Here is a 467,386-nt window from a genome sequence, read left to right on the forward strand (position 1 = left end):
CACACACACACACACACACACACACACACACACACACACACACACACGCACCCCCTCCCCCTCCAGCATAACTAATCTAGTATTCTGAGGAGGGAGAGAAGTCAGTATCTTTGTAAAAATACTTTACACTGGGACATGCCACAAAGGTCACTTTAAAATACAATAGCCTCATCTCTTCATTTGCATACAATTTCGTTGTCCAAGAAATAAAGTCTTTTTAAATAGGATTTGCTTTGGCCTAATCCTTTAAAATGCCCCTGCAACTAAGCAGTATAAGAGTACAAAGGTGAGTACATAGTAATTCTAAAATCGATTCTGTTTATTGTTTGTTTTTTTCAAATGCTTACTGTAGTTTAATGCTTATGTTTCAAACCATGTTACTGACCCTTGCTGTCTCAGGAAAATGCTGATTGACAGCATCGCATTAAATTAATTTCCACAGCAACTAATATCACAAACACCAGATTACGGCTTTGTTACAAAATGTAGCAGATGGGAGAAAGGGCTGATAAAAACAAAGCTCCCTTCCAAATGTGATATTTTAAAGACAGTTATTAAAACTGATAGTGAAGGTAATACAGAGCAGAGCTTCAAAGGAATTCGCATAATATTTACCTCAATTTCTTGTTTACTTCTAAGAAATGTGCTTAGGGCCAAAATCTTATTTCACGAATTAGCTCATAAGGGTTGCATAAAAACGAAGTAGAACCTTTCGGCAAAATCTCACCATAAGGAACTATTCAGATGTGTTGTTTCTAGGCGTCTCACCCACGAAGCCCTATTACAAACTGGCTTTTCAGGTGTTAAACAAGGAAGATGCTGGACTTGCCTTTAGCAAGGGAACAAAATGGCCCCTTTGGGTACCAGAATTTAATTTGTTTCTGGCTGAGGTTGGAGAAATGTGAGGCCCACCATTTGCTCCCGCTGGCAGGAGGCAGAAAGGACCAGAGGAGGGGCAGAAGGGGTGAGGGCTACATTACTTACAACCAACAAATCCTGATGCTAGGAATCTGAGAAAAGCAGCCCTAGAGAGCATGGAGTTTCTCTTTCTCTGTGCTTTCTGAAACAAAGGAGACTGAGTCCATCTCTGATGGACTCTTGTCCTGGACTGAAAAGAGGGGAGGGCAGCAGCGAGGACAGCAGCACGGGGTGGTTTGGTCTCTCAGTTCCGCCTCTAGCTCCTCAGCTGAAAGATTTTCCTTTGGACTTAGGGGACCAAAGACCTTTGGGTCCTTAATGTCCACAGAGAACCATTTGGGTACGGTCATCCAGAGCAGCATTTGGCTGAAACTATCAGAGCGTCAGTAGGATCAAAGTGAATCTGAAAATTGAGGCAAATGGTTGAAATAATTCTGTCAAAATTGTACTTTTGTTTGAATACACAGCTGGTTGATCCATAAGTGGTCTTTTTGGCTTATTTTACATGACAATAAAAACCGTTTAGATCATTTGGTAGGTATAGATGAGAATTAAAATAACTTTTTGGTAAAAGTATATGAATGTGGATGAAGCTGTTAGAATACATTTACCCACAGCATTTTACTAAGCAGATGACAATGTCTAAAAGATAGATCCTGATGGCAAAATTGAGAGTGACGTGTGAAATGTGCACATACCTCAATCTCAGGGGTAACAGGCATAATAGTGACCTACTCCATTGAGTCATTTGGAGGCATGTAAGATTCTGAGTAAAAGGAGGCCCTTTGAGCCAATCAATCTCTCTAACCTACCCAGAATCCCACAATATCTTTCTTTCATTTTCTATCTTGGTTTATTTAGCTGAAGTTGATGTCAAACATGGTATATTCTAATTTACATCAAAAAGAGTTTAGGACTTATGGGCCCACAGAGCCCATGCTAATGCAAATTACCCACCGTCCCACCTTGTCATTCCATCAGGTACTAGAGTGATATGAGTTTGCATTCGGTTGACAAAGCTTTGAATAGTTGGCAAGAAAATGAAGGGCCTGCCCCAAAGAATGTCCTGCTTCAGGCTCCACCGAGGACAAATTCTTCAGTGGAACATACCAGCTGCCCCAGGAAAGCAGAAGCCGTGAGTCCATATCAGTGAGTGTAGAACCCACACTGTCCAACTTGAAAGTACGAAGTTCACTGTAGACCTGGCTATTGTCAACTTCTCATGGTAAGAGGAAAACAGAGCCCCATTTTCATCAGAAAAAATATTCATAATAAATATGATACATTTAAAATTGGGTTTTATTATGGAAGATAGACTGTTTTTTTTTAAAGGTTAGCATTACCTTAATTTAAATATCTATAAAATGAGCTTCTTCATTTGTACTTTCAATGACTCTAGCTGATTTTCCCAAAATATGTCACATAGTCAAACGTTCCCACCAAGCTAAGAATAGGAACAAGCTGTTAGTAAGAGAGAGTGATGGGTGAGAACCAGACCTGCCAAGATTGAATGATTAAAAACGATCCGGAGTAAAAGAAAGCAGAGATTTTCCCCCACTCCACTATGTTATAACATCTTACAAGAGTAGCACAAATGTTTCTTTGATTTACAATAAAAATGGCAGAGTTCCTTAGTGGAGACTTACAAATAAATCTTCCCCCCACCCCCTCCTCCTCCCATACTGGGGCCATTGTGGAGTGGATGCAACCCTCTTGCCCTATGGCTTTTTCAAAAGCAGATAATTGATTTTTTAAAATCTCATGCTTTTCTTGTTTCTGATAAGGTAAAATGAAAGCTTATTTTAAAGAGAATGTTGATTAGCCATTCCTCAACTCTTGTGAAGATGAAGAGAGAAGAATAGGGCTCAACTTCATTAGAAGGCGTTTAGGTGGACCTGGCCCTGTGGTTGAGTGGTTAAAGTTCCACATGCTCTGCTTCAGTGGGCTGAGTTCATGGGTTCGGATCCTGGGCATGGACCTAACTCCACTCACCAACCACGCTGAGGCAGTGTCCCACATACAAAAAACATTGTATGCAATATTGGCACAGATGTTAGCTCAGGGCTAATCTTCCTCAAACAAAAAAAGAGGAAGGTTGGCTATGGATGTTAGCTCAGGGCGAATCTTCCTCAGCCAAAAAGAAAAAAAGAAGAAGAAGAAGAAGGAGTTTAGGGTGGACATAGCAAGAATGTCCTGAATCTAGGAGTTACAAGGCACAGAGCAGATCCTGATGAATGTGCTTTTTCTGTCCCTGGAGAACTTGCGGGAACAATATAGCCTACGTTTGGGAGCAGGCAGGAAGGTGATAAGTGTAGTATGAAATCAGGAATGCAAAATATTAGTTATGGAATAACAGGCTGTTCAGTTGCTAAGGAATCCTAAAAATAGGGACAAGTGACTGGCTGAGAGGGGCGGGGAAGTGCTGATGTTTCCTTGGGTTTCACTGGGTAGCTCAGGCTTGACAAAGGCAGTGCAGAGCTGGTTTCTGCATCTGCAGAAAGGGAGCAACAGCACAGGCAGCCAAGTCTGAACCCCAGGCATCTTGCAGGCAGCTATTCTTGACAGTGGCCATGCTCTCTTCCGGCGCAGGCCAGACCCAACATACACAGCCCTCAGACTCACAATAAGGTCTGAGGCTCAGTTCTCGAGGGGCAGAACAGGGGTCTATGTCCTCCAGGAACTGTGCCCATTTGTACATCCGTGCTCCCACGCCCATCTACTTTTCAGACTAATTCTCCAGCTTGGAAAACGTTTGGATAACAGACTCCCACCTGTCTTTCTGTAGTATGCAAAGCTGACTACTGGGGAATTGATGAGAGGAATCTAAGTGGTGAGGAGCAGAGTGGGTGATTTTATTTTGGAGCAAAGTCATTTTTGTTTTCATCCCGGACAGGTTGACCTTTCCAGACTGATGATTTCTAGTCTGATGATTCCCTAAAAATATTTTAAATAAATTTCACTGCATATAAAATAAATGGAGAAACTTCCTAGAAAACAATGTGTCGGAAACTTGGCCTGCACATTTGCCACATCTTCTAACTGATAGCCTAGCAATGCTGTACTACTTGTTTTCTTTAAGAGAAGTTCCATTAGAGATTGTGGCTTTCATCTGTTATTTCCTGCTTGGTGGGGTTTAAAAAAATTTTCTGATGTTAGTATAACAAAGGACTTATTTTTCTTTTTTTCATGGTAAAACATAGTAGAAATGATATTTGGTTGCTGTGTGGACACTGGGCTGATGACAGGAAAATGGTGAGAAGGGACATGGTGGAGGACATCAATTTTATTTGTTCCTGCTATATTAGTTTAATTAGCTCTTTGTTCATGATATGAGTTGCAAATTCTTTTTCCAAGTCTGTGTCTTGACATTTTTTATGGTGATTTTAGTATGCACTTAAAAATTATGTTTAATGTTTTTGTGTCGTAGTTTAGAAAGGCCTTTGCCAATCTGAGGATTCTGTTTCCTTTGATGGTTCTTTTATTGCTCACTTTTTTGTAAACAGTTAACTCTTCGATCCATTTGGAATTTATCCTGGTATAAGGGGAAAGGTATGGATCCGTTGGGAGTCAGTTCTCCATGGAGTTCTCATGTTGTACATCTTACGGCAGCTTTTGTTCTGAACTATCTTTTTAAGGATGTTTATATAGTGATCAGTCTTGGGAAATGGAGATAATGTCTCCCTCCGGGTCAAAAAGCAGATTTGTTTGCAGTCCAGGATAACAAAGATAATGTTTCCTTCTGGGTGAGGTTTGCTAGCAGTTCCCTTATAAGATGGAGGGTTTCCTAAGTTCAGAGTTCCTCAGCTGTGACACAAGCCCAGTGTGTGTGCAACATCTGCCCGAACCAACCTCTGCAACATCCCAGAGGTACTTAGGAAGCAAGGGGAGTAATGCAATTATGGAGCTCATGCTTCCTGCTGTGCAATGAGAAATAAAATTTTTTGTCTCTGACCCAGGAGTCTCATGTCCTGACAGCCTCTATGAAACTGTAGCAGGCTAACTTGTTAGCTCCGAGCAGGGTAAAATCTCAGACTCATCACAATTCTTGACAGGATCTACCTCTATTTTTTGCAGATGGTTACACCATTACCCCATCACCAATTTTTTTTTTAATAGTTCCTCCTTTCCCAACTAATTCTAGATGACAACTTTGTCGTATGTGAATTCTTGTGTGTGTGTCGGTTCATTTCTGAGCTTATATTCTATTCAGTTAATCTGTCTATTTGTGTGCTTTTTAAAATTATTGAGGCTTTATAATGTTTAATATTTAGTGGTATAAATTACTACTTTTCTCTTTCTTTACAGAATTTCCCTGGAACTTCCTGCATGATTATTTTTGCCTATGAAATTTAGAATCACGTTAGCCAGTTTTTAAAAATTCCTTGCATTTTATTAATGACAGTGACAAATTTATAAATTAACTTAGAAAGGATTAACATCTCTATGATGTTGAATCTTCCTATCCAGGAACACGTTATGCCTTTCTTTTTATTCAAGTCTTCTTCGTATCTATGAGGTCTATTGATTTCTGAATATGAATTTTATACCCTGCTATTTATAGAATTTTCTTATTGTTTGTAGTAGTTTTTCAGTAGATTCTCTTGGATTTTCCAGTTTTACAACTATAGTAACTGAAAATGTAGATAATTTTATCTCTCCTTTTAATACTCTAATTCTCTTCTCCTAACTGTGTGGTTTGTCTAGTACCTCAAATATAATGTTAAATAATGGCAATAATCGCTAAAATTTGTTGAATATTTATATGCCTTATAGCGTATAAGTACTTTACACCTACCAAACTATTTAAACGTCACAGCAAGCAGCCTTAAGGAGTAAGTATTATCATTATCCCCATTTACAGAAAGGGAAGCTCAGCACAGAAATATTATGTAAATTGCCCACGGTCACATATGTTCTAGGTGGCTAAGTTGGGATTTGAATCCTGGTAAATGAACGCCAAAGCCCACAAACTTGACCATTTTACTACAGTGCCTCTTAAGAGAAGTGAGAGTGAATAAATATCTTTGTTTCTGACTTCGGTAGAATGTTTCTGGTGGTTTCCCATTAAGTGTGATGATAGCTTTTGGGCTAACATAGATCAACTCAATCATATTAAGGACTGAGAGTTTTTAATGAAGAATAGATGTACATTTTTTAAAGAGCTTTTTCAGCATCACTGGAGATGATCTTAGATGACTTTTCTCCTAAAAGCTATTAATATGAATTAAGTTACTAAAGTTCCTAAAAGCGACTTACCTTTGCATCTCTAGAATGAAGCCCACTTGGCCTTGCTGTGTTATTTCTTTGATGTGCTGCTGGATTCTGTTTGATAATATTTTACTTATGATTTCTGCATTGATATTAATACGTGAATAGGCAAAACTTGACAGAAGAACATGTTCTGGTGTGTAGGAAGGAGGAGAAAGTTTTAGCTGGAGTCCCCTAAGCAGAGATGAGGGGCAAACAGAGAAGTGGGACAACTATGTATTCTCATCAGAGGAATTGGTGAGAAGGCAGGGAGTTCCAAAGCCATGAGAAAAGCATGAAAGAGGAAGTCCGCCTACATGATACAAGTTTCCTAAGAAATGGTTTCAAACAGAGAATGCGCCTATACCTCCTACATTCTCCTATACCTCCTACTGTGTGCTTTCTCTTCAAAGTCTTTTAGTGGTCAGAAGGGAAATCTAGCCAGAATTCTAGTCCCTCCCTAGTAGTTACTAATAAAAGAATAATCATTTGATGATTGAATCATTCCCTAAATGTCGTGGCCATAGTGGCTAGCTCTCTGCTCTTTAGTGAGCAGCATAAAAATAAATGAGGATGACTGAGGGCCCACAGCTGGAGCACAAGGGTTCATTTCATCATGGAGAAAAATTGAAGAAATACCAGAATGAGAAAAGAAGATGACTAAGTTGACAGACATCAAAACAATGCTACCAACTACCCTTAATTCTTTTGTATGAGTAGTTCTGCCTAAAATAATTCAGCAGTGTAAAACGCTCGGTTCCTTCCTTCCACCAAGGGGGAGGAAGAGAACTCAGCTCCTCTGAGGGAGACCTTCAGTGGGTGCTCTGCTGGCTCCCCAGGGCAGTATTTCCTAGGCAAGAGATGATGGGGCCACCTGCATCAGAATCCCCTGTGGTATTTGCTAAAAAAGAGATTCCCAGGCCCTACTTGGGTGGAACCCTGAAATCTGAATTTTCTAAAAAGCCAGATAATTCCGATGCAGATAATCAACGACCTCACCTTCAAAAATAGTTCCTCGGAGGTGGTTGACTTCTCCATTCTATCTTTTGTAGAATCAAAGCAAAATGCATTTTAAATATATCATATATCTCAGATTCAGGTCCTGCCTCCCAGAGAGATGCATACCCGACAGACTATGATACTCTTATACGTACAATACCTATACCTACTGTGATCATTTATTTCAGTATTTTTATGCAGAGAAAACCAGGCAAGGTGATATTACTGAAACAAATTCATCTAAAGGTAGACAATTGACCTTCGAGGAACCATGGGTTTCTCTGCATAAAATCCTTCAGTTAAATCCTAGATGTCAGGGTTGCTAAATGATGCATGTCCTTTCACAGCTTTTAGTGTATTGAGCAGTGAAGGGAAAAAGTTTCGGTGGGTGTTACCATAGGGCATCATGGAAAGACAGCTGTCCCTGGTTTCTGTCAACAATCTGCAATGAAAAATGGATGTTTCAGTACTTCTGAATAGCTGCTTAATAATTTGGAAAGCAGAACCCATCTCTCTGACGCTTACTAAGCATTTTTGGCAAGTAATTTGGACACATTTATCTTCTCTGACATTGCCTAATGGAGCTATCTACTTCTCTGGTGCATGCTAACAGTGACTGGCTAAAATGTGTGCATTCTGCCCTCTACAATAAGGTGTGTGTGCCCCACAGATGGAAGCAGCCCACCTTGGGCACTTGGCCTAAAAAGTTAAACTAGCCCGTTTTCTAGTAGCTATTCAGTGGGATATTTATTATTTTAACCTCTTAAGTAAGGTCTCAGATCTTTCAGGGCTGGTCTCTGGGAGTTAAAAAAAAAAAGTTTTAATCCAAGACTGCCAAAATATATTCCAGTTTAAAAAAATATTCCATTTTAAACTGAATGGGAAAGCAAACATTAGAAGTTAATTAAAATGAACATTCTGAGTGCTTTACCCATGTTTTAATTCCTGAACCTGGAGAAAGTGGTGACAGTAGAAACATGTGACTTATTAAGATATTTATATAAAAAGCTTTCAAATTGGAATAGGAGTCTCTGATGATGATGATGATGAAGAAAAATACTTAGTAGAATTTTTCATCCACAATATCCCTAGTAAGTCTGATTAGAAGTACATAGTCCCTAAATTAAGAAAAAACAAAAAAAATGGATGGGGCAGCTGGAGAAAGGAAGAATCTAAGACCTATGATCACATTTCATCAAGCCTCAAATTCATCCAAGAAGTGGTGTAAATTTTGTCAAAGGAAAGATGAAGCTGTGGGTTTTCAACGGTGCAGTCAAGTATGTAGAGACTCCTTCTAACTACTCGAGGAGAGGTAATTCTAGGAGACAGACTGCTTTCGCTGTAGGGGCATGTTCACTACTCTGATTATAAACCTGGGCATGGCAAGGCTTCCCAAACCTGTCTTTACCAATTCATCCCTCCCAGTTCAACACTCAACGCTGTCAGGTTAGTTTTTCATTCCAGAGAGGTAATAAAATCAAATATTACTAAAGTGGCTCTTCATATCGAAAATCTATTTGCATTTTATCCAGTTTCACAGAATTTCATAGAACAGCTATTGAAAAACAGAATTTCATAGAACAGTAACTGAAAGTTACAGATGGATATAAATATTTCCATCATCCCCTGTGATAAGTGCAGCAAACAAATGTTCTTGATGCTTTGGGACTCTTGTCTTTCAAGATGGATTCTAAATGTCAAAGGCTGCCTTTTAGAGTTAGGATTAGAGAATATTCAGAGGAGGCACTGGCAAAGCCAGTCCATATATTTTCTTGAATTGTAACTAGTCTCATTCAAGTACCAAACAGGTTTCCCAGAGCAATCTCTAAATCTCATTTTCATTCTGCCTAGGAAGTATTTATTTCCACTACTTAGTGAAATTTTTTTTAAAAAGATGATTTCCATCCCTACCCCAACCCCAAATCTCAGGTCACTAGCCTTCTTCCCCATTCCAGATAGAGTCCACTATTGGTATAGCACCCTCAGAATCTGTTAAAGTGACTATGTGACAACATGGAAAATAAATAGAGTGTGATAACAAACATAGAAACCAAGGTTCAAAATTGGACTTACATAATGATTGTAATTATATTGAAATTATATATACATGCAGATAAGACTAGAAGAAGACACGGGGAAAATGATGCCAAATGATTTGTTGGGAAGTGAGATTTGAAATGAATAATTTCTATTTTAAAATTTCCAATACTATTGTTACTATATTGTTTGCAAAAATACTTCTTTTAAAAAAGAATTGATTGAATTTGTACACTGAAAACTATAAAACATTGAAAGAAATTAAAGAAGATGCAAATAAATGGAAAGACATTCAGTGTTCATGGACTGGAAGATGTAATATTGCTAAGATGTCAATACTACTGAAGTGATCTACAGAGTCAATGCAATCTCTATCAAAATTTCAACACATTATTTGCACAAATAGAAAAACTTTTGCTAAAATTCATGTGGAATCTCAAGGGACTCCAAATAGCCAAACAGTCTTGAAAAAGAAGAACAAAGTTGGAGACCTCATATTTCGTGATTTCAAAACTTACTACAAAACCACGGTAATCAAAACAGTGTGGTACTGGCATAAAGACAGACAAATAAACCAATGGAATAGAATAGGGAGCTCAGAAATGAACCCTCTCATATATGGTCAAAAGATTTTCAACAAGGATGCCAAGACCATTGAATGGGGAAAGGACAGTCTTTTCAATCAATGGTGTTGGGAAAACTGAATATTCACATGCAAAAGAATGAAGTTGGGCCTTACCTTACACCATAGACAAAAATTCACTCAAAATGGATCAAAAACCTAAACGTAAGGGCTAAAAACCATAAAACTCTTAGAAGAAAACACAGAGGAAAATCCTCATGATGTTGGATTTGGCAGTAACTTCTTGGATATGACACTAAAAACACAGGCAACAAAAGAAAAAATAGATAAATTGGACTTCATCAATATTAAAAACATATGTGTATCAGAGGACATTACCAACAGAGTGAAAAGGTAACCCATGGAATGGGAGAAAATATTTGCAAATCATAAATCTGATAAGGGATTAATATTTAGAATATATAAAGAAGTCTTGCAACTCAACAACAAAACAAACAACCTGATTAAAAAATGAGCAAAGGACTTGAACAGACACTTCTCCAAAGAATACACACAAATGGCCAAAAAGAAATGCAAAGATGCTCAACATCACTAGTCCTTAGGGAAGTGCAAATCAAAACCACCACCATAAGATACCACTTCACAACCATTAGGATGCTTATTATTATTATTATTTTTTTAAAGATTTTATTTTTTTCCTTTTTCTCCCCAAAGCCCCCCAGTACATAGTTGTATATTCTTCATTGTGGGTCCTTCTATTTGTGGCATGTGGGACGCTGCCTCAGCGTGGTTTGATGAGAAGTGCCGAGTCCGCGCCCAGGATTCGAACCAATGAAACACTGGGCCGCCTGCAGCTGAGCGCACGACCCCAACCACTCGGCCACGGGGCCAGCCCCTAGGATGCTTATTATTTTTAAAAAATCAGAAAATAACACACGTTGTCAAGATGTGGAGAAATTGGAACCCTCATGGGTTGTTGGTGGGAATGTCAAATGGTGTAGCTGCCGTGGAAAACAGTATGGCGCTCCCTCAAAAAATTAAATATAGAATTACCAAATGATCCAGTAATTCCACTTCTGGGTATATACCTAAAAGACATGAAACCAGGGACTTAAACAGACATTTATACACTCACGTTCATAGCAGCATTTTTCACTATAGCCAAAGGTGGAAGTAACCCAAGTGTCCATCAATACATGAAAGGATAAACAAAATGTGTATACACATACAATGGAATATTATTTAGTTACAAAGGAAGGAAATTCTGACACATGCTACAACATGGGTGAACCTTGAAGACATTATACTAAGTGAAATAAGCCAGTCACAAAAGGACAAATATTGTATGATTCCTCTTATATGAGATTCCTAGAGTAATTAAATTTGTAGAGACAGAAAATAGAATGGTGGTTCCCAGGGGCTGGGAGAAGCGGGGAATGGGGATTCATTCCCCTCTTCAATGAGTATAGAGTTTCAGATTTGCAAGATGAAGACTTATGGAGTTGGTTGGTGATGATGGTTGCACAACAATATCAATGTATTTGATATCACTGAATGGTACACTCAAAAATGGTTAAATTGACAAATTTTGTTATGTATATTTTACTGCAATAAAAAATCTGATTAAGTGCACATTCCGTCTTATCCTAGGCAGTACATCCTGAGGTCCATTCCCTTTCTCTATATTCTCACTCCCCTTAGCTTTGCTCTTAATGAGATTGTTGCAGATTAATTGCTCTAATCTCAACTCTGCAGCAGATTCTCCTCTGACCACCTCAACTGTCAATTTCTGTGCTAATGGACTCCTCTTTCGAGTTACAAGTGTTTACTAATTGTGTAATATATGCAGGGCCCTGTGTTTGGTGCTATGGACAATAAAGTAGAATATGGACCCAGTGACTTCAGCAATACCTCGACAAGATAGCATACCGGAAGATAAGGCACATGGGATGCGGAGCACTAGCTCCAAAGAAGAATGAAGCTTGATATACCCATTGTGAGTGGTACAGACCAAGAGTGCTTTAGGAATTCAGAGAGAGAACTAGGAGAGGTGGAGCTGAAGTAAGCTTTGGCGGATGGGTAGGATTTGATTACATGGAGATGAGAGGCATGGAGCTAAAGGGGCAATGCGTGAGTTAACTATTTACATGTGCAGAGTTCCTCAACTTTGGCATCACTGACATTTTGTACCTTACTGTTTTGTTGTAGGGAGCTGTCTTGTACATTGTAGCATGCTTAGCAGCATCCCTGGCCTCTACACACTAGATGACAGTAACTCCCTTCTCCACCCAAGTTGACACAATAACATTTCTCCAGACATTTCAAAGATCTTTCATTTGTCCCTGAGCCAGGAAAGACATCAGTTTGACCAGAGCAGAAAGCCCACTCATGAGGGTATCTTTCGTCTATGTATTTGAAGCAGCAGTTTTGGCACCTGACACATAATGGATGGCTTATAAGCCTTCTTTGTTCATTTCTTTTTCAAAGGTGCTATAAGAAAGTTGATCTGAAACCTTCAAAAGAGTTTAAATAGAAAGAGCCTAGAAGTAGACAGACCATTTAGGAAGCTTTTGTAACAATTCAGACATGAGATACAAAGACCTGAACTAAGGTTGTGATAATTGAATAGAAAGGAGATAGATGTAAGAATTTGTGTGAAGGAAGAATGAACAGAAGTTGGGGGCAGGAGGCAATACATATTGCTGAGCAGGGTAGAAGAGAGGAGGGGCCCTGGCCTTATGAGAAGCAGGGAGGGAAATCAGTGCAGCTGCCAGCAGAAGTCTCTAAGTAGATAACTGAGGGTTATGTGTGAATAGTTATTGATTATTTCAAAACATGAAAAGAATTTCTGTAGCAAGGAGTCAAGGTGAATGCGGAATCACCCTGCAAGTGAAGGAGGCAGTCAAATTTAGACTTTCTTTGGCCTTCTCACAAAGAGAAAAGAGAAATATATGAAGAAGGACAAGGGGAAAAGAAAAACACTGCAAAGTTTTTTTTTTTTTTTCGTTTTTTTGCTCAGTAATATCAATTTGAGATGTAAAGATGAATGATCTATGATTTGGGATTCTGAAATCTGCATTTGAAGCTCAGCATGTCCTTTAAAAAGTCCTGAGAGAACAAAAAACTGTCTTTTAAAAATTCTGAACCATTTCCCCATTTTCACGGAAGAAATACAGACAAAGCAAGGGGAAAATTTCAGCATGAGGGCCTCCCCCTGGCTCACAGCCTTGGACGTTGCTAAGCTGGTGAACATCCTATTGTCATTTGAGAAAGCCAGCTGCATAGCTAGATAGAGTGAGCCTGTTTCTGCAACTCCAAGACTGTAATTATGCTAAAATGGGATCTCGCAGCAGTGAATATAAAGAGAAGCCTTGGAATATCTCTCCTATACTAAACAACTTTATGGTTGAAAGGAAGCAATTACTGAGAACAAGATGAGACTCAGTAAAAACAGCATAACTTTCCAACTTTTTCAACTTCATTATTGACAGAATTGTACTGACCTCAGACAGTCTTTGCTTTTTCCCCCCGAAGTCATAATAATTCCAGTCTTCTAGCCTAATTTTTTTAGATCAAGTGGAAATAATTTTTTTTTAACCATCTGCCCATTCAACGTAAAGCAATATTCTAGATTGCATTAGTAATATCGGTAAGTAATTTTACCAAAGTCTTTAGGTTTATTTAGCCTTCCTACCAAGACCTGGAGAGACAATAGGCATTCACATAAGTCCTTTGCTACTTAGTCGATGCAGCAGCTCTCCCTTCCTAAGTTACCACGTGCAGCTGGGAGGACAGTTGTCTGGGGATCGGACAGGTGTGAAAACAGCAAAACCTGAGGGTTCCTAATTCTTTTTCTTCCCCTGTGATAGAAGGTGGCAGAAACAGGAAATTGAGGATAGACTAGGATGATGTCTGAGGCTGGAAACTGCAAATTAGCACCACCTACAGAAGTGCATCCGTCACCTCCTCATTCAGCCCCTGTTGTCTGCAGTTAGAACGTCCACCTTGAACTCTCTATCTCCGAGGTGCATCATCGAATAAAGAGAAAGCAAGGTGGCGCTCGAGAACACCACGCTCAGGCCGGGTCCATACAGGTTAATTAGATAACTTTGCTCTCAATAATTCTAGAACTCAAAAGATCAACTTTTACCTAAGTTACACAGATGGTCATGCTCAGTGATATTTATCACTCTTCTTGAGGTCTTAGCCAAAGCACAAGAAAACAGGAAGAAATATGATGAGAAGTATTGAGAAAAAAAGAGACAGAAAGGTCATGATCACTAAATGATAAAATTGTCTTCCTAGGGGGCCAGCCCGGTGGCGCAGCAGTTAAGTGCGCATGTTACACTTTGGCGGCCTGGGGTGCGCCGGTTCGGATCAGGGATGCAGACATGGCACCGCTTGGCAAGCCATGCTGTGGTAGGCAACCCACATATAAAGTGGAGGAAGGTGGGCACGGATGTTAGCTCAGGGCCAGTCTTCCTTAGCAAAGGGAGGAGGATTGGCAGCAGATGTTAGCTCAGGGCTGATCTTGCCTCAACAACAACAAAAAAATTGTCTTCCTAGGATATTTAAGACAATCAAAGGGAAAACAATGAGGTCTAATGAGAGATATAAGTAAGGAAGCCAGGAATAACTATAAGTATGCCAAATCAGTAGGTTTCCTACATATGAGCAACAATCGGTTATAAAACATAATGTAAAAAAGATTAAATGAGACGAATTCTTTAAATAAGTCAACTTATGTCCAACCAATGTAATATATACAGCCATTGCAAAGATGAAGTGGATCTCTATAAGCCAGAGTCTCTTAACCTAGAAACTAAATAAAGCAGATATTCCACTTGAAGCAACTCTTGCAACTCAGTTTTTGCAATAACTTAAGCCACTTTTATTTATTTACTTATTTATTTTTGGTGAGGAAGATTGTCCCTGAGCTAACATGTGTGCCGATCTTCCTCTGTTTTGTATGTGGGACACCACCACAACATGGCTTGATGAGTGGTCTGTAAGTCTGTGCCTGGGATCTGAACTTGTGAATCCCAGGCTGCTGAAGCAGAGCACGTGAACTTAACCACTGTGCCACCAGCCTGGCCCAATAACTTAAACCACTTTAAAATAAAAATCTTCTATTTCAAAATGTAAGAATTACAGAATAGGGTCCCGAGCCATATTTGATGACTTGCAAAAAAAAAATTTTCAGTAGAAACACAGTTAAAAATGTAGAACACAAAATCATACCTCCTCAATGATTAGAATCATGTAAAAAGTAAGTGTCCATGTGGATAAAGATTAGTGGGGCTGGACCCGTGGCCGAGTGGTTAAGTTCGCCCGCTCTGCTTCGCTGGCCCAGGGTTTCGCTGGTTTGGATGCTGAGCGTGGACATGGCACTGCTCGTCAGGCCATGGTGAGGCGGCATCCCATATGCCACAACTAGAAGGACCCACAACTAAAATATACAACTATGTACTGGGGGGATTTGGGGAGAAAAAGCAGGGAAAAAAAAAGATTAGGAAAACTAGAGGAATGTAAATATTTCATTTAGGCCTGGACATTATAGGTATACTTTCTGAAACCGTAAAATCAAAATCTTTCTGTAAGGAAGAAATATAACTCCATATTCCTGGGTGGATTCCTGTAAACACACCAAGCAGCAGAATTTTTAAGAGTAAGTTGGGCTGGGGTTATGAAGGACAGAGAAAGAGACCGTTCTTTCTTTCTGGCTGGAGTGAGGCTTCTGAGCTAAGACTTCACTTGTTTTGGTGAAAATACTTTCCCTCGGCTTCTTTCCCTTTCCTGCTTGGCCCCATTGCCCTGTAGCCTGCTTTTCTTCTCTCTCGATTCAAAAATTTCCAAATTAGTTTATGATTGATTATTTTGCCTGAAGAAAAATAATGATAACACAACTCTTAAAAAAAATGAAGTCTGGTAAGTCTCCGTTTTAAAATCAGAATAACCAGGTGGCATCTCAGGAGCTGAACCTGCTGTCACCTCTGACTCCTAGGAAACAATAACCTGTCCCTGCCTCCTACGTTTGTGGGTCTTTGAGTATGGAAATGACCTAAAGGAGGCAGCAAAGAAGGTTGTGGAGCAGTCTTACGACTGGAAAAAATAAGTAGGCCTGCTTATTAGGTCTGTCTATAAAACTCTGATCTGTTACACCCCATTCATTAAATACCATAATAAGCACCACAGGTTACATTACAGATGTGCATGTGGTTACCTTTAAAAACATGACTATCTCCAGAAGGAATTATGTTTGGAAAAAGGCCAGTTGCAGGGCAATGTCAAACTGTTTCCATCTGCCCTGGGAACTGCAGAACTCGAATCATTTATGTCAGGTCTTAGCATCGGGGTCACCAAGGTCTTTTTCTTCCCTTGGCAAGCAGAAAGACGGGGTGGAGGTGTACATCAAGCCAGAGGCAGAAGATCTCTACACAGAGGACCCGGGCCTGATGTTGGTGCCTGAGTAGAGGTGACCTTGCTAAAGGCTAGGATTTGCATTTTTTTTGTTTTTTTCATATTTCACCTTTTTTTTTTCTCCCATCAGTTTATTTCCCTCCCCTAGAATGTAAGCTCTGTGAGGGAAGGGAATGCTGTCTGTTTTGTTCATTGACGTATCCCCAGCATGAGAGTCCTAGAAAATGATTTGGTCGGTGTGTCCAGGTTGTGTTGGGGTGACAGTGGGGAAAGGGGAGCCCCGAGGTCTAGAGCAAAGAAATCTGATGAGGTTTTCCAAAGACTGACAGGGTCATGAGTCAGAACCATCACTGAGAGAAGCCAAAGATATAGCTGAGGATCTTGTGAAAATGCAGGTTCTGATTTAGTAAGTTTGTGGTGGAGCCTGAGATTCTGCATTCCTAATAAGTTTCCAGATGATGCTGACTCTGCTAGTCCAGGGACCACACTTAGAGGTACAAGGTTCTAATCTCAGATCTGCTAGCAACCGCAGTGAAATTCACCCCATAGGAGCCCAGGTATGTTGTAATGAATGGGAGATGACAGTGAAGACCTGGGCAGGGGGACAGCCAGGATGGATCTGCAATAGGCAGCAAGAATGGTTGATGTACAGCCTTGGCTGTGGCATTGTGAACCCCTGGCTTGGCATCTTTGGGAAAGGTGAAGTCTTTCATCTTTTTAGAAATGATCTACAGCTCAGTTTCTTACATCCCATGTCATCCTGTGACTTGATCTCCTACTACAAAGGTCAAAATCTCTGTTTCTAAAATGCAAGTGATTTTCGTGTCAAAACTTCTGGAACTCACCTAAAATATAAACCCACATCACATCCCTTCTTATCTTCCACTCTTCATTTTTTTCATTTTAATTATCAATAAGTATCAACAATTGATACTTATTTGTATCAACATCTGTATTTTATTATTTGTGTTTTTCTCAGATTTTATGACTCTTACCCCATTAGCACTAGACAATTTATTTGTTTCTTTCCTTTTTTTTTTTTTGCAGAGGAAGATTCGCCCTGAGCTAACATCTGTAACAATCTTCCTCTGTTTTGTATGTGGGTGGCCACCAGAGCATGGCTGCCGACAAGTGGTGTAGGTCCTCACCCAGGAATGGAACGCAGGCTGCTGAAATGGAGCACACTGAACTGAACCACTAGGCCATGAGGCCGTCCCCAACACTTTATTTCTTATCTCAAATGTCTCCCCCTTCTAGCGTCTGTGAGCATACACTCTATCCCTTCTGAAAACTTCTCTAGGAATCAGACCTTTGTTACCTGCAGCCACACCTCCTCTCTGCAGTCACATGCTGTGGAAGAGACTGGTTGCTTTTCCCATGTCAACCTCAACAGGTGGAGGATTTGAGGGTAAGATCACGGTAGGTGGCTTTTATTTTCTCTGTACTTTAAAATCTTTTCCAAATGTTCAATAATAAACATTTATTACTTTTATTTACAATTTTTAAAGATGAGATATTTATCATAGATATCCTTGGCTTTCTTTCATAAGCCACTATGGATCTATCATTTTAGTTAAATGCTTTTTGAACTCGCTTTTGTATTTTATCTTTTTAACTTATGAGTCAAAGAACTTTGTAAAAGAAAAAAACTGTAAATTGACCACCTATGATAAAATCACGATGTCTTTGATTTATTGAAGACAACTTTCTAAGTTTGTTAGTTTAGAGAATTGTGTGCTGTGCTGCTCTAGTCAAACATTGAACATTAGTTATGACCCTCATAAAACTTGCAAATGAACCTAAAACATCTAAGCCTGTTCTACTTTAATATTTGTGTCTCAGTCTAAGTGGTAAAATGAATTATAGCAGAACGACTGACATCCATTTGGCAGATGCTCACTGGGCGAGGCCATATTGAGAGGCTGTCTGACCTGGTGACTAGGAGCACGGGCCTTGGAGTCAGGGAGACCCGAGTTTGTGTCCTCACTTACTACTTCCTATGTCATTGTAAGTGAAATTTTCATCATTCTGAGTCATCTTTTTCTCATCTGCAAAATGGGAATAATAATAGTACCTACTTCATAAGATTAATCACCTGATTGTTATGAGGATTATATAACATGATCTACAAAATCCAGATTGCAGGAAACCGTACAAGAGGAGTGAACCAGTTTCTTCAATAAACAAATTCAACGGAAAATAAAGAAAGATGTTCTGCTTTGGAGGAGAGAGACAGGGAGGCAGAATGAGACAGAGAGTCAGAGATTGAGTGCATAGTACCTTTGGCACAGGTCCGAGCAATAAAAAAGTTAGCTCTTATTATTATGTGCCTTCTAAATTAAATTACACAGCAGTTTACTTAAATCAAGTAAATACATATGACATCCTATTAAATATACTTCTAGGTCCTACTCTAATGCAATAAACATTATATTGTCTTCCTAGGTGTTCAGGGGTTACAGAAAAGGACAATGACAGACTTCACTCTTGGTCCTGGCTTTGATGATTATTAGATGTGACATCTGGAACAGAGAACTTCTCCACTTCTTTTTCTCCTCAGCTATAAAATTTGGATGAGACTAATGATATCTGCCTCATAAGGCTGTTGCAAAGGCTGGTATGTAAAGTACTTAGCCCCGTACCTACCACCCAGGAAGCATTCAATAAATAGCGCTTCCCATTATTGTTAGCACAAAAGTGAACCTTTCCCCTGCTTTCAATAAGCTTATGATCCAATAGGGAAGATAAGACACATCCAGAGAGAACTATAACCCAAGGTCCAAGGTGAGGAACGTCGCAAGAGCCGTTCAAATGCTGTGAGAGCACAATGGAGAGAGAAAACCAGCCATGGGATGGATTGCATTTCCCTCTTTAAGATGTGAGGGACTGGATGGAAGCACCACTTCAGACTCAGAGGCTGTGTTCCTTCCTCTCTCTTTCACTCCCTTCTTCTCTCAGAGGAGGGATTTGGCAGAAGGGATGCAAAGTTTGGAGGTTCATATCTGGGCCATGGACATTTGTTAAGGGTGTCCCCTCAGACTGTAGGAACTGCAGTCTCTGGGTGCCACTCCCCTTTTCAGAGAACCACAGGGGCAGCTGCTGTGGGTGCTAACTTGAGATCCCCCCTGATGCTACCGTTTGTGTGCTGGGCGTGTCGTTCTGACACCATTCACATTCTCCCTGCTCAGTACTTTCAAGTTACTGCCATGCAGCAGCCAGTTGATGGAAGCCTACGAGGAGAGGGAAGCCCTGACTGAGGTGAAGGGGACAGAAAAACAAAGCTCACCCACACATGGAGAGAGGACTAGCATCTGGAAGTAGTTGGATCCTTATGTAGAGCGGCTAAGGGACCTGGTTTGGAAGAGGGACTTGAAGCTGCATAGGAAGTTCTCTGAAGACCCTGTCCTCCTTGCCCTCCCTTCTCATCTTCAAGCAGCCTTGGTGTCCTGTGCACAATGCTCAGAGCACCAGGGCTGAGGTGTAGTGAGGTCAGTGGGAGGAGCCCTGGACTTGAGACAAAAGATTGGGTTGAGTCCTGGCTCCACTACTTCTGGAGTGGCCTTGGACAAGTTGCATAACCACACTGGCTTGCAATTTCCTCAACCATAAAACAGATTTAGTAAGACCTGCCCTGAGTATCTCATGGGAGTATTGTGAGGACTGAGTTAATGTATATGAAATGTGAGTTATTATATCAGTGACTTTGCTCTCTTTGCCCCTGACTTTGGTTATGTCTTGAGTGTCTTGAAATGAACAAATTACTCAAGTAAGTGTTTCTACCACTAGCCTTGACCAGGAGATTTGTTTCTGTAAAGGTCATTTACATTTGGTATGTTTTAAACATTTTCTCCACTTATATCTTCCCTCAGGGAAATCTCTGTTCTCTGCATGATAGAATCCTTACTCATCTTTTTATAATTCAACATAAATACCGCAATCACTTTAAAGTCACTGGTAGGAAAAGCAGGTTTCTTAAAGACTCCATCATTTACTATAAGGGTAAAAGACGACCTTGTGTGAAACACAGGATGTAATTATTTCAGTTTCTGAAAAAACAGTTCTTTGAACAGTTCATGTCTCTCCTTTGTGAGATTCTTTTAAAAGAATTGCAAGCTCTAGTGGGAAAGTTGCCACAAAAATAGAAATGCCAATCTTGAAAGATCTCAAGGCACTCTCGAAATGATAAATAATTAATTTTCACAGCATTCCTGATATGATTAATCTTCTTTAGAGATGAGGCAAGAGACACCAACAGAAGTTAGGGGACCTGCCCAAGGTTATAAGCAGCCAAGCCTGGAATAGAAGTTGGCCTGGCACTCAGGACTTCTTCCAACAAAAAGGTTCTCAGCTTAGTACACTTACTGAGCATGAACTATGTCCTAGGTGCTGTGGGGGCCTGATCATCTAGGAGCTCATGATGTAGTGGGGAATATGTGCACATGCGTGCACACACACACACACCCCTAATAAAAAGCAAAAAGCAATGAATGCTATAATTAGATATCAAAAGGTTATAAAAGTAGTGAAAGATTAATTGTGACTCAGGCATAGGGGAAATCTGGGAATGATTTTATAGAGGAGACGGGATTTGACCTGAGGCTTGGAGAATGGGTTGGACATTGATAGGAGCACATGAGAGGGGAAAACAAAAGGACATCACTCCAGGCAGATTGTTCTGGTTTGAGTCAACGGCAAGGGTTTGGAAAGCACAGGAGACATTCTTACAAAACAGCAAGTGTAACTGGGGTGTGTGCAGAGCAGGAATCCAATTGCCAAGGGTCTTGAATTGTAAGTTGAAGGGGCTGGATTTTGTTAGCTATGATGAGTCATTAGTGGCTTTCGGGAAGGGAAGACATAAGATATTTGTTCTAAGAGAAAAGTTACTATGGCACCAATATGTAGGATAGATTAGAAGAAGGGGAGACAGCAGGCAGGAAGCCAATAATTCATTAATTCTGTCAATCATGTGACAAATATTTGTGGGATATTTTATTATTATTATGTGCCAGTTGCAATGCTGGGCACTGGGGATTCCAATACAAAAAACCATAACCCCTGCTCCTGAAGTGAACTAGCACTTACAGAACAGGCCAAGAAGTGCTGGGAGTGATAGGAATAGGGTTCTTTGGAGACACAGTCCAGGGACATCTAAATGAAGGAAGACTTCCTGGAGGAGATTTCCTTTTTTTTTTTTTTGAGGAAGATTAGCCCTGCGCTAACTGCTGCCAATCCTCCTCTTTTTGCTGAGGAAGGCTGGCCCTGAGCTAACATCCGTGCCCATCTTCCTCCACTTTATATGTGGGACGCCTACCACAGCATGGTGTGCCAAGCTGTGCCATGTCCATACCCGGGATCTGGGCTGGCGAACCCTGGGCTGCCAAGAAGCGCAACCTGCGAACTTAACCACTGTGCCACCACCCGGCACCCCTGGAGAAGACTTCACTCTAGCTAAGTGTACAAAATGAGTGGGGATTGGTTGAGCGAATGAGGCATGGAGGTACATTCCAGGTAATGGCACATGAGAGGGATAAATCAGCATGTGTGACTGGCGTCACACACACACACAAAAAGCGTCAAAGCTGTGTGTATGGTGGTGGGGGGGCAGGGAGGAGAAAGGCTGGCAGATGAAGCCAGAAAGGGCAGCGAGGCTGGAGCATAAGAGGTTGTGTGTGCTAGGTAAGAGAATGAACTTCATCCTGAGAGCTTTTGAAGAATTTCTAAGTAGAGGAGGGACTATATTATACTAGTTACGTGCTATTAAAGTCTTTCTGGTGAGATGCAGTGAGGGCTTGACCCAGGTCAGTGGCAGGCGGTGAGATTAAAGAGGACTCTATAATTTGGAAAGAGAGTTCAGAGTGATGCACAGAATGGGATTAAAAATCAAGGGAAGGTAAAGGTTAAATTATGAGTGGCTATCAAGGGCCCTGGGATTTTAAAAGGGACAGTAATGTGAAGCCTGGAGTACAGTGGTAGGCAGGGTTCCATCAAGGAACACCGAGGAGGACATTCTGAGTACAGACTACAGGCACGTGAAGAGAGGCAATGTCGACTTCCGCGGCCCTAGGGAGAAAGGACCGCGTCAGTGGAAAGCTTGTTTTGTCACATGGATGGTCGTATGGTAGGACTGGCTTATGGAAGACTTCAAAAGGAGCAAGGGTAGATGAAATACACAAGAAAGAGACCAGGTAAGTTTTGAACAGAGGAGCAATCTAATAAAAATGACGTAATTCAAGGGAGTTTAGCTCAGTTGCAGGTAGTTGGGCTGGCTTAGGAGATGGAAATGATCTCCTGATTATCCTGAAATGGCTGCAAGATGTACACCTTTCCAAATTCTCTAATTATATGACGCTATCTTCTCAGGAGATGGCTGTGAGATAGTTTTTTTCCCCAGCACCGATACAATCTTAGAGCATTAGCCATCCCTGGCTAATCTGAAGAGTTGCTGGAAGAGATGGGCTTTACTTTCAGAAAGCTAATCTCCTGTGCCATAGAGCTCTCAACTTCAGTGAAGAAAGGCCCTGTATATCTTGGTGAATTTTCCTGGGGCCAGTCTGTATAGCCCTGCTGAATTACTGTATATAGAAGCCAACAGTGTGGCAAATTTAATCCTGAGTGCTTACAGCAAGCCTCAACAGAGAAACCAAGAAAGCTCAAAGGTTACATGAAAGAGGAAAGCAATGAGTAAACAAAAGACAAGAGTTGAGAGCAAGAGTTTGGAAATTGAGTAATTGTATAGATCTGTGACCTGGGAAACCAGGAAGGGTAGGCGTATGTCAGTGTGATTCTTAACTCATGACTAAGACCTGAGGAAAGAACAATATATCTGTTAAGGGCTAAACTGTGTGCTCCCAAGATACGTACAATGAAGTCCTAACCCCCAGCACCTCAGAATTTGACTGTATTTGGAAATAGGGTCTTTAAGGAGGTAAATAAATTTAAATAAGGTCATTAGAGTGGGCTTTAATCCAATAAGACTGGTGTCCGTATAAGAAGAGATTAGGACAAAGACAAAGGAGAAGACGGCCAAAGCCAAGGAGAGGCCTCAGAATGAAATCAACCCCGCTGACACCTTGCTTTTGGACTTCTAACCTCCAGAGTAGTGATTTAAATTTCTAAGTCATACAATATGTGGTATTTGCTATGGCAGCCCTAGAAAAGGAATATATTACTCTAGAAAACTAATTTGATAGCTTCCTTGGGGCTAGAAGAACTCAAGGACTTGGACCAGAGCCAGAAGTCAGTGGACTAGACAAAGAATATAGACTTAGTAGATAGGTAGGAAGAGAGGCCCAGGCAGATGGAGGCACACAAATCTAAGGATCTCTAAGTGAGATGTTTCCTAAACCAGACAAAGTATTTAGTTACTGCCTCTAGTCATCTACTTGCTTTCAGGAGTAGCTTTGTTGCACTTGGGATCCCTGGCCTGAGGGTATGTGCCTTTCATAATTTAATGCTGATGAAAGACATGAGAGATGATGATAGTTCTATGTTTTCAAATTATCCCACTTCTGAGCAGCATTCGAAACAGTTGACCATCTCTTCCTTTTTGAAACACTCTCCTTTCTTGGACTGTGTGGTACCACAAGGCTCCTATACTTCTGATGTCTCCCTTTTAATTTCATTTTCTGCCTCTTCATTCTTTACCTAAATTCCAAATGTCAGAGTTCCTTAAGTCTCCATACAGATCCTCTTCTTTTCTCTGACTTTCCAACTTCTCCATGTGAACTCATCCAGTCCCTTGGCTTAAACACCACATATAAACAGAGACCCCTAAATCTACAGTTCTGGCCACTCCCTTAAGCTCCTGACTCATATATCCAAATGTGTACTTGACGTTTTCTACTTGGATATCACACAGACATCTCAGATTTTATGAGCACAAAATTACACTTGATTTTCCTTTCCAATCTTGTTCCTTCATCATCCTTCCATTCTTAGTTAAATGTTACCACCATCCACCCAGTTGCTCAAGCCAAATCACCCTTGATCCCTTCCTTCCTTTAACCCAATCTATCAGCAAGTGTGGACAAGTCTACTTTTAAAACATATCCCAACCTGTCCATCTCTTTTCATCATCTCAGCTAACATTACAGGCCAAGCCACCATCTTCTGTTGCCTGGACTACTGTTAGAGCCTCCTGCTTTGTACACCTACTATTGTCACTGACTAATCGCCCCAAGGAACTCAAGGGAGTTTTCAGAAGCGTTTAACTGTTTCTCCAAATTGTTCTTTTTTTTTTTTGCTTATGTTAAGAGATGCAATGACCAATCACCCTGAACCAGACTGAGTCTCACCGCAAGAGCAGCGCTTATGCAGGTGAGCTGAGAGATGACCTAAAGTCATCCTTTACTTCATTTTAATGCTAAGATCTCTGCCCTAGGAGGAGCTTAGGCCTTATTACCATAACATGAAAAGTATGTGGACGCATGTTTTCCAACTGAGCCTGCACAAGCAAATACTCACCTCTCGCTTTTGAATATTCATTCCACATCTGAAATAAAAGGTCCCTGCTGTCCTGTACTTGGAGAGAGTCACAACTTTGGAAATGATTCCTCATGGTCTCCTATTTGCTTCAAATAAATTTTACTTTGTGCGACAGCTACTTCTGATGACGGCTCTTATTTCACTTCACCAGGAAGTGGGCCCACTTTGGTTGGGTATACCATAATGCAGTCTCCACCCACAAGGATGTACTATAACACCCTCATTCTGGCCCACAGCTCTGCATAGTCTGTCCCAATCCCACAATTCCAACCTCACCTTCCTATACTCTCCTCCTTGCTCACTCCCTTTCAGACCTTTTTTCAGTTCCTCTAATGTGGATGTATCCTAGATTGAGCTCCCTTGAAATGACTTAGGCGCAAATTGAAGGGTGATCTAGAAGGAGTGAGGGCATGAGAAGAGAGAAAGAAAAGAAGAGAAAAAACCAATGTTAGTGCATTTTTTTGAGATGGCTGTTCTGGCAACAGTACTCTATTTTGCTGAGACCTCCTGAGGAGTATATAAAATGCCTCCCAGAGATGCTAACCTAAAGGAGGGGAGGCTGGGACATTTGTCTATCAGCTCCTGTCCCCCAGAGTTGAGAGTTTCCGTGGGGGAGGCATTAGTGTCTCTGCACTTTCAGGCTGCACACGTGGCATTATCAGAGAAAGCAGAAAGAGGCACAGATGCTTGAGGTGGTGGCTGTCAGCGGGAGGTGAGTTCGTGCTCACAGGGACTGTCCGCCTCAGCTGTGGCTGAAACAGAGGATGGCTGAGAGGATGTAATGTGGGGCACCAGAGGTGTCTCTTACTCCAAGCTTTCTCTTGCATTTGTGACTCTATACAAGCTGTTCCCTCTGTACATGCTGCTCCCTTCTCTTCCTCCCTATTCTTTGAGTAGCTGGACCCCTCCCATCCTTTAAATCTCAGCTTAAATCTCATTTCTTCAGAGACACCCTCTCTGATCTCTCAATCTAAATTACATCTCCTTTGGTAGTCTCTCTCCTAGTACTGTCATATGCCGCCTAGTACAAAATGTGCCTAAAGACATTTTGGTCAATAATGGATCGCATATAAGATGGTGGTCCCATCAGATTTATACCATATAGCCTAGGTGTGTAGTAGGCTATACCGTCTAGGTTTGAGTAAGTGCACTCTATGATGTTTGCACAATGTTGAAATTTCCTAAGGGCACATTTGTCAGAACATATCTGTCATTAAGCAATGCATGACTGTACAGTAGTATATACACAGCATGTACATAATATAGTAGTCGCTCGTGATTTGTGATTATATGTACATTTGTGTGTTGCCTGTTGTGTCTGTCATTCACATGAGACTGTAACTCTGCCTCTCTTGCTCATCTCTGTACACCCAGTGTCTGGCAGTATATATGGCACATAGTCAGTGCACAACTGATGAAAGAATGAAGAAAAAGTTATAAACCTAAATATGTAGCCCAGAAACCTGTCTCAAGTCTTTCTTTTGGCAGCAAAGGCAGGGAGCCTGGTTCTCTCCGTCAAGCCTGCCAAGCTGCTGGAAGAGCTCAGGTTCCCTGGGCAACAGCTGGGATGATAGTGGGGGGAAATTTTCAGACAATATACAAATAGGGAAGGGTCCAACAAACATTTGTGGAGCTTCCACTGTGGGTCAAGCTCTGTCCAGGTGAAAGCAATACAAAAACAGTGAAGACACAGTACCTGCTCTCATCGGGTGGTCATGGGGGTCCCAGGAACTTACAAGTGGTGAAGTGATAGGAAGACAATAAAGCACTAGGCAATGTGAGGCCTTATGATGGTGAAAGGCTGTACTAGACGTTTCTAAGGAGCTTTCCGTCTTTTTAATGTAAGGCATTCATAATCAAGTGGGGCCAGGACCAGGGGGTGTGAGGATCTGAGGGATATTCTTGAACTATTTAAATTCAAGGGTTGCTTGAAAACCGTTTTTGCTCACAACTCTCAAGTGCTGCCCAGCACTTGGGAACGTGGTTTCAGATATAGACTGCAGCTGTGCGATTCCCAAGCCTGGGGGAGGCTGTTGGTTCCATGCCACTTTCTCTGTGGGGAATGAGTAGTCACGTAGGATTCATTGGGCATACTTTCTTTAGTCTAAACTTCCATGACTTAATACATTTTTCTTTGCGGTAATAGCTAAACATGAATGGTAACATTGAATAAAACAAGGTATAATTTATCTCTAAACTTGTAACCCAAAAAGTACATTTTTACATTAAAGATATTCTGTGGTAGTATTTGCTTTGACTATAGTACGCGTTAGCACAGGATCTGAGCGTTAGACAGACCCTGAGAAATAAACTCATTCATTACAGCCCCACGTCTCTGGAAGACTCTCCTAAACCACTGCTCAGTGTAGACTCTCCATTCACGTCTAAGTGTTCAGAACTTCTCAGGAATTCAGAGACCACGTTCTGAAGGCTTTGGCACGTCAACAGGGGGAGTGGAATGAGCAAGGGTCTGGGAATTGGGAGCATGGTTTCTAGTCCCACTCTGCCACCACTCAGCTGGGCAACACAAACCCCTCTGGTCTCAGTTTCCCCAGGTGTAAAGTGTTTCCTGGCTTTTCAGATCTAATTGCAGATGGAAAACACAGACGAAGTATAGTGGTTTGGTTAAGAGCTTGGGTTCTGGAGCCAGACTGCCTGGATTCAAATCTTACTCTGCCCCTCATAGCTGTGTGACGTTGGGCAAATTACTGAAAATTTCTCTGCCTATTTTCTCATCTTTGAAACAGAGTAATGATAGTTTCTATGTTACAGGATAGTTTTTTCATATACATGAAAAAACATGAAGTACGCACTATGTAAGTTTTTGCTAATATTGCTCATTGTAGCATTGTTTATATCAGAAAAGCCTGGACATAACATAAATATCCATCACTAGAGGACCAGTTACATGCACTATCAAACACGGAATGAGGAGGAGCTCTCTATAGGTTTGTATTGAAGATCTCCAAGATACATGGTTGATTGAAAAAAACAAGGCACAAACCAGAGAAGAGTCTGCTCCCATGTATGTGAGCTCGTTTTTAAAGGGCACACGTAGATAGGATTCTGTACTGTGTGCATAATGATTTCTGAAAGGACACGTGGAAACCCCTGATAGTAGTTCTATCTCAGGAGGAGACTGCAGGGCAGGACAGGTAAAGAGAGACTTCACTTTCAATTTATACCCTTGAATTTGTTACCATGTGCATGGGTGTATTTTTCAAGAAATAAGCTAGTTAAAAACAAAGCCAAAAATAATGCTTGCTTTGTCTCGGAAGATTATTTTGAGGAATAAATGTGAGATAATGTATCAAAAAGCATTTTGAAAAGCTGGAAAATGCTGTGTCAATGTAATGTATTATTAAAATGAGAGTGGCCTAGAAGAGCTAGAAGCCTTAAATGTATGTGGTTGCTGAAAAAATGTGTGGCTTTAGAGTACTGCATAACGATTAATAGTGACTTTAATAATAGTATCAACAGTATTATTGACTATTGACAGTAAGTGGCATTGGGTATTAACAGCAGTATTAGAGTAGTATTAGTGGTACCCAGGGGTCTTATGAAAATCAAAGCTTCTCTTTTCTGGAAATCAACTTATTTTTCCATTTAAATAGAGGGTAAAGGGTCCTTCCTCAAGATTTTTTGCTTTGGGTCCTAATTATTTTGTAGCTTTGGAAAATTACATCAAATATTAAAATTTTCAGTGTTTTAAGTATTTTCTCCTTCCTGTGAAGAGGTATAACTCATAAAAAAGCATTTCCAGATTAGATCCCCTGCTTCCTTCATTAGATACCCTGTTGGCAAAAAAAGGTTTATCTAAATGGAAACAAAGAAAAATGAAATTCAGTGAGAAATTAAAAATCAGGCTAACTTCAAAGATGAGGATTATATAAGTGTTTTGAAATCAGGCCCAGAGGAGAGAAACCTGGTGGGAAGGAAAGCGATGACAAACTTCTTCCCTTCCTTATTTCCCACAAACTGGGAAATTTTGAGTCGACCTTAAGGATGCATAGAATTCCTGCCTTGTGGCTCAATCTTGAAAAAAGGGCATCCTGTTGTTGATGTAAATAATCCACAATCAATCTATAAATCAAAATTGGGTGAGTTTATTATGAACCAAGTTTGAGGACTATATGTAGCCTGGGGCCTTCCTTCCCCAAGGAAGGAAGGGCACCAAAGAAGTGGGGTGTAACAGCGTAGTTATTTATCATCTTGGAACAAAGAGCATACATCACATATGATGGGAATATCTCTTTTACTACTCTTATGAGATGCTTAGCTGGCACAGCAGGTCAGTGGTCAGCAGATCAGGGGTCGCAAGGTGAGGACAGCAAGTCGGTAATTAATCCTTAGTTTCCAGGAAGAGATGCTTATACTTAAAGAAATGCCAATATGGAGGGAAGCTACATCCCCATCTTTAAGGGCGTCATTCTTGGCTTTGGGATATTGTAAATGTTTAAAGCAGATGCACAATGCATACTCAATAGGCCACATCAGGCCCTTTTGGAAAAACAAGTTCAGGCCAAATTAGTTTTAAACCAAATGGGTTCCTCATATACTCCAACATATCCTATTGCTTTTCATTTATTTATCACTGTAATTGTGTACGAGTTTGACTCCACACAGCATACACAAGAATGATCCTCCAGACGGCTCTGCTCTGGCACTTGTGAGCCTAGTCACACAGCTTCAGGTTGCCCCTGCCCCTTTCGGGTCCTCGCTTTCCAGGCACAGCCCCCTCGGCAGCAGCCCACAAACACGGCCTAGAATGCAAAACCCTGATGGGCTTTCTCTTTTCTGTACTATTGTGCACGAAGGCAGCCTATCTCAGCCTCAGTCACCCTGTCGCAGGAGTTCTGCTTTCTGAGCACTCCCTGGGGTCCTTGACAAACCAGGTTCCATCTCTGCAGTCACAGCCCCTCACCCGGAAAGCTGCAGTGGGCTTTGTGTACAGTGCTGGTCCCATCCATCTGTCCAGCTTCAAGCCTCAGGGGCTATCCATTTGGAGACGTGCTGGAGTTCTGTCTCTTTCCTACCTCTTCCCACATCCTGGACAAATAGAAGCGTGTCAAGGTTGACTCCTCCATTTTCCTCCCAACTCCCAGCCCTCTAATCTGGGTTGCAAAGAGCTGCTTTTCCCCTGCAGGGGACTCTGCCTGTCATCCTGATTTCTTTGGTTGTCTGGAGAGCAAAATGCAGAAATGTTGACAGCAAATCCACTCTTTCCTGTTTCTCTCAGAAAAGCCCTCTTTCAAGCAGTGGCTAGTGGGTGCAGTGACCCTGGCCTCAGAGCTGCTCTGGGCAGCTTCTCACCTTTTGTCTCTGCTGAGACCCCAACCATTTCAGCCTGCTGAGCTGCATGTCATGGAAACCTCATCTCTCTCCAGATCTGAAGAGAAAGATTCAGATGCTTGAAGTAAAGTTATAAAGCATTCTTTTTTCTGAGTGGTGCAGGAATTCAACCACATGACTCCTGCTAGTGTTTTGGAAAGGCAGCTGTAAGAGCAGAGAGCTCTTGGAATGATGCTATGTTTCTAGGCACAGACGCCTCCCTGGAGATTCAAGGGAGTGCCTTTAGGTCACAGTTGCCTGAAGGCCAAGAATGGAGACAAAGAAATCTCTGCGCAGGAATAGCAATTGGCCATTGAGCTCTGATTTTGACTGGGTTCTTTCCTCCTTCTACCACATCCCCAGACCACTGCCCTGTCCCCCTAGTCCAGAGCAGACATTCCTGAAGCCTGGATAGCTGGGGAAGTAGACTGCCAATGAGCAATGACAGGCAGCAGGGGATAAGGGTCTAACATTGAGTCCCTTTATCCACTTTTGGGGTGCAAATTGTGGACCATTTGCAAAAAATGTATAAGAAAGTCCACAATTAATTTTGTGGTAGCATGGCACATGGTACCATGTGGTACCATGAGCACAGCTGATACCTGATTGTGCTCTCCATGGACCAGACACTGGTCCATGTGCTTAGCTTAGAGTCATTTAATCACTATAATAACCCTTGGAGGTGGTTGGTTTTATTATTATCCTCGTTTTACAGTTGTGGAAACTAAAACTTGGAAAGGTCAAGCAACTCACATAGGATCACACATTTAGTAAGTTACCCAAGTACAATTCAAACTCCAGCATTCTACTCCAGTGTCTGTACTTCAAACCACCGCACTTCACCAGCCTCCCCAGGGACTGCTGGTTTAGGGATCTCTAAGGTCCCCAATCTTTGTTGTATGAGATAGGCATATGAGTAGTTTGGAGGCAAAAGAGGCTACCCCTAGCTTTATGCTGGGCTGTTGACCAAAAGAACCCAATGTGTGGAAGAGTTGAGATGAATTTTGGATTTGATCTGAAAATGAAATGAAGTAAAATAAAACAGAGAAGAAAATAGAAAATACTGAGTGGAAAAGGAAGATGAAAAGAAGAGAAAAAGGGGAAGGATAATTAAGCTCCATTCATTCATTATTCCTTTAGTTAATAAATGAGTGTCTCCTAAGTGTCAGGCAACATGCTAGACACTAGGAACCAGTGGTTAGAGAAAAAGAAGACAAAATCTTCGTCACTGGGGAACATGTAGTTTAATGGAGGAGAGTGACCTTCATCAAATAACCACATACATAAATTTCAAATAATAATTCCTATTTAGTGCAATGAAGAAAAATGTCTTGGGGCTAAAAATGGTATAATGGGGACCTGGCCTCGTCAGGTCTCCTGGTTACAATGTGTAGGACAGAGGTTTAATGCATTGCTTCTTTCAGGGGAAAAGAGGACTTGATTCTGATATGCTTGAGTGAATAAATCTTGCAGACATGGTAGTCATCTTAGTTTTCCACTAGAGGAGGTTTGAAAACGAACTGTAATAGGCATGACTTTTGCCTTTAAACTCCTCCCCTAACCTTTCTAATTTTAACTGTATTTCTCCTTGTTCAGTGCCCCTTTTCCTACCCTGTCTCCTAAAGCACCATCACTTCCTCCTCAGTACCAGCGTCTCATTGGGCAATGTCTACTGAAAGCCTCATTTGTCAACGATTCTGGCGTCACTCCCTCAGCTTGGCAAAAACATTTGGGAGCCAGTTGGCTAACCTCAATTTCCCTTCAGCTTTCTGGTTACCCCTAGAAGGTTTATCTGAACCAAAAGGCTCCAATATTCTTCATTGTTTTTTAAACTCACTCTCTCTTTAGATTATCTATAGAGTCTTTGGCAGGACCTTTTTCACCATATACAGAACATATAGTGGTTTTTTGTTTGTTTTTGGTGAGGAAGATTGGTCCTGAGCTAACATCTGTACCAGTCTTCCTCTATTTGGTATGTGGGATGCTGCCACAGCATGGCTTGATGAGCAGTGTGCAGGTCCGTGCCTGGATCTGAACCTGTGAACCCCAGGCTGCTGAAGCAGAGTGTACGAACTTAACCACGATGCCACTGGGCTGGCCCCAGCATATAGTTTCTTACAGAAAGAAATGTATATGGTAAATTCTATTTCTTCTATTCTCCCTTCACTCCATATAGGAAAGAGTGGAACACTCAAAATTCTAAGATAGTGATGTAAAACAACTACTTGTACGGCAGTCCAGAATATCTTTGTTATGTCTAATACTGGTTTTGTATATCCTATTGATTTTCAATTTGCTTTGTTAGAGGTCAAAAAAATCTGATTAGCTTATACTGCTTTAGCGATGAGGAGTCATATTTAGTTGAAAATCAAGAGAATGATTATTTTTACCACTACTACTCTGTACCTGCTCTTTGCCAAGGATATTCTTCATGTGAACACTGAGTGGAGTCCAACGTGGGGGGTCATTGCTTCCGGACAGGGGCTTCTTGTGTTTGGATTTTGGGATTTACAGCCTCCACGGGAGTCAGCAGGCACCAAGGAAAAAACACACATACTCAAAACGTATTCCCATTTTCCTCCTTCCCAGTAAAACTACTGCTCACAACCAGGGCATAAAGACAAAGACCAGAAGCTGAGGGTCAGTATTTATTTATTTTTTTGCAGGACACACTGGAACTTTCCCCTGATGAAGGAACCTCCTCGCCTTAGGGGACCGAGCCCAGCTGCCTCTCCAGACACTAAAGGGCATCAAATGCCTTGTTTTCAAAAGAATGTGTTTCCCCCATTTCTGAAAATGTTTCCCAGCTGGAGGTGTGCTGTGAGACTTTCTAGAATTTTCGGCTCTAGGCACTTGAAAGGGAGCCTGCGTGGCTGTCCTGACCCCTTTCAACTTGAGCTTTCACTTTGGGTAACTTCCCCAGCCTGCTGTACTATCTCCCAGGAACAGTCTTAAAGGGATTTCATCATTGAGAAATGTCAAGTGGAAACTATTGTCCAGCTAGAAAGTGATACTTCCAAGGGATATAAGTAAAAGTAAATAATACATGTTCTGTCATTCATTCAGGCAATATCAACTGAGCAGCTCAATTCCCCTATCCCTGGCTGGGGCTGGGGCAGACAGTGGCGAGCCAAACAGCTCCAGGCTCTGTCCTGGTGGAGCACACTGTCTACCGCAGGGGAGAGAAATTGATTAAATGATCACACAAAGACACGATTACAACTGTGAGAAGCACTGAGTGAAAGACAGGAAGTCAGGAGAGTGGACGTGGGTCAGGTGGGTTCCTGGTGAGCTGGGACCTGAAGGACATCGCCCTTCTGTGCCTTGCATTTGACTGGTTACTGCCTGTGTCCTCGCAGTCTCCTCCTGCTCTGGAACATAGACACCTAGTAGAGCAGGGTTTTCGGGGGAGTAACTCAGTCACCAAGGCTGGTACACAGTGTTTGTATAGCACTTGGGGGATGATGCCTGGCCAGCCTCTTGTATCCTCTGGAACCAGAGCCTGGGCTCTCAAAATAAGAGCAGTATTCTTGCAAATGTTTCTCTGCAGCATTTAAATGATTTCAATAGGGGATTTGACAAGGGAATACAACTAAGAGGCATTAAACTTAACAAAGCGTCTTGACCATATCATTTCATCTGGTCTTCATGCCAGCCCCAGAGGTAGACATTCTTTTTATCATCCCCATTTTATAGGCGAGCAAGCAGACAAGATTGCTGTTTCAGCTATTCATCCCTTACTTCCTTTATCATAACACTTAATGCACCTTATTATCGTGACTTATTTGATTGTATGCTTCCCCTACAAGATCTTAAGCTTTAATGAAGGCAGCTGTAATCACCACCATGTCTCAAACACCTAGCAAGTGCCAGTACATAGAAATAATTATTTGCTGAAAGAATAAATAAATTGAATGAATGAATTGTTACAAAGAAAAGCTGTGTTCTGGAGGAAGGAAAAGACGTTGAACTAATTTTCCAGTGGGATGTAACCAAGCAAGACTGCTTTGTCCCAGATGGACTGGAATTCAAGGCAACAATAAACATAAGGGCCAACCCAATTTTTCACATGTCTGAACTGAAAATCTGTAAAAGACATGTGAAAACACACAACACTTATCTTAAGCCTCTCCCACAAAATTACTACCTCCACCTCTGACTGTTGTCAGCCCTGCTGCCAAGAGACACAATAAGAACCCCCTCCTCCACTTCAATTTCCTGCTCTGCTTCATGTCAAGATAATCACTGAGGATGACTGTTTTACATGTCGGAGCTGAAACCGGAAGCCCTGTATGGCTGCTTTAGAAACTTGACTTCATCAGGACGGAGGTAAAGTCGGATCAGCATTAGCCACACTGTGCCCTGTGCCCCTCCCATCTCCCCGCTCCTTTCTCTGCCAGCTTTCTCCACCCTTTCGATCCCCAGTTGCTGTATATAGTCCAATGTCCTGCTTGTCAACAGTGCTCTCCCCTTGCTTCTCCACTGGCAGGAAAAAGACAAGCAGGCCAGAAGAATTTAGCAAATAGGAAGACTTCAGGGGTCATTTGGTCATGCTAATTAGACTGGGGATGGGTGTCTCCAAGATTCACACTGAATCCGGGCATTCACTGTCAAGGCCTTTGCTCCTGGATCCAAATGAGAGCAATGGTAACTTGAGAGTTGGACCCGCACCACGTCTGCTTGTGGCCAGCGGAACACTCCCCCAGCTGTTACACTACCACCTCTGTTGCCACTATTCTGGGTGTTGAGTTTCCTGCGCTAACAACTGTTCAAAGAACTTCACTTGGGTATTTAGTATGAAACTATTTTATAGTGGTCAAGGCAGAGAGGATTTGGGGTTAGGGCTGGATTTGATATGCTCAACGATGCGCTGAAACAGTGAAATAAGTGTTCTAGGCCTCACCTCAAACATTGTTTTTATTTGAATGGGAGAGTTATCAAGATAAGGCTAACAAAGTAGAGATCGACAGACATTTTTCTGTCTTAACAGTCCAATTTTGAATAACAAATAACGAGGGGAAAGAAGTTAGAGTCAACATGGAGGAGGTCTTGAATTGATTTCTTCAAAGGAAAAATAGCAAAACGAAAACATGACTATTTCATCTTCTCCAGATTATCCACCATAAAAAATTAGCTTACACTGGAAGCAATGAAAGTGCCAAAAGAGTATTTATAAATAACATTATGGTGAGACTGAGCCTCTGGAGAGACCAGGAGTCAGAAAAGTAGTTGCTAGTCTCACTTCTGTCCTTTAACTACTTGTATAACTGTACGCAGGTCACCTCCTTCTTTTAAACCTCATTTTCCTCATTTGCAAAATGATGGGGCTGGGTTGGACAACTTCTAGAGTGTTCTTTGCAGCAATAAAATTCTCTGGTTCAATGAAATATTGTAAATATCTAAAGGAAGCCAGTATAATGTTGTTTTCAGTGAAGGGAAGTTGGCTTCTGAGCTGTCACTTAGAAGGAATTTCTTAAACCACAAACCAATAAGTGGCAATTTCAGTGAAACAGTCTGTAGTTGAATTTAAATTACATTTCAGAAAATCCAGTCCTACTGGAGTAGGTCTGGGAGTGTTGAACTGCATTGACTATTTCAACAAGACTTGAAAAAAAGCAATGGGATCAGTAGTAATATTAAATGTTTTTATTATAATAATATTAAAAAGAGAGCTAACTTTAGTAGCATTACTGTACCACAAAGAAAATACAAAACAATATGACCCCTATCATTAGTCATTGTGGGATTCAGTTTTTGTAATGCCATTGCATAGTCAGGCAAAGAATGCCTGCTTCTAACCCTGCTAGAAGGACGAAAGCAATTGGAATGTTGGAAGTGCTGTCTCTGAGGACTCAGAAAGCAAGGCTCTTCTATAATTTTATATAAAAGAGTATTTCTCAAGTGAGGTCCCTGGTGTGCCCGTCTCAGAATCACCTGGGATGTGAAAGTGCACACCCTCAGAGCCCACTCAGATGTATGGACTTGGAACTCTAGAAGCTGGACGTTTTAACAACCACTCCACATGCAGGAAAAGACTTGAGAACCAAAGGTCTAGAAATGTACTAGGAAGGGCGACAGGGGGAGCTTCTTTGCAGAAAATACCACAATGGCCATTGGAAGGAAGAGAATCTTCTAAGTCTCTACAAATGAGAAAAGATGCTTTGTGTTAACTTACCAGCATCTGGTTAGGAATAAGTTTTATTAGATCCCTTTATTAGAATAAAAAGGGGCACAGGCCTGGGCATCTGCCGTGAGCTTGGAATGGTGGGGTAGCAGAGTATAGTGTTAAGAGCCCTGGCTCAGAAGATGGACGGGCCTGGGCTTGGGCCCTGCTTCTGCTTAACTCCAGGCAAGAATGCAAATTAGAATATTAGCATCGACACTTAGTTTTATTACAATTGTATATCCTGTATATCAAGACTCTTGTTGGGGCTGGCACCATTGCCCAGTGGTTAAGTTTATGCACTCTGCTTTGGTGGCCCAGGGTTTTGCCAATTTGGATCCATGGTGGTATTCTACATAGCAGAGCCAGAAGGACCTACAACTAGAATATACAACTACGTACTGGGGGGCTTCGGGGAGAAAAAGAAAGGAAAAAAGAAAAAGGAAGATTGGCAACAGCTGTTAGCTCAGGTGCCAATCTTTAAAAAAAAAGACTCTTGTGACTGCATTGGACCCACCTGGATAATTCAGGATAATCTCCCCATCTCCTCGTCCTTAAATTAATCATACCTGCAAAGCCCCTTTTGCCATGTAAGGTAACATGTTCACCATTCATATTCTAAAATCATTGGAAAGACTGCAGTAGAAGGGATCAGCTGTGGCCACTGGCAATACTGAGTTTAAGAACACACAGCCGGGGGCCGGCCCCGTGGCACAGCGGTTAAGTGTGCATGTTCCGCTTCGGCGGCCCAGGGTTCCCTGGTTGGGATCCTGGGTGCAGACATGGCACCGCTTGGCAAGCTATGCTGTAGTAGGCGTCCCACATATAAAGTAGAGGAAGATGGGCATGGATGTTAACTCAGAGCCACTCTTCCTCAGAAAAAAAAGGAGGATTGGCAGAGGTTAGCTCAGGGCTAATCTTCCTCAAAAAAAAAAAAAAGAACACACAGCTATAGCAGTGTAGCAGTGATGTAGGGACCAGAAAGCCACTGCCAAAGTGAACACAACTACCTCTCATTACCCTTAAAGCTGGAGACTTAAAATTGGAAGTCTGACTCCAGGCACCACCTGCTCTGAGAACCTTGTTTACCAGTAGAAACAGCCACAGGAAGATGTTCTTGGCTTTGCTCCCATACTCCAAATCAAATGTAAGTGCATCTAATTACCAGAGCCCAGTGGCATCCAGAACCTTGGAATCAAGAGAGTCTGGAAAATGTAGATTTCAGTTTTCTAGCCTCTGCTGTAGGAAAGCACAGAGAATGAAACTGAATGGATGCTGAGCAACAGTCAACCATATCTGAGCCAGCCTCTCTCCAGCACCTTGTTATTTACGATTGAAAATATGTGAAGGAAGGCCGCTCCTATGATGTGCTGCACTGTAGGGCTTGAGAACATTCTAAAATCCTTTCAATTGGAGCATCTAGATCTCAGAAGAAATTCTTCTTTGTATTTAAAACTTCTCCTTGGGAGAAATTCCCAACTTCCCTTTCTCTAAGTGTTATAGATTATGCAATACATTTTTTAACTGAATACTTTAAAAAATCTGTTATGTAAATTAATATGGATTTGGAATACTGAAAAGCTAACATGGTGGGCTACAAATTGTCAACAGAAGTCTTAAGAAAGGTCTGAAACATAGTAGGTGCTCAGTAAAGGTGTTTCCTGAAAGGTGAGCTGGCCAGCCTACAGACTTTCCATACTGGAACTGTTAAGAATTTGACGAATGAGTTAAAATGCATACAGCTAATTTAAATATTGAGACTTAGTTCTCAAATCAGGGTATGGTGGGGGTTAACTATGATCAAATATGCACCTGTATCAAGCGGGTTCTCAGTAAAGATTCTTTTTCCTCCTATTTCCATATAGTTTCTGTCTACCAGGGGCAAAAATGCAGGGAGCTTTTGGTTTGGGGCTGTCCCAACCCATTTAGCCATATTTCAGTTTCTACAAACGTCCCAGCCCTGCTATGCCACATGGCCTTGGCCATGCTAGCCTTTCTCTTGGTATAACCTTGAACACAGTGCACAATTTCTAAACCCTCTAACATAGCCTTAGGAAGTGTCAAAACAAAATAAAACAACAACAAAAGAACAAACCACACAGGGGCCCTAGTTTTTCACAGGAGGAAGGATAATTTTGAATTATAACACTGGAATTATGTGATGTGAAATGGGATATGACTACTCGTTGCAGAACCTGAAATAGCTTTTTTGGCACACCTGAAAACACAACCACAACGCATCAATTTGGTAACCTACTGTCAAGCAAAAGAAGGTCTATATTTTTGGATTAAGAGCACTGCATTCTCTTCCATTATACTAATTTACATAGATTGATGTCGCCTTTAATACTATGTAAACTATAATTTCTGTTTAATTGTTTCCACTGCCTCATTTATTTAAATAGGTAAAGATGACTTCCTAACCCCGTTTGTTAGAAAGACCTTACCTTGAACACAAAGCACTGGTTTTTCAGTACGAAATGAAGCGCATGTTCAGAACACTGCAGCAAGCTCACAGAGCCCCCAGCAGAACACCTTGAGCTGGTTGGCCAGTGATGTGAACAGTCTTCTCAGCTTCTTCCCCGCAGTGGTGTGTTTAGAAAGTCCTAGCAAATCTGGCTCTGTGCCAAGACATTCAGGGGCACATTTTTTCTTGTGAATCGAATGAAACACCCCTCAGCAGACCCACCCACGGAAGGCCCCAGGAACAGCTGGGTGGAATTAAATGGCATTTATTCCTGTATTGGTTATGGCCATGAGCCAGGAATTCTACACCCAAGACGCAGACAGCCTCCATCACACATAAGCAGCAGTATTGATTGTGGCTGGAGCTCCACTCTCATTGTGGACAGGATGTGAATGATTAATATTTCTATTAAAAAATTCCTGAAGGATATGCAGACTGTTTATTTTTTGCTCTGGGTCCGGTTTTCCCGATACCCATGTAATTCTCCTGTGTCTACTTGAGAAAGGGGAGAATTGTGAAATTATGCCATAGATGACTCACACAACTAATCCAGTCATAAATGTCCACAAGGATCTGGTCTCAGATTCACTAAGTAATTGTCTAGTGATTTCACACGACATTTTGTGCACTGGACTTAGAGGAAGAAAAACTCAGTATTATAAAAACATTATTTCCCTCAAATTAACCTGTAAGTTCATCTGGAAGATTAAATGTACTGAAATAGCTGAGAATGTTTTGAAAAGAAAAAAAAAAAGACTTACGAAGTGGAGACCAGCCTTATCAGATGAAAAACATGCTCTAAAACTATAGTAACTTGTGTTGGGGTATTAGTGAGATGAGATATTCAAATGAATAGAACAGAATAGACAAGACCTATTGCCTATGGGAATTTTGTATATAATAAATTTATATCAACGAATAATTCAAATCAATGAAGAAGGTTTAGATTGTTCAGGAAGTTGAATTGGGACATTTGGAAAAAAATTAAGTTACCACATTACCTCTCAGGATATACCATCCCTCTTCCCCCATCCCTCAAATCCAGATGGATTAAAGATTTAACACTTTAAAGATATATGAGATATTAAAAGAAAATATAGGAGAATTTTTGTGCTTGTGTGTCATGTGGAAGTAGAGAAGCCTTCTGAAACGCATCTCTAAACCCTAGAGTTATAATAGAAAAGATGGCTTCATTTGACTTTACAAAACTAAAACAGACAGTTCATAGAAAAAGAAACACAAATTCCTATATCACATATAAAAATATGCTCATTCTAATAATTAAAGAAATGCAAATTAAGCATTAAAAGAACACTTTTTGCCTATCAGGTAACTTTCAAAATCTTCAAAATCAATATTGGTGAGAGAATGAGGAAACAAGTATTTTCACATACTTGTTGAAATCATAACATGATATAACCTTTGTGAAGGCAATTTGACACAGTCAATCAAATTTTTAAATGTGTATAACATTTGCCTAAAAATTGCACTTTGATATCATGGCAAAAGGATGCCAAGATATTTCTTGCAGCATTGTTTGTACTAACAATAACCGTAACAGAAACAATCTAACTGTCCAGCAAGGGAGATAACAAGTTACATTATGATGTATCTCTGTGATAGAATATTATCTAACCATTAAAAAAAAAAGCCATATGTACTGATATATAAAACTTACGAGATATAGAAATAAATGGAAAAAATTCATGATACAGAAAATTCTTAAAAATGTATAATAAATAAAAATGTGATCACGTGCACAAATTTTTAAAAAATGATGTAATATAATATAAACATATGCGTATGCATATTATATTTTTTTCTGAAGTGAAATCTGTTAACAGTGATTATCTTTAGGAAGAGGTTCCGGGGATGACAGTGTGTGTGTGTGTGTGTGTGTGTGTGTGTGTGTCAGGGGTCCGGGGAGGGGTGGGGAGAAATTAGTAGGAATCAACCACAGAAAGGTTGATTTGAGTTCAACTGTGATTTGTCTTGAATGCCAAGTTAAAGATTTGGAAACTAAATGTAGGCAACAGTAAACAATTGTAGATTTTTAATAAATTTTATTTAAACTTTTGAACAAATACATTAACAAAGGTCAAAATCAAAAGAAAAATAAATGATACATAGTGAAAAATTTTCCTCTTATCCTTGTCTTTCATCCTTCCAGTCACCATTCTCCTAATACAGGTAACCACTGTTATTATTTTCTTGTGTTTCCTTCAGAATTTCTTTAAGTTTTTATAAGTGAATGTAATTATGCTTATTTTTGATAAATTAATGGTACTTATTTTTCCTTTGTTTTTATACAAAAGTTGGAGTATTATACATACTGATCAGCACCTTACCTTTTCTTTTTTTTTAAACTTTATCTTGGGTTTTGGAGATCTTTCCATATCACTACTCATTCTTTTGTGCAGCTGCATATTATTTCACTATATGGATCACTGTAATTTATTTAATTAGTCCACTTTGGTTGGCTATTTGGATTGTCTCCAATAATTTTCTGCAAAAAATAGCCTTCTACACATCTAAAGGGGTAATATGTAAAAATTTCAAACTGAAGTATATCACAGACATCCACCTTTTAGGATAGATACTGGCCATCAACTAACCAGTTAGGTCTTATGTGTATGCACCAGTTAAATATTAGCCCTGAAAAATCTTTTTGTAAGTAATCAAATATATCTATGGGATATAGAATCCACAGATGTATTCTCAGAAACGGGATTGCTGGATTAAAGGGTATAGTCATTTAACATATACTTCCAAGTTCCCGTCCATGGGAGTTATACCAATTTGTACTGTCTGGCCTTTTACGAGAGTGACTCTTTCCCTACAACCCTGCCAAGAGAGTGTGTTATCAAACTTTTGCCAATCAGATAGATGAAAAATGGTATCTTAGGATAATTTTAATTTTTCTTAAAATGAAAGGTGAAATTCAACAATTTTCATATGTTTCAGGGACATTTGTGGACTTTTTTTCTTGTGAATCGGATGTTTATATCCTTTGCTTCTCATTCTATGCTATTCCATATGTCGATGGCTTTTTTTTCTTATTGATTTCTAGGAGCTCTTATACAATAGGGAGATTAGCTTATGGTCTATGATATGAGTTACAGGGCCCCCCATCTCCCACCCCAGTTAGTCAGTTACCTTTTGGCTTTGCTTCTGGTATTTTCATTCCATGCTGAAATTTTTTTCCCTTTATGGCTTCTTGATTTTCAGTCCTAATTAGAAAGGCCACTCTGACTCCAGGACTATAATAGAGTTCTCCAATGTATTCATTTAATAGTAGTAAAGTTTCCACATTTAATTCTACAATCTACTTGGAATTTCTTTTTTTTTTTCAAAGATTGTCACCTGGGCTAACAACTGTTGCCAATCCTTTTTTTCTTTTTCCTGCTTTATCTCCCCAAACCCACCCTGTACACAGTTGTATATCTTAGCTGCCGGTCCTTCTAGTTGTGGAATGTGGGACACCGCCTCAACGTGGCCTGACGAGCAGGGCCATGTCCGAGCCCAGGATCTGAACCCTGGGCCGCCAGCGGAGCGCGCTAACTTAACCACTCGGCCACCGAGCCGGCCCCCACTTGGAATTTCTTATGCTGCCAGCTGGGAGGTGAGGATCTAACTATATTGTTTCATTGAAGATTTTTCCAGTTTGTTTTACACAACATCATGGCCATTCCCTGTACTGACGAGTGATAAACACGATACAAAAATTAGTGTTAAATTTTCTTCCCAGTGTCTGATCACTCGTAATTGGCATTTGTAGCACACACTGCCAGCTGACCAGCCAACAGCTACTCGCTCCGTTTTCCTTGCTACAAAGCCCTAAGTTTGCTTGAGTAACTATCCTTCCATGATGTGACTTAGGGTAAATCTTAGCTAACCTAAGCCTATCATTGTCATCCCATTCCCCTTCTCAGGGACTCTTTTAATGGTGGCATGTGACCTCATTCTGGCCAATGAGACATGGGAAAGTTCTGCAGGAAGTGAGTGTCTCATTCACCTTGATCTAGTCCAGGCCTCCCAGCCCCCTTATCCCCAGGGCAACACAATGTACAAGGTTTCTAGATGGTGTGACCAGACTCTCTGCCACCTACTTTTGGGACATACAGCTTCCCAATTCTAAAGATGACTAAATTTCCAGAGAATCTCTGGGTTGCTCCTTCTATTTTTCTCCCTGCCTTACTTAGCATCTTCATGTTAGGAAAAAGGCAAAAAAAGAAAAAACATCCCCACTGAATAAGCCCTAACAGCAATTCTGTGTGTGAAACTTTGAAATATGATTTAGAAATGCAAAAGCCAGTTGTTTATTTTGGATCAAGTCAGCAGATTGTCAGGCCCAAGGCAATCTATGTAAAAAGTTCTTTGGAAGTTAAATTTGTTTTATTATAATAGCAAGTGTTTTTATCTTTTCTAACCCATAAGCAACTGAAGTATTTTCTGCAGTCAGGCTGGGACAGGAGACATTTTCAGATAAATTACCTCTTACTATACTCTAGAGGTGCCATTCACGCTGCTGCATAGGAACTTGCAAGGAGAGGCTTTTTGGTGGATTCTTAAAGGGAACAGAAAAAGGAAACTGAAAGAGTCTTTCCTAACACAGTAGTCATCTAAATAAAAGGTTTGGTGAAGTGGTTTTTACAGCTAGGCCCTAGCTACTTTTATCAACACGGGATTCAAATCATTTGGTAAGTACCACGGTAGAAATAAAAAATTAAAATCAGTGGGAAAATGGCAATTTCTCACTTAACAGCAATTTGAAATGTCTGTTAGCAGGAGGCTTAAAATGTGGTTGCTCTACTGTACAGCTTGTGTAGATACGAGACAACCCACAGCCCAGCGGAGACTTCGTGCTCCTGTATTTCAGTCTTCTTGCTGCTGTCAGACTACCAGCTCATTAGTATTTAAATCAGCTCATAAATATTTCCTGGAAATTCACAGTTGCTTAAGCTTCACCACTATTCATCTCCCGTTCTTCTTTAGTATTACTTAACGCCTTTGTTTCTTAGGCTGATAACGTTGCAAGAGAGTGGATTTCATTGCATATTAATCTTACTGATGTATGACGATGAAAAAGGAGGGGAGGAAGTCCTGTTAGAGGATAAAGATGAGAAATAGAGAAGTGATGTAGAAGGAAATTTTACTCCATTTCCTTTGTACAAATAAAATTATCTAATGATGGACCAAGGAAGTCTGCATAAAATAAGAACAGCCGAAAAGCATATGCCAAGGCAATTTGACCTGAATGAATGTTTCTTTCACATACTCTTTAAAAGCTTTGAAACACAGACGAAACATTTCATTGGGGGCAGGCCCTGGATGTTCCCACCGGGGAGATGGTTGCATGGTTACAAAACCTCTTCTGTTCAACATAAGAGCTGTATTTCTAATTATAAAATAATGATGACAGAGAGGGGCCAGTTCCATCATGATATTCTGTATGGTTCTTAGCATTCTGCCAGAGTCCAACACTAATACCCACATACAATGCCAACATCCAGTTCTTTTAAATGAGTGTGAATAAAATTTAACCAGTGACAAATGAGAGGAAAATAAATATATCATATTTCATTGCATTTAAAGTGCCATTGATTATAAATGCCATTATTTTATATATTCCTAAGAAAGAAAAAAGTGCTCACCAATTAAACTAGGACATACTATTGATAGTAAGTATATCTTGATTTCAGAGGTGTGAAAAAATGTGAATAAGTGAAATACGTTAATTTTAAAAACAGGTTATTCTGGAAAGAATAAAGATCATTCAGGAGCTATATTACTTGAACGAGTGTTGATAATAGTGTTAATCTCTTTAGCAGGAGCCTCTACTCTAAGAAGCAATGACATTCCCAATATCATGCACCTGAGAGATGGGAGAAGCATAGAGCAGCAAAACTCTTGGGAAGATGCTAGAGTTTGCCCAGGATGGGGGATGCTGATGGGACCATGTCACTGACGGTCTCATGTCATTTGATCATGTGCTCCAAAGGTGCTCTAGAGGTAAACTTCACAATAAATAGAGAGATCTGCTAGGCCCAGGCAATTAAGTTATAATTTTGGGCTAAGAAGCACCCAATCCTGTTAAATTCAGTCCAGACAACTTAGCCTGCCCTCCAAGACCTACAAAATCTAGTCTGAAACTAATTTTTTGAAGTTTTTTTCCCCTTCCACTTTTCTGTATGTAATCCATACTTCCACCAAATTGAATTACTGAATTTTCTTAAACCCACAGTGTATTATCTCAATTCTCTGTCTTTGCTTATACTAGAATTTCTCAAACTTGGCACTATTGACATTTTGGGCTGGATGATTCTTTTTTGTGGAGGGCTGTACCGTGTACCGCAGGATTTTTCAGCAGCATCTCTGGCCACTGTCTACTAGATGCCAATAGCACCTCTTCCCAGTTGTAACAACCAAAAATGTCTTCAGATATTGCCATATGTCTCTATGGGTAGGAGGACAAAATTACCGCTGGTTGAGAACCACTGCTTATACCATGCTGGCCTAGTGAAAGAAAAAGTGCAAACTTTGGTATCAAATGTCCTTGAGCTTGAACTCTGTTCCCTGGAGGGCACATTTGAATTTGTAGCCACTCAGCACCCATTTCCTCTTTCTAACAGCACCCTATTTTCCTTTGGAGGAATAACCTGTCCCCACTGTATGTAAACTTGATGAAGCTCTAAGTTTTGGAGATGGTGTGTCTTGCCCACCGCTCTCCAAGCAGTGGGCATGTGGAACTGAGCTTGGCCAATCCAATACTTTCTCCTAGGACTCTGAACATCTTGAGCAGAGTGACAGCAAGTATGGGGAAAAAAAAATTGGTGTGAACTGACTCCTAAGTGAGATGGTTGAGTAATCTCTGCTATCCTTGCATCTGTCCTAACTCCTCTCCTTTCTCTGATTTGGGTTTCTAGATTGCCATCCTCCCTATATCCAATATCCTCCTGATAAATAATCTTTTTGGTTAAATATGTCAGACTTGTATTCTGCAAAGGTGCCCAACTGAGACACTGCTGTTGACTAGCTTTGTGTTTTGAACCAGTTTAACATCTCCAAACCTATGTTTCTCTTCTGCAAGTTGAAAATAAAAGCTATTTACCTTTCAAATTTGCAAAAGATGCCCCCCTCCCGTTATCTCTGCCTCTCTAAATCTCGGTTTTGTGCTAAGTCCTGGAGATGAATGAGATACTGCCTCTGTCTTTATGGGCTCACTTTCTTCCCCTGACAAAGTTAATGGCAGGACTCAGACAACACAACAAAGCAGAGAAACCATTCTGAGTAGAAACAGTACCAGCAGGTCAAACAGCATTGGCTGAAACTGGCCTTTGTCCTCACCGTGACTACCTATCATCTCTTTTTGTGCTTACTCCTTGCTAATAGCCTCCCTCCCTCTGGAGGGAAGAGACCGGCTCCTGTCAAGGAGCTTTACGCATTCGTTATTCTAAACCCCCAGCCTGACTAAAGCTGCTGAAGAGTCTGAGGTTCTGCAGTACTGCTTGGTTAGCAGCGGGAGCAAATAAAGGAATTCAGGGTCAGCATTTTCTGTTTTGCATCTGACAACAAGGTCAGGTACTTCTTTGAACAATCCAGTTCCAATAGCTGTGAAATACAAAGAGACAAAGAGGGGAAGGTTTTCCAGTAAGGCTGGTGGTTAGGCACAAGGTGGGTTAAGTTTTCAGCTTTTGTTGTGGGAGAGGAAAGTTCTCCCCATCCCAGGCTTCACCCTTTCAGAGTAGGGGAAAAGAATCTGGGGTGAAAGGCTCTTTTGTGCTCCTTAGCTCCCTGCACTGAAGTGCCAGGTGCAGACCTTGGTTCCCAGGGGAATCAGAATGCCATTGGCATCAAGGTTTGTAGCTATTAGTCTTGATTCTTACTATTTGTCACTACTGCAAACTCTGAGCCTTGAAACAGATGAAAGAGAAGGTTGCATGAGCAAGTGAAAGAAATGGGTGCTCTGGAGTTCAGAGCTGAGAGCTGAGCTTCCGGCCAGATGGGAACCTCAGCTGGGGAGTTGTGAGTTTCTTTGTCTCTCCCCACAATCCTTTGCCAGAGAATCCATTTAAATTGAAGGCAACCTGTGTACCCAAATACCTCTCTGTGGACTTTTTGTTTTTAGCTCTCCAAGGGTACATTTTTCAGTCTCTTTCCTTACAACAAATTAGATGATTAATGTTATTCTGGCTAATGAAGCAAAAGGATAACATTTATTAGACGGAGCTAGGCCTCAGGACAAAAACCATCTCTGCTGGGCTGTCCCTCCTTTGTTAAATTAGTAAGCACTAAACACTGTTGTCTGAGGATTAGTCCCTTTAAAAATGTTTAATGAAATATTAAAATCTCTCCCTGGGCAGAAAAAAAGTGAGACGTCAGTACAGACCTCAGGTTTTCTGTTGAACATCTTTACCTGGATGCCCCACAGTTCTTTCAAAATCAACATGTCTGGGGGCTGGCCCCGTGGCCCAGTGGTTAAGTTCGCGCACTCCGCTGCAGGCGGCCCAGTGTTTCGTTGGTTCGAATCCTGGGCGCGGACATGGCACTGCTCATCAAACCATGCTGAGGCAGCGTCCCACATGCCACAACTAGAAGGACCCACAACAAAGAATATACAACTATGTACCGGGGGACTTTGGGGAGAAAAAGGAAAAAAATAAAATCTTTAAAAAAAAAAAAAATCAATATGTCTGAAGATGAGCTCATAACCTTCACCCAGAAACTTCTTTTCCCATTTCCCCTCTCTTGATGACTGGCACCATCATCCTCATAGTTGCCTATCCAGATACCTGGGAGTCATCTTAGACCCCTCCCTCTCCCACACCCCACCCATCCTAACATTCTGTAGATCAACGAGGCCAGCATATCTCTCAAAACCATCCTCTGCTCCTTATCCTGACTGCTGCTTCCTTGTTTCAGGATCCTTCATTTTTCACCTGGGCTCTGACAGCAGGTTTTTGACTGGTACATAGTTCTCCATCTTCTTTCCTCTATTCCATCCTTCAAATGGCTGCACAAGTAACCTTTCTAAAATGCAAACCCTATCATGTCTCTCACCTGTCTGACATCTCTGTTACCCAGTGAATAATGCAATTCCCTGTCACTTCCTATGAGGGGACTCCCGTCTACTTTTCAGATTCATCTTCTGCCACTCCTTTGTACCAAGCACTCTGGTCATGCCGCACTATTAGAAGTTTCCTAATCGGTCCATGGCCTTCCCACCTTCATCCCTATGAGTGCTCTTCATTCTTTCATGCCATAAACATTTACTAAGCACCTATTAAAAATGTGCCAGCCACTCTTCAAAGCTCTAGAGATACAGTAGTGAATGAGACAGGCAAAGTCCCTATGTTCTTGGGATTTCTAGAGAGGGAAGAAAGGCAAACAGCCTCAGACAATATGGAAAAACTCTAAGTCCCTTTCTATTAGACCTCACCCCAAAATCCCAGTCTCCTCCCCAAGTTAACTGACTATTTTTGGGACTTTTTAGTGTGTGTCCTATAACATTTCTATGCATTTTTAGATATACAAATATACATACAGAAATATACAATTTATTCACATAAATACCACATATAAAATAGCCTGCCACTTTCTTAGTTTACCCAACAACACGTCTTGGAGGTATTTCCACGTCAGCATGAATAAATCTCTTTGTTTCTGCTGCATCGCATTCCAGCATGAGGACACATTTCTTTTGCCAGTACCTTGACTTTCCCTTGGGAGACCACCTCCCACGCAGTCTGTTCCTGTGGCTGATCACCTGAGCTTCTCCCTGCAGGAGCGGGACTCTGATCCAGACGGGCCAGTGAGAGTCACAGGAATGGTTCAGGGGGAATGAGTACCCCCATCTGGGCCAAAGAAAACCATCTCTGAAACTCTTGCTGTTTGCTATGCTGCTGGTATCCCAGGACACCCTTTGCCCTCATGTCTACAACCTGTGAGCCTGGCACATTCCAGGAGCCACTTCCATTGTTTGCAGCAGGCTTTCCCAGTGAGTATTCTGGGATTTGATTTCATCTTACAATCTGATTCTATGTGTCTCCCATATCTTAGGGATTCTTTATGATTGCTGGCTCACAGGAGCTTTACATTTTGCTTTTCAGGTCTGTTTTAGATTTTTTAAAATAAACTCTTCTTTTATTTCTATTATATAGTAACTGGCACACCGCCTGGTAATTATCTATGTATTTATCTGCCTCTGGACCAGACTCTTTACAGACAAACGATAACTAATTACCTGCCTGTCTGGCATTTGGTAGTCACTAATAAATGTTTGTTGAATAACTAACTAAACAAAAAATTGACCGTGCATTCACCGTCCCTGGATGGTTCAAGAGACTTTAGTGCTTTTCAAAGTACAAAGTTTTTGTACTACCTTGTGATGGATAAATTATTGTTCAGCAAATATCTATTCCCCTCACCAGGATTCCACAAAGACAGTACATTTTCCATCCCTTGACTTTTGCCTTGGTCATGTTCCTTTGGCCAGTGGGATGTTGGCAGACAAGATGTGAGGGGAGGCTTGGCACGTGTGAGTGGTAGGGCTTGCCATCTCACACTCCTGCTTTTCTCCATGAGAAGAACCTGCCTCAGGTACATGCTGGTTCGAGGAGGATGAGAGCTGCATGGAGCAGACCTGGACCCAGCCAAAAGCTTGGAGCCTCGTCTAGCCTAGATGAGCTGTACTCCAGTTTACCTGCCGATGTGCGAGTGAGTGAGAAGTAGGTGCTTATTGTCTGCCACTGAGATCTGGGTGGTTTGTGACATAATATTATTGTGGCAATAGCTGACTGAGACACATCTGCATCAGAACAACTTGGGCGCTTGTTATGAATGAGATTTTTGAGCTCTACTCTAGACTTAATAACTGATAATCCCTAGGGTGTTTTTAGAAATCTGTATTTTAATAAGATCCCCAGGAGATTCTTATACTTACTACTGGGCTACAGCACTTATCACCATGCTATTTTCAGTGATGTGGAAACATCAGTAGGTTAGCACCCAGAGAGCTGCTACATTTACCTGCAAAAAACTGTTCTGAGAAATTTGGGGCTGCAAAGAAGCCAGGAAACAAGACTTTCTCACCAAATCATTTAACTAAAGGAGTGGGAATTGAGAAATTTAAAGGCTTCTTGAGGCAATGTATAAACATAGCATTTCTCAAAAATCTATGTTTTCACACAGGTGTCCAGTTGATATCACCTGTTTAAATTTGAATAAGTTAAAACTAATTGGAGGGCTGGCCCTGTGACCTAGTGGTTAAGTTCAGTGGCCCGGGTTTGGTCCCCAGGCACAGATGTACACCACTCATCGGTGGCCATGTTGTGGTGGTGACCTACATACAAAATAGAGGAAGATTGGCACAGCTGTTAGCTCAAGTTGACTCTTCCTCAGCAAAAAAAGCCAAACAAAAACCAAAAAACTAATTGGCCTGTAGGACATCAATGACAACACAATATTAGTTAATTAAACATGGACTTAGTAAGCTCTTACTAAATATCAAGCACTCTGGAAGATGATGGAAAAATCAAAAATGCCAAAGAGCTTCCAGCTTAGTTAGCCACATTCCCTCCACGTGCAGAGGTGGGTGTTTGGGAGTTTCACGGAAAATAAGTGACACAGTTATTGCCTTCCAAATGCTCTCACGGGAGGACTTCTGTCATTTCTTTAGGTATCAATCACATTTCTCCTTGTTTCTTCTCCTTAGAACCATCTTGCTTCCTGACTCACGGAGAGAATTCTTTTTAGGAGTTGCAAGACAAAACACTTTCTCTCCTCAACCCTGAATTCACCTCAGCACTCTGGCCCCAGGTTCCTTCTTCAGTGTACTGCCTCCCACCAGGAAATTCCACCACTCAGCAACCGTGCACATGGCCACGGCTCCTGATCTCAGGTTCTGCAGTTCCATTCAGTGTGCTAGTGTTCTCTGGGGAGGAGCACTGATCGTGAACCAGAAACATTACAATGGAGGACTATTATAATCACCCTCTCAGGTCAGGAAACCGTGCCTTGAGAAAGCATTTTCAGTAGTAGACAGAATAAGAGCATTGAAATCCGCAAGGAGGCTCACTGTGATTCATATGCTGCAGAAGCAAGTATTGATTTGTGGTATTTGCTCATCTGAAGCTCATCTGCTAACCTCATGGGTTACTGAAGTAACCTTTGGTCACCGACAACATAGATCACACAGTGTACTTATTTTTCTCCTAACAATATAACATCACGTACCTAGCAAATTGCCTGTGCCTTTTTTCAGGTTACTTATCCAAACCAAGGCTTTGCCCTGTGAGACTTAACTTGTAAAAGAGACAGCAAGACTCATATTATAATGATGTCATTGTTATCATCTTATATGGACAATTCTTAATAGCAACAAATGTTGTAAAATGTAAACATTTCTAGAATAAGAATTGTGCCTTTGCTGTGACCTGGAGTACCCTACAAAAACATTTAACAACCCTTAAATAGGGGAACAGGAACAGTAGGCTTGTGCGCTGAACATCTCTGTAATTCTAATTCTCTGAGAAGTTGGGACTACTTGGCAGCTCTGTTTTTGTCCTTGAGAAATCCAATGAGTGAGCATTCAACAACTGGGTGCAGTGATCCAGATGGCTGGCCTCCCCTGCTGGATCTGCTCCTGGAAGATGGCCTAGGATTGGAATCACTATCGCCATTTGTCTTCTCAGGAAGGCGCTATCAGTGTCCCACTCAGATCCTTTTTTCTTAGGCTGGGGCCCCCCCCCAACTCCACCCTACCCCATTCACTGCGGGTTTTGGCTGCCAATAGCAGCTCACAGCTGCCCCTTTTTTGGGCACCTGCCCTTAGCCAATGAAAGCCCCCTTGTTCAGAGAAGCCAGGGAGGTTATGACCCCCTTCCCGGGAGGGTGGCGTGTGACCATGACTGACTGATAGGGGGTGGTATAAAAGTCCCGCCCCCTCACCTCAAGGCAGAACAAACTGTGGTATAATTCATGCTAATTCAGATTTTGCTCCCAAGGAGCTTATCCTAAGACACTCTCCCAAACAGAGGGAGAGAAATCTTCCCTAACAACATACTGCTACTGAGAACGAGATGGCTGAGTCCCAAACACTAGTTTGAAACTCTTAAGGTGCTCTTAAACACCAACTGAAATATAAGAAGCTGCCAATTGGTCAGTTATAGTTACAATGGAAGTCAATCTGTATACAATTTTCACAGACAAAATCTTTATTTGAATAGAAATATCTTAAAATCCAGCAGAGCTGTAAATAGGAATTCATCCTTCATCTAATTGTCACAGTTATTAATCACTGGACAATTCACCTGTAATAGCAAGTTGGGATACAGTGTGAGTCACATGCCATGCTCACACATTTGGGTAATAACAGAGCAACAATAGAATTTTCAGAAATAAATGACTAGGGACTGGCTCCATGGCCAAGTGGTTAAGTTCGCGCTCTTCGCTATGGCGGCCCAGGGTTCGGATCCTGGGCGCGGACATGGCACCACTCGTCAGGCCACGTTGAGGCGGCGTCCCACATCCCACAACTAGAAGGACCTGCAACTAGGATATACAACTATTTACGGGGGGTTTGGGAAGATAAAAGCACAAAGGAAAAAAAAAGAAGATTGGCAACAGTTGTTAGCTCAGGTGCCAATCTTTAAAAAAGAAAAAAAAGAAAGAAATGACTAAATAATAATAATAAAATAATTGATATTGTTCATCACAGGTAGGGTGCTAGGCATTTTACCCAAAGCCCTTGTTCTTTTCATAACCCTATGAACACCCAGTTAGCATAGCAAGGACCCCTTTCAAGTGTGATTCATCAAAGGCACTGGTCTCTACAGCTGCAAAATAGTGAGAAGACAGTGGAAAACTGCTACTGTGGCTGGAGCGCCTCCCTCTGAATGAAAGCTCAGTCCTTTCCCTTTTGAAGCAATTAAGGTAATCATCTCTTCCATCTTCTAAAGGCCTTTCTCCTCATCCCAAGCACTTTTATTCTCTTTCTTTTATGTTTCAATTTAATGTACCACCTGTTCACTAGAAGCTGTGCTTTTAGCTGAGCTACTAAAAGCAAGAAAGCTTTAATCAAACATTAGCACATTTTTGAAGTCAAGTATAATCTAGAAGTGGCAGACGGTGAAATACTGACACATAATTACCTCTAACCTTTTTTTGGAAACTCATCTGCATAGAATATTTACACACTTCAGTAGGTTCCCTTCTTTCCCCAGCTGGAGCTCTGGGTTTTTAGATATGACTCCAGCTTACCTTGAGATACTGGGAATGGCTAGAAATTTATTTAGTATGTGGTTACACATCTCAAAGAAAGGCATAGGTGTGCACTCTGTCTTAGGAAAAACATCAAGGTGTTGGTAACGAACTTTCACAGGCAGGGAGATGGGAGAGTCCAGGCACGGCCCTATCACAGATGCTGCTTGGAGACTGATAACTTCTCCCTCTAATGGAAGAAATGTCCTTCCTACCAGATGGGAGTCCCTACACGTGTGCTCTGGATGCTATCTGAAGGACAGTGCTCTAGGCTTTTCCATCTCTCTTCAATGTTCTCTTTTCCCTGGATACTCTTATCAGTGTACGTGTCCATTTTAATATCACTCACTTAAAACACACGCATTCTCCTCCCTTGATCCCCCATCAGCAACTTACTGATTATGTTCCTCCCCTTCACGCAAAACTTACTGCAAGAATTGCCTATGCTTAGTGTCTTTGCTTCTTCCCTTCTCACTCTTCTCTCCAGGTCAGGCTTCCACACCCACCTCTCCGCTGAAACTGCTCTTGTTGACTCATCAACGACTTCTCTGTTGATATCCCTATGAATGATAGATATTTTTCTGCCCTTGTCTCATTTGGTCTCTTGGTAACATTTCATGCTGTTGAATAGTCGCCCCCTTCTCAGCACTTTCCTTCTTCTGACCTCCATGCTGTGGTGTGCTGGTAAACTGACTCCAAAGAGGGGAAAAGCCTTGACTGTAGCATTTTCCTTGTTTCACAGTGCAAATAAATACTCCCATCGTGGCCAGTATTAAGCTCCCAATGGTTTAACTGTGGCTCATATACCACTGCGTCCATGAACGGAATCCTAACACCAATTATTCCTGGTTTTCTCCTTTAACCTCTCACCTCACTTGCTTCTTGCATTTTGTTGATCCTTCCTCCACTAATTCTAAATGTTGATCTTCTTTAGATCTTGGATCTGGGCCCTCCTTTCTTTTTCTTTCTTTCTTCATAGAAGATCTCAACTATCCACATAGCTTTCTTTCCTTTAAAAAAAATTTAAATTGTATTTATTTCTACAATAGGCAATAACCTAAAAAATTTGAAATGATATAAAAATACTTTAAGAAGTCTCATGTCTACTCCTGTCTCCATCCACTCCTACCCTTTACCCTTCAGGTAAACCCTGTTATTAGTTCCTTGTGTATTCTCCCAATGTTTCCTTTTCTACATGCAAATATATGTATACGTACAAGTATATGTGTGTGTGTGTGTCTGTATATGTATTCTTATTTTTCCCCTTTCTTACACAAAAGGCAGTATCAAACACTCTTCTGCATCTTGCTTTCTTCACTTTACTGTATATGCTAGAGCTTTTTAAATATCAGTACAGAGGTATCTGCGTGATTTAAAAAAACCATCTAAATGTTGACTACTACAGAATTTATGTCTCGTACAGATCTCTTCTCTGAGTTACAGACTTTCCAACTGCTTACTTGACCCTTGATATCTCAAATATGTCTCAAACTTACCATGTCCAAAATGAAACACTTGTTTTTACCTCCTGTGGTGGATGTTATTTTATTGGCCCACCCAAACTCCATGACCAAGGCGGAGCACCCTTTCCCAGCTCTGTGAGTGTTGGCTGCTAATGGCTCACATCTGCCTCCTTCTCTGGAGATTGCCTTCAGTTGAAGTGACCCACCTTGTCCTGGAAGTTATCCTCGAAACTGACCACTGACTGATACTGGGGCCGCTAGTCTCACTAGGGGACAGACAACTCTGCAGGGAGGTTTATGTGGAGCATAAGCCCTCCTTTGTCCCTTTCTTTCCCCTTCTCTATCCTGCTTCCCTCACCTCTGTCATGCTTTTCCTGAAGAGCAATTTTCCTAATATATAAAGATCTCCTACAAATCAATAACTGCAAAAAACCCAATGGTAAAATGGACAAAGTATATAACAGATTGACTACAGAAAATGTAATACCAATGGCTCTTAAAACTGGAAAATATACTTGGCCAGCCCTTGTGGGTTAGTGGTTAAGTTTGGTGTGCTCCGCTTTGGCAGCCCAGGTTTGGTTCCTGGGCTTGGACCTATAGCACTTGACTATGAGTGGTCATGCTGTGATGGTGGTGCTGACATACAAAAATGAGGAAGATTGGCAACAGATGTTAGCTCAGGGTGAATCTTCCTCAGCCAAAAAAAAAAAATATCAGAAAATATGCTTGGTATCATTTACAATAAAAGCAACATAAAGAAAACTATATGAAGAACAACTTTTTGCTTATCAGATGCCAATGATTAATACGTTTGATACATACTGTAATGGCAACAGTATGGGGAAGTAAGCATTTTCAGGAATTCTCAGAGGGAGTGTAGGTTGGTGCAACACCGTGGAGAGCATTAGGCTCTGCCATCAAAATTGACATGCACCTAAAGTTTGACCAGCAATGCTACTTTCAGTTGTTCATGACAGCAAAAACTTGGAAAGAACCTCAATGTCTATACGTTGGGACTTGTTATATAAATTATAATACTTCCATGTAATTGCAATGTAGTCAATAAAAAAGAATGAGACTGTGCTTTGTGTTCTGAAATGGGTTGATCTCTAAGACAAACCGATAAATGAGAAAAGCAAGATGAAGTGTTATATATATATTATTCTATGGGATTTTTCAAGTGGCATAAAAAATTTGTTTGTTTTTATATGCATTAAATATCTCTGGAAAGATACACAAATGTTATATAATAAAAAATATATTTGGCCTTTGCCCCAGTTCCTGGCATAAAGCTCCTAAAACCTTTAAAATTTCCTGAGTAATAGCAGTGTCTTTTGTTACTCATAACAAGCCTCTTTCAAACATATCTGAGTTTATGCTAATGAGGTGACTCAGGCTGGGGTCCCTAGATGGCTTCCGGGTAGGGGCTGGTCACCAGAAAGACCAAGCAAGTGAATAAAGGGTTGGAATTTTCAGGCCTCCCTTCATGGAGGGGAGGGGGCTGGAGGTTGAGTTCAATCACCAATGGCCGGTGATTTAATCAGTCACTCCTTATGTACTGAAACATAAAAACTCTTGAACAATGAGTTCTGGAGAGTGTCCGGGTTGATGAACAGGGAGGTAGGCCCAGAGAAGGCATGGAAGCTCTTCAAACACCCTTCAGCCCATACCTTGCCCTATGCATTTCTTCCATTTGGCTCTTCCTGAGTTGTATCCTTTCTAATAAACTTGTAATCATAAGCAAAGTACTTTCCTGAGTTGTGTGAGTCATTCTAGTGAATTATTGAACCTGAAGGGGGGTGGGGTGGGAACCTCTTAATTTGTAGCCAAGTCAGACAGAAGTGGGGAACCCGGTGGTAGAGATCCCTCTGCGGTTTCACATTCTCTCAGTAATCCATTATATTATCTAAAGGGAAAGGTGATTGTGGTAATGATGACAATGACAAAAATTTGAAAATTATAATGACCAGGTTGGTAACCAATTTAAAAATTCTAGTCTGGCTGGTATAGCATTTCCACAGCTAGCCTGCTTCAACAGTACGTCCATATTCTGCTCTGCTACAACGTGGCAAGTTCATTTTAAAAATTAATTGATTAATTTATACCCTATAGCTTTAGTTTGGTTTTCTGGAAAACAGAGCCTGGGGCAAGGTTAAGAGATAACGCCTTATCTGCCGTTTGCAAGCTGGAGAACTAGGCGAGCTGGTGGTATAATTCAGTCTGAGTCCAAAGGCCTGAGTGAGAATCAAGGAGCCAACGGTGTTAGTCGTGGTCTAAGTCTGAAGGACTGAGAACCAGCTCTGTCTAAAGGGAGGAAAAAGGAAAAGATCGATATCTCAGCTCAAACAGAGAGAGTGAATTTGCCATTCCTCCACTAACAAAAAAAGAGAGGAGAGAGAATGCTTTACTGGGAGGTGTAATCCCAGGGCAGTGAGAGTGAGGAAAAGGGAATTAAAATAAGGAAGGATATCAAGCAAATACCAAGCTCGCTACTTCTTTGCAAGATTTGAAAAGGGACCATGGATTGCTTGAACACATGGGATATTTCTGAAGAGTCTGTTCAGAAAATGTGTGCCTTGGAATGGTCTGTTGGACATAGGTACAGAGAAAATATTTATCTGCTATCTTCCTCCGATCTCCTGTTGCCCATTGGTTAAAGGTCACCTTACAGCAAGTTAACTCCCCTGCTATTCCTGGTTGTATTATTTGGTCCCTTTGGCACTTCATCTGAGTTAAAAAATGATGGGAGGAGGTAAAGACATGGGGTATGGGTTCAGGTTGAAGTCTTCACAGGCCTGCACAAAGCCACGGTCACAGTGGTGATGGAAGCAGAGCAAGCAGCCAAGGTCTGGGAGACATACAAGACGATGAGAATCTGAGGAGGTACATACAATGCCTTCTTCTGAAAGGCTGTGTGGCAACTTAGCGGTATATATAAAATACGGGAAGGGGATTTAATCAGGAGATAAAAAAGAAGAAAGAAAACAAATGTAGGGATATACAATACAGCCAGGAATGAGGACACTGCAAGACTGCATTACACACTTCTTATGCTCCAAACTTCCTAGCAGCTATTACCAAAAACAAAGCCTGGTTGGGCTACAATTCACAGCATCCATAAAAGATAGTGCAGAGATTTAGAACCTGGGCTTTTGGGTCAGAGCCACCATTTATGGGCTCAGTCACTGTGAGCAACAACTCTCAATTTTCTTGCTTGTAAAATAGGTATAATCGTGGTACCTACCTCACCAAGTTGTGTGCGAGGATTAAGTAAGGTAATACTGAAGATGTAAAGAACTTGAAACTGTGCTTGGTGTATAGAAAGGCTCAATAAATATTGGCTATTATAATAACAAATTAATTAGTCAGTAGAAGCACAACTCTGATGTTATCTTCCTTATAAAGTTCTATAAAGATTCTGTGATAAAAGTCATCACAATATCCATTCATCAGCAAATCAACAAGCTCCAAAGGAATGTTGATAACAGTGATCCTGAACCAAGATTGACGGCATCACCATAAAGTGCAGCTCAGGAAACACATTTGATGGTGACCCAATCTGGACCAGTCCAAACACCCAGCTCTCTGCTGGCTTTGCCTAATCTGTAGCTGGAGTGGGGTGTCTAACTTGGGGTCTCTGGATGGACTCAGGGACTGTGAATACCCCAAAACTGCAAACAACATCTTGAACCTATGGAGAGAGAATCCATAATAGTGCTGTCCGATAGAAATATTATGAATATAATGCTGACATTTGTAATTTTCAAATTTTCAAAATTTTGCAATTTTTCAGTAACCACATTTTAAAAAGTAAATAGATAAAATTAATTTTATTTATCCAATATATCCAAATATTATTTTAACGTAATAAATATAAAAAGCTACTAAGAGATCATTTACATTCTTTTCTTTGTAATGTCTTCAAAATCTGATGTATATTATACACATACAGCACATTATAATTGGGACTAGACACATTTCAAGTGCTCCATAGCCACACATGGCTGGTGGCAGCTGCACTGGACGGCTCAGAGCTATAACTTTTATCACATTCTTTAAGAAGCAATGATCAGAGGCATGGATGGACTTCATGAAATTCTACATATTGCTGCTTTTTTATTAACCTAATGGTCATCTTTTTGACAGAAATTCTGTATGAAAACAATTATCTGTAATCCCATAGGTAGATAATCGTGGTTGATATTAAACATGGACTTGGGCAGAATATTCAAACTGGAGAGAAACTGTTAATGGTTCTGTTTACTCCCCAAAAATATTCTCTGTGAATACATAAGCACTGATATTTACATAATATAGTTTTTTATTTACATGAAAAGGATTATTATACTATTCACCTTGTCCTGCACGTTGGTTTTTCAGTTAATAACATATCTTGGCAAATTTTCCAATTTAGAATATGACACATCACTTCATATTTGTTTTAAATGGTTATGGTATTTGATTATATCAATGTACTATAATTTATTTTACCAATCATCTTTTGATTGTCCTTTAGGTTGTTTCCACCTTTTTTTGGCTGTCACCTACAGTCCTGCAATGATTATCCTTGTTCATGTACTTATTCAGTTGGTGTACTTTTGCAAGGTGTTCCTAGAAATATATTTAAAATTTTGATCAATTTGCCAAATTTCTCCCAAGAAAGTTACTCAAATTTATATTCTCAAGAACAATGTAATATCTGTCCCTACACCCTAACCAACTACCAAGTTTTATAAATTTTTTTCACTTTGCAAATCTGATAAGTAAAAATGACATCTCAGGCTTGTTTTGATTTGCATTTGTGGATTGAGTGGGTTTCTTTTTATGCTTTTGGTCATTTGCTTTTATATTTTGGTTAATAAGCTGTTTGTATAGTTTGCCTAGTGCATTAATTCTTTTCGTGAATCCTTTTCCTGTCACTCGTGTGAGAAGTTTTTTTCTTTTATAGTCTGTCATTTGTCTTTTTATTTGATTTATGGAGTTTTTTCACCTTATTTAAATTTTACATTGTTATGTGATCAGATTTATCAATCTTTTTTTATGCCTTTTCTTTTCAGCAGAGGTTTAGTTGGATAGTTTCCAGATGTTTTTACTATAGAAATAAAAAGCAAAAAGTTCACAGTAGAAATTTGAAAAATGTAGAAAAGGCGATATAAGAGAAAAAAATGAGCTTTGATATCCTCACTAGTAGAAAAAAAATCCCTGTTTTATTGTGTCTAGTTTTTAATGTAATTTTTCTTGATGACTATGAGTGAATTGGAGGCAGACTTTCCAGGTCGACAAGGAGATGTGGCAGAATAATATTTTTGAAATATTAATGTGTTTTAAATAGGTTTTGTGTATTAATAACTTTAATTACAAATTAATTAGTATATGTCCAAAGATAAACGTTTTTTGCCCCTACTCTCTCCCAACACATTGAACCAGCATTTCTCCTGTTTACTTTGATTTGATAGATCAATATCCGGTGGGCTGGGAACGAGGGAGAAGAGGGACAAACTGCTGTGTGTCTCTAAGGGGTGGCCCTGGGCTGGCCCCTCTCTGGGCTGATGGGAATGAGAGATTCAAGGGCTGAAAGGATCTGCCTTGCTTTCCTAGGAGGTCCGAGGAAAGTGATGAAGGTCTGAGATTGTCTTGCCCTTTGCCCTAGGGTGCGAGTTGGGGAGGAGCAATCTCAGCACAGCAGGGCAGTCCTGAGCCTCCCACAGCCCGGAGTGGCCAGCAGTGCATCCACACTTGCCAGACACAGGTGCAGGAGTATCTCAAGGAGGCCTGGCAGATTAGGAGATGCGTCATATTGGGAAGAGGGGGCCCAAGAGCAGATGTTAGCACTGTCCTTATATCAAAGGCCAGATGGGAACTCAGTTGCCTCCTTGGATGCCAGCAGGGAGAGATGCTGACAATTGGTGATTCCTAGGAACAAGGACATGGCAAAGGATGCCAGCATGGACAGGTGACATCCAAGGACCAGATGAGCCCCCACCATGTCCAGATGTTCTATCAGTCTCCCCACAGTCTCCCCTGGGGTAAAGGCAGGAGGGAGAAAAACCCTGAATGGACTGAGTTTACCTGAAATTAACTTGTTTCTAGTTCTGCCACCAAGTAGAAAGGGGTCTCAAGATAGAAATTAGATTCAGTTATGGAAAACATTAAGTTTTTACAATTTTGCATATCCGAGTTTTGTGGCAAGAAATATTATGACCACTACAAAGGTAAGGCTGAATTGAGACACCAGAAAAGGCTCTTGATAAAAGCATGATTAGAAACATTCTCTACTCTGGGAAAAAAAAAAAAAAAGCCTCAGGCTAAAAAGGGATTCTAAACTGTAGAAAAATTTGTGGACAGAAGGAGAGCAGTAGGATTATTTCTCTTTGCTATGTGGATAGGAGTTTGGTGACACATAGCAGTTGACAGAGAAATGTAGCAGAATGGCAATATGCCACTCTACAGACTTTATCTCGATACTCCAAAAAGCATGCGCCTGTAGTTTGCACTCAAGATTCACAGTATCACAACAAATCTACAGGAGGAAACAGGTATCTGTGATTCCTAATGTTCTGCTAGTTCCCACCTCTTCTCAGAGATCCAGATAACTAAGCTCAACAGCATATAAAGTTTAGAAGGAGGGAAGGATGACCATATTCTTATCCCAAAACAGATGTGTTCGCTAAAAGCAGAGGTTCTCAACACTGGCTGCTCATTAGAGTCATCCGAGGAGCTTTTAAAAATGTTGATCTTGGGCCCCGCCATCTCCAAGATTTTAGCTGAATCAGTCTGAATTCATTTGTGATTGCGGGATGCTAGAGAACCAGGGAGGATGGGAAACTTGACTTTGCTTGCTGAGCACTAGCAGCGTGGATCCTCCTATGGAAAATACTGCTAGTTGTCGCCTTGTATTAGTAAGCTATCTTTCTATTTTTAGTTGGGTTAATGGTCACCTAAAATAAAGGCTGTATTTCACAGTGTCTTTTGCATGAAGGTCTGGTCATTTGATTAAACGATACTGCCTCCTCTCGCCTTTTCACTAAGGGCTTAGGATATGTTTGGCTATAAGTAGCAGAAAATATAGCCTATGGTGATGTAACAGTAGGGTTCATTTTTATCCCATAACAATAGGTCTGGAGGTTGGCAGTCCAGGGATGAAGCAGCAGATCAAAGATGTCATCAAGTCCTAGGCTCTTCCTATGCTTCCATTCTGCCATTCTTAGCATAGTGGCTTCTCACACCATGGTAGATAAAACTATGGTTGTCAGAATTCCAAGCACCAGTTTCTTGTTTAAGGCAGGAAGATGATGGGAGAGATGGCTCCAGCTTTACCTGTCCTTTTTATGACCAGGAGAAGCAACTGCTTTCATAGGATTTCCTCTAGCAGACTTCCATATAAGTCATTGACTAGAACGGTGACCTATGGCCACCCCCAGGAACACGAGAGGCTGCTAATGAGTATTCAGGTTTTCTAGCCTCTACACTGGGAGGGAGAAGGGGCATGGAATAGATGTTGGGTCAGCCAGCCAACAGTGTCCCTCATATTCACCTACTACATCTAATCAATAATCATTTCTGCTCACTTCCCCTCATGGAATCACCTTTGAATCTCCACAGCCACTTTCTTAATTCAAAATCACATCATCTGTAGCCTCCACTTTTGCAAAACCTTCCAAATGGTCTCTATTTCTATGTACATTTGAGGTAGTATTTGAGAATATTCACTTCTGCTATAAAAGACAGATCAAACAGAATGGATGTAACTCTTAAGAAGTATGAAGGATTGATAGTAAGTAAAGGAAAAGCTTATGAGATATAGACAAAAGTCATAGGATGTTCAAGTATAGACAAAGATTAAACAAGTAGCATGTGACACTTAGGTAGAATTCATAAGATGTGTTAAAAATAGACAGTAAGTTATTAACCTATGAGACATGCAAAGGATACATAGAATAAATAGAAAATGTGATATAACAAATAGAGTTGCTTACAGATAGAAGGGGATGATTGTGCTTTCGTTGGGATGACAGTGATATGTCACCCCTAATCAGTCACGCAGCGGTGACATCCAGTATGATTACAATTCCATTCTAGCCCCACATGTGCTCTGCCCAAGAATTGCAGATAAAACTTGTAGCTGTTCAGCAGGCTATTTGGAAAGCTACAGCTGTGCCCAGGTGTACTTGCCTTGTGCCCTTCTATAGAGCAAGTGTGTCTTGACCTTGGGTACCTTCCCTCTGTGGGCCACTTGCTCAAACCTCAACTCTGGTCCTCATAGCCATGCCGTCATGGGGAAGGCTGATGTGAATGAGGGTGGGGAGAGGAGGACATTTGCACATGACTCAGCAGCATGGTCCTTCCACCTGCTTGCACTCTATCCTGTGTCAACATATTCTATTTCTTCCCCTTGTTTCTTGCCCTGTGTTTTGAATTGTTTGAATGAATTGTGTGGTTTTTTTATTTGAGTCTGTTCTGTGAGCTTTTCTGTTCTGTGGCGGAGCTCTGTTTCTGTGATCACTCTTCTGGTTGTGCATTTGCAGGCTATATTATATCCCACATGACCATATTCCTCTGTGTTTGCCCACTTCCATACATCCTCCACATACTGCCACAGAGTCATGTTTTAAAATTGCGAATCTGATGAGGGTTAACCCCTGTTTACATCCTTCCAGCATCTCACCATTGCCAGCAGGGTACCATCCATCTCTCTAACACAGTGCTGCAGGTTGGGTTCCCCGAGAAGCAGAATCTGAGTTGCTGATCAGATTTGATCAGTTGCTGCATGCTGATTTCCGCATGCAGGAAATGTACTAGGGAGTGCTCTTGGGAACCTTTATATGTGCCCAACCCTCCAACATCAGCACGTTATTGGGTGTGGGTGGCCCCTGGGGGAGTGAGTATGACCTTGGGTGAGTAGCAAATATGGAATGAGTCCTTCCGTCTTAGAGCAGGCGATCTGGGCAGCATGACACAGTCCTACAAGCTTTACATGCCTGGTGACTGCTTATCTCTCCTTCTTATTTCTTGCTTTTTCTTCCATTAAACCTAAAGCCACTGAGAACTAGTTGCACTGTTCAAACACCACACTTTTTCTTCCTCCATGCCTTGTTATTCTGCTCCTCCTGCTTGGGATGTCCTCTCTGTCTACTGCTTCCACTCCTCCTGCCAGTCCAGACTCACAGCTTCTCAGGTCTCCCGTCTCACCTGAACCACCCATTCCAGCTGCAAGTTAGGCTGGCCTTGCTCCCATCCCCTCTCAGTCTGCAGTTCACCCACAGCTCTGAACTGGCAGGGTTGTCGGAAGAATGGGGCTGAAGCCCTGCATGAGGCACAGGTAGTGAGTGCTTGGACAGGACGGATGCAAGGCAAATCATGCTCCACATTCTAAAGTATCTTCTCTCTCTGAACATCCTCCTTCCCTCCTACCCTCCCCTGCCACCCCAAATCCAGTAATGAGAACCTTGGATTCATTTTGTAACAGAAGGCTGCACACTGTAGCTCTAAATTGTGCTTTAAAATGTTAATAGTAGGCTAAATGGAAAAACACATAGGGAGCATTTTGAAGATGCCCTGCAGCTGGATTTGTTTTATGCTAGAGCAATTTTGCTGCTTGGCTGCTTCCTGCTGAAAGCACAGAGGATGTGCTGAACTGCCGCCTCTGTAAACAAAACTAGATGAGGCAGGAGCCTCTCTCTTCACTGACAGACCTACCTTGTAAGTTGCTCGCAGAGATGGTGCTTGACAGGCACAGTGCTAGGAAGCAGGGGGCTTCCAAGATAAGAAATGAAAGGGAGGAATTCCTCCACATAAGCTTGAAAAATGTTAGCACTGGAAGGGACTTAAGAAATCATGTAGTTCACCTTCCATAATTTATAATTGAGGAAATTGAGGCCGAGGACAGTTGAGGTCCTTTGTCCTGAGACACAAAGCTGAGGAGGGGCAGCCTGAGCTAAAACCCAGGTTTCTTGGCTCCTCGTCTAATTGTTATTCTGGTACATTGTACTCAAGTTCATTACTTTACTTTAGTGTTTTTATTTTTGCCACTGTGCCTATCAGAGGATCATGCGTAATTCCCATGATCAAAGGAACTATAATATCTAACTGCATATAGAATGGCTATTGGTTTTGTCACTGGGAGGAACAGTGAACAAATTCACTAATTGTACTTTTGTGTTCATTTCTCTCCTCAAGGCTAATTACTTGTTTAATTAAAGCATCTTGCCTTGATCATAAATTCAGTCACATAAAATATTTGATGAATCTTGACTTTGTGCTGTGAGGATACAACATATGTATGAAGTGTTTTCATTAGAACTTATGAGAACTAAACAACTAATTAGCTCTGAGATGTTTAAAGTTTAAACAGGAGCAAATTCATTAATTTTAGAATTATTCTCTATTTTGTGTAGTGTTTCACATAGGCAAAACCAAAAGGGGAAAGGAAGAACCAAAAGGGAGTTGAATTATTTGTGGAAATCATGATTTACTATTTCCTTATGATTTTTTTGGTAAAAACTTGAACATGCCATTGAATTAAAGCAATTTGTTTCTTTGGCATTTAATACTTCTTTGTGTCCCTATGACACCTTTTCCTCCCTGCAGCTCAAAGTACTTAATACATACCAACTCAGTAATCCTCACCACAGAACAGCCAGAGAGAGTAGATGGCAAATATAATCCTCTTGATACAGAAGGCCGAGAGTCTGCTTGGAAAATCCAATGTGCAATCGACTTGCATGTTAAACGCATTATCAGAGTATTTGTGCACTGGTTGGAAATTGCTGTCCAATCTATATGTGGCTAGTTATTTGCTTCTGGGCATCTTTTCAATTGAGGAAAGAGAAAATAAGAACAATACAGTATATTGCTGAGTTGAAAAACACCAAATTGCAGACTACTTGGATTAACACCGGCTTAATTTTCTTAGGATATCCTTGGCTATAGTTAAAAGAGCAGCAGAACGATTGGATATATGGAATAAGCAAACCAATAATAACAATAATGATTATAATTTCCTGAGCTCCTTCTCTGCAGAGCTCAGTATTTTCCATGTGTTTCTCCAATCCCCACGACAACCCTGCAAGGTGGGCATGATCACCCCTATTTTAGAGTTGAGAAAGTGCAGTCATGAGAATTTTAGGTGCATCATCCAAAGGGATGGTGCTCGTTAAGGGGCCTTTTGGCCTGATTCACCGTTCAGAAACGTTTCCTCCCCTCTTTTCCAGCCTGCAACCCTTCCCCCCTTTATTCATTCAGCAAACATTTATTGAGCACACATGATGCCAGGTAGGCAGTCAGCAATGAATATACGGTTATGAACAAAGCAGTCAGAGTTCCTGCCCTCATGGAACTGCCTTCTAGGCTGAAGTCTGTATTTCTACGAGGAAGAGGGAAGAAACAAACAGAACAGACTTATGTGTGAGATGATACACCTGGTAAAGAGAACAAAAGACACAAATAAAAGTTGGAGATTGTTGAACCAAATACCGGTTTCAGAGTTAGAAACTCTTATACTTTTCACTTCTTCTCTTTAGTGATTTTATTTTGGTCTCTTTTTTTTTGGTGAGGAAGATTAGCCCTGAGCCAACATCTCTTGCCAATCTTCCTCTTTTTGCTTGAGGAAGATTTGCCCTGACTAACACCTGTGCCAGTCTTCGTCTATTTTTTGTATGTGGGATGCTGTCACAGTATAGCTTGACAAGCGGTGTGTAGGTCTGGGCCCAGGATCTGAACCCAAGGATCCCGAGCTGCCAAAGGGGAGCATGCAAACCCAACAACTATGCCACCAGGTTGGCCCCTATTTTGGCCATTTTGTAGAGGCCCAGCACCAATCACCTTACTGTGGAAAGGAGAGGTAGTAGAGTTTGTAAGAAAATGGCCTGGTGTCAGCCAGTCCAGCACAACACAGAATCTTGGAGAATGCTCAAGGTGCAGGTGAAATATTCTAACTCACAGAATGCGTTGTACCCAGAATGGTGGAGCTTAGGTAGTAACCTAACAAGTCTGTTCTACATGTCCCAAGGTTCACCCACCCAGTCCACAAGTCACTTTCTTTGTCAGCTGACAGCATCTCCCTCATCCTCCACCTCGTGCCTGAGTCGGGTGAATAGTCGCCTCCAAAAATTCACATCTACTCATCTCAACTCTCCACAACCCTCTGTCACTTCTCTCTTGGAGACATTTTTTTCCATGTTCAATCCACATTTCACAACTCTTTAACGCCTGTTCTGTTGCCCCACTCCCAGACCCATGCCACCTGCAAATAACTGTAGCTTTTGGTATCTTGTAACACCCAGAGTGGACTATACCTCCCTATCTCCACTCCAGGCCATCGATCTGGGTGGCCCAAGTGGCCACCTCCAAAACTGACTTCTAATTGTGTCTTCTCACGAGCTCAGAAATACTGCCCACGGAGCTTCCTTCCCTCTTCAGAAGTAGCCCAACATGTGACAAATCATTACGAGAGGGAGTTTGTGGATTTACCCAACCCCTCTAATAGCTCAATGGCCCTGCCCTGGCATCTCTTGAAGGACAGCTCAGGGCACCAGTGGAGAAACTCACACTATACCTTGTCTGGTATTACTAGAGCAAGCAAGGCCACGTGGAATAGACTATTCAACAGAGGAAAAGATTCACTCACCTTTTTTCCTTAATTAATTCTGGCACCAATTCTTAACCTTCTCCAGGGAAAAAATTTCCTCACTAACAGAGCCTATTAGAATGCTAGCAGGAAATTTACCGTCACTCCATGTGCATGCTACTCCATTTTGTATCTAAAGCTTGCACAAGCTTTCAACTGAAGCTCCTTTTTCTTAGGAAAGAACAAAGTCTTTGTTCTCTGGACTATATTGTTCTATTGTTTCTGTTATACATGTATTTGGGCCTGGAGATTATAAATAAGATGCTTGTCCAGATAAGAGAGGCAGGAAATAAAATTAAGAATGTCTCATGATGACAGGAACAAAATTGCTGTCGTGATAAGTAGATTGAACAGTAATTAATCGATGAAATAATTATGTTCCCAAGAAGGACAGAGGGCCATTTTGAGGTATAGGAGGGCAGAGAAGAACTTGTTTGCAGGAAAAAATACAAGGCCTGATTCCTAATTTAGGAATTCCTGGAAATTTTTAGGTGTAGGTAGGTAGAGAAGAACTTGTTTGCAGAAAAAAAAGAAACAAATATAAGACCAGATTCCTGATTTAGTGGTTCTCAAAGTATGAGCTATGATAGCGCACAAGTATTAGCATCATCTGGGACCTTGTTTGAAATCCAAATTCAGGCTCGGCTTGAACTTACTGTCAGAATCGGGGCGGGGGGCAGCAATCTGCGCTTTAGCAAACCCTGCAGGTGATTCTGATGCATACTAAAGTTTAAGAACCACTAGGTTAAAACCTCCTCCTCTGTAAGAAGAATATTTAATTCAGGACACCTGGAATAGGAGAACACTGGGGCAAAGAAATCAAGGATCAATTTTCTTCCACATGGGGAAACCCATCCCACCCAGGTGTCTGGGTCAAAGCTGGGGAAAGCCCAGGAGCAGAGGCCCAGGGGCCTCTGCCGGTTCCTTTAGAATTCAAAGGAGGGCTTCAGAGCTGAGCTGCCAAAGACTTTGTAGCCAGACTAATTAGTCTCTAGGAATTTCCTGTAAGAGTTTGAAGGGCTGGGTTGGAAACTTGCAACCAATTGCCCTGGTGGAGTGGGGAAAAAAGGACCAACACTGTTGCTGAAGTCCCACAAAAGCCCGTCCTCCCTGAGAGGGACTGAAGGCGGCTTGTTTCTGTGTAGCAGGCTGTGAAAAGCTGTTCCTTTGCTCTGATGGGAACTGGGCTCAAGGGAGTTTCCCTTCCAGCAAGATGCCGAGGAATAAACCAAATGCCAGCCAAATCTCAGGCCGGGGTCCACAGGCCAGCCAGCCTGCTTGCCTGCTTTTCTTCCCGTGTACTCTGCACCCCTTCCTTCTTTCCTCTGTTTCTTCCCTCCTTCAGAGTGGTCGGAGGCCTTGGCTGTGATGGGTCATTCAGTGTTGACTGTGGGGGGACCAGCGCTAGGACACAGAATCTGGAGCTTGAGCCCATTGTTGTAACCTTTCAGGACTGAATTAGATGCTCTCTAAGGTCCCTTCCAGTTCTCATCTTTTTCTGCTGAAAATTTTCTCATGGTCAAAAGCTTTATCCCAGTGAGAAATGCAGTTGGGCTTCTATCACACGCCTTTCACAAACTCACTAGTCTAGCCACCACCTTCTGTCAGATGTCACACTTTAGCTAGATCAGCTTCTCAGGACTGTCCCAATTTTGAGATCAATGGCTTATGTTTCTTCCCTGGACTGCCTCATTCATGTCTGCATCTGTGCATTCAGCAAAAGCTTACTGAGCTTTGACTTCATGCTGGGCTGGAATCCTTGGGCTTCAGGAGTATTGGGGGACAGTGCTATGTGTCTTCTTACTTCTCCACCTTTGCTTTTGTGGTATCTCTGCCCTCTGCCCAGAATCACCTTCTCCTTGTCCAGCTGGTAGCTACTTACTTAAACTTTGTAGTTAAGTTAAAACACCAGCTCCTCTCTCTAGCTTTCTCTGATCACCCTATGATCCCAAGCATATGAATTGTTTTCTCCTTTGTATCTCCATCCTATCTATCTATCTATCTATCTCTGTCTGTCTATCTATCCATCTATCTATATCTGTCTATTTATCTATCATCATCATCTATCTATGATCTATCTATGGCACACCTCTACTTTAAATACTATTATACTTTAGTCCAGATAGACATTTTCTTTCACGCAGATGGGCTGTGAAATCTTTAAAGGCAGGAACCACGTTTTGTTCATCACGATATCCTTATGCCTCGCACATGCTTTGTATGTGGGACAGCTTCAGTAATGCTGTGTGTGGATTGAAGTACATGTTTTTGTTTACGTTTTTTATGCTGTCTTTCAGCATAAAGAAAAGTTGAAAGTCTATTTTTTCTAACTTGTCCATAGGTATTTATTTTTAATTAGAATAATTTTCCTAGAAGTGGACAATAAGTATATGACCATAGTTGTCTAACTCTCAAAGAAAAAACAGAGCTGGGCAGTAGGTAAAGCAGTAAAAACAGATCACATTCAGGACTATTGCAATAGTGGGAAAAGAGACCACGTATAGAACTGGGCCCAATTCTGAATACAACACGCGCAAGTGGGGATTTATAGCCAAGGAGCAGGGTGGGGATCAGTGGACGGAAAATTACCGAGGGGAAACGTCATGGGTTGGGGGGTTTCTGGCTGAACCAACCTAACAGGATCTTTGCTGAAGACAGGCCAGGGGAATGAGACTGGAGGATCATGGAGGATGAAGAACCTGATTAGATATCAAGGGGGTTAAGATATAGAGGACAGGGGACTCTTGCTGAACTGACTTAGCAGGGTTCTTGGTAAAACTTGATTTTATAAGGAAGTGCATGAATTGGCCTAGGAGAAGGTTCAGGAGCCTGACTAAAGTTTGGTCAAGCAAAGAATCTTTGTCACAACCTAGAGAAAGAAGACTGTAATAAACTATGAAAAATAATCCAAGGGAGTTTGGAATCTCATCCTCAAAAGAAATACATGCCTTGACCCAATAAAAATGTACAATGAGTCATTTATGGAATAGATTGCTTTCACATATTTGGTCAATAGTATGGATGGTAAATTCTGTGTGTGTGTGTGTGGGGGGGGGGGGCATAGATAAAACTGTTTTCTGTCCCATGAAGTTTTTGTTATTATTGACAAAGTTGGTACATGTGCATTTCTAAAATCTGATTAAAGACTTTGTATTCTCCGGGGCTTCATAATGGGGTATGCTGGCACAGAAAAGTGAAAACCAGGAAGAGAAACTGATATTATTTCTTCTCCATAACTAGAGATTAAAGTCTCAAGTGAAGGACCACTAATTTCTAGGCTGCTAAGTAGTCCATAATTTGACTTCCTCCATGGCTATGGCACCTTTAAAAACTGTCAGTTGAGGATATAGACCAAGCCAGCTACTTCATTCAGGCGTGCATGTAGAAAAGAGCTATTTACGTGCTTCTAAAGTACCGTCAAGCCAGAGAAAGCACATGGAAAGCCTTACTATGAATTGCTGCCTGTCAGAACCTTTGAAAATGTTAAGTACCAGTCAAGTGCCTAGCAGGGCTTCTGCTAACATTGTTTTACTGTCCTACCAAATAACTATGGCAATATCATGCCATTCTCCACTGAGTTTAACATATCATTTGCATTTACAGTGTAAAGTTGTTATTAAAGGCAGGATATTTTTGCAAGTGCAAATGTTGTATTACTCTCTTCCCTCTCTTGTAGTGGCCCAGTATTTAAGAACCTGCTGCTCAGCCACCTGTTCCTGTTTATGACGGTGAAAACGTGTTCTTGTCATCAGCAAATTTCTTTCTTTGGTTGTAATTTTGCCCCAAACTCATCTAGGATGATGGGCTGCAGAAAGAGCATAGGATTGGGCACAGAGATCCCAGAAAATGTGTGGCACAGTTTTGCCTGATCTGGAAACGATCAGCCCCAAGAAGGCCATGCACATTCTTCCTCTTGATAATAAGATGTCTAGGGAAGGGCAACTTCTGGTTCTCATCTTTAGGGCATGTGATTTTCAATTTGCCCCAATTTTAACATTCATGTGGTCCAGGCCTGGAGCTTTTCTTCTCTGGACCACATCCTCAAAATGTCCATTGGGTCAAGAAAACTCTTGAGCTCGCAGGTTAGTTTGAGAGCATCCTGATGAGGAAATGGAGTATTTGGTGCAGAATAGCTCTTCTACCCAGCTGTAGTCAATTCCATTAGCGGTTTCATCTATGGGAAGGATGGTGGAAAAAATGAAATTATTGAAGTTTCATTGCCAATATGACTCATTTGGAGTGGCTAGGAGACGCTGTAATGATCTTGGTTTTATTACAACAAAAATGTTGGTGAAAGGCTAGAATCCAGGATTTGAGCTACAGAAAGATAGGCCAGAATGTCTCCTGGTCTTACAATCTAGTCTACGCATACCTCTGTCATTAGCAGGAGGAAAGGAATAGAAAAGAAGGAGAGAGGAAGAGAAGGAAAAAGTGAAGAGGATAAGAATTGGACAAAGTAAAAGAGGAAGAAGAGACATCCCCATACTGGCCAGGTAAAGCCACACTTAATACACAGAGCTCTAACAAATGCTGAAGACTAGTGATTAAGTGCAACAAGCCCCTTGGGTCTGGTACTCCTTCTAAGCAGGAGGAAAGAGGTAGCCTGAATGAATCTACTCTATAATGACACCTCAGCCCTTGGGTTGTCACAGAAGGGTTCTAGTTCCTTTGAAGACTCCTAGGCCTTGAGAGGCACTCAGGGAAATGGGATTTTCAGCCACCAGGATTAAGAAATTGGATTAAAGGAAGGGAGATGAAAGCTGTTCCTGACAAGGAGGCAGATCACACACTCTCGGGGGGAGGATGTGAAGGAGAGGGCCTCTCCGTCAGGAGACAGAATTGGTCATTGGAGAAGAGTGGGGGCCAGACTTGGTCAGGGCCATGGGACTTCGAAATTGTCATAGTTAAAGTCAATCAAATCTTTAAAGACCAGACAACCCCCGTGCTATTTACACCATTTGAGTATAGAGGAGAGAAGCAAAGCCTTCAAATTATTTTATAAATATCGAATAGCATCAATGACAAAACCTGTCAAAGATATCACAACGAAAGAGAACAATTGACCATATATGAATATAAGCACCTTAGATGAAATGTTTGCAACCAGAATCCAGCAGAACTTTAAAAGAATAGACCTCACTCGGGAAGGCAAAGGTGATTCTACACGAGGAAATTTAGGAATGTAGTTCCCCATATTTCTCAAAGGAATAGACTATTTAGTCATCTCTACTGGTGCTAAAAAAAAGAATTTGATAAAATATAATATATACTCATTGTTTTTCAAACTGTTCTTAATAAAATAGGAATAGATACCTTCTTAATATGTTTAAGAAATATAGAAAAAGCCAGCATCATGCTTAATGGTGAGACAAAAGAAGAATTCCTACTGAATTTGGGAATGTGACAAAGATGCCCACTAACTACTCTTAATTAACACTGTCCTGCTGAAGTATTAATTAGTGCAAAGACAAGAAAAAGAGATAAAGGAGTAAAATACCAATTAGTTGTGGAAGATTTGGTTCTATATTTAGAAATTCCATGACAATGAGTTGATGTGTCATTAGAGAAAAGTAAGTAAACTCAGTAAAGTGGGTATTACAAATGTAATGAGAAAATTAATAGCTTTCTGTATACAAACAGCTACCAGTTAAAAATATAATTTTAAAAATCCTATGTAACAGTAAACACAAACTATTCAAGAAACGATCTAACAAGGAATGGATAGGAATGGGTAGACCCACACAGCTCATACTCTCTGAGAACTGTTTTTATGGCATTTAAATTTTTAGCCCATAGGAAGGCCTACTGCCAGCAGCGTTTATGTACCAATCAGAGTAGGAACGAGGCCCCTGGAGCTAAGCTGCCTTCTCACCACAACATTTTACAAGGGAAGGAGCACTGTACTGGGAGTCCAGACCCCAGAGGTCTGACTTGCTCACCAACTGACTGTGTGACCTGCATGAATAACAAGTTTTCCAGACCTCAGTATCCTCAAGGTTTAAGAAAAAAGAGTGGGTGTACATATTGAACCAAATGTTGTAAACTGGAGTTCACAGATGTGTTTTATTTGACCTGCTTGAAGTTAGTTTTCATTAGTAGTCAAAATTAGGATACTTCACATAAAAATCTGCATTCTCAGCTTTCTTTGAAAATTGCACGATCTAACATAACAGGGCTGGCCTCTCCTCTTGCTGCAATTGGCTGCAGCTGCAGAAGCTGTTGCCCCTTCTCTCAGAGCCCAGTTCCAGCTTTGTACATGCTCTCCTGCCGCCCCCCCCAACCTATGGTGTCACTGGCCAGATTATTTACCTGATCAGCTGACCCTGAAGCAATTGGTTGCAGCCCTTGGACATTCCATAAGCCTTCTTTCACTTTAAGAATTTAATGATTCTAAAATTTGGTCCAGCTGTCAGTCTAGAAAATATATTCCTTTTCCATATTACTTAAAAGCCTGAGCATTTTGAGCTAATGTGGGTGTAGCAAGCTCTGGCCTGACGCTCTTTCTTTTTCCCTTTGCTTGTAGCAGACTATCCTTGGTTACCATGGTGATTACCATCCCTTAATGATACGCTCCTCCCGCACACACGGGGAATGTAATTTTCCTTCAGCTCAGTGGAAAGCAGTGGGGGACAGGAGTAGGCACGAAAGCTTTCTCTCCCTCTTGTCCCTCAGTGCTCCTCAGTCACCACAAAGGACAAGAGCAGGCTGCTGATCAACGTCTCCAGACAAGCCAACACCAGAGCTGCTGTCGGGATTTAAATACCTTCCCTGGGTCCCAGTGCACATGTGGGAACCCTGAGAAAGTCTATTTTCAACCTCCGAGAAGTGTTCTGCATCAAGTCTCCTGAGACTTAATTAAAATAATCAGTTTTCACAGTCAAGGCTTTCAACTCTAACCTCCCACACAAAATGAGCATCCTGTGTGCGAAGAGGCTCCGCTCACACATACTCAGGGCGAGTGACATCTCTAACTAACCGCGGGCTCTCTTCCTGGTCAGGATCCCATGGTCTGCACCTACCCCTTTCTAACTAAACTGAGGGCAGTGAAAGGTAATCCACGGCCCGTGGCCCTGCCTGGACCTTCCAGGTCTCACTTCTGAAGTGTCAGAGGTTCTGACTATGTCCAGGGAGGTGGCAGAAGAATGTGTGCTCTCTTTAGTCCACAAAACCCTCCAGCGTGCAGGGGCTCACTCCTGGGGACATCACTTCAAGAGGCAGGTGGGGTCTGCCCAGTGCTGACATGGCTCACCAGGGCTTTGACACCTCTAATTCCTAGCGCCTATTTTTAATGATTCTTTTATGCTTTTTTATTTTGGTGAGGAAGATTGGCCCTGAGCTAACATCTGTTGCCAATCTTCCTCTTTTTTTTCTCCCCAAAGTCTCAGTACATAGTTGTATATGCAGTTGTAAGTCCTTCTAGTTCTTCTAGGTGGGATGTCACCACAGCATGGCTTGATGAGCAGTGTGTAGGTCCACACACAGGATCCAAACTGGTGAACCCCGGGCTGCTGAAGTGGAGTGTGTGAACTTATCCACTATGCCACTGGGCGGGCCCCCTAGGGCCCATTTTTAAATCATGGCCAAATAGAAAACTTCTTGCAGGTTGAAAATAGTCTTTCTCGGGGTTCCCACATGTGCAAAAGAGGTTGAATTTTTAAAACATTTACTATTATTAATTTTCATTAATTAATTAATTATTAATTTTAATTTGGCAAGAACATTTGACGTGATATCTACCCTCTTAACAGATTTTTCAGTGTACGATACAGTATTGCCTTCTATAGGTACAATGTTGTACAGCAGATCTCTAGAACTGATTCATTTTGCATCGCTCAAACTTCACACCCTTTGATTAGCCATTCCCCATTTCCCCCTCCTCCCGAGGCTGAATTTTAAGAAACGAGGTAATAGACTAGAGTCACCTCCACAGGACGTGCCCTCTCCTTCCCTCTTTCCTGCCCCTTCAAATTTCCACGGAACTAAAATCCTATTAAAATAAGCAGCTGAATAGATGTATGGTAAAGCAAGTAGAATCTGGGGGATAGTATACAGAGGTGTTCACTGGAAAATTATTTCAACTTTTCTACACATTTGAAATTTTCACAATACATATTAGAAAATAAATGACTGAAGCAGAGTTTACAAACAGGTGGCCCACAGGCCACATAAGGCCCATAGACATTATATTTGGCCATCAAAGGTTTTTTTTTCATTGAATCAGTTGCAGACATTTTAAAAAGCAGGAAACTTCAGATGAAAATCTGGATTTCCAGTTTTTCTAGAACAATCAGGAGATCCTATAACGTCAGTAACCACATTTTTGCATGGAAACAGTTGGCCCCAACTGGGGAGTGGCTGTCCCCTCTCAATGGGGCATGTTCTGTCCACTTGGACACTGACCCCATGAGCTATGCACTCCTCATTGATGATCCTTGAATGGGTCAGCTTCTCAGTTGATGACACTGATCAGAGCAACCTCAAAAACGGGGGAAAAGTCATAAAAGGGCAGCTTAGCTCCATGTGATCGTCTGTGTACACATGCAGTTGGCAGGAAAATACAGTCCTGTTCCTTTGTCTTTGTTTTGTGTGGTCAGCAGGCAAAGCTTCCTCCGCCCCCTTCTGCTCGCAGCCTCCCGAGGTGCTGCTCAGTGCCACCCACAAAGCTGAGCGAGCAGTGTAGGCCATAAACAGGTCTGGGTGTGGCTGTATCGAAAGGCAAGTCTTAGGACTAGCTGAGCAAGACTGCCTTTATTTTAGAATGTTTGCTTTCTGGCTAAAATGCCTCAGTTAGTGCATTAAATAGATCATCTCTTATCAATTTGTTGCCATCATCATTTATTATAAAGCTTCACTGTTAGGTGCCAGGCAAAGACAGCCAGGCAGAACTCACGTCTCCCAGAGCCTAAATTTGATCTGTGTGTATCATGATGGGAAAATTCTACCTCTTCTGTTTTTCTTTCTGGCATAAAGGAGGTTCGTGGGTTAAAATACTTTCTCAGTAGGAAATAGATGCTTGTCGCAGTGTTTAGTGTTTCAAAGAATTGAATTTTTCTCTGCTATCCTTTTCCTTGCAGAGATCCACACTCAAAAGGATGCCTTCACTGGGGTGTGCTGTGCCCCTGAGGTCTGTTCCTGGTTGGGAGGTCCTAGGGTGGGAGCTGGGTCTACTAAACCTGCTATCTTAATGGTCAGCCCACCATGAGCACTGTAAGGAGCCTAATACATTCTCGTTGGCAACAATGGTTAGGATGAACTCAGGTCCCTTCACCCTTCCAACTCTGTCTCCAGAGCTGCCTATCGAGCCTGGAATACAATTCCGTCTCCTTCCTTGGCCAACTATCTTACGTGGTCTGGCCCCTGCTTATCGTCCAGTTCCCTCCCCTCCCCATGCGCCAGCCACATTATCTTCTTTCTATTTCTTTAACACTCAAAGCTTGTCCCCACCCAGGGCTGCTGCACTGCTCTTCCCTCCACCTGGACCACTGTTCCCCTGCTCTTGGCCCGGCTGGCTCCTTCTCTTCATTCGGGCTTTGGGTTGTCTGTCATCTCCTCAGAAGCCTTTCCTGACCACCATCTCTTTCCCCACTGTTGCTATTACACTGTGCTGTCATTTTTTCATTGCAGTTATCATCTAAAATTATTTTCATATATTTGTATAGTGTGTGCCTCCTCCACTTCAGTGCAAGCTCCACAAAAGCAAGGACCTCATCTCTTGTTCCCCAGAGAATCCTCCATCCCTGGAACCAGTGTTTAATCCACATGCAGGAAGCTGAGGGAATTTTAACAATTGTGATGAATGCTGCTAAAAAATTCGTCTATATATATTTAATGCTCCCCTAATTTGAGCCTGCTTTTAAGGATGGCCTTTCGCTGTTTGTTCTATCTGGATGCCAATATTAAAATAAAACTGTGATAGAGGAAGGCTGAGATTTGGTGGTTTAATTTATTTCATTAATATGATTTTATATAATGGCTTTGACTGGTGACACAAAAGGCAAGGTTGCCACCTAGTGTTTAGAAGTGTGACACCAGCAATATCTTTAAAAAAAATTTGCATGAGTCTATAGAAAGCCAAACTCCCACAACCTGCTATGACACAGACCAGAATTTACCAAGCGAGGGTAATTCCCTATAAAGTGTCTCCAAAGAGGCCCCAACAGGATTTTTTCCATCCTCTTGGGCTTCTGCCAAAAGTTGGGGTATGTCTTTGTCAGCTACTAAAGAAATCCGAAGCAACCAAGAGAGATGTCTAGTTTCACAAGGTAGTATACTCTCCAGACTGTGTTTTCTTAAATTCTACCTGCCTCCCCTGTCAAGGTGCGCTGCTTATAAAATAAGTGAAATTAGTGTTAAAGAAAACAGCCACCCACCATCTCAATTGTTTTTAGCCCTGCTGACATAGGGAAGGATGTGTCCTTGAGTTTCAGGAACCCATGAAGATCCTGAAGTGGTTGCGGCCAAGCACAAGACTTACCTGCACTGAAAACTCTTGGAAGCCGTAGGCTGGGCATTTTCCATTCCCCAGCCATGCTGAAGACTGGCAAGACAAAGGGAAGCTGTGAAAAGTGGCTGGATGAGGGTGGCACCAGGGGAACCCATTAAATAAAGAGCCTGGGTTATAGGCTCCTAAAATATCACTTTGGGAAACTGGGTTATCAGAAATGATGGAAAATGGGTGGTGAGATGAGCTGGTGGATAGGAATAACCATGGCAACCAAACTATCTATTTTCTCATTATTTCACTTTCCTTGAGACTAAAAATAGATCAAGTGTAGGTCATTGCAAACAAGCCCAGCAATGGTTTACATCTCCTGCTACAGCTTTTGCTGGTTATTTTGTGGGCATGTGAAGAAATGCCCTCCTAACATTGAAAAAATATATACTTTTTGTTCTGACCACCTAGTCTGTGCTCTCTATAATAACGCAGACAGTGTTCTATTTTTACTTTAAAATATATTTTCTAAAAGCAAATAAGAAATGATTATGGAATTACAAAGCCGGTAGAATGCTTTTTGGAAACCGCCTTTTCAATGCAGGATTTTTTTTTTTTTGGTCATCCTGAGAGATCTAGGCTCTATTTCAATCTCTGCCGTGACAAAGAGCTCACTACTCCATGATGTAGCAATTCTGTTGTTAAACCAATCGTTGGAAAGTTCTTTCTCTATTCCATTTACTCATGCAACTGACATTTAATTAGCACCTACTGTGTGTCAGGCACTGTATTGGGCACTTCAGATCAAGGGTGAAGAAAATGAACTCGGTCCTTGAACGTACAAAAGTTAGAGTCTGCTTCCTGTGACTTTCCTGTGGATATGTGCAACCGGAGACAGAACAAGGTCGCTGTCTTTTTCCTGTATGAGAATCCTCCAAAGTTTGTAGAGAACCTTTAGATTTTCCCTTATCAACACAGCTTGTGGGGTCAGTGAGAATTCCTTAGCTACCAGCAAGCAACCTGTAGCCAGAATGAACAAAATCCTTGGCAAAAACTGGATCTATTTGAGGGAAATGAGGCAGCTCAGAAAATTAAAGGGAGAGTGGAAGAATCGGGCCTGGAGAGAAGAGAACAGAGGTAGCTTTGGGGATCTAAAGATCAAGAACATAAGGAACAGTCTTTTCAAGGTGCTGCTACTGTTTCAGCAACAATTGTTTTGTCTTTTGTCTCTCTGATCAAGATTCAGATTTTAAGGAGAGAGTATGTGATTGGCCCACCTTGGGTTCCATCCCCGCCCTATGCTGGGAGTGGCAGTGGAACTTCTTGATGTCCACAGAGAATGCAGCCAGTGCAAAAAAAAGGGTGTTCCTATAATGAAAGATCAAGGAACCGATGTCAGAAGGAGGAAGAATGGATGCTGGTAGTGAAACCAACAAATGACAACAGCAGTTGCCATATTAATCACCATCCTTTGGGCAGACAGACCACTTGGAGACAGGGTTGCAAAGGGAAACCTGGAGCTCCTCCCTTAGAAAGTAACACTTGACTACACAGCCTGATAGATTTATCTCACCTCTAGTAATGATCCCCAGGTCTGCCTCACCTTCCTCATCTGATCCTCAGGATGACCTTGATGACCCCTGTTGGTATTAGTCCACTCTGGATTTATTTTTCCTGGGAGACACAGGAGGAGCCCTGGCTGCCTTCCTGCACCCGCTAGCAGTGCTGATGAAGACTTGGCTTTGTTCTTGGCTCTTCCTTTTGAAACCCGCCTGCTGAATCCAGCCCAGGCACCAACACTGCCTCAAATCTTGCCCCTGCTTCCAAACAAGCATATTTACATGCCAAAATTGTGATCCTCATCCATTTCCCATTTCACCACTTTACCCACAAGCATATCATAGAGGACTTTGTGAATGTAATGAGCTGAGTTGGTTTCACATGCTTGTTCTTGGGAATCAGGCAGTTTTGCTAAAAGTACATCCTGGATTTTTCCGGAGATTAATGTCAAGACTAAATATCTGTACATCTATTTTAGAAAACGGAAAAAATCTTTAAGTCGCTCCAGTATTCTAGCAGCAGCCCAGGTGTTTTTAGAGATTACTGCAGTATCTCAGATCCTGTCTGCAGGCTCCTTGAGTGCATTGGAACAGAATTAACTTGGACCCAGTGTCATGAACTCCCTTAAAGTTGCCAGGTGTGCTTGCTCTCATATTCACATGACCTACCTTGCTCCTACCCAGTCTAGTTTGAATACCACTCTCCTTGCTAGAAGAGGACAGAGAGCAATTGACTAGATCTGCCTTCACCTTGCGGAACTGTGTAGTGTCTAAAAAAGGCAGAAAAAGCCCTATTCTTGTCTCATACTAGTTGTATGGCCCTGGTCCAGTCATTTACTATTCAATGTCTCTCTTTTCGCATCTGAAAAATGGATATAACCTCATAGAGTTGTTGGATTGATTATATCAGTCAGCAGACAGAAATCACACATGGTTATTTTAACAGAGAATTTCATATAAAGAATTGTCAACCAAGTATTGAAGAGATGAAAAGGCAACAAGGAAACGCTAAGATAGTGGCAGTCTTAGAAAGCAGCTAGCACCCTGGAATTGGGGGAATAAATGGAAGAGATGGGGATTGTCAAGGTTTAGAAGCTTGAGGAGGGGCCCTGCAAAGTTGAAACTCAGACCTCTGAGAAGGGTCACTGCTCTGCTGTGGTGTTGCCTCAGGAGCTTGAAGGTGGCGTCTGTGGGGTGGCACCCAGACCTCTGAGGAGAGGGGCACTGACTGGTTGGGGCTAGGGTTTCTAGGGGATGCAATGATGCTGGTTCTGCACGTGTTGGAAAAAGCGCAACCAGAATCAACTGCGCCACTGGAACAACCTGCCGCTGCCACTGGGGCGAAAATCCATTGCTAGGATGGGGTGAGAAGAATAGTAAGACAAAGAGGAACAGAAAGTACACAGGAAGGAGCGCGTCCCTTCTTCCTCCAGCCTTGCTGTCTCCCTCTAGTGCCTCCCTATTGGCAAAGCCTGACAAGGATCTTGCTGATAAAGGAGAACTGAGGTTTGGGAGTCCTAGCCCCAGAGTCACAGAGCAGAGTATGAAAGGGTGGGTTTGATGCTGGAAAACGGCCACTCCTTTGGTTACTCAGCATCCACAGGCAACTTTCTTCCATGCAAGAACTTCCCTATGGACTTCCATGCGTGGAAAATGACATCAGGCTTCTGCCTAACAAAACGTAACTTCCTTCACGTGAATGAAGGTGTTCTCAACCTCACTGTATCTCAATGTTCCAACGGTATCTCACAGTCTCAGCGGTCATTGCATCTACCTCTAGGAGGCAGTCACATTATCCATCTTTGAGCTTAGTTGCTCTCAAATTAAAAATCTCATCAGAACATTCTATTACTGAAAAATATCATGTAAAATAGGAAGGGGAAGGAGAAGAAGAGATACGAAATTAGTTTATATCAGAGGTCAACGTACTCCAACCCCTGGGTCAAATCCAAATTTAAAAATAAAGTTTTATGGGAACACAGTCACACTCATTAACTTACATATTGTCTCTGGCTGCTTTGGGGCTACAAGGGTAGAGTTGAGAACTTGCAACAAAGACCATATGGTCTGCAAAGATTAAAATATTTATTACCTGGCCCTTTGCAGAAAAAGCTTTAGCCTGCTTTAGCTAAACACACATACACACACATGCACACACACACCCATTTTAAAACTGGCCAATTCTAAGTTTTCTATGCACTCAGCCAGCACCTCAACTGGTTCTTTACTTGGTGAGGTAACAAAAAAAATTCCTTTCTGAATGAATGGCAGAATGAATTCACAAGTATCTGAATCCTCAGTGGTTCTGCTTTTCTTGGTTGCTGGAGTTTTCCGTTAATTTTTATAATTGGTCATGGAAGTACTAAGGTACAACCCAGAGAATCCCCTGAGTTCTGGACATGGTCCTCCCTACCTCCATTTTATTGTAGCAACACAATTGCCTCCTGGTAGTCAGGATCAATCATGCTAGCCAGTAGAGTAATCTCCTTCTTTACCTGTTGGTTCAGGGACTTGAGAACCCCAAAATACCCAAGTGGTGGTCTCAATTTCCAATTCAATGTAACCATTGTTGCGTACTCAAAAGAAATCATTCTTCCCTCCAAGCCAGTACAGACCACTATTGCACAGACGGCAGGCAAAAATTCTGCAAGAAGGTTATTAGATGTAATAGTGACGGGAGCCACTCCAACATGTACCTCTTGATTCCTGGACCCACGTATGCTGGCTATGGATGAAAGAGCACCAAATACTGGTTACTGATCTACTGTATCCTGTAGGACAGAAACCCATGCTTTCAGGATATTGTATTTTAACTGACAATGTAAACTAGTTTTCAATGGGCCATCCCACCATTCTATTGGGCCGGCTGCTTCTGGGTGATGGGAAACATGGTAAGATAGATAGGCATTTGTCATGTGGTATCTTATATCCAAATGGCTCAAAAGGCTTCAGTGCCAGTGACAGATCAGGCACGCCACCAAATCAGGGGGCATTCACCATGTCCTCCGGCAAATGAAGGAGGCCAGCTTAGCCAAGCATCCATGGGATACTCCCAATCTCCAGCCCTATCCAGGTGTTCTTTGAGCTTCTTGCATTTCTTTTTTTCTGGAAACAATCCTCTCATGGATACTTTTCTCCTGGGCCTCTCTTCACTGTTGTCAAAGACTTCTCAGACCAGGAAGAGCTTCCTTTGCTGGAACAGGGGAGGCTTCCAAGCCACAGAGGGATTTCTTGCTGCTGAATAGCATGGGCAATGGCTTTCTAGACCCCTCCAGACTTCACAACAGCTGCATCCTAATTGGCATACTTCTCCATCATCATTCAGCCAGGGTAGGTATTATGGGGCTAGAAAAAGAGTCACTTCTTTCTCTTGAGAACAGCAACTGGGTCAGGATGAGTCCAGCCCAGTGTGCCTGGACCCCAGGCCATGTTTCAGGCCAGCTATGCCCAGCTCTATGGCCATTGCCCAACTCCTTCTTTAGCATCTGATGCAATATATTTGACATGAATTAAAAATCAAACCTTATTTTGGTCATTTTTGCTAAAGTCATACTTAGTGAAAGTCATTCTAGTACATGATTATCAAAAGTAACACCAGCGTTTCATTGACCCCAAACAATCATTACATGGGATCCTGGAAAGGAACAAACAAGCAAGATTCTGGATAAGCTCAAATGCTAAGGCTTATTGATTTGTAAGGACGGAAGCACGTAAGTGCTTTTTAATTGAATAAAAACAATATGGTTAGTGTGTTGCAAATTTTGAATGTTTCCCAGTTTGCAGTTGGCCTTTCAATTTTTACATAACAAGAGTTTTAAATTATTTATTTGAGGCTAATGTTTTTGCCATTAAATCAGAAAGTAACTTTCTATATATCCAAATAACATTTCTATATTTCTTCTGATTCTTTGAGTCATTGTGCTATAGAATCAGGGCAGGGCTGGCAGGAAGCCAGAAGCCAGTTCCAGCTGTGCTCTTGACACACCTAATATGCTGTGCATGACTCTGGGCTTAACCTCTCTGGGTCTCAGTTTCCTCATCTGTAAAATGAAATGAGTAGATGAGATGATTTCAAGATCTTTTTCATTTTAAAACTATGATATGGAATGAGAAGTAATATGATTTCATCTGATGCGACTGATAAAAGGATAAGGCATTGACTGAATTAGCTAAAGACAACCATAACTTTCATATTTAAATTCAAACTCTTTTGAGTCTAACAGATTTTTTAAAATGCTCAAGATAAAGCAACTATAAATTCATCTAAAACAAATATGGTATATCTGATCTGAGTGCATCTTGTTTTAATTTCTCCAAAGAATTGGCAAAGATTTCTCCAACATTTACTGGTAGCGGAGAAATTTAATCTAGGAGCTGGCAGCCAGAAGCACATGGCTGGTTACCGTAAAACCCCTAGAGCTTACTCAGATTACTCTGACGGGCATTACAATGGGTTTTGTTTAATTCTCTATCTTGTCATGGCTGGGTCAGAATGTCTCTTTTAATAACAAACAGTGACTTCCTATACTCAACACAGTCTAACTTGAAATATGAGTAAGAGAATGGAGCTAGAGAAAGATAAGGAAGGGAAAAAGAAGAAAAAGAAAAAGGTCTTCAATGAAGGGTATCCTGTTAGTTTTATGCCTGTAATGGGATCTGGTCCAACAGTCCTCTTAGGAGCTCAGACACTTGGAAATGCTTCCAGAGAGGGAAGCAGAGCCTGGCCTGAGAAAAGTGCAGCTCACTCATTTCTTGTTTTGAGGTACTTGTTCACGTTGAGTATGTGGATCCAGCGAAGCCAGATACACAGAGTAAAGCAAGAAACACAAGGAATAACTTGGCTGCATTCTGGAATTCTGGTCATGAGTTGACGTTGTTTGAGAAGGACAGCATCTGACTCAAACTGCCTCACAGAGGACTTGGGCTCTGGCCAAGAGGCCCAAGTAGGGATTGGATTTTGAGCTCCTAAGTGTGCATTAAAGATTCAAAGGTGGCACACAGGGCTCATGCTTCATGAGTGTGCTGCCAGTGAGGTTGCATAGGGCTCTCTGCTCCGAAAGACTCCACTCTGGAAGTTTAATGCTCTGTGATCACCATCTTGAAATTTTTAGTAATTTTATTTTTGAATTTATGTTTTATAAGTGAAGTCAGATGGGGCAATGGAGCATGAACCAGGGGCTTGAGGCCTTGGCTCACAAGCAATCTTCCTTCCCATACCTCCTGCCTTCCAGGAATATGGGATCTCAGCTGCCAGCAACCCCATTCCCCAACCCCAACCCGAGCAACCACTGGCACCCTACACCCCTGGCTGCAGGGGTGCGAGGCAGGAAGAGTTGGGGCCAGCATGATTTGCTCACATCTGCCACGTGTTAAGTTGTAGGACTGAGTCTTACTCATCCTGCAAGCATCCTCACACACAAGGGAGTGACCATCAAATAGCAAATTAAAAAATCACGACAAGTTGAGAGAGAGAATGCAAAAAAGGGAAAAAAAGCTTTTTCTTCTGCTTTTTAAACAAGAGGTCCCACATTTTCATTTTGCTCTGGGCGCCACAATTTATGTAGCCAACCCTGGTGAGAGGGGTAGGTTATGACTGTCCAACGAGTGAGTTAGGTCGTCAGCCCACGGGGAAGTGAGGGTGAACACCGAATCCATGGGCAAACATGGAGGCCAGAGCTGGGCAAGGAGTCAGGCTTTGAAGCAGGGGAGACAAGAGAAACACAAGGAAGTCGAAATCAAGATAAAAGTGTGGCTAGGGCATTTTGAACCCAAATTTAAATGATCGTTGCTGTTTTAGTCTTGTTTTATATGTGGGTGAGGGTCCATTTGACTCAAATGGCCAAGGATGAGGACAAACTGTTGACTATGTTCTAAGCCCGCGTTAGTCCTTGAGAGGGGAAATAAAGGCAATGACACGTTTTTCTGATCTTGAGGAAGTTAACGGAGGGCAGAATTTGTCTTTTCGCCTTCCTATACGATGGAATGAATTACCATAAGGAAAATTCAGTTGTCTGTTATGCATTTAATGTGAACGTAACTCTTGAAAAGAATGACCGCTGTATCTTATAACATTCTTTTTTTGTGTGTTTTAATCTGCGAGGGAGAAAAAAACCTTATAGTTTCTCTCAAGTTTTTCATTCTTAGTCATATATACAGGGTACATTAATTGGGGCTATTGTTTCTGATAATGAAGGCTGGAAACCAGAAAGCAAATTGTACCATTTCAGACCGAGTGACCTTGAGTAGCATCCTGCTCAGTGCCTCTGAAGCTGTGCTGAGTGGAGGAGGAGGCGAAAACAATGCTCCGTACCTCTGCTTAATTTTAACAAAATGGGATTTAATGAAACACAATTTGTGCTCTTAATTCATTGTTCTGAAGCCTTTATAGTTTCAGAGTTGCTTTGCTAACTATAGGTTAGTGATAGGAAAGTTTTTAATCCTATTTTGAACCAGAATTTACTTATCAGCATGGCAGGGGGAGCAGCAAGGAAGTTTGGAAGGAAGTAACATCTGGCTCGTCTGACACTTTAAGTTTTTATTTAATTAACAAACATTCATATAGTGCTTACTACGGTGTCAGGCACTGTTCCAAGTACTTTACAAGCACTAAGTAATTTAGTTCTCATACCCACCAGGCTGACTTCTCGGGTAGGCACAGTGCCTAGGGTCTATGAAAAAATGTTTTCATTTTAACTTCTTGCAGAGTTGGGAGAAAACAAATGAATACAATATACATATTTTTTGTTAGTGCCCCAGCGTCCATTCCAACTCCTAGTGACCTTGTGGACAGCCAAGTGGAACCTTGCCTGGTTTTTTTGCGCCATCCTTTCCCCTTCCGGCGCTATATCAGACAATGCTCTGCTGCTATTCATAGGGTTTTCATGGCCAGTTTTTTCGGAAGTGGGTAGCCAGGTCCTTCTTCCTAGTCTGTCTAGCCTAGAAGCTCCACTGAAACCTGTCCACCATGGGTGCCGCCCCTGGTATTTGAAATACTGGTGGCATAGCTTTCAGCATCACAGCAACACACAGCCACTATAGTATGACAACCGACAGGCAGGTGGTGTGGTTCCCTGACTGGGAAACGAAATCAGGGCCTAGTAGTGAGAGCGCTGAATCTTAACCACTAGACCACCAGGGCTGGCTGAATATATAGTAAGAAATCCAGACTGAATTATATATGTCTTTATACTAATGCAGTCATAAAATACAATTTTTAAAATATTATTTTTTGGAAGAAGGGGCCCATGGAGGCAATTGTACACAGGGCTGATGAAAATCATAACATAGTTTTAATAACAACTCTACTATTATCTTAATTTTATAGACAAGAAAACTGAAGCACTCTTAAGTGACTTGCCAGTGCCACACAGCTCGTACTTGACAGAGAAGAGACTCAAGTCAGGCGATCTGCTTCCGGTGCTGCGTACAGCACTGTGCTGAGTTATGCCAACACGCTGGTCAATGAGGTTTTTCACAAGACTTTTCCAGATAGTTAAAAAATTAGCTTTCTTCAAACCAAAACTTTTTGTTTTAATAATTTTGGAAGAAGGACTTTCACACCTTTGTTATGTACTTCCTGCCTTATTAATTAGATTGTCCTGAACATAATCTATTCTTTTTCATGATGACATAGTATCTTTATCTATAGATAACCTTACTGAGTATTTTTTATGTACCCGGCACCTTCTAAGATTTTTTTTACAAGTGTTAATTTATTGGATCCTCACAACCCTACAAGGCAGACAGGTTTTATAGATGAGGAAAGGCAAGTTAAGTGAGATAAAACTGCTTGTCCACGTTTACCCAGACAGTTGGTAGCAATGGATCCCAGGCATTCTGGCTCCCGAGCGGATGCTCTCAACCAGGGTGGAACAGCAGTTTTGCGTTGTGCCATTTAGAGTGATGCTCTCGGGAGCTTTATTCCTACCTGGCATATCTTCAGACCGTGATGTTATTTTGAGTTCTGTGTCAGCATCTCAGGATATCTGCCTTCTCTCTCCCTGTCAGGCAGTTGGCTGATAATTTCAGCTGTGTTTTATTTCCAGAACTCACATTTATCACTTGATAAACTTACAGAGTGCGTACCAAATGCTATGTTGTGTTTATTTGCTGCTTCCAAACTACTTTCACCAGAGCACCAGAGAGCCCATTTCCGCAGTGTTGTGAGCCAAGCAGCGTCAACATGTGCTGTGCGGAGACAGAGGTGCCCCTGTAATCAGCTTTGTGATCCTTTTGCCTCATCTTATGAGAGTGATTTTGGATGTTCTGGAGGCTTTTGTTGCCTAATGTTCATTTATTTCTTAGTTTGCAGCTATATTTTCAATAGTGAGTGCTGGTAATTGGCATGGTAGATATTATGTGTAAGCGTAAAATACACGGCATGATACCTTAATTGAGCAAGTGGCTTGACAGAATTTATTTGCCCAGTAACTGCACTATCTTTGTGGTCTTTATTGAATGGTATTACAAATGATTTAAGTGGAAAATGAGACTCCACTTCCCTTATAGTTCAATCTTGAGTACTAGGCCTCAAGTTGGGAGGAACCCCATCTTGCTACTTATGTGTCTACCCTCCGAACGTTGTTATGCAGGAATACGTGCTTTTCATTTGTCTTGACCCCTACTCAGACCCAAAGGTCACATTGGGCATATCCTAAATTTAGCCTTCATGACTATTTTAGAGTTTATAATCCAATTGGTCATAACTCTAGGATTTGAAGACTAGTCCTTGCCACCAATTTGATTCTTTTCTATTAACCGTATTTCAGCTCTTGGCCTTCACAGCCCTCTCAAGAAACACTGCTGCTGCACCCCAGACCTTATTCTATATGACTGGCCCCAGAATGCTGTGCTGATTGGGAGTCAGTTCACAAGCCTGCAGAGGCTTGACAGTTTCTGGATCCTACTGCTCAGTCGTCATGTAAATACCTAGACCCCTTGGTAGGCTCAAGAATATTAGCTGACATTTTGGATAGGAGGAAAAACAGGCAAGGGATGAGTAAATTTCTCAAAACATCTTTATCTATTTAGACAACAAACTACTCTAGACTACTGCCTAAATCAAAGTTTAAAAACTGATAATCCACAGGTTGGATTTGGGCCATAGAGATGTTTTGTCTGGTGTGCATCTTAAACTACAAAACTTTAAAATCAATTGCTTTCATTTAAAAATCAGGAAATTTCACTAAAAAAAATCTCCAGACTTCCAATTTCATTGAAAATTGGGTGATATGACAACATTGGATCTGTATTCCTGCATGGCAACCATTGGCTAGAATTGGGTAGCATGTGGCCACTTTAGAAAGGGTGGGCACTGCCCCATTTGTCACAATCCTTGTGCAGTCCGATTTGCTTCCTTATATTACCTGCGTGTGCCCTGGAAGCATTTGATTTTGGATCCCCTACTATGAGTCAATGAAAGATATATGCTCAAAAGTTCAGGACCACAGTACCTCTGCTTAGTTTCCTGTCTAGTTAATATAATCTTAAAAATTAATACTGAAAAGTAATACATGCTCATAAAAAATTAAAACAGTACAGAAGTGTGCACAGTAAAAAGTACAAGTTCAATGGCCTTATTGATTCAACAATTCCCTTTCCTCACTCCCTGGAAATCATACTGGTAAGAGTATCTCTTGTATTCATTTAGATACTTTTTATGAATATGATTTTTTATCCAACTGGGGTTACCTACTTTTTGTAGGGCTGTATGTGTATACAAATATTGGGTCCCACACATGTGCAAAGAGTGATGTAGTATACTAAAGTAATTATCTGCATAATTAATGAAACACTGGCTGAAATGTCCAAATATTAGAGAAAAATGTTTTTTAATTATCTGGCTAATTGCCTTCATTAGTCATCCTTTCAGCCCCTTTCTTCATGGAAGGAATCCATCCACTCAGTAGACATTCACTGAGTTCCTATTATGTTCAGGGCACTGTGCTAGGTAAAGTGGGAGATACAGAGATAAGTAGAAAACAGATCAACAACATTAACATAAGAAGGAAACGGATTAAGCTTTTTCCCCAAAAGGAAAAAGACGAAGGTATTGGATTTCGAATTAAACATGCTCTATATTCAGTGGACTAAGTCTAAGATTTGAGGGATAACAAAAGTCCCAGGAATAATCCAAACCTGAAAAAGAAGATAGAAAGAAGAGGTTCGGTTGAGTGCGGGGAATGTGGGTGACGCGGAGTTGGTAGGAGGCAGACCGGCCAAGTGCTGAGCTGGGAGGTGAGGTACAAAGGAGAGCTTGGTGATAAAACTATGACTTCCCAGGGGACAGATAGGCAGGCATTTGATCTGTGTTCACATAGACAGAAACTACCATGGACACCTGACTGCGGTTCCTCTTCTCTCTTAAGTAGCTGTTTGACAGTAATTTTGCTAAAATGAAGTTGGGATGAGAGAGCCACAAAAGTAGAAATAAAATTAGAGATGTGCTCATGAGATATTTAAAGAGGAAGAAAATTTGCCTTTAAACTCTTATATCTCAGTTACCTGGAAACAATAACTTTTTGTTATTGTTGAATATTCTCCTTGAATTAGAGAACAGTAAAAGCTGCCAATCTTTAAGGAAATAAACAACCACAACCAAACCAAGAACTCATATGGTTACTTTAAGGGCTCTTTTTCCCCCCTGTAGTTTTTCAGACAGTTGGGGCCACTTGGAAATAATAGAAAATACTCATTTGTTATAGATCTGCAGCCACTTGAGGATGGGGGATTAGGGGAGACACACAGCACACCCTGAGTTCTTTCCAAAGAAATATCACCCTTCAAAAATCCTTTATTTTGATCTCTAGCAGCCTGATGCTATTATTTGCTCAGCGTGAATGAGGAGTTTTGCAACTCTAGTTTTGACTTGTATACGGCTATGTAAGATATTAACATTGGGGGCCGGCCCGGTGGTGCAGTGGTTAAGTTCACACGTTCCGCTTCTCCGCAACCTAGGGTTCGCCAGCCCGGATCCCGGGTGTGGACATGGCACTGCTTGGCACGCCATGCTGTGGTAGGCATCCCACGTATAAAGTAGAGGAAGATGGGCACAGATGTTAGCTCAGGGCCAGGCTTCCTCAGCAAAAAAGAGGAGGACTGGCAGTAGTTAGCTCAGGGTTAATCTTCCTCAAAAAAAAAAAAAAAAAAGACATTAACATTGGATAAAGCTGGGTGAAGAGTACATGGGAACCTCTAACCTATTCTTGCAATTTCTTTTGAGTCAAACTATTTCAAAATATAAAATTATTCAAAAAATGTACAGGCAAACAATTTTCATTTTGCTTTGGAATGTCATATCTTTTGTCTTGAATGCCTCAGTTAGAAGTTCTAATTGAAAAACTTTTACTTAAATAATTCTATGGCTAGTGCTAGTTGAAATATCAATAAAATTGTCTGAATCATTCAAGCAAAACTACCTGTTATTAGGAGAAGAGTATTTTACTCTCTTTTGAATCACCTGGGCTAGAGTTCTTCAGTGATAAACTTCACAGGATAATCAGTCAGCTTTGATTTCTCTTTGCTTTGCTTTAGAACTTTAGGTATGAATGAATGACTTTCATAATAATCCCATAAGTCTACATTTTTTTTGTTATTTTGTCTAAATAGTATATGAATAGAGCTGTTTGAAATATCAGTAGTATCATAATCAACAAGTATTTATTGGTCTTGCTTTGCCAATGAGTTTTTCTCTCTACCACACATGTTGTATCAGTCTATAAATGTGTTACGTTATATAATAAATTATATAAAACAAATTAATACCCAATTTTCTTAATTACATACATTAAAAATGCTATAAATTCACTTAGAAATAACATTACAGACCACTTTTTTTTTTTAATTTAATGCTATGGGCTCCAAAATGGGCTCACATATCCCAGGGGATGTTCAGGTTGGTGTATACTAATTGTCTAAATTTGAAAACTAAGATGAGATTTGAAGCAGTGGTGGGGGATCAATAGGCCTGTGCCAATAGTTCAAAATTCATTTAGCCAACATTTCTCCACAAGAGTCTTCATAATAGATTAAGAAAACTTTTCTTGTATTCCTATTTCTAATAGGTGGTGACTATTCTTTTGGGGGGGTATGTATCAGTAATTTACATGTTTCTAAAATTTTCTAAAAAGCATTATGGTCTTGTTAGTGAATCATCAGAGTAATTGTTCATCCTTTTCATTCAAGAAAACATATAATTTCTGGTTAGAAGGGATCTAGATGCTATCTAGTCCAATTGACCATCTACTGCTTGAATCTGCTTTTTGAAATCCTCATCAAGCATCCATTTAGCTTAGAGTTTCATCCTATGATCTGCAGAGCCTCAGGCTCTCAGAGACAGTGCTTCAAAGGCTACTGTGGAGAGGAGATGGAGAGAACTGGGAAAAAGTGAGATCTGACCTGGCATGGATCCAGTTCTCCTTATATACTCATTGAACAAGAGCAGCTGGGATGGCGTTTGATTCACTTAATGAGCTTCTGTGTCAGATTTAATTTGCAGGAAGTGTTGCATTGCTGAAGGAAATAACCCTTGAGCTTAGTCTTAAGGATGAGTAGGAGTTAGCCATGCAAAAATATAGTAAGTGGATACAGCCATTTGAGTGGCAAAATATGTTGCCTTAAATAAGCTACAGAGGAGTGATGTCAGAGAAAATGGAAGAGTAAGGACTTACACCAATTCCTCATAAAAGCAATAAGAAAATTGGCAAAATCATCAAGGTCAACTTTTTCAGAACTCTAGATATTATCCAAAGGCTTTCAGCAATCTGACAAGTGTTTGTTCAGGAAAAATTAGTGAATCGCAGTAAAAACAGTGAGATTTGTGGCATTTTATCTTGCTCTGTTCCCATCCCTCCTCTCTAGCACCATGGTAGCCTTGAAAACCAATAGTGGGCAATCATGTTGAAAACTGGCAACCTGGCAGCCACTGGAGGTTGCAGAATGGAGTTGGGCCTCCTTCAAAGTCTCAATCCCAGAGAACTGTCATTGTTTGACTTGTCTGGTTGTTCCCTGGAAGACCCTACTTGCAAGGTGGTCTTTATCTGATATGACTCAGAGCGGAGCTTACCTAGTGGGAAAAGCCTTTTTCCCAGGGCTGTTTGTCAAAACAATTAGTGACAATTGTTTAACTTGGTGATTGCCAGGGGTGACAGACAAAGTTGAGATAAACAATAGGCTAACCAAAAAGTTTAAAAGGAAAAGATGAGGAATGAGATGTCCATAGGGAATGTGAAAAGCTATAACATATTCCTAGGAATCTAGAAAGGCAAGTGCATCCATAGGGCTGTGTATGCCTAGGACTCTGTGCATGCTGAGGAAAGACCTGAGAAGGCCCTAAGCTCTCACCTCTGGATGACCTTGAGGGTTTGTGCCAGTAGAAAGCAAAGGCTAAGGCAGACTTAACTTCCTGACTGAGTGTTGAAGGCATGCTCCAACACACACACAGGGCCCCTTGGCAAAGACTAAAAGACTTCTTGGTTCTAGGTATTTAAGGAAATCTCTGCCCAGTCATTACCTAATCACTAAGCTAACTGAGCAGGGACTTCAGCAGCCACACATGACAAAGAACACAGACTTTATCATTCAGAAAAGTCACTAAAACAAACAGCAACAACAACAAACTCTGGGAAAGGAAGAGAATCTGATTTCCAGAGTTTCCACACTTTATTATTTAAATGTCCAGTTTTTTTTAAAAAAAGGACAAGATATGCAAAGAAACAAGAAACTATGTCCCATAAATAGGGGAGAAAAAAAGCAATTCATAGGAACTGTCCCTGGGGAAGCTCAGATGTTGAAATCACTAGATAAAGACTTTAAATTAGCTATTGACCAATAAACACATGAAAAGATGCTCAATATCACTAGTCATCAGGGAAATGCAAATCAAACCCACTTCATACCCACTAGGATGGCCATAATAAAAAAAGATAGGTAACAATAACTGTTGGAGAGAATGCAGAGAAATTAGAACCCTCATACATTTCTGATAGCAATGTAAAATGGTACAGCTGTTTTGGAAAACAGTTGGAATTTCCTCAAAATGTTTAATATAGCGTTACTGTATGATCCAACAATTCTAATTCTAGGTATATACCCAGGAGAATTAAAAATATATGTTAAAGCAAAAATTTCTACATAAATGCTTATAGCATCATTATGCATAGTAGCCAAAAAGTTGAAACAACCCAAATGTCCATCAACTGAGAATGGATAAGCAAAATATGGTATATTCATATAATGGAATATTATTTAGTCATAGAAAGGAATCAAGTACTAATACATGATTCAACACGGATAATCTTTATATGGTTAATTTTATGTGTCAACTTGACTGGATCATGGGGTGCTAAACACTATTTCTGGATGTGTCTGTGAAAGTGTTTCCAGGTGAGATCAGCATTTGGATTGGTAGACTGAGTAAAGAAGATTGCCCTTCCCAGTGTGGGTGGGGATCATCCAATCCATTGAGAGCCTGAATAGAACAAAAAGGCGGAGGAAGACAGATTTAGCTCTTCTGCTTGACTGCATGAGCTGGTCTTCTCCTGCCCTTGGACTGAGAATTGTACCGACTCCCCTGGTTCTCAGGCCTTCAGACTCAGACTGAACTACACCATTGACTTTTCTGGGTCTCCGGCTTGCAGATGGCTGATCATGAGATTTAATTTATGTGAAATGTCTGGAATAGACAACACCATAGAGGTAGAAAGTAGATTAGTGGTTGCCAAGGATGGTGGGGGTGCAGGCAGAAAAGAATGAGGCATGACTTCTAATGGGTATGGGTTTTTTTTGGGGTGATGAAAATGTTCTAGAATTAAATAGTAGTGATGGTTACACACCTTATGACTATACTAACAACTACTGAACTGTACACTTTAAAAGGGTGAATTTTGGGGCTGGCCCCGTGGCCGAATGGTTAAGTTCGCGTACTCTGTTTCAGTGGCCCAGGGTTTCGCTGCTTCGGATCCTGGGCACTGACATGGCACCGCTCATCAGGCCATGCTAAGGCAGTGTCCCACATGCCACAACTAGAAGAACTGACAACTAAAATATACAACTAGGTGCTGGAGGGATTTGGGGAGAAAATGCAGGGAAAAAAAAGGGTGAATTTTATGGCTTGTGAATTGTGTCTCAATAAAAAAATAAAATAAGCTACACACTATTTAGACCACTGTGACATTTTGTTAATAATATGAGAAATTTTGCTTTTTGAATGTGATCCTATGAAAAGGAAGAGCAGTAAAGAGAGGAGAAGAAAAATAAACATTCAGTGAGGATCTCTCACATGTCAGGCATTGTACTGGGTGCTGAGGACATAAAGGGAATAAGTTATAGTCCATGCCCTTAAGGGGCTCAGTCTAGAAAGTCTAAAAAGGATAAATCATGATACAAATCAAGAAATGGTATCAAGGAAGGCACTGTTAAGAGAATGAAAAACAAACCACATATTGGAGGAAACACTATAAATTATATATCTGATAAACAACTTGTATGCAGAGTGTATAAAAAACTCTCGAAACTCAAAAATAAGAAAATGACCCAATTAAAAAATTGGCAAAAGATTTGAACACATACTTCACCAAAGAAGATATGCAGATATAAATAAGCACATGAAAATATGATCAGCATCATTAGACTTTAAGGAAATACAAGTAAAGCTGTACCCCTACAAACCTGTTAGAAAGGCTAAAATTAAAAAGACTGGGTGTGGTAGGCTGAAAAATGCCCTCTTCCCAAAGATCTCCATGTCCTAATCCATGAAATCTAAGACTGATACCTTATAAGGCCAAAACAAGGGGAGATGTCTTTGGAGATATGATTGAGTTAAGGATCTTGAAATGAGATTATCCAGGTGGACCCTGAATGCCATCACAAGTCTTTTTATAAGAGAGGCAGAGAGAGATTTCACAGACAGAAGAGGAGGAGGACATGTGACCACAGAAGCAGAGACTGGACTGATGCAGCCCAGGTCACGGAATGCTGGCCACAACCAGGAGCTGGAAGAGGCAAGGAACAGATTCTCCTGAGAGCCTCCTGAAGGAATATGGTCCCACTGACACCTTGATTTCAGCCCAGTGACACTGATTTTGGACTTCTGGCCTTTATAACTGTAAGAGAATAAATTTCTGTTGTTTTAAATCACCAAGTTCATGGGAGTTTGTTTCAGCAGCCATAGGAACTAATACACTGACCATACTAAATGTTGGCAAGGATGTGAAGGAATTCACAAGGAACTCTCATAACCTGCTGGTAGGAATCTAAAATGTTATAATAATCACTTTGGAAAATAGTGGCAGTTTCTTAAAATGTTAAATATACACTATCATATGATCCAACCATCCCACTCTTAGGTATTTACCCAAGAGAAATGAAAGCATATATCCATAAAAAAGACTTGTACATGAAAATTCACAGCATATACTTCCAAACTGGAAACAACGCCAATGTTTATCAATAGGTAAATGCATAAACAAATTGTGGTATATCCATACAATGTAATGCTACCCAGAAATAAAAAGGAATGAACAATTGCCTTATACTACAATGTAGATACATCTCAAAATAATTGTGCTGAGTCAAAGAGGCCAGAGGGAAGAGAGAACATACTCTATAATTCCATTTGTATAGAATTCTAGAAAATGCAAACTAATCTATAGTGACAGAAAGCAGATCGGTGTTTGCTTGTGGAGGGAGGTGGGGCTGAGGGGGCAAGAGGTGATGAATATGTTTACAATCTTGATTATGGTGATGGTTTCACAGATGTATCTATCAGACAAAATTCATCAAATTCTAGAGTTTAAATATGTCGAAATTTGTTGTACATCAATTATGCATCTATAAAATTGATTAAAAAAATAAGTGCAGTCTAAAAGTCATATACAGGGAACTGTGGTAGCACAGAACATGGGTGTCCCCCCGGAGCTTATGGGCCAGAGGTCTGGGACTTGCTTCTGCATTTAACCCAGTTGTCTTGCCACTCTTTTTGGGAGTGACCCTGCCTTGGACCAGGGTCAGAGGCCAGGGCCTTAATGTTCTGGAAACAGGATCATGCTCTGAGCACTGGTCTCATAGCTTTAGACATTTTAGGATACTCTTATTCCACATAACCACTGGTCCTTAAAGCCAGGCTGCAGGCACCCATTGGTATTTGCAGAGTAGTAATCTAGAGAGAGAAACACTACAGGTAAGCTGATGCCAAAGCCAGAGTGATGTGGGCACAAACCTAAGGCTGCGGCAGATGGTTTTGAGGCCACAGAACACACCAGTAGAGAAGGGTCTAACTGATCTGACAAACTTTATTTTGGTGAGTGTAATCTCCTTCACTTCAGAGACAAGAAAAATACCTATAGGTAGGTAATCAGGGAACTTTCTGGCATTTCCTGAATCTCTTCAAGTACTCACAAATCATATCGATGTGTCCCAAAAGCATCTACTAAAAAGAGCAAAGAAAAACTTTATGGGATAATTTAGTGGATTAAATGCCAGAGGCACGTTCTTCAGACAAGCATTCCTCTTTGTATCTGCTTGACTTCCCTTTATTAGGAAGAACCATAGATCCTAGTTGAAGTGACTTCCCTAAAGCTCGGATGAAGTACCTTGCAGGCCAGCAACGTTCTGTCTCTTGTGCTACAGGATTCGATACAACTCAGCTGTGGAGGCACATGCTCTTTAGCTTTACAAGGTAATTTTTTTTCTTTTTGAGGAAGATCAGCCCTGAGCTAACTACTGCCAATCTTCCTCTTTTTGCTGAGGAAGACTGGCCCTGAGCTAACATCCATGCCAATCTTGCTCCATTTTATACGTGGGACGCCTACCACAGTATGGCTTTTGCCAAGCGTTGCCATGTCTGCACCTGGGATCCGAACCGGCGAACCCCAGGCCGCCGAGAAGTGGAATGTGCGAACTTAACCGCTGCACCACCGGGCCAGCCCCTACAAGGTGTTATTTTGATTTGTAAAACTGATCAGCCTCTTCAGCTCCATTCTATTGTACATTTAAATCTTTTCTCAACAGAAAAAGATTAGTACTTTCTGTAAAATTTATGACAAATGCTGTGATTGTATGGGTTAGGATAAATCAGGTAAGGCACTGGAAAATAAACCACATTAAACATAATTTAGTCCTTCATTTAAATGACAAATATTAGTGGTCTCCTTATACATATATATTGAAAGTTAAGCAGAGTAGCTATTGTAAATCTACTGGGCAATTTTGATTTTCCCTAAACGGCCTTATCATTCCATTATTTCATGAGCTATTTCTAACTGGTAACCATAAATCACCTTCTATTATATTAAGCGTTCTGGCTGTGATGAATGTGGCAGTTGCCCCCTGGGTCGGTAAAATGTATTCAGGTGTTGCCAGATCCTGTCAGATGTTTGACTAGTTGAATGTGTCTCATTCTACTTTTTCTTAAGAGAGAGTAAATTTTGTCAAATCAGACGGATTTCTTGTTTCCATCTTTTCCACTTCATCATTAAAATAGTTATTGGTAACTTGCAATAAAAATAATCATTGTTTTTATTTTTCCTCTCCAACTTACGGCTCTGTAAGTTAAAGTTCTAAGTACTTGAATGATATCTTCAAGCACAAAAGTACAAAATGAGATTCAAATTGGTTTTAATCTTGAGACATCTAGAAAAGCATGAATTGAGAGCAATGTATTGGCACAGGAGTGGTTGAATGAGTGATCTTAATAATTGCGTCCATTATCTTCTAATTTGCACATCTTACACTGAAAAAGAAAAGTTTAAAAATAGAATAGAATATTGCCTTTGTTTTTGGCCTGTGTGCCTGACTGAATTTTTGATGCTTCTTGGGGCACTTCTTTACTTTGTTCCATTTAGAGATTTTCCTCCTCCAACCAACCCAGTTAATGAGTGGTCTTAGAAAACCCCTCATCCTCACCTTCCTTCCTTCCCTCAAAGCCTCAGAGCCCCACCTTTGTTGGAGCCACCGGGATGCAGAAAGCTGGCAGCCTTCTCTGGCAGATGGTCAGCCTGAGCACACCTCCCACAAGCCTATTATTTTTTCTCTTTCTTTTTCAAAAACTCCAATTGGAGAGACTGAAATTCAAAGCAAAAATCAAGGACACCTTGATTGAAACAAGATTGGGATAATAGCCTCCAATCTAGAGCTGCTTTTTTAGCAGAATCTCTTTGAGCATCGGATATACCAGATCAGTCAGTCAGTGCAGGTTTGTATCAGGGCAGAATATCCTATCCTCCTGAATGTAAAAAACTAAAGAAAGAAAAAGATGGTGGAGGGACAGATCAGTCAGTTTTAGGAGATCAAAAATACACCTTGAGAGATGACCAATATTTCAAAGGGTCATTTCTATTCTTTCTTAGCTATTTAATAAACAGCTTTGGTTTTAGGCTCCCAAAATCCCACCTGCATTGGCAGACTGGCCCCAGCTGGGAGCTGTCTCCTTTGGTGGATTGGGGGTTTGTGCCCTCTTGTTGCCACCACAGATGCTACTCTCTAATGGTCCCCCATGGGGCCCTGCCAGTCGTCTGCTGCCAAAGTCCCAGGAAGGATGTCAGAAGTGAATCATGAAAACATCTAATTTGGGGCAAATCTAATTATCGTTAAATTGATGTGCCACTACAATGGCCATTTTCTGATTGGAAACTTCAGTAGTGCCAGACCTGTCCTTGTTTCTAAGCTCTAAGAGTTAAGTTAAATACCCTGCATGTGACCCTATCCATCCCAAAGGGAGTCCGGGTTCTAGATGGTGACCCCAAATTACTATCATGAAATTTATCCTTTATGGCTCTTCTTCCTTTCTCTAATTAGAGCTTTCATATTTTAGCATATTAGCCCCCACATTCTCTGTTTTTCTTTTAACAAATAAGCCTGATGGATACTTTCCTTGAAGGACAGAAAAAAATTAATTAGAAACCTGATGATTGAAAGGGATTAGCATCAGCTGCAACACACAAAATCACCTGCCACAGTTACAGAAGACACCTTCAGTTCAAAAAGCCCGAGGCACAAAAGCTATCTCTCTGGACTGCAGTTTCCTCACCTGTAAAATGAGGAGATGGACTACATAATTTTTGAATTGTCTCCCACTTCTAACTCCAAGAATCAGGACATTAAAGAGGATTTTAGGGTCTCCTATTTCCTTAAACCAGATACCCCTTTTCCATTTCCGTTCTTGTTGATGTCTCCTGTATTATAAAATGACTCCTAAGCCTTTCTGTCACACCCACATGCCAGGACAATAATGCAAGTCACCAACACTGTAGTTCTCTCTCTCTCTACCAAGAAGATTCATTGCTTCTACCTAAACCTGCTCTGGGCATTTCCACCTCATTCCTAGTCCTTAGTTTTATCGCCATTTTTGGATCTTCTCCCATCTTTCACACTGCTCACTGATCTTGGTTTCTGCATGAGTTTCCTGAGGCTGCAAAAACAAATGATCATAAACTGTGTGGTTTAAAACCACAGAAATTTATTTTCTCACAGTTCTGGAGGCCAGAAGTCTAAAACCAAGGTGACAGCAGGGCCATGCTCCCACCAAAGGCTCTTGGGAAGAATCCTTCCATGCCTCTTCTGACTTCTGGTGGTTGCTGGCAATCCTTGGCATTCCTTGGCTTTTACATGCATCACTGCAATCTCTGTTTCCATTTACATGCAGCCTTCTACCCTGTGTCTCTATTCCCCACTGCTCATAAGGACATTGGATTTAGGGCCCACTCTAATCCAATATGACCTCACCTTAACTTTATTACCTCTGCAAAGACCCTTTTTGTGTATATATATATATATATATATATATATATATATATATATACATATTTGCAAAGATCCTTTTTGTGTATATGTATGCGTCGCTTAACAATGGGGACGCGTTCTAAGAAATGCGTCATTAGGCAATTTAATCATTGTATGAACATCATAGGGTGTACTTACACAAACCTAGATGGTATAGCCTACTACACACATAGGTTATATTGTACTAATCTTATGGGACAACCTTTGTATATGTGCTCCATCGTTGACCAAAGTGTCCTTAAGCAGCACATGACCATATATATATATCTCCTGCTCATTCTGTTTCTCTAGTAGAATCCTTACATGCAGAATATAGCATGTAATAAAACTTTTTTGAATGAATGAATTGAATGTAAAAATGAATAAGCAAGCCTTCTATAGCTAGGCACTGATTTCATTTTCCCTGCTTTAGTGTATTCTGTCTTCCACTAACAGATCAATCCTGAACATTATATATAAAACAAACACAAGAAGACTGAAAATTAGAGAGAAAAAGGCAGAGCAGCTAAAGACTTGGGCACACAAAGAACAACACAGTGGTGAGTTCCCTGGGCTTTCTTTTTGTCTCATATATCCCACACTTGGAGTCAAAGAAGGAATCAACTCAGAAATGCCAAATAGGCAGACAAAAAAAAAAAAAAAAGCCCCAACAAAAGCCTATATCCAAAGGACTCTTTATCCAAGGGACCAAAAAAGGGAAAAGCTGGCAAGACAGAAAACTTTAAGACAATAACAGCTTTACTCCAGCCAAACACCACAGAAAACACTGTGGCTTCACTCCCACCTATGCCAGCAAAGACCAAATAGGGAGCCAGACTTCCACAACTGTGAGGCTGTAATGAGACACCCATCTCTCCAAGTGAGGTGGTGTCAGAGGAGGCCAAGTAGGAAGCCTGGGATTCCATCCCTCTCCCTTCGCCTGGAGTGGTCTCAGAGGAAGCTTAGAAGAGAGGACTTTCACCATTACTCAGCAGTGATGAGGCCATTTGTTGCAGCAAGCATGTGAAAATGAAAACTAAAAAATGCAGTGCCATTTATAATTGCTAAAAAAATGGAAATACTTACTTAGATGTAAATCTAGCAAAATGTGAATAGACACTTTTAATCATGTTCATGGATTAGAAGACAACATAAAAAAATGTCAATTCTCTCCTATTGATATACATATTTAACACAATTCCTATCAAAATCCCAGCAAGATTTTGTATATAAAGACAAAATTATTGCAAAATTTATATGAACAGGTAAAGGAACTCTCATTCCTTTAAATAGCTAAAATAATTTTGAAAAAGAAGAATAAATGGGAGGAACCATCTACTCAATTTTAAGACTTATTATAAAACTGCAGTAACCAAGACTGTATGATATTGGAAGCGGGATAAACACACAGATCAGTGGAACAGAATAGAGAACCCAGAAACAGACCTTCACAAATACGCCTAACTGTTTCTTGACAAAGGGGTACAAATAATTCAAAAAGCTCTTAGGGGCTGGGCTGGTGACACAGCAGTTAAGTTCGCACATTCTGCTTTGGTGGCCTGGGGTTTGCTGGTTCAGATCCTGGGTGTGGACATGGCACCGCTTAGCAAGCCATGCTGTGGCAGGCATCCCACATATAAAGTAGAGGAAGATGGGCACGGATGTTAGCTCAGGGCCAGTCTTCCTTAGCAAAAAGAGGAAGATTGGCAGCAGATGTTAGCTCAAGGCTAATCTTCCTCAAAAAAAAAAAAAATTAGCTCTTAGAATTGACACCAAAAATACAACCTCTATAAATCAAAAAAAGTTAATAAATTGGACTTCATCAAAATTAAAAATTTTACCCTGTGAAAGACCCTGGTAAGAGGATAAAAGACGTTTCACACTGAGAGAAAATATCTGCAAACCACATATTCAAACAGAGCACTAGTATCTAGAATATGGAAAGAACTCTCAAAACTCAAAAGTAAAAAGCAAATGGTCCATTCAGAACATTAGCAAAGGCATGAAGAGAATTTTCACCAAATAATATACAAGTGGCAAAAAAGCACATGAAAAGATGTTCAACATTATTAGCCATTAGGGAAATAAAAATTAAAACTACAATGAGATATCACTACATACCTACTAGAATGGCTAACATAAAAAATAGTGACAACACCAAATGCTGGTGAGGATGCGGAAAGTGGATCACTCATATGTTGTTGATGAGAATGTAAAGTGGTACAGCTACTCTGGAAAACAATTTGGCAGTTTCTTAAAAAACTAAACATGGAGCTACCATATAACTAAGTAATCAAACTCCTGGGTATTTATCCCAGAGAAATGAAAGAATGTTCACAAAAAAATACTTGTACATGAACTTTTATAATAACTTTATACATTGTAGCCTTAAACTGGAAACAACCGAAATGTCCTTCAACGGGTGAATGGTTAAACAAAGAGTGATAATCCATACTGTGCAATACGACTCAGCAAGAAAAAGAAAAAACCATTAGTAGACATGACAACTTGGATGAATCGCCAGAGAATTATGTTGAGTGAAAAAATCCAATCTTAAGTTGTTACATATTATATGATTCCTTTGAAATGACATATTTATAGAAACAGATTACAGATTGGTGGTTGCCAGAAGTTAAGGAGGGAGTGGTAACAAAAGGAAAATGTTTGTGTTTATAAAAGGCAACTTGAGTGAAACTTGTATTCAGGGAAGTGATGGAAATGTTTTGTATCTTGACTGTATCAATGTCAATATCCTGGCTGTGATATTGTATTATAGTTTTGTAAGATATTACCACTGGGAGAAAACTGTGTAAAGCGTTTTTCTAACAAACGCATGTAAACCTATAATTATTTCAAAATTAAAACTTTAAATTAAAAAAGTTATTATAGGGGCAAGCCCTGTGGACGAGTGATTAAGTTTGCACTCTCCACTTCAGCAGCCCAGGGTTTCGCCAGTTCCAATCCCGATCGTGGACCTAGCACTGCTCATCAAGCCATGCAGAGGCGGTGCCCCACGTAGCACAACTTGAAGGACCTACAACTAGAATATACAACTACACCCTGGGGGGCTTTGGGGAGAATAAAAAGAAAAGAAAAGAAAAAAAAAAGGTTGGCAACAGATGTTAGCTCAGGTGCCAATCTTTAAAAATGTTATTATATATTATACTCCCTTCTGTATTTTCTGTTTGTTCCAAGTGAAATCATCTCGGCTCCCTAACAGATTTTAAACTACTGAGAATAGGGACTATGTCACTAATCTTATCCCTGCTGTGGTGTTTGGCACAAAGTAGGCATTCAGATAGCATTTGCTGAATGAATGAATATTGTTGAATGAATGCTCCTCCATGCCTGGGACAGATTGAATAAGCATATGGCTTGAGCTCATTTGTCAAGCCCGATGGAGGGAATTTGGGGGACAGACATACTTTTAGCAGTGCCCAGCGTCCACGCCATTTCTCCCAAGGACAAGATAAAGAAAATAAGGCAACACAGAGCAATCACAATAACTATGCCCAGACAAACCCCTCTTCTGACACTCCCTGCACCCATTTAAATGCTGAAGGAAGAGAAAATGAGATAAGGCAAACATCTCAATAATCTTTCTCCTGTTTGGAGAAGCAGAGGAAGAACTTGCCACATAGAATAATGCAGCAGAAAGTTTATGGAAACTCAATTTTCCAACTTGGAGCAGAAAGCAACCAAGTAGGAGTTTCTCTGTTATCTCTCATTGCACTGACTCTGCAGCTTCCAAATAAAGTGATCATGGACGCTGTGTGCGTCCCCAGTCTGGGTGTAGAGCCTTAAAAGAGCCTTCTCAGCTGAATATAAACCCTAACATTCTCTTTTGTTCCAAAGCAAAGTTTCTTTATTTTATTATTACTATTTTTCTACTGAGGAAGATTAGTCCTGAGCTAACATCATGCCCATCTTCCTCTACTTTATATGTGGGAAGCCTGCCACAGCATGGCTGGACAAGCAGTACATAGGTCTGCACCCGGGATCCGAACAGACAAACCCCAAGCAGCCAAAGCAGAACGTGTGAACTTAACTGCTGCACCACCAGGCCAGCCCCCAACCCTAACATTCTTAGGATGTGATTAATAAATTCCTTCTTTGATTCATGTTTTTAAAAGCTTAATTTAGGGACCAGGTTTTGTTTCTTTTGTTGTTGTTCATTGTTATTTTTTATCTCTTGTTGCTTAGCTTTTAGTTTTTTATGTATGTCTACATTAAATCTTAGTATTTGTCTCAATATTGATAAGACTAAAAATTCTAATTGGGTCCTAAAATATGTAACAGCTAATGACAATAAACCCAATAGAAGTTCACCTACTTTGTGGCTAGCTGGATGGATGGCTAAATTAAGATATAACTAGATGGATATTTATAGATTAGATATTAATTGGTCTTTCCTTAAATGGCCCATAATACAGACCATTAGTGAAGATGAATAAGATATAATTTTTTCTTTGAAGAGCTCACAGACCACAAGATAGACACCTAACAATTACAACACTGTGATAAAAGCTATAACAGGGGTGTGTTCACAGTGTTAAGAAAAATATAAAAGAGAAACTAACTCAACCTGTGGCTAGTTTCTAAGAGTCATAGAATCTTGTGGTTGTCAAAAGATCTAAGTTTGTTTCCCAGCTCCAAAATGATCTATTTATTTAACTATGAGAATTTACAGGAAATCATGTGGTTTCAAATTTTAGGATCTGAGGTTTCCAAGATTTGTGCCTGAGGTCCAACTATTTCCAGGTACTGACCTGATTGGTAGATGAAGTTAAGAGCCCAGACTTTGGAGCCAGACGTCTTGTGCTCAATCCCTGCTCTGCTGCTCATTAATTGTTTGACCATGGCTAGGTCTCTGGACCTTTCTGGACTTCACTCTCCCCAATTGTAAAATGGAAGTAATAATTGTACACCAATCCCTCACCAATTTCTGAAACCACCCATGAATTTACATGGTATATCATTTACCTCATTGGATTCTTATTCTATCATTTTCAAACAGTTGTATGACCTTCAGCTGTATAATAATACATTCAGGTGTATAATAATGGTAATTCACAATTGGGTTGATTCTCCATCCACAAATAAGATAAGATTCAAGTTTCTCAAATAGCTAAGCAACTTTTCATGCCAGTATGCAATCTCCCAAAACATATATACCTACATAAATATTTGATCAGAGTAAATAAACTGGAAGTTGTAGTAGTACTGAATTTGGGCAATTTGAGGAGAGAATTTAAAAAAGGACTGTTGACAAAGATGTGGGAAGGGTGTAGAGAAACCACAAAGGATAGTGTGGCACCCCAGGTTGAGTAATAGTAGGGAGCTACTGCCACTCTTGAATCTGAAGAGCAAGGAGAGGGATCAGTTATCAGAATTCAGAGAGGGCCACTTGGCGGGAGCTATGACCTTTGGTAGGCCCATGGCAACCCAGCAGAAAGAGATCTGAGGGAAAAAATACCCTGATCTCATTCTCCTCTCTCCCTGTGATCTCCTACAGGATCTCCCCCGTTGGCCAAACCCAACAGAAAGCCAGGGATGAAGAGAATCATTGAGGCCATGCATATAGGTCAGCTTCCCAGAGCACAGAGCATGGTTGAGATGAGTAGAGATTAGTTCTGGAGGGGCAAATGACAGATAACTAACATAGAAGACTAGTTATTTTATGGTGAAATTCTACTGGAAAAACAGCAACAACAGAACAAAACAATTAAACAAAAACAAAGTCAAGACTGTTGACAACTTGTCACTAACTGGCTTCTGAGACTGAATTCGAACCTGTAGAAAGATGGTGCAAAAGCTGAGAAGCATCTAGGAGAAGTATCTTCCTAAATGCTCATGTCAGATGTGGCCATGGGAGGCAGTCAACAGGGAATGTCTTCTTCAAAATGTATAACCAGGAGGCAAATAAAAATAAATGAAGAGGATTTCCCCAGAGGGCAGAGCCAGAGTCTGAGGAAAGAAACTCCATTGCCTAAGCACAAGTCCCTCATTCTCTCCATCCGGCAGGATATAATATGGGCTGTGGTTTCACACCTACACCTTTCCAAGTGGGAGTTTTTAATTGTAATTATCTTGTTTCTTCCCCTACCATTGTATACAAGGTGTTTATGAAGCAGATATCTTTAATTTTAAAATTTAAGTTTGCAGGTCACTTGGAACCACAGCCAGAACTGTTGAAGAGAATGGGATATCACACAGAGACAGTGGACTTTGATCCGAATGTAGTAACAAGAATTGTATTCCTTGGGGGAAGAAGTAAATGTATTCCACATGAATATAAATATATGAAAACAAGGAAATGTGTGAATGTTATCTGCCAAAGGAGGGGACTGTAGTGGACACTATGGACGGCTTGTCTAAGAGTCTTTCACAAACCCCTTTTCCCTTGCTTTTCTCTACTAAAGAGACTGAAAAGCTAAAATATACACCTTTACAGATTCCCTTGCAGCTATAGGTAACATAGTTACAAAACAACAACAACAAAAAACCAGGCAATAAAATCACTTCTAAAGGTAAAAATATAGTAAAGGTAGCAGATCAACTACCTGTGAAGATAATATGAAGGTTAAAAGACAAATGTACTAAAATCTCCTATTTCAATGATAAGAGGGTAATGGATAGACACACACTAAACAAGAGACTATATATGATACGTATTCCTTTATTGTTTCTAAAAGTTTTTCAGTGGAATCTTTAGGGTTTTCTAGATATAAAATCATGTTGTCTGCAAAGAGTGACAGTTTCACTTCTTGTTTTCCAATGTGGGTCCCTTTTATTTTTTTTTCTTGCCTGATTGCCCTGGCCAGGACTTCCAATACTATGTTAAATAAGAGTGGTGACAGGGGGCATCCTTGTCTGGTTCCTGTTCTTAGAGGGATAGCTTTCAGTTTTTCTCCATTGAGAATGATATTTGCTGTGGGTTTGTCATATATGGCCTTTATTATGTTGAGGTATTTTCCTTCTATACCCATTTTATTTAGAGTTTTTATCATAAATGGATGCTGTATCTTGTCAAATGCTTTCTCTGCATCTATTGAGATGATCATGTGATTTTTATTCTTCATTTTGTTAATGTGGTGTATCACGTTGATAGATTTGCAGACGTTGAACCATCCCTGCATCCCTGGAATAAAACCCACTTGATCACGATGTATGATCTTTTAATGTATTGTTGTATTCAATTTGCTAGTATTTTGTTGAGGATTTTTACATCATTTCTCATCAGTGATATTGGCCTGTAATTTTCTTTTTTTGTGTTGTCCTTGTCTGGTTTTGGTATCAGCATGATGTTGGCTTCATAGAAGGAGTTAGGAAGACTCCCCTCCTCTTCAATTTTTTGGAAGAGTTTGAGAAGGATAGGTATTAAGTCTTCTTTGAATGTTTGGTAGAATTCACCAGGGAAGCCATCTGGTCCTGGACTTTTATTTTTTGGGAGGTTTTTGATTGCTGTTTCAATCTCCTTACTGGTGATAGGTCTATTCAAATTTTCTACTTCTTGATCCAGTTTTGGAAGGTTGTATGTTTCTAAGAATTTATCCACTTCTTCTAGATTATCCAATTTGTTGGCGTATAGCTTTTCATAGTATTCTCTTATTATCTTTTGTATTTCTGAGGTGTCCGATGTAATCCCTCCTCTTTCATTTCTGATTTTATTTATTTGAGCCTTCTGTCTTTTTTTCTTGGTGAGTCTAGCTGAGGGTTTGTCAATTTTGTTTATCTTTTCAAAGAACCAGCTCTTGGTTTCATTAATTTTTTATATTGTTTTTCTAGTCTCTATATCGTTTATTTCTGCTCTGATTTTTATTATTTCATTCCTTCTGCTGATTTTGGGCTTTGTTTGTTGTTCTTTTTCCAGTACCTTGAGATGCACTTTTAGATTGTCTATTTGGGATTTTTCTTCTTTGTTGAGGTAGGCCTGAATTGCTATAAACTTCCCTCTTAGAACCGCTTTTGCTGTATCCCACAGATTTTGGCATGTCATATTTTCATTTTCATTTGTCTCCAGGAATTTTTTCATTTCTCCTTTGATTTCGTCATTGACCCAATTGTTGTTCAGTAGCATTTTGTTTAATCTCCACATTTTTGTGGCTTTTCTGGTTTTCTTCTTGTAGTTGATTTCTAGTTTCATTCCTTTGTGGTCAGAAAAGATGCATGGTATTATTTCGATCTTAAATTTACTGAGACTTGTTTTGTGGCCTAATATGTGATCAATCCTGGATAATGTTCCATGTGCATTTGAAAAGAATGTGTATTCTGTGGTTTTTGGATGGAATGTTCTGTATATATCTACTAAGTCCATGTGGTCTAATGTGTCCTTTAAGGCCAATGTTTCCTTATTGATCTTCTGTTTGGATGACCTATCCGTTGGTGTAAGTGGAGTGTTAAAGTCCCCTACTATTATTGTGTTCTGTCTTTCTTCTTTTATGTCTGTTAATAACTGCTTTATATATTTAGGTGTTCCTATGTTGGGTGCATAGATATTTACAAGTGTTATATTTTCGTGTTGGATTTTCCCTTTATCATTATGTAGTGCCTGTCTTTGTCTCTTGTTACAGTTTTTGTTTTAAAGTCTATTTTGTCTGATATAATTATTGCTACCCCTGCTTTCTTTTCTTTGCCATTTGCATGGAATATCTTTTCCCATCCTTTCACTTTCAGTTTGTGACTATCTGTAGGTCAGAAGTGTGTCTCTTGTATGCAGCACATACATGGGTCTTGTTTTTTTATCCAATTGGCCACCCTATGGCATTTGATTGGAGCACTTACTTCATTGACGTTTAAAGTAGCTATTGATAAATACGTATTTACTGCCATTTTGTTACTTTTTTCCCTGGGTGTTTTAGTAGTTCTTCTCTGTTCCTTTCTTTTTCTCTTGCTCTCTTCCCTTGTGGTTTGATGGCTATCTTTAGTAATATGTTTGATTTCTTTTGTCTTACTTTTTTGCTTGCTTATTATAGGTTTCTGATTTGTGATTACCATGAGGATCCTATTTAATATTCTATGTATATAACAGTCTATATCAAGTTGATAGACTCTTTAGCTTGACCTCTTTCTAAAAGCTCTACTTTTTCACTCCCCTCCTCCCACATTTTATGTTTTTCAAATCATATATAGTCTCTAGTGTGTGTCTATCCATTACCCTCTTATCATTGAAATAGGTGATTGTAGTACATTTGTCTTTTAACCTTCACATTATCTTCACAGGTAGTTGATCTGCTACCTTTACTATATTTTTACCTTTAGAAGTGATTTTATTGCCTGTTTTTTTGTTGTTGTTGTTTTGTTTTTTTTGATAATTTTTTAAATCTCTATTTGTGGTCATTGCTTTCCCACTTAAATAAGTCCCTTCAGCATTTCTGGTAGAACTGGTTTCTTGGTGATAAACTCCTTTAATTTTTGCTTGTCTGGGAAGCTCTTTATCTCTCCTTCCATTCTGAATGACAGCCTTGATGGATAGAGTATTCTTGGTTGTAGGTTTTTTCCTTTTAGCACTTTAAATATGTCGTGCCATTCTCTTCTTGCCTGTAGGCTCTTGGCTGAGAAGTCCGCTGTCAGCCTGATGGACTTCCCTTTGTATGTCACTTGTGGCCTTTCTCTTGCTGCTTTTAGGATTCTCTCTTTGTCTTTAATTTTGGACATTTTAATTATAATATGTCTTGGTGTGGGCCTCTTTGGTCTTATCTTGTTTGGAGCTCTCTGTGCTTCCTGAACTTGGATGTCTGTTTCCTTCCTCAGGTTAGGAAAATTTTCATCTATTATTTCTTCAAATAAATTTTCTGCCCCTTTGTCTCTCTCTTCTCCTTCTGGGACACCTACAATCCGAATGTTAGCAAGCTTGATATTGTCCCAGAGTTCCCTTAGACTGTTCTCGTTCTGTCTAATTCTTTTTTCTTTTTTCTGTTCTGCTTGCGTGATTTCCTCTAGTCTTTTGTCTAGCTCACTGATCCATTCTTCTGCATCCTCTACTCTGCTATTGAGTCCCTCTCGTGAATTTTTCATTTCCAGCATTGTGTTCTTCATTTCTGATTGGTTTTTAAAAATATCTTCCAGGGGCTGGCCCCGTGGCCGAGTGGTTAAGTTCGCGCGCTCCGCTGCAGGTGGCCCAGTGTTTCGTTAGTTTGAATCCTGGGCGCGGACATGGCACTGCTCATCAGACCACGCTGAGGCAGCGTCCCACATGCCACAACTAGAAGAACCCACAATGAAGAATACACAACTATGTACCGGGGGGCTTTGGGGAGAAAAAGGAAAAAATAAAATCTTAAAAAAAAAAAAAATCTTCCAGTTCTTTGCTGATGAGCTCACTGGGTTCATCCAGTCTTCTTCCAATATCTGTGAGCATCCTCATGATATTTTGCGTGAACTCTTTGTTGAGTAGGTCGCTTGTTTCTGTTTCATTTAGTCCTTTTTCTGGGGTTTTGTCCTGTTCCCTTGCTTGGAAAGTATTCCTTTGTCTCCTCATTATGCCTCTTTCTCTGTGCTTATTTCTATGTATTAGGTGAGTTGGCTATGTCTCCTGATCTTGGAGAAGTGGCCTTATGTATGAGATGCCTTCTGAGGCCCAGCAGTGTGCTTCCCTCTCATCACCAGTCCAGAAGATCCAGGAGTGACCCTTTTGTGTGCTACTTGTGCTGTGGCAGGGTTGCTCCCACTGCAGGTACCCAGGGAGTCTAGTCTCTCCTTCCCTGGCCAGCTGTTTGTAAATCCGGTTTGGGGAGCCTCAGCACTGTTGGCTACAAAGTCTATCAGCACACTCCTATTGCAGTTTTCCTCTTAATTGGGTTGGTACCCAGTGTAGCTGGTTGCTAAGCTCAGGGGCTTACAGTTGTGATAGGCCTCAGGCCTACAAGGCTGTTGTCAGTTCTCTTAGGAGTGCAGCTGAGTGGGGCTGGCCCTAGGCATGGGAGCGCTCAATTGTTTCAGGCTTTGGAAGGTGGAGCTGATCCTCTTTATGGCTTTTTGTGAAGCACACGTCTTCTGCACTGAAAGCTTCACCCCTACAGGACCACACGCAGGGTCAACACAGTCCTGGTCTGTGCAAACTTCTCAACCCCATGGAGTGTATCCCAATGCCGCACTGCAGAGGCCCCCACCTCTCCACCAGTGCCCCCCACAGTTTACCTGGTCCACACACAGGCCCTGCCCCACAGAGGCAAACACCCTTGCCTGCCTGTAGAGGATCAAGGCACCCAGTCAATGCAGGCTGAAAAGTAGCCTGAGGGCTTGCTGTTAGGTGGGGCCAGTCCCTAGGGTGGGTTGCCTGCCCTGGCTGAACTGGATTAAACTGTGCCCTAGTGGGCGTGGCAGACCCCTGGGCTAACAGGCCAAGGGATGAACCTCAATGGTGCCCACCCGGGTCCGTGTCAGCACACCTGGACCAGTTCAGAACAATGGCTCCCACCAATGTCTCAGTCTCCGGAGAGGTCCCTCCTCTCACCAAGATGCCCCCAGAGCCCACCAGGTGAGTCTTTTTTCACCAAAGGACTGTTAGCCTTCTCTCTGGTAATTTTAGGTTGCAGTAGTGAGTGAATTTGTGCGTGGGCCCTTTAAGACCCGGGTCTTTTTGGCTTTTAGCCGATAGCTTTTCTGGGGGTATCCTCACTGCAGTTAATCGCCAGCAAAGCCAGCCAGTAATACCGCAGTCTCAGTGGGGCTGAGTCTGAAGGATGCTTATAGCAGTATTGGACCTACTCCGGACCTCACTCCTCAAGGGAGGGCTGCATACCTTAGGGTGGCTCCCGCCTGGCCAGCTGAGAAGCTCTGCTGCTCCCAAACGTGGCTTTTTTCCTCTCCAGCAGGAATTTCTGCCTCTTCTGCCTTAGTCAGGACTGTCCCTTGTTTTGGGGGTTCTTTTTATCCAGTTTTCAGTTTTCAATCCAGGGTAATTTTTACAAAAATAGTTGTAACCTGGTTGTGTTCATGGGAGGAGATGAGTTCAGAGTCTGCTTACACCGCCATCTTGACGAGATCCCCCTAAGCTTGGTTTAATGCTCTGCTCGTTTAACATTGTACTGCTGCCATGTTGAAATTCTTAATACTTTTATCTTTGAATTTATGTATTGTAAATAAACTGTGATAGAACAAAAGAGCACCCACAAGAGCAGAGGAGATATGTGCAACATGTGTGTCCTCCGTTCCTTGTTGCCTTGTTTGCACATAGTGTCTGTAATGACCCATGAGCACAGATTTCTGGTGGACTCACTCTGCTTGGGAGTTGAGCAATGCTCAAAGCAAGGACAAAGTAAGCATGGTACATGTACAACTGAGTAAATAATGACATTGACAGTCTAGGAGGCCATGTTTTCTGTTCAAACCAAAACTTGCTTTGAATGTACAAAGAAGGCAATGGTATTCCAAGAAATATGAACAACCAAGGAACTCTATCAAATCTTTCTTATTTCCCTGTATTGCCAACCATGAACATTGAAAGTTATGACATAGAAGAAAAGAGAAAGAGAGGGCAACCAATGGTTCCTACTCTTTTCCATCCTCCTTCCTTCAACACTAAGCCAAAGGTAGAGAATGTTAATAGAATATGCACGTATCAAGAAGCAAAATAAAAACAGTTGAGTTAGTTTTGTGTAGTGTTTCCACAGTTCTGGTAAGACAAAAGTGTCTATGCACGGATGGGCTACAAAATACAAATAGTGTAATTTCAGTGATTTCATATACAAGTTAAATGTTCTTATATTTGCATTTAAAACTAGCACCACATAATATAAAAATGAATGGTAAAATTCATGCTAATAATTTAAAATTTTAATTTTTCTTTACTTAGAATGATATTAAATAGAAAACTAAAAACATAGGACAAGTTGAGAGAGAGACCACAGAAGAAAAGAAAAAGCTTTACATTTTAGTACCTTTAATGGCACTTTCTTCTTGGGCTTTTGAACAAGGAGCCCTCCATTTTCATTTTCTACTGGACTTTCCAAATTATTTGGTTGACCCTGAACATGATGTACCTTTACACTTAGCACATAAATTGTAACTGTAAGCTAGTATAGTAAACACTAATTAGACACCCAATTAATATCAGTGACCCAGTAAATGGCCCTTTGACAGAGGGAGAAGAAAACCCAACTTTGCTAAGAGAGCCTATTCTATCTATAGTGCTTAACTTGGATATAGACCCTAAAATATCTGGGGAAAAAAACCAACTTCTCTCTCCAATCTAATGTTGGTGCAAGCAAAAGCAGAGAGGCGAGAGCCATAGTTTGGGATTCTGTGGAACTTGGGAGATACTTAACTCCCTGAGCCCTTTCAAGCAGCTCCTGCCCTTTGCAACAGGGACAATCACTCACTGTGAATGTCAGCTTGGATGTGCCTAGAGACAAGGGGCAGATTAATGGTTGCTGCCCTACCTCTATTGCTTTAAATTGCTTGGGGGCAGAGGCCAAAGGGGTCCCACAAAACTTGCACAGGCACCCAGGCCTATTGGCAGGATAAAGAAGTTCAAAGGCCAGGTTCTATGTCCAAAGTCCATGACTCGAATGGATCTAAGGCATTGGAGCCCATGGAATTGAAGCCTACTGTTTTTTTAAGGAGATAGATACATGGTCAGAAAACCCCTAAGAATGGCTCTCAATATCTTTGAGTCTCCAGAATTCATGCCAATAGAAAGTCATATCAGAAAGAAGTATAGCCACTAGAACAGCCTTAATTTCCATTGTGGTTCTGGGTTATTAGAAAGGGAGATTTTCAGAAAGCAGAAAGTGATCATGGAAATTGATGAGCAAAGGAGATTTTCCCCCCAAAATCAGAAACTGGAGCAGCTGGCAGCTAGACCAAGGACTACCGTGGTATGCAGTCCCTGCTATTCCTGTCCAGCAGGAGAGAATATATGCTATAGTCCAGGGACTATTGTGCTCCCTCCTTTCCCAAATAGGAGTTCTTACTGAAGTTATTCTGTTCTCTCTCCACTATTTCATATGGGGTTAGCACATTGGGTTGACTTGGTTAAACATAAAGAGCTACCTTTGGAGAGGGACTGGATATCATCCAGAGAACCTGGACTTGGAGCTGGTTGAAGCACATAGACGATACATAGTTTAACTTCCCTTGGGGAGTTTGCCAGGAACTAGCTTGTTGACATCCACTGCCACTGTCATGAATGCCCACTGAGACTCTCCTGATGTCCAGAAGGTGCTGCCCCCTGAGCCCTGAAGCTGCAAATCACTGGCCATGCTGCCCTCTTCGGAAGGCACACTGTGCTCTGTGCCTAACTGGGGAGAAGATGCCCTTTCCTTACCTGGGCATAGAAGCAGCACTGCCTACACCCTCATGTCTCACAGTGTCACGCAGAGTCCCTTATGAAAACAGCTCCTTCAGTGTCTGCCTGCCTCCCACTGTCCATAGACTCAACCCCAAGTCTGTGGGCCCTGCCAAGGGAACATCACTGAGGCTCCACCATGTTCCCTGACATCTCCTTCCCTCTAGGACTTGGGCACCCTGCCTTTTTCCTTTCCAAGCAACAAGACAAAGCAAACCCTCTGGCAGTCCTGCCCTACCAGTTCAGCAGACAAGCCTGGTCCTGTCTGAATCCCAGTTATGAGTCACTGCAGAAAACAGACTGACCTGAGCATTCATATAGTCTATTTTAGAAGGCCTCTTGGATCTTGGAGTGATTGAGCACAAAACCAGAAGTAATTGAAACTGACTTGCCATTTGATTTTTAGGGTAATCCATTGGAATCAAGCAGAGGCAGAAGAGGAAAATTATTTATTAATTACAGTAAAACAGGATTTTTCTTAATTTAAATTGAGGCCACAAAGTTAAGAACAGTATATGACAAGTACCTCCATTTTCTAAAGAGACGTCCTAGACTATCTCTATAGGGCTTGATAAGAGGTGACTCAAAACTGGTTCTGCTCCCTCTTCTAGGTTTAGTGAAGGACTGAGAGGGAGGATTTCTTGGAAATCTAGTGGGTGCTGAGCTCTGTGGTATGGCTTCTCCTCTCCCGGTGGGAGAGAGAGGCTGCTACCCTCTCCCACTTCAAGCCAAGTGACGGGGCTCCGTAAGCCCTTTGGAAGAAATGGTGCTGGAGTGGAGCCTGGTGAGAGAATTCACAGGAGATTTTGACATATGACTTCCAGAGTTTGGAGGGTCTGGGGCCTGACTCCTGCCTGACATCTTCCAAGGTTCAAGGTTCTCTGGACCTGCCCCTGAATCAGGGCAAGGTGAGTGGCTGCAATTGAGGGAGTGTTGGCTGTCTTCCCTCAAGGTGCAGGAGATTCCCTGGGCCAGCGGCCAGTGTGGGCATTCCATTGGAAACAGGATCTGGGGTAGTGGGAGTAAGCAGCCATCTGGAGAGTGAATTGCCCACATCAAAGTACATATAGTGATGGATGTATCTGAGGGCGGAGACCGCAAAGAATCCCCCAAAGAGAAAGAGCCAGCTTTGGTGCATCTGCCATGCAGGGGTCACTAACACCTGGTTACAACACCCATCGGGTCAGACCTGTTTGCCGCCTTAGCTGTCCTCTCCCTGCCGTCTCCTCCAACCCTGGAGGAACCAAAGGGTGCACAGTGAACGGGAGAGGGAAAGTAGAGGGGCCAAGTCAGGGAACTGTGAAGATACAAAGTCGACCGTGCCTCTTCCCCACTGCTAGTCTGTGGATGGTGGCAGGGAGAACCTGCAGAAATAAAAGTTTTCATTTTTATCACACAGGACTTGTTAGTACTGTGTCTGAAAATAAAACCTTTTAATATCTGAAAGGGACTGCAACTCTATGGAATCTGCTTCAGCTATCACCCAGCAGCTGAGAAGGGGGATCTGACAGGAGGTATCCGCAGATCAAAGTGGGAGAAAAATGAAGGCGCTTCCTGCTGCTCCCCGTGGAGCCAGCACATTCAATAAACCTGTTACTCCTGGGATGCTGGGGAGAAACTGGAAGGAGAAGTAGTTAATATGTATGGATTTCAAGTAAATGCGTCACCGGAGGCAAGTGGAATTGCCGTGTGCAATGCTGTATTTCACTATTAAAATTACAGCATTAGACCAGGAGGCATCAAACATGGATCTTTCTCAATTTCTGTCAAGGACAACCAATATTATTTTCCTGCCCAGTAATTCATTCCTTTGAAAGAAAAAAATCTAAGGATTTGCCTTTTTATACTTAACATTCTATCATAACTATTTTCCATGTTATTTCATATTCTTTTGAGTGCAGTTTTAAATGACTCTACGACCATACCTATAAAAAGATATTTAGATTACTAACAGTTTTTTTTACTTATAAATAAAAAAGCCTGTAGATAAGACTTTTTCAAACTTTTTAAAGCTTATTTCCTTTGGGTATATTCCAAGAACCAATTGAATTCATTTAAGTTTCACAATTATTTCATTTTGAATTCGTGATAATTCAAGGTATAATTTTCTTATTAATTATGCCTGAAAGTAATTTTTTGCTCTGTGAATTTTAGTGCCTTACTGGTTAGAAAAGGCAGTTTAGTCCAAAGCGGATCACTTTTTTTTTCAAATCAAGAGCACATAAATTAATAATTTATTCTAAGATCCTTCAACTTCTGGTTTTAGCAATAAATTATTTTGTGTTAATGGCTAGTGTTTATTGTTCAAACAATACTAGTTCATTCTGCTCCCTGTTTTTATATTATATGTGCTATATTAAGAGTAAATTGCCCTTAAAAATACTTTGCAATTAAGAATTCTCATTTGGTAGAAGAGCCATTTCCCTATTTGTTGTCAGTTTGTGAGATTTTATCAGAACATGCACACTGTCCAAGACTCAGAGTTGTCCTAAGAATTTACAGTAATTTTACTTATTATTTTGTGGAGGGTCAAGGAAAGTTTTATTTTTGTCTATATTTTTCTTTGTTTTTTAATTGAGATATAATTGACATACATTGTATTAGTTTCAGGTATACAACATAATGATTCCATATTTGCATATATTGCAAAATGATCACCACAATAAGTCTAGTTAACATTTGTCACTATGCATAGGTACAGAATTTTTTTTCTTGTGGTGAGAAATTTTAAGATCTACTCTCTTAGCAACTTTCAAATATGCAATACAGTATTGTTAACTATAGTCAGCATGCTACATATTTCATCTCCATGACTTATTTATTTTATAACTAGAAGTTCGTACCTTTTGACTCTCTTCAACCATTTTGCCTACCCGCCTACCCTCCACCTCTCGCAACTATAAATCTTTTCTCAAATTCACAGTAATTTTAATTCATTGGCTAGACAGTTCTGTGGAAATAAAGTAGATTATACTGCATATGAGAAACTTTGAGTGGTAAAGTTATCACTTATTAAAATGCTCTCATATTTAATAACAAAATAATATTAAATAAATCGTATGAGCAGAATGAAGCATGTTCCACACTATTTTGCTTATATATGTAGTTTTATACAACAAATAAGATTTCAGAAAAGAGGAAAGAGAAGAAGAGGAAAGAGAGAAGATCGTCAGAGCAGAGGAAAGAGAATAGCAATAATAATAAACGATGCCTGATCTAACCCAGTGATTTGTAAATATTAAACAAAGTCCATACTTGTTCAGTGTTTAAGGACTGTATTTGTCTTCATTATTTTTAATGTGTGCAAAATAAGATGGATAAAGGTAACTTAATTTTAAAATTTAATTTGAATTTTTGGCAATATGTCTTTCAGCAAAGAAAACTGGACTCTTTTCCCAGTTGCCTTTGGCAATAAACTCCCAGTGACTGATCTTCATGACCTCATCCTGGAATTTGGCTTGAGTGACCAGTTTTAATCAACCTGAAAATAATGCCTCTTTGTCTACTGGAAAACAAATGGCGACAGATTGGCTCTTTCTGCTATAACCATAGCTCATCTGACTAGCTTTGCCTATGAAAATCTTAGAGAAGTATGGAATACAATTTGAGGAGTTAGTTGTGTGTGAAAATCTTAATGAACTCAGTCACCTTATAATTTAATGGCCAAGAAGCAGCTGTCTGAACAGATTAACCATTAAATCTCAGATGTGGGGCTGTTTGACCTTAATTTGCATATTTTTAAAATCCGATTTTGCAGGATGTGTTCTGCTGTCTGCAGCAAGCGAGGAGTCTCTGAGCTTTGCCTCATTTCTGTCAGGTGACAAGGCTACAGAGCAGAAGCTGAGCCAGTCACTGGTTGAAAAACAAAAGATGGCACTGCTTTCCTTTGTTTTACATAGTTTTATTAAATTAAAACGGTTTTATACAATTAACATTAGCTCGCTGGTCATTTTTGTTCTCCGAGATGCTAAATTAACATTCATTTACAGCACTGGGGAGAGCTGTGGTGGGCAATAAACACATCGTTTATGTTGGCCTTTATAGTAGATTTATTTCTGAATATAGTAGGATTGTGGTGCTGTGATTCAGAAAACTGCAAATAAAATAACGGATACTAAAACAGTGTTGCCAAAGGAAATGCCTAGAAGGTAAAAAGTTGGGTTCTATGAGAAACTACTAATGGACCCCCAATATTAGTAACAGAATCCTGCTCAGAATGCACACTGTGCCTTCCAGGCTTCTTTGCAACTAGGTGAGGCCATGTGCTATGGACTGACTTGGGTCCCCACTCAATTCGTATGCTGAAGCCTAACCACCCCCCTCCCCCAATGCAGCTGTATCTGGAGATAGGGTCTTTAGGAGGTAATTAAGGTTAAATGAGGTCATAAGGGTGGGGCCCTAATCCAATAGGACTGGGGCCTTACAAGAAGAAGAGATTTCTTCCCGCCTCACCCCCCCATGTGAGGACACAGCAAGAAGGTGACTGTCTGCAAGCCAGGAGGAGAGCCCTTATTAGAAAGCAAATCAGCCGGCACCTTGATCTTGGACTTCCCAGCCTTCAGAACTGTGAGAAAAAATTTTCTGTTGTTTAAGCCACGCAGGCTGTGGTACTTTGTTATGGCAGCTTAAGCAGACTAAGACATCACATGATTAAGTTCTGGCCAATGAGATATGAGCAGAAATCTGGGTTGTGCCATTTTGGAGAATGGGCACACCCTCCGCTTCCCCTCCTCTTTTTCTCATCAACAGGAACCTGTACATGGTGGTAGTCAGCCATGTTGGACCACTCAGATGAGGACAGTGCCTTAGGGACGGACAAACTTAGAACGTAACATAGAAGGGGGCTGGGTCCCTTGCAACATGGATCTGTCATCCTAGGTCTGTACTGTTTATGCTAGAACTGTATTACACGAGAGAAAAACAAATTCATTTCATTTAAGTCACTGTTACTTTGGGTCTTTGTCTTAACAGCAGAATCTACTTCTTAATTCACATGGTATGTAAGACAATTGAGACGAGTGGTTAAAGTCCTAAATGCATTAAAATCCAAACCTTAGAAAACAATACGGGGGGTCGGTTCTGTGGGTGAGTGGTTAAATTCGCGTGCTCCACTTCGGGGGCCCAGGGTTTCATTGGTTCAGATCCTGGGCTCAGACATGGCACTGCTCATCAGGCCATGCTGAGGTGGCATCCCACATAGCACAACCAGAGGCTCTCACAAATAGAATATACAACTATGTACAAGGGGGCTTTGGGGAGAAGAAAAAAAAAAGATGATTGGCAACAGATGTTAGCTCAGGTCCCAATCTTTAAGAAAACAACAACCAAAAAGAAAACAATATGCATGCAAAAACAAAAACAAACAAAAATATGTCTTAGTGTAGATTGAACTAGTTTGCAGTTGTGGCTTCCAACTTTCAGTCTCTTTTCTGAAGGCTGGACTCAAGAATCCCTGGGAAGCAGCCGCATGCCACGTACTTATCCCCCTCTGTTCCAGTTTGTTCACAGCATCCCTCTCACATAGCCCAGTAAAGGTGGCTCTGCCTGTCAATTCTTTAAGATCTAGACCTGGGGGTGGGAGTGGAGCACACAGTTTAGGTCCTTCATTACTGACTGGTTGATTAACTGTGAAAACAGAAAGTTGAAAACCAAGGACCATGTGTTTATGAGGTGCCAAAAGAAAAGGAATTTGAGGATGGATTAGAGAGAAAGTGCTCTGGGAGGGGGTGGGCACAAGGCCATCCCTATGGTTGTGTGATTGTGTACTGCACAACTCTAAGGGAGCCCATTCATGAAGGAGTCAGAGATTTGTATATTCCAACAAGTGTTGGCAAAATGCCTCGAGTCAAGGGTCTCTTTTCCTAATTTGCACACAGTTTCAGTACGGGCTAGCATTAGTGCCAGGGTGGGTGCATCACTCTGGCTGGGGCTGCAGACAAAGAGAAGGAGACTTTCCAGGAGTAGAGAGAGAGAAGGTGGCAAAAGGAAAGGAAAAAAGTTATCTTCCCCTTGGTAAAAATCAGTGAGGACTTGCAGTTCCAGGAGGGCTTGAGTTTCAGAATATGCAAAGAGGTGGCATCTAGATTTTGAGACAGCTCTGGGGGAAAAAAGTTAATCAGAGGACCAATGATGTGTAGATGACAAGGACACTTGATTAGAAAGGTTCCTATCTTTTCAGTCATTGCATAGGAAATCCTAGATATTCCACATGGTGGGAGGGGCGTAGGGTGGGGAGAGATTTCCAGTATCGTACTCCAACCATGAAAAAAACCTTGTTTTATGCCAGACATATTTTAAGAGTAGCTGTCCCATATTTCAGATATTTCCAAAAGTAGAGGGGAGTGGGAGAGGGAAATAGCAACATTTTTTAAAATTCACTGCCTGTGTTGTGAAATACTATATAACGTTCTATGTCAGAGGTTGTAAGCTGGCTGTTCTTGTCAAATTTGGCCCTGCAAATTTGGTTTTGCTTTGCCGACACAGCATTTAATAAAAAACTGTAATTAGCTGCCAATTTTCAAAAAGAAGACATTTCACAACAAAATTGGGACTTGAGCCTTCTTTTTTTGAAAACTGGAAAACATGGCGATACTGATCTCCTGTTCCCTTCTGGAAATAATCAATGGAGCCGAATAAAGGCAGCCTCTTTTAAATGGAGCCTCTGCTCTTCAGTCTACCACAAGTCACAATTCCCACCTGGCCTGCCTCATTTATGCTATCTGCCTGGCTTCTGTGGGCATTTGACTTGGCTACCCCCACCCTCACACCCCGCCCCAAGGACCTAGCATATTGCTGGTAGAGTATGTGCTCTCTAAATATTCATTAAATAAGGAACGAATCGATCCTGCTCAAGGCTCACGAAAGTCTGATGTCAATGTTCATCCTCGGGCTAGAATAAGTTATGGCCCAGTGTTTTGATCATCTTGCCTGGACCTCTGCTTCCAGCCAGGAGACAGGTGAACCACTGAAGCCGGATGTCATGAATCCATCTCCGGGGAAGGGGCTTTTGTAGCTATTCCTGATGAGTTTGCTGAACCTGGTCCTGCTTTTCATTTTTATTGAAACCTTTATTTTTCCATTGCCTACAGCCTGGAATTTAGGGCCTAAACTAAGTGATTTCTGGACCGAGGCCTTTCTGTTTGTGTGTCTTTTTAAAGCTGCTTTAGAGTTTTTGTTCGAAAAGACATGACTTTTGCCCAGCGACCTGATTTTGCTTATCAGCTTATTCAACAATTCTGTGATTTCAGTTATTTCCTCAGGAAACTGTGTTTGATTCCAAATGAAACACTTAAGTGTTTTATCTGCAAGTAACACACAAAGTGTCCCAAATGCACTGATTTTAATTTATGAGTCATTCAAGAGAAAGGACTATTAAAGGAAAACTGCGGTAGGGGGAGCATGCAAGAAAAGAGCAGTAGAGGCTGTTTTGTAGCAGAAGGAATGGGGTGGGGATCTTGAGGGAATAATTTAATCTTGAATACACTGGGGTATACTGGCATAAATTCAAACGCATAGCATAAAATTAAAGGAAAATTATCTAATCCATGCTTGGGATGAAATCTCTCTGATTCTGGTTTAGTATTTTTCTGCCATTCTGCTTTGCCCAATTGTCATGGATTCTGCTCCCTTTTGTGAAAGTTGGAACAGGGAAGAAATTTTCTAGAGTCCTGTAGGCTGGTTGGTGCTTCATAAATAAGCCAGAAGGGATTTTAAAGTCCTCCCAGAGGGATCCGGTATATTAAAGAAATAACACTAAAATTTTAATGTCTCATTTCCAAGATCTTTTATGTTGCTAAGTGCTAGGTGTATCATTTTAAGGTAACTAATAACTGTTCCCTCCACACAATTCATGAAACAAGAAGCATTTCCTGTTCCCTCCTTGAGTGTGTGTTTCCTGAGCCTTTTCCAAAGCCCAACACTTGAGGAAGAGAAAGGCATTCTTCTCATGCTGAAAGCATTTGTTAAGTGTCTCTGGTATACCTACTACCAGGCCAAACAAAAGGCAGAGAGTGGTGGTTGGAAGGAGCAGGAGGTTAAGGGGCACAAGAGAAGACAAAGGAATTCTATGATGAAACAGCCCCTGATCACAGAGCCAGTCTTTAGGGGCAGATAAAATTTATACATTTCATTCATTCATTCAACTCTTTCACTCATTTATTTATCCATTATTCATAAAACATTTATAAATTTATATTTAGAAAATATAACATGAACAAAATCGAAAGACCTACAATTGACTGGGGAAACAGTGCCTGGGGCATAAAAACACTATTATTTTACTAGAAAATTAAAAAGTTAGTATCACAAAGAGCTTATACAAGTTAATAAGAAAAGGGAAAACACTCAGTAAAAATTGAGCAAGGATTATGAATAGGCAAATTATATAGGAGGAATTCCTACGTCAATAAATATCTACAAATAAGCTCAGCTTCACTGGAGGTCAGGGGAAAATACCCATTTAAACAACAGTGACTCTCCCCTCTCTCCTCTCTCTCTCCTCTTATCTCTCCCGCTTCTTCTCCTCCCCCCTCTCCTCTCTCTCTACCCAACAAAGAAAAAAAAACCCAAATAAACAACGAGATGCTATGTTTTACACATCAGGATGGCAAAATTAAAAAGGAGCTAGTGACAATGGAGAGAGAGAGTTGTTACAACTTTGAGAAAAGAAATCTGGTGACATTTATTAAAAATAAAAGTACACCTATTCTCCTTTGGCTTGTGATTCATTTTGGCTTGAACTCACAAGTGCATGGGGGTTTGTAGAGAAAAGTACACAGGGCACAAACTGTATATGTTCTGGGGAACTCATATATGCAGGAGAAACCCTGGCAGAGTTTTACTTGGGGTGTGGGAAGATCAGACCTAGAAGGTGATGAAGATCAGATTTAGTGTTTCAGAAGGACGCTCTGGCTACAGAGGAGAAAGAGTGGTGGATAGTCAAGGGCTGAAGGCAGGGAGATGAAGTAACTGGCTGTGAAGAAAATGGGGGCCTGACATTGGTGCTGCAGGCCTCAGAGGAGGGCGTACTATCGAGGCAGGATGCGAAGTTGACAGGCCACCTAAGTGAATACTCCAGACTGGGATGGTATACTGCAGATGCCTTAGGAGGCAGAGGAGAGGGCAGACTAGGGAAGTCCAGGAAACAAGGCCACCCCAGATCAAATTGTAAAATAGCTAAAATTTATACTAAGATCATTCTCTTACCTTTTGGGTCTGGGCCCTCATGCTATCCTGAATTATCCAGAATCTCTACTGTAGGGCCTCAGCAAACCTGGCTCCTTCCGGCAGTGCCGCAGGCATGGGAAGTGTCCAGGCATTAAGTTGTGAGCCACTGAGGGCAGGGATTACATCCTATTCATTATTGTGTCCCAGCCTCTAACCTTGAGTCTGTCACATAGTAGGTGTTCAATGCAAATTTGCTATTCTGTACTTTCTTCTAGTTATTAAAGAAGATAATTAACTAGATCACACCAAAATATTCAAGACAGCCAACTTAACACATGACCTTTCTGGAGTCAGTTGTTAACCCAAATGAATGTATTACTGATGGTGAAATTTCTGGAAGATGGAGAGCTTTTGGAATCTGTGTCTCCCAGGCCTGTCAAATCATACATCACAGGCAATCATTTACATAAACTGTATGTAAACTGTAGTAACTGGCTTGGGAGGAGAAAGTATGGAGTGTCATGTTCAGTTATGAGATTCCAATGAAATAATCCACAAAGAAGTGTTTAGAAGAGCATAAAGTAGAACAGAGATTCAAGTTCTGTAACAATTCGATTCCTGACCTACACAGAAGTCGCTGTATGGAGGGGCAGAAGCTGGTTTGATTTACGTCAATCCGTGTTACCCAAACACGTAAAGTTTACATGTTAAGAGCTCTTTAGATTGGCCCAAAATCTTAGTAGTTCATAGGGTATCTGCTTTGGGCTTTCCACAAACCATACTTGCCTTGGGCGGATGAATTACCCATCTGATTGAACTGATTGTCTCTTCTTTTTCACCCCTTTGTGTGTTCCCAGGTCCACAGGGGCCAGTGATGGCCCTCATCCTCGTCTGCACCAAGTGTGCATTAGTTAGTTGGTCTTTTCCCTAGGAGAACCAGAACCAACTCCTGGGGGGAGATGCCTGTTCTCTCACTACTATATCCTCTACAAGGCTCGGTGTTTGGCATGCAGTGGGTGCTCAGTAAATGTCTGAAATGTTGATTTCAATTAGAATGAACCATGAAAAAGGGGAGCTTTCAACTTCCTCTAACTGGGTTGAGGGGAAGCTGTGTATAGAGCTGGGAAGCAGATTTTTAAATCAGAGTTACAGCTGGTCCCTAGAGTGGACTGACTCCCGCCTGCGGGATCCTTTACTTTTATACTCTAGCTCTTTCACACCACCTACTCAGAAACAACTTCTTTGGTAGTCAATAACCATAGCAATATCATAATGGCAGCTATAATTTTTTGTTCACGTATCAAGAGTATGCCTAGTGCTATGTATATTTTAATTCTATTCTCACAAAATCCAGGAAGAAGAATTATTATTCTCATTTAATCATTGAGATAAGATCAGAGAGGTTAAATGACTTGCCCAAGGTCACTGTGCTAGTAAGTGATGGAGTCTTTTGGTCTCTAAAATCTGTGCTTGAGTCACACGAGGAGCTGTTTGCTTGATTCCTTCAATCCCCATTCCCGCTCCCCCCATTTATTTATCGTGTGTATTTTCCTTGACACTGGAAAGGTAAAGAAGTATAAGTGAATCATTTACAGTGAAGTATGCTTATTGCTCTGATAAAGGAACGTAGAAAGTACCATGGAAAACCAAGGCTGAGATACCGAAATCAGACCAGGGTCAGGAGCGGGGCAGTCTTCTCAGAGGAAGAGATCCACGAATAGAGTTTTGAAAAATAGTAGGAGTGTTATAGGTGGAGAAGGGAGACAAGACTTGTTTGGGGAACTGCCGAGCATTGTGTTTAAATCCTGATTTATCTACATACTAGCTGTGTGACCTTGAAAAAGTGACTTACCCTCTTTGAGCCTCAATTTACTCATCTTAAAATGAGGCTAATAATTTGTTTGATGCAGGGCTCTGGTGAAAGCCAGTGGGATAACACAGGTAGATCATCTAGCTTGTTGCCTGGTGTGCAGAAGACATTGGTAAATGGCAGCGGTGGTGGATAGTGGTGGCGGGGGAGTTGTTATCATCATGATTGAAAGAGAGGGCTTGTGGTAGAGGCCCTGGAACAGGTGACTGGCGAGGGGGCTACCGAGTAACCAGAAGCAAGAAGAATGATGAACCCTGAACTCAGGCAACAGCTGTGGGGAAGGAGAGGAGGGCCAGATTTGAGAGAGATTTGGGAGGTTGTAGATGAAATAGGAAGAACCTTGTGATTATTTGGATAGGTTATGAATTGAAGCAGAGAAAGGAGCCTTCTCCTGGGTTACTGGCTCAAGTGCCAGGGGTGGGAACAGGAGGTCAAGGGAGAAAAGATTTTAGCACATCCTACTACAGGCTGTCCCAGGCTCCTGTGGGTCAGGAGAGACTTAAACCCAGTCACTTGGAGTCGACATAGTGACTGTGAGAAGGGGCTTCCTGACCATAGGGGTGGGGAGGAAAATGGTGCTGCATATTCCCACCCCCTAACCTCATGTCCCAATTAACATCTATGATCTTGAAGAAATGTTATTATAAGACTATAACGCCAAAATTATTTGGGATGACATTATTTCCTTCGGTTTGGGGGTTTTTTTTGGAGGAAGATTAGCTCTGAGCTAACATCCATGCCCATCTTCCTCTGCTTTATATGTCGGCCGCCTGCCACAGCATGGCTTGAAAAGTGATGTGTAGGTCCACACCCAAGATCCAAATTCTGGGCAGCGAAAGAGGAGCGTGCAAACTTAACCACTATACCATCCGGCTGGCCCCTATTTCCTTAGTTTCTAAGCATCTTTTAATCTCAAGAAGATTTAGAATTAAGTATAGAGGCAAACCCAGGGAATCAATAATTTTTGTTAGGAGATCTATGCATATTTTGTACTTTAAGTATTTGTAACATTTAGGAGAACAAGCAGCCTTGTTTCCAATATAAATTTATAGCTGAATAACCTAAACTTGTGACTATAATTTAGAAAAGATAAGGATATCTTAGTAAGTTTAAAAACAGGATTAAGAATTTTACAACATTTAAAAAACATGCTTAATATCCATGTATAAGAGTAATTTAGGTTCTTAAAAGGTTTTGTTTGTTCTTTAGATAATTGAAATATTTAAGATGAAAATAAAATGTATAAACGCAGTTTAAAACGTTTGAGGGTAGGGGCTGGCCCTGTGGCCGAGCGGTTAAGTTCGTGCGCTCTGCTTCGGTGGCCCAGGGTTTCGTCTGTTTCGATCCTGGGCACAGACCCAGCACTGCTCATCAGGCCATGCTGAGGCGGTGTCCCACATGGCACAACCAGAAGGACCTACAACTAGAATATACAACTATGTACTGGGGGGCTTTGGGGAGAAGAAGGAAAAGAAATAAAAATAAAATGTTTGAGGGTATTTTTTATTAATTGTTGTACATTAAATTAATACATGAATCAAACTTCCTTAAAAGTGATTGTTAAAATTTGTTAGTTTTATGAACAGAATAAGATTTGTAAGTGACCTAAAAGCTCAAGAAAGACCTAGACTTTTCATTTTTAACTTCAATACACTACTTATTTAAAAAAAATCAAACAACAAAGTTCCTGAATAATCTTTTCTGTCACAAAAGCCTCTTAAAGTTACCCAAAACGCCAACAACACATTGACATGATGTATGTCTAAATTTAAAAGGATATTATATAATGTTTCTAAAATAATATATGTGATATATTATTAATAGTCTCAACTACATATATCATATATTACATATTATATATAATATTCCCAATATTTATTTTTGCATATATATGTGTGTATATATGTGTGTATTCATATTTCCTCTCATAGGAGAAGCAACTGTATGCAAAACATTGCACACTAAGTGTTTGATGGTCTTGTCTGAAAGCTGTTTTCCACGGTTCTGATATTCAGTAACCCAGGTAGACAACAAAGGGATTTTGCTCCATGAAGCCTAATTGTCTGCTGAATAAATAAATAAACAGATGAAGCACTGCATGCATCAAATGAAGGTAAATATTGACCCTGACACCATATGTCTGCTAGGGTGCCAGCTGAAGGATGCTGGCAGGTTCAATCAGTCAGGGGGTCTGCCAGCCCAGCATGCAGGGTCCTCGGTCATTCAGGAGCTCAGTCTAGGAAGAGACGGAAATATCAATAAGGCTGTCCTGCTGTGCCTTAATCCCCTCCACCCCCAATTCTTCTACCAAAGGCTGCTCGCAAAATCTGAAAACCAAAAAAGGAAAAATAGGATGGATATCGACTGTCTAACCTCAGACGGTCCCATGAGAGCCTTTGTTAAATCAGACTGAGGGGGCTAAGTATATCGTTGTTTTCTTTCACCTTTACTGAACAAAGGAGAAATTACTCTATTGGCTCAGAGCTATGAGTGTGTGGGCAACAAGAGCATGCCCTACTGGAAGAAAAGAGCCTGGGTGCAACACCACTTGCGAGGGAATTCCTCTCAACTCTCTGAGCTCTAGTTTACTCAACCTCACGACTGTCAGGATAATAACACAGGTCCTGACTTTGTCACAGGGTTTAGAAGCTCAAGTGAAGGTTAATTATGTAACAGAACCTGGAGAAAAGGGCTGTGGATTTTAAAAAGCTAATTACAATAACTTCTGAGGAACAACAAGCCACTCCGGAACATCCTCTGACACCGCTTTTCTTTGTGCTCCCCTTCTGCTTCCCCAAGCCCAGAGAGGCCGAAGGAGGGGCAAGGACAGGACACGCTGCTATTGGAGGTGGCCACGGTGACTTTTGCAGGAGAAGAAATCCTTCTTTTCCTCCTAGTTCCTTCTGAATTAAGAAGTCTGAGTTATAGATTTTCAAAGAAATGGAATTTACTAATTTTAAGGACACACAGAATCAGAGAAGTTAAATATTTTCATTCAATACTAGATAAAACTTATTTCCAAGGAGCAGGATATAGCAAATAAGCAAGTGGTCCTTAAAAAAAAGAGATATAGATTGTTTATTTGGTACGCGTTATCACACAGTTAAATAGTGGGTGTGGGTTTCAATTATGATTACATTTACTCACCTGTAACAAAAAACAATCAACAACCAACCAAACAAACAAACCCAAAAAACAAACAACAGGGGTTTGAACAGGTGGATGTTTCTTTCTTCCTTCCTCCTAAAGAAGCCCAGAGACAGGCTGCCCAAGGCTGGTGTGCAGCTTCCACACTTGCAGGGGACAGGCTCCTTCCCTGTGCCCCCTCCATTGTGTTAAGACGGCTATTTGTGCCCCAGCCATTACATTCAAATTCCAGCCACCAGAGGGGAGGACAGAGATGTTGCATGTCTCCCTCCTTCTTTTTAAAGACTTTCAGGAAGACTTTTAAAAAACTCTCAGGAAGTACCATTTAATACTCAACACTTACGTCTCATCAGCCAGGTCTGGGCCACATGGCCAGACCTGTATGGCAGGGAATTTGGGGGAAAATGCCCAGCTAAAAATTTGGGTTTAGTTTCAGAGGTAAATTATATGCTGCATTTTGCTTTGATATATAGATAACAGGAAGGTAAACTTTAAGTTATAAATTGCAAAATCAGAAGTATCTTTTGGATAAATACTCAGGAATGGCCTCTTCCTACCTTCCTCCTACCCACTCCAGCCGTGCATACTACTTTTTTGGAGTATGCACTAAATTAATTAATTAAAATCTGTGGATATGTATGATGTGCCAGGTGTTACAAACGAAAAACTTCATGCAGCTCAGAATCTAACAGGGGAGACGGACACACAAAATACACTCATAATTACAATACTCTAGTAAAAAATAATCTGCTCAACCAAAATATCCACATGTTTTTCTAGGGTCCATTTGCACTTTTACTTGATATCATAGTGATCTAGCTAAAGGAAGATTAATACTTGCTAAGAATTATCATTCTATAGGACTGCAAACTCCATGAGGGCAGAGACTGTGTCCAGTGTGTTCAATGTTAAGCCTTGTACACAGTGGATGGTCAATGTATACTGACCGAGTAGTAAAATGAAGGAAGTATGTGAGGAGAAGGGGAGTCTGAGTAGCCCTTTTATTTTTTTTTATTTTTTATTTTTTTAAAGATTTGCACAGGAGCTAACCACTGTTGCCAATCTATTTTTTTTCTTTCTGCTTTTTCTCCCCAAATCCCCCCAGTACATAGTTGTCTATTTTAGTTGTGGGTCCTTCTAGTTGTGGCACGTGGGACGCTGCCTCAGCATGGCCTGATGAGTGGTGCCATGTCCCCGCCCAGGATCTGAACCAGCGAAACCCTGGGCCGCCGCAGCGGAACGCCAAACTTAACCACTCGGCCAGGGCCCCGCCCATAAGTAGCACTTTTAAAACGCATAATTTATATAACATGAAAAGTTGGTATGTGAAAATATATATTTGTCAAATATATAAGACACAGATGATTATTTACCTAGAATACATGGTCTTTATTTTAGAGTATGATTTTTCAAACAAACCTGCATATTTAAACCATGATTTGTGTAGTGGATACTTGTTGGTTACTCTTGCTTGATTTCTATGCCGCAGTTGCCTACTTATTCCTTCTCAGTGCCCCTATTTGCGGACCCATGTGATTCCAGAGAAGCAAATTCTCCCTGTCACTCTGGAGGTGCCTTTTAACCTAGGCTAAGCCATTCAGTACAGTCCCCCTGTAACCATGGTGATTGCTTCAGGGATGGACGACATCATCATCATCATCATCATCATCATCATCATCCACTTTTACAGCGTTTCTTAAGTGCCAGGCACTGTTCTAAGTACTGCATTAGTCCATTCAATCTTCACAACAACTGCATGAGGTAGGGGCTATTATAACCCCCTGTCTATACTGCTCTGAGGTGCAGAGTTGGTAAATAGTGAGCTGGGTTGGATTCTGCACTCAAGCAGTTTGGCTCTGGAATCTATGCTCCTAATGATTCCACTGAACTGCTTGTGACTCAAGCTGGTCCATCGGAGTGAACCCTGGGCCTCCGACTAAGAAAGTTAGGATGGTTGGCTCCCTTTGCTCTGTGTGGTGTGGACAGTAGATGTGAGTCCTGGAACAGCTCCAACATATGAATGCTTCAAGAGAAGCTAGGTTGAGTTCAAGACCAGTACATGGAGGTGGTAGAGGTGAAAGGACACAGAGAATCAGAGACTGTTCTGGGATCATGCTTGAAATTTGTAGTCAGTGAGGCAATAAACTCTATTTTAAAGGTTGGTTTAAGTTGGGTTTCCAAAAGCATCCTGATTATCGCTTGATTTACCAAAAATTATATACATGCATTCTTTCTTATATACATCTGTTACATAAAAATATTTGTACCCGTATCCTTCAGTTATATTTACCAATGAACATGGTATTAATATGGAGACATTAGTAACATTAAATCAATTATTTTAGCAGAAAAGAGTAATATAAACATGATCCTAATTAACACCATACTTCCTCAATTTTCAAGATGACCTTTTTTTTTCACATGTTAATATTTCTGAAATTGGAGTACTTCTGTAACTGATGGTGTCTTCAATTAATTGGAAGTGTTTTTCTTTCTTCCTTAGTGGTAAGTAAAATAAGTTACTAATGTAATCGGTGGCATCTTAGATTCAATGAAATATAGTAATTTGATTATGGTTGGAGATATAGCCCCTCTTAAATATTGCTTTATCCTACCTACAACCTGGACTAAGCATATGCAGATCTACACTACTGATATACACATTATATGACTATACATCAAAGCTTAAATTAATTTCAGACTTTCCTAGAGTTTTGGGTGGTGGTATGTCAAAAGGAGTGAATTATAAATGAAAAAAATTAATAAAGACTTAAGGGCAGGAGTCCTGTGGTCAAACCCAGCTCTGCCAAGAGCTAGATATTTCTTCTCTTTGTGTCTCAATACCTTCATCCATAAGATAATTAAGGGGTGGGATTAGGTGATCGTTAAAGTTTCTTCCAGATTTCACATGGTACAGGTCTTATGTAATTGTATTACTTGCCACTGTTTTATAATATCAGCACCACCACCAACTATAATCATAACATCAATAAAGCATGTTCTAAACCCAGATTAAACGAAGTTTTAGAGATCGCTCCTCATTTTGGGCAACTCAACAAAGACTTCTAAACAAACAGATTATTGCAACTCTTTCATCAGTATCATCTTGGATATCAGCTCAAGTGCTCCCTTTAACAGCATTTGGTATTTATTCAACACATCTTGAGTGTAAACTCTGGTTTGTAAGTTTGCCCAAAGAAGGTCTGAAGTGTTTATTATTGCCCTAATTGCTCATCCAAGTTAATTCCTACAGAAAATAAGGGAATGTCTCACAAAACTTCTGAGATCCAAGTGCCAACCACAGAACCCAGTAACACACGAGAAGGGCAATGAGAAGCCTCAGGGTAAAGCGCATATTTCAATATACAGCTATGGTTGTATGCTTACTCCAGCTCTTTACTACCATATCAACAAAAGGTGCTTTCAGTTAAGAGGATGGATAGCTGGCAAAGTAAGAGTTTTCTAGAAGAGAACCAAGCTAGAGTCCAGTTGAGGGTGCTCAAAGGAAATGTGCACCTAGGATGCCTAAAATGAAGCTTGTACACGTGTTCTCCCTCATTCATTCAACACATATTTACTGAGAGTCTATTGTCTGTCAAGCACTGTGCCAGGTACTTGAGGTACAACAGTGAAGAGTCCAACACGGCCCTGATTTCAGGAACTACAGTCTAGTAAGGGGGGTAATAGTGCAGATTGGATCACGACCCAACCCAGCCCTGGGAGTCAAGGGAGCTTCCTAGAGGAGAGACAGCAAAGTGGATACCTGAGCAGCAAGTGGGACCTACCGAGATGAAAATGGGGCAGCAGGTGGAGGTGTTGGAAAGAGAAGGGCTTTTAAGCTGAGAAAACAGCTCAGAATGGGAGAGGGCGTGAGGATTCAGGGGCTGAAAGTCAGCGATTCACAGGCCATCCACGGAGCACTGTCTGTGCCAGGTGACTTGATTGCTAATAGAGATTTTGTGGCAACTTTGCCCCCTCTTGTTTTGATGTGCTCATTTGGCCTTCTAGTGTTCTTTATTTTACCTTGTTTATTTTATAAGATTAATGCTTAAAATCAAAAAGATTTATTGGGCCACAGGAGTGATATTCATGGAAGAAAATTTATAAAAATAAATAAAATCATAGAAAACAAAATTCACTCATGGTACTACCTCAAAGAGAAAATCACTGTTGATATTTTCACATATATAAATCCAGTCCTTACTGTCTGCATGCCCACTAAAAAAGATGAGATCAGGGGCTGGCCCCGTGCTGCAGTAAAGTTCTTGCACGTTCTGCTTCTCTGCGGCCTGGGGTTTGCCGGTTCAGGTCCCGGGTGTGGACGTGGCACCGCTTGGCAAAAGCCATGCTGTGGTAGGCGTCCCACGTATAAAATAGAGGAAGATGGGCATGGATGTTAGCTCAGGGCCAGTCTTCCTCAGCAAAAAGAGGAAAATTGGCAGTAGTTAGCTCAAGGCTAACCTTCCTCAAAAAAAAAAAAAAGATGAGATCATAAACCATAGTTTGCCTTTTTCTTTTTTGAGGAAGATTGACCCTGAGCTGTTGCCAATCTTCCTCTTTTTGCTTGAGGAAGATTGTCACTGAGCTAACATCTATGCCAATCTTCCTCTATTTTATGTGGGGTGCTGCCACAGCATGGCTCCACCATGATAAGCCTGCACCCAGGATCTGAACCTGTGAATCCAGGCCATAGAAGCGGAGTGTGCGAACTTAACCACTGTGCCACCAGGTGGCCCCTATACTTTGCCTTTTTAAAAATGACTTTAAAATATTTATGTAATGACTAGGTAACACCTGTATAGAATAACTGTACACAAAACTCCAAATGTACAAAAAGGAACACAATCAAATGTTAAGTCTCCATTCTAGTCCTGTCCATCAACCACCTATGAACTGACTGTTTTCAGTTTTTCTGGGCAACTTAACATCATATTCAGAAGGCTAGACATGAATACAGAGGTCATCTACTCCAGATGTTTCTTTGCCAGATGTTACACTGGGTTGCTCCTTCCCTTGGATACCACTTTTATAGGAAGAGCAAAGTGTTGTTTCCAGAAGAAAGGGATGGGAAAGCAGCATGCTGAGCATGAAGATCTAGAAGCACCAGAATACAAGCCCCAGGTCTCTTATTTTATAGAAGAGCGTGCTGAGGCACAGAGGGATGACAGGGCTTCTTTAAGGTCACATGGCTAGTCTGACTTAAAATCAGAATAATTGCAGGATAGCTAGAAGCTACTTTCCCCATCCTTTGATGGGGAACCAGGTAAAATAATCAACACATTAGAACCCAGGTTAAATTCTAGAAAAGGAATTAACTTTTAAATGAAGGTCCATTTCATTAACCAGAAATTTGATAGTATTCTTTTGTTTAATAAAAAAATCTATTTTCATTTTCAATTCGTGCTCATTCTAAAAAGTTCAAATTTTCCTTTAAAAACAAATAAAAATGGACCTTTCTATTTGCCCTATTATATGAGCTGCTCTTTTTTACCTTGCCGTTTACCTTAGGTCACTTTCCATGTCAGTGTGTATACATCCATCTCATCTTTTCTAACAGCTGCTGAGTACTCTTTATGTGCATACGCTAGAATTAACTTAACTCCCTATTAAAAAGCTCCAATATTATAAACATGCTGTAGTAAATATCTTTTACATACATCTGTGTCTATTATTTGATAAAGATAAATTCCTAGATATTGAATTTCTGGGTCACAGGGTATGCATATTTAAATTATTGTATTTATGACAGATTGCACTCCAGAAAGCCTGAATCAATGTACAGTTCCACCAACGATGTGTAAAAAATACCCATTTCACCCACCCTTGCCCATCTTTGGACTCTCTCCCAAACAATTAGGGAAAGGATATTAATCTGTCGTTTAAAAAACTCAAAAATGTTTCCAAAGGGACTAGACTTATCAGCTAACTCCCCTGCCCCCATTTCTTGGTAGTTTCCATTTGAACAGAGAAGGGGATACCAGAGTATTTCAAAGCCAAAGTTCCAAACCATTTATCCTAAATACAAACCATAGCAATGCGTTCACCAACAAGGATTAAAAACAGTGCAAAATAAGAATTCTCAGGAAATCCCACAGAATATTTATATGGAGAGCCCAAGAATGAATAAACAGCTTAGAGTGCCATCTTGGGAGATGACTTCCCTTGAAGCGTGGGTAACACCCTTGAGGTATTTCAAAAATTGGGATCTAAGGCCTCAGTACTTAGAAGAGAGGATAGCCGATTAACGACATACATATGAAGTGAGTCAGAAGGCAGGATGGTCTTAAAAACTGGATGTGCCTGGGCACATACTATGTTAGAAAAAGAGTAAAGTGTCTGAAGAGACTAGGCGGTAATATAATGAAACTAAAACAGGGCTATCTCCCTTCCTTAAAAACTACTCTTTCTGATGTAACCTACTCGGTAGGGTCTTCAAAACTCTTCCTGGACAGGCATTAATGAGGTAATGATGGATGGGGTAGAGGAATAGGGAGGCTCCTGGTCAAGAACAGACCTCCCACCCTTTTAAAAAATTATTCATAGTTAATTAGGAGCAATTTTCATTAATTTTTGGAAAGATAATCTCTAGAGCAGTGGTTCTCACAGCGTGGTTCCCAACCAGCAGTATCAGCATCACCTGGGAGCTTGTTAGAAATGCAAATCCTCAGGCCCTGCTCCAGGCCTGCTGAATCCAAAACTCTGGGGGTGGGGTCAGCGATCTGTGTTTTAACAAGTTTTCCTGGTGATTCGGCTGCGTTGCCCTTGGGTGTTTAAGTAATTAAATTATTGACTTATTTACTGTCAATGTTTTTCCTTTTTCAAATTACAAGTTAACGTTCTGAGGTTTGGAAAATGCAAAATTATAAAAAGATGACAGAAGACATGGGTTGTTTAAACACATCTTCCTGAGAAGAATATGGTGCTCTATAAAGAATTCTGTCTGGCATTTTGAAGTGCATGTTTCAGCCAGGGGTTGGGGCCTGTTTCATGTAAAGTGAAATCACTTCCTCCAGGAGGAGGGTTCCTTCAGTCCTTCACAGATGGTCTACATATTTCCATAGAATTCTATCTCCTCTGAATTTGTTTGTCATTTGACTCATCTACAGAGGCTTATTATGACAAAATGTCATCTTGACCAAAGAAAATATTTTTTAAAAAATCTCTGAAAAGAGATCAAAGGCTTTGACACAAGGTTTTAAACAGACTGTATTATGTTATGCACATGTTGAAAATCTATACGATCTTCCTGGAAAAAAATGTGTTTGAATAGTATCTTGTTAATTTGTTTCTCTGGTTAGGCAGAAAGTTTTCCTCCAAAATCCCGTGGAAGGTGTATGTTCAACTTCTTAAGAAACTGCCAAAGTGTGATCCAAAGTGGTTGTACCATCTTACACTGGTGCCAGCAGTGTATGAGAATTCAAATTGTTCCTCATCCTCACCAACACTTGGTACTGTGGTGTGGTAGCCATTCTATTAGATCTGTAATGGTATCTTAAGGTGATTTTAATTTGCGTTTCCCTCATGACTAATGATGTTGAGTATCTTTTCATGAGCTTATTTGCCATTTGTATATCTTCTGATCCAATCATTCAATTCTTTTTTATTTAAAAAGAAATAAAAGCAAATGTCCATACAAAGATATGGATCCTTGTTATAGGCTGAATTGTGTTCCCTCCAAATTTTTTTTTTTTTTTTTTTTTTTTGCTGAGGAAGATTAGCTCTGAGCTAACATCTATTGCCAATCTGCCTTTTTTCTTTTTTTTTTTTTGCTTGAGGAACATTAGCCCTAAGTTAACATCCGTGCCAATCTTCCTTCACTTTATACGTGAGTTGCCGCCACAGCAAGGCTGACGAGTGGTATAGGTCTGTGCCCAGGATCTGAACCCATGCACCTGGTCTGCCAAAGCTGAGCACGTTGAACCTAACCACCATGCCACAGGGCTGCCCTCATCCCCTCCAAATTTATTTGTTGAAGCCAATCCCCAAATGTGATTGTATTTGGAGATAGGGCCTCTATGGAGGTAATTAAGGTTAAATGAGGTCATAGGAATGAGGCCTTAATAGGATAGGTTTAGTATCTTAACAGAAGAGTTCCTCCTCATGCTCTCCCACACACCTCTGAACAAAGAAGAGGTCATGTTACCACAGTGGGATGGCAGCCACCATAAGCCAGGAACAGAGATCTCACCAGAAAGTGACCACGCTGGCACCCTGATCTTGGTCTTTCAGCTTCCAGAACTGTGAGAAATAAGTGTCTGCTGTTTAAGCCGCCCAGTCTATGGAATTTTGTTATGCAAACCAAGTTGACTAATCTAATCCTCGAAGCAGGATTTGTAATATTTATACTAGTCAAAAACTGGAAACCACACAAATGGATAAACAAATTGTGGTATAAATATACATAAAGGAATACTACTGAGCAAGGCAAAGGAAAGAACTATTGATGTACACAACAACATGGATAAATCTCAAAATAATTATGCTGAATGAACCAAACTGGACCAAAAAAACAAGTGGACACTGATTCCATTTATATAAAATTCTAAAAATGCAGATAATCTGTAGTTACAGAAAGCAGATCTGTGGTTTCCTGGGAGGTGAGGTGTGGTGAGGAGTGAGAGGGACAGATTACAAAGGTACAGGAGGAAGCTTTAGGAGGTGATGAATATTTTACTAGCTTGATTGTCATGATGGTTTCATGGGTGCACACATATGTCAAAACTTATCAAATTGTTTACAAGCAGTGCCTGCTCTCAGGGGCAGAAGGCCCAGGAAAGTCTGAAGGGTAGATCCAGAACGAGTCGTTATTGGTCAGCAGGCCTCTGGGAGAAAGTGACATAGACTTTTTTTTTTTTTTAAAGTGAACTCTAAGAATTACATGCTGTAGATGAAATCTAAGCACCTGCTGTGAATCACTGAAAGATACTTTCTCCTGTCCAATGACATTTTCCTCCGACAAGTTCCTAGTTCTTTTCTTCTCTCCCCTCCCCTTTCATCTTTTCCTCCTTGCTTCCATCCCTCCCTCCAATTTGGTGTTCAAATGGACATAGCTAGGGCTAGAAGCCAAAGATGGTGTAGAAAAATGACGGTGAACTAATCACCTAAGAATTTATATTCTTTTCAATAAGTTTAAAAACCTTGCGCATTTTTGTCATGCCTATGACAGGAAATTTATTTGTAACTTTAATAATCAAAAATCTTTATAAATATTTAATGACAGGGGACTTTTGAAGAGAACTTGGGGACCACGTCTCTAACCACTGGAGCTCTAGCATTCTGAAGGGCACTGAGAGATAACTTCTAAGGGCACAGCCACCCTGAGTGTGGGTGGCAAAAGCTTCAGGTGCTCCCCACCCCAGCCCAGGATACTGGATGGAGCTGGAGGCTGTGGGAGGCTGTCAAGTGTGTGGTTAAAAGTTTAGGTACAGAGGTCTACTGCATGTATCAAGTCCTGGCTCCACAACATACTACAATTGAGAGAAACTCTTTGTGCCTCAGTTTCTTCAACTGCAAAATGGGTGTGGTAATAGCACCTTACATGATTGTTCAGAAGGTTAAGTGAAAAATGTATTTACAATGTTCCAGCACATGGCACGCCTAAAATGTTCTTCTATCATGACTCTGTGGCATCTTCTCTTTCAACCAGGAGAGGTAAGAGAGGAGGAACTGCTTGCTGGATTTTGGCAAAATTTAACCCTAAGGGAAGAACAAGAAAAGGAGAAACTCCAGCGTTCGTTAGAGTCAAGTGGACTATAGGGCTTGGAATGTCCCTCTGAAGGGTGAGCTGGGCCACATCAAACTGAACACAGACACGCCAACAGCAGGGCGCTTAGGGACTTAAATGCAGTTTATTGTATGCCAGTTATAGCTCAATAACCCTGTTAAGAAAAAAACCCCAACAACCCATGGAATCTTCTGATTATCTCTAGGGAACTCCAATTTTGTGTTAAATGAGTTTATTTTTCTCTTCTCCAGTCCCTGATAAAGAAATGGAAAAGAAAATGCTTCACTCAGAAAAGCCTGGTGTATGTACGGGCTTCATAGCTTTGTACTTTACCTCGTGAGGAGCCTGGAATAGAATCCCTGCCCCACCCCAAACCCTCAGCCTTTCCATTACCGTTGGAGGCGAAACGAAAACAAAAAACCAAAATCAAAGGACATAAAACAGGTGGCAGCAAAACGCAAAAATGGGAAACAAATGCTTACACTTGGACCTTATCTTTTGTTTTTGCAAGCTAAGGTGGCTCTGTTGGGTAATGTGATAATGAAAACCTGTTACAAAATCTTTCAGTCACATCGGGTAATTTATGTCAGGAGTGTTACTTTACAGAAAAGGAAAGCCTCTACAAGTAAAGACGCTAAAATCCAGAATCATAGGGTATCAGCTCATGTCAGGCAAAACTTTGACAATACAACCCAAAGTTGAACACAGAATTTGATTAAAAATTCAAAATCTGCCTCCAGTTCACAGAAAGCTTGGAAGGTAAAATACGGTTTGATTCATAGCTTTAGGTAACGTTCATACCAAACATGGAGAGTTTATACCGAACTTTCGGAGTTGTGCTCATTCATGTTCAGATGGGGCTGCGATAGCAAGGAAGAGGCCAACACAAGGTCGTTTGTGGCAAATCACTACGGAAGGAAACTCCCTCCAAATTTGCAAATAGTTCATTTCCATTCTACTGTGCTGCGCATGCTTATTATTATTAACCTACTAAATTTTAAGAAAAGTTTTTGAGCTTTGGCTACCTAGCTTATAAGTGGGAGAACTCACAACTATGTCCGATGCCAACTATGCCTTGCTCTCCCTAATACTCATGTAAAGTAGAGAAGTTTTCTGGGAGGCCTACTGTCAACCCTGTTCCGGGTCCTCCCCTTGGGTCCTCTCTAACGCGACTCGCATTAACTCGCTGCCGGTTCCCAGCTGGAGAGCGCACATTGCACCTGCTCCGGAGGCCAGCCGGGCCTTGCCTCAACCGCAGCTCGGCCTCGGCTGCCTGTGCACGGACACGAGGACCCACCAGGGGTCACTGCAGCCTCAGAGCTATTGTGCCCGCCGGCCCTGGACCCGGCCGGCCGCGCGGAGGGCGTGGGACTGAGAGTGCGGCACGCCAGGGTTCGAGCAGAACTGCGCCCTGCCCTCCCCGAGCCAGCCTTCTGTCTCCCGGGAAACGGGCACGGCGAGGCGGGCCAGGGCTCCCGACGGCCCGGGCGCCGCGCCGGTTCTCGTGCGGACCTGCCCGCACCTCGCCGTTTGACCACCCCCGCCCCACCCTCCGCCCCCAGCTGAGACCCCGCCCAGAAGAGGCGCTCCCTTTCAGGGCACCGGGCCCTCGCTTAGCTCCGGGGCTTTTTGCAGACGCCCGGGCTCAGGCCAGCTGCACCTGGGCTGCTCCCGCCCGGGGCGCCACCAAGAGAACTTTCCCTGGAGCCCGGCGCGCCCAGGGCACAACCCCGCCCCCCCCGCCGCGGCGCCTGCCTGCAAGTCCTACGACTCCCTGCTTCTCTGAATCTCCTGGAAAAGCAGCACTCGCCGCCGCTGCAGGGCATTCTCGGAGGGAGAGCTTGAACTTGGCCACACACAGCGCCCGGTGATGAGCTCGGGGGTCCCCAGACGGGAGCCGCGCCCCGCGATGAGCTGACCTCCGCTCGCCAGTCTCGGTAAAGAGCCCGCTGCCCTTTCCGACCCTCCTCGGACTTCTCGGGGTCCGCGGGCTGGGTAGCAGACTGAGTGACGACCCTCGTCACTGCCTCTGCGGTGGGGCTGCGACGTCGTGGGCACCCCTGACACAAAGGAACAGCCGAGCGCTCCCGATTCGGACCCGACTGGGGGGGGCTGCGGGGTGGGGTCGGAGCTGGAGTGCGCGCCCGCTAGGGACTCCCGGGGCGTCGCGGCCGCGCTCCGGTGGGCGCGGGTGGAGGGGGCTGCGGAGCTCTCGGGGCTTACAAGGGCGGGGAGGGCCTCGAGCTCTCGTCCCTCCCTTTTCTTGTCCCTTGCCCCCTTTGCCAGGCGACTTTTGTCGTCCCCAGGACTGCGGAAGGGGCCGCGGCGCCCCCGCCTTCGGAGGAGCCGGAGCCGCAGGATGCGCGGGGACGCGCCGCCGCCCTCCGCGCCCAGTTCCGCCGGCGCTTCCCCGGCCGCTCCCGGGCGCTGACTCTCCCGGCTTCTCCGCCCTCCTTAGCTCCCGCCCGCGCGGCCCTGGCCCCGCCGGGAACTGCTCCTCACGCCCTAGCCGCGGCGCGGACAATGAATTAATGCCTCTCGCTTGAGGGGAGGGGACGGCTCAGTGCCTGGGTCGCCGTTTTCTCGCCTGGCTGGAGACGCCACAGCCGACATGGGCTGTTTCTGCGCTGTTCCGGAAGAATTTTACTGCGAAGTTTTGCTCCTGGATGAATCCAAGTTAACCCTTACCTCCCAGCAGCAGGGCATCAAGGTAGGCGCGGGCGCGGGCCGGGGCGCGTTCCGGGGTCGGCAGCCGGGCGGGCTCGAGGGTCTGCGGCTTTGTTTGAGGGCTGTCACGGCGTCGTGGGAAGGAGCGCAGCTGCCTTCTGCGCCCAGGTAGACGGGACGTGTCAGGGTGGGGTAACTTTGAGTCCCTTCCTAAAGGAAAGTAAGTTTGCCACCTCCAACTCTCAGCTGCAATCCACGATCCTGCGATTGAGACCCAAAGCCTTCCCAAAGCAGTTCAGGCCCCGGCAGCTCCTGAAGAGGCGCAGAGTGGTATAGACAGGCTGCCGACAGCGCCGAAGGCACGCGTCCCTCGGCTTTGTTGAAGGCTTTTATCTCGATAGTGTCCTTGGGGAAGGAAAATAGTTCACTCGTTGAAACACCTTTACCGGGTAGTTGTGATTGTGTCGCCTCGGTTTGTGGTTGGGTATTGCTACGTTTGGACGGAAAATAATTTCGCTTTCCACAAGCGAACCGGTTTTATCCCCACATTTAAGTAAACGTCTCTCAAAGCGACTCGGTAATAACTTTGCGTCTGTTTGTAGGTCATTAAAATGCAATTACTACTATTAACTTAGAGAACCCAAACAAAAAGGCTGTGGGAGGTTGTAGAGATCCACTTCCTTAATTTTGATGAGTTCTGTTTATAGTTGACAACCTGACGCACGCGCCTGCGCGCTTGTTTTGCTCTTGCAAAAACCTAACTCCCCAGGGGTGAGTAGAATTGGGAACTTTTTGTTGTTTTGTTTCCCTTTCTCCTTCAGTTTGAAATCACTGAGGCATTTTTAGATAACAGCTAAATCTGATGAAGGGAAACCGCTTCCCTTTCCCCCCGTTCACCCCCCGTAGAGTTGGCAGTCTGAGAAATCGAGTTCAAGCTGCCAAGTGTCCTGTCCTAGTCTTGACATCTCAGCAGTTAACCCTAATGGCGTAGGCCCTGGGCATTTCCTTGTGTGAATCAGTTTTTACATAGCTTTATGCATACTAGACTATTCCTGGTCAGAAGCTTCAGCTGTGATATTACCATTCTAGGTGTACAGAATTCTAATTTCACAGGTGTCACTCTTTTGCAGGAGAAAGGGGCAAAAATGAGCAATTAAAGCCACAAGATAAAGTTAACCCTTTCCTTTAGGAAATTGTTTTGCGTATTTTTTCCTCAGTAATTATAACAAGCACAAGTCAGTCAGGTTCTCGTTTGGTGTTTCCTTTCAAGACCAATAAAAGACTTTTTTGGGGGAGAGTGTTCAGTTTATATTTTCAACTTTTTTCTTCCAAAACACTCCCCTCCCCCCCAAATGAAATCAGGAAAAGAACTTACTTTGCAACGTGATATAACATTCTTTGGTGTACTGTGCAAATAAGCAGAAATCACAAAGACATCATAAATTTTTGATAATACATAGATTTTCTGACTTAAAAACAGTTAAAAAAGATAACTGACGATCTGATACTAAAACAACAAAGAAATCTTTCTGATGTGCAAAGTCTAAAGTCATCTGGAGTGTGAGCTTCCTATTTAGTCATGAAAGCCTTACGCTGTCAGCTGTGGAGCATGTACATTATTCTGTCAAGAGAGCAGCCAAGACTTGGGATCAAATGGAATAATTTTGTCAAAGAAACATGAATCAGAAATTCTGATCCATAATTACTTTTTATAACCTGATGGTGCTTATCTTGTTTTGCAAATAGATTGAAAATTGGTGAGTGATTCAAAGGCAAAAGCAACTTGATAATGCTGTTATTTTGGATATATGCCATTCAACTAAACAATAATTTAAGCAGGCTTTTGTTGGAAACAATCATTTTGCAACGCTGTTCGCCCCTTTCGGTGTCACAAAAGCATGCCGCAATTATTTTGATGGCCATATGTGTAACATAGATGTTGTTTGCTCAAGTTAACCTCATTATCTGTAACCACTGTGCTACTGTAAAATGCCTGTTAAGCACCTATTACTTGTGGTAGGTACTAAATTAAACAAATGTATATTTATAAATGGAATAGTGTATGAACGGCATCTCACATGTAGATAGTATTCAAACACAATGAAAATGTGTATATTATCGTTCTCTACATACTTGGCATTTTCTTTAACTCCTGCTTTAGTTTATAAATGAAATAGTAAACAATTACTTCAAAGTTAAGAGCCAATAACTACTATTATGGTGTCCCCCCCCCCATAGTACACTTGATAATTTTGATTATCACTAGTTAAAATCAAAGTTAAGCATGCGACATCAATTAGCCCATTTTTTCCCCTGAAATTAAAATAGAAAAGTCTTTTTATCTTTTAAAAGTATTTCCTAACACTTATTTTGAGATGATCCTTTTTTGAATTCTATCTCAAATGAAATGAAGACAGCTAATTTTGTGTTGAAATTACTCACATATCTCATCCCATAATGGAAGAAATTTTACCGATTCCTAAATAGTTGAGAATTTGCTTGTGTTACTGTTATAATAATGCATTGTGAGTTAAAACAGATTAGTGGTAAATTTAAGTAGAAGCAATATGAGAGAATCTTGGTAAAACGTTTTTTCCTGTGTGCCATTTTAAAACACTCCTTGGATTTATTTAAGCGCCAGATTACGCACTGACAAGTTAGTTATGAAGTGATTTTCTGCAACTTAGATCAAAGTTTTTCCATGGACTTCAGAAAAAAAATTGGCTTCCCATGAAAAGCCTTTCAGCCTGAACACAATAATTACACTTCTTATATTTAAGAAGAGTAGCGTTTAAGTGGAAAATAATTTTCTGTTTAAAAAATAATTAGAAAAAATAAAAAAGGATGTCTTTGCATTCATACTAACGTTAGGTAGAAACATGCTTTCTTAACTTGCTTTAGACCTGACCTCATCTTGACAAGCAGAAAGTCTTTTGCACGCAGTTCATAGTTCAGGCCCTAGCCAAGATGTAAAAACGTAAGTTTATATCAGCTGAACGCTGTTGGTTGTGTGTTGAGCCCCACAATAGCTGTTGGGCTGTTTGTTCTTTGCTGCTATCTCTATTGTTTATTTAAGTAGGAATTTCTGCTGTGGTTGGTCTCTCGGTTTTTTGAGCAATGTTTGCTCAGGGAAACTTTTGTTATGTCCTTTGTAGTGTTCTGTGCCTGGGGAGGTGGAGATCTTTCTTTTTGTTCTCTTAGAAAGCAAACCTTGAGTGTGGCTAGGACTACTTTTATGGATTGTCATTTGATTAGCAAAAGATTTTCAGGGGGAAAAAAATCACAAGATTTGAATACAAATTTAGTCCTCAAAATTCCTGCTGCAAATATGAACTAGATTAGTATTTTCATTGTAGCAAGATTTTAGTCCTCTGAGTAGTAATGTAATAAACACTGAGGTGTTCATTTTCCCCTTGATGTATTTGGCTAAATTAATGAAACCAATATGACAGCAAGATGGAAATTCCATTAACATTTTTAACAGCTTTATTGAGATGTACTGTACAATTCACACAAAGTGTACAGTTCACCCATTAACTTTTAAATGAAGTTACTTCCTAATCATCTTGAGGTTCCTGAAGGAATATTCTGTGTCAGTTTTGATGCTTTGATCAGAAGCTTCCTAATAAACTAGACAGACAATTAGCAGGTGGGAACTTAAATTATATGCATCTCACCTAGAATTTTCATTCCATTTGGACTGGTAAAGAAAACGTCTGAGAAGATAGGGAAAAAAGTGAAACGCAATAGCTTTTCACAAATCATATTAATGTATATGTGAATACCTGTATCTTTTTGATATCAAAGGTAGAGTCACGGACCTTATAAAAATAGGTTGAAGCAAGTAATCATACACCAACGTTTCTGTTAATGTCAGAGTGGCTGCAGGTCTTGATTGATTAGTAAATTAGATGTGACCGGGATAGAAATACTCCTCCACCCTGTATCTAAGTTTCTGAAATTCAAATACGATATCCACGTTGTGGCCATGTAGATGACCTAGTATATAAATGCGCCCTCAAATTTTTTTGTTTTTAAAAAATGGTTCAAAGTATTTTTTCAGCTTGAGGTATAATTGACAAATAAAATTGTAACATAATTAAAGTATACAACATGATGATTTGATACACACTGTGAAAGGATTCACCCCATCCCACCATCAAGTTAGTTAACACATCTATCACCTCACGGATTTATCTTTATGTTGTGTTGAGAACACTTAAGTTCTAATCTCTTAGCAAATTTCAGTTATATAATACAGCACTATCAACTGTAGTCACCGTGTTATACATAGATCCTCAGACCTGAAATGCCCCCTCAATTTTACAAGAAGTTTTTTTTCTTGAATAGAAGTATTAAAGATACCTTTCATCATCCATGGTTTGGAAGTAATTTAAGGGGGAAAGCATTGTTTGTTACCTCCAGCAGCTTGCTAATAGCTGCCCTTCTCCAGGTATTTATAATTTTCTTAGTTGCTGGTGGACCACACTTTTTACAGCCCCGTTAATATAATTGTTCTTGAATTCTACAATGTTAAGCTCGAACAAACTTTAAACCAAACTTAACTACTGCAGAACTTTTGTTGCTTTTGAGCATGGGTGGTATCTTAGTCTGTTCAGGTTGCTATAACAAAATAACCACAGACTGGGCAACTTATAAACAAGAGAAATTTCTCATAGAGGCTGGAAGTCTAAGATCAGGGTGCCAGCATGGACAAGTGAGGCCCTCTTCTGGGTCGAACACTTTCTTCTTGTATCCTCACATGGCAGAAGGGGCTGGGAGCTCTATTGGCCCTCTTTAATAGGAAGACTAATAATCACCTCCAAAAGCCCCACCTCCTAATACTGTCAGTTTGGGAGTTAAGTTTCCCGCATGTGAATTTTGGGAGGACATAAACATTCTGATCGATGATAAAGTTAAATCTAAATTACTGGGACAAAAATCAGCTCAACTTTGGATTAGCCACATGGACAGTGGTTTGTTATTTTTATTAAGACGCTTACACACAAGAGGGGAAACCATCTTTTCTTCAATAGTTTTTGTCAGGTTGTATCTCAGAGAGGGCCAGACAGTTCTTTGTTGTGGAAGGCTGTCCTGTCCATTGTAGGATACTTAGCAGCCTTCCTAGCCTCTACCCAGAGACGCCAGTAGCACCTCTTGCCCAGTTGTGACAACCAAAAAATATCCCCAGATGTTGCCAAATGTCCCCCGATGGGCAAAATCACGGTGAGAACCACTGCCATAGAGGATCGCAGCTTCCTTTATTCTTATGTAATTGATGCTCAGCCTTCCGCACTGGATGCAGGCTAACTTTTGGATGCCTGCCTTTTTCTCTTTTGGAGGGGTGAGTCATGTAACCTTACATGTCAGTGAAGATAATATGATATCTGTGTGTTTAACTTAATATCGTTATACTAGGAGCAATATTATGAAGTGATTAAAAGCATGGGCTCTTGGGCCAGCCCTGTGGTCGAGTCATTCAGTTCCCGTGCTCGGCTTTGGCGGCCCAAGGTTTATCTGGTTCGGATTCTGGGCGTGGACAGGGCACTGCTTGTCAGGCCGCGCTGAGGCAGCATCCCACATGCCACAACTAGAAGGACCCACAACTAAAATATACAACTATGTACTGGGAGGATTTGGGGAAAAAAAGCAGGAAAAAAAAAAAGATTGGCAACAGTTGTTAGCTCAGGTGCCGACCTTAAAAAAAAAAAAAAAAAAAAAAGCATGGGCTCTGGCGTCAGACCACCTGGGTTTAAATTTTGGCTCCCCTGATTACTTACTAGCTGTGGGGTCTTCAGAAAGATACTTATCTTCTCTGAGTCTCAACTTCCCCATCTGTAAAATGGGGACAAAATAGTACCTACTTCATACGTCCACAGTGCCTTGCATGTGGTAAGCACCCAGAAAATATTAACTTTATTCTTTCTCCTCCTTTCCTCATTCTCTCCTCCTACTTTTAGTGCCTCATTCCTGTCTACAGATAGCACCCTAGCTGATCTAGGCCTGCCTACCCAAATGACTTGCTCTGTGGTCATGCAGATCTGCTCAGTCTCCCAAACATACCAGACTCTTTTATCCCTTTATGCATGGGGTTCCCGCAGAATGGTGTGTACCCTTTTGCCTTTCCTTAAGCACACACTCATCTGAACCATCCTTTAAGACTTGAATCAAGTGTCCTATCTGCTGGGAAGCCTTCAACTTAGCCTGCCCAGGCAGAGTTAAGCGATCGTCAGGGCCTTCCACACGTCCTTGTAACAGCACCTGTCTCATTACCAGCATTATTTCTAGATACCTGTGTCTCCTCCAGCAGGCTGTAAGCCCCTGCCTTGATCCTCAGCGGCTAGAGCTGTACACCTCGTGTAATAGATGCTTATTAACTGTAATTTGAATAGAGGAATGAGTGGAGGGTTACGGTTGGAATAGGCCATATTGAAAATCTTCTGGATAATGAGGTTCCTGTGCCATTTCGTTTTTACTAGAAAAGATCCTAGAATAAAATGAATCTCACTGTGAAAAGTATGTTGCCAAGATACTCTAATTTTTATATTGACGGTGGGTAGAAAAAGAGATGGTGCAGTGGACTGAATGCATGCAGCACACTCAAGAGCTGGCTAGCAGCTTTTCAGAAAACAGGAGTCCCCTCATTTTTGTATTATAGAGGTAACTAAGTCTTTCTCTCTCTTTTTAAAAAATATAACTTTCCTTTTACAATTTGAGAATCTTTTGGAAGAAGGGCATATTTCAAGAATGTATAATAGATCGTCATATTCTAGTTACTTTTCTTCCTTGTCTCCTATTGTGTAAACCACCTATTATGTAAAGTGTCAGTTGGCTTCACAGTATGGCTTCACACAATCAGGGACCATCGGTGTAATTTTTAATCTTGCTCTATCAGCCATTTAAGTCTTGAAGCTGCACAAACCTCACCTGACACTGCTCTAAGGCTTAAATGGAAAAGATAGTGTCAATAAGTTAAATATTGGGTTTTTATGGTAAATTATAAGTTTTTCATTCTGATGCACAGTGTATTTTTCTGCAGGCCTGTTATAAACATGAAAAGTCAGATCAGATTTGCTGTGCCCTTCCAGCCTCTCTGAGATTGACTGCTTTGGCGGTTCTTTGTTTCTGATATTTAGCTACAAGTAAAGCTTGTATATAACACTCTTGGTCAGCCTACTTTGGCTTGTAATGAGTAAGTGCCATTTGCTTCTGGATCACAGGATTTGTTTCTGATTCTCCTATGCTAAGATTAACCAGGCATCTGTTATCGCTTGTTGCGGGTATAGGCTAGGTGTGTTAAGGTCAGGAACCAGTCAGTTTAGTTTGTGACTCAAAAAGCCTTTAACTACAATATGGAGAGTCTGTACCATTCTCAAAAATGTGGATTGCATTCCTCTGCCCTCTGAGCCATGTATGTATTTCCTGTTTTTTTTTTTTTGTTTTGTTTTTTTCAGTGAAACAGCCATTCTTCCTAATGCTGTCTATTGTTAATCCATTTCTCTGAAACTAAACACTCTTGTTAAGAGGTTCCCCAAGGGCTGAGCTGGCTCCTCCAGAGCCTCTCCTGAAGATGTGAAAGGACCTGGCAGTGGCTTCCAAAGGTGTGAGAAATTTGTTTCCAAGGATATTGACTTGCCAAGAGGTTAGCAGGAGGAAGATGGGGGCAGGCAAGGAAGACCGAAGACCAAGAGTTGCTGAGCACTTGCCCCCATGGACAACGACTGAAAGGTCAGATGGCAGGACCAAGGCCAAGGAGGGAACCCAATGCAGCAACAGAGAGTTTAGAAATGACCCTTTCGGGCCTGCCCAGTGACCCAGCGATTAAGTTTGCAAGTTCTGCTTCGGTGGCCCAGGATTCGCCGGTTTGGATCCCGGGTGTGGACATGGCACCACTCATGAAGCCATGCTGTGGTAGGCGTCCCACATATAAAGTAGAGGAAGATGGGCACAGATGTTAGCTCAGGGCCAGTCTTCCTAAAAAAAAAAAAAAAAGAAACGACCCTTTCTGGGCACATGAGAAAGCACAGTTAGTAATACCAAGAGTTCCCAACTTTGTGGGGATGGTGTTCCCGAAGTTGGTTGGAAAGTACCTTGCTTAGAATACAACTTTTCATACAAACAGTGACATTAGTGAGAGCCAGGTCCCTCAGCTAGCCCAGAGACAGGTTTGAGTTTTTAAACCACTCAGGTCCCACCTCGCCCTTCATTTAGAGCTGTGTTTGAGAGTCAGTCTTGGAGCCGCAGCTGCGTTAATTGTTACGTCTCAAAATTGTTTTTTTTTTCTCTACCATCCTCACTGCTTTCAACTTAGTCCAGGCCCTCACACCTTGCACCCAAACCAGCCTTCTAACTGGGGTGCTGTCACCTTCAGTTTCCCTCTTCTCCCCGTCCCTGCCCTGTGTTCAAACCTGGTCTGCCTTGAGACTGGCCCACTGACTTGTCTTTGAACTAGTTTCCGTTTCCTCATCTGTAAGCTGAGGGGCGTGATTCCTGTCTCATAGGAGGATAGTAAGAGTTTGATAAAAGAATTTTAGGCACATAGGATCTGTTATTTGCTATAAATTTCTTTCTGAATTCCACTTTTGGATAGCTAACCCCCTACTCCTGCCCAAAGTGATGCTGGTTCTCTGAGGGGCGTGCTGGGTGTTAGAAGTAGGGGAGCAGTGGTGGTTGGAAATTCATGTGTACCAGTGACTTGTCGGATCTCTGTGTCTGCTCATATTGCTTCAGCTAACAGTGGAATGCTGACACTCCAGATCTGTACACTAGTCCAGACTTCCTTCCTCTTATCTGATTTCTATTTCTGATTGCCTACTGGATATCACACTAGATGCCTAAGCCTGCCATCCCTACCCCTCTGCTCCCTCCAGGCCTTCTCTTCCTGTGCTGCTTAGTTTGGCCAATGAGGCCAGACTCCATCTTTATCCTTTCAAATGCTTTGATTCCTGCTGACAGAGGTCCCACTGCAAACTGCTTTAACATGAGGAAGTTTATGTGCTCGCCCATCAGGGAATCCAGGAGCCAGGAGAGGAGTTTGGGGTAGGTTGATGACATCAAGGCCCTAAGTTCTCTGTCTCTTCTGTGCTCTGCCGTCTTGGGAGTTAGGGTCATCTGTAGGTGGAAGCAGATGGCTAAATGGTCTTGGAGATGATATTCTTACATGGCAATGTGCGAGATAGGAATATCTCTTCTCTTTTGTAGGAGAGAAGACACTTTCTCTAGAAGTCCCCCAGCCGACTTTCCCTTCTGTCTGTTAGCAGAGTGAGTCTTCTGACCTTTCTTGAACCATAATGGCAATGGGATCACCTTTAGGGCAACAGATCCTCGCTGGGACTGGGTAGGGGTTGAGTAAGTTTCCCTGAGGCAATGGCTGAGGCATGGCGGAGGGGTTCAGTCAGGAAGGAAGGAGGGAGCTGTGGGTGCGGTTGGCCACCAACAGTGTCCACCTACCCCTCAGCTCAGGATTCTGGCACATGTGCTCCCCTTAAATTTCCACATCCTTCCAGGTCTTGGAATTCCTGCCTCCTAAATGTCTTCTAGATTTGTTTCTTCTCTCCTCTCCTTGCTACTGCCCTAATTTAGACCGTTCTCAGTTCTCAACTGGACAGTTGCAGTAGCCTTTTAACCGCTGGCCCTGCCTCCAGTGTTAACCCCCTGTGACGGCATCTAGAGTGTCTTCTTACCCTCTGTTTAGAGTACTTCAGTGGCTCCTCAACCTCTGCAGCTTAGTTGTAAATTCCTTAGCATGGTGGTGCCACTCAGCAGACCCCACCTCTTCCTGTCCTTTCTCCCACCACTTCCTTGTACCTGTTAATGTATTCTAGCCAGACTGAGCTGCTTTGTAGTCTAAATTGTCCACATTCCCTCTCACCTGTGTCTTTTTCTCTGCCTGGAAAGCCCCACCCCACCTCCTCTTGTCTGAGTGAAGTATCAGCCCTCATCCAGCAGGGTTCTGCTTAGGTATCACCTTGTTTGAAGACTTCTTGGTAGAGTTCTGGAAATGCCTTCTTCTGACCCTAATCAAACCTGCAGTTCATTGCAGTAGTTTCTATTCTTTCCTGCCTTATCACCCTGGGAGGAATTTAGTAAGGTGAAGAAGGCACGGTCTTGGTCATAGAAAAATCTGGCTTTAACTCTCTCTCCCATTTATTCATGCTGTAAACTTGGCCACATCACTTACCCTCTGAGTCTGCTTCCTCGTCTGTAAAGTTAGGGTGAGGCTCTCCACCTTATCCTGAGGTACCATACATGAAACCCTTAGCTCCATCCACCCTAATGGGTGTGGTAGCTGTTGTTAGTAGACATGGAAAGCCTTCCAGGAGGGAACTAGGTCTTTTTTAAGGGATCTCCAATTGAGCCCGGTTCCTAAGGAGTAGTAGGTGTCAATGAATGAATGTTGACTGGATGAATGAATCTGAGTAAGAAAAGGTACTTCCAGATTGACATAAACTAGTGAATCTGGGAAAGAAAAGACATCTTTCTCCTCTTTACTTTCTAGGTTCCCTGGGTATAAACAGTGCACCTGCTTGACTTCGTAATTTTTATTTAATTTTTAAAAACAGCTTTCTTAACATGTAAGTCACATACCATTCAATTCACTCATTTAAAGTGGTTTTTCATTTATCACAAAGTTGTGCGGCCATCACCATAATCAATTTTAGAACATTTCATCACTGCAGAAAGAAACCTCATACCTCTTAGCAGTCACTTACCATTTCCTTCCAACTCCCCTGGTCCCCACCTCTTGGCCACCACTAATCTTTCTGTGTCTGTAGATTTGCATATTCTGGAAATTTCATATAAATAGATTTGTATGATATGTGGTCTTTTGTGACTGGCTTTCTTCACTTTGCATAGTGTTTTCAAGGTTCAATCACTATGTATCAGTATTTCGTGCCATTTTATTGCTGAATAAAATTGTGTTGTATGCATATACCATATTTATTTATCCATTCATTAGTTAATGGACTTTGGCTATTATAAGTCATGTCACTATGAAGATTCATGTACAAGTTTATGTGTGGACATATGTTTTAATTTCTCTTGCATATTTACCTAGCAGTAGAATTGCTGGGTTATAGGTTGAGCAGTGTGAGGAAGTGACAAACTGTTTTCCACAGCAGCTGCACCATCTTACGTGTCAACCAGCAATGCATAAAGGTCCCAGTTTCCCCACATTTTCACCAACACTTGTTATAATCTGTCTTTTTGATTATAACTATCTTATTGGATGTGCAGTGGTATCTTAGTATGGTTTTGATTTTCAATTTCCTGAGGAGTAATGATGATGAGCATCTTTTTGTGTGCGTATTGGCCATTTGTATATCTTCTTTGGAAAAATGTCTATCTTTGCCATTTTTTAAAATGGGATTGTCTTTTTATTATTAAGTATAAGAGTTTAAAATATATACATATTTTCTGTATGCAAGTCCCTTATCAGATATTTGATTGGAAATATTTGCTCCCATTCTGTGGGCTGTTTTTTTTTTTTTTTTAACTTTCTTGACAGTGTCTTTTCATGCACAAAAGTTTTTAATTTTGATGGAGCCCAGTTTATCTGTTTTTTCTTTCGTTTCCTGTGTTTTTCGGGTCATATCTGAGAAACTATTGCCTAATCCAAGGTCATGAAGATTTACTCCTATGTTTTTTTCTATGAGTTTTATAGCTTTAGCTCTTAAGTTTAGGTCTATAATCCATTCTTCATTCTTTTGCATGTGGATATCCACTGTCCCAGCTCATTTATTGAAAAGACTATTCTTTTTCCCATTGAATTGTCTTCACACTGTTATTAAAAATCAAGTGACAATAAATGTGAAGATTAATTTCTGGACTCTAAATTCTATTCTATTGATATACATCCTTTCTTTATGTATCTTGTTTTCATTAGTTCTTTGGTAAGGTAAGTGTGTATAACTCAGCAGAGAAAACACTCCTATTAAAAAAAAATGCTTGACATTTAATATTTTGAGAAAAATTTCTTGTAGACTCCCTGGGGCAGTAAAACATTGTATGTTTTATCCACTGTTAAATGCTCAAGAACGTACAAGGTTCCTAGTGGTGTTCAGTAAATATTTGCCATATTTGAAGAAGGACTGATAGGATTGTTTCAGTCCTGCCCTTTCTATTGCTTTTGTAACTTGAAACCTTGGTTGAATATTTAGATTTCCAAAAACTTTTGTGTACCAGCTTTGAGTGTTGCTATTTACATTGTGTAAAGGATTTGCCTTTGTTAGACTTTTTCTGTAAATCACTTGGTGGAGGGCTGGTAAAAGGGTCTTTGCATATGTTTTATGAAAAACTGTTAGTTTTGATAGGTGAAGGTGTAGCACGTTGGAAAAGTTAATACCATTTAAATAGGTATGTGGTTTTCATGTATTACCTTGAAACATACTGAGAAATTGCTAGAGATTTGTCCTGAGCAGCATGACGTGCAGTGTTTTCCTCCCAGGAAAATAAGGTGGATGACTAGAAGACCACTTCTGTACACACGCCCCTTCCCCCACTCCCGGGACTTCCTTTCAACCATGAACTTCAAGATTCCCAGCAGGATTGCAGGTTAAAGCCTAGGAAGCAAGTATGGCTTTATGGAATTGGACTGACATCCCCTGAGGGATGACTGAGGGAAATTGTAGCAAATCTTAGTAGTATTGAAACTGGCATAATATAAGCTTTACAATTTTCTCCAGATTGCACGTTTTAGAACTGAGTAGTATTCAAACCCTTGAAAAATCCCAGTGGATACACAGGCTACAGGCAGCTCCTTCTATGAAGAAAATCTCAAGCCTCTAGAATCTAAATAATGCCATTGCACGACAAAATGTTCCATACAAACTCGTTTCTACTTGTCATTGCTTTTTCCTGCCAGCCACTCATTCTTTTGTCCAATAGTTTACCTGTCTGATTCTCTGCACCAAATCTGTGCATGGTCACATGTCCTCAGTTAATTCAGCTCCATGTTGCTCCCTGAGAATGCAGCAGACACCAGGGGGAGAATGTGGAAGAGATGACGTAAGTTACAGCAGACTGGATTTCCCTTATGATAGAAAGTTAGACGTGGCATGAACATTCAGAATCATCTAGTCCACCCCTCCCATTCTATGGGTGATGGAACAGAGACCCAGTGAGGGGCAGTGACTTGCCAGAGCCCAGCACATGGTCTAGAACCTCTCTCTCTTGGTTTCCCTTCTGGTCATTTTCTCATTGCTCACCCACCCTCAGTTTCTTTGCAGCTTCCAAAGGAGGAGGGGCTGAGAGCTGATTATAGTGGAAGAAGTCAGAATTTACTGAAAACCTGTTAGGTTTACTGCCAATCCCATCTCCTCCCATGCTCCCAACTTCTGCCTGTCCTTCCTCTTAAGTCTTCATAGGCCTATGATCTGGCCTGATGACCTTCTGCAGTCTTGGCATTTGGATTTGTGGAACTCTTTCTGGGTAGATTATATGAAGGAGAGACCCTTATGTCCCAGGGACCCTTTCCCCCTCCTGATTTAGAAAAGAGATTGCTTATGTGGAATTTCTTTTCAGAACAATACTTACTGCATTGCATTTTAATTTTTTGGCTTTTTGGAGAAATGCTTATTTATCCAAAAAGTCTAGAATAATTTATTAAGTACCCTGGTTTTAGAATTCATATTATTCAGAGTTCTTCATTGGTCTTTATTTTATAAAGCCTTTACCCTGAGTTCTTACAGCTCAATTCTGAATCTCTCTCCAGGAAAGAAAATTAAAAACTGATTAGTGACCCTTATTGCCCAAGGGAGGATGTGAGACAGAAAAGCAGAAAGGTAAAATTGCTCTTTCGTTGAAAGGTTTCAGATAGGCCAATCATCAGGAGGCTAATAGATCTTTTCCACTGATAATGATTATTTCCTGCTTCTGCTTTTGTTTAGAAGGGCACTTGGAGGATGTACAAATTTTCCAGAATTCCTCAGAGAGAGTCAACTTCTTTTTCTGTCAGACACTGTTTTTATATCATGTTCTGGGTCAGTTATTTGAAGATAAATAGGTTTTGAGTGTGAGGGTTTGGACCAATGCTATGTGTCTATAATTGTAGATATGGATTTGTGAACTCAGTTCTACAAGAATTTTTTCAGAGATTGTTGTATGCCCAGTAGCATCTAGGGTTTCTGGTGGGGATGATGAAATAGAGGGAGGACTCTTGCCCGTATGAAATGTAACTTTTAGGTGGAAAGTATCTATTGCTATGTGGTGGATTACATCCAAAATTTAGCAGCTTAAAAGAACAAACATTTATCACCTACAGATTCTCTGGGTCAGGAATCCAGGAGCAACTTAGCTGGATGATTCTGGTTCAGGGTCTCATGAGGTTGTGCTAAAGCTGTCCCTGAGGCATCTGTCTTCTGGGGATGGTGGATCTGCCTCCAAGCTCACTCATGTGCATGTTGCAGGCCTCAGTTCCTCACCACATGGGCCTCTTCATAGGCTCCTGAGTGTCCTCGCAACTTGGCAGGTGCTTCCCTCTAAAGCAGGTGATCCTCTAGAGAGAGAAAGCCCAAGCAGAAAGCCACAGTCTTTTATAATATCCTGTTACTTCTGCAGTATTTTGTTGGTCACGCCAACCAACCTTGGTGTGACAAGGGACTATATAAGGGTATGAATCCTCGGAGGCGGGATCACTGGGAGCTATCTTGAAGATGGACTACCATAGTCATCAAATGGGATTTAGCATCAAACTTAAAGTGTTCAGTTTTCATATCTTTTCGGATTTTGGATTGTGGAAAAGAGATTGTGGACTTATATAGACTTTGGCCTCCTCAAAGTGGTGACTTATAAGGATGGACTGTAGCTCAGAAGAGAGTCCAGGACAGCAAGGTAGCATGAATAGAGACAGAGGAATGAGTTTGGTAGAGGACGATGAGGAGTGTCCTGGGAATACTCTAGACTTGCAGTCTGCTGTGTGCCAGGCACTGTACTTGACACTGGGGATAAAAGGTGAATCAGATGCATTTTTAACCATCTGGAGCTAGAATTATGCTTTGAGAATTCTAGGATTATGCTTTGAGAAATAATCAATGCTTGATGAAAATACTTTCATTGAGTGTCTCCAATAAGAAAGGCAGCTTGTGTAGTGGGAGAAGGAGAAAATAGAGACTCAGAAAATCTGGCTTGGTGTTCCAGCTCCTTCATTTCCTAGCTTGGAAAAGTCAGTATTTTGGAGCCTTAGTTTTTCCATTTGTGAAATTAAACTGATCCTTCTATTATCCCATCAACATCACAGAGGTTGTAAGGCTCAAAGGAGACAATGGCTGAAAAAACTCTTGCAGAATTTTAGAGTGCTATGAAGTGTTAAAAATTATTATTTTGTGGCTCTATCATTTACTAACTAGTGAATTTTGGCAAGTTATTTAACTCTGCCTTAGTTTCATTGTCAGTGAAATGAGGATAATAATACTGTATATTTCATAGATTGGTATGGGGGTTGACTGAAATAATGCATGTCAGGGCTTAGAATAGTGCCTAACATGTGAGAACATGAAAAATACCAAATAAATATTAGCTGTTATTATTATGTAGCCGTATAATGATAAGCCTAATGGGAGATTAACAAAAAGGTGAAATGATGACTTAGAATGTCCTTAGTTCTAAACGGTGAGATAAAGTACAGTTTTCCTTAAAATGCTTTTTATTATTTTTATTTGCATTTGCTGACTAGAAAACTGGTTTATTGGGTTGGACAGAGATTACTTTAAAAACAACCACCAGCTTCCTCTCTCTCTTGTATGTTGACCTTCATGCACAGCTTTTCAAATTTTTGAAGGTCATAATTGAAAACAAATCCCTTTGCATTTCTGGTGGCATAGTAGTCAAGAATGGCCTGGTCAGCTTGCCTGCCTGAGCAGAAAGAGCTAAGTTCAATTTAGATAACCTTGATCACTTGATGATGTGTTTCAAAAATGCAGCTCAGATTTGAAAACCTGGCAGGATTTACTTATTAAAATTCCTTGTAGGAATAAATTATGAGTCAGAAATGAAGACTTGCAATTCTTCTGTTAATTTCAGTGATGAAGACATGAATTGATTATGATTTCACTTTCTTAAGAATCTGAATAACCTTTTTTTGAGGATCATGAGAACCTTGATAAATCATTATTTTCTAGCATCTTTATCCCACAAACCCTGAAGAACTTTCCCTTAGACTGCCTTTAAGCCATTACATGTACCCGGGGAGAGCAGGCTGTGACAGTGTCATGGAAACATCAGTATTGACACAGGCATGATGGCAACTTCCAATGAACAGCTATAATGGAAACCAGACCCCAGGCAGACAGCAGATCAATCCCCCGTAGGTCACAGATTTCCTTTGTGAGTGGTGGTGAAAAATCCTGGGGTCCCTGTTTTTCAGTTAAAAATCCTTGAGTTTTCCTCCTACTTGAAAATGCTGAGCCATTTGTGTGTGTGTGTGTTTGTGTGTGCATGCACGCGCAAGTGTACCAAAGGGGGAAAGAGAAGTGACCTTCACTTAAATACCATTTTAGTATTTGGGTCAGTGGTGTTTAAGAGTAAATACGTGATTAACTGCTCTCTGGGAAACGATTTGTCTTCCTTTTAGATTGTTTTCAAAAGATGAGCTGTATTTATGTCTTGAAACATTTTCTCAAAGTATGAAAATTGGGGCTACTGAAAACAGGTGTGCATATTCAATAAGATGTACTTTGCTTTAGTCCAAAAATTTTTGAAAAGTTTCATTGTAAATTGATTTGTGTTTTAAAATGCTTCCCATCTGGTGTCATTGAAAAGTTGAAAACGACGCAGGGCATTTTTTCCCAGTGGAGGGCTGGTGATTTATGTGCTAAATTGCTTACGGTTTGCTGGGTCTTCCCTATGCTTTTCCACTGCTGCAGTCAGTCACTGCTGAGTTGACCAAAGCCATGGTCCCGACGGAGACCGCTGTGGATTTCAGCACAAAGTGGAAGGCAGGCACACCTCTGTTGTGCTTTTACCGGTATATGTTTCCACTTTCGTCCTCAAATAGTTAGATAGTTTGTGTTTTCTCCCTGAGGTTGGGATAGCAAAGTGACAACAAAATGCACCATTTCCCTCCACGTTTAATAAATTCTGCTCTGAGTGGAATCCATGGCTTATTACACATGGCAAGTTTCTAGTTTTCTAAGCATGTTCAACCAAAAATGATGAGCAAAGATGGCTTAGGCTGACTGGTGTATTTTGAGTCTTCGTGCATCTTTCGAAGAGTTTGGGTCTCATTTGGCTATTCTCTTCTCCATGGAAGATTCATTGACACTACTTGGGTCAGTTTGGCTGCATTTGTTTTGTTTCTTTTTTTTGGTGGGGAAGATTCGCCCTAAGCTAACATCCACTGTCAATCTTCCTCTTTTTTTGCTTCGGGAAGATTAGCCCTGAGCTAACATCTGTGCCAGTCTTCCTCTGTTTTGAATGTGGGTTGCCACCTCAGCATGGCTGATGAGTGGTGTAGGTCCATGCCTGGAATCTGGACTCACAAACCCCGGGCTGCTGAAGCGGAGTTACAGTGAACTTAACCACTATGCCATGGGGCTGGCCCCAGCATTTCTTGTCTTAGATTGTGTTAGATTCCTATTGCAGGCAGAAAAAGGAGTAAGTGCTAGTAAGAAGCCATATGGTTAGGAACATCTGTAATTTTTATAATGCTAGTAATAGATTTTTACACTTCCCTATAAATTAAAACTTCTGCACTGAGAATAAAGCATACATAATCCATGTGTATATTTGCTATTGCATGATTCTGGTATATCTGGTTGTGTCAGTACATACAGGGATAACATTTTAAAAAACTGTCCCAAATTAACGAGACAGCCTTGACTGAGATATAGTTTTCTCTATGGAGGAAGTTTTGGTTCTTAACTGAATAAAGAATGAGGAAAGGGTTCTGCAGAGGGTAGTGAATATGTTAAGTATGTTCGATGCAAACATTTGAACATTAGGATAAATAGCCGAGCTTCCTTCTTGCTCTGATGGTCTGATAGGTTGTGTCTAAGGTGGCTGTGGTGACAGGTGCTAGTTTTCAAGCCTGGAGATCATGTCTGTGGTTTAGCTAGTCTGGAACCACAGTCAACTTTGCATTACTCAGGCTTCACAGATTACTATGGCTTTTTCAGTTTCCCTCATAGAGTGGACAGGGCCCAGGAAAAGCAATTAAATTTCCTGTTTTCAGCAACTTGGGTGATTGATTTGGTAGGGAAAGGAGAGTGAAGCTGTTTGTTCTTTCTCAAACTCATGAGCATTTTGATTTTTAAATTACTCCTTTTAAAAAATTTTATTCTTTTCTTCTTTAAGGCTACTCCATAGAGTAAGACCATATGCCCTTAAAGGTAACCGCTATGAACATGTGAGCCAGTCAATTCAATAAGTTTTAATGGTACTTACTGTGCACCCAGATATTTTATATCTCATGTAATAACTGACACCCAGTGATGTTCAGTACGTGTTAATACTTTCCCCTCTTTCTTGACACTGGTCAGCCTGTTGTAGGGGATACAAAATGAACATACATGAAATTATGAGAGCAGCTAAATCTAGACTAGGACTGGAAGTGTGATATTGAAGTGTGAAACATGAGGGTCTCCTGGAGAGGTACATCTTGAGTTTTACGTTTAAGGATAAGTAGGCTTTAGATATACAGAAAGTAGGAGTTGCCCACTGGAACTCCTGGGACAGTGAGGGGGCTGGCTGAACCCAGAGGCAAAGGGGAAAAGCAAATTGCATCCAGTTGGTGTTATGTGACAAGGAAAGGACTTGAAAACCATGATGAGGAGTTAAGACCCGCTGTGTGATAAGTCAAAGCAGAGGAGAGTCCCGGTGGTATTTTAGGAAGGTAAACTGGCAGTTAACCGCTGAAGGCTGGATTGGAACGAGGGGAGCCTGGAATCTGGGAAAGCAGTTAGTGGTGAGGTGATGAGATCCAGGATTTGACTGTGGAGTGGAGTAGAAAAGAAGATAGTAAGGATGTTTTGGACAGTCATTCATTGAACAAATATAGTTTGAGAACCTTCCGGGTGTCAGGCACTGGGCCGGGCCCTGGATGCATTGGTGAGGCCAATTCACACAGTCCCTACGAGCGAGGAGTTTGCAGCTTAGTAGGGGAGCAGGAGTGTGCTCACGCAGGTGTGGGGAGGAAATGTTGGCAGTGACAGGAGAGTGTACAACAGGGACTCTGATGGAGTGAGAGGGAAGCTCTCCTGAGGGAGTCATATTTCGGTTGAGTGGGAGTGATGTGGAGGCAGAAGTTCTAGGCAGAGGGGACAGCCTGTGAAAAGCCACTGAAACAGAAACAGAAAGAACCCCGTGTGGCTGGAGCTCAGTCAGGAGGATAAATCAAAGAGCTAGTGATGGATTACCATCGTAAGTGAGGGAGGGTGTGTCAAGAGGAATATCGATGGAAACTGAGTGGTGTGGAAAGTTTGATTTGGGTGGGGGTGGGAGTACCTGGTTGGGGAATTGGGAAGATGGTGGATTCAGAATTCCATTTCTGTTGATTGACCGTCTCTTGCTTTTCTCTCTCACCTGTATACTGGTCCACCTCTTGAATCCTGCCCACGTACTGAGGCCCATTCCTGAAGATGGCTGATTGGCTTAGTTATAGCTCTACCTTCAGCTGGTGTCTTGAACGTAACCCATCTGAGATCAAAAGTCAGCAGTTTTATTTAAATGAGCTCATTAAAGGGTGTCCATTTTCTAGAGAAACATGCCCTCAAACCACAGTATTTTCTGTTTTGGATGGCCACTTAAAGTTTTTAAAGCATGAAAGACTTTAGGTTTTTATTTTATTTTTTAAGAGAATTCTTTCTTTCTTTGTTTTTTTTTTTTTTAAAGATTGGCTCCTAAACCAACAACTGTTGCCAATCTTTTCTTTTTTCCTGCTTTTTCTCCACAAATCCCCCTAGTACATAGTTGCGTATTTTAGTTGTGGGTCCTTCTAGTTATGGCATGTGGGACACCGCCTCAGCATGGCCTGATGAGTGGTGCCGTATCCGCGCCCAGGATCTGAACTGGTGAAATCCTGGGCCACTGAAGTGGAGTGTGCGAACCTAACCACTCTGCCACGGGGCTGGCCCCTAAGAGAATTCTTTTTGTTAAAGATTGGCCCTGAGCTAACATCTGTTGCCAATCGTTTTCCCCTTTTTCTCCCCAAAGCCCCCCAGTACATAGTTGTATATTCTAGTTGTAGGTCCTTCTGGTTCTGCTATGTAGGACACCTCCTCAGCGTGGCTTGATGAGTGGTGCTGGGTCTGCGCCCAGGATCCGAACTGGTGAAACCCTGGGCCCTGGAAGCAGACAACTCAGCCACGGGGCCGGCCCCGAGAGAATTCTTAAAAGACAATAAAATGATTAATCTTTAGTACTCTGAGTTCTAAGGCTTAACATTCATGAAGTTGTCAGGAATAAAGTTTTATTTGTTTCTCACACATGCAGCCTATTTCTGCCTTGAGGCCCTACCACCTGCTGTTCCTTCTGCTGAGAATGTTCTTCCTTCAGAATTCTGCATGGCTTACCCTCACTCCTTCGTATCTCTGCTCAGATGTCTTCTTTTTGAGGTCTTGCTTGACCCCTCTGCACACACTTTCCCTAAGGCCCTTCTGCTTTATTTATCTTCATCATACTTACCACCTTCTAACAAACTGTACAACGTATTTACTGATTTTGTTTGTTGCTTGTCTTCTCTAGTAGAATGTATGCTTCATGAAGGCAGGAATTTTTTTTAGATTTGTCCTCAACACCTACTACAATGTCTGGCACATAGTGGGCTCACAGTAGATACTTATTTTAGGAACACCTCTTTTTCATATGTTCTAAACTCATTTCTCTGACTGGCTCTAATCAACGTGTACTGTCATACTTCCCTTTCTTTTTGAGGATAGGCTCCTAAAAGCTTCTTTCTTCTGGAAAACGTTCTGACAGTGAGGGAAGAAGCTCTCTGGGACACTGGATGAGCTGCCTGGAAGCCCATGTCCAGATATATTTCACTCAGAGCCTATGAATTCAAATCAGCAATCTGATTTTCTGAACACTCACATGGGTTAGTTGATCTGATTTCCAAGTCTATAGCAAAGATGGGCCTACTGGAAGGACCATACATGAAGGAAAGAAAAACCCAATTTTAAAAATGCATTTATTATGGGGCTGTTTATTGCAGAGGCTGATAGATCCCCCTCTCATTAACTCCTGAGGATAGAAATTGGGCAGGCCTGGGAAAAAGAAGGGGAAAGCCATTTTTTATTAAAAAATTCCCCTGTGTCTCCCCACTTTGGGGAAAAGTTAGATTTTTTTCATGTTGAGTAATTATCCCTGTGCAGTGAATGGGTTGGACTAAGTAATCTCTAAAACCAGCTTCCATCTTGAAAGCTGTATGATCCTCTTCTGTCTAAATATTCTGCTCTGGCCGGTTTGCTTTACACACCATTGTGTGAACAGGCCGCGTGCGTTCCTTAGCTTAGTGGCCTAGTTTATGATTGTCTCCAGCCTGTGCACTCTAGAAGGGGGATTTCTGGATCCAAATGCTTGGAGATTTCTGAGGCTCTTGTTTCATAGGGCCAAATATCTTCTAGATAAGCTGCACTGTAGAATAATGGCTAATGCTTAGGTTATTGAGTTAGGAGAACTGTGGTCAGTCTGGATCTGCCGCTTGCCAGCTGTGGTGAGGGTTGACTTAATCCCTGTCCCTTCATTGCTTTCATACCTTCCTTACAGGGCGTTATGAAAATTGAGAATGCACCCTAGCTGCTGCTGTTATTGTCATTATTATTTCACTTTAGACACCCAGATTTTCATGAGCAAAGAATACTAACCTATAAAATATCCTTGTCAGGGGCTGGCCTGGTGGTGTGGCGGTTAAGTTTGTGCCCTCTGCTTTGGTGGCCTGGGCTTTGCAGGTTTGGATCCCAGGTGTGGACCTATATATCGCTCATCAAGCCATGCCGTGGTGGCTTCCCGCATACAAAATAGAGGAAGATTGGCATAGATGTTAGCTCAGGGACAATCTTCCTCACACACACGCATACACAAAAAAAATCCTTGTCAATTTGTTAAGGAAAATGTGAAGTTCTGTTTATATTTTTTTTGATTACTGTTAAGATTGAGTGTTTTTTAATGTTTATTGGTTATTTGAATTTTTTGTCTCTTTAATGTTTCAAATTACTTCATTATAGTAATGGTTCTCTTCTCTACATATATATCCATATTTCATCCAGCACTCATATTACATGCACTTGGTACCCTTAACAACACCAGACACAGCACTAAGAATCCGTAGTTGGTGTTTAAGAGGTACTGTGCACATTTTTGAAATATATAAAATACATGTATAATATGTGAGGATTATTTTGTTTTGGTAAAAATTATTTCTGTTTTCAGATCAAATCTATCAATTGTTTATAAAATAAATACTTTTAAAAGAAAATTCTTTTGCCAACAACCAGGTTGGTGAGCCATTTTGGAATCTGGTCCTTCAGCCTGAGTCAGGCCTTCAGTTGGCTTTAGCCCTGGCTACAGCCTCGTAAAAGACTATGAACTAGAACCACCCAGCTTAGTTTAACTGCTCCTAGATTCCCGACTCTCAGACACTGTGAGATAGTAAATGTTTGTTTCTTTAAGCCAGTAAGATTTGGGGTAATTTGTTAAATAGCAGTAGTGCCCTATACTTGTCCTCTAATGTCCTATAGTTGTCCAGTATTGTTTAAAATAAAAACTCAATATGACATATTCTATGTCATAGGAACTCTAGTATGTATCTGGAAGAAACTGCTTATTAAGCCAATGTAGAGAAAGCCTTTATGTGTAAAAGTGTGAAATGGTTTTCTAACAGTGGTGTTTTTTCATATCATTTAAGCAGAGAGAGATGCAGAATTCCTTTACTGGAGCTTAGTTATTGAAAATTTGGAGTCAGACAGACCTGGTTTTGCATCTTGACCCCCGTCGCCTCCCGACTGTGTGAAGTTGGACTGGTTGCTTAGCCTCCAAGTATCCTTCAGTCTCTTCCTTTGTGAAGCAGGGGTGATAACACCTACTGCTAAATCGAGCACTGCTGTGAGGGTCAAATGAGATAATATATATTAAGTGCTTATTACACAGTGTCAGTTTTATAAAGTTCATTATATCTTTTAAAGTGCTCTAAAAATGCCAATATGAATCTACTCTAATACAGGGAAATACAAATTTTGAAGGAAATCAATTTCTCATGTTAGAAAATGTTAGAGCTTTGGTTTTAAATTACTGTACTTTATTTTTTCCCTACTCTTGTGCTCTGAACCTCCTGCTAAGCCCCAGACATTTGTCTTTTTTTCATGTCCAACAGTTCTCTTCTGGGATAAGAAGTTACTTTAGCATAAGTTCACAGCTCATTAAGTTAATTTAAGAGTCCAGCTGCTTCAGAACCTTGAAAACTATAATAATTTACTCTCAAGTGCATGTTTACGTCTGAGAACTCATAGCAGGGGGCTCAAAGGGGAGAGTATTGGGCCTGGCAACTCCCTTGCCCAGCTGGCTCATGAGACCTTGAACCAGCAGTGTTTCCACAGTCCCGCTCTGTTTTCTTGGGTCCAACCAAGATGCCCTTTGGAAGATTAAAGACAGCTGTTCTGCATAGCACCTAAAGATACAGTGATAGGACGCAGGGAGAGAAGAGCTCCAGAGCTGGCCCTGCACACAGTCATGACCAGGTCTTGGAGAGATCCCTCTGATGCTGAGGTGGGCTACAGAGCGGCGTCTTAACGTCAGGGCAGCCTGTGGACTTGAGGTGTCTTGTACACTGGCTGTCTGTTCCTCTCCCTACCTGCCTTTTCCCTCTCTTTCTCAAGTGAGTGATCTTGATCCCTCGATGCACATTAGTCACCTGGGGGAGCTTTAAAAACAACCAGAGAGGGGCCGGCCTGGTGGCTTAGTGGTTAGCTTGTGCGCTCTGCTTTGGTGACCCAGGGTTCCTAGGTTCTGATCCTGGGCACGGACCTATACACTGCTTACACTCCTCATCAAGCCATGCTGTGGCAGCGTTCCACATACAAAATAGAGGAAGATGGGCACAGATGTTAGCTCAGGGTGAATCTTCCTCAACAAAAACAAAACAAAACAAAAACAACCAGTGGTTCTGATTCAAGTGGTCTGGGTGGGATCTGAGCTTGGATAAAGTTAAAAAATTTCCCTCTGGTGATTCAGCTATACCCCAGGACCTGAGAGCCAGGAACCCCAAGACAAGGTGGGTCCTTCCATCTCTGTTTGATTTAGCCTTTTCAGGCCCCTCCCCTCCACCTCACCTCCCTTAGATCCGTGTATTTAAGGCTGGACTCTGGCATCAGTTCTGCACTGCACTTTTCAACTGTGACCTTCAACTGCTTGCCTTTTAAATTGTGGGAAGAAAGGAGACTTATTTTTGTGAAAATTCTCAGGCTGTAACCAGATACAGTAAGGATAAGTTGTTAGTTTGTTGCCCTGTTGGGTTTTGAATTAATTTAATGATCTGTGAATTTCTGCTGAAAGAACTTGAATTTCTAAGTCTCCTCTCTGTCTTGGCTCCTAGAGAGCAGCTCTTGGGGTTTAGTATCTTAAAATTTCTTTCTCCCAGACTGTATGGTGAGAGGAGATTGAGATAGTTTACTTCATTTTTCCTTTATTATTATTATTGTTGTCAAAAATTTGGTGGGCAACTTTTACATTTCCTTTTAAGTAGAGAAGGTGGAAGATTAAGAATGTATTTCATGAGTTCTGAATAAATCTCTTAGGGTAATCTGAATTTCTAATTTTTATCTTAATGTGGTTGTATAATAATGCCTTAGCATTTTAATAAAACATACAGTTTACAGAACTGTTTCATATAAAATCTCATTTACAGATAATGTTTATATGAAAATGTAGAAACTTTCCAAATCTGCACTTTGGAGGACTTTGTGATAAATGTAAATATTATTTTGCAACTCAAGGGAAAACTTGCAAATTATTTACACAATTTCTTTATAATATTGCCTCCTGGTAAGAAACTATTAATAGTCCATTCCAGATGAAGTCTGACACTTGACTTTTTTTGGTGAGGAAGATTGGCCCCGAGTTAACACCTGCTGCCAATCTTTCTCTTTTGGCTTGAGGAAGAATGTCCTGAACTAACATCTGTGCCAGTCTTCCTCTGTTTTGTATGTGTATCAGCATGGCCTGATGAGTGGTGTGTAGGTCTGTGCCAGGGATCTGAACCCATGAACCCTGGGCCGCCACGGAAACAGAGCACATGAATTTAGTCACTGCGTCACTGGGCCAGCCCCCGACACTTGCTTTTTAGTGGCGATTCTTTACCTTTGAGATACTTAAAATGATGGAAAGGCTTTGAAGCCCTGAGGGAAGCTGGGGCGGCCTGTTGGGATAGTGGTCCTGATGGGCTCAGAGACGGCACGTGTGTTGGACATGATCAGCACTAGGCACCAGGAGTTCATGCATCTGCCTAATCCCTGGTTAAAGCTGGATCTGGCCAAGTCAGCAGCCTTCAGAGTCAGCCTGGGGACCTTTTTGAACAGAGTTATCAGGCAGAGTCCGAGTGGAGAGGCCATTGAGGGCCTTAGATTCAGAGAGCTTCACCCTGAGCACACAGATCCTAAATCAGTCCCTTAGGAGCTACTAGCTGACAGAGCTGAAGGGCAGGCAGCCTTCAGGCCTTCCTCCCACAGATGGCTATGTTTTTGCAGAATCTCGGCACTTTTATGTGCTCATTGGTCCCAGTGGGAAGGGGGCTCTCTCCTCTGGGCTTTCGGTTTCCATATTGGATGTGAGGCTCATATAGTTACTGTGCCAGGTTTGTTTTTGCCCGCTGCCTAGAAAGTCAAACACCAAGAAGGCGAGATTGCAGCAGAGAGTTTAATCATAAGGCAGCCATGTGAGGAAGCGAGAGAATGAGTCTCAAATCCACTTCCCCAAAAATAGGGACTCAGGGATATTTATGGGATGGGAGGGCAAAGTGGTCTGAAATGTAGAGATAGGTGATTAATTGATGATGTGCACAAGCGTAGTCAGACTCCATGCCTCTTCATAGGATGCATGCTCACAAAATGGCAGTGTGAGCATGATCTGAGGGTGGGGTTTTTAGCCTCTTGACTTCAAAAGGTTGCCTAGTGGACATCTGGATGGGCCCATTTGATGAGTTGGTGGTCTCAGCTAGCCTGGAGTGGACAAATGGCTTCTAATTCCCGAAAAACAGCTCACACACCCATTACCATGGTGATCCAGGCTCCAGGGAGATGCCATCTATAGGAACCCAGTGGGAGTCAGATAGCGTATTGCCTAAACAGCACAGTTAACAATGGGTGGGTTAAACAGCTGAAAGCTATAATCAATAATTGCAAAAAGGGAAAAAACCTTTAGTTCCTAGCTACTTAATCATCAGTGGCTAACTCTTTGCCAGTTTCAATCCCTCCTGTTCTTTGGTATTCCTCATTCTTGAGGGATTTGGGGCAACAACCCGATGTAGCTACTTCCTGCTGAATTGGGGCATAGATCTGGGTTAGAGGAATGAAACTGTTTAGCACTCATTTGGAAATATTCTCTTGTTCCCAGCTTCATGTTGACATTTTTGTATTATTAGCATTTTGTATCTTGCTCAACAGCTTTGCAACATCTAAAAGCATATTTTATGATCAAATGTCTGACCAGAAGGATAAGAAGTATAGACAACCTAAATTTTAACAGTCCCTGAAAAATAGACCTAATCCCAGTAGGGCCTCCATCTGATCTCCAGGTGGGGCAGACATCTGGTCTCAGTTCCTGATAGTCTTTTGTTTTACTGGATATGCAGAGACCGGAGCAATGCCCTGTAACCTGATCTTTCAGTTGTCATTGATGATGGCCATCAGCACAGACTCTCTGCCTGGGGGTCATCACATTCCTAAGGAGCTCAGAAGAACAAAGTTATCAATTTATAGCAGCTGGGAGGGTACATAAAATCTACAGAGCATGTCTGGGCTAGTTAATCAGGGGTCATTCAAAGTTATAATATGATTTCTTTTCTACAATATCGCTTCCCTTATGTCAGCCTTGTGTTGTGCCAGTATCAATATCTTTTGGGGCATATCTGAGCTTTCCAGGTGGACACATACTCAAGACATCCAGGCGGCAGTTTGCTCTTTTTTTCATGTTTTTTTTCTCTTCATAGTCTTCTTAGCTAAAGCAGGGATCCACTGGTAGTCTCTGTCAATGGTAAGGTGAATGTTGAGTGTGGTAGAAGAGAAAGGACTGAGCGCCATTTTGTTGGGTTATTTTCCCTCAATTCAATTGATTTGCATTCTCGTAGGAGAATCACTTTCCCTTCGCACTGAACCTCCCCATCTACTGAGTCTTCCAGTCTCATGTGTATAGTCTTTTCCTTTAGTATCCAATCAAAGTAGCTGGAATCTATAACCTTAATTTTGAGATGTATTCTCTATTTATGATCTTAGATATAGGATTAAAAAAGAAAGTTGATATCAGAGATTCATTTTAAAACTGTTTCTACAGTATATCCTGAAGTTAGTGCTCAGTCCAATCTTTTCCATCTTTCACAGATCAGAGCCTGACAGTTAAATCCAGCAATCATTTATTGGATTACAACAACCTGGAAAATTCAGTTACCCAGAAAACCCCATTCCCTGAGCATCCTTTTAAATCAATACTGGGCCATATAGATGAACTTGGAAATCTCTGTCTTCCTTAAAATAATTACTATAGATGTGTCAGCCTTTTAAAATCTATCAAAATCAACATTAATTTTTAAGTTAATAAAATTTATTGTTGAAGGTTTGATGTCCCATTGGAAATAATTTAGGATCAGACAGGAGTAATTTGCTGTAATGATATTTTATGTAAGATTTGAGCCATACCCATAAAGGGCTGGGTTTACGAGGCTAGTACTTCAGAGGTTGTTTATTTCTTCACTATAGGTTTCCATGATTTAATATATGATGCTCTTGGTGGGTGACAGTGCCTTTGTTAGGTCTTAATGCAAACAGATGTGCTTATTGAAGACATGAGTAACAGGCTGAGAGGATGCAAGGCATCATTTTGTTCCATTATGCCTTTTAGAAATATAAAATGGTAAGGTTGAAGTGTTTATTAAAGTAGCTAGAAATAAGTGTAATTGAAAAGAGTAATTAAGCCATATTAAAAAGTTAATTATCTGGCTAACAATGAACTCACAACTTAAATATTTCTGAGACAGTAAAACTTGGAGAAAGGGGTAATATCCTAGTTACAAAGAAATACATGTTGCCCACATTATATGCGGAAATTCTACCAGTTTGAACGTCTGCCAGGAGCTTGTGAGACTGGAACCTCATCATCCTCTGAGTCATATGTTTCAAGATTTGAGACATAAATTTGCATTTAAAAAGTTAATCGATGAGGTTGGATGTTATCCATTTGTGTTTCTCTCTTTTGAGTTTTGTGTCCTTTGGTCTATTGGGGCCTCTCTGAAAATCTTCCAGATTTGGGCTTCCTCCCCTCTCTCAGACTATAATTTTAATATCAATGAGGAGATAATTTCAGTGAATGAAAAGACAGAGACTGGTCAATGGATTTTTTTCAATTGATAATGTTTTTGGCTTTAGGTAACGGGTTTATTTTTCTGCTGAAATAACAAGTCTGGAGTTTGGCAGTTCAGGCTTGGTTCAGAAGTCAACAGTGCAGGCTCTGGATTGGCTTTCTGTGGCTTTCTTGGTCTTTTTCTCATGGTTGCTTGGGGCAGATAAAAGCTTGTTACCAACTCTGGGATTCCACACTCTGTCTGGTTCTCTTATACCATACCCATACTTTACAGTATCCTTTATTAGACTTTCCCAAATTACCTAAGTTGAGTCCACTATGTGCTTCTTCCTGGGGCCCTGATGTACAGGTATGTCTCTTTTTATCAGAAAGGAGTGTTTTTCCTGCAAGCCATCACATCTCCATCACATTTCCTTTCTTGCAGGTCCCATTGGCCAGGACAGGTCACACACTCAAGCTGTAAACTGCAGAGGAGGTACCTGGCAGGGTTTAGAGGAAGGTGGCCTCTGCTGACAAGGGCTCTTGTGAGTTAAGCCCCAAAACCATATCTAGGGATCCAATGTGCTATTTCCAGCCTCTTGCTGAAGGTGGGAAACCTCAGTGAGTTGTGGGGTCTTGACGTCATACCAATGGTCAAGACTGACCACAGGGAATTTCAGAGGTACCACTCTAGCCAATGGATGGGGGCAGCTCTTTGTATTATTTTTCCCAGCATATATTGAGGCCTAGGGAAAAATTTATTTACTGCCCATATTGAAATGTCTGCAAGCCCAGCAAAATCCCATTATGACTTTTCTTTTGCTTTTTTAATAAACAAAGGTGCTTCAATCAGGGTTTTGACAGATTAGTCATTTTTCCTTAGTTTGAATATGCAGATATCAAAATTATCTTCTGGGAAGTACATTCCTTCCCCCCCATCTGCTTCCATAGAAGGAGAAATCCATATTTGGCTGTGGCGGAAATTTGGCTGTGGGTGAAGTTTCTCAGGCTCTAAATGGGGATTTTACTTGACAATTCATTTCACAACAGGGTAATCTTTTAATTATTTTTTTTATAGTAAATTTAGTCTTGGTCTGCCATATTAATTGGAAACATATATTTACCATTTTTTTTTTGCCTTTAAACTCAGGTTAAAGAAGTTCTAATTTTTTTAATTGAGATGTAATTGATATAACGTATTTCAGGTATACAGTATAATGATTTGATATATGTATATATTGCGAAATGATCACCGCAGTAGGTCTTGTAAACATCCATCACCACACAGTTACAATTTTTTTCCTTGTGATGAGACTTAAGATTTATTCTCTTAGCAAATTTTGAATATACAGTACATATATACAGTATATATGTACCTACTGTATACAGTAACCATACAGTATGGTATGGTTAACTATAGTTACCATGCTGTACATTACCTCTCCTTTTATTTTCTTACCTACCTCTTATTTATTTTATAACTAACTGGAAGTTTGTATCTTTTGACCACCTTTACCCGTTTCACCTACCCGCCATCCCTTGCCTCTGGCAACCACCAGTCTTTTCTCTGTATCTATGAGTTTGGTTTTTTTTTTTGGTTTGTTTTGTTTTGTTGTTTTTTTTGATTCCACATATAAGTAAGATCATACAGTATTTGCCTTTCTCTGTCTGACTTATTTCACTTAGCATAATGCCCTCAAGGTCCATCCGTGTTGTCCCAAATGACAAGATTTCCTTCTTTCTTTATGGCAGAATAATATTCCATTGTATATATGCGCCACATCTTCTTTATCCATTCATCTGTTGATGGACACTTAGGTTGTTTCCAAGTCTTGGCTATTGTGAATAATGCTGCAGTGAACATGGGGGTGCAGATATCTTTTCGAATTAGTGTTTTCATTTCCTTTGGATAAATACCCAGACATGGAATTGCTGGATCATATGGTAGTTCTAGTTTTAATTTTTTGAGGAACCTCCTTGCTGTTTTCCATAGTGGCTGCACCAATTATGTTCCCACCAACAGTGCACTAGGATTCTCTTTTCTCCACATCCTCATGAACACTTGTTGTCTCTTATCTTCTTGATGATAGCCATTCTAATAGGTGTAAGGTCATATCTCTTTCTGGTTTTGATTTCTATTTCCCTGATGATTAGTGATGTTGAATACGTTTTCATGTACCTGTTGGCCATCTTTGTTTCTTCTTTGGAAAAATGTCTATTCAAGTACTTTGCCCATTTTTTTCCCCAAAGATTGGCACCTGAGCTAACATCTGTTGCCAATCTTATTATTATTTTTTTCTTCCTCTTTTCCCGAAAGCCCCCCCAGTACATAGCTGAATATTCTAGTTGTAGGTCCGTCTGGTTCTGTGATGTGGGACACCGCCTCAGCATGGCTTGATGAACGTTGCTAGGTCTGTGCCCAGGATCCGAACTGGCGAAACCCTGGGCTGCCGTAGCGGAGTGTGCGAACTTAGCCACTTGGGCCATGGGGCCGGCCCCCTCTGCCCATTATTTAATCAGATTCTTTTTGCTATTGAGTGGTATGAGTCTTTTATGTAGTTTGGATTTTAACCCATTTATCAGATGTATGATTTGCAAATATTTTCTCTCATTTGGTAAGTTGCCTTTTCATTTTGTGGATGGTTTCCTTTGCTGTGCAGAAGCTTTTTAGTTTGATATAGTTATATTTCTTTATTTTTGCTTTGGTTACCTCTGCTTTTCATGTGAAATCCAAAAAATCATCACCAAGACTGATGTCAAGGAGCTTACTGCCTGTGTTTTCTTTTAGGAGTTTTATGGTTTCAGGTCTTACATTCAAGTCTTTTAATCCATTTTGGTTAATTTTTCTGTATGGTCTAAGATAGTCGTCCAGTTTCCTTTTGCATGTGGCTGTCCAGTTTTCCCAACACCATTTATTGAAGAGACTGTCATTTTCCCATTGTATATTCTTGGCTCCTTTGTTGTAAATTAATTGACTGTAAATGTGTGGGTTTATTTACAGGCTCTCTATTCTGTTCCATTGGTCTATGTGTTTATTTTTATGCCAGTATCATACTGTTTTGATTACTATAGCTTTGTAATATAGTTTGAAATCAGGAAGCATGATGCCTCCAGCTTTGTTCTTTCTCAGGATTGTTTAGGCTATTTGGGGTGTTTTGTGGTTCCATACAAATTTTAGAATTGTTTTTTTTAATCTTTGTGAAAAATACCAGTAGAATTTTTTTTTTTTTAAAGATTTTATGTTTTTCCTTTTTTTCCCCAAAGCCCCCCGGTACATAGTTGTACGTTCTTCATTGTGGGTCCTTCTAGTTGTGGCATGTGGGACGCTGCCTCAGCATGGTTTGATGAGCAGTGCCATGTCCGCACCCAGGATTCGAACCAACGAAACACTGGGCCACCTGCAGCGGAGCATGCGAACTTAACCACTCAGCCACGGGGCCAGCCCCTGCCAGTAGAATTTTGAAATGAATTGCATTGAATCTATAGATGGCTTTGGGTAGTAGGGACATTTTAACAATATTAAGTCAGGGCCAGCCCTGTGGCCGAGTGGTTAAGTTCGCATGCTCTGCTTCAGCAGCCCAGGGTTTTGCCGGTTCAGATCCTGGGCACGGACATGGCACTGGTTATCAAGCCATGCTGAGGCGGCATCCCACACACCATAACTACAAGGACCCACAACTAAAAATATACAACTATGTACCAGGGGACTTTGGGGAGAAAAAGGAAAAATAAAATCTTTAAAAAACAAAACAAAACAAAATATTAACTCTTCTAATATATGATGTGGATATCTTTCTGTTTATTTATGTCTTCAATATCTTTTATCAAAGTTTTGTAGTTTTCAGTGTACAGATCTTTCTCTTCCTTGGTTAAATTTATTCCTAAGTATTTAATTATTTTTAATGCCGTTGTGAGTGGGATTGTTTTCTTTTTTCTTTTTCAGATATTTCATTGTTAGTGTGTAGAAATGCAACTGATTTTTCTATGTTGATTTTGTATCCTGTAACTTTACTGAATCTGTTGATTAGTTGTAACAGTTTTCTTTTGTGGAATCTTTAGAACTTTCTCCATAGAATATACATCATTTGCAAACAAAGACAATTTTACTTCTTCCTTTCCAATTTGAATGCTGTTTTTTTCTTCTTCTTGCCTGATTGCTCTGGCTAGGACTTCCAGTACCATGTTGAATAGGAATGGTGAGAGTAGGCACCCTTGTCTTGTTCCTGATCTTGGAGGAAAAGCTTTCAGCCTTTCACTATTGAGAAGGATGATAGGTGTGGAATTGTCATATATTGCCTTTATTATGTTGAGGTATATTCCTTCTTATACACATTTTATCAAGCTGCTTTATCATGAAAGGATGTTGTATTTTGTGAGATGTTTTTTCTGCATCTATTGAAATGATCATATGATTTTAATGTTTCATTCTGTTAATGTGGTATATCATGTTTATTGATTTGCATATGTTGAACTATCCTTGCATCCCAAGGATAAATCTCACTTAATTACAGTGTATGATCCTTTTAACCTGCTGTTGAATTCAGTTTGTTAGTATTTTGAGAATTATTGGCATCTATATTCATCAGAGATATTGATCTATAGTTTTCTTTTCTTGAAGTGTCTTTATCTGGCTTTACTATCAGGGTAATGCTGGCCTCTCTCTAAAATGAGTTTGGAAGTGTTCCCTCCTCCTTAGTTTTTTTGGAAGAGTTTGAGAAGGTTTGGCATTAATTCTTCTTTAAATGTTTGGTAGAATTCACCAGGGAAACCATCTGGTCCTGGAGATTGACTTGTCTTGACTGGCATTTATCACTTCTTGCTCTGGACTTTTCTTTCTAGCTTCTCCCAGAGTCACTTCTGGCTTCTTAAAACTGCTTTGTCATGTTTCTGCAAGTCTCTGCTTTGCCCTAAAGCATTTTGCCTTTTCCACCTTATTACTTCTAATTTAAGTCTGGGCCGGGTGTAACCATTTTTTAATTATTAATATTTTTTTTCAGGTTTGAGTATAACCTAAAAGAATTAGAAGGCAGGAAAGGAAATTTGACAACTAGGTATCATGCACACCTGCTTCCTGAATACTTTCTTTTATCTGCCGCCCCTCCCGCACCCTCAGGTGAGAGTCTCCTCTTCTTTCCTCTTTTGCTGAGTCCGTGGGCATCAACCAAGTCTGATGGGGTAAAAAGAAACCAAAACAATTAAAAGATGTCATAGTTATTCTTTAAGAGATACTCCTGCATTATAATATGAAATATTTAACACCCGCTCTGAATAGCTGCATTTGAATTACTCTACTGGATCAGAATTTCTCTGAGTAGCCAGTTGCTTGACTCACACAAGATTCATCTAAGGGCCACTCCCAAGTGTAGATTTTAGCCTTTACTCTGGTTTGCAGCCTTCATTCTTGGTACAGGTATACAATCCTGTCATCTGCCAAATAATGATGGTTTGCTCCCAACTTTCTGGTAGTTGCTTCCCTTCTTTTCTGACCACCATTGGTTAGAACTTTGGAATGACAGGGAGAAATGGTAGTGACTACTTGAAATGCTTTTTGTGTTGCTCTTTTAAATATGATTAGATTGAGGTGAGGAATATCAGGTTGAAGAAAGAGCTTTCTCTTCCTTACTAAAAGTTTAAAAATGAAGAATGGATATTAAATTATATCAAAAACCTTTTTGAAGCACCAATTGATTTCTTCTTTTATTTTTTTAAAATTTGACATGAATCGCCATATTATAAATTTCTTAAAGTTAAAAAAATTTTGTTTTTGGAAGAAGTCCTACTTTACTGCATGCCATTGTTTATGATTTGCAAATATTTTACTTAGAATGGCTGCATTTCATCCCCCTTTTAGGGGGCAGTTGCCCCATCTCCTGACTCTCCTTCACTTTGGCAAAGAGCCCTTCCTTGGTGTGGAATTGGTGGGACATACTGCCTTTTTCACACCGTGAAAGCATGGAGGCATGTGGCTGAGGCTTAACCAAGGTGCTGGAACTTTGAATCTTGCAAAGACAGAGGGTCAGTTTAGAAAGTTTTCATGGCTGTGCCTGCTTGGCAAGAGTCTAGCCGCAGTAGTGGTGTGTGTCCTGCGCCAGCAGGAGAGAGGCAGCAGTAGTGGTGGAAATGCCAATAGCAGCATCCTAACTTCAAGACTTGACTTTGGTCTTGGCTTCTGCAACTTGGCCTTCCTTAGCTTTTGCTCCTTTTGTAAGCTCGGTTCTCTCTGTTTCCCATCCATTCTGTGAGCTATCGATATGCTTCCAGAAAATTGCGTATCTGCTTAGGTTTGCTAGAGTTAGTTTCTGTAGCTTGCAGTCAAGAACTTGACTAGGTTATAGCATAGTGGGTGGAGTATGAACAGATCTTGGTTCAAGTCCTGGTTCTTTCAATAGCTGGCTTTGGGCAAGTTGCTTAACCTCTCTGAACCTCATTTGTAAAACCTTGCAGATTGGCAGAAAGAGTTAGAGATAATGTATGCCAAGTGCATCATCTCTCATAGTACACACTCAGTGAAGTATTAGTAATTATCATTATTACTTACAGAATGTTCTGTAACAGGTCAACAATTTCTTCTTCACAATTCTGAAATCCAAAATGTCCTGAAAACTTAGATTTTTTTCATAACTCATTTGATTTTAAAAACCTGACCTGACTTAGGTATATTTGAAGAAAAAAACCTGACTATGATGTGAGGCAATTTAAAGCCTTTATTTATCACATGAGTGTAGCTATTTATGCGTTTTTGCTGCAGAAATATCATAGTTGCCCCAGACTCTCGGAAGGTGTGTGAAATATATTGGATATGTCCAGTAGTGCCTTTCTGAAAAGTTTTTGAATCTTGAAACACATCTGGCCTCATGAGTTTTAGGTAAGGGATTTGTGAAGGATTGTTAACATATACTAGCTCTCAACCGGAGAGAGGATCAGAATGGTCTGGGGGAGTTTTTCAAAACATCAGTGTCCTCTAGGTGAATGAGATTTGTGCTTCCCTCTCCTTTCTCTTTGAGTTGTGTGTACGTGTCTGTGTGTATGTGTGGGTGGATGGCTTCTCTGACCAGTTTTGGTACTGACATTACGCCAGCATCAGAAAATTGGGGATATTTCAGTCTTTTTCCTGTGCTTTGTAATACATATGTAACCAGAGAACAACTGTTTTTTCTAAGTTTGAAAGAGTGTATGTTAAACTGTCTGAAACTAGAGTCTCTTTTGTTTTTTTTCTGTTTTTGAGGTTATTCTCTGGGAACTTACTTGAGTATGCCAATTATTATGGAGGACTTTTTTTGTGAGTTCCCACAGATTTATCCGTTGGTCAAAGAATTTTCAAGTGATTGCATTATGGATGAGAAAAAAGCAAGCCAAACACTTTATTTATTTATTTATTTATTTTGAGGAAGACTGGCCCTGAGCTAACATCCATGCCCATCTTCCTCTACTTTATGTGTGGGATGCCTGCCACAGCATGGCTTGCCAAGTGGTGCCATGTCCACACCCGGGATCCGAACCTGCGAACCCTGGGCCACCGAAGAGGAACATGGGAACTTAACCGCTGAGCCGCCAGTCGGCCCCGTGCATCTACTGTTGATTCCTATCTTTTATAGTTACTTTAACATTATTTTACAGAATATTATGAATAAAGTTATAACAACTAAGTAATATTTTGTTAATGAAAAACAACATTATTTTAATAGAATTATAGTTTTATTGATTAAGGGAGAGAGGAAGCAATGTATTTAAATATAGATAATTAGGTACCTCGTGGATAATTTTCTTACTGATCCACGGTGTTTTCAGTCACTTCTTAATCTAACTGGCTTTTTCCTCAGGATTTGGTAACTTAGATTTGTGCTGAGTTTCCTAACTTGCTGTGAGACCCTCTTAGCTACTCTAGTCTGGTGCCTGGCTCTTGCACTATCCTCTGGATCTGGGGCTGAGCTCTCTCTGCTGGGGGGACGCTTTTGATCGCATAGTGCTTTTCCTTTAAGTAATGATGATTAATCTACTTGGAAGAATAGATTCAATTTTGACACTAAATTTTATCCTCCTACCTAAGACCATAAAATCGAGAAATTGTATTGCTTTCAATTTCCTTAAAATAGTTTTCTTGAATTTGACTAGGTCAGTGCTTTGAGCAAAAGGCAGCTCAGATTGCCTTTCTTAGGTCTTGTAGAATTACTGTAACTGATTGTATTTTGGCAAAAGTGATTAGTTCTAGATTTGGACAGCTTCCATTAAGCAGTTATCTTGACAACTCTCATAAGAAATGCTGGAGAATGTATTGTGTCTTTGGGTGAGCCTGAGATGAAGGTCTCCGTAAGGTAGAATGGGAAATGCTGCCGTAGCTTTTTAGAATGACTGAGTTTCATCTGAGAGTAGATGGTTTTTTCATGCCGTTTGCTGCTGGTGAGACTTCCTTTACAAACGAGAATGATCAGGCATGTGAACATCTCAGTGTTTCTCTCTTAACTCTTAATTATGGGCAGACTCCCAGGATGGTCACTGTGTGTTGTCTCAGATGTGTCTCCTGCTAACGGCTCTGTTCCTCTTCCCAGGCATTTATTTCTTCAGCCTTCAGTCTGGCCTTTGTGTCCCTCACCTTTAGTTTCATTAAAACCTGTCTTTACGAAAGATTATTTCAGACCTTCACCCTTTTTTCAAAAGTATTTTGATGTTATGCTCTAAATTTATTTGTGAGATACAAGGCGTAGTTTTGTAATAAAGGAATTTTAAGTGTTCAGAACAGGTAGGGAAAATATTTTGGCACTGCTAACTCTCTTATGGGTCTATTACATAAAAGGAAGTGCATAAACTTCTAATCATTCATTTTAAGAGTAAAATACTAAATGTTTGAGGGGAGAAGTATATGTTCTTTTACCTCCCTTGGTGCCCACTGAAAGCCTGTGGGCTGTGTTGGCCTCCCCAGTTGCTTGTCCCTCAGAGAGTGAGTATCTGCAGAGACAGTGAGGAAGCACTAGTTTTGTGCTAGCCCAGTGTGCTTTGCCACCTTTGTAAAGGTATTTGTGTACATGCACACCTGTATACACCCAATGCACAGGAGAACAGGTAAGGATTAGGGGGAGCTGGGGAGCACATCACAGTGGAATGGTTTCTAAATTCAGCCGCTGATATAAAAATAATGCTGGTTAAAATTCGACTTAAACCCTTTAGGAAGGCTCCACCATGGACACTGCCCCATTAGCCGTTAACATCAGCCCATGTTTCCTCTTCATTTGGAACAATTACTGTATGTTCAACTGAGCATCAGACAAAGACTAAGGCTTATATTTAGAGGCTTTGTGTTGTACAAAAAAATGCACTTGAACCACTAGGACCACAGTTGGTGGTTTGAAGCGCACCTAAGAGGCATCCAGGAGCTGAGACTGAGGGAACAGGCTTGGCCTGTGGAATTTCCTTGTCTCTCCCTCTCAAATGGATCTTGTTCAGTTTGTATAAGTTCAATGCTGTGTGCTCTCTGACCTAGACAACAGGGCATTCTTAGGAGTGACTAAGATATTGCACAAATCAATTCCTACAATCATGAGAGGAAACACATAATTTTTACCAAGACGTGATGCCGAAGGTAGCATGGCTTGACAAATGAAGGTTGTGAAATATCAAAATAAGTATCAGGATAGATGGTAGTTTTTCCCTCTCTGGAGAGCTTTCAATTCAGGATAGGTTTTCATGTTTCTGTGTTGAAATAAGTTTCTCCCTGCAGATGGGGTACGTGGACACTTACTTGGGGTGGGGAAGAGAGGATCGTTGCTGTTATTTTTGGGCCTGGTAATTGTAGATTCACAGTCTTCCAAATGTGAACTGAGTCACAGAGGAATTCTTCTTGTCCTAAATACACTGTAGAGTAATATCTTCTTTTGTTCCCTCTGAGAATTGGGTTTGTTATCATAAGAAAGATGAGGAGTTAGCAGTAGTGATTTTGTTTTTCCAATGAAAAAAAGGATGCTGTGTTATGAAGATGTTAGTCTGAAAGACAGCACTGGAAAGGTTGTGGCACTGGACAGAGGGGCATTTAAGCATTTTAGCATCTTTCTCTGAAGAGGTGGAAGAGAACAAAGCAAGTAGCAGCATAGGAAGTGGCCACTCTGGGCTGTGGTGTGCTGTAGGCTTCACAGCTAATATTATATTGACTGTCACCAAGGAAATAATTGGACCTGGCAAGGCTACAGGGTGCCCCTTCTTTACTGAATAAAATTAGGTTGCTGGGACTCATAAATCATGGATGAAATGCTAGAGCTAAAAATGGCCAGTAAATAATAACCTGGAACACAAATAAAGGTCACTTCCAAGTCCTGGCTGTTTGCTGTATGCTGTGGTCACTGTGCAGTGGGCCAGTAGCCTTTTTCTTTTTAATTGAACTTTTTGTTTAGAGATAATTCACATGTAGTTGTAAGAAATAATGCAGAGAGATCTTATGTCCCTTTAACCAATTTCTCTCAAAGACAACTTCCTGCAAAACTATAGTACAGTATCACAACCGGGATGTTGACACTGATGTAGTCAAGACACAGAACATTTCCATCACCACAGTCGTTCCTCATTTGCCCTTTTATAGCCACATCCACGTCTCTACCTCTTTCAACTCTTCTTAAACTGGCAACCACTAATCTCTTCTTTATTTCTATACTTTATCATTTCAAGAGTGTTGTATTAGTGGAATCATACCTTTTGGGTTGGCTTTTTTCACTCAGCATATTTCTCTGGAGATCATCCAGAAATTATTAATTTTGATGAAATTCAATTTATCGATTTTTTTTGGCTTTCCATGTTAAGTCAAAGCCAACCCCTGGGGTCAGTCCTCTTGTCCGTTCTTCCTAGCCCAACGCCCTGGAGAGACGGACTTTGTCAATCAGTCAGTCTCCAGGGGTGTAGCTTCCCTCTAGCAATTCTCACCTTTGAGTTATTTAACAGTCTCATTCAGAAAGTCAGATTGGATCCATCAAGGCAAAGGTGAATTACAGTGAACAGGCACTAGGAGACCACAGGCCAGTGTACAGCTGGGTTATGTCCGGTGGAATTGCTCCACCAAATAAGCTTCCCGACCTGCACTAGCCCAGACCTGCACAATCCTGTTGGGCCAACGATGAACCTACTTCAAGGGCCTGAGGAACGTTTATTTAGCGTGTTCCTAATTGCTCCTTGAAGAATTTTTGTCATGACTGCATTAAAATCCTTGTCAGATAGTTCTAACATCTCTGTCATCTTGATGTTGAAATCTGTTGATTGTCTTTTTTCAGTTTGAGATCTTCCTGGTTGTTGGTATAATGTGTGATTTTTTGATTGAAACCTGGACATTTTGGTATTATGTTGTGAGACTCTGGATCTCATTTAAACCTTCTTTTTTTTGACACCACTTCAGCAGGGGAAGGGGGAGAGTTGTTACCTAATTACAATCTGTGTCTCCAAGGAGTTGTTAGGAAGAAGGGGCAAGAGGGTTGACCCCATGAGTTGGCTTTGGTGTTTGCCATCCCTTGGGACCTTAATATTTCTTTAGCATCCTCGAAGTGGTGGTTCTCAATCCTGTCTGCCTATTAAAGTCATGCGGTGGAGCCAAAAGCAACAACCAAACATGATGGTCTCTTCCTCCCACCTGAGATTCTGGTTCAGTGGGTGTGGAGTAGAGCCTAGGCATTGGTACTTTTCAAAAGCTTCCCAGGGGATTATAACCTGCAGATAGAGTTGAGAGTTACCACTCTGCTGACAGAACCTGGGTATTGAATATCACGTGGTGGTTTCCTGCATAAGGCATTGGTCTGAAACTCAGAGTTTTGGATATAGCCATTCTCGGTGGTGGGGAGGTGCGAAAAGCCATAGGATAAACTTGGCTTATTTTCTTGGGGTACCAGTTTTGCCTGATAGAAAAGTCCTATTTTAAATTACCTTGCAAAAAAACAAAACAAAACAAAACAGATCTTTTGTGGAATAGAATCCAAAATCTGCATGCATTTTTAAAGAAAAAAAGACCAGGTAGGACTCTAGAGAAAGCTCACATTTGTGGGGAGCCCCAGCACCAGCGATGTGTGTTTACAGGGCTCTGCTACTGGGGTTACTTTGGTGGAACTATTTTTTTCCCCAAAGATTTTATTTTTCCTTTTTCTCCCCGAAGCCTCCTGGTACATAGTTGTGTATTTTTAGTTGTGGGTCCTTCTAGTTGGGGCATGTGGGATGTCTCCTCAGCGTGGTTTGATGAGCGGTGCCATGTCCGCTCCCGGGATCTGAACCGGCGAAAGCTGGGGCCGCCGAAGCGGAGCGCACAAACTTAACCACTTGGCCACGGGCCCGGCCCCTTGGTGGAACTGTTTTGAGATGCACCATGAAGGCCTAGGTGGCAAAATATTGCTGCGTCTGAGTGGTGTTTATAACTCTTATTGTTGTAAACCTAGGTGACCAGACTAGTGTGAGGTTTTATAGTATCAATCATTTTTATTTAAAATATTTTACCCCTTCTCATTATCTTTAACTGTCAAAGTATCCATTCCCCTGAATGCTTATACTTCTTAAAACTTGGTTGTTGTTGTTTTGGTCTGGAGCTCTGCGTGATGAGGGTCCCATGGCTCTGAATTCTAACCTTAGGAAACACTTCTCTTCATTGTTAGAAGGTTAAACCAGGGAACTCTTGGATAATGAGAACATTCTCAGCCTTTTTGTTTCCACTCCCAATCACTGTCAGCGTAGATGAACTCCTTTCTTTCTGGCTTACAGTTGATAACACCAGTTTAATAGTCTTGTTGGGGACCTGAGGTATTCCATGGGGATGCTTCTGACATTTGAAGAATGCCATTTATTTGTGAACTGAGTGCTCACTCCACACTACTGATTCTCTTTGTGGGAAGTTCTTGCAGAAGACGGGTGCTTCCTGCCCTGCAGGGTTGCACTCTGGCAGAACTGACAAGTGTGTACATGAGTTGTTCTCTTTGACTACATATTAAGTGGAAAATGGATGTTTTTCTCTTCTTCACATGTTAATCTGATTTTCTGGAAGTGATCCAAAACTTGATGAAAATAAACTCATGTAATTTCAGCACTATAGAAACCATATAAACATTCACTTCAGCATTTCTTCATTAAAACTTAAAAGCTAGATGCTATCTTTAAATGGGATCGTGGACCTTTCTGTGGTTGATGATGTGCTTGTTTCATTTTATTCCTGAAGAACATGACTTTGAAGCTGGACTCCAGTGGCAGTATAGCTCAAGTGGTTAAGAGCATGGGGACCGTGGCCGGACTGCCTGGGTTCTAATCCTGGTGCTGCTCCTTGCCAGCTGGGCAAGTTTCTTACCTTCTTTGTATCTCAGTTTGCCCTTCTATAAAATGGGGATAGGATTTTTATGAGGATGAGTGAGTTATTACATTGAAAGCTGTAAGACAGTATGTGGCATATAACAATGAGTGCTCAATAAATTAGCTTTTTTTATTGTTTTAATGGACATAAGATATAAGAGGCTCCTGGTTTCTGCACACTTGACATATATATGAAAAGGAATTCAATTCCAGATTGTGCAACAGGGGAAGAGCAGACCACATTGGAGCAGCCAGTGATGGCAGTGGAAAAGGAAGCATGTAGATTGGTTCACAGGGTCTGAGGAAAAAAAAGAAAGGGGAACTGTGGTGACAGGGAGCTGGCCTGAGGGGACCCTGGGGATGAACATTGCAGGAACTGCTTGTCTTGTCAGCTCTCCATCCTTCCGTCCCATCTGTCACTGTGACCTGACCAATGTTTGCCCCAGGCCGAGGGAACCACAGCCAGCAGACTGGAAGTGGGGGCATCCCCACTCTCCCTCCTTTATTGGGCAGATGGATGGAGCAGGAGTCCCTGAGTCTCTTACTCGGCCTGCAGTGTGAGGATCTGTATTCTTGGGCTCTGAATTTATATCTGAGTATATTTTTCAGAACAGACATTATTATTCCTTGTTATTAAATTCTGTATTGCTCTAGAAAAGAGTAGAATAGAAATATTGATGTTATGTCAAGGATTTTAAGGGTTCAGTAAGCAATCGAGGGCTGCCAAGTCCTGTCACTTCTACTTCTGAAATTCCTGTCCACCTCTCTCCACCTCCACTTGTACCCCTTTGTCAGGTGCCATCATCTCTTACCTGAACTGCTGTACTAATCTCCCACCTGTCTCCTCTACTTCCTTCCTTCACCATTACAGTTCATTTCTTCACTTAGTAACCAGAGTGATTTTTATAACATGTGAATTGGGAGTTGGGCAGCTTCTTAAAATTCTTCAGTGGCTTCCATTACACTTTGAATAAAATCCAGACTCCTTCCCATGACCTACAAGACCTGTAAGATGCATAAGGTGTGATCTGCCTCTTTCCCATTCTTTCCAGTCTCATCTCGTATGACTCTCCTCTGTACACCATTCCTGGTCACACAGGTCTTTCATTTCTCAAATGCATCCTGTACTTTTCTGCTTTAGGGTCTTTGCACTCGTAGTTCCTCTGCCTGGAAGTTTCTCCCCTCTCACGACTAGTGCACGCTCAGCTCAGATGACCCCTCCTGAAAGGGCCTTCCCTGACCCCGCTGCTTCTTTCCTTCCTGATAATTATGTGATGGAGTTCCGATGAGCAGAGCAGCCAGCTGTCCGTGCCTCAGGTCATGCAACAGCATCTCCCAAGGAGTGGAGAGAAGCAGACCGAAGCGCTCCGGATCTTGAGCACTTCCCGTGCCAGGGTTTTGGCCTTGCTGGATTTTTTATGTCTTGTTTTTGCAAAGATTGTGGAGTCTGTACTATCTTAAGAAACCACATATCTTCGACTCCACTCGTTTCATAAATGAAAATTATTTCTAACAGCTCCTTTGCTAATTAATAAACCTTTTGTTGCATTTTAAGATAATATTTAAAGGGCTCGGCAGGAGTGTGAACTCTTGATAACAGTACTTGAAATACCAACTAATGGCTGCTAGGGTGTCAACAAAAGGTGTCAATAAAAAGTCTTAATATGTAAATACACACAATATGCATTGTTTATACCAAAGTTTTCCTAAATTACAGAAACTACAGTAGATAGGAACCCTGTCTGTTATTTTTCTTACAGTATCTCCACCATTTAAAATAGTGGTTAGGGCATGATAGGTGTTGCATGAATGAATAAAACTGTCTGTGATAGAAAAAGAAATCTGTGTTCTAAACAACCAGCTTATGAACTTTTGGAGCATGACTCACTTTTTTTTCCTTTTAAACCTGAGAGACATTTTATTTACTTTGCCACATCACCCATCATGGATGTCAGTGACTAAATCATGTATCTCCTCAGGAAAACAGAGCACTATTGAGTGACTATTATATCCTATGGAGAACCATAACTCTCTTCTAACTTGAGCATTTATAACTTTAAAAATCAACTTTTTTCTAAAAATCCATGAATATTTTTATTTAATCTAGATCAAATTGATAACTGGATTGGTTATCATCAGTCAAAAATGTCTCATTTGATTAGGAGGACATTTTATAAATATGGTAAACTGAGCAGATCCGTCACCATCTCCATGCTTATGAGTGCTACAAAAATGACAGAAAAAAAAATTTTTAAGGAAAAAATATCCTTAAAACTTCAAGAAAGATATAGAATGCCATTAACAAACTAAACTGGAATAATTCCTGAAAGATGGAGAAGTTACCAGTTCTGTAGAGAAACAAAGTGGATAAAGCAGGAGCACAGGATTGCTACAAGGGTAGAAATAGTTCTGGAGACCTACAAGCCAGAGTTGGGGAGCATTGGGAGCAGGTTGGTGCCTTGGGGTGTTCGTCAGAGATGAATTCAGAGCTAGGAGGCCTGGGAGTCTTCCCCAAGCTTCAGTGGCTTTTGCTCCAGGCTAAAGTGGGGCCAAGCAGTCTGTGCCCAGGTGAAACTGGGGACTCCCAGATAATAAGCTGCCCTGTCTCCCTCACAGCATTCCTGCTGCCTCCCGGAAATGACCAGAGGCAGGCTGGTAATTTCTCAACATATCTTCAGTTATACAATGGAGATAAAGCAACTATTTGAAGATTTTTGTAAATATTAAGTAAGTGAATATAAAAAATGTACCAGCAATAGCACACGGTGTTCGTTATATAAATAAGTGGTGATAGAGCCCCAACTTTATAAATGGTCTATTCAGTGCCATGTAGATACTCGTAAGTACTGTGAGGCATCAGCCTCTCTATCAAGTAGTGAAACATATGTGAATGAATTAATTTAGCTTTTTTGGAAGTCATTTCATGAGCCACATTTTTTGACATTAAACTAGGATCAGGTTATCATAAATCATTTGATATAAACACAACATTTGAAAATAGTCACAAGATTTATCGCTATTTCAAATAAACTCCCAAATACATTCGTAAGTTTTCTAATTCATTCACTAAAGAAATTCTGTGTCTAGATCTGATTATGCATCTATTTCTTCAAGTCCCTGAGCAGAAGAACATCTACAAGAGAAATAACCTTCCTTTGAAAATCTGTTGGAATGGAAACAATGAAATATACTAACTTGATTTTTAGTATTGTTTTATTGACAGTCATAATGAGGGAAAAGATAGTATTCTCATGGCTCATCAAAGCTTCTGCCTCCTTCAAGAATTTTTCTTTAGGTCTTCTTTCTTTATCAGTAATGTGATCCAAATCTGAATGGTATTCAGAATACCCATAAAATGTTTTTAATCTTAGTACCTTTTGCTTTAATAAATCCAATTACTTTTGTTAAGATTCCTTGACCCAGCAATATTTCCTGCGCCTCTGTGCTATGTTGTGCACCAGGTACAACACTGAACAGGACGTGGTCCCTGCCCTCTGGCATCTTACAGGCTGTTGGAGGCAGCATACAACCGGTGACTTCACTTAATGAGGCCAAGGAGGATTCCTGGAGGAGATGTCATCTGAGACCAGAAGAGTGAATATGACTTTTTCAGGGAAGGAAAGGTATGAGGAGAATTCCAAGGAGATCAAACAGCATGAGCAAAGACACAGAGGCGTGAGATAACAGGGGGAATGCAGGCAGGTGACAGTAATTAGCTCTATGTTACTAGAGAGTGAAGACAAGTATAGAATAGGTGGGACATGAGGCTGGAGAAGTAGATGGGCTTGGAAAGGGAGAACCTTTACGCTCTGTATGCACAGTTAACGCGAGGGCTTTTTAAGGGTTTTGACCAGGTTAGTGATAGGCATTTGTGTTTTCAGTAGCTCTTGCAGGGCTGTGTCAGGGAAGTGAAATTAAGGAGGTTCTTACTAGAAGCAGGAAGCTCTGTTAAGAGGCTTTGCAGTGGTCCAGGTGAGAGATAATAAGAACTAGTACTAGGAAAGTCAGTGTGGAAAGGAAGGAATGGGTTTTAAAAATACTTAGGAGGTAAAACTTGCAATATTTGGTGATGACTGGATGTTGGAAATGAGGAGGAAGGAAGAGGTTAGGAGACTCGAGATTGCTGGCTTGACAGACTAATGGTGACTGGGTTACCTTTGGGGCATTTGTGTTGAGTCTGAAACACAGTGGAAAACAAGCAGCCATCTAAATATAGGTCTGTACTGGAGAAAGGGCTTTGGAGCCTTCAGTGAAAGGTGAGAGTTACAACTGTGGAAGTGGGTAAGAATGCTTAAAGGAGAGCTGGGAGGGTGAGAATGAGGGCAAGGAGGTTGGGGGCATGGAAGAGAACTGGAGACACAGGGGTGAGAAGGCAGAATGACAGAGGCAGTAACAAAAGATAGAACCATTAGGGACAGCAAGGTTTAAGAAGTGGACAGTAAGCAGGAATGGTCAGAGAGCTTGAAAAGAACCAAAAAAGGAAGAGTGACATTATAGTAGTCATGGGAAGAGAGGTTGATGGTGTGAATGGTATGAAACAGGCAGAGATATCCAGCAAGACATGGGCTGAAATGAATTCAGTGGATTTAGCACCTGTAAGAAATAGATGTCCTTTGGGAGAACAGGTACTGTAGAATAGTGGTGTCGGGCCTTAACTCAAGAGAAGGCGGGGTCAAGGATAGAGATGAAGGAGGGCAGAACACCAGCAGTCTCTTTCAAGTGAGAGAAGAAAAGCAATGGGTAGTAGCTGGAGGGACTTATGGAGCGGCCAGGGAGGTTCATATTATTTACAGATTTGAGTAAGGGGTGTGTGTGTGTGTGTGTTCACACATATATAGACTAGAAAGAAAGAGCAAGTCAGTGGGAACGAGATGGTGATAGAGAAGAGGAGACAACAGATGGGGCAGGTACCAGAGGAGCGGGAAGGCAGCAGTATCAACCGTACTGTGGAAGGAATGGTCTCAATCAAGAGAGAACTGATGCTCTAAGACAAAGATGGGGAGGAATAGAACTATTTTACAAGTAGAAGCAGAGAGATGAGATAGGCATGAAGACTTCCAGTTGAAAGCCCAATCTGTTTTCAAAGTTTACATTTCATATCTTTAAAGATAATATTCATTGAGTGTAATAAGATTAACAAAAGACTTAAAAGCTACAAAAAATATTCATTGTTCCTTTGCTGCTTTTAAATTTTGTACCATAAGCTTTATGAGCTGTTTTTTCCTCCAAAGTAGTCTCTGTACCAACCCATTTTGATAAGTTAAATACAATTGTTGATCATCTTCTTTTATAAATAACAATATTAAATCATCTGCTTTGTATTCCTGGTAAGGTAAACATCCTAGTTCATTGCCACACCACTGCAAAGATTTGATTCTGGGGGATGGTATTTGGTTTTCTTTATTTGATGGAGCAGGCAGTTCACGGTTTGTTAAAACAGCTGCTTGGGCCTTCATTGGCAGCACAATCATAATGAAATGTAAATGTCATTCCTGTGGCCCTCCAACCTTTCATATTTTTATTGTATTTCTGAAAAGAAGAATGGATGTTTTTATTAAATGCAGAGGCATCTGTACACAGCACATTCAGTTGATGAATTTGTTAAGCATTTACCATGTTGCTCCATAAGGTGCTGGTGTGGTAGGAAGTCGGAAGAAATAGGCATCTCCCTGTCCTGGAAGGAGCTGGTGATGGAACCATACCAGATGGGGAATGTGGAGTGGTAAATCCCTTAGAGAAAGAAGGCAAGGGCACCAAGGCAGGAGGGGAGGGCAGGGCAGGGCAGGGCTGTATGGGAGCTTAGGACCTTTACTCAGGGAGATTTATGCAAATGGTGGGTGATAAGGAAGATAAATTGAGTGTTTACATAAACATAGAAGCACTAGTGACTGATTAAAGATCTTGGAGACAAAAGGTTTTGTATGCTCTTAAGCAAGAGAAATTATTTGAAGAAATGGAGTGAAATGTAAATGAAGTTTTGTTTTGTTCTGAGTTTATCAAGAGTAGATTCAAGGTCCAGCACTGGAGCTTATGAAGTATTGGGCAAGATGATCCAATGGTTAGGTTTTTACTTGTTAAAACAGAGGCTCTTGCCCACGACCATGGGTGCAGCTCTGTCCTGTGTTGACGTAAGGGTGTCGGGCAGAAGTGAGTCATCAGTCTGGTTGTTGAAGAGATCTTGGAGCCTCTCTGTAGTTACAGAGCAAGTCCTGATGGGCCCTTTCTCTAACAAGGGAGGGCTATCCTCACCTGCCTCTGTTTCTGAGCACTCTGTCAGGGTCAGGCTCAGTGGTGTGCCCTGTGTGTGAGTTATCCCTGCAGCAGAGTCGTGCTGTGATGGACTCAAGTTCCACCCTGACCAGTGGCTGAGGTGGGCCTGTCCATCTCTTTCAGATATACCAGGTGTGCCTACTAGGAGGTTTGTGTGCAGGACTTAAGATTCTTTCTGAAAACCACTATCCCTGCCTTCAAGGAGTTCACAGTACAGTAGGGGTGATAAGACACACAAACAAATATCAGAATGCAGATAGCCATATGAAGGCTGTGAGCTTGTCTTGTTCTCCTTCCTGAACTGCAGTATCTTTCATTTGCCCCTCCAGATCCATTCTTCATCCTAATCTACCCTGCTCTGTGCCCTGGGACGGTGACCTATGTGGGCAACATCAGTCCTTTGACTTCCGGTCTCCTTGGTTCCATCCAATGAGAGGCACTAGTAGGGTTGGAGGGCAGGAGGAGGGCGAGGTGGGATGTCTGTTCCCCAATCTTCTGACAGGTGGCCCTTCCCATTCACTGTTCCCTCTGGGTTCTGGCAGTGCCTTCCTCCCTTGCTCTTCCAGGTCTGGTGTGGAACAGCCCTCCATGGTTTCTAGCCCCAGTGTACTATACCATCTCAGGTTGGTTTCGCTGCCCACGCCTTTGTAGACAGCTCTGTGATTAAACTCTCCTCAGTTATTCTGTTGGTAATGCTGTTTCCTACTGAGACCTGACTACTTTCTTTTCTTTTTCTAAAAATGATTAGAGACAACTTTAAAAAAAGGATAAATACACTACAATGAATAAAACTGGAATCAAGAAAAAAGAGTGGGCAAAAGTTGGGAGTACAGGGGACAAGAGTCAGTACGATTTCTGTAGTTGAACTCTAACTTTGAAGTGCTGCCTGGGACATAGTAGATGCCAGCTTAGTTTCTCCCAGCTTTCCCTAAATGTGTCCTTGCACTTAGTCTTTCTCAGGCTCACATTCCCCAGGGTCTTTTTGATTTGTCCCCCAGGGACATTGTTGAACTTTAGTTTCCAGTTGCTTAGGTTCTCTATCTGCAGTCCAGATTTTAAACTTGCAGTTTACTTCTTCCCAGAATCGTGCATTTTTTTGTTCAATAAATGGGGAGAGAAAGGCCAAAATTTTTGCCTTGTACTTTGTCCAATCAGAAATCTTTGAGCTGAACATTTTGAAATCTGTTGTTTTCAAGATCAAAGCCTTATGAGAAAAATGTAAGACAAACCCAGATTTAGGGATATTCCTCAACTCAGTACTTCTCAGAACTGTCATGGTCATCGAACTTAAGGAAAGTCTGAGAAACTGTCACAGACCAGAGGAGGCTAAGGAAATGTAATATGGTATTCTGGATAGAGTCTTGGACATCAGGGAAAAACTGGTGAAATCCTATTAAAATGTGGAAGTTTGTTTATGGTAATGTGTCAGTGTTGACTCCTTAGTTGTAACAGGTGTACCCCAATAATGTCAGATGTTCATAGAGGAAACTGGGTACCAGGTGTATGGGAACTCTTATCTTTGCAACTTTTCTATAAATCTAAAACTATTCTAAAATTGTTTATTTAAAAAGTCAGTAGTTTAATATGGAGGTAAGTTGATAGTAAATCAGAAATACTTTATTGTTAAAATATTTACATAAAATTTTTTTTCTGTGCACAACTTTTGGGGAAGATAATATTTGGACCCAAAGTGAAGCATAGAATTCATGAATCTTCTGCACACTTCAGGCCTATTGCCATCCTATATTTTTGTCTGGAATATTCATTCATAATTTAACAAGCATTTATTAAATATCTGCTTTTTGCCAGGAACCAAACTAGGCTTTGGAAATAAGGTAATATAGACAGACAAAGTTCTTCGTAATTGAGAAATAGGTATTTTTAATTTTGTTTTTCTGGATATTTATCTAATTCTTTGTTTCATTTATTTTACTCTAGCACATAGTATTGTATGCTCACGTTAGGTACTAAGAGTTCTATGAATTAAGGGTATATATATTAAATTACATTTAGACTTAATATACATATGCTGCATATTTATTTTACACTTTATGTCCAATTTAAGAAATGAAGCTAGACTTAGGGATTATATTTCACCTTAGATAGAGACAGAAATTATGAATTGGGAAATATTTGTGTTACAAATTTATTTGATGCAGTAATTACTACAGAAAAGTACTTAAAGTCTGGTGAAAGAATGTTCAAGTATTTCCTCAGAATCAGGATTTAGAGAGAAAGCCTTCTTTAAAAAATCAGATAAATTTGGTAGGGGGAAAACTGCATATCTATAGTGTGATTTTCTTTTGAGTACAATACTTATGAAAAAAGCCCCCCTCCTTTGAGTTTCTCACACCATTTGTCTTACTTTCAGTGAGAATGCGCTCCTACCATGGTGTCTGTTGAGTAGGAATTTGGCAATAATGCCAATGTTACTGATGTTAGCAATTCCAGATCAATACAATACAACTGAAATTTAAGCTTTGTAACTAATGTGAACATTATAAATGTTCTACATATACTAAATAAATGCATAATAATACTGGCACAAGTTCATTATTACCTTTCCTGGAATCTATGTTGAATTTGGTTTTTGAAAAGTACACTTCACTATTGAATATCTTTTTGAAAGTTCCACTCTAAAAACTTATGCAACTACAGCATAATTAGTTTCAGTGGTGAATGAGTCTGTGATTGAAGTAGGGGAAAGCACTAACGTGCAATTTTGATAGAAACTGCTGAATGCGCATATGGCTGCTATGTAACAGTTTAATTTTAAACTGTAAACCTAATATTTAAAGTTTTAGACTATGAGAATAATCAAAGATACAGATAAAGCCATCTATTGCTCTTAGAAAATATCATAAGCCATTAGATCCGATTTGGGATAAGCCCTCAGACTTGGTATCGTTTTTACTGCATTTACTATTAAAAAAATGATGTGTTGTCTTAAGGATGGTGGTAATGCTTTAAAGAGAGGGGTAAAGACCGTTGTTAATGATTGCTTGGGGGAACTTAGGTTGAATGCTGGAGACTTATCGTTTGTTCCCGAAGGTTTAATTGTCAGCAGTGTCTACATTAACCTTAGCAAACTGAGGTCAATGGTTTGGTTGACTTTTAAAATTAATGGTCTGTTTGTTTTATAAATCTAAAACAGGATCCTTAGTCTAATGGTAGCCTAGCCCATTTGGTTTGGTATTGCCAACAAGCCCAAGAATGTAAATTAGTTTACCTTGATGGCTTGGCTTATCAAGAAGAAAAAAATGTCTCTTATTACATTTTTAGAATCAGCATCTTTTATTTTCTCTGATAATTACTTTTACAAATGTATTGGATTTTTATTGGATCTGTAGCCTGCATAAACAGTGTTTTAAAAAAAAATGTATATTTCAGTGATTATAGAGTTCAAATGGATATTTTGAGATTTGAAACATGGTATGTTGAGATGGAAAGTGAAGATGTTATATCATAATCATTTAGGGGAACTTAAAGTAGTATATGATATATGACATATTTAAAATAACCTATTCAAGGCTTTCAAGGACATTTTTCCTATTTCTTGAAACTGAAACAGGAAGTAAGTTGTTTCAGGTTCAAAACTCAATCAATAATTTTTGTTCCATCAGTGTTAAGATTAGAGAGTATAAGGAAGTGAAAGCTTTTGAAATCAGCTACGTTAGATAATTGGGTGCCTCTGGATATGTAGGAAGATGGAAGTTTCTCTAAGCAAGCACTCCACTGAAAATTTGTTGAATTACTTATCTGGTATTCTTTAGCTTTGCTGGATCACTGACCTATTACAGAACCTGGGGAAAAAAAGGAACCCACTCCAGATTCTCTTCTAAGTAATATATATATTCATAAATTTTTTAAAAACAATTTTATTGAGGTGTAACATACAGTAAAGCACACCATTCTTAAATATACGGCTGGGTGAATTTTTACATGTAGATACAATTGTGTGAACACCATCCAGAAAGAACAAGCTACAGAATATTTTCAGTACCCCAGGTGGCTCCCTTGTGTCCCTTTTCAAACAGTAACTCCCTCCCCCCTCCATCACCCACCCAGAGCTAAATCACTGTTCTGACTTTTAGCACTGTACATGAATTTGGCCTGTTTATGGCATTGTGTAAATGGAATAATACAATATATACTCTTTTGTGTCTGGCTTCTTTCACTTAGCATAATGCTTTGGAATTCTTTGATGTTATTGCCTGTAGCAGAAGTCCTTTTTTTCAGTTTCTGCATGGTATTCCATTGTATGAATACAATTTATCCATTTAACTGTTGATGGACACTATTTAGCTATTACAAATAAAGCTGTTTTGAGCATTCTTGTGCATATCTTTTTGTGAACCTATGCACCCTTTTCTCCTACATGTATAGCTAGAAGTAGAATTACTGCATCATAGGGTAGTTATATGTTTAGCTTCAGAAGATACTGATGAAAGTTTTCCAAAGTGGCTTTGCCAGTTTACACACCAACTAGCAATATGTGAGAATTCCACTTGCTCCGCATCCTTGCTGATATTTGGTGTTATCAGTCTTTTAAACTTTTGCTATTCTAACAGGTGATTTTTTCCCCCGTATAATTGCAAGGAGGTAGTTCTCCTAATGATTAATCTTGGACTCACATCAGGATCTCGGATTAAGAACTTCATTGCTGGGTGACAGTTACTATATCTGCCTCTGGGTGAAATGATCTCTTCTAATTTATTCACAATTCTATAGGAATATTCTGTAACCTAGAAACTAAACTGTAAAGTTAACCACCATGCTCAGTCCTTCTTGAAATGGATGGAGAAAGGAGAAATGAAGAAAGCAAATTACATGGGTACATGTGTATTTAAGTAAGTTGGACATATACAGTGAGGACAAATCATTACCTCCTCCTCGGTAGAAAGGGTCCAGTGTGATCCATCTGCCCCAAGTGGCTGGCTAATCCTCCAGGGAATGTTGCCATCTTGGGCACTGAGGACTGGTTTTTGCTATTGGCAGATTCGGTACCGTTGTTGGTTGGAGCCAGGTTAGCCTTTGTGAGAAGTCCTTAATATTGAATCCATATATAGCCTCTGCTGCTGCCACCATGGTCACTTCTGTTTGGTCTAATGAGGAATCACTGGGGTGGCTGGTGAAAGAGGCTAACTGACATGCACAGATTTGTAATTTAGTTCACCTGGTGTTTGAGAGGCCCCTTTGCAGTGGAAGGCCTTTGGTGTACATTCACATGGGACAAAAATATTTTTCACACACAGTGCTCACTCTGAGAGGTCCATCCATATACATCTTCCCTAGATCCCCTTGTACCCTCTCTTCCAGTATTATTTCTTACCAAATCCTTGACCCATCCAGGTTAACCATTAGCCTTTGCCCATGACCCAGTGTAGATCCGTAATTCTGGTCATTTCTCAGTGTAGATACAGTAGACAAGCAAATGCAGTAATCACAGTTCTGTCTGCTGGGACTATTTCTCTTCATGAAATATTTCAGGGCCACTCTTTTTTTTTTGTTGTGTTGAGGAAGATTTGCCCTGAGCTAATAGCTCCGCCAGTCTTCTTCTTTTTTGTATGTGGGATGCTGCCATAGCATGGCTCATGAGTGGTGTAGGTTCATGCCTGGGATCTGAACCCATGAACCTGGGCCATGAAGCAGAGTGTGCTGAACTTAACCACTACACCATGGGGCCGGCCCACAGGGCCACTCTTTACTGGAGTTGTAAGGCTGCAGCAGGCCACCTTTGCTGGGTGCCTGATATCATACAGACATCTCCAGACCAGGCCCAAGTTTCCCTCTCAGTCAGCTGGTCGTAAGAAACTCTCCATGAGGCTGTAGGTATGGAAATACAGTAGAGGTATCTGAGCCATCTGCTCATGCAATTTCGTGTGCCTTGTAGACATGCTTGAGCCTGATCTCTTGTAGACCATTGCTTTTTGGTGATGGATTGCTTTTGCACAGGCCCAACCTTATGACCTGGAGGGTCAGATAACATTCAGATCATCATGGGCAGCTTGGGTCACATGGTTACTTGATATCCTTTAGTCAGGCTCTGCTAAGGCCTAGTTGCAAGCCAGGAGTCATTTCTTAAAAGGACAGTTGTCTGCAGAAGAGGGCATGGCTTTGTTCCAGAACCTTAGATGTTTGTGCTGTGATTCTCTGGATCCTATTGAATTCAACTAATTGGATCTGCTGCTGTGGCATAGCAGTTCGTGCTGCAGACCAGACATGCTGCATAACCATCTCTTGCCCTGGGCCCTACTCAGCCTACAGACTAGCTAGTAAGGGATTCAGCATAGCATGTTTAAATGTGTTACATATTGTCTTTAAAATGCAAAGAGACACATAACTGTTGTGCCTCTTTTTTAGTAGTAAGCAATTCAAGGCTCAGCAGCTTGCATTTCATTTTGTAGCAGGTATTCCAACATGTTCCAGACCACTGGATCCATCCAGTAGGATGGTCTGTAGGATGTGAAGCCTAGCAAGATCTCAGCCTCAGGCAAGAATGTGAAAGGTATTCTTGACCTTCCAAAATAAAAGCAAATGGCTTCTTGTGTTCCTTGCTTATTGGGAAAGTGTTTTCCAGATTAGTAGCTTCATATTAGGTGTCAGGGGCTAGATGTGCTCCAGAAAAAGGTACCTAATTTGGTAAATTGGCCACATTGGAACCACTGCCTGAATGGGTTTATGATAACCCATAGCCATTCTCCAAGATCTATCTGCTTTCTGTACAGATCAGAGAGAAATTAAACAGAAATGTAATAGGAATTACTATCCTTGAAAATTTCAAGTTTTTGATGGTGGTATTAATTTCTAGAGTTTTCCCATGGATGTGGTGTTTCTTCAGGTTTGCTATCCTGGTAGGGAGAGAGAGTTCAGGGTCTTTCACTTGGTCATTCCTATCATCACAGACCACAGTCAGGGAGCCATTGTGGGAATGTTCTCAGTGATTGAGTATGTTTACTCCAATAATACATTCAGAAACTGCAAAATAACCATAGGGTGGGTCCATGAATTTGTTGGCCCCACTGTGAGATGGAAGAGGCCAAAACACCATGAATCACTTGACCACAGTAAACTTTACCTGGACTGGTAGACAGTGGTATTTTAGGTCCCTAGGACTTAGTGGAGCTCTAACTTTTGAGAAGTAAAAAGGTAAGCATTGCTCTCTGAGGGTGTCAGAGCAAATAGAATGTGTAACGGTTATGCTTTTGTTTCCAGCTCCAAGATCTTAGTATAGCTCTAAGAGAGCATCCCTAGGGGGTAGTTAAGGGATAACAGGCGAAGGAGTGGAATTCTCCATGGGTGGGGGTCTTTTGTAAAAGGTGGTCCTGCGGGGCTTGTAGTTGTGTTAGGAGAAGGTTTGGAAGAGTGTTTTTGTTTTCACACATTCTTTTCTTTTTTTTTTTTTAAAAGATTGGCACCTGAGCTAACATCTGTTGTCAATCTTTTTGTTCCCCCTTCTTCTCCCCAAAGCCCCCTGCTATATAGTTGTGTATTCTAGTTGTGAGTGCCTCTGGTTGTGCTGTGTGGGACGCCACCTCAACATGGCCTGATGAGCGGGGCCACGTCCACGCTTGGGATCTGAACCAGTGACACCCTGGGCCACCAGAGTGGAGTACGCGAACTTAACCACTCGGCCACGGGCCTGGCCCATCACACATTCTTAACGCTCTCAAACCTGGCTCTTAATGAGGAACCAGAAATGAACTTCATCATGTTGGAAATTGTATTTCAACTGTGAAACTCAACTTGTGTCGATACATAAACACATTTAGCACTCCATAAGCATGTGAAACATCATTTTCAAGTGTGAGACATGCTTGTAGAAAAGAGGTTGTAGGTGTTTCTTTTTCTCATGAGAAGTAACTAGCTTGTAAAGAAATTCCAGACAATTTTTATCTGGGTAGAAATCTAAACATAGTGGCGGCATCTGAAATACTTGATCTGCATGCATTGCATTGCTTAATTTCAGACACTTAAGTTGTGTAGAAACTATCTTTGAAATAGCTTTCAGCTTCTAGTAACTTACCTTACTAGTTGCAAATAATTGAATATTACTTCTTATTTGCATTTGCAAGGTGATGAAATAGATTATCTGGTAGTGACAATGAAATTTGAGTATAAATTTGTGTTCATTAAATTAATGTCTTTAAGTGAAATTCTGGAGAAGTAAGAAAAAACCCTACAACCTAAGGAATTTGTTGTTGGTCAGATTTCCCTTCCTCCCATATCTTTCTGGTCACGTTTTAGGTTTCTTTTCCCTCTTCTTTTGTTTGTTTTGGTACCTGTTCTCAAATAAAACTTTAAAAAATCCTTCTTGGGCTGGCCCCGTGGCCGAGTGGTTAAGTTCGTGCGCTCTGCTGCAGGCGGCCCAGTGTTTTGTTGGTTCCAATCCTGGGCACGGACATGGCACTGCTCATCAAACCGCGCTGAGGCAGCGTCCCACATGCCACAACTAGAAGGACCCACAATGAAGAATATACAACTATGTACCGGGGGGGCTTTGGGGAGAAAAAGGAAAAAAATAAAATCTTTAAAAAATCCTTCTTTCCTTAGTCACATGTAGTAGTCATTTTTCTTGCTTGAAGGTAATATATTAATGGCATTAGTGTTCTCTGAGACTTAGAAAAGACATAGTTAAAAATGTAAATACAACAGGTTTGCTAGAAGAGTCTTGGCATATGCTTTGTAAAGACTTCAACATCAATTAAGCCAGGTTTGAACTAGATAAATTATGAATCATAGAGTATTTCCTGTTAATCTGTGGAGAGGTGGCTGTTTCTTAGGAAGTCTTTACCCTGACTAAAATTTGGCTTTCTCCTAACACATACCTTCTGCAATGTATCACTTTGCTGGGGAGTAGGGCCTGTGTTTTTTTTCTTTCCTTTTTTTTTTGCTGGGAGAGATTTGTCCTGGGCTAACATCCGTTGCCAATCTTCCTCTTCTTTTTTTTTTCCCCTGCCCCAAAGCCCAGTACATAGTTGTTGTATTCTAGTTCTAAGTCCTTCTAGTTTTTCTGTGTGAGCTGCCACCACAGTGTGGCTACTGACAGACAAGTGGTGTGCTTCTGTGACCGGGAACCAAACCTGGGATGCTGAAGCAGAGAGCCCTGAACTTTAACCACTAGACCATCAGGGCTGGCTCTGGTCTGGGTTTTCTTGCCTTATCATTGCCCCCTCCAGGTTGTTTCTCTTCCCTTTATTTATTGTTCTCTCCTCTTTGCTGTTAACTTTGTCAATTTCTGACTTCTAGGTCCCTCCTCAACCAGAGTTAGGCTTTTGGCAACTCACATCCACTGTTTTCCTCTGTAGCTGTCAGTCTTGTTGACTCCAATATCCATTTGGAATTGAAATAATAACTAATGTTGAAGGAGCTCTTCTTACGTGCCAGACACTATTATAAAGCACTTTTATATATAAGTCATTTTAGCCCCATGAGGTAGGTAGGTCATTATCCCAATTTTATAGATGAGGCTATTTGCTCAAAGTCACAGAACTCAAAATCAGCAGTTCTGGGTTTTGAACTCATGTAACCTGGCTCCAGAGTCCAGGTTCTTAACTGCTACACCACTGGTTTCCAAACTTGGCTGTACCTGGGAACTTTAAAAAATGCTGATGCTTGGACCTGGTCCAGTGGTGCAGAGGTTAAGTTTGTGCGCGCCACTTTGGGCGTGGACCTACACACCGCTCATCAAGCCACACTGTGGCAGCGTCCCACATACAAAATAGAGGAAGATTGGCACAGATGTAGCTCAGGGTCAATCTTCCTCACCCCCCCCCCCCCAAAAAAAAGCCGATGCCTAGGACACATACCCAACTAATTAAATCATAATCTCTGGGGAGTGGGGCTCAGGCAACTATACTTTAAGTCTCCCTAGGTGACTCCATTGCGCAAAGTTGAGAACCATTGCTCTACATCTGTGTTATTTAGTGTGGTAGCTTCTAGCCATAAATAAGCGATGTGCTTATTTAAGTTGAATTAACTAGTTGAATTCACTTCCTTGGTTGTACTTGGCACGTTTCAAGTGCTCTGTGGCCACATGTGGCTAGTGACTGCTGCATTGGATCACCTAGAGTATTTCTGTTGCTGCAAAAGTCCTGTTGGAGAGGCTGCTCTATATCATGCGACCTCCCATCCCTCAGACTGTCTGCTGCCTTGACCCTGTGACCTTGACCACTATTCTTTGTAGCAGCCCACTGACATGGCTACACCCTGGGCCTTGTCATCACCTGAAATGTGTCTACTTTGCAAAATCTTTTAAATCATAAATCCCTCTTTGCCCTGAGCTTCCTATCCTGTCCTCTCTCCAGCTCATTTATTTAGTCAGCCTCTCTGCCTACCCATTCTTCCCCTGTCAGCTTCTTCTAGGCTTTATTTCTTTTTTCCATTCAATTTTGGACCCGGTGATCAGGAATGACCTGGACACTTCCTCCAGTGTCTTCCATTTTTCTCTTTCTTTTCCTGCCACACTCACAGTGGCTAGCTCTATGCTGGATATGAAGCCATGTTCATTCTTTGCTACTCCTACCGCACTGTTGCTGGAGAAGATCGTCTGTCTTCTAACAGATGTCAGTGTAACTTCTCAGTCTTATTGGGAAGTTCATACGTGCATGGCAGTCCTTTTGTTCACTCTTATATAGCTCTCTCTTCCACTGCAGTGGCTGTTACAGACTTTTTCACCCCCTGGCACCCCTGCCAGCCTCAGCAGAGGACCCCAGCTCTCACAGGAGGAGAACCTAGAGGCAGTGCTGCATAACGCCCTGTGCTTCCCTCCCCTCCCCTCCATCTTCACACTCTTCAGGGGCTGCGCCTATTCTTCATCTCTTCCCTCATCTCAGAGCAGAGGCCTGCTCCTTCCTAAGGTTCACCTCCCCAGCTGGTTATCCAAACCCCATCTTCCTCTATCAGGGCTTTGCCAAATCTCTCCTGTCCTGAAGTAAAATGTTTTCTTGACTTTGCATCCCCATAAAATGATGGCCGTATTCTCTTCTTTTCCCGTTTCGACAAGTTTCACCATTCGTCAGCTCTCTTCAATCTGACTCCCACGCCTGCCAGTCTTCTGAAACTGCTCCTTCTGTGTCATTAGTGACCTCCAGATGCTAGATCTGTGCTCTGCAGTGTCACTTGAAGTTGTTGCCACGCCTGCTTTCCTGAAACTTTCTTCTCTGTTGGGGTCTGTGACACGAGCTCCCTGGTTCTCCTCTCAGCACTCCAGTTACTTCCCAGAATCCTCTGCACACTCTTTCTGTCTCCCCATAGTCCTTGTTAACTGGACTGCAGCTATTTATGTGAATTTGGACCCTGTCTCAGTCACATCTCCTTCATTTAAAAATCCTCAGCGTCAGGCCTGGCGTGTGGTGTGAGTATTGTGCTTGGTAACATTATTGAGTGGGGCGAGCATCTAGCATGATTCTCTACAGGGAATAGATAGCTTGTTTGGGGAAACCTTGAAACACGTTTTTGATTTGCATGTGTGTGGTTCTGAATGGACAGATGGAATCCCTAATAGATGTTTGGGAGCTCATATTGAGGTACATTTTCTTTTTCCACAGAACACCTGAATGCTTCATTAGTATCACTGGCACGTCACTCATCACATACTGTCTCACTTTGCAGGTCTCCCTCACACTCGACCCCCCTCCCACACCTGCCTCCTCTAGCTGACTTCCCGCTTCCCCTGCAGGGACTCATGGGACTTCCCAGATGTTTTAGGTTTTGTCTGTAGCCAAGAAACATTCAGAACTACCGTGTTTTTAAATCACATTTTCTAACAAAATGGCTTCCCATAAAATAGGATTTGGTCACATTATTATTGATCACATCTGGAAATGATTTTTCTTAGCAATTTATGTGGAATGTGTTCCTAGAGATATAAAGAGAAATAAATAAAACATGAAAGCTATGGCTTTTGAGGCAGTTATAAGCTACTGGGAAAAGAATATATGTATATCATTTAATTCTGATACAGGCACAATACGGTAAATGGACAAAGGTGGGATGTTTCACAAAAGGTTTCATGATGGAGGTAACTTGAGGAGGACCTTGAAAGAGGGGTAAGGATTTCAACAGGCAGAGGCTAGAGTGAGGATGAGGCACTTCAGGTGGAGGGAGTGACATGAATAAAGGTGGTAAAAAATGTGGCATGTGTTGGCTTAATAATGAGTATTTCACTTTGATTGATGTAAGGGCATATCGAGAGAGAAACATGGAAGGATAAGTTGAGCCAGAATATGGAGGACCTCAAGTATTAACCTAAATAGTGCAGATGTGGTAAGAAGTTGGGGGGAGCTTTTAAGAGTTTTTGTTAGAGGAGAAGTGTGGGGTTTGGGTGCTGGGAAGATGCTCTGGCAGCAAGCAGTAAGTTGGAGGGTTCAAGGAGGGGTACCTGTGGCTGGGTGACTAGCCTGGAGAGACGGTGATACTCGGGTTTTCTCTTCAGAGTGCTGGGGTGGGAGGCAGAGGCCGCCCCTTGGCTATGCCCCACTCTGATTGGAGACTAAGACTATGGCCTTTGGCTGCCCAGCTTCTTAGACTTCAGATTTTCTCTAAATTTCTACTGGTTCAGTCTTTCTGCCACTACTCTATTCCATAGTTATTCAATTATGTTCAAATGGATGCCTAAATGTCAGTCAGCGAAAGGGAGGAAGAAGAGAAACCACTCACAAGATGAATAATTAAAAGCTGCATGAAGGTCCAACAGCATGTTTGATAGCAACACAGCAACCACCTGTTCTTGGGTGAACCTATGTAATGGCTCCAGGATGCATGGAAAGCTGTGCCTGTAGGAGATGGAATTGGTGGGGGAGTGAAAAATCTGTAGTCAAAATGTTAGTCCTTGCCTAAATTCTGCATTTTGATAAGTGGATATGAATTATCCACACTGCCTGGGGAATTACCAGAACATTGTTCAGTTTTTAAAAATTGAGCCAATTCCTTCTGAGTTTTCCTCATCCTTTTCCCCCCTCATTGCTTTTCCACCCTCAGTGCAAATGTCAACACAGTGAAACAGGCAAATAATGTCTTAGTATTGTTACAAACACTGTTTTGACCTTGTAGATCCCCTTAATGGATTGCACTTTGACAACACTGGTAAACGTGTGTCTATATCCAACTATCCTTTGGTTATTCCAGCTCACTTGTTGGCTAGCTGATACTACTTGTAGCTTTCAGTTGCTTCCCTGTTTACTTAGTGTTTCCTCACAGGACTGTGCATAGATTTTAGTGGTTCTACCTATGTTGTGGCCCAGGACACTGTTGGTTTACCGGTTTTGTGCCCAACTTTTGTTTGGGGTTAGGGTCAGATACATAGCTGGCTATCTGGACTCTTAACTGTCAAAATGGCAAATACTGGGCATTCACCCTCAGATCCTCCTTGATGTTTGGAAAGCTCTATGGAGCACTGAGGATTTAAGAATTCATATAGCTACAGCTCTCCTTTCAAAGTTATGACCTGAGAAATCTCAGAGAGGGTTTCTGTGGCTAAAACTTACTGTTAACTGATGGAACAGGAGAGTGATGATTTGAAAGTGTTGTTTCACTGGTTTTATTTTCCATTATGACTGTAAAATAACATTATAAAGTGTTGCTAGTCTTGTACATTTCTGCAGTATAGTATGCAGCTGTCATGTCTCTGTTGATGAATCTCTGGGGCTAACATTTTCATGAAAACCAGAAGGAAGTATCTATTCTCACAGTTTGACTTCTTTCAGTTTCTGTTTATTTATAACATTTTAGCATCTTAAATTCTCTCTTGGTTTCTTTTGTTAGGTAAAAGTATACAATTTATGTAACTTTAAAGGATCTTTTCTACCAGATGTGTTTGAAAATACAACACATCGTTATATCTGTGTGACTAAATGATTTGGCATGCAAAAAGATGGGAAATCTTGGAAAAAGAAAGCAGAAATAATTGTGGAGTGTTACAGCTAGTTCCTAATATTTCTAGTAATCTAAGATTTCTGGGCAAATGAGTTGATCTCCCTTGTCCTTATCAGTGAAATCAATGAACTGTATGCCATCTTTAAAATTAAAAAAAAAAAAGCAAAACTGTTTAAATTATAAAATAGATAAATGTTTATTTTGGAAAAATTTGGAAAATGCAGACGGGTATGACAAGAAAATAAAAATCATCCTAGGTTGCCTGGGATGTGTGTACATATTGGCTATGAAGGGGCACTAGGGAACTTTCCAGGGTGATGGAAATATTCTCTTCTTTTATTGGGCTGTGGGTTACAGGGGTATATTTGTCAAAACTTATCAAACTATATTAAGATCTCTATATAAATTATACTGTGATACAAAAAATGAAAATCATTCTGCATTCTCTGTACCCAGGGATAGCCATGGTTAACATTTTGTATATTTACTTAGAATCTAATATGTTTAAAAAATTGATCTATACATAATTGATCTTATCACGTATAGAGTACTATAGCCTACTTTTTAAAAATTAGCATTGTCTTAAGCATTTCCAAATGTCATTAAATATAATATTAGCCACACTATATCCAAATGTACTACAGTTTTATATAATCATTTCCCTATTGTTAGATATTTAGGTTGTTACAGTTCTTCACTTTTGTATATAAGTCGTAGAAACTTAATGGCACAAAACCTTTTCCTCAGCTCTAGATATTTTGTTTATGTGTCAGTTTAATTTGGTTTGATTCTTTTAATTCAAGAACTGCGTTTAAGGGCCCCTCTGGACATCCAGAGCTTTGAGCCATTCCATCCTTGTCCCTGCAGGAGCCTATTGTCATGTGAGCCAGGTAAAATGAGATTGAAATGAAAGTAGTAATACCAGTCATCATAGCATGTGAGTACTTTGTGTTTCAGAAACTGCAAATTTTGGCAAATAAGATAGTACTGGTGCAAATGAGGAAACAGTATTATAATTGTTACCATGTATTGAGACTTTTGTGGCACATACCATGTTAAGATATTTATAGTTATTTTACAGTGGCCCTGTGAAGTGGATATGTTTTAAAAAAATCAAACACTACAGAAGTAGACTGTATCAGTTAGGGTTCCCCAGAGAAACGGAACCAGTGGAATATGTGTGTTAAGAGAGATTTATTGCAAGGAATTGATTATTAAGGAGATTTATTGCAAGGAATTGACTTAAGCGATTGTGGGGACTGACTAGGAAAGTCTGAAATCTGTAGAAGGGTAGGCTGGATCTCGGATGTGAGCTGAGCTGCTGTCGACAGGTGGAACTTCTTGTAGGCATCCTCAATTGTGCTTTTAAGGCCTTACAACTGATTGAATCGGACCCACCCAGATTATCTAGAATAATCTCTCTTTCTTAAAGTAAGTTGATGATAGACTTTAGTCACATCTACAGACTATGTTCACAGCAACAGCTAGATTAGTGTTTGGGTAACTGGCGACTACAACTTAGCCATCTCGACTCATAAAGGTGACCATCAGACAGAGTACTTTAATGAAGTCCCCTCATACCTATCCTCCCTTCCACAATCATAACTAGTTTTACCTCATCCACAGCTTCATCCACTTTTCCTATTTTATTTTGAAGCAAATCCCAGTCATCATGTCATTTCATCCATAAATGTTTCAGTAGGTGTGTATCTCTAGCCCAGTGCTGTCCAACAGAATTTTCTGTGATGACAGAAATATTCTATATCTGTAGCCACTAGCCGCATGTAGCTGTTGAGCACTTGAAAGGCGGCTAGTGAGACTGAAAAATTAAAATTTTATTTTTATTTAATTCTAATTAATTTAAAGTTAAATAGCCGCATGTGGCTACTAACTTTGGTATTGGAGCGCATGGCTTAAGAAGATAGAAGCTCTTTTTATATAACATAACCGTAATCCTATTATCTTGCCAAAACTTTAACAGTAATTCCTTAATATCAAATATCCAGTCAGTGTTAACATTTCCAGTTGTTTTATAAGTGTGATAAATTGTTTACCTTTTAATAGTTTGGATCAGAATACAAATAAGAGCTGTATGTTGAAATTGGTAGTTGTGTGTGTTTTCAAAACTGTAAGTTCTCTTTCTCTGATTTGCTATTTATTTGTTGAAAATATTGGGCTATTTGTCCTTTTTAGATACTATGTCCTACTCATTTTATAGATGAGTTGAAGGTTCAGTTGGGTAAGCTGGGCTCAGAGCCAAGTCTGACTCCAGAACCTGAGCTCTTAACCTTTCTTGGAATGATGATGATGGCTGTGGTGGTGGCGATGATGGCAGTGACAACATGGCTAAACGTGAGTGCCTGCTGTATATGCCAGGCACTTGAAGTCCTTTGTATGTATATCAACCCATTTCATCCCTACAATGTAGATGTTGTTGTTGCCATCTTCCAGACCCTTCAATTGACTTCCCCAATGTCAAATAGTTAGTAAGTATCAGAATTAAGATTTAAACTCAGGCAGTCTGGAGTTTGAATTCTTAACCACTGTGCCACATTGCCTCCCTATTGTATTTCCTTTTAAACACAGAGGATAAGAAATTCATTTTGGCTGCCTCTTAGGAATCTGGACATATTTGAAATTACAAGGCTAAATTTTACCAAGTGATTTTTCCGGGGCTCTTGGGAGGATGGAATCAATTAATGCTTGAAAGCACCTGAGAACCCTTAATGTCAAAGACTGTTAAGGAAAGTACTTGTCTGTAAAGTCAACTGCCTACTGATCCCAGATTCTTATTTGTGTGTTGTATTCAGGTGCTTTAAAATGGAATCTATTCCTACAGGCCGTGTTCTGAATATGACACTTTTGTTTAAAAACACTTAAACATTATAGAAATCCTTTAACAAACCTGTTTAGAAACTATTCTGTCTAAATACCTTGTGCGTTTTTTAGATGATTTTTCTCTTCTGGGTTAGGAGAAATTTGTTTGTGCTGACAAGATGGACTGCTGACATGCGCCCTTGGGACTGAATGCCTCTGAAGTTTTTCAGTTTACTACACGACTTGAGTGTCTGCGTGCACCGAATTTTCCTCTTTTGTATGCCAGTCTGCTAACTGGAAGCCTACAAGCTAATCCGTGTCTTGGTGACTGCTCTCCCCTCAAGACCACTCCTTCGGATGTGGCGTCCTCACTCCTTCAACCCAGGTGGCCGTGGAGCCGGCTGCCCCCACTGCTGGCTGCTGTAGCTCAGCATGCCAGGGAAGAGTAAACACCTCCAGCTCTAATTCTTTTCACATGTATTGGATTAAACTGGTACCTAACACAGCCCCTGGGGAAATTAGCCTGGCTGATAAAAGGGCCTGGGAAGTGTGCCTGGTGCTATTGCAACTCCATAAAACCCACTGCCAACACCCACTCAGGACTGTGTCTCAAACCCACCCCATGGCACTGGGCTGAGCACAGTTTCTGTAAACATGTGGCAGTAAATGCTATAGAAAAGTTATCAGGAAAGACCAGTGATGAGGTGTATTTCATATGTCCACAATTCAGTGGAAAGAGAAATAGAAGGAGAAAGAATAGGAAAAAGAAACAAAGAGAGGGAAGGAAAGGAAATTGGTGAGCCAGCTGGGACAGCATTTATTATCTTCAGGAAGCATGGTTGTCTTATTGCACATTGTGTGTAGTGTTTCTCGTCGTTGCCCAGTACCTGGGATGAAATGGTCTTTAATGAAAAGGGTTACTTTACTTATTAACTTATCGTTTTAAAAAGTGAAGTGTTTAACAGTTTTTAGGTGTCTTCCAAGAATGTATTTCTCAATTTTATAGTTCCTAATTGCAGATAATCTTGCATAATGTTTTCTGAATTATTTTGGTTTGATTCTGTAAGATGAAATTGATATTTGACTTTAGATAGAGATATTGAAGGAATTTCACCATTTTTAATTTGCATACTTAATACTATTATACTGTCTTCACCTAAGCTGATATACAGAATTTTGGATTACTGCGCAAAATATTTTTCACTTTTTTTTAAGATACAGGGCTCTATCTTTAGTGTCCTATTTTTTTTTTTTTGGCTGAGGCAGATTCACCTTGAGCTAACATCCTCTGCCAGTCTTCCTCTTTTTGTAGTGAGCTGCTGCCACAGCATGGCTACTGACAGACTAGTGGTGTGGGTCCATGCCTGGGAACTGAACCTGGGCCGCTGAAGTGGAGCACCCTGAACTTAACCATTAACCACTAGGGCACCAGGGCTGGCCCTGGAGTGTCCTATTTTTTCAAGGCATGTACTTAAGGATGCACAATATAGCTTTTAACATTTAAAATTACTTCCTTTCAGATTGTTGAATGTGAGCCATGAACAAAGTTGTTTATAATGATTTATGTGGCCTGCTAATTTGTGAGGTTATGAACTAGGTATTAGGGAATCCTATTACTGTGATATTTCAGTTGACAGCTAAAGCGTCAAATACTTTCGAGCTACATTTGGTGACCTCTGCTATTAAAATAATTTTCTATGCACACACAAAATATGTGTTTTTGTGAACTTATTCCTTCAAGAATTGGTTGTGAGGAAAGTAAGCCACATTTGTATCAGTTTCAGGTAGGAAGGCTCATGCATTATAATTGAACACAATGAATTACCTGTGTGATTTTTGGAACTTAATAAAGGTGCACTGAACAAATTCAACTAAAATTTATTGAGTGCCCTATGTACCAGGCTCAGGAGACAGAGCAGTGAACTAAAACAAAGTCTCCATTCCCATGAGGCTTACATTCTGGTGGGAGGAGACCAGTTACACAATGGAAAACAGTAAATGTTAAGAAAAAGTCAGGTGAAGGGGATAAGAGTGATGGGATGTGGGGAGTTGCTATTTTAGAGCAGTGGTTGGGGATGACCTTTCAGATGAGATAACATTTGAACAGAAACCTGAATGAAGTAAGAGAGCAGACCGTCTGGCTGTCTGATGGAGAGGAAGAAATATGCTTGCAGAGTGAACAGTAGGTGTGAAGGGCCTCGGGTATGTGTAAATGGATACTTATTTATGAACAGTTTTTCAGATTATATTAGGGCTGAGGGAATGTTTTGGGCTTGCTGTCTAAATTAGATCTTTATCCAGGGAGTAGATGTAGGAGTACTATACACATCATTTTAAGTGGATCATTTGTAAACAAAAGTCGCATGACAAAATAAAATGGGCAGAAGTGCACATGTAGTTATATCAGAACTAGTAAAGGTAAAAGGCAAAAATAAAACCTTAACATGCTGTTATATATACAGCATTTAAAAAAATTGTTATAGTCGGAGCAGGGATCTGTGTTTATTACTATTTAATCTTTATGTGAGAATTAGAGAATCTCTTCTTATTGAAGGAAGCTATCTAAAACGGACTTTCCTGTTACGCCTTGTAGTGGGTTGAATTGTGTCCCTGCAAAAGATGCTTACGTCCTAACCCCCAGTACCTGTGAATGTGGCCTTAATTGGAAATAGAGTCTTTGCAGATGGTCAAGTTAAGATGAGGTCATTAGGATGGGTGCTAATCCAGTGTGACTGTGTCCTTAGAAAAAGAAGGAAGTTTGGACAGAGGGAGTCATAAACAGAGAGAAGCCCATGTGAAGACATGGGGAGAAGGCCAGATGGCTTGTAAGCCAAGGAAGGGCTGTGGCTACCAGAAGCTAGGAGAGAGGCCTGGAACACATTCTCTCTCAGAGCCTCCAGTAGGAACCACCCCTGCTGACACCTTCATCTTGGACTTCTAGACTCCAGAACTATGAGACAATAAGTTACTGTTGTTCAAGTCGCTGAGTTTGTGGTACTTTGTTACGACAGCTCTAGGAAACTAATACAGGTGTTAAGAAATATTTTGTTTTGTTCTAAAGCTGTCAGAATGAAAGGAGAAGATAAGCTTTAAAATACTTTCTGTATCTTGGCAACTTGACAGGCATAGAGTAGGGCCGATACAGAGACCCACAAACCCGAACTAGATCACAGCCTTTGCACACTCACATCTCCTTATATTTGATGGATACTTCATATTTGATTGTTGATTTCTTTATCTAAAATAGTAATGTGATTTTTGGTAACACTGCAGCCATGTAAATCATGTAGCAGTTGAAGAATCCCCAATGGAAGTGTAGTGTGTTTCCAGGAATGCTGTCTCTATATTATGTGTTTTCCATTTTCTGGTTGTTAGTGCTTTACAAGGCTCCTGCTCTATTATAGTAACACATGGGAAAAATGAACTGAATAAGCTTCCTTCTCACTGAGGAACTGAAACAAGCACATGGTCCTGCCTTGGGGAGAGGCCGGTCAATTTAGGCCTTTTACAGGGAGTGGGAGAAGTAGTAAGTTGAGGTGGTTTTCTTAAAAACAAAACTCGAAGATGCGCTGTCATTATTTCATACTGGGAAATAAAAACCTGAGGATGAAGGTCGGGGTCATTGCCAAGGGGACATTTGCCTGGTGTGGTCAGGCAACTCTGGAATGCTTGTGAGTTGGGATTGTTGAAATCTGGTCATGCATTAGTATGAGGAGGTGTATGGTTAGGAGCATGGGCTCTGAGTGACATGGCTTGTGTTTGAATCCTGGCTTCGTGGCTTGTTGGCTTTGTGACCTTGAGCAAGTTATTTAACCTCTCTGTGTCTCAGTTTTTCCTCCTCTGAAAATTGGGAGAACAGTGGTTCCACCCTCAAAGGGTTGTTTTGGAAATGAAATGATCCCTGTAAAGTGCTTTAGAACAGTGTCCGCCGCCTTAAGTGCTCAGTAACTTATACACTAGAAAGATGGGGCAGATGAAGCAGATCTGCATGAGAGAGGCAATGGCTCAGGTGCACTGGCTGGGGAGAGCTTCAGGGAGAAGATGCCTGTAGGCAAGCCCCTGATGACTCCCCAGGGAGCAGGGACTCCGATGATGCTGTGGAATGGAGGCCTTAGTTGATTCTAAATCCTGTTTGGAAGAAGTAGGATTTGTAAAAGTGCTCATTGAGTCTTCCAAGTTTCTGGAGCTGGTGCTAGTCTTTGTGATAGGAAGGAGGAGGATGGAGCATGGGGCACATTCAGGCTCCACAGGGGCATCCTGACCTTAGCAGATCCATTAGCATGACCACAATGATAGCCAGCATGAAAGACACCCTTATGATCAGTCAGCATGTGCCCGCCAAGCACAGTACAGAATCTTGTCATTTAATTCTCAAAGCAGTCCTGTGAGGCAGTTTGTACTGCCAGTTCTGCCTTTAAATGGGAAATTGTGAGCTTTGGAAGGTTGCTTGTCTGCTTACTTAAGTGGTGGAGCTGGGATTTGAGCCGGGTCTGTCCGATTACAGAGCTGAAGCTTCCAGCTTTGGGAGAATCATGCCAATGTCTCCCCCACCCCAGCATCTGGGTCACCACTCAGGAACCCTTTTTCCAGAGGCGGGGATGTGATGACCTGGCTTGGGTGCCTCAACGCTGTTGGTTTTATTGGAGGCTTATATCAGGAGGAAGGTGATGGTGAGTCAAGTCTCTATTGTCTGTTCTTTAGTATGTGTATATTTTTTGTTTGATGACTTAAATATCAATCTTGCAGTTATGAAATTATGAGACCAATTTTAAGAAAATATATCAGGGGCTGACCTGGTGACACAGCGGTTAAGTGTGCACATTCCACTTCTCGGCGACCTGGGGTTCACTGGTTTTGATCCTGGGTGCAGACATGGCACCACTTGGCAAAAGCCGTGCTGTGGTAGGTGTCCTACGTGTAAAGTAGAGGAAGATGGTCATGGATGTTAGCTCCGGGCCAGTCTTCCTCAGCAAAAAGAGGAGGATTGGCAGTAGTTAGATGAGGGCTAATCTTCCTCAAAAAAAAAAAAGAAAATATATCAAAACTTAAGTATTTATTCCTATTTCTCAGACTTTGTGCATATGTTAATGGTACTCCCATTATTGCTTAAAAAACTTTGGAACTTTTCTTCTGGAATTCTTATGAGCCACTTTGATCATATAATACAATTTAAAAAAATCGGTCTCACTTTAAATTTATATCTTGTTTTTTAAGGAGAAAGTATTGTGTTATTCAGTGCACTTAGCACCTTTATTAAGGCTAGTCTTCAGATGGGGCCGGCCCCATGGCCGAGTGGTTGGGTTTACGTGCTCCACTTTGGCAGCGCAGGGTTTCGCTGGTTCAGATCCTGGATGTGGACATGGCACCACTCATCAAGCTATGCTGAGGCGGTGTCCCCCATAGCACAACCAGAGGCACTCACAACTAGGATATACAACTATGTACTGGGGGACTTTGGGGAGAAGAAGAAGTGAAAAAAAACATTGGCAACAGACGTTAGCCCAGGTGCCAATCTTTAAAAAAAAAAAATAAAAAAAGACTAGTCTTCAAATAAGTTTTGGATTTTTCCCTATTTATAGGTACCCTCAAATAGCAATTTGCAAGTGTTGGGGATATTTAAAGAATGTGCTATATTCTCAGAAGGCAATTCTAGAGGAAGCACTAAACTATTTTGACATGTCTGCCCTATTAGCAAAACAGCATCATAATCACAGGAGTTGCTTTGCGAGGATAGCATTCACTTTGAGACACTCATCAGGTGCACTTGCTAAGTTATTCCTTGCTTGACCTCTTGAGCACTGAGCTCATCATTAGTGTCTGGGTAGATCCTGTCCCCTTCTGTCTGCACTGACACCTGCCATCCTTTCCTGTCCCATCTTCTGTTGCTCCCTCACTGACAGTGGCTCTTTCCTCCCATGTGAGCAAGCTCAAGTCTCTCATCTTCCTTGAACTTGCACCATACACCACCCTGTTTCCCCGTCTTCTTTTCATAGACAAGTTTTTCAAACTAGTGGCCGGAGAGAGAGGTGAAGAGCCAGGAAAGAGAGATGTCAGGAAAGCCACAGGATGGGTCATGGTCAAATGCCACAGCAGTGGTTCCACAGCATCAGAGTCACCTGGGAACTTGTTAAAAATGCAGATTCTTGGGCCCACTCCAGACTGACTGAATTAGAATTAGGCGCCACTCTGGGAGTGGGGCCAGCCATCTGTTTTAACCAGGCCACCAGCTGATTGTGATACATCCTAAATTTTGAGAACCAAGTGCTGCAGAAAGATCAAGTTAAATAAGGGTCAGGAGTCCCCATTGGAGTTCCTCACTGGGCAGTTCTTCGTTTCCCTCCCGCCCCGTGCTCTTTCGGTCCCCAACACTTCACTGAGAGAGCTCTTAGTCAGCAGGACCTCCCTCCTGACCTCCTGCTGCTGTGAGCACTGATACATGGGAAGAGCGCTGGGCCCTGGTCAGGAGTTCTGGGTTCTGTCTAGCCTTCTTCTCTTAACCAGCTCGTTGACTTCATGTGAATGGTTAACCAGTCTGGGCCCTACTTTCTCATTTGTTAACCCAGAGAGAGAGATTTGCTAATCATTAGAGGATCTCCTCCATCGTGTCTCAGATTTTCTATTTGCTTATGAAATTTAAGTATTTAAAATTTATAAATTTGTTTAAATATATTATCTGTTCCTCTGTTGTTAGCCACTCAGATTTAAACATGTTATTTATGGTTATCAAACTTTGAATCTCCAACATATGTTTTAGTCCCAAAAGGAAGTCAATTTGTTAACGGTGGCTTTGCGGTCAGGCATTGACTGACCTTGCCAAGGGGACTGACACCTTCATTTTAAAGCCATCAATGGGAAACTCACCCTGATGCAGAACCTGTATTTATGGTTTGATGATTAGAATCTCACCCTTTGACCAAGGAACACAGCTACATTTGAAATGCTTTTGTTGTGTGATTCCTCCTCTTGTCCCTGGCACCTAAACCGGGTCACCAGGCCTGTTGATTTCCCCTCCAGCATCTCTTGCATCCATTTCCTCTTTTCCATTCATTCTTTCCCCTCCCCATCACTTTCTTTTATTTAACAAAAGGTTGCTGAGTGCCTGCTCCATGCTTGCCAATGCACTAATAGGTTTGGAGGGGAAAGTTGCCTGATTTTCTAGAGCAGGGGTTGGCAAACCTTTTCTGTAAAGCATCAGGTAGGAAATATTTTGGGTCATGAGGTCTCTCTCACAACTATTTGACTCTGCCATACATAATCTGTAAAACAATGGTGTGCCTTTGTTCTGATCAGAGTTTAGGGGGCAGGTCAGATTTGGCCCAGCTCAGTAGAGTTTTAATCATAGGGCTCCACCTAACTACTAGGGGACTAGAAAGTGCTGTCCTACTGATGCGGGCTTGGCGAGCTGAGGAGTCGAAAGAAAGATTTCTTGGACTCTCAAGGTCTGGCAGTAGTGCTCTTTTACTCAGAGAATAGCATGGAGTAGCATGGGGACAGGACCCATGAGCAGCAAAGAGCTGCAATGGGGTGAGGGTAGGGCTAAGTTTATAAGTCATAGGTATGTGAATTATTTCTTTACAAGACAAAGATGATGAAAAAAATCATTAAAATGGTATCAGTGCAGGTGGGGTCTGGTTATTGGGTGGTCCTATAGCTTTGGATAGGAATCACATCGAATCAGGTCAGGAAGTCCTATGCTTCCGGGAGGGTGATATAGATCAGTATGCAGGACACGTTGGGTTTCTCTCCCTGGGGCAGCCTTGATCCTCATCACTACCACTGGGATATTTGGCAAGCAGCTCTAGAGACTACTACAGGAATATGTTTAGGGAAGAGAGTCACACCAGTTTGAAGGTTGATGACATCCATCTTCCAAAAGGACAGGCTATACAGTCTCAGTTCTGATGAGGATTTTAGGCTGGTTACTTTTAAAACTACAGATGAGAAGCAGGCTCCGAGGACTGGAATTTTGCTTGCCCTTTTGAGAGACATTTGCATTTGTGAAGGAAGAGGGGGATGAGCTTGTAGGGACCTGAAATTGGCCACCCCAAGGTATGACTCTTTGGCATCGGGATTGTTTTGGGCTGATTGCTTTTGATAAACTGGGACAGGGAAGGAGGCTCTGGGGAATGGAACTTGCCCTTGTTGGGACACATTTACATTTGTAAGGTAAATCTCTATCTGTAAAAGGTGCCTCCCTCTCTATACCAGGAAGAAGAAGAGAGATGACCTTATCCCTAGAAACTCTTAATGGGGAAGGCAAGAACTTAAGTTGATTGCTGTCTGGCAATCTCATGTAACTGATTTAGGGTGGTGGCTTCTGACCTTTACTTAATCAGATTTGATTCTTGTCTAAAAGTCATGGGATCACCCAATGACCAGACCCCACCTGCACTGATACCATTTTAACTTTTTTTCATGTTCTTTCCTTTGTCTTCGTAAAGAGATGACTCACATATCTATGCCTTAAATTTAGCCCTAACCCTTAACTCAGGGCAGCAGCAGGAGCTCTGACTGCCCGTGGGTCCTGTCCCCACGCACCAGCTCTGCCTGCCCATGGGTCCTGTCCCCATGCCAGCGGGGGCAGCAGAAGCAGCAGCAGGAGCTCTGACTGCCCGTGGGTCCTGTCCCCACGCACCAGCTCTGCCTGCCCATGGATCCTGTCCCCATGCCAGCGGGGGCAGCAGAAGCAGCAGCAGAAGCTCTGACTGCCCATGGGTCCTGTCCCCATGCTACACTATTCTCTAAATAAAAGAGCACTACTGCCAGATCTTAAGAGTCTAAGAAATCTTTCTTTCGACTCCTCGGCTCACCAACCCTGCATCATGTTCCCTTCAGTTTGTTTTGGTTACTTAGCTTATTAGTACATTTCTGTCATTGAGGAGATTCTAGCCCAAACTCTACTTTTGCTAGGAGTATGCAAGGATTTCCACTACTGCCTCTCCCTCCCGCCTCCCCCAATCCATTTTAGGTCTTAATTTACAATGTGTGGTCTCTGGATTTTACGTAGCTCTTGAACTACTGATGTCGTCTGCTTTCTAATCCCGTACCGTGTCTTCACTCATGTTTTCCTCTTACCTGGAAGGCTCTTCCCTTTTCTTTCCACTCATCTAAATCCTTCTCATTTGTTAAGACTCATTTCCTCCAGGGAACCTTTCCTTCCCTAGTATGGGGAGTTAGGAAATGCAACTTTGAGGACATTGAGGAGTGATACCTGATGGATTAAGAAAGACTAGGAGAGGGTGCTGTTTCTAGACAAAGGAATAGCAAGTGCAAGGTTTCGATGGAAAGAAGTCCAATGTGGCTGGACTTTAAGAGCAGGGGAGAGAAACATGGGCTGTGACCATCAGGACTAGATTATAGGGGAGGACACAGCTCAAGGTGAAGGAAATTTGGTTTTTGTCTTTAAAATATTGGGACTCCTTTGAAGAATTTCACATAAGAAGGTGTCAAAGCCAAGTTTATGTCTTAAGAGACTCACTTTGGCTGCTGTGTGGAGACAGAGCGAAGGCGGATTTGGGAAGATCAATCAGGAGGCAGTCTCAGTAGTCTAGGTGGCCTGGAGCGGGTGGTGGTGGAGATGGTGAGCCACGGACAGAGCTGTGTCCAGGAATCTTGTCCCAGTCATCACAATGTCTTGCTGGCTGGGTAAAATGAACTATTTGGAAAAGCCAATTTGTTTGTCTGGGTTAATGGAGTTGAATATCTAGAAGCACCTAAACCTACTTGAATGATTTTCCCATATTCGTCATTTCCCTTGATTGTATAGAATTGGTAAAAAATAATACTAGATTAAAAAAAATAAAGGTAGTAGTGATATTTTCTGCCTATAAATCTACATTAGGCTTACCTTTTCCTGTTAAAAGACAGTAGATTATGTCTTCCTCTTAAAAGACTGAAAAGATTTCTGACTGCTCAAGAAGGAGGGTCATTAACACTGTGTCCCTCTGTAAGTTTGCTGCTTGCATGTAGTCAGACTGTAGTGGAGGGGCCTTTGGTTTTTGCCTTTCAGTGGTGGAGAGCTCCCCGCTGTCTGTGTGTGTTCTCTGCAGAGGCTTGGCTGGGTCCTGACGAGGCATCCTATGTCCAGGACTCCTTGTGCCCAGTCATTGCAAAGCCTCTTGCCTTCTTTGCTCTAATTGACAGAGTAGTTATTATTATGCTACATTAACTTAATGGGAGTAAAAATGATTTTCATGGTGAAATTTTATCCCATTCTGGGCCAGGGTTTGGTAATAAGTTTCTTAAAGTTTGTCACAAATGTTTTTTGCAGCTCTTTTCTCTACCAAAGTTTAATGTTTGGCTTTACCCAGTGGGGTGTCTATGAAAACACCCATACTCATATTTTGCTTTTCATTTTCTTCATCTCACTGTTCATCATGCGTTGCAGACCTTGAGGTGACCTGAAGTGGGTGCTGAGCAAGCTGTTTTGTTTATTTACAGAGGAAACTGATGGTAACAGCATCAGTGTGAACAAAGTATAATCCAATATGATATCCCTCCTGGCTAATCAGAGGCCCTGGCAGACAGCTGGGTTGCCAGAGAAGCATTTATGCAAAAGGAGAGCTGGTGACATGTGTCCTGGAAAGCATGGCATCAGATCTGCTGTCAGTATGTACAGTCAGAGAGAGAGACTGTCATACAATGCCTTAGGAGGAGAGTGTGAGGAAAGAAAAGAGGACCAGAGGAAGTGGAGCCATTTTGGGAGGACACATTCTCCTCTCGTGGCCAAGCTATCCATTTCTGAGAATAGTGACTGTAAACAGAGCATCCTGGATTGTGTCTGCTTTGTCTGTCTGTGTGTGTGTTTGTTTAATATTCATCCACACCCCATCTCCTGGGGCTTGGTGTCACAACCATTATCCTTCCTTCTGACGCGGGCTGCAGCTTCCCGTGGAGACCAGCAGTGCATCTCCTTAATTGGCTGGTAGGGTCAGCAGCATTGACATGCACATTCCTACCATTTCCCCTTCCCCCCTTCTTATCATCTCCCCCCTCCTCAGTATATTTCCTAGAGGGGAGGGCCCAACAGAACCAGGAGGAATTAGGGGTCTTGCCTGAGAAATGAAACCTGCTCAGGGACGAAGCTCCTTAGCCAGAGGAGTGTTCCCAAATGGATGCACTTTAAGCCCTGAGACAGGGCCTCCATTTTAAACTGATGGAGAAAAAATAATCCTGCAGTTACCAAGCTTTTGGTTAGCAAAGTGGCTACTAATGATTTCAGTATTCTTAGGATTTACAGGCATTGGGGGCTCTATAGTATTGAGAAAAACTACGAGTTATGCTTAAATATCAATACCCACCATCTCCCTGTTTTCTGTACACCCTGTGTGTGTCTGATCTGAGTCTCTGAAGAACCTTTCTCCAAACCTTGGACACTAATCTCTTGATGGGTATGTTGTGTTGCTTTTAAAACAGTGAAGGAAGAAAGCTTTTTGGTATTTGTAAATAGCCACGAAGTACATAAGCAAAACTATACAAATAGCAATGTGCTTTTTGGAAAATACAATCAATTTTTTAAAAGTCATAGTTCCACCATATCTATGTATATTTTAACTCTACTGTTTTTAACTACTTTTAACTGTACTGTTCTCAGACTAACAGAGGTTACCATCAGTGGGGCATAAAATGTAACTTGGGGGGGTGTCAGTCAAATATAAGACTTAGGAAAGAAAGAATGCACAAAGGAAGAGAGAAAAGAAAGAAAACCAGAGACAGAAAAGAAAAGTGTGCCTAGATTGGGAAGTGGGAGAGTGACTCCAGAGAGGGTCTGGGGTATCATTCAGGAGCGTCAGTGCCATATATCTCTTTTAGCCCAGAGTTTTATCAGTCTTTTAAAAATAAAAATCAATGATCGGTTATTTCATGCTAGACCTTTGCACGCTCTGAAATGGGCAGTGACAAAAGAGAAGTCAAGGTCCTGGGTGGTCCCCACGCCAGGTTATTAATCCAGATAACAGAAGTAGTACTACGCCACCTAAGGCTGTGTTTCAGCAAGAATGGTTAGAGTAGAATAAAGAAGGTTGACAAGATAGTTTGGAATAGAGAACTAGAAACAAACAGACTGTTTTACTCTTCTCCCTATCCTTCTTAAGATTTTGGAGTTGGAACTTCAGAGGCAGGACTTCCATAAGGTTGTACCCATCTCCTTGAAGTTAGAGGTGGAGCTTGCAAATGCCCTTTGCTTTTCTTCCTGCTCCCACAGACCAGATCCCCTAGGTTCCTTCAGTTTCCATTCCCAGTTTACCTGTTTTGAAGGGAAGCTGCTTTGTAGCAGTCCTGTTCCTTAATAAGAAATACTTGCTATGATTCTAATGTCTGGCTGCCCTTGGCAATCACCCGGACAGCACAGGGTGGAAAGTAAGAGATCAGTAGTTTAAAAAAGAGCAGTCCAGGTCGTTCTCACATGCACCAGAAGCGGGGACCCTATGGGTGCCATGGAGAGCATATCCTGTGTTGGGGTAGTAGCTCCCCAGCTGCTGCTGCTGCCCATGTTGGTTGGGAACGGGTGGGTGCTTACCCCTGGGGGCTGAGACGAGACTCCTTGCCTCCCAGCTCCATTGGCTGTACTTGTGAGGATCTCTTGACCCAGTGCCAGAATGGAGGCTGACAACTTTGATCACAGACACATTGGGGTGCAGCAGCAGGACCCAGAGGGCCCTGCTCAGGTGGCCCTTGCCTGGTGCCCTCAGCTGCTCTGGCCTCCGATGCTCAGTATTTCTTTGATGCAACATCCCATGGGAAGCAGGACACTCCAACCCTCTGAAACCCCAGAGAGCCCTCACTTCTCTAGTGCTCGGGGATCTCCAAGGGCGTGTGCCCACTGCTGGTTATAAACCAGAAGCCCAGGAAATGGAGTCTATCCACCAGTTTGGGGCCGTTTGTCTGGTGTAGCAGGTCAGCACTTCTCCATAGGTTTCTGTGTAAACTAGCAGATCTGAGTAGTTGTAAGAGGGGCTGGGGGTGGGGGCAGAGTGGAAGTAATGTTTTTGAGTGATGGCAGGGCACCAGTTTGGAACTGAGTTCTTGGCATGCGTCTGTTTTCACAACCAGCCTGTGAGGAAGGTGGACTTTTGCCATCTAGAAGAAGCTGAGCACGGAGAGTTAAGGAACTTTTCCAAATTCACTTGAGTATTAAGTAGCAGGAACCGGAATTTGGGCTGCTGTTTGCTTGACAGAGTCCATGCCTTTCTCACTGTTGGTTTAAGGATTTGCAAGAATAGAAAAGTAGCTTCTTAGCATGTTGAAGATGACTTTCCTTACTTAAGTCTGTTCATGTAAACAAGATGCACAAGGTCACAAAATTGAAGCAGTCCAGGAGTTTATAAAATGAAGAATAAGAGCCTCTCACCCTGTCCACGTCCCTTCCTGCTAACTGCTCTCTTCAAAGGTAATCACTATTAGTAATTTCTTCCAAATCTGTATAAAATATGCATATGTTAACATATATTGATACACAGACCCAAAAGTATTATCCTTTCTTTTTTATATGGAGAGAATGTGCTCTGCACATTAGGGGCAGGCTGGCACAGTTGCGAGCATGGGCTGCATAGCCATGTGGCCTGCGTTTAAATCTGGTCTTTTAACACATTTAAGGCATTGAGCCAGTTACTCTCTGTGCCTCAGTTTCCTCTTCTGTAACAGATTGTTCTGATTGAATCTGATAAGAATGTAGAACAATGCCTGGTGTGTAATAAATATGGGATGAATAGAAGCTGTCATTTACTCTGCATGTTGCTGGGTTTTTTTTAAAACGTAAAAAATATGAAAACTACATCTACTCTTATTTTTTCTCCCTAAAAAATAAATGAATTTAGCAAATTATAGAAGTATGCCTTTACTGGTCAGTGCTGCGGAGCGTGGTTAGTGTAAAACATGCTGTGATTGTGCGCTTGCTGGCGTTTGATGATAGGAATGAGACCGTAACCATGTACGTGGGGCTTTGTGCTTCTAAAGAGAGCTTCCAGGTATGTTTTATTTGCTCTTCCAAGCCAGCCTGTGATGTGGGTTGGGTAGGTATTATTAATGCATTTTGCAAATAGGGAGACTGAGTTTGATCGTAATTCAGCAGACTTGCCTTAGGTCACACAGCCTGGTCTAGAGTTGTGAAGATGCCCAGTACTCTGCCTCCCTTTGATGTTGCAAATAACCCCACGGGCCACCTACTGTGGGAAAGTCCTGGTACCTTCAGCTGAAGAGGGGGGCGGGGGCACTGAAAGTGTTTCCCCCTTGGTGGGATAGGTTTGCTCAGATCCATCCACACTCTCCTTTTCCTGTAAAGAGTGACACATATTTTCAGGCCCATCTCTAGGATTAGAGATGTATCTGTGGGGTCACTGAACAGATAAAATCAGCAAGGGGGTGTGGCGCAGTTGTGCAGCGAAAAGAGCAATGAACTGGAAGGCAGGAAATGTGGTCTCGGTGTCTTCATTGTTTAAAATGGTGCCTTGGTATCAGATGTTCTCTAGATTTACAGATGGGGATTTAGGGCCAGAGAGGTTAAGTGGCAGTTCCAGGTCACCTAGCTGTTTAAGAGCAGAGCCAAGAGTCTGTAATAAAAGAATTAGTAATCAGGGCTATCAGAACTCTTTCCAACCTAGGCAGCTAGCTATCAGCACTTGTATTCCCTTAGCAAGAAAAACTTCAGTATGGTGCTGTCCAATAAAAATATAATGTGAACCACATAGGTAATTTTTAATTTTCTAGTAGGACATTAAAAAAATTTAATGATATTTTATTTAGCCCAGTGTATCTAAAATATTGTTTCAACATGTAATCAATATAAAAATTATTCTGTTTCTCATACTGCCTTCAAAATCCAGTGTGTATTTTACATTTGCAGCACATCTCAATTTGGACCAGACACATGTCAAGGACTCCATAGTGACATGTAGCTAGTGGCTAGTGGCTACTGTACTGAACTGCATAGCTCTCAGCGAGTTTAATGCATGTCATGCAAGTTGCTCTGAAACAAAGACCATACGTCTTGGCCTTTGTCAACATTTTACTGTACATTTTGGTTAAACTCCCTTAGAATGGAGAAACTGGATGAACTTTGTTTAATAAGTGCCAAGAAAAATCTAAGTTTTCAAAACCTGTGATTGAGGACTTGGTGATTCACATTATAAAAATAATTCATCGTATAGACTTTAGATGACAAATTTTTCTAGTACATTTGTGTTTCCTTCTAAGGTGTTAACTGTTTCACCAAAAAACCTGAGGAATTGAGAAGATTTATTAGGTATTTTCCTACTTGAGGATTAATGAGTAAGTATAAAAATTTTAGGAGTCAATTAGTCAATGGCATAATGTAGTTTGAATGATTAACATTTGATTTTCCTGCAACTTTTTAGGGGAACGTTGATTACTTACAAAATGTTAACCTTTATTTATTTATTTATGTATTTTTGCCAACTCTTTTAAAACTTCTCCACTCACTTCTATACAAGCAAGTAGGTAACAATTTTAGAATAAATGAAAGATCATCACTTCCATCTTTCTTCTCTTGTCCACTAGAACTGTCCATTTAAAAAATCAAGTAAAATGAGATGAAACAGCAGAAATCAGAAGCTTGAATAAGTCAACAATTAGATAATTAGCCACTGGAACAACAAAACGTTGCCTGAGTTGATGTTAAAGAAAAACATACTTTTTAGTGATGCCAGCTAAAAATCTCAGATTATTCCACATGTGAAGATGTCACATTGAAATCCACAGGATGGCAACCTACACCAGTATGTGGCATGATGACATTTTAGAATCTTCTAAGGATTGTTGCCATCTATTTCTCAGCTGACTCCTGTTCATCTCTCCCCTTTTTTTAAATTGATGTAGCATTGGTTTATAACATTATGTAAAATTCAGGTGTACATAATTGCAGTTGCACATAATATTGCAATTTCTGTGTAGACGACATTGTGTTCACCACCCAAAGATTAATTACCATCAGTCACCGTACACATGTGCCCTTTTACTTCTTTCGTCCTCCTTCCTTCCCTTCCCCCTCTGGTAACCACTAATCTATTCTCCATATCTCTTTTTTTTTTTTTAAATCTTCCACATATGAGTAAAATCGTACAGCATTTGGCTTTCTCCATCTGACTTATTTTGCTTAGCATAATTCTCTCAAGGTCCATCCATGTAGTTGCAAATGGCAAGATTTCATCTTTTTTTTGTGGCTGAGTAGTATTCCATTGTGTATGTATATACCACATCTTTTTTATCCACTCATCCATTGTTGGACACTTAGGTTGTTTCTGTGTCTTGGCTATTGTGAATAATGCCACAGTGAACATAGGGGTGCAAATATCATTTTGAATTAGTGTTTTCTTAATCTTTGGATAAATACCCAGAAGTGGAATAGCTAGATCATATGTAGATCTATTCTTAATTTTTTGAGGAATCTCTGTACTGTTTTCCATAGTGGCTGCAACAGTTTACATTCTCCCCAGCAGTGTATGAGGGTGAATGACATATTAAGTCAGTGAGCATGATAAATATTGAGCAGGTAGTGTAGAAGTGGATTCTAATCTCCACTCTAGTTATTAATCGACTCTGGGGCAAATTTCTTAGGCTAGATTTATTGAAGCTCAGTTATCCCACATAACAAACGAAGAAACTGGGAACCCGAGTGGTTAAGCAGCCCATCTGAGGTTGCACAGTGAGTCAGGAGTGGAGTGGGGATCCAGGTCCCCGACTCACCTTCAGCTGCCTCTGAACACTGATTTATGCTATTCTCCTGCCTCAGAATGACCTCCCCACCACTTTTTTTTTTTAGGTGTTTTTGAAATTACAGAATTTGAAATTGAAAAAGTAAAATATGCTGTTGTAAAGTAAAAAAAAAAAAAATACCGAGATATATAAAGAAAAAGTTAGTAATTCCACATCACCCATTTAAAACACTATTCTACTTCTGTGACTGAAATACATTATGGGCATCACTTCAACTTGGCACATATTTATCCAACTATTTTTAATTGTTGCATTATTTCTCATAGTTTAGATGACTATCAAATAATTCTCAGTTTATTCAATAATTCTTCTATTGATGGCCATACAAGTTGGGGAATTTTATTTCAGTACCATCAAATCGTGCTGAAATGAACCTATTTGGCTGTATAGCTGATGCTTTTACTTCCATTAAGGTGGTGGGGGGTGGGGGGAAGCGGATGCTTTTTAGATTCCACAAAGTGAGATAGCTAGTTTTAAGGATATGTGTAATAGCTACTGTCTGATTACTTTTCAAAAAGGTTGTTGTAACTCCTCCACCACTCACATTTATCATCATAAATGCTACTTTTGTCTTCATTCTTTTCATCTATTTTTTCTATTTATTTTTTTAAATTTAGGTATAATTGACATTACATTAATTTCACGTTTGCAACATAATGATTCAATATTTGTATACATTGCTGAATGATCACCATATTAAGTCTTAGTTAACATCTATTTTTTATTTATTGTTTATTATACTTTGTTATTCACTCTTCTCATCCTTTCTTTTGCTACATGGCCAAATTTCTCTTCAGTGCTCTCCTCACCTCATCATTAGCATGAAAGTTCTTTGCTTTTCCATCCTACTTGTGGCTACTTTCCCCCTGGATACTTTCAGAGCCGCTATAATTAAATACTATATTAATAAATAAAAATAACTTTCCTCCCCTTGGGTTTTACCTAGATCAGAATTTTTTTCTTGTCTATTGTTTTCTCTTATTGTATCCTCTTCTCCTTGATAAACATTTAAATTATAAATCCTAGTCATATTAGCTTCATCCAGTTGCTTTGTGCTACTTTTCCTTGTTCTTAGTTTTCCATATCTTGAGATCTTTGTCTAGTTAGAGCATATCCTCAAAGATTGCCTCCGATTGGGTTTATTGGTTAAGTAGTTTCTTAGTTCTCTTCTCGTGTGTTCAAAGAAGGATTTTTGTCTGCTCTGACAGGTGAAGAATATCTTGACTTCTCTTAGTACTCACTAATAGTGCTCTAGTTTCCAGTGTCACAGTCGAGAAATATGATGCTAATCTGATTCTTTTTCCTCTGTAAGTTCTCGGTTCAATTTGTTTGAATGACTATACGATTTCCTCTTAATCTTTAGAGTCTCTGACTGCTGACTCTGAAAAGATTGCAGAATAACCTGTAGTTAAAGCAAAGGTAAGTTTATTGCTTACTGCAGTAAGGGAGACCATGATATTGACTGAGTGTCTCCGAGGAGGGAGGGCAGAGATGGGGACTTCATGAGGTTTGTTGGGGTCTGGTTTGAGGCACGTTATTCAGTGAAAGGACATGGAATTAGACAAAATTTTTGATAAAATAATTTAAGACTGGTGGGCTGAGCAGGGGGTGTTTACTCTAGTAAGGATAGTGGAACTGGCTATTGTTCAGATAAATGGGTTTTTGTAAAGTTCCTGAGACAAACAGAAGTATTTGTAATTCATCTTCCTGGGTGAGAGTTTCCTGAAATAGTAAAGTCATATTAATGCAGACAGTTGAGTGGTAAAGTCATGTTAATGCACATATTGAGTTATGTGGTTGCAGATGACTTCCGTTCTCAGTTTAAATATTTCACAAGCCTAGGCATGTGTCTCTTTTTCCTCCTTAATGCTGCCTGAGCTAGCTGTGAACTCTTTCACTCTAAAGAATGATCCCTTCTTTCAGCTCAGAGAGGTTTTCTTTTGTTTTGTCCCTCCTTGCTTCCCTTCCAATTATTTCCTCTCCATTTGTTACTCTCTCTCCTCCAGGAAAACCTGTTTTCTGCATCTTCTGGTTATGTCTTCCATGTCTCTGATGTTTTTGCTTATGATGTCTGTTTTGATCATTCTGATTTAAAATGCTGAATGTTCTTAGTGGTGACCATAGGTTGTAATTTTTCTCTGCTTTTAATGGGTGCCTATTCCTCAGGCAGGCTGAGCAGACTCTAGGGCAGTGGTAAATACTCAAGTACTGGAAGATGAAAACACCTGTGTGTGTTTTATAATGGATGAGTATAAGCCATCAAACTGGGACCTATCAGTGAGCTGTGGGGAGGAACCTCCTTGGTTCTCAGGAGCAGTCTAACTCACTAGCACAGTCACCCTTCAGGTCTGCTGGGTTGAGAAGGATCGGACAGCCCCTCCAGGGACCAGCCACAGTATCTTCCCAAGTAGAACCAACTTAGATTTCTGGCCAGGTCACATTCGGGAGCTTTAAAATCTGTAGTTAACCCAGGTGGGTCCTCTGGCTCTGTTGTAGAGATTTTTTTTTGTTGTTGTTCAGGAAAATTGGCCCTGAGCTAACATCTGTGCCAATCTTCCTCTATGTTATATGTGGGTTGCCACCACAGTGTGGCTGCCAACGAGTGGTGTAGGTCTGTGCCCAGGAACTGAACCCAGGCTGCCAAAGCGGGACATGCCAAACTTAACCACTAGGCCACGGGGCCGGCTCCGTGACATAGAGATTTTAAGAGCACTCTCCCTAGGAGTTTTGAGAGAACTCTGGTCTCAGACCCATTCTCTAGTTTTCCCAGTACAGCGTGACAGTGCTTGGGAACAGATTCTAGAGCCAGATGCCTAGGTTTTAATCCTGGCTCTGCCATTTGCTGTCTCTGTGCCCTTGGGAGAACTCCTTAACCCAAAGGGTCCGATTATCTCATCTCAGAAATGAGGATAATAATAATGCCTATGTCCTTGAGCTGATATGAAGGTTAAATGAGTTTCACTTTTGTGGAAAGATGCAGTGCTCTTAGAACAGTGCCTGACTTGTGAGAAATACCCAGTGTTAGCTATTATTATTATCATCATCTCCAACTCATGGGGCTGCTGTGAGGATTGAGTGGGTTAGTATATGTAAATTATTAATATGTGCCAATAAATGTTAGTATTATCAATTTTATTATTTTATGTAATTTTGACTTATGTGACTTTGAAATGCTATGAAATAATAAAATATTAACGAAGCCTCACTATATCTTTTAAATTTGGAATTCCCCCCCCAAACTAAAAAAATTCATCGAAAGTCACATAATTTTATGGCAGGCTGAGTGAATTGTGAACAGTGTTTATGCTTTAGCCACATTGTGAGCCTGCTTTGCCTGGCAAAGAGAAATATCCACCATCTTCAATATTGGTTGAAAATCCCTGTGCATTGGAACTTCTGTAGCAAATTTTAGCAACTACTGTACTATTACTTTAACATTTGCTATTATATTTTAAGAAGCTCTTTTTGTTTGAGGGGGAAAAGTATCCCCCAAATATTCTGTTGTTTGTAGTGTGTTAGTGCCAGGGCAGACGTGTTCCCTCAAATCAGTAACTTGAAGCAGAACTTACACATAGTGAACACTGTTCAAATAACTGCATACCTATCATGGGGAGTTGTGCTGTTAATTTAGGAAAGAGCATTGTGCCAAATATTATAAATCATAATGCAGTATTATTTTTACAAAACAAAATAGTAATTAAGTCCATTGTTGTCGATTTATGTGCTCTAAGAGTACGTCCTCCTGCTTTTCTTTTATTCCTGTTGGGAAATGTTTTGGATTATGAGCTTCCTTAAGGTACACATCACTTGCACAAAATGCTCACCTTGGTCACAATAGAGAAGTGGAGAGAAGAGAAGGTGGGAAGAAAAGCAGGTCAGGCATATGCTTGTGGACGTCATCTTTTCAGGGTCTCTTCACTTCCACTGCTACCTCCTTTATAGCTGCCTAATGCCCGTCCATCTTCTGGTCCAGTTCTGCGCAGAGGAGTATCTCTTTCTTGAAGATTCTCCAGTACCTCTTGTCATGTTGCCACTTCTCTGATCCTAAGCTTTGTGAACTCTCTCTGTCTAGCACCCAGACATAAACTAGCTTGTAATTATGAGTTTCATGCGTATCTCTCCTGCTACCGGCAAGACAGTAACACCCAGAAGCCTCTATGATCTGTAATCCCTTTGATCCTATCTCTCAAAACCTCTCGGGAAACTCGAGGTCACTTACCTGTAGCTTTTTTGTCCCTGTTAATGTGGGGGTACAACTCGGATGCTTGTGTGGACCAGGCAGAGTTGAAGATTACAGGGCGTGGGGGGGCTTATAAACTGGCAAGCTCATTCCCGCTCGACAGGGCAGCTGCCGGGATGCCCCAGCTGATTTTTGCCTTGTGCTTCGGGTTGCTAGAGGAGGCAGAAGGGAACATTTCCTGATTGTCACATCGCTATGTCGGCTACTGAGTGACACACGGTCTTCTGATTTGTAGATTTTGTTTCAAGTACTCAGAAGGAAATAAAGATTGAGAAAGCAGCTTGTCCTGTCCGTGCTTGGCCACCCTGGACTCAGATATGTCTCCTTCAGCCTCTGCTTCTGGGGCTCTTACCTTTCAGGTGAGAGAACCTAACTTCCTAGGCTGTTCCCTGAGAATTGCTCAGGAGGAAAGTAGACACCTTGCCCTACGACTACCCAATTTTGAAAAACCACTTTTTTGTAGGAAGAGTATTTTAACATTAAAAAAGAGAGTAAGAATAGTTACAAATATTGAAATGACTTTACTGGAATGTTTCTTGGGTCACTTTTGGGGGCTTTTGTGTTAAGAGGAAAAATTACAATGTGTCATAAAACTCAGACTTTCGGTGGAATCCCGTATTATGTTGTATGATAGAATACAGACTACTGATCTGGAGGGCATTTGCAACCTTCTCCTCCTACTTTATCATCGCTTCTCGCCCTCTCCCTCATCCCTGAAGAAAAGACAAAGGGACTGAGAGAGCCAAGCAGGGTTGGGAAGAAGGTACCATGAGACCAAGATGCAGGGAGACCAAGAGTTCCATTGAGTGGAAGAGTGAGAGAGGCCTGGAACTTTTGGGGAGCCTCGAATGGGAGGGGTTGAGAGATTTTCTTGAACTTTGTATTTTGAAATAATTTCAAACTTACAGATGAGTTGCAAAAACAATACAAAGAACTCTTGTACACTCTTCACCCACAGATGCAGTAGTTTACATTTTACCACCCAGGCTTTATCATTATTTTTTTCTCTCTAACTGAACCGTTTGTGAGTGGGTTGAAAACGTGAGACTCATTAACCCTGAATGCTTTAGTGCTTATTACCTACGAACAGGGACCCTATACTACATAATCATGGCACAACTATCAGCATCAGGAAATTAGATGCTGTGTGGCCAGCTAATCCACAGACCCCATTCAAATTTGGTCAGTTGTCCCAGTATTGTCCTTTAGAGCAAAATAATCCAATCCAGATTATTCATTGCATTTTGTTAACATGTTGTCTTCTTCAATCTAGAACAGTTACAGTATTTTCATGACCTTACTATTTTCAAAGAGGCTAAGCTGACTGTTTTGTACAGTGTCCTTCAATTTGGACTTGTCTGATGCTTTCTCATTAATAAATTCAGGTTTTGGCAGGAAAACCACAGAAGTGATGCTGCATCTGTGTTTGTTGCATCCTTTCAAGTGCTACATGATGTCTCTTTGTCCCACTACTGGTGAAATTAACTTAAATGGCTTGGTTAAGGTAGAAACTGCCGGGTTTTTCCAGTATAAGGTTTCTCTTTGGGGCTGGCCTGGTGGCACAGTGGTTAAGTACACACATTCCGCTTCTTGGTGGCCTGGGGTTTGCTGTTTCAGATCCTGGGTGAGGACATGGCACTGCTTGGCACGCCATGCTGTGGTAAGCATCCTACATATAAAGTAGAGGAAGATGGGCATGGATGTTAGCTCAGGACCAGTTTTCCTCAGCAAAAAAAAGAGGAGGACTGGCAGTAGTTAGCTCAGGGCTAATCTTCCTCAAGAAAAAAAAAAAGTGTCTCTTTTATCCTTTGTAATGCATAATAAGTATTTTGTGTGGAGATATTCCAAGACCTTGTAAATAGCCCATTCTTCCTCTTTTACCCACTTGTTTTAGCATCACTGATGATTCTCAACTGAATCAATTATAATTATGATGGTTGTTTTCGAGTTCAGTTATTCCTTCTACATTTATTAGTTGGCATGTTTATCATAAGGAAGCACTTTGTTTTTTCTCTGTTTATTCATTTATATATTTACATTAACCTGGACTCAAAGGTTCCTCTCAGGGGGTTATAATCCAGTACTTGCATTTATTCTCATGCTCACATTGTCTCAGATTTGACCAGTAGAAGTGCCTTTCGGCTTGCTCCTGTGTTCTTTTGAAAGATCTCTATCATTCTTTGAACACTCCTTTCCTTTTTGGTACAAAAAATTATTTCAGGCCTTTTACTTTCCTATCTCAGCCTTGAATCAGACTGTTTTCTAAGGAGAGGAGAATGATATTTAGAAACAAAAGACCTGGGCACTAGGTGTGGTCATTGCTCTTGAGGTGTCATTTCTCCCATGCCTGCTCAGTGGGCAGACATAGAGAGTTGGGGTGTGTATACACACGTGTGTTTATCTAAACGTATTAAATCATGTACTCACACGAGTACCTCCATGTCCACGAGGTTCATTCTTGTTTTTTCTGTTTTCACATTTGTAGCTCCCTTCTCTAACAGGAGAAACCTGGCTCCTATTTTTCTCAATATATTTACTTATTGTTTAATCCCTCTCTGTGTAACCAGTCTCCCAGCTCTGCCTGGCCACTGCTTCCTCACCAGCCATCCTTGTCTGGACACTTGTTTGGCTCAACCTCAAACCCCATCAGATAACCACCTTGCTCAGCCCCGAGCCTGCTGTCCACCTCTAACAAATATTGAGGAAGATGAAGGGACCCTAATGGCTTTTCAATGGAATTTTTCAATTATTCAGGAAGGAAGGAAGAGAGGGAGGGACTAATTTCTTTGGCCTCTTTAAGTATTTGAGAGATTAAAGTAAAAATCATTGTTCATGTTGGGGCTATGCATTTTAAATCTGATGTCACTCAGATTGTACCTAAGGAGTCACAGCTGCATGTATGGCTCAGTTGTAATGGAGTTGTCATCTGACAGAAGAAGGGTCAGCTACTCTGTCTGAACATATATTGTGTTTTGGGTGAGGGAGTTTATATTTTACTGCATTTTATCGGCTTTCTCACAATTGCAGTGTTCTTAAATGTGTATTTTTGTATCATATAGATGGATGTTGTACAAGATTAAAAAATACAAAACTCGGGTTCCCAATCCTGAAAAAAATTCTAGCAAAATAAGGGCTTAATCATGATAACATCTTGAAATAGCACAGGAGTCTGGGAACATGGGCTGTGTCTTACCCCCTAGGACTACCACTCTGGAAAAAAATCCCATTTATACCAAGAGGGAATTTCTAGGTAAGGAAATCAAATACTTATGTTAACAATGGAGAGTCTTAAGAGTTGCGGATAACAAGCTAGTGCCAGGATACCCAGGGATACTGGAATGCCAGAAACAAGGGTGGAAGGAAGGGCTACAGTACAGGGACATTAAATGAGGTTATGAAATAGCTTTTTTGTGTGTGTGTGTGTGAGGAAGTTTGGCCCTAAACTAACGTCTGTTGCCAATCTTCCTCTTTTTGCTTGGGAAATATTGTCACTACTGAGCTAACATCTGTGCCAGTCTTCCTCCAGTTTTTTGTATGTGGGACACTGCCACAGCATGGCTCAGTGAGTGGTGTGTCGGTCTGTGCCTGGGATCTGAACCTGTGAACCCTGGGCCACTGAAGCAGAGCTTGCAAACTTAACCACTACACCACCGGGCTGGCCCCAAAGCGGATGTGAAATGGCTTTTAACTGGAAAATTTTGTGGCTTCCCATCTAATGTATGTTTTACCTACTGAACTTGTAATGAGAAGACAGAGTTATAAACAGTGTTATAAACAGTGTTTGGTATGTGTTTTGACTCTTCTTCATGGGTACCTGCATTTCTAGGCTGAGGACAATTGAGTGTTACCATTAATCTAATTATCTATGGTTGTTTAGTTGTATAACAAACTACCCAAAATTTAGTGGCTTGAAACAGCAGCTATCTTATTAAGACATTGAGTGAGCTGGGCAGTTTTTCTCCATGTGATGTTGACTGGGGACACTTGTTGGTGTTGATCAGACTGTTCTGGAGGGCCTAGGATCTCTTCATTCACAGGTCTGGCATCTTGGCAGAAATTCTGAAAGGTTGGGCTCAGCTGAGCCACACTCCTCTTTATGGAGACTCAGAGTCTCTCAACATAGTCTCTTTAGCAGGATGCTTAGACTTCTTTCCTGGTGGCTCAGAGTTCCAAGACACCAACGAGGAAGCAGCCAGTCGTTTCAAAAGCTATGCTGGGAGCCAGCCCTGATGGCCTAGTGGTTAAAATTTGGCGTGCTCTGCTTTGGCAGCCCAGGTTCAGTTCCTGGGTGTGGAAACATACCACTCATCTGTCAGTAGCCATGCTGTGGCAGGGGCTCACAGAGAGGAACCAGAAGAATTTACAACTATACACAACTATATACTGGGGCTTTGGGGTTGGTGAGGGGGGAGGAAGAAAAAGAAAAAGAAAGGAGAAAGATTGGCAGATTGGCAACAGATGTTAGCTTAGGGCAAATCTTCCTCTACAAAAAAAAGCTATGCCGGAACTGGCTGAGCATCACTTGTGCAATACTGTATTGGTGAAAGCAATCATAGGCTAGTCAAGAATGGAGGAGGGGCATTAGACCCACCTCTTGATGGGAATCGAGTCAAAAAGTTTTCAGCAGTCTTTACTACATCACACCTTAAAAAAACTATGGGTATGAAGTGAATGGATTTTTAAAACTGAAACCTTCTGTATAAAATAGAATGTTATTTTTAGTATGAAGTTATAATTTTTTTTCAAAGATTGACACCTGAGCTAACATCTGTTGCCAATCTTTTTTTTTTTTTGAGGAAGGTTAGTCCTCAGCTAACATCTGCTGCCAATCCTCCTCTTTTTGCTGAGGAAGACTGGCCCTGAGCTAACATCTGTGCCTATCTTCCTCTACTTTATACGTGGGACACCTGCCACAGCATGCTTTACAAGCAGTGTGTAGGTCCATGCCTGGGATCCGACCCTGCGAATCCCAGCCCACTGAAGCAGAATGTGCAAACTTAACTGCTGAGCTGCTGGGCTGGCCCTTGTTGCCAATCTTTTTCTTTTTTCTTCTTCTTCTCCCCGGAGCCCCCCAGGACGTAGTTGTATATTCTAGTTGTATGTTCTGGCTCTACTATGTGAGACGCCACCTCAGCATGGCTTGGTGCGTGGTGCTAGGTCTACGCCCAGGATCTGAACCGTCAAAACCCTGGGCCACCAAAGCGGAGCATGTGAACTTAATTACTCGGCCACAGGGCTGGCCCTGAAGTTATAATTGTTAATGTTAAACACAGTACATTTAAAGTTTTGAAATATAGTCTTTTTGTTATTCAGATTAAAGTTCAAATGATTATATCTTAAGTGAGAGATTATGTTTATAAAACACAATCCTTGGCTTAACACATCTTCTTCTCTGTAAGGGATATGAGCTTAAAAAGTAATCCTTTAAATGTCCTGAATAAAGCAGGGCTATTAATGAATTCTCAGAGATTTCATTTTAAGGATATATAACCCATTTTTCTTTTTCCTTAAAAAATGAAAAAAAAAAAGGCTGCAGTTGTAAAAATGTCTTATATTGCCCAGTGTTTCACTATTGATTTTATTCTCTGACCATAATGAATAGGATGGATATGGCAGGGTTTCTGTTCACTTTATGTGTCTCTTCTTACCTATGAGACTTTTTTAGCCCAAAGGTTAATTTCTAAAAACTTTTTATTTGAAATAAAATCAAATTAGACTTACAGAAGAGTTGCAAAGATTGAGTTCCTGAATACCTTTCACTCAGCTTCTCTTAATGTTAATATATTATATAATCATGTTATATTTGTCAAAACTAGGAAATTATATAATCCATATATTGTATATAATGCAAGTAACTAAACTACAAATTATTTTTGGATTTCAACAGTTTTCCTACTAACTTCCTTTTTTTCTTGCAGGATCTAATCCAGGATACCACATTGCGTTTAGAAATATTAATTTTTTAGGTTTATAACATTCGTGCATTTGAAACATTTAGAAGATGTCCAAGACGTATAAGAGAGAGAGAAAAATTTGACTTGTGTTTCAGGCACTTATTTTTATTGGAACTTAATTTTTTAATGCAAACTTGATGAAACCAAAGAGTATGCTTTATGTTAGTCTTGAAAATAGCTCGCCATTGTGGAAATTCTGATTTCTCTTGTCAGTGCTGCTATCTAGTATTTGATTTCTGAGATTCCTTGTGGACTGCTTGGTTTTCTCTTTTGGTTTTATTTTATTACTGACAAGACTTTTGTGAGCTCCTGTTGTAACAAGATTTGTAAGAAACTGGGAGAGGCAGATGTTTGTCTAGTGGCCACGATGTTGCTTTGCTTCTGTTCCTAGACCTTCAGTTAGCTAGCCCGATGACCTGTGGGCAAGTCACTCATCTCTCCGGTCTCAGTTTCCTCATCTATAAAAGGAAGAAGGCTTGACAAGACTCTTTGGATAAGAATCAAAAACGTTGTCTATTTTACGATATGTTTCATCAAGAACGTACCCTTGTCTTTAGTATAGAAGAGCAAGTCTCAAGCTTTTTAGGCTCAGGATCCCCTTACTCTTTAAAATTACTGAGGACTTCAAAGCACTTTTGTTTCTGTGGGTTATGTCTATGTATATTTACCATATTGTAAATTAAAACTGAGAAATTAAAACTAATTCATTTTTTAAAAACTCATTGTAAAAAAGCCGTTACATGTCAATGTAAATAACATTTTTATAAAAGTAGCTGTATTTATAAAACAAAACAATTTTAGTGAGAAGAGTGACAGTTTTTACATTTTTGCAAATTTCTTTAGTATCTGGCTTAATAGAAGACAGTTGGATTCTCATGTCTGCCTTACGCATTGTCTGTTGTGATATCAAGTGCCATGTAACCTTTGAGAAACTGTGTACTTGTGAGAGGAGAGCAAAAATGACAAACAACAAATTAATAATGTTAGCTATACAGTTTTGACCTCATGGACTACCGAAAGAGTCTCTGGGTCCTCCCAGACCCTGCTTTGAGAACCACTGGTGTAAGAGAATGAGCTGAGGCTTTTAGTCGGATATTTCTGGGTTGGAACCCTGCCTTTACTGTTTATTTCTGTGGGACCATAGTCAAACTGCTTATCCGCTCTCAGCCTCTGTGACTTCCTTTGTAAAATGGAAATAAAAATTGTTTTTTTAAAAACTTTTGCACAACCCTTGTGGAGATTAAATGAGGCAAAGCATATGAAAGCATCTAATATAATTCTGTAAACGTAGATGCTCAAGATTTACTCTCTGTTACTGTAATTTGAAACTTTACAGTGAAGATAAGTTGAGCAGAGGAAGACATCATAAAGAATGTAACAGGTTTAGAGAGAAAAATCTGGAAATGAGATGTGGTATGTTGTCTGTAAAGATGGCCACCAACAGTTCTTCCAGTCACTCCCTATATGTTTGTCATTCCTCTTATCAAGAGGTAGAGGGGCTGGCCTGTGGCTGAGTGGTTAAGTTTGCATGCTCTGCTTCGGCAGCCCAGGGTTTTGCCAGTTCGAATCCTGGGTGCGGACATGGCACCGCTCATCAAACCATGCTGAGGCAGCATCCCACATGCCACAACTAGAAGGACCCACAACTAAAAATACACAACTATGTGCCAGGAGGCTTTGGGGAGAAAAAGAAAAACTAAAATCTTAAAACAAACAAACAACAAAAAAAAAGAGAATCTCTTTCCCTTCCCTTTACATCTAGGCTGACCCTGTGACTTGCTTTGACCAACAGAGTGTAGCGAGAATGATGCTGTGCCAGGTCTGGGCCTTAAGAAGCTTGGCAGCTTCTACTTTTACTTTGGAGCCCTCAGACACCGGGGAATGAAACCAGACTACCCTGCTGGAGAGAGAGGCCCTAGATGATGAGGGACGAGGGAGAGAGGCCCAGCCAGCAGCTAGCCATTCTAGTCGCTCCAGGTGAAATGTCAACATGTGAATGAAGCCATCTTGAGTGCTGGAGCCCATGTGAACCTCTAGCCAACACCAGACGGAGCAGACACTTGCTGTCCCTTCTGAGCCCTGCCCAAATTGTAGAATCATGAGCAAATTATGGTTGTTGCTTTAAGCCACTAAGTTTTGAGGTGATTTGTTACACAGCAATAGATAGCTGAAACATTAAATGAAAGTTTAGAAAAGCTTATCAGTGTGAACAAACTCTGATATATGAGAAGTAAACACTTTTTAAATGACTAAATGAGGATTTTCTTTACAAATAACCTCGCCTAGAGGTTGAAAGTAACATATTCAAAACCATCAGATAGTGGTTAACAATTCTTGGTCTGTGAAGCAATTTCCATTGGTGCCTGAGGAACGTCTCCTTTGTGCCCCTACTTCAGCTTATCCTAATGGGCCTGAGCGAAAAAATTTAACATGGTTCATGTTTTCTGAGAGAACTTGGACTCTATTATGTTAAATATACTAAATAAAAATATAGTGAAATTTTAAAGGCATAACTTCAAACAATTTTTGAAGGGTTCATTTGCCCTTTCTGAAGGAGTAAACTGGTTGTCTCAAATGTAATAGTTATCATTCTGTGCAGCTGGCAAAAACCTGCCTTTCTGGTTTGTAACGTCATGTTAATCTGCAAAGGTGTTATTACTCATTCGAAGAATTCTTTGTTCTGATTTGAAAGCCTCGATGGTATTTTCAAATAAACTTGTCTTACTTGGGAGTGTTTCTCTAAGATTATAAGCCTCTCGTAGCTCTGTTCTTTCCAGAATGTGGCTAGTATGTCAGTAATGAAAGTAATCTATGTCTATTTGCTGAGATTTAAGTGGCATATAATTCACAATCCAGAAATATTTTACAGGCATTTATTTACTCTCACTTGAAAAGTAAATTAATATATTGTAACATTAGAATAAGTTTTTCTGAATGAAGTTCTCAAAAGTCAAATGCTTCCTTTATTTATTTTCTTAACTGTCTCATTGCCAATCTTTTTTGTTTTCCTCATGTTGAAAAACCAAATTCCTATCAATTTATTTTATTGCATAAAGAAATCACTATACGTCTCTGTTTTATATATAAAAATTTAATGTCAGGCGCTTTTATTTTTTGGTATGTTATAAATTTCAAATATAAGATACTTTAAAGTCTGTTAAGTCTATGGAATTACATTAACACTGAAACAAATGTATGTTTTTTAAATTAAAAGTAAACTAAGCAGCTTTGAATCAGTTGATATGCTGAGGTCAGGATAAATGAATCCATCCGTCTTTCTTTGCTTTCATAGGTCTGATTAGTCAAGAAAAATAGAAATCTTCATTAAGAGACAGGAAGAGAGGTTTAATTCCTCGGCCACCACGTTTCCAGTATTGCATCTCTCTCTTCCTTGTTTGTTGGCCCTTCATATTAATTCAGTGACCTTTTAGGGAATTCTTACTATGTGTAAATTATTGGACTGGGTGGGACAGTGGTGTGTAATGCTTAACACCTGCTTTCAAGTGTCTAAATTTTAGTAGAAAAGTTGAGAAGTATAAAATGGCTTTAATAAAGGCAGAATAATATAAGTCTCAGAGATGGGCAGAAATAAGACACTTTGTAGGTTCAGTGAAGGCAGAGGTTGAGGGGATAAGGACAGGCTTTATGGAGAAGGTAGTGCTTGAGCCAGGTCTTGAAGGATAAGTGGGGTTTTGCTGATGACAGAGCAGAGGAGATATTCCACATAAAGGAAACAGTACAGGCAAGCCAAGACCCAGGGGGACCTCATGAATTCTGTTTCTGATATTTGTGCTGGCACTCAACTCATTTTCTCAAAAGTCTCATTAGTAGAGGTCCCTTATGTGTTTAAGACAATATTTTAATTTCTTCGTTTTTCATAAAACCCTTGGGCATGTCGCTAAGTGCCGTGGTCATACTTATAGCTTATTTTGTAGGATCCCGATGAATGCCTGATTTTGTCAGAGACTTGTTCTAGAAATGGTCAGAAAAAACTGGGAGTTGTGCTAAATACCATCATATTCATGTCTTTCCTTTGCTAAGTACTCAAAGAAGGAAAGTTAATAAACAAGATTTCCTTAAACTTCAAATGAAACTAACCATCTAACTTAGAAGTAAAGCCCCTGTCTCAGTGTTTTTAAGTCCTGGGACATGTAACTTCCACACTGGTGTAGGAGGCCTGTCGTAGAGCTACCATACTCAAAGGGCTGTGGAAGAATTCAGATTAAGAAGTCTTAAAGTAGCTTTTTTGGGGAGGAATGGGGAATGTGTAAATGTGTAAATATGGTCAGCAAATTGACAGCTCAACACCGTAGTCCTCTCTTGGCTCTATGCGTTTTGCTTACTTTACACTTGATAGTACATGAACCAGATCCACAAAACAACTACTTTCATGAGCAAAAAAGGTAATGACTAGTTTCTGCTTGACAGACTTTTCCTTTTTAAAATTATTTTTACACAAGTAAAATGTGTGCATGGTAACTTGTCAAATGTACAAAAAAAGCCTCTGATAAAAACCAAGTACCTCTCTATCTCACTTTCTAGAAGTTTCTTAGTCACTCTGTAGCTCCAGGGCTTCTCTAGGGCTCTGATAGGCCAATCAACTGCTTTCCCCATCAAGGATCTTTGTATTATATTCTGGGTGCATCTTGCTCTCCTCTGGCATTTTTATTAACGTATTTTTTCCCATCTTCTAGAGATTAATCATCTGCCGGCATATAATAGGTACTCAATAAATATTTGAATGAATGAAGTCATGTTTCTTTCATAATGTTCTTGATGGTACTTACTTGTCCTTTTCTAGTAATAAGTCCTGCAACTGGTCTGTTCCTTGCCCAGTGTAGCTGAAGTTTGTTCTTCGGCTCTCACCTCGGTTCTCTATCAGTTCTTAATTTCTTTATTCAAGGGTGATTTCTTCTAAACCTGGAGACTTTCAACCTGAACTGCAAAGTAGAACCCGCAGGCAATCTCTGTGAAGAACCCACATGAAGAATGAAATTATCCACAAGTATAAGAGCAGAAGGCATAACAATGGAATACAAATTTGGGAGAGGGGGATTGGAAGGCGTCAGGGCAGGCCTGGCAGAAAGGTGGGCTGGTGATGTGCACCCCCACCCCAGGAGAGGGTTTGCTTATGGCACCATGCTTCTGAGTCTTGTCATATTACAGTGTGACAGGTAAGAGGTTTTCATGTACATGTATGCTTGAAGTAGTGACAGAAATATAGTATTTCTGAGATCCACCTGGCTCTGCTCCAGGTACATGTGTAGACATACCCGTAATGTGCAGAAAGCTGTAGAGGGAATCATGAGGCGTGTCTTTTCCTAGGTTAGCTCTGGATTCATTGCATAACGCTGCATGCTTTCCTTGTGGTTTCTCTGTGAGGCTAACAAATATGCTAAAGGGTGACATTTGTAAACTATTTTCAGCACCAGATTCGATATAAATGCAAAACTGTCACAGAGGATTGACGGACTATGTTCTGGTATTTTTGGAATGGTAGTTTTGGAAAACAGTGATTCCTTCTATGCATGAAATTTTTGTACTTTCCAAACTACTGAGTTGGTTTTCCAAGCTTGCTTTTCTGTGTATTCTTCATGAGTAAAGTATTATATCTTTTTTCATGCTTTATGAATAGATTATGAAAACTAACATTTCTGTGGAAGTAGAGGCATGAAATGTTTTTCATAAAGACAGCTTTGATTTATATATTAAAAATAAAATCTGCCCCCTTTCAATGCTTTAATTTCAAGCTCATTGATACCTCTTTTGTTCAAATCAAGTGGAATCGTGTAGCTCTACCTGCTCTAGTTACTCTGTCTGTGCCTGGATGTGAGAACAGACGCAAGATGGAACACTAGGCTCATATGCCAGCCTTCCAGAAATACTCTGAACTAACAGGAAAGATATGTGTGCATATTCTACAGCAGCTTGTAAAATAAGAAAAACTGATCTCAGTAGGCCAGAAATTATAAAAAATTCTTGAGGCAAAAGGCAAATGTAAAACAATTGAAGGTGAAACTATATCCCAAAACATGGGCAAGAGAAATATGGAACGAGGTTAGTGATAGATTAAGGATTGCTCCAAGTTTAGTGGCTGTGGATATATTGAGATTAGGAGAGAATTTGAGTAACTATCAGGGCAATGGCTATACGCACTGCGAGATACCCAGGGTCTTTCCAGTGAATTCTTTCATGGTTACTTAGAATAGACTATTACTGTTTGCAACCAAGAACTCTGCCAGTTGTGCTTATGTTTCTAGGATAAATTCATGATATTTTTAGTATACCATTTCACCCAATTTTCTATATTGTTACTCTGGGTTTTTACTGTGTCTCTGGCATGGCTCTTGGGTCCAAACACACATATTCACTGCTCCCACAGGGCAGGGGAAGGGAGGCTGGTGGATTGCCTGGCTCCTCCTGTTTAGAACAAATGCTCAGGAATCAGTCACCATCACTCTTTGTCACAATTGATTCCACCTCTGAATGCCTCTGTTGTTGGACACCCTGCTGTTAGGAGCCACTGCTATGAATGAATTCTCAACTCTTTCTTCCTTTTTTCATGACTTGCTCAGAAGTCAAAGTCTTTGGCCGAAACCAGATCATGCATTGTGGCCCAGTCGCCAGGTGTTAGGGAATCTGGTTCCTGTCTCCAACAAGACTCACATAATGAGAGATTCTCTCCAAATGGGGATGGGCTTGATATTATACACCAAAAACGAAAGAACTAAAATAGGAAATTCTCTATTAAGGATATTTGACATTAGAAACTCTTTTAAGTGTAACTCATAGATGAAAGGACAAAAATCATGTAATCATCTCAGATTCCCAAAAAGAAGTTGATAAAATTATTGCCCATTCTTAATTAAAAATTAAAATAGATTAAAACAAAACAAAAACAAAAAGATCAAAAAAGCAAGAATAAAAGGAGGCTTCTGTTTGAAAAAGGGTATGTAAAAGGGCTTTATAGCAACCATTATACTTCGTGGTGAAATTTTAGAAGCGATTACATTAAAGTCAGGAAAAGATAGGGATGGATGTTCTCACAACTACCAGTCATCCTCTGTTGAGGCCCCAGCCGATATAGTAAGAAGAAGAAATATGGAGGAGGTGTGTTGAAAAGGAAGAACTAGAACACTTAGTATTTGTGGAAAATGTGGTTAGGTGAAAAGACTCCATCGACAAACTCTTTTCACCATATAAGAGTTTAGCAAGGTGGCTGGGAAATAGACCAATGTAGAAAAATCAGTTGCTTCCCAATACATTAGCAATAGCCACTCAAAGGATAATATAATGATAAAACTATAGAATAGCTAAGAATAAGCCTGTATTAGTTTTCTATTGCTGCATAACAAATGACCACAAATTAGTGGTTAAATATACCCCTATTTATTATCTCACTATTCTGTGGATCAGAAGTCCATGATGGCGTGACTGGGTTCTATGCTCAGTCTTCCAAGGCTGAAATCAAGGTGTTGGTCTGCAGGGCTCTTCTCTGAAGGCTCTGAGGAAGAATCCACTTCCAAACTCTTCCAGGTTGTTAGCAAGATCCAGTTCTTCTGGCTGTAGGACTTGGGCTCCCATTTCCTTACTGGTTGTCAGCTGGGAACAACTCTCAGCTCCTTGAGGCTGCTCGCACTGTCTGCTGAAGCAGTTTCTGTAGATGGCCCGCTCCAACTTTCAAGAGGCAAGGACCTGTGAAGTTTCCTTATGCTTTGATATCTTTGACTTTTCTTCTGCCTTTCTCTTTGTTGAAGAAAGTGCTTTGTTTGTGAGGGTTCAAGTGGTTAGGTCAGATCCACTCCAATCATCTCCCTATATTAAGGCCAACTGTGACATAGAACATAACACAATCACAGGAGTGATATTTTGTCATACTCACTGGTTCCCGGGGTGAGAGCAGGATGTTTTGGGGAGGGGGCATTTTGTAAACTCTGCCTGCCACAATGCCCAAATAGAATTTTATAATAAAAGACCTACATGAAAAAAAGTATAAAATTTCCTTGAAGGATATAAAAGAAAACCATGTAGGTTTTACTTTGGAAATATCCTATCAGATCCCCCCAATCATGTAGTCTATCAGTTAAATTTAATTCCAGTCAGATTCCCAACAGAATTGTTTATTAAGTTGGCAAGCTGGTTCTAAACTTCCTCTACTAGAGGAAAATGTCTAAGAATTGGCAAAGACAATTTTGAAAAAGAATGATGGATATCAACAAATTATGTTAAACTAAACTCATGAAAATCTTGGAGTATTGGTCCAGGAATAATCCATGGAGTAGAATGAGGGTTCATTTCGTAGATGAGAAAGTTGTTTCAAATCAAAAGGGAAATGATGCCCTTTTTGGTAAATGCTAATACAATTGTCTATACATTTGGAATCAAAGTTAGGCCGTTATCCCAAGCACAAAAATAATTTCCAGATGGAGTGAAGAGCTAAATATACTAAATACAATTGTATAAGTAATAGAAGCACTTAAGAGAATTTGCTGATAAACTTCTGGTTAGAGAATGCCTAACCCAAATGCTGGGAAATACAATTGGTTAGTAAACACTTGATAGAGCATTTACTTTTATTCGTGTCAGGAAAATGCAATTTAAAACAATTCCCCCTTCACCTCTTTTGTTCGTTCTGATTGGGAAAAAAATTGCTCAATCCAAATGTTGGCAAGGTGTGTACTCTCATTGAATAATTGTAGTGGTCTTTTTGGCAGTGCTTATTGTAATTTTAAGTATGCATATCCTTCAAATGAGTGATTTCACTTCCAGATTTTTACCTTAGCTAAAAACACAGGTACATGAGCACAAAGAGGCATTTACAGGGTGTGACATTGTTATTATAGCAGAAAATGTCCAACAACCTAAAGATCCATCAGGGAAGGGCTTTTTGTTTATAAATTATCTAATGGATTTTGAAAAAGGGACCAATTAAGTTTAACCAAGGTAATTTAGAGGAAAACAAAATACCTCTGGGATTTGTAACAAGAACTGTCTTCTCCCAGCATCTGTTCTTATCACCCATTTTATAATACATTTAATCAAAACATTTCCCGTATGTTACAAATCCGTTTTCTAAAAATAGTTCAATATTGAATACTCACCGTACATAAGTAAGCACATAAAGGTAATTCTCAGAGGGAAGATGCAACTGAACAAAGGCCTGCTTCATTACCATAGTGTATGACTTCTTGGGGATTTCTTTTAGAACTTTGTTAAACCTGCCAATCACGGGGCAAGAGAAGAAAAGTGTGGATCTGTATGTATACCATTGAAATGGATTATTTTCAAGATTAATGTATGTGGAGTAGTGCTTGCTGGTTAAATGTTTATCTTGTGTGTGTGAATAATTGGTATTTAATACATTATATGATAAGAATCTTAATTTAAAGAATCTGTGTATAGTGGGAGGGGGAGAAGAGAGATTAGATTTTTAGATAGGTGTCAGCATTTACAGAGCTGGTGAGGGAAGTGTTTTCTTTATGTCTGTGCTTATGTGAAAGAGATAAAGTAAAATATCTTTACAAGGGCTTTTCAGAACGTTAACTTTGGCAGCTTTAACTTTAATAAACGTCAGTGTATTAGTTGAGGATTGAAAATAAAAACTTTGGCTATTGTTATTTTTATTTTATATGTCTTCTGTATTAGTTGTGAGAGTAATGCTGTAGGTGAAAATTGCTTTTTAAAGTGAAAGAATTGTGATATTTTAACCAAAGAAAGTGTTTTTTTTTTTTTTGATGAATGTATTAGGTGCTCTTCATGTAAAAGATTGTTTATTAGAAGACAAATTTTGTCTTGAAGATAATTTACAATTCCATAAGAAAAGAAGCTTATATTAATTTAAAACTCATTACAGTTTTAAAATTGCTTTCCAAAGCAATTTTTTAATACACTTTGGTTAGAACCCCTCTTTTCTTTGTAATGAAGGTGGAACTTAGAGGGAACCATGGGCTAATAAAATCGCTCCCGTTGTGAGCACAACTAATAAAAGATGAGAACTATGACTGTGTCCCACTGAGAAAGACAAGACACCTTGTTAAAAAAAATAAAACTGTGAATTATTTTTGCAGAAGTCGACGAAGGGTTCCGTTGTCCTTGACCACGTGTTCCGTCACATAAACCTTGTGGAGATAGATTATTTTGGGCTGCGCTACTGTGATAGAAGCCATCAGACGGTGAGTACAATGGCTTCATATTAAATATTTCACTCTATCTCTGGCCTTTTCTAATGTGGTTTTAGGTGGTTAGATTCTTTATAAAATGAAAATAATTTTGAAAACCTTAAACATATTTTCCCTTGCTGATTTCTTTCATTTTTTCCCTCTTTTGCCAAAAATCTTATATGTTCACAACTTATATGTGTGTACTCTTCTGTGCCAGTAGTTTATATGGTTTCCATTTTGAAACCAGATCATAGGAGTACTTTCCATTTGTGCTGTTATGAGGGCTGAGTAAGCTGTTTAATGTGTTAGGAGGCAGGTAGCTGGTCTCGTGAAGTGACAGATATTGACTTTATGAAAGTAAATGATTAAAGAGAAGAAATACATGCAGTGTAAAAAGATGCCTATCTAAGTTGTAGAAGTTGGATGACCAATTATAAAATAAGTGGGGGTTTTCGTTCATGAGCTTGATGGAGTAGTAATGGTACCAAACTTCTGGTGTCTGATGTCAATTGTTCAGGAGGGTTTAAGTAAGAACATTTTCCTGGATGGTTGGATGGTAGAGTTACTAAGAAGCTCACCATATTGGTTAGTGTGTGTATGTCAATACATGGTTCTGAAAAGCTATCTCTTGGATGATGAAGAGAGGGAAGACCTTGAAGGTGATGATTTTGAGGTATGAAGGGATATTCATTAGTGACTTTTGTTTTAGTCTAAGAAAGATCTTAACCTCAGATAGACACAATCTTATTATGCAAAGTGCTTATATGCGTACCTTAAAAATACCCTATTTGACCTACCTTTTATTTTTCATTCTGTTCAACTCCTGTTGAAATAAAGATTTCCTTCTCTACCTTCATTGGTTCTGCCAGCCTCCACTGGGTCATCTGGGGTCTGTTCAGTGAGAGACATGATTGTCTGAGTGGAGTTTCTCTGCCCTGGTCCCAGTAATGTGCTAGCGTGAGAAAAGGCTGGCAAATGGAATGCTATTGATGGTGATAACCTGTGATTTTTCTTGAGCTAGTTCCATAACCTATTCTGTTTCACAGAAGGCTTTCACAAAGTAGGAATAAAAAATTGGGTGTGTTGGTTAGCTTTCCATAGAAAGGAATAGATTTCTAAAGGCAACGGTCATTAATGTGCACTTCAAAGAAAAGCAAGTGGACATATTCATAAGTTCACTGATTTCTATCGTGTACAGGGCATAAATCAATATAGCAGAGCTGTAAATCTATACTGAAAGATTAAATTGAAGGCTATAGAAGATATCTTGCATTACACTCATATTTTTGAAATAACTTTTTTCCTAGCAGAGAAAAATACAGTTTCCTGATCTTATCTGGTATGTCAGACCTTGCCTGGAAAGATTGACTGTCTTGCTAAAATTATATAGACCTTATCTGTCTTTTTTTTTAAAACTTTGCAAAGAAAAAAATGTGAAAACCTAGAGAATTTCATTTCAAACAATTGCCCGTATCACTGCCAAAGAATTAGTAGTTGGTATTGATTGTTTATGCAAAGTTTTCTAGCGCTTAAGACCAAAAAGCTTTTTTCCTCTTACCTTTATTTCTAAGGGTTGGCATTTGTGATAATGTTTATAATACAAGTATTTTAGGAGAAAACAAATTACGAAATGAGAAGGAGAATGCGCCTAAGATGTTTTTAATGTGGTAAGAACATCAATGTGTAAATTACAAGAAAAGACTATTTTTTGCTTCCTAAATTTCTTTCTGTCTAATGAACTCAGATAAAATAGAGATGATTTGTAAACATTGCTTAGTCTCTGCATGTTCAGATGTATTGTTTGATTATCTTATATTCCTTTTAATTGTAGGACGCTGTGAGAATAAGGTCGTGAAAATTTGCCCTTCCTCTAGGTAACCATTTCATCAAAGTGTCCCAGTTCTGGAGGGCTGCTGGAGTATCTGGGTAGGAACATGTAATTCCACCCCTGATTCTCTTCTCTTGGGTACTGAGCAGAGCTTAGGGTCTCCCTCAGGAAAAGCTCAGGCAGGCTTTTCACTCTAGAAGGGCACCCACCCAAGGCACAACTTTAAGTTTCTGGGAAAATTGTTGATAAACCCCAAATTGTGTTTCCCTGTCCTCTCTCTATATTAGTAGGAGCAGCCCTGCATATTCCATTGTTACTTAAGGTAAATAAGAATTTAAAGAATAACCCTATGTTAGAACAGTGCAGGACATGGTGAAAAATCTTTGTCTTAGAAAGAGAGTAATGATTTCCGTGAATGGCCCTGAATTAGTGTACATTAGTTTGGGTTTTGTGTATTGCTTTGCCCTTTTCCACACCCAAAAGTTTATTTCCAATGGGGAATGCCTGTGTAAGAATCTTTGGTATAATTAAGATCTACATAGAGAAGACTTTGAGGCCCTAAGAGGGACCACTTGGGTTAACTCTCGAGGTGAGAGAAAGTGGGAGAAGGAACTGGGGATAAAAGGAAAGAAAGATGACAAGAGAAGAAATGGCTCACATAGATGTAAAGCCCTAGGCTGTTCCTCCCACTCTCCCACCAGCAATGGATCATGCACTGGGGCCATGCCCAACTCTGGCTGGGGTTGAAGGAATAGACTGGGCAGCCTGCAGCACTGCTAGTCAGCCAGTTGCGGTCAAAGTATAAGCAAATGAACTGAACTGGCAGTGGCTGAAGGGCCATGGGGCAAGGGTCACAGAGGGCTTTATTCTCACCTAGGAGGTTTAGTGTGCGTTGCATGAGAAAGTAGGTGGCTACCCCACAGAATTAGAGAGCAACATGCCTGGTGAACATGTCCCTAGGACAGGTAGATCTTACATGACAACGAACTTGTCTGTCCTGAAGAACCAGGGTAACTGAGAGGCTTGGATCTAGACATTTCTTTACCATCACCTATAACCATCGTTGTCATCGATGTGCCAGGTTCCTGTTGTCATTACATGCTCAGAACAACTGTTCAAGTTCAATATCATTATCCTGCCATTAGAGATGAAGAAACGGAAGCTAAAAAGATTAAGCAACTTTCCCAAGGTCACATAACCAGCAAGTATTAGGACCAGAATTCAAACCTGTCTTCATGTCTCCAAGACCTTTCAACCACTATAATATCTTGACTTGAATGCATGTAAGATGAAAGTGTTTGCATATTTAGGATACTACAGAATTCTCTCTCTCTATGTAATTTATATATGTTTGTTGAGAGGAGTTAAATGGCATTTTCCAATAAGTAAACTTCTCAGATTGACCTTGTGGCAAGAAAGTTTACTGAGGTCTTTGTATATTTTATACGTTCATGTGGTCGATAGTTATCTAATTCAGTCAATAATTATTTAATGTGGTCAATAGTTATTTAATGAATGCCTAATATGTGCAGGCCATGTTTAGAGCTTTCTCTGTTTTTCAGTCTCAGGAATTCTGAGGAAAGGGAATTTACTGCCTGGAATATTAAGTGAAAAAATACAAATTTTACCAAATTACACATTGCATGAAACCACATCCTGGGAAATTCATGTAACCAATGTGTAAAGGTATTAACCTATGTGTAAAGAATAACAGCAATAAACCTTGCTAACAGAAATAAATCTTGGTGGAGCCAGCTTCTCTCTAAGGAGTGCTGCTGACTTGATTTGGAACACTCTGGGTGCCATAATTTCTTCTCTTCTCAGGTAGGGTCTGTAAAAGAATCTCTAGGAAATGAAAATAACTTTGTGAAGACATGTTTACTGAGGCTGAATTAACATAACACTGCATGTGTTAACTCAGACTTACTTTTATAAAATAATCTCTGAACAATGCACCATGGGGTTCACATACTTGCAGTTCTTTTTCCTAAAGACAAACAGGAAAGCACTTAGCCTGGGCACAGAGCCTACTTTGTGTTCTGCTCTGGCCTGTGTCATCAGGTTCTTTCTTGATCCAGGCTGGTCTGTGCAGGGAATGTATCTCTTTTATATCAGGGCTTTGGTTTGACTTAGAGAAAATTCCCACCCTTGATTTAAGGTGGATGGGAGGCAGTCTGTCACAGGGATTACAAGAACACACATGGGAATCAGAGATTTAGATTTGTCTAATGACCCTGCCACTTATTAGCTGTAAATATTTAAAATTCTCTTAAAGTACTGACCATTAATCTAGAACAGCAGAACTTCCAGAAAAGTTTTCTCCCTTCAGTGCATTCTGGGACTGCGTATCACCAGTTTAGTTGCTTGCTCAGCAGGAACACCTCATTCTCCCCATGGCATGTGACCTCGCAGCTCAGCTTGCTATATGTTTACTTTGAATGGGTACCAGCTCTCTTAATACTCCGTGTCCTGATCCCCAGTGCCTGTGGGTGACTGTGCAGATGTAATTAAGGATCTTGTGATGGGGAGAGTATCCTGGATTATCCAGGTGAGACCAATATAATTACGAGTGTCCTTACACATGAAAGAGGGAGGCAGGAGAGTCAGAGAGAAGCAGATATGCCAGTGGAAGCAGAGGTCAGAGTCATGACTTTACTAGAAGGAGACCTTGATCTGAGGAATGCAGGCAGTCTCTAGAAGCTGGAAAAGGCAAGGAAATGGATTCTTCCCTGGATCCTCCAGAAGGAACACAGTTTACACTTTGATTTTAGCCAATGTCTTAGTCAGTTTGGGCTGCTATAACAAATTTACCATCGACTGGGTGGTTTAAAAAGGAAACATTTATTTCTCACAGTTCTGGAGGCTGGAAGTCTGAGAACAGGGTGCCAGCTTGGTTGGGTTCTGGTGAAAGTCCACTTCCAGGTTACAGACAGCTGACTTTGCTTGTAACATCACACAGTGAAAAGAGAACTAGCTGGCTCTCTGGTCATTTCTTTTAAGGGCACCAATCCCATTCATGAGGGCTCTACCTTCCAGAACTAATTCCTTCCAAAAGGCCCCACTTCCAAAATACCATCATATTCGGATTAGGGTTTCAACATAGGAACTTTGGGAGGATGCAAACATTGTCTGTTGCACCCAGTGAGACCATTTTGGACTTCTGACCTTCAAAATTGTAACATAATAAATTTCTGTTTTTAAGCCACCAAGTTGATAGTAATTTGTTACAGTAGCAAATAAGAAACTAATACACGTGGTTATGGTGGGAAGCATTTTATCTGGCCTGCTTGGAAATCTGAGGGCTTTCTTGTTTGGGTTTACCACATTAGGCGGAAACCTGGAACACTATTACTTTCCCTGGGTCATAATAGCATATATCCTTCTGCAGATACTCAGGATTTCTGTGATAAGAGCTGCATGTGCATCCCGAGAGGTCCATGAGCAATATTAGCTGCTGCTTCAAGATTATTTAGGTTCCTTATTATGAGCGAGGGCTGGTGAGTTCTGTTGATGATAGGCAGAGAGTTAAAATTACAATGTAGACGGTTTGCTTTTAAGAATTGGGTGAATTTGAAGTTACTCTGAGGCTGGAAGGAACAAAAGCCACCTTTTGGGTGTTCAGAAGTTATTATAAATGGAGTGTGATGTGATGGAACAGATAGCTAAGTACCTTTGGAGTCACAAGGTAGGTCTGAGTCCTGTGTTTGCGCCTAACAAATGGTCAAGTCACTTAATTTTTCTGAATCTTGAGGGTAATAATGCCTACGCTTCCCCAACTCAGGATTGTTGTAGGACTAAATGAGAGAACACGTGAGAGCTCTTTGTAGATTATAAGGTGTTAAGCATGTTAGAAGGCCTTTCCTCTTGAAAGTCAGTTTGAGGAAAATATTACTGGTGTTGTATTTTTTTAAAAAAGTGGAGTAGAGGAAAGAAGGAAACAGTCTGGAGCAAGGAAGAGAGAAAATCAAACAAGCTCTTGACTCTTAAACACCTTTGGAGATTTTTGAAGATGAGTTTTGTTGATATTGAAAGCAGTAATAAGCATAAATGTGATATCCCAATATTACTACTGGTTTTAAAATTAGTAGTTATAATCATACCTTATTTTAACATTAGCACTTGAGGCTCCTTTACAAATTACTCCTTCAAAGGCAAAGGTTCTGTATAATTAGAGCTTTTCTCAGAGTATGGATTTCAACCTGGCTTTGAGAATCAGGCTGCTGGATCTGCTGCCCCAAGACTTCGTAAGTCAGAGCAAAGGGGGACCGTGTAGCATGCAGATACAGCCAGTGTGTGAATGTCCTCTTCTCATAACAAACTCTTCTTTGGCTTCGCTAAGACAATACAAGTAATCATATGGTACTGTTGATGCAAAATAACCAATAACCATTCTATAGATAAGAGAAAGGTGAGCGGTACTTAAACCAAACTGAGGATTAAAACCCGGGAAGGCTTTTTCCAGAAAGGAAGAAAGTGTTTGGAGAAGCATGGTTTTCAGTACAATCTTATATCTTTTTAAAACAAAGAATGTACATTAAATAAACCCAGGATACATATTCAGAGTTTCAAGGAGTTATTCAGTTGCAAATTAGCAGGTCAACATGACCCTGATGTTGGGAAAGTGACTATTAAGGGCATTAGCAATAGGGGCATAGGAGGGAAAGTATGCATTCTTATCTTAAGAGAGTGCATTCTTTAATGGTTAAAGCAGATATACAGGTATGTTTGATAGGCCATAACTCAGACTGTTTAGTTCAAGCTGAATCAATTTTAAACCCAAATAGTTATCCCATATACCTCAATATGTGAAAATCTCTCATTAGTACCTCTCCAACTTCTTGACTCTTCACAGACACTTAGTTGCTTCTTACCCATCCTTTCCTCTCTCACAATGGAAGAGCCCCAATGCCTCTCACTTCTCTATCTCTAATCTTCTCCCTCTCCATTCCCTCTCTTCCCTCAGGGTTTGGGCATGTTCAAGTCTCTATCATTTAAAGCCACTTTTCTCCCACTCCCATGCCTTCCTCTGGCTACTGCACGTTGACTCCCTCTGTGTCACTCCTCGACTCAAGAAAGCCTTGTCTCAATTCGTTGCCTCCACTTGCAAATCCCATTCATTCCTCAACTTCTCACAGTTCAGCTTTGATACGTATCATGCCACTGAAACTGTCCTCAGGGTCTCTAGTTGCCAAATCCAAGTCACATTTTCAGCCCTAATCTTTCTTGACCTTTATGTTGCCTTGACCCTAATGACTCAGTCCTTCTTGAAATCTCATTTTGCTCTTATGACAGCCTGTTCTTTGTTTTCCTCTTTTCAAGTTTACTTCTGATTATTCTTAGTCAGTCTTTTTATGATCACTTCTCCTCTGCCTGTTCCGTACAATGTTGATATTTACCAGGATTTTGTCCTTGATTGTCTTATGCTCCAACTGGGTTCAGGCTCACACGTTTAATTCTACCTCTTCTAGCACTATTTGTCCCTGAGACAGTTTTCTTAATATATATAAACTAAACTGTGTATACATTAGTATCCTCCCCGCCACCCTCGAATGCTGAGTATTACTGAGTAAAAATGATTTTCATCTGTTGAGCACTAATAGGCAGGCTCTGCCGTGAATAACGATGTTCTTCTTTGTATCCTGATTTATTGTATTTTGCAGTGTGAGTGAGATTTCACTTTCTGTAATTTTATGTTCTGGCAAACACCCGTAATGACTAAGATGTGTGTAAGTGGATATAAGTCCTGTTGCAAAGAAAGAAAGGAAGTTTGTCATGCTGGATTATTACGAATTGGAACTTTTACTATCTGAGGCATCTTCAAGCATCTGGTGGAGGAACAGAGCGCAAAGATAAGAAGCAGAAGGGTTTTCTTCAGTAGCCCTTTGACTTATGAAGAGCATTATAAACAGTGCAGCAGCTTGGGAGGACTGATGACAACATATGAAGGGGACCTGGGGAAAACCTGGAAAAAACTATGGCTGGAGGCTTTTCAAGAGTCCAGGGGCCTGGAAGGGGGAGTGCCAGCAGCATCTTCATAGGGGCTGCTGCTACTGAAGCTCTCATTTTCCTACTCTTGAATATGTGTCGCTCATCTTTCAGAATCTCGCCTGCTCCATGGCTTAAATTACAATCTAAAGGCTCAAATGACCCTCATATTTGTATCTCCAACTCAGACATCTCAAGAGGCATTATACTGTGTCATGACCATAGACTCTGCCTCCAGGTTGCCTGGAGGGAGAGCTGTGTGCCGTTGGGTGAGTCTCCTAACTTCTCTATGCCTCAGTTTCCCCATTTACAAAGTGGGGATAGTAATAGCACCAACTTCAAAGGGAGGTGGTGAGAATTAAAGGAGTCTGTGTAATGGACACTCAGACTAGCGCTTTAGACCCTGCAGTCGGTGTAGGATCAGCGTTAGCTGTTACTATGGACTTGGATGTCCCTCAGGTGCCTTAAATGCTACATATTCAAAACTGAAGGCTTCATCTCCCCCTCTAGACCTGCTTTTTTTCTTAAGTTTCTGAGAGCAGTGATTTTCCAGGATTTTTAAAAAACTATATGCCTGTGTTTCATTTCAGATTGAGAATAAAAATTTTATCATAAATTTAGATGCAAATTTTTGATGTGTCATAAAGGCTGACACTGTAAGATCTGTCACACTACTGTAAATGTGTCCAGTGAATCTGCATATTACAGCCGTTTTGTGCTCATTAGCAATCTCTAAAAAATATGCGTGAACAAGTCAGAAGTCTGTTTTTATTCCTTTTATCTCTTTAAACTTGTATTTCTATTCCACTTTCTTCATAAATTTTTCTCTTATTATAATTTTGTTAGTAAAATATATTTATCCATAACAATATCATACATGTAAATAGAAATTTTAAAGGTTTATTTCCTGTGACCTTAAGGCTCTAGTTATTATTGAGCCTTCAAAGCAGTTGTTATTACTCTGGTTATAAGCATACAGTCAATTAAAACAGCAAGATATTATGCATTTTAATAATTATTAAACATAAAAAGGAAACATTTATTGGAAATGTATGTCATAATGAAGCGAATGAGGCTTTTCCTTCTCAGTTAATCCAAGTGCCCCTGAATGATTATAATATATTTCTGGAGTGAGATAGGTTTCAGCAGCAAGTTTATTTCTATGTTTTGTTTTTATAGATAGGATCACTGAGTAACCTTGTCTCCTAAAGAGGGTAGATAGAAAACGAAGGCATTCTTTTTTTAAAGGAGAATCTTCTGAGGTGGTTTTATTTTTTTGGTCCTTTTTTTGCAGGGGAAGATTTACCCTAAGCTAACATCTGTTGCCAATCTTCCTTCTTTTCTCCTCCCTGAAAGCCCCAGAACATAGTTGTGTACAGTGGTAAGTTCTGGGTCTTCTATGTGAGCTGCTGCCACAGCATGGCTACTGACAGATGAGTGGTGTAGTTCCATGCCTGGCGTGCTGGGCCGCCAAAGGGGAGTGTGCCGCACTTTTAACTACTAGGCCATCAGGGCTAGCTTAGAAGGAGTTTTGATAAAGGAAAATCACTCAATTCCCTGAATTCCTTCTGAGTTATATGCCAAAAATCATATAGTGATATGTCATCTAAAATTGTTTTTAGTAATCTATCAAGTACCTTAAATGCAATGTTGTCATCATCTTCCCCTATAAATCGGCTCTTTGTCTTATGTTCCTGAGACCAGTGATTTCTCAGACCGCTCATTGGGTTCTCCTTCAGTTTAGTTGAACGCACTGAATTCAAAACCATCTGACCTGTAAAAGATTGTTAATCATAATAGTTCAATTTTATAATTTCTGGGAAATATATTAAAAAATGTTTTACCATGACTTATCAAAAGAGTATTAATTATGCTTTTTTCCCTTTTACTTAGCGGCACCTGATTTAATCCAATTTAGTTAGGATTAGGAAAATTAAAAATTGTTAATTTTAATATACATTTGCTAATACAAGATTTTTGATAAAATGCTTTTATCTAATTACATACTTTATATTTTCATTAGAATCTTAGAGCTGCAGATTCAGTTCGTTCAGTTTATGGAAAATGTCCAACATATAACGCTTTGGCAAAGTCAGTCATCAAACCAGTCAGCCAAACCAGCTTGCTTTCTGTCATTTGTCAATTTAAATGAAAATGTTAACATGTGTTCTGTGAAAAGTATTTCACGGAGGAATTTTATTTCTGAGATGGATAGGCAGATAAGGCACAGTGTTTTGTCACTTAGATGAGATAGGCTCACCAGGGCTTTGATTTGCTTTATTCTTACGGGATTCTTCCTTGTGAGCCATGTAAATTTTGATAATAGCTGGAGGATTGAAGTTGCAAGATCATTAAACGAAAATCATCAGTCCCTTTGCTGCCCTACTCTGTAATGTATCTGAATTCAAAACAGCCCAACTGTGGGCCCAAATACCATGCTTCTATCACCTTGCGTAGTCCTTACCAGAAATATGTATAAGGTAGGGAAAGGCAATTTATGATGTCTTTATTATAAGCAACTTTGCTAACACTGGTATTTAAAAATATTCCTATGTTTCTGCTCCTGGGATTTTTCAAACCCTGGGGCAGTGTGCTATAGAGAGATTGAAATGAGTAAGTGGTGCCTTTCTACTTTAAATTGGGAAACGGGGTTGTGAAAGGGGAGTGCAGTGCAAAGTAGAATTGGCATGCCATCTTATCTCGGGGCTGCTCTTAGGTAGATCAGTTTTAGGAAAGTGTGCATAGAAGTTGAGAATCTGGGAATTAAATCCCTTAAAGCTATCCATTGCCTTTGTTTCCCTCCGGAAGTCCTCGTGTCTGTTTCCGTGAGTTGCCTGCTTATCTGTTTGAATACCTTAGTGAATGCTACCACCATCCCGATTGCTCACACTGGGGTGTCATTCCTAACTCAGTCATCTCTCCTTTCCCTCATGCTAACCAGTCACCAAGTCCTGTCAGTTCTACTTAATAGCTAGAGTGACTGTGTAACTCACCGTCCAACCGAGGATACTTGTAAGAGTCAAAGGGCCACTGTTGATGACTAAGCTGGGCCAGCAGTTGTAAACAGGACTTAGGGTCATCTTTTAATCTCTCTAGAATCAGTCTCCATCTCTGAATTCTAGCTTAGATGCCAGCACATTCACTTGGATTTCTGTAAAATCTTTCTGACTGGTCTTCCTGTCTTTGCTCTTGTTCCTTCAATGTTTTCCCCATTGCAGTTACAACTTCTTTCGGAAAGGCAACTTTAATGATGTCTTCACCGTGGCTTAAAATTCTTTAATTGATCCCTAAGGGAAAACTCAAATTCCTTACCGTGGATTATAAACTCCTTCAAGGTATATGGTCCTTGGTTGCTCTTGAGCTTCTGTTGCAACACAGCTCTTCTCTTCAGTCCCCCGACTTGTGCTCCACCCAAACCCACACTCCAGGTACAGGATAGCCACACTGAATGACCTGCAGCTCCTTACTATTCCATAGGGCCTCAGGGTGATGTATGCTTCCCCTCCTCATTCTTGCCTGGTTAAATCCTGCTTTTCCTTCCCACCCACTTGAGATGTCTCTGTCTCCTTCTTCCCGAAGCTTTCCCTCACCCTCTCAAAATGCCCTAGGCTTACTCCTGTCACACATTACAAACACATGCTGTATTTGCCTGTTAAATAAGATCCCCCACTTGCTTGGAAAGTCCTTGAGGTAGGGATTGTGTCCTGTTCATCACTCTGTTACCACCTCCTGTCACTGCCAACTAAGTGATCTGTAATATTAGTGAACGAAAGAACCTTCACCTAGACAAATGGGCAGGCCAGATGGGTGCTTCCTGGCCTGGCCTTCCATGTCTGTCTGCTGCTTCCTTGCCCTGCTGTTCTTTGAATTTATTGTGCTCTCTTTTGAAAGGTCTCTCCTATTGTTCATTTTAACCAGATTTCACCTATATTAAAAAAAGAAGAAGAACTTGACTGAGATGTTAGGAAGTTAGGTTGGCAATGTATGGGATTGTAAGGTTGTAAGGAATTATAGATATGTGATAGTCTTAGTGTGCTGGCAGCTGCTGTGTGGTGTTCAGAATGTTCTTCTCTAGTAAGAGATAGTACAGTGTGTGGTAGAAGAAGGTGTTTGAGTTCAGGTAATGTCACTGGTAGCTGTATGGTTATGGGTCCCATGATTTTAAAAAATTTGCTTGTAATAAACTGTATTTCTAATAAAACAGTAGGTTTTTCTATTTCTCTGTAGTTGATGAACAGTTTCTGTTAAGAAAGGAAGAGATGATTTTCTGGATCCAGTTTCTGTTTAGGGTGGATCTGATCTCTTCTGGGCACAGTTATGTGATGCCTCCTGAGGATTCAGCAGCTGACATGTGTGAAAAAACCCCGGGAAGTGCTGAGAGGGGGCCTGCCAAACTGCCACCCACAGAGCCACTTGGTGTGTTACATGCTTTCCTCACACCTGAGCACCCGGGAACAGAGCATGCTTTGATTGTCCTTCAGTTTCTTTGTTCTTTGTATTGATTTTGACATGAATTCAAAAATGCTTTTGAAGGACCTAGATTTGTCTAAAGTCAGCTCCATGATGCATCTTGAACTTATCCCCTTATCGTTGTTTTTTCTTCTTTTTCCCTCTCAGATGATTGATCACAATAGGCATGAATGTGTCTTCCATGGGTCATGTATAAATAAAATATTTTATCTTGTGGCTTTCATAAATTGGTTGTTTTCCAGGTTTAGGGAGGTGAGGGACTGAATTCTATCTTGCGTTGAAAGTTCTTTCTTCATTAATGGCACTCACTGCCTTTCTTCATCAAAAATAGATTAAAAGGAGGAACAGTTGAAAATGATAAAGGTGCAAATACTTTAAGACAAAATATCAAGAAAGGAGAAACCTCACTATATATACATACCCACATATATTTTGTGTATACAACAAAGTATGTGTGTATGCTAACTGTTCTTTTTGCAATAAAACAGGTTTTCTGTGACCCACGCTTTCTTAGTCATATAGATAACGTGAGAGGAATATTGCTGATTTCTTTACTATGAACATTTTAGTAAACTGTCCTTCTCCCTGTTTAAATTAGAATGAGCTATAAACGATGGAATTTCAGACAGCTGATTGATTGGCTAATGGGAAAGCTGTGGTTTTAGACATTTTCTTGATTATCATAGGAAACGATTTTTTTTTAATCTAGAGTTTTGATACAAACCTCTGATAAGTTGACCTTGATTTAACCTTATTCTGAATCTTAAGAGGATTTCTCCATGAATATAAAAAGAGATTTGATTAGGATATGCTGGTAGCCTACTGATAAAATGTATTTTTTGCATTATTTCTTATATTATTTTGTCTTGAATTTTATAAAATTTCAAATAAATTGCATGCACTGAAAGCTAAAGTGACTAGTTTGTCTATCTTCTATATGGCCTGTTGCAGTAAGAGAGATGATGCTCCAGGAATTGTTCAAACTTGGGGAGGTGCTTTTTTGGGGAGCAGAAGGTATTACTTACTTACTCTTCCTTTTGCACTGTGAATTTTGAAAGTTGCTTTATGTCTTAACAAAAGTGGGTCCTTTAAAAGCTGATGGTATGTAGGAGCTTAGTTTTTTCTTGGAAGATACCCAACAGTTTTTTTGATTGCAGGATGTTTTTGTAGAGGATATTTATTGAGGTAATTTCTTGTTTAAAATTCTTCAGTGTTATATCTGTACTCTCATCAACACCCCTGACACGGAACTCTGAGGAAAGAGGAGCATTGCTATTTCTCATTTCCATTAACTTATGCAGCGAATATTTACTAGGTGACCACTGTGTCTCAGGAACTAGGGGTCAGCAAGAGACAAGGTCCCTAGTCTCAGGGCATTTATATTCCAGGGGACAGACAGACTGTAGGTATGTGTTCAAATATCAGGTAGTGATGAGTACTTTGAAAATGACATAAGATGATATGCCAAAGTCACTGAGAAGCTGCTTTTGTTGGGTGGTCAGAAAAGGCCTCTCTGAGATGACTATTTATTTATTAAAAATTGACACCTGGGGGCTGGCCCCGTGGCCGAGTGGTTAAGTTCGCGCGCTCCGCTGCAGGCGGCCCAGTGTTTCGTCGGTTGGAATCCTGGGCGCGGACATGGCACTGCTCGTCAGACCACGCTGAGGCAGCGTCCCACATGCCACAACTAGAGGAACCCACAACGAAGAATACACAACTATGTACTGGGGGGCTTTGGGGAGAAAAAGGAAAAAAAAAAAACAAAAAAACAAACAAAACAAAAAAAAAGAAAAAAAAAATTGACACCTGACCTGACACCTGTTGCCAGTTTTTTTTTTTCTTTTTCTCCCCAAAGCCCCCCAGTACATAGTTGTATATACTAGTTGTAGGTCCTTTGGGCTCTGCTATGTGGCACGCCACCTCAACTGGCTTGATGAGCAGTGCTAGGTCTGTGCCCAGGATCCTAACCGGTGAAACCCTGGGCCGCAAGCAGAGAGTCAAACTTAACCACTCAGCCACGGGGCTGGCCCCTGAGGTGATATTTAAACTGACACTTGATTAGCAGGAAGGGAGGGCATGACAGGCAGAAGGAACAGCTGGTCGAGTTGGCCCTAAAGCAAGGACAAATATGAGGTTTCTAGAACTGAAAGACCGTGATGCTAGATAGTAGTAATAAAGGGAGTCATGAAGTGGGAGTGGTGGGCAGGGTCCACATTACATGGGGCCCAGGAACCTATGGTAGGTTACGTATATGAGAATCTATTGGGATTTTTAAACTGAGAAGTGATAGGATCTGATTGAGGAGCTGGATTTTGGGCATGGGGAATAGTTCTGATTTGGATAGGTGAAGCTTAAGATGCCCAGTGGACATCCAAGTGGAGATGTTAGGTGAGTAGTTTGGGCTCCTAAGAGGCCAGAGTCACATTAAGGAGTCACTAGGTGCCCTAGTGTCTAGTGGTTAAGATTCAGTGCTCTCACTGCCATGGCCCAGGTTCGTTTCTGGTCAGGGAACCATACCACCCATGTGTCAGTTGTCATACTCTTGTGGTGGCTGTGGAGTGCTGTGATGCTGAAAGTTATCTGCTGGTGTTTCAAATACCAGCAGAGTCACCCATGGTGGACAGGTTTCAGTGGAGCTTCCAGACCATACAGACTAGGAAGAAGGACCTGGCCACTCACTTCCGAAAAAATTGGCCATGAAAACCCTACGAACAGCAGTGGAGCATTGTCTCATATAATGCCAGAAGGTAAGAGGATAGCACAAAAACACCAGGCAGGGTTTGACTCTGTTGTCCATAGGGTCGCTAGGAGTCAGAACTGACTCAACAGCACTAAGAAAAAGGTTTCTAAAGTTGTGAGACTTTTAAGGTTTAAAGGTCATTTAGGGAGAAAGAGACTATAAATGCGGAAGAGAAGGGGCCAGATTGCCATGTATAGCTGTGCTAGCCATGTAATTTGGGCACTCTGGAGTTTGGCACCACTGTGTGTGGTGATGCTGAGCAGGGGTCCAGTTCTACACACCTACTTCACAACCCCTTGGATTGGCTTGGCTCCTCTGTGGTAAATTACCTGGTTAGCTAAAGCTACATTTGTATTCAGTTACTAGAACAGAGTTTTAAAAAAACCTAATTTTACCACCTATGTATTTTAATTACTGTAGTTTCAGAGTATGTCAGATTTAAGATTTTATTTCAGTAGGAAATGATCCCATAGTCTAAACAGTGATGCTTCACTTGTCTAGATATTACAAATGTGTAGGTAGAAACTTCAGTTATCCAAAATGTAGATGAAACTTACGAAAGAACTGAAGTTTCTTGAGCAGTACAGCATTGATATCTTAGAGTTCACTCATAGAATCCAGCACTTTTCTTATAGAATCTGTCATCCCTAAGACTCTATTTTCATTTTAGGAGAAACCCAAACGTATTGGTTATTAGATGCCCTGGACCTAAGAGGTTAGGAACAGCCTATGATTGTAGGGCAGCCCCTCTAGAGACAGTCACAACTTGGCAGGAGGGCATTTTTACAGGATGATCTGTGGGCTCCCAGGAGGTACAATAGTGTGTTCCTATAATCCACTATGGTTCCATTAACAAAACAACTATGACTGACCTCTTTGTTTGTGATAAAACTAGTGTATTTGGAATGCAGAAAGATATACAGAAAAGTTTATGTAATATCTTTGTGGACTAAACAGAAGAATGTTGGTTAAATTGAAAAAAAAAAAAGTTTATTTGATTACCCTTAAGCAGACAGAATTGATTTTTGAATGATATCAACTTGGAGGTTTCTAGATGTGTCCTAGGGCTTACCATATCTATGCCAGTAGCTGGGATGAAGCCATAGAGGGCATGCTGATCAAGTTCACAGGTGACATAAACACAGGAGGAACAGCGAGTATGTTGAATGAAAGAGTGAGAATCAAAGAGATCTTGATGAAATGGGCTGCATTCCTCTTATTCACTGCTGTATAACAAGCCATCTCCAAATTTAGTAGCTTTAAATTACGGCAACACAAACTTTACTCATGAATCTGCGACTTGAACCGGGGTTCATGGGGACAGCTCATCTCTGTACCACTTAGTCTCAGCTAGAGAAGCTCAAAGGCCAGAGGCTGGAGTCACTAAAGTCTAAGTGATGTGTCTGGTGGTGAGTGTTGGCACTGACAGGGGCTGGGGATGGAACACCGATGTGTGGACTTTGCGTGTTGTTGCTTGGCTTCCTAACAGGGTAGCAATTGAGCTCCCTGGGTCAGCATCCAGAGGAAGATAAGGAGGGAGGGGCAAAAGCTGTATCACCTTTTATGGCCAAGTCTCAGACAGTGTTACTTCTGCTGTATTCGATTGATTTGAAGTGAAGAGAAGGCCAGCCCACATTTAAAGGGAAAAGAGATTGGATTATACCATTTTATGGGAGGAATGTCAACTAATTTGCAGACATGCTTTAAAACATGAGAGTCTGTCTTCTGGCCAAAAACTACATATATTCTTCCTACATGTAAAACACACTCATCCCTCCAAAAGTTTCCCCAAATATCATTTATTATGACAGTGAACTCAGACTTGAGGTCCAGGATCTCATCAAATCAGACTCTTTGTATATTGTTCTTCAAGTCAACCCCTTGAGTATAGTTCCTCTTGACCTGAAGACCTGTGAACTAAGGGAGTAAGAAAGATGTATTCCCCCTTCCCCCATTCAACATAAAGTGACGGGACACACACAGGACAGGATGACTGGTGTACATGCTTTCATTTGGAACAGGAGGCACAGAGCAGTCACTAGGCCATGACAGGTCTGAAATCAAGCCAGGCACGTGTAGCCATTTCTTTGATTAGAGCTTGGTCTTACTGTCTAGGAGTTGTTCACTATAATGATTAACTCTGCCCTCTGGGCTTTTGGTTCTGTTCTCTGAGTTTTCCTTCCCTTTCCATAAAAAGTAGTATGTGTTTGCAGCTGAGTTGTGCGCTCAGCCTGCTCTTTGCCTGATGAAGTTTGGGGGTCCCAAAGCCTCTTTTCAGTGTGTAATGTCTCTATCCTTTTCAGCCTAAGCGGTAATAATTCTTCTAAAAAACTTTATGGATTTCTTATGAATCAATTTATAATCAACTCTGTTAGACAAAGGCAACACTCACAAATCACTTTGAAATAAACTCTTCTATGCCTTAGGTTCCTTGTAAGGCTCTTGGGGAACGATGCCCTTAAGATTCTTAGAGGACTTTTGTTAGTTTGAAAGGGTCTGAGGCATCATATTTAATCTTTTTGAGGATGTAATAAAGAGTTTTACAGTTACATTCATGGTTTCCTGACAGTACTCGGATTCAATCTTTGCCCAGAAGCTATTTCTTAATTGTAGCACCATTTGCCTTCTGATAAGTCTAGGGATGAGAGAGTTTTATTTTCAAACCCATTAGGTCCTGGCTCCTTTATATTTAACAGTTCTTTTTTAGCTTATATCTCTCCTCTTGCATTTCATTATAGGCAGCAAAAGAAGCCAGTTGGCACTTTCAGCAGTCTGCCTGGAAATCTCCTTATCTGGATCATCCAGTTCATTAGGTATATCTTTTATTTTCCAGGTTGCCACAGACAACAGCATTGCTAAACTTTCTGCCTCTAGATAATAAGGTCCCCTTTCTTCCTGCTTCGATAGCTTTCTCTTGCCTCCTTGAGGGCCCTGAGGCTTCCATTAACACCCTCCTTAAGGGCCTTCCTGCTGCCTCATCTCTGAAACATATACACGAGAGAGTGAATGGAGTGGGACCAGATCATGTAGGGCCTTTTAGACTATCATAAGGACTTTGGGTTTTATTTTGAGTAAGAAAGGAAACCACTAGAGGGTGTTGAACAGAAGAGTCAACTGATCTGACCTATAGACGTATGTTTTAAAATAATTCCTCTAAGTTCAAAGGTAGATGCAAGGATGCCATTAAAGGAGTTGTTTGAGAAATCCAAGTGAATGGTGATGGCCTCTTGGACCTGGGAGGGGTGAGAATTTGTTAGATTCTGTTTCTATTTTGATCATAGACCCAACCGGATTTGCAGATGGATAGAAGAGATAGACAATAAAGAGGTTTTGACAGAAGCCAATGGAAGAATGTTGTACTGTTTACTGAGATGGGGAAGACTGCAGGAGAACAGGTTTTTCTAGGACAAGTAGAATCATCATTTCTCTTTGGAATATGTAAAGTTTGAGATTCTAGTAGGCATTTAAGTGGAGATGTCAAGTAGTCAGTTGGATTCAGGGGCCAATTCTGGTCTGGCTAGGCACTTGGGAATAGTCAGTAGATAGATGGCATTTAAAACAATGAACCTTGATGTCAGGTATGAGCCTCGGGCAGTCTATCCTTTCCTGGTTAGGGAGCCAATGAGCAACCAGAAAAGGAGATTGTGAAGGTGTGCCCAATGAGGTAGGAGGAGAAGCCAGGGGGAGTTGTATCCTAGAAACCACATGACAAATGCATTTCAAGGAAGTGGATGAAGTACTCTGCATCTATCATTAGATATAACAACATGGAAGTGATTGCAGTAGGTACTGAAGTGAGTTTAAGAGAACATGAGAGGAGACAGAGTGTAGGACAACTTTTTTTTTTCTTCAGAGACTTATTTTACACCATGGAAATGAAATGGGCAGATATGGGGGGGGGGGGGTGTCAAGGTGTTTTAAAATTTTATTTATTTATTTATTTTGCTGAGGAAGATTGGCCTTGAGCTAACATCCATTGCTAATCTCCCTCTTTTTTTCCTTTTTATGTGGGCTGCCACTGCACAACCCCTAACAGACAGTGGTGCAGGTCCATGCCCGGGATCTGAACCTGGGCCATGAAAGTAGAGTGTACCGAACTTAACCACTAGGCCACTGGGGCTGGCTTCCGTCTTGTCTTTTAATATGGGACAAATAAAGGCATGTATTCTGCCAGAAATGATTTTGTAGAAAGGGAAACTTTGGTGGTGGGGGAAAGAGAGCCCCAAGTTGCTGGAACCATGTTCCTGAGTAGATGAGAAGGGATGGGCTTACGTGGAGCATGGACATTCATCCGTGGTAATCGGAGAGAAGACAGGACGGCAGCACAGATGCAGGCAGCTTGGTAGATGTGGTGAGAAGGCATGCATGTTCTTTTCTGATTGTTTCAGTTTTTTCAGAAATAAGATCATCAGCTGAGAGTGAGAAAATGAGAGGAGAGAGTAATCCAGGCAAGTGAAAGTCAGGGAATTGAGGATGACTGCAAGTGAATGACTTTAGTAATGGGTTGTGAGGGAGGTGAGGACTGGGTGGGGGGCAGGGAGGAGGGACAGTGACAAGGTAGTGGGGTCACTGAATTGTGTGTCTGGGTAGGATCAGATTGTTTGAGTGAGCTGGAAAAAGGGAATTTGGTAGTTGAGTTTCAGAATCTTGAAAATAAGGTTAAACGTTCCTATTCAGACAGTCTCCTAGAGGGTGGCTTTGCCTGAGCATAAGGTGGAAGGGAGTTTAGTTCTTTGGATCTGCTGTTCTATACTTTTGGGCAAGTTGTTTAAATACTCAGTGTTTCAGTTTCCTCGTTTGTAAACTGATAATTATAGTAGTTACTACTTTACAGAGTTGTTAAGAGGGTTAACTGAGTAAATACATGTGAAGTCTTCAACAGTGCCTGGCACATGGCAAGCATTTAATAAACGTTGGCTATTACTGTTGTTATCTCTGACTCCTAGAGTGGTGCCAGGGTCCATGGGTGAGAACTGAGGAATAGTCCCTGGGGCCAGTTGACACTTCATGAGGAACCAGATGGTCTAACAGTGATTCATTAGAATTCACTTTTGCTGAAAAATAGGGCCCAGTTATGATTGCCCCGCCTTTCCCCTACACACACACACACTGTAGATCACCCAGTGACAGGCCCTTGTTTTTGTCCCTGCTGTGAGTTAGCTCTGTTACAGTGGTTTTACCTGAGGTCCTAAGGCTCTCTGATTCATACCAAGGAACAAATTAAAACCACGTCCTGTTAGTGTTGCTTACAGGGCCTGAGATCTGTCTACAGCGGCTTTGGGAAAAGCACAAATAGCTATCACCACAGTCCTCGATTTCTTGGAACATATGTGCAAATTACGTTGAGTCCTAGGAATGAACAGTGCTATCATTTTTTGAGATCTTTTTGCTCCATTGTCCCTTGCAGATGCTCAACTCTATATTCCCTTAGATCAAGAGGTTGTTTTGTTACATTGATGAAAACTATGTGTGGTTTTAAAGCCTTTTTTTGGTCTATAGGAAACATTATTAAATATCATTGTGGCATTCTTAAAGTCTCCAAAGGAGAATCAGCATGATGCCCAGTGTGACATAAAATGCAGCAAAGCTTTTATTATTTCATGCTGTCCTTCCTTTGTCTAAAATTTTTTAGAGTTTATTCTAGTATTAGAACTCTAGGAGACTCCAAAGGCACAGTTGTCGAATGAAAGGTTGGACCCTGAATTTAATATATATCTTTTGAAGCCTAGGGTATTGATTTACTGGACAGTGTTAGAGTTCTAAAATCTAATTCTGAGCCTGTTACCTAGGAAATTGATGAAATTGAGACATTATCAGCCAAGGTGGATGGAAGACGCTCGGGGTGTTTAGCCAAGACCCTCAGAGGGTAAGGAGGAACTTGAGCCTGTCATTTCTCCCCGGGTTACATAAATGCTGTTACTAAGATTGACAGGACTGAGAAGGCAAGGCCATCTAACTGCTGGCCTCTTGCATCCTGGCAAAGGTCAGAGCCGAGGAGGGCTGTCATCTCAACTCCATGGCGATTGGGTGCTGGGGTTGCAGTATGTTAACCTTCTCCTATGTTAGGAATCCTGCTGTAGAAATCAGGATGAGAGAACAGGGTCTGTTTTGGTTAATTGTTGTCTTCCTACAAAATAGGATCGAATCCAGCTTATTAGGATATATAAACTACAAGGTATATGTTTGAAATAGGAGAGAGAGAGGAGATGGGGAAAGGGGAGAGGGAGAGTGATTGTTTGAAAGATTTCCCTAGAGAATGAACTGCCTGAATGTTGAGAGAGAATGGGATAGAAAGGGCTGTCTCTCCTTGTGACTGTCTGGGTAGGCAAGACGGCTTCACATCAAAGCGCAGTTTGGAAAAACCATTCCATAGCCCAGCACCGCGGTAAACCATGCTGAGTTCTCTGCTCCTCCCTTTCCGCCAACCAGGGCAGATAGAAAGACTGAATGACCACTTTTCTTTCTGGAAGTCTGTGAACATTGATTTAGCTGCGTCTTTGTTAGCTATTGGGCAGAACTAACTTCAATATAGTACTCAACTGTATAGGACTTGGAATATCACATTCTGTGTTGTCACTTAAAAATGGACTCGTTTGCTTTAGGAGCAGTTTAGCTGGTAGACAGGATTTTTGTAAAAATTTAAGGCTCTGTTCTCCTCCATTTCTGTGTTTTGGGAAAGTTTTCATGTGTGAACACACTGTTCAAAGGTTTTCTTACCAGTGACACCTTCCTTCACTCACCCCGCAGTGCTAATTTTCTTTGTACATAATTTTATTGTCTCAAATATATGAGATGTCTCATATCTTATGCACCTTGTTATCTCACTTACCACATTGTGTTGTAATTCTGTGTCTGTGTGTCTCCTGCTAGGCTCTGAATGCCTGGAGGATAAGGGCAGGTCTCAGTCATCTTTGTTTTCCCACACTCCCCAGGACAGGATCTGACATGACACACAAAAAAACATGTATTGTGGGTATTCCATAAATGTTGAGTAAATGATATTCACAGAATATTCTGGATGTAAGCCTTAAAACTGGGATACTGTGTTTATCGGCAAATTCTTGTGCCCTTTTTCCTCTTTAGTTATGGCATAGACGCCTGATAAGTTTCATGGTGATCAGACATGAGCTGTGTTTGATTGCTTATTGATAATGAGTGATGACAAGTGCTGTCATAATATGGCTGCTTTGGTTCCAAGGTCATTTCTCTCCCTTGGTTGAGTGTAAGTGGGTTTATTGTTTATGTTCTAGGGCATTTATCATCATCTGACCTCTGTAACCCCTGGTTTCCATTTGGATCAAATGAGATTTGTGCACGGTGAGTGCCGGATTGATGCCTAGCATATCTAATGTGCACTGAGCTGATTGAACAGCCTTTGACTGACTCTTGACTCTCCTTTTTTTGCTGCAAAATTGTCATTCTAATTCGTCTCAGAACCTTCATTATACTTTTTGCTTCACAAATCTGATTGCTCTCAAGGAAAGAGATTTATTTTAAAATTGTACAGATTATCATTAATGTGAAATGAATGGCAAGAAACAGTCCCCCTACCTAATGTTTCCATTCCATGAGAAGCATCTGTAGCTTTGTATACCTAGGGGCGAGGGTCTGCTCTGTGCCCAACACACAGCTTAGCATATGGAGTGATTTCTACTCTCCTTGGATGAATCAGTGTTTGCCTGTGAACCATTATTTTAACACCAAAGCCACTGTGGGCTCCAAAGGCAGTTCACTGATGATAGCCTCTGCTTCAGATATCTTTTTTACTTTAAAAGTGAGTGATTCTAGACCTTTAAAATTGAGAGGTGAGGGACCAGCCCTGAGGCCAGTTGGTTAAGTTTGTGCCCCCTGCTTCAGTGACCCAGGGTTTCACCAGTTTGGATCCTGGGCATGGACCTAGCACCACTCAACAAGCCATGCTGAGGTGGCATCCCACATAGCACAACCAGAAGGACCTACAACTAGAATATACAACCATGTACCGGGGAGCTGTGGGGAGAAGAAGAAGAAGAAAAAAAAAAGATTGGCAACAGATGTTAGCTCAGGTGCTAATCTTTGGAAAAAAAAAAATTGAGAAGTGATAAGGACCAGAATAACGAATATTGTATTATAAGTTGCTACACTTATGTATATTGATTCCTTTACTTTATAAAAAGTTGAAAAACTGAAACTGCTCTGTGAGAGGCAAATAGTAAAGATTATGCGTACATGAATGGAATTTGTACTGCAATCAAATCTTATGATAAAGTGACTGACATAGATTTAGTATGAATGACTGTTACAGTATATGTAATTAGGAATAAAGGTAAGAGGATTGTATAAAATGTTATAATTGTTATTTATAATTACTGCTACTGTTAAATAGCAGAGAGCGTTTCTGCCCTTAACTGAGGGCGGGGAAGGGGAACCTGGGCAGGAAGTTTCTCTTGGACTCCTCTTGTGACTCTTCCTGACCCAGGGGTATCAGGGCCGTGTGGATGTTTTCTCCAGGGCGTCGTGAAAGTGCTGGGAATGAATTGCTCAAGGTGGGCCGGCTGCTCCCTCCCTGTTGTGAGAATTGTCCCTTCTTCATTCAGGAACAAGAGTAAATGGAAACTGGTTAGCCTGGCCCTTGGGTCTCCACCGTTTGTGAAGGACAGCAGGGGAGAGAGGTTCCACCTCTGCCCTCCCCTGAGCCTCCAGGGTGCTGGAATCCCTTTGACCCTGTGCTTCTGGGGCAACCTTGATGCTCATCTGTGCTTTGTCTGCTTCTCTCTTGCTCTTCCCTCAGATGGAGAGACAAGGCTGAAGGCATGTTTCTTTTCCTTTCAGTAATTTTTATTTCACAAAGGTGGGATTTAAAGGAAGGCCTCTCCTTGGGGCCAGAATTCTCTCCTCATTGTCTGAAATTCTGTTCGTTAAAGATTAATTTGAATTAATAAGCAAGTACCTTAGACTAAGTAAAGACACTTATTAAGAATGACTGTCACACCTTAATAATAATCATCACTAGCATGTGCAGCATACTTAGTATGAGCCAGGGGCTAGTCTAAAGACTTTACTTGAATTAACTCATTTCATCCTCACAGCAGGCCTGTGAGGACGGTTCAGAGACGTCCAGTAACTTGTTCGAAGTTACGTGGTGGTGGGGAGGGGAGAGCCAGGATGGAATCCAGCCGGGTCTGCACTGGGACTCGGACCCTTAGCAGCTGCGCTGAGCTGCCTCGCCTGGATACTTAACAAGGATTTGATTTAATTTGTTTGCTTTATTCCTAACATCTAACAGTGATGCCTGTAAGAAATAGGACTGGAAGTGAAGAGGGTGAGGACATTTTAGGGGGAGACATGGCTGTAGGGGGTTGTGATGGGGACTTTGGAAAGAGACATGGGGAGCATTCTCCATGGCCATTGTTTTCTCACTCATAAGCATCTTGATATTACTGACCCTTATAATCAGTATGAGAATTCGATCCAGAACCTAGCAACTACTGTTTCCTCTGCTTCTCTCTCAACATCAACATCATTTTTCTTTTCCTGTGCTAGCCACAGAAAGCTCTTATGTATGTTTCTGTGTGTATATAAGTTAAACGCTTTATTATTAAATATTTAAATGTGATTTAAACTTAGACTTTGCAAATTCTTGAAGTGAAGGCCAATGAAAAGCAACTAATTTCTATAATTACCCTTTTTTTCTTCACACAGTATTGGCTGGATCCTGCAAAAACCCTTGCTGAACACAAAGAACTGATTAACAGTAGGTATTTAATTTTAACTTTGTTAAAGAGTGTCTTGAAAATGATATAATGTTCATGATTAGCTTGGCAAAGAAATAGGCTTTAGTACTACAGGGATGAGCGCTAACACGAGTACCAGAATATGGAAACAGGTGTTTATGTATCGCCAGGCTCGCTCTCCAAATTCTGATTAAATTTTAGTTGATAAAAATTCTGAGTGGATCTTAGTGTTGAATTTGGCTTGTGGTATGCCTTGACTTTTGTTGGTGATTTTTCTGTTTGCCTATCTTCAAAATTTCACCTTAAAACAGACAGGGCAGAGAGGCACTGATATGAAAAAGAGGTGGACATCTGACCTCTTAAAGAGCTTGAATTTCTCAGGTTAAAGAGTGGTTTTTGTCATTCACGTTATTCAGTTTGCTGAGTCAGTAATTAAGGAGTGCCTTCGTGTCCTGCAAGATTTCTATGGCTTCAGAAAGGACCCATCTATTTTCAGGGGATAGCTTTTGGTTGTATCAGTATGAATCTTATTAGGTGACTCAGAGTATAATTAAGGTTATATTCCATAACCTTAATTTCATAACCCACACCTTTGTTTATAATTGCGCATACATGTGTGTGCACATAAACAGTCCTTAAGTATGCAAAAGAGTACTTTTTAAAAAATTATGGTAAAATATATAACAAAATATATCATTTTAGTCATCTTTGAGTGTACAGTGCAGTGGCATTAAGTACATTTACATTGTTGTGAAACGATCGGCATTATCTCCAAAACTTTTTCATCATCCCCAACTGAAACTTTTTACTCATTAAAACGTTTTGCTTTAATGTGCAAATTATTGCTAATAAGATCTAGTGGATTCTTCTGGCCTTTATTACCCCCACTCTGAGTCTGTATTTTTTCCATGTGTATTGGCTCGTTCCTTGTGGTAAAATTGGTCGCATGGTGCTTCATGCACGGGCCCCAAGGGCAGGAACGTAGCTATGCTTCAGAAAGGAATCGGGAACTAGGAACTGCAAAACCATCAGGAACTCAGCAAGTATTGTTTCTCTGAACGTCAGCATCATTTTTGTTTGTCTCCTTGGACTGGCTCTCTCTGTTTCTCCATGTCCGTGGTGGAAACCTCCACAGTTTTCAAGTTACACATCACACAAGCAGAGGCTGACTGGCTCTCTCTGAATTGCAATTCCAAATTCTAGGAAGGGTGAGTCTGACCAGCCCAGTTTGAGTCATCAGCTCACCTCAGTCCACTCCACTATGCGTTGGCTTTTTCTTTTCTTTTTTTTTTGAGGAAGATTAGCCCTGAGCTAACTACTGCCAGTCCTCCTCTTTTTGCTGAGGAAGCCTGGCCCTGAGCTAACATCTGTGCCCATCTTCCTCTACTTTATATGTGGGATGCCTACCACAGCATGGCGTGCCAAGCAGTGCCATGTCAGGATCTGAAGCAGCGAACCCCGGGCCGCTGAGAAGCGGAATGTACTCACTTAATTGCTGTGCCACTGGGCCGGCCCCTGTCTTGGCTTTTTCAGAGTCAGTACAAACAGCTGCCAGGGGGCCAGCCTTCTGGATGGGACTTGGCGGCAATTTCAGAGACTGGGGCTGGTAGCCTGTGGAGTGAGAAAGAACCCTCAAAATATATACCCTAGACGTCATCAAGTTCTGCTTACTCAGCCTACACAGGAGTAAATCCTAATGCAGAAGGGGTTTGTGACTTGCTGTGGATAAGAAGCTTGCTGGTAGCAGAGGGCTGACCAGATCCCTGGTCTTCTGACTTCTAGTGCCATGTTCTTCCCGAGTGAGAAGATGCCTACTGAAAGCCAAGGGGACGTATGAGGTTACATGTGATTAGATATAAATGCAGATAACTCCCATGAGGTATCTTCATATAAGTGCTAGGAGTTCTAATTTAAAAAGTCTTCTCCCTTGGGACCTAAAAATCTGTACTTTGCTGGAAGGTTCAGGTATAATAATAAATACGGTAAATATCTATCTTGTCCATTTGAACCAAATACTTAAAAAATACCAGTTTGAAAATTAGAATAATTTCAGGAATGATTATTTTAAAATAAATTCACAGATTTTTCTATTAAAACGTTGAGATTTGTATTCACGTGATGAAGAAAAGTGTGAATTATTTAAGCTGCAATATTGAAGTGTTCCTAAGCACATCTGAAGTATCTATTTTTTACGATATGAAATACTCTATTTAAAAATCTGTAATCTATAATGCACTTGCTTTCTCGTCCTAAATAAATGTTGTCCTATCAAAATTTTGATGTGTAGAAAGAATAAAACACTGATAATACAACTGAAGAAAGATTATATAACTGAAGAATACATAATCTTTATATTTCATCTCATGAAATAGTTTGATAATTAATGAAGGAAAATGGCTCTTAAATCTCTAATAGATTATTCAGAAGGAATATCTAAAAATGATAGAGTACTTGCTAGTCACCAGGATTCTCATAGGTAAGTCTTGATTTATTTATCCCTGAGCTAATTTTTTAAAAAAATTTTTTTGAGGAAGATTAGCCCTGAGCTAACTGCTGCCAATCCTCCTCTTTTTGCTGAGGAAGACTGGCCCTGAGCTAACATCCATGCCCATCTTCCTCTGCTTTATATGTGGGATGCCTACCACAGCATGGCTTTTGCCAAGCGGTGCCGTGTCCACCCGGGATCTGAACCGGCAAACCCCGGGCCGACGAGAAGCAGAACATGCTAACTTAACCGCTGCACCACTGGGCCAGCCCCCTTCCCTGAGCTAATTAATGGGAGACTCTTTCTTATCATTAAAGGTCTTGAAATTAGTCTCCACAAAAGGTAGATTAGAGGATTCCCAATTTCTGGCTTCTGTATTCTTTTGCTCAAGGGAAACAATATTAAATTACTTTATATAGGATTTCTTAAAGGTAGACTCTCTGGAAAAACATGGATTCAGGATAATAAATCCTGAATAAATTGGATAATTGAATAAATTGAGAATTTGCTTCATCAGTGCCTAATTTTTGTAGTCAGTCTTAAAATAGGAAGCTGAAACGTATCTGGGTAGACATTATCCTTGCTCCAAAATGTCCATTTCCATAGCCTTAGATTGATCTATAACACAGTGATGTATATGAAAGTCTTTGCTTTACTCTAAAGGTATTATAATTTTGTTTTTCCTTGGAAGGCTGATAGTATAGGTCAGAAAGTACTGACCTTCAGGTGTTAGCAAACTTGCTTCTGATCCTTGTGATCTTAGGCAAGCTGCTCCTAGAAGCTTCATCTGCTTCCATATGTTACCAGGTGGTTGTTGAGAATTGAATGTTTATGAGATATTTTTGTACATTATCAAATGCAATCAAATGGTAATGATGCCTTATATTTAGAACACACAACATTTTATATCTAAATGGGAAATAGAGGGCTGATTTGGGCCAAAAGTCCTTAAAGAAAATTACCCCAACCTGTATGTTTTTAATTGTGTATTTTTCAAAATTCTGCTTAACTGCTCATCACTACACATGTTTGAAATGGCTGTGCCTGGTAAGTAGGATGTAATCTGCCACGTTCCGGGGAATAAAAGCAATTCTGGAGTCTGGACAGGCCTTCTTCCCTTTGTGCATGGTCTCAGCAGCATGTGTGCTCCTCCCGCCCCCTCGATGCCAACCCCAGTGGCCTGCGGGCATAGGCGGACCCATCTGCTCAGTAACACAGAGCATGATTGACAGAGATGGATCAGCAGAGGGTGGACTTCCTGGCTCTTCTAAATATTTAATAGTCTGTGCCTCTCTGACATCTTCATCAGTAGTAGAGGCAGGGGTGTATTTGTCAGAAATATAAACACATTAAGTATACATAGAGATTGAACATATGAAATCAACTCTAATTATAAGAAATTATAACAAACTGTCTTAAAATTTAGTTTTTAAAAAAGCTCGAGGCCAAGGAGTGCCTTATACAGAAAGGCATAGGTGAGGAGAGCAGAGCGGGGCCCAGTGTTGGTTGTCTTCTCTATGCCAGGAACGGGGTTTTGGGGTGTTCTACAAACATAGCATGAATGTGTCATCATATAATAAATAATGACATAGTTTGTATATTATAAATGCATTATGGCTTTATTACCTGTTGTTCAACTTAAGTTCCTTTCCCCAGCTTCTAAATTTGTGACTTTTACTCAGTTAAAAATGAAAACAGGAAGACCAGGGTTATTTTCTGTCAATTACACAGTGTCAGAGCCTTGGGATCACAATGTGTATGTGGAAGTATCCTTACTGAGGTACATACTTTGCGTCTTTTCTTTTGTATTTGTGTAGGAGAGCTTTTGTTAAAAAATTAGAAACTATGACTACTAATTGGTGCACCAGGTAACAAATCCATTTTAAAACGGATTTAATATAAGATTTAGTTACCACACTGCTCAGAAGTATGCAGTTTTGGAAACAGTGCAGGTTAGAGTCATATGCTCTGAAATAGAAACATTTGTAGTAAAAGCATAATAAAATGTGGCTGGCACCCAAGAGGCTTGTGTTCTCTTGCAGAATGTGAGTGTTTAATTATATTTTATGTTTGCCTGTGTAGGTACAATTCCATGCTTTGTTATACATATATATTTGGTATTTGTGCATGTAGTTCTTCTCTGTGTGGTAAATGACTGAGATGAGAAATGTCTTCTTAAATATGTAAGAACACATTCTTAAGTTCAGAAGAGTTTACGAATGAGACAAATATTGCCCCTAATCCTACCACGTAGCCTCACTGACGATTTTTTTTTCTTAAAAAGGTAAGAAATTTCTAATTTACCAATTTTGCTGAGAGTAAAATTTAAATGTTCTCACCAAGAAAAAAAAAGTAAGTAGATGAGGGGATGGATGTGTTAATTAACTTGATGAAGGGAATCCTTTTACAGTGTGTGCATATATCAAATTGTCACATTACACACTTTTTAAGTATCTTACAATTTGTCAATTGTACCTCAGTAAAGCCTGGAAAAAAATTGTTTCCAGTCCCTCTTCCCCAAATTTGCCATTATTACTAATTTCTTACGTATTCTAGGGGGAAAAAACAAAACGCATTTTTTTTTTTAAAAGATTTTATTTTTTTCCCTTTTTCTCCCCAAAGCACCCTGGTACATAGTTGTATATTCTTCGTTGTGGGTCTTTTTAGTTGTGGCATGTGGGACGCTGCCTCAGCTTGGTTTGATGAGCAGTGCCATGTCCGCGCCCAGGATTGGAACCAACGAAACACTGGGCCACCTGCAGCGGAGTGCGTGAACTTAACCACTCGGCCATGGGGCCAGCCCCCAAAACCCCGCATTTTAATGGGTAACTTTTTTTCACAAAAGGGGTCATAATTTTGCAGTCAGAAATACAGATTGGTGATCTTCCCCCTTCAGCACATAAAGTTCTCCCTCTGCCCGTTTAAACAGTTGTGTGGTACCCTGTGGACGTGCTGGGCTTGGCCTAAGTGGTCCACCTGTTCCTCAACATTTAAGTTGTTTATGGCTTTTTGCAGACTTTTTTTGTACTTTTTGCAATAGCTAGTGATAGTTGGATGGTTAGAAAACCATTTATTTTGTTTATCAGTAATCTTCATTATGAAAAAAAATACATATATGTTGTAGAAAATGTGAAAAATTATAAATAAAAATTGTGTGTAACCTCACTAACCAGAGGTGAGAACTGGCAACATTTTGGTGTATTTGGTCCTGTCTTTTTTCCTGTGTTGATGAGCACATAGACCCTACACACATAGTTACCTGCATGGTTGAAATCCTACTCTTATGCATCTGAACTCTGTCTTTCTCATTTTTATTTTTTCTTGTGTCTTTAGAAATTCTTAGTATAATTTTTAAGCACCTTTATTGAGCTATCTTTAACATATAAAAATTGCATATATTTCAGCTGTAAAACTTGATGTTTTGATATATGTATACACTGTGAAAATATCACCACAATTAAGCTAAGTAACTTATCTATCACCTCTACTTAGTTACCAGTGTGTGTGTGTGTTGGGAGGGGCGTGGTGAGAAGATTTAGTTTAAGATCTATACTCTTAGCAAATTTCAAGTATATAATACGGTATTAATTGTTGTCGCCAGGCAGTATATTAGGTCCTCAGAACTCATTCATCTTGCGTAATTGAAACTTTGTACCCTTTGACCAACATCTCCCCAATTCCCCCTCCCCCAGACCCTGGCAACCATCATTCTATTCTCTGCATCTATGTGTGTGACTATTTTAGGTTCCACATATAAATGAGATAGGCAGTATCTGTTTTTTGTGTCTGGCTTATTTCACCTAGCATAATATTCTTCAGGTTCATCCATGTTGTTGCAGATAGGAGACTTTCCTTCTTTTTTACAGCTGAATAATATTCCTGTGTGTGTGTTTTGCATTTTATTTATCCATTAATTTGTTGATGGACACTTAGGTTGCTTCCATATCTTGGATATTGTGAGTAATGCTGTGTGAACATGGGAATTCAGATATCTCTTTGAGATCCTGATTTCATTTCTTTTGGATAAATACCTAGTAGTGGGATTGCTGGATCATATGGTAACTCTATTTTTAATTTTTTGAGGAACTTTCGTACAGTTATATAATAGCTGTACCAATTTACATTCCCACCAACTGCATACAAAGGTTCCCTTTTCTCCACATCCTCACCAGCGCTCTTGTCTTTTTGATAATAGCCATTCTTATAGGTGTGAGGTGATATCTCATTGTGGTTTTGATTTGCATTTCCCTGCTGTTTAGTGATGTTGAGCGCCTTTTCATGTATCTGTATGACCATTTGTATGTTGTTATTGGAAAAATGTCTATTCTGGTCCTTTGCCCATTTTTTAATTCAGTTGTTTTTTTGCTGTTGAGTTGTACGAGTTCTGCATATATTTTGGATGTTAACCTCTTATCCAATATATGGTTTGCAAATATTTTTGGTGAGTATAATTTTTAATAGTTTTGTAATATTACCCTACTACTTTGACTAATTTATAATGGAAATTTAATTATTTTCTATTTCTTGTTTTAGCTGGACCTCCGTATACTTTGTATTTTGGTATTAAATTCTATGCCGAAGATCCATGTAATCTTAAAGAAGAAATAACCAGGTATGGTGTTGACTTTGCTTTTGAACATCACATGTATGGCATATATAAAAGGGTTTATTTGAAATAAATTGGGGTCAAACATTTGGATGTGTCTGCATGTGTTCTGTAATGCATCTCCTGTGAGACTTAAATTTATACTAGCATTCAATGAGACAGATCACTGTCTGATGATAGATGTGTTTGAACAATGGCATCAACCTGGGTAACATGATGATAGATTTTGCATCTGCTGTGATGGGATATTTCTGTATCATTATTGTGAAGGATGCATTCAGCCTTTGTAGTCATATAAAAGTAGCCCTTTGAACTGCTAAAGGAAGGATATTTTGATGCTTGGTTTGCATATGTAAATATAAATTTGAAGAGCTAGTTATTTCTCCTTAATTGGTTACAGCTTAAATATCAGCTGTCAGGGGATTTCATTTATCTCTATAGGAAATGAAAAGATAATTGCTTTTAGTATTAAGGGAGAGAAGACAACTCATGTTTTGTAATATATTAATCACCTTTGTCATCAAATAGTTTATTTTGGTTAAGGCAGATTTTCCAATTGGCATTGATTGTGTTGTTAAAATATTTAATGCCAGCATTTGAAAGTGGCTTATAAGGAGCAGACAATAGTGTTATGTTTTCATGTATTCCGCTAGTGACCTGACTGCACGTGGTAGTGAAAACAAAACTGTTTTCTGTAACTTAACTCTAAGTGATCAGTTTTCCTAGTGAACCCCTATCATTAGGTAAAACCTAATGTATTATTCAAAAAATTGGAAATCATATCTCTGATAACCAAGGCAGTCTATGGTTTTGATTCTATCCATCCTTTCATCTTTTTCCTTAGACTTTCTTTTGTCTTGGTTCTGGACTGCACACAGAAGAGTGAGAAGAGGGTAGACTAATTGGACCTTTCCTGTTCCACTCTGAAGTGCTATCATTAGGCCTCACTTTTAGAACCGTGCTGATGTCTGCATTCACGTCTTCCATCGCCACATTGTTAGCAAGCCCTCTGAAAAGCAGGGCTGCCCATTGAGGCTTTCTGCAAGTGCACTTCTATGGGACAAGGGCTGTTGTGTTGGGGAGATGTTGAGGAGAGGGGTGGTATTTACATTAGAACTTCATGAATAGTCTTTGCAATCAAGAGTGATTTCTGAGTCATGAGCTCATGGGGAAACTGAGTCCAAGTGGTATAAAAACTCATTAGGGAATTGCAAGGAAACAACATTTTGTGAAAATACAAGGAAAGTCCTTCATTTTGAGGTTGTTAGTAACCTCTCTGTGCCTCAGTTTCCTCAACTGTAAAATTGGAGATGTATCTGTCTCATAAGGATTTTGTAAGCATTAAATGGAATAATGTATTAAGAAGGGGAAAAAGAGCAGTATTTTATAATGCATTACTTCACATCTGTTCACCAAATATTAATGATGACCAGAAATTTCCCTTTGGAATCTACTAACAGCTCATTAATAGAATACGTGGATTTGTGTGTAATGTACAACCCCACAATATGTTTAGTACAACCTGTTTTTCCTCAAGTATTAGACCAGATCATTTAGTTGAGAACGAGATAATGTAATTGGCTTACAGTTAGCGACCATGATCTATAATAATTTTTTGCAGAAAAGATTTAGTTGAATTTACATAAGGTAAATGTGCATTTAATGTGGTATCACTATGTACTTATTCTTAGTATGTCCTAGAGATAAAGTCATGGATTTGCACCTACCCATGTATAATGGACCTTAAGAAGAGAGTCAATTACATGACATAATTTTGGCAAAAGCAAAAACTGAAACCAAAAAGCAAAATCTGCCAATATATGCTAATAAAGGAAAATGATATTTAGGCCAGCATTTTCGAGTTGAACATTTATCCTGCTTCATTTCTTTGGAAATTGTTCCAGCCTACTCTGTATTGGCTTTTAGGTTGTTTATATTTTTTTGATATGAAAAATAATGCTATAGTAAGCATGCTTCTCCTTATTCTTCTATGCATATAGTTTTTTAAAATAATCATGCTATTTTATACCTATTGTACAGACTTCTTTCACAATTTAACCATTTGTTTTACTCCTGCAGAGTATTCTATAATTTATTTAACCATGACCTTGTGGTTGGCTCTCCAGCTTGTTTCCTTTCTTAAAGTTATAGATAATGCTGCATTGAATCTTCTCATGTACATGTATGATCACATATGATCATGTACATATATGACTAGATGCTGTATTCCAGAAGGACGTTGTATTTAGGAGAAATAACTAGAGGTGATTGGGATGCACAGGGAAATAAGGTTCTACACCATGGAAGATATAAGTGAATAGAATCATATCAACCTGGAGTGCCTGCTATGTGCTCAAAAATGTTTTCTGAAATAAAGTTGAGGAACTCTGAGGTCATATATCCTAACCTCCTCCCTCATATGCAGCATTCCTGACAAGTCAGTGAACTTCTTTGTAAACATTTTTAAGATAGGAAAACTTACCACCTTGCAAAAAGCATTGGGAAATTCAATAAGAAATAAATCCCTGGAACGTCTGTCATCACTACCAGGTTTTCTTTCTAGGTCTATGCAGAATAAATCTAATCTCTCTTCTCTTCATCAGCCCTTTAAATAATTCATGTTCTCATGACATCTGTTAAACTTATTTTCAGTTCTGATTCAAAATATTATGACAGCCTTCCATATATTCTTTGTCATTCATAGTTCTGTATCCTCTGCAGATTTGATAAGCATAACACACATATTACTTAAGAAGACAGGCCTAGAGTCGGAGAGGCTGGGGTTTTGCATCTTTACTCTGCCACTCACTCATTGTGTATTCCTGAGAATATTACGTAACCTTTTAAAATTTCAATTTTCTCATCTGTAAAGTGGAATTAAAGTAGTTCTTCAAAAAGATGATGGGAGAAATATATAAGATAATACATGCAAAGTATTTACCATAATGCAAAAATGTAAGTGTTCAGTAGATGGTTTGTTGTTGTTAGTGCTGTCCAGCTGATTCCTACTCCTAGCAACCCTGTGTACAGCAGAGTGGAACCCTACCTGGTCTTTTTGTGCTATGCTCTTGCCTTCTGGCACTATATCAAACAATGCCCCACTGGTGTTCATGGGGTTTTCATGGCCAACTTTTCAGAAGTGAGTGGCCAGGTCCACATCCTTGTCTGTCTTAATCTGGAAGCTCTGCTGAAAGCTGTCCACCATGAGTGACCCTCTGGTCTTTGAAATACTGGTGGCATAGCTTTTACCATCACAGCAACATGCAGCGGCTACAGTATGACAACCAGCAGACTGTGGTGTGGTTCCCTGCCTGGAAATGAACCCAGGCCTTGGTGGTGAGACTGCTGAATCTTAACCACTAGACCACCAGCAGTAGATGGTAAGGGTAGCTAAAATGGAAATAATGGTAATTACTTTATGTTTTCAAGTTACTGATTACTATATTGAGGAAAAGAACAACTTGGTGCCCTGAGATAGGTCTTCCAGGCTAAAGTCAATCTTTTAATTAGAACTTTCTGGGTATAGTTGTTCATTTAACTGTGAATCATCCTACTTCTTCCCTCTAGCCTGCATTTCTTGAGTTTGTACTTAGAGACAGAATTCACTCACTCGCTTGCCTACCCTTCATTCACTAACTATGTGGAGCATGGTGTTCCAGTGCACTGAGTATTGAGAAGATTCAGTAGTGACCAAAGAGAGAGAGGGTTCCAGTCCTATTTCTGAAAACGAAAGTAGTGGTAGTTCCAAATAACTTGATCATAATGAGCGTTCTTTAGCTTCTAAAAACAGGTGTTTATTTCTTAGTTTATTTTATGATATTTTATAGTATTTTCTTGGTGGATGACGTTAAACTCGTCAATTACCGTTATTTTTTTTTTAAGAATCCATATTTGTCACTTTGTGAAGATCAGCCTGTTTTACCTTCTTTACTGTTGAGTGACCTTCAGTTACATATTCACTTCTGGAGTCCCTGTCTCCTTCATAAGTGAAGATAATGGTCCTCAATACAGCAGAGTTGAGGTGAAGGTCATATTCCAGTATGGGTGTAAAAGAAATTTGTGAACTTTAAAAGACTTTACACATGTAAGGTGATATTATTATTTATTCCTGTATCTTAATCATCGGCTTTAAACTTCTGAGGCAAGTGTTATTCCCAATCTCTTTTGTCGCTTTCTCTTGAGAATTAGTGGTTGCTTCCTCTACTATTTTTCTTCTTCTTAAGCCATACCTGCCATTTTCCCCACAGTGTTCAAAATTATGTTATTATTTAAACATTTCCTTTTGTGCCTCACTTTTAAGTTTTATCCAAACTGATTAGGCTCCTATCAAATGCTTTGTTCAGTCTTGGTGGGATGCGGAAAACAATCCTGCCTTCCATGTGGGTAGGTACTCTTCTCTTAGATAATTCTTCAGTATCACATTCAGCTGGTACCAGAAATCAAACTTCTTCTTGTCCCCACATATTTCAGTTTCCTTATCAGGGAGGGTCTCCAGTCATTTGGGTGCATGCATCTTTTCGAATTACTGGGTTCTTTTTGTTGTTGTTGCTTCCTTTGGATAAATACCCAGAAGTGGAATTGCTGGATCATATGGTAGTTCTATTTTTAATTGTTTAAGAAACCTCTGTACTGTTTTCCATAGTGGCTGTATCAATTTACATTCCCACCAATAGTCTACAAGGTTTCCCTTTTCTCTACATCCTTGCCAAGACTTGTTATTTATTGTCATTTTTATAATGGCCATTTTGATAGGCATGAAGTGATATCTCATTGTAGTTTTAATTTGCATTTCCCTGATCATTAGTGATGTTGAGCATCTTTTTATGTATCTGTTGGACATCCATGTGTCTTCTTTAGAAAAATGTCTGTTCAGGTCCTCTGCCCATTTTTTGATTGGATTCTTTTTTTTAATTATTATTTTATTGAGCTCATGATAGTTTATGACATTGTGAAATTTCAGGTGCACATTATTATTTGTCAGTCACCATATGTATATGTGTCCTTTTACCCTTTGTGCCCATCCCCCAACCCACTTCCCCTCTGGTAAGCACTTATCTGTTCTCTTTGTCCATGTGTTTGTTTATCTTCCACATATGAGTGAAATTGTGTGATGTTTGTCTTTCTCTGTCTGGCTTGTTTCACTTAACATCATACCCTCAAGATCTATCCATGTTGTTGCAAATGGGATGATTTTGTCTTTTTTATGGCTGAGTAGTGTTCCATTGTATGTATATACCACATCTTCTTTATCCATTCATCATTTGATGGACTCTTGGGTTGCTTCCATGTCTTGGCCATTGTGAATAATGTTGCAGTGAACATAGGGGTGCATGAGTCTCTTCAAATTGTTGATTTCAATTTCTTTTGATAAATACCCAGTAGTGGAATAGCTGGGTCATATGATATTTCTATTTTTATTTTTTTGAGAAATTTCCATACTGTTTTCCATAGTCGCTGCATCAATTTACATTCCCACCAACAGTCTACAAGGGTTCCCTTTTCTCCACATCTTCTCCAATATGTGTTATGTTTTGTCTTGGTAATTATAGCCATTTTAACGGGTGTAAGGTGATATCTCATTGTAGTTTTGATTTGCATTTCCCTGATGGTTAGTGATGTTGAACATCTTTTCATGTGCCTATTGACCATCTGTATATCTTCTTTGGAACAATGTCTGTTTATATCTTCTGCCCATTTTCTGATCGGGTTTTTGTTGTTGTTGTTGTTGAATTGTATGAGTTCTTTATATATTTCGGAGATTAACCCCTAGTCAGATATATGATTTGCAAATATTTTATCCTAGTTGATGAGTTGTCTTTTTGTTTTGTTCCTCATTTCCTTTGCCTTGCAGAAGCTCTTTAGTCTGATGTAGTCTCATTTGTTTACTTTTTCTTTTGTTTCTCTTGCCAAAGTAGATGTGGTATTCAAAAAGATGCTGCTAAGACCAATGCTAAAGAGAGTACTGCCTATATTTTATTCTAGGAGCTTTATGGTTTCGTGTCTTACCTTTAAGTCGCTAATCCATTTTGAGTTAATTTTTGTGTATGGAGTAAGATAATGGTCTACTTTCATTCATTTGCATTTCATTCAAATGCATTCAACACCATTTATTGAAGAGACTTTCGTTTCTCCATTGTGTGTTCTTGGCTCCTTCATCAAAGATTAGCTGTCCGTAGATATGTGGTCTTATTTCTGGGTTTTCAGTTCTGTTACATTGATCTGTGTGTCTGTTTTTGTACCAGTACCATATTGTTTTCATAACTATAGTTTCGTAGTAAATTTTTAAGTCTGGGATTGTGATGCCTTCAGCTTTGTTCTTTTCCCTCAGGATTGCTTTAGTTATTCAGGATCTTTTGTTGCTCCATATGAATTTTAGGATTCTTTGTTTTATTTCCATGAAGAGTGTCATTGGGATTGTGTGTGGGATTGCATTGAATCTGTGGATTGCTTTAGGTAATATGGACATTTTAGCTATGTGTATTCTTCCAATCCATGTGCTTGGAATATCTTTCCATTTCTTTATGTCTTCATCGGTTTCTTTCAATAATGTCTTATAGTTTTCATTGTATAGGTTTTTCACCTCTTTGGTTAAATTTATTCCTAGATATTTTATTGTTTTTGTTGCGATTGTAAATGGGATTTTATTCTTCAGTTCATTTTCTGTTAATTTGTTATTAGAGTATAGAAATGCAACTGATTTTTGTTAGTTGATTTTGTACCCTGCAACTTTGCTGTAGTTGTTGATTATTTCTAATAGTTTTTCAATGGAGTCTTTAGGGTTTTCTATATATGGAATCATGTCATCTGCAAACAGTGAGAGTTTCACTTCTTCCTTTCTAATTTGGATACCTTTTATTTCTTACCTAATTGCTCTGGCCAAAACCTCCAGTAGTATATTGAATAGGAGTGGTGAGAGCAGGCATCCTTGTCTTGTTCTTGTTCCCAAAAGGATGGCTTTCAGTTTTTTCCCATTGAGTATGATGTTTGGTGTGGGTTTGTCATATATGGCAGTTATTATATTGAGGTTCTTTCCTTCTTTACCCATTTTATTGAGAGTTTTTATCATAAATGGATGTTGGATCTTATCAAATGCTTTCTCTGTGTCTGTTGAGATAATCATGTAGTTTTTATTCCTCATTTTGTTAATGTAGTGCATCACATTGATTGATTTGCAGATGTTGAACCATCTTTGCATCCCTGGTATAAATCCCACTTGCTTGTGGTGTGTGATCCTTTTTAATGTATTTCTGTCTTTGGTTTGTGAATATTTTGTTGAGGATTTTTCCATCTATGTTCATCTGCGATTTTGGCCTATAATTTTCCTTCTTTGTGTTGTCCTTGTCTGGCTTTGGGATCAGGGTGATGTTGGCCTCATAGAATGAGTTAGGAAGTGTTTTGTCTTCTTCAGTTTTTTGGAATAGATTGAGAAGATAGGTACGAAGGCTTCTTTGAATGTTTGGTAGAATTCTCAAGAGAAGTCATCTGGTCCTGGACTTTTATTTAAGTTTTTGATTACTGTTTCAGTCTCTACTTGTGATTGGTCTAATCAAATTCTCTGTTTCTTCTTCTTCTTTTTTTTTTCTTAAAGATTGGCACCTGGGCTAACAACTGTTGCCAATCCTCCTTTTTTTTTTCTTTTTTCAAAGATTGGCACCTGTGCTAACAACTGTTGCCAATCTTCTTTTTTTTTTTTCTGCTTTATCTCCCCAAACCTCCCCTGTACACGGTTGTATATCTTAGTTGCACATCCTTCTAGTTGTGGGATGTGGGACACCACCTCAACATGGCCTGACAAATGGTGCCATGTCCGCGCCCAGGATCCGAACCCTGGGCCACCGCAGCGGAGTGCGCGAAGTTAACCACTCGGCCATGGAGCCAGCCCCCTCTATTTCTTCTTGATTCAGTTTTGGGAGATTGTATGAGACTAAGGATTTATCCATTTCTTCCACGTTGTCCAATTTGTTGTCATATAGTCTTTCATAGTATTCTCTAATAAACATTTGTATTTCTGTGGTGGCCATTGTAATATCTCTTCTTTCATTTCTAATTTTATTTACTTGAGCCTTCTCTCTTTTTTTCTTAGTGAGCCTAGCTAACAGTTTGTCAATTTTGTTTATCTTCTCAAAGAACCAGCTCTTAAGTTTCATTGATCTTTGTACTGTTTTTGTGGTTTCACTTTGATTTACTTTTGCTCTGATTTTTATTATTTTCCTCCTTCTACTGACTTTGAACTTTGTTCTTCTTTTTCTAGTTCTGTTAGGTGTAGCTTAAGATTGCTTGTTTGAGATTTTCCTTGTTTGTTAAGGAGGTCTGTATTGCTATGAATTTCCCTCTTAGGACTGCTTTTGCTGCATTCTGTATGAGTTGGTATGATGTATTTTCATTTTCATTTGTCTTTAGATATTTTTTGATTTCTCCTTCAATATCTTCATTGATCCGTTGGTTGTTCAGTAGCATGTTGTTTAGTTTGCACATATTTATCATTTTCCCAGCTTTTTTCTTATAGTTGATTTCTAGTTTCGTAGCATTATCGTCAAGAAAGATGTTTGATATGATTTTGATCTTCTTAAATTTATTGAAGCTTGCCTTGTTTCCCAACATATGGCTTATCTTTGAGAATGTTCTATGTGCACTTGAGAAGAATGTGTATTCTCTCGTTTTTGGATGGAGTGTTCTATATATGTCTATTAAGTCCATTTGGTCTAGTTTTTTGTTTAATTCCACTATTTCTTATTGACTTTCTGTCTGGATGATCTATCCATTGATGTAAGTGTGAAGTTGCGATCTCCTACAATTATTGTGTTGTCATTACTTCTCCTCCTAGGTCTGTTAATAGTTGCTTTATGTTCTTTGGTGCTCCTGTGTTAGCTGTGTATGTATTTATATGTGTTATGTCCTCTTGATGAAGTGTCCCTTTTATCATTATATACTGCCTCTCTTTGTCTCTCATTGCCTTTTTTATCTTGAAGTCTACTTTGTCAGATGTAAGAATGGCAACATCTGCTTTCTTTTGTTTGCCATTGCTTGGAGTATTGTCTTCCATCCCTTCACTCTGATCCTGTGTTTGTCTTTAGAGCTGAGATGTGTTTCCTGGAGGCAGCATATTGTTTTTTAATCCATCCCACCACTCTGTGTCTTTTGATTGGAGAACTCAATCCATTTACATTTAGAGTGATTATTGATAATTGAGAGCTTAATACTGCCATTTTATCTCCTGTTTTCCAGTTGTTCTGTATTTCCCTTGTATTTCCAACTGTGATTTCAGTTTGGTGATTTTTCTATGATGGTTTTCTCAGTGTTCTCTTTATTTATCATTTGTGTCTTTGTTCTGATTTTTTGTTTAGTGGTTACCATGAGGTTTGTATAAAAGATCTCATAGATGAGATAGTCCATTTTCTGATAGCCTCTTATCTCCTTAGCCTAAGCAGGTTTTATCTCTTTCCTCTTCCCTGTCTAAGTTATTGTTGTCACAACTTACATTTTGTGTTGTGAGTTTGTGATTAAAATGAAATGATTGTTATTTTTGATGCTTTCCTTCCCTTTATCTTTAATGTTGTAATTAAGTGTTTGTTAATCTGTTCTGATAGAGAGCTGCAATTTTCTGATTTTTTTCTGTCTATTTATCTCCTCGCTGAAGGCTTTGTAAACCCTTTCTTTTTATTTTCAGGTATGAGGGCCTTCTTGATCATTTCTTGTAGTGGGGGTCTTGTGGCCATGAGCTCCCTCAGCTTTTGTTTATCTGGGAAACTTTTTATTTCTCTGTTGTATCTGAAGGATATTTTCACTGGTTAGAGTATTCTTGGCTAGAGTTTTTGTCTTTCAGAATTTTGAATATATCATTCCACTCTCTCCTAGCCTGTAAGTTTTCTGCTGAGATATCCATTGAAAGCCTGATTGGGGTTCCTTTGCAGGTTATTTTCTTCTGCCTTGCTGCCCTTAATATTTTTCTTTGTCATTGACTTTTTCCAGTTTTACTAATATATGCCTTGGAGAAGGTCTTTTTACGTTGATGTTATTAGGAGTTCTATTATGTTCATTCACATGTAATCCCATCTCCTTCCTCAGATTTGGGAAGTTCTCAGCTATTATTCTTTTGAACAAGCTCTCTCCTCCTTTCTCCCTCACATCTCCCTGTGGAATACCTATAATCCGTATGTTGCATTTCCTAATTGAGTTGGATATTTCTCAGAGAATTTCTTCATTTCTTTTTAGTCTCAGTTCTCTCTCCTTCTCCACCTGAAGCATTTCTATATTTCTGTCCTCTAAATTACTAAGTCTGTCCTCCATAATGTCTGCTCTGTTTTTTAAAGATTCTAGATATTTTTATCTCATTCATTGTGTTTTTGGTCTCCAGCATGTTTTTCTTTGAGTTTCAATCTCTTTTGTGAAGAATTCTCTCTGCTTATTAATTTTATTCCTGAGTTCTTTGAACTGTCTTTCTGAGTTTTCTTGTAACTTGTTGAGTTTCTTTATGAGAACTATTTTGAATTCTCTGTCATTTAGATTGTAAATTTCTGTGAGTTCAAGATGGTTTTCTGGATGCTTGTTATTTTTCTTCTTGTCTGGAGTGTTGATATACCTCTTCATGCTCTTTGATGGGGTGGACTTTTGCTGGCACATAATTGTAATATCTAGTCACAGATTCCATCTGCCACCACTTGGGGGGGATAGGAGCTGTGTTTTCTGAGCCCGCCACATCCCCTGGTGGTTGTGCCTGTCTGTTGGAAGTTGTGTTGATAGAGTGCTATGTGTCTGGCCACTGCTGTTTCACACACACAAGTACAGGTGCTCTGGTGGGGATGCCTAACCCTGGCTGACCAGCCGAGCTGTGGTGCTAGGTGGGATGGAGGGGAGGGAGCTCTTTCCTTCCTGCCCACACTTCCGCTCTACACTCTCTGGCAGCCTGCCTGAGGTGCTCGGCTTCGTGGACATACCCCCACAATGACCTAGCTGCCTCAATGTGGAGCTTTCCCACAGGCTGGGAAGCAACTCCAAGAGTGAAAGCATTCCAGCCGAGGGCTGCGTTTTCCCCCATCTCCTGTCAGAGTTGCACGCCAGCCACTGTGTGAGGTCCCACTCCCTAGTTCATTGTGCTGGGGATGGGGAGGAGATCCACTTACCTCTTTCTACTGCTTTCCAGGGGATGCAGTACTCTTGCCTTGAGATGTATGGCTGCCTGGATCTCTCACACGTCTATTGTGTTGTGTGAGTCCCCTTTCTGTTAATGAATGTCCTTTTCATTGTATCTTAGTGGAGTGAGCCTAAGGGAACAGTTCACTTCACCATGATGCTGATGTCACTGGATTCTTTGATTTTTTGATGTTGAGTTATATGATTTCTTTATGTATTTTGGATATTAACTCCTTATCACACATATCATTTGGAAATACTTCTCCTATTCAATAGTTTGCCTTTTCACTTTGCTGATGATTTCCTTCACTGTGTAGAAGCTTTTTAATTTGATGTAGTCCTATTTGTTTATTTTTGCTTTTGTTGCCTTTGCCTGAGGAGACAGATTAAAAAAAATACTGCTAAGACCAATGTCAAAGAGCTGACTATGTTTTTTCTTCTAGAAGTTTTATGGTTTCAGGTCTTACATTTAAGTCTTTAATCCATTTTGACTTTATTTTTTTGTATGGTGTAAAAACGTGGTTCAGTTTTCATTCTTTTGCATGTAGCTGTCCAGTTTTCCCAAGACCATTTACTGAAGAGACTGTGTTTTCCCCATTATATATTCTTGCCTCCTTTGTCATAGATTAAGCATATAAGTGTGAATTTATTTCTGGGTTTTCTATTCTGTTCCATTGATCTATGTGTCTGTTTTTGTGCCAGTACTATACTGGTTTGATTACTATAGCTCTGTAGTATAGTTTGAAATCAGAGAATGTGATCCCTCCAGCTTTGTTCTTCTTTCTAGAGATTCCTTTGGCTTATATCATTGGAAGGTGCACTTCAAGTTTCTTTGGTGTGAGCATTCTTGACTGTCTTTGGCCACAGAATCTCAGGGGAACCTTTTGTTTGGGTTCTTGAAAAAAACATGATCTTCCTGCCCCTTCTTTAAGCAAATCTCATTTGCCATTCTTCTTGCCTCTGATGCTTGCTAAATTGTTGATGGTCCTCAACAGCTTCTACATCCTTAGTGTCAATTTGGCTCTTTTCAGTGAAGGTCAAATAAATGGAAAACTACGAGGCCAATATTTCAAGACTTTCACTTTTGTTGTACTGGTTATAGTGTTGTGATAACTGGGGATAGGGTGGAAGATGGAGCACTCCTCCCCCAGGGTTCACAGTCTAGCTTAGGAGACAGTGCATGTACACCACTGTGTTAATTTACATGAAAAGATAACCAGTAATTGCTTTATGAAGCCTCTGCTTGGCACCAGAATGTGTTCTGGAAGTCTTCCTTATTAAGTGGATCATTTTTAATCAGCATTTTTTTTTCTCTAATAGGGATTCAATATAACTAGAGTCATGATATAATTTATTGTCCAAACCCTGACACTTTGGAAAATGATGAATAGTTATTAATAATTAGCCATGTATAATAGGGATAAACTATAGCAGTCCTAGGCAACCTGGGATTTAGTGTCATCCTAATTAAATCAGAGATAAACAAGGACTCAAGCATCCAATCAGAATGACACAGAAAGAATGACTCAGCAATTCTAAATCTGTAATTCAAATAAAACATTATACTCTAAGTTCCCTAAAATGGACAAAACAAGTTATATATGGTTAATTAAAAGTAGGCCCTGAGCTACGATAAAGTGTTTGTTTAGCATATAAAAATATGACTTTACTGTGGTGTAAATTTGTCTTATATAAAACTAATATGATGCTTGCTGTGATAAAGATTAATCAAGTTCTTAATTAAAAATAGTTTTCTTCTTTGATTTTAGCGTTGGTGAGGAAGATTGGCTCTGAGCTAATATCTGTTGCCAATCTTTCTCTTTTTGCTTGAGGAAGATTGTTGCTGAGCTAACATCTGTGCCAGTCTTTCTCTTTGGGATGCTGCCATAGCATGGCTTGATGAGTGGTGTGTAGGTCCATGCCTGGGATCTGAACCTGCAAACCCCAGGCTACTGAGGTGGAGTGCACATGCTTAACCACTATGCCACCAGGCTGGCCTGAAGATCTCTGGTATCTTTAAAAGGCAGGCTGTCCAGGAAAGTTTGAACAGATGTCATTTTTTTTTCTCTTCATGAATTTATTAGAGACAGCAAAGAATGTGCAGTTTTTTCCATTTTCATCCGTTTCTCTCTTTATTCACATATCCATCCATTGAGTCAACAAATATTTATTGAGCAGCTGCTGTGTGCTGAGCCCTGTATACTGGGAACACAGTCACCAATGGGATATGGTTCCTGTTTCTTTGTATCTGTCTTTCTCTTTCAGCTCTCATTGATTTTTCATCTCCCTCCCTCTCTCTTTTCCTTTCTCTTTAAAGCAAACTCTTGTGGGATTAGGTTCCTCAGTTTCTGTATTTGGCAGGGAATTTGACTATTCAGTCAGGTGTTATAAAAGTCTTAATAAAGCAAGACAAACATGCATCTGTGACCCATTTCCTAAAATCAATACACTTGCAGGAAAATAAATTCCAAGTTAACAACACAGCAAGAGAGTGTAGCTAAATGCAAGCTTCCAGCAAGCAGTAGAATTCTAGTGAAATGTCTCTTTAGTTTATAAGCTTTTGCATATAAGTTCTGCTAATATCACTTTACTCTGCTTTTCTCCTCTTCAAGAGGAGCGCAGATAATTATAACAAAGTGAATTTGATATCCAAGATAAGCATTCGGGGAATGGAAAGTAGTTAAGTGGGGCTGGAAAAGAGAATGCAAGTTGAGGAGTCGGGGTAGTTGTTGGTTAACGGCAAGAGATTTGGCTCAAGAAGTAAGCACAAGTCTTACAAGCTATCTTAAGGATCTTGAACTTTTATCCTGAAGGCAAAATTTTTTATTTTGTTTTGTTTTTTAATCAAGAGAGTGAAGTGATTGTTTTTACCTCTTAAGAATCCTCTTTACCTCTTGGGAAGGTGGTTGGAAGGGAGATCAGTATGAATGATGGCAGAGCAGTGAAGGTTTTAAAAATTCAGTGGATAGTGACCTGGACTAGGAGATGGAGAGAAGTATGGATTCCAAAAAATAACAGATGATTGAATGTGGGTGCCTTGGGTTGCAGACTGTTGCTAGATTTTTCTTACTTTAGTGTCTGGAGAACTGTGGTGCCATTTAGTGAAATGCGCAGGGGGAAACACAAGACATTAAGCAGATTTTCACTTAAGCCTGTGGGTGCAATCAAAATTGATATCAGTCTTCTAGGAATAATCAGAGTAGCATCTAACATTTGGATTCCCTCACTAAGGGCTTTGGTTGTGAACATTTGGAAAAGAGAAACTTATCACAGCTGATTTTTGTAGTTCATTTCCTTTGCTTTTTTCTGCCTTTTCTAATGACATCAAGAGTCACCTTACAGGGCTGGCCCGGTGGCACAGTGGTTAAGTTCACACGTTTAATTCGGCGTCCTGGGGTTCACCGGTTTGGATCCCGGGTGTGGACATGGCGCTGTTTGGCAAGCTATGCTGTGGCAGGCATCCCACATATAAAGTAGAGGAAGATGGGTGTGGATGTTAGCTCAGGGCCAGTCTTCCTCAGCAAAAAGAGGAGGATTGGCAGCAGATGTTAGCTCAGGGATAATCTTCCTCAAAAACATTAAAAAAAAAAAAGTCACCTTACAAAGAAAGGGAAATCACAAAGGACAGTCTGAAGCATGAGAATGTGTGTGTGCGCATGCAGGTGTGTTAGTGATGGTGGCTGAGGATGGTGTTGATGGTTCATTGTCTCGGTTGATAAACCTCTGGCCTCTCTCACCTCAGTGACAGTCTGAATAGGAAAAAAAAAAGAAGTTAGTGAAAGTTGCATAGCATCCTCATTAAGAGACTTCTAGGTTCAGATTGCCTGGGTTGCACTTCTGGCTTTGCTACTTAACTAGTTGTGAGATCTCAGACAAGTCATCTCTTTGTGTCTTCATCTGCAAACTAGAGATAATAATAGTACTGACCTCATTTTAAAGTCTTCCATAAGTTTCATGTAAAATACTTGGAATGAGTTACTATGTTTACAATGTTCAGAACGGTGGGCGGCACTATTATTGTGACATATTTTCTTTAGGCAAATAGAAGGAACAGAACCACAGGTAATGGACAGGGTCTTAAGTGGGAGGATTGATGGGATTACACCATAATGACCTTTTTGTCCTGGATCTATGATTTTAGACCCTGTAGATAATGCATGCCATATAGGTGGGGTCCTTGTGAATTGTTCCTCCCAGTGAGATCATGTCATAGTAGTAGTAGCAGTAGCAGTGGCAGTGATGAGAAAGATAGGAATAGCTTATGTGTAACCACCACATCAACCTTATGAGGTGTAGATACTTCACCATCCCAGTTTTGCAGGTGAGGATACTGGCTCTTAGAGAGGTTATGCAGCCACCCAAGGCTGCTGAGGTAGTGAGTACTGGAGCTGGGATGCAATCCAGCCAGTCTAACTTGAAAACCTGTGCTTTTTAGCCACTACCCTGTATTGCCTCTATAGAGTGTGTTTAAATAGTCCCAGTTCACTCAGCAGCCCCTCATAAAAGAGTGGAAAGTAGCTTCATTTTCATTAAAGGTCATTCGTGGTTACCTTGACTATCAGGGTCTGAAACTTCAGGTCTGGATAGTATAAGATATCATTAATCTCTTTTTTCCATTTCTTTTTTAGATATCAGTTTTTCTTGCAGGTGAAGCAAGATGTCCTTCAGGGCCGGCTGCCCTGCCCTGTCAACGTGGCTGCTCAGCTGGGAGCATATGCCATCCAGTGTAGGTTCCACTTAAGCAAATTTGCTTCGGATGTCTTGAGAAAAATATTTGAATTTTTCTTTTTAAGCAAATTTATATAGCAAAATTCATGTCAAATGACATTTTGCTAAAAAAGTTCAATGTAGTCGTAACTCAAGTTTTAATCAGTGTCCTTTCAGAAGGGGTAAAAATGAAGCTGGTTAAATATCCCTTGTAGTAAGTCACAAGAAGTCTTAGTCACAGGAATGATACTGATTCTTGATGACGTGGACGGTCTGAAAATCTGCTCTATTCTACAGCCCACCTGAGTTCATTGATCCCTCAAAGCTATTATGTCTCAGAGATCACGTTGCTTCCAGGCAGCTGTTGTGAAGACTCCATGTGATCAGGTGGCAACGCCAGTTCAGAATGTGGCACATGTGTGGTACTCATTGAGCTCTTGGCATCAATATGGCAGCCATGTGGGGCAGCTTCAGCTTGTCCTTCATTTTAGACACTGAGGCTGAGGCTGTTTCCACTTATAACTGCTGAGACCCTTCTAAGAATCAAGCTAGGTATCGGGGCAACGAGACAGCATATTCTTTGCCTTTGTGGCATTTGAAGACCAGAAACAGTCTAGGAAAAATATTCCAGGAAAAATGTTACATAGATGAACTGGATTGGGCTTGGAAGCTGGATTAATGTAGAGAGAAGAATTTTTATGAGCCTAATATAGTGAGCTTTCTAGTTTCATTTTGCTTCTGTGTGTAAAGTGTAATGGGGTTATGTGCAGCATTGTATTATATTTCCATGATAATTATTTGGGGCAAATATGTTTTGAATCACATGTTCTATCTCTTGGTGTCATTGTCTCAGAGGATGTATTGGGGTCATGGTTGTTTTTCATCTTGGCATTTCCAAAATATATACTCTAAATTCTGTTTACAGTATTTTATTTCATATAAACTGGTAAGTATAGTTGAAGTGAAAATAATGATAATTGTAGTCTTTCAGAAAGCAAAAATATAGAACTTATGTTTTTAAGACAAGATTTTGTTTATACCATCCATATATGCTCACCAGAGTTGTTTTTTACTAAAATTATTTTGTTATTATCTTATACATGAATTTATTAATAAGGTATTTGAAGAAAATGTTTAAGTATGATAGGAATATCTTCCAAAAATGGAAAAAATTATAATTTATTTCTTTTTTAGCTGAACTTGGAGATTATGACCCGTATAAGCATACTGCGGGATATGTGTCAGAGTACCGGTTTGTTCCTGATCAGAAGGAAGAACTCGAAGAAGCCATAGAAAGGATTCATAAAACTCTAATGTAAGAATCACATTTTATTGACTATCGTCAACATGCTGTACATTAGATCCCCAGAACTTCATCTTATAACTAGAAGTTTATACTCTTTGACCAACATCTTTCCATTTCCGACACCCTCCAGCCCCCGATGACCACCATTCCGGTCTCTGTTTCTATGAGGTTGGCTTTTTTAGATTGTACATACAAGTAACATCATACAATGTTTGTCTTTCTCTGCCTTATTTCACTTAGCATAATGCCCTCAAATTCCATCCCTGTACTTGAAAGTTGCTAAGAGAGTAGACCTTAAATGTTCTCACCATAAAAAAGAAACGGTCATTATGTGACATGATGGAGGTGTTAGCTAATGCTACATAGTAATCATTGTCCAGTACTTAAGTGTATCAAATCAACATGTTGTGCATCTTAAACTTACACAGTGTTACATGTCAATTATATCTCAGTAAAGCCGGGAAAAAAGATCACATCTTATGTTGCATCATCCATCAACCGTCATCTTACGCTACTGGCAGGCTTAAGAAAAGTTTCTAGAAAGATAAATGCATCGCCTATGCCTTGAACATTCTAGCATTCTTTTTCTTTTTAAATTTTTTTCTGCTTATAATACTAAAATGCTCATAGGAAACCCAAACAATTTAAAAAGTATAAAGGAGAGAGTAAATCCCAATACCTAAAGTCAACATATTTTTGGTTAATGGCCTTTAAGACCTCTTTGTGCATAATTTCCCATAGAGAAAATTGATTTTGTATAGATTTATGTATGATTTCACAAAAGTGGAATTATTCTGTATATACTGTATTTTGCAGTCTTCTATTTTTTCAGTCACCAGTACCTTGTGAAATGTATTTTTTTAGCAACAAATGTATTTTATGACCATAAAAGCCTTAATGCATTCTGGATTTGCTCTGTCTTGAATATGTAAATTCTTCACAGTTATAAGCACAGTCCTGTTTAGTCTATAGCAACAAATCTGGAAATCATGATGACACCATTATGGAGTCTCAGAGGGTATTATGTTAACACCCTAGGCCCTTCTGATAATATACATACTCCCCTAGTAAGATTTTCAATTAATGGCCTGCAGCATTGAAGTTATAATTTAATTATAGTTATTTTGGTTAAATCCTCTATACTGATTAACTTTGCTTTGTTGCCTCTTATGTAACATTCCCTCTTCAATTTGCTTGGTTTCAGATCTATTATAGTTAAGAAAAAAAAGGTAGAATTAATCTGGTCAACAAAAAATGTTTGCCTAAAGGATCTGTTTCAGTGAGTAGCAGCAGAAGTCAATTCCTGAACTGCAATCAGAGAAACCGGGCTCTCCATTTTGTATTAGCGTGCACCAGAAGGCTCTCCAGCCTGATTCTAGAGCCCTTCATTTTAAGGTTTTGCTGAAGTGGATGCTAAGAGAGTGCCTGTTATAACATTATGAAGGGCAGTGTGTTTGGCACATTCTAAGAATACTACTTGTACTAGGAATTTCAAAGTACAATTATATTTTGAAATTATCAAGGAGCTTTGGGTAAAGGGCCTTATATGTTTTATGTGATGGTGTTGACAGTGTGACTGTTGTTTTTAAGAGAATAAAGCTTGATCAGGGTTTGGTAGCTTTCTTGTGCCTAATTGTGATGAATATTCTTCACTGGTTTTAAAAGTATGGTCTAGTGCTGGGTTTTCCAGGGTACCGTGGCTGAAACATGGGAATGCATCAAAGCAGTGTTTCTTAATTTTTAAAAATTCACAGCTCCTTTTGATAACCATTAAAAATCTTTCTGTCTCTCTGACACACACACACACACACACACCCCCACACCCACACACCCCCCCCACCCACCCCCCCACTCATCTATGGAGATTCCTGACAGATACTCACCTGTATAAGGAATGAATGCTGTTTTCTGTATGTTATCACCAGTGAAGATTTCTATACTTTGTGTTAAGAAAGTGACAAGTATTTTTACAATTTATAAATACTAATGTGCTCAGGAGATGCTGATGAGACTCTGGTTGGGTGGTGGGGAGCCCGTTCTCTTCCTCCTGCCCACCGCTGCTCTCATTCCTTTTCCTCCTAATGGAGAGCTGCTGGTGTTTGGAGACATTTTATTCCTTGTAAAGGGTATGCTTTTTAATTTGAGTGCTTATATTCTCAATAATCTCTTTGGGTGTTTCTGAAACTGAGCATTTTTAATATATGCTGGGACACTGGGATTGGCTATAATGAGCAAAAATAAATTTGGTAAACGAAATAACTTAACACAAGTATCACCTCAGAGTATAAGATTTTGTCACCAAGAAGGCAAGGGGCTTCTTGAACTACGGAGACTTATGTTTACATTAGCACAAAGGATTATTTATTTTTCCAGTGGTTATAGTGGAGATGGTTTACATTTCCTGTAAGTGCGGTAGCTACCAGTAAAGTAAGGCTCTTTGTTTTTATGCTGGGTGTAGGGGTCAGGCTCCTTCTGAAGCGGAACTGAATTACTTGAGGACTGCCAAGTCCCTGGAGATGTATGGCGTTGACCTCCATCCCGTCTATGTGAGTAACATTTAATTAACACAAAATATTTTAAACTGATGACATTTTTCTTAAAAAGTCACTGAAACTCCCAAAGGAGAGCTACAGTGCTGTCATTCAGGGAGCAGAGGATACTTTTTCATCTGTGTTTTTTGAACATAAAGAATCTCTTGCGTGAATTAAACCCTGATGAGTTTTGCATAAAAGTCTGATTATATTTCCACATGTAGAAAACAATTAACTGGGCTTGAAAACACAATCTGGATAACAGCTCCAAAGGGCTTAGCTAAATGTCAAAACAATTTAAAATTGGTGTGTAATTGATTGTATTTGACAGAAAACAGGAGGATTTTCCAAAAATAGCTTTTATGGCTGAAATATATTCTTAAAGTCACTTGCCAGGTAAAGTAGGCTTTAGGCAACAGTATAGGTGCAACTATTGGTGGTTCTGTTGGACATGCAGTTTCTGTCAGTATTAGGGTTACTGCCTGCTGTAGTTATTGCCGCTGCATTAACAGAAATATTTTTGCAGATTTTCTTCAGGGGCTGATGAAAACTTGTCAAATACAGTCAACGAACAATTACACTAAATCTGTGTTGAGTGTTCTGGATTCAGGTCTTAACCTGTGAGCCAGTTCTCTAAGGTTACTGATTATTCTGTGCCAGTGAGATTGAAATGTCATTGCCTTTCATTTTATAAGAGTTTAGTTAGTGATAGTCAAATTCGATTATTTGAGAAAATGAACCAGGATGCCTTATTCTTTGCATGAAATGAATCGCTAAAGATTATATATAGAGTAAACGTCAATTGGATTATGGAACTCAGTTTTTAAGGAACCCTGATAAAACTTCCTGTAATGCAAGTAACTCATTCATGCATTCATTTTGTAATATGTCTTTTGCTTCTCAGAGTTTCTTAAAAAACAAGAAATCATCTTATTATTTGTAAAGAGTTAGAAGCATCCCTGGGTGTACCATTAATATGGCAATAAAAGTTACATATTTTGGGGAAGAAGTAGTTCCCTGATATATTAGAATCGAATCTCATTAGATCATTAAATGCTCCACACTACTGTCCTTTAAGAATACCTCTAAAACTTTGTGGAATAGTTATCTTTTTCTAGCCACATTAATCTTGTTAGGTTTTCAGTTTTTTAAAAAATATATTTTATAGGAAATGTATAAAGAGAAAGTCTTCTGCAAAATACTCCTGTATTTGGGTAATGTTTCTCCTGGTTGACAAACACTTTTTTTGCGGTTAGTTGGAATTTGTGGCAAATGAACTGGATTCATTAGAATCTTCATACATTCCTTTAAGGCTGACTTTTTCGTACTGAAAGTGGGCAACAGGTGGTATCCTTCCAAAACGTATTAGTTGTCTTGTGTTCCTTGGGAATGTGACTTTGCAGGCTATTATTTGACCTTAGAGTAGAAGTAAGATTAATACAAACGGACAGTTCTGTGCATGTCCTTGGTACCCACTCTGTGACTTTTTGATTTCAGAATCCCATTTTCTTAACTGGGATTTATCATAGGCTAGAAATTAGGGGTCTCCAGTCTGTACTAGAGAGATTGTAATTTTAAATTTTTGAGCGGTCTTAAAGTCATAAATGGAAGTAGGAAGGAACATGAGAGAGACCTTACAAAATCCAAGTGTGTGCCTGCAGGCGGTGCCTGAACTTTCTGGAGAGGGTGTTGGTGAACCAGTCCTGGTGATTCAGGGCCACATCAGAGGGTGAGGTCAAGATGAGCCCTTGGAAGGGACCCTTGATAGAACCCAGTGGCTCTCAATCCTTGGCTGCACAGGAGAATCACCTGGAGCATTTATGTGTTTTTGATGCCTGGGCCCCGTTACAGATTCTCATTTCAGTAGTAGCACCCAGGCATCAACATTTTAAGCTGCACAGGTGATTCCAATTAATGTGTGGCCAGGGTTGAACACTACTGTAGAGGCAACATGGGGTGAGTGGGTCAGTGGCCTGATTGGTAGTCCAGGTTCTTTTAATGAACTGAAGTTACAAGTATGAATGCACTAAGAAAAATTTTCTTAAAAACTTTGAAAAAAATAAGCAAGTTAGCTACCATTGTAGCTTAGCTAGCTTTCTAAGCTGGTGGCTCTCAAAAACTAGATGCAATGTTAACGTAACAAGTTATGTTTGTATGGCCAATTGGAGTTTAACAAAGAGCTTTTATGTGAATAAATTCATGGTTATAGGCATGTGTTTGTTTTTTGCAGGGAGAAAACAAATCTGAGTATTTCTTGGGACTAACTCCAGTTGGTGTAGTTGTCTACAAGAATAAAAAGCAAGTGGGGAAGTATTTCTGGTAAGTATAACTTGAGGGCAGAGTTGGTATTAAAGTTCTACTCTGTGTGTATTGGGCTCGTGGGGCTTATGTGTCAGTGACAGGGTTGGGGGAAAGAAAACGGGTACCTTTCCAGTGGTTGATCAATATATGAGTGAATTTGGGTATAAATTTTCTTCCAATGTTGTCTCAGTATATAGTTTCTCTGTAAATTTCAGGTACTGTGATTCTGGACTCTCTTGTCCGTGGAAACTGTAGGTAGTAGGGTTTCCTACCCGTTCTAGTATGTGTGGGTGGGCTGTGGGCCCGGGATTACTCTGAGTTCTAACTCTGAGTGGGAAAGGATCTGAGAGAGACTGGGGGTCCTATAGCACTACACTAAGTGGGAAGGCTGCTCTGCCGGGGTCTGGGGATTCCAAGCTTGTCTGCATTCAGGGGAGAAGCACAGGGGAATGAGAAGGGAGATTTGTTTAGGAGGATGTCCAGAGAAAGGATGGACAGGGAACTCTCTACCATTACTGCAGCAGCATCTAAGGGAGCCAGTAGGAACCAGTCTTTTTCCACTGGATACTTCTCAGAATTTCTGAAAGATTAATTCTTAAAAACGGCAACACCATCACCGTCTGCTTTGTTTTTCAGGCCTCGAATTACAAAGGTTCACTTCAAGGAGACACAGTTTGAACTCAGAGTACTGGGAAAAGATGTAAGTTTTTGTTTAGCACTCAGCTTAACTGAGAAGGGAAGTCTTGTCTACTCATTGATAACTTAGACGTGGCGAAGTAAAACCGCCGTGTTTTCTTCAGCTGCAGCCACATGGAACCAGGTGAATGGACTCACGTGAACAGTTTTTCTCAAGGAAAGCAAAGAGGAGTAGAAATGAGTAAGGTGATAATGGAGAAATGTCATTTTAGTTTTAACAAAGGAGAAAAAACTTTCTAGGGCACAGGAGAGAATAGGAGGTGATTATCATTATTAGTGTAATTTGTTCTTCCGTTCTGTGAAGGTAGGATTCATATAATCAGAAGGGTGCAGCCTGTATACAGGATAAAAAGTGTCTAATTTTGTCCCAAAGTAAATTAAACAACCTGTAGGGAAGTCACACCTCTGTTCCTTCCCTAGTTGAGCATGGTAGATAAACCAGATGGGAAATTCTGGACGCTTTCAAGGGAGAGTGTAAGGCGGGGGTACAGAAATGCTGAACTTCTCTCTGCAGCTTGGCAGTGTCCTCCAGGGGTGCTGGGGTAATGGGTACAGTTTATCAGAGTCTGAAGGTGTTTTCATGCCTTGACAGGTAGCTGTTAGGAAACTGGGCAAAAGAAAGCAGGGATGTGAAAGCTTCCTTTAATCTACCTGTGAAAATAATGCTCCCTTGGAGTGCTATGACTATAATCCAGTTTATTGGATAAATGAGTGAAAATAGGAGAATCCCCTTCTGTCTCTTTGATACCAATTTTATGCAGAACAAAAACCTAAGTGAATGGCATTGAATTGACTTTCTGATGAGATACTTGTTGTAAAAAAGAGGTAAATAAACTCTGTGCTTATGCATCCATAGGAAAGGCATGGTTGCAACTACAGCTGGAGCAGAGTATCTGTCATAGGCCCCATGTAGCAGATACTCACTAAACATCTGTCAAATGATCAATGGACTGATCTGCTGAGGTTATGTGCTGCCAAATCAGAAAAGCTGATTGATGCCACTATTTGTTCTTCTAGAGAAAATACACTGCTCCCTCCCTGAACTGTGTGACATGCTGCCATTTATTGATAAAATTAAAGTTGGATTTTGAAATGAGTTTGAACTTGTAAAGAGGGGAAATTCCAGATTTTTAAAGAAATGATAGTCCAAAAACCTCATAGTAGTTCTTAATGGTCTGGTTGGAAGGAAATCCAGTTTTCTTCAACTCCTGTAATTACACACATCAGTCTTAAAAGATGTTTTAATATAAAGTCGAATTAAAATTATTCAAAAAGTAGAATAGCTAGTTAGATAGTAGGGTTATACAGTTTTCTCCCTATCCTGCCTCTGGTTTCCTGTGACTTAGTAATGCAGTGAGTAAGGTCTGTTCAATACATTGAAAAAAATGTTTCAAGTTTTTAATAAGAATGTGATAAAATGATGACTTTTCCTGAAAGCATTACTACTATTCAGAGTCATTTTTCCTCTTATAGCTAGGTTATTTTTGTGAGTGAGGTCCTCTGGTGAACTACTTTTATGTTATTATTACAGTGCCTTAAAATGTCATCTTCTGCCTCAGGATAAATATTTGTTAGTCAGCTAACTTAAACTTTCAGCTTCTTAGATTTCTTCATTATTAGGTGAAAACAACAAAATGGATATCTTCATGTTATTTATTTTTTTTGAGGAAGATTAGCCCTGAGCTAACATCTGCTGCCAATCCTCCTCTTGTTTCTGAGGAAGACTGGCCCTGAGCTAACATCCGTGCCCATCTTCCTCTACTTTATATGTGGGACGCCTACCACAGCATACAGCAGTGTGTAGGCCTATACCCAGGATCCCAACCGGCAAACCCTGGGCTGCCAAAGCGGAATGTGTGAACTTGACCGGTGCACCACCGGGCTGGCCCCTTCATCTTGGTTTTTTCATGGTGGTCTCCATGGCAAGACCTGGTTTCGTACACACTGAGCTCAGCCCTAGTCCCTTCTGCAGCTCTAAGGAGGAGTGGTTGTGTGGGTGTGGCCGCAGGTACTGCACACTCCTGGTCGTTAAGCGTAGTGTCAGTGATCTTTTTTAAGGTGGCAAAGCAGGTCGCATAACTCAGGCCTGAATCAAAGGGGTTTTTTCTAAAAATGTATTAAATAGCACATTAATTTAACCAAAGCACTCATTTCCTGAGCATTCTTGCTTTGCGGAATCTTTCTCCTTCCTCCACCAGGGTACTTCTCTGTGAGGCAGTGATTTACATCATGGTAGAATTAAGTTGATTATTATGGAGGCCTAACTGTAATCATAGATTAAATTAAAAAGCCCCCTGAAACCCATCACCTGGAACAATAATCACAGTCAGCTTGAAAAATGGTTGAAATGCTTATTCTGCTGGTTTTCTGGTTGGCTGGTGAGGTCACAGAAACTTAACTCAGCATGTTCAGCGCTGTGAGGGCTGAGTTCAGAGACTCAGTTGCCAAAAGAACAGCGATGTCCTACAGATAAAAGATATGGCTGGTGTCACACTAAGCCACAAACACTGTTCAAATCCACTTTTTATTGTTAACTGTGTCCAGCATACACGTTAACATATCATAATAAATACGAATAATGTATTAACATGTACTGTTTATCTGTCGATCTATTACTTTGCATCCATAAATAACAATCTCAGCTTTCTCAGATATAACCTTAAAGAGTTCAGTGATTCATTTTTGAGAGAGCAACAAATAAGTGTCTGCAACTAAATACTGGTTTCGTAAAAATTTATCCCTCTGACAGATTGAGAAGCTAATTATTATAAATATTTTTATGCCTTATTTAAGCTTCAAAATACATACTGTAGTTTAAATAATACTTCATAGAAAAATCTAAACTTTTTGTAGGAAGATCTTTACATGATGATTGTAGAAAATCTGGGAAATACACTGTAAAGAAGAAAATTAAAATTATCTTTTAACCTAAAATTCAGAGGTAGTGATTATTACTTTGGTACAATCTCTTTCAGATTTGTTCCCCATTAGAGTAAATGTATAATAGGTATATATACATGGACATACATCATGCCCTATGTGGTTTTTGTACACAGATTTTATACTTAATATCATAACCATTGCTCCTTTTATTATGTTATTCATATGTGCCTATATGGCCTTTGATAGTGTTTTATTTTTATGTTTTACTTTTTTTTCTTAATATTGTGGGTGAATTTTTTCCTCCTATTATATCTTGTAACTGATTTTTACTAGTAGAAGTGAAAGCTGTGGAATTTTATGTTCATCTCAAATCTGGCCATTTTGCTGAATTCTTGTGTTCTAGCCGTGGGTTCTTAATTTGATTCTCATAAATTTTTATAAGTATATAATTGTATCACTCACAAATAAAAATAATTTGTTCCCTCATTTCTGTTATTTATGTTTCATATTTTATAGTGTTGGTCAGAACTTCTAGAAGAGTGTTAGGTGATCTAGCAATATAAGGCATCTTTGACTGATTTCTGATTTTAGTGAAAATATCACTATTGTTCCACCACTTATGTGTTAGCTCTTGGTTTTAAGAATATGTGATTATTATCAGGGGTTTAAATTTTTTCAAAGCCTGTTATCAAATGGAGGCTTTTCACTGAATGCCTAGACAGCAAAGATTGTTGCTTGTTCACTCATTCAGCAACTGAGGCTTATTTCAAAAATCCAGGCGAGAGATGACAGAGGCCCAGACCAGGGTAGCAATTGGTGAGAAGCTGTTGGATTCTGGATTTAGCCACATGGTTTTGTGGATGTGGGGATGTATGAGAGAGAGAGGTCCTGGTGGCTTAGAGGTGTTTGGCCTGAAGGGCAGGAAGAATGGAGCTGCCATCAAGCGAGGTGGGGAAGGCTGTGAGTAGAGCAGGTTTAGGGGGAAGATCAGAAGTCCCATTTTTAACATGTTGAGTTTGAGATGTCTGTTATACAGCTAAGTGGAGACATTTAAGAAGTGGGTTGTATGAGTCTGGAGTTGGGGACCAAAGTCTGGGGAGAATATTCAGATTTGAGAATGAATGACATATCCTGGTATTCAAAGCCCTGAGACTGTGGGAGGTCACTAGGAGAATGTGTCTAGATAGGAGGAGAAAGAACCAGAAAAGGAAGCTGAGAAGGAACAACCAGGGAGGTAGAAAGAACACTAATTGTCCTCAACTTTTGCCTCGTAAAACTTTTGTATTACGTGAGTGAGGATGATGCTGATATGTCAATTAAGAGAAAGACTGAGAATTGACTGCTAAATTTAGGACTGTAGGAGGTCATTGATAAGACCAGGTTTAGTAGATTGAAGAGTGAGCTTTAACCCAGCAATTCTACTCTTAGGTCTGTGTATCCTAGAGAATCACAAGGGACATGTATGTTCATTGCAGCACTTATGTGAAAGTAAAAAAACCCAAAAAACCCAAAAGTCCATTAATGAGAGAATGGACACCTAAATTGATGCAGATTAATTAAGAAAAAATACAGAAGGAGGTAATAGGAGTGGAATTGGAGATGATGAGTGTAGACAACTGTTTTGAGGAGTTTTGGCACAAAGAGAAACAAATAGGAAGATAGCTGGCAGAGGAGATGTTTTTTCTTTTGTTTTTTAAGTTGGAAGGAATAATAGCACATTTATACCCTGTTGAGAATGATCAAATATATGGTGAAAACTTGATGATGTAGGAGAGAGGGAATTGCTGGAATGAATGGTGGGGATGACATCTAGTGTATAAATGGAGGGATTGGTTTTAGAGAGCAGCCAAGACAGTTCATCTGTGGTTAACAGGCAGGAAGATGGAGCATGGGAATGTAGATTAGGGTATGTGGATAGTTCTCTTATGATTGTTCTGCTTTTTATTTTGAGGGAACTAGGTAAAAAGGTCATCAGCTGAGACTGAGGTTGGGGAGGAAGTGTTGGAGTCTGAAGGAAGAAGAAGGTATGAAATAGTAATTTTAGAGAGAAAATGGACATGTGGTTTGATATCATATGATAGCTTGGTAATATGGAGGGTCGTGAATTTAAAGTGAGCCCAGTCCCGGTGCGTGTTTCTCCACCCGCATTCAGTGGCAGTGGTGCGGGCCCAAAGCAGGTGGAGAGCTGTTTTTGTCAAGACGGTAATAAAGAGAGAGAAGGGCAAGGGCATCCAGTGAGGCAGGGGAGCAATTATAGTGATTTACCATGGAATGAAACTGGATAAGTTGGTGAATGAGGACAGTGAAACAGTAGTGGTAGGATCTGTGGGTGAAGGTCCTGGTGGAGTTGAGAGATTGTTGGAGGTGGAGTACTGGAGGGAGTGAGGTGGAGAGAGGGTAGTGCTCAGACAGTAGGGTGCTGGGCTTTGAGGTTATGGAGGGGCTTCAGTTATTGTAAATGCAAAGTCCTAGAGCAGTGGTTTTAAACTGGTAGCAGCTACCTCTCACCTCCTGCCTCCACCCTTGGGATATTTGGCAATGTCTAGAGACAATTTTGGTTGTCATGGTGCTGGGTGGGGCAGGGATGCTACCCTCAGGATGGCATCTAGAGGGTAAAGGCTGGGTATGCTGCTCAGCATTTTTACAATATGTTGTAAATTGGCACAGGATGGCCCCCCACAAATGTCAATAGTGCCGCAGCTGAGAAGCCGTGTTCTAGGGATATGAACATGGGAGTGAGCGGCTGGGATAGAGAGGAAGTCAACATCATTGGAGGAGAGAAGTTCAAGAACTGAGATGTCTGGGTGTTGGAGGGATCATTTATATTATATATTGAGATTTCCGATAATTAACACAGGAGTAGTATTGGAGAGAGTGACAGGGACTGCAGTAGCATCGACATGTGAGGGAGATGGCTTTAAGATTGACAGCCACCATAGAGATTGCAGATGATGTGATCTGATGAGGTTCAAAGCGGCGAGTTTTGGGGGTAAGGAGAGAGAATGATCTGAAAGCATCAATGGGGAGCAAGGAGAGTTCTCCTGTACTCTCAGGCCCAGTGTACAAGAACAGTGGGTGCAAAAGGCACGGTCACCACTTGAGAGGACTGCAGTTGAGACAGTGTCCCCAGGGAAGAGCCAGCTTTCTACTGGCACAAGAGGGTGAAGGCAATGTAAGAGACAGACTGAGGAGCGAGGGGATTTTGCTGATGATAGGCCATGAATTCCAGTGCGCATGAAGGAACAGTTCCAGGAGTTGGGTAGTAGTGGGAGAAGGGGACAGACTAGGGGGTTGTGTGGAGCGTTATTTGGGGGTGACTGACATAAACAGAGATAAGGAGCATAATGAGATTAGGTCCAGAGGATTTAGGCAGATGGAGAGGCTGTGAATGTTGGAAGGGAAAAAGGGTTGGGTTTCCGTGTGTGCCCATCCCCCCTGGTGGTGAGGGTAGAAGGCCTAGGAGAAGTGAGGCATTCCAGTGCACTAGTTCAGTCTTACCCTTCCTGGGAGAAGGCCTCTCCTACTTTTGTGCACATGCTCAGTCTTAACCGTGGCTGATGGCCTTGAGGACTGGTGGGAAACTGGGAGATATCAAGCCCTGGGCCTCACCCATTGTGATGAGATTTGCATTTCAGGAAGAGCACTCTTGCTGCAGGTGGAACAGGGAGGTAAGAAGAGGCAGACAAGTTAGGAGCCTCGCACTGATTAGGGGGAGATGACAAGAGGGTAGTCTCTGCAAGGTTCGAGAGAAGTGGGCAGATGTGGGAGGCATTTAGGAGGTAAGATTGCTTCTGATTGGTGGCGATTGAATATTTTTATGGAAAAATAGGGGCAAGTTTAGGATCATACCCAGAATTCTTGGTTTCTTCAACGGGAGAGAGTGCAGTCCCCAGCAGTAGGTCCAGAAGTTGGCATGTAATAAGCACATTTGTTGAATAAATGAAAGAGTGAATAAATGATGCTGTGATTTCTTTTATGTATAATGCATCATGAAACTAACCTCAGCTAAACTTACCCAGCATGACAGGAAGTAGAATCAAAAGGTTCCTGGCAGTTCTAGCCTTGAGTAATCAGATCCACTTGGCCAAACTCTCAGACCTGCTTTGAGAAGAATATACAGGAAGTGATGGTGGCCAGGAGTTGTCACTGTTCGTCAACAAGCCCAAGAGTCCTCACTGATGTACGCTAGGGGTTCCTTTCACATTTGAAATGGAACATAGATTTTTAAAAAATCTTTTCTTTTGAATAATTCCAAATTTACAAAAAGTTTCAAAAATTAAAATATAACAGCATGTTCACCTATTGTTACTCAGATTGGCTTGTTAACATTTTACTCCATTTCCTTTATTATTTGTGTTCTCTTTCTACACACACACACACACACACACAATTCTTTTCTGAATGATTTGGGAGTTACATGTGTCATATGTGTCTCAATACTTCAGTGTGTATTTCCTAAGAAGAGGGATATTCTCTGATGTAACCACAGTACAGTTATCAACTTAATAAACTTATGTTGATATAGTGCTTTTGTCATCTACCTTCTATATTCCAGTTTTGTTGGTTGACCTAAGAATGTCCTTTACAGCATTTTTCCCCTCCAATGTAGAATCCAGTTAGCCTCCTTTAATCTGGAACATTTTCGTAGGATTTCTTTGTCTTTTTTGACATTGACATTTTGAAGAATGCAGTTCTACCCCACTTTTTAAAAATAGAAGGCTTCTCATTTCGTGTTTGTCTGAGGTTTCCCTGTGATTACACTGAGGTTCTGTGTTCTCAGCTGGAAAGTGGCACAGGTGAAGTTGTGTCCTTCCAGGGGTGTCACATCTCGAGGCGCGTGATGACCATCTGTCTCATTGCTTATGTTAAGTTTGGTCACCCAGTCACAGTGTTGCCTGATTTCTCCACTATAGATCTGTGGGGAAGTACTTTAAATCAATGCACATACCTCTTCCTCTTAAAAATTTCCCTTTAGGTCTAACATTCGTTGAGGATTCTTCCCTGATTCAATCTTTTTCTATGATACTTGCAAAATGCTGATTTTCCAGCTTTCCCACTCTCTCCGTGTTTATCAGTCAGTTCTTGGCTTTCCACTGTAAGCGAGAGCCCCACCTTCTCTTTTATTTATCTGTTATTGGCACAGACTTATTAATTCCTGTTTTTATTCAGTGGTTTATGATACATTACTGTACCTAACTGTTGGCGTTCAAGTTCTGCTAGATTTGGTCAATGGGAGCCCCTTGTATCTGGCTGTTGTGCCCTTTTGACCTGCCTCTATCATTTTCTGGCACTTTCTTCCTTTTTGGTACAATCTGGTGTTTCAGGTACATCTTGTACCTACCCTGCACCCACCCTGTTTTCAGCCATTTCTCCAAGGAACGCTGTTTTTTTTTTCATGGGGAAGGGTCAGTATCTGGGTGCTAGGTGTGGTCATTGCTACTGGGGTGACTTTGCCTCTTGACCTTTTCAGTGGACAGAGCTAGAGAATATATGCATGCATATATACACATACAAACAAACATGTGTGTGCATTTAACGTGCTTGTACACATACTTATACATATTTTTTAGAAATCATGAGTTCATACGATGCCTCCAGTTTCTGTCCATCCCCTCAGGGTTCTTTCTTCCCTTCCCTCATTTCATGTTTGTATGTCCTTGACAAACTTGACTCCCAACAACAGTAACACATTTACTCTTTTGTTCAATTCTAAAATACATCTTAAATAGTTTCAGAATTGCTTTGGCTAAATCACTAAATTTGACAGTTGTTTGCAGTTCTTTCACTCACCTACCACCTTGTGAAGACTGAGGGCATATAGTTAAATCCTGTGTTCAAGATTTACTTGGGTTGGTTCTTCCTTCCCTGTTACTGTGGTTATGGTATTCGTTTGAAATCTGGTTAGGTTTACTTGCATCAGTTCGCTTTAAGTTATGAGTCCCACTTCACATTCTTACTTATTCAATTTCATTTTTTGAAGATGTAGAAGATTAACCTGCTTCCAAAAGTCAAAACTACACAAAAAAGGCACACTCAGAGAAGTATCAGTAACTCCCATGTTCCTTCAGTCCTGTTACCCTATCCTTCCTCGTAGGTAACCAACTTAAGTGTTTTATGGTTTATCCTCCCTGTGTTTCTTTTTCTTTTTTTTTTTTTTGAGTTCATCATAGTTTACATCAATGTGAGATTTCAGTTGTACATTATTTCTTGACTGTCACCACATAAGTGCTCCCCTTCACCCCCTGTGCCCATTCCCCACCCCCTAGCCCTGGTAACCACTGAACTATTTTCTTTGTCTGTGGGTTTGTTCAAATTCTACATATGAGTGAAATCATCTGGTCTTTGTCTTTCTCAGTCTGGCTTATTTTGCTTAGCATAATTACCTCCAGGTCCTTCCATGTTGTTACAAATGGTATGAATTTGTCTTTTTTATGCCTGAGTAGTATTCCATTGTGTATGTATACCACGTCTTCTTTATCCAATCATCAGTCAGTGGGCAGTTGGATTGTTTCCACATCTTGGCTATTGTGAATAGTGCTGCGATGAACATAGAGGTGCCTAGTTACTTTGGATTGTTGATTTCAAATTGTTTGGGTGGATACCCAGTAGTGGGATAGCTGGGTCGTATGGTAGTTCTGTTTTTAGTTTTTTGAGGAGTCTCCATACTGTCTTCCATAGTAGCTGCACCAGTTTGCATTCTTACCAGCAATGTCTGAGGGTTCCCTTTTCTCCACACCCTCTCCAACATTTGTTATTTTTAGTCTTAGTGATTATAGCCATTTTAACAAGCATAAGGTGGTATCTTACTGTAGTTTTGATTTGCATTTCCCTGATGCTTAGTGATGTTGAACATCTTTTCATGTGTTTATTGGCCGTCTGTGTATCTTCTTTGGAAAAACGTCTGTTCATGTCCTCTGCCCATTTTTTGCTTGGGCTGTTTGTTTTTTTATTGTTCACTTGTGTGAGTTCCTTATATATTATGGAAATTAACCCCTTGTCAGGTATATGATTTGAAAATATTTTCTGCCAATTGGTGTGTTGTCTCGTTGTTTTGATTCTAGTTGCTTTTGCCTTGGAGAAGCTCTTTAGTCTGATGAACTCCCACTTGTTTATTTTTTCTTTTGTTTCCCTTGTCTGAGAAAGACATGGTATTCGAAAAGATCCTTTTAAGTTTGATGTCAAAGAGTGTACTACCTCTATTATCTTCCAGGAGTTTTATGGTTTCAGGACTTATCTTCAAATTTTTGATCCAATTTGAGTTTATTTTTGTGTCTGGCGTGAGATAATGGTCTATCTTCATTCTTTTGCGTGTGGCTGTCTGGTTTTCCCAACACCATTTATTAAAGAGACTAGCTTTTCTCCACTGTATGTTCTTGGCACCTTTGTCAAAGATTAGCTGTTTGTAGATGTGTGGTTTTATTTCTGGGCTTTCACTTCTGTTCCATTGATCTGTGTGCCTGTTTTTGTATCAGTACCATGGCTATTTTGATCAGTATGGCTTTATAGTACATTTTGAAGTCAGGGATTGTGATGCCTCCAGCTTTGTTCTTTTTCTCTCAGGATTGCCTTAGCAATTCAGGGTCTTTGCTTGCCCCATATGAATTTTAGGATTCTTTGTTCTATTTCCGTGAGGAATGTCTTTGGGATTCTGATTGGGATTGCATTGAATCTGTAGATTGCTTTGGGTAGTATGGACATTTTAACTACGTTTATTCTTCCAATCCATGTGCGTGGACTCTCTTTCCATCTCTTTATGTCATTATCAATTTCTTTCAGTAATATCTTATAGTTTTCATTGTATAGGTCCTTCACCTCCTTGGTTAAATTTATTCCTAGGTACTTTATTCTTTTAGTTGCAATTGTAAATAGAATTGTATTCTTGAGTTCTCTTTCTGTAAATTTGTTATTGGAGTATAGAAAAGCAACTGATTTTTGTAAGTTGTGTACTCTGCAACTTTACTGCAGTTGTTAATTATTTCTATTAGTTTTCTGATGGATTCTTTGGGGTTTTCTATATATAAGATCATGTCATCTGCAAACAGTGAGAGTTTCTCTTCTTCACTCCTTATTTCGATTGCTTTTCTTCCTTTCTCTTGCCTAATTGCTCTGGCCAAAACCTCCAGTATTATGTTGAATAAGAGTGGTGATAGTGAGCACCCTTGTCTTGTTTCTGTTCTCAGAGGGATGGCATTCAGTTTCTGCCCATTGAGTATGATATTGGCTGTGGGTTTGTTATATATGGCCTTTATTATGTTGAGGTAATTTCCCTCTATCCCCATTTTGTTAAGAGTTTTTATCATAAATGGCTGTTGGATCTTGTCAAATGCTTTCTCTGCATCTATTGAGATGATCATGTGTTTTTTATTCCTCAATTTGTTGATGTGGTGTATCATGTTGATTGATTTGTGGATGTTGAACCATCTCTGTGTCCCTGGTATGAAACCTACTTGATCGTGATATATGATACTTTTGATGTATTGCTGAATTCAGGTTGCCAAAATTTTGTTGAGGATTTTTGCATCTATGTTCATCAGCGACATTGGCCTGTAGTTTTCCTTTTTTGTGTTGTCCTTGTCAGGCTTTGGTATCAGAGTGATGTTGGCCTTGTAGAATGTTAGGAAGCGTTCCATCTTCCCTAATTTTTTGGACTAGCTTGAGAAGGATACGTATTAAATCCTCTCTGAAAGTTTGGTAGAATTCCCCTGGGAAGCCATCTGGACCTGGGGTTTCCTGTGTTTCTTTTTGTAAAGATCAGCATACATATTTCCTTCCTTACCTAAAAGATAGAATACTATATATGCTTTTGCACTTTGTTTTTCTTTTGCTTAGTCATAGCTCCTAGAAATCTCTGTCAGTTCATTGACAGCTTTCTCGTTCATTGGTACAGCTGTGTAGTACTCCATTGAATGTAAGTTCCATAGTTTATTCAACCAATCTCTTATGCTGGGATATTTAGGTAGTTTTTTAATAAAGTTTTCTTCAGTCAATAACGTTGTGCATATGTATCTTTATATTGTTGGAGGAGTATCTTTGGGATACATTCCCAGGAGTGGGATTGCTTGTTCAAAGGGTCTGTGCATGTGTAGTTTTGTTAGATAGGGCCATTTCCTCACCAACCGCCCCCCCCCCCCCAATAGTTTTTGTGCCATTTTGCATTTCCAACTACAATGTATGAGCATACCTGGAACTGTAGATTTAATATGTTCCCCCCAAGTATTCCCAAGTGTGACTTGTTAGTAATATTTGGATCCTGATGGCACGTGACAGTTTGGTTTGGAGTCTTTCAGATTGAGTGATGGCCTGCTAGACTTGGGGTCAGATAGTCTGGTTTAAGTACATACCTCCCACTTATCTACCTTTGGACAATTCACTGAATAGCATTTAACCTATTTCCTTGTGTATAAAGTGAGGGTGATAAAATCTGTCTTACAGGGTTGTTGTGAGGTTGAAAGCACCTAGTCCACAGTTGGACGTGCAGTAGGCACCTGGTACATGTCTCTGTATCAGAACTGTCTTGGCCTCATGCCTCTTAGAGCTACTGAAGTTTGCACAGGAAAGGGCTCCGGGCGCACCTTGTGCTTGACCGTCTCAGCTGGTGACTAGCTTGTGCCCAGGCAGGGAGGGGAACCAGGGCTTCCAGGTCCATGGCTTTTCCTTTGCTTCACTTGCGAGTATGTTTGTTGACTTCCTCTATAATTTGAACACATAGGCCGTTTGTTTGGAAGAAATTTTTAAACCTTGCTATAAAAATTGTTAAGAATATCGGTTGATGGGGCTGGCCCGGTGGCCGAGTGGTTAAGTTCGCGCGCTCCGCTGCAGGCGGCCCAGTGTTTCATTGGTTCGAATCCTGGGTGCGGACATGGCACTGCTCATCAAACCACGCTGAGGCAGCGTCCCACATGCCGCAACTAGAAGGACCCACAACGAAGACTATACAACTATGTACCGGGGAGCTTTGGGGAGAAAAAGGAAAAAAATAAAATCTTTAAAAAAAAAAAAAGAATATCGGTTGATCTTACCAGATACGGCTTTATTTTAACAAGCTTAAACAACATTTATTGAATTTTCTTAACATTTGTAAGATTGGGAATAAAGATTAATTATCATTAAAGAATTAAATCTGCAAGTATAAGAGAAATGCTGACATTTTAGTAAGTGCTATAGTTTATCTAAAGAGCAGATGAGGAAGAGATAGAATAAAAACAGCAATAACAAAAGCAAACCATCTGGAATCCTGGGTTTGTATCTGTGAATTTCTTCAAATAGGAAGCAAAATAAGCTCGACATAATAAGTAGTTTTCAAAGTTTACTGAAACGTGATATAAATATTCTCTAATGTTTTGCCTGATATTTTTTCTTTTTGAATTTTTGGGAGAAAAAAATAAAAGAGGAGAAGCAGCACCATCTAACACATCCTTTCCTACCCTATAATTTATGTTTCTATGAACTAGAAAGAGTTGTATAGAATTATTTATCAAGCAGTCAATTTATTCATCTGTAAAAGAGGTAAAAAGGTTTTTCACAGTTAGTATATATTTTGGAACATAACCCACACAGCTGACAAAAGAGTACTGGAATATTTTTGCTATTTTTGTTCTTTTATTGTAAAATGTAACTTGTATGCAGGAATAGAAATTAATTTTATTCTCCAAGTGTTCTGCTGAAATGCACGGTGATTTTTAATTCAAAACATGCATTTCAGAAACAATTTTACAAAATATGTATTTGTGTGTGTAGGGGTGTTTATGAGTAGTGCAATATTTTCTAAGCCAGAGTACTCAAAAAGCACTTCTTTGAAACAGAGTTTTTTGCTCATATAAATCAGGGGAACACCAATACCCTCCCAGCTCTTGGAGATTCCCAGTGCATGTTAGTACATTAAAAGATCTGATGTTTAACCCAGTGTTTCCCAGACTTACTTGACCATGGAACTCTTATACCAATATCACAAGACACTAGTGTTATAAGAAACACTCTTGAGGGAGGACTATGTAAAGAAAAAGCTTGAAAGATAATATTTTATGCAGTGTTTTGAAATTCCTTTCCCAAGTAATAAGAAGACTGGTAAATTTTTGTTGCAGGGCTCACTCTGAATTAGCTAGGTTTGAAATCAAGATGCCTAGAAGAGAAAGCAATGGAAAATACAGGGGAAGTCATTAAAACAGACATTGTGCCCACTCTATCACATGCACGCACATAGTTCAACTTTTAGAACTGCAATCATTCAGTTCACCATTTATAAAGATAAAATTTCTCAAAACGCTTAACATTTCATGATCTCTCTTTGGTATCTCTTTTCAGTTGAAGGATAAAATTTTTTCAGTTCCACAACTTGCCTTCTTTTGCTTTATCAATAAGTAAGTTATTTCTGTCATTTGCTATCAGTCCTATGATGATTTTGGTTTTTTCCCTGTAGTGCCTAAAGTAAGTTAACAATTGCCAAGTAAATATAAATCTTGTAGAGATTGAATGTAAAAAAAATAAATAATCCCATAATATCTTAGACTTGTAATCTTCACACGTCTTTTCAGCCACCCTTCTAGCTCTATAGGTCATTGATAAGAAACCTCTCTCCTATTGGCCTTTCCAGTATTTATATGATGATTGCATCTTAGTATTGTTAGAAGTCCTAATTTCTTTTACTCTTAAATATTTGACCTTTGCAATGTGCTTTGAGTTACTTCTGGTGACCTTGGAGGTGGGACAAATGTACAATAATAGGATTGAGAGGATGTTCATCCCCATAATTCTAGGGAGGATGAGGAAGGCGGACTGTCCAGTCGTGGATGCTTCCCAAGACGGAAACGGAGGAATCAGCCAGAGTGTGGGCTGTGTGTGACGAGGAGGGTCAGCCTCGGGAGAGCAGTGACGCTTGAGTGAGCCCAGGGAGAGTAAGCTGCTATGCAGCTTGCTGTGGGAGCCCCGCCATGACCCTGTCAATCATCTCAATATTCTTAGGAGAAGCCAGGCTAAAGTAGACTTATTTCTTGTAAGCTTACTAAGAGAAACACAGCCAGCAAAGATGGGAAGATAGACTGAGAAGACCAGAGGGAGTTGGGAATTCGACGATATAATACAATCAGGTCCTGAATTCTTACAAGTGATGGAATTGGGGGTTTTAGCCAAGTTAACCCAGAGATCCACAGAGTAATGAAACTCCCACATGATACCTGAGTTACAGGGAATTTAAGCTTCATCAGTTTATGAAATAAAAAAGATTCAGATGATAGCTTTGCTTCTGGCATGAAATGACCAAAGCTGTGAAGGTGTTGGAGTAATTTTGTCAAAAGCAAGCATTGGATGCTTGGATAAAGTATTTTAGCAGTAGGTTGGAATGAACGTAAGTGGAGCAGCTGCTTGTCTTTACATGAATGAATGGAAAGGTGCTGATTGGTGTGTCTGTTTGGAAAAGGTTTGGTGGGTAGGAGAGTGGGGGGAATAAAGATATTTGAAATATTGCCTCAGTTAATTCATGCCAGCAGTTGCTGTAAGTGGCAAAAATATACAGAATTTATCCAGAATACCTGGCTTCTTTTTAGGTTATGTAACCTTCCTGTTAGTATTTGGATCATTCTGCTAACAATGGGATAAAAAACAAGCTGCTGGTCTTCAAGCCCTGTATAAATGGGGAATGAGTTCATGCTTGTTGTTCGCACGTGGCAGAAGGAATTAGGAGGCCTGTGGGGGGCTCTTTTCTTCCTTTAATGTATTTTGTACCCAAGGAAACTTGAGAAAACCCAATTCTGGTTGGATCTTAAATACCTTTTATCCTTCCATTAAGTGATGGTAGTTTAAAAAAATGTGTTAAAAATTAGATATCCTGAGACCAGGCCTCTATTTGAAAAGCAAAAGAATAGAGACGTTTATGTGAAGAATAAAGTGGAAACCAGTCCATGAAAAGTTTGAGGAGATTCACTTAATTTTATTTTTAAGATTGAATGCTTGTTTCTTCTCCACTGTTGGAAATCTGGATTATATGTAGTAACTTTTTGAAAGTTTGATTTAGGTTTGTAAATGTCCACGTTGTTTGTGGGCGCTCTTGCTAAAATGTGAAAGTGTCTGTGTCACAGAGTAGACATCACCAGCCACCATTTCCTGTCGGTGATAATGCCCTGTATGTCCTGCCGCCCGCAGGGCTTGGGCTGTTGAAAAGCACAGGGAGATGGGGGAGCTCATGCTAAGGAACGTGGTGTGTGGGGGGAAGCCTGTCCTGTACTCACTTTCTCTTAATGGTTCATCCTGATAGAATGCAATCACAAGCAAAATTATTTTAAAATAAATGATCTGTGCGTTATATTTTGGGATAATGCACTGACCTTAAAAACTCCCACCTGTTACATAAGAAACTCTTATAGTGGTTGTCTCCGGGGAGGGGAATTGGGGACAGCGGTGGGAGATGTAGTTATCTTTGTTTATCTGCTTTGGTAACTTTTGGTGTTTGTACCAAGCATATCTATTATATATTAAAAAAGAAAAGTAAAAGAAAAGAAATTCCCCGCTAAGCATTCTCATCTCCTGACAGGAAACTTCATTTCCCACCCCGCCCCCAGGGATCTCCTATGATTTCCTCTGTACCCTCCCCCACCCCTCCCCACAGTTTGTTTTGCTTTTGAGGGAAAACACTTTCAGAATACATTGATGTTTCTTCCTCATCTTTAATTATGTAATCCCTACCCCATTCATGAAAGTCACTGAAGATTTCTTATCATGAAATGCGGTAGCCTCTCCTCAAACCCTTTTTGACCTTTCTGGGTCACTTGAGAATTGAGCTCTTCTCCCAGCCTTTCTGACACCATTGCCTCCTGGTCCCTTTTGACCTCTCTCTCTCCATCTTTGCGAGCATCTTCGCTGTAATTCCACCTTTATCCACTCTGTGCGATCTTCCTGAGCCATGAGTTTACACTCTTGGGTGAAATCGTCTGTGCCAGCTGATATGACCTCTTTCCTGGGGTCTACACCTGCTTGTTTACTGGCCCACGGGGTGTGTTAAGTTTCCAATTCCATAGGCACCTCAAAATCAAAATAGCCTGAACTTATTGTCCATACCCTTGCCGACCAAATCCCCAGTTTTTGCCACTTGCTGTATTTTAGTACTTTGCAGACCCAAGCCAGAAACCTGGGAATCATGCGAAGTTTCTTCCTCCACCTCGCAAGGTTTTGGAATTACAGCTTGCCTTGCTGTAACATGCATATATTGGCTCTGTTTTCATCACACCCTTTCATTTTACAAATAAACTCCTACATTGAGCAGCCTCATCCCAGATGGGCTTGGGAGAAATTTCCTGCGTGTAAATTCTTTGTCCTTGTTAAAAGTGGAAGGGAAAATCATTTCAGTTATTCCTCTGCGCTGACAATTTTACGTTTATGAATCCGTGGAAACCTCATTCCGGGGGCATTCCTGCACTTGAGACTTGAGTTTGGTTTTTATTTGAAACTAAATTAGCAATTATGTAACTTCACAGCACTTGTGATTTATTATTTTAGTACTTATATTGTATGTTGCTTGGTTTCCTATTCAGTCACTTAAAAAAAGAAGTATCTTCTGCACAATTAGAATTACCTCTAATATTGCTTGCATTTCTAATGTATTAAATATAGATAATTAAGTAACTCTTGGATTGAAATAATAGTTAAAATATTTTGTATACCTATTGTATGACACTTTACATCTGTCATATTATTTCATTTAATTCACCCAATAACTTGATGCAGAATGGAGAAACTTGGAATCAGAAACATTATTTAACTTGCCTGGATTTCACTGCTGTGGTGGTCACTCCTCCCAGTGGCCCCTCTTGAGATGCTTCAGAAATCACTTTGAGTGTGGCCTCTGCATCCCTGAAATTGATACAGTTAAGAACTGGGTTTATGGGCATCTTCTTTTTATTGGGAATTGACTGCCACATGGTCAGTGTTTTTCCTATTTTGGTGCCCATTTATAACGGAAAACTTGGCTGTACATTCACTGCCATCACCCTGACTATCCATGGTCATGGGGTGATGTAGGAGCAGGTAATAAAGGCGATAACACTAAGATTTACACGGAACTTATATTTTGTAATTTTAATTAATTGAAGGTAGTTTTAAGGCAACCCTCCAGAAATAGTTACCAAGAGATAATTATTCTTTGTTTGATGTGTTAACAGTACTCTTTCTGCTTACGTGAATTTTTGGTACCTAGAGGGTGACTGTCATCTGGAGAATGTTGTGGTCAGTAATTCATATTCTCTCTCTCTTTTTCCTTCAGTGCAATGAAACCTCATTCTTTTTTGAAGCTCGAAGTAAAACTGCCTGCAAGCATCTTTGGAAGTGCAGTGTAGAACATCATACATTTTTTAGGTATGTTAATGTGAAAGCTTTGTTCATTGTCCTAATGAATGAAAATCGTATTTGTTTTTGCAACAAGACTTCTGTCTAAAGTAGACATTTTAACTGTTTCTCTTTTATTAATTTTTTGTTAGCCACCGAATTCTCTGGCTCATATTAATACAATCATATATATACATACATGCTTACATATACATAGATATTTTCTTTGCTTACACTATAAGAAAGGGTCAAGAACAGTTTTTTTAGTTTTATGTAAAAAGTGCAGTTTTGACATTGATGGAAATTAGGCATTCTGCTGTGGACATATTAAATTTGTAATGCCCATTAGCCATCTCAGTGGAGATGTGGAGTAGGCAATTGGGTTTACAAGGCTCATTGGAAAGACCAAGGTTGGCCGTGTAATCTTAGTAGGTATTTAAGGCAAAGGGGAATAGATGAGGTCAGCAATGGAAAAAGTGAAGAGAGAGAAGCAGAAAGCCAAGGACTGAGCTGTGGGACCCTCCCAGCATTTAGAGGACCGAAAGAGCCAGTCAAGGAGTATGAGAAGGGAATGTAGAGTGTGTGGGAAAATGGGAAATGAGGGAGGAAAATGTCATGGTGAATAAGGAGCTGGAAACTGTGTCGTGTGCTCCTGGGAGGTCAAGTAAGATGAGGGTGGAGAATTCACCATAGGATTGTGGGGACACTTTTTGTTTGTTTCACATCCTTATGGTGTAAAGGTAAAACTATATTTTATCAGGTAGTACATTAAGCTTTATTTTTTGTTTTTAAATTTAAAACTAGATTAACTTTTCTGCTTTTTCCTATTTGATTTGCATAGTACAGTTTCCCCAAATAGCATGATGTTGGAGAAGTATTCTTATAAAATGACCAATGTCTTTTATACAGTTTGTATTAGGGAGAGGGATGTTCTCCAAAAAGCCTGAAGTATTGTTTCTAGTTCAGTGGGGCTGGGTTGAGGAGCTCCCCATCGAGGTGTCTGTTGAAGGTACCCTGAATGGTATATTGTATGAAGAAGTGTGAACCACTACATCGGATGTGATTAACTGCCATGAAAACCTTGGCATGGGTAAATCAACACAGTGACAAAATTCTCAAGATGATTAAGTAGAAAAAATAAGTTGATTCACAACGAAAGCTTCCTAGGGCAGTGATGTGTATAGTAGTGTTCAGAAAGTTTCAGTAGTTTGATATTATACATATATAAAATCCTAGAGTGTGGTTGTGTTTCAAATATTAGCTTAAAATAACTGATTCCTATTTTTTGCCAATATGTGGAATAAATAAAGCATTTTGACTAGCTGTTAGTGTTTCACTATGTTTTCTCTGCAGCTTTTGAACAAGTGTTGCATAAGTAGCTGTATTTATGAGTATTTTTCTGATTTTCTGTTAAAAATTCATTAGAATGCCAGAAAATGAATCAAATTCATTGTCAAGAAGACTCAGCAAGTTTGGATCCATGAGTCATAAGCACCGGTATAGGTAAATGGCATTTTTTTCTTGGGGGCGGGGTGTGTGTGTGTGTGTGTGTGAGAGAGAGAATAAACAAATATTCAGCTGTATACATACATACTCATTAAAATTTATGATTTAATTTTTTGTTATTTTTCCGCAGTGCTAATCAATTTCATAAGCTTAACAGTTTATTAAAACTTTCATAACAAAAATTATTTTCCAAGTTTAATTATATTTAATGTCTGCATTACTTGTGTTTAGGGCCATAGAATGTAGTAGAGCTTATTATCTTCAGAAATTCATTTTGAAGCAATTATCACTTATTTCTAATTATGTTGTGATTATGAAACAAAGTAAATATTCTCAATAGTAGCTGATTGGCATTCTTAGGATATTCAGTTGATCCCCTATTGTAACACAATGTATAGTTTATATTGTGGATCAAATCATGTTTCCTGAACCGTTAAACCTACCTATAGTAATGCTAGCAATTATGTCTCAACTTTATTGAGCATTACTAAGTACCAGGTATTGTGTTAAACGGTTTCCATTTGTTGCTTCATTTAATCATCGCAGTCTTCTGTAGTAGTACCCTCATTAATATGTGAGGAATCTAAGGCTCAGAGAGGCCAACTCTCTTCTCAAGGTAACCCAGCTAGGAAGCAGTAAAGTGGGATCCACACCCTGGCAGTCTAACTCCAGAACCCATGCTTTTAACCATTAGGCAAACTGTTAGCCTGTTGCAGAAAAAGCCTGATTGTCCTGCAGCCAGGCAGATGCTTGTGTCTTTTTCTAATACCAGTGTTAAAAGTAGGAGTCTTATATGTTTTGAAAAAGATTTTGTTTGGTTTCAATTTGTTCTGTTCATGGAGAGAACCTCATATGTGCCAGGCATGGTATTGGGTTCCCAGAGATATAAAGAATCAGATCTAACCACCTCTGCCTTGAGAGAGCTACAGTATTATTCAGGCAGTGAGGCAGGTCCTAGGCCCTTGTAAAACCAAAGCAGGTGCAGAAATGCTGTTCAGGAGGGTGGGACACTGTTCTATTCTTTCCCTTGGCGCCATCACTGAATGAAATGCATACCTTTAAAACTAAAGCTGAGTCAAATGTTTGCAGGGCAATTGTATGCCAGATTGTAATTGCTCTCTTTTATAACTCATCTTTTTTTGTCTTGAATTTTGAAACCAGAGATAATCAGTAAGAGTGATTAATATTAAATGTTCAGTGCATTCATCTTTACATATTACTCACTTGGATATTTGCTTATTTGATGACTTAAAACAAAACTGAAGTATTATTGTATTATAGATGTTCTTGGAATTTGTATGAAGGTATTCATTGATAATCAAAAATTTAACCTTCAAGTTTTCAAGGTTCTACCCTAGACAGTGATATCGTTATCAGGAATTTAAGGAAAGAGTATTTACTTTTATATGAGACGAACAGCTAATAGTCAGTATATTGGGGCTTCTAGTTGAGGCATCAAACGTTTCCAGGGTTCTAGAGAGAATGTGTAAATCTAGCTCCTTGTCACTGAAATGAACTAGTGAAAAGGCATCTGTCTTAACGTTCATGCTATTAAAATTGTAATTATGCTGTTTAACATATGCTGTAGTTGGCTTCCACAAATTTACCCATACCTAATTTCTTAAATTTATTGAAATGCAAATGTTGTGGCTACTGGGAATTATTATTAGAAAGTTATTAAATTTTGCATATTAAATATCATTTCTTCCAAGAAAGTCATTAAAGGTAACCTTTACACAATTGGAGACTCTGGTAAATCTGTTCTGATTTCGTGGCTGGTGTTAACTGCCTAGTAAGTCTTAATGAAGCCCAAATTTCCATGTCTGTATGTGGGAAGCACTAATGTTACACCACCCTTGGAAGAAAGATGTTCCATCCCACTGCCCAGAGCCAGGCTTAGGCAGGTTTGGGTCTCTGACCGCTGGGTGGTGGGTGGTCACTAGCACATAGACTGCTAATTGTGAAAAGAGGGAAAATAACCAGCCTTTAACAAATATCATATGCCTGCCCCTTTCTTGATACATTCTGGAGAGATCATGGAATGAAAGCAGAGCTCCGGAAATGCACACAGCCCCCTCCTGCACCGTGCAGGCATCAGAGCATGGGGGATAAACAGGTAGCTGCAGTGTGTGAATGTGGGTATTTGTGTGTATAATTGTGTATGTGTTTATAATGGGGTGTGTGTGTGTAGGTGTATGTGATGGAGGAAGATAGTGTTTTAGTCGTTACTCTCTTTCCTGCATTTTTGAGCTTGCAAAATACCATGGAGATTCTGATATCTTTTAAAAACACTAGTCATTACTTGATAATGGAAAAAATTAGACATTTTTAGTGAGATGTGACAGCCAATCCTTTCAAAAATTCAAAATTAGATTTGTGGGGAAAGCCTGAGATGAAATCAGATAATCTAATTCTTTTGTTGTTGTTGTCTTATTATCAGAGACCATTAAGCTGAAATAGAAATTGATTAAATCTTTGATTGATTAAGTATTTTTTTATACATTGATATCTTTCTCTGAGCCCCTTAAAAGTTAACCTTGCTTTTACCTGTTGTTAAGTTCAGAGGGGACTCCTGGTTTTGATGAATGAGTGAGCTGTGTAAAATTTATACTCCAGAAATGAGAATTAGGCCTGAGAAACGCCCCCTGGGAACCCAAATCCCCTTCTTGTACAACTTTCATCACGCGAGCTTTCCACCTTTCCTAAAGCGTGGAAGAGAGGCCAGGTTCTCATGAGAACCCCCTTTGTGTCAGGTGCTTTCACATGTGTTACTGTATTTAATCTGCTCAATCACCTGCCAAAGAAGGTATCATGTCTTCATTTATCATTTATACGGAGGAGAAATTTGAGCCCCAAAAAGTAAGGTAACTGAATAAAGACCCTTAACCTTAGGGTGACTGAATTAAAGACTCCCAAGTAAAGTAGCAAAGCTGGGATTTGAACCCAGGTGTTCCCATCTTGTTCTCTTCCATCTCCCCCACTGATGGCCCATTGTGCCCTCACTTTGAGGCTGAAGGGCTCCTGGCAGTGCCACTCTGCATAGAACGGGAGTGTGTGCACCAGAGTGTGAGGAGGCAGGGCAGTGGGTAATCCTGGGAATGAGGCTCTGTCCTGTCACTACGAAGAGCCACCAGACAGCGTAGGAACTCTTACACTTCACTCTCTGAGTCTCTATAGTAGTCAGATAGTTTCTGCTGCAAGGAAATAGTAAGAACTAGTAGAAATATATTATAAATGAGGAAAATGAGGCTCCAGGAGACTTTAAAAATAATCTGCCGAAGACCTCACAGTTGTGGCAGAACTATGTTTTAAACTGAGTTTGCAACTTCAAACCCAATGGCTTAGTGTTCTGTCCCTTCTCCCGCACCACGAGGCTGTGCCATACTGACCAGCTGGAGGTCAGAAAGCTTGTTCTGCTCCTGGGTCCCCTGTAGCTGGGGCAGGTCAGTTTATGTTTCTGGACCTTAGTTTTATTAATCTTGTGATATGATTTTCTCATTTCTCCTTTATTCCTGGGAGAGAAACTATGAGGAAAAATTGAGTAATAAAGTAAAATCTCACTATAAAATACCTCAGTGGTCCACATATTGGGTTATACTTTTAGGGCAGTTATTTTTCTTCTGTGTAGAGAAGTACTCAGTACCCAATTCTTTCTGATAGCCGAGAAAGTCTGTTGTCTTATATTCATACTCCAAACCATTTATGATAATGGAATTTTGCTCTCTTGATGGAATTCTTTTTCAGGTTTTTGGGAGAGAGATGTTGCTATTTGTGTTACCTTATGTGCTGCCTCTAAAAAAAATAAATTTCAAGGGAAGGAAAACCTGTTACAATTTGCATCCTTCCCCGTCCCTCCCCCTGGTTCCCATGTTCTGTTGAACACGAAGTACACGCGTAGATGGAACCTGGCATCTTAATTCATAGTAGCTCGTTTCAAGTGGTGTCTGCAATTAGCCTGATGAGAAGCCACTTTTTATGAGTGTTTCAAGCATCTTTTTATTTCCAATAAAGGTAGATGGGGTAGTAAGGAGGGAAAACTTTCACAGAAGCCTATAGGAGGTGAGTTTTGCTTTATGAGTTTCACCTAATCTCTTTCGGGAGAGATTCACCAATATTTATCCTGTAAATGTAGGATGAATAGGATTTAGGGCCATTAAAAGGCTATTTCCTTCCCATAGATGGCTCTTCTTGTGGTGAATCAAACTAGACATATAGACATGCATTTTTCCAGTACCTAAGTATTTTCCTGTGTGAAAGCTGGGGTCATTCATTGGCTCAAAGCCAGCAGCTGTGAAATAAATTTTTAGTAGGATGGATGTTCACTGAAATCCAGCAAATGAAATCACACAATTCCTTGAGAAGATTAGTCCCTCCCCGGGGACAGCTCACCTTCTCGAATCCTCAGACTCTAGAGAAGCAGCACCACTCGTGGGGTTTTAGGCCTGCTTTGAATCTCCCTGTGGACTTGATCATGTGAGGTGGCATAGTAAGTGGTTGATTATGCCACAACAGGGTTCAGAGTAAAGTCACACCTAGGGGTCCTATGGGGGATGCTATGCAACTTGCTGTGTGAGTACAACACAGGGACATGTTGGTTTATATAGAATCATTGCCCTTGTGTCATTTAGCCCAACATAATTTCTTTATTATTTAGTTGTAGGGCTGGAAGACCATCAGCATCCTCTATTTTTCACCCATCATTGTACTTAAATCTAAACCTAACTCCTCTTTTAATAAACCCTTTTTCCCTATTTCTTCTCCTGAAAGATTCTCCTTCTATCTAACCTAAATCTTTCCTGTTAGAAGTTAATACTGCTTCCTTGGGTTGATATTGCTGTGAGAACCAATTGGAAACCCATGTATTCTTACAGCCTGTGTGAGTCTGTGTTTTTTTCTTCTCTCCATACTTTGCAGGTGTTCTGCATGAGCCATGGTTTGATTTTTGTGGCTGTGTGGTTTTACTTGTGTTAATCAAAATGTTGTATTTTCAAGTGGCAGGACGGCATTACAAATGAGTCGAGATCTTTCTATTCAACTTCCCCGGCCAGATCAGAATGTGGCAAGAAGTCGAAGCAAGACTTACCCTAAGAGAATAGCACAAACACAGCCAGCTGGTAAGTCATGGAGCCCCCCAAGTCATCAATGTAAACTTGCGCTTACTTTTAGGCTGCTGGTACAAGATATGCTCAGGTGGGACTAAAGCCCTGTCGTGTTTTTATTGTTAATACTAGAATTTTTAATTTGACCCAGAAAATGTGCAAATCATTAGAAATTATTAATAAGTAGACAAGTAATCAACTTGAATTACCATAATCTGCTTGATGACTATGCTTTCTTTTTGAAGGGATTAAGTAAAATCTCAACTGAGTAATTTCTTAGTTTGTGGTGTCTAAGATTGGAATTGAAACAAACTCTTAGCAAAAGTCTTTTAACGAAAAGGAACATTGTTGACATAACTTCATCTGTACAGAATTCAGTTGGTTTTTTGTTATTGTTGGTCTTTCTTTGTGAAATATATGTAGAAAAATACATAAAATATATATACATACATATGCACATACACATATAAATGTAAATATAAATATATGCATACACACACACAAAATTTAACATGGACTACAGCCCAGAAGTCCCTCCTATTTGCCTGATCACATCTTCACCGTCTCCTCCCTCCCCAACCCCCATCTGACTTTGTGATAATTATTTCCATATTTTTCATTATAATTTTACTACTTATGTAGCCTTCCCTGAACAAACTAGTTTATTTTGCCTGTTTTTAACAATATATGAATGAATCATGATATGTTCTTTTGTGTCTTGCTTCTGTTTTTAAATTTTTTTTTAAAGATTTTATTTTTCCTTTTTCTCCCCAAATCCCCCCGGTACATAGTTGCATATTTTTAGTTGTGGGTCCTTCTAGTTGTGGCATGTGGGATGCCGCCTCAGCATGGCCTGATGAGCAGTGCCATGTCCGCACCCAGGATCTGAACCGGTGAAACCCTGGGCTGCCGAAGTGGAGCGTGCGAACCCAACCCCTCGGCCACAGGGCCAGCCCCGTGTGTCTTGCTTCTTTATGTCAGTGTTACATGTAATGTATCGTGAAGTGCATTCATTTTTCTTGCTGTGAGTATTCTATTGTATGGCAGTTTCTTTATTCATTCTACTGTTAGTGGACATTTGATTATTCAGATTTCTTGTTTTTAGTACAGACGACTTTTTTCATAAAACTACCTAATCAATCAGTTCTGTTCCATGTTCAGTGCTCAGAGCTCACAGAATTTTACTGTATTACTAACTTTGAATATTACTTAGAATGTGACTGACTTTGGTTTGTGGCTTACTTATAGATCACCATTGTTTGACATGCTCCACAGACTTTTCACGCATATTATCTCACTTCAGCCTGAAAATAACTCTGTGAGGTAGGGCAAAAGCAAAGAGTATGTTCCCATTTTACAGATTAAGAAAACATGGTCCCTGCAGCAAGCCAGGGGTGGGGCTCGGATGAGAACCCAGATCTCCTGGGTCTTTCTGCCATATTATGTGAAGTCAGTGGAATTTTTAATAACAATAATTAACATCTGAACATTGCATGACAATTGACATAGCGTTATGACATGCATTGTTTCATTTAATCCTCATGCCAAGCCTGTGAAGAAAGTGTTTGAGTTTGTTCCACCACTGCTGGCTGTGAGAATGTCACCTGACTACTCTTTCTAAAGTCAAATTAAATCTGATTGTCGGTCCCCTCCTCCCACTGGGCTGGGAGGAAATTAATTTGTTTCTGATGGTTCTACAGTGGCAAAAATAGACATGATTTAATTTTGCAATAGATTACCTTGCCACATAAGTATTATCATTATTCCCATTTGGCTGATGAGGAAACTAAGATTTAAAAAGGTAAATTTGGCCAAGATTACATAATAAGTAGATGGCTTTGGACAAAAATTCTAGCCATAATGTGTAATACCTTTATCTTAATATTTTGTCTTTATCTTTTCATTTGAGCAGTCTTAAATCCCATTTGGATCAAGTGCAGCATTGTATAATTAATAAGCAAACTTTCAAATCCTATGCTATTTCTGAAACACTGTGCCTCATGAAATTATTCTGAGACTGGCTGAGAATATCAAAGGCATTCCTTTCTTCAAATCAACATTTCATTCCACTTGAAATGTGGGAATCACACGTGCTTTTTACAACCTGCTCAGGTTGCTGCTCTTTTTCATATGCTCTTATAAAAATATCTGCTTCTGTAACACTTGTGTGTGTGTGTCTCTTTCTCTTTCTCCTTGGAAGCCCAAAATCTAGAAGCTGATTAATTTAGGGATAAGGGTTTTGGCTTTTGTTTTTCTCTTCACTTCTGCAGAGCCAGCGAAATGCAGTTTTCCCAGAGCAGCCCGGGACTGTGTGGAGCCTTCACGCACGTCCACATCCCCGGCGCCTCCCCCCCATCCCTTTGTGTTGTGTTAAAACTCACTCCCTCTTCTGCAAGGCTTGAGGGTGTGACGAATGCACAGCTCAGGCTTCTCGAGGACAGCCTGTCAGCATCAGGGGGATCTTTTAAAAATGCAGAACATGTTATGCTTTTGTTATTATAAGACACACGGTGGTTGTAGAAAATTTAGGAAACTTAGAAACTTCCCTCCCAAAAAGAAAAAAAATCTTTCATATTAAATTCTGTTCTCTAGTACTAACACTATGTTAAATAGCCTTCTAGTCATTTGTGTATCTTTTCTGCAAAAGTGATATAGTAATGTTTTACAACTTGCTTTTCTTATTCAATAATATATCATGGATATGTTCTAATAAGTTTTTAAATGTTCTTATACAGCACCATTTTAAGATTGGTATAATTTTCTGCTGCAAAGATATATAGATGTGACATAATTTATTCAACCAATGTTTAGTTCTTGTATATTTAAGCTGTTTCAAAATTTGAAGACTATAAATATAACTAAAGTGAATGTCCTAATAGTGATATCTTGAAGCATTTATGCTAATTCATTATGTATATTTTAAGCAATGGTGTATTTTCATCATTTTTATTCTAAAAAGAGGATTAAACAATGCTGTGTTTAGAAACTATGACTTTGCTGTGCACACATTTTCCTTTGATTTTGCATTACTTTTAGCCTGACTTCTCAAGCCTGGCTTCCGCAAAACTCTGATGTGTTCTGGGGACCCAGAGATGACCCTTCCCTTGACAGTGTGATTGTCCCGGGTAGGGAGGGACCGTCTAGCAAAGGCCAGCGATGCGATGTTACAGTTGCTGTCTTGCACATCTGAAAGACGTTGTAGGGGCAGGGATTAATGTTGTTCTATTTTGTTAAGTTACATTTTCTTTTTCCTCTAATTCAAATGTGCTCTGCTTTGAGCCTCAATTGAACCCAGCTGGTAGAGACCCCATCTCAGCCATCCTTTCCTCCTGAAGTCATGGCAGGGTCTGAGTTAGAGCAGAATATTTGAAGAGGGCCCTGTTTGCTTCACCCTCTGTCAGTCACTGCTGTGTTCCTTGTCCCAGCCCTCCAGGTCCCATGAGGGTGGGCAGTTCTGTGTGAAGCTGGGCTGGAACGTGTGTGAGAGGGGTCTTTGCTGAGCCTGAGAGCCTCTTGTGCTTAGGATCAGGCCTCCCTAGAGAGACTGTGCTACCAGTCCCCCTTTAGGGCTCTGCTACCTGGGAGGTGGGGGTGGGGGAGGCTGTGAGGTAGTGGCTTGCAAGTCACTAGGTCACTGTAGCCCTCAGGCCTCTGTCCCTTCCCCACCATCCCTTCCCCACGGCTACAGGCAGCCCTTCCAGCCCTGTCCCTTCTTCCTCCCACACTCCCAGCTCCAGAGCAGCTTTCTCCCTGAGAAGCTTCCTATTCCTGATCCTCATTCATGGGTGGCTGGGCAGGAAAGGAACAATAGCTCTTGTTTTTTGAAAAATTACTTTTTACTGACCAAGTGGAAACAAAAGTATTACCTTACTAAATTACCCTGCCACAGTTACTTAAATTTTTATTTAAAAATATTGACAATTAAAATGGTAGAAAGCTGATTTTAAGACATAGAAAAAGTTTATTTTATTATATTGTACTGTATTTGGCAGGAATGGAGTTATGGTTTAAATAGAAGATAGATTTTCTTTTAAAATTCTAATAAGGCCAGCTATTAGTTTTCATAAATTAAATTCTGCTGATACTCTCTCCGTGATACAATTTTAGAACTACAGTTTCAGGAGTTATCAGCATAAATTCTTACCTCTCATTTAACGTTTATATATAATAGAAAACATGGGCTGGCCCAGTGGCACAGCGGTTAAGTTTGCACGTTCTGCTTCTTGGTGGCCTGGGGTTTGCTGGTTCGAATCCCGGGTGCAGACGTGGCACCGCTTGGCAAAAGCCATGCTGTGGTAGGCGTCCCATGTATAAAGTAGAGGAAGATTGGCATGGATGTTAGCTCAGGGCCAGTCTTCCTCAGCAAAAAAAAAAAAAAAAAAGAAAAGAAAAGAAAAAAGAAAAAAAGAAAAGTTGTGACCAAAAGGGGACTTTTGCTTTTTTGCTTTTTGTTAGTTTATATCATTAATTTATAGTATATGACTTGTTACTTTAGAAGACTTTCTTTTATTTCTTCTGAGTTAGTCAAACTCGATGACTACTCTTCTTAACCTGCATCTCAGTTCTCTGCAAATTTAAAAGGCCTTTTTTTTCACCTCTCCATCAGCAATAATAAATGCCTTGGTAGCTCAAAACCCATTGTGTTTAGAATCCGCCGAGGTTAGGCCTTGGCACCTCTATGAGGAAGTGCATTCCAGATCAGGAGCCCCGCGCCCAGCCTGCCTGCTGCCCCACCCAAAGAGTTCAGCGCCAGGGCAGGCAGCCAGAGCATTCCTGCAGGTCTCCAGGGCCTCCTCCGAGGAGCTTTGGGGGTAAAGCAGGAGGCGAGATGGCAGGAAGGAAAAGTGCATATTTGTACCGCCCTTTCTCTGACAAGGTCTTGGCAACTCACGTAGGTGTTTCTGTCAGAAGAGAGTCTCCGCTATAAGCAGGCGATAAAGACAGAATATTTGTCTATAATCCGTAATTAGCTGTAAGAAAAGTAATGGGTGAAGCCATTGCAGTGGATAAACAATACTAGGATCGTCTGATGAAGCATTTTAAGTTCTTAAGGATAGCTCACTAATGAACAGAGAGATAAATAGTTGCAGCGTCGTCTTCAGACAACTGAAGAGCAAGATCGGGTGACGTTTTGGAATTCCCTCTTTGAATCTGTGAAAGATGATGCAAACAAATGCCCGAGGGGTTGTGAAAATGACTTCTGAGTGAGGATGGTTCGTGCCCGGTCTGCAAGCAGACAGGTACTGCTCAGGCCAAGCTGGTTGTTTCTGTGCAGGAGGGTAGACCCAGCGTGGCCAAATCTTCCAGGGTCTTAAGGGAAACATGAAATTTGGATATTTATATAAACTTCCCAGGATTTTAAATATTAGCCATTAATTTCATTTTAAAGAAAGTCTCTGTGTGTTAAATTGAACATTCCTGAGAGCCACATATGGCTTAATGGCAGCCTCTTTGGAACCTGTGATTGACAGAGCTGGTGGGAATGGCTGACCCACCTGCCCTGGGGGTCACTGTGCGTTTCTCCAGCTTCCCCTGGGGGCGTCACTAAATCGGATCCAGTGCTCCCTGATTCCCATCACAAGCAGTTTGTAGTTAGTGGGTCAGTTGGCCAACTCCAGGGGATGACAGTGCCACACAGCTCTGGACCTGTAGCAAGTGACTCACGTGTGGGTAGCTGACCGGCATCTGTTGGTGACTTGACGTGGGTGCAGCCCAAAGCAGGAGAGACAGAGAAATGCTTTGACAGAGTGAAGTACAGTTTCATTTGATGCAGTATATAGCTCTGAGCTGCTGAGAAACAGTAATATCAGAAAGTAAGAATCATTTATTGAGCGCTTCCTCTGATTGGCACAGTGTGTCGGATATGACGTCAGCAGAAGCCCAGTTTGGCTTGTGGCAATCAGAAATTTATTTTTTTAAATGTTTTTAAGGTAGACAAAAGGCAAGCTGTATGAATAGAGACTGGCATGTCAGACTGAGGCAGTGTGATCGAGTGAGCTTCAGCTGATAAATCCAGGTTCAGTCTCAGTCATCCTTGTACTAACTATGCAATGTTATGAAGTCACTTAACCAGCCTGAGCCTCAATTTCTTCATCTGTAAATGGGGATGTTACCCTTGCCTCGTGGGTTGTTGTCATGGGGATGGTGTCTGAAATGGGTAGAGCGTCGTGTTGAGCACATGGAGGGCTTGGTAACTCTTTCTTTCTCCTAAACCGAAAGGAAGTCTTTCTGTATACAGTATGGACCAGTCTGAGTCTGCCTGTCTTTGAATTACATTTACCATATAGTATCAACTTCACATATAAAGGGTAGTATGATTATATGAAGGAGATGCCACCTTTTGAGAGTGATGGGTGGTGAGGGTCATTCAAGTACAGTGAATGGACTTCAGAAGGAAATTGGGTACCCCTGCTTCATTCTAGACGATTTGGTATAAACAGGGTATAAGGGAAGTGGGCAAGTCAAAAAAGTGCCCTCTGTTTGTAGGTTTCTTCTGTCCTGTCCGTGCGGAGGTCTGAGTTCCCAAGGGCAGCTGTTGGCAGGTAGTATTAGGAGCCCAGAGCTGGGGGTTGTCTCGCTTTGTGTGTTCCTGCTTCTCAGAGTAGCCATTTTTCTTCTCTGATTTTACCTCCCACCCCATGCTTACCATGTTCCAGCCCCACTGAAATATTCTGTGGCTACGAATTGGGAATGATAAACTCCTTACAGTGAATTCATAATAATGTAAGATTGTGTGGTAGTTTTAAAGTTCACATAGTTAATCATTCCATCTTCTATATAAGATGTATTTCCCTATTTGGAGTAACTAGCTGCTAGGCCTACCTGAGTGCATTTTTCATGTCAAGCAGACAGTGGAAGCAGAGAAAACAAAGGGCAAAGCTGAAAGGGCTCCAAGAGGGGGCCAGAGTTATTGAATGAGGAGTAAATAGAAGACAGGGCTCTGGATCAGGGATTTCACAAGTTAAGTCCCAACCTCCGTAGGTTATTAGTTCAGCAACTTCGCCTGTGCAAAATGAGCAGGCCTATTGCTGTGTTTGTCATCACAGAGTCTGGAAACTACCTGAATATCCGTTAGTAGGGAACTGGACTAATAGAATAATATATATGTACCCCCTAGGAAATACCATGTCTCTGTTACAAGAAACCTGAGGGCAGGATTTGAATTTGTGTTGGTCTGATTCTACAGTCCCACAACATCTGCCATGAAAGGCCAGGTCCCCTGAAGAGCTCAACAGGCAGAGGAATGTTAATAACTAATACTCATTGAGCATTTCTGCATGCCTGACGCTGTACTAGGCACCCTACAGATAGTGTCTCATTTCTTTTAGAAGATGCTTGCACTGTGCAGGTGAGAAGACAGAGACTGGGACTTGTCCAGGGCCCCAGAGCTGGAATCTGAACTCAGGTCAATTAGAGTTCACAGGATAGAGAGGAAAAACAAAAAAGAACATGATAAATTTGTGCTGATATGGGATGATCTTGAGAGTATAGTATAAGCAAGAAAAAAAAGCAGGGGCAGCAGCATGTAATATGGTCCCATTATATAAAAATACAAACAAAAATCAGAGATGGGGGTATGCATACATGTATACTTGCAGACAGTATGAGAAACTAGTAACAGTAGTGGTTCTGGGCAGAGTTTCTGAAAAACTGGCGATCCTGAGTGGGAAAGAGATTAATTTTTACTATGTAGTCTTTAATAGCATTTGCAGTTTTACCATATTATATTTAAAAAAAGCCCTACAGATAATTGTCATGAAGGCATTAAATTCACAAAATGATTTCAAATGTACATTCAAGTTTCCAGTAGAAAAATTCTTGAAAAGCTAAGATGAGGACACTGATATTATGCTAGGAAGTATGCATTGTAATTTATAGAAAAAGTAATGGAACAATACACAACTCGTCATACAAAATTCATCTGGTAGGAATTTCTACCATATCGTAACAGATACAACCAAGTCTTCAAGGCGAGGGGCATAAGACATTTGTATTTGTACATTTTAATCCAGGCTTTAAAGTATAGAAGATGGTTATAGGTCATGCAGAGCATACTTTGTTTCCAAGGAGGGAAACTCATGGCAGGACCCAGAGCCCTTGGATTAGATGAAGTAGAGGATGGTCACTCCGTGTTGTAGGTAAGGAAAGGAGGCCCAAAGACGTGAGGTGACTTGCAAGTATGGCAAGTTCTGGAACCGGGAGGGTATGTGGATGAGAATCACAGGGCGCTGTGAGGAATGTCTGGAAAAAGACAGTGACATAATAGCTCTCACACCTGTTGGGCATTTGATGGTATGTTGAAAGTTTTGTTTGTTTATCCTCTCTGGGTCAGCTGAAGACAAGACAGGAAGGGATGAAATTGTATAAATTCTCACAGGAAGGAATTAGAGCAAGGCATTCTGACCAGGAGTTGTTAAGTGGGTGGTTTTAGAGAAGATTTCTGGGAAATTTGAGTGTTAACTTTGTTTTAGAGAAAGTGTGATTGTGACTCTCCTCCTACAGGTGATAAATCAGAGTTACAGAATCTACTGAGATATGATCTGAATCGGTGATCCTACTTCCTCTTGACCCTGACTGTAAGAACTCCTGCTGAGGGAGTCTTAGATTCCTCTTGGCTGATTACATAAGCCTTTGCCTTGAGAAGATGTATAGTACAATGGGAGGGAAAAAAGAAAGTTGTACCTGATTTCAGTAGACTTGAATTCCTGGTCTAACTTAGCTGTGATCTGTAACACGTCATTCAACATTCTAAGCTTTCATCTCATTATCCATAAAGTAAAGGAATTGGGTACATGAACTTTAAAGATCCCTCTTCTTCCTAAAATTCTCTCTCCTTCTCTCTGGTTTACCTGATATAAAATTGAAAGGACCAAATATGAGAAAGGATTTTGGAAAGCTTTTTTTAGTATTGCTTTTTTTTTTTTAAACTATCACTTCAGAAGTCTTGCAGACTTGGGAAAAATATCTTCCCATATTACAAAATATATTTTTGCCATTGGAAATATACAATATTTTTGTGTGGCTTTAAATACAAAAATATAGCTGGTTCTTTAAAACTTAAGTTCAAATGAAACTCTTATTGACACATTGAAGGAAATTAATTGCAACAACCTTTGCTTCAGTACAGTTTTTCAAATTATTCTTTTAGTCCAGATTGACTGGATGAATCTGGGTTTTTACCTCTTTGGTTAACTCACAGTTAGAAATTAGTTCTGTTTTCCTGGGGGCAAATAAAAGAGACCTTTCAGGACAGGCTTGGCATGGCTTTGTCTCCCTGTTGACTTCTGTGTGAACATAGCCGTAGACTAGTCTTCACGAGTCTGCTCATACTTAGAAATCAGTGCGTGGACTGGCTCCACCATAGGGCTGGTTTGTGGTCTCAGTTCCCCAGGCTCTGCCTTAACTTTACTAACCTTTGAGGCACATTTACCTGCTTTCTCACCCCGTTTTCTTTATAGACAGGGTTCGAGGGTATGTCTGTCACCTGTTGGAGCTTCTGTTCTGAGATAGATCTCTCAGGCAGATGGCATCTGAGATTCCACAGCTTTGTTTTATCATCAGATTCAGGATTCATGGTGGTGATTTCTCTGCCAGCATTGTCTTCAGGCTGAGAAATCTGAGGTGGATTTCTGTGGCTCCGCCTGCCTTACTTATTGGCATCAATGTGAAAAATGTTTGGGGTTCCTGGGGTTCAGGATTGTTTTGGTAGGTGTAGGGAGAGGAGGTGAAGCAAGGGAGAAAGGAACAACTTACACTCTGGAGTAGGTGCCCTGGTTGGCATGTTGAACAATGCGCTATGCCAAGAGCAAGAGTCCTATGGGGAGACGGGACAGCCCTCTGTAACAGTGGCCTCGCCCTCTCCCTTCTCTGCTGGGGTGAGAACGGGGTGCCTGCGGAAACCCCCCAGTCAGGTTCCTTCCCCAGAGAAGCTGGAATTGGAGCCCAGAGAATGAGTCACTGAGCTGGGAAGAGCCACTCCTTTTGAGGCTGCTGTTACAGCCCAGGTACCAGGCACACACTTCAAGACAGAACCTGGTTTGCAGAGAAAGAGGAGGCGGCTCACTGTGAGAAACACTGAAGGTCCATGCGGATTTGAGAGGAGAGTAGGGGTAGGAGACCTCATAGCCAGCAATTCCAGGCTGTGAGATCCTGCTGTGTTTTTACAATGAGTCCCTAATTTGAGCCAGTTTCCTTGCCCCTAAACAGTGGACAACATTACTTACGTAATCCTTTTGGTAACCCCGTGAGGAGGGTGGGTAGTATCCTCGTTTTACACATGAGGAAACTGAAGCTCAGAAACCTAAGTAGTTAATCAGGGTTACACAGATAGTTAAGAACAGTTAGGATTTGAACCCAGGTCTTTGGAATATTAGGGCACATATTTGGAAGGTAAATGGAAAGTAAAAAAGTGAAAGGCCTAGAATTATTTGAAAATTTGCATCCTCTGTTTTTTCCACTATTGTGTGATTTCTTTACTTCACTGATCTACTCATTTCAGCAGGTCTTCTTCAGTACATTCTGCTCATTTATGGAGGAGCAGCAAGTCAGCCTGCTTTTACATCAAGGCATTTTTTTTTTTTTTGAGAAATGTTGAAGTTCTTTGGGACATTTTACCTAGCAAAAAGGGGAGGTGGCAGTGTTACTGATAATTGTGAGGAACGTTAGGTAGACCATACAGCCAGATGTGTGTTCAAGGCTATTTTCCTTTGTTGACACCTTTTTCTTTATTGCCTTGAAGCTGATATTTATTTTCATTCGGTAAAAGGTTTCTTAATATATGGCAAGTCTGGTTAGATTTTCTCTAAAAAGTTAATGTTTCTCCTCTTCCTAGGAGTGTTTAGCATTCCATGCATAGCTACAAAAATTAGAAAAGCAAGCAAAACTAAAGGCCTATTGTATATTCAAGTTAAATATCATAGTTTTAGTGAGTTACCGTAAATGACACTTTTGTTTCCTTTTTCTTCTCATTCAACAAGAATTTACTGAGCACTTCTTTGATATAAGACCTGTGATATTGTGATTTATAATAAAAAATAAATATTTGGTCTTCCTCCCTGTTTCTGGCACAGAGCTCCTAAAACCCTTGGAAGTTCCTGAGCATGAGAGCTGTAAAGGTGAAAGAAGTGTCTTTTGTTATTCATAACAAACCCCTTTTAACCACACCTGAGTTTATGTCGATGAGGTCACTTTTGGAAAGCCCCTAAGGATGGGGCTGGTTGCTAGGGGAATCAACCATGTGATTGGTGGGGTAGAACTTGAGTCCTACATGATTTCCAGGGAGGGGAGAGGTACTGAAGGTTGAATCAAGCACCAATGGCCAATGATTTAATCATTCATGCCTATGTGCGGAAGCCTCCATAAAACCCACCAAAAGAAGGGGCTCTGAGGGATTGGTGAACTCCTGGAGATGCAGAGAGAGAGCATGGAAGGTCTGTGCCGCTTCCCATGTACCTTGCTCAGTGCATCTCTTCCATCTGGCCGTCCCTGAGTTATATCCTTTTATAGTAAACTGGCAATCCAGTAAGTAAACTGTGTCTTCGGGTTCTGTAAGTTGCTCTAGCAAATGAATCGAACCCAAGGAGAAGGTGATGGGAGCCTCTGATTTATAGTCAGGGTTGGTCCAGAAGCACAGATAACAACCTGAACTTGAGAATGGTGTCTGAAATAGGGGCAGTCTTGTGGGACTGAGCCCTACCTATTTCCAGGTAGATAGTGTCAGAATTGAATTAAATTGCAATACATTCAATCCATGTCCACTGAAAATTGAAGAATTGCTTGGTGCCGTTAGGAAAAGCAGGCAGTGGAGACCTTATTGTATGGAGCACAGAAAAGTGAGCAAACCTTTGTCCCTATTTGAGAGGAACTTAGTCATCTAAAAATAACACAGCAGTTATTTAGCACTTGCTAAATGCCCAGCACTACGCTAAGCACTTCATATAAATTATCTAATGTAATCCTCATATCCACTATATAAGTAGTTGGTGATATCTCCACCTTACAGCTGAGAAAATTGAGGCCCAGAGGGGTTTAATAACTTGTCCAGGATCACACAGTGGGTAAATTGACAGAGCTGAGAAACAAATCCAGGTTTGTGTAAGTCTCACCCTTGTACGTTGTTGAGACACGTTCAGACTTGTCAGACTGGAGAGGTAAAAGATGTACTTAACTGCGGGCAGCGTGTGTCAAGTGTCATGGAGTGGAACATAGAAAGAGTTTTAAGTACCCAGAAGGATAATTTGTTTATGGCTAAAGGTAATCCATGATGCTATTGTGAAGAAAGTGGTTTTTGAAGGACGGATAGAGTAGGGCAGAAGATTTCAAGCTGGGTTATGCAACTCCTGGTGGGGAGGGGATACAGGAGACCTTTCCAGGACTATGTGGGCTAAGGCAGTGTTCTAACTGAATCAGTTTCCAGATTCTCTTTCCTGGAAGGAATCTGCCTGTTGTGGTAGACTTGCTCCTCTCCAGCCTGCCCTTTCCAATGGAACTTGTTCTGTTTTCCAAAAGAAAGGCAGACCTTCTCCCCATCCGAAATCTTGTTCTACTGCCTTGTCCTTAAATGTTAAGCCCCCTGGCTTGATCTCAGGAAAGTAAATGACCTTGATTATCAAGTGACACATCCTTTTCTAAATCATTTTTTTGTTTTGACTTCCAACAAAATTGAAGGAGGACCCAACTGGTTCGTTACCTGGTAGAACATTTGAAATCCCACATGAAATGTGGGATTGATTGAAACGTCCACATGTTGCTTTACATAAACCTCTACTTATGTGAACAAGCTTTCTCAGCATTGAGAACCTATCAAAATAAAAATAGGAATAGAATTCTTGCCAAACTGTTTCATTCTAGCCAAAAAAATAACCTTCTTGAATGGAGATGATCCACGTAATCATTGGGAAAACAAAACTATCCCATTCATCTCTTTTAGGATTACTTTCCAATAAAAATTTATGTGTTACATTTAATAATTATTTATCAACATTAGTATGGTATGCTAATAATATACTGTTAATAATTGTAATGATAACTTAGTTTAGAAGAAATTTTAACATGTAGAGCTTTATGGTCATGGGAAATAAAACTTATTTTATGTTACTTCTATTTTTTGTCACAGAGAAGTAAGGTAGAGTGAATAAAAACTTTCAAGCATAAACATATTACTTTGGAATAAATTCTTGCAGAGGAGGAGGAATTGAAATGCAGCTACAAGGAGAAAAAAGAACACTGAAATTTCCAACTGCTAAACTCATTTCATGTATTTTTAAAATGGATGACTATAGATATTAAATTTCTGTGGTATTTTATTACAGTGGATACATCTAAGAGAGTCATGAAACAGTTCCATTTAACACTGTCAATATTTACTATATGCTGCAAATGACATCCTTTGGTACTATTTAAACTTGTGATGAAAATGTTAGATATCATCTTAGAAATGTGCTGAGGTACATAGTTTTTCAAATTCTTTTTTTTTTTTTTTTTTTTTGCTGAGGAAGATTCACCCTGAGCTAACATCCACTGCCAATCTTCCTCTTTTTGTATGTGAGCTGCCACCACAGCATGACCACTGACAGATGAGTAGTGTAGGTCCACACCTGGGAACAGAACCTAGGCCTCTGAGCAGAATCTGCCGAATTTAACCCTTAGGCCACTGGGCTGGCCCTCAAATTCTTTTAGTGAGTACTTGCGTAGGAAAATTTGAAGAACACTCAGTTAAGCTCTCTTAGCTATGAACTCAAATGTGCCAGCAGAAAAAAAGGAAAATTTTCCCAATTTTGCCTTAGCTAAATAAGCCCTTTTAAAGCTATCTTTATGTATAATTATATGTACTTTGTATTTGTGTATACTTTATGTACTATTATAATTGCATCAAATTAAAACTTGTAAAGCAGTGGTCTAGCAGACTCCTCTGAAACAGAACCAACTCTGGGTCAAGTATGGAACTGTCCACTTTCCCTAGACCAAGTGAGCGTAAATTGTTCGAGAGAGGACGACTGGGGAAGGTTTGCTGTACGTTGCTCTAAATGGCGTGGCCCTGTTGGAGAAGTTGAGGGCAGTACAAGAGAACTACCAGGATAGGGTGTGACCCTTCACTCAACTCTCTTCCCTCAATCTGTGTCCTCATCACAGGAGGAAAAACTTGGTATCTAAGCGATGTGCCACACCTCTTGATCCCAGCCAATCATTCCCAGATAGGCATTGCCATTGGGCCTAAGATGGCTGAAAGGAACTATGGGCGTCCCTCTGGTGTTATCATATCTGGCAGCCCCTCCAGCACACACAGATGTAGACTACAGGTTCTTCAGATAGTAGAGCCTTTTCATTCTACTCTGAGGGTCTAAGAGAGTGAGCAAATGCCTTCCCAGGCTCAGAAGTGCCTTTCTTGTTTAAGCTGGCATTCTGACCCACAAGGAAGGATGTCTCTGCCCACCTCTGTCTCAGTGTGTATAGCTCTGGCAGATGGGCAGAGGATGAAGTGCCTTCATTGCCATCTGACTCACACTCCCAAGTTGATCATTTTGGTAACGAGGAAAGCAGAGGGATCCAGGAGAGTGCTGGATCAGGGAAGGAGAAATTGGAAGCAGACCAACCAGGGAAGGGATCTTTCATGCAGAAACATATTTCCCTAGCATCTTTCTCATCCACACCCATTCTTCATAATCTACCCTCCAGCTTTTTAGCAGAATGCCTTGTTTGATCTTGCAGTTGACATGTAGTAAAATCATTGTCTTAAAAATCTGTGTATTTGTGGTAAAAAGGTAACCGTACTTAAATACCACCCTTGGGACTTTTGAATGCAGAAACTCTTAAGAAAAGCAGGGATCTGGCTGTCTTTTTGGGATGAGTGGGCCAATGTCAGGCATTTAAACTTTAAAGAATTAGTCATTGGAGGGGCTGGCCTGGTAGCGTAGTGCTCAAGTTTGCATGCTCCACTTCAGTGGCCTGGGGTTTGCGGGTTCAGATCCTGGGTGTGGACCTATCCACTGCTCATTAAGCCATGCTGTGGCAGCATTCCACATACAAATAGAGGAAAATTGGCACAGATGTTAGCTCAGGGCCAATCTTCCTCACCAAAAAAAAGAATTAGCCATTGGACTCAGAAACACCTCTATTTTCCAAATTGTGTGTTTTAAAGTTTAATTTTATTTTACATAATTTAATGCGTGTTCTGTCAAATATAAAACATTTCATGACAGGAAAAAATGTGCTAAATTATGTATGTTTCTGACAGTCACTCTTTCTGAAGGGAAGGCATGGGTCATTTAGGATGAGGGCACTCAAACGTGAACAGAGCCAAACCACACAAAAGCCTGGTAGTGGTCTGATGCACACAGGCCAGAAGCATTTGCATATAGGATGTTAAAAGATGAACAAAAAGAGACTGTGGAGCACTGGACACTGGCGTTACAGTGCTGTCTAAACTATAGGGAATTGTGGGCCTTCATTAAGCGTCTAACAGTCCAGAAACAAAACTAATTCCAGCTCATGAGCTGGATTTGGTTCTTTAATAAACTGTAGCAGTCCCCTGATAATGTGATGGTCACATTTCTTCCAAATGTGACCAGCCTCTTGAAATGTAGAGGGCTTTGTCTTCTTAATGTGAACAATACACAAAATGAATTGGATGCTCCTGATTAATTCTAAGTGGTCTTGTTAAAGTTAATATATTACTTTATCTAAAATAAAATACAGCTTTACTTAGGAGCTTTGATAAGTATGTCAGTAACTGATCTTTGTTGTAGATAATCTGTGGCGATCATTTACAAGAGTAGTGTGCTGTAGCAGAAGGCTGCTTTTAAAGCTCCGAGTAGCCCAGTCCTGTAGGCTGTGTCTGCATGTCCTCTTGTCCTGCATTCCCATACAACCATGTCCAGATTGTTTTTGTCTTAGTTTTGACACTTTTTAAACACAACATCATTGTCCTGAATTTTCTCTTCTAGTGGAAAAAATAGTAGGAAAAAATACCTGCTTTATAATAATAGACCTTCCTTGAGTGCCTACCATATATAAAACACTGTACTGGCAGTCATGGGGAGAGGAGCACAGTGATGTATTCTTCATTTTATTAAGATGTTGAGGCATTATTATAAAATAAGGCCTGAGGATATAATGTACAGCATGATGACTATAGTTAATAATATTGTATTATACATTTGAAAGTTGCTAAAGAGTAAATCTTAAAAGTTCTCATCACAAAATTTTTTTTTTTTTAAAGATTTTATTTTTTCCCTTTTTCTCCCCAAAGCCCCCTGGTACATAGTTGTATATTCTTAGTTGTGGGTCCTTCTAGTTGTGGCATGTGGGATGCCGCCTCAGCGTGGTTTGATGAGCAGTGCCGTGTCCGCGCCCAGGATTCGAACTGACGAAACACTGGGCCGCCTGCAGCAGAGCACGAGAACTTAACCACTCGGCCACAGGGCCAGCCCCACAAAAAAATTTTTTGTAGCTGTGTATGATGACGGATGTTAACTAGACTTATCGTGGTGATCATTTCACAACATATACAAATATCAAATCATTACGTTATATACCTGAAACTAATATAATGTTATATGTTAATTATACCTCAATAAAAAAAGATTTTGAGGCCTTATTAACTTATTAATAATTTAAAAATTACTAATTTTATTGTGTATATTATAAATATTTTATGAAATGTATACATGATAATTCCTGTTTCTAGGTATTTAAGATGGAAAACAACTGTTTGGCTTTATCTAAAAGAAAGAGTTGCCCCAAATGGAATGATTTGTATAGTGTAGGAAAATTGCCTTCAGTGTTTTATTTCTTGAAGTGGATAGTGGTTAAATAGCTGTTGACTTTATAATATTTGTTAAACTGTTCATATGTTATATATTATATTCTTTTTTGGTGGTCTGTTTTAAATTACAATGAAAAAGGAGTGGGGAAAAGATTTCTCCAACCTCAAAATATCTCTTGGAGCAGTGCCTGAAATTCCATTGTTATCAGTTAATTATTTAGTTAATGTTTGACTACTCTTTTTCCTCTTTAAGATGAAACTATTCTGTGGCAAATAATACACGAAGACGTGAGCCTTTTAGTGTGATGGGTTTGTCAGATCATCTCTTCTCTGTAGCCCAAGAATCCGAGCAAATGTAGAAAGGATGATTCTGAAAGTTAATATGGTGGTGGGAGGAAGAGTTTGGAAGAGGAAAATGGTTAATAATGCATGTCATCAAAATGGAGTTAGTAAACCTAAATAACGCATAGCCTATCTTTCTCACGTTTGCAGATTTCAATAACCAGCACATAACCTAGCTTTACTGAATTGCATAGCTTTCTTCTCAAATGGTAGTATGATAAAGTTCTGACTAATTTGACCTAATTAGGACGATGGTTAAAATGTTATGTTTTGAAAGTATAGTTATTGCTTTTAAGTGAAACTTTAGTAACATAAAGAAAGCTAATCAGTATTGCCTAAGTAGGGCTTTTTAAGAACTCTACATCCGTGAATAGACAACAGTAATTTATAGTGTGTAAATATTATATGAATGGATACTTCAGGGGGGCTCCCAGTAAGTTAATGCTTTTAGGTAGTTTCCCCCGCAGTATGTTTTCCTAGTAAGATGTTTAAACCCCATGCTTGTCCAGTTCACATAGAAAAGGGGAATACATATAAGCAGATTTTTAGTTAGTAGTTTACCATTCTGAGTATAGAAGGACCATGAATTAGATTGTGTTACTGACACCGCCTTATCTCATTTGTGCTGCGTCGATGAGAGTTTTCTGACTCTTGTTGCAGTAAAATGGTCCTGACAGTTGACCAGTTTATTTTGAAGAAGCCTGGCTGCATTGTGTGTGAGTGTTGGAGAGAGAGCATGGACGTGATATCTTTTCTGCAAGTCTTTCGGAAAACCATCCATCTGGTGTTTCATCTTTAAAAATTATGATTTGGATATTGTGAATAACCAAATATTAGCTTAACAAAATATATACGCATTGTTTGAAATTTTTCTATTTTAAAATATTCCTCAGTTTTTTGTCTACCTGTTCATTAATTTTTTAGAAGATTCGGATGGAAAGAAACTAGGTGAAAGTAATTAAGCAACCTCACTTTTCCCAAGGGGATCAGTTGTTAGACCAGGAAAAAACTAGTCAGTCTAAAGAGAGGACTGGAGCAAACCGAGGCTTATTCTTAAACTAGTTGCACAGGGCTTTGGGTAACGTGACGTTCCCCCTTACTCACACTTCTTCAGTTGGTGTTCTTGGCACTGCGTATTGGTCCCTCTGCTGTGCCTCCTCTTCCCCAGAGCCAGGGAAAACAGCCCTAGGTACATGAAGTTAGTAATACCTGCTGAGAACAATACTACATTTCTAAAAAGTTCATTAGGAACAACTAAAAATATTAATGTTGGGGCATACCTACTGTTTGGAGCACAAATGGATGAATCCTTCCTGCCACTACCCCAGGGCCATACCACATAGAATCCTACATTTGAGAAGCAGCTCCATCCCAAATCTCTGCCTGCAATTTTGGTAATCTGCCCTTGTGATTTTTATTAACCGTTACAGCAAAATAGACAGTGACTGGCCACTGCCGATGTCTGATAGCACACAGGGTAGTTCAAGGGAGTTGGTTGTGTTCCATTTATCATACCTGATGAAATTGCCCGTAGGCCCCAATGTTATTCTTTTCTAATGCCTGGATTCTGAATGATGCTGCAATGTGAGCTTACTTTTAATGTGTATCTCTCTTTGGGTTTGTCTTTCCATTTCAGGATTCCAAAATAAGAGCAAAATTCTTATATTAAATCCCTGTTGAATTCCTTATAATAATAGCTTTTGGAACTCTTATTTGGAACCACTTATTTGGATATTCTTTTCACTTATCTTCAAAGCGTCTGTCTCTCCCAGTGGACCCCTAAGAGAGACTGACTTTGAACTTTTTGAGGGTGGGACGCAGATGACACGTGGAAGGCCGTGGGTTGTGGTGGTTTAGAGCTAAGTCTCTGGAGCCAGACAGCGGGGTTTCAGAGATGATCCCCCCACTCCCGAGCCATGGGACCTTGGAAAGGCCTGTTTTTCTTCTCTTTAAGAAATGGGGATAATGTTAGTATCTACCTTATAGGGTTATTTTGAGGATTATATGAGTAAATAGACATGAAGTGCTTGAGACAGCACCCAACACATGGTAAGTGCTCAATAAATATTAGCTCTCATTAGTATTACAAATTCATCTTGTGACTCAAAAACTTAAGGGGTTAGTGGTGGTTACACCTTGGATTGAAGGACCTGAATTGTGGACATACCCCAGCAAGATGCCTCTCTGAGAAAGACACATAACTGAACAAGGACTTCGAGCATCCCATTGCTAGCTTCCCCTGTACCTCCCAGAGTGAGGTGCAGCCCACTTGAGAAGAGTTGTCGTGGGCGCCCACACATCTCACTCCCACAGGCTTATCGACTTCTGTCCTGAGAATGGGATCCAGACTTCCTGGATGGGCCCAGCCGCTTCACTGATCTCTGTTTGGATCATGATTTCCAACATTGTGTCTGCTGGGGGCTCCCTCTGCTGGTCCATCTAGAATGTATGCAAATCTGTGGAATAATAGCTTGTAAAAAGTCAGTTTTAGACTTTTAGGAATGTTTGCATAAAAAACATATTTGGAAACTTTTTTTTGGATGTGAGTGATGCAAATCACATCTATATTATTCTTTTTTCCATTTGCATTATGAGTTGGAATATTTTCAGGTGTGAAATTTTTTTTTTGGTTTGATTTGGAATGGGGGCTATCAGGGCATGCCAGGAAACAGTAACTTCTTCACAATGTAGTTATCAAGGACTGATTATTATGTCTTACATTCCAATATACGGCACCAAATCCCTTAGATTCGTATTTTAACAGTCTAGAGTAAAAATGTCCATGATGTGGGAACTTAGTTAACTCTTAAAGTCTCAGAAGTCCCATTTTAAAGTGATGTCATAGCCTAGACCCCTGTGGACATTGTAATGTTGAAGATTTAGTACGTGTCAGAAAATGGTACCTCAGATTTATTGGACGATTCATTATTTATTAAGAATTATAATTTCTTAATAAAATGTGCCATGATGTCCCTAAAATTGCATTTTAAAATAACGTTTTTGCTCCTTTGTATTTTTCTGATCACTATCTCCTTTCTTCCATCTTTCCTTCCCCCTGTTTGTTCCTAGGATCAAACAGCATAAATCGGGTAACTGTGAATGTGGAAAATGGAGAAAATGAAGGAACAACTAAAATTATTGCACCTTCACCAATAAAAAGGTCAGTCAGTTAACTGAAAGAACACACCACTATATGCTGTCACCAAAATGCTTCTTCCTGTTGGCAAGGTTAAGAATCTTTTCACTTTGATTAATTAACTAATACTTTTGATCAAAATAGTCTGTGTGCCAAAGCATACTTTAAAATGCCAGTAAAATAGAAAACATCAGAACCTGCCTCTTTCATTTGAAGGAAATGCTTCTGTTGTCACAACGTGCTGAACTCTTAGATAGTCTGTGGTCTGCATTCGTGGTAGCAAAGTGAAAATTCCATGTGATTTTTAAAATGGCATGATATAATGGACTAATTCAGAGGGACCTGTGAAATAAAGTAGATGATATTCATGTCTAATGTACTGTGTTCATTACAGCGGTGTACTGAACTGTGCCCTGGAAAGAGGGTTTGAAGCATTTAGAGGCACATGGCTTTAGAAGTCAGTGATTGCATATGTATGAAGAGTTGTCATGGTCCTCTGCATCAATTTTCCCAGCAGCATTCCCCAGCGGAAAGACCTTCTTTTAATATGTTGCATGGATTGTTTCCCTGAAAGATCAGCCTTGTTCTCTGTTAAGACGCTGTTTCAGCATCATTTTTTCCTATCTCCAATTATGTTCGCAGAAAAGCATTTTAGACATACAACGAGCAGCTTTCATCCACTCACTTTCTCTCTGGACATAGTTCCATGCACATCATGGAGAAGTCCAAGCAGTCAGAAATACATGACCTTGAAAGACTTCTTAGATCATCTATTGCATCTCTTGTTAGTAAATAATGGTGTCTTCATTTGCCAGGATTGTGGCTACTTGGAAGAGTATAGTTTATAATTTCCCAGCGAGATAATTCTAAGATACGGAGATTCGCAGAGTTGCAATGTTTTCCCCAGGGTTTTGCCTACATTTTCTTTTGTTTAGGTCTAGGATACACCCTTTACAGATTCTCTTTTTGGAATGACAAGTTCTTTGCCTCTGCATACACTTTAGTTGACTCTGCTTCCCTTAGCCAGCCTCACAGCTGTGGATAGAGTCAGCTTAATCTGTATGTACAGGGCATGCTTATGGTAAGTCTAACATAAGAACAGTAATCTTCCGTGAAATTCAGATCCCAAGCCTTTTTAAAATGTACAGAATGAGTTCAATCCCCTTTGCAACTGCATTCTTGACGATAGGATTGATACCTGAAGGCCGCCAAATTTTCCACTCACGCTCGAGATGAGAAATAGCTTCGGGAGTGAATGCAATTAATTTGCCACCCAGGATTTCATTATTCTTTAACTTTCGCCTGCTCTCCCAATGCCCCTTTCATCTCCCCATTGCATTTCTCAGTCTCCCTTTTCTGTTTATGATTTTTCTTTCTAATTTATTAAACACACACACACTTTCTACTATTGTGTTAAATATTTAGATATTTATTACTTTACCTCATTTCGAAAGTAGGCTTTTTCTTTGGGAATTTGATCTTCAAAAGTTTTTTTAACCTTTATAAAAATAATGAATTGTTGATATATAAAACCTACTTACTATATACTAATGCTCTGAGTTATGTGCCTTGGCAAGTACATGATTTTTTAGGCTTATATTAATTCCTGTGTGGATGTAGTATGCTAGAGTACAAATTTCTTTTCTTTTTTTGAAATGACTTTGTCATTTTTTTCTCTCTTTTTTGTTGGCTGTTATAAAGGACCCTCCTATGACCATGTTTGAGGACAGTTGTATAAAGGATTCCTCAAAAAGCCAGGGTTAAAAGTGGATTAGGAGTTAAGTAGCTCTATCTTCTTCTGAGGCTGAGACTCCCAGGGAAGTGAGGGAGAGGTGAACCTCCCACCCCCACTGGTGACTGAACGCTTCTGATGAGTGCCTTCTTCTGTGTTTCCAAAACAATTTGTTGGTGTTGAATAACAACTCAGTTATATTTACATTCTTAGGACAGAAAGATGATACTAGGTCAGGAAATAGCATTTGAAAGTCATTCTGATTTGGAAGGATGAAGCCAAGATATGGCGGAAACTGGGGGCAGCGGAAGGTCGGTTTGGGTAGCCTGAACCTGCCCAGAGCCAACCAGCCTGCACAGAGTCAGACCCAAGTCCAGACCCAGGGGGTTTCTGACCACTGCTCAAAAGAGGCAGCCAGCCTCACGAGCTCAGATACCCCAACTTTGCTTCCTCATTAGCTTCTTTTCATGGCTTAACAGCTGTCCTTGCTTCGTTTCCTTCAGGTGGATGCTCTTAAAAGTTTCTTAACAATGGATGACTTGGCTTCTGTTGACTTAAAGCAGTAAAACTAGAAAGAAAGAAGGGGGGAAAAAGACCCCAGAGTACTTGCTGGTGACATGTATTTTTTTAGGCAGCCATTCGTATTCTTTTTGGAATGAGTCATGGGTATAAATAAAAACACACCCATATTTTTAAACATTTGTTAAATAATTTTACTGAAGAAATAAGTGTGTGAGTTCCTTTTATTTCCTAGTTAATTTATTTTCCATACCTTTGTTTTTTTTAATTAAAGCTTTAAGAAAGCAAAGAATGAAAACAGCCCTGATACCCAAAGAAGCAAATCTCACGCACCGTGGGAAGAAAATGGCCCCCAGAGGTAAAGGGAATTATTGTTTAGGCAAAGGACAACAGTAGAAAAGGGGTTAGCAATTGCAGCTTATTAAATAATGGCATCCACCTGCTGCGTGGCTGGTCATGATTAGCTGTGGACAAGGCGATCAGATTCCTAAATCAGTGTGACTGGGAATTTCCGAAATAGAAGTCGGCAGAGTGTGTCCTAACATGAAACTGTCTCTTGGAGAGACAGAAGGGAAAACTAGAGTCTATTAAGAAACTGCCTGGAAGGTCATTTGGATGGTTTGGAGTAAGATGACATATTTCTGAAAACTCTAAATCACATATTAGTGATAATTTCCCCCATTTCGTAGTTCTTGTAAAAACTTTAGTTGAAAACGATGAGTGATGAATGGTGATTTCAGAAGACCTGTATTCCTAAAAATATTGATATATGTTTAGCTTCTTTCTGTTTACAACTACCAAACCTGTGACAGACCTGCATTATAACTCACCAGCTCTATAGTTATGGTAGTTTCAGGTATGACAACCCAGAGGTTCAAATTCTAGCTCTGCCACTTCCTAGCTGCTTTACTTGGGCCACTTAAACATTCTGTATTTCCAATTTTCTTTTCTGTTAAATGGGCCTAATAATTGTACCTCAGTGCTTAGGGTTGATATGAAGATTAGCTAAGATAAGGAATAGAAAGCCTTTAGCTTAGTCAGCACCTGGCATGTGGTAAATTTGTCACAAATGCAAATTGTTGTTATTGCCATCATTCAAGTCTGTTCATTACTTACGATTGAAGTCCAGTGAGACAAATCCATTCCGGCAAAATAATGACTTTTATGATTTCATTTACCAGATCTTACTCTCTTTTCTTTCAATAATCTTGTCTGCAAAGAGAATCACGTGCCCACGATCCAGTATTCCCCCGAAAGTACCACCTGTGCAGTTATGACACTTCCCTAGGTCCCGGTTAGGGTGTTGCCCCCGCAGGCCCTCTGCGGGCACTGTTGACCCTTCCTCTTCCACTCCAGTGGACTCTACAACTCTCCCAATGACCGCACGAAATCCCCAAAATTCCCCTACACGCGCCGCCGGAACCCCTCCTGTGGGAGCGACAATGACTCTGTGCAGCCAACGAGGAGAAGGTAAGCTGAACACAGCCCCTCAGTTTTTAATTTTCAGTGGAACCTCTGCATCCCAGTTACATTTTTATCACAGGTTCTTCTCATAATATCTTGACTATTTGTCTCCCCAAGAAAACAGCGTATGTATTTGAGATAAAATAAGCTAGAGATCCTGAAGCATTTCTTCTAAACGGCCAGGGTTTCAGAGAACAATTTCATAAAATATTGACAGGAACTTGCTTTCTGTATTGTAATTAAGGCTGATAAGTTAAAAAATATGTTATGTGTTTAATATATTTTAACCATATATATTATATAGTATGTGTAATATATTACATAGTGTATATAATATTATATTAATAATACATGTTGATGTATAAAAGATATTAAATGTTTCTACCTGACAAGACAAAATTACTTTTATAGATAAATCTTCTTAGCTGAGGCTGAGTGCTCTGCTCTCCAGACTGATATTGTTGCATAAACTTGAGTAAAACCCGTTGCAGAGCACAGAGAGTGAATCCTGTTATATTTTCTCCAGCAGGTCAGATTATTTGTGTGATTATATTTGATGTACTTACTTAAAAAAAAAAAAGTCCATATCTAGAAATTTTGGATTTTCTCTGAAAAGCGGGCTGGGCAATGTGGCAGATTCAAGAGAGGAAGACCTAGAAATGACTTACCAGTGAGATTCATTTCATTCCTGCATATGGGGACTGTGTTTTACTCTGGGTACCTACATAAGTGGTATTTTAAAGTTGACTTTTATAACTATGAGAAGTCCAGGTCATGTTCTCAGATAGCCATCAACATTCTTTTTATACACTCTGGATTTAGAAGCAGAAGCCCTTCTCTCTTCTCTGCCCTTCTTTACGCTTGCTGGTCCATCCCTCTTTGATTTCTTCTACTTCTGCCAGTTTCCCAGAGTCTTATTCCCCAGCTGTCTCAACCCAGGTCCAACTTCACTGAAATCTTCTGATGGTTGAGAAGAGAAAGGTCTATGTCTCCTGACCTAGTAGGACTGAAAAGGCGAGCTAAAGGATGACCAGCAGTGATTAGATAGGATAATGGAATAGTAGTTGACATATATCATGGTCCGAGTACTGAGCAAATTGCTTACTCTATGTTATTTCATTTGATCCTTATAATAGCCCTATAGAAATTGGCATTTGTATCATTCAGTCACTAGCCATTTCCAGCAGAGAGGGATTAATGCAAGGTATTGGTGCACAGTATGACTAGGATTGAAGGAACAAAGGCAGAGAGTGGGGCAACTCTGAGATCTGGATGCTGTACTGCCCCTGGGCTGGAGGAATAAAAGAAAGGAAGGGGTGTTACCCAGAGATCCTGAAGCTGCTTCTGCCTTTGAGGTGGCCCTCGTGAGCCTGTGCTTGCTCCTGACATTGCTGTGGGCACCACCACTGTTGGACCTACTCTTGCTGCCACTACTGGAGGTACCACCACTGTAGCTAATGCTGTGGAACCCCCACTTCTCAGGAGTGCAAGAGTGGATGCCTCAGGTACTGCCAGAAGCAGAATCACTTCCGCTTTTCTCCTCCCATCAGATCTCTCCTGATTGCTTCCATAAGTGGAACCCAGCTGGTGAAGGAGTCCAGGAAAATGTAATTTTCCGACTTCCAGTCCTGGCAATACAGGAGAGACTATAGATGGGTCAGGATGGGGCTGAGTACCAATGGAAAAATACCTGGCCCAGCGTTATCATCTCACTTTTACACTTGAGAAAACTGAGGCTTGGGGATGACAGTAACTGTCCTTTATGACACATCTGGGATTTGGATCCAGGTCTGTACATCTGAAAAAGGCAGGGATGATGAATTGTCATTTAGATAAGGCAAGGAGAATGATTTCCTGCCCTCCTTCCCTACCAACAATTGGTTCGACTTGGACAACATTTAAAACCAAGGCAACACCACTGGGAAACACTTTAAAGTGCATTTGTGTGTATATGTATGTTGAGAGGGTGTGGGTAGTGGGAATAACTAAATATATTAAGAATTTGGCACTGTATGATTATTATTAAATAGGTTTTTATAGTTTTTCATCTTTAATTATGAGTGTTCTTGGTTAGCATTCCCTAAATAAAATAATTACACATATTGAGCAGATGGTCCTTTTGTTTTAATATATTTGAAAATGCATTTATCAAGTTTTGCTAAAATATACCAAAATTTACATTAATTTTTTCCAAACTAATTGCTTGAAGTAGTTTGAAGCATATACATTCCCCAATCCAGACTTAATGACTTCTGTAATGAGATACATTTTCTGCTGGCTTCCTGTGTTTTACAGAGAAGTAATTGTGGTGAGTGGATACAGGATCCTTTCATTGGCACCATCCATCCAGAGGAAAGTCTATTTTGATTTATAGGAAAGAGAATCTTTTTGTCTGAGCAGCCATAGAACCTTGTGTCTAGTTCTGTGTGTCACTTGAAAAGTCTCTTATTGGGCATGAGTGTTTTGAGGAGACTAGCCATTGCTGCGTGTTGGCATAGAAGAGCTAAAGCTTATTCTGTTTTCTTTCCACTATAAATACCATATAAATGTCCCTGTCCTTCTCAGTCTTGTTTTGTCGTCACACATATTTACCTTGCCCTGGAGTACCAATCCCTAGCTGGTTTAACTGACATTTAAAACCAAGATTTGTCATCAGTATGGAAGAATCTCAAGGACTTAAATTTAATAAGAGGAAAGTCTATTTTGCATTTGATGCCAGGATAACATGTTTTGCAAAAGATGGCAAAATTTCATATTTTTCCAGTTGTTTATCATTGGATAGATACAGCTATCAAATTCTGGCCGAGTCCATAAAACTGATTCTTAACCTTTTTGGGTGACAAAACTCTGAGAATCTGATGAAATATTGGATTCATTCCCTAGGGGAAAAATACGTAATTAAATACACATACAAATCATCATATAATTTTCCAGGTTCATGGGGACTCTAAAGCTGCTGGTTTAAACATTTCTGTTCCAGAAAAAGAAAGCCAGCGTACCTCTGACATTACAATTTATTTTCGCCCCTATTGATCTTTACACTCAAAAATGTTTACTGAGTACCTGCTTCATGCCAGGCACTGTGTTAAACAACGCTAGACAAAGTGTCTACCCTTTGGGAACTTACAATCTCCGGAAGAAATATACGAATCACACAAATACATGTACAGTTACGACTTTGTGTGTGTGATGCACTGAAATAAGAATCACCAGGACATTACAGGCTTGAGAGGGACAACTCTGAGTTTGGTTTTTGATATGTTGAGTTTGTGGTGCCTTGGAGAAGTCCAAGTGCAGGATCCACATGGATTGTTGGAGATAAGTCAGGAGCTGGATTAGCTGTCTGGACTGAAATAAAATTTCTCAAAAATATTAATTGAAATCTGAACTAGAGATGAGGCTGTGTAGATAGCTAGTATAGAAATGCGAAGACAAAGCCAGTGACAGAGCTGTGACAAACTCCAGCATTTATTTAACTTGAGACAGAGAAATTGTATCCCTAGGAAAAATCAAGAGAGTGAATATTTGTTTACTAAATGGCTCCCTTCTCTCTTTATTCCCAGAATGCTAGAAGCCAGGCTTATATCTCCCAGGAATGAGATTAGAGAATCTCGCTGTAGCAAATGGACAGATAGATACAAAGAGGAGACCTACAGATACCAATTTGGAAAAGATCCTCCAATGAAGTGGTTCAGACTAGCCCCATTAGTTTGCTCCACATTATAGTGAAGCTGTCAGTTAACATGCTCTGCACCATCCAGAGGGTTCCAGTCTTTTTAGTGCCTAATGCTTAAATATGAAGAGAGCGCCGTAGTCACCTTGGAGGATGGCCTCTGTGTGGAAAGACAGAGACCGAAACAATCAATTAGGAAAGAGTCTGTGTGTGTGTGTGTTGGGGTGGGGGGACTCACAGGAAATGCACACAATATAAGAAACAAAAATTTCTAAAAAGTATAATTATTATTTTTAGAAAAATGAAAAATTTAATAGCAAGGGAAAGTGAATGAAAGTTCTTAGACTTGAAATTTGTGTGGCAGAATTTAAAATAATCAATGGAGGGTTTGGAAGATGAAGTTAAGGATGTCTTTCCCAAAGTAGAACAAAAATAAAATGAAACAAATATATGGAAATATGAATAAAAAGGATCAAACCTGGATATCAAACATTCAGCTAATAAAATTTCCAAGAAAAAAGCCCACAGGGGCCGGCCCCGTGGCCAAGTAGTTAAGTTTGTGCACTCTGCTTTGGCGGCCCAGGGTTTCACTGGTTTGGATCCTGGACATGGACATCACCACTCATCAGGCCATGCTGAGGCGGCATCCCACATGCCACAACTAGAAGGACCCAAAACTAAAATATACAACTTTGTACTGGGAGGAGTTTGGGGAGAAAAAGCAGAAAAAAAAAAAAAAGAAAAAAAAGCCCCCAGAAAATGTAGGAGAGGAAACTATGAAAGAAATATTGCAAGAAAATATCCCAGAACTTACTTTATAGATAGAGAGTACCCACAGAGTGTTTGGCATAACAGATTGAAAAATTAGATCCATAGCAAGATCCATTATCATTAAATTTCAAAAGATTCTAGATTAAGAGAGAATTTTTAAGACTTGGAAAACTTGGAAGGTGGGAGAGAAAAAAAGTCTGTTCACAAATGGTGACAAATCAGAATGGTGACATTGGAATACTTAACAGTGATATCAGAGAAAGGAGATAATGAAGCATTGCCTTCAAAATGTTGAAGGAAGATTTCTTTTTTTATTGGTGAGGAAGATTGGCCCTGAGCTAACATCTGCCAATCTTCCTCTTTTTGCTTGAGGAAGATTGTTGCTGAACTAACAGCCATGCCAATTTTCCTCTGTTTTGCATGTGGAACACTGCCACAGCATGGCTTGGTGAGTGGTGTGTATGTCCCTGCCCGAGATCTGAACCTGTGAACCCTGGGCCACTGAAGCAGAGTGCACAAACTTAACCACTACACCATCAAGCTGACCCCAAAGGAAGATTATTTTTAGTTTAGGATTCCATGTATAGAATAAGGACATTTTAGAAATTCCAGGGGCTGGCCCCAAGACCAAGTGGTTAAGTTCACATACTCTGCTTTGGTGGCCTGGGGTTTGCCAGTTCGGATCCTGCGTGTGGACCTAGCACTGCTCATCAAGCCCTGCTGAGACGGCATCCCACATAGAAGAACTAGAAGGATCAACTAGAATCTACAGCTATGTACTGGGAGACTTTGGGGAGAAAAAAAGAAAAGGGGAAGATTGGCAACAGATCTAAGCTCGGGGGCCAATTTCCAAAAAAAAAAAAAAAAACACCACCAAAAACACCACCACTGACCAGCTTAAACTAGTTAGAGAGAGAGAGAGAAATAAAAAAAAAGAAATTCCAGCTCTGAAAAAAATATACCTGTCATGCAGATTTTCTCTGTTAACAACTGGAAGATATGTTCCACCAAAACCAAGACAAGAAGCCGTGAGACCTAGAAATATGGGACCCATCATACAAAGAAGCAAAAGGAATTCCCTGGATCATGGTGAAGGGAATTCATCAAAGCAACATCTGTGTAGCAGTAGTAGAGAGCAGACGGTCCAGATGTGAGCAGGAGGGCAGAGAGAGCTCCAAGAGGGATGGAAATGGAAGTTTCAGATTACCTGAGTATTCGTCCATCTCGGGGGGTTTTGCAGCTCTCTCAGAGTTTGCGTGAAGAAATAATGATAAGCACAAGGAAGACTAAGCAACCGATAGGTACATAGAAAACTAGGCAATTATCATCTCTAAGAAAGTCGTAAAACCTGTACAAGAATGGAATTGTATTCCTTGAATGCTATATGGATCATCTGTGAAGAGTATTTATATAACTGTGTTTATACTAAATAGTTATCCAAAAATTTGGTGTAAGGACAGAGACATATCAATGTTACATTATTTGATATAAGAATATTGGGGAAATGGGGAACGTAAGTTATGATAGGGCATTAAAGAGTCACGTCTGCCCCAATCAGAGTGCAAAGGCACTTCATAATCGAGGGTGAGGAAGTGGAGAAAAGGGACTTAGACACCTCTCTTAGAAAGTTTGGCTTTGAAGGAGAGAGGAGAGACGAAGTAGATGAAAGGGGGTGTGGAGTCAAAGTCAGTGTCTGCTAGGAAGGACTTGACAATCTGAAAAACTGGTAAAAGAATTTTCCATTAGGACAAGTTGAATATATGTGAGAGATAGGAGGGTATTTAATGAAAGTCATTGAGAAGATAAGAGGTGATGGGACCCATACAGCACAGGTGGAGGGACTGATCTTAGTTGTAAGGACAGATCTGTGAATGACAGAGGGAGATATTGGTAAGTCGTATTTTTGGTAACAGGAAGATGAAAGGGTTGCCACCTGATGGCTCCTTTTTCCTTTGGAAGGAGAAAACAAAGTCATCTGCTGAAGCGGAGGTATAACGCATCAGAAGGTTGCAAGGTGAAAAGTGTTTGAAACTGCTTTGCAGAAACAGAGAAAGTACTTAGATCAGAGAAAGGTGGTATGATTGTTGGGCTGTGTTGGATCCATTTGAGGTTTATGAACATGGGTTTGTAGTGTAACATATGCTCTTTTGTGTAATTCCCTCCAGCACTGCTCAGCCAGCTGTTGAAGTCTGGGCCAAGAGAACCTGGATAGTTGGATGCACCCACGCTTGGGGTCTTGCCAAAAAGACTGAACAGAAAGCAGGGACTTGAAGGAAGTTTTGAGTACTGGCCTGCATGTTATTGATATGATGGAAATCTAAGCTGAGTCAGTGAGGGAATGAAGAAAGGAGAAAAAGAGCTGATGGAAAGTAGAAAGGTCCATAGACCAGTAGTCCTGTTGAGGTCAAAGGAGGGTAGAGTGGAAGTGGTTGGATATGCAATAATGATAACAGCTAACATTTATTAAGAGCTTACAATGAGCCAGGTCCTACTCTGTGCATTTTAAATGTATTAATTCATTTTATCCCCATAACAACACTTTGTGGGAGGTTCTGTTAAAACTGAGGACTGAGAAGAGAAGTAATATGTTTAAATCACACAGCTCATCAGTGGAGGAGATGGGAGTCACGTTGTCTGGCTCCAGAGCCTGCACGTTTCACCAGGATGCCCCCTCAAAGCTGTGTGAAGGTGGATAGGATTGGTAAATAGGAAGGAGAGGAGACTGTGGTCAGAAAGCCAAGTGTTTGAAGGTGGTTACAGATGATAAAGTCCAAAGTGTGACCATGATGTGGGTCGCTGAGTTATTGTGAAGAGGTTATTAGAGAAAAGGTCAAGGGACTTGGAGGCCAGAGTGTTGGAAAGGGCATCCAAGTGAGAGCTGACATCAGTCAAGTATGGCAGAACTTGGCGGATTGCAGACCCAGGACCTGCAGGCTCACCCCATCATTGGATGAATGGAACGTAGCAGACATGTTGTGCATTGTTATTTATAGACTGTTTGCAGCCCCCACTGGGTTACTGGCTTCTTGAGGCCAGTTGGTGTTATGTTCTATTTCTGGGACCTATCGTAGGGCTGGGCATATATGTGTGATTTAAATGTTTGGTGAATCAATGTGTAACAGAAAGAAATTAACTGAAGTGCAGCTCATTTTGGTGGGCTTTTCTTAGCCAACTGATAATCTTCTATTTTCTTTTATATCTTCGTTTATTTGTTTTTCATAGGAAAGCCCATAATAGTGGTGAAGACTCGGATCTAAAGCAAAGGAGGAGGTAAAAAAATAAAAATGGAGGAGGGTCAGGGAGAGGGAGGGTGGGTTGGCAGATTAGCACCACTCAGAGTTGAAGCAAGAGTGCGGAATTTTTTGTTTCTTTTATTAGTGGCTGCTTTAAGAGTATTAAATTTTTTTTTAACTTTCAAACATCCATTTTGGCTTCAGCTTGTCCTCAGTCTTCCATGCTGTAGCATCTTTAGCCATTTCTCTCTTTTTCTGCTCATTTGTATCTCAGAGGCGCTGCCTTGGTTATCTGTTGCTACGTTGAAACCATCCCAAAACTTGGTGGCTTAAAGCCACAATGATCATATATATCTTGTATACAGTGCTTCCCCCCTATCCATGGGGGATATGTTACAAGACCCCCCAGTGGATGCCTGAAACTGTGGATAGTACTGAATCCTATCTATACTATGTTTTTTCCTATATATACATACCTATGATAAAGTTTGATTTATAAATTAGGCACAGTAAGAGATTAACAGCAATAACTAATAATAAAATCAAACAATTATAACAGTATACTGTAATAAAAGTTACCATAGATCTTAGCAACCTCAGTGTACTTTTTTTCTTTCCTTATTAAGTCGAGGACATTCACCTTTTCACTTAGAGGAAGCACTTTTAGGCTTCTCCTTGTCACATCTGAATTGTCAGCGTCACTGCTCTTACACATTATTAAGTAAAGTAAGGGTTACCTGAACTCAAGTGCCGCGATAGTAGATCTAATAACTGAGACGGCTACTAAGTGACTAACAGGCAGGTAGCGTGCACAGCGTGATATGCTGGACAAAAGGATGATTCCTGTCCCACCAGGACTGAGTGGGACAGCCCAAGATTTCATTCCACTACTCAGAATGGCACACAATTTAAAACTTATGAATTGTTTATTTCTGGGCTTTTTCATTTAATATTTTCAGACTTCAGTTGACCATGGGTAACTGAAACCCTGGATAAGGGGGGACTCCTGTCGGTCTGCTGGCTGAACAAGCCATTCTGTAGCTAGTCTTGCTGGTCCCCGTGGAGCTGCAGTTGGATGGCAGGCGAGGCTGGAATATTTGAGGCCTCTCTCTCTTATGTTTGGCGTCTCGGGAGAATGAGTAAGAGGCCTGGGGTCTCTCTTTCTCTCCTTGGTCTCTCCACCTGGTGGCCTAGGCTTCTTGAGATGGCGGCTGTGAGGAAGCAGGAGCTACCAGCCCTGTTAAGGTGATAGTCCGGGAGCTGGCAAGAGTGTCCTGTCCACCTCACTGTGTTAATAAAACCAGTCACAGGACCAGCACAAATTGAAGAGGCAGGGATAAACTCTGCTTCTCTTGATGTGGGGTGGGGTTGACAGGACTTGGTGTCCATATTTAGTCCACCACCGGGGCTTGTAGCTTTGCGCTGTCAGGGTTCTGTTGGAAGCGCTTGATTTTGTGGTCCTGTCTGGGTGCATGGTGACGTTCGCCTTAATCTGCTTTCACCTTTCTGTAGACTTATTCATGTCTGACTGAAGTGAGAAACACCGACTAGGAGAGGGATAATACAGCTACTTATGGTTGGATTAGAAATTTTGCTGCAAAATTAATTCTAAAGAACTAATGTGAACCTTTCTGAAATTTTTTATCTGTCACAAATGTGGGCTTTTTCTTTTACTCTTGTCATTTTGTCTTCAGGTCGCGCTCACGCTGTAACACAAGCAGCGGTAGTGAATCAGAAAACTCTAACAGAGAACACCGGAAAAAGAGAAACAGGTAATATTGGAATATCATAGCTAACTGGAACTCCGAAATCAGAGGCTGCTGTTGGTGACAGAAGCTGTGTATTCTATGTACTTTTAAGCCTGATATTCTCATCTGTATTTAAGGAATCTGGCACCATTTTGACACATTGTTAGGAAACCTTAGCTCTTTGCACTGAGTTTCTTATCTTTATAAGATGATTAAACAACTTGAGAAGGAGTTTCCTTCTTGTTAATTAAAAAAAAAGATCTATATTTATGTACAATGTGTAGTGAATTTGTTTGAGTGGTAAGAAATTTTACCATTTGCGGAGGGAATTCTCCCCAAAGTATCTTTTAACACGACATTACTGTATTTTGCCCAACCAAAAATGAGAGATTCATTGTTTCATAGATTTCAAAGTTTCAGCCTCATGTAGATATACATGCAAATATGTGTTTATATTCATGTCAGGCACACGCAATTAGATGGTTAAATGCAGTTAGTTCGTACCTTTGACTATTTTTAAGAGCATGTAATCAGTATTAGTGATGGCTTAACGCATTAATCAGTTCTTCCTAATTCCAAACTATTTATTTGAAAACAAGTGTTCACGTAGTGAAGGAGCCCCAGGTTGGGAGTGTGAAGGATTTGGTTGCTGGTTGCACCAGTTTCTAACCCAGTGCTTCTCAACTGGGGGCAATTTTGTCCTCCCGCTCCGCTCCCTGAGGACAGTTGGCAATGTTTTGAGACACTTTTGATTGTCACAGTTGGGTGGAGGGATTGCTGCTGGCCAGAGATGCTGCTAAACATCCTACAAGGCACAGGACAGCCCGCTACAACAAAGAACTATGTGATCCAAAAAATGTCAGTAGTGCCACTGTTGGGAAACCCATTGTCACCTGATGTGGAACTCTGGCCTGGTTGCCTTACTTTTCTGGGTTGTCTTTTTCTCTTCTGTAAATGAGGAAGTCGGATGAGATAATCTCCAAGATTCTTTAGTGCTCGGAGCCCTTGTGCTCGGCACTCGTTGAGTCGGCCTCCCTCTCTAACTACAAAGCCTCTGTAATAATAGCCCAGACAGCATTGTAGGAGTGGACCATTTTCTTAGGAAAGCTTTCAGTGTGGAGCATTCTTAGGGGCTGGAATCACACTAGAGAGAGGTGAGATCTCAGTGTGTTATGACACCTTTCTCAAGGAAACGATTTCAGTTTCTTCATCTGAAAAAACCCAATTGTGAAGAGTAGTTCTCCCTCAGGTACCCTCTTCCTGCTCTAAAATTCAGTATCTGCACGAACAACACAAAACAATGCAAAAAACAAAAAAAATCCCACTTTTTCCCCTCGTATTTTGTGCGTATTGATCAAGCTAGTATCTTAACAAATGTATTTCTGTTTTGCTTGCAGTATTCTAAGATGTGCTTGGAGATGCTCTAGTCTCAAGTTGTCAGAAGGTGGTCTTTTTAAAAACAGTGTGTTTTGGGGCCAGAAGTGCTCATGGTGACATTTGCTGTTAAAAGTGAAACGCTATTTGAAGGTTGCCGACAAATCCTTAAATAGCTCCTTGCTGATCTAGTTGCCCCGGCTTCAGTGTTTCTTATAGGGGCTTTCTCCCTCAAGAGTTTCTTCCCCTGCCCCCATGAGCAATTTTTTAGGTCGGCTTTCTTTGTACTGTATAAATAGTATATTTTAGCCTGATGGTGGTTCTGAATGTTTAAATGCCAGTGTGCTTTGTAAGGCTATTAGTGAGAAATCACTTTCAAAACACGCTCTGACACAAAGGCTTTCAAACTCATTTATTTTACCTGCAGAAAGACTGCCCTAGGGTTACATAAGTTGCCTTTATCTGTAAAAGATGAGGTCCAGAGGCTAGCTCTCAGGGGCATAGCAAAAAGTAGGCACAGGAAGAAATATGTCTTCCAGTTCTAATCCCCATTTCTGAAAATTCTGGTGCAGCAGGTGACACTGTGCAGGGAAAGAGGGTGCACACACATCACACTGTCTCTGGGTGCCACTTACCCGTTATGCTGTGCTACTGCCAACCCCTTCTATCCTATCATTGACCTTCTAAATTTTGCCAGAACCCACTCATTCCACATCAGGATGCCTAGATCTGAATATTTAAACTACAGCCCTGCTAATGGTCCCAATATGTCTTGTGTCCGTGATGAAGGGTTGTCTCTTGGTGTCTGACATCCTACTTGTGCAAAAGACTCCTTTTTAGGGGAGAGGATGGATGTCTTCAACCTCATTCGTCCTTTCTTACTTCAGCCAAGAGTGTGACCCAGCCAAGCTCTCGGCAGCATCCTCTGTGCTTTTGTTAAAGGACTCTGGTAACCCTAGAATGAGCCAAACCGAATCTTGAACCTGCTGATGCTCTACTTCCTGCCAGCAAGGTCGCTAAATTCAGCCCCGGATGCTTCAGCACTTTCGCAACCAGAGCCTGCCCCTAGGAAAGAGGGGTGCCGACCACGCAGATTTGCTTTTCACACACGGTTTTGAAGCCCACGATGTTTCTTTCTGGGGGAGCCCAGACAGAGTTGGGTTTACTTTCTGGAGAGTGTGTGTGGTCTTCAGGATGTTGTTCCCTTTGCCCCATTCCTTCTTGCTGGATTGTTTTTTTTTTTTTTTTTTTTTTAACATAAGGAAATCTTTCCTGTTAGGTTTTGAGGCCTCTCTGGAAATAGTGTTTTCTCACCAAGTCTACCTATTGGAGCATAAGCTGCTTTGCTGTTCCCAGAGATAACACTTTAAACATCTCTCATTTTGTGTGAAGAGAAAAGTTAATAAAACAATGTTTAGAAATCAACTTTATCTAAAGCAGTAGTTAGGGCTTTAAACAACCATTAAAAAAAATCATAATCCACACCAACCCTGGAATGCTAATGTTAGAAACAAAGATTGTTGTTTTGTTTAGTTTCGATTTTAGAAAAATGTAACTGTAGATAAACCTGCTTCTCTCACCTTTGTGTCCAGAACCAACGAGGCCAGGTTTGTGAGGGCTCTTTTCTCAGCTGTGCGTTAACTGCAGGGTTTCATCCCATGCTGTTTCCTACACCCGCAGGAGGCCTCAGCTCCCCCTTGATTCGGGGGATTGTCTGCCTGTCTTCCCCCGCTTTCCACGTCAGTTGTTCTTTCTTTACTGTTTTCATAATGTGGATGAGTATCCTATAGTTTTCTAGGTATTGAAGTTTGAGAAGATAGTGTTTCACTCCCTTTTTATAACTAGCTGGAAGTTGCAGCACAGTTTCTTGTTATAACATCTAAGGTGACATAAAATCCTTGTTTCCCTCTAGTGTCTCTACTTGTCTCCTCCTCATCATCTCTATTCTTGGGCCTCCCTTTTAAATCTATCACTTTATCTTTACTCACTTGGTTCCTTTCTTCTTCTTTTCTTGGCTTCTTTCCCACTCTTTCTTCCTTTCTTCTGTCTTCTCTGAATTCTGTCTCCACTTAGGAGCCAATGATATGTTACAATCTCCTGAGGTTGTGGGTCAGGGTTGTGGTTCTGCCAGGTACTGGTGTTTGACCTTGGGCAACTCTTGTAACCAGTTTAAATCTTAGTTTTCTCATCGTTAAAGTGAGGTGTATAATCTTTTTTGTTGAATGAGTTACTGTAAAAATCAAATGAAATCTAAGAGATGAGGGCACTTTGGGGTATAAAACCACACAGTTCAGTATCTAAGTTTGAAATTGGGCCTCTTCTTTGCCTGTCCCTCATCTCCTTACCCCTTTCCAGCTTTTTCCCCTTTTCCTTTAGTCCCGTCTTCCATTCTCTCACTTTCCCTATCTGTACATATTTAGTTATTTTTAGACCAGGTATTCTTATCCTCTGATCCATGGGTGGGTTTTAGGGGTCTCATAACCCTATGAAATTGTCTGTAAAGTTCTGTGTGTTTCCAAGTGTACAATTTTCTGTTGATAGAGTGTGTAGCTTTTAACAGGTTCTTAAGGGGGTGACTATGTGACCCCCAGAAACTTCTGAAGTGATCATTATGATTTAAATAGTGAAGGGCAGGTGGATATTGGGAAATGAAATTGATATTTCAGTTTACTGGTCGGATTAAAAACTAAAATGCTTAAAATTACTTTCCTATACTGATTTGTGAAATAATTGGTTCAATTAAATTCATCAGACTGGGAAAATACCAAGTACAAGGCAGTATGACGTTAATGATCTATGTGAATATTAGATTGTATTAGTTTTCACTAGTTAGAATTTTGAATCTTGTACCTGAGATCAGAAGGGTCAGCCAACTGGTGTCTAGAGGTTTGAGCCTATAGACCACGCTCGGGACTTGCCCAGGGTGTATGTTGAAGGAGGGCCTAGGAAGTACCCTTATCAGAGTGAAACGTTTCACAGACCAGCTTTCCCTGAAAATGCCTTGAACTTAATGTAAAATATCCTTCACATTCAAAGAAACTGGTCTGCAAAATATCCTTTGTGCTATTCATGAAAATCAGCAGTCCTTGGAGCATTCACTGGGGAGAATCTGTGAATTACTCAGTCATTAGCTTTGATGTGTTGCTAGGCTTTTAGGATTTTGAAGTGGGAGATTTGGAGCAGGTAGGGGTCAGGGACTCGGAGAAATAGTCTGGTGTTTTTTGCATAAGCATAAAAGTGGAAGTAACTTTGGAGCCTGGTGAGGATTAAGAGTAAGAAATGAGAAAAGCTTGGGGTAAGAGCAGGACTAGAATAAATTGGCAACAGGGGACCATTTGGACCTTTCTCTAATTTTATTCTGGGATGTTTGCCTCATAAACACATGAGTTATGTATGTGAGGCTGTGTGTGTGCACATGTGTGTGTGCATGCAGGTGCAGCAGAGCACAGAACAAAGAATTAGGGAGCCTGCATTATGAATTTGACCCTGCTTTGAAGAGGTCTGTGGCTAGGAGCTGGTTACTTTATCCTCTGAATCTTAGTTTTCTCATATGCAAAGTGGAATAATACCTGCCCTGCCCACCTCACAGGAGGTTTGTAAAGATCCCGGAGATAATGATGTGCTTTGAAGAGGAGAAAGTGCCCTGCATAGGCAGGTGCTATTAGACTAATGAGAACGGTCCGCACTGCTCAGTGTTGTCTGAAGTCCCTGTTCTATCTGTAAAACAGGGCCCGGCTCCCTTTAACAAAAAAAGAAGTCAGTGTTTCTAACATTAATTTGTTCTGCCACAAATGTTGTTAGAGTTTTTTCCTGCCTTTTAGATGTCTTTTAGAACCTGTATCTGAATAATGGATTGAGATGGTTTTAAATATTTTAAATATGTTCCACAGGGTCTTTTATATTATTTTTCTAAAAAAGAAGAAGAAATTGTCCTCTGTGGCACTGCAGCTAACAGGGGCGATACATCTGAGTAGGGCAAATCTTAGAAGATCATGATTTTGGTACCGTTTTGTTGTTGTTAGAGTGGTTTAAAAAAAAAAGGAACATTATTGTCCCCGTGCCCTGGGGAAAAAATGTGTTTTGGGTGATAGCAAACTTAAACCAGTGGTCCTTTCTTTTCTATAGCCTGAAAATAGGTAACTGCTTCCTTGCAGGCATTCTCTACTGCCCTGTCCCTGATTTAGGTAGGGCTGCAAACAAGGTAAGAATTGTGGCTATGGAGACAGCCATCCATGTAAAGCCAATGGAAACAGACAGTGTTCACCAGGCTACAGATTGCAAGGGCTTCTGATTTCCACTTTAATAAGTCCCATCAAGAGTTAGACATTTGATACGGGTGATTTAGGGCTTCCAGAGCATAATCAAAGTTGGCAGAGATGGCTGTGGAAGTGCAGAGCTGCAGCCGCTGAGGAATGCTGTCAGATTAGGGAGTGAGATCAAGCAGGTTGAAAAATTATGAAAATAGAAGGAGAGTTGGAAAGGGAAATTGCACCAAAGGTAGCCCATTTTACTAGGGAGGGCATAAGGAGTAAGTGGAAGAGACAGAAGCACCTTTAAGAGCAAATACGAATAATTTGTTGATGGTGGGGGAAGGTGGGAAAAGCAAATGAATTTTTTGCTTGCTGGTCTTCGGGGAGTACGTCGACAGATGCCTGAAACCAACATAAATTTCCCTGGGGAAGAAAAACTACTGAAAAAAAAAATGAAGATTGGTTTATAGCAGGTGATCCAAAAATGAGTGTGGTTGATGAGAAACACAAGTCCACACTCAGTTGGGACCTGCAGATTTAATATTAGCAGTGGAATGGCCATATGAAGTAATTGTCTGGAAAGCTGTGCTATAGCTGAGGAGTAGAGGTTTGTTTCATGTCTGGCTGGCTTGGAAATAAAACAAATAGAGAAACAGAGAATTTTAAAGCTAGAAAGGATCTTTGCCTGACCAAAGAAGATAAGTGATGTGCCCAGGGTCTCTAAGTCAGACAATGGCAGAACTAGAACCAGGCAGAACTCAGGAGCAACGTGTATTTCTCGTATCATCTTGAAGCTTCATTATACACTTGGTCCGTACGATTTCTCAGGTTTAGCATTAAACATGGCCTTTATCTCAATGACTGATAAGTGAATTAAGAACAGATATAAAGGAAGGTCTTGTTAGGAACAAAATTGCCCAGATAAACGAAGAGGGCAAAGTAAAATCCACGAGGGTTCGTTTGGTAAGGTGAAGAATTTTGCAGGAGAGGTAGAATTGTAATTGGGAAGACAGGAAAGAAGAGACTAGGAAGAGTCCTTATCTTCATTATTGTTACCAAACGATTATATGGCATTTCATCTTCAAAACCTCTTGCAAACTTTAAGTATCAAATGCAGTTAGAAGCTAAATTGCATAGATAGTCTGAAAAAGTGAGGTGTTGAAGCTTGGTAAGACTTGGAAGAAATGTATTAGAATTCTCCTATTCTGAAACATCATTGAGATATGCTCTCTTCTGAAACAACCCTCTTCCTTATACGTTAGTTAAAAAACAAAAGCCTTGTTATGATAAGACTTCCCACCCAAGTATTAACTCTCCGTAGTTGTAGATGAGGAAATAGACAACATATGATAAATGCAGAGTTATTGCATTTAAAGGATATCAGAAAGAAACAGCATTTTTGAGGTTCACCTTTAAATGCAACATTTGAAAATGAATACATCCCCAATGTAAATTACGATGGCCTCTTCTTTTCTCCTTGAGACTTTCATTTCTATCAGTGATATAAGAACGTATTTTGACTTTTTAAAAGGTGGTATGTGGATCCAACACTTGCAGTGTTTTTATTCTTCATAATGTAAATCCCTACATCAAAATTAACATATAGCAGGAGAAGAGCAAAAAGCAATGCTTGTATATCCCACATCTAACAATAAATGAGACCTACAAGGCAGAATCCTTATAGGAGACATCTTTCACATTTAAAGCTTCCTTTATTCATTCATATATAAACAAAATAGTTAACTCCTGCCTCTTAAGGACTGAGTGTTACAGTATACTTGCTTCTAGGGCTAGGATTTTTCCTTTCCACATACAGCACGTGTATTTTCTGGAGCAGTTTCTCGATAGGCGAAATGACACTTCCATTCTTGTAATGAGGCACCATTAACCAGAGGCCTTTTGTAAGGATGTAATTTCAAACTTCATTACAGACTAAGGCAGCCACACCACCCGTTACTCAGGAAGATGTGCTTCTGTTGTGAGTCTCCAGTGAGACTTACATTTTTAATGCACCTTGTTGGAATATTTATGAATCAGTACCACCAGTAGAGGGCATCTGTCTTTGGAACATGTGGGTCACAAGGATATTAACTGACAGGGTTTCACTGCCCTCACTTTAGACTTTTTGATTAGAAAAATAAAAGTTAAAGGTATGTGCCATAGTCTGAGATTCTTTCTGATTTAGTTCTTATTACTAGCAAGGTACAGGAAATATGTGTGCTCTTGTCTCAGGAGTTTTAATTTTTTATTATCAGGGTGAAGTGGAGGATGAAGGTAACCAGCTAAATTCCCCAACAGAAGAGAACGAGCATACACTAATTGTGCTTCCTTTTTAAATGTCTGTCCTTTGGGAAAAGTATGTTTGCCTAAGTCAGGCCTCAGCCTTGCTGATAGGCTTGACCTCTCAAAAATATTTAAAGATGCTGACTTCCTGTTAAATTTAAAATTGTGAAATTTTAGGCTGGCCCTGTGGCTGAGTGGTTAAGTTTGTGCCCTCCACTTCAGTGGCCTAGGATTTCACCGGTTCGGATCCTGGGTGTGGACATAGCACTGCTCAGCAAGCCATGCTGAGGCGGCGTCCCACCTAGCACAACCAGAGGCACTCACAACTAAAATATACAACTATGTACTAGGGGGCTTTGGGCAGAAGAACAAGAAGGAAAAAAAAAATTGGCAACAGTTATTAGCTCAGGTGCCAATATTTAAAAAAATAAAATAAAATAAAATTGTGAAATTTAGTCCTGCCCATGAACTATGCACCAGTTCAGTTCAGAATGAAAGCTAGAATCTAAAAGCGTGCAGGATTAGGAGTTAGGAGGCCTGGGTTTTCTGTCTGTCCCTGGGCAATGTGAGGTGTGGGTTTCTGTGGGAGGGAAGATACCTCCTTGCCAACCTGCCATTTTCCCATTGATTGTCTCTTCCTAACTCTGGATCCCTCGGTCCTGGGAGTGTCCAGAACTGCTCCCCCACAGCAGATCTGGTGGGTTACTGGCTGTCACATGATACATAGAATGGCTCAGAGTTGTAGATTCTGGCTATGAAAATGCGTATGTGTGTATATGTGTGTGTACACACAGACACATGTACATGCTACGTGGCATTTTCAAATGGGAATTGATGATTGTGACCTTAAGCAGTATACCTTCTCATATTTTCCCTCAGGTATTTCTAATAGGAAGATTTGTAGCAGTATATGTTCAATTTTAATTTCCTCTGTATATGCCATGAGAGAAGGAACTATGTTCTTGAATCTGTGAGACATACTACGACTGTATCCTGTTAATTTTCAAATAACCTATTAGAAATGAGAGCTTTAGCAAGGAAGTATACACAGTTCAAAGGCTTGAAGTATGTTACAGATAATTTTTTATTTAACGTAATTCCTCTTTAATCTAGAGTGATTTAAATGGTTTCTTCCCTATAAGGTACTGTTCTTTTTTTACCTGAATTTGCTTTACATTGTCTCCAGTTAAGTTATACGTGAAATGAATATTTGTCACCCATCTACTGATTGCATTTATGAGCAAATCCAGATATCCACCCCACATTCTGTACTAAGTGCTGTAACAGGGCAACCAAAAGACATCTGTTCAGAGAGAGAAATGACTCCAAACTTGTCTGTTCTTTGCATTTTTGTTCTCAAGCAGTTATGCTCATGCAGTCACAGTACTGGGATGCTTACCCTGTGATTCCACACTGTTCTCCCACACCCTGGGAGCGTCAGCATGTGAAATGAACACGCTGGAACAGTTTTCTGAAGAACTCACATAAATTAAGAGTCAAATATTCAGATAACAGGTGTTTGATTTTTGCAAGGAATACTCATGGCTTCACAGCATCATTGCAGTGCATTCCAGACAATATTTACTCATTAATTAAGCACTTGCTTCCCCCTTCTCTAACTCTTTATCCTCATTATTAGAAAGACTTGATATAACAGATATCCAAAACTTCTGTCGTGTGGCCCATAGATAGGTTTTATTAGGTCCGTACAGTATCTTAACATTCAGAATTGGTTGCCAATACTTAAAATTGAAAGAGTTCACTTTAAAAGTCAAGATTTGTGGATTATCTTTAAAGAATGAGAGGATTTGGTAACACTGTCTTGTGGTCTCACATGGCAGGTGCCAATGTTCCCCACTTCCCCCGGCCCTGGATTTCCTTCATTTGCATTCCTGCCTGGCCCCTGACCAGACTGAGTGTTCAACCTTCATTCCCTCTTCAACTTGTGAGCATGAATCAGAATGGTGTGTGCCTACTCAGCTGCTAATGCGTGATGCCATCATATTTAACTTTTTGTACTTTCTAGTTTTCTATCTTAAAAAATGGGAATTAGGGGCTGACCTGGTGATGTAGTGGTTAAGTTCACGTGCTCTGCTTCGGCAGCCTGGGGTTCATAGGTTTGAATCCCAGGCACAGACCTACACACTGCTCATCAAACCATGCTGTGGAGGCGTCCCACATACAAAGTAGAAGAAGACTGGCACAGATTTTAGCTCAGGGCCAATCTTCTGCACCAAAAAAAAAAATCAAGGGAATTGTGCCTGGCACCTATTGTCCATGAAAACTTTGATGATTACTGTGAATTTTTAACAGCATTTCAAAGTAAAATTATTCATTGCTACTTTAGTACATTTAAAAACATGGTTTTGTTTCATGATTTAAGATTAGATCTACAGCAGACACCACTGTTTAGTCAAAACGTAAATATGTTTTAGGTAAATTTTTGTTTGACACATCTTTTTCTTGGGAAATTTTAAGTCAAAGACAGAAGTCTGAAACTACATAATATAGTAAAATCTATGTATAAGTATTATAATATATAATATCTACTTATGGATATTTTAATTCAGTTAATACATTCTTAGCTTTGACTGATTTTAATGAAGTTGCTTCTTCTTAAATAACTTTTCATTTCTTAATAACTTTTAAATAACTTATTTGATAACTTTTAAAAGCAGATGCAGGACGAAGCGAGAAACAAAGCACTGTGTGTGGATGTTGACTTCAGATGAATGGTCTTTTCTTTCCAGAATACGGCAGGAGAATGATATGGTTGATTCAGCGCCTCAGTGGGAAGCCGTATTAAGGAGACAAAAGGAAAAAAACCAGGCGGACTCCAACAACAGACGATCCAGACACAGATCTCGCTCGTATGTGGTCTCTTTTTTGATTCAGAAACACTGAGCTTGAAGTGGCTTGCGGATTGTAGGGCAAATTGGGCTGTCTCTTTGAGGTCTTCTAAAGTAATTTAGTTCAACCATGATTATCCCATTGTTTGTTTGTCATATTTACCTTTTTATATTTGTGACATTCATTAACTGAGCTGAAGCCATCGAAGTTGGAGCATAGCCAAAACAGAATGTCATAAACAACAAGGCTATCAAAACCGTGTTTTGTTTTGTTTTTAAACAAAAGCAATCATTCAACTGAGTAAGTAGGAATAGTCTTTGTTCTGGAGCTTGGGTATTGGTGAAATACCTGCTGCTTCTCTCGGTTTGAGTCTGCAGAATTCTCTGAAGTCTTGTTCCAGATTAAACCAGATGTGAATATCTTCCCATCAAATTACCATTTGTGAGCAGGAGTCTGTGAGTGATTCATTACACCCGAATGGTGGGATTTGCCTGCTCCTTCCGTTGCTAGGCAATGCCTTGTGTGAACACAATTACCCTGTAACGATGAGATTGCCAGTCCCCCAGATTAATTTTCTTTTGGGCCGATCAAGTTTATATGTTTTTTTTTTAATGTGTGAATCATTCAGATTTAGACTCCCAACCCCACTTCCCAAAGCATACTTTTTTAAAATAAGTGGGGACTAACTACCCATCCCTTTGTGATACTGGTTGGTTAGATGTCTGGTGTTGCTTACACATGGAAAGAAGGATAAGTGTCTCAGGGCAGTAGAAGGACGCTGAAGAATGGATGTAAAGACAAACTGTAGAGGTAGGTGAGGGAGCCAGGCAGAAGGGTGCCAGCTCGGGTTAACAGAAGCCAGGAGAGGACGCCGGAGGATACACCCCAGAACCCTCTGTACCTCTAAGAGATGCTTCTCAGTCTTAGATGCTTGTTTTGTCTTTTTGTTTCTATCAGTAATACATTATAATGATTGATGTCTGTTTGTTTTGTAATAGGAAATTTGCAAGTAGTCACTAAACAGTGTAGACCATTATAGATTTACACATTATTCCATAATGTTTTTGTTCTGGAACCTAACTAGAATGTTCCATTTAAAGAAGAAGTTAGGGGCCACCTGGTGGCATAGTGGTTAAGTTCATGTGCTGCACTTCAGCAGCCTGGGGTTCTCAGGTTTGGATCCCGGGTGCGAACCTAGCACTGCATGTCAAGCCACACTGTGGCAGCATCCCACATAAAATAGAGGAAAGATTGGCACAGATGTTAGGTCAATGACAGTCTTCCTCAAGCAAAAAGAGGAGGATTGTCAACAGATCTCAGGGCCAATCTTCTTCACAAAAAATAAATAAATAAAGCAAAAGTTAATGAAAAGTTTCCTCTTGGCTACTGCCTCCTCCTAGCTCCATTAAACAAGAGAGCTTTAGATCTGGATGAATCAACACCTCATTGAAGACAATTTACCCAAAAGGCACAGAACCCTAAGATCAGGTGCCAACATAGTCATAGGTAAATCTTTTGCCACATGTTTTTCCCTTTCCATGTAGCATCTTTTTCTATGGAGGACTTGTAATGCACAAGGTTTGGTGACTTGGTATTAAATCTTAAAAACAGTATTCAGTTTTTCTAATCATTTCTAAAGCACTCTAAATTCAATTAAATGCCAATAGTAAATTTCATTTATTAAAAAAAGGGGAGGGTAAAATAAAATTAGGAAAAATTCTATACAGAAATTTTGAAGACATCAAAAAATATTACTGGAAGCAATAGTAAATAAATGGAACAATTCATTTATAAATTAAATTGATAAATAGAATGATCCAAAGTTGTTGAGTATTATATTCAATTATATCCATTATATTGTGGGGCAAATATGTGGGCCTGGGAATTTAATTATTTTAATTGAATGATCTGAGATTCATATAACAGCCTAAGGAATAAACTTCTTTTTTAATTGAGATAACTTGAGGTGAAATTACATACAGTGAAATACTCTTGTTCTTGTGTACAAGTCAATGAATTTTGATAAATGTTTGTACAGTGTGTCCATCACCCCAATCAAGATATAGAATAACAGAAGGTCCCTCATGCTCCTTCTCGTCAGGCTCCACGCCCCATAGACAACCACTGGTCTGACTTCTGTCACCATGGGTTAGTTTTTGTCTCTTACTAAACTTTGTATAAATGTAAGAATACTCTTTAAATCTGGCTTTCTTTCACTCAACATAATGTTTTTGAGATTAATCCATGTTGTATGTATCAGTGCTTAGTTAAAATTTTTGAATAATACCACAATTAGTTTATCTGTTCTTTTCTTGATGGGCGTTTGGATTGTTTCCAGTTTTTGCTGTTATGTTAAAAGCTGCTATAGACATTCTGTACAAGTGTACCTGTGGAGTATGTTATCTTTTGCCTTGGGGTAAATAACTGGGCGTGCAATTGCTGGGTTTGAGCATAATTCTAACCATATTTAATTTTATAAGAAACTACTAAAATGATTTCCAAAGAGGTGGTTATCATTTTACACCCCTACTCGCAATGTATGAGTGTTCCAGTTCCACCCCATTCATTCCAATATTTGGTTTTGTCTGTCTTGCTAATTTTAGCAAGTCTAGTAGGCTTGGAGTGGTATCCCATTGTGGTTTTAATTAGTATTTCCCTAATGACTAATGAAGGTAACCACATTTTCCTGTGCTCATTAGTTACTTGTATATCTTCATTTGTAAAGTATCTGTTCAAGTTTTTGCCCATTTTTAATTGTTTTTTTTTTTTGTAGGGTTCTTTGTATATTCTAGATATAAGTTCTTTTTCAGATATGGATGTTGTGAATACTTTCTTCCTGGCTGCAGTTTGCCTTGTCATGTTCTTAAATTGTGTTTTGATGAGCAGACATTTTAAATTTTAATGAAGACCAATACATCTTCTTTTTCATTTGTAATTTAGGCTTTTTTGCGTCTTAAATATTTGCCTACCCTAAGGCCAGAAAGATTTCCTCAGATCTTTTTCTAGCAGCTTCATAGATTTTGCTCTTATATTTAGGTCTGTGATCCATCTAGAATTAATGGGGTAGAGGTAGATACTGAGAAGTTTTCTTCCAGGTATTTATCCAGTTATTTCAGTACCATTTGTTGAAATGCCTTGGGGCCTTTGTTGAAAATCAGTTGACTGCTTATATGTGGGGCAGTTTTGTTTCATTGATCTATTCCTCTGTCTCTAAGCCACCATGTTGTCTTTGTTATTGTAGCTTTATAGTAAAACTTGAATCAGGCCGTGTAAATTCTCCAACTTTGTCCTTCTTTTTTTCAAAAAATTTTAAGTTATTTTAGGTCCTTTGCAGTTCTATATAAATTTTTGAATCAACTTGTTAGTCTCCCCAACCTCCCCCCGCCGAAAAACTACAGGCTTTAGATTAGGATTACGTTGAATCTGTAGATCAGTCTTAAGAAAATTAATGTCTTATGCATCTGTTTAAGTCTTTAACTTCTTTCAGCAATATTTCATAGTTTTTAGTACAGTTATTGCATTTATATTATTAAATTTGATCCTAAATAGTTGATAGTTTAATGATATTGAACTTTACTTTTTACAATGTTATTTTGCAATTATTTGTTAGCATTTAGTAAAATGGATTTTTTTAAATACTGATATTGTATCTTGTCATCCTGCAACCTTGTTAAATTGACTTCTTAGCTCTAGAAGCTTTCTTTTTTGAAATTTCTACTTTTGTAGTCATTGTTTGTGAACAGAGACAGCTTTTCTTTATTTCTAAAGGAAATATTTATTTGCCTTCTATTTTTATTTCTTCCTTTATTGTACTGGCTAGATTCTTTCCTCAAATATTTGATATAATTCACCAGCGAAACGATCTCTGCCTGGAATTTTCTTTGTGGGAAGTTTTAACTTACAAACTCTTTTTTTTTTTTTTTTTTAACAGATATTGGGCTATTCAGACTTTCTACTTGTTGGGTATAGGTTTAGGTAATATGTGTTTTTAAAAGAATTTGTTCATTTTATCTAAGTTGTCAAAAACGTCAGCAAAACTTTATTCATCATAATTATTTAGTATCCTTTTAGCATCTATTGTGATATCATTTCTTTCATTCCTGATGTTGACAATTTGTGTTCTCTTAATTTTTTTCTTAATCTTTTCAGAGAACCAACTTAGGGTTTTATTTATTTTCTCTGTTATCTTTTGTCTGTTTCATTGATTTCCATTCTTTATTACTTCCTTCCTACTTCTTTTGTCTTCTATTTGCTCTTTTTTCATCTTCTTAAGGTGACTCTGATTTTAAACCTTTCTTCTTTTTTATTGTCAGTATAAAGTTATGTTTCCCTCTAAGCCCTGCTTTAACTATATCTCACATATTTTGATAAGCATTGTTTTCATTAGCATGCAGTTCAAAATAATTTTTTTTTTTTAAAGATTTTATTTTATTTTTTCTCCCCAAAGCCCCCCAGTACACAGTTGTATATTCTTCGTTGTGGGTCCTTGTAGTTGTGGCATGTGGGACGCTGCCTCAGCGTGGTTTGATGAGCAGTGCCATGTCCGCGCCCAGGATTCGAACTGACGAAACACTGGGCCGCCTGCAGCGGAGCGCGCGAACCCAACCACTCGGCCACGGGGCCAGCCCCTCAAAATAATTTTTAATTTTGCTTGTAATTTATTTGACCATGGATTTTTTAGTAGTGTGTTGTTTAATTTTCAAACATTTGGGGATTTTCTAGATATCTCATTACTGTTTCTAATTTAATTCTGTTGTGGTAAAAAAAAAAAAAAATCTGTAAGATTTAATCCTCTGAAATTTATTGAGAGTTGTTTTAAGACCTGGCATGTGGTCTTTAGTGGTGAATGATCTGGTGGACCTGGAAAGAATGAACATCTTCAGTCATTGGGTGTAGTCCAGAAATGTCAGGTAGATCTAGTTAGCTGATAGTGTTGTTTAAGATAGTCTATGTCTTTTCTGATTTCTTTTTCTTTTCAGTTATTGAGAGAGGGATGTTAAAATTTCCAACAATGATTGTGGATTTGTGTGTTTCACTAAAGTTCTGTCAGTTTTTGCTTCACATTATTTTGAAACTCTGGTATTAGGTGTATACTTACTTGTGGTGTTTTTTTGGTCTTCCTGATGAATTGACCTTTTTCTCATTATGAAGTGTCCTCTTTGTTTTGGTAATACTCCTTTCTTCATGTCCACTACACACACATGTGTTGTATGTGTGTGTGTCTATAGCTATTAGATGTTTCTTATGCTCACATGGTCTATCCTTTTAATCTTACTTTAAGCCTGAGTATGTCTTTATATTTGAAGCCCATCTCTTGTAGACAGCATACAGTTGGGCTTGTTCTTTTTTTTTTTAATCTAGTCTGACTATCTCTACCTTTTAAAATGAATGTTTAGTATATTTACAGTTAATGTAGTTATTAATATTTTGGAGTTTAAGTCTACCATCTTGCTCTTTTTTTCTATTTATTCTATTTATTTTTTGTTGGTTTGTTTCTCCTTTCCTACTATACTTTGTGTTATTTGAATGTTTTTGGTGCTCCATTTTACTTTCTCTATTGATGTCTTACCTATCTATGCTATTTTTTATCATTATTATTTTTAGTGGTTTCTCTATGGCTTACAGTTTGATTCCTTAATTTATCATGATTTGTTTAGGATTACTATCATAACATTTTACATAAAATTTAGAAACCTTGGAGAAATATAGTTCCTTTCCATTCTTTGTCCTTTGTGCTATTGTCATATTTATTTTTGCATGTTAGTAGCCCCACATTAGAATATTATTATCTTTGCTTAAACAGTAAGATGTTTTTTTTAAAAAAAATCAAGAAAAGAGGAAAGACATTTTATAGTTAATGCGCTCGGCAGAAAATCGCCCCCTAAATATGTCCATATTTTAATCTCCATAACTCGTGGAGATTTTATGTTAGATGGCAAAGAAGAATTAAAGTTGCAGGTGGAATTAAGATTGTTAATCATTTTGACCTTCTGCCAGAGAGATTATCCTGAATTATCCAAGTGGGCTCAAAGTAATCACAAGGGTTCTTAAAAGTGGAAAAGGGACAGAAGAGGGAGTCAGAGTGATTCATTTTGAGAACTCAACCTGCCATTGCTGGCTTTGAGAATAGAGTAAGGGGCCATGAGCCAGGGAACATGGGCTGACTCTGAAAGTTGGGAGAGGCAAGGAAATATATTTTCCCCTAGAGCTTCCAGAAAGAAATGCAGCCCTGTGAACACCTTGATTTAGGCCAATACCTTGAAACCTGTGTCAGATTTCTGACCTACAAAATTGTAAGATAGTAAATTTGTGTGTTTTAAGCCACCAAATTTATGGTAATTTGTTACAACAGCAATAGAAAATGAATACAGTTACCACATGTTTACTGTTGCCAGTGCTATATTCTCTTCTCTGGATCTGACATTCCATCTTCCTTCTTTTAGCATTTCTTATCATACAGGTGTGCAGGCAATAACTTCTCTTAGTTTTATTGTATATGAAAATGTCCTTATTTTACCCTTTTTTGTAAGAGATGTTTTCACTAGCTATTACAAAATTCTGGGTTGATAGTTTTTTCTAGCACATTTTAAAGAGATTGTTCTGTTGTCTTCTGGTCTCTGTTGTTTCTGATAAGAAGTCAGTCTTCATTCTGTAGGCACTGTATGGAATTTCTTTTTTTCACTAGCTTTTATTTTTCTGTAGTTTGATGTTTTTCACCAAATTTGGGAAATTTTTGGCCATTATTTTTCAAATTCTTTCTCTCTTTTTGAGCATCCAGTTATATGTATATTAGACCATTTGCTATTGTCCCACAGGCAACTGAGGTTCTGTTCATTTTTTAAATCTTTTCTCTCTCTCTTTGCAATTTTGATCATTTCTAATGACCTATTTTCACCTCCATCAACCCCTGTTTTCCCCTTCTGTGGTCCAATCTGCTATTAAACCTACTCAGTGAACTTTGTACTTTCCTGTTCTATAATTTCAATTTCTTTATGTACTTTCCTTTTCTCTGCTGAGGTTTCAAATCTATTCATTTATTATGTTCCATATTTTTCTTTAAATTGTACATATTTATAAAAGATGTTTTAAAGTCCCTATTGGTTAATTCCTACCTCTGGGTCTTTCAAAATCTGTTTCTATTGACTCCTTTTATTTTTTTGCCTAGATTATGGTTATGTTTTCCTGCCTCTCTGCATGTACACTAATTTTTCATTGTATGCTGGAAATTTTAGATTATATGGTGTAGGAGGTCTGAATTACTTGAATTACTTTGTCTTCCTTTGAAGACTGTCCAGTTTTGTTCCAGTAGGCAGCTAAATTACTGTTGGGTCCTCTTGATCTTATTTTATGCTGGTTTTATGCTTTGATGGGATGGGCCTTTTAGATTTTGTCATTAGCCTGGGATATGTCCTTTACTTTAGGCTTGGTCCTTATTCCTAAAGCCTGGCCTTTCTGAACTCTTGGTTGAATGCACGCAGTGCTTGGCCTGGCTTCTCTACCGTGGCTGCAACAGACCTTGTTCTCTTGCCACTGCACACTCTCTGGGGTCTCTGTTCAGCTCTCAGCCTTGCAGCAGCTTGCTCTGTTGGGCTCACCAAGTCTCACCTGCTTATGTGTAGACTTAGTGCAGCGAACATACTCAGCCAACCTCTTAAGGAAAACCCTCCCATGCGGACTTCTGGAGTCCCCAGAGCAGCCCCCTTTTTTCTTTTATCCTGCACTGTAAATTTCAGCCTCATCAACAGCCTCAAATTCTGATCTCTGCCTTCGCAGCCTTGTGTGTTGCTTCTTAAGTTCTGTCTCCCTGCACCACACTGGACAAGTGCCCCAGGGCAGAAAACTGGAGCAAATGGGAGCTCACCTTGTGCCTCCCTTCTCTCAAAGATCACAGGCGTATGCTCTCTGTTGCCCAGTGTCTGCAAAACAGTTGCTTAGTATGCTTTGTTTTATAGTTTTCGAGGATGAGAAGGTTTGTCTGATACCAGTTACTCCATTATGGCCAGAAGCTGAAGTTCAGAAATACTCTTTTGAGGTAGAGAAATATCTTTAAATTGGATATCGTTTCTATCAGATCAACTGAAATCAGAAAAGATTCTAATGGTACTTTAAATTTAAAATCTTATTTAAACTTTCTTTTAAATTATATCGACATGATTAAAATACCAGATCAGATAGCAGGTTGTCTCAGAACGATGCAGTTGTATGAGAGAACCCTGCTAAGAATTTGATGTTTATCTTTTTTGGAATTTATTTATTTTTAAAGATTTTATTTTTTCCTCTTTCTCCCCAAAGCCCCCCGGTACATAGTTGTATATTCTTCGTTGTGAATTCTTCTAGTTGTGGCATGTGGGACGCCGCCCCAGCATGGCTTGATGAGCAGTGCCATGTCTGTGCCCAGGATTCGAACCAACGAAACACTGGGCCGCCTGCCGCAGAGCGCGCAAACTTAACCACTCGGCCACGGGGCCAGCCCCTGGAATTTATTTTTAAAGCAAACCATAAGGAGATTTAGCAGATGTTTGTGATGACTTCGTAACTGAGCTTGATTAACTATATGGATGATATGGCCAAAGTGCAGTTAAAAAAAAACCTAAGTGCAGAAAAAGAGAATCTGTTTGAAGAGTAGTTCATTCGGAAGTTGCTCTGGCTGCTTGGTAAAAAGCAGATTGAGAGAGTGAGAAAGGAAGCAGGAAGAGCAATTAGAAAACTTTTGCAGTGGTCCAGGTGAGAGATGGTTTTAGCTCGGAAAAGATGGTGGTGGAGTGAAGAGAAGAGGATAAATACGTGTTTTGGAAGCAAAGCTGACAGATTTGTAGTGTGAGAGAAATCTTGAATGAATTTTAGCTTTTGGGCTGATCAATGGAGTGGGTAGCCATGCCATTTTACTGAGATGGGAGACTGTCAACATTTTTGTTTTGTTAGGTTTGAGAAGCCTAGTGGGTGATCAAATGGAAATAAGTAACTGGATAAATGTATTACAACTCTGCAAGAGGTTGGGTCACTTTATAAAGGACAACTGTGCCCTGGCTTTTATTTGAGCTGTGACATTAAAAACCTGAGGTTTGTTGACAATTAAAATATCTGTTGGATGCTGTTGTCAGACTTCTGCCTACATTCTGGGCCTCCCAGTTTTAGCTTATTATGTAATCTCCGCCAGCTTCCATTGTCATCGCTACAGCACAGATAATACCATCCTTATGGGATTTTACTGGACATTAAGTCAGATCACATATGTCAAGTGCTTATGATATCATAAGTGCTCACAATTGCACTCACTATCATTAGTAAGTTCTCCTAAGTAAGGAGTAAGGCCTTAGTTAATCTTTAGAAACACTACAAGATATTTGATGTTTTTTCCTTGAGATGAGGAGGAGGTGAAAAGTGAAGAAGGTAGGGTGGGGCCAACTCACAAAAATTAGAATTTGGTCCTATGAGAGTTTAACTACTAGGAACCAGTAGAGGTTGTTTTTTAAAAGTCGAAACATGGCTAGAGTAACATCTGAGGAAAGTAATTTACATTGTTCTTCAGATATATTTATAAGTATATTTAGCATTTCAGATCTACAGTAAACCACTTCTCTTTCAATTACTCCCATATTCTTGAACTGCTATTGCAGTGTCTATAAATTGCCCATATGGAAGTATCTACTGAGGGTCAGAATGTTATGATACATCATTCATACATGATTCATTCATTCTGTTTTTTAATCCCTAATGATAAGCTAGAAAATCATATTCAATACTAGAGACATACAGTAGTATAAAATACAAAACCCCTTTCTCCTAAAAAACATTAAGCCGAAATATAATTGGGTCTCACCTAGTAAAACGTTGAGAAGTGTGTATAGTTCTATGTGGTACGTTTTTCAGCTGCATTCCCATGACATTCATGTTTACTTATCATTAGAAAAAAAGATCCGCTTCGATGAAACTGCTTTTCTATATGGGTGACCCTTTACTCATTGGGATTTTTGGAAGAGGCAGTGAAGCTAAAACAATAGTTCCCAGGTTCAACTTGTGTACGTAAGAAGGCTCAGGCTCCCTCTGGTGGCGATAATGTCATATTATTTTTATTGAAAAGTATTGATAATGTGGAAGATGCGGTTGTCAGGGTGAATATTCCTAGTTAAACACAAAGCAGAAGTCTGGTGCCTTAGATAAAGATTTAGCATGAAGCCCCTGGAAGTGACTCCTGAGTGATCTTCAGCAGCTGGGTTGCTGGGCTCTGTGGCTTCCTAAACCTTCGTTAATTCTGAGTGGGGGAGAGGGAAAAAGGGGAAGAATCAGATACCTCCTAATTATATCTATTCTGACCTCCCAGGAACATGGTGAGAAATTACTGAGCTATTTGCTAAGTGCTTTGGGTTCTTTAAATAAAGATGTTTTGTAAACTTACAGTTTCTTAGTAACATATCTTCAACTCTAAATTTCCTTTTAGAGCAGTGGTCAGTAGTAAGATCATAAAAATAATAAGTCAAATGCTGCCATATTTGTTATTTTTAGCATAGTAAGGTACACAAATTGTAGTGTATTATATACTCTAGTATAAGATGTCGCATATAGTATAGTGCAGTGTTTCCTAGATAATGTAACTGGAGTGTTTGGAGGTGAGGAAGAACACTGGGTGCAGGGATGGGGTTTAAACCCTTTGTGGTTTTATGAAGTATCGTTCTTTAGGGTTTTGGAAGAAAGGAAAATGATTTCTAAATGATGTCTCATCAAACTAATTTCCCTGAAAAATGAATATTAATTTAAAGTGGACTCTTGGTATAAGGCGTGGACGAGGGATGCTTTTGAAAAATATTGGGCTAATATTGGACCACATGTGTATTTTTTTATATATGTCGTACCTATGGACAACTCAAGGTTCTGTTGTTCTTAGGAACTTATTTCAAGAGTTCAAGTAGAACATCCGCATAATTAAGGGCCTGTTAATTAAGAAAAAGAGCTGTTAAAATTCCACAGCTTTCTAAACCCACAAAATGATGTTGAGCTGCAGATCATGGATTCATCCTAAATTATTGATTAAATGTGTGCAGATGTAAGCATAGAAATAGTACATTCCTCATTAGCATGTAGCCTGTGTTTACATTCATTAAATCACAGGTGGTCTAGCAGTAGGATGAAATTAGCATTTTTTTTAGTTTTGGAACTTTTCCCTGCCTTAAAGCTGTTTGAAACTGCTGGCCATTTCAGAACTTAGTTTAGTTAAACACATAACTATTATGGTGCTATAGAATTTAAACATATAGACTAAATTCTGGACTATTTAGGCCCAATATTTATGGCTGGATGGACTGATGTTCTCATTCGGGTTAAGATAACATTTCTGTTAATTCTTCTGAGATAGGAATGAAAGGCATTTCCTGTGGAATTGCAACGATAATAATTTTTTTAAATCATGAAAATAACCTTATGTTTTTTTCTTTTCTGATAATTAAGGTAAGAAATTCTTTTGGCTAAAAAAAATCAGACATGATAGAAAAGTATAAATATGAAAATAAAATTACCTGCAATTCCAACACTGAGAAATATCCACTGTTATCAGTTTTCACATGTTGTTCATGTTCACCATCTCTCACCTCTAGGCCTGGTATGGAGGTGGTGGGGGCCGTGTCCGCCTTGCCCCTCATTGTTCTCATTCTCCCTCCCTCTTTCCTCAAAGCACTCAGCTTTGAATCTCATGCCATAAAATTATACCACTGCTTGTAGTTTTCATCAACTGTACCCTAGGCCACACTTCCTTCATTCTTTTAAGATTTAATCCCTGCCTCAGTGTCATTCTCTCCACCTCTCCATTCTCTCTGTTACAGTATCCACATAATGGATCTTTACAGTAACTTGGCTGCTCAGTTCCTCCACCCAACCTTAGCTGCTTTACTTCCAGGTCATACCTGGTTTTCAAGCTGGGGCAGTTTTGCCCCCCAGGGGACATTTGGCAATGTCTAAAGACTTCTGATTGTCACACTGGGGCAGTGTTACTGGCATCAAGTGGGTAGAGGCCACAGGTGCTATTAATCATCCTACAATGCACAAGACAGCACCCTACGAAAACAAATTATCTGACCCAAAATGTCAGTAGTGCTGAGGCTGAGAAAGCTTGCCCTAACAAAGGTAGCCTCTCTCTTGTGCCTTCCTAAAATAAAGAGCTTCCTAACCTAGGTATTATTTAATACTTTAGCCTATTGAGTGACTTTCTGTGAGTATTCTTGGAGGCAGGAACTATATAGCTGGAGTACAGTTAGAACAGAACTATCTTTCTCTGGGAATGGAATAATAGCTTAGTGCTTTTTAATATTAACACCTTCTCTGGCAGTATCATTTAATGGGTTAACATCTTGTCTGGTGAATCAGACTAGCCAAATGTAGGAAAGGTAGATTCCAGGCAGGAAATCCTTCCAAAGCAGCATTTCTTAAGATTTTTTTTAAGCATACAGTTTTATTCTTAAAATCTACAATATCACATTTTATATGTCTGAGACCAAGGCTTCATCCCTTGTCCTCCATGTTTTGACTCCTTTTGAGTTGATTGCAAAGTATCTACAGACAGTTTTTTTTTTCTCCACAAGGGGAAAAACACTTAGTGAATTCAGTTGTTATAATGTAGCTTATTGTATTCTGTGGGCTCAGAAAGCCCTGCCAGAATGCCTCGGTGGTGCCCTTATTAACTGAGAAAAATGAGACCAATGATAATATCATATGTTGAAAATGATATTGAGCCCAGAAATGCTGACATGTTATGATGTAAAATTCCACAGGACAGAGTATATTGATGGCTTTGTTTAGCTCCAGGCCTTTTAATTGTTAAGGTTTGGGTCCTTTCTTTGGGACTTTATTAGACCTTAGTTCTCTTGAAAGGACTCAGGAAACCTTATTATTTTCTCATTAGGAAAAAAAATCATCCTGTGGCAACACTAGATTTCCAGTATTCGTTGCTATTATGGGGAGTGCGAAGACATGACTGCTGACTTGGGATTTCTCATTCCAGGAAGTTAAAGATAGTGGTATAATTTCTACTAGTCGTTCTTGGAGAAGAAGAGATTTGTGGGATCTATAGTCAGGGATGGAGAAGAGCATATCAAGAGTGACAGCATGAGCCACAGATAGGTCCAGCATTTGTGGGCCCATGCTTTGGCCCCGAAATGCGGCATCAGACGGAACATGAAAGGTGGGTTGGTGGCACATAGTCTGCCAGTCTGAGCTGTCCCGCCATTTTCTTTTCCCTTGTGGTTGCTGCTTCTAGGTAGCCATAGATTATGTTGGGACTCTTTCATATTAATAAAATCAGGATGAGTTCTTCTTTTTGCCTTTACTTAGAAATAGTTAGAAGGACGGGAAACAGAAGCCACCCAAATCATTCTTCATTGTAAATTCACCACTGGAGGGTGTGTAGATTTGCTTCTGCAGTTCTAAGCTCTATCATCAAACGAAGCCCTGGTTAGGGCTGGTTTTTATGTGATTTTTCTTAAGTGGTGCTGGCAGATGGATTATCTGGTGTCTTTATACTAACCATCCCTCGTTAGCTCTCCCTGCCCAGTCTTTTCTTGTCTGGTCTCAGCTGGCAAATAAGAACTTCACAGTCTGGAAACAATGTTGTAGCTCTGCTTAAGTTAGTTATTAGATTGTTAGATGAAGCACGTTTGCGGAGATGAGTGTTGTTTTCTTTATTTATAGGAGAAGCCCTGATATCCAAGCAAAAGAAGAGTTATGGAAGCATATTCAGTGAGTACTGGGTTATGTTTTTGCTGAGGAAGACTGGCCCTGAGCTGACGTCCATGCCCATCTTCCTCTACTTTTATATGTGGGATGCCTGCCACAGCATGGCTTGCCAAGAGGTGCCATGTCTGCACCTGGGATCCAAACCAGTTAACCCCGAGCCGCCGAAGTGGAATGTTCAAACTTAACCGCTGCACCACCGGGCCGGCCCCCATCCTCATCGTTTTAAAACCCATGTGGTTTTAAGGCATTTATAAGGAAGACCACTGACACCAAAAGGCAGCCTCAGACTGAAGCCTGTCAAATGGTCTTCATTGCCGTCATTATGTGGAACATGGTGCTCACAGTGGGGGTGCCTTAGCATGCCCACAGCCAGTCTACAGGCAGCCCTGATATCTCCTCTCCTAGGCCATTTAGCCTTGCCTCTAAGTGGGCCTCAGACAGGCCAATATTTTATAAATAAGTACCAAGGACAACAGGTTCAGAAGAAAAAAAGACACCTAGTGCAGGGGATAGGAGCAGATCTTTTGTAGGGAATGGAGGATGGCTGGAGCACCATCTACCTTCTGGAAATAGAAAAACTGGAAGAAAGTAGAAGAGCTAGAGGGAACATTTTCCTCCCATTTTTCCTTGAGTACATTCTAGTTTTTAAATCTTTGTTCCTGGCTTACATTTCTATTAGTTTTACTAACACTGTGTTTTGGGACAAGATTAGAAAAAAATGCACCTGTCAATTTCTCTATTCCAGCATGGCAACTTTAATTTTCTTGCTCTTTCCCTTCTAGAAAGGAACTTGTGGATCCATCTGGATTGTCAGAAGAACAATTAAAAGAGATTCCGTACACTAAGATAGAGTGAGTATGTCTTTGAAAATCTTTTCACCCAAGTTTTATTAGTACTTACAAGTGAGTGATCCATTTTTACTCTTCAGTGGTGTTCCATGCAGTGCTTTCATTTGTCTTGATGTTTTAACTAAAATTGAAAATAACGACAGGGAGAGGGGTAGAGAAGGGTGTATTAAAGCTAATTATTCTCCTTTGTACTTGTATAATCATTGTCATCTCCTATTAACTGCCTATTTGTATGTGGTAGGTACAAATGGGGCTTTTGATGGTTAATGTTAGCTTTAAAATATGTTTTTTTTTGAGATATTCATTGATTGGCAACAATATTTCTTTTTATTATTTTAAAACCAAGAGAATTTGCTGACCATAAAACCCTGTCATATAAGCCCAATCTAAGCCCTGTCCTAGAGCTAGGACATTGAACTTGCTTCATGAAAGCCTAATGGGATCCCTGTCATCCTCAGTGTAGGATGCAGCAGCAGAGGACCTATTTACTGTTTTCTGCCCTGCTATAATTGGTTAAGAGAAAGTGAGAGCCCGCTTCATTGCTTTACTTCCCTTCTGTAACCCAGGCCTCCTTCCCTCTCCAGTCAAATTGCAGGTTGGTACACACCCTGCCCACCTCCACCCCCACCCCCTCATCTTTAAGCCAAAGATTGAATTGTTAATGACAGGCTAGTTAGTAGCTAGGACAAGACCAGCTTTTTCTGGTAGGAATACCATTTTGTCTTCATTGAAGATTTTTTTTCTTCCACACTTCTGGAGAGAACTCAACAATTGGGAATAATTTCATAAATATTTGGTAGTTAAAAAAATATACATATACACATATACATACAAATATTATAAGGAGTTTCACTTTCACGTATGGTCAGGGGAGCAGTTTTCTATTGTAAACTTGTGAAATTTAAGCCATTTGGGCTTTCCAAGCCCAGAGGTATCATGTAATTTTTGAAACTCTCAAAGTCATTATTCCTTTATGGTTTCAATGTTAAAGAAGAACTCCAGATTATCCTGTTCTGACTTCAGGTGTGTTTGTTTCTGTGTTTTTTGTTGCTTGTCCAGGACTCAAGGTGACCCAATCCGCATCAGGCATTCTCATTCGCCACGAAGTTACCGCCAGTATCGCAGGTCCCAGTGTTCAGATGGGGAGCGATCCGTTCTCTCGGAAGTGAAGTAAGTAGGCAAGCCTGAGGACATCATCACCTTCATGGCTCCAGAGAAGCACAGTCCAATAGAACTTTCTGCGATGATGGAAATGTTCTATATCTATGGTTATTGAGTATTCGAAATGTGGCTACTGTGACTGAGAAACTAAACTTGTAATTTTATGAGTTTAAGTTTAAATAGCCATGTGTGGTTAGGGGCTACCATACTGGACAACGCAGATGTGGATCATACTGAAGCTGATTTACAGCACTTCCAAGCTATGTGCCGAGGCTTTTAGAAGAAAGGGAAAGAAAAACCCATGAGCTATGGTATTGTGAGTAATGCAGACGCATTTGAGGGAGGTTGACAGAAAAGAGTTTCTTTTGATCTGACGAAGAGTTTCTTTTTGATGGCTTTTCTTTTACTACAGCAAACATCAGATATTACAGTAGTTTGTTTCTTTGTGCTATTTTTCCTTTTGAGGAGAGCAGCCATATCTTAGCTTGACACACTAGGTCCCATATCTTAAATGAATATGTTAACAGTTATGCATCCATTTGTAAAAACACTACAGTCATGGAAATTCATGCCCTTGGGATTGCTAGTTGGACTGTTAACCATTAAACTCTGAACTAAGGCTCAAAACTTTGATAAACAATCAGTTGGGAGATGGGCTAGCCCAGTGGAGAAAGGTATTAGGCCAGTTTTGTTTGAGTTTTGTTTTGTTTTGTTTATAAAATATAGAACCTGGCTGTCTGTAGCTCCATAGGTTTATAGAAAAGAATAAATGGCCAATAAGTGTTTCTCTAGAAACAAGTCAGAAAGCCATTTATACAACACGGCACGGTAGGAAAATCACACAGGAGCCATATCTATGTTTTATTCTTGGTTCTTCTATTTATTTGCTGTGATTTGGGGCAAATTACTTAACCTGTCCAACTTAATTCAGAAACTGTGATTAAATGCCTCTTTGTGTAAAGCACTGTGGTAGGGACTATAAGGAATACAAAGATATATAACACGTGCTTTCCACCCTATTGCTCTCTTCTAACTCAAGCTGTGACTCTAGGTACTGTCGCAGTCATTAATTCTAAAATTCGCTCTCCGCAGTTCAAAAACAGATCTCGTTCCTCCACTTCCCGTGACCCGTTCTTCCGACGCTCAGGGTTCTGGTGGCTCCACCGTTCATCAGGTTGGTGATGACAAAGTTTTAAGAAGGGGTTGTACTGATGACAGGTTGAAGAAGCACTTTTCTGAAAGTTCTTTTGGGGAGGTATAGTAATGAATCTGACTGCACTCTGAGACTCTGTTTTTTAAAACAACATGTACAAAATGTGGAAGAAGGAAGGAAGGGGTGCATGATCAAGACAAGGTCCAACCTTGGCCGAGTTACATTAGGAGTGAGAGCTAGAGGTAGTGCCAGGTCTAAAATGATATGAGGCTTGGGGCAAAGCCAAGGATAACAAAGATTGTAACATTGTTTGTCACCAGAATAAAGCAAAAATGCCTTCACTAATTAAAAAAAAAAATACTTTTAGATATTTTTTGAGCCATAGAAACAAGGAGAAAGTGATAGACTCACAGGGGGCAGGTGTTCTATTGTTAACTGGTGGTAGACAGAAGAATTACTCAAGTCCTACTTTATTTCTGTCTTATTATCAAAGAGAATTATTTTCATTCTGGAAACGTTTAAACAGTGTAGTTAAAAGGGAATTTAAGGACACAGCAAAGCTCTGACTGCCTTAACAAATTCAGTGTAACCCTCAGCCGGATTAGATACATAAGGGGAGCGCTGGGGCAAACATTTCAGCAAGGTGTTTGATGCCATCTCTCATGGTATATTTTTTAGTAAGATAGAAGAAGTGTAGTCTTTGTAACATTGCTGGATGAAGTTACATCTGGTTAAATAACCACTCTGAAAATAAAGTTGATGTTTATAATGGACCAGTGTCTACCCATTGTTTGCAGTGCTGTGGTTTTCAGTCTTTTATTGGATCACGGATCTGTTCGAAAAGCAATTATAACTACTGTCTTTTCCCATAAAAATGCATGTAAGCACACACACAGTTCTGTATATAAATTCAGGGAGTTCATGGACAACCTGACTAGGAACCCTGACTCCAGAGCATCCGTCATGCTCTGCCTTTTGTTTGTCCTGATTCATTTTTGTCAAGGACTTCTGCAAGAACAGAAAAAGCCTATGCCGATTTAGGTTAGGTTCCCTAGAAACAGATTCTGAGATGGAGACTTGCACAGAGGAAGTTTATTGGAAAGCGCTTTTAGGATCAACACTTGCAGGGGAGTAAAAGGTAGGTTTGGGCAGAGGCAATAATGGAACTATGTAGTGTAGTCCCAGTAAAGGCATCACTAATCCCATGAGGAACTTGGGAGCTGAGATGGCCCTTCAAATTCATGCCACCAGGAGACAAGGGGGTTGGGCCTTTCCACACTCACTCACCATAGAGTAGTCACTGGATAAAGGGAGCCCCTGGTGGGGGCATGGCCTTGAATGGCTCTCTTCAGCTGAGGGCAGTTGCTGGGGAGGGGCTCAGTGTTGAGTTGTACAGCAGCCAACACTCCCAACAGCTGGGAGGAGGAATGCCTCAGTCTGGAATGGAGATCCGGGTGGTTAACCACAGGTTCCATACAATCTGCATGATATTTGATTAGATAAATCTGAGAGAGATAATAGGTTGTCCAAACAGTTTGTTTCAAGTCAACAGCACTTTTTAAAAATTACATTCGTGATTAGTAGTTTAGACTTTGCATTCAGACTGATCTGCGTTTGTGTCTCCTCCTCCCCACATACCACTTACGTGACTTGGAGCAAAGCGTTTAACTTCTAAGCTTCAATTTGTGTGCAATGTAGATAATAACCTGCCTATTAGGGTGGGTTACTGTGAGGAAGATTAATAAGCACTGTTATTTTTCAGAGCTTTTTTTGGTCTTAAATTTAAGTTGGTTTCAGTACAAATAGGAATTGTACTGTATTTTTGCTTTTCCAGCTACTCTCTAACTAATCACCATCACTTAGGAATCTCAAACATCTTAAATTATACACATTACCTGTTGAAAGAGTAGCTCTCACTTTGCTGCACCCAAGAACAACTCACTTGTTCTGATCAATGGTGCTGAATCTAGGCTTGTCTTCTGATAAGTGGTGCTGAATCTGCCTTGTCTCTGGGGCACCTTTGATTTTGAACTCAACAAATATCTGAGCACATCTCAGGACTGACAGGCACTGGTCTGTGCAGTCAGCAAACTACAGCCCATGGGCTAAGTCTAGCCTGCTGCTTGTTTTTGTACAGGCCAGGAGCTCATAATGTAATGGTTTTTACATTTTTAAAGGGTTGTTTGGGGAAAAAAAAAAAAGCGGGGGGGACTAGACAACAGAGACAGGAGGTAGTCCACAATCTGACCCTTTACAGAAAATGTTTGCTGACCCCTGGCCTGGACATAGAATATAGAAGTAAACAGGCAAAACAATAAAAAAAATTGGGTAAGCATTATGAAGAAACAAAGGCATGCATTAGAAAATCAACAGGTGACCTCACTTTAGGTAGACAGGGTGGTCAGAGGAGGCCATCTTAGAAGGTGACATGTAAACCTGAAACCTCGCAGGCGAGAAGGAGCCAGCCGTGTGAGACCAGGTGGAAGGCTGATGTAAGCAGAGGGAAGAGCATGGGAAGGAATGCTGAGGCTCGAGAGGGTCTGGGTGTTTGAGGAGCTGAGAGGGCACGCGGTCTGAGCACAGTGATTGAGGGGGAAGGAGGGCAGATAATGCAGGGCCTTAGATGCCATGGGAAAAGAGTTTGGGTTTTGTTCTATTTTCAGTGCCAAAAGAAAACCACTGATCTTGTTTCCAGGTGGAGAAGGGACTTGAGTGGCACGTGGAAGCAGGAAGGTTGCGTTTCTGGAGTTCTGCCATGGTGCCGGAGTTCTGGCAGTGGCCTGGCCTCCCTACACCTCACCTCGCCTTTTCATGCAGAAGGCTATTAAAAATAGGGTGGATTAAGGAGTTTGATTCACTTAGTGATTTCCTTGAAGTTTGCAGGCAGAGGGGACAGGTTGAGTCCTAGACAAACTTGCAAGAAGGTAGTGCTTGTTTGGGTAACCTCCCAGCTCTTTTTCTGGTGCTTCTTCTGATATATTAGGTCTCTATTCCCCTGCTAACCCTCATATGCACTGTCCCCTCCTCCTGCTTCCCTGGCTCTCTAGAAATCTTCTGTCCCAAACCGATAATGCCTCACGCTCCAAAATCACCTTGGTTCATACTCCCCATGCTCAGCAGAGTTGCTCCATCAGTGGTTCTTTGCATACCAGTAAAACAAATTAAGCCAGTCATAGGAAGAAATGAAAGATAATTTCTTAATGGGTGATTTATTTTCAGCCCAAATGAATCTCACAATAATAGAATTCTGGACAGTGTAGCTCATTAGGTGTGAGGATATGCTATGGGGAAGTAAACATGCTTGTTAGCCACATCTACTGACAGGTTGGGCCATCTCTAAAAAGAAGTCAGAGCAGGCAAGCTAAGCAGAGGAAGGAACTGTGTGGGACACTGTTAGTGTCCTTCTCAGGGCCTCTACCTGTGGCTGTGGGAGATGTACATGACCCAATTCCAGAGGTCCTGGGTGTGGTGCCCAGGCCCTGGTAGCTAGGCTCCGTGCTTCCCCGTTGTGAGTCCCTCATAGTCTAAGTCCCCCCACCCCAGCTGACAGGGTACTCTAACTCCACGTGATTGTGTTGGAACTAGAAACACAACCCCCTGGGGGCCCCCAGGGCATTGTGTTGTGGGGTTTCATTCAGTGACTATTGAAAATATAATCAGGGAAGATTGTAAATTACCCCCAACTTCCCATTCTCTTCATCTCTGTGCCCCTCCTTGGAAAAGTGGGAGGCCTGAGAGCCTGGTTGAGAAATGGCTACAAAGGAAATGACACTTAATTGGGGGAATAGATTGAGATTTATGCCTAATTTTCATGAATAAAATTACGCATGTTAACTGTCAGATTAAGATTTTAAATACATAATCTTCATGTTATCATAGTTGTTAACTATTTAAATAGAAATTTGTTGAACAGCTTTTTGGTATTATGAACCTTTCTATTTTATAACTTGACATCTTAAATGTAAGAAACGTAGTAATTTCTGATTAATAAAATTGGCTTGCTGTATTTTCTTCTCTGAATCTTACTTTCTATATTTTTCAAATATATTTTCTTCTAGAGAAGAAATGGGTCTAAAGATAGCCTGATTGAAGAAAAATCTCAGACATCTACAAGCAGTCTGGCTGGAAAACACACAGCAAAAACCATAAAAACCATCCAAGCTTCACGCCTGAAGATAGAGACTTGATTCCAGTGAAGACGGGCTTGGGACAGGCGGGCTTGGGACAGGCGAAGGGAAGGGTGTGTGTGCCACCTTTACTTTGAAACTGTGAATTACAATTACTCAGATACCTTGGACCTGCAGAAGTTTCTTCAAAAGAAAACATTGAGTCTGTTGCTTCTTTTTAAGGTTTGACTGCAGCATATTTGTGCCGAAGGGCCTTTTGATTTGGTAACTGGAAGGATAGTGGTCTTGTAAAAACTCTTTCACTTGATGCCATATTTTCTTTCCTGGAAACCCCAAGTATCTTGTGTCCACCACAACCAAGACCAGATGCTTCTGACCAAAGTTCTGGAATCCTCGTCTGCAGCTGACTAGCTGTGCAATAGTACACCGAAGGGGATGAAAATGTTCTTCCCAATCCTGGGTGGATCTCAGACTGCACAGATGTGTGAAGACTGAGGCTTGCCTTTCAGACTGCAGATATTTTTATTCATATAAATAGGATCTTTGTTAATACTGTATTTTGTGGCATTAAGTTCCACTTGTTATTTACTAATGTAAAAAAGTTTTTGTTTGTAAGTGTTGCTTTTAATTTCTAGTGTCCTTGTCTTGTGCTTTCAGAAAAAAAAAAGCTGTCTGTGGGTTTCAGTTGACCTCAGCTTATAAATTCATGACCCTCAACCTCAAATGGTCCCTCCACCCTGCTTGGCTATGTACTTCTCCCCTATTTCAGACCTTTCCTCTCTGCAGATGACTTTGCAATCTACTTAAAAGGGAAAACAGAAACACTCACGCGGGGTATCTTTTATCTTCCCCTTACCAAACCTCTCCTCGGCTGCCATCAACCCTCATCCTTTCCTCCTCCCCCTCCACCTGTGCTTCGGAGCCTAGCTCCTTCAGCCTCCCTGCCCCTGCTCTCTCCTGTATTAATATATTCAACCTCTTCCTCCCAGCTAGATCCTTGCCACTTGGTTTTAAACTTTTAAGACTACCATCTGAAATAAACCAACCAACTTTCACAACCATAAATCCCTCTCCAGCTACCATTTCTCTCTCCAATTCTAAATTTCTTGGAAGGATTATCTGTAGCCGGTGTCCTCAGTTCATCTATCTTCACACTGGTCCAAGATGGTTATCTCTTGCGTAGACAACTGTAGTAGCTTCCAGTTGGCTCACCTGCATCCCCTTTCTTGCAAATGTAAATTTCTATCACAGACTTTAACACAGCTGTAAGTGTTCTGGCATCTTACCTGTTCAGCCTCTTGTTAACACTCTGAGCTCCCATAGTGGACACCTTACAAGCCTTATTAAGCACTCAGCTCTTGTCTAAATCAGGGCACTTAGTGGGCAAAGCAACTACAACTGCTGTAAATCTAGACTTACGGTCATATCCTTTTTCTAGCCCTAGGGCTCTGCATATGCCATTCCCCCAACTTTGCCTTGCAAAAGTGCTACCTACCCTTTAGTCACAAGTCTGCACTCTCAGGTTTCCCTGATTTGGTCAAATCCTATCATGTATGGGATTTGTCTCACAAAGGCAGTTTTACATTTGTGATGACATCTCCAACTGTAAGCTTCCAGAGGGAGCAACCGTGTCTCGCTCACCATTGTGTCCCCAGGTCCTGGTACAGTGCTTTCAATAAATTTTTTCAATGCCTAAACACACTATTTGTTCTTTCCTACAAAGTGAAGGCAAAAAGATATACCAAACTTAAGTTTAGTCTAGTAAAAAAAAAAAAAAAAAAAAAAAAATTGCAGTGACACTGTCAAGCACACCTGTGACCTAGAAACCAACCAGTCCAGTTCTTCATGCATGAGGTACTTCTCCTTGGGCCTAGCATAAGCCTGTAGTTCATCATCTTATTAATCATATTAACCTTAATGGCTGAGATTTAACAATTTTGACGTTGCTGGAGGAGAGAGAAACCCTTCCTTTGATCTTTCAGTGAAATAATGCTATTTTCTGGGAGTTAATCACTTAATACACAAACCTCCAAGAAGCACATTAAATTATTTATTCATAGCCCCACCATTTAAAATGTGTATTTATGGACTGTCCAAGGGCAATAATTTCAATACACCTCAGGCTCCTGGAAACTTTAAATGATCCAAGCAACTCCTGTGAAGATCAAATTTTCAAATTCCTCACCGAAGACATCCTAAAAGAAAAAATAAAGCATTCAATTTGACAAGCAAATATTTACCTGTATCACATCTTAAGATCTTGGTAGTAAGCTCAGTACACACTTCTGCATCACATTAAGTTATGCATTTCTGGACTTGGCCTTAAATCTCAACATAAAACATGCCAGAGATTTGGATTTTCAAAAAAAAAAAATTTAGCTACTACACATAGAAACGTATCAAGATTTCAAAAGTAAGCTGAGTAAGGCTATCCCATTTGCAGTTAAAGTCACCCTGTTCGCTACAGATGTAGCAATACTAATATTAATGAACCATTAATACCCAATTTAAATACCCACTAGAGAAAGCACCCAATCTAGAAAGGTGATAAAACACCCATTACAAATAACTGCTTTGTGACTAAATTTCTCCTTCAATATCACCTACCTTAGGTCAGTCACCGTTGTGCTCCCAGACACTACTCGGCAAGTAGCAGTCTATGCTTCCAGCAGCCATCTTTCACCTTAACAAAAATTAATTAAAACCGGTTTAGAGAAACTACAAACGTTGGTTGACTCAGGATCACTTGTGTAAACACACTAATATAAGACCATAAACTGTTACTTATGCAGCTTCTACACCAAAGATATCAAATTCAAGGGCAGGAAAAAAGCTGCCAAGTGTTTAGTTTGCGCCTTTTTTGACACCACATTCACTAGTTTCAAAAGTGAATGGGCAACACAAAGGCTACATGAAAACTGGCTGCGGACGGCTGCACGTGGCACAAAGCTGCTGACCCTCCCTCAACCGGCTGAGAGGAATAATGAACTCATCCCAGCTCCAGATATTCATTTAAGGTTCAAAATCCGACTAAGGAATGAAAATTGAAATACAAAGCGTCTTAAAAAGTTAAAATCTTAAAACTTGGAGACGACTTGTCTTTCTTGCACTAGCATGAAAACTCACCTGCAAAGTTGGTGATACTCATTCGATTTCTGCCAAGTTCTGCGCCTCGAAACGGTTGTCAAGATCTAAACCTGAAAGGCACTTTCCTTGTGCGCCGACGGACGTCACACCGCGGCAGGGCGGGCACGCAGGCAGTCGGACGGTGAGGCCTTTCCCCTGCACACGAGCGAAATCCTCGCTTCTATTAAAAACTCCCCGGCATACAGGGGGTGACCAACAAACTTAAACGCATTCAAACCCATCTCCCTACTTCCCGGCGTGGGGATGCAGGAGCGCAGACTGGGGGCCGCTCCGGGGCCCGCTGAGGTTCCCCGGACAACGTGGCCGCGGCCAGACCCGGCCACTGTCCCCAACGTGTTCAGGGCCCAGAACCTCGGGCCAGCAGGGCCGCCGCGGGCGCGTCCCCAGGCTCGGACGGCGCGAGTCGCTGCCCGGCGTCCTGGCCGTCGGAGGCCCAGCGCGCCCACAAACACTCGCCATCCCTGAACCACGCGCACAGCACATCCCGACCGGTGCGCGGAGGCAGGAGAGGCCGCACTGCCCTCCCACAATGCTTTTCTACAACTGGAAGGACCCACTGTGCGGAGGGCGCGGGGAGAGCGGACGGTACCATCGGCCGCCGCGCCCTCGCGAGCGCCGCCGTGTGGCGGGAGGGCGAAGTGCCCGGTGATTGGCCGTGCGGGGCGTCTCCAAGGGGAAGAGGAGTGAGGGGCGAGGGTTCGCCCCGCCCCTGGAGTCCTCTCTGCTTTGTGTGACAGTTCTTGTGGCGGAGAAGGAGGTTTCATCGAGTGTGGATACCCACCCACCCTGCCTCCCAGTGTCAAGAGCACATGGTCCGCGCTGAGCTGCGGGTGTAGCCCAAAGGACTTGAGACCTCGTGTTCTGGGGGAGGACAGAGTTCACCGTCTCCAGCTGAGGAAGAGTAAGAGTCTTTCAAAAAATATTTATTGAGTACTTACTATGTTCAAGCTCTGTCCTAAATGTCTGGGAGTCAGGGGTGAATGAGATAGACAAGATTCCTGTCTTAATTCTAGTTGGGCGAGAAGGACACTGAACAGGTAGCATGGACACTTTAAGTCCAGATAGTGTACGTGCCAAGGAGGAAACGAGGGAAACGTGACCGAGCAGCGCTGCCCAATAGAAATATACTGCGAACCACTGTGTCATTTTCGGTTTTCGAAACGCCACGTATAAAAGTAAAAAGAAACCAAAAAGAAACTAATTAACATATGTTAAATATTATCATTTCCACATTTAATCAATATAAAGTTATTAATGATATATTTTGCATTCTTCTATTCCTACCAACCCTTAACAGTCTGTCGTGTAGTGTATACTTCCAGCACATTTCATTCGGACTAGTCACATCTCGCGTGCTCAGCAGCAGGCTTTGGCCAGGGTGGCTGGAGCGGCTTGCGGAGTGCAGAATGGCACGAGATGCAGCGGAAGAGATGGGCGGATGCAAATCATACAGGACTTTCTTTTTTTTTTTTAAAGATTAGCCAATATGTTTTTTTTTTTTTTAAGATTTTATTTTTTCCTTTTTCTCCCCAAAGCCCCCCAGTACATAGTTGTATATTTCTCGTTGTGGGTTCTTCTAGTTGTGGTATGTGGGACGCTGCCTCAGCGTGGTTTGATGAGCAGTGCCATGTCCGCGCCCAGGATTCGAACCAACGAAACACTGGGACGCCTGCAGCGGAGCGCGCGAACTTAACCACTCGGCCACAGGGCCAGCCCATACAGGAGTTTCTATCTGTGGTAAGGTGTTGGGATTTCATGCTGCAATTTTAGAATTGATTAATTATTATCAGAGAAATAAAGCAGAGGTGTTAATTGTTTTTCTGCCTGATAGCCAGAACTCACTGAAGGGACAAGACTGCAGGGAGATAGCTGTATGATAATTCCTTCCGTCTCCTTGCTCCTACAAGTCCTAGCAGAGACTCATCCAGAGACCAACATCCCAGTACCTTTCTTTGTTCTTTGAATCTTATTGCTGAAAGAAAGGAAGGAAGGGAGGGAGGGAGAGAAGAAAGGAAGAGGAAGGAAGGAAGGGAAAAAAAGGAAAGAAAAGAAGGAAGAAAGAAAGAAAATTCAAGCCCACAGCCCAGTGGTCATCACACAGGGACTAGCTTGAATGATAACATCAACTTGGGGACAATGGAGACATACAAAATTAAGTGTGTAATGATCACAAGAAGGTGAGTAACTCTAAGACCTTCATTAGGAAGTCACTAACATCTGGGGGAGAGAAAGTTTGGGGAAGGAGGACACCTGCAAGAGCGTCATTTGAAGACACTGAAGGGTACAGTGTGGGGATTATGACAAACTTCAGTCTTGCCTTTTGCCAGGGAAAGTCAGGGAGAGGAAATTTCCTTGGGTTGAGCAGCCAGCAGACCTTGGTTTAGATCCAGCTGTAAACCTGTTCCCTTAGGTAAGTGACCACCTCTCTGAGCCCAAGCTTCCTCATTTACAGGATCATAGCCATACCCATGTACCACACAGGTTAGTTTAAAGAATTAAGAAGGGTTTGTGGAATCACCTAGCCCTGTATAGTGCATAGTGGCATCCAATAAATGACCCTCATGAGCTAGACTTTTCTTCGTGTTTACCACCACCCCGGATATGGAACCTTCTTGGGCTGAGTTCTTAAGGAGAGGAGAATATGGGCTGTTTTTCTTTCAATGGCTTGTTATTTTTGCTCCCACCTTGCTCTTTCCTATGTCCCCTTTATATCTCTTCCCTAAACTCTGGATAGTTCAAGAGTAAGTAGAGGGGAGGTGTTTGTTCCAATTATTGGATTAGTGTTGGTGTCAGGAAATCAACTCTGAATTCTTCACCTTCCTGTCTGCTTCAACCTTATACTTCCTGGTAAGGAAAACCCAATAATTAAGAAAAGGAAAGCCAAAAGGACAGGAGAAAAAGATAAGAGATATTTTCTACCTAGTTTCCCCTCCAACCCTTGCCTGCTAGTGTCAAGACACTTTATAAGGAGGTACAAGCTACATGCAGCGTTGGTACAAACATGGAAGAACCTAGGTTTGCCTGGGTGGCAGGCAGATTAATGATGGCCCAAAGATGGCCATGTCCTAATCCCCAGACCTGTTTCATTACACACTGAAAGGGGCTTTGCAGATGTGATTAATGTTAGGTACTGTGAGATGAGCAGATAAAATTTGAAAAGAAAGGCAGAAGAGTCAGAGATTCAGCAGAAGAGGGACTCAACCGTCCGTTGCTAGCTTTGAAGGTGGAGGAAGAAGATCTTTGAAGCCAAAGAATACAGGCAGCCTCTAGAAGCTGGGAACTGCCCTCAGCTGACAGCCAGCAAGGAACAGGGACTTCATTCTACGACTGCATGGAACTGAATTCTGCCGACAACCTGAATGAGCGTGGAAGCAGATTCTCCCCTACTGTCTCCAGAAAAGAACACAGCCCTGCTGATGCCGTGATTTAACCTGGTGAGACTCATGCCAGACTTCTGACCGACAGAGCTGTGATAATAAACTTGTGTTGTTTTAAGCCACTAAATTTGTGTTAGTTTGTTATGGCAACAAGAGAAAACTAATACACCCTGTAAGGGGTGGAGGGTGAGAAGTGAGCTCTTTTTCTTACCCAATTCTTTCTTGTCCCACTCCAATTTTTCTCATCAGGAGCATAAGTCAGACTTTGCAGATAAGCTATGCACATTGCATTGTAAGTACTTAATTGATAAGGGGTTGACTTTTGTTTATGGTGGGTGCTAGGGATCCAATTTAATATCCAACTGATATTAAACAATGTGAATAGTTTTTATAGTTTAAACTAATTTGTAGATTGGGGGGTTTTCTCTTTAATCATATCATCTGCAGAAGTTTTATTTCTTCCTTTTTGATTCTTTTGCCTTTTACATGTGTCTCTCTGTGTGAGAATGCCCAGGCTAGGGCTTTTAGCACAGTGTTGAATAGAGTGATAATAGTAAACATCCGCATCCTGTTCATGATTTTAAAGGAAAGCCCTTGAAGTTTCACCATGTGTATATGATGTGTATGACATCTTTATGCTTTTCCTTTTGTTTATTGAGTTAGGGAAGTTTCCTTCTATTTCTATGATGGTTTTTTTTTTTTTAATCATGAATGAATGTTGACTCTCATTAAATATTTCTTCTGTGTCTATTGAGATGACCACATGATTTTTTCTTGTAATTTGTTAATGAGGCGAATTGCATTAATACATTTTCTAATGTTGAACCAATCTTACATTTCTGGAAGAAACCAAACTTGTCATTTTAAAAAATATTCTGTTTAGAATTATTGCACTTATGTTTATGGATGAGGTGGGACTGTGGTAGTCTCTCTCATATTGTCTTTGATAGTTTTGATGTTAATATTATACAGATATCTACTTAATACTAGTAATTTGTTTCTGAAAATCAGATGTTGTGTGCAGAAACATTAACTGGGAGCTTATTTCCCTTTAATTAACTAATTAGTTAATTTTGAAGATTGGCACCTGAGCTAACATCTGTTCCCAATCTTCTTTTTTCCTTCTTCTTTTTCTCCCCAATGCCCCCCATAGTTGTATATTTTAGTTGTGAGTCCTTCTAGTTGTGGCATGTGGGACGCCGCCTCAGCATGGCTTAATGAGTGGTGCCACGTCCACGCCCAGGAACTGAACTGGTGAAACCCTGGGTTTCCAAAGCAGAGTGTGCGAACTTAACCACTTGGCATGGGGCCAGGCCTCCCTTTATTTTTATTTATTTATTTTTACATTTTTTTGCAGAGAAAGATTCGCTCTGAGCTAACGTCTGTTGCCAGTCTTCCTTTTTCTCCTTCTTCTTTTTCTCCCCAAAGCCCCAGTGCATGGTTGTATATCCCAGTTGTAAGTCTTTCCAGTTCTTCTGTGTCAGCTGCCACCGCAGCGTGGCTACTGACAGATGAATGGTGTGGTTCTGTGACCAGGAACCGAACCTTGGCCACCAGGGCAGTGAGAGCGCTCAACTTTAACCAGTAGGCCATCAGGGCTGGCTCCCCTTTGTTTTAAATGGTAAAATTATGATGGGTTACTTGTTAACCCAACCAATTTTCTAAAATGTAAAGTAAGATATAGTAAACAAATCTCTATTAAATAACAAACTATAACATTAGACTGTAAATGTTCATAACTTTGCGTCTTGATCACCGAACAACATAGCTGTTAAAGAGTTGGTTTGTCAGGAGAAACAGATTCTCTTTCATTGTTGATGCTTTTCTGCTTGCTTTGCTTCCTTCTCCATTAAGTTCTTGAACACTTTCTCAACGTTTTTGGTTCTCATTCTACAAAATTAGGGAAAAAAAGGGCAATAGGAAATATGAAGGCACTGTGGAAATGTGGCAGAGAATGGTTCACACTGAGGATGTTACTGTAATGCTGCTTTTGTCACTGGTAGCATTTGTGTAGACTCTCCCTTTCGTTGATATTCAGTTCACTTTGCGATTTGTTGACACGTGAACCAGGCATTTTACCAATTGTGTTTGTAATGTTACTCAAGGCATTTCCCACACTTTGTTTTTTCTTTTTTGTCTGTCATTGGTAAAATGTTGTATTGAGTTTTGGTGTCCTAAATATAATTTTTCGTGTGTAAATATCAGTTGAAATGTTGTTTTGAGATATATAAATGTTGTATGATATTGGAGCATTAAATGCAAGAGGTAATTTACTGGGAAAACATTAATTAGGGAAATGTTCTGTGGAGAGTGCCTGTACTGGCTTTACAAAATTAGGTAGAGAACTTTTCCTCTTTTACTCTTCTCTGAAAAATTTAGTATAATGTCAGAATTAATTTTTCTTAATTTTTAAAATAAACCTGACTTTTAAAACTATCTGGGTCTAGTATTTTTTTTTGTGGGAAGATTTTTAAATTACTGATTCAGTTTCTGTAATGGACGTTGGACCATTCAGGTTTTTTCTTCTTTAGTCAGTTTTGGTAAGTTAGCTTTCCTAGAACTGTGCCTGTTTCTTCCGTGTTTTTAAATTTGTTGGCAGAAAATTGTTCATGATTGTTCATTTTTTTTCTGACACCACCCGATTCTCTGATTCTCTGACATCAACCGTGTGTCCAAAAATTTGATTTAATTCGGACACTAATTCCTAGAGTTGGCATCAGAACTCACAGGTTAAGGGCTCAGTCCCACAAGACTGCTCCCATTTGATTTGCCAGCTGCAGTGGGGTGCCCAGACTGCCCACACTTCTGCTCAGCCGGCTGCATATTGGGGGGTTTCCGTGACCCTCTCCCTCCACCTCAGGTTTGATAATTCACTAGAATGAGTCACAGAACTCAGGAAAACACTTTACTTACTGTTACCAGTCTATTATAGAGAATGCAACTCAGCAACAGTCAAATGGAAGAGATGCATAGGGCATGGTATGGGGTGGAGGTGGGGTGTGGAGCTTCTATGCCTTCTCTGGGCATGCCACCCTCCCAGCAGTTGGATGTGTTAACCAGCCCAGAAGCTCCCTGAACCTTGTTGTTTAGGAGTTTTTAAGGAGGCATGATTCATTAAATCATTGGCTATTGATGTTCGAACAAAACCTCCAGACCCTTTCTCCTCTCCAGAGATGGGGGTAGGGTGGGTAGGACTGAAAGTTCCAACTCCAATCGCATGGTTTGCTCCCCTGTCAAGTAGCTCTAATCCTGAAGCTACCAAGAGGGCCCACCAGGAGTCACTTTATTGACTTTGTGTCTTCTTCGATTTCTTTCATCAATGTCTTATAGTTTTGAGTGTATCAGGTACACCTCCTCGGTTAAGTTCATTACTAGATATTTTATTCTTTTTGATGTGATTGTAAATGGGATTGTTTTCTTAATTTCTTTTTCTGGCAGTTCATTATTAGTGTATAGAAACACAACTGATTTTTATATATTGATTTTGTATTCTAAAGCTCTACTGAATTCATTTATTATTTCTAACAGTTTTTTTGTGGAATCTTTAGGATTTTCTATATATAATATCATGTCTTCTTCAAAAAGAGACAGTTTTACTTCTTCTTTTCCAAATTTGGATGCTTTTTATTTCTTTTACTTACCTAATTAATCTGGCTGAGGCTTTCAATACTATGTTGAATAAAAGTGATAACAGTGGGCATCCTGGTCTCGTTCTTGATCTTAGAGGAAAAGCTTTCAGTTTTCACTATTGATTATGATGTTAGTTGTGGGCTTGTCATATATGGTATACGGTATCATTGTGTTGAGGTATGTTCCTTCTATACCCACTTTGTTGAGAGTTTTTTGTTATTATGAATGGATGTTGAATTTTGTCAGATGCTTTTTCTGCATCTATTGAGATGATCATATGGTGTTTATCCTTCATTTTGTTAATGTGGTATATCACATTGATTGATTTGCATATATTGAACCATCCTTGCATCTCTGGAGTAAATCCCACTTGATATGGTCAATAATCTTTTTAATATACTATTGAAGTCAGTTTCCTAATATTTTGTTGAAGATTTTGCATCTGTTTTTGCATCAGGGATATTGACCTGTAGTTTTCTTGTAGTGTCCTTGCTGGTTTTGGTATTGGGGTAATGCTGGCCTTATAAAATTATTTTGGGAATACTTCCTCCTCTTCTATTTTTCAGAAGAGTTTAAGAAGGATTGGTATGAATTCTTTAAATGTAGAATTCATCACTGGAGCCATCTGGTCCTGGAATTTTCTTTGTTGGGAGGTTTTTGATTACTGATTCAATCTCCTTACTAGTAATTGGCCTGTTCAGATTTTCTATTTCTTCATGATTCAGTCTTGATAGGTTGAATTTATCCCTTTATTCTGCGTTGTCCAATTTGTTGGTGTATAATTGTTCATAGTAGTCTCTTAAGATCTTTTGTACTTCTGTGGTATCAGTTGTTACATCTCTTTCATTTCTAATTTTATTTATTTGAGTCTTCTCTCTTTTTTCCCTTGGTGATTCTAGCTAAAGGTTTGTCAATTTTGTCTGTCTGTTCAAAGAAACAGCTCTTAGTTTCATTGGTCTTTTCTATTGCCTTTTTAGTCTTTTTTTCATTTATTCCTGCCCTGATCTTTGTTATTTCCTTCTTTCTACTAACTTTTGGCTTCATTTAGTTCCTTTTCTAGTTCTTTAAGGTATAAAATTCAGTTGTTTATTTGAGATCTTTCTCATTTCTTAATGTAGGCAGTAGTTGCTGTGAGCTTCCCTCTTACAACTGCTTTTGCTGACTCCCATAAGATTGGTATGTTATAGTTACCTTTTATTTGTCTCAAGACATTTTTTGATGTATCTTTTGGTTTCTTCCTTGACCATTGGTTATTCAGTAGCATATTGTTTAATCTCCACATATCTGTGAATTTTTCAGTTTTCTTTTTGCAATTGATTTCTAGTTTCAAACCATTATGATTGGAAAAGATGCTTGATATGATTTCAATCATCTTAAATTTATTAAGACTTGTTTTGTGACCTAACATATGATCTACCCTGGAGTGTGTTCCATGTTTGCTTGAGAAGAATGTGTGTTCTGCTGCTTTTGGATGGAATATCTTGTAAATGTCTATTAAGTCCATCTGGTCTAACATATAGTTTAAGTCCAATAACTTATTGATTTTCTGTCTGGATTATCTGTCCATTGATGAAAATGAGAGATTGGAGTCCCTTACTATTATTGTATGCTATTACTTCCTCTAGTCCTGTTAGTATTTGCTTGATATGTGTAGGTGCTCCTATGTTTAGTGTATAAATATTTACAATTTTTATATCTTTTTTTTGGATTGACCACTTTATCATTATATAGTGACCTTCTTTGTCTCTTATTACAGTCTTTGGCTTAATGTCTATTTTTTCTGATATAAGTATAGCTACCCCAGGTTAGGGAATATCTTTGTCTATCCCTTCACTTTCAGTCTATGTGTATCTTTAACTGAAGTGAGTCTCTTGTAGGCAGCATATAGTTGGGTCTTATTTTTTATCCATTCAACCACTCCATGTCTTTTGATTGGAGAATTCAGTCCATTTACATTTACAGTAATTATTGATAGGTATGGACTTATTGCCAGTTTGTTAATTGTTTTCTGGCTATTTTGTAATTCCTTTATTTCTTTCTACTTCTCTTGCTCTCTTCCTTTGTGAGTTGATGCCCTTCTGTAGTGGTATGCTTAGATTTCTTTCGCTTTATCTTTTGGGTATCTACTGTAGGTTTTTGCTTTGTGGTTACCATGAAGCTTACATAAAACATCCTAGAGTTACAGCACTCTATTTTAAGCTGATAACTTAAGTTCAAATGTACTTAAAAGTTCTACATTTTTATCTCCCCCTCCCACATTCTATACTTTTGATGCCACAATTTACATCTGTGTATCTATTGAGAAATTATTATGGTTATAGTAGTTATTTTTACTAGTTTTGTCTTTTAACCATCGTGGTAGATTTATAAATTATTTACCCACCACCATTTCAACATTAGATTATTCTGAATTTAAATATATATTTACCTTTAACAGTGAGATTTATACTTACATATGTTTTCTTGTTACTAGTTAGTGTCCTTTCTTTTCAGCTTAAAGAAATCACTTTAACGTTTCTTGTAAGGCCAATCTAGTGATGAGCTCCTTCAGCTTTTGCTTGTCTGGATAACTCTTTATCTGTTCTTCAGTTCTGAAGGACAACTTTGCTGGGCAGAGTATTCTTGATTGGCAGTTTTTTTCTTTAAGCACTTTAAATATATTGTGCCAGTCCCGTCTGGCTTACAAAGTTTCTGATGATAGTCTAATGGGGATTCCCTTATATGAAACAAGTTGTTTTTCTCTTGCTGCTTTTAAGATTCTCTCCTTGTCTTTAACTTTTGATGCTTTTATTATAATGTGTCTTGGTGTAGATCTCTTTGGGTTCATTTTATTGGAACTCTCTGGGTCCTGGATTTGGATGTCTGTTTCTGTCCCCAGGTTGAGGAAGTTTTCGGCTGTTACTTGAAAGCAATTTCTGCCCCTTTCTCTTTCCTCCTTCTGGGACCCCTATCATGCAAATATTAGTCTGCTTTATGGTGTTCCATAAGTCCCTGAAGCTATCTTTGTTCTTTTTGCCTTTTGCTCCTCTGATTGGATAAATTCCACTTCCCTGTCTTTGAGTTGCTGATCCTTTCTTCCACTTCAACCAGTCTACTGTTGAGCCCCTCTGTTGAATTTTTCAGTTCAGTTATTGTATTCTTCAGCTCTGTGATTTCTGTTTCGTACTTTCTTATATTTTCTATTTCTTTCTTGAAATTCTCACTTTGCTCATGCATTGTTCTCTTGGCCTCAGTGAGGATCTTTATGACCATTATTTAAACTCTTTATCAGGTAAATCACTTATCTCTATTTCATTAAGGCCTTTTTCTGAGGTTTTTATCTTGTTCTTTCATTTGGAACGTATTTCTCTGTTTCTTCATTTTTCTTGACTCTGTGTTGGTTTCTATGCATTAGATAAAACAGCCACATCTCCCAGTTTTGATGGGGATACCTCATGTAGGAGATGAACCTTATCATTCAAGCTTGCCCTGACTCTTGGTTGTCTCTCAAACCTTGGTAATTGTCTAAGCAGCCTTGTTTGTTCTTGGTGGCTCCCAGTAGTTGAGGGTATGCCAAGACCTGTCAGTGTCCCAAAGGGAAGGATCTCAGTCAGCACTTAGATTCAGGCTGATTGGAAGTTGGACCCTCAGGCAGCAGCTTTTAAAGTATGCAAATATACCTCTTTCAGGGGAAGACTGGGAGGTGGATGTTTCTGTGGGCTGCTTCTACATTGTGCCCTGAAGGGATAGCTAGCCAAGAACTGTTTCTCTGTATGTTGCAGTCTTATGGGGCCCGTGAATGTTAAGTCCCACTGGCCACCAGAGTCAGGTGATCAAGGGGCATCCCCTGGGCAGCAGCTACAAAAACCAGGGCTCCGGAAGTGTACACAAGCTCCTTTCTGGGAGACACTAGTGACCTGGAATGAGGCAGAAGGAGAGAATGAAGATGGCACTTGCTGGCCTTCCTGGTCTCTGGAGAGTATTGCAGTCAGCCCTTGATGTGTGTTAAATTAGAAGCCTACCCTTCAGGCCATAGCTATTAAGACATGCAAACAGGCCTCTTTCAAGAAAAGTCTGTGCCTGTTTCAGTCTGCTGGTTCTGTGCTGGACCCCGGGGGTTAGCCACAGTGAGTCTGTGCCAGACCTGTAAGAATTGTCTCATAGTTCCCTAGAGCCTTGTGGGTCCTGTGGATGCAAGCCCTGTTGGCTTTCAAAATTAGATGTTTTGGGTGCCCACGTCTCAGGTGAATGTCTTAAAAGTTGGAGCACCAGATGTGGGGTCTAAACCCTTCAATCCTCAGGGAGAAGCTGAGAGTTGTGAGTTCACTCCTGATTGTGTGTTGCTGCACCAGGGTGGGTTTATGGTGAGATTGTTTCTCAGCCTCTCCTACTTGTTTTGATGTGTGTTTTTTCTTGTTTGCCCAATGTGTAGGAGTCACTTAGGTAGTTTCTGAATTTCTTTCAGACTGAATTCTTCCACGGGTAGCTATAGATTCATGTGTCTGTGGGAGCACGTGAGGTCAAGAGCCTCTTACTTTGCCATCTGGAACCAGATCCTAACACTAGAGTTTCTAACGTCATTTATTAGAAATTATCTTTCTAGGATTTCTTTTTGGTTCTTTTTCAAAGATGTAGATTATTTGTGACGTCTTTTGTTCCTTTGTTATGTACTCTTTTATTTCTCAAAATGTATTAAACACACTTATTTGATATTCTATAGGTCAACCATTGGCATAGTCTAACTCTGTTTCAACTCATTGTCACTTGTCTATTTTCTCATAGGTCTGTGATTTTTTAGCTGTGTGCGTGTGTTCTTGGGAAATTAAGTTGTGGTAACCATTTGGGCCTGTTTCTCTAGAAAGGATTTATGTTTGGTATTGCTCAATTCTTGGGGCACCACTAACCTGGGAGCACTCAGACCATCCTAGCCCCTCCACACAGGGTAGGACGTACCCTATGCTACATGAGGGAAGGTTGGTTTTAGTAATTTTCAAGGGAAAATTTTCTCCCTGTTTTGTCCTTCAAAATACCTAGGCTAATGATCTCTACCGTTTCTCTCTGTAGGGTGACCTCACATACACACGTACCTAATTCACTTACAGAGGATGTTACCTTTCAGGGGACACAACGTTATGCTTGGGTCATTAGTTCTACTTCCCACCTTGCTCAGGCCTCATAGCTTATCTCCTAACTCCCGTACGGCCCTATGAAACCTAAGCTCTAGGCCACTAGGGATAGTAGATGTCCCAGGAAATTGCCAGCTCCCGACCTGCTCTGGATTTATGTTATCTTTTATTTGTGGCCTCTGGAGACTTCTCTTATTTTTCAACCAACTCAGCCATGCATTTAGAATGATATTTTAAAATAGTTTATCCAGCAGTTTTAATTATTCTGAATTAGGGGATTTCTCTGCATCTCTCTCCTGTCACATTGCAGGCGTAAAATACCTTTTGAGTTTCTTCATCATTTTTTTTCTTGAACAACCATCCGTCTTAAGAACATCAGAAAGGCTTATCATTAATCTTGCTTTTTCTACTAACAACCTATGTGTAAAGGTAACAATTTTTCCCAAAATAGTTTATAATTTAGAGCAATTCTCACAAAGTCTCTTTCTCAAAGTAACTTGGTCAAATTCTTTGGGAACTTGACAAAATTATTCTGAAGTTGTTTTGGAATAAGAAACTGATGAGAATAGCCAGAGCAATTTAGAAAAAGAAGAGTAATGAAGGAGGACTAACTCCTTCCTTAGTCCTAAATATTAAACATATTCTAATATTAGAGATTAAAACATATTCCAAACTTCATAGGATAATTCAGTCAGCATGCTAATGGCGTAGGCACTCACCTATCCATGGAATGGAAGATATAACTCATAAACGGTTCTTAGTATATGTTAAATCTTAATTATGTCTTAAATCAGTAGGGAAGGCAGGCTTAACCCACATGTAGTGCTGGCAGGAGTTATTTGTCATTTTGGAAAAAAAAGCTTTACTTGATATTGGAAAGAAAAATAAGACTTGTGTAGTTTAGAGAATTAAATGGGAAAAAAATCAAATGATAGAAAGGCTAAGTAAAAAGATTTGTTTGATGGTGGAAAGGACTTCCTAAACTTGAAAATCAGTGGCTGTTTCTGAAAGGTGCCAAGAAACTGGTTGCAATGAATGATGAGTAGTAGAGAGATTCTTCTGATCTTTTAACCATGAGAAAGTATAATTTCAAAATAATAAAATTTATTTAAAAAATAAATAAATGGAAGGAGTAAGAAAATAATTGATAATCTTGATTTGGCAAAATTTAAAGCTGCTTTGTCTTTGAATTGGTAATCAAAGAGAAATTTCATCTATCAATTGGCCAAATTCTAACAAATAAAACCCTTAAGAAAAAAACTATTCATGTTAGTTCATAAAACACTGAGAAGCCAGTAGAGCCAAAGACAACATGAGACCCTTCACAAAAGAGAAGCATGAATTCTAAAGCATATCGAGAGGTAGCAAAGCTGTAAGGAATTCCATGAGAAATATTTTTGTAACACTACTTATTTGTAATAATACTATTTAACCCCTAAATTTCCAGTTTGTTTTTCTGGTATTTATGTGTTGATTTTTTAAACTAAAAGCTAGGCATTTCATTTTGTTCTTATTTTGATGTGTGAGTGGGCTTAAATTTTTTTTCTTGTAGATTTTCTATTATGAATTTACTAATCATTATGCTTAACGTGTTCATGTATAAGTGATGTACTTGAGTAAGATGTGGTTCGTCTTAACTTGGTTAACAAGGACTTTATATAAAATCTCTTCTGCACCACCGTTTTAGAGATCTTACAGGAAGTATTATCACTGACTGCAAAGAGACTGCTAAATGAATGCTAATTCAAGAAATTCCTTAACGGGTCTGATGTTAGTACATGCAGCAAACCACCAGGTGGCAGTACAAGCTAAGCACAAAACTACATTTTATAGAGGAACGTTTACAGTTACATTTTAACTGGAGTGAAATTAGCGATTGAATATTAATATTTGAGTAGAATCACCGCACCTCCCTAGGGATTTTATAAACCTGGTTTTCATACTAGTTTTTCAGGGGTGAGGCTTTGATTTTTTTTTAAAAAATCTGGTCAAGCAGCCTAGGAAAGACCTGTTTCTATACGTTATTTGGAGTAACCCAAAAGAACATCTTGTGTATTCCAGGCCAGACAAGAATAAAATGTCTTTGAGTGGTAACACTCCCTGTGCCACAGTACTATATGTCCTAAGTCAATCAAGAAAATAAAGCTGGTACTTTTTAGTCAGGAGCCAGCCTGTCAGGAATATACATAGCAATTGGGGTTGAATTATTAATAGACACTTCTTTTGTGGGTTAGACAGCTTGATCTGTCTTAATTTCTTTTTAAAAGTCAGGTATGACTTGATTGCAGTGCTTAGTCACATATCTTGAAATAAATAGTTGCTAGATTAAAAATACATTGTTTTATTTTTATGACTAAATATATGTGGTATGTGTTTCATGTTCATACATTTCCAAGGATATTTTTAGAAAAATCTGTTTCCATATTAGTAACTTTGCTCTTTCCTGGTGCTAGAGTCTTTCTTTGGAGAAGCAGACAGCATTGGAGGATGTTGTGAGACAGGCACTCCTGTGGGGTACAGCTTAGCTCAAATGGCACAGAACCCCACAACTGGGTTTCTAATGAGTGGCTTTAGTTGTATTAATGTTAATATCTGTTTTAGCCACTTGAAAGAGAACTCCAGCTGCGCCATTAGAGATTTGAAGTCTCTCAGTGGAATAAATTAAATCCCTGAGGACTGAGGCAACTTGAAACTGGGCACACAGAACCTCTGTCAGAGACCTGTGAGACATCATGGAGAGCTCAAGAAGGGCTGAAGATGGGAGAAGTTTGAGAATTCTGATCCTTCAAACTTTCAAAAAGGGGAAGAAGAAGTGATTTCAGTAAAATCTGGTCTATAATAATGAACATGGTTTCAAGTCTGTAAAAACTATTAAACGAATGGTTGGTAAGTCCTTAGAAGCAGCATTCTTACTTGTAAGAAGCCAGAATGGGTTCAACACCTATCACAGCAAACTTTCTTCTTTAACAAGTTGTCCAGACCTCCAGAGCTGGAAAGGGTGTGGAACCTAGAAATATGAATTTGAACAAGGCACTTGGCAGTTTCCCTCATGATACTCCTCTGGCTGCAGTGAAATGTAGGTGTCATTATGTATATTGATAATTATTTGAACAGCTACCCAGGAGATGCTGTTTAATAGATTGATGTCAAATGGAGGGATGTTTCTAGTGATGTCTTTGACCTTTTACTTTAAAGCTTTTTATTGGGGATTTGGATGAAGATGTTGAAGGCACTCATCAAATTTGAGATGATATGAAGTTAAGGAAAATAAATTAAATGGTTGGGGGCCGGCCCCATGGCCGAGTGGTTAAGTTCATGCGCTCTGCTTCGGTGGCCCAGGGTTTCGCCGGTTCAGATCCTTGCCGTGGACATGGTACCGCTCATCAGGCCATGCTGAGGCGGTGTCCCACATGACACAACTAGAAGGACCTACAACTAAAATACACAACTATGTACTGGGGGAATTTGGGGAGAAAAAAAATTAAATGGTTAAATCAGGATCCTAAATTCTTAGGTTAGTTGAACTTGGTAAGTGTTAGAAGAATGATTTTAAAGAGAAACATATGTAAAGGCTACTACTTGCATCCTAAAATCAACAGCATATATACAGGGTAAGTCATATCTCAGCTGTGGGACATCTGGAAAAGACTTAAGGAAATGTAGTTGGCAGTGAGTACCATGGCTGTTAGCAGAGTAAACGTTAGCTTAAGTTTCATTAATCAAAAAGTGTGGCATGGTGAAGGAGAGGGGAGATGGCCCCATTTCTCTACTGGCTGGTCGAACTTCTCTTCACTGCTAGGTGCTATACCTCAGGGGGTGTGTAGGCAAGCTAGAGACTGTTCAGGAAAGAGGCAAGCAAGATAACAAGAGCAATAACAGCTATGTTATAAAAGGAGTGGCTGAAGGAACTGGGTATTAGAAAATGCAGTATTAGGAGATGGAGCGACACTGACTTCATGTATTTGGAAGTCCATCATGTGAGAGAGGGATTAGACTTGTTCTGTTTGATCCCACAGGATCAAATTAAGATCAAGGGGCTGGAAACCTGAAAGAGACAGTTTTGAGTTTCATATAATGACTTTCTGATGGTTGGAAGCAATCCCAGTTGGGAACAAACTGTTTCAAGAGATGGTGATTTCTCCATCATTAGGGTGTTCAAGCATGGATGGGTAAGAACTTGGAAATGTCTTAGCAACTGACAGAGAGTTTAATGAATTTAAAAGTCCCTTCCAGTTCTGAGAGGTTATGGTTATTTTCTTAATCCATTATAAAGCTAACAGGAATCCTTAAGAAAAGGCATCTTTAAAAATTTCTCAATATTAATTTATCCCAATAATCCTAATATGTGTTGTTATTTATTTTCAATGTCTTTATTCAACAGAGGCAGTATCAGGATTTTAAATATGACCTTTATTCTTCTCATCTCAGAGATATGGACAAAGCCCCAATGCCAAGATAAACACAATAGGCACCAAGTACCTCCAAATCCTAAAGGGATTACCTAAGTAGGTCATGTTAAATGATTGAGCAACTAGTTCTGCCTGTATTAGCCCATTCTCACCTCCAGGCTTGGAGTTGAAGGGTTGGTGATGAAGACTGTTTGGGAAAGAGTCATTGGTGTGCTGCAAGGTACCCGTCCACCATGGGGAATGGCTATGAGAACTTCACATGTATCCCTGGAGTTTGGGAGACTCAAGGACAGTGATGCCCACTAAGACAGACTGTGGCTCACAAGAAAGAGAGGGCTTTGGTGGGAACAACCTCCACCATCACAAAAGGGCTGTGGCAAAGGTGCGTGTTTCCCTCAGACCAGAAGTGGGGTTATTTTAAAGGGGACCTTGCTCAACAGGGTTGCCTGGAGGGATGGACTGCCAGCATTCAGGGGCTGGTGGGGGAGACTATAAACAGGCCATGACAAGAGGCCAATGAGAAGAGATTAAGAGAACTGACCACAGCCATGCTATCTGGGATCAGATTCTGGCTCTACTGCTTATTTGTGGAGTGATCGTAGCCAGGGCTGGAGCAAGAAAGGTAGGGGAACCTCACCCCACATTGCTGCCTGCATCTTAGGAAGGTACCTCAGGGGATCCGATTTAAATCCGGTGAGATTTTTGAATTTTGACAGTAAACAAAAGGGACTTAAAATACCCAAGTAAGATTATTCTTGCAACTCACAGGGATGGAGAGCGCTATGGGACCTTTCTAAGACTCCATTCAAGAGTAGAAAAGGAGTCCAGAGAGAAGGTTTGAAGAGACAGTGGAAAAAAGAACAAAGCTGCTTTCTGCTTGCATCTTGTGCAGACCAGCTTAATAAGTAGGTGAATTGGCTCCACTATGAGTTGAAATGCCAGAGCCATGGCTGGATTCTACATGTGGTTTTGTCAGCAGATAGCAGTGTCCTAAGTTTTTTCACCTGTAGAAGATCTCCTTGCTCCTTTGAACTTTGTAGTTCTGTTTCCATTTCACTTGACAATCAAGATTTGAGATTATTTATATATATAATTTAGTATTTATAAATATTTATTTATACCCAGACGTTTTTCTAGAAAAGATTTAATTAACGGAACGTCCACATTTTCTTTCTGTTGTTATACTGATTGTTTTGTGCCTAAATATAATGTTGAGGTTATCTTCTGTGTTTCTCTGGTCATTTTTCTCTCTGCTAAACTTTATATAAATAAGCTTTAGAAAGATACGGTATTTTGAGCACACGTATTTTAACAGTCTTACCCATATTAATTCTGCGGATTCAGTCTGCATGTGTTTTTTACATTTTATGGGTGAAAAGTCACAAGCAAACTAAATTCAAGGAGGTAAAAGGAATGGTCAGTTAAATACAATTAAATGTTAAAGAATTCCTCAGACCTCTTGGAAGTCACGAGACAGTTCTGCATTTTGTTACTCATGTGCAACAAAAAATACATAGTTTGTCCTTGAATTTTAAGTCTTTTCATAACACAACTTCTGTCTAAGGTAATGTAATTATCTGTAAATTCCTGTCAGAGTCTGATATGCCCCGGAAAGGGTTGGTGCAACCAAATAATTTCTTTAACTAGTTTAGCTCTTTTAAATCATACAGTAAGGTGTGCACTTTAGTTTGAATGAAAATGAGACACTGATTAGAACATCACAAAGTAGACAGAATGAGTGGGCACCATACATCTTAATCTGTTCAGTTCTTTGCTGGAATTCATAATTTCTGGACTGATCTCTTGAGCAATGGCAATAGTTTGTTATACATTTTATAGATTGTGTATTTATTAGTTTTAAATTTTATAAGACATTCAATCTTCATAACAGTACTGAATAAAAGATTCTCAAAGTTTAGCACTATCCACGGATTACATTTTTATAGATACAGCATCTATGTCACACATTGAACTAGAAGAGCAGTCGCAACAATTGCAGCACCCATGGCCCCAAAGCCTATAAACCAAGAAGTCTTTGCTATTTTCACCCAATTTAGATTTAAATGATCTCTAAGCTTTCTTCTATCTCTACGATCCTATGATTCAGTTTACAAGAGACATCATCTTTAAAGCTTAGGTATAAATTCACCCATGGTAACTTAAGCCTCTAAAACCTCAGTAGCTGGAACACCAAAAACCCTTTTAGAATGCAGTGAGAATATTTGCGTCTTGGTAAGAGAATGGAAAGTCAAGTGTAATAAAGTGCCTCCCCTTAAAAATATGTATATATTAGTTTCATTTCCCTTATGGTCCCAGGGCTGCTCCATATCATGATGGTTAAGAGGATTACGAGGAGTGATTATGGAGAGAGATGTAAGCACAGAGCCCTGTATTCTGTTTTTGAGGGCAGTTTATTTTCTGCCTTACTGGGCTGTAGACTCCAAGTCCAAAGATCTAGTCCAGGGATAATGAGGAGCAATTGTGGATAAAATGAATTGGAGGCTGGCAACAGCGTACTTTATTATTCCAGGCTTCTGGTGGTAGTATTTTTACAACCTGGCACATTTCTTCTCCTTTTCTATTCCTTTAGCGCAGACTCTGCTCCCTCTCATTTCATAGAGGTCAGCAGAAGACCTAAGGGGTCAGACAGCCTCATCCACCTGGCCACTGTAGTTGGTTCAGATATGGCACATGACCCAAGCTGGGCCAATGAGAGCCCTTGTCAGGGACTTTCCTGTAGGGGAGTCAATGGGAAAAACAGCTTTTGCCTCTGTGTTCCTGGAACTGGAAGGATAGCTGAGGATGGCTAACTTTATCATCCTGTGGAGAAAGCCAGTCTACAAGAGTTAGAGTGAGGCCTACACAGTGAGAGACAGAGAGGAAAGGAGAGAAATGGTGATGTTGTTTGAGGTCTGGATCTAGTGCTGTGTGATGTCAGCACTAATAACCCGCTCCTTTTATGTTGTGTTTAAGTTGATTTGTATTTCTGTCATTTGTATGCTAATACAGACTTCAAACAGTAACATTAGAAGAAGCCCTTTTATAAAATATTACATCAGAAATGTAAAAATACAGATGATTTTGGTATGATAAAAATAGCTACGGCCACAACTAGAAGGACCCACAACTAAAATATACAACTATGTACTGGGGGGATTCGGGGAGAAAAAGCAGAAAAAAAAAATAGCTACAATTTATTAAACATTTGCTGTGTGCTATATATTGCAATAAGTGCATTATGTTTTGGGTTTTTTTTTCATTTAATCTTTATAACAACCTGTGCAGTACCTGTATCAGTTAGCTATCGCTGGGTGGCTAACTGTCCCAGAACTTAGTGGCTTGAAACAATAAGAATTTATTTAACTCACAAGTCTGTGGCTTAGTTGGGTGATTCCTCTGGTCAAGACCAGCCTCAGCTGATCTTAAATGGGCTTGCTCTTGAGTCTACAGTAAGTGGGCAGATTTCTGGGGACTGACTAGTTGGGATGGCCTCACTTGTAGGTCTGGAATTTGGTCTTCTCAGCTGAGCCCACAGGGGTGACTGGACACTGTGTCTCTAGCAGGCTAGCCTGGGGTTGTTCACATGGATGTTGCAGGGTTCCAAGAGAGTGAGCAGAGGCATGAAGTCCTCTCAAGGCTCAGGCCCGGCACCAGCAAATCACTAATTCTGCTGCATCCTATTGGCCAAAGTACAAGGCCAGCCATGAGTCAGGGAATGAGGAAATAGTCTCCACTCTTAGTGGGAGGAGCTGAAAGTCAAAGGGAATAGATACAGGGAGGCATAAAAAAATGGGAACACAACTAATTTACTAAAAAAGGTATTATGTGCATACACTTCAAAAGTTAAGACATTTACTCAAGGTCACATGGCTACCAAGCAACAAAGACGGGATTCCAGCCGTAATCTTCTGACTGAAAATCTCATTCTCTTTCAACATTTCCCTCTAGTCTTGCTGATTGATATACGCAGTCCAGATGTCACAACTTAATTAGTTTCTTAAGTCCTATTCTTAGATCACTTTTGAATGACTTCTAAGTTATTATGAAGAGGTCTTTATTATAATAAAGGCATTAACTTTCTATAAATAGGTTATTCTTGAGCTACACTTATAAGCATTTTTATTCATATTCATATCCACAACAAAATGAAGTTTGTATTTTCATCTTGCATCACAGCTGTGATTTGAAATACCAGATGTTATTTTAGGAAAATAGATAAAATAACTTATAATATCTAGTAAATTCTTAAATGATGCTTAGAGGTAGTGAGGCAACAATGAGTTCAGGCAAATGGGAAGCTGGAAGATGGTGAGATCTGTAAAATGGTTGAAAGCTGTCAAACGGAAGAGGCAGTGTAGGACTCTAAGGAGAGAGTAGTGGCAGTGGCTATCGTTTAAGCTGAGCAATCTTATAGCCTTATGTGGAAGGCTCCATGCATATTCCAGAGCCAGCCCTCTCCAAGGAGCCTCAGAAGCATAGAATCTGGGAAGCAGAGACGATGCACACAGAGCCTTGTACTGCACTGCAAGACTCAGGTGCCCCACATGGTGCTTCTACCAAAATAATTTACCTCAAACCCTTCTCGGATGCCCAGATTAAAAGTCTGAATGTTATAATTGTTCGTCTAAAACAATCTTTAGGGGGTGTTGGTGGGAGGGGGTGCTGGTCACATAGGCAACTTTATCTCATGAAATTCAATGGTTAAAATGCATTGGATTGCTATGAAGAAAGGAAGATCAGGAGGGATAGAAAAAACAGATGGTAGAAAACAAAAAGAGACAACTGCCAGGAACTTTCTTCTTGCAATCGAAGTAAGGGCTTCTCTCAGAAGGTAACACCAGGAGAGTAGAACTGAACCCTTGGGAACATCTCTAAGCTCATTTGGTTTGAGGTGAGAGGGCTGGGAACTCACATTTTGTATATAGGCATGAGAAAAGAGGATGTTCAAATGGTTCAAATGAGACAGGAGGAGGTGAGGGAGGACACCTATGGATTGGTAAGGAAAGCAAATGGTTTTATGAGTTATAAGCTGGCTACTAGGGGAAAAGGTGATGTATGTAGTTTTAAAACATCGTATCTCATATTTTCACCTTCTTTTCGTTACATTGGTAAATATGCCACTTTAAACACCAGAACAGGTTCTGATTTTGGAATCTACTGGTCAGGAAAATACGGGGTACGAGGGCAACTATAGTGTGTTCTCACCAGTGTGCACAAGACAGGGATCACTCTCTCCCTGATGAGCTTCGTAAGTGATTTGTTTTAAGAAGAATTGTGCATTCTATGTTCAGAATAACAAGAGAACTTTGAATTTGGAGAATCAGTTTCCCCTCTTTTCTGTTACTCTCCATCAGCGTTCTGGCACTGGATGACTCTGGAAGGATAGGAAGGCCGTTCTGCATAAGTCAGAAAAGTTTGGCCTGCAGTCAAGGCTGGATCCCAGGACCATGGGCCTGATATTCCTGTACTCCGTGTCTATGACGTTTTGTCAGTATCTGATTGTCATCAAACTGCGGACCCTTCCCCCTACACCAAAAAGGTGCAGAATTCTAACCTCAAAAATAAGAGTTCTGCATAAGCCTGTAATCACTTTCCAGCATGAACTGTTTGAGACAACAGACTCAATTTTATAATATTAAGGAAAACAACTCAAGGAAATTAAAAGAAAACAGATCAGTACTCATTAGATAGGAGTGTATCTCAGAAAGGAGACAAAAAAAGTTCAGGTAGGGCAACTTAATCATTTTAAAAAAGCTTTTAAATCACAGGTTGAGCTGTAGGAATGTCTTTGTTGATAAATACAGAGGAAGTATCAGCCATTTATTTTGGATTTTTTTCAAAGCACTAAATAAATTAAAGGAAATTTTGTAGAGTTTGGAATTTTACTATGATGTGACAAGTACTCAAAGTGGCTTTTATACCACTTATTATTTTTTAAAATTACATTGTATGGTGTTGGTCTAAGCTTTCTTTTTGTTCCCCAGTCTATTAGTTATCTATTGCCGCATAACAAATTACCCCAGAATTTAGTGGCTTAAAACAACAAACATTATTATCTCACAGTTTCTGTGGGTCAGGAATCTGGGTGTGGCTTAACTGGGTGCCTCTGATCCTTTGCAAGGCTGCAATCCGGGTGTCAGTTAGAGCTCTAATCTTCTCAAGCCTCGACTGGGGAGGATCGGCTTCCCCAGGCTCACACACGTGGTTGTTGGTAGCCCTCAGGTCCTCTCTGGCTGTTGGATGGAGACATCAGCTCCTTGCTGTGTAGGCAAGGAACAGAAATAGAACAGCTCACAACACGGTAGCTGGCTTCTCTCAGAGCGAGAGAGTGAGAGAGGGTGCCCAAGACGAAAATCACAGTCCTTTTGTAACCTAATCTTGCGAATGACATCCTCTCCTTTTGCTACATTGTGTTTGTACAAGTGAGTCACTAGTCCAGCCCACACTCAAGGGAGGGGATTATAGAAGGGCATGAATACAAGGAGGTAGGAATCACTGGGGACCAGTTTAGAGGCTGCCCACCACACGCAGTATTCCACTGTTATATCCAATCACTTCAATTAATTAGAATAGGTAGAAGGACAAGAGAAGGGTGAAGCTTTGAAAAGCAAAACCACTGATGGATTAGATGTTCTGCTTTCAATAACCTTTGATATATTGTCACATACTATGTGGTGTCTACCTCTTATTATTCTTATTGGTTAATTGCACATTTATTTATTCATTCACTTAGGAGTATATGACATGTAGCTTCAAGCCAAATGTAACATTTCTGACCCCAGGATGTGGTCGGCCTGAGACTTTTGGAAAATATTTTTTTTTTCTTAACTAGATAGCACCTGTGAACTTAAGGCCATTTAGGCCCAACTGCCTGAACATCACTTCCACCAGGTTTCAAGAGAACAGCAGTAGAGCAATTAGTAACTGTGATTGAAGCTAAATATAATTGCTTTCATAATCTTGAGTTGTTCACATCGAATTTCATAAGAATTACATTATATCAATAATTCTTCCATTTGTATTCAAGTCATCTTTAAGTTAAGTCCATTCACCTTTAAATAAAATTATTTGTTTGTTTCTTCTAGTTTAAAAAATGTCATGCTCCCTGTAGAACTCTTGAAAATAAAGAAAAACCCAAAGGAAAACAACAAAAACCACTCCAAATTATATACCTTAGTGTTAACATTTTGAGGCATAAGATTTCCACATTATTATATATAAATATTATGTATACATATATTTAACAAACATATATACACTACTTATGTACATATACGTATACGTACTTTTGTATACATGTATTTAACACCACTGGCATCAAATTTGTGGAATACTTAGAAAAACATTGTGAGTATTTTCCTAAGTAAATGATTATTTTAGCAAGGACCCTCTGGACTGAGCGAATTGTCACTGAAATTCCCACACATATGAGTTTCTGCTCTGTGGACACCTCTCCACTCATCCAATAAATATACATTGACTGCTTACTGTTGGCCAAGCTCTGTGTTGATGGCTGAGAGGACATCAGCTCTCTGGGCCTTAGTTTCCTCACTGACAAAATGTAAAAGTTGTCCTAGAAGTAGATGATCTCCAATGTCCTTTGCTTGTTTGCAAGTACAAATTTCATCATATGCATAATTAACATACTCAACTTCAAAATTTCCCCAAATGAAGACTGAGAGCAAGAGAGAAAGAGATTGAGAGAGTTTAAATAATACAGGACATTGAAACAGTCAGTGGTCAGGGCAGGTTGGTAAAAATCTATGGAAATGATGTATGAATGATTTTACTTTAAAATTAGTCTTGTCATTGACAATGGAAAGAAATGTATTGTTCAGGTGACCAGGTAAGTTGGTGGTGATAGATTCACCTATATTCTTGAAGAAGAAATTGAAGAATTAATTGAAGTCAATGGTGAAACATTTATAAGTGATAAATTAGGGGAGCCAATAAAACCATCTTGCAGAGAAAAAAATACATAATATACTTTTTAACCAATGTAAGGTATTTTAAGGGTAATTTTACTATATGCGATTTTTTTCACTTACTGACTTTAAAATCAAACCTACATTAACCAAAGAGGTGAAAGATCTGTACACTGGAAACTATAAAACATTGTTGAAAGAAATTGAAGAAGACAAAGAAATGGAAAGATATTCTGTGCTCTTGGACTGGAAGAATTAATGTAGTTAAAATGTCCATACTTCCTAAAGCAATCTACAGATTCCATGCAATCCCTATCAAAATTCCAATATTTTTCACAGAAATAGAACAGAGAATCCTAAAATTTATATGGAACAACAGAAGACCTCAAATAGCCAAAGGAATCCTGAGGAAAAAGAACAAAGCTAGAGGCATCATACTCCCTGATTTCAAAATATAATACAAAGCTATTGTAGGTAAAACAGCATGGTACTGGCACAAAAACAGACACACAGATCAATAGAACAGAATCGAGAGCCCAGAAATAAAACCACACATCAATAGACAGCTAATTTTTGACAAGGAAGCCAAGAACATACAATGGAGAAAGGAAAGTCTCTTCCATAAATGCTGTTGGGAAAACTGGACAGCCACATGCAAAAGAATGAAAGTAGACCATGATCTTATATATACACAAAAATTAACTCAAAATGGATTAAAGACTGAATGTAAGACCTGAAAACATGAAACCTATAGAAAAAAACATAGGCAGTACGCTGTTCAACATCAGCCATAGCAGCTTATTTTCAAGTACCATGTCTGACCCAGCAAGGGAAACAATAGAAAAAATAAACAAGTGGGACTACATCAAACTAAAAAGCTTCTGCACAGCAAGGGAAACCATCAACAAAGCGAAAAGACAACCTAACAATTGGGAGAAAATATTTGCAAACCATACATCTGATAAGGCGTTAGTATCCAAAATATACAAAGAACCCATACATCTCAACAACAAAAAATAATAACCCAATTAAAAAATGGGCAGAAGATCTGAACAGACATTTCTCTAAAGAAGATACACAGATGGCCAACAGGCACATGAAATGATGCTCAACATCATTAACTATCAGGGAAATGCAAATCAAAACAACAATGAGATATCACCTCACTCCCATCAGGATGGGTATAATTAACAAGACAGGAAACAAGAAGTGTTGGAGAGGATGTAGAGAGAAGGGAACCCTCATACACTACTGGTGGGAGTGCAAACTGGTGCAGCTGCCGTGGAAAACAGTATGGAAATTCCTCAAAAAATTAAGAATAGAACTACCATAAGATCCAGCTACTCCATTGCTGGGTATTTATCCAAAGAATGTGAAAACACAAATGCATAAAGATATATGCACCCCTATGTTCACTGCAGCATTATTCATAATAGCCAAGGCTTGGAAGCAACCTAGCTGCCCATCAAGGGACAAATGGATAAAGAAGATGTGGTGTATATACACAATGGAATACTACTCAGCCATAAGAAATGATGAAATGTGGCTATTTGTGACAACATCGATGGACCTTGAAGTATTATGCTAAATGAAATAAGTCAGAGGGACAAAGTCAGATACCATGTGATCTCATTCATAAGTAGAAGATAAAAACGATGACAAACAAATACATAGAAACAGAGATTGGATTGGTGGTTACCAGAGGAGAAGTGGGGAGGGAGGAGAGTGAAAGGGTGTGTGGCACGTGTGTGTGGTGATGGATTGTAAGTCTTGGATGGTGAACATGATATAATCTACACAGAAACCAAAATATAATGATGTACACCTGAAATTTATATAATTTTAGAAACCAATGTTACCGCAATTTAAAAAAAATCAAACCTACAAGTAAGATGTGAATCCATTTTAACAGATACCTACTCAAATTAAAATTTAGTAGAAAGATTCAAGTTTATATCACTGAATCCAAATGCAAAGATTTGTTCTGGCTTCACAAGGGACACAACTATGACCAGAAAAATCGTTAAGACCCAAGTTAGCAATTTTCTGGCTCTTTTTCTTTATTTCTCTGCTTCTATATGGAGATCTGCTTCAGTCTTTTCTCTTTTCACACAACCTTTCTTTGCTTCTCCATGCGTGGGTGGAAAATGGCCACCCTACATAATCTTTCAGACTAAGCACTTACTAGAGAATGACCAGTGTTTCTGAAACTTCATTCCAAATATTCAGGAGAATGTGCAACCTCAGATAGGTTTGCAAGACCCACGAGAATAGGGCTCTATGCCCCTCCTTCCAGGAGAAAACATGGGGAAGGAAATAGATCCAGAACAAGAACTACTACATGGTGTGTTTCAGCAGGCCAGCCACAGATGTCCTCACAGAGGTTCCTGGGTCCCTCAATCAGGGCTCAGAAGCAGAGGAGAAACTCATCAGGGCCCTGTAGACAGAAGTGGCAGGGGTCTTAGTGGTGATGAGACAGGAGCAGACAGGATATCAGATGCCTTAGTAGGTCACCAACAGTAGGACACTGTGGAATCCTGGGTACTTAGAAACAACCCAGGAAAGGGGAGTGGGAAAGGAGAAATGCCAAACTGATGGATTGAATTTTTGCCTTTCCAGTGAAATGGAGCTTGAAATAAAAGCTAGGCTGAATTATAGAAAAGTAATATTATGTTGGTGGCACATCAGCTTTGAGGGCTGACTTGTATCTAACACCCATGGAGACCTGTCTGGAATTGCTGTGACTCCTCATGCAGCACATTTCTGAACTACAGATTGCTGACACACTCCAGAATTAGGATCAAGTCATTTCGGGGGCAATACTCGTGATTCCATGCAGAGACAAGATAGATGCTCAAAAGACACCAGTGATATCAGGAAAACCAGTGGACTGTAGTGAGATCAAGCTGACAAGAGTTCTGTAAAAATACTGTAAAGATTTGGGCAACCTGAGGCTGATGGGCAGAAGGAAGAGAGGGCAAATGTAATCTTAATAAAGTTTATGGATGGATTGGAGGTCTATGAATACCAGGAAAGTAGTTAAAGAGGCTGGCACATGGTGTTCTTTTCAAGGCATCCTTCTCAGACTGAGTTTAGAGAGTGGATTCTAGAGAGGAAGGAACGATTCCAGCAGCTCCGGCTCAGGCCCTCCAGATGGCACAGATGGGCCCTTATCATGGCAGCTCTTTTGAGATGCCCTGACCTAGGCTTCCGAGGCAGAAGGATCCTTGTGCCCAACCAAATGGGTGCCCCTTTCTGTGCTGTGGATGGAAGTGGTGGCCTGGACCACAGTCAGACACTCTCCTGGGGAAGGGGACAGGACTCCTTAACAAGCCTCAAGAAGGCACTGCTCTGCATTGGAAGGTGAATGTTTCTAAGATTCTGGTGAAGCATAAGCTCAACCCTGTTTTGTCTTGTTTGTAGGAAACAAGCATTTTTTCTTTTTAAAGATCTGCACCTGAGCTAACAACTGTTGCCAATCTTTTTTTTCTGCTTTATCTCCCCAAATTTCCCCAGTACATAGTTGTATATCTTAATTGCAGTTCCTTCTAGTTGTGGCATGTGGGACGCCACCTCAATGTGGCCTGACAAGCAGTGCCATGTCTGCACCCAGGATCCGAACCCGTGAAACCTGGGCCGCCACAGCGGAGCACGCGCACTTAACCGCTAGGCCATGGGGCTGGCTTCGGAAAAAAAGCATTTTAATGGCGACTTTGCCTTAAAAGAAACCCTCAGCTGCTAACATTGGAGCTAAGGGTGACTCAGTAAAGGGAGGAGGAAAGTGATTGAGAAAACTGAGAGGACTAGAGAATAGAGCCACTCTGTTACCTTCAAGAGTCTAGGCTCAGTGAACCCCCATCCCTTCTTTCTCCAGACCTCTCAAGCCAAGGAGGTCTTGTAACAAGAGATTTGGGGAATGAAGACGTTATGGTGGAGATTCAGGTTGAGGAGCCTGTTCACATACCTGCCGCCTATTTAAGTCAACGACAGCTTTTCACTTCACCGGTAAAGTGGGTCCCCCAAGGCCTCCTCTCAGCTCAGTGGAAGTGGTGAGTTTGGGGGGCAGGTGGTGAAGGGATTATTGATGGGAGATGGGAGAATTTCACAGGGGATCTCAGAAAAGGAGCATTATAAGGGGAAGAACTTACCCAGAGTCTATTCTTAGCTCTCTCACCTTTGGGAAAATATTCCTGCAGTCAGGGGCCTCTTTGTGCATGTCAGTTCTCATCTTCCTGGGGTCTGGACCCAGATCTGAGCCTGCAGTGTGTGTCTATTTGGAAGGGGGCATTTGGTGAGGGTGAGGAGTAACACCTGCATATAGGATAAATTTTCTTTGCAAGGATGTAAATATTTAATTCAGGAGGAGAATATGGTGAAATGATATGTTTGAGATTTATTATTTTATTTCTCTTGGCACTTCTTTCCTCTCTCCATTGGAGCAGATGGTCAGCTCTGAGCTCATCACCTCAGGGAAGGGAAGTGTCAGTGTAGAAAGAGCCTCTCCAGAGTTGTGTTCCAAAGCCCTAAGTCCTTAGGGAACTAAGAGTATTTTAAGTACGGATAAAATTTTTAGAACAAGTAGAAGGAAGAGAAAAGGGCTTCCCCCAAGATTAGGGTGAGATTCTCTGGGCTGGAGGGGGAGAAGGGGAACCCGCTAAGCCTCAGAGAGAGGCTCCAAACCCTGGTGCCTGAGTGTAGTCCTGGAGGAGTGGCTGCATGGAAGACCTGGCGAGTGGGGCCAAAACAGTCTCAGATATTCCTAGCCACCAGGGGCCATGAAGCAGCAGGAAGTGTCCCACACTGGGCTCTCTGGACCATACTGTGTCCCACCTGTCCTATGGCATCAGTCCGTGTGGGTCTCCACATTCTTTCCATTCTTTCCATTGAGTGGTCTGCATGTCGCCTTCTGGTCAGGTAGCTGTCTCTGCTTCTTCTTCCATGACAGGCTAGAGGAGGTAGGAGCGTTTTGTGCTTGTGTATCATCCTAGGACACAGACATCTGTGTGAGGCTGTCAGTGGCCCATCTGCTCAGATGTACCTCAAGGTCAATCTCTGTCTGAGTCCTGATGCCTCTCTGAGGTCTCACTCTGATACCAGGTACTGGGACCTTCAGGTTCTTGTTTTCTTACTTATCAACTCTCCTCTGCAGAAACCAAAATGAGGCTCAGAGAAGCACACAGGCTTGTTAGGAAGGAAAAAAAAAAGTTTTATAGGAACACAAAGGTTTACACAATCTCATATTTCTATTGGGAATTCTCTCTGTGTCAACCCCCTCCCCCTCCATTGACTCATAACAATCAGTGATGGTCAAAGGTCCACAGGTCACTCTCACTGAGGTAAACTCAGAATCATTTTCATAGTAACAACACTTTGGGCATTCCAAGTGAGTTTCTGGAGACAAAGAATTCAGGCTCTGAGATATAGACAAGTTTCTTCTACAGTATGATATCAAGAAATGTATATCAAGCTCCTGCTACAGACCCTCAAATCACATCAATCTTCTTCTCAACTTAGCATGAGCATGGTCTGCATTAGCCTGTCACAAAAAGGAGAATCATATATCATTCAGGGGTTAGGTCATGAAATTAACACTTATGGCAAAAATTCACATAAAAATTACCCTAAAACTTTCTTAAATCTTCAGTTGAGCTCCATATGAAGTAGGTGCCCTGTGTTTAGGGACAGTATTGTATTTTTAAAATTTTCTTTAAATTCTGGAATCACATTCAGGTGGTGAGATGCTCACACTATGAGAATTACATTGAGGGAAGAGCACTTTACATCTCTCAGATTAATCTCAATTTGGGGTGTGAATGCAATGTGGGGCAAAGATGTACACATTATTTATTACATCTATTATAGTTCTCTTTCTTTTGGTAGAGCAAGTATAGAACTATGTTAGACACTGTTGAAGATACCAAGAAACTTCTAGGAACTTGATCTGAAGGGATATACAATCCAAGTTCTGGGATAATTAAATACTAATGTAAGAAGTAAATGGCAGTATGGAAGTCTTAGAATGATCTCGCACCATCTCTTGGCTCTGGATCAATCGCTGTGGCTTCTTCCTTGGGTTTCACATATTGGAAATACATCTACCAATACTCCAAGTCTACATCCTCCCAGGTTATGCCCCATGGAACACAGTTTGTGTTTGTCAGTAGTTTTAGTACATCTTCTTGCATCCCATTGGATCTGATTGCCTTACACGTACATCCCTAAATTCATCATCACCACAAAGAGGGGGTGAGTGGTAAGAAGAAGTGGTATAATATAGTTCTTTGATTGATTATGCTTCAATTCTTGCATACTCCTGGAGACAGGAGTGGAGTTAACTCCACCATAAACATTTGGGCAGAATGAGGAAGAACTTGGTTTCCCAGAGGAAAATTGATGTAATAAATCTGGAAAAAGGGTGAATGGACACTGATGGTAGAGAAATGGTACTCTTAAAAAATGCTAAGATGTTGGAATTTCTGGGCAGAAGCATGATATTCCATAGGGTGCATTGTAAAGCCTTAGACAATTGGTAAAAGGGAGGTAGGATGGGAGGGAGAAGTCAGATCAAAGAAGCAAAGGGCTAAACTGGATGGAATTAAATTCAGGAGACAAGGGAGCATTGTTCCTTGGGTCATGCCTGGGACTGACATGGGTAAAGCATAGAATTCAGAGGTAGGCAATGAGGAATGAACTAACTTCTGGGCTCCTGTTTGAGTTTTGGTGCAAAGCTGTTTTATATTCATCTGTAAGTCTAGGCCCTTTACCCTTCTGGGGTGTTCACAGAGGGCCTGAGATTTTAAGAGTACTCTCCAGAAGAGCTGGGATCTAGATGAAGGGTTTTACTTAATTATGATAAAAAAAACGTTCCAATGATTATTTTAGTAGAGTGATAGTGGTTGTGGCTTGTTCTTTTACTCTCTCTCTTCTTCCTGATTAGGGTAACTATTTGAAAACCATGCAGAACAAGAGCAAAATTAGGTCCCCCAAAGATCACTGGAGCTTTCTCCTATGTTTTTTGCAACACAAAAATGAGATTAATTGGAAAATGACAGAATTGAAGATATGTTTCACTTGCTTTAAGCAAAGGCCAGCTCTAATATAGAGCATTTGTATCCTTCATTCTGAAAACAATTATCAGCTGATTTATATACTACAAAATTTAATTGCTGCTTAAAACCATTAAATTATCCAGTTGAGTTCCTACAGAGCTCCTTTAAAAATTTGTGAAAGACTAAAACAAGAACCTTTAATATTTTATATGTTATCAGGTGAAACTGTTAATTTCTTGGCAAGGTCTATATTATTATTGCATTTAGAAATATATTAAATTATTGTCTTGGAATTGGCAGCAACTTGGACTGAGGCCTTTTACAAAAAACATTAAGAATGGAAGCTTCTTTTCTATGAGAGCGTTGGTTAGTCTTACATTTGTTTTGGAGATCTAATAGCTGCCATATGTTAGACCTATTAAATGAATGATGTAATTTAGGCTGCCTGTTGTCCTGCCAAATTCTCCATGCTGTCTCCTCACTTTTAGCGTGTATTACTCCAAAACGTCTATATATCACCCAGCAGTAGCTTCTTATACAATTGTGTTAGTCCTTGGGCCCTTAACCCCATCCATCATCTATATAGGCTGTATTTTCTTCCCTCCAGAATTGAAACTAATGAAAAATAATGGTAAACCTTGGCAAAGAGTGTGCTTGCAGGATAATAATCAACCCAATATTCTGGCTCATGGATAGAACACCAAAGGGAGAATTGATGCTTAAGACAAAAGCACAATGTATGATTAAGAGAATTCAACCTTATCCATGACGTGAAAGACAGAAAAATGCTTTCTCTTTTATGAAACGTTAGATGGTACATTTCTGCACTCCAGTGAGCAGGATAATACAATGAGGATGACCAGAGAAAAAATAGTCACTTATTATATATAGTATTCCCTTTGCTTGTGCCACCTCTGATGGCTCCTATCGAAGAAGATAAAAAATTCAACCTGAGTATCTCAGATATTTATGTAGCTATAGCCCACATATTTTTCATTTTATAAATGGGGAAACAGAAGGCAAAAATTCATTAATGACTTGTATCAAGTTACCTTTTATGTATCAGTGTTTATTAGAAGGAAATGTATAGGTATTTACAAATTATATTGGGAAAAATCCATTTATCAATGATTCTATAAATTTAATTGAAATCTATTTCTTAGCAGCGTAAGCTGCACTGTGCTACAATTATCTTAGGACTGTTTTTACTGTAATTTCCCAGTGAGTAAGTCAGTTAGTGAGGGTTTTTTCAGCATTATGAAGGAATCCTGGAATGTGCCACTACGCAGCTTCAAAGACTTACACCTTTGTTTTTTGTCTTAGGTATTCAAACATTAGGACTGCTTGTTTTTGCTCAGTACCCTATTATACTTTCAATATGGCAGACTTCTTTTTGTTACTTTGTATCTTCATATACTTCAATGTTCTATGGGTTTTTTTTTCTTTAAACCTAGGATTGGAGAGATAATTTTCTTTAATTTACACCTTTTCCATGGTCCAGCAGGACCTAAAATTAATCCTTTCCTTTACGGGGAGAGCATAACAGTTGTGCCCTTATGTAACCTGTTGGCTCCCACTTGTCATCTTAATGAACTTCCTCATTTCCTACTGTTTTACAGTCTGTCCTTTTGGCATCTTAGGACTTCCTACACTCTTCTTCCTTCGGTAAGTGTATTAGTTTACTAGGGCTGCCATAACAAAGTACCACAGATTGAGTGCCTTAAGCAACAGAAATTTATTTTCTCACAGTTCTGGAGACTTGAAGTTTGAGATCAAAGTGTCAGCAAAATTGGTTCCTTTCTGAGGGTTACCAGGAAAAGATCTGTTCCAGGACTCTCTCCTTGGCTTGTGGATGGTCTTCTTCTCCCTGTGTCTTCACATTGCGTTCCCTCTGTACCTGTCAGTTTCCAAATTTCCTCTTCCTATAAGGATACCAGTCGTATTGGATTAGAGTTCACCCTTATGACCTCATTTTAACTTAATTACCACTGCAAAGACCCTATCTCCAAATACGGTCACATTCTGAGGTATGGGGGGTTAGGACTTCAACATATGAATTTTGAGGGGACACAATTCAGCCCATAATAGTGGGAAAGAAGAGCACAGAAATATTTAATGTCATATGGTATTTCTGGGGTATTGAGAGTCCATGGATCTCAAAAATATAGATCTTAATTATCAGGCAGGAAATATATGGATATGTTACATAGTGATATTAATTTTCTAGCAGCCAAAATGCTAACCTGATAGGACTTACCTTTCCCATACGTCAAGAAAAAATGCAAGGTGAAAAAATTAGCAAGTGTGTGGAGAGTAGAGATCCTGAAACAGAAATAGGGAAAGATCCTCCAGAGCCTTGCATTCTGAAAGGTAACAAAAATTAGATGTTCTTTTTAATTATGCAGGGGTAATTTCATTCAGGTTATAGCACACACATGTAAACCAACACTTCCTATCCCCAAATTTCAGCTTGGTATTGTATTGGATATATGCTATTGCATGAGAGTCAACAATGTAATTTCTCTATTGTTTTCAAGCCTTTAAATACAGGAAGAGATCCTTAAATAATTATAAAAGACTGTATAATAATTCCAAAATGGTTCAACAGATCAGAATCTATATAGTTCTCTGCAGTCGTTATAAAAACCAAAACTATGTAAAGAATCATATATTACTAGAATGCAGATGAGATCAGAAGCTCTGCAAACAGCTTTTGATGCTTAATGCCATTATTTCCTCCCCTGAATCAGAAGCTGTGACTATTCTAGAGATCTAAATGTTTTTCATCATGACCTAGTGAAAATGACTGAGGAGAAACCTGGTGGATGGTGAAATTCTAGAGATGGAAGTTAGCCTGGGGGTTGATCCTGGGAATTTTTACCAAATCAAAACCTGTCTGTCTGCTCTGATCTCTAGGCTTCCAGGTTAATTCTGGGGACAGCCCAGGGAGTAAGGTCCTGTATGGGGGAGGAGAGGGTGGAAGGGAGATGCCCCAGCCTCTTCCTCCATGGAAAGTGACCTGGCCTCTTAAAGAGTCGCTCTGGATTAAGGATACTAGACCAGGATCTGTTATGAGCGGGACCTACTTCTCCCATAGTGGTGACATTCAGAGGAGGATGCCAGGAGGGAAATGGGGGCACCAAATAGCTCCACTCAGCTGCTTCTATCAAAGGTTCTCAGAAAGGCTGGCATGTCATACATTGAAACTTAAAATGCTTCTTAAAAAGCATACATTTCTATGTGCTGCTCATTTTGCTTCAATTAATTCTGGATAAGGATTACATTACACTGGAGTGTTTTGAGTGGGGTCTTAGAATTTTCTGTATTAATCTGCTTGCTGCTCTTTAGAAGTCACATTTTTGGAGTTGCATTTAAAATAGGGTAGGTTTACCTTAGAAACAATGGGGATTACTGTCAAGCCTTTTCTTTCTTAGAGGAAATTTATTGAGTTATTATAAAGGACAGTGCTCTCTAATATGCTTAAGTCTAGAAATTGCTGTTTCACTAATGGATAAAAACTGGACGGCTTATCCCTTTTCTCAGAAAGTATTAGTGATTTCCTGTGGGAGGAAAGAAGTAGGAGAAAACCCTTCCTACACTCTTCCCCAGTTTCCTCTGGTATTTTCTGTGGCCTAAAGAGAGATGCATCCTGTTCTCCTTTCCCAATTTATCACTTCCTCTCTTATTCTCAATCCCCACACACCCACAGGGACCAGTTCTCACTTCTACTGTTTTTGTTGTGCATTTCATTTATTTCTATAATCCTTTTCAAATGACTCAAAAAAGTGGATGCATATGTATTCTTAGAGGTGTCATCTCACTTGTTTTTAAATTACAACACCAAACGGAATTTCAATCAACCTTCCTAGGTCAGTTAAATTAAAAGTTTGGATACAAACCAAGAGTTATAGTTAATGTTATTTATTAATATAGCTAGTATAATCCATCAGAAATGTATTAATAATTTATAGGACTCAAGGTATATCTGTTACATAGTTAATGTCCATTTATCATAGAGTTTTCAATAATGGGGGAAAGATTATGGTTGTAAACGATAATTCTTCATCTTGCAGGTTAGGGAGTAGAATGATCTAATGGCTCTCCTCTGTCAGTTTTATCCGTGACATGAGTAGATCAATTCAATGTGTACATTCTTTGGATTCTCAAGAGTCTTGGCTCAAGGGAGGGGCTGGGCTCATTGTGTGTGTGTACTATCAGTCATTGGTAAAGTGATGGATATCCTGGGCTCTTGTATTGACATTTTGGGGCCTTTTGTTCTTTTTTTTAAAGCAAGTTAGAGAAATGCTAGAGTCAGTGGCTTTGTCAGTCTATACAGTTTGAGAACCGAATTGGTAGGAATTGGAAAGGATTTTTTTATGGAAGCCTTAGGGGAAGTGTCTGTTTATTTTTTGGAGCAAAGACTAAATGATTTAGCCAGAAAGTGGTTGGAAAAATAGGCATTTGTTCCTCTGGGTGCCTATGTGAGGGCAGAGGGCTGAAAGCAAAATATTTACAGGCATGTTGACTGATCTGGGAGCCAACTGGAGAGTGTTCCTAAGGAATAGATTGATTTTGATAAATGGTAACCATCTTCAATATGATAAAAACATGAGGAAGATAGTAGTCCCTACTTCTTTCCTTTTTATAGGATCAATCACTATTGTTTTATATTTCAACCAATAAAGCCATTCAAAGAAAGAATTCCAAAGAGATCTGCAAATACATTTCCAAAAAGAAAAGGACAATTAGTTTAGAAGCAAGAGCTTTTAATGTTTTTGTTGGTCAGGAGGTCAGGGATGTGTCCCAAAGTCTACTAAATTATCAGTTAGTGTTGCTGTCAGTGTAGAGTGGCTTAACCTGGTAAACAACCGCTTCCTTGGAGGGATGAGAAATGCACATAAATGATGACTCAGGAAGGCTTTTGAAAAGTAGGCAAAGCTAGTGTAATCCATAAGAAATGTATTAATAATTTATAGGACTCAAGATATGTCTGTTATTTCTTCTCTTCAAATGAGCTAAGGACCCAGAATGTTTCTTGGACTGTGAGAAGAATTTATTGGAGGTCTAACATGTCAAACTAGGCTCAGCATTCAAATAAAAAGATGTCTTAAGCAAATGAAAAGTGCAGAGAAAAATGGAACTGGGGAGGGGGCTAGATTCACACGGCCAGAGCCCTGGAGACCACCAGGAAGACTTAGGAGTGAGTGCAGGTTACCAGAGGGCCCCCTGAGGCCAAGGGGGAAGACTTGGAATTGAATGGGAAATGCTATTCCTCACCCACGGTCTAGGGAACGGTTAAGATCCCAGGCTTGGAACCATTAGTCTCTAAATATGAGGCAAGGTCAGTAAATGATGGACTGAAACCTGGGCAATCTGAATATTTGAAGGAGAGGTGTGTGCACACAGAATAAGAACAAACTATAGAGAAACTACACCGATTTTTGGGTGACCATGTGGCCAATATCAGACAATGAAATAAAGACGCTGATCTACCGGATCTGCTGGCCATGCAAACCTCTATCTGTGTCCAACAGGACTGTGAATCAGGAGATATGTCCAGCATCCAGTCTCACCACAACTGGGATGCAGCCAGTTCTCATGCTTGGCTAAGAAGGAAGCCCAGGAAGGAGGCATGGAAATGGCAGCCCTCACTTCCTTCACACTTCCTGGAATCTGGGGGCATGGCCACATTGCTACTATTCTTGAAACTGGAATTTTGTCAGGATTATATTTGTTAAGCCTTGCTGGTTTTTACCTTCAGTGAAGTATTTTTGGAAAGAAAAAAGTGTCATTTGCTTGTTTCAGAGACAGGCATTATGGGAGGAGTGGGGTGGGAGAGGGTGTCTGTATTGGCCTTTAGGGAGGATCAGGGGAGAGAAGTGTCTATAGCGGTGATTCTCAATGAAGGAGTGAGGTATTTTGCCCCTGGAAGAATATTCGGCAAGACATTTTTCATTGTTAGGACTGTAGGAGAGCATGCTACTGACACCTAGTGGAGAGGTCGGGGATGCTACTAAACATCCTACAATGCACAGGAGCCCTTCCCACCACCCCAACAAAAAACTAATGGGTTCAACATGACAATAGTGCAGAAGTTAAGAAACTCTGGTCTAGAGGCAAGTAGATGGTTCATTTGAAAACAGGGAGGGGAATGGGTCTTACCACCCAGCCTGGTGCAGAAAAGGAGTGAGCTGAGACCCTGTGAGTGGGAAACTGCTAGAAAGCAAATAGTGTCCCCATAGTGGGAGTGGGATGGGGTGGAATGGAGCGGGAAGTATTTGGAGAAACATCCTTCACTTCTTAACAAATGTATCTGGAGGAGAAGCCAACATCTGTTACTTTAGATGAGGAGTTAATTTTCTCCAGATTCCTTTTCTGGAAGGATCTGTGGTTGAAACAGTTCTTATCTGCTTGCGTTCACTTTTTACAAACATCTTCAGAGCCAGGAGGAGAGAAGATCCAGTTTCTCTTTAGATCCCCTCTACCTTGAGAAAAATCTTCACTTCACATTGCTCCTTCCTTGAGCTATCATTTGGTTCTCTACTTCCTTTAAAGGCCACTCAGTGGTTTGTGCCTAGTGCCTCCATTTCCTTCTCACACACAGCCTATCTGTCCTACTTTTTGGCTGAGCCTATGCAGTGAAAGTTCATCAGTGCCCTCCACCTTGCTCTACCCAGCGTCATTTTAATATGCTTCCTCTCTCTGGCAGTTGACACTGTTGTCTACACATATTTACTTGGAATTCTTTCCTTCCACTAGTTATCTACATCCTTCTGGCTTTTCCTTTTCACCCTCAAATCCTTCTCTTGCTCCTTTTCTAGCTCAGTGCCTACTCTTGGTCTTCATAGCTATGTCCACTGTTCTATTTTCTTTAACCTATTTTGCTGGTGATGTCACCTCTTCATGCTCCTCCACCAACTCACTGTGGGTAATTCTTTTATCTTAAATCACCAGTCCTGTTTTCTCTCTTAAGTTACAGACGCTTAATGTGCCTATTGGACAATTCCACTTCACTTCTGTGCCTTGATCTCAAAATGTTTGAGTGCAAAGCAGATCATCTTCTTTTTCATCAACTAAGAGGTTGCATGAAGCCTTTAAGATGCTCCCAGGGCAAAACTCTGAACTATCCCTGATTTGCTTCTTATTCACCAAGGTGCCAGTTTACTGACTCTACACCTGTGTCATTTTACCCATACAAATTTATCGTAGATGAAATTTCCACTTGAATTAGCCTGGATTTCACACTAATATGCCAAGCTCACAACTTTTGTAAGTACATTCTTTTCCCTTTCGCTTAAACCTTGCTGTGCTATCTCTCCTGCATAATATTGGTATTTAGGCAAAAGTCTCTGCTTCCTTGGGTCAAAGAGTAGAAACTATGGAAATTTCTGGCTCTGAGGTAGAAGCCAATGGGCAAAAATTTTGGGGGGGGCGGAGTGAGGCCTTTTGGAACTTTTAAAATCACATGATGCTGGCAGCTGTCACACTAAGCTTGGCCCTAGCATACTTAACGTCTCTTCTGTTTAAACCTTCGTGCTTCGTCTGGCAATTACCACCCTACAGAGCATCAGCATTTGGGTCTTGAGAACTCATCGATAAGAGTGAGAGAAAGGATGTGGGTTGGAAAGAAGTAGAAGGAAATTAAACTGAGTTCCAGGATTTCCTTGTACTAGCTATCATGCAAATAATTTAATAACTCTGATGTGCTTTATTTTAAATACAGTTTTGAAAATTTGCATGAAATGAATTTCTGCAAATAAAGTGCTATTTCAAACATACTATTTAAAATTCACTCTGGTAACTTCCATTAGGTTGCAAAGAGTGCTTAAAAAAATAATCACACTTTCATTTTCTAGAAGTTATACCTTTTAATATCAGGTTTGTTTGCATTTACTCCACATTTGATTTCATAATCACATGTACAGGAAAATAATTTCTGTTCTGCTACTGGTCAATATATTAAAGCTGCTTGCCTGACACAGGCCCAAAGAGAATGAAAAAAAATCTGATCTTTCTTCTGCTTGCTTTTCTCAGTGTTGAAAGCCAGGATGAGCAATTTAGGCTAAAATAGTATTCTGTAACCCAAATCAGGCACATTACACCAAATCCTTAGCAGATTTTCACTTCTCTTTGTGCTGTTACATTTTATTCTTTAATGCCATCCAGCTTCTTCTTTTCTACTCAGAAAAAATAGAATTATTGGAGGTTTTTCTGTTGTTTTGTTTTGTGGTTCTTTTTTTTACATTTCTAAAGTTAAGTAGGGGAAATTGGTGAGGGTAATGAGAAAGATGTGGTATTGTATTTAGGCTACACAAGGCAGGCATTTACCTCAATGTTTCACAAAGAAGGATGTGAACAAGGTCAGAAATTCAAATAATTCAGAAAGACATAAAATTTCTGTTTTTCTTAGCATTTTACCTGTATTTCCTGAAACATTACTTATGGGAGAAAAATCAAACTAGAACTTATTAGTCATTGACAGCATTGGGTATTCCTTAGAGTAGGCAGAAAAGCTCAGTAAAGATATCTAACGCACCCATAGTAATTCAGTTTAATTGAATTTCTTACTTTATAGAACTTCAGACTAGATCCTGTTGTTTCTATGGGTTGATATTTGGCAGAAAACAACCCCAACACATTTTACCTAACAATAAAAAGTAGAGGTTTTTTTGTTTGATTTGTTTGTTTTCTATTTCTGTAGCACACCACTATTGGAGATATTTTATTCATCTCAAAAAGTGCTATTTATAGGTCAGCCTTGGTGGCCTAGTGCCTAAATTTGGTACCGTCTGCTTCTGCAACCTGGGTTCAGTTCCCGGACGTGGACCTACACTGCTCTGTTAGCAGCAATGCTGTGCTGGTGGCCCACATACTAAAAAATAGAGGAAGATTGGCATGAATGTTAGCTCAGGGCAAATCTTCCTCAAAGAAAAAATAAAGTGCCATTTATAAGGCAGGTGAAATTCTATTACTGATAATTTACAGAAGCATGAATTTCATAAAGGCAAAAGCAAAGCCAAATGCAGCCAGCAGGTAGCCCTGTTTTCTGATTGTTTGATCTTGCAGACAATGTCACCAAAGTATAATTTTATTATTTTGCTTAGAAATTATATGGTATGCTGAGGTCAAATCCACAGAGTATAACATTAAGGCTTGACATAAACCACCAGGGCGTAAGCAACAAGTGAAAAGGAAATTCCATGATGCATTCTAAATCATGATTTGTTTATTTCTATATTTTTTAATTAATATGATACTAGGAAATCTTCAGTTGCATAGTAGAGATATCAGTTATTTTCACATGGGATTTCTTTTTCTAATGTGAAAAATTCAACCCTCAGTTTCAGAACTGTCCTCTTCAGGTCCACACGAAGACATCTGTGGGTAATTATTTGCCAAGCACTGACAGATTTCCACATTTCTCTCCCACATAGTACATTCTCCTTACCAAACCCAAAATAATCTTATAAAAATTTAAATTAGGTCATATCATCTTGCTTAAATATCCTTCGATGGATTTTAGTCCCATTCACTTTAGAATAAAATCTATACTCCCTATCACAACCAATAATACTCTGCACTAGCAGTTCTTACTCAATTCGGTCTCAGGACCAGTTTATGCTCTTAAACATTGTTGAGAAGCCTCAAAAGACTTGGTTTATGTGAGTTATAGCTGTTTATATTTACTGTATTAGAAATTAAAACAGAAAATTTTATTTATTAATTCATTTTGAAACAAAAATAATACACTGTGCATGTAACATTTTTAATGAAAAATTAACTTTTTCAAAATAAAAAATTATTGAAAAGAATGGCATTGCTTTGCATTTTTGCAAATTTCTTTCATGTTTGGCATAATAGAAGATTGCTGCATTCTCATATCCACTTTTTCATTTAATTTATTGCAATAGTGCATATCCTTTGCCTCGAATGCTTAGGCCAGCTTCACTCCAGTCTCTGCGGAGAGGCCCTCCTTTTCCAGTCATTTAAGCAGTCAGCCTCTATCCCATTACTTTGTTTTACTTTATCCTTAGCATTTAAAATTATGCAAAATTATATTATCTACGTCTGTGGTTATCATCCGTCTCTATCCACTCAGTTGTAAGCTCTGCTTAGGCCAGGACCTTGTTTGTGTTATAAACCATTGCGTAATAGTTTTCTATTATTGCTTAACAAATTACCCCAACATTTAGTAGCTTAAAACAGCAAACATCTATTATCTTACAGTTTCTATGGGTCAGGAATCTGGGTGTGGCGTAGCTGGGTACCTCTGGCTCAAGATCTCTCCTGAGGTTGGGCTGAAGGATTTGCTCTCAAGCTCACACCTGTGTTGTTGGCAGACCTGGATAATCTACCTCCAGGCTAATTCATGTGGGCCGGGCTGCCTCTCAACGTGTCAGCTGGCTTTCCGCAGGGTGATTGATCAGGGAGAAAGAGAGAGAGAGAGAGAGAAAGGATCCAAGACAGAAGCCACAGCATTTTCATAATCTAATCTTGGAAGTGACATCCAATCACTTTTGCCATTTTTATTCATTAGAAGGGAGTCACTAGGTCTAGCCTACACTCAAGGGGAGGGGATTACACAGCACGAATAGCAGCGGGTAGGGATCACTAGGGGCTGAGAGGCTGCCTACCATCCATCTACTGTATCCTTGGGGTCTAGGATAACGTCTGGCACATGGGAGGTGCTCAGTCAATACTTGTTGAAGGAGTGTAGTGACCACAGAGTACTCAGTAATATCCTTGTTTCCAGTGGGTTTAGCCTTGTTTTCTGAGCAGGAGGGGGCTTATTTGCCTTAGAAGGCTTTTAAAATCCATGTTGTTATTCAGGGCTCCTCTGGTGTGTTGTGTTATTTGGGTGGTTGGAATAAGCCTACATAGAAGGGAAAATGTTAGTTTCTTCCATGGGATTAGAAGACTTGTTGCTGGTGCCTTCTGGGGCTTAAAGTGAGAAACTGGGTGAATAATCCAGGGCTGTGACATGTTCCTGCCGGGGAAATAGAAAGAACTTCCTGCTCAATAGTATCTGTTTTGCACATTCTTCTTCTTAGATAAAATTTTATCATCTAGAGGGATTGTGCTCTTGTGGGGCCATTGCTCTCACCTGGTATCTTCGTTTGGCTTCTCTAGGGTAAGGAACACACTGAGTTGTCTGGTTGGCCATATTTATTCTAAGATACAGTAATTCAAAATTCACTAAAATTATCCATGAACAACTGTAATCATTTTCTAAATAAAAGTAATAAGCTTAATTAGTTTATTTACTACACAGAGCTGCCTTAGAGTACCTTCATATGTCTCTCCACTGTAGTACTATTTTATGTCTTTTGAAGGAAATTATAGCTAGTCTTCACTTTAAGTCATGGTTTAATAACATTGCTTTTACACTTCCAGGGCTGGGTACATTGGTCACGTGTTAGTATGAATCAATCTTTAAAATTGTTTTTATGACACTTAGCTGGGACTATGACAACAAAGGTAGGGTAATTTCAACCTAGAGTGAGAATGGAGGAACAGATACTTTTATTGAATTAGAAATAGGCCTGGGCTGGGTGTCTGGTCAACAATGGGGTGACCTAAGAGCAATGTAAGCCTGAAAAAGGCAAGTTTCTAAATCAGTCAAGAAAAAAGAGGCTGGAGTATTCTAGAGGTCAAATGCATTGATTTTACTATTTTACCCAGGATTTTTCAAGTGTAGATGACATGGATGGACATTTTCTCCAGCAGCGTTCTTTTTTTTCAAAATTTTTCGAACCCACATGTACTATTGCCGTATCACTTCTTCTTCTTTTTTCTTTTAAGATTGGCCCTGAGCTAACATCTGTTGCCAATCTTCCTCTTCTTTTCTTCTTCTCCCCAAAGTCCCCCAGTACATAGTTGTAGGTCCTATTTCTGCTATGTGGGACGCTGCCTCAGCATGGCTTGATGAGCGGTGCCACGTCTGTGCCCAGGACCTGAACTGGTGAAACCCTGGGCCACTGAAGCAGAGCGCGCATGAATTTAACCACTCGGCCAAGGGCCGGCCCCTCCAGCAGGGTTCTTATGATGATGCGGCAACCTCTTAAGATTCCTCTAAGTACCTCGACCAAGGCAGAATGATGTGATTGAAGGAAATGGATTCTGGTGTCAGAGAGATCTGGACTTAAATCTCTGCCCTGTCATTCTCAACCACATTGGAGAAAATAATTCCTTTATCTTAGAATTGTTGCAAAGATTATGCGGGAAAAGACATGTGAAACAAATGCCTGACATATGTAGTAGGTATTTAATATTTGTAGCTCTCTTTCCTCAGCTGAAATTTGGCAGAATACTCCATTTTCAGGTTAGAGCATTCTCTCTTTGTGGACACATCCAGATTTTAATTCAGCTTATATTTGCAACCCAATAAGAGCTCTCCTTAAAACAAAGATGATCAAATTTGGCTATCATTCTGTTAGATACTTCCAGTCTCCATGTATTAAAAATATCCCTGGGGAGTTATAAATATGACAAAATCCAGAAAATATCAGATTGTTCAGCGTGTGTGGTCAACTCCACAAAGTTGTCACCAAACATCAAGATTTCTCATAAATTATGTAATTGTTTTGAACAAAGCCTTGTCATTCCTGTGAAAAGAGAGGTAGCCGCAGACAGTGAGAATTGTTAATATATGGACAAATTACTGAGGGCATTTGTAGAGTTTTCAGGCTGTCTCAGATATTGTTTCAGCTCAACGAATCTATGATTCCCCTGAGACAACGTTTTCCAGAAGTATTATGGGCAATTGGTTAGACTTTATGCTGTTTTTTTAAAAAATTAAAATCTTTCATAATTCCTAATTATGAATTAATTTTGAATACACAAAAGATAGAATAGGCATCCATTTACTCACCACACACTGACATTTAAGAGATGTTCACATTTTGCCATATTTTTTGTAGGCTCTCTTTTTCTTTTTTAGTTAATTTTTACTGTTACAGCTAAAACTTCAGCTTCATCTCTTCTCCATTTCACTATATCGAAATCATTGTGCTTTTTCCATTCATGTTTTTATTCTTCATTATATGTATATACCCTTAAAGAATGCGTGGTATTGCTTTATATTTATTAAAAACTTTTTCATGTGTGGTATCGTATTACATATACTATTCTGTATTTTGTATCAATAGTACATAGTATTATATGTATTATTCTTATTTTCCCAACAATGCTATTTTTATGTTTAGCCATGTTAAGTCATTAGTTATTTAATTTTAACTAACATATGAATTTTATTATATGAGTGAACTACAATTTCTTCTCCCATACCCTACTGATGAACATTTGGATTATACTTAACTCTTTGCTCGTATGAGCAATGCTATGTAAATATCCTTCTCTACGTCTCCTTGTGTACATGTGCCAGAGATACTTTAGGGCTTACTACACTTATGGTAGATTGAATTTTGAGACTCAAATCTTTACTCCCCTGTACTAGTAATACACAGGCACCCTCTTGCCAAGGCCTCATGGAAGGCAGAGTACGCTTTCCCTCCCTTTTATTTTGGGTGAGGCCATATGATTTGCTTTGGCTAAGTGGATTTTAGTAGACATGATACAAGCAAAGATTTGAAAAGTGCATAGGTAGTTGGGTTTGCTTTTGTGCTCTTCTGCAATCTCCATGAGAATAAGCCCTGGGTAACCTGCTGGGCCTGAAACAAGGAAAGACATGGACTTGGTATCTAGAACTGACTCAGAATCAACCCACAGTTTCATGTCAAGCCTGGCAATGCAGGGCCTTTAGTTGAAGCCCAACTGACCTGCAGACCAGTGAGCAAGCAATAAGTGCCACTGTTGCCTATCATTGAGATTTTGTGGTTGTTTTTTATGCAGCAAAAACTAACTGACATATATATTTTGTTTGGTATAACACCATGCAATGTATTTACCTGTATTGTTCCATTTGGTTATGTAATTCATCCAACTACTTGAATTTTATCCATTTTTTGAGAGAGATTTTAATTTCTTATTTGATGTATTTTTCATAATGTTTCAGGAAATTATTGTTTTTATTTCATGATATTTTGTTTCTCTAAACCAAAAATATTTGTTCCAAAAAGAAGGCACCCAATGCTGGGTGAGTTGTGATTCTTTCCACTAATGAACCCATTCCACAAATGAATCCAGAACAGCTATGGGTTAGGAACTGAGAGTTGGCTTATATAATTCCTCAGTTACTTAAAGAGCCCAAGTTTTGTTAGTTCCCGACATAGTTTATTTGGTACAAGAACTGGAATAGCAAAGAGAAATTTAAACTCTATTGTAAAATTATTAGTATGGTTACAAAAGCCATTTACTCTAATGTGTGGTTAGTGTAACTTTGCAGAGAAAAAAAGGCATCTAGAGAAATTTCACTAATAAAAATATATCTTGTACACAGATGACAGCATCTCTGAAATGCAGGAAGGCTTTTCAAATACTGAGTTCCCTTCTCCACATGGGTAACTGATGCTGTCTAGGAGGCTTACAGGATAGAACTTATGTTTATTATAATCATGCAATTATTTTACATTTGGAACAAGAGATATTCACGTAAAACCATACCACTCAGACCAAGAAAGAGGAATAGATATGTGAAAGCCATTAGTGGTGATGAAAAATGGACTGAAATTGGATTAGCCACTTTTGTATTTTCATGCTACAGTTCATGGGAATAATAGAAACAAAGTCCAGTGAATCACAAATATTCTAGGAGGCATGTTTTGGGAAATTTCTTTGAAGGGATCATTCAGGCTTTTAGATTCTTACCAGTGAATCATACCTTCTCAGAAACTTTTAGGTTAGAAGAACCTTGTTTAGAAAAGGATGAAGCCAATGCAGAATGGGAATTGGCTAGGTGACTGTCATAGTTTCAGCTTTTAGACTCCTGAAGTAATAATAATAATATCATTTGTTGACTACTTACTATGGCCCAGAAATTGTGCATTTTTTTTGACATAATCTTCATCTTCAAAAGAGCAAGGTAGGGATTGATAGTACCCTTTTGTGAATGCACACAGAGGCAAAATGACTAAGCCAGGCTCGCATTGCTGGTAAGTGAACGAGGCTAGATTGAGCTGACATCTGTCTGGCTCTCTGTGCTCTGAACTCTGCACCCATTCCCCCTCTTGGTGGACAACATGAGTCAAGTGGCTGTTATATGTAGACAAGTACACAATATAATATTGTAAAATGTACAGAGGAAAGCAATTCTATTTTTAGGCCTTTTTCCATATTTGAGTAAAGTTACAGGATACCATTGTCTACACCTTTGAATTATAATGAATTTCTCTCTCTTACAACTAGCCATGTAGAAATGTCCAAATGAACCTCATTTGAGATGAAAAAGCCTTGAATTTGGCTAAATGATTCTTTATAACTTTGAGAAGGAGACTCAGAAATAGCTTTGCTAAAGGAGATTCTCTGACTTTTTATGTTGACTATAACAGAACTATTTTTTGCCTGGCCTCAAACTTTTCTTCCATCATCTCCTCCATTTTGTTCAGATTTGAGGCAGAGAAAAGGAACTGAGGCAAAATAGGTCCATCCTCCGGCCTAGGAGTGTTCATGGGACCTGGTTTCGGCCAGGCAACATGTGCTGGGGACACCTGGGAAAAATTTCTTCTTCAATGAAAGAAAGCTACCCCTCTATGTTTTTGTCTTTGAAGTAAGGTGGAAACATGGTATTTGGAACTTCTGTATCCACTTTGAGACCATGAAGAGCAAGAGAATTATAGAGATGCAGCTTAAAGTCATCTGATTATTAACATTGGGAGAGGACTGGAAGTGTAAACGACTGATTGAGTTGGCTGTTGAAGGTGGTCATTTACTTTCCCATCCTTGTTGTTGGTAAAAACTATATTTGACCTCAACTCTTCTGTTTACTAGATGTCATGAAAAAGTTCTAGCTTGTATTAATTTGAATATCAAATTTTATGGTCTATGTATATATGTGACAAAAAGTTTACTATGAACTTTTGTACAATACTCCAACTAAATACTGTATTTATTGGTAACCAGGTCACCAGATTCTTATCTTATTGGTCTTTCCAATAACTGGACAATCTTAAGTTATAACTAACGAATGACAAATCATTTTAATGTGAGTTTTTCCACAGAGCTGGGAGGCTAATTTTGTTTTGAAATCTAGACCTGTATAGTTGAGCCTTACATTAGGTTATGTTTAGAACTGCCAACTACATTTTCAAGTAATCTTGATACTACAGGACCAAACTTCAAGATTCTCTCTTGACCAGCCTCTAAGGCCTGTTCTGGACCCTCTGCCTTTTTATGAACCACTGCTTTGTCTTTGTTTGGTGAAACCCAGCAATAGTCAATACTTACTAAACAAAGTTAAGCAGAGGTAAACTCATACCCAACTTATGAAGGTTTGAATCATATTAGTGGAAGGAGAAGAGAAAGAGAGAAAGACTGTGTCTCAGATGACATTCTCTAAAAAAATACCCAAGGCAGAGATTTGGGTATGTGTGAGTTAATGAGGAAGTGCTTTCAGGACAAATCTGCAAGGGAATGAAGGAAGTGGGATAGGGAAGGAAGAGGAATTGAGCAGTGATATAGTCCTGGGTTAAGTCTAGCCTTAGCCTGATTTACAGAGGGCTCTGGAGCATAAATGGTCCAACCTAGAGGTGTTCTGCCTTGAGGCAAGAGGACCAGAGTCTATACCCAATATCAGCCAATCATTGATGATGGTGATATAATTTTTCAGGCATCTCCAGTTGATGAAATGCTCTGGAGAAGGTCACAGGTATAAGCTGTTAGCTCTAGCAACTTCAGAAGCTGGAATATGGGCATGTCAACATGAAAGGGGATCTGGGAGAGGCACTAACTTCTACTACAGTTAGTTTATTTTTGGGTAGGAACCTAAACTTTGAGAAAAAAGTTGAATTCAATTCAAAACAGATTTGTTGAGTGCCTACTATGTGCAAAGCAATTTACTAGGGCAAAGGGGGTTACCATGTGAATGATCTGTTGCCTTCAAGAAATACACGGTATAGATGGCCAACAGGCACAGGAAAAGATGTTCATCATTACTAGTTATTAGTGAAATGCAAATCAAAACTACAGTGAGATATCACCTTACACCTGTCAGAATGGCTATAACTAACAAGAAGAAAAATAACAAATGTTGGAGAAGATGTGGAGAAAAGGGAACCCTCATACACTACTGGTGGGAATGCAAACTGGTGCAGCTACTATGTAAAACAACATGGAGATTTCTCAAAAAATTAAAAAGAGAAACACCATATGATCCAGCTATCCCACTACTGGGTATTTATCCAAAGACCATGAAATCAACAATACAAAGAGATTAATCACCCTTGTGTTCATTACAGCATTATTCACAATAGCCAAGACATGGAAGCAACTCAAGTGCCCATAAACTGATGAATGGATAAAGATATAGTATATATATACAATGGAATACTACTCAGCCATAAAAAAGACAAAATTGTCCCATTTGCAACAACATGAATGGACCTCGAGGATATTATAGTAAGTACTATATTAAGTGAAATAAGCCAGTTGGAGAAAGACAAACACAGTATGATTTCACTCATATGTAGAAGATAAACAAACACATGGATAAACAGAACAGGTTAGTGATTACCAGAGGGGAAGTGGGGAGGGGTGGGCAAAAGGGGTAAAGGGGCACATGTGTATGGGGACAGATAAAAACTAGACTATTGGTGGTGAGCATGATGCAGTCTATACAGAAACTGATATATAATAGTGTACACCTGAAATTATACGTTATAAACCAATATGATCTCAATTAAAAAAAAGTACACTGTATAAAGAAATAACTAAACATGCAAGCAATATATCTGTTCCTGAGATTGGTCTCCAGCATCAGACTTGGTAAGTTACAAATTCCAATAAAGATAGTTACCTTTTGTACTGTAGTATTCCTATAAAAATAGTCAAATAAATTTAAAAGTGTATAGTTGAAAATTAGATATATTATAAACACAGATAAATTCTCTCTGAGATTATTTCTGCCAATTGTAGCCTACTGTTCATAGAAAAAATTGAACTGACTGTTCAAAAGTTTAGACTATTTCCACTCACATGAGAAGAACAACATTATATGCAACAGCTAAAGGAAAGTTGAAATTAAGCACAAAAATTTGAGACCTTAATTTGGTTGTTCCTTGGCTATAAGAATTATAAAAACTGTATTTTTAGGGGCTGGCCCCGTGGCCGAGTGATTAAGTTCGCGCGCTCTGCTGCAGGCGGCCCAGTGTTTCGTTAGTTCGAATCCTGGGCGCGGACATGGCTCTGCTCATCAGACCACGCTGAGGCAGCGTCCCACATACCACAACTAGAAGAACCCACAACGAAGAATACACAACTATGTACCGGGGGGCTTTGGGGAGAAAAAGGAAAAAATAAAATCTTTAAAAAAAACTGTATTTTTATGACTTTTGAGGCATAGGAACACAGTCATAGACACAACCAAAATTATTCTTCAAACAAAAACCACGGATTCAACATCGGGATACAGTGATCAGGACCATTCTGGAGGAGATTTCTACTGTGTCTCTACTAGTTGACATTTTGAGACTTGGGCGTTAAGTAGAAGGCGTCAATTATGTTTTCAGACTGTCTTTATAAAATATAGTTTGATTTGTCAATATTGCTTGGGAAAAATCTGCTATTGAACTATACATCTATACATTATACATTTACATATATATTAAGAGATGTATAATAAAAAAATATTATTCTAAAGTTTTGTTCTAAAGAAGTTTTGACCAAAGGGTTTTGTTCTAAAGAAACAAAATGAATGACTAATTTGGCAAACATGGTAAAAAAGGTAGTACAAAATCACTTGCAAGTTATGACTCTTTTTAAATCCACCAGGACCTCATACATTAAAGAGAAGATTACTTAGAATTTGTTTTCTTAGCATAGGAATATTTATTGAAATGGACATTTTTTTCCTCCTTAATGTTATGTTGACAACTACTATTCTCATAAAAATTCCCAGAGTAGGGAATTAGAGGACCATTCTGACTGGCTAATAGATGGGGGTGACGTACAATCAGATTTAATCACCTCTGTTTTCACCAAGAAAAATTAAGTGGTACTATCTCTTTTATTTCTATGCAGACCTCTCTTTCAAGGCTGCGTTTAGTGTACGTGTCACCTAGTCCACAAGTATACTTGAGTATCTACTTTGTGCTGGCTCTGTGCTAGGTGCTCCAGAGAAAGCAATGAACAAACAGACATGGTTCTCATCATTGTGTTCCAGTCTAGCAGAGACAACAGGCATTTACTCATTTTCAAGAGTTAATTTGGTGATCAAATTGTACAAGGTACTGTGAAGGAGACTGTAGTTTGGAAATACCTGGTGCTCTTACTCTTAACAGTGTAGAATAGGGCACGGTTTGGCAGGGATGGGAAGAGGAAGGACGGTTGAGAAGTGATTTGCCCAGTATGAATCTCCGCCAGAATGGTCCTGATCACTGTGTCCCTATGTTGAATCCATGATTTCTGTTTGAAGAATAATTTTGGTTGTGTCTGTGACTGTGTTCCTATATGTGCACTTGGAAAATACAGGAACAGAATGGAGGGAACTGACATGGCAAGCTCAGAAGTTTCTTGTTTTCACACAGTAACCTAAAATACAAGTGAAGGAACATTTCTACAATAAAACAGACTGTCCATGACTATTTTTGCACCAATTTTTAAAAATCCCTGTTTTGAACCAGGTTAAGGTTTGCTTACACTAGTTTGAAATTTCATTGAGACTCAAAGTCAGAAATGCTCAATTCTTCAAAATGAACAAATAATTCAAAAAGTAACAATAATTTTCGTGTAAGGACACAACTTTGGTTATTTTCAAATCGTAGCACCAAATCGGGAGAAAAAGTATCTGGTTAATTAGATGAGAATATACTCCATTTGCCCAGAAACCTGGTGTCAACACATTTGTGTACTAATTTATCTTCAAGTTTCTGAAGTCTTTGTTATTAATTCAAGGTGCTATAATCAAATCCTTAGAAAATTTGAAAGCACTAGTTTTACATAACATTTTGGATGAAAATCTTACTGTTTACTCACTGTGAAAAATTTATAACATTAAGAATCCACAAAGAAGAAACTGTATTTAGTTCTTTCTTTGCTTATATATACTTTTTTGTTTGTTGTTATCACAAAAAACTTTGCAAAAAAGCTTTCAGCAGGTAGTGTATTTTGGGAAGTGGTTTCAGGGAGTGAGAATGATGGACTGGGATGAGTGAACAGGGACAGAGGGAGGCCAATCAAATGTGTGACAGTGACTTAGTCACTGCTGTGTGTAACTGGGGCTTGATGCTGCTAGGGACCCTCTGAGAAGCTGGGAGGAATGTGCCTCAGAATTACCTACCTGAGAGCCAGAAGAGGAGAGCGATTATCCCTCAGCTCCTGCCCTCGTGGTCAAGGGTTTCTCTATGGACTGTTAATTCCCTCACACTTCAGGCTTCTTCACGCATCAGACAGGTCAAGTGGGTTCCAGCAAGTGTCTCACCTGGCAGATTCAGAGAAATTCTTGAGCAGAAGAGAGATACATGTGCCGTTGAGGCAAGATGCTGTCACCTGGTTGTCACTGCAATGGCTGGAGTAAAAGGGAGGCTGAGAGATGTGAGTCAGGACACAAAACGTATCTAATATAATCCATCCCTTGCACTGTTCAGATTTGCTCCTCCCTCCATTAAATCACTTCAACATGGTGGCCGGCTCCAGCATTTCTGAAAGACTTAATAGAAGATAGTGGAAAGAGCCACAGTTCCTGTTGCTGCAATTGTTCTGAGCCTATACTTGGTATTTATCATCTCCCACTTCTATTACCTGCTCTGGCTTCCCTCACCCTCAGCTGACATTTCACTGGGTCTAGGTTACTTATCAGGTGTAGTGATCCAGATCTTTGTTCCTGAAAGGTCTAAGTCCTTAATGCTTTTCCCTTGTTGGGTCATGGTTTTCAGCTATCACTGAATATGGAAACACCAATAGATGTCCCAGAGGCTTCCCTAGGTTTCAAACATACTCCTCTTGGCTCCCATTGTGTAGCGGCAACCCTAGCTCTTCGTGGTACTTAGAGTCAATTATCTTCACCAATATGGTGATTCCTTTCTTTGCTTGTTTTCACAAAGTCCACACGGTAGTCAAAGCTTCAGGTTCAGTCTCTGGAAGCAACTTTCCAGTAGAGGATAAGGTTGAGGAGACAGAAAGCACAAATAAGCAAATGGGTCCTTTGAAGTGATAGTGAGAGAGTCCAATTGTACCTGCACCGTTTCACCCATGTCGTGTATTCCAGTTACAGGCAACATAACCTTCTGTATTGAACATCAGGTCAATGCGTATAACCACGTCTGGAAGGACAGTCCCCTGACCCCACACAGTGTCCTCCTAGAACTGGCACTGTAGCTGAACTTTTAATAAGCTATTCTATTGTTCTATTACCTTGTGGACATGTGCCCACTGTTGCACCTCCTTCATTGTAAAATTTTGCCTTGAATCTTTCGCCAGTGAATCGAGAATTTGGTAAGCTCTCAGACGGCTGTTTTGTCTTGGCCATAGCTCCAGAGTTCCCTGTGGTAGAGCTGAGGGACAGGCTGCACCGTGTGCACTGGTTACCACAGCAATGGCTGGAGTCAGAGGGGGGTCGAGAGGGCGTGTGGCAGGACATAAGAAGTGTAGAACATACACTATGTGCTGTTTTGTAACTTGCATGTTTCCTTGAATAAATTCATTTTTGGGTTGCTGATTTTATTGTTTTTATTTAGTTAACCTGATCTTTATTTATTAGTTCTACTCATTTTCTGGTTTTTAATTCATTAACTTCTGGTTTTGTGTTTATTATTTGATCTCTTTTGCTTTCTCATGGGTTTATTTTGCTTGCCTTTTCTAATTTCTTGACTGTAATGCTTAGATTTTCTCTTTTTTATTAGCAATGTAAGTACTTCAGGGCATAGATTCTCTTCATTGGTTGTAACATAGTGTTTTTATTATTATTTTCTAAAAAGATATTCTGCAATTTTGGTTTTCATTTCCTCTTTGACTCAAGAGTTGTTTAACAGAGAGATTTTTTCTTAACATTTTATTTTGAAGTAATATCAAACTTCCAAAGAAGTTACAAGAAGAGTCAAAGAACCACCCTATATCCTTTACCCAGTTTTACCAATTGTTATCATTTGCTTTATCATTCTCTGTCTCTGTCTCTGCAAGCACACACTCACACACACACACACGCACACTCACACTCACACACACATACTATTCCTTTTTCTGAATCAACTAAGAGTGAGTTACAGGCAAAATATCCTTTCTATGAAGTATTTCGTATGCAGTTTCCCAAAGGACCACAGGACAACCTAGGCAATCACAGTGCAGCTGTCTAAATGAGAAAATTAACTCTGATACACTTTTACCAGCTGATCTAAAGACCCTGTTTAAATTTTGCTAATTGTCCCAATGGATGCCCTTTCTAGCAAATGGACCAAATCCAGGATTATATGTTGCTTTAGTTGTCATGTCTTTTAAGTTTTATTCAGTCTAGAATAGTTCCGAAGTGTTTCCTTGTCTTTTATGACTTTGACATTTTTGAAGAGTACAGGCCATTTTTTTGTTGTTGTTGTTGTTGAATGTCCCTCAACTTAACAGTCTAATATTTCTTTGTTATTAAATTCCATTTACGCATTTTTGGCAGTAATATTACACCGGTACTTTGTTTTGCTCAGTATATCGTATCAGCAGGCACACAATGTCAATTTGTCCCATTATTGGTGATGTTAAATTGAATTAGTTGAGTAAGGCGGTCAGTGTCTGTCAGTTTTCTCTATTGTAAAGATGTATTTTTTTCCTCTTTGTAATTAGTAAGTACTTGTGAAATATGTTGAGATTATGTAAATATCATATTTCTCAGCAAATGTTCTCCTATTAGTTTTAGCACCCATTGTTGATTCTTGCCTGATTCAATTATTACTATCATGGCTGAAGTTTTTAATTCCATCATTCCTTTGATATTTATTTTGAATAAATATATCATTATATATTGCCCATCCTTCCTCCCTCTCTCTCCCTTTCTTTCTTTCTCAGTAAGGAGGACACATGGATTGTTATTTTATTCAATGAGTTAAAATCCATTACTATCATTATTTATTTTGATGCTCAAATTGATGCAGTTTTGGACAGTACGAACTTTCAAGCTGTCCAGTGTTCTTTTGACAAGAACTCATCATTTTTTAAAAATCACTTTAATTTCATGGCATAATATGGCAGATGGATCCAGAAGCCTAGTGAGACTCAAGTTTAATCCCTTTAGTAAGACTCTAATTGGTGGTGGGAAAGACTATGGTGGCACATAATGTCTCTTTGTCTCTATTTTTGTGATGTGATAGGTCTATATCTCTTAATTCATTGAGTTTACAAAATAGTAATTACCCAGTGGTATAGTGCGTAATAGAAAGATAGAACTCAATTAGTTCCCTATCAATCTCTGAAGGTGACCACTGACTACTTTTTGGTATCGTTATGAACTTATGGACTTAAATATATTTGGTGAATTTTAATCCATTACAATTATTATCCTTATTGGAGCTCAAATTGTCCATCTTTGGCAGGTGGGAACCTCTTCAGATTGATTCCTGAGTCCTTTAGACGTAACCCTAATGATCTTGATATCTTCCTCCCCTCTGGCATGAGGAGATGTTCCAGATTTATTTTATATATTTCCTCCCCGGTCCTGGAATCAGCCCTTTTTCTGAGACAGTGTCTCTCAACCTTTTAAAAAATTATCACAACCCCAAAGAGAAAAATTGAATTAAATTTTAAGTAATTAAATTAAAATTAAATGAATATGTCCTTAATGAAAGAAATGAAATATTAAAGAATAAAATTTTTTTCAGGTAGAGTTCAGCTTTGGAAGACCACAAACCATTGTAATGTAAGATTTTTTCATCTTCCCAGAACCAATTTTCTCTCCCTTGGGGGGTGATATTGCCCTAGTGAGGGCATGCCCTAAGAAGCCCTGTTTTGGTGGGAGTGTTTCACTGCCACGATCTGAGCACTAGGGATATCTCAGTACTGTAGGGTTTTTCTTAACTTCATTACTACACCTGCATTTCCTTTCTTCTACGCTGAGGATCCCATAATTATTCCCTTGCTTTATCCCACATTGTATTACGACAAACTCACAATAGCAATGCTAATGCTACTACAAATATGATTACTCCAAACAGTTAAAATTGGCTCTGCACATGCTCTACTTGCTCTTCCTCCTCCCTTCCTTCCTTTTTAGATGATTCTACTATCTATGTTGTATGAACTTTCAGCCATTAAGTACTATCCTCCATTCAATCCTCATTTAGTTCTAGTTCTGCGTGAAACTATTTAATGCTTACCACTATGTCTTACGGTAGCCTCTCTGTGGGCATTCCGGTTATCTGAAGCTGGTTCTCTAGTGGATTCCTCAGGAGGGCTCATGGGTACACTAGTCCCTAAGTTTTTGCACATTGACATTAATTTGAGTTCTTTACATTTGAAAGTTAGTTTGGGCTGAACAAAACCCTTGGCTAACATGTTCTTTCTTAGAATATCTAACTATGTATGTTACTTCATTTTCTTGCAGCAATAAAATTGCCAGAGGATGACAATTATTTAGATGAAAATCTAATTTTCTTTCCTTTCTAAGTTACTCGCTCATCCTTTTAAATGCCCAAAGGATGTCTCTCTTTTTTTCTTTAAATTCTAATCATTTTACTAGCATATGTCTTGGTGTTGGTAATTATAAATTTCAACATGTAGTATCAGGGAAATTTTTAAGGGAAGTTTTATTGAATTGATAGTTTTTAGCAAATGTTCTCAAACCTTGCTTAGGTTTTCTTTTTTTCAGACTCCTATTATCAGTATTGGATCTTCTTTGTCTATATTCAATATTTGTCGCTTTCTTTTAAGTCCTTTTTAACTCTGTCGTCATTCCTTTTTTTTTTTTTTAAAGATTGGCACCTGAGCTAACAACTGTTGCCAATCTTCTTTTTTTTTTTTCATGCTTTATCTCCCCAAACCCCCCTGTACATAGTTGTATATCTTAGTTGCAGGTCATTCTAGTTGTGGGATGTGGGACACTGCCTCAATGTGGCCTGACGAGCGGTGCCACGTCCGCGCCCAGGATCCGAACCCTGGGTTGCCGCAATGGAGCGCGCTAACTTAACGACTCGCCACAGAGCTGGCCCTTCATCATTCCTTTTTGATTTTTGTCTTTATTCCTTTTTAATTTTTAATACAATACTCCTTTTTACCTTATAATTTTAAGACATTATATGTTATGTTTATTTGTTTTTCTGCTCCTTCTAGTTTATTCTTCATTACTGAAATGCTTTTTTAAAAATTTATTTCTAATTCTTTAATGAGCACTGTCACTTCATTTCTGAGGTTTTTTTCTTATTCTGATGTTGTTCTTTCATATTTTGTACCATTTCTTACTATCTATTCGTCCATTTGGAAGTAATTTTGGTTTGATATGTGGGCACATCCTTCCGACATGCTTTCATCATTGTAAGTGTTTTTTTTGCCCCTTTTTCCTTATAATAAGGTATGGGATTTGACCTCAATGCTTGTCTTTCTAAATTTTTATGAAAAATTAGCTTTTCTCAACTTTTAGAGGGAGGTATGGATCAGGATAGTATTTCTAACTCATGTAGTTCCTACTTCTATTGTTTTTAGGTAGTGTTAAGCAATATGGTGGCTTACTCTTTGAGATTTCTTGCCTTGTTCCCATAAACCCTTTCTCTTCCTTTGTCTCTGTTGTCACTATACTGCTTTATATGATCTACTCCCAGCAATTTCCTCTCACTGTGGCAGCTCTGTCTCAGAAAAGAGCCCCAGCTGATCACTTCTGGAAGTTTGTAGACTGCTCCAGTCTCTTCAAAGTTTGCCAGATATTTCTTCCTCTCACCTGTTTTAGATTTAGAAACTTTGCCATTTTCAGCCTGCATTCTCAAATTGGTTTGCAGTGCTTTCCAATGAATACTTATTGACTTTTGGGGGGCTCTCCCATTCTCAGGTTCCTCATCTACTTTGTTATTACTTTTTGCTTCTTCCCACAAAGACGCTGATAACATGCAGGTCTCTTGTGGATCTTGGAGGCTTCTCCTCGTATGTTTCTCTTTCGGGCTTTATGGGAATATCTTGTCATCTACTTTTGCTATAAGAATTGTCAATGGTTTGTTTTGGTTTTGCTATTTTGTTGCCCTTTCTTTCTTCTTTCTTTTCTATGAGAGTCTTTGGAAGATTCAAAAACTATGCTACTGCTCTTACCATTATTTTTCAGAATTCATAAAATACTTTTGACATTTACCATTTACCGTGCAGGCTGGAGCAACAGCACTGCTTACCTGAAAATGAAACAACACGAATGTGAATCATAGGAACAATCTCAGTCTAACTCCCTTGTTTTAGAGATCAGACAACCAAAGGCCCTGTTGATTTGTTTAATCATCAAATTTTTTGTTTATGTTCAAAGAGATCTGATAATAAGGGTAAATGTACTAGCACTTAATGAGCAGAGTACTTGAAATATTTGGGACCTCTATATATTTTTATTGACTTTAATTGAATCAAATGGACAGTTCTCTATGCACCTTGAATCCATAAATTGTGTATTAAAAACGTGAAGTTGTAATCTTGTTGAGCATAATTCAACAAGTTCTACTAAGCATACAGTGAAATAATTTTTCATTGTTCACTAGTTTCCTTCAAGTTGAGCTTGGAAACAAGAGCTTTTAAAGCCAAGGGAGAAAGACTTAAAAAAAAAAGGCAAAAATAAGTATGAAAGCCAATTAATTCTTGTTTTGGGGGGGTTCATTTCTTTATCTAGAGAAGCTTATTATTTAAAGTTTTTCAATGCATGGCCTACTATATTTGTTTATTTTAACATAATAAGCTAATCAAAAGAATGTGAATAAGAGTTTTCCCTTGTTTGGTTTTGAAAGAAAAATGTGTTCATAAAATGTAAAGGCCAACTTGTCATTTTCTTTTTGGAGAAATATCTCTTGCTAGCTGCATTTATAAAATGAATTAATTTATTCTTATTTCAGCAACAGGTTATCTGAGCCAGGATTTTAGGCTGGATATCTAAACAATTTTTGTGATTTATTTGTTCTTCTATTCTTTAATGATGCCTAATTCCCAGTTAGGTCATTCTCATTTTCTATTGCTTCTCATTTTATTAAACCAAGGAGAATTTGTTCTGAAGACATATTTATTAATTGGCACTGAAAGAATCTATGTGCTCCAAGGATCAAAATCTTCAAGGAGAATTATGAAAACTGTTGAATGACCCAAAGAGCGTCATAGATTTAGGAAAGAAAAATACACAGTAAAGGAGAATAGAAGAAGAGATAGAAAGAGAGAAAGAAAGAAGGAAATACTTGGGTGGTGAAATTGTGGAGGTCGTTCCAGAGAACATTGTAACTATTGGAAAAAACCAGAATGCCATTAATATACTTCCGTATTTCTCTTCCACAGTAAAGTAAAGCACGCACACACATACACACACACACACCGCCCCCCCCCCCCCCCCCCCCCCCCCGCCCCGGAATGACCCTTCAATTCCACATTTGGATATAGCTTTGGTATGCATATCTGTGGGAAAATTTTGTGGGAAAAAGTAGAGAAAGAAAACTTTTGGCTGCATAGTATAGACTGTCTACTGGGATTTAGGGACACTACTTAGAATCATATTTTGACACAATCACTGTTGCTGTCATTAATCAGGTCTTCTCAACTCAGAGACTTACTGAATTTTAAAACTTTGCATTTTGTATTTCCATTGACTTGACGTTATTTATTACAGTCAAAGCCATCAACAAATAATGAGACTGAGGCCCTGAAAAGTCTAATGTCTGTGTAGTGATCATGACTAGATCTTAGAGAGATTCTATTGAACTATGTCGTAGGAAACAAACTTGTAAAAAGGCAAGCTGAAACTTTGAAATCACAAGTCTGTATCAGTAAGTGGGCTTTGCTTGCAGGTAACAAGAAAACTGAGGTAAAGAATACAGGACATTTAATGATTTCTGTAACTGGAAGTCTTGAGTTAGGGCAGACTTAAGGTTAGTTTGATTCTCCAACTCAAAAATAGTATTAAGGTCCCATTTTCCCACCATTTTTTTGTTTCATAGTATTGGTTCCATCTTTATTTCAAAGTTGAGAACTGAAAAGGATGTTGAGACACTACAAAATGTTACAATATGTCTGCCAGTTGCTCCCAGGATTCCATGCTTCCTCATTCAAATCCTGAGAGAGAGGAAGAGAGCTGGCTTCTCACTGCTCTCTCAGAAATGCATCCATCAATTAGTACTATAATGTTTAAAAAATAGGGATTTATCTAACTCCATTATTTTCTCTACTATTATTAGTTGGCATTCTACTGTCAAAAAAGTTCTTTCCTCTCCTTCCCCACTCCTCCCTCTTTTCCTTTCTTCCTTCATTTCAGCATGCAATCATAGATTCTTATTTTATCCAATGGATTATAATCTAGTGATGATATTTATTTTAATGCTCAAACTGTCCCAATTTTGTTCATATTTTGAGCATTTCTTACTTTCTGAAACAACGAGATGTTCTAAGTTCATTTTGTACTTTTCCTACTCTGTCCCTTGAATCAGCCATTTCTCCCCAGAGCCCTGTTCCCAGGAGTGGAGAGTAGTATTTAGAAAACAAGTTCTGGGTGCCAGACGTACTCATTGCTACTGATGTGCCGTTGAATCTAGGCCCTCCTAGAGGCTGAGCTAGGAAATACGGACGTATATACACACATACACACATAATACTTCTTAAAAGGTGATTGCTTCCTATCAAAAGGTTTCAGGGTACATTTGCTATTTAATTATAGCTGAAAATGAGAGGCAATTTGTTGATCTTATGATTCTAGTTTGGTAAAATGTATGTAAAAAGACCTGTTGAATATCATTAAGCAAAGATAGGATTTGAATCCCTGAAATAATCTGTCTATGTTACAATAACTCAAGAAATCACTTGTTTGTGACCTAAATATATCACTAAAGAACTAAAAAGTGGGCCTGAGTCTTCAATGTTAAGCAATAAGAACAGAGCCTTGCATATATCTATGTACTGGTTTTGATATGTGCTTGTGAAATAGATAGATCTGGAGCTGTTAGGCCCATTTTACAGATGGGAAATCAGAGAAGACCCTTAGGGTCTTAGTTATAGTCTTACTAGGACATGCCTTTTGGTCACTCGTTCAATTTCTTTTCCACAGCCTCCACTACTTTGTGATCAATGCAATTTCCCAGAACAAGCCCACCATTTAAACAACAAATACTTTTTGCACTCTTTCTTTTGGTGGCTGCAATTGTCCTACCAAGGAGTCTACTTGCCTAAGCTTTCAGAAGCTAATTAGTATCTAAAGTCATAAAAAAAAAATCCAATCCTGAAATTCAGAGGATTTTATGTCCTCCTAATATGTACCTCAGTAGTTCTTGTCAAGCCTACGTTCTTCTGCCTGGAGCTAGGAATATTCCTTTGTTTTCTTTCCAGGGACAGTCCATGGTTATTCCGTAGTCTAACTCAAAATTATGTGTTGCAATTTTTACCTATATCTGGTGCTTGGTATCAAGTTATAGGAAATACTCTGTGACATTGGAATTTGTGAGGAATTTGAACATGTGGTTCTGTGGAAGTGAGAGATGGCATATATGAGTAGTAATTCATCACAGACACATAGGCTTCCTTTTTGAGGGAAGTTAACTTAAATACATATGTACTTTTCTTCCAGTGAAGGAGCAATTCAGGGTAAGGTTGTGGGAGCATTTCTTCACTCCTTGTGGGATGGGTTTGTGGAGCCCACCTGGGGTGAAGTTGGCTTACTGTATCAAAAGGAAAACATTTTTCAAAGCTTTGTATTTAGATGTTAAGGTTTATTCAACTGGAAAATTTTAAGTAAAAACAGGAAATATTTTTCTGTATAAAACTAAATCTGTAAAACACTCAAACGCTCTTAGAACACTTTAAACTACTTTACTCCCAACATTATATTTCAGTGAGATTAACCCAGGTATCTTCTTAAATTCTGAAGTTCTGTATTCAAAAGAAGAAAAACATACTTGAATCATAGTTGCGTTGTGGGTTAACTGAATTCATTTAGAGTGACTCTTTTCTTTGTTTGGTAAGTATACATTATATCTTTACCAGGTACTATCCACAAGATGCTTTTAGAAGTGAAAGTCTGGCATTTTTATATTTTATTCCTTTTTGGTTTTCTTCCACTGTGAGTGAGAAGAAGTGATTGGCTTTTACGTGTAACTCAGGGCAACTTATTATATTTTAGTCTCTTCATTGTGTACGCAAGGCTTGTCCGTGCTGTGGCTACTGTATTAAATATCTTGATGGTTCTATAGACAACCTTTCTTAAATTGAAAACATTGATTAGTGGTTTTCTGGAAGTGTTCTGTCTGGTCATCTAAACTTGGGCTGAAAAGGTAAGGAGTATATACAGGGAGGTTTTCTACCAAATATTGTTATTGTAGAAAATTTAGTGTTTATTCTATAACATGAGGCAGTAAGAAACTGCTGTATCCCCTTTATTTTTCTAGGTCAGATTTTCTCAAGCTCCCACCTTGGTGGACTCCCAAGAAATTCAGTCTCAGTCATTACTAAGCCTCTTTTCCTGCCATCCTGATCACCAAAGCTTTTAAGGATCCTTCACAGTCCAGAACATTATGTTCCTCAGTCTTTAGTCTAGACTGCTCATTTCCTAAGGCACATGCTAGCATTGTCAATTCTGGGCCAAGACTGGACACAAAATCTTTCCCCAAGGTGCCCATGGACATGATTCTTAGTATTCTATGCCCATCAGTCTTCCACAGGTCACCTTCAAGACCCGTCAGAGGGCTAGTCACATTTTGGGGAGAGCATGTGAGTGGAGATGAGCTGTGGTCCCCCAACTCTTCAAGAGAACGTCTCCTACTTCCTCCTCCCTTAACTCAAAGCTCTCTCCTCCCTCTTCTCTTTCTCTGGAATGACCAGTAAGTCCTTCCATGAGTTTAAGTTTTTGAATATAAAAGCCAGGAGAGACTATTATCTTCTACCCAATAGCTTCTGTTTTATATTTGGACACAAAAACATTTGAGGCAAGGCAAGGGAACACATAAGCTTAGAAACCTCTTTGGGATGGAGAGGGGAAAATATGTATGCATGGAAGAATAAAAAACACATATTAATATTTTGACAAATTAGTCTCTTAATAATATTATTATTATTTTTTGCTTTTATTAAAGACAACTTTAAAATTTTAGGTTTACAATAAAATTGAGAGGTAGGTTCAGTGATATCCCATATACCCCCTGCTCCTACACATGCATAGCCTCCCCCCATTATCAATGTCACTCACCAGAATGGTACACTTTTTTTTACCAAGTATGAACCTGCATTAACACATCGTAATCAGCCTATGTCCATAGTTTACCTTAGGGTTCACTCTTGGTGTTGTACATTCTGTGGTTTTGGACAAATGTGTAATAACATATATCCATCATTAAATATTATACAGTTATTTTCACTGTCCTAAAAAACCCTCTGTGCTCTGCCTATTCATGTCCCCCTGACGCTGCCTTGTGACTCCTGATTTTTTTGCTGTCTCCATAGTTTGGCTTTTTCCAGAAGGTCATATAGTTGGAGTCATACAGTGTGTCGCTTTCTCGGATTGGCTTCTTTCACTCATTAATATGCATTTAAGTTTTCTCTTTGTCTCTTCATGGCTTGATAGCTCATTTCTTTTTAACACTGAATAATATTCCATTGTCTGGATGTACCACAATTTATTTATCCATTCACCTGTTGAGGGACGTCTTGGTTGCTTCCAAGTTTTGGCAACTATGAATAAAGCTGATATAAACATCTGTGTGAAGGTTTTTATGTGGACATAAATTTTCAGCTTCTTTGAATAAATACCAAGGAGCACAATTGCTGGATTGTAGAGTAAGAGTGTGTTTAGTTTTGTAAGAAACAACCAAACTGTCTTCCAATGTGTCCATACCATTTTGCATTCCCACCAGCACTAAATGAGACTTCCTGTTACTCCACATTCTTGCCTGCATTTGGTGTTGTCAGAGTTCCAGATTTTGGTCATTCTAATAGGTATGTAGTAGTATCTCATTGCTGTTTTAATTTGCCTTTCCCTGATGACATATGATGTGAAGCATTTTTTTCATATGCTTTATTTGCCATCTGCATATCTTCTTTGGTGAGATGTCTGTTGAGTTCTTTGGTCCATTGTTTAATGAAGTTGTTTGTTTTCCTATTATCAGATATTTTTTATTCCTCTTGGAAGAATGAAAACAAAAGGCATATTGATGTTTAGTATTTAATTGTTAGTATTTATTCTCTCAAAGTATATTCAGAATCAAAGATAACCTTTTGTAGTCAATATGTCCTAACCAGAAGAAAGTTCTTATTTATGTAACTTCTTTTCCAAAGAAAGTTAAAGGAGCTGAACTGATAACTTAGTCCAAGGCAGAAATAAGGGGATGAGAGGAAACCTTTTTGTGATGTGCCTCCTTGCAGAATCAGTCAGAAGCAGACCTGCTGTGCTGGAGAGGAACTTGTTGGGACTGGGGTTGAGAATTGGTAGACACCAAAAGAGGTTCATCTCTGTCACAGGCCTGGACTACCACTGGTTGACCCTCTCTCCATCCTATTTGGGTAACTCCTCTGGTTCTGCATCAACATGTATTTGCAGGCAATGAAATCCATGGAAAACCCAAGAGAGAATCTATCCTTGAAAGGAATTTAAGCACCATATGAGACAACCATTAGGAAAAAAATCAGGGGCCAGCCCCATGATGGAGTGGTTAAGTTCATGCGCTCCACTGCGGTGGTCCAGGGTTTTGCTGGTTCGGATCCTGGGCGCGGACATGGCACCGCTCATCAGGCCACGTTGAGGCAGCATCCCACATGCCACAACTAGAAGGACCTGCACCTAAGATATACAACTATATATGGACGGGGGTGGGGGTGGCGTGGATTGGGGGAGATAAAGCAGGAAAAAAAAAGAAGAAGATTGGCAACAGTTGTTAGCTCAGGTGCCAATCTTTAAAAAAAAAAATCAGATGACTTCTAAAATTTCTGAGAAGTCTAGAGGAGCTATTATCTAAATAAGCATAAATGGATAAGGTACGCCGAGTTAAATTTGTGCCTTAGTTCTTGGTGTTTTTGACATACCATGCTACTGCCTCATTGCCAAGTTAAAGAAATAGAGGAATCTGGATCTTGATAATTTTCTCTTGATTCCTAATGCCCATTTTTGCAGAGCAGTATGAAAACTTTTGGGTAAAAACTGAGACCCAATCACAGCATAGAGATTGTTTACACGTATCTAAAAGAAAAATATTGCCACACACTTAGAGAATGAGAACTCCTTATCACATAATTTCTCATTTTACCTGTGACTAAGAGCCTTGAAGAATGTACATTATTTAAGGAATGAATTCTGGTTACTGATTTTATATCCAACACCTTTTGGGCTTTCCTAGTGGGATGTAGTTTCAGTTTTTCTCACTAGATAAAACAGCTACTCTGCTTATCACAAAGCAGAGTGTGGTTATATTCCAAGACCTGTGATTTGATGACTTGACCAGCCCAGTACCATTCTGATATTGTTAACCAGTTGCTTTACATGGTTATTGTATTTTAGAATGTAAAACTGGAACTGAAACTTTAAGAAGTCTCTAGTTCAGGGACCAGCCTCATGGCGCAGCAGTTTAGTTCGCACGTTCTGCTTCGGTGACCCGGGGTTTGCGGGTTTGGATCCTGGGTGTAGACCTACGCACTGCTTGTCAAGCCATGCTGTGGCAGGCGTCTCACATATAAAGTAGAAGAAGATGGGCACAGATGTTAGCTCAGGGCCAGTCTTCCTCAGCAAAAAGAGGAGGATTGGCAGCAGATGTTAGCTCAGGGCTAATCTTCCTAAAAAAAAAGAAAAAAAAAGTCTCTAATTCAGTGGTTTCCTCAGAATTCCCCATGGTGCCTTTCAAAATATACAGATGTATAAACCTCATTGAATCAGAATCTCCTGTTAGTGGAACCCAGGACTCCACTGATTTTGTCTATCACTCCTCTTTCAGAAATGATACCATCTAAACCATCTGTAAACCGGATAGGAGATTGGTAAGTATGGGGGCACTGTAGCTTTATTTCTCATTTAATCAGACTTTAAATATATGAGCAGAGAATTCTAAAAAGAGAAAACGGCCTCAAAATAAGACAGCTTAGTTTTGAAGGTTTTCTATTTCATAACCTGTTTCTATTCAAAACAGGAGATCTTGAGGTATTTTGAGGCTCTATGAAATCTTCCATGACTAACTGGAATAGAAGTTCTGCGTCCTTGATTGCACTGTCTTATCTCGCCATCACTCACTGTGTGACCGAATATGGACTTCCCCTTTTGTTCATGGTCTTTAGGGGAAGTTTTTTGTAACTTTTAATATTTATTCATCACCTATGTTGACATTTCTGCTGTCAAGAGATTTCTTTTTCTTTTTAACTCTCTTCTAATAAGAATTTGGTAAAATAAAATACAGAATGAAGTAAAGATACTGATGATGTCTACTTTTAGGGAAGGCTTCTTTCATGGCAAAATAATCCTTAACTTTAAAAATTAAAGATTTTATAATATGACCAAATTGTTAACAATTTTTTTCTCTTTAAGTGAGTAATCAAGTCAGAAAAGAGCTACTTCGTTTAGTTTTACCTATTTGAATTGTACACATGGACTCATTCTGCGTACTTCTGTAATTTCCTTCTACTGTTCAACAATATGTTTTTGAAATTCTTCTCTATTTATACTCTTAGTACATATATAGCTCACTCATTTCCACTGCTGTGGATGTTGCAGAGTATAAACAAGTCTACTTATCTTTTCTACTGTTTATGGATATTTGGATTATTTTCAGTTTTCTACTGTTACAAACACTATTGCTGTAAATATTCTTTTAAAAAATCTTTATTGATATATAATTTGCATACCATAAAATTCACTTATTTAAAGTGTACATATGGTTCAACGGTTTTTATTGTACTTACAAAATTGTGACACTGTCACCAAAATCTAATTTTAAAACATTTCATCATTCTCTAAAGAAACCCTGTACCCATTAATATTTCCTCCCCACCCCCACTGCACATCTTCCCTCAGTCTCTGACAACCACTAATCTACTTTCTGTTTCTATAGATTTGTCTATTCTGAACACTTTATATAAATGGAATCATATAAAATGTGGCCTTTTGTGTCTGGCTTCCTTCATTTAACGTAATGTTTTCAAGGTTTATCCTCATTGTATGTATCAATAGTCATTCTATTTTATTGCCAAGTAGTATTCTATTCTATGATAGACCATATTTTGCTTATCCTTTCATCAATTGATGGACATTGGGATTGTTTCCACTATTCATGTACAAGTTTTTGTGTGGACTTAAGTTTTTGCAATTTTATACATAGATATCTAGGAACAAAATTGCTTGGTTATATAGTAACTCTATGTATGATATTCTGAGGTACTGCCAAACTGTTTTTCTGAGTGGTGGTTTCATTTTACATTCCCACTAGCGATGTATGAGAGTTCCAAGTTCTTTACATCCTTGACAATACTTGTTATCATTTGTCTTTTTGATAATAGTCATCCTAATGGTGTGAATTGGTATCTCATTGTGGTTTTGATTTGCATTTGCTTAGCGACTAATGATGTTGAACATCTTTCTGTGTGTTTATTGGCCACTCATATACCTTCTTTGGATCAAAAAGATATATTCAAAACCTTTTCCCATTTTAAAATTTGACTGTTTGTCTTTTTATTGTTAAGTTGTAAGAATTCTTTATATATTCTGGATACACATTCCTTATCAGATATATGATTTGCAAATGTTTTCTCCCATTCTGTGTTGTCATTTCACTTTCTTGATGGTGTCCTTTGAAGCATAAACATTTTTAATTTTCATAAAAGTCCAACTTATCAATTTTTCTTTAATTTCTTGTGCTTTTAGTGTCAAAGCTAAGAAACCATTGCCTAATTCAAAGTCTCAAGGCCTTATGCCTTGGTTTTATTCTAGCAGCTTTTATAGTTTTAGCTCTTACATTTAGGCCTTTGATCCATTTTTGAGGCTATGGTGTGAGATAGGGTCCAATTTCATTCTTTTGCTTGTAGATATTCAGTTGTCCCAGAATCATTTGTTGCAAAACTTTTCTTTCCCCATTGAATTGTCTTGGTATCTTTGTTAAAACCAATTGATCATAAATAAGGTTTTGTTTCTGGACTCTCAATTCTCTTTCATTGACCTATAGGTCTATCCTTGTGCCAGTACCACACTATCTTAAGTACTATAGCTTTGTAGTAAGTTTTGAAATCAGGATGTATGTCCTTTATTTTTTACATTAAATATGATAACATTGATTTGATCTCAAATGTTTTATATACTAATAGTGAAAATTGAAAAGTATAATAAATAAAAAATTAATATCACTCTTAATACCACTAACCAGAATTAGTATTTTAGAATGTCTTTTTGGTCTCTTTTTAGGCAGCATTATAAATTTCATTTTCAGTTGACCCACATGCAATGTGATAAGCAGTGATCATATTTTTCTTCCACGACAAGAATCTTCATGAAGTTCTTGTGTAATATTTAAAATTTTATATTTTAGTAACAGATATAATTGAAGCACATAAATGGCAATTTATGACAAAATGAGTTTTCTATTCGCAACTTATTTTATGATCTTCCATTCTGTTTGGAAGGAGACAGTTTACTTTCTTATATAATGTAGAACTTTTATTGAGCTGAAGTAAGACTACTTTGTGTTATACAGTTATCTTTACTCTTAATAAGATCTTACATACCATTACATAATTTCTATTATACTCATAATCTAAGCTATTAGAATTTGACACTTAGAAGGGCTTTATGAAAACTGTTAAAATTAGTGGTTACTCAGTTCAACAACAACAAAAAAGTCAGACAAATTATGAAATATGAGCAGATTCAAATAGAATCAACTGGATTCTAAATATAGCCAAATATCAGCATACCATTATATTTCCTCCAAAGAGAACCGTCTTCCCGGAAAGGTGGACATAGAACCTTGTGTTTATATGTGATCTATTCTTAAGTCAAGGCTATGGAGTTTTAATGCTTATGTGAGACCTCTGTCTCCCCAGGCCTTTGAGAGAGCCCCTTTGCAATAATTCCTTTGAGGATGGTGAGAGATCCTCTGTTAGGACGTGGGGCAACAAGAACACAGTAACACTGATCATGTGAAATCAACTGTATGATGGATTGGTGAAGTGTGGGGAAAATTGAATTATAGGTCAAGTAAAGTATGCTCTGAATTAATATAGTGAAGATACAAGTTCCCCATATGTAGAGAAAAAATGACTCAAAATAAAATTATCCCTAATTGATAAAGTGTTAAAACAAAGAGTTATTTTTTCTTTCTCATCACATATCAGATTTGTCACTGAGTCTTGGGGACTGTACTTTCAAATATATCTTAAATTTGTCAACTTCTCTCCATCTGTAGAGCCGTACCCTAATCCTAGCTATATTGTCTCAACACGACCTGTCTCCTGGCATCTGCTCTTGCGTACTTCTAATCCATTCTTCATGCAGTGGACAAACCTTTTAAAAACATAACTTGGGTCGTGTCATTTCCTCTTTAAAAACTCTTCAATGTTTTCTTGCTGCACTTTTATAAAAATCTTCAAATCGGCAAGGAAGTGGCTGATATGTTCAGTGACGAAATATGTGTATATTAAGAAAGAACCAGGGGCTGGCCCTGTGGTCAAGTGATTAAGTTCACATGTTCCGCTTCGGCAGCCTAAGGTTTTGCCGGTTTAGATCCTGGGTGTGGATCTAACACAGCTCATCAAGTCAGGCTGAGGTGGCGTCCCACATGCCAAAACTAGAAGGAGCCACAACTAAAATATACAACTATGTACTGAGGGGCTTTGGGGGGAATAAAGAAAAATAAAGAAAATAATAATAATAAAATTTTAAAAAACATTAAAAAAAAGAAAAAACCAATATAGAAATACAGAAATATTATAAAAATGAGTATGTCAAGTAAAAAGTGAGTGAAATTATAGAAACAGTCTTAGTTCTGATGTCAACTAGTTATACAGCCCACCTCACCTTTTCCAGAAGGACTAAAGTATTTAGGGCCTGTTCAGTTCCAAATTTCTAAAGAATTATGTTTTGCCTTTTTTGATACTGACCAATTAAAGGAAAAATATGTCAAGATTTCTGAATAAAGAATATCTTAGTTTGCATAGTGCTGTATAGTTTAAAAGAGTTTGTACATGAATTATCCCAGATGATTTCCTTACCTTCTCCTTGCCTTTTCTCTTTCCAGATTAAACAGACCAAGAATAATTAAGTTTCTCAAGACTTCTTTTTCATTATTCCATTTTGCTATTCTAAAAAATACCATGCAATATGTTTGGGATAGGATAATACAGCCTCTAAAAATAACATAATTTCCATCCTTAGTTGAATTTGGGAAATAAAAACAACTTAGAGATATTGATTCTTCCTAATCAAGGTAAACATTGAAGAATTTTGCTATGTATAATCTAGTTTGAATACTTCTATGAGTAGATCCATGAACATAGATGAAAATTCTGTTATGTTTAGTTTTGTTCCTAGAATATGTAAATAATATAACTTGAAATATACCAATGGTCTGAATAATGATTCTGAAAATTCTTCTAATTCAATTCAATTAAAATTTCTTTTCATTACTTTGTAGTGTGGCATGTCTGCATGTCTGCATAAAGGAAAGTGGAAATGTAGAGGGAATACAATTGAGAAAGTTCAGTAATAAATTGCCATCGTGCACATGTAACATTCTGCTGTGTTTCTAATAGCCTCTAAGCCATAATTTTCTAATGGAATGAAATAACTCTGTCAGAGGCAAAATCAATACTTTCAAAGTATACACTAATGTTCTGTGAAATTAAAAATTGACCTTTTTTCCTGTCGTTTTTTCTTTTAAAGAATAATTACAGGTGGGTTTAGATATGTGAAATATGTGTAACATTTGAAATACAAATCTCTTGATTATCTCTGCTGAAAAATGACTTTTGAATGTTATGTGTGTTGTTATATGTCTTCTTCCTTACTGATAATATATTAAAAATATAAATAAAAACTTGATTTTACAAAATATGGTTATTAATCAATTAAGACAATTTTTGTTTTAGCATTTGCCAGCGTATGTTGCTCAAATTACAACTTGAACAGAAATGATATATTTCAAAACTAAACACTTTAGCTATCAATTAAAAGGTAACATTATTTTCTCCCACAATGCTCCTGCTTAAACTTCATGCTAACTTGGAGTGAACGTGCATACGAGATCTACTGTATGATAAGACTTCTTTTTTCCCCAAAGGGAACAAACCGTTGCTGCTATACTGGCTCTGTGAACCAGCTATGGAAACATTTTAGCTCTTAAGATATTTTGGATAGGTTCTTGTTGAGATTGTTGAGTTAATTCACCCAACTAGTATTTATTAATGTTTTTCTCTTTTCAAGCCACTTGGCCAGTTGTTCTTGCCGGGGTTGTTTGAAAGGAAAGGTGGATGTCCCACATAAAACAGTACAGAAGTTTCCAACTAGCTCCTTGGTAACTATCGGCAGACTGACTTTCAAACTGGCACATACTCAAGATATTCACTATGCTATAATTTCTATCACTACGTTTTGTTCCACATTTGCTACCATCGAGGTAGTATAGTATATGACTAAGGGCGTGGGCTCTGAGGTCTACATGAGTTCAAATCCTAGCTCTACCAGTTGCTAGTAATGTGAACTTGGGCAAAGTACTAACTTATCTGGAAGACAATTTTTTTCGTCAGTAAGACAGAGATTAGGAAGTTCACATGGGTCCCTTGAGAAGATAAAATGAGATGTTGCATGAAAAGCACGTAGAGCTATTCCCAGTGGGTAATAAAACACAGCTCTCAGAAGGCTTTTGCCTATATTTTCTTGTCTTTCTCTACTCTTGGATGACAGCTTTGGGAAAATTAAAGAAAATATATTGTCCCCCAGATTATGGAGGTGATGCCTGAGATCTGCCTTTACTCTTAGGAATACCAGGCTTGGCCAATTTCGTGAAGTGAATAGAGGTTAAGGGAATGATGGAAGAGATGTGCTGCAGAGCTAGGAATGTTCAACCCAGAGAAAGAACTCAATTATTGCTCACTGATTCAGTGCATGGACCAACGAGGAGGCGTCTTTAGGGAAGCATCGTCACCGTGAGCCTGACATTTCTCCTACTCCAGTTCTTATCTGCTTCACCTTCTGCCTTGATTTAAGATGCTCTACACTTTCATTCTACTTTGTTGTTGTTGTTTTTCTGCTTACCACTGAAAGGTTAAATTTACATGTTAGCTGGTAATCTGGGTTTTTACAATTGTGAAATTGTAGGTTCCCTTAACCAGAATTCTTACGTAAATGGATCTAATTGGAATCAGATTTTCCTTGGGAAATGGGATCCTCTACAACAGTGTTTCTGTGTTATTGTCACTTTCTTTGTGCTATAGGCAATGGCTATCAATCCAGAGAAAGATGCTCTGGCAGGTAGCATGAGATGATTACTTAGCATGGAATTTAAGAAAAAGTCTATCACTGAATATTTGGATATTTAAACCAGTTTATAAAAATGCCATGTAGTTTAAAAATCAACAAATATTTCTAAGTACCTCAACTAGGACATAGCAGGAGGGAGATAGTACAATACAGACCAACAAGGTCAACCCAACAGTGCTCACAAAGTACTTTGTTAAAAACATGATAGAATACATTCCCTTGTGTTATTAGTACTTTCATAGCTTTTTCCTCAACAGATTTAGGGCTTCTTGTAGGCAGTTATAAAATCTTATTTGAATTTGGATTCTCAGTGTTTAGTAGATGTGTGCTGAATGGAGGAATGAATGAATTAGCAGACTTATGTCAATTTGTTACCACATGACTGTGATGAAAATTTATGCCTGTGAGGTGGTAGATGATGAGCAAGTAGAGTGTTACCTAGTGGTCTAGACTGTTCACTTGGAGAGCTCTGGTGCTACTTATAACTTCCCCGAAACAAGATTAGATCTATATGATTTAATGCACAACTATCGAAGTGACTGCTCTCTAGACAAGAGTCAGGGCTTTTCATAAATTGCTACTTTAAAGTCAATTTTTATTTTGATTAAAGTGAAATGTACAGAATTTTAAAACTAAATAATTCTAAGTACCTGTGGTAAAGCAAATTACTATTAGAAAATAATTTAGTCCCACCAGTGCCAACTGATTCTCTCCTTACTGGGCCCACACTACAGGAAGTAGGGTTTTTTTTGTTTTTTGTTTTGGTGAGGAAGATTGGCCCTGAGCTAACATCTGTGCCAGTCTTCCTCTATTTTGTATGTGGGATGCCGCCAAAGCATGGCTTGAGAAGTGGGTAGGTCCATGCCGGGATCCGAACCTGCAAACACAGGGCCACCAAAAGGGAGAACACAAACTTAACCACTATGCCACCAGGCCAGCCCCCATAGGAAGTTTTTAATTCTAAACACAGTGGTCTCAGATTTGGCCATATAACTTGCTTTGGCCAATAGCATGTAAATAGAAGTGATATGTGCCACTTCTGAGCAGAGACCTTAAGAGTCGTAATGTGGTTCTGCAGTCTTTCGTTTCCTTCTGCTGCAAAATTGACATGTCCCAGTTAGGGGCTCCTCCTTTAACCTTGATCCTGTAATGAAGAGGCAGAAAAGAGACACTCATCGTGAGCCCATGGATTACTTCCCATTCTTGTTGCTGTCACCACTCAGATTTTAGGGTCATTTGTTATCGCAGCATAATTTAGTTAAGCTGTCTTAGTTAAGTTAAATTGTATTGGCTTATAATTAAAGTGACCATATACTTTATTGTCAAACCTGGACACTTTTGAGAGTTAAAGGAGGTTTTATAATAAACTTGTGTAAACTGGTACTGTCCCAGCAAACAGAGGTTGTATGGTTATCCTACTTGTAATAGAAAACAGAATGATGTTTGAAATCATTCTGGACTCTTCTTTGGCACTCTTACTCTACTTTGTTGGAGCCTGGAATGCACAAATTTCCTTCTTGACTGATTGTCTTGTTTGCTGAGGCATATCCTTCAAAGAGGTGCATGGGACATTCACTTAAAAAATCCTTTTGTGTCTAAACCGCCTCTATTTTATCTACACACTTGATTGATATTTTGGCTTGGAACAGAATTTTAAGTAGAAAAACTATTTTCCCTTCGATTTTGAAGCACTCCTCCACTTTCTTCTAGCATTTGGTATTGCTGTTGCAAAATCTGATTCTTATTCTTTTGTATTGACAGGCTTTGCTCTCTGGAAGTTTTAGGATCTTCTCATTATCTCTGGCATTCTGAAATTGTGTAATGATGTGTATTCTTTCATTGTTCCAGTCACCTGGTTGACGCTTTCCGACTGTAGACTCTTTTCTTTCAGTTCTGGAAAAATGTCTCTTGCATTATGTATTTGAACTATTTCTCCCCACCATCCTTCCTGTTCTCTTGTTTTAGTACTCCTGCTACTCATTGGCCTTTCCAGATCAATTCTTAGATGCATTTGTATGTGTGTGTGGTTTTTTTTTTACCCTTCTTTTCATATTTTCTGACTCTTAAGTCTTTTGTTTTATTTTATTGGTGGTGTCATATCTTTCAATGTCTGATTGATTTCTTTGTTTTGAATGTTTTATGATGGTTAACTTCCAAGAGCTCTTTCTTATACTCTAATCACTGTTTAGCCTCCTCATATGGTTTTATGAATGCAATATCTTTTCTTATCTCACTGAAGATATTATTTATAATTTATTTGAAGTTTTCTCTGCTTTTGCTTTGTTTCCGTCTCTCCTATGTTCCTTTCGGCTCTTTGTTTTTATCTTTTTCTTTCATGTTGGAGGCAGGGTGAGCAGGAAAGAGTTAACCTGGCAGACCTGTGCTGCTTAAACGCTTCACATTTCAAAGAAAGGCGTGTCTTCAGGACTGGCCCTTGGCTGGCCCCTGGCAGATAAATTCTGAGCCCTTGGAATATTCTGGCTGATAAGATTGATTTTTGTATGCCTGAGGCCTTGGGTCACACAATACCAGTTTGATCCTATAGTTTATGCTAACAATATGATTCATGGAGAATGCATGGTTTTGCTCTGGGGAGGGAGGCTGAAGTCTGAGTAGCTGAGGTCAGTCAGACAGGACCTGCTTGCCTAAGTGAGTGACCCCCAGTAAAAACCTTGGACACCAGGGCTCATGTGAGCTTCCCTGGTTGGCAACACTTTACATGAACCGTCACATTTCATTGTTGGGAGAATTAACTATATCCCTATATGACTCCACTGGGAAGGGACATCTGGAAGCTTGTGCCTGGTTTTTCTTGGACTTTGCCCCATGTACCTTTTCCCTTTGCTGATTTTAATCTGTATCTTTTATTGTAATAAAATGCAACCATGAATGTAACAGCTTTTCTAGTCTTGTGAGTCCTTCTAGTGAATCATTGAGCCTAAAGGTGGTCTTGGAAACCCCCAACACAGAGCTGATTGTTAACTAACTCTTCATATTTTTATGGAAGAATATGGATTTTCAGAACGTGAAGACAGGGTTTGTTCATTTCATTGTAGGGTGATGGTTCTCAAAGTCTTGTTAAAGGACACTTGAGATGTCAGAGAACCTTGCAGGAAGTTCATGAGGTCAAAAATATTTTCATATTAATACCAGATTTTATTTTCCTTTTCACTATGTTAACATTTGCACTGATGGTGCAAAACATTGATGGATAAAACTGCTGAAGCCTTTGCCATGAACAAAGGAAATAGCACCAAGCTATATCAGTATTTTTTTACCACCACACACTGTTGTGCTGGTTTCACTTACAGTTGACCTTGGTGAAGCAGAAAAACTGATGAAGTGAATACACATCTTTTAATATTTTGGTGAGAAAACGGCGAGTATGCCTACAGCACTTCTGCTGCATACTGTAATACAATGGCTGTCTCAAGGAAAAGCACAATTGTTTGGGTTGAGAGTTGAAGTCATCATATTTTTTTCATGGATATTATGTTTACTTGAAAGAATGACAGACAAACTATGGTTATTCAGACTTGGGTATTTGGCAGACATTTTCTCGAAAATGAATAAAGCGAGCCTGTCACTTTAAGGAAAAAAATGCAACAATATTTATTGCCAATGATAAAATTCAACATTTCAAGAAAAATCAGAACTTGGAAAACTTGTATTGGCCACTGGAAACTTGACAGCTTCCCAATACTTACAGAATTTTTTGATGAGATCAGTGGTAATATTAACAAATGTAATTTTTTTGATATTGTATAATAAAATGTGTCAAGATTTGGAAGATCTGTATAAATGAGTGAGCAAAGATTTACCAGATGATAAATGCATGGTGTTACAAAGTCAAGCGTGGGTCAAAGATACATTCAAAGTGCAATACAGACTTTATGTAACAGATTGCAAAAAGTTCACTGATATGGTTTCAGATTCTGCCCTGAAACTACCCTTTAAGAAACAACTGCCTTTCAAGTTGTGTTGTAGTTTCAATCTGCAACTATCCAAAAAGCTATTAAAGTAGTCTTCCATTTTTCAACTATGTATTGGTGTGAGGCTACGTTTTCTTCATATGCTTCAACCAAAACAACATGCTACAACGGGTTAAATGCAGAAGCAGATATGAGAACCCAGATGTATTTTATCATGACAGACTTTAAAGAGGTTGCCGAAAATACCACTCTTCCACTGAAATTTCTTTGGTTTTGGATAACATAGTTATTTTCCATAAAAATATGTTAGTTATTTTCCATAAAAATATGTTATTTATGTTATATAGTAGATTTATTATTGTTATTTTGAAATGAATTAGTAACTATTTTTTAAGTTTCCAAAATGGTAACATTAGATAGCTAAAGCTTGCATAAACAAGAGCACTTCGGAGTCTTCAATAATTTTAATGAGTTTGAGGAGATTCTGAAACCAAGAAATTTGAGAACTGCTGCCATAGGGCTTAAGGGAAGGAGCTGGTCTTTTCATCGAGATACCCCCAAATGCTATTATTTAGAGGTGCATTTCTCTGAAATTGTTTATTTTCTTCCAGAAAGGAATCGCTCAGTTCTCTGACTTTGGCCTATATGGTGGCATTTTGGGGTTGGGTCAGAGGAAAGCGTTCGCAAGCCTCTTAGCTCACTATGTAGACTTTGAGTTCATCCCCTAGTTTGCATCATGTGCCACACTCTTCTCCTCCATGCTGTGTGATGGCCATAACCGTGAGGCCTTTCTGATTATTTCTCCAGAGAATAATCTCTGCTGTCTTGTTGGGTTGGGAGAGGGAAGCTGGGTAGATGCCCCAGCTCACTTTTTCGTTAGCATTCTCTTCTTCTGTCCCATTCTGTCCCCACTGCTGCATCTAATGTAATCTTCTAAAAAGTTGCGCTTTCTTAGGTGCTGTTGATTCCTCTCCTCACATTTTTTCAGGCATGTGGTAGCTGAATAATGACCCCCTCAAAAGATATCCTTGTCCTAATCTCTGGAAACTGTGAGTGTTCCCTTATGTGGCAAAGACTTCGCAGGTGTGGTTAAGTTAAAAATCTTGAAGTGGGAGATTATCCTGGATATCCGGATGGGCCCTAAATGCAGTCACAAGTGTCATTACAAGAGGGAGGCAGAGGGAGATTTGTTACAGACAGAAGAGGAGAAGGAAATGTGACTCTGGAGGTAGAGATTACAGTGATGCAGCCCCAAGCCAAGGAACGCTGGCAGCCATCAGAAGCTGGAGGGGGCA

At 40.0% G+C, this 467,386-nt stretch overlaps 1 protein-coding gene, 1 long non-coding RNA gene and 1 other non-coding gene across 6 annotated transcripts; 1 reads left to right on the forward strand and 2 right to left on the reverse strand.

Moving 5' to 3' along the window:
- The first annotated feature begins 139,482 nt into the window (after positions 1–139,482).
- On the forward strand, positions 139,483–388,545 carry EPB41L4A (erythrocyte membrane protein band 4.1 like 4A). Of its 4 annotated transcripts, XM_046667060.1 has the most exons (24): positions 139,483–139,874; positions 140,244–140,647; positions 242,322–242,426; positions 267,119–267,170; positions 274,169–274,247; positions 290,000–290,097; positions 291,273–291,393; positions 293,843–293,930; positions 296,146–296,234; positions 296,853–296,916; positions 315,043–315,134; positions 316,530–316,607; positions 321,603–321,724; positions 341,883–341,973; positions 344,475–344,558; positions 345,557–345,670; positions 353,331–353,378; positions 355,036–355,113; positions 365,747–365,866; positions 379,521–379,568; positions 380,348–380,416; positions 381,473–381,583; positions 382,667–382,748; positions 386,786–388,545. In XM_046667060.1, exons 2-24 carry the CDS (start codon positions 140,549–140,551, stop codon positions 386,912–386,914), a joined length of 2,061 nt encoding a protein of 686 aa, XP_046523016.1. In that variant the 5' UTR covers positions 139,483–139,874; positions 140,244–140,548; the 3' UTR covers positions 386,915–388,545. The 4 variants fall into 4 exon arrangements, with proteins under 4 accessions (XP_046523016.1, XP_046523018.1, XP_046523019.1 ...); XM_046667062.1 differs by lacking the exon at positions 344,475–344,558; XM_046667061.1 differs by lacking the exon at positions 139,483–139,874 and having other exon boundaries at positions 139,883–140,647.
- A 346-nt stretch (positions 388,546–388,891) lies between these two features.
- On the reverse strand, positions 388,892–390,510 carry LOC124242558 (uncharacterized). Its single transcript, XR_006889477.1, has 3 exons — positions 389,981–390,510; positions 389,462–389,537; positions 388,892–389,049 (listed from the first exon to the last, which is right to left on the reverse strand). It is a non-coding gene; the product is annotated as an uncharacterized LOC124242558 (long non-coding RNA).
- LOC124243145 (small nucleolar RNA SNORA13) lies at positions 389,630–389,763 on the reverse strand. Its single transcript, XR_006889639.1, has one exon. It is a non-coding gene; the product is annotated as a small nucleolar RNA SNORA13 (small nucleolar RNA).
- Positions 390,511–467,386: the final 76,876 nt, after the last annotated feature.

Source organism: Equus quagga, chromosome 7 (assembly GCF_021613505.1).
Source record: "Equus quagga isolate Etosha38 chromosome 7, UCLA_HA_Equagga_1.0, whole genome shotgun sequence".
Taxonomy (NCBI): Eukaryota; Metazoa; Chordata; class Mammalia; order Perissodactyla; family Equidae; genus Equus; species Equus quagga.

What these genes read in the sequence shown, in the direction of transcription:
- EPB41L4A (XM_046667060.1), top strand. Translation starts at nt 140,549, where the DNA reads ATGGGCTGTTTCTGCGCTGTTCCGGAAGAATTTTACTGCGAAGTTTTG. An exon ending in CCCAGCAGCAGGGCATCAAG is followed by an intron (nt 140,648 to 242,321) that starts GTAGGCGCGGGC and finishes TTATTTTTGCAG; the next exon opens with AAGTCGACGAAGGGTTCCGT. An exon ending in GAACATCATACATTTTTTAG is followed by an intron (nt 315,135 to 316,529) that starts GTATGTTAATGT and finishes AAAATTCATTAG; the next exon opens with AATGCCAGAAAATGAATCAA.